The sequence below is a fragment of the Schistocerca piceifrons genome, chromosome 2, assembly GCF_021461385.2.
Source record: "Schistocerca piceifrons isolate TAMUIC-IGC-003096 chromosome 2, iqSchPice1.1, whole genome shotgun sequence".
NCBI lineage: Eukaryota > Metazoa > Arthropoda > Insecta > Orthoptera > Acrididae > Schistocerca > Schistocerca piceifrons.
In genome coordinates, this window is record NC_060139.1 from 403,161,850 (window position 1) to 403,674,177 (window position 512,328).

The following is a 512,328-nucleotide window of genomic DNA, read 5'->3' on the forward strand; positions in this document are numbered from 1 at the left end:
TCGTCACCGTCAAAATTTTCTTCCTTAGAAGCCATGACGTGACGTAACGGTCCGTTGAGTGAGTGAGTGAATGCTGACATTTAAAATGTATTGCGATATGTTCTGAAGTGACGTTACGTGACACGTCGGTCAGTGCGAATTGGACTTCATTAGCTTTCTGCCATTTGTAGCGTCAGTTGAAGCGTTGTGTTTCTATTAACTCTGATTCATGATCGTAGTTTGGTATCTGTGCTTTCGTAATGGTTGATGAGCTTTGCAACGTGCTTTGATAGTTGTGGTGGTGGATGAATGTTTTGGGAAATTTTATAAACACGTGTACAAATGTTGTAATAATTTTTCGTAGTTTTGAATTATAATGTTAGACGATGATGATCCGGTTATGCAGGAGGTTTGTTACTCTTTACGAATGTTGATTTTGTAGTGACACTAAAACTTGTTTACTTTCGGCATGTGTGTGGTAAAAATATGGTTTGTGTGTGATACAACGAATGTCAGGAAAGCAAGTAAATTGTTTTGAAAAGAAAAGAGTGAATATCTCCTTTGTGACCATTTATAACACATCCACATTTGTTTAGGTCGTTTTTTTGAAGAAGCAAGCATCGGAAAATCCTCACGAGAAGTGTTTAAGTGTAGTTTGTACACGCTTTATTTAATGCTCTTGCAAAATGTAGAGAAAACACAATGCCAATGTAGAGCGTCACTTCTATAGTAGCACTCCTGCATGGGAAATGTGTATTCAGAAGTTTTGTAGTCTCTAGAGTGTTAACTTAATTTCAAAGCTCTCAAGCAAGTTGGCACTTGCCAACCTAATCTAGATCTCGGGCTACATTACTGACCAGTCTTACCGCAGCCAATATTACGGTGGTAGACAATGTCGCTTCACACATTAACCAATCTGTAATTGTATCAGTTACCAACTTAATGTTTCTATTGTCAGAGTATCTCTGTGGTATGGTATGGTTGTTGTTGGCCACAGTCTTGAAAGGAATTGAAATTATACTTATTAGTCCCTTAAATGTAGCTATAGCCACCCTATTCATTGATTGCATTACAGAAACAGTTTGATGTGATGGATACATTGATATTTTAAACACGATAATGAAAAGTTTATGGCTAGGAATATTATCAAGGTGGTTGAAAATTCTGAAAACATTTTTCTCTTTCTCACATTTAGACTTCATCTCATTATTCAGTTCTCAGACCGGATAATCATTGACATCCGATGATGTTAGTAGCCACTTAAGTGTAAGGAGGCGATATTAGGGGCTACCGTGATTGTCAAGGAGTCTGTCAAGTGTGATGGCTAGATGACACTATTGTCTTGGCTGCCAGCATATAGTTTGACAGTGTTTGAAAATCTGCCCCCCCCCCCATCAAGTATAGCAGTAAACATACTGGCTAAAAGCATATATTAATCTACACTTATTTTTTTTTTTTTTTTAGCCACCACCAGGCGTTGTTGCTCTAGCAGCTTGCTTCTCATTCACTAATGCCAGGCAATAGAAAGTTAAATAAAAGCTGCAGTCCCCTCATACTCCAATCACATATTGAGTTCTGTAACATTTTTTACAGTACAAAACATCTGTATAAAATTTACTAGTTACAAGCCTCAGAATAAGCCATTGTGATGAGGCCCATGTGCAAGACTGAAATGTTGGTCAAGATATCATGATAAGCCCATTAAAGGTGGCAATGGTTAGAGATGCCTATGTTCTCGATTTTTCCCCAAATGAGATTCATCACCATTCTTATCAAACTACTATAGTCGTATACTGGCATTAGAGCATTGATAAGAGCTAACTTGAAAATTTGAGGCTTTGTGTAGGAGAGATGACCTTTTTCAAGGTCACTAAAGCAGGCTAGTGCATTGAGGATAACTTGGAGATTGCGATTGAACTGTAGACATAGATGGTATTTTAATAACTATTTTCTAGCCACCAAGAGGAAGAGAGGTGAATTCATGTGGTGCTTTGCCTGTCAAATGGGGTTGTTAAAAGCTGTGAACTACATTGTGTGATTTGAGTGGAATAGGCTGTAAGTTGGCACTGAATTTCAGCATCTCTTTTTCTCTCTAGTCCATACTCATAACAAAATTTTCACAAGCACTCTTCAAATGAACTGGATTATACAGCTATGTGCCTTGTAAAAGATTGAAAGAAGATAATGACGAATCACCTCTATTAGGAAAGTGCCCAGGAGTCAATCCATACCAAGTGGTCCAAGAAAAAAATAATTGGTTGCTTGACCATCTCAGAAAAATTTTATACTTGCTGTGTGAATTCTCCAATGTTTAGTAGTCACAAAAACATTATTTATAAAAATTCTTTATAATTTTGAAGTGGTGGCCATATTTATTCCAGGCCGCATGCGTTTTTTTGTATTTGCAACCATCTACATTTTTTACAGTTATTCAGTAGTGGGTTGTCCTAAGCCTCTCAGATAAAATGCATTTAGTTCAACATGCTGTGGGCTAGCAAATTAACATCATCACCACTTAACTGAATGTATTCTTTAATATATTCTTAGTAGTTCAAAGTTATCAGCCACAAATTAAAAAAAAAATACCCTCAATTTTTGAACAGTAGTTTTCCTAAGAAAGATTAATTTCTCAGCTTTAATATTTTTTGTGCTATTACACTGTATAGTATAGTTACTTTTTATGGAATATAGCTTACACTAAAAAAAATACACTATTTTAAAAAATTATTTTTTTTTAAATTTTTTCATTTTGTGGGGCCTGCCATCTTTGTTAGGGAACCAGATAAAAAATCTGAAAATTTCACAGTTAATAGACCTTTATGATATCAATCTTCGGTATAAATTTCAACTTTGAGAGATTCGATTGGAAGTTATGGAAAAAAATTACAAATATGAGTCAAAAATATGTTTTTTAACTTCTGTGATATCTAGGCTTATGGAGTAAAATATATTCGTTACAATATATAATTTAATCATATCTATGATTACTTAATTTTTTATTCAAAATAAGCCTACTAATTACATTATATTGTTCTCTTGTTATTTGAGAAATTTGCTGGGTGTTAGATTACAACTTCGCCCAGTCACAGTTGTAAATTCTATGGGAGACAGCTTCCTTAGTTCATTTTTAAGTGGCATCCAAACTTGATCCTTCTAATTTTTAAAAAAAAAGATGTCCTTGGTCCTGGAGAGTGATAAAATGCAACATGTACATCTTGGTTTTGACAGCCAATATTAACAACTTTGCCAGTCCACCACTGTTCATCGTAAACACAAGCCACTATGTCTTTATTTCGAAGAACCAGTTGTACAAGTTTACCACACTGATGAAGTTCACTATCAGGCGAAGTTGATGTGATCTTACACTCCAGTAAGTTGTGTGAATGGCGTACAAAACAGTGAAAAGATCGAGGGCCTTTAATCTTCTGACAAGTGTTGTACCTTTCCTTCAAGGCGCTCATAGACTTCTTGTATTTCCTCACATTGTACAAAAACATAGGTAATTCCTTTGATATGTTTTTTTACAGAATTCAAACATTTCTTGAGGTGTTATGATATGATGTCATCGATCCGCTGCAGACTTGCTTTTGTGACAGTTCGCTTTGTTTTACCCCCTGACACCATCACAAGCATTCTTCCCATGGCATGAAGCGAAAAAGTGCCATTCTACATCGAACCCAAAATCTTCTTTATGAGAGGAGATGTTAATAATGTATTTATTTATTTATTTATTGTTTTTATATTGACTTGCTGCCCCATCTGAAAAGTAAATCAGTTTTTTTATGCAAGGGTGGTGCTGTTTAATGTAGTTTGTTAATTTTAGTTGAAAAATGTGCACTGCTTTGTGTTCAAGGTAGTCACTTGTGACACAAAAGGTGTGGCTCATTAGTTTATCTTCATCTTTATAATAGAATACAAATGGATGAACTGTGGCCTCTTTGTTTACCCAGTGGTGCCCTTGTGCTTCATCTTGAACAACAAAGGAATAATTTTCCGAAAAGTCAGCAAGAACTCAGCAGTCATCAGCTGCCAAGGTTTGCTTTTTGTCTTTCAAAAATTTACTTTGAGCTTTTGCAATAAAATGGTGCATTTTCTGATTTTGAAGGTTAGCCAGCAACAATTCAAAAAATTCTTCTCGTGATTTTATGACTGCCACCATTTCAGTTCTGCCTTGTATCACCCATTGTTTGTATTTTATATTGTTAGGCATCAAATTGTCGTCTTCGGATTCTTCAGTGTCAAGTAAGGCTTGTTTGCATGGACAATCTTCACATCTTCCCTTGATCATGCAATTGTAACTATTAATATTGCATACCATAACTTCCAAAAGGTCTTTATAGTCAACTCTAAGATTGGCACCATCTATTACATTCTGATGATACAAACAAACACGGGTGCCAGATGCCCCTGCAACAATACACTATCTTGGTCTCAACTCGAAAAACTTTGATCTTGCAATTTTAATGTGAGGATTTTCTTTTTTAAATTCAGTGAACAATTCATTTAATTTACACAATACTAACCTTTTTTATCTTTGAATCTTAGAACCATTTTCTTTCACAGAAACACAGTATCATTTGCCAGACATCAAACAGCTGTTATTTTCATTGTGATAATACTTAATAACTTTATTGATTGTACAATGTTATTTATATTCCATCCTGATTGCACAATGTTTATTCATATGACCCGTTTCGGTCGATCTAGAACCATCTTCAGATCTCTAACGATAACGACACTAATTTACTATTTCACGAATGCAAATCATTTTCATCCTATCTAATCAACATCAAATGTACCAGAGTGTACTTGATATTTCGGTTACAGGAGTAACCCGTCCAAATCCAGCAACTTTTACATGCAGCGTCACATAAAATTGGTTGGCAGAATGCATGTAATTTATGTTAATTATAATAATATTACTGACAGGTGGAGTCTGGTACATTTGTTACATTACATATGCCCATACTGTATTCAGTAGATTTTTGTGATTAATTTTTATCTCCAAAAATACTTAACTAAAATCTCTACCTATCACGATTTTAAAAACACAGTAAAATTATCATTTCTGTACGATCTAAAAACATAGGGCGATTTCTATATCTATGGTGCTGGTGTAGACTTGTTTTCCTCCATGGTCTGCTTCCATTGTTCCCGCCATTTCGGTGTTGTGCCGCAATCCGCTCAGTTGTCTGACATCCATCGCTGTGGGCAAGAGGGCCGCGCAGGAGAGCCTCGTCAATGATGCCAGGTGCTGCACGCTTCTTCCAGCTTCTCCATCACACAATCTCTCATCCTTCGGCGTGGACCTTCACACATGTGTGATTAGCCGATTGTCAAATTAATTTGACTCAGTATCCTTGGACATGCCATATACCTTATGTATTGCATCATATGTCCTCTATCCAAATTAGATCTGTCCTTTCTCATGCTGATAGGCTGGTCGTTATTATCACAATGGACACAGGTAACTTTTGTTGCTTGTTATCTGTAACTTAAGTATATTAGCTCACTTAAGACCCCCCTCCCGCAAAAAAAGACACCTTCTTGGCTTGGTTTATGAAATTTCTGGTCTGACTGAGTGGTTTACTTAATTTTTAATGATAGGAAGCAAGGCATCATGAGCTGTAACAGTGGAAAGAGCAGTGAATGAAATATCCAAACTTATAATTATTTGGTTCTTTGAAGTGGTCTCTCTATAATAATACAGGAAGGGAAGAGGGTGTGATAGTGAGTGTTCAAAACTCCTGGGTGTGTGTATTAATCAGAAATATAATTAGAAACCAAATATTGCAAGTGCATAATACATTCAAGTACATAATGCATTAATTCAGCAACATTCACTCTACTTGTAATTAGGAAATGAACTTATATTACATATTTTCATTCATTGATGTTTATTAAATAATTTACTGGGGCAGTGCCCCCCCCCCCCCCCCCCACACACACACACACACACAAAGTATTCATTGCATATTATTGTGCTGAAATTATAGTATCTGGTATATGTGCGCGCACAAACTGGGTCAATGGAAGCGTCCGATTCCACATGTCGGCTTTGACCCATGACATAAGGCTGTTGTTGTGTGTGACATCACGACGGCGTGGAGTTTAGTTTGTGAAAGTGGCTTGTTTGTAGGTGTCGTTTTGATGTGATCGGTTGTGCTCTCTGGTGGTGCGTGTATGTGTTGTGTGTTAGCTGATGTTTTTGGTTTAGTTTGGGTGTATGGCGTGTTTATAGGTGGCGTATTGTTGCAGTCAGTGGTTCTCTCTGGTGGTGTGTGTATGGGTAGTGTGTTATGTGGCATATGGGGTTCATTTGCATGGTAGCATTGCATGTGTGTGGTATTGGTGGTGACTGTGCTTTCAGCGGAATATTTTGGTTTTGTTATGTTGATGTTATTGTAGTTTTTTTCTGTTCTTCGTATGTGAATTTTGGTAAATTGCTTTGTTTATGTCTGTGGTGGGTATGGATATGACTGACAAAGTCAACAGTTTTCGGTTGTCGGCAATGATGGGGGACAGTGCGTTCTCTCTAAATAGGATTAAGTGTGGTGGTGGTGGTTGTGGTTGTGGTGGTGAAAGATTTGATTGTGTGGTATCAGTTGTTTCGGTTGACTTATATAGGTCAAGGGAAGTGTTAGATTCCAATTTTGATTTTGTAGGTTTTTTTGTGGTAAGAATAAGTGTGTTGGTGATGAAAGTTTTGAGATTTATAGTGTTGTATCGGTTGTTTCTGTTGACCTATACAGGTTAAGGGTAGTGATCGATTCCAGTGGATTTTGTGTGTGGTGGAATTTGGAAAGGTTGTGGGGTCTTGTTATTTTAGTGTTTTTTTGTCGTTTGGTGTACTGGCGTGTGTTTATATTTAGTTTGTCCCCACCCAGAAACCCCCAATTTCCCCCACTTGTCCCGTTAGTTTCATGATATGTTTTGATCCTTTTTCATGTTTGTTGTCATGTTTACATGATGGCGTCATAGGAGTGGTATGGGATTTGTTGTGAATGGTCGTTTCCACCATATTAGTGACGTCATTGGTCAAAGCAGAGGGGTGGAATTGGGCACTTCCATGTTTTAGGCAACTCACTTTAAAGAATTAGATATACTAAAAACAGCTTCTCAGTACATTCAGAGTTCCCTCTTACGAAGATTGTAATGAAGCATCAGGCATGGTTTGAAATTAGTAGTACATAGCATTCATAAATATAAGATTAGGAGCAAAAATAGGCTCCATTGTCCACAACTTAATCTTACTAATGCACAGAAAGGAGCTAAGTATGCAGCCATAAAAATATTTGAACACCACACTCGTACTGGCAGTTATTGGGGGTTTTGAAAACAAATTTAAATCATTTCTACTTGACAACTCATAGGCTTACTCCATAGATGAATAAATAGTATTATGTAAATGCCTTCACAGAGGAAATGTGTGTCATTTCTAAACCTACTAACGTGACCCAAATCAAAATAATGTAGCACCCGCACTAATTATAACAATAATAATAAATCTGTTTAGTTATTCTTCTTGTTCCACTTGTTTTGGTAGTGTCTAATTGCCGAGTGGTATATGTACAATAGATATAAAATTCTAGTTAAATTTATGGTGTCACATGTGGTGATGTGCTGTTCATATTTATTACATGTGGAGGAAAGGTGGGGTGTGATGTCATTAGTATACATTAATACTAACTGAGGTATACTGACATTAGCACACTACTACTTTTCATGATGATATGATTCTTAAGAGCTACAGTGTTCATTTGCAGAATGTGTTATTTATCTATGACTTTATTTCCAGTGGATGGGTGGCATTTTTCAGGCTGCAGGAACATGTTTGTACTGCATGTATGATCTTATCTGTGTATGAATTGGGACATATATTTAATGAAACTGCATTTATTAAATTATTGATTAGTATTTGGGGACCGGCATTTTGGATGTGGCTAGCATTGAATGCACTTGCCATTCTCCTATTATGAAGGTGTGAAATTCTATGTTTCAGTTGATCATGGCTATTACCAGTCCTCGGCTATAGAGTAGATAGACAAGACACAAACTAAAAATAATGTTCAAGGATACAGAAATTGACCTGAAACACTGCAAATATGTTATTTACCAGGTTACACATTTCAAGTTAAACACCTAATGATCAGTGTTGTATCCACGCAAAGAAGAAGGGCGACTGAAAATATCAAATTAAACATTTTAAGCTAATTTCATTGAACAACTTCCAGCAGAAAAAGATTATTTGTGTTATGGTGAACACATTGAAACTGTGTAACTACCTACCAATGATGGTAATAAAAGTATAAAAGAGAGCTTGATTCCAGGAGAGGTGAAGGGGGAAGGGGAGAGAGAGAGGGAGGCGAGTCCAAGCTTGAAAAAACTTTACTTTGTATTTACTCTGACCATACAGAGAATCATATCAGCATACTGAAGGACTGGACATCTCTCACATACAAGAGCTGTATGTATCACTTTAAATTTAGTACTCATACGGTTGGCAGAACTGCATCCTTATGCGGTCAGCGGAGGCGTCTGAGCCCACCCTTCAGCTTTGACCTGTAACGTGAGAGTGTTGTGGTGTGGACATCACGACGGCATGGAGTTTAGTTTATGAGTTGTTTGTGTTTGTAGCTGTCGTCTTGTTGTGTTACTGCATGGATTTTAGTTTGAGTTTGTTGTGTTTGTAGATGTCGTCTTGTTGCGGTGGGTGGTGTCCTCTGGTGATGTGTGTATGGGGTGCGTGTTATGCGGTGTATTGGGTTCATTTGATTGTCATTGTTTGTAGTGTGAATTAATTTGTATTGACTGTGATTGAAGAATGGAACTTGGTTTTAGTGAGTTACCAGTAAATTTTTTGTTTGTTTATGTGACTGTGATGTCACTTGGTGTTATTGGTTTGTTGTTTGTCGTGCAGTAAGACGTTTAATTTATTTTGTGGCTTTAACAGTTCACGGTTACATGCTGAGATGGGGGACGACATGATGTCCCTCATAAAATTTTTGCAGGTGTTTGGACTGCTGACCAAAATAGTCAAGTGCAGTGTCTGTAAAGAGAATATGTGGTTGGCCAGAGTTCCGGCGTCTCAGACCATTGACTGTTACATGTGGTGGTGCCGAAGGGATAACCTTTGGTGCTCCATTAGATGCGGTACCTGGTTCGAGAAGTCTAGGTTGGCCCTGTGAGAGGAGTTTAGATGACTTATTATTTTTGTTATAGATCTTCCATCAGTTTTTGCGCACATGAGACTGGTGTGAGTGAGAGGACGGTTTTAGATGGCTTTCTTTTTGTAGGGTAGTTTGTTCAGAATATGTTAAGTATAGGAGTAAGTTGGGTGGGCCGGTGGTGGTTGTTGAGATAGATGAGTGGCAGTTTGGGAAGAGAAAATATGGGAAGGGTAAGTCTCCGGTCGGTTTATGGGTGTGGAGGGCCATTATTTCGGGAGGGGGGGGGGCTTATGGAGATAGGTTGTGGGTGGGTTGGGGGTTTTTTTGTTTTTGGTTGGTTTTTTTTGGGGGGGGGGTTGTGGTTGTGGCTGTGTTTGTTTGATTGGGGTGGCTGACCTAGTGTGTAGTGCCGTAATTTTTTTTATGTCTATTATTCACGAGTTATGATGTTTTGTGTGTTTTTTCATGTGTTGCTGGTTTGGTGTCATTTATTGCAGGTGTAGGTGTTTGATGTTTTGGTATTGTCACTTGTGGTTGATTTATGTAATGTAAGGGAAGTTTCCCATTCCAATTTTTTAGTTGTAGATGCATTTTTGTTGTCTATATTATTATTGCAGCGCATACAGATATCTTCAGTCTCTCTTGCTAAAGGTCCATGTCCTACAGAGTGCAAACAAAACTTAATTTGACCAATATTCAATGATAACACAAAATCACCAATTAACTATAGTCCAGAAAGCATATTAACCCTCGCATTACCAAGCAGGGTATTCTGACTACCCCAGGTTGATTTTTTTCCCTATAATAATGTTACTCGAAGGGCCACATGCCTGTGGTTTCATGACTTTGTACTAAAATGATTAACGTTGAATTCACACTCATGGCTATCTAATTTTTTTGGCGTTATCATTGTTATTCACGTCATTTATTGGTGGTATTGTGAGACTACCCCACTTGGTATGAAATGTCTTATTTTCTTATTTGTAGAAAAAGAAGATTTTGGGAAATATATCTGTCATTCATCTTCTTTGTTGAGTTTTGCCATAGATCCAATGTTTGTTATTGTTGCTGGTTACTGTTGTTGAGTTGAAGTTGACGTTCACCGTTGAGCTGACATTACACGAGTCAGTATTTCATCTACAAGTAAGGATGTACAAAGGACTTTCTAGTGAAGAGATCATGGAAATTCTATACAATTCTGATGTCAGTGACGATGAAAATGAATGGGACATTGATAATGAACTGAATGAATGTGTGGAACCTCTTGACAAAGACCCTGCATAGCATCAGATGAAGCTGATGATGAAATATCAGAAGGCACTACACATTCAAGTGAACAAGTAGAAGAAGAAGAAGAAGAAGAAGACAACAAAGACACTGGAGATTTGTTTGTTTCTAGAAGTGGACTACAATTTACTAGTGAACCACCAAAAGGTGGGCGGCGTTGACGTCACAACATTTTGAACGTAACACCTGGCCCAGTGAATGATGGAAAAACAATCAAAACAATAACAGAGTCATTTTTATTATTTATCTCACCGGAAATCATGAGCATCATTGCAGAAGAAATGAACAGGAAAGCCAAACGAGTAATTTCTTTGTGGAATGCAGCTCATTCTTTGAACAAAATGACATGGAGAGATATAAATGCAACTGAAGTGTACGCTGTATTAGCATTTCCAATAGGAGCTGGTCGAACTCATGGACATCACACTAGTGCTTCCGATCTGTGGGAAAGTAATGTTGCCTGTCGGCAACCATTCTTTTCTGCTGCCATGTCAAGAAACTGATTTTTAACTATACTGAAATTCTTGTGATTTGACAACAGAGACACAAGCTACAAGCCATCAGGGTAGTGTTCGACAAATTTCAATCTAATTTGTGCAAGATCTTCTATCCTTATGAATATGTGACTATTGATGAAAGATTAGCAGCGTACCGAGGAAACTGCCCTTTTAGGGTTTATATGAAGAGCAAGCCTGGCAAGTATGGCATTAAAATTTGGGTTTGTGCTGATGTGAAGACATCTTACTTATTACGGATCCAAATTTACACAGGAATGGTGGACAATACTCTGAAAGTGAATCAAGGACAGAGAGTTGTTTTGGATCTGATGGAACTATTTCTGAATAACGGTCATGGTGTAACAACTGATAATTTTTCACCAGTTTTCCATTGGGTGTTGAACTACTAAAACGAAACACCACATTGGTTGGTGCCTAGCGTGATTCCGAAGGAATTCTTGACAAACAGAAAGAGAGACGTTCACTGTTCAATATTCGGTTTCGCAAAAGACTTGACCCTAGTTTCCTATGTTCCAAAGAAGGGAGAGGCAGTAATACTACTCTCTACTCATCATAATGAGAGACAAGTGAGTGGTGAAGAAAGTGAACACAAACCCAAAATCATACTGCACTACAACAAAACCAAAGGTGCTGTAGATAATGGGGACAAAATGACAAGAGAATACAGTTGTGTTAGAGAAACGAGGTGATGGTCACTAAGAATCTTATGGAAATGATAGATGCTGCAGCACTGAATGCATTTATTCTATACACTGAAAGATTTCCTGAATGGCAGAAGAATAACTGAAGCCGACGTAAACTCTTCATGACTGAACTGGCATTTGGACCCAGCAAAGGCAACATGGAAGAAAAAGCCAAAAATATCATTGGTCTTCATAAAGATGCACTGAAAGCTTGTGGTATTGCAATTCCTACAGCAGTGATTCAGACCCAGTGTTCCAAGTTACCAATGCCACAACGATGTCAAGATTGCAAGAGAAACAAAGATCGGAAAACAAGATTCTGTTGTGTAATGTGCAAGAAACCTGTTTGTAATATACACAGAGAAGAAACTGTTACTGTGAAGTGCATGCAGTGCAAAAATGTACTTGACTGAAAAATTGAAAAAAGTCTTGTGTTATTTTACTGCAGTGACTGTTGAGGTATATAGATTATTAATTTTCTGTTCGTTGAGTACTGAATTTACTGAAAGGCATAAAAATTTTGTTGTACTTTGTATCTGTCATCTGATTAAATACTTTTAATAATCTGAAAAGCTGTTTTTCAATACTAAATAAACCCATTAAATGGAAATAACGAAATCTGAGAACAAATATTACAATAAAACACAAAACCCTTTTGGGGTAGTCCAAATACCCCGCTTGGTAAAATAGAGGTGTGAAAAAGCTTGATAACGGGAGGGTTAACCCAGTATCTGAAGGCTTATAGCACATTGTTCATGAGCAGCTGATGGAATACTTTAAAACTTTGATAAAGTTCATTCAGACTTCCAGAAACATCATTTGCACAGCAACTTATGACATCAGATATGCTGTAGATGGATGTAAAGTGCCCATCTAGAAAGTGCTGGATTTCTGCACAAGGCTTTTCATAATGTTGATTTTTAATATATTTATTCGGAAATGAAACTGCTAAATTTCTCAAACAGTGCAATACCGTAGTTCAGCGACTACCTTAAAAAAAGCTGCTATCAATGAGTGTGGTTCAGTAAACTCATCATGGAATCATGGTGCCACATCAAATATTAATGATGACATTTGTTCAGTATCAAGATGTACACTAAACCTGTGTATTGTACTAAACCTGAAGAAGATACAGATCATCCTCATATACTATTGACAATTGATTAGTGAATATTTTCGTGAAACAGTTCCTCCTCTGCTCCTTGGCGATATCCAATTAACCAACCAAAAACTAATAAAAGGTTATTGCATAATAGGAAAGTATTTTCATCCAAAATGAAGGTAACGCTAATCCAGACTGTGCTCATGCTGAATGTACATCTACATCTATACTCTGCAATGCACTGTGAGATGCATGGCAGAGGGTACGTTCCATTGTACCAGTTATTAGGGTTTCGTCCCATTCCATTCATGAATGGAACATGGGAAGAATGATTGTTTGAATGCCTCTGTACATGCAGTAATTATTCTACTCTTATCCTCATAGTCCCTATTTGAGCAATAAATAGGATATTGTAGTACATTTCTAGAGTCATCATTTAACCAGTTCTTGAAACTTTATCGTCTTGGTATAATTTACGTCTATCTTCAAGAGTATTTAGTTCATTTCCTTCAGTATCTCTGTGATAATTTTCTGTGGATCAAATAAACCTTGTCGTTTTGTACTGCCCTTCTCTATATACGTTTAGTATCCCTGTTACTCCTATTTGGTACACTTAAGCAATATTCTAGAACCAGTCAAAGGATTGATTTGTAAGAATGTCCATGGTAGATTGATTGCACTTCCACAGCATTCTACCAATAAACCCAAGTCTGCCACCTTCCTTACCCCCATGACTGAGCATATACAGTCATTCCATTTCATATACCTACAAAGTGTTACACCCAGGTATTTGTACGATTTGGCCGATTCCAACAGTTACTCATTGATATTACATTTCTCACTTTGTAAAATGCACAATTTTACATTTCTGGACGTTGAAAGCAAGTTGTCGATCTTTGCACCACTTTGAAATGTTATCAAGATCTGACTGAATATTTATGTAGCTTCTCTCAGATAGTACTTAATTATAGATAACTGCATCATCTGCAAAAGCCTAATTTTACTATTAATATTGTCTGCAAGGTCATTAATGTACAACATGAACAGCAATGATCCCAACCAATTGCCTGGGGCACACATGAAGTTACTTCTACATCTGACATTGACTCTCCAACCAAGATAACATGCTGCATCCTCCTTATCAAAAAGTCCTCAGTCCAGTCACAAATTTATCTCGACACGCCATATAGTTGTACTTTTGACAATAAGCATAGGTGTGGCACTGAGTCAAATACCTAATCAGGAAACCTACCTGACTGTCTTGATCCAAAACTCAATATGTCATCTGAGAAAAGTACAAATTGGGTTTAACTTCAGAATCCAAACTAATTGGGATTGGGGAGGTCATTCTGTTCAAAAGACCTCATTATGTTTCAGCTCAGAATATGTTCCAAGATCCAACAACAAATCATTGTCTAGAATATTAGACAGTAGTTTGGTGGATCACTTCTGCTAGCCTTTTTGTAGTCAAGTGTGACCTGTGCTTTTTTCCAAGGACTGGGCACAGTTTTTTGTTTGAGGGATCTACAATAGATTATAGTCAGAAGAGGGGCAAACTCAGCTGCAAATTTGGTATAGAACCTGACAGGGATTGCACCGGGCCCTGGTGCTTTGTTCAATTTTAACGATTTCACCTAACAGCCTTTGCATATTACCAGAATTTCTTTGGATTTTGCGAGATATCATTTGATAATATTCTGTTACAATATTCATTGAAGTCATAACTCATTAAACCTGAGCCATAGTTTCGCTATGTGCTCTTTGCCTGTGCTGAATGTTTTGTTTCTCATTGAGGCATGACACTGCTGATTTTTTTAATCTAGTTTAAGGAACATATATACCGTTCTGCTTGTTTAATATCCTTTGTTCTTTAGTAATCAGTGTTCCAAACTGCGTCATGATCACTGACAACAGTTTTGATAAGGACATTCTCAGAGAGGTCAGGTGCGCTTGCTGACATTAGATCCAATATATTTCCATCAGGAGTGAGGTTCATAACTATCTGTTGTAGGTAGTTTTCAAAGAAGGCATTTAGTAATGCAGAATATCTTTATCACGCTGACCACTAACAAGACTGTAATTTGTCTTTTCTACTGCGACAAATATACTGCGATCATTTCTCATTTGCCTGTCATTTTGATATACACTCAAATTTTCCCCAAAAATCTCACTGCTGTCAATTTCAAGTTTCAACCAGCTTTCTGTTCCTAGTATTATGTGAGCTTCACTGCTTTTCATGAGCGCTTCAAACTCTGGCACTTTGATGTGAATGCTTCGGTAGTTAACTATTAGGATTTTAATACTCTCACCAATGGGAGGCATTTAATTTGATTTACACTGATATTTCTGGGTTTCCTACAGCTATTGTTACACTATGTGATCGAAAGTTTCTGGATACCCAAAAAACATGTGTTTTTCGTATTAGGTGCATTGTGCTGCCACCTACTGCCAGGTACTCCATGTCAGCGACTTCAGTAGTCAGAGAGCAGTAGTGAGAGAGCAGAATGGGGCACTCCACAGAACTCAAGACTTCAAACGTGGTCAGGTGATTGGTGTCACTTGTGTCATTTGTCTGTACACAAGATTTGCACACTCCTAAACATGCCTAGGTCTACTGTTTCCAATGTGATAGTGAAGTGGAAACGTGAAGGGACACATACAGCACAAAAACGTACAGACTGGTCTCATCTGTTGACTGATAGAGACTGCCAACAGTTGAAGAGGGTCGTAATGTGTAATCATCTATCTAGACCATCACACAGGAATTCCAAACTGTAACAGGATCCACTGCAAGTACTATGACAGTTAGGCGGGAGGTGAGAAAACTTGGATTTCTTGGTCGAGTGGTTGCTCATAAGCCACACATCATGCCAACAAATGCCAAACGACACCTTCCTTGGTGTAGGGAGCATAAACATTGGACGATTGAACAGTGGAAAAACATTGTGTTGATCACAGTACACAGTGTGGCAATCTGATGGCAGGGTGCGGGTATGGTGAACGCCCAGTGAACGTCATCTGTCAGCATGTGTAGTGCCAACAGTAAAATTTGGAGGCGGTGATGAAATGGTGTGGCCGTGTTTTTCATGGAGGGGGTTTACACCCCTTTTTGTTTTGTGTGGCACTATCACAACACAAGTCTACAGTGATGTTTCAAGCACCTTCTTGCTTCCCACTGTTGAAGAGCAATTTGGGGATGGCGATTGCAACACAATCGCCCACCTCTTCATAATGCACATCCTGTCGTGGAGTGGTTACACATCAATAACGTCCCTGTAATGAACTGGCCTGCACATAGTCCTGACTTGTATCCTAAATAACACCTTTGGAATGTATTGGAATGCCAACTTCGTGCCAGGCCTCACTGACTGACATCGATACCTCTCCTTAGTGCAGCACTCCATGAAAAATGGGCTGCCATTCCCCAAGAAACCTTCCAGTACCTGACTGAACGTATGCTTGTGAGAGTGGAAGCTGTCATCAAGGCTAATGGTGGGCCAACACCATATTGGATTCCAGCATTAGCGACGAAGGGCGCCACAAACTTGTAAGTTATTTTCAGCCAGGTGTCCAGATACTTTTGATCACATAGTGTATCTGAATTGACTGGAGAGTCACATAAACTAAAAAAGCTCTTGTGTGCATCCCAAACATTGTCAGCTACCTGGGTAGCAGCCTCTGATGTGTAGTGCACCCCTGACCCATTTAGAGCGACCCTACAGTTTTCAACCGTGTTGCACAAGTCAAAGAAGTCACAGCCTCGCTTGTCGCAGAACCTTCAAAGTCTCTAGTTCAGTCCTTCCACTCGGTTCACATCCAAAGAGCCATATCAGTTCTGGGGACAATGCTGTTTGTGGGAGCATACAGGAATGAGGTGGATAGAGGATAGGGCAGCTAGGCGCTGTAGGACATTCCTCTTTTCAGGGTATGGTGAGAGAATGTGTTTCAGTTTCTCCAGCTCTATGTGGTACTGAGTCACAAGGGGAGTGCTCCTGTGTGGGTGGATGGTGGTACTTTGAGAGGTGGTGGGTGACTAGAGTGATAAGGCATGGGAGATCTGTTTTTGTACAAGGTCGGGAGGGTAAATACAGTCTGCGAAGGCCTCAGTGAGACCTTGGCATATTACGAGAGGGACTACTCTTCACTACAGTTGTGTCGGGCACAGGTAACTGGGCTGTATGGAAGGGATTTCTTGGTATGGAATGGGTGGCAGCTGTCGAAATGGAGATATTGCTGATAGTTGGTTGTTTTGATATGGATGGGGGTACCAATGTAGACATCCTTGAGGTGGAGGTCAACATCGAGGAAGGTGGCTTGTTGGGATGAGCAGGACCGTGTGATGCATATGGAGGAGAAGATATTGAGGTTCTGGAGGAATGTGGATAAGATGTCGTCACCTTTGATCCAGATCACTAAGATATCATGAGTGAAATTGAACCAGGTGAGGGGTTTGGGATTCTCGTTGTTTTGGAAGGATTCTTCTAGGTGGCCCATGAATAGGTTGGCATAGGATGGTGCCACGTGCGTGCCCATAGCCACCCATTCCATACCACGAAGTCCCTTCCATACAGCCTAACCAACCATGGCCACCGCATGTGTAATGACAAGTGGTCCTTCTCAAAATATACGAAGTGTCTCACTGAAGCCTTCACTGACCGTAATTATCCTACCATCCTTGGACAGAAACAAAGCTTTCGTGCCTTATCTTTCCACTCTCCTACCACCTTCCAAAGTCCCACCATCTGGCCCATTCCCCTCATAACTCAGTACCACCCAGGACTGGAGCAACTGAATCACATTCTCCTCCAGGGTTTCGACTACCTCTCGTTGTGCCCTGAAATGAGGAATGCCCTACCCACTATCCTTCCAACCCCTCCCACAGCGGTATACTGCTGCCTGCCGAACCTACACAATACTCTCGTCCATCCGTGCACAACCTCTGTTCCCAACCCCTTGCCTCATATCCCTGTCCCATACATCCTCCCACAATCATATACACCAGTACAGTCACAAGCATCACGTATCCCATCAGAGGCAGGGCTACCTGTGTAACCTGTCATGTGGTCTACAAGCTAAGCTGCAATCACTCTGCTTCGTTCTATGTGGGCATTACAACCATCTAGCCACAGGAAAGCATTCCCCTTGTGACTCAGTGCCATCCAGGACTGGAGCTGTCCACATGTATGGCCACCAACAAACTGGCCAAGAAACAGCTGGCCCACGCAGTTGCTAAGCTTGCCACCAAACACAACATTCTTCATTTCAATAACTGCTTCAAGCCTGTGCCATCTGGATCCTTCCCACCAACACCAGCTTTTCTGAATTGCACAGGGGGGGAGCAATATATCCTACATTCCCATAACTCTCCTGGTCTCAACCTTTGTTAGTCAATGTCCTTAGCCCTTCCCTTTTCCCATTCCAGCACTACACAGCCCTTTATTCCACCAACATACCCACAGGCTTTTTATTCTCTCCTTTTCTGCTACCCCCCCTCCTCTAATTTCCTGAATGCAACTAGCTGCGCTACCTTCTCTCCACCACACCCCTGCATACTCACACAAGCAGCACTTTACTGTCCCCCACTCCTACCCTGTTATCCCTCCCCCTCCCTGCTCCAGCATCCACCATTCACCTACCACCCAGTTGCTTCTCCCATCACATGCTGCTGCTTGCAGTCTGGGGTCAGCAGTCAGAGACTGTGGGCATGTGTGTGAGTTGTGTTTGTGTGAGTGTATGTGTGTGTTGTCTATTTCCGCTGAAGGCCTTGTTAGCCAAAATCTTATATTCTGACAGTCTTTTTGTTGTGCCTATCTGTGACTCAGCATTTTTGCTAGATAGTGAGCAGCAACTATCATTTTCATATGAGGCGTGTTTTTTTAAGTAAGTACCGTTTTGAAATTAAAAAAAGACGTGCTAAGATATCTCAATAATTTTATTTTTGCATGAAAGCCTGTACCTTAATCTACTTTTCTACATAATTTCTGTCAATATTGAGGCACTTGTCATAACATTGTACCAGTTTTTGTATACCCTCCTCATAGAAGTCTGCACATGACTTGTTAACCACTGCATCACCACTGTTTTGACTTTGTTGTCGTCTTGAAGACGCTGACCGCCCAGGTGTTTCTTCAAGTGCAGGAACAGATGGTTGTCACTGGGCGCAAGATCAGGGCTGTATGGAGGATGATCTAGAGTTTTCCATTGAAAAGATATGATGAGATCTTTGGTCTGATTCACCACATGCGGACGGGCATTGTCTTGCAGCAAAATGATGCCTTTGCTCAACTTGCCATGTCTTTTGTTCTGAATTGAATGGTGCAGATTGTGCAATGTCCTACAGTAAGCTTCTGCATTGATTGTCTCATTACAAGGCATCATGTAAAAATAAAATTATTGAGATATCTTAGCACGTCTTTTTTTTTTAATTTCAGAACAGTACTTACTTAAAAAACACACCTCGTATATTGTTATATTCCATCCTGGATTTTCGCCGGCCGCGGTGGTCTAGCGGTTCTAGGCGCTCAGTCCGGAGCCGCGCGACTGCTACGGTCGCAGGTTCGAATCCTGCCTCGAGCATGGATGTGTGTGATGTCCTTAGGTTAGTTAGGTTTAAGTAGTTCTAAGTTCAAGGGGACTGATGACCATAGATGTTAAGTCCCATAGTGCTCAGAGCCATCCTGGATTTTCCATTATTTGAATGAACTATTAATTACACTTACATTTCTAAAATACTGTTTACCCATTATCATGCCTATCACCATTATTATTATTATTATTATTATTATTATTATTGTGTGCTGTTCATGTGTTACTTTTGTTGTAATGTCAACTTGCTAAATAGCTGGTTAGCTATAAGAGAGGGTCTTCAATGCCAAGATGATATATATATATATATATATATATATATATATATATATATATGATGTGACTTACCGAACGAAAGTGCTGGCAGGTCGATAGCCACACAGACAAACACAAACATACACACGAAATTCAAGCTTTCGCAACAAACTGTTGCCTCATCAGGAAAGACGGAAGGAGAGGGAAAGACGAAAGGATGTGGGTTTTAAGGGAGAGGGTAAGGAGTCATTCCAATCCCGGGAGCGGAAAGACTTACCTTAGGGGGAAAAAAGGACAGGTATACACTTGCGCACACACACACACACATCCATCCGCACATACACAGACACAAGCAGACATTTGTAAATATATTTTTCCCGTGTGGAATGTTTCCCTCTATTATATATATATTCCACGTGGGAAAAATATATCTAAAAACAAAGATGTGACTTACCAAACGAAAGTGCTGGCAGGTCGATAGACATACACACAAAATTCAAGCTTTCACAACAAACGGTTGCTTCATCAGGAAAGAGGGAAGGAGAGGGAAAGACGAAAGGATGTGGGTTTTAAGGGAGAGGGTAAGGAGTCATTCCAATCCCGGGAGCGGAAAGACTTACCTTTGGGGGGAAAAAAGGAAAAAAAGGACAGGTATACACTCGCGCGCACACACACACACACACACACACACACACACACACACACATCCATCCGCACATACACAGACACAAGCAGACATTAAAGGTAAGTCTTTCCCACTGGGATATGTGTGTGTGTGCGAGTGTATACCCGTCCTTTTTTCCCCCTAAGGTAAGTCTTTCCGCTCCTGGGATTGGAATGACTCCTTACCCTCTCCCTTAAAACCCACATCCTTTCGTCTTTCCCTCTCTTTCCCTCTTTCCTGATGAGGCAACAGTTTGTTGCGAAAGCTTGAATTTTGTGTGTATGTTTGTGTTTGTTTGTGTGTCTGTCGACCTGCCAGCACTTTCATTTGGTAAGTCACATCATCTTTGTTTTTAGATATATTTTTCCTACGTGGAATGTTTTCCTCTAAAAAATATATATATATATATATATATATATATATATATATATATATATATATATATATATATAAAAAAACACAGATGATGTGACTTACCGAACGAAAGTGTTGGCAGGTCGATAGACACACAAACGAACACAAACATACACACGAAATTCAAGCTTTCGCAACAAACTGTTGCCTCATCAGGAAAGAGGGAAGGAGAGGGATAGACGAAAGGATGTGGGATATGTGTGTGTGTGCGAGTGTATACCCGTCCTTTTTTCCCCCTAAGGTAAGTCTTTCCGCTCCCGGGATTGGAGTGACTCCTTACCCTCTCCCTTAAAACCCACTTCCTTTCGTCTTCCCCTCTCCTTTGCTGTTTTATCCCATTCCTCTGTCTCCATCTCTTCACATGATGCTAATGCTTTGGTCATTTTATTTTGATCATTTTATTAGTTCTGTCAGTCTGCAGCCAGACTTCATTTACAAGTTCTATATCATATATAGGTTTGTGTGTTTGAAGAAAAGGACTGAAGAAACAAATAACAATGACATATTTGGTAATGACATTGGTAAATGTTATTCAGGAAGTGAGGAGCCTGCTGATGGATCATTCAAAGAAAATACCGTTAAATAGTCAGAAGTACTCTTCAGCAGAGAGAGGTCTGGCAGACAAGCAGAATTTAAATGCAGTATAACCACATATTTTCTGCAGTGTATTACTAGAGTCATGGTTGTAACATATGTTTATTTTGTGACTCAAATGTATGAATATTCTCAGGTTTTACTGTTCATGCTCTTAGTTTAACATTTTAGTTGTATATTTTTTACAGTGCTATTTTAACAGTTTATTGTGCTGCTGTTGGAGTAATATTTTTATGTGTGTTTGCAGATTCCAGTATATCTTTCACGGACATTGGCAGAGAAGTTATTTCTTTTTCAGTACCCAATCAAAAAGTCATCAATTGGGTATGATGGCGCAAATGTTATACAGGTAAGAGCCATATATTTCTCATTTAAGTTGTTAATTTTCCATTGAAATATCCCATTAAATTAAAAATGTGATTGAGGAAACACAGTGAGGAAGCACAGGTTTTATGTTTGCAAAAGCAAACCCCAGTTTGTTAAAGAATCGAACTTGCACATATAAAACAGCTTCAGATATCTGATTGCATGACAAATGAGTTAATGTGTTAAATACTTGGCATTAAGCTTGTAAGCAAGAAAAGGTTAGAAATTACATTCAAAGTTTCTTGGAACACTCTAAGTGGCCTCATTATCAGTCACTGAGTGAGTATAGTTCAGTAAATATTTTCTCTGTATTAACCAAGAGCTAGTTTTTTGTATGACGTCATATCCCCTGAATTGTGTGTCATACAGTGATATTATTTTGTAAGTACATTCAGTAGTAAATGTCAATACTGCCTGTAAAATGTGTCGCAAAGAGAGTTGGTAGTAAAGAAGTAATTCATTAAAATGTCATTGCCACATGCTGAAGTTTCACTGCATGAACAGGAAATATGTATTGTGCCATAAACTTTTCTCTTCTTATTATTTTGCAGGGGCTGTCAGTGAGCAAAAAATTCATAAAGCTTTGAATTATTTGTAAAGTTTGTTGGAAGTCACCAGTGATCTTTATTTTCAAATACTGTGTGAATAAGGTCCCTGAAATACCTGTCTTACCGTGTTTAACCTTTTCTATAAGATTAGTAATGAGTATAATGAGGCAGTATTTTAAATTTTTAAATTTGGTCAATAATTATATGAAACATTAAAAATTTAATTTTTAATGCCCCCTGGGAGCCAATAAATAAGCAACCTGCAACTGGTGGTGACCCAGCTCTGCGTTAGCCATGTGGTAATAGAGGGAGTAACAGGATACATGGAGTACTGCTTATAACTGAGTTGTGTGTTGTTGGATATTTAGTGTAATACATCTTACTTGCATTGGTTACAAATGGATGCCATATTTGATGTTATTAAAACCAGCACTAAGATTTCTCTTCAGTTGAAGGATTCAGGGATCATTTCACGTTGAATTTTTCTTGAACCAACCAGATTCTGGAAACAAGAGATTTCATGTTCTTCTTTCTTAAATGTTGATATCTGCATTGTAATGATTGTGAGGAATAAGCACACAAGCTTTGGGAGACAGTATCTCTCTCTCTCTCTGTGTGTGTGTGTGTGTGTGTGTGTGTGTGTGTTTGTGTGTGTGTGTGTGTGTGTGTGTGTCAGCTATAAAGAATTTTGTCCAAAAACACCTTTAATTTGTAAGTGTGGCTGATTTCCTACATAAAGAAAAGAAATCAAAAGAAATAATTATTAAAAAATTAAATTAGATGTAATTAAACTTATTTGGAAAGCAGCACACATGACATGCATAGAGAAAAAATGAAAACACAGTTCCATGCAATGAATTTATCTTTGAACTGAAAAGTGTGTGAAATATTCAAAAGGCTCAGTCATTGTGGTTTGACATAAGTAATGTGATTCCCCAGTGTGGTACATACGACTATGTGTGAGATGGTTAATGCCACTGTGTGATCAACAATGAAAGCTAGGACCTACTCACCATTAACTTAGATGACAGACTTTCTCTGTCTGACAGGTAGCAAACAAAACATTTTGCAGGTATCTTTCATTGCTTTAGTTACAACTGGTTTTTGTTTACCAACAAAACATTTTGCAGTATTGCCAGAACTTTGAAAAATGATTTCAGGGCCTATGTAGCATATAAAACGAAATTCCAAATTTAAAACTTCTGTTAGAAGCAGTAATTTATTTACAGAATCCAGTCTGATAAAGGACAGTTATTAGAACTAGTTATGGTGGTATTGTTACAAATATGTTGATAAATTTCTGAAGGTACGCGGAAAGATGGTGGAGATCAAATGATATTTTGGTCAGTGTTTTGTTTTGTATTTCTTCCAGTCATATCAAGATTAAAATGCAGAAAGATCAAAAGTTTACTATGAATTTCTGCTGCATTAGAATCTACCTGTTTAGAATGCTTCTTATGTACACTAGATTCTTGATAGTCAGGCTATTCCGTGCATATATGAGTGTTGGATTAGCGAAAGTGCTGGATTATTGATAGCATCATACGTTTAGTGGAAATGCATTGGGATCACACTTTATTAAATCCAAAGATACATTCATTTTCATATGAAACTTATTCCAGGAGTGTGTACGTATGCAGTGTTATCACTAAGTGTAAAACATGTCCCAGATTTAGTTGTCACAGTGATGACGCTCACTAACAAACAAAATAGTTTGCTACCAAGGAGGCTATTGAATAGTTTAAAAATGCCAAGTTTGAGCTGTACTTCAGGCACCATTATTTTGAAAGAGGTTTTGTGTTACTTGATTGTTTCTAATAATTTTTCATTATGACTGTTTTATAGGGGAAAATGATGTGTGGCTGCAGAGATCTGTTGTGTAAAGTGTTGCAGGGATTAGTTCTTTTCGTATTGTCTGTACTAGTGTATATTTCTTTATTGCTGATGCTGAGTGTATTTATTTACATTTACATGTAATTAGCAAAGAAGGGAGTTACAATTATTGAAGGATAAAGTATTTTTTGAGAGGGAGTTGTCACTTTTTAAAAAAAATTTTAAAGAATTAAACTATTGGAGATGGTGGTTGTGTGTGTGTGTGTGTGTGTGTGTGTGTGTGTGTGTGTGTGTGTGTTCTTTTTCTGATGAAGGCTGTGGCTGAAAGCTAATGTGTAACTGTCTTTTAATTGTGCCTGGCTGCAACTTACTGTGTCGTCTTTATTGTAAGTATCAATCTATCTTTTCCTTACATTGAATATAATAGAGGGAAACATTCCACGTGGGAAAAATATATCTAAAAAGAAAGATGATGAAACTTACCAAACAAAAGCGCTGGCAGGTCGATAGACACACAAACAAACACAAACATACACACAAAATTCTAGCTTTCGCAACCAATGGTTGCCTCGTCAGGAAAGAGGGAAGGAGAAGGAAAGACAAAAGGATATGGGTTTTAAGGGAGAGGGTAAGGAGTCATTCCAATCCCGGGAGCGGAAAGACTTACCTTAGGTAAGTCTTTCCGCTCCCGGGATTGGAATGACTCCTTACCCTCTCCCTTAAAACCCATATCCTTTTGTCTTTCCTTCTCCTTCCCTCTTTCCTGACGAGGCAACCATTGGTTGCGAAAGCTAGAATTTTGTGTGTATGTTTGTGTTTGTTTGTGTGTCTATCGACCTGCCAGCGCTTTTGTTTGGTAAGTTTCATCATCTTTCTTTTTAGATATATTTTACCTTACATTGTCTGTAGATAGAAGCTGGGAGATAAAGCAGCTCATAAATTCATCTCTTCCCTGCTTCTGTACCCCTCCATTCCATTTTTATTGCCTTCTACCTTACCCCCCCCCCCCCCCTCCATCGCCCTCTACCTTCCATCCCATCTCCTTTCATACCCACACCCTCTTCCTCACTCCATCCCTTCCACACCCCACCATTTAGTCTTTCTTCACCTTTCTTTGTGTTCATTCTGTTGTATACACAGTCAGTAATGTAACGTGTTGAATATTTTCTCTACAGCATTATTTTAGTAACCTCTAAGATCCTAAAATATTCTCTCCTGCCTTTCTTTTCACTCTATTTTTCTTTTTTTTCTCTTCTCTATCATTATATCTTACTGAAGAACTGATCTAAAATTCATGATCTTTTTTGATATAGCTTTGAGAAGCAGTGCAGTTTTTTCCAATAAACAACATTTTATTGAAATGTATATTACTAAAGCACATCTGCAATAGAATACGTTGTAATTCTTTTTTCTTGCATAACTTAACAGAGTTGCATCAAACCAATACATCAGGAGGTTAAACTTGAATTGGAGCTTGACACTTCCAATCCCAATTATGACACCAGCAAGGGAGAACAGATAGCACTGAATGTGGACGGAATGTCCAAGGCACCTTTGAAACATGATAATCGAAAGCAGGAGGATCCTAAATATTTTCAAGGGTGAGTTATTACAATTGCACAGTATTTTATGATTATGATGAACTTCAGTCAGAGATTTAGGGCTTCCAGATTTAAAGTAAGCAAAAGAAAGTCTTTTATTTGGTTGCTGTTTTCCTGTGAATGCTCATAACGTATCACTGAAGTAGGTGGGACCCATATGAAATATGACAAATAGGGGATGTTGGAAATGTGCAAAGAAAGGCAGCAAGAATGATCACAGATTTTCTGGACCTATGGGAGTGTGTCAAGGAGATGCTAAAAAACCAGAACATATGGACATTTGAAGATTGACACCATCTATCATGTGAAATTCTAGTTACAAAATTTCAACAACCAGTTTTAAGTGAGGAATTCATGACTATACTGCAGCCTCTTCCCTCTGCCAACCTTTTTATTGTTTCCATAGGGACCACAAAGACATATTTAGACTAATTGTAGCTAATGCAGAGGCTTGTAAGCAATCATTATTTCCACCCTACATAAGCAAATGGTACGGGAAAAAACTGTAATATGTGGTTCATGGGATGTATCCTCCCCATGCACTTTGCAGTGCTTTGCAGAGCATGCAAGATTTTTGCTTTAGCTTGGAGTAACTAAACATCTCAAAAAATACACATCATATGGAAAAAATTAAACAATGGAAAAATCCAGGATCAGATTTTAAGGTAGTTGGAGTGTGGGGTGTAGTAAAGGTGGGGGCGGGGGGGGGGGGGGGGAGGGGAGGCAAGAGGAGAAGTTCTCGGTTGGGCATAAGGATTTGAGGATAGACTGGGGCTCCTTTTATATTTCTGGAACGGGGTCACTGGGGCAGGATTTGTAGGTGGACGAATCTGAGAGCTGGTGGAGTCCTTCAGGTAGATAATCCCTGTGGATTATGTTACAGGGTCAGGACCAGTTTTTAGGTGGTGGAATACAGTTCTTTTTGTGGGTGTAAGTTTAGCTTCCATGTTCAGGGATTTGAAGAATGATGGTGAGATGAGGTTAGGTTGGATGTTAAGAAATTCTGGAAAGTTAACAGAGTGGTTTGGGGACAGGTGGGGCTGGATCACAGTTGGATGGAAGAGTGAATTGAATCAGGCAAGGCTCAACATTGGCTTTGGTTTGAGTCTGTTTCCACTGTAGGGACCAGGAGAAGGAGAGATGGACTTTTAATGAGTCCAGAATGATTGAATTTGGGCCGAGGGCAAAACGTCTTATGGAAAGGACTGATGCTTCTACTTCTGCGGGACTGAGGCGTAGTAGATTATTTACCAGACTTTGAAATGTTTAAATGCGAAAGTTTTACAGTCAAGTCGAATTTACAAAACTAAATTAACTTTTTAACAATGGTATCAACTTTTTACAAGTTTACTACAGAAAAGTCTATCTTTTTCTCGAAAATGTAAACTACAGTAGAATTCTAACCACAAGATCACACAAACAATAGGGTACACAGTGCGTTATTACATCTAGAAATAACTTGTAAAGGAAGACAGTTGCCTCAGTGTGGCTACATTACTAGCCTAATACTAGTAGTTAAACTTTCAAACATGTAACTGAGGGCTAGGCAGGCTGGTAATATGCGTGGAGGAGAGGCTTCACGCACATCCACGGGTGGCAGCATCTGATGGTTCTAGAGTCTGCCAATTCCTGAGGCCCATCTTACAACTGCACACATTTATCTCAGTTGTGGAATCTATGTGGATCACTACACCCATTCCCCCTTTGGGGACTGAGTGTGTGTGATTCCCTGGGCAAGGGGTGGATGGCGGCGATGTGGAAATGAAGTATATGTTCTAGAGGCCTCAGAGGTAAGATGGGAGAGCAAGTCCCACTTGATGGGGAACTTAGAATACGGGCAAAATTTTCCAATGTGAGGGGTGGCCCAAAACAGGCGCCCCCCCCCCCCCCCTTTCTTCTGCCCCCCCCTTTCTTCTGCCCCCCATAGGAGTATGAGACAACAAGACTGGCGATGGGCAGTTCGAGCCGGGATCCCTGACGATGAGTGTGGAAGATGGCGGTGCCTCTGCAGTGGGCTGAAGCTGTGCAGATGTCAGACCAGTGGAGGTATGTCCTCTGGCTGGAAGGAGACTGGAGTTGGTGCTGCTCTGTTGGAGGCTGCAAAGTCATAGGCTCATAGGACAGAGGTGTTGACACAGGTGGTGGTGGAGGAGGCTGGAACATTGGCAGATGGGCAGCACCCATTGACTGGGTGGTAGTGCACCTGGGACGGGGTGGGGGGTGGGGGGGTGGTTGGATGGTCACCTGGATTCAAAGCCAATTTTGATGGTGCCGAATCACCTGATCTCCAGTCCAGAGGACGTAGACGCAGTGGCTGTTCTGATGCATGATGACTGCTGGAAACCAGTGGGGGTGCTGACCAAAACCACACTCCCAGACTGCCGTCCTCGGGGTAAAGCTTGGTACGGTGTAACATGATGGTGGTGAGATATCAGATGGAGGAGGTGGAGCAGCGTGCTTGGGTGGCACCAATAGAGAAGCTTGGCAGGGCTGCGGGAACCTATAGGAGCTATCTGAAAGGTCATGAGAAAAAAAAGTGTGGAATTCCTGCAGATATTTTTTCTCGTCTGTCATAAATGTGCAAGCCTTGTGCTCAGCTTCCACATTAGATTGGCGGTTAAAGGGAGGGGGACAAACATGGAAAATGCCTGACCAACACAGAAATCGTGAAATGCCTGAGACGGGAACTGAGGTCTGCTGTCAGAAATTAGAGTAACTGGGACACCTCTACTGGAAAAATTGTTGAGAGAGCCTTGAATAGTGACTTGTAGTCACCGATGAGGGCCAGACCACATATAGAAATTGCATATGAATTCAGAAAACATATTCAGGAATGGACCCGCTAAATCCACAAGGATGAGTTTCCAGGAGTAGGTTGCCGGTGGCCACTAGGAGGGCAAAGCTTTGGGAATCGCCTGTTAACTAGCACACCAGGGACTTGGAGCAACCAAATGCTCCAAATGTTGGGCCAGTACACATGTCTGCGAGCGAAGGCTTTGGAGCAGGAAATACACAGTGACCCTTATGTAATAGCTGTAAGATCGGGTGATGATGGTGCAAGATTAAGTAGTTATAAAGCAGATCGGAAGTTTGGCCCAGAGGACAAGAAGACCAACCCTCGTGGACATGGAAGATTGTTTTCTTGAGGACAGAGTCTGATGCTGTTGCCGAGGTGACTTGGGTATTAGTGATCGGAAACCCACCTACTGCTGGGTGGGACGAGATATCCAAAGAATAACACAAGAGCCCTTCTCAGTGAAACTCAGGGTCTGGGCCAACAGGTAGGTGGGATAAGGTGTCTGTGCTGGCGTGGCACCCAATAAGACAAAAATGAATATCTGTTATATTTGGAGAGGAGCAAGGTCCACCGCTGCAACCTGTAGGCAGCTTCATCAGGGACCTGGGCTGACAGACTAAAACACTGAACTAATGGCTTGTGCTTTGAAATTATTTGGAATTTGTTGCCATACAAGAGAATGTGAAATTTTGTGACCACATATGCAATGGGCAGAGCCTCCTCCTTGATCTGATAGTAGTGGACCTCTGCTGCACTGAGAATTTTGTATGCAAACCCCATTGGCAGATTGAGTCGTCTGCATTCTGATGGGCGAGAGCTGCCCCCATGCCGTACTGCGGGGTATCTATATTCAAAACCAAAAGCTGCAGTATTATGAAAAGGATAGATTTCTACTCACCATATAGGGAAGATGTTCAGCTGTACACAGGCACAATAAAGAGACTGCTATACTTTTAGGCTTTTACCCAAAAGGCCTTCTTGTAAAGTAAAAACACACACACATTCGCTCAAGCACATCACATCTCTCTCTCTCTCTCTCTCTCTCTCTCTCTCTCTCTCTCTCTCTCTCTCTCACACACACACACACACACACACACACACACACACACACACACACACAACTACTGTCTCTGTCCACTGAGGCCAGACTGCAAGCAGCTGCACCTGAAGGAAGATGCAGTCCTTTTGTGATTGGATTGAGGAGGCTGGGTCGGGGAGGGAAGAGACAGCAGGGCAGGGACGGGGGAAAGTAAAGTGCTGCTTGTGGGAGCATGCATGGATGTGGTAAGGAGAGGGTAGGACTTTTAGGTGCAGTCGTGGGGGTGAGGGGGGGGGGGGGGAGTGGAAAGGTATGAAGTTGAGGAAGTAAAAATGGCTTGTGGTGTGTGTTTGTGGAATAGAAGGCTGTCTAGTACTAGAGTTAGAGCAGGGAGAGGGGATAGGTGGGTGGGTTTACTAGTCTGTAGATAAATTGCAGGGAGAGTTCCCACCAGTGTAATTCAGGAAAGCTGGTGTTGGTAGGAAGGATCTAGATGATTCAGGCCGTGAAGTGGTCATTGAAGTGAAGCATCTTGTGTTGGAAAGCAAGTTTAGCAACTGCGTAGCCTAGCTGCCTCTCGGCCACAGGTTATCAGTGACCATTCATGTGGACAGAAAGTTCGTTTGTTTTCATTTCCACATGTAAAGCAGCACAGTGGTTGTAGCTTACTTGTGGATCATGTGACTGCTTTCACAGGTAGATCTGCCTTTGGCAGGATAGGTGATGCCTGTGACCAGACTGAGAGGTGGTGGTGGGAGAATGTGTGCAACAGGTCTCCCACCTAGGTCTATTGTGGCTATGTGAACCCTGAGGTACTAGATTGGGAACAAGGGTGGAGTTGGGATGGACAAGGATATTGCGTAGGTTCAGTGGGAGGCAGAATATCACTTTCTGGGGAGGGGGGGGGGGGTGGAGGTGGAGGAAGGATAATGGGTAGGATATTCCTCGTTTTAGGGATGACATAACATAGGTGGACCCCTGACGGAGAATGTGTCAGTTGCTACAATCCTGGATGGTACTGAATCATGAGGAGAGTGGTCCTTTGTGGCTGGTGGGTATGTGGGAGATGGTGGGTGGTTGGAGAGAGAGAGAGAGAGAGAGAGCAGGGAGACCTGTTTCTATACAAGTGTGGGGGGGATAATTTCTGTCTGTGAAGATCTCAATGAGACCCTTCATATACTTGGAGAGGGACTGCTAGTTAATACAGATGTGATGTCCACAGCTGGTTAGGACGGTATTACACTATCAAATTTCTTTGTCAAAGATTTGATCAAAGATGTGATCAAATATTCCATCAAATATATTTGACAAAGATCTTTGACGTAGCGCTAGAAGGGGTATTACACTGTCATCAAATATTTCGTCAAAGTTCAAGATGGCTGACAACAACTTGTTATTAACCGCAGCAGTTGCATGTACCGCAATTGCATTGTGTGCACATGCAGAAAAGAAGTGGGGGAAAGAAGGAACCATACATACAAGGTTGACAGTCTTAAATTCCTGGGATTACAACTTGATGATAAATTCAGTTGGGAGGAGCACACCACAGAACTGCAGAAACGCCTTAACAAATCTGTATTTGCAATTCAAGTGTTAGCAGACATAGGCAACATAAAAGTGAAAAAGCTTGCATACTTTGCCTACTTTCATTCCATAATGTCATATGGTATAATATTTTGGGGCAAATCTTGAAGTCAAACAAAAGTTTTCAGAGTCCAAAAGCGTGTAATACGTATCATTTGTGGAGTAAATTCACGGACGTCCTGCAGAAATCTCTTCAAAGAACTGGGTATACTAACTACTGCCTCTCAGTATATTTACTCCTTAATGAAATTTGTCCTAAATAATATATCTCTCTTTCCCCAGTTCATACATACAATACCAGGAACAAAAATGATCTGCACAAGGACTTAAAAGCACTTACTTTAGTTCAAAAAGGGGTCAACTACTCAGGAACACTCATCTTCAATAATTTGCCAGTAAACATAAAAAATTTAGTTACAAATAAAGATCAGTTTAAAAGAAGCCTGAAAGACTTACTAGTGGCCAACTCCTTCTACTCCATTGACGAAATTTTTAATAGAAACAAATGATGTATTTATTCATACTATTAGTATTGCTATTCAGCTTAAAAAAATTTGACATGTTCCACATCCACGAGGATCTCCTCAGCACGGATCTGGGTGAAGCCGTGGGTTTTACGATGACACGATAAAAGCATTCAACAAAACATAATGTGAGTTTACAGTGGCAGACGTCAAATCGTACATCAATTACTTAAGAATGGATGAGCATACATTTCTGTATGTGCTCAGTGAAGTGTATCCTCATATCACAAAGCACAATATTCACTTAAGAACTGCTACATCTTCAGAAGACAGGCTCACTGTAACACTCCGATTCCTTGCTACAGGAGAGGGTCGGGTCGGGTCGGGTCGGGTCGGGTCGGGTCGGGTCGGGTCGGGTCGGGTCGGGTCGGGTCGGGTCGGGTCGGGTCGGGTCGGGTCGGGTCGGGTCGGGTCGGGTCGGGTCGGGTCGGGTCGGGTCGGGTCGGGTCGGGTCGGGTCGGGTCGGGTCGGGTCGGGTCGGGTCGGGTCGGGTCGGGTCGGGTCGGGTCGGGTCGGGTCGGGTCGGGTCGGGTCGGGTCGGGTCGGGTCGGGTCGGGTCGGGTCGGGTCGGGTCGGGTCGGGTCGGGTCGGGTCGGGTCGGGTCGGGTCGGGTCGGGTCGGGTCGGGTCGGGTCGGGTCGGGTCGGGTCGGGTCGGGTCGGGTCGGGTCGGGTCGGGTCGGGTCGGGTCGGGTCGGGTCGGGTCGGGTCGGGTCGGGTCGGGTCGGGTCGGGTCGGGTCGGGTCGGGTCGGGTCGGGTCGGGTCGGGTCGGGTCGGGTCGGGTCGGGTCGGGTCGGGTCGGGTCGGGTCGGGTCGGGTCGGGTCGGGTCGGGTCGGGTCGGGTCGGGTCGGGTCGGGTCGGGTCGGGTCGGGTCGGGTCGGGTCGGGTCGGGTCGGGTCGGGTCGGGTCGGGTCGGGTCGGGTCGGGTCGGGTCGGGTCGGGTCGGGTCGGGTCGGGTCGGGTCGGGTCGGGTCGGGTCGGGTCGGGTCGGGTCGGGTCGGGTCGGGTCGGGTCGGGTCGGGTCGGGTCGGGTCGGGTCGGGTCGGGTCGGGTCGGGTCGGGTCGGGTCGGGTCGGGTCGGGTCGGGTCGGGTCGGGTCGGGTCGGGTCGGGTCGGGTCGGGTCGGGTCGGGTCGGGTCGGGTCGGGTCGGGTCGGGTCGGGTCGGGTCGGGTCGGGTCGGGTCGGGTCGGGTCGGGTCGGGTCGGGTCGGGTCGGGTCGGGTCGGGTCGGGTCGGGTCGGGTCGGGTCGGGTCGGGTCGGGTCGGGTCGGGTCGGGTCGGGTCGGGTCGGGTCGGGTCGGGTCGGGTCGGGTCGGGTCGGGTCGGGTCGGGTCGGGTCGGGTCGGGTCGGGTCGGGTCGGGTCGGGTCGGGTCGGGTCGGGTCGGGTCGGGTCGGGTCGGGTCGGGTCGGGTCGGGTCGGGTCGGGTCGGGTCGGGTCGGGTCGGGTCGGGTCGGGTCGGGTCGGGTCGGGTCGGGTCGGGTCGGGTCGGGTCGGGTCGGGTCGGGTCGGGTCGGGTCGGGTCGGGTCGGGTCGGGTCGGGTCGGGTCGGGTCGGGTCGGGTCGGGTCGGGTCGGGTCGGGTCGGGTCGGGTCGGGTCGGGTCGGGTCGGGTCGGGTCGGGTCGGGTCGGGTCGGGTCGGGTCGGGTCGGGTCGGGTCGGGTCGGGTCGGGTCGGGTCGGGTCGGGTCGGGTCGGGTCGGGTCGGGTCGGGTCGGGTCGGGTCGGGTCGGGTCGGGTCGGGTCGGGTCGGGTCGGGTCGGGTCGGGTCGGGTCGGGTCGGGTCGGGTCGGGTCGGGTCGGGTCGGGTCGGGTCGGGTCGGGTCGGGTCGGGTCGGGTCGGGTCGGGTCGGGTCGGGTCGGGTCGGGTCGGGTCGGGTCGGGTCGGGTCGGGTCGGGTCGGGTCGGGTCGGGTCGGGTCGGGTCGGGTCGGGTCGGGTCGGGTCGGGTCGGGTCGGGTCGGGTCGGGTCGGGTCGGGTCGGGTCGGGTCGGGTCGGGTCGGGTCGGGTCGGGTCGGGTCGGGTCGGGTCGGGTCGGGTCGGGTCGGGTCGGGTCGGGTCGGGTCGGGTCGGGTCGGGTCGGGTCGGGTCGGGTCGGGTCGGGTCGGGTCGGGTCGGGTCGGGTCGGGTCGGGTCGGGTCGGGTCGGGTCGGGTCGGGTCGGGTCGGGTCGGGTCGGGTCGGGTCGGGTCGGGTCGGGTCGGGTCGGGTCGGGTCGGGTCGGGTCGGGTCGGGTCGGGTCGGGTCGGGTCGGGTCGGGTCGGGTCGGGTCGGGTCGGGTCGGGTCGGGTCGGGTCGGGTCGGGTCGGGTCGGGTCGGGTCGGGTCGGGTCGGGTCGGGTCGGGTCGGGTCGGGTCGGGTCGGGTCGGGTCGGGTCGGGTCGGGTCGGGTCGGGTCGGGTCGGGTCGGGTCGGGTCGGGTCGGGTCGGGTCGGGTCGGGTCGGGTCGGGTCGGGTCGGGTCGGGTCGGGTCGGGTCGGGTCGGGTCGGGTCGGGTCGGGTCGGGTCGGGTCGGGTCGGGTCGGGTCGGGTCGGGTCGGGTCGGGTCGGGTCGGGTCGGGTCGGGTCGGGTCGGGTCGGGTCGGGTCGGGTCGGGTCGGGTCGGGTCGGGTCGGGTCGGGTCGGGTCGGGTCGGGTCGGGTCGGGTCGGGTCGGGTCGGGTCGGGTCGGGTCGGGTCGGGTCGGGTCGGGTCGGGTCGGGTCGGGTCGGGTCGGGTCGGGTCGGGTCGGGTCGGGTCGGGTCGGGTCGGGTCGGGTCGGGTCGGGTCGGGTCGGGTCGGGTCGGGTCGGGTCGGGTCGGGTCGGGTCGGGTCGGGTCGGGTCGGGTCGGGTCGGGTCGGGTCGGGTCGGGTCGGGTCGGGTCGGGTCGGGTCGGGTCGGGTCGGGTCGGGTCGGGTCGGGTCGGGTCGGGTCGGGTCGGGTCGGGTCGGGTCGGGTCGGGTCGGGTCGGGTCGGGTCGGGTCGGGTCGGGTCGGGTCGGGTCGGGTCGGGTCGGGTCGGGTCGGGTCGGGTCGGGTCGGGTCGGGTCGGGTCGCCAATCTTCTTAATCTATTATTGTATTCAGGGTGCCTCACATTGTAAAGCGCCTCATCAGCTTCATACATCTCTATAAATTTTGTAGTTGTCGGCACACACTAATTGTATTTACCGGCAATGTTTATAAAAACACTACAGACGACAGAACGCTGCAGCGATGCTAGTGCTCCATGTGGTAACGTGTCACATTGCAGTGAACAGAAGACAAGCGATTTCTTTGATCAAATCTACAGTGAGGCCCTAGATTTGATCAAATTTGGATGACATTTGACAAAGTCCCTATTACACCATCAAATATCTTTGACAAAGATATTGGACAAAGAAATTTGATAGTGTAATACCGGCCTTAGGCTGTATGGAAGGGACTTCTTAGTATGGAATGGGTGGCAGCTGCCAAAGTGGAGGTAGTTGTCGGTAGGTTTCATGTTGACAGAGGTACTAATGTAGCCATCTTTTAGGTGGAGGTCCACATCAAGGAAAATAGCTTGTTGATTTGAGGAGGAACATATGAAGTGAATGAGGGAGAAAGTGTTGAGGTTCTGAAGGAATGTGGGTAGGTTGTCCTCACCCTGAGTCCAAATCACGAAATGTCATCAATGAATCTGAACCAGGTAAGTGATTTAGGATTCTCGATGGTTAGGATGGATTCCTTTAAATTGCCCATGAATAAGCTGGCAATCAGAGGTGCCATGTGGGTGCCTGTTGCTGTACTACAGATATGTTTTTTTATATGTTTGTATGTGGGTGAGGATATAGTTGGTCGTGGTGACCAGTAACGGCTTTGTAGGTTTAGAGTCAGTTGGGCATTGGGAAAAGTTGGTGTGCAGTAACAGCAAGGCCATGGGCTTTGGGGATGTTAGTGTAGTGGGAGGTGTCATCAGCAGGACTCTGTGTAGTAAAGGAACAGGAACTGTGGAGAGTCGGTGGAGGAAATGGTTGGTTCCTTTTGTATAGGAGGGTAGGTTATGGATAATAGACTGAAGGTGTTTTGTCAGGCTCAAAAGTAGCTAGATATGGTGCCAATCTGAGGCATTTCTTTAGTGTGGTGAAGGCCTGGCCGTGTGACCGAGATCAGACAAAGGAACCTCTCTTGTGGAGAAGGAGGTAGAGAGGTTGTGCAATGGTGGATACCCTGGAGTGAACCGGTGCTAATACGCAGTTTCACCAGAAAAGTCTGTAGTTTTGGCAACAGCAAGGGATGTCCCAGGTCAGTCAGTGACAAGATTCTTCATGGGTTACCACTGCTGTGAGATGGTGTGGCCCAGATACTCAAGACATGATTGGAAAAATTTGGACTTCTGCAGATTGCAGTGTAGACCTACCGCTCAGAATTGATGAAACTGCTGCACTAGTTGCAGGCACAGGTGCAGTTGTTGTGACAGAACTAAAACCTCAGTTACAACCTTGTTAGAATCCTGGTCTGGTACAGGTCCTGACGATGACACTTCCTGGATAGTCATATCAGCGTTCTCTGATGCTGCGTTCTGTGCAGTTGAGTGGAAGACTACGGCAATGTTGCCTTTTTTTGACACTTATGACAGATAGCTAAACACTGGGAATGCTATGATCTATCATGCTGGGAGCAACAAGATGCACAGGATGGCAACACGAAGCTGTAGCTGGGACGCTGTATTCGCACTGTGTGGAAGCCACTGGGTCAGCCATCTTGGACCGCTCTGTCGTCGTCATCCCTGGATGCAGCTGGCCACCCTGTAGTGCCACGACATTGCACCAGGCTTCCAGTTTCTCATATAATTGGGCAATTGATAAAATCTCTTCGAGGGAGGGTTCTCTAATTGGAGGGCCCATTGCTGGACTTCCACAGTGGGGGCATTGAGGCAGGGCAGATGATGATAGTCATGAACCATGACATGTACGTATGGTTCTTTTTACTTGGCAATGATAAAATGGCACTTGCAACTAGTGCCGTGGAGGGTCGCAGCCTAGATATGATGAGACTGATGGGGCTGCTTCTTGCATTTGCAGAATTCAACCCTATCTGCCATGACGCGTGTGCAGTGCTGATAATACAAGGACAGCAACAAACATAAACTGTCAGGCTGCTGGAGGTGAGGAGGAAAGATAGCCAGATATGACGGTTTAGAGAGCAACACAGCAAAGCCTGTTGCATGACCATGATGAGATTGTTCTGTTGTTGCAGGAAGGTCCCTGCAATGCAACCAGCTGCTACAGCATGGACAAAAACAGTGCATGACACACCTCCACCTCCATAACATTGAAGGCATGGAAATGTTGCCGTAGATGGTGTTCATATGCTTCCCAAGCTCCTGCTGCCTCATCAGATGGCTGAAGCTGAGGAGGAAAGAGAGCCGGAGATGTAGGTTTAGACAACAAAACCACAAAGCCTTTTGCATGACCATGATGAGATTGTCCTGTTTTTGCACAAGTGTTTGAAGCTGAGACTTCATGTCACAACAAATGCATAAAGCAACCACGCAATGAAAAACACTGAAAACATGATCCTACTCATCACCAGGGTACTCTGTAACCACCTGAACACACAGTCTAAAGGACACAACAGTTTATTATATCTAGAAAATAACTTGTACAAGAAGACACTTGCCACGGAATGGATACACTAGTAGTCTGATACTCCTAGTCAGAATATCAACATGTAATTGGGGGCAAGGCTGACCAAGCCCGACTCTGTAAGCTGTTGGTCGGCCAGTAGAGTGCACAGAGGAGAGGCTGCACATGCATCATTGTGTGCTGGCCTCTGATGGTTCTAGCATGTGCCGACTTCTGTGGCACACCTTAAAACTGCATGCCCGGATTTCAGATGTGAGTCACTATAGTTCTTAATTCCGAAAAAAATGGAAAAATTTAATTTTGTTGATTACATTGCCATCTACCAAGAATGGAAAATAAAATATTTTTTGTAAACCTTAGGTGTTTTTTTTTTTAGAATCCATATCTGCAGTAAAGATTAGGGGTTCCCATTCGAAAATAAAAAGTTGACCCCCTCTCGCGTGGGAGGAGTGTGGACAGGTTAAGTGGTGGGCAGTTTTAGCACAGATGTCCTCCTTGAAAATATTAACTTTTCATCTGGGACATATATTTTTTATGATAGGCATTTTTTGAAATATTTAGTTGTCCCAAGTTAAGAAAAACCCCTGTAGATGTGAACAAGATGTGGAATTTAGTAGAAGACAAACAGCCGCAGTACAGCGAGAGGCATGATAAAGTGATTTTGCAGCACAACATTCGACCCGACGTTGCAAAAGAGGTCAAAATGTACTTGGAAATGTTAAACTGGAAAGTCCTACCCCACCCACCGTATTCTCCAGACATTGCTTCCTCTGACTATCACCTGTTTAGGTCAGTGGCGCATGGCCTGACTGACCAACACTTCCGATCTCGTGAAGAAGTCACAAATTGGATCGATTTGTGGATTGCTTCAAAAGATGAATTATTTTTTCGATGCGGGATTCGACACTGCCGAAAGGTAGGAGAAAGTAGTGGCCAATGATGGAAAATACTTTGACTGATACATGTGTAACCAATTTGTTTAATAAAAGCCTCAAATGTTGGGGAAAAAATGGCGGAAGCAAAGTTGTACACCTAGTAGAACATTCAATAAAGAGACGTATGCGCTGACTCCTGTGCCCTTAAGGCTGGGCTAAGAGCCCTATAGTATCACTTAATAAGAGGTAAAATTTACATGTGCAGAATAAGCAAACATCAGGTTGTGGATAATATTTTGGTAAAGGAAGGAGAAAATAGTTATTTTATAAATTTTATTCGTAAAACAAAAAAAAAGTACTTAATTTTTGAATTGTAGGCCTTAACTAAAAAGTAGTGTGTTCTTGAAAACTTTGTTATTTAAATAATTAATTTGGAAAAACATGTAGAGCACATCCAACCAACAGCAAAACCAGTCACATGCTGCGTGGCACATAGACCGATTTTGATACATAGCAGGTGCCACTTAGAGCCAGGCACGTTCTTGTGACCAAAGTCCAAACCATTTTCAGATTTAATATCACATAACCCTATTTTTACCTTACTGGCATAGGCTTATGGCAGATATTTTAGCAATAAAATGGAAATAAATCGTTGTGATACTTAACACGGTTTTAATTTTCCTAACACAGTTTTTATTTTCGTTCGACGATTGTGGTACTATCTATAAAATAAGTTATTAGAAGTACTGTTCAATCACAAGAAGTGTTACTTTTTCAAGCATGTATGGAAAATTGATAGAAGTTGAAGAAATAAAATAATTAAAGACATTTATTTTATTTAATCAGTGGGAATATTTTTGTGAGGAAATGTAGCTTACCAACAGGTGAGAGGTCTGTAGAGAAGACTGTATTGTTATAAATTGATCGCACCAATAGGTGAGAGGTCTGTAGAGAAGACTATTGTTATAAATTGGGGCTGTCATTAAGATACTATTCCTGAACTTCATTAGTTTAAGTTCTTGCAAAACTTTCTGAAGAGATTGCATTCCTTAAGCACATTTTATTTTTTTCTTGTTCCAAACAGTACAATGATGGACAAGCAAGTATTGCAATCAACAAGAGCTGTAGTAGGATGCTCTCAGTATGCAATTGCAGTTGTGAATGACAAGGAGTTGCATGCAACTCCACTTCAAGGAATTGTACACCTGAGACCTTCATTTGGCTACCTTGATAAGTCTGATAAACGAGCAAAAGACGAATCGAAGGAAAAAGGAGATGGTATGTAATATACACAATAAAAATTGTATAGCTGCTTGTACAAGAACTCCTCATTACTCTGTTGATTTTTCTATGGTTGTTGTACTAGGAGAAAATGAAGATGAAGAAGAAGAAGCAGAACAAGTTACAGTGAAATTTGCACGTCAGGAGAATGACAGATTGAAACGATTAAGAGAGCGATCATTTGGCTACTTAAGCAAAAAAAGTGCAGAAGAACCATGGTATTACACGCAGTACTTTGGGAGATTCTCAGAAAAAGCAGAGGTATGTAAGTATTTAGAAAATTGACTATTAAATTCTTACTAGATGGTGATTTGAAGGTTGTGGAGGGAAGGGATGAGAACATAGAGTTAACAATGGATGAGTACAGGAACATGATGTAGGTAAAAAGCATCTTTTGCATATTTAGGACAAAGTATGGAAGTAAGGCCGTGAATATGTGTTGAGAGTGCCTGAATAACTCACTTGGGAAGAGCATTGCCACAAAAGGCAAGGTTCTGGTTTCAAGCCCCAGTTCAGCTCACAGTTAATCGACCAGGAATTTTCATAACAGTGCATACTCTACTACAGAGGGAAATGTTAATTCCGGAAACAATCCCCTAGGCTGTGGCTTAGCCATTTCTCCATATTATCCATTCTTCCAGATATGCTAGTCTTGTAAGATATGCAGGAGAACTTCTGAAAATTTTGGAAACTAGAAGAGAGGTACTGGCAGAAATGAGCCTGTAAGGGCAGATCATGAATCACGCCTTGATTGCTCAGTCAGTAGGAGTACTGCCGCAAAAGGTGAGGTTCTGGGTTTAATTCTCTGTCTGGATCACAGCTTTAATCTTGCAGGAAATTTCATAACACCACTTCCTCAGCAGCAGAGTTAAAGATTCATTCCGGAAAGATGATTAAAATAAATTGTGTCTTTAAACAGTTTGGAGTAGAGCAAGTAGAGGTTTGTTTTGTTGTCAGTGTGTGCCTTCATTTCACTGTTTATTTGTTAGTTGGCTAGTAGAAAAAAAGTATTAAATAATTAAGAAATAATCATATCAGACACGGCACTTTCATCAAAAGCTTGTCTATAAATTCTAATGTTCCATTGTGGCCGGTTACTGTGCCCCCACGGAGAGAATCTCTGCTCTTAGACCAACACCTTCAACCTATTACCAGGAACCTATCCTCCTACATAAAAGATGCCAACCATTTCCTCAACCAACTCTCCACAGTTCCTTTCCCTTTACCACACGGTGCCCTGCTCGTCACTATTGATGCCACCTCCCTGTACACTAACATTCCTAATGCCCATAGCCTTACTGCTATCGAACACTACCTTTCCAGATGCCCTATGGATTCCAAGCCAACAACCTCCTTCCTAGTCTCCATGACCAACTATATTCTCACTCACAATTACTTCTCCTTTGAATACATTACCTACAAACAAATCCGCAGTATGGCTATGGGCACCCGCATGGCGCCATCCTATGGTAACCTATTCATGGGCCATCTAGAGGAATCTTTCCTAAAAACCCAGAATCCTAAACCCCTCACCTGGTACATATTCATTGATGACATCTTTGCTATCTGGATTGGAGGTGAGGACACCTTATTCACATTCCTCCAGAACCTCAACTACTTCTTCCCCATTTGCTTCACCTGGTCCTACTCAACCCAACAAGCCACCTTCCTAGATGTTGATCTCCACCTCAGAGATGGATGCATCAGTACCTCCGTCCATATCAAACCTTCTAACCACCAGCAATACCTCCATTTCAACAGCTGCCACCCGTTTCATACCAAGAAGTCCCTTCCTTACAGCCTAGCCACCTATGGTCGTCGCATCTGCAGTGACGAGCAGTCCCTCTCTAAATATACTGAGGTTTCACTGAAGCCTTCACTGACCGTAATTATCCTCCCATCCTTGTACAAAAACAAATCTCCCGTGCCTTATCTTTCCAGTCTCCCACCATCTCCTAAAGTCACACAGTCCGGCCACAGAGGAGCATTCCCCTCGTAACTCAGTACCATCCGGGACTGGAGCAACTGAATTACATTCTCCACGACCTCTCGTCATGCCCTGAAATGAGAAATGTCCTACCCACTATCCCTCCCACCCCTCCTACCGTGGTTTTCCGCCATCCACCGAACCTACGCAATATACTCGTCCATCCTTACACAACCCCTGCTCCCAATCCCTTACCTCATGGCTCATACCCCTGCAATAGACGTAGATGCAAGACCTGTCCCATACATTCTCCTACCACCACCTACTCCAGTCCAGTCACTAACATCAACTATCCCATCAAAGGCTGGGCTACCTGGGAAACCGGTCATGTGATTTACAAGCTAAGCTGCAACCCCTGTGCTGCATTCTATGTAGGCATGACATCCAACAAGCTGTCTGTAAGCATGAATGGCCACTGACAAACTGTGACCAAAAAACAAGAGGACCACCCTGTAGCTGAACACGCTGCCAAGCATGATACCCCTCATCTCAATGACTGCTTCAATGACTGCTTCACAGCCTGTGCCATATGGATGCTTCCCACCAACACCAGTTTTTCTGAATTGCGCAGGTGGGAACTTTACCTGCAATACATCCTACGTTCTCGTAACCCTCCTGGCCTCATCCTTCGTTAGTCACTGTCCTCAGCCATCCAGCCCACTCCCTGTTCCCATTCCAGCACTACACAGCTGTCATTTCACTGCCACACCCAGTCTTTTATTTCTCTCCTTTCCGCTATTTACCCCGTCCCCCCTCCGCATCTTCTCTCCTGCCCTCCGTCTAAACTGCAACACTTGACTGTCCGCCACTCACACCATACTATCCCTCCCTCTGCCTGCTCCAGCCTCCTCCTTACCCCCACCCAGTCGCCACTCCCATCATGCGCTGGTGTTGCTACTCGCAGTGTAGTTTCAGCTCTCTGAGACTGCAGACGTGCGTGCAAGTTGTGCTTGTGCTTGTGCTTGTGCTTGTGCTTCTGCTTGTGCTTGTGCTTGTGTGTGTGTGTGTGTGTGTGTGTGTGTGTGTGTGTGTGTGTGTGTGTACTACTGACAAAGGCCTTAATGGCCGAAAGCTATGATGGTGTTAATCTTTTTATTGTGCCTATCGCCACTCAGCATCTCCGTAATATGGTGAGTAGCAACTTTCCTTCTCTTGCATTGTTGAATTCTAATGCTTTCTTGGATGACAAGAGACAGTGCGGTGTTGGGTTGCACGACTCACACATCTCTTCCAGTTGACTTAAACATTGTGCGTGCAGCTTTTCGACTCTCATTCCAAAGTAACAATTATTCTGTACAATTTCCAGCAAGCCAACTGGTTCCAAGGTAAATGTCAGAATCTACTAAACATTCATACAGTTAAATATGTTCTGCCTCATGCAGAGCCAAGACATAAAGTAAAAGTCTCTATGTAACACAAGCTTCATCTGTCTGTAACAATCCTCATGACACCACACACCATGGAACATTATCCAAATACTCGTTGACTTTTTGATATAACTTGTAGGGCGCTGCTTGTAACCACTTGTTGGGGCCGCTCGTCTGACCCTGCTCCTGGCTCCTCGTGACAGCTGTCTTTCCTGCACACACAGACATGTGGTGCAGTAAAAAGGCTCTCTCACCTTTGTCATTAAAATATCGGGTGCTCGAGATGGTGGAGAGCCAAGTTATTTACCTCGAAATTCTCGAAGCACTACATATCCCTCCCCTTAGCTCGAACATGCAATATTTTACACATATTCATCATGTACATTAATATCTATCACAACACTAATTTATATTTCAATCAATATACAATACATCTCTTTTAGTCCTTATGTACTTAACACGTAGATTTTCCCTTTTTTTATGGTAACTATCTGAGCATTGCACTCAATATTGAAGTTAGGACTTTCATACACTTATATATAAGGATTGTGCGGACAATATTCGTAACCTCCAGTCACAGACTCCAGGTGTCATAGACCCTTAATTATGTCGTTCTTTACTCTTCTTCTCTGTACTGTTTTTTCTTTAGTACGTATTAACTTCATTAATTACCATTTCTCGTAGTTCTTTCCGACACTTATAAATATAAAACTTGACAAAGCTACTGGAATATAGAATTTAAATTTACCAGAATAATCTCTACAAAATGTGTGATTGTTGTCACGATACTGCCCTTTTCCTTCTAGGCACAGTACCTATACCTTACATACAGGTTGATACTATGAAAGCTCTTCCTCCTTCCGTTTTGGTAGGTACGCCCCTTTAAACTTCCTAATCTACTATGGTACAGGTCAATCACCTTCTTGGTGCCTCTGCCCGCACAGTATAGGTCAGCCCCTCTTGGGTCTGCCTATCTGCCCTTTTCATCCAATAAATGCTGGGTGCGCCCTCCTTCTCCTTCCTGAGTAGGCTTCATAGTTCACTGCTCTAGTATACATCTTTATGTATACTGCCACTAAATATTACCTGGCAAAAGTCAATTCCACTTCACACTTCTGTCTTACTTCTTGGTACCTTATTTGATCCCCTAGAGTCCTCCACTACTTTTCAACTTCTACCCTTTCAGTAGACCTCATATTTATATAGAATTCACTATATCATACCTTTCCTTATTCTAGACTTGTCCCACTAACCTACAAATCATCAGAACAAATATTCGACTGGTATTCCTACATTATCACCACCATTAGTTCCTTCCTGACTTATGCTCATTAGCTCTTCATTTCTCACACTTTTTTGTGCAATATAGAACTGTCTCTGTTCTTATACCTATGAATAAGTATATAAGAAGTGACAAAAGGAAAAAAAAGGGGGCGATGCAGGACCATCATATATCAGCCACACAATATGTGCATCTACACAGATGTAAATAGGTCTTTATTCCCCTACATCTCTTGGCGGTTCTGACATCACTTTAGGTTTCTAACCCATAATTTTTATGTTTGTGTCTAAGTGTAATTTTGTGTTCAGCGTACTTATTCGAAATAAGTTGAAGGTTATAGGAAACCACGGAGAACGAGAAGGAATTCAGCGATAGAAGTGTATGCATATGGAAAGAGGGAAACATAGGTCGGTACTCAGATGAGAAGTAAGAAAGGAAAAAAAAAGAAACGGTTGCTAAGATCGAAGAAGTGAAAGAAGATAGCCCCAAAGACAGGAAACGCTTCCCACCCCCCTTCGCCAAGATCCCTACTTCGCTAGTACTTGAGTGAGAAGCCGGAGGAGGTACAATGTTAAATGTCTCCTACAGAACAGACATTCTCACCTTCACCTTTGAAGTCTCTGAAGAAAGATCTTAGCAACTCGTATGGAACGGTAAATGGTGATGAATCATTTACACTTGTTTGCGAGGGTTGTCTGAAGAGTGTGTGTGTGTGTGTGTGTGTGTGTGTGTGTGGTGTTAGTTATGTTTGTACCTACACTGCCCATGCTTTCCAAAAGTGATACAAAACCCTCCTATTTATTTTGCATCTCACAAATTAGTCACTATCTTATAGTCATATTTGGTTACTTAAATATTAACATGATATTATAGTATAAGAGGTTATGAATAGATTACAGAATAGTTGTGAAGATTTGAAGGGAATTTGCTGTAGGAAAACTAGTGTGGAAGTAACACCAAAAACAACCCAGGAACTGATGGTTGTCACTCCGCTCTTTAACACAGAATATTAACATCTCTGGGGAATACATGACCCCGCCTGGATACCATGGATGTGATATTAACTTCACTTGAAAAAGCGGAGACCAGTACTTCTCGTTAAATTTTGTGTGAAAGTCTCCCCACAACAAAACAATCACCACTTCACTATGTAACACAATGTTAGGTAAAGTTATTCTATTACCTAACAGACAAGTTTGAATTCTTCGTCCTTAACCGTGTCAGTATCATTAGATTTGGAAAAAGCAACAGTCACAACGTTTTCGGATATTATACTCTCGATAACTTCTCGATCTATAATTAGTTCAAAAGGTTCCGCCAGGCTACTTATATAATGTCAGAGTTGACTGTTTTTTCCCTGACATTCCGTCCTTCATTATTTACAAGCAGCCTGACAATGTGTCTACTAACAACTTGTGTATTAACCTCTGGCATTTGCGATTGAATAACCGACCGTGTGCGAACACCTGGATTTTCGATTGAATAATCGACATTACTTCCTTAGTTCGATCTGTGCTCTCTTTCAAGATATTAATTTCCTGTCTTACGGCATTATATTTAACATTACATACATTTTCACAAGATTCTAATTTTTCATTAAGATCGGGTTCTTTATCGTTACACTTGTCTTCAATATCAAATTCTAATTTCTGGGTCAACTTCTGAAATTGATCATCCTGCTTTTGACTAGAATCTGTAAAAATTTGATTCATTTGGACAGTTAAAGAATTACTTAATTCATTCTTTAAATCTGATTGTAAATTTTCCACTTTATCATTTAATACATCAAACTTAGAATTTCGAGCTTCACCCTGTGCTTCAGGATGGCTGTATTATCCTTCTAGTAATCCAACTTAGCACTTTGGTCATCTAATCTAGCATATAATTCTTTTCTTAAAGAATCTTAACCTGCTCTCTATCCTTGTCTCCAGTTATCTAATTTAGCGTTTAGTTCTTGTCTTAAAGAAGCTGAATCTGCTTTCTGTTCTTTTCTCTGGTTATGTAATTTAAGGCTTAGTGCTATAATTAAATTTGCTACCTCAGTCCAGTCTGCCATTTCCTTTGTTACCGTCATTGCCACAGGTGGCCCTGAAGTTTCCCCAACTTTCTAAATACACTTCTGGAAATTGAAATAAGAACACCGTGAATTCATTGTCCCAGGAAGGGGAAACTTTATTGACACATTCCTGGGGCCAGATACATCACATGATCACACTGACAGAACCACAGGCACATAGACACAGGCAACAGAGCATGCACAATGTCGGCACTAGTACAGTGTATATCCACCTTTCGCAGCAATGCAGGCTGCTATTCTCCCATGGAGACGATCGTAGAGATGCTGGATGTAGTCCTGTGGAACGGCTTGCCATGCCATTTCCACCTGGCGCCTCAGTTGGACCAGCGTTCGTGCTGGACGTGCAGACCGCGTGAGACGACGCTTCATCCAGTCCCAAACATGCTCAATGGGGGACAGATCCGGAGATCTTGCTGGCCAGGGTAGTTGACTTACACCTTCTAGAGCACGTTGGGTGGCACGGGATACATGCGGACGTGCATTGTCCTGTTGGAACAGCAAGTTCCCTTGCCGGTCTAGGAATGGTAGAACGATGGGTTCGATGACGGTTTGGATGTACCGTGCACTATTCAGTGTCCCCTCGACGATCACCAGTGGTGTACGGCCAGTGTAGGAGATCGCTCCCCACACCATGATGCCGGGTGTTGGCCCTGTGTGCCTCGGTCGTATGCAGTCCTGATTGTGGCGCTCACCTGCACGGCGCCAGACACGCATACGACCATCATTGGCACCAAGGCAGAAGCGACTCTCATCGCTGAAGATGACACGTCTCCATTCGTCCCTCCATTCACGCCTGTCGCGACACCACTGGAGGCGGGCTGCACGATGTTGGGGCGTGAGCGGAAGACGGCCTAACGGTGTGCGGGACCGTAGCCCAGCTTCATGGAGACGGTTGCGAATGGTCCTCGCCGATACCCCAGGAGCAACAGTGTCCCTAATTTGCTGGGAAGTGGCGGTGCGGTCCCCTACGGCACTGCGTAGGATCCTACGGTCTTGGCGTGCATCCGTGCGTCGCTGCGGTCCGGTCCCAGGTCGATGGGCACGTGCACCTTCCGCCGAACACTGGTGACAACATCGATGTACTGTGGAGACCTCACGCCCCACGTGTTGAGCAATTCGGCGGTACGTCCACCCGGCCTCCCGCATGCCCACTATACGCCCTCGCTCAAAGTCCGTCAACTGCACATACGGTTCACGTCCACGCTGTCGCGGCATGCTACCAGTGTTAAAGACTGCGATGGAGCTCCGTATGCCACGGCAAACTGGCTGACACTGACGGCGGCGGTGCACAAATGCTGCGCAGCTAGCGCCATTCGACGGCCAACACCGCGGTTCCTGGTGTGTCCGCTGTGCCGTGCGTGTGATCGTTGCTTGTACAGCCCTCTTGCAGTGTCCAGAGCAAGTATGGTGGGTCTGACACACCGGTGTCAATGTGTTCTTTTTTCCATTTCCAGGAGTGTATTATCCATTTCTATGTTTTTCTTTGACCTAGTAATCATCTAACCTAAAATACAATATTGTGTATAATAACTACACCCACAGTTTATTGTCCTGCAGTTCTTTCAACTTTACCAAACATTTATTGGTTTTCGCTCACCCGTCGCAGAGGTCTAGGCTGCATCGGTGAGCAGGTGTAGAATCAGCACCAGTGAACAGCACGGACGCCGGCAGCGTCAAATGGTGGTTGCGGTGTTGGAGAGCGGGTGTGAAGTCAGCAACGGTGAACGGCAGTTGCAGATGGCGGCTGGTTACCGCGTCGGTGTCGTTGGCAGGATACTGCGTCGACAGGAAGTTGGGGAAGGAACAGAGATGTAAACAAACTGCCTTTCATTTCGCTACCCAAACACTACACGTTGTTAACGATGATACAGTATAATTGTAATGCCTGTTACTGCCACCTGGCTGAACTCGAGCAGTTAATGTCTCTCTTCTCCACTGTATGTTTTCCACTGCAGAAATTGCAGTTATTAGAGCACGTGCCTACAGTCAGAAGTACTCCATTTTTGGTAAGAGTGAAACAAACTTGGTGAGGGCATCAGGAGGCATTTGCACAGTGCTGCAATTGTCCACTTTTAGCAAGCAGATACTACTGAACACCACACTTGAGGCTATAGCTGTTAGAACCCATCAATGTACATTGGTAACAATTTGCAGCTTACACGTCCCACCAGGTAGAGATCTAAATCTACATACGTACACCGCAAGCCACCATACGGTGCATGATTGATAGTACCACTACTAGTCATTCCCTTTTCTGTTTTGCTGGCTGATGAATGAGGGACGACTACTGTCTACATGCCTCCATATGTGCCCTAATTCCTCTTATCTTTGTAGTCCTACCCTTGATGGAGGGAGGGAATGCTATTGTCTATACCCGCATAGTACATTTGTGGTGATGGAATCATTCTGCAGTCAACCTCAAACGCTTTTTAAATTTTCTCAACAGTGTTTCACAAAAAGAATGTCGTCTTCTCTCCAGGGATTCCCATTTGAGTACGTGGAGCATCTCTAGAATACTCATGTGTTGCATGAACCTGTCAGTATTGAATCCAGCAGCATGCCTCTGAATTGCCTCTGTGTCGAGCATGCCTCTGAATTACTTTAATCTGGCCTAGAGCAGTCCCAAAGACAAGTCGTACTCAAGAATGAATAGCACTAGCATGCTATAAATGATCTTCTTTATAGATAAGATATACTTTCCTAAAATTCTCCCAGTAAACCAAAGTCCACCATTCACCTTCCCTATTACTGACCTTACGTGGTCATTCCATTTGCATCATTTTGCACTGTTATGCCTAGATATTTAATATTGTGACTATTCAAGCAGCTCACTACCAATACTGTATTCAAGTATTTGCTGGCCGCGGTGGCTGAGCGGTTCTAGGCACTACAGTCCGGAACCGCGTGACCACTACGGTTGCAGGTTTGAATCCTGCCTCAGACATGGATGTATGTGATGTCCTTAGGTTAGTTAGGCTTAAGTAGTTCTAAGTTCTAGGGAACTGATAACCTCAGATGTTAAGTCCCATAGTGCTCAGAGCCATTTGAACAATTTTTTCAAGTTTTCAGGGTTGTTTCCCCTATTCATATGTATTAACATACATTTTTTATGTAGAGCAAGCTGCCATTCATCACACCAAATAGAAATTCTGTCTAAATCATCCTGTCTCCTATGACAGTCGCACAATGATACATTTCCTTCACATTACAGCATCATCAGCAAACAGTTGCAGATGCTGCTCTCGTTACCATCAGTTCATTTTGTACATAGAGAACAAGAGTGGTCCTATCTTCACACTACCCTGGGGCACTCCTGAAGATACTCTTGCTCCTGATGAACACTTTCCATACATGACAATGTGCTGAGTTCTATTCCTTAAAAAGTCTTTGAACTACTCATATCTCTGAGAACCTATTCTGTACACTCAGGTCATCAATAACAGTCTGCAGTGGAGAGCTGTATGAAAAAGTTTATGGAAATCTAAGAATATGGAATCTTCAACAATTTCCTTCCCTGTGGACCCACAGCACGCATGAGCTTGAAGAATGACATATTTTATTTTAAGTACACTTTTTAGCTGCACTCATATGATTCTGGTTTGGTGTTTTCCTATTATCAAGTGTACGTGTGAAGATGGAATAATAGGTATGCAAGAGGCGACTCTTAGGAGGGTGGAAGTAGAGATGGTTCTCTGTCAGGAGGCACTCCCACAGTTTGCTTCTTTCCAGTTTTCCGTGGAGGGATTGTGGTGATCTGTTGTCAGAGGTAGGTGCAGTAAAAAAAGATTCAGAACTAATTATTTACCTCTGTAAGTTGCAAGCAGTGTCTTGACTCATTGTTGACATCAGCTGTCAATTTCAGTCGAGAAATCAAATCATAAATGGTCTTCAGTCTGCTGAAGGTGGCTGACGCATCATGTCCATTCCTCACCAGCTGCTGCTATGGTGATTGCAGCCTGTGGTGGCTTTGGTGCTCACTGTGTCCTGATGCTGCGGCAGTGAGTGAAGGTGGCACATGTGTTGGACTTAAACACACACCAATTTATGAGGTGCTGTGTCTGCTCCTGCTCACCGCTGTTCTTCACATGTTGAATCGTGTGGACGAGTGCCGTGTAGCCATGTAGTATGACAATCCTGGTCGTGCTGTTCAGGTAGGTCCTGGTACATCCACTGAAATATCAGGAATGCTGGTCCTGAACAGGGATGGTATGGAAGGTCCCTCCTCCTCCCTTGTCCAACTGACTGCAGAAGTGGTAGACTGTGGTGTTCAACTCTATGACTGGTGATTATGGTGAGGAAACCATCTCTTGTCGTAGCTGCTATTGTTTCTCAGCAGCATGCAGGAAATCTACAATAAACTTGTGCCAGATATCACTTACTGTAATTAGGGAATTGAGTGTGAATGTTGTGTACACCATCGATCCGTTTCACTGACTGCATGTCACTTGTGATGACCGCGTGGGTCACGCTATCACAAAGGTGTCAGCAGTTCTCACTGTGTGTACTTGTATAATGAATTCGTTGTAGTACAGAACGGATTTGTAAAAGCTCTTGGCACACTTTGTTGCATTAGCAGTAGCGATTCTTTCATCATGTAACGATGACGATGTGATGCTGTCCAGTTGCTGAGCCTACTGAGTCTGCTGTCTGGATCACAAGAGGCACTGATATTGCATTTTTCCCTGACGCACTCTCGGTGGTGAAATGTTATTCTTTGTCCCCACCTCATGGTGACACTGCTGTAATGTAAGCGAGGTAGCTCCACTCTGGAACTTAGAAAATTTTAACTGTTTGTTGCCTTATACAAGATTGGCATGCGATATACCCCTCTCCTCTAAAAGAATTTGTCACGGGATTTAGGAAAACTGAAGGAAAGTTTAAACCTGTAATATAAAGGTCTTACTCTATTTACAAAGTCCTTTACCAGCTTAACCTTTGCTACAATTTCTGTTTTTCCTTCTGGTACAACCCATTCCAGAGGGATCTTTTGTGTGGGTTTTAACTCTGCTTGTGTTATATTACAACTTAGGAAAAATAAGTTGCATAAATAACTACTAGTACTGTGTTTATACTAATGGCTGTTGCACTAATGATACACTAGTGATACTCCTGAGCGTGTCTTAACATTTTATCAGCAGCAGTTTCCCAATTTTCTGCATCAGTTAGTTCATCTGTACCCTGTAGTACCTGATGTGTAATTTAGAAAGAAAATATTGCCTGTCTACAACATATAGCAATGCAAACATGGAGTGTAAGGCAGTTACAGCAAGAAGACCACCATGTAACTGTGTGTGCAGTATCAGAAGAACTTAATTTGAATCATGATGTGTGTTGTAAGATTTTACGAGAATATTTAGGGAAACAAAAACTTGATGCAAAACTCGTCCCTCACACAAATTAACAGATGAAAGGAAAGAGCAAAGATGATAAATTTTTGCTGGACTACTGGATAGAATCAGATGTGATCCCACATTTCTGTCAAAGATTATTTCTGGGGATAAAAGTTGGTGCTACCAGTATGACCCTCACAAGATGTGTCAAAGTGATGAATGGCAGAGTGCTGGATCACCAGCCCTGAAAAAGTCAAACGACAACCTTCAAGAGCAAAGACAACATTGATCGTATTCTTTGATAGTGAAGGATTAGTTCACCAAGTATATGTACCTCAAGGTCAAACAGTGAACCTGACTATTTACATGGAACTCTTGTTGATACATTTGTGACGTCCTTGCCATGATATGTGGCATTCTCAGGACTGGTTCATACTACATGACAGTACAACACCCCATACTGCTTTATCTGTTACCAGATATCTGGCCAGACATTCTGTTATTGCCATCCAACATCCACCAAATTCACCTGATCTTTCATCTCGTGATTTTTTTTCTTATTTCCACGAGTGAAAAGGCGACTGAAAGGACAGCTTCATCAAGATATCGTAGACATGCAAAGGACTGTGACAAATGAACGTACAAACATCACAGTGGAAAATTTCCTCATTGCTTCCAAGAATGCAAGCAACAATAGCAACTGTGTATAGATAGCCAAGAGGCCTACTTTGATAGGAGCTAGGATCAATACTTTGTAAGTGCAATTTTCTATTTTTTTAAAGAACATGTCCTAGAACTTTTCTGACAAAGGGTGTATGTGGTATTTTATATTTTCAATGTTATCTACTCAGGCGTAATTTTACAGTGATTACTGATCATGCAGCTTTAACTACACTGACACAGTTAGTAGGAAGATTGGGGCATTGCAAATCTCTGGATTTGATCTGAAAGATGTGAAGAGAGTGCAAGCAAGCTACAGAGAGTGTTGGATGTATTGCAAAACAGCAAATGTGTGTCATACAATATGGTATATTGTGTAGCTCAACCAAATGTGGACCATATGTTGTAGTTCTAGCAGATCTGTGGACAGAAGTATTACAGCAAGCACATGATCATATGTTATCAGGTCATGGGAGTAAGAGAACAATGGATAGAAGAGGCTCTGAAAGGTTCTGATGATGAACAAGAGGTGCTGATGTTCAACATTATGTCAAGAACTGTTTTCTGTGTGCACAATGTGCTGATTTGTCCCATCAAAAGAAACAATTTAAAAAATTTTTTTTTACAAAATGCATAACACTGTGCTGTCTGTGATAATGTTATTTATTCTGCTACTGGTTCCAGTCTTAAACCATCATCAACAGCAGCTGTGCACATTGATAAGCCAAGATCGCATGTTTTGCTGTGTTTGTCAGTAAACTGAACATCTTTTTTAGTCAACAACATGTATGAATTTTACAAAATGCGTTGCATTTTGCTGTCTATGATGATGATATTTATTCTGCTACCGCCTAAACAATTCACTGCCAAACACCGCAAAACAGGTGATATTGGCTTATCAACATGCAAAGCTGCCATTGACGATGGTAGCAGAATAAATAACATTACCACAGACAGCACAGTGTTATGCATTTTGTAAAATTCGTATGTGTTGTTGGCCAGCACCTAAACAATATGTAGGATTAAAAACACTACCACCATCTGATTACCCATTTAAAGTGATAGGAGCAAATATTTAGGGACCATTTGACAGGATTCAGTACAGTAACAAGTACATATTAACAATTATCGATAATGTGTCAAGGTCTTTAGTAATGTTAATGTTAACAATACCTGATTAGAAAGCTCATGCTGTGGTGAACCAATGGATACTGGACAGGGTCCTGCAAATGATTATTACGGACCAAGGGACAAATTTCATCTCGGATTTCATTAAGCAGTTGTTTCACTTACTGGTATGAGTCCATACCACTCACAGGCAAATAGTCATACAGAAAGTTCGTAGGACTTTATCGAAGATGCTAAACCATTATGTGAATTCTCAACACCTAGACTGAGATGTAAATTTAGACTGTGTGGTAGTGCTTGCAATTCAAAAACTTATACAGGAACAGGGTTATCATCTTATGAGGATGTACATCGACACAAGATGCCATCTCTGTTTGATGTGATTCAGCCAAATTCGGAAAAAGAAGGTGAACACATTAAGATATTTGCAAGAACTCAAAAGGAAGTATTGGAAAAGGTAAAATGGGCAAACATGAAAGTGCCAGAACAAAAAGAGCGTGTGGGTTAAGTAAGAGGAATTTACCAACAGTATTGGATAGGTCAATGGGTATTACTTGTGACTTCTTACACTCCAAATGGTAAGATAAAAGAGAAAAAAGGTTTTTGATGAAGTTTCAGAGTCCCTACCTGGTGGTCAAGTTGAAGTCACCTGTAAATGTAAAGTTACAGTCACCAGGAATAACTTCAGTAGTTCATGTCAGTAGAATTAAATCTTTTCAAGGGGCCATAGATTCATTTCCTCAAGTGTGAGCGGAATTGCCATGTACTGGAATTAAGAAGCAAGAGAATAAAGAAATATTGCAGAATAGGCCCTATGGGTTGAGGCCAAGGAGTATATAGTCAGAAATGTTGAGATACATGATAATAGTAGGATTTTGTCTTTGCTTTCACTGATTTATGTAGTGTACGTAGGAATATAGGTTTTTTTTTTATTCCCACTTTTCTAAGGATGGAGGGAGTACATGTAAATTATTTCCTCTAGGTGATGGCGAGGATGTCTCTTGGATGGAGGTTAGCATTGGTAATGTTATTGCTCATCTTCGGAGCAGGAGGGATTGTCAATTAGCCTTTGTGGAATGGGGTTTTGTTCACGCAGCAGCCGTATATAATCATGCACAAATAGTTCATATAGATAATCGTTTGTGTGAAGTACAAGTGTTTTTGGGGAATATGAATACATCAAAGTGTAAGAAGGTAGTTATGAAGCCACTAACACATTTTCAGTGAGTCAGAAATTATTATTATTTTTTTTCTGTATACAAGCCGTAAACAGTAATAGCGAGCTGTTACAAACCAAGAATTTTGTTGGGGTTTTCTGTTCTCACTGTATTAGAAAATTCTGAAGAAATCCTTCCTAGGAACTCATCTAGTGTCGTATCCTTAGCTTCTCTCAATAACGCTGCATTAGTGTCCAGGTTGGTAGTCAGCTCATACGTTTGGAGGTTCAACTTGCTTATCCTAGCCGAAAACTTCTACAGTGTCATTGGGTATTTGTTTCAAATTACTTAACTTTCCCCAAAAGAAACTAGCACTATTTTGTTTTCTGTACCATTGCTTTAAACCATCTACCAATTCTAGAAATGTGGTTACCATACTCAAAACCTTATGATACATGATATGCATTTTTAGCCTTACCTGATAAGTGCATCTTGCCCATCAGCAATGATGTTTGTTCAGACCAGTGGCACAAGCTGACAGCAGATAATACATCCTGAATGAAGATAGTAAAGTCCTCCAAAGGGGAGGGTACTGCCAATTCTGATTTAATTTCACTGGGACCTGATTGTGAAGAATCTTCCATTTGACTATGCAACTGCTGAGCCATTTGCTCGTTCTATTCATTTAATAATTTAAGCTACTCCATTAGAGCTGATACCGTGTCTGCTGTAGTAGTTGCTCGCTTTTGTGCCATGGTTATGCAGTTTCTTTTTCTATCACAGTAGGTCTAAGCCTTATACAGCACACACAATATACAGTGCAAAATCCAGGATGGAATGTGACAATATTATGAGAAGGAAAGTTGCTACTCACTATGTAGTAGAGATACCGTGTCACAGATAGGCACAACAAAAAGACTCACAACTATAGCTTTTGGCCATTAAGGCCTTCGTCAACAATAGACACATACACACACACGCGCACACACTCAAGCAAACAAAACACACACACACACACACACACACACACACACACACACAGACACACACACGTGACTGCAGTCTCAGGCAGTTGAAACCACACTGCAAGCAGCAGCACCAGTGTATGATGGGAGCGGTGACTGGGTGAGGGTAAGGAGGAGGCTGGGGCGGGGAGGGGGAGGGATAGTGTGGTTGGGGTGGCGGACAGTGAAGTGCTGCAGGGGGGGGAGAGGTGGTGAGGGAGAGGGAGGGAACTAGAGGAAAAGGAGAGAAATAAAAGGACTGGGTATGGTGGTGGAATGTCGGCTGTGTAGTGCTGGAATGGGAACAGGGAAGGGGCTGGATGGGTGAGGACAGTGACGTATCAAAGGTTGAGGCCAAGAGGGTTACGGGATCATAGAATGTATTGAAGGGAAGTTCCCACTTGTGCAATTCAGAAAAGCTGGTGTTAGTGGGAAGGATCCATATGGCACAGGCTGTGAAGCAGTCATTGAAATGAAGGATATCATGTTTGGCAGCGTGTTCAGCAACAGGGTGGTCCACTTCTTTCTTGGCCACAGTTTGTCAGTGGCCATTCATGCAAACAGACAGCTTGTAGAAAGTGGCGAGCTTGGACTGAGCAAAGGTTGGAAATTTGTACGGGTGCTGATAACCACGCAGTTGAGTGCCCCACAAACCAATCATCATCATCATCATTTTATGTTGTGTAGGAGGTATCTCCTTAGGCTCTCTATTGTCTGATAGTGGTATATTTGTGTCAATAAATTGTATTTTCCCTCTTGACGGATTTGTATATCTTATATTCTCCGCTAATACTATGGAGTTTTTTAAATTGTGTATTATTTGTTATATGTGTACTGTGTGCTTATCAGTTTATTGAGTTTTTTGCTTAAGAGATGTTTTGGGCTATCTATACAGCTAATTATTGGACAAATCGGCATCAGTTCTTTACTTATTTTTGGTCGTCCACATAAAGATGGGTTTCGGGGATTCATGATGGTGCATGATTTCTTGTCTCTTTCTGTAAAGATTGTATTAAAACTTCTTCGTCTCCTTCTTTTTTATTTACTTGTGCACTGAATTTGTTGGTGGTGGTGTGGGGTTGTGCTGTATATGTGTGATGCTGTAATCCCAAAAGAAATATGATACTTTTTCTAAATAATCATTATTTTTTTATAACTATTACACCATCTCCCTTGTCTGCCTTGACTGCTACTGCATTGTTTGTTACTAGTTCATTGTTTATAATGTTGAGGGTGGTTTATTTACGCAAGGTACCTAATTTATACAAAGTACCTAAAGGATATACAATGAACATTTTGGAGAAAATGAGAATTTTCACTCATACAGAAAAATACCCAGAAGACATCCTCAGTGAACAAACAGATTTTAAACAAAAAAGCTTTGAAAAGTTTATTGGCATTATAAAAGAAGAGATTCACAATAAAGGCAAGCTGGGCCAATACCAAATGGTACTTACTATCTGTAAAACCAAATTGGGATTTCATCCAGACCTGACGGCTTATTTATTTTTGACTCTTTCAGTTGCTTCTCAGTGCCAAGGATGTTTGTTTCTATGCCCTCCAAAATGATGTCTCTGTGATGGTCAAATGATGGTACGTCTGTATGATCCTCATTTGTGACTAACTTTTTTCTTAATGCAAAATTTAAAACTTTAACTTTTCTTTAGCTGTTTTCTGTTTGCCCCGCCAGACTGGTTGGTTGAGTGACTAGTTAGCAGACTCACAAATTTCTGTTAACTTTTGCCTGTTGCCGTTTTTGGGTCCTTTTAATGTCAAGAACAATATGCGATTCATCAGCATTTTCTAAATTTTGCTACTACACCACAGTGAGTCTTTTCCATTCTTATGCAGTCACTTGGCTCATACTTCTCCAGAGTAAAGTTTAGAATCAGTTTAAACTTTTCCCATCATATTTAAATTAAATGATTTTCCTTCATTGTCCAAGTCGGAAGTGCAGAGTGCAATTTAGAATCAGTTTAAACTGTGCCCATCATATTTAAACTGAATGATTTTCCTTCATTGTCTAAGTAGGAAGCTAACAACTGCTTATCTCCTCTTTGCACCCTAAAAACTCTCCTAGTCTTCTTGATTAATTTGTGAACTTTAGTAACCATCGTTGCAATGATGACTTCATGATCACTAATCACTGTCTCTATATTGACACTGTCAATAAGGTCAGATCTGTTTGTAGCTACAAGACCTAAAATATTTCCATTACATGTCAATTGTTGAACTAGCTGCTCAAAACAGATTTTGTAAAATGTGTTGAGAACTACTTGACAAGATTTTTTGTTTGTACCACCTGCTGTGACTCCATAGGCATTTTAGTCTATAATCAGTAGGCTGAAGTCACCTACTGTGCCACTGAGTGTAGACTTACTTTGAGTGATCCTGCAGCTGTTACAGGAGGCTGGTTACTCACATCCAGATAACTTTGCTGTCAGACCTGATGTCGACTTCAGTAGAAACAATATTTTTGTCAGTTGCAATGAACACTCAACCTCTTATTGTGTCTAATTTGTCTTTTCAATACATGTTCGATGCTTCAGAAAATTTACAGTTAAATTTTGACATTCAAAGTGTCTTTATGTGATCTGATTTTGCTCTCTGCATATTGACTGGTGAGTGTTCAGACTATGTCTACTTCACAAGTACTCTGTTATCCAAGTAGCTGCTTGCTCCATGTAGGGCACCCTTGACCGTCAAGGGGAGCTGTACAATTCTTCACCCAACAACACAAGTCTAGAAGTCTGTAACCAATCTTGTCACGAAATCCATGGAGCCTCTATTTGAGAACCTCCACTCAGCGCAATACGCAATACAAAAGGGTCCCAATCAGTTCTGGGTACAATACTGCAAATTGTGAGTTCTATTTGCACCCTGCAAGCAAGGCCGGCAGTCTTCACTACTTTCGCCACCCACCATTATGAACTGATGGTGGTCTCTGGAGTGTTATTTGTTTCTCAATCCTGTTGTAGAACTGAGCCAAAATGAAGTGTTTAATTTATTTATTTTGTGTTTACTCTGTCATGTTGTTTAATATATTCTCCTTGGTCATCTATTTCATAAAATTAACTACTATCTTGACTAGTAGTAATACATGGATAACTGTGTTGCTACTGATGCAAGTGGGCTACTACTCCTTTGCAGTGTTTTCAGTGCTGGTTGCTGAAAGGAAGCTGAAATCCTTCTCGATTTTGCATATTGACCACTGATATTCCTTCTTTGACACCAGTCTGTTTAAAGCGTCTTTCTACATTGAGCTAACTGTCATCAGATATGTATATTACAATTGTATCACAAATCTTCAGATACAAATATATTGTACAACAAGAATACATTTTGACAAGCAAAATATCCAAGAATGCAAGAGAGAAATACACTTTTTAAAAACTTATTGTGCTTTTATGTGTATGATGTCACTTTTATTATTCTGAGTGGCATTTTTCATGGCCACAAGACACGTCCAGCCTGTCTCGTCTAAAAACAAGAAGTGGCCCACAGCAGGTGGACATGCTAAACTCTTCATCCTGTCTTGCAGATGTGCTGTGCCCATGTACTCTGCATTACCTGAACATAATAATAAACCTTTTCTGTGTCAATATGTTGTCTGAAACTTAACTGCTGTTAGTTCTACAATTTTGTTTCCACCATTTTTTTCCTAAAGTTCAGGGCTTTATTGTGAAAAACTTAAAACAATTTATGATTCCAAGTTTTGGCCATCGCTAACCACTACTTTCTCCCATCTTTTGGGCAGCATACAAAATCCACGGTGAAAGAATTGGGTATCTTTTGAAGAGATTCATGAATCGATCCAATTTTACACTTGTTCAGATGACCAGCAGTGCTTGTCAACCAGACTGTGTGTTATTGGTTGAAAAAGGTGGTAATCAGAGGAAGCAATGTGTAGAGAATATGGTGGGTAGGATAGGACTTCCCACGTAAATGTTTCCGAGTATGTTTTGAAACATTTTGTGACATGTTTCTCTTTCAGTGCTCATCTGAAACGTGTCAATTGCTTTTGATAATTATCTTCTGTGATGGTTTCAGTCAGTTTCAGTAGCTTCAAAAACCTTCCCTCTTCCACCACCATGCTGGTCTTCAACACCAAAATCACCATTTTTGAAGCCTTGGAACCATTCTCTGTATTTTCTTTCACTAATAGGTTCTGCACCATAGGTCTGATCCAGCATTTTATGAGCCTCAGTTGCAGAATTCTTCATGTTAAAGCAGAAAATTAAAACTTCCTGCAAAAGACTAAAATTTGGCTCTAAAGTTGACACATTCGATTGAGAATAACTTCATGATGCAATCCAGAAAATGAGTAATATTTTGAGGGCGTTATGTTTATAAACGACTAAGCTTGTTGTATCTTCTCAACAAGAAGTGGCAGAACACACACATAAAAGAGTCTTGTGATTGGCAAGCTTTCAGAGCCAATGGCTCCTCCTTCAGGCAATAGGGTTGAAAGGGAAGGAAGAAGGGTGAAGAAAAAGATCTGGAGAGGTCTAGGAAAAGGGGTAGATATTGGGAAAGTTGCCCAGAACCGCAGGTCAGGTTACAGTTATCGTACAGGATGAAAAGGAAAGACTGATTGTTGAGGACAGCATCAGACAAGATTTGAAAACCTGAGAGCTTAAAGGTGGAAGAAAGGGTAATATGCAAGACAGAGATTACTACTAAAACATTGTGCATGAGTTAATAAGAGTGAGTAAGCTAAGTGCATTGTATGTAACGGAAGTGGAAAAGGGGGGGGGGGGGGGGTGAAAAATAGACAGGAAAGGCAATTAAAGATGTAGAAAACTAAAACAGAGTGATGCAAAGAGTAGTCACAATGAAGAAAATCTGAGATGGAAGAAATTGAAGTAAATTAAGGCGGGGTAGGTGGCAGGCATCAAGAACGTGTGTAGTGCTGTTCCCGCCTGAGGAGTTCTGAGAAACTGGTGTCTGGGGGAAGAAGCCAGATGGCACGTGTGGTGAAACAGATGCCAGGGTCATGAACGTCATGTTGTAGAACATGATCTGCAGCAGGATATAGTGAGTTGCCAATATATACCCTCTGCCTATGCCCATTCATCCTAATTGATAACTTGGTTCTAGCCATGCCGATGTAGAAGGCTGAACAGTGTTTGCATAGTAGCTGGTATATGATGTGTCATCTCGCAGGTGGCTCTCCCTTTGATGGTATATGTTGTGCCAGTTACAGGGCAATGGTAGGCGGTGGTAGGAGGGTGCATAGGGCAAGTCTTGCAGCGGCCACGATCACAGAGGTGGGAGGCGTAGGGTAAGGAGGTGGGTGCAGAAGAAGCATAGGGTCTGACAAGAATATTGTGGAGTATTGTAGCAAGTCACCCTCACCATGAGTACATATGGTAAAGATGTCATCAATATATCTAAACCAAACCAGGGGCTGAAGACTTACGGATCCCAGGAAAGCCCCTTCCAAGTAACCCATGAAAAGGTTGGGATAGGAAGGAGCCATCCTGGTTCCCATGGCTGTACGCCGATCTGTTTGTATGTCTAACCCTCAAAGGTAAAGTAGTTGTTGATAAGTATAAAGTTGATTAAGGGGAATAAGAAGGATGTCATAGGTTTGTAATAAGGTGGGCGCTGACTGAGGAAATGTTTAGCAGTAGGCAGACCATGTGTATGGGGTATGTTGGTATAGGGAGGTGGCATCAATGGTGACAAGCAAGGTGTGTGGTGGGAATGGGATGGGCACGGATTTCAGATGATCCAGGAAATGGTTGGTATTTTTGATGTAGGAGGGGAGGTTTTGTACTGTGGTGTTGATCAACTAAGGCAGATATACGTTTGGTGGGTGCTTTGAAACCAGCAACTATAGGATGGCCTGGATGATTGGGTTTGTGGATCTTAGGAAGAAGGAAAAAGTGGGGGTGTATGGTTTTGGGTGGTGTGAGAAGTTCTATGGATTGAGGTATTAGTCCTTGTGAGGGGCCTGAGGTTTTAAAGAGGGACTGCAGGTCAGTTTGAATCACAGGGATGGGATCTTGATGGCAGACGCTGTATGTAGAGGTGTCAGACAGCAGGTGTAGACCTTCACTAACATACTCCTTTCGATCAAGTAGTACAGTGGTAGATCCTTTGTTTGCTGGGAGGATAATGATGGAGTCATCAACTTTTAGGGAATGTAGAGTCTGTAGTTCTGCAGAGGACAGGTAAGGGTCATGCTGTAGGGACCTGAGGAAGGGGTGTGAGGCAATGCTGGATGTGAGGATTTCTTGGAAGGATTGTAAGGGATGATTTTGAGGTAGTGGTGGTGGATCAAGTTGGGATTGCGGTCTGAACTGTTGAAAGCATGTTCAGTGTCAGGTTTGCTGTTGCAAAGGTTTCGGCGTTGGGTTGCAAAGTGATGTTTCCAGTGGATATTACATGTTAAGGAAAGCATGATCAAATGCAGGTTTAGGGCTGAAAGTGAGGCCCTTACATAATATAGATAATTATGGAAGGGAGAGTGCTTTAGATGAGGCCTTAATTTATTTTAATTTCTTCCCGCTCAGATTTTCTTCACTCTAAGTACTCTTTGCTTCATTTTGTTTTAGTTTTCTACATCTTTCATTGTCTTTCCTGTATATTTTTCACCACCCCTCCCACTTCCATTATGTACAATGCATTTAGCTTACTCGCTCTTATTAACTAGTGTACAATGTTTTAGTAGTAATCTCTGTCTTGCATATTACCCTGTCTTCCACCTTTAAACTCCCAAGTTTTCAAATCTCATTCAATGCAATCCCCAACAAACAGTCTTTCCTTCTCGTCCCATACAATAAGTTTCCCCTGACCTGTGGTTTTGGGTGACTTTCCCAAAATTTATCCCTTTTCCTAGACTTCTCCAGTCCTTTTCCTTCACCCTTCTCCTTCCCCTTTAATCCTTCTGCCTGAAGAAGGAGCCAATGGCTCCAAAGGCTTGCCAATCACAACAGTCTTTCATTTGTGTGTTCTGCCGCCGCTCGGTGAATAGATTTTTTATCTATCCAATTAAATAATTTCATCAATAATTGATTGTTTTCGTTGTTATAAGCTTATTGTATGACACGACCGACCGACCATCTGAACCACCACTTGCTGCTACTGCCATACAAAAACTTTCATTAAATGTCATGATTATCTTTCATCATTTAGAAGGACCGAGAGAGTAACCCGTCAGTTTACCTAAAAATGATGTGTTAAACCTCATATTTTTCCATTGAGGTAAAAGATGTCACAAAAGTTACTTTCTTTAAATAACTAATAAAAATTCGTAATTCTGTTCATGCTGTTTAGCATAAAGCAATAAACGTTAGCACTTGTTCTTTTCCTTCTTTTTTTCTAATAAGTCTAACATATTTTCAACAAGAGAGCAGAAACTTAAATTACAGTATAAAAAATTAACAAGAGAATAGATCTCCATTTAGTTAACAACTTGTGCTAATTGCTCTTACCCCCCTCCATTTTTATGACTGGCTCTAGCAAGCGCACATATATGATTAACTTTATTTTAACCTCTATTAATTTCATTGTTTCTTTGGTAAGTTTTACTTATTTTATTTGTATTTGATGCTCACTATTAATTTTATTTGGAAAATTTCCACTTTATAACTTACGCTAAGATGAATTATTCGCCTTTATGCATTTAAACAGCCAGTAGGTACTATGTTGACTTGGTTAATTAATGTTCCATCATTACCATAACAATACACAGGCGTACACAAATGACAGGAAAAATCTCCTTTTTAGTTTTCCATCTCAAATTATCTACGTTGTCTCTTTATATTTAATGAAGTAATAACTGACTTGTTGCTGTGATTTGCCCTAGCTTATACATAGACAATTTATATTTCTTTTAATTGAACCCAGCTCCATTATATCTTGGGGAGGTACGTGCTGCGAAGTAATCACAAGCTCATACCATCAACAGCAAAGCTCTGACACCTGCTTTTTAAGTTCATGCATGTATGGATGTATCTCTTTCACTAGTCCTCACAATCAGGGTAATTATCCATGTACTTCACTTGTTTGGAGAACTCTTCACAAATGAGAAACAAAATTCACTACCATTCCTTACTTCTGTAAGAACTGTTTAGACACCTTATTTTGGAGGATGGTACTTTTCAACCATTTTCTGTCCGTACAGTGTTTATGTTCCTCTTGCTGGTGTTCCTCTCAAAATCTATCTCCATAATGCATTATAGGTCATGCCTTCTATGGGTCCACCTAACCTCATTATTGGTCATCCCTGTCACTAGTTACAGTACATTCCTCCTTGTAAGTATGACTTCACCTTATATATTAAACCTATTTACTGATGACAGTGTCCCCTCTCCTTCCTAGCAGAGGAGCTCCCACCTATTTTCTTCTGTAATTGCTGTGGTTGGATAGTCATACTGTCATACATTACTTGCCTAATTCGCTGTCACACTCTCACTGTACTTCTAGACATAAGCAGCCATATTGTGTGGATGTTAACACATAGTAACTAAATTTAAGAAATGTAAGGAATGGGTACAATTGCCTTCCTTTTGCCCAGACAACATGACAGTTCACAAGCAGCACTCTACATTGATATGATTTCCTACAGTATTTATGCCTTTGATGCCTAAAACTTCAAAATGGTACCTAAACATGCAAAAGTATGTAATTTGGCCTACTAAAATATGTGTGTGTGTGTTTTGGTAATACAGGATGATTATAAAGTCAGTACTTATTTGTAACAATGGATATTTCAAAAAGTATACAACTTATAGTTTTATTTCCATTGAATATATTATTAGTGACTACCATTTGCTTATTAAGTTAAATTTCAACATATTCACCTGCACTTTCTTTTAAGAAGAGAACCAAGCATATCAACTGGGACATTTGCAAACATTTCACAATATTTTGTTCAAGACTGTTAATCTCCTTTTATTTTAACTTACACACTCATTCCTTAGCCCATCTCCAAAGGAAGAAGTCGCTTGGTGTTAGGTCAGGCTTGCATGCAGAACATTGTCAGTTCCTGACAGCCGATCCGTGTACCAGAGAATTTGTCATCAAGCCATTCTATTCTCTCACTGGAATTACATAGTGGAGTGGAGCTTCATCTTGAATGAACAGCAATTCTGTTCTATTTTCTCGATCTTGAATCACAGGCTATATGTACACATAGGCCAATGAATCTGTTTGATGTCATCCCACACCAGGCATATACGCTTTACCTTCGATTGCGTTTGTTCAGCCATTACATATTTATCCAGATTTGACCAGTAATGACAATTGTGATGGTTTGCAAAACTTCCAACATGAAATATGGCAGGATAGTGTCAGGCAGATCGAGTTGATCATTTCCCCAACCAAGCATAATCCCACAATATTCCATTGCAATCCTCATTTTGATCCAGGAATCACTATGAATTAAGACACAAAGAAATTACATACATTGGCTGTGAGTGGGCATTGATTTAAATCTGTTCTTTCGGACATGTCCGAAAGAACATACACCACATGTTTATAATTAAGGCAAGGACAGCCAGTGATCTCTTCGATGTGGATGTACAGCAGGCTCAAACTCTTATGGGTATCAGTGAAATGTCGCAAGTAATGATAATGGGCAAGGGCCACTATATTAGTAGTGTATTGATTAGTTGAGAATTTGTGTCTGAAGGAGGCGTGCCAGGGTAGTCCACACAATTTGGATGACTACTGCCTCTAAATGGCTTAATTGTCAGGGCAGCTGGCCGCGGTGGCCGAGCGGTTCTATGCGCACAGTCCAGAACCGCGCGACTGCTACGGTTGCAGGTTCGAATCCTGCCTTGGGCATGGATGTGTGTGATGTCCTTAGGTTAGTTAGGTTTAAGTAGTTCTAAGTTCAAGGGGACTGATGACCACAGATGTTAAGTCCCATAGTGCTCAGAGCCATTTTTTTTGTCAGGGCATCTGCCATTGTAAACAGGAGACCTAGGTTCAGATTCCAGCCTGGCACAAATTTTCAACTTTCTCCATTGATTTAAGCCAAAGTCTGTAATTCCTTTGAATCTTAATTCATAGTAGCCACTGGATCAAAATGGCATCTGTTCATTTAGATATATCCGAAATGACAGGCACCACATATTTAAAAGATTCTTGGTGTCTGTTGTACACTGGAACAGGAGCGGATGATAAACAACATACAACTCTGAATACCAAACAGACATACTGTACCTGAAAAACACGTACCATCATCATCGGATTTTGAAGGGGAGATCCTGTCCCATGGCTAGTGCAATCACTGGATCTCACACTTCTCGACTTTTTTTTATGGGGTTATGTCAAGACGTTGGTGCTTGAAATCCCGGTAGAAACAGATGAAGACCTGTTTACTCCATTCAAAGCTCCTTGTCTCCTGGTACAACAAATACCAGTGATCTTTGAGAGAGTGCTGCAGAACTTCATGCACCCTTGCCATGCATGCATTTAGACTGGTGGTTATCACTTTGAACAATTACTATGAGTTACGTTATTATGTGGTTTACACTATGTATGTCCATAACACTATATATATATATGTCTTGTGACAGCCAGAGCGAGAGCACCAGCAGCAGCGAGTACTGTTTGTATAAAGCGTTTATTTTGCATTTTGTTTACGACCTTCCACTAAGGAAGGGATTCTATTTGTGTTTATCTGCTCTGCATAGTAACTAACAGTTCTTGATAAAACTTTACGTAGTTTTCGTGTTAGATTTCTTGGTGTTTTCTTGATCGTTTAGAACAGAAAGCGCCCTAAAACCGTCTTTTGTTTGTTTCGCGGCCGTTAGCCACTAGTCACTTGAATCAGCAGTTGTCTTGTGACAGCCAGAGCGAGAGCACCAGCAGCAGCGAGTACTGTTTGTATAAAGCGTTTTTGTACTTATTTGCTGCGCTTAGCTTTTAAATAGTTTTCTGGGAAAACCTAGCGTAGTTTTCGCGTCTCGTATTTCAGTGAGTGTTTCTTGATTATCAGAGTAGCTCATCAGAAGATTATCTTGGGAATTTGTCACCGTATAGAGTAGGGTAAACATAGTCATGTGTAGGGACTGTGGTTGTTGTGAGCGGACGCAAGGAGAATTGGCCACTCTTCGGGGGCAGGTGGAGGCTTTGTCTGTTAGGCTCATCGAGCCCGAGGCGCAGGCGTCGGCTCGTAGTGGCGTTGGGGCAACTGTGGTGAGACCTATGCCTACTTCGGTGGCCTTGGAATCACATGGAACCCCTGATGTCGCTGCGTCTTCCGGCAGTGAGCATCTTACCGGTCAGCCATCACTCCAGGGTGAATGGCGGACAGTGGTGGGCTCGCGCGTGCCTGGCCGAAAGGCGAAGGTGGGATCTGGCCGCGTGGCAGCTGCCTTACCCCTTTCCAACAGGTACGGGGTGCTTCCTAGTGGTGATGACATCGTTTCCGAGCCACCACAGGATGCCTCGCCTGTTGGGCCAGTGGCCGATTCTCCGGCAAGGTCCCGACAGTCACAGAGGGCGGGCCTATTAGTTATAGGGAGCTCCAACGTTAGGCGGGTTATGGAGCCCCTCAGGAAAATAGCGGGTAGGTCGGGGAAGAATGCCAGTGTGCACTCGGTGTGCTTGCCGGGGGGTCTCATCCGTAATGTGGAGGAGGCCCTTCCGGCAGCTATTGAACGCACTGGGTGTGACCGGCTGCAGATAGTAGCACATGTCGGAACGAATGACGCCTGCCGCTTGGGTTCTGAGGCCATCCTTGGTTCCTTCCGGCGGCTGGCTGATTTGGTGAAGACAACCAGCATCGCACGCGGAGTGCAAGCTGAGCTTAATATCTGCAGCATAGTGCCCAGAGTCGATCGCGGTCCTCTGGTTTGGAGCCGTGTGGAGGGTCTAAACCAGAGGCTCAGACGACTCTGCGACTATAATGGTTGCAAATTCATCGACCTCCATTATTGGGTGGAGAACTGTAGGGCCCCCCTAGACAGGTCAGGCGTGCACTACACACCGGAAGCAGCTACTAGGGTAGCAGAGTACGTGTGGCGTGCACACGGGGGTTTTTTAGGTTAGAGGGACCCCCCCTTGGGCGAAACGATAAAATACCTGACGGCTTACCAGAGAGGACATTATCATCGTTGATAGAGAACGTCCGTCCTCAGAGACCAAAAACAGGAAAAGTTAACGTAATATTGGTAAACTGCAGGAGTATCCAGGGCAAGGTTCCTGAATTAGTATTTCTTATTGAAGGAAATAGTGCGCATATAGTATTAGGAACGGAAAGTTGGTTAAAACCGGAAGTGAACAGTAACGAAATCCTAGACACAGAATGGAATATATACCGCAAGGATAGGATAAACGCCAATGGTGGAGGAGTATTTATAGCAGTAAAGAATTCAATAATATCCAGTGAAGTTATTAGCGAATGCGAATGTGAAATAATCTGGGTTAAGCTAAGTATCAAAGGTGGGTCAGATATGATAGTCGGATGCTTCTATAGACCACCTGCATCAGCAACCGTAGTTGTTGAGCGCCTCAGAGAGAACCTGCAGAACGTCGTGAAGAAGTTTCGTGATCATACTATTGTAATAGGGGGAGACTTCAATCTACCAGGTATAGAATGGGATAGTCACACAATCAGAACTGGAGCCAGGGACAGAGACTCTTGTGACATTATCCTGACTGCCTTGTCCGAGAATTACTTCGAGCAGATAGTTAGAGAACCAACTCGTGAAGCTAACGTTTTAGACCTCATAGCAACAAATAGACCGGAACTTTTCGACTCCGTGAATGTAGAAGAGGGTATCAGTGATCATAAGTCAGTGGTTGCATCAATGACTACAAGTGTAATAAGAAATGCCAAGAAAGGAAGGAAAATATATTTGCTTAACAAGAGTGATAGGGCACAAATCGCAGAATATCTGAGTGACCACCATCAAACGTTCATTTCTGAGGAAGAGGATGTGGAACAAAAATGGAAAAAATTCAGAAACATCGTCCAGTACGCCTTAGATAAGTTCGTACCGACTAAGGTCCAAAGCGAGGGGAAAGATCCACCGTGGTATAACAATCATGTACGAAAGGTACTACGGAAACAAAGAAAGCTTCATCATAGGTTTAAGAGTAGTCGAATCATAGCTGATAAGGAAAAGCTGAACGAAGCGAAAAAGAGCGTAAAGAGAGCAATGAGAGAAGCATTCAACGAATTCGAACATAAAACATTGGCAAACAATCTAAACAAGAACCCTAAAAAGTTTTGGTCATATGTAAAATCGGTAAGCGGATCTAAATCCCCTATTCAGTCACTCGTTGACCACGATGGCACCGAAACAGAGGACGACCGAAGAAAGGCAGAAATACTGAATTCAGTGTTCCGAAACTGTTTCACTGCGGAAAATCGTAACACGGTCCCTGACTTCAGCCGTCGCACGGACGCCAAAATGGAAAATATTGAAATAAACGATATCGGAATTGAAAAACAACTGCTATCACTTAGTAGCGGAAAAGCATCCGGACCAGACGAGATACCCTTAAGATTCTACAGTGATTATGCTAAAGAACTTGCCCCCTTTCTATCAGCAATTTATCGTAGATCGCTGGAAGAACGTAAAGTACCTAGCGACTGGAAGAAAGCGCAGGTCGTTCCCATTTTCAAGAAGGGTCATAAATCAGATGCGAATAATTATAGGCCTATTTCGCTTACGTCAATCTGTTGTAGAATAATGGAACATGTTTTGTGTTCTCGTATTATGACGTTCTTAGATAATACAAATCTCCTTCATCATAACCAACATGGATTCCGCAAACAGAGATCATGTGAAACTCAGCTCGCCCTATTTGCCCAAGAAATTCACAGTGCCGTAGACACTGGCGAGCAGATTGATGCCGTATTCCTGGACTTCAGGAAGGCATTTGATACGGTTCCGCACTTACGTTTAGTGAAAAAAATAAGAGCTTACGGAATATCGGACCAGGTTTGTGATTGGATTCAGGATTTCCTAGAAGAAAGAACACAACATGTCATTCTTAATGGTTCAAAATCTGCAAATGTAGAGGTAATTTCGGGAGTACCGCAAGGAAGCGTGATAGGACCTTCATTGTTTACAATATACATAAATGACTTAGTTGACAACATCGGTAGCTCCGTGAGGCTATTTGCAGATGACACGGTTGTCTACAAGAAAGTAGCAACATCAGAAGACTCGTACGTACTCCAGGAAGACCTGCAGAGGATTAATGCATGGTGCGACAGCTGGCAGCTTTCCCTAAACGTAGATAAATGTAATATAATGCGCATACATAGGGGCAGAAATCCATTCCAGTACGATTATGCCATAGGTGGTAAATCATTGGAAGCGGTAACGACCGTAAAATACTTAGGAGTTACTATCCGGAGCGATCTGAAGTGGAATGATCACATAAAACAAATAGTGGGAAAAGCAGGCACCAGGTTGAGATTCATAGGAAGAATTCTAAGAAAATGTGACTCATCGACGAAAGAAGTAGCTTACAAAACGCTTGTTCGTCCAATTCTTGAGTATTGCTCATCAGTATGGGACCCTTACCAGGTTGGATTAATAGAAGAGATAGACATGATCCAGCGAAAAGCAGCGCGATTCGTCATGGGGACATTTAGTCAGCGCGAGAGCGTTACGGAGATGCTGAACAAGCTCCAGTGGCGGACACTTCAAGAAAGGCGTTACGCAATACGGAGAGGTTTATTATCGAAATTACGAGAGAGCACATTTCGGGAAGAGATGGGCAACATATTACTACCGCCCACATATATCTCGCGTAATGATCACAACGAAAAGATCCGAGAAATTAGAGCAAATACGGAGACTTACAAGCAGTCGTTCTTCCCACGCACAATTCGTGAATGGAACAGGGAAGGGGGGATCAGATAGTGGTACAATAAGTACCCTCCGCCACACACCGTAAGGTGGCTTGCGGAGTGTGTGTGTGTGTGTGTGTGTGTGTGTGTGTGTGTGTGTGTGTGTGTGTATATATATATATATATATATATATATATATATATATATATATAGTTATAATAGAGGGAAACATTCCACGTAGGAAAAATATATCTAAAAACAAAGATGATGTGACTTACCAAATGAAAATGCTGGCAGGTCGACAGACACACAAACATACACACAAAATTCAAGCTTTCGCAACAAACTGTTGCCTCATCAGGAAAGAGGGAAGGAGAGGGAAAGACGAAAGGATGTGGGTTTTAAGGGAGAGGGTAAGGAGTCATTCCAATCCCGGGAGCGGAAAGACTTACCTTAGGGGGAAAAAAGGACAGGTATACACTCGCGCACACACACATATCCATCCGCACATACACAGACACAAGCAGACATATATACACTTCCGGCCATTGGTTCCATACCTCAATATAATCGGTTGTAGACCCAATTTTGCCTGTTTTAATTTGACGCAGGAGGTTTGGGACACCCTGTATAATGGTGCTAGAATGTTTTTTCTTTGTTTTAAATAGAAGAATATGATTGCTGTATCTCTTAACTGTAGTTTAGCCATGCAATTGGCGCTAGGCTGGGATGTTTTTTTGGATTTGGAACTAAGAAAGTATGATTGCAGTAAAACATTAATCATCATGTTCCTATTGTGATCTATATTAATCCCTTTGGCACTGCTGAATGAAGCATTATTAGTTCAGTTTTATGTTGTCAAATGGCTGTATTACATATGAAACAAACAAAACAAAAAATATTACGGATACCTACATTACGTTAGAGCCCATGTTCCATGAGTATTTTTCACTGATCAAAATCTTTTTTAAAAGTTTGTTTAGCTGACACAAATTAAATTTCAACATTGGAATGCATTTTACAGAGGCAGCTGTCCCTTGTGCCTGTATTAAGGAGAACAACCTCTGAACACAAGAATTGCAGGCTGGCAATGCAAACAAGAACTGCACAATTTCAATTAATTCACTAAATTATCCTTCACTACTACATGACACAATGTACTTTGATTATTTCTTCTGGCTTGTTTCAGGTTTTCCATCATATGTGGCTATGAATATTTTTAAATTTGCAAATTTATCAAAACATCCATTTCAGTATTTTTATCCAACAAAAATTCTCCTGTGTAAGTCTATGATGATGTAATCAATAACCAAAGTAAAAAGTATATTCAAGGGAAGTTCAATTTTACATTCTTTGTTTTTACATTTTTTGCAATTCTATTCCATAAATTCATAGCCCCTGTGAAAAACCCATAAGATCAATGTTAAAAATACCCTGATTTTACATTTCTTCAGAGTAAGATTTACTCGATTCTACGTTCTTACTTGATGCCTCGCGTGACTTCGTCCAGTTTTCCTCCTATTGACATTTGATGTGACTGAATGATTTATAAGTGGCACAAAAGACAGGCTGTTCACACTCTGGGTGGTGACAGAGTTAAGAGAATATTTCAGGCTGTTGCAGAGAGGGGAGACGTTAGAGAGGAAATGATGATGTAATCCACAATTGGCATTGCCAACACAGCTTTTAACGTTTAGCTTCACCGCCCAGTGATGATAGATTGAGTACATTTCACAATACTTTTTGCAGGAACCTTGACTTGGTGGCACTGTGAAGGCGACCAGGAATGAGACTACTGATTTGTTTTGATCACTATAGTGCCAAGTTGATGTTTATGGATGTGTAAGTGACAGGAGAATCTCAGTTGTACCAAGAATTTTTTAGGGTGATATGTTTGTGGTTGTGCAGAGTGTGAAATATTTGTGACAAGGAAGAATATGAATGTTATTGCTCATCATTTCACTGGCAGCAATTTAAGTTGTCCTCTTAGGTTTCTGCCTAATTGCCCAATCGGAAATAGCTTCATATTTGGAAATAAACAGCAAAGTATTTGTGACAAGGATCAATATAAATTTTATTGCGACTTGTTTCTCTCATAGGAATGTAAGCTGTCCTCCTAGATTTTCTGTCTAACCACACTTGGAAATCATCACACATTCGGAAATAAACAGGCAAATATTTATTTCATCCATCGTACTCTAATAACAGTGAATATTGCAGAACATATTGTATTACAGTCATAACAAAGTTCCAGAATGTGGTAACAATGCTGAGTTGGGAGGGGGGGAAGAGAGAGAGAGAGAGAGAGAGAGAGAGAGAGAGAGAGAGAGTAGCGTGCAGCAAGTTGCAAACCTATAACCTGTAATGCCAATTACATACGGTTTTGCTCATATTTTTGGGGTTTTAATGTTTTCCTTGATTCTGCATTTTCCTCGGGTTTGCATTTTTTAAAGTCTGGACTGCATGAAATCGTAAAATAAGGGTTTCACTGTAACTTGTTGACTATATGAGATGAAAACAAAATTCAAAAGATATTAATACCTAAAACAAAAAAAATGTGGACACCAGCAGAAATCATAAAAATGTTTGAGGACATTACATTAAATGTTAAGAATGTGGTAAAGTCCGTATAAATGTGGGTGTATGGTAACCTAACATGTGAGTCTCTGCTTGTCAGTGATGTGATAATTGATTGCTTTCCTCCTGCCTTATTTCTTGTAGTTCTATGACAACTGTTTGAAAGAATATGTGTACTTTCTTGTACCGGTACAAACTTGATTCCACATGCCAACTATTGACAGGAAGTGTTATTAAATAGTTTTGCCATGCTGTTAACTGTAATAATTTGTTGCATGTGCATGTTTTTGGGACAGGTGATTGTGTGTTTCGAGTTTCTTCCTGTAAACTATATTGTTTCATTAATAAGGCTGCAAGACTACATGCTATTCGTGTACCTGCATGGGGAGGGGGCAAAAAAAACACCCCCCCCCTGCTCCCCCCCTCTCTCCCCCCTTTCTCCCCTCTCTCCCCCCTTTCTCCTCTCTCTCCCCTCTCTCCCCCATTTCTCCCCCCTTTCTCCCCACTCCCCTCCCCCTTCCTCCACTGCACCCCTCTCTTCACCATTTTGCCTCTGGGCACCCCCTTCTCCATTTCATAATCTGCCTAGTCTCCCTTCCTCTTCATTTTCATTCATTGTTTGCTTCCTCATCTCTAAAGTCACTGCCTCACCCCCTTCCTAGATCCCCCCCTCCCTACCTTCCCTCTTCCTACCTCAACCCCCCCCCCCCCAATCTTCTGTCTAGATCATTTACACCCACACAACCCTTCCACCCCACTCACATAATTAAATACACATTAATGAGAATGTAATGCACATATGACAATGCATAGACCGAAACAAACGTTTTAAATGAAGTGAAAGCCTAATGTAGGAGGTGATCTGACAACATTGCTCACAAAAACACGTTTAGTTACAGAAATGTAAGTACACATTTATGTGCACTAGTGGTGGAATATTTAGCCAGTTCTTAGGTCAGGAAATGTGTGATACTGCAAGTGAAAGTGAAGCTAGATCAGTACCGAAGGCATGAATACCTGATAAATGTGCATATAACTGACATATCCAGATGTAAGCAGAAAACTGACAAAACTGTAATAAGTACAAGTCACACCTCAGTAGCTTATGAAAAAATGGGTAAAATAAATGTGTATTTTTGTAGCTGTGTAGATAAAATTAAAATATCATAAGCAGTTATTCATCAACTACCGATGCCGTGATCACACATATGAAGAAATTGTTAAAAATATTCAGTACTATGAGAAGGAAAGTATGGTCGCTACTCACCATATATGGAGATGTTGAGCCGCAGACAGGCACAGCAGAAAGGCTGCTCAACGTGTAAGCTTTTGGCCAAAAGACCTTCTTCTAAAGTAGACTACACACATACACACACACACACACACACACACACACACACACACACACACACACACACACATGCACGTGGTGGTCAGAGACAGTGGTCTCTTTTTGTAGTGCCTGTGTACGTCTCAACATCCCCACTATGGTGAGTAGCAATCTATCATTTTCATAATATTCTCATTATTGCATCCTGCATGTTTGATTGTTTACAAAATAATTTCTATTTTTAAAAATTATGAGATACAGTCTAATCATTGAGATTAATTGTTTTTGTGTCTTGCACATTGGCTGGGTCCTCTGTATAACAGTCAAAACAGTATTAATCATAAAGAGGGTAATGCTGTCATTTACCTGAAGGTTGGTTTCAACATCACAATGTTTTACTACACACAGTTCTATTACAGATACTATGCCGCTGTTTCCTTTGAACTTTGACAGTTATTGGGACACCTACAGTTTAACACAGATTATGAACCGCAATGGAATTCGGCATTTTTCACATTAACGTACATTGCCTGAGGTGAAAGAAGTGAAAACTGTCAGATAAAAATTCTGGGGCTGAGGAGATCAAACTCGAAAGCTTTTTATCGCTAGTCTGATATTTCACCATTCAGTCACCAAGCCACACCATTTTAACTTTCTGAGCGTATTTAATAACTTCGTTTCATATACTGTATTAATTCTTGTAAAATGCTTATAATACTGGATCTTTACTTTTTCTGGCAATTGCAAAAATTTCCCCCTTTTTACAAACTATTTTGATTGCACTAGTTATACAATTTGTGAAAGATTTCAAGGGACTTGTAAATAGTTTGAACACGATGCCCTGCTGCTTGCACAAATCTCAAGAACCTGCATTGTTCCCCCTATATTACCCTAACTGTTACTTTATATAATTTTCATTAAGCAACGTTTGAAAATTCAATTATTGTAACCACATTGAACTTTGTAGACAAACAAGGAAACTACAAAAATTATGATAAATAATTTGCAGCAATTTTATTGATGTTTATTAATTGTTTTCCAGTTGTATGTTTTGCAGGTTTATGTTTATGCCCTACTGCAGAAGATTAGAGACTTGTAGTATGAGTAAATCCCTTGTTTTGTTATCAATACTATAAACAATATTAGTTAGTGACTCAATCAAAGATCATTTATTTCTGCTATAAATATCACAGATTATTTTCTTTAAATGTACAACTTTGAATATATTTTATGCTGATTGGTTTGGTTTAATTGTTAAAATACTAATGTTTTCCTATGAAGTTGAGGTGAAATAAATGTAATTATTCACCAATAATAAAAAAATCATAGTCTTAAATCTCTTTTTTTATCCACAATTTAAACACTACATATACTGACTCTTATCTATATATATCTGAATTAATACAAAGACTGTATGCTATGCCAGACAGTGTTCTCTTTTGACAGTTAGATGAGAACTAACCATTTTGTGACTTGAATTACATAGTACCAGTTACAGTGCTTTTAAATTCCATTTGGTTAATTATTAATATAATGAGACTCTTGACAATAACTTCCTGCTGCTGTTGGCTGAAACATTTAGTGAGTGGCACTGCAAAGCTGAGTGTCAGTTGAGAAACACAGTACCGCACTGTCAGGATGCTGTTAATTCCACATGAAACAGAGAAAGAAACACAATTGTTTGAATATATTGAAATATAGCTAATGTAAATATACTGAAATGCTTAAGTTGGAAAAGGCAGCATTGTTAATGGCAATAGTTGCACACTTCAAACTATTTGACTTTAAAATCTCAACATCAGCTTCATAGGATTTATTTTTCAAATGTACTGTGTGACTAGTATTGATTCTTACTTTCTTGTTCGTGATCCTCTAACTGTGCCTCCATAATTTACAGTTCCATGAGAAAACCTCATTGAGTACTTTGTTAACTTCTGAACAATCACCCTAGGGCAGTGGTCGGCAAACTGTGGCTTGCGAGCCACATGTGGCTCTTTGGCACCATGAGTGTGGCTCATCTACGAAGTAGTACACAGAAGTAGCTTTTCGGCTTGGGCAAGAAGCGGTGTTAGGTGGCGGTGTACATGACTCAGACTGCTTCCATTTGCTACCACCCGCATGACTTTTTCTGCTTGTGACAGTGTCTTCAAAAGTGAGGGATGAATAATGCCTCTAAGTCTGGCATATGAGATAATTTTTAACTTGCTGATTTTCATGCAATGCAAAGCAGCAGAAGAAATGCGTATTCTGATGGAGATTGTGGAACTGTTTCACATGAAGTGCGGAAAAATAGGTGCCATCAGGTGAAAGAAAATAATTATATTAATAATGAATCAGAAATACATCAACAGACAATGACATGGACAAATAAATATAAGCTTGTACAACAATAAATAAAAATACTGGTAGATATGGCTGCTTTCCTTAATTCAGTTTTTAAATGCTCAATAGGTGTTTGTGTTTTTATCTTTAGGTGAGTGCTCTGAAGTGAAGATATGTTGATTTTTAACACCTGGAATATTATTCCTGTCGTAAGTCAAAGGAAAAAAATAGCATTTGCTGTTCTTTCCGTATTCAGGTCTACATATTCATGCAAACTATCATTTTCAACTATGAAGAATAAACTGAGAAATGGTCTTATTGCTGAGAATCTGGAGTCTTACCAAAAATTACCCAACCTTTCCAAGGAGATGCAAGGTCATAGTTCACATTAGTATTTGTCAGTCAGTGTTGGGATTTAAGTTTGTGGATGCCTTACTATATAATTTTATCAATTAATAATATCGTGATTAAGTATGAGAGCAGGTGTTATTCAGTGCACCTAGAGTTTAACTAAGGCTCAAAACTTTAAGTAATGTTTCTTAAGTTAATTTTTGGGAGCATTGTGGAGTGAAAGGACAAATAGTATCAAGTATTGAGAAAAGTATGGTGAGACTGTTTGGATATACAGAGAGGATGAGCAAAAGGAGGTAGACAAAATGAGTATATGAATGTGAAGTGTGGATGGGTATGTTGGAAAGGGTTGATCTCAGTGAATGTACTTCACTCCAGATGGAGGAGATTTTTGTAAAAGCTAGCTTAAGAGGATCCTAATTAAGTTGATAACCATCAGTGTACCTGTATAGCTTATATTCGAAAAATTTGACTCTCAAAAAGTTTCCAGCATTGAACTGTTAATAAATGGCTCTCTTGACTAATGAGTTTGCTGACCACTGCCGTAGGGACTCACACCTCGTATTTTATTCCCAGGCTGACTAACTGAAGGCAATATCCACATTGATCACCCATAATACTAATTTTTCTACCGGGGAAATGGAAAAACACACAAACTGCAGCATTAAAAGAACTGATGAACAGTTAAAGAAGCAGTACTTTCTTTTGCCAAACTGAACAACATAGTAGCAATGTATGTTGGTTGATAAGCTGAAGTAAGTACTACAGATATTCAGTTAAAGCAGGTCTCACCTTGCAAAAAACATGAAATGAAACTGATTACTACAGTATTCTTAGCAACAATATTAGACAAGTCATTGTTAGAAAATTTATGATAACCATTGATAAAAATGACGTTGAGCTTAAGAAAAAGTGACAGTTTTTGATGACATTGTAGGAACCACCAGCAATTTAGTGGAAACGTATAGTGGACATAATAGGTGGTTTTCAATGACAAATGTCTAACCATCATATGTTTATTCTTTGTTTTCTGGACAGAGTGAGTTTCATTTGTTTGCACTTTACTTCACTTGTCTTTGTAATTTGATTTGTAAAATAAAGAGTTAGATCAGCCAAAGTTTTATCTGTAGGTAAGTTGACATAAGAGCTGCATAAAGTGGTGACCCAGAGAACTAATGGTAAAAATATAGTAGTATGCACAGGCAGTAGAGATTATCGAGTCCAGAGGCTTTATAGAAGATTGAGGACATGTATTTAGCAAGCCTCCTGAAACAACTCAAAGAACTTAAATTGATATTAGAGATGCAAACTACTCCAAGGATTAGCACATGGTGAAAAACAAACAACAGATGAAAGTACAGACATCACAGTTCATACCAGAAAAACCAGTACTCTGGTTCGTGATAATTAAACACATATTTGTCCAGAACAAGATCATTGGCAAGCACACGAAGTTTGCAGTGACAGTGAATGCGCTTGATGCTAGGGCAACAGCAAGAGGAGAGGAAGTGATAATCTGGTCTTGAGCAGAATGACCATAAACAATAATAAAAAATGTCTTTATTAGGTGAATGCGTAAACTGTTGAATCAACACATATGGCAAATGTGCAAGGGGGAACAAGTAAGGGATAGGACACTGTCAGAATATTGTAGACATCTTTGAGGGATTGTCAGTGAAGTGGGTTTAATGTATGTGACACTATAACACAATAAGTGAATGGCTCAGTTGTCAGGTTGGTGAAAGCAGTGGTTGTAACCTACAGAAATGACAATTGAAATTAGCACGAGTGGTCACAAATGTTAAAATATAATGCGACGTATTCAAGGATAGACCCCTGCCTTTCATCCCAGTAGAGCTACCGAAGGTTGTTTTTGACAGTATCCACAGGTTGAATCAAGTTTAAAGCTTATGACAAATCGTTTAGACTGACCAGGCATAAAACAATGATTGTCACAGTTGGGTAAAGAAGGAAGACTGAATGACACGTACACAGAGTAATCGGAGACTTTCTGCTGTCTACGAAGAGATTCTCACACATGCACGTAGATATTGTGCGCCCATTACCACCTTCCGAAGTGTACAAATACTTATTGATTGCAGTGGATCATTATACAAGATGAGTGGAAGCATCACCACTGTCAGACATCTCAGCGGAGACTGTAACAAGTATGTTTGCCATCATAAATTGCGTGCTTCAGGTACCTGCTGTACAATATGACTGATCAAAAGCAATAATTTGAATCAATGTTGTTCCTAGAATTGCTCAAACTAGGTGGTTTTTGACACACCATACTACTGTGTATCACCCAGTGAGCAACGGCATGGTTGAGCGGTGGCACAGGATGCTAAAGGCAGCCTTGATGTGTCATAAGGACAGCTGGAATTCAGCATTGCAGTTAGTGCTGCTAGGCCTCAGAATAACATGCATGCGAGAACTAGACACCTCCATTGTTGAATAGTTTATGGAGAGATGCTGAAACTACCAGCAGAATTCTTCGCAGAACTACCAGATGATGAGACAGCGAGTGATATGCTGTAGGTATCTCAACAGGCATATAATCACATGGCGAAACCACTCTTAACACTAGGTTCTTGTTGTGGCACAAATACATTGTTCGTACTTATGAGCTAAGAAACTGTCTGGTTGCAAACAAGTGCTGTACAATCACCCATTCAGCCACCATATATAGACAGTTCAAAATTTTGGCAAGAAATGAGTATACATTGCAAATATACCATGATGGAAAGCAACAAACTATCTCCATTGAGCAGAAACAAACAGAAGAAATGGCACCTGTGTGGCAACAAACTCAAGAAGAGATGACAGCCCCAGGAAGGAGCACACCAAGCTCCACACAGAAGATGATTATGACGGAGAAGACACCATTCTCAGAGAAGTGCTCTTGGCCAGGCAGGATAATAAAATACATATGCCCATATGTGCCTGGAACTCTGCTTTACAGAGGAGAGGGGACAGCCAGTGTAGGAAGCACCAGTGACGTAATGGAAATGTACAGTGGACATTGTTGGTTACTCCGTGACACGTCGAGCTATAATATGTTTTCTTATTTATTTTCTCTGTGGAGAGAGTTCCATTTTACTTCAGTTGTCTTTGTAATGATTCACAGAATAAAGAGTTAAATCAACCAAAGTTTTATCTGTATAGAAGTAAGAGCCGCATAGGCTGACACGTAGTGCAAAAGAGTGCTTGCATTATAAGCTGAACCTTTACCAAAACTTTTCATGCTTGCTTATTGCGACTCAGTGCCACTATCTTCCATCACCTGGCTTGATTACTGTGCTGCACACAAAAATACTGGTGATTTGATACTCCCTATCTAATGGCTCTTGCAGTTGTGTTCCTACATATCTCCCATTACCATTTCCTAACATCATAATTTTTGTATTATTAATTTTCTAGTTATCTCAAATTTTGCAACAACTTTGACAGTCTTCGGGATGATCCATGCCAACATTCTAAATAGAACTGTCAAAGAATATTTTTCTAATGGCCTTTTTACCAACTGGCATTTTCCGTTTATCCAAACTCCCACGACAGAAATTGTTCATATCCCGCCTGCTTCCCTCTAGCTGTCCTTAAAGCACACATTTCTCCTTGCATTCTTCTCTGTAATGAACAGTAGTAAGCAAAATTTTATGCATTTCCTATTATTCATCTGAAACTATGGTCATTATTTTAACAGGATAGGCAGCTGTTATTACAAGCTAAGAGGAGAAACCATGTTACCGGGGATAGCTGGAAAAATTAAAAAGTAAAGAAATGCTTCTTCAGTATCAAGTTGGCTGGCTGGCTGGCTGGCTGGCTGGCTGGTTGGTCGGTTGGTTGGTTGGATTAATAAAGGGATCAAACGACTATGTCATCAGTCCCTCAGTATCAAGTTTGGGATTATATTTCGCCACATAAAATATTAATCAATCAAAAATTTAAGTGTCTCACAAAAAGCATTTGAAAATGAGGTCCAGCAATAACTAAGTTTTAGTTACAAATTTGGTAGGGAGTGGGAGGGGTGGCATTGACTACTACAGATAGTATGTTACTAAAGAAATGGACAGAAACTGTAATATTTGATGGACTTCAGCTACATGGACTGTTGCTAAATTAAACTGTACATGGTGTTTTAAAAAGAATGACCTGATCCCAAAACTTATTTATCAGTAAAAACATACTAAAAACAGGATGAATTACAAAATACTCACAGAGTCTTAAAGTTTTAGCTATGCTGTTACAGACACACTGTGTGGCCAGCAGCAGCAGCATGAACAGCATCTAGATGACAGCTAAATTCATCATAAAGTTTACACAATGTATCTACTTTTACAGAAGTTATGGCAGCTGTTATTCTGTTTTGTGTCACGAGGTAAAAGTGAGATGAACACGCTTTTCTTCACATATCCCCACAAGAAAAATGTGTGTGGTCTTTTCTTTATTGAGAAAATCACAGTGACTGGAATGAGTTATCTTCAAATGCTGCAGAATTGGCTTTTTCCACAACTTCAGGAGGATTCTGATAACTTCATTTTCCAACAGGATGGAGCTCTTATCACAATGGCACAACACGTACGTCAGTTTCTCCATGACACTCTGCCTTAACACTGGATAGGTTGCAGGGGGCCCCAAGATGCTGCCCTTCATTCTTGGCCTCTAAGACGCTACTCTGCAGTCTTGACCTCCAAGATCACCAGACATGACCCCATGCAATTTTTTGTTGTGGAGATATGTGAAGGGAAGTGTGTTCGTCTCCCCTTCACCTTGTGACATAGAAGAAGTGAAGAACTGGATAACAGCTACAATAATTTCTGTAAAAGTTGATGCATTTTAACTATCACTTAGATTTTGTTAGTGATGCTGCTGTGATGGACACACAGAGCATTTGTAATAGCATAGCTAGCTTTAAGATTCTGTGAGCATTTCGCAGTTCATCCAATGTTTGTAGTATGTTTTTATCAATGTTAGGTCACTCTTTTTGAAATACCCTGTATAATTGATATTTTATTGCAGTTTTACATTGTGTTATGGATAGCCAAAATAATGTGATGAAAATAGAGTTTAATTTTTTCCTAAATACAGGTCTATCTAACAACTAAGAGTGTTGAGTGTATCAATAAAGAATTTACACCAAAAATCTGACATCTTTAATTCCTGATACACCTAATGGTTTCAGTCCATGTAGCAATCAGATTTCTGAGTTTAATTAGATCATGAACAGTTACCATTCATTAAATGTTTAACAGTGAAATTTCATAAATGCATTTTTTTTAGCAATGGAAATAGTAACTAAATATATGTTGCTGTTTATAACATGGATGTGGTTGTCGTGCTTTGTGTTATATATAGACTGACACAATTTTTATTACTGTCTGACTGTTATAGTTGGAGAAGGCTCACCTTTACTGTGAACCTGCTCTGACAAGTGCTGGCGATACTGCACAGATGAGCTTGGCAAGAAGTGATTACACTCGCTTACTAGTTCCACCTCCTGTGCAAGAAGAATACCAGAAACAGCGGCAAGTGACTTCAGAGACTTTGTCTCTTGTTCAATTGAAACAGTTGCCAATGGTAGATCAGGTTAGGCAGCTGTTATTACGAGGTAAGTGCTACTAAGTATTTGTAATATCTTCTCTGTCTCACTCATTATTTAGACAGCCTTAAATCTACATTATAATATTAGAATGATTGGGGAAACAGATATGTAGATGTTACAAAATTATGGTTTTTTGGGTTATACTTTGAAGTTGTGTAAAATACGAGTTTCTAGCCTCTCCATGGTATTATTTTAGAGACTTACTGTGTTGGTTTCATTGGTGAAACATTGTGTTATATATATATATTAAAAAAAAAAACAATGTTTAGCATGCCTCATGTGATCCTGTCAGATAATCATAACACAATGTTTCACCAATGAAACCAACACAGTAAGTCTCTAAAATAATACCGTGGAGAGGCTAGAAACTCAAACAGGTCAAAACAGGTTCTGCAGTTTTTGAGCCTCGTTTCATAAATGGGTTCTACATGACAGTGCAGTACAGAGTTTACATTTTTTGCTAATAGTAATTGCATTCTTTAAGACAGAAAAATCAAAGATTATTAGGGTAGAGGCTTGTAGTCAGTCTTATATCTCTGGTGTTTACTCTCTAACTTAAGTCCTATTCACACCAAAAGTTACCTATTATGGCATGAGTATAGCCAGCTGTTATTACAGGAGCAAGGAGCAATTGTTTCAGTTTCCTTACATGTATGATTACTTTTTAATCTAAAAGTAAGTTCTTCTGTTCTTAATTCATTGTTATTCCAGCTATATGTGCACAAATAAAATTAAACCTATGTGGCTAATGATTATAACAGACATTTCTCTAGAAACCATGATGTAAATTTATTATTTTAGGTTATATTCACCATTTATTGAAGTGGGATGAAAATTGTACTTAGATCCATTTGGTGATATTGCACCATGATCATGGCCCATGGTACTTTGTTAGACATTTACAGTATGGCGGTACAGATTAAAGATATAGAAATGCTACATGGGCTTAAAATAATAAAATAATTTATTGCATTTGAATGTTTATTAACATTAATTTTTAGACCTAATTTTTTAACCAGAAAAACTACTTTTGTGTGTGTTATTTGGATATTCAGTTTATTAGCCATGTGTTTATGTTCAATAAAGTATTTTCATAATATGTGACTTGTCTTCTTTCTTTAAGCTGTACATCATGGTACAAGACCACAATGTACCTTGAGCCAAATACAACACTTTGAAAAATTTCCTTTATGATACTGCCTAAATTGATTATGCATTGCGATTCATTTAATGGAAAATCATACAAGTAATAAAATAGTTAAATAAACACATTAAAAACCAATTACTTTGTCTGGTATGGCAGTAAAAAAAAAAAAAAAAAAAAAAAAAAGTGCACAAGATGCAATTCCTTCGCCTACATCAATTTGTCTTGAATGACCAAGATTAAGTTAGTATTAGATCACATATTTTGTAATCTTTTGCTTCTGTATACTAGAGTTCATTACAGTATGTTCCATAATATTGCAGCAAAAATAGTACAGTTCTCACAGCTGCTGTCGCTATTAGGTCAAGAGAGTGATGTGGCTGGTCTGCTGCGTGCCATACAGCAGTGTGCTGTGTTAGTCAGAGGAAATTGGGTGGTACGCAGTGACTTGCTGTATCCAAAGGATAGTTTCAGTGCATCTGGCAAAGTTCCTGCAGAAGTGATGTGTCGGGCTCGTGACTATATTGTAAGTAAAACAGTACAGTGTTAGATAAGGTGCAAAAGTCACTTTCCTGACTACAAATGTAATTCAGAATTTATGTTTAGTTGTAAAAGGTTTCATTCAAAGGAAGAAATTTGTAAGAAAAGTGTAAGTCTACTGCTGGCAATATATTTTCTATTCACATGAGCAGTGGCTTATGTGAGGGCAAATGGGAAGTCCAGGCAAAAGTCATCATCTTTCATTTAAGGTAGAAAGATAAGCTTGTATTAGTTAAACTAAAGCTCTGTATACAGAAGTCCTAAAGTAGTAGTAATAAAAAGAAGTTGCTGGTGAATAACTGCAGAATGAGAAAAAAAATGGCAACTTTATTTTGTCCTCGTAAAATTCAGCAGAAGTCTGGTGAGGTCCAGAGAAACATTATGTCACGACACAGAGCACTGTGGTTTTCAGAACCTTGACTCCTTCTGAGTAAGGAGCAGTAATATTGATACTTTTGGCTCCTTTCTTGCATGCTGTACGTGATCTGTCATTTGCAGCGACATTTTCTTTAATTCAGTTTGTGTGCATGCATGGGGCTTAAGGAAGATAATGAAACGGGAAATTACGGTAAGTGGTAGAGATTGGCGTGAAATTAATGATCGCATGCGGTAGGACAAGGGCAGGATCAAGTGGTTCACTAGACCATGGGGGCAGCCTTTATTTATTTTTTTAAGTGGTTGGGAAGAGAATAGAGGTAGACGGAGGCTCAGGGTAAGTGGCAGTTGAGACCGGTAGGATAATAGGACGAAATGTGGCACATGATCAGTTTTCCATCTGCCCAGTTAGATATGCTTTTAAGTTGGTGGTTGGTATTGGTGGGTTGTGAAGCAACTGTTGAAATAGCATGCCATGCAGCTGATCCTTGAGTCCCCTGTGTGTGCTCCTGCCCCATCTTCCTTCCACACCCCCCCCCCCCCCCCTTTGAGCACTAATGCAGTATCTTATCATGATTTGTGTTTTGACCTCCGCAGGAACCATTTCTTCTCACTTTTCCTTCTTTATGTCTGCTGTTCTTAATATTTTTGTGAATGATTTTTATTCTCCCACATGAGTATTCATACTCCTGTGGGTACATGCATCTACTTTTATGCATGCCTAAGCTAATCTTTAGGATACAGCATACATTTCTTTTGTAAATTTGATCTTTTTCTTTTATAATATGAAACGGTGCTTTATAGTAAATAAAGTAATATTAAAATATTAACTACAAGACTGTGATAAAGCTGGACATAACTCACTTACTCACTCACTCCCTCCAGCCGCCCCCCCCCCCCTTTTCCTGATTATGTGGTCTGATCTGGTCTCAGGGTGAAAAGGCCAAGCTTTAATTTTTTTTTTTTTTTTTTTTTTTTTTTTTTTTTTTTTTTTTTTTTTTTTTTTTTTTTTCTCCAAGCAATGTAACTTCCTGTTACTGCTTACTGTTTCTGTTTTACGACATGTTAACTAACTGTTACTACTAACTGCAACTGAAACAAAGTCGATGGAAATAGCTGAAATCGCTTATAGCTTTTGTCTTACCTAAAAACTTATGTACTAATTATTGTTACAGCTGTAATCAATTTCTAATTATTTGTGGATAAAGTTAAGTTATTTTTACTATGCCAGGCAGAAAGATCTGTGCTTGTTTTTAAAAAGCACCCATTTCATTTAATGAAATGCAATTCTTGTCAATATATTCAACAAAAACTGTCTATCAGAAAACAGTGTATGGCAAAACGCTTCTGTTGATCACAAAAATAATTTATCATCTTTTGATGCGTTAAGAGGGAACCCCAACATCAGTTCTGTGTCATGAAACAGAATATGAAAATTTTGTGAATACAATAACGCAAAATTGGCTTTTACTTGCAAAATAACATGAAATTGGAGATTTTTATGAAATATCATAAAATTTGTCAGTTTGTCATACAGAAAATACTATAAATTTGAGGACAACGGATTACCAATATTTGTAACTGATAGGTATTGAACACTGAAATTGCATTTTGCCTTCTTTTCTCCTCAGGGATGAGGTTTGTGCATAATCTTACAATTGCAGTTTATTTCCCATGTAACAGGCTATGGTATGATGTCAAAACAGCACCAAATTTGGCCAGAAAATAGCTCCAAAATTGGCAAAAAGAAGTAGCTCAAAAACTGGCTAAAAGTAACACACATTGGCAAAACTGAAATCGACAAAAAGCGCAAAAATTGGAACGAAAAAAAATTACAAAAAAGGAAGAAAAGTAATACTAACACTGGCAAAACAAAGCACCAAAATTGGCAAAATATAACACAAAAATTGGCATAAAATAGCACTGAAATTGGCAAAAAATTACACAAAAAAATAGATGAAAATTCTCAAGGAAATAGGCATAAAAACATCAAAATCAGCACAAAATACCTCCAAAACCAGTAAAAGGAACACTGAAATGGACATAAAATGATACAGAAATTGTCAGTTATTAGCTCTAACATTGAATGAAAATAAACAATGAAAACTGAAAAATATAATACTATAATTGGCAAACAAATAATGGAAAAATTGTCAAAAAATGGCGACTTTGGGAAAAAAGTATAGAATTTGGCAACAGATAGCATTGATGATGACAAAAATAACATTGAATTTAACAAACAAAATATAACCGAGTTTGTCAAAAAAATACATAAAAATTAGCAAAAAATAACACCAAAGTAGAGCAAAAACACCGAATTTGAGGAAAAAAATCATCAAATTTGGCAGAAAAAAACAACAAAATGGGCAAAAAACGAATTTTGCCACAACATTGAAATTGGCTCTGAAATTGGCAAAGAATAGCACCAGTAGCACCAAATGTGGCAAAAAATAATACAGAGTTTGATCTTAAAATAAAACAATTTTTTCTTTTTCCTAAATATAAGATATTAAAAGGAATACATTGCACAACACAGTGAAGCTGAGAAATGTTTACCTAATAAAACCAGTATAAAATATCTTGTCACTTCCTACTCCAGTCTCTTAACACAATCAGTTCTCAAACTGACAGGCAGTTTGACATGGTGCAAGCTAAACAGTTTTGCCAGTCGGTGACATTCTTGATATCAGCACCAGTGACATCCACAATAACTAGTATGACACAATGCTTATTAAAAAAGTAATTATGCTATATATCTTACTGACATGTAAATAAATATTGTTGTTAAAAGAAACATATTGTATGGACAAGGCAGTAGCTGCTACATTCCGAAGCTGCTAGAAGTGGTACATGGGAAGTGACATAAGGTGAAATAGTTCAGTACATAACAAAACATTAAAAGCAAAATTACATGATAAAATAAAAAATCTTTTTGTTGTGCCTAACTGTAACTCAGGATCTCTGCTATGTGGTGAGTGGCAACTTTCCTTCTCATAATATTGTTACATTCCATCCTGGATTTTCCATTGTTTGATTAATCACAAATTGCTTAATAAATGTAAACGTGGAAGGGAGGAAGCTGGGATGCTTATTGGAATTACAAGGAACCATTGTGATTTATGGCCTAGTAGCAGTTAGTGCGTTTCACATCAGGATTGATCGTTACAATTATACTACAAAAAATTGTCAGTAATTGCAGTTACAAATTTCTACCAAAAAGATTGTAGCTGCAGCTCTTCACACTTCATTCTGCTAAAATTGAACTTTATAATACAGCACAAATGGCAATATTCAACATGCAAATTTCAACTAACCTATTTAAACCATTGTATGACTTGGTATTAAGCTACACCCATTACATCATGGTCATCAGTCATTGCATTGTACTACAAAAATATCAGTCACTGCAATTTCATTAATCACCTGGATGTTGCACCTCACCCTACATGAAACAAAGTAGAGATGCTCCTCTGACACAAGTACTATGGAAGACAGTGCCAGACAAACTATACCATATAAATATTTAAACAATTTCTACAGAAAATTGCTTTTTTTTGCAGTTTGGGATGAGACAGTCATTCCAGTTTTAAATTTCTGCCAAGAGGATCATAGGTACATCACTTCAAGCTGCTGGAACTGAACATAAGAATATGGTGCATGTGGGATTATTCAATGCAGTATGCAGGTTTTAGTCAGTCAGGTAGTTGAAAAAAAAATAGTACATGATAGTCAAAATAATAATAGACCTTATAGCAAGGGAGTGTGAACATTAACTATAAATGGCAATCAAAAAATTTCTGTTTGAAGGCCATACAGTCCAGAATCAGTATGCCAATGAGGAAAAATCAATGTCAGCGTTGAAGTAATCAGTCCACTGGCACACCAGGTTGAAGATATCTGTTTGGGAAAACATTGTGTGCTGCTGCGTAAAGGAGACTGTAACTCCGTACTGCATTTCCTCGTCCAACAGTAATTGTCGACCCTCAAAGCCTTTTTTAAGGGACCGAAGATGTAATGATCGCATGGGGAGACACTAGGCTGATATGGTGGGTGCTCAGTGTGTCCTACCTGAGTTGGTGTAACTTCTGTGTTGTGACATTTGCAATATGGGGACATGTGTCATCATGAAACAGCAGCACATTGCACAGAAATTGGCACACCATTCCACAGCAGTGGTATTTAGCAGAGATGCTGCCTCATACATATTCCTTAATCTCCGATGGATGTCTGTCAGAGCTCGCCCTTTGGCAACCCAGAAAAGAATAACACCACATTGGCCTGTTTGGACGCATTTGCTAATAATGTTGCCATATTTCACGTTTGCGCATTTATTGCTTGTATGTCAGTGCTTATGTACGTGCATCAGAATCACATTACATTGTGTATATACTGCAGTGATGCCCTTAAATGGAAACTTTTCGATTGCCCCCTAAGCAGTTAGTGGTAGCCACTGATAATTACAGCTTAGTACCAAGTGACACCTGTAACACTGTGGTCCTCAGCCTTAGTGTTATACTGCAAACCAGCCATCACTCACTGCAGTTTCATTAACGATAGTGATATTGTACCTTGCTCCAAACAAAACAAAACATTTGTGAGATCACGACAGTTGCAGGTGACAGTGCATAGGACTAAACGCAAAATAAAATGTTAATGTGTTTAAACATTTTGAAAGGATATTGCAAATATTTTTACAAGTTGAAATGACACAGGTAAAGAATAAAATGTGATATGGATCTATAAAATGAGTAAAATGTTTAAAATATTGGTATTGTTTATGATTTGAAAAAGACATAAAAAGGTAACTAACGTGTCATTGGTGACAAACCGGTACTTCTGGTGGGGCAAAAAAAAGAAAAACATCAGACCCGCAGTTTTTGAGGTGTGATACTATAGAACTTTTGCAATGGTTGAAGCGACATAAAATGGTTGTTGTATTCACATTTATAAAATGCTCAGTAAAGCATTATAATGATGTATTAATAGGTATAAATTTCAAAAATGTTCACGAGCGTCATCGCTAAGGTTTAATATTGCAAGCCTGTGAAGCATAGCATGGAAACAAGAGTAATTTGGTATCAAGGAGTGGCAGAAATCTTGGCTAATGATAACATCAGTGCAGTTTGGTTTGCAGTAAACATGTGCAACTGCTTATTTGTTACCTGCCTTCTGAAGTGTGAACTCAAGTTAATTAGTAATCCATTTTTTCGTTCTCTTAGGGAAACTGTATATGTGGATACAAAACATTCAAGATCTTAGTAAAATTGTAGATTTCTTTTTCATCACTTTTAAATAAAACAATAATAATTGTAAACACGGCAGCAACCTTATGTAAAATTTCAGAATTTAAAGTATACAGCCAGCCGTTTGCATAAGTTTAACATAAAAACCTTCAGCAGATTTCAGTACCACTAATGGTATAAGGAGCTCAAGCCAAACAGTAGAAAATATGAAATAAAATACTCCACGGAAACAGTAAATATTTTTACACAGGTACAGCTTGTTAAAAGAGCAGACATGAGCTCCTTGGCTCATAATTTATGTTTCCAGTTTTAATGTCATGTAATTTATGTGACTTTCCTTCTGAAGAAGATACCCTTTGTGGTAGTGGAACCTGGACAAGGTTTTTATTTTAAATTTATACAACTAGTTGGCTGTGTACTTTATATATTGGAAAAAAACTGATATTGTCCATATATCTGCAGTACAGAATAATTTTTTGAGAAATTTCAAGACAGCAACAGAAGAATTTATTCTCAAGGAAAGTAATAAATGTGTTCACCATTAAGCCAGCAAGGCTGTTATCCATGGCAGGCCATTTGTTTGATGAAATAACTTCTCCTTAAAGGCAAATAATTAACAGAGAAGGAAAGCTAGACCAGTTCCATTAATGATTTATTTTCAATTTCTTGAAATTTAATCAAATTATCACAAATGATATAAAGGGTGTCAGGTATTGGTATACAAATTAACGATGTTAAATGATGCTGAAGAATCTCTATCAGGAAGTTTAATATCACCAGTGATGGAGGTGAGATGGTAACTAGTTTTGGTGGTGTAATCATAGCTGAAACTATAAAACTCATTAAGCAATATGTTGCACATTTAATTCAATTTATAGCTTTGGCTGGGTCTTTTCTTGATGATCAGTCTAATTGACTTATCAGGTCTACTTTATTTGCGTTCAGAGAAAATGCATTTGTGGATACATCACACTAATTATTTTCTTATCCCCGTCATTCTGAAACAGGAAGTAACAAAATGCAATTTTGGACTTCAAATCTTCCTGGATCTTCTGCAACAGATCTTCCTTTATTTCATAAATGTCATTGTCATGAAAGAAACATTGTAAATACAGTCACCATCATGAGTAAGAACAAAAGCATTCTCCTTGTCCTCATGTATCAGCAGGACATTATTTGATTCCAACTTAACATTGAGGTATTTTATAGTACAATCATTGTTGTAGTGTGTCTGCACTTGGTATTTACCCTGGTGAATCACTCTATTAGCTTAAATGACAGTCTTGGTCTGTTTCCATTTAGGAAGTTTAGCATATTCGCAAGCACTTTTAATTTCAGAAATAACATTCTTAATTGACTGCTGTATTGTGAGCCCTTGTTTAACAAGCAGAAGGCACAAGTTACAAGCGTAAATTGCTGCTAAACCATAATTATCAGACACCTTTATTTACAATTAATGTTCCTGCTCTCTTTCTGTATGGGTTATTTTTGATCTTTTGGTATTTTGACTATCAGGTACCATTGCTTTTTCAATAGATTGGATGAAACTTGCATACTGAATATTCCCATATGTGCCATATTCCTACGTTCAATTTGAGCAGCTTGAAACTTTGTAGCTACGGTCTTCATAATAGAAATTTGTAACTGTGCACAACGTAAAAAAAAAAATAAATAAATAAATAAAATAATTTTCTGCAGAAACTATAGAAAAATTTATATCTCAGTTTTTTTGGTGCTTTACACTGTGATCTGTAGTTGCTGTGGTGTCAAGGGTATGACTGCTTTCTTTCATTTTGGCTAAAGTATGGGTCGCATCCCTTGGGTTAACGAAACTGTAATGACTACTGACTGATTTTTTAAATTTTTATTTATTTTTTGCAGTGGCTTTTATTGGCAACGTTATGAGTGTAACATAATGCTAAGTCATAAATGTCAATTATTCCTTTAACCATAAAAAATGCATCTGCCCCCTTCTTTTTCACATTCTTTAAAGTCTTGTTTTTTATCTTTTATTATTTTGACTGTCATATACTATTGTTTTTCAGTATGTTGGCTGAAATTTTGAGTGTCATGTACTATTGTTTTTAAACACTTGTTACAGCCATGTACTATTATTTAAATAGGATAGTTGAAATTTGTGTGTTATATATTCCCATACGTGCGTATTCCAGTGTCCAGTTCCAGCACATTGAAGCACTGCAGCTACAATCTTTTCGATAGAAATTTGTAACTGTAAATAAAAATACCTCCGGTTGATATTTTCTGTAATCTCTCGAAGGCATTTGACTGTGTGAATCACAGTATTCTCCTAGATAAATTGATGTGTTACAGGCCTGATGGTATAGCCACCCAATGGATGATATCATATCCAACCAAAAGAATGCAGAAAGTTGTACTTAGTAATTCAAGCAGTTGAGTCCAGTGAAATAATTCTGATTGAGGAGAAATCACACACGGACTTCCCCAAGGTTCAATCTTATGTCCATTACTGTTCCTCATATATGTAAACAATGTTCTGTCTAAGGAGAATTAGTTCTTTTTTCCGATGCAAACATACGTACCAAAATAGAAGAAATGGTAAATAAAGTTCTTAAAAGTATCATTCAGTGGTTTTCTGTGAATAGCCGCACCCTCTGTTTTGACGTAACATATTCAGTTCTGCTCATCTAGCGGCACTACACCAATGATAAGTGTAACACAAGGCAAGGAAATAATAAATAGGGTGAGGACTTCAAAATTCTTAAGGAATCCTTATTGATGAGAATTTAAATTGGAAAAAATGCATTTTGGAACTCATAAAACAACTTAGTTCAGCAACATTTGCACTTAGAATCATTGCATATCCTGGGCAGGGACAAATCTTTAAGTTGACATATTTTGCATGTTTTCATTCAGTAATGTCACATGGAATAATGTTCTGGGGTAACTCATCTTTAATAGAGTCTCCGTGCACAAAAACATGCTGTGAAAATTATATCTGGTGCTCACCCACAATCATCTTATAGACATCTGTTTAAGGAGTTAGGCATTCTGACATCTGCTTCACAGCATATTTATTCACTCATGAAGTTTGTTGTAAATAATCCATTACAGTTTGAAAGAAACAATGATGTAATTACAATACTGGAAGGAAAAATGACATTTGTTACTCCACATTAAGGTTATCTTTAGCAATAAAAAGGGGTGCACAATCCTGCAACAAAATTTTTAATCACTTATCCAGCGATATAAAATGTTTTGAATATAACAGAGGGAAACATTCCACGTGAGAAAAATATATCTAAAAACAAAGATTCTGTAATTTACCAAACGAAAGCATTGGTACGTTGATAGAGACAATAACGAACACAAACACACACACAAACAAATTTAATATAAAATGTTTGATAGACAGCAAAGTAAAATTTGAAAATAAACTGAGAAAGTTTCTCCTTGATAACTCCTTCTATTCCATAAAAGAAGGTGGTGGGTAGGAATTACTAACTCAGATCTATATATATTTTTCTTTTTGTAATACAAAATAAAAAAGAAAGGGGAAAAAGTAGAAATGTTCAGAATGTAATCGTATGTACAAATTAATTTGCAGTGTGTACTTAAAATGCCTCGTTTCACATCATTATGATCTATCATGCAAAATGATCCCTGAAACATGTAACTAATTGACCAACAATTTCTTGTAGTGCAATTGTAATGACTAATCTCGATGTGACAAGAATTACCTGCTGCTAGGTTATAAATGGCAGTAGTTCGCTGTAATTATAATACTGCCTTCATTCCACATTTTTAAGTTTGATATTTATTAAGCTATTTGAAATTTTTGATTTTGCCACGTAATTTTGCTTTTAATGTTATGGTCGAAATTTACTGAGGTAGTTTGCCTTGTATCACTTCCTGTGTTCAAATTCTAGCAGCTTTGGAATGTAGCAGCTACAGTTTTGATAGTACAATATGATTCCTTTATTAATAATTTTTGTTTGTGTATCACCCACTGGTGAAATTGCTTACATCGTATCATGTCAAACTGCCTTGGTCAGGAAATACATAAAGGAATAGGAATCAAAAAGATACCTCACATTTATTATAATAGATGTGTGTCTATTGTTATGAAGTATTGCTTTTTATATCTTGTCACAGATCTGATGTAGGGGTTCTTCTGAAACATTTCATGACATGATAAATAAAATTGTTTTGGCGATTAAAACAAGTGCCAATGTAGTAGCAGATATCCTTAGAGACTTTTAATGTAATGTGAGATAACATTCTTTCTAAATTTATCATTGTGAACATGAAGAACAAAAGACTTTTCCCTCCATGGTCATGAATCGATAGGTCTGTCTGAGTGTAAGAAAACTGGGTACCAGACACAGCTAAGCTCTTCAACATGGTATTTAAAATTGCAGACAACTGCAGCCAAATTTCCACATTTTGAATGAAATGATTCACACTGGCTATAAACTACTTTCATTCGAAGTCACAATTGGTTTTGTATGAGTTGAAGACACATCCTTGCGTAATCGGGGGGGGGGGGGGGTGGATTTACAGAGAATTTTTAACAGTGGTCTGAAGAAAAACGGGATATTGAAAAATAGTTTCACGAGCAAGGCTTGAAGAGTACTCAGAGTTTTTAAAAACTCATAGCAGAAAGGTAACTGTTGTAGAGCCACTCCCTGTCATTCATAGAAATAAAGACCATGTGGAACAAACAGTGTGGTAATATTTCCAACAGAATTGGCAAATGTGTGATCTCTAAAGATACACTCTGACTTTTTATGTCCCAAAGAATAATGATCAAAAATTTAGACTGCAACACAGGACAGTTGTGTCCTCAGGGATGTATAGTATGACCTGTGATGACTGTAATCCTAAATGTATAGGTCAGACTGGAAGAAATTTTGGAACCTGCTTCAGAGAACACATCAACAATTCCACCTGAAAGTCTTTTCTATACTGTGTTACAAATTTTTAACTAGTTTAGCACATGTACAGATGCCCCCACTTTTCACGCTACCTGTAGTGATTGCTTTGTTTCCATCGCTTCTGATGCCAGATACATCTATATCTACATACATACTCCGCAAGCTACCGCACAGTGATTGATGGATGGTGCCCCGTTCCAACCACAAATAGAATGAGGGAAAAGCAACTGTCCATTGGCTCCATATGAGCCCTAATTTCTTGTATCCTATTTTCATCGTCCTTATGCAAAATGTATGTTAGTGGCAGTAGAATCATTTTGCAGTTGACTTCAAAGGTCAATTCTCTAAATTTTGTCAATAGTGTTCCTCAGAAAGAGCATTGCCTTCCCTTCAGAGATTCCCATTTGAGTTTCCAAACCATGTCTGTGTCACTTGCATGTTGTTTGAACCTACAAGAAACAAATCTCGCAGTCTGCCTCAGAATTGCTTCAATGTCTTCCAATAATCTGGCTCTGTTACAGACCCCAAACACTGGAACAGTACTCAAGAATAGGTCCACTACTGTCCTACACGCAATCTCCTTTACAAATGAACCACACTTTCCCAAAATTCTTACAATAAACCATAGTCAGCCATTTCTCTTCCCTACTATAATCCTCACATACTCATTCCATTTCATATTGCTGTGCAACATTATGACCAGATACTTAAATGACGTGACTGTCCCAACTAAAGCTGTATTCGAGCATATCAGGTTTGTTTTTCCTCATATGCATTAACTTAGATGTTTCTACATTTAGAGCTAGTTGCCATTCATCACACCAACCAGTAGTTTTGTCTAAGTCATCTTGAATCCTCCAACAGTCACTCAACTTCAGCACCTTCCCACACAGCTACAGGGCCATCAGCAAACAACTGCAGGTTGTTGCCCACTCTGTCCACCAGACCATTTATGTAAATAGAAAATAGTAGCGGTCCTGTCACACTTCCCTGGGTAGTCCTGATGATACTCTTGTCTCCGATTAACACTCGCCATCGAGTAAACAGCCTGTAAACATCTTAGTCATTGCAGAGCAGTCAGTACTGCCATGCCCACTGCCACTCAACTACCTTTCTGCTCACGTTGTTGGGGTAGAACATTGAAATTGTTTATCTGCATTATTGGTCTACAGCTTTCTTTATCCCACATGGCATTTATCCAAGTTTTATTTCTATAGGTTCTACTATCCCATCTGAAGGTGTTTCTTCAGTTGATGTGAAATCGGCCTTGACTTATTCAGTATTTTACAGCAAGTGGGGATCACTTCATTCTAAGTTCTTCATTTGTATGATTGTAATGTTGACACTGTATGTTATGTTTAATTATGTTAATATTATTTTTAGGAAGGGACACTGTAATTTATCAGAGATCTAAAAGGAAGTTATCATCCATAATTTAGGTAGGAAAGCAAGCAATACTCCCTCATTCTTAACTGGCATCTCTTTGACAGAGTTGAGCAAGGTTACACAGTCGTAAGAAGCTAGACCTGTATTTGGGAAGAAGGTAGGTCAGATCCTCTTCTGGCCATCTAGATCTAGATTTAAATTTTTCCATGATTCCCTTTGATTGGTTAAGGTGAAAGCCCAGTTGGTTCCTTTGTAAAGGCACATCCAGTTTCCTTCCCCGTCCTTCCCCAGTCCAAGTTCGTACTCAGTCTCTAATGACATTGTCTCATTAATGAGACACTAAACCATAACCATCCTTCCTTTTTTGATATTGTTATAAATTCCGTGTTTGTTGTTGTTGTGGTCTTCAGTCCTGAGACTGATTTGATGCAGCTCTCCATGCTACTTTATCCTGTGAAAGCTTCATCATCTCCAAGTACCTATTGCAACTTACATCCTTCTGAATCTGCTTAGTGTATTCATCTCTTGGTCTCCCTCTACGATTTTTACTCTCCACACTGCCCTCCAGTACTAAATTGGTGATCCCTTGATGCCTCAGAACATGTCCTACCAACCGATCCCTTCTTCTAGTCAAGTTTTGCCACAAACTCCTCTTCTCCCCAATTCTATTCAATACCTCCTCATTAGTTATCTAGTCTACCCATCTAATCTTCAGCATTTTTCTGTAGCACCATATTTCGAAAGCTTCTGTTCTCTTGTTGTCCAAACTATTAATCGTCCATGTTTCACTTCCATACATGGCTACACTCCATACAAATACTTTCAGAAACGACTTCCTGCATACATGGCTACACTCCATACAAATACTTTCAGAAACGACTTCCTGATATTTAAATCTATACTCGATGTTAACAAATTTCTCTTCTTCAAGAATGCTTTCCTTGCCATTGCCAGTCTACATTTGATATCCTCTCTACTTTGACAATAATCAGTTATTTTGCTCCCCAAATAGCAAAACTCCTTTACTACTTTAAGTGTCTCATTTCCTAATCTAATTCCCTCAGCATCACCCGACTTAATTCGACTACATTCCATTATCCTCGTTTTGCTTTTGTTGATGTTCATCTTATATCTTCGTTTCAAGACACTGTCCATTCTGTTCAACTGCTCTTCCAAGTCTTTTGCTGTCTCTGTCAGAATTACAATGTCATTGGCGAACCTAAAGGTTTTTATTTCTTCTCCATGGATTTTAATTCCTACACCAAATTTTTCTTTTGTTTCCTTTACTGCTTGCTCAGTATACAGATTGAATAACATCGGGGAGAGGCTACAACCCTGTCTTACTCCCTTTCCAACCACTGCTTCCCTTTCATGTCCCTTGACTCTTATAACTGCCATCTGGTTTCTGTACAAATTGTAAATAGCCTTTCGCTCCATGTATTCTACCCGTGCCACCTTCAGAATTTGAAAGAGAGTATTCCAATCAACATTGTCAAAAGCTTTCTCTAAGTCTACAAATGCTAGGAATGTAGGTTTGCCTTTCCTTAATCTATCTTCTAAGACAAGTCGTAGGGTCAGTATTGCCTCACGTGTTCCAGTATTTCTACAGAATCCAAACTGATCTTCCTCGAGGTCGGCTTCTACCAGTTTTTCCATTCGTCTGTAAAGAACTCAAATTAGAATTTTGCAGCTGTGACTTATTAAACTGATAGTTCGGTAATTTTCACATCTCTCAGCATTTGCTTTCTTTGGGATTGGAATTAATATATTCTTCTTGAAGTCTGAGGGTATTTCGCCTGTCTCATACATCTTGCTCACCAGGTGGTAGAGTTTTGTTAGGACTGGCTCTCCCAAGGCTTTCAGTAGTTCTAATGGAATGTTGTCTACTCCCGGGACCTTGTTTCGACTCAGGTCTTTCAGGGCTCTGTCAAACTCTTCACGCAGTATCATATCTCCCATTTCATCTTCATCTACATCCTCTTCCATTTCCATAATATTGTCCTCTATTACATCACCCTTGTATAGACTTGTATATACTCCTTCCACCTTTCTGCTTTCCTTTCTTTGAGTAGAACTGGGTTTCCATCTGAGCTCTTGATATTCATGCAAGTGGTTCTCTTTTCTCCAAAGGTCTCTTTAATTTTCCTGTAGGCAGTATCTGTCTTACCCCTAGTGAGATATGCCTCTACATCCGTACATTTGTCCTCTAGCCATCCCTGCTTAAGCATTTTGCACTTCCTGTCGATCACATTTTTGAGACGCTTGTATTCCGTTTTGCCTGCTTCATTTACTGCATTTTTATATTTTCTCCTTTCATCAACTAAATTCAATATTTCTTCTGTTACCCAAGGATTTCTACTAGCCCTCACCTTTTACCTACTTGATCCTCTGCTGCCTTCACGACTTCATCCATCAAAGCCACCCATTTTTCTTCTACTGTATTTCTTTCCCCCATTCCTGTCAATTGTTCCCTTATGCTCTCCCTGAAACGCTGTACAACCTCTGGTTTAGTCAGTTTATCCAGGTCCCATTTCCTTAAATTCCTACCATTTTGCAGTTTCTTCAGTTTTAATCTTCAGTTCTTAACCAATAGATTGTGGTTAGAGTCCACATCTGCCCCTGGAAATGTCTTAGAATATAAAACCTGGTTCCTAAATCTCTGTCTTACCATTATATAATCTATCTGATACCTTCTAGTGTCTCCAGGCTTCTTCCATGTATACGACCCTCTTTCATGATTCTTGAACCAAGTGTTAGCTATAATTAAGTTATGTTCTGTGCAAAATTCTACCAGGCGGCTTCCTCTTTCATTTCTTACCCTCAATCCATATTCACCTACTACGTTTCCTTCTCTTCCTTTTCCTACTGTCGGAATTCCAGTCACCCATGACTGTTAAATTTTCGTCTCCCTTCACTATCTGAATAATTTTTTTATCTCATCATACATTTCATCAATTTCTTCGCCATCTGCAGAGATAGTTGGCATATAAACTTGTACTACTTTAGTTGGCATGGCTTTCGTGTCTGTCTTGGCCACAATAATGTGTTCACTATGCTGTTTGTAGTAGCTTACCTGCACTCCTATTTTTTTTATTCATTACCAAACCTACTCCTGCATTACCCGTATTTGATTTTGTATTTATAACCCTGTATGCAACTGAACAAAAGTCTTGTTCCTCCTGCCACCGAACTTCACTAATTCCCACTATATCTAACTTTAACCTATCCATTTCCCTTTTTAAATTTTTTAACCTACCTGCCCGATTAAGGGATCTGACATTCCACACTCTGACCCGTAGAACGCCTCTTTCTCCTGATAACGACGTCCTCTTGAGTAGTTCTCGCCTGGAGATCTGAATGGGGGACTATTTTACCTCCAGGATATTTTACCCAAGAGGACGCCATCATCATTTAACAGTACAGTAAAGCTGCATGACTTGGAAAAAAATTACGGCTGTAGTTTCCCCTTGCTTTCAGCTGTTCGCAGTACCAGCACAGCAAGGCCGTTTTGGTTAGTGTTACAAGGCCAGATCAGTCAATCATCCAGACTGCTGCCCCTGCGACTACTGAAAAGGCTGCTGCCCCTCTTCAGGAACCACACGTTTGTCTGGCCTCTCAACAGATTACCATCCGTTGTGGTTGCACCTACGGTGTGGCTATGTGTATCGCTTAGGCACGCAAGTCTCCCCACCAACGGCAAGGTCCATGGTTCATGGGGGAGGATGAACAGATATGGAATGGATAAATTCCGTATCTGTTATATATAGTGAAACAGAACTATATTTCTCGAAAGAAGACTTGAAAAGTCTTATCTTGTCTTGAAACAAATAAAGTTGATACTAAAGAATTAATTATTTTCCCAAAAATCTCATGTGAAACCAATCTGCATTGGGAAGAGTGCAATAAGTAATAAGGCATCAATAAAATCTTCTCAGTTTACAGGCCACGTCACTTCAAATAAAACATTCGCGCTTTTGTTAGCTGCCTCAACTGTTGTCATTGGGAATTAAAATCACTGACTCCTGGGACTGGAAAAGTGTCCTGATCATATAGATGTAGTGGCAGCATTTGAAACCTTCCAGAGAAGGACAGAGTAACACATGCGCAGAAGGTGAGTTGGGCAGTTCATAGCAGCTCCGTACCACCATGGGACCAAATGTCACGTGATGGCTTGAGGAGCCAGCACCATGTTTGAGACTGTTGCTCCTGCATCCTTACAAGTGTCAAGCCTACGTCTTTGCTTTCACTGTTTGCTTTCTGCCTAAAGCCTGCCCCCATTACATGTGTTAAAATCATTGTTATTTATTCGAATTTCATCTGCTTCTTTGATAACAGCATTCAAGTATGATAGTATCTTAGCCACAACTCTCATCTTTTTTTAAATTTTATTGTATCCTCTTCTGCTAGACAGTGTTCAGCCATGGCCAACTTCTCAAGTTCCCTTTGTTTGATATGTTGTGAATGTTATGCACAACAGTCAACAACAGTGGAACATGTTACCAAAATTTATTTTCTAATTGTTGCAATTTATTATGTAGTTCATAATTTAATGTGTGTCATATTTTATCTATGGAGCCAGTGGCTCCTTCTTCTGGCAGAAGTGTTGAAGGGGAAGGAAGAGGAATGGAGGAAAAGGACTGGCGAAGTTTAGGAAATGGGGAGAATCACGGAAAAGTCACATAGGACTCCATGTCAGGGGAGACTTACGAAATGGGATGAGAAGGAAAGATTGATGGTTGGGGATTGCACTGGATGAGATTTGAAAACCTGAGAGCTTAAAGGTGGAAGATGGGTAATAAGGAAGAGTTAATGAGAGCGGAAAGTTAAGTACATTATATATGCTAGAGGCAGGGGGTGGGGAAAAATAGACAGGTCAGAAAATAAAACATACAGGAAACTGAAAGTGTGTGAAGAAAGGAATAGTTTTTAAGAAGAAATGCTGGGTCCAAAGAAATTAACATAAATTAAGAGCAGATGGGTGGTGAGAACCAAGGACATGCTGTAAAGCCAGTTCTCACCCGCAGCATTCTGAGAAACTGGTGATGGGGAAGAATCCAGGTGGCATATGTGGTGAAACATGCACAGAGGTCTTCCTCCTGACACCATTTTCTCAGAGCTTTGCAGGTGGAAACTGGTATTACAACATGTCCTTGGTTCTTGCCACCCACCTGGCCTCAATTTACGTTGATTGTACGTACATGGTTGTGTAGCGTGTGTGTGTGTGTGTGTGTGTGTGTGTGTGTGTGTGTGTGTGTGTGTGTGTGTGAGAGAGAGAGAGAGAGAGAGAGAGAGAGAGAGAGAGAGATCATCATCATCATCATCATCATCATCAGTTGTTTATGCACAGTTTGAAGTCCCTCAGAATATGCTTTATTGGATTACTCAAATATCAGAACTTATTGGTCGAGCTATTACAAAGTTGGAAGAAGATGCCACATTAATTTGAGACACTTGACCAGTCTCTGTAAAATTGGGTTAACAGATCAACTAATGTTGGGAACAAGATATCATTCTTGAGTATAAAATTATGGGAGAAAATTGCTGAATTGTTGCACCAAGTATTTGTTTAATTTGCTGTTTACACAGCATTCAGTGGGAGGTTCAAGCTGCTGGATGTTTCAGTAGCTAGATGTTTCAGTAGCTTCTAATGTACAGGCAGTAATTGTTGACATGTTCTGTCTCAATATTAGCTGCGTGAAACATCTTTGGGAGGGGGGGGGGGGGGGGTATTTTAGTCTACACATCAGATACGTAATTAAATAATATACTTTTCTTGCCTACCTGATGTTGCTCAAGTGGAAACTAAGGGTGTTGCTGCTCACCAAAACCTGGAGCACCATATTATGCAATTGGATCAAAACCATTGAAGCATTCTTCTTGTTCTGCTTATTTGACAAATTCAACTTGAAATCATCATTTGCTGGATCTGACCTCCTGGAGAAGTGAATAGTTTCATGTATCAATAACAACATACCAGTCACATTCAATTTGCGACATATATACCAAGTTATAGTGAGTAGTGTGAATAAAGAATGAGTATGCTGTGCATTCTGGAAACAGTACTCATCACATGTGACTTATTATGGCATGCAGTAAAATGGCATTAATACAATAATTGGGTCATTCCATGTCAATTAAACCAATTTGAGAAAATGTTCCAGCTGATAGTGTCAGATTTGGCTGAAATTTAGCACACCAATGCTATCAAGTGTGGAACACTCATGTACAAAATTTTAAGTTCTCCAGCCAGTTAGTTCCAGAATTACAGATTGTGAAAGAAAGTGGCGTGACCTGGAAATTGCAACCCGCATCTGGCAATCTATCTTCAGACCCAACTTCAGGTCTTAATAACTTTGGAACTGTTCTGCACAGTCCAGTGAAATTTTTACAACCCAGTAACATCTATTTAGAGAACACACTCTATGAATCAAAACACCAACAACACATTTCTGAGGGAAAATAAAAAATTCCAAAATGTGATTTAAAAAATGTGATACGTTAAAAGGTACATATTGTAGGTGTCTCTATGCCAAATATAATTCACTCAAAAAGGGTATAAATTTTTTTGTGGTAAGCTTAATGTGGCCTAAACACACACAGAAGTCATCTTGCCCATATCAGTCACACAGACAGAGTTACATGCACACGAAAATACAAAAATTTGAAAAATTAACTGAAAAACATGTATTTTCTAAGTGTGGTAGCACAAAAGGGACAAGTGATATCCAAGCCAAATTTCAAACACTGCATAAGTAGACCATAATATAATATGTGGCAAAATTTCAACTCGTTATTTGCAAGGCCTTTGTATACAATAAAAGTTGACAGAGATGTATTTGGTTACGTTTCTTTTAACACGATTTAGTAATAGCGATGATGCAGACAGCTTGTTTCAGATAAAGCTGCAGCAATTGTTGGGAACCATTAGGCAACAGAAAGTTAAACAATGGTAGTTTTCAGGGACAGAATGAGTCATTGTTAGGCAGGAACAACAAAGGAAACAAGCGATAATTACAGGTTACTCATGTTTTTAAGATTCTAGTTCAGACTGGTCAGTACTGTTGTGGAAAGTCAGTATGGAGGCAGAAGAGTGTACTAGTGGTGCTTTTGTTCAAACACGTTGCAGTATTGGTAGAGCACAAGCATCTGATTGTCATAAAAGAACATATTGAACAAAATGTGGCATTCGCTTTGTACTGTATGATCTGAATGAATCGGGCCAAGATTTGTTGCTATGGAGATCCGGGATACACCCTGTGAGCACAAGAAGTACAGTTCCAGGAAACTTTGGTGTTTGTTATCATCATATGAAAGTGTTTCTGGATAAGCATTCTTTCCTACAAAGAAGTTGTTTTGATCCATTTCGGATTCATAAGAAGACAGTGAAGTGTAGCCTCAGAGAAACTGATATAAAATAAGTATTGAAAGTGAATCAGTGCATGGGACTTAATATGAAACCAGGACAAAAGTTATGTTCCAGGTGGGTTACACTGCTAAAAAATGAAGAATATTCTGATAATTTACATGACAGTGACGAAGAGTATCAGCCACCTACAACCATAGTGGATGAGCAATTAAATACTTCAATGACTACTCTTGGTTTGTCTCCCATGAAGACACACACAGTTGGGAAAAGAGACAGGCCCAGCTATGGTAGAAGAAAACTACAAGAAGTTCAAATGGAATTAAAACACAAAATAGCTGACACACTAATGGTGGAAGAAGAAGAACTATCTGTTCCAAAGGAACAGAAGTCATTCCGGAAATGCTCTGATTTGGACAAAATTGTGCATGATTTGAAAGAAAAATGTGCCATATCCATACACCAGAAAAAAGTAGCTATTCTTACCCTTGCACCTCTCAGCTGGTCTATTGACTACACTGCAAAGGAATTCAATGTTTCTACATATATGGTAAAGCAACCTAGGAAAATAAAAACAACCCAAGGAGTGCTTCCACAACTTCAGCAGGCTCAGGGTAAGCAATTGAGTTCAGAAATAAAGGTACTAGTGTCAGAGTTTTATGAAAATAATAACTACAGCCAAATAATGCCTGGAAAAAAAGACTATGTAACGGTGAAAATGGGAAATGTACATGTACAGATGCAAAAACGACTGTTGCTATGCAACATATCAGAACTATATGTAGAATTCAAGGAAAAGTATCCCAATACCAAAGTATGTTTATCATCTTTTTTCAATCTTCAGCCAAAATGGGTTGTGCCTGTAAGTGCATGGGGCACACACAATGTTTGTGTATGTGAGACCCATCAAAATGCTGAGCTGATGTTTGCTGCTATAAAGGATTCTGGTCTGGATTACAAAGGTACAATGAAGCTGCTAGTGTGTGACATCAGTTCCTACCAATGCATGATACACAGGTGTGAAAAGTGTCCTGGTAAGGCAAATCTTGCAGAACACATGAATAACAAACTTTATGGTGAACTCCTTATGGATGACAATGAACTTGTTTCTTATAAACAATGGACACACATGGATCACACAAGTCTTGAAACAAAGCAAAGTACAGTGGAAGATTTTGTTGAAATATGTTGTCAAAAAATGGACAAACTGACCACACACAGCTTCACAGCAACAGCACAATTGGCTTGTCTCCAGTAAGGATAATTTGAAACAAGATGAAATTATCGTAATACTAGACTTTTCTGAAAATTATACATTTATAGTTCAAGATGCCATCCAAGGATATCATTGGGACAACCGTCAACCAACTCTCCAGCCATTTGCGACTTACTATAGAGGTGAATCAGGTGATGTGTCTGTCATGAACCTGTGCGTTTTTAGTGACTGTTTAATTCCTGATGCCATTGCAGTTCATGCCCACATTTGCACTGTCATGGCATATGTGAAAAACAAGCTGCCTCACATACATTTTGCGAAATACTTCAGTGATGGGGCAGTTAGTCAGTACAAAAACTGTTAAAAGCCCAAAAATTTGTGCATGAATTACCATGATTTTCAGATTCACGCACAGTGGAATTTTTTCGCAACAAGTCATGGTAAAAATGTATGTGATGGTATTGGTGCTACCATTAAGCTCATGGCACCACGAGCTAGTCAGCAACACCCTACAGAAGGTCAAACTAACACCTCTTCAATTATTTACCTGGGTATAGAAAAATAGCTCTGGCATACAATAATTCTATGTTTCGAAAGATGAGGTGAAATCAGTCAAAGAGTTGCTAAAAAGCAGACTAGAACATGTTAAAACTGTTGCAGGCACAAGTAGCCATCATCCCTTCTCTCCAGTGGACTCTGACAATGTTCAGATGAGCAGACTGTCCAGTTATAACTATAGGCTCATGCACAACATGTGTCTTCACAGTGTGTCTGACTAAGGATTCAGAAGCAAAAGCAGCAACATACAACCGGGTTGCTATTTTATTGCTGTTTATGATGACAAATGGTTCTTAGGATGTGTTGCAGAGTGCTGTGAAGCAGAAGGTAATGTATTTGTGAACTTCATGGCACCAGTGGGACCACCAAGATCATTTCATTGGCCACGTTTGGCAGACAGGTGTTGGATTCCTTTTGAACATATTCTTATGACAGTTCCAGTTCCTACCACAGTGTCAGGAAGACAGTACAATTTGCCACTCATTGTACAGAGTACAGTAGCTAAAGTGTGGGAGAACTTCTGTTTGAAGCACAATCGACTGGTTTTTAGCAGTTAAGGTGCAGTAAACATTAATGATAGGTTGTGTTAATCTGTCTATATGTTGTTGCTTAGTGATTAAACAGTTGTGGGAGAGGATAAGAAGAGGCAGAACAGTTTACGATATGTTTTTACAAAATTGTGTTGTGGAACAATGGCCACATTAGTCACCAAATAAATCTGTCAGCTTCCATTGTACACAAATGTCTTGCAATAATATGCTGAAATTTTGATATATATATCATTATGGTCTACTTATGCAGTGTGTGAAATTTGGCTTGGATACCACTTGTCCCTTTTGTGCTACCACACTTAGAAAATACATGTTTTTCAGTTAATTTTTCAAATTTTTGTATTTTCGTGTGCATGTAACTCTGTCTGTGTGACTGATATGGGCAAGATGACTTCTGTGTGTGTTTAGGCCACATTAAGCTTACCACAAAAAAATTTATACCCTTTTTGAGTGAATTACATTTGGCATAGAGGGCACCTACAATATGTACCTTTAACATATTACATTTTTTAAATCACATTTTGGAATTTTTTATTTTCCCTCAGAAATGTGTTGTTGGTGTTTTGATTCATAGAGTGTGTTCACTAAATGGATGTTACTGGGTTGTAAAAATTTCACTGAACTGTGTGGAATAGTTCCAAAGTTATTTAGACTTGAAGTTGGGTCTGAAGATAGATTGCCAGATGCGGGTTGCAATTTACGGGTCACACCACCTTCTTTCACAAGTCATAATTCTGGAACTAATTGGCAGGGGAAACTAATACTTTGTACACGAGTTTTCCACACATGGTAGAATTAGTGTACTGAATTTCAGTCAAATCTGAGACTGTGAGCTGGAGCCCCTGGTTGAACTGACATGGAATGACCCAATTGTGTTCTGTATCCACATACTTCTTCATGAGTATTGAGGTACCTGTGACAGCCAGAGAAATTTTGGTCCAATTGCTCATTCTACCATGTGAATTTCAGCAATATATTAGACTAATAGTATCTAACAGTGCCTGAAGTGCATTGGAATTTGTTAACAGTCATCACCTACCTTGATTTGCAGCTGTTCTCTAGCAGTTACTGTATTTTTGGTGGAAATCATAAATGTTGTTGAGCACGTGGCTAACACTGAATTGCAACAACTCGCTGCCTCATCAGATATGGTACTTAATCACCAAATATTCTTAGCAGCATAGCAGATATAATTTTTGTGTGGGTCATTGTCATTCATATCATTAGTTGAATATGAATTATATGAGGTCAACTAGAGATGGGACACCAATCTTTTCCAGAAACCAATTTGTCAGAGCAGTTTGTGAAGGCTACATTTTAGGGATGCATCCAAGACCTCTTTATTTTTTTGTCTTTTTTATGTAATGGAGTTGAATTAAATGTGATTTCTAATACATGAGAGCTGTAGATGTACACAAATTGAAGTACTGAACTAAAAGTTTTGCTTTTTAGACATGAGAAGTCGTGTGAAGTGGCAGCTAAAGATAGCTGTAACAAGTGTATTCAAAGAAGTAAACTTTGTGCCATATGTCTCTTGTCTCTGGAATTGTTACGATAAAAAAATAAATAAATAAAAAAATTCTTTTAAAAAAAGTGAAAGATTATGGGGTTTGAACACTCCATTGTACCATTAAGATTCACTGTGATTCTGTTTTTTGTCACTTCCATGTTACTGAAAGAAAAAGTTAATCTGGAAAATATTGCATTGCCAAATTGTTGTTACAATTAAAGGAGAATGAGCAGAGTTTCCCATAAACAGTCAGAATGTTATAATCCAACCTCATTGAAGTTGTACAGGTAATCCATTATACTTAATCCTCTGTTGTTATAAAAAAGAGAGGGTATGAGGGAAGGAGATAAGGCCCACTGAGGACAGAGCACCTTTGGGATTATTTTTAAAATGCCCGAAGTGAACTGTTCAAATAGGTTCTCTCTCTCTCTCTCTCTCTCTCTCTCTCTCTCTCTCTCTCTCTCTAAAGGAATGATAGAGTTGATGGTGAACACTAGTCACTGGTGAGAGACCTTTAGTTGTTACATTGATTAGAACTTTATTATGTTGCCTTTCTTTCCAAACAGAAGAATGTACTTTTTGGTGCTTATTTTCTAATATATACTTACGGATTTACAGCTACACAGATTCACACAGGAACGATTTGTCCAGCAGGAAAAGGTACACAAAACTACAAATTTAGGATCAGGAGAGTTGAATGAAATTCTCTCACAGTTTGCGAAACCTAGATCGGGCAGAGGCTGGGAACTGCTGCGACCATATGACAATGATTTTATTACAAGGTTTGTACTACCTTTATTAAGTATTTTAGTGTGGAATTATCATAGAAGTTCTTTGCATTTTACTCTTCATTTAACTTTATATTTACTGCGGTATCGTACAACTTATTGGCCCAATTCTGTCAAATTAATATGTTTAGTAAATGACAACAGAAACAAAGGTTGTGGAAATGAAAAGATGGAACTCTGGCAGCGTCTCTGTTTAAACTTGTCAAGCTTCACACTAAATATTGTGTATTTTCCTTCATCTTAAGGTATCCAGATGTCTTACAAAGACAGCAGATGATGTGGGAAGCCAAACAAAAGCAGCTTCAGGAGAGCTTTTCATTGCCCTCTACTCCAGCAACAGGACGCACTCGCCGGCAGTCGACAAGAGATTCAGACTCTGATGGGAGGCCAGTTCTGTCATCACATTCTCGCCATCGACCATCGGGTGATTCTGATGCAGAAATTACGACTACTCCAAATAACCGACGAAAGTCGCACAAAGATTCTGACAGTGATAGTGGTGCAGAACGACCAAACCACAAAATTGCTCGTTCATTTGCAGGGGTTAAAGTGAAAGTAGAGCCTTTAGAATCGTGACCCATGTTTTGTTTTGACTGCTTTTGAGTTGCAGCTTTATTTACTGTACTAAATATATGATGTAAATGACAGAATAGCTGATGTGACTGTTGTGACAGTGATTATAATTAATTTGCTTAATTGAAGTTGTTCAAAAGGACATGTGATTTTTGTATTTGGAACAACCCATCCAGAGAAGTGAGAGAGAAGTGAGAGAGAAGTGTGTAAGCAGCAAGTGCTGCTGTAGATGTGGTACTTCATCAAATATTGCAGAAAACTATTTGTGTGAGGCAGTTGAAAGTGATATATTTATGTGATTGTTATTGTTGTGTTCAGATTAGTGCTGTCATTTTGTGAAATATGTAATTTTTAATTTATTTTGTGGTACAATAATTTTTAAGTGAATTGATGTGCTGTTGACCATAATGGAAGCTGCTTAACTGTATGAGCTTCATATGTATTATACTTTCAGGTGTGGATGGCGTAACCCATTTTGTTTGTAAAAACTAGTCCCTGCATGAATTTCAGATTTTTTTTTTTTTTTTTTTTTTCCTGCCATATGAGTGAATAATTTTGTGGGAAAATAGACATTGAAATATTTTCCCAGTGTACATAACAGTGTGTGTTGTGGTGTACAGCTGTGAAACAGTGCTTATGTTTCAATTCTATAAATGAAATTGATGTACAGTTACCTGTATTAGTGACAGATATCATAACTTCTATTTCAAAATTACTCAGTGGCAAGATGTGACGTAATTGGCAGCCCTACCCATTATAAATTTGTCAAAACATTTACACAATAAAAATATTGTTTATCTTGGTCTTTGTCTTCTTTTGCAGTAAATGTATGTTAATTGGGTCTCAAATTTTCAAAATACATGTGAAGCACATACAGTAAGAGATTTATTGTGCCCCTCTCATTTCTCTTATTTGTTTACTGAAAAGGTGGTTTGTCTCCTTGCATCTTTTACAAGCCTTTATACTTTGTTTGACATTAATTTTCATTATTTATGTAATTATTTCACACTTGAAATTTTAAATAAGTTGATGTCAATGGTCTGAAATTGATAACATTACACAGCAGAGGTAACATAAATTATAGGAAGTATCTGTGTAGTTGACGTAGACATCTGACAGTGAACAGGATTTAGAAAATATGTGTGTGGTAGTACAGGTCAGACTGTTCCAAGTCAAATGCCCGCCCATGGACACAGGTAGGCAGGGGTGTGCAAACAGCTCATGTACAGGCAGTCAGGCACTTGTGCCATAGTGTAAAGGATCCTACTGCACTAAGTGCATCCAAGCAGGGGTGACCAAGCAGTTCACGCATGTGCAGAATATGTGCAATAGCGACTCCTGGCGAATAGCCCATGCCAGCTGCACCTATTTTTTTCATATTTTTGTAAATATGTAGTTATATACAGAAGACTAGCAGTTACAGCAAGAGAATTTGAAAAGTAGAGACATGTTGGAATGAAGAACATATAATTTCAAATTTGATAAGTAATGTAAACAGTTACAAAAGACTGGAATTGTAAATAGTAGTAGCATTTTTATTGTAAGTTCACTGCTAAATAGAAGCTGTATTTCTGTGAAATGCTGATCTTAGATGTGCTGCAGTCATGTCACATGATGATGTTTTGAAATGTGGCTTGGAAAATCTGTAAAGTAGTTCCAGCTGCTATTAATACAACAAAGTCAAAAGGATCTGTTTCAGGTATTTGCGTTCTACACAAAATCCCTGAGAAAATATATACAACTTCTTCCGTAAATAATATATTACCTCAGTATATTAGAAATTTCCCCTGCTTTGTGTTGCATGTTGTCTATGTCAGTTGAAAAAATTTTAAATCCATTAACTTCTTTTTAAATCCTTATTCCATTTGGCTGCATAGAATGAAACAACTACAACATGTGTAGGGTCAAAGAATATGCCTTAAAAGATGTTCCAAGCAAGCTTCTCAATGATATTGCACAAGTATCCATAAATTATTAAAAAATCTCAAAAACATGCAATAACTCAGTGAAAATGTTAAAACAATTGACAAGAAAGTCTGCTACTGTTACAACAGTTCACTGTACATGGCAGACAACTCCGGCAAGGGCCAGGAAATTGAAATAAGAGAGCTTTGATGGTTGTGAATTAGCAAGAGACTTTTATAGGATGACTACATTAAAGCCGCCCAAAGAAGTGAGCTCTAAACTTTGTGACAACATGTGAGGCCTGTCTCTAATTGACTGAAAGTGATTAACTTGGTGAACACTCACACCCTTAAGAATAAGAAAATCCTTATCCAGTTTTACTTTGTCTGCCCTCAAAAAATTATTAATTATTACATATGAGAATGTTGTGATGAACCTGTTTTTTCATTTGAACATTAGAATATTCCTTTCAAGACTCAATATGTTTTTATCCAAATTTCAGAGAATGTGGAAGTAACTAAGATGGATTACTAGAAAATTTGACAACATAGGTTTTTTTTGAAAATTTGTGTTGCACAAAATTGGCTCATCTTATATTAGCACACATGAGAATCTTTCTTTCGGTACTGATTGTAGTTGATAACATCTATATCTTTTGATTATGGTCTACTCACTAACATCTATATCTTTTGATTATGGTCTACTCACTTTGACACTTAATGAATTTTATTGTGAAGATCATAAGCAGAGGCTGTACAAACATGCAACCATGTATGGGATTTCTGATTTTCTCTCTTCATAAACTAATAATATTGAAACAAATTGAAGCTGATGAAACTATGAACTATGTATCTGAAACAAAGGAAGTGACACAGTTCAGAAGTTATGACTGATATAGCATTGTTAACAATTTTGGAGGAAGAAGCCAGCCACACTGCTAGTGATTTTGATTCTGGAAGTTCAGTAGAGGTAACTAACAACTTTAACACCTCCTGCATAAAAAATATTATTCCGATCTCCCCTCTCCTCCTTTTTACATAAGTTAGAAGCCAAATTGAATCTGTGCCTAGAAACAATGCTATTCATTATTTGAAGAGAAGCATGTACTGGCCAGTCACTACCTTGATGAAATTGTCATTCAGACAGCCATAATATGTAGTTATTATTGCATCCAGATACAGAGGAAAAGTTGTATGTTTCATTACGGGAAGCCACTACTCAGGATAAACTGCTGGTGTTATAACTATTGTGACAATCAGAATATATTCAACTGAACTGAATCCAGAGCTTCTGGAAAAAATAACATTTATTTTATGTAGGTGTACTTGCAAACAACATGGGCTTACATCATTTGCTGTTACTATTACAAAAATTACACTCTGACCAGAGTTGTCTTGGTGGAGAAGTAGATCCAGTGAACATACTATGCACATTTAAGCATATTGTAAATAACTTCAGTTCATAATGTTTTATGTGTTATCCAAATTGTGAATATTCATTTGATAAATCCTGGAAATTGTATCTGTGCCGTGTTATGTGTGTAGAGACGAACATGCACAAACACTAGGCTAAATCGAAAAAAGAAAGAAAAAGGAACTCTAAAGAGAACTGGCACTTGTACTAAGCTGTTATACCTAGTAAAACTTTTTACTGCAAAAATAATTCTCTTGTGTGTGTGATAGTGAACATGTTAATAGCAGTAGAAGTACCTACCAGAGCAAAAGGTGTAACATCTTTTAACTTAGCAATATACTGTGTCTGATTCTTCCTGAAAACTGTGTTTTGTTGCATATTGTTTGTTGCTGTACACTCATCAGTGTTCAGCAATGAAAGTATGTCACAAAAGGGAAGTTCTCAAGTCACTCCCACACATTCAACACATGCCAGTAGTCACCTAGTATAATATGAAAATTCCCCTGTTACTCCAGTCACATACTGGTAACCCACCACCTCAATGAAACTTCCAGTGTGCAGACTGGCACCAGTTTAAGAAAGGAGCTGTTGATGTCATTCAGTGCAGCCCCCAACCAATTATAGTAGATTTGTGGCTGCTGTAAAATCTAATGCCAACTGAATGGATACAAGATGGTGACAAATTGTACTCAACGTATCAGCAAATTCCCAAGTGACATGATAGTTGAATATCAATTGAAGGCTTCTAATAAAAATAGCAGAGAGGAATGGCACAGGACTGCAGCTGGACTGAATTTCATGCATCTCAGTTGTCAAGCCTGGAATCTTGATACTCATCCACATATATCCGCTAAAAAGTACACCACAGTGATGACTTGGATCATTACAATAGAGATATAAAAAATAGTAAATTAGGAAGATATCAGGCAATGTGTGGAACTATTCGAAGAACATTGAGAATAGCATGGACTGATACAGAACAACTTCACTGAGGCCTGAGCATGCTGAAGACTAATAAAACTATCAGTGCTAGTTTTGATGAAGCGTATTCAGAGTTCCTTAAACCTGTAGGCACCTGAAGGAAACAATGCATTCTAGAATTCCTTAATGAAATCTTGCAAACTGGGAAACTACCTAAAACGTTTAAGAAACTCAAGTAACCATACTTTTGGAACCAGGAATGTGGAGGTACATACATAATTTAACTACACATGGAGCAGTACTGCATGGTTGCTTTGCCCCAGCTGTCGCATATTGGAGGCAAGGGCTTCAGCATTTTTGGAACAGTATATCTTTGCTCCACATAGAGTGTATTAGTTCTAGTGGACAACTGTAATTTGATATTGGTGAGAAATGCATGCTCAGTGATCTGGTACTATCCATTGTACTTTGTGAATAAAAAGTCACCTGGACCAGAGGGCATAAATACAGAACTCATAAGAAATGAAGTGTTTTTACTCGAACTCTTACCTCCTTCACCTATGAAACACCTGCTACCTTACAATGGGGATCCCTGATATATGGTTAACAGCCACTTTCTCATCTATATTTCAGAAATGGAAAGAAATAGACCCACAAACTATTGAGGTATAAGAATATTACATTCAAGTTATAAACTATACACTATTGTATTAAATAACACACGAAAGCCAATACTGGAGTCACTCCTGCAAGAAGAAGAGAATGATTTTTGAGTAGGGAGAGCTTTTACTGGTAATGTATTTACTATGAAACAGTTAATAAAGAAAAGAAAGGAATACAATTTACCCCCAAATATGGCATTTGTATATTTAGAGAAGGCCTTTGACAAGGTAGACAGGCACAAGTTACGGAATATAATAGCTAAATGAGGCTACACTCAATGTGTAATAAGCTAATTAAAAAGTTTATATAATGGCACCTGCTACAGACTCAGTTTACCCAATTAGAGTGGTGGAAATATACATATTAATCAGGGAGTAAGTAAGGCAAGGGTGTGTATTATCACCCAAGCTTTTTGACATTTATATGGGTAATATCCTACACAAGTTGCATAGGTGGAAGTAACAGGCACCACCTGGAATTGTTAGGAAGGACCACTTGAAATGTGGTGATGATTTGCTGATTATGCAAAACACTGAAGATAATCTTCAAAGAGCTATCTATTTACTACATAACATTTGTAAAGAATGTAATTTAAAAATTTCTACGTCCAAACTAGTAACCATGTCATTCCAGGGCAAACGTCCAATAGGAGCATAGATTATTTTGTACAACAAAAGGTAGAGGATTATGATCATGACAATGATTTTTGTTTTCCCTTCAATATATATATGCATGGTCAAGAACAGCTACTATGAAATGTAACATTGTATAGCATTGCTTTCTTATTCATTGTAACTTTCTACCATTTTAAGGCTGCAGTGAGACTGTCTTTTTCTGACGGGACATCATCTGCCCACTCACAGTCTGAAATAGGAAGAGTTATTTGTTCCAAAAAGTCTTCAAGTTTTATTCAGCTACCACTTATAGCCGAAATTGATTATTTACAAAGTGACTCAGCACCTTCCTATCACTCAGCACACTTGGCAGCTGAGCGCAGCACACTAGTTTGAGACTGAACTTCCATGAGTTGCCACATATGGGACATTAATTCCAGCACCAAATTGACAATGACAACCTTTGGCATCCCAAACTCGGGTAGCCAATGCATTACAATTGATTATTGTTTCACCTTGGTGGTCTTTGCTAACATGAAGTGCTGAATCTTAAGTGTGCAATGCCATATGGCTGCTTACTACAGAGAGCTAAGCAGACACACCTCTGCATGAAGTCTGGCTGCAAGGAACCTGTGAGCATTAATAATGCCAGTAAAAGATATTAGAATTCAGTTATTTATTCACTATGTCACAATTTGTCGTCCTCTAGCAATCTTGACTGTTGCTACTTCAGCTGCGTGTTGGATTGTAACTGATGTCTGTCAAGTTAGCTCAGTGTTTTTGTGCGCAGGAGGTGATGTCAGTGAGCAGGGCATTGCCTGCCCATTGTGAACTGGTTCTTTTGCCAGTTGCAGAGTGTACTCAGTCCCACTCTGAATTCTACAGTGACCCACCAACAATGTACCTGGTGTCAGTAGTTGTTTGGTCAGTTGATCTCCTCCCTGCACCTGAAGGCACCTGAGTGTTGAACAGGAATGTAGACTCCAACGACCACATTGCTGGCTTTGACATTGAAATTAGGTACTGGCAGCATTCTGTGAGGTATCGAAAGACACCCTCAGTTTCATCTGTAGATGGTAGGTGGCAAGCAGAAATAGATACAGTTTATTGCAACATGCCTTATGAGCTAATGAATATGCTTGTCTCATTTCCTTTTGTTTTCCATCCTCTTTTGTGCTGAATGCTTATTCCTTACGCAACAGACAGTGTCATTGACCTGACCCACTTGTGACGTAGTGGCTTGGTTCCTGATTCCGCTTCTGTCTCTGGCATGACTTGAATTTGCATGAGGCAATGTGAGTGAGTTTCAATTTTTTTTCTAATTTCTACCCCTTACTATTCTGTGTCATAACAATACATTAAATGCTAGTCGAACAACGGAAAGTCCAGGTTGGAATATCAACGCAAACAGAAAGGACATATTGCTACTCACTGTGAAGACGACATGTAGAATTGCAGACAGGCACAATGAAAAGATTGTTACACATTAATCTTTTGTCCAAAATGTTTATAAGAAAAGAAAAACACACACACACACATTGACACAAACAATTGAATACCTGGGTGTAACAAGAGTGTTAGTGGAAAAATGCCGTACTGAGATAAATGGCCTCAAAGTTTTGAAATTGAAGGAATCATTTAATACAACACTAATTCACTGAGAGACAGATTTATTATCAAGAATATGCAAATGTCTAATGTTCTGGCATAACATCCAGTCATATTTAATGAAACAAATTTAAATATTGACATTTGTAGAAACTCAACTAATGCTGTTATTGCATAGAATATATACTGTTCAGCCTCTTTGTTTTACAAATGTTCTAGCTCTAATTTTTTAGGGTTACTGCACAATCTTCAGTCCTCAAATTCTGATTCAACATGTGACATGTTATTTGGGGCATAATTAATCACACATTACGTGTTTAGGACACAAGTAAGCCACTCAGCACTTTGTGGTTTCAGAAATGTATATAATGATAATACATCTATTTTTTTTAGCAAGATTTACTCCTGGTTTAGGCTCATTTCTTAAATTAAGGTCAATGAAACTTAGAAAATAGGAACAATTGAAAATAGTAAATGGTCAATATACAGGAGTATATGTATGTCATCCTAATACCACATCCATTGGAGAATGCTAAATCTGTAACCGTTGCCATGTGGTGTCTTAAAAAAATATTGGAACAAGAGCCTTTGACCAGTCTTTTATCAGAGAAGCAGCATTAATGACATTGAATGGTTTGGCGTACATTCTACATTTTTCAATCATTGTCACAGTTCAGTAGGAACTTCTATATTTTCAACCCTCTTTACCAGCATAACGTATTTTCCAAAATTTTGGTCACATTGGTTGTAGGAGTGACCCCTAACAGGGAAGAAACGTTCAGTTTCAATCTTAATCTGTTTGGCCAGCCATGATGAAAACATAACAACAACAGTGATATTTTTGTTCTGTCCACTACACGAATCGGAAAAAGCACCATTTTCTCACACACCTTGCTAGCTTTATCGTAACACATGACTAATTTTAATTTGAAGGGAAGGTATATAAGCAAATCCACACCACAGCCATTGGCACCAGGCATGGCACCGTCCTATGCCAATCTTTTTAAGGGCCATCTACAGGACACCTTCCTAGGCTCCCAAAACACCAAATCTCTAGCCTGGTTCAAGTTCATTGATGATATCTTCATGATCTGGACTTGGGACCGAGTCTCCCTATCTTTGTTCCATCACAACCTCAACACCTTCTCTCCCATCCACTTCACTTGGTCCTCCTCAACCCAGTGTGCCACCTTCCTAGATGTTGACCTCTCTGGTGGCTCCATCTGCACCTCTGTACAGGTTAAACCCACCAACAGTACCAGCATTTTGACAGCTGTTATCCCTTTCACACCAAAAAAATCCCTCCCATATAGCCTGGCTGCCTGGTGATAGCATATCTGCAGCAACAAAAGCTCCCTTGCTCACAAGGGAACCTCCCCATCGCACCCCCCTCAGATTTAGTTATAAGTTGGCACAGTGGATAAGCCTTGAAAAACTGAACACAGATCAATTGAGAAAACAGGAAGAAGTTGTGTGGAACTGTGAAAAAATAAGCAAAATATACAAACTGAGTAGTTCAAGGGAAGATAGGCAACATTAAGGACGATAAGAACGCAGGAACGCCGTGGTCTCGTGGTAACGTGAGCAGCTGCGGAACGAAAGGTCCTAGGTTCAAATCTTCCGTCGAGTGAAAAAGTTTAATTTTTTATTTTCAGTTTATGTGACAAACTCTTATGTTTTCATCACTTTTTTGGGAGTGATTATCACATCCACAAGAAAACCTAAATCGGGCAAGGTAGAAGAATCTTTTTATCCATTCGCCAAGTGTACAAGTTAGGTGGGTCGACAACATATTCCCGTCATGTGACGCACATGCCGTCACCAGTGTCGTATAGAATATATCAGATGTGTTTTCCTGTGGAGGAATCGGTTGACCTATGACCTTGCGACAAATGTTTTCTGTTCCCATTGGAGAGGCACGTCCTTTCGTCTACTGATAGCACGGTTTTGCGATGCGGTCGCAAAACACAGACACTAAACTTATTACAGTGAACACAGATGTCAATGAACGAACGGACAGATAATAACTATGCAAAAATAAAGTAAGTAAAATTTTCAGTTGAGGGAAGACTTGAACCAAGGACCTCTCGTTCTCCAGCTGCTCACGCTACCACGGGACCACGGCGCTCCTAATCTCACATAGTCCATTATGTTGCTTATGTGGCCCATTGACTACTCAGTTTGTATATTTTGCTTATTTTTTCACAGTTCCACACAACTTCTTCCTGTTTTCTCAATTGATCTGTGTTCAGTTTATCAAGGCCTATCCACTGTGCCAACTTATAACTAAATCTGAGGGGGGTGCGATGGGGAGGTTCCCTTGTCAGTATTCTGATAGTCTCACCAAGGCCATCACAGACAGGCACTACCCCCCAGACTTAGTTGGCAAACAGATTCCTTGTGCCATTTCCACTCACAACCCCAATGCTCCCACCAATCCCAAGAACCAGTCACAAAGGAATGTCACCCATTACTGCCACAGACTGGAACAACTGAACCACATCCTTCGCTAGGGCTTTGATTACCTATCATCATGCTCTGAAATGAGGGACATCCTACCTGAGGTACTTCCCACCCCTCCCAAAGTGGTGTTCTGACATCCACTCAACCTCTAAAACATCCTAGTCCATCCCTATACCACTCCCAATCCAAAGCCCTTGCCAGATGGCTCATACCTGTGTGGAAAACCCAGGTGCAAAATCTGCCTAATCCACCCATCCAGCAGTTCCTATTCCAGTCCTGCCACAGGTTTATCCTGCGCTATCAGGGGAGCTGCCATGTCATTTACCAACTCTGCTGCAATCATTGCACAGCTCTTTATATTGGTATGATTACCAACCAGCTGTCCATCAGGAGGAATGGCCACCACCAAATTATGGCCAAGAGCAAAGGAGACCACCCTGTGGCACAACTTGCAGCTGAACATAACACACTTGATTTAAATGGCTGCTTCACTATCTGAACCATCTGGATCCTTCGCTCCACCACCAGCTTTTCTGAACTGCGCAGATGGGAGTTATTTTTACAACATACTCTCTGCTTCTGTAATGATCCTAGCCTCAACCTACAGCAACATATTGTCCCCACACCCTCCACCCAACAGTTTCCAACTCCTTTGTCCTATCACCTCCTGTCCATTCATCACCCACCTTGTTTATTTGCAACCTTCTGCCAATGCATCCACCCATCTTTCCCTGCTTCTCTCCATTTTTGCTCCTTTTCCCCATCTCCCTGCCCCACAGCCTCCTGACACTACACTTGTTGGTATTCTAGTTTCTGCACACTCTAGCAGACAGTGTTTGTCTCTCTTCCCACCTGTACACTACTATCCCGTACTCTTCCCCACTTCCTCCAGATTGCTGCTTGTGTTCTACTTGATAGTTACTTTTTGGCCTTAGGTGCTGGAGTTGACGGTCGTTTGTGCATGAAGTATGCTTGCTTGTGTGTGTGAATGGTGTATGTGTCTCTTTTACTGATGAAGACTATGGCTGAAAGCTTTATTCATTCTATTTCTGTGACATGATTGGATTGTCTTGATGTTGTTTACAAAGACAATCATAGTTGATTCTGTTAAAAAGTAGTGTAGTGATGGTGTACACAGCTTTTCTCTCAGTAAATATTAATGCGTGTGATACAGTCATTTTATCATAGTCAAACAATGGTTTCAGGGGCAGGAGTGCTAATAAAAAAGAGCAGAAAATTGTGTTAGTCAATTTGCTGGTCTAAAACTCGTATGTGTTACAAAGATGCAGTCCCATACTGAGGTTATCCTATATGTCCGGCAACACTGCCAAGTTGTGTCCCCCCACTCTTCACCTGTAAAATTATTTTTCTCCAATTTTTCTACACTCAGATACAAATGACATGTCCATGTGGGAATGACAGCAGGTCTAGTGAAAATGACTGTTCAGTGAGATTTGGTACAAGAATCATGTGAATTCAATGTAGACTGTTCCACTGCTGCTCCATGGGGCATGGGCATTGTGGAGCACCCATCAACTTACTCATGCACAGGTACAGCTAGTATCGGCTACCCACCAGTTAGCCCTATTGTATGTATTTTGGGAATGCACAAATGTCGTGGCCACTCTTATCTAGAGGCATGAGATCATGGCAGTATGGTCACTCAATGCTACAGTCTGGTTGCCTGGCTGCCAAGTGTTTGTTGTTTCTTCAGCCCCACCCACCCGTGCACATGGGCACCTGGCTGTTGCTGGCTGACACTTGAACTGGAACAGCCTGGTAAAAGTGGAAGATGCAGAGCTAAAAAGTCTTTTGGCTGCTATAATGACCTGCACTGGATGGACTGACTGAGAGACATACTGATCCCCATGAACTCAGATGCATAAATGAATCTTCATAGTGTAACTATACGAGAGAAGGAAAGCTGCTACTCACCATATAGTGGAGATGCTGAGCCGCGATAGGCACAATAAAAAGATTCACACAATCATAGCTTTTGGCCATTAAGGCCTTTGTCAGCAGTAGACACACATACACTCTCACACTTAGTATGGTTTCAGCTCTCTGAGACTGCAGATCATGTGCTAGTTGCTCTTTTGTGTGTGTGTGTGTGTGTGTGTGTGTGTGTGTGTAAAGTACAATCTAACTTCTGCACCATTTCATTGCAGCAATGTGTTCATTGTAAATAAGTATTGTAGTAGTTCTATTATATGTTTATTACCTTATAAATAAAAAAACCTTTTTTTAATTTTAAATTCATTGCATTAATGTGAGCTTAGTAAATGAATGTTGTAAAAGCATCCTTTCATATAGTGTTCATTAAAAATAATCCACTTGGGACTTGTGGAAGATACATTAGCTTATTTGCTTTAGTCTTAAATACTTGTCATGTATTATTGTTTTTCTGACATGTTCTACATCCTGGAGGACCTCCTCACTATGGATCAATTTGAATGAAAGTAAATCTAATCTAATCTAATCTTGATGCTTGAGCAAATCAAGTGATTAATGACAGAGCATGTGTTTGTTTACATGAGAGTTCTACTTGTATTTAAATGAACAGAATACAAATACCTAAAGGTACTACAGCTAACAACTCCCAAATAGTATTAATCAGCCACAAAGTTTTATTCTTGAATTATTTTTTATTTGCATAGCAGATTGTGTCAACCACAATTACATAGCTCTACCTCCATCTTTCCTGCTTCTTTCCTCCACTGTCATGTCTCACTCAAACCTTGATTCAGCAGAAATCGGTAAAAATTAGCAGCCTTCAGTCAGATCATAGGCATCTGCAACCAGCAAGAGGAGACACTTGTCACTGAGCCAACCCCCCCCCCCCCCTCCTCCCCCGCCCCGGAATCTCATGTACAGAATTGTTATTCATATATTTAGTGGTTGATTATCAATTTTCTAAGCTCTAATACGTTTTTTGTGACACTTGTAACATTTAATTCTTAAAGCATGACATGTGTTAAACACAACCATCTAGGTAATATAAAGGATGACAATTTTAGAGCCTTGTCACCTCCTCCCACTCCATCCTCCTGGAAAAATTTCTGCATACGTCCGTGAGTCAAATACCATATTTGATTGAGTACTAGTATTTGAGATCCCATAATACCATGATAAAATAGCAGCAAGAACTTCATTGTTAAACATGATGGAGCTGTTTAGATGGCAGCTGTATGTACCAAGTGGAGCAATAGATGTCAGTTGATTAGTATTCATTCCTTTATTATGACACTTGGATGAAATGACGTTTTAGAAGTGACACTGTTACAACCGCATGCATCAACAGCCACGGTCCAAGGAAAGGCTTCTTCTCATAGGCACAAGACTGGAACAGAATGGGCAGAATAACTCATTTACCTCTCATGATTAATTCACACATCCTCTCACTTTTTTATTTTTCTATTTTTCACTGTCAGTTTTTGTACCCCTCTGTGCTTGTGCCCTTGACATGGCCCATTCTTACCATATCATCAGTATGCCCCTCTGAAGTTGAAACATTTGCCAATGCCAACAGAGTATAGATATTTTTTGATGCATTTGGGAAATGTTAATTGATGTTGGGTTGTGTTTATGAAACTCTCAGAAAAGAAAATGTGTTCTGTTAACAACAGTAAATTCCAGTTCATACTCGTCATGTCAAAATATTCCACACTCACATAGATCATCAATGGACCACCATGTCATGTCATATCACCATCAAGGTTTCTCACGATGGAAATTTTGCAGGTTTCAACATCTGTTAATATCAGAAGTTAACATATTTTTGCCACACTCACTCATGTGATTTTGTGCTTTTGTCTCTTGTTAATCCTTATTTATTTTTTTGCCTTGATTTTGTGGCAGATTGCAGTGTTTAATGATGTTTTAGGTATTTTTTCCATTGAGTATTCTTCCATAGGAAAGATCGGATACATAAAAAAAAAAAAATCATATTGGTTGACGTAAACAGGCTCCATTTGTTCCCTTATAAATACTGTTTGATATGTTGTTGTATATATTTTTACTGGCAAATAAATGTTGATGTTTTGAAGTGTTGTTCTACTTCTCAACAATTTACCACACAAAATGAATCAAGAGTATATGCTATGAAGTTTGCTTTAGTCATTAATAAACTTTATTGTTGTCAGTTCCTTAATTTTGATTCTGTACTCTTGACTTTTTGTATCATGGACAGTAATTCATAACCTCATATCTCGTAACCTCATTTTCACCATTCAGTACTGTGCTTAATCAAACTGACTTGGCATGATGCCCGGTGTGGATACACACTGACATGATGGTGACATGATGTGACAACCTAGTGTGAAGCAGCCTTTAAGATGATATAGTAGTGAAATATGAAGAGATTTTGCCCATAGTATATAATAATGTATTATATATTATTAAGGCAATTGTTCTCCTTTCCCCCTTCCTTTTCAATTTGAGAGTATTTTCCAGATCCGGAGTAAGCATATTTCCCATACATGTGATTGCCTTGTCTGTTCTTTTCTCTAACCTCTGATAGAGAACTGCCCTAAAGTCATGTGGGGATGCATCTACAACCAATATCAATAACAAGTGGGTCTGGTAAGGCACAGAAGTTATTGGAGGGCCAATTTTAACTTCTGAAAAGCCTGATTTCAGTCTTCAGATTATTGAAAAAGCCCTCCTTTTTTATGGGGACTGTTGAGCGAGTGGGCTGTGGAGGCTGCCTGGGAAATAAATTGTGCACGGAAGTTCACTTTTGCTAGAAATAATAGGTGGTCCTTAATAGATTTAGAGATAGTGATATACTGAATAGCCTCTACCCTCTTCACTGAGGATTTAACCTAAATAAGAGAGTGAAGGCTGCAAGAAGGCACAGTTAGAAAAGTTACACGTAAGTCATGTGTGCACAAGGGTCACAAAAACCAGATGGAGACTACACAAAAGTTCATCTGTTGTACAATCAGTGACCAGAATATCAATGAGGTAATCTACACATTACAGAATTCTGGCAACAGTGTTTGCAACAAATCTCTGGAATATGGTGGGGGTTCTACCCATGCCAAAAGGCAATCTGTTGTATTGACATAGTCTAAATGGCTTGTTCAAGACTGATTTCTTCCATGACACATTGTCAAGAGTCAACTGAAAATACATATCTGTAAAATCAATTTCAAAGAATTTTGTAACTTAAGAAAAGAGTTCATCCAAATAAAGCAAGGGACAAGAATCAATATCCACTTGAGCATTAATGATTATCTTAAAATACCCACACAATTGAAGAGAGCACCCAGGTTTCCTAACCACCAGTAATGCCAAACCCCACTGACTGTAGGACATGGGGAACAGTACTTGCTGTTATTCCAATTGGTCTAGTTCACCATTGACCTCCTCCTTAATACCCAACAGGATTGAAATGGCTTTGCAGAATCTCAAATTTGCTGTCAGCTTTTAGATAAAGCAGGCCTGAAAATCAACTGCTTTCCCCACATCAGAATAATACAGTAGTGTAAACTGCATATGTAGTGATCCAGTGTCAGCATGGTGTGCAGGTGAGCTGAAAGAGTGCCCTACATGATATAATGAAATTCTGTAAGTGGGATATGCATGTCATATATATTCTTGAGCAACAGATCTGTGACAGATTACAAGTGACCATTAGTTGCACATGAGCCAGAATTGGCATCTCATGATGACCATTATAACTACCTAATACAGTGTTGGCATATAAAGAACTCAAAGAATGATATAAATTGTTAACTAAGGACACAATTACTTTTGTGCAGTTGTGATGAAAGTTTTGTCTTACAGGCAGTGTATATAATAAACAAATGGTACTTGTCTTGATTTCTGGCAACAATGTGTAGGATCTGCAATCTTGTTGAAAAATTCTCTAATATCAGGTCTAATTTTTGTGGTTGAAACACTATTTTCATTATTCCACTTAAGATTTATTTCAAAGACAAACCACAATAACCACATTATCAAAACAATTTTTACAGACATAGGGAAAAAATGTTCACACAATCTAGTGTACACTTCATAAAACTGTTACATCAAGGTAGCTCTTAATACATCACAACTGCCATTTTCAGACCAGACCATCAATGGGGCATTTACCAATATTGTTACAAAGATGAACATTGAAGTCTTCATAGCAGTATAAATATTTTCTATGATTTTGATTGTTATCAACAGAATTCTTATTTATGTACTTATCTGTTACAGTGAATTATTTTACTTTACAAAATGTATGTTTAGATCTGTATGGTGATGGTGTTGTGGATAACATATCCAACTTGATATGATATGGAAATAATACTTTATTATGTTCAAGCAGTACATAGTGAATGAACATGACTGATCAATTTGAAACCAAAGAGCACACTGTGAATACACAGTCAACGCCAAATATCATTCATTGTGAAGCTGGATTGATTGTCAGGTTACACAACAGGATTACCATTGAGGAACAAACATTGTACCATAGAATGGGACTGAACAGTCAAAATCATCACATAATTATTGGCAGTAATGCTAAATTACAGAATAACCATGGGGACTGTGGAATATCATGACATGGCTGCCTGAATCATCACCAAACCCCTATCATGTTTCTCTCTTAGTATGTAAACTCGGCCAGAAAATATAAACAGTGTGAAACAAGTCTCATCCAACCAAATAATATTCTTTCATCTCCCCATAGTCCAAGTTTTACGGCTTCAGCAGCACATTTTCCTGGTACAGGCATTTGCATCACTGATGTGTGATTCTGGAATTCCAGCCCGCCCTGCAGTTCCCTGCTTTTAGAGCTCCCTTTGTGTTGTGAGTACTCTCTGGGAAGAGTCAGACAGTATACTTCTTCCTCCCACAGACAGTTTGTGAAATGACCATGATGAGGAAAAATGAGAAATTAGAGCTAATACAGAGGTTACCGACAATCATTCTTCCCATGCACCATCTGCGAGTCGGACAGGGAAAGGAAGATCAGTTAGTGGTATCAAAAGTACCCTCCACCACACACCATTAGGTGGCTTGCAGAGTATTGCTGTAGATTTAAATACAGATGTTGTCTTGGTGCTGACAGTGTTTGCTAGTGTGACATTCAGTTTCGCATTGATTTCACACCTGTCATCCTCTTATTTCTCATCATGATCCTCTTCAATGACTATCTGTCATGATCACTCAATATGCAGTTTTGTCTGCATTGTGACTTCTCACATGATGCTTTTCTGCTTTCCCTATATGCTGTATAAAGTTTTGATTCTGGATCTCCTGAAACACCAAACACTTTGTTTACCTTGTTTAAGGAAGCACCTACCATACAAGCACTAAAAATTTGCCGACATTGGAATTCACTTAGCTTTGGTATAATGCTCTTACAACTATGTAGAATACTGTTCTGAGTGTGACTGACACTTGAAAAGTGTAGAGCACATTGCATAGGTGATGTTTGTGGTCAAATACAACTGTGTAACCTGCAGCTTGGCTAGCAACTGCATCTATATTCAACTGTGCATTTCTCATAGTGTTTCCATATTTTTATCCAATTCCTGAATGTATGATATTTTGTGATGCTATGAGACCTACTACTTCCAAAAAATATAGTCATCCAGTATAGTAGAAGAACTTATAAGAAGAGTAGTTTCATCTCATGAAATCTTAAATACAAACTCTTTTGTTGTTGTTGTTAAAGTGGTGTATGGGAAACAGACAATTTAATTGTCTTTGTTATGACAGTACAAACCACAATTTTTTACTGTGAAGCAAAAGGTATGAATTTTGACAAAATGTTTGTAAAATTGACTGTGTTACAGAGTACAAGCAAGATGTAAAACTATCTGTTATCAAGAGTCTTGAACTTTTCACAATATGACATGACTGTTTGGTAAATGGCAAGTATGTTTGAACATACAAAACACCATCAAAAGTTATCTTAAAATGAGGATGCAAAATACTAGTAATGCAAAATGAAACTACATGTAAGTTACAAACAAAAGTTACTATCTTTCTTTAGCAAAGAAAATTTTTCAAACCTAATTTCATACTTTTAATTAACATCAATGAAGACAATTTGAATAAGAAAATAAAATTAAGAAAATTTTTTAAATTGTCCATCAAATATTACTTACGATCACTTGTTTGTCAAACAGAGAAGAAATAAAATGTGAGTTTGCAATGTAGTGTAAAATGACACATATGTGATTAGACAAAGTATGAGATAATTATTATATTTATTTAGTAATTTTAATATGGTGTACAGTCTAGTATCTGCTAACTGAAAGCTTAGAAGACAAGTTCAAACATTGATTACATTAACAGTTAGTTTTGAGAAAATAGTCATAAAAGCATTAAACTATCTGTGCATACATTTTTGTATGATAATTTAGTTAACAGATAATACTGAGAAAGCATAAATGAAAATGCTAAAATGGCTTGTAAATTTACACAAGTTTGTATTCCACAGACTGCTTTCTTATAAAATTCTTCACTGGTTCTACTCACTTTTCTTCATGTAGTGGAGATGCTGAGCATCTCTGCTATAAGGTGAGTAGCAACTTTCCTTCTCATAAAATTGTTACATTCCATCCTGGATTTTCCATTGTTTTATTTTTCTCCATGATCATTTATTGTTGAAGACCTAGTTCTTTTATGAGTCACATCTTTGGTTTAGTGTGGCTCTTGTTCTCATCAAGTTACAATCTGATTTGTGATACAGTTCTCTCATCCGGGTTACACCCTCATATTGTTTCTGTGAGACTAGTTGAACTCTGGTGTACATAAATACACACGAGTTAAAAGGCAGTTATGGATTCCAGATTCATGAAGCTAATACGTAGAAAATGAATATACCTCCCACTGTCATTACATGTGAATGTGATGTAGTAAAACTAACATACTCCAAGATATACATTTGACAACATAAGTATAAAAGTATAAAAAAAGTCCATATCATGCATATGCAATCCTAGGTCTAATTTTTCAGGTAGACAAGTTTTGAATTTTAACATTAATTTAAGTGTATTACATTATTATGTTAATAGTATACACATAAATTAGTGGTCCACACAACTTCAGTGACTTTTGTAATCTGTAGTTAATAGAATGTTACTGTTATTGCCTAGATAAATTTTATAAAAATATTGTAAACAACTAAGAGTGAGAAGCATTTGATCTGCTGAAGGAAATATAGTTCTGTGGTTTTATGCAGCTGTTGTGACAGGTGATTACACTGGGGGGGGGGGGGGGGGGGGGGGCGAAGGGCATTTAGTGGCATGGGAATTGGGGAAGTAAATGGGTCTTTTCCATGGTATCATATAGTATATTCAAGGGATAGGAAAATAGCTGAACAGGAAGGGAAGATTAGAGCCCTTAAGGCTGAACTGGGTAGTACTAAGGAGGAATTGATGAGGTTAAGGGGGAAGAAGGGTGAGGAGAGGTGGGAAATGGTAGCAAGGAATAGGGGCCACAGAAAGAGAACAGTGTCAGACAGTTTCATCATTGGCACAAACAACAGATTTACCTTGCTGCCTCAGCTAATTAAGGAAGAGGCTCCAGTAGAAGTGTTAGTGTAGTCAGCACTCAACAGACTTTCATTAAGAAACCAACTCTTTCAAAAATAGTAGAAAGTAGGAGGAAGGTCCTGTTGCTAGGTAGTAACCATGGAAGAGGTGTGGGCCAGATCTTGCATGGAAAATTTGGTGACAGGTACCAAGGCACAAGTTTTTTCAAGCCCACTGCATATCACAGCCAAGTGATAGAGGATGTAGGATAATTGTGCAAGAGTTTTATGAAGCAGGATCATATTGTGGTAGTGGGTGGAGCAGGAAACAGTATTGATAGGGATCATGGCTACAATATTGAGTGTGACCTGGTAAAAATAGCATCCGCAAAGAACCATGCAAATGTTGGCTTGGTTCCTGCTCTAATGCTTTATGATCAGCTCCAATTGAACAGCTCTGTCAGATTAGCTGCTTTGGGTGGCTACTTTGTCAGTCACATGTTTGGTTCCTGTTGATGGTATTGGTAAGTGGGACTTCACAAGACATGGCCTGCATCTCAATAGGGAAGGGAAGGGTAAATTGGCTGGGATGATAGAAGAATCTTTAAGGGGGGTGTTGAAACTCATGGGAGTACTTCTTTTTTAGGCTAAGATCAGTGTCCAGTGATTCAATATTGAATGAAATTAAGCTTAAACAGAAGCTCAGATAGGCAGGTATTAGAGACGTAAAAATATCACAAGATTCTCATAAAAGTACAGTGAAAAATAATGTTAGTATGTCACAAGATTCTCATAAAAACACAGTGAAAAATAATGTTAGTATATTGCATCAGCATATCAGGGGATTAAAAAAAAGTAGATGAGCTTCTTGTTTGTTTGGAAGATTTATAAACTGAGGATGGAATAGATGTACTATGTCTGTCTGAACATCATATAGTCACAAATATGGAAAATGTAAATGCAAGTGATATAACCTTTCAGCACATATAAGTAGAGACACTAGGGACAGAGCAAGAGTTGTCTTATATGTTAAAACCTGTCATAGTATGAAAAATTTAGACACTAAAAATTTTTGTGTAGAGCAACGTATAGAAGCATGTGCGTGTGGGACTAAACTAAATAATGGTACTTTTATAATCGTAGCCATGTATAGATCCCCACTGAGAGATTTTCAGCTATTTTTGAAAGAACTTGGATTCTTTGTTTTGCTATCTGTCAGACAGAGGGAAGAAAATTATTGTTCATGGGGATTTCAATGTAGATTTTCTAAAAGAGTCCAATAGAAGGCTTGATCTTTAAGTATTACTTATTTCTTTCAAATTGACATCAATTATTGAATTTCCTATAGGAGAGTAGCACACTGATAGATAATGTTTTTATAGACCAAGATAAATTTAATCAAATAAAAACTTTTCCTGTTAAGAATGTTCTGTCTGATGATGATGCACAACTAGTTACAGTAAATGATTAGCTCCATACAGTAAGGCAAAACAGTCCTCCAAAATAGTGCATTCAATTAATGATTTAACAAGTGAAAATTTTAGGGTAATATTGCAACAGTTAGACTGGGATGAGGTGTACAGGGAAACTGATGCCAATTTAAGATTTAATCTATTTCATGGTACCTTTGTGAGTATATTTGAAAATAGTTTCCCTAAGAAAACAGTGAAATATGATTATAAGAAACCATGTAAAAAGCCATGGCTTACTGAAGGGATAAAAACACCTTTTAAACAGAAAAGGGAAATGTATGTTATAGCTAGAGGGAGTAATGATCCAGAAACAGTGAAACATTATAAAAATGCTGCTCTGCATTGAGAAATGTCCAGAAATTATGTCTGAGATTAGCACATCTGATAATAAAATTAAAACAAGTTGGAATATTGTTAAAAGGGGAACAGGGTGTGGCATTGATAGGTCATATCAACCATAGACAACATTAATCTTTGCGACTCAGGTCACTCATCCGAACCGCCATGTTAATTCATTCTGTTGTACTGTGTGCATGGGTTTGATGATTCTCGAAATATATGTACGTGTAGATATTAGTGGGCACAGTTTATTCCGTATATCGCTATTCATATCCTGTTCCCATACTGGTGACCCCAAAGTTTCTACGTCTTCTTCGACTTCCGCACTGGGTGTTGTAAATCAACAGATTATGTGCATGCATGCCACCAAGGCCACCTCACCCTATGCTTTGTTCAAAGATTTGGGAGCCCAACTACGACTGCCAGGCCCCTTCAATCCTTTGCCAACAGCCAGCTCTCCATTACTCCATAGTGATTCGCTACCTGCAACCACATTAACCTCAAACTTTGATGTTCTACAACGGTCGAGTGCTACACCGTTAACTCAAACTTTGCCAGACTGTGCTCGCCAACATGTGAAGTGTGAAGTGGATAATATTGAGAACTGTGTACCTACCGATTGATCATATAATGTTCAAAGTGATCTACATTCACACATGTACTATGACTATCAATGAGCCGCAACAACAGGTACTGTCATGCCATGTGCAACGCCATCATTTGCGCAAAATGCACCCAGCTGCTATCAAACATGACCTGTTCCGGTTTTGCCTCAGTTTCAGACTAACAATGGCCATTCTCATACGCAAAATTCTCCTTGCTCAACCCCCAGACCTGTTGCTCAACTTTTTGACCATGTGGGTTCGAGTACGTCTTTTGGCGTTTTGCCTCCCAGGAGCGTGTTACCACACCACAGTGATCTTTCGCAAGTTCCACCGGTAATTTATAGTCTGACCCCACGGGGCGTGTTTTCAATGTGTGCGGAGAACTCACACGTTTGTCACATGAGTTACCAACCCCCCCCCCCCCCCACCCCCACCCCCACCCCCACTCGCAGTGGGCCCTGGTTCTGGCCGCTCAGCTGCTCGGCTCTCCAGCAGCTCTGCCTGTGTCTGCTGCACCGGCCTTCCACTTTATTTCCGTGGTGGGCAAATTCAAATCAGTACCTGTAACCTATGGTCCAATTTATGGGACCCCTACACGTATCGTGCAACCACTCATACCCATGGTACAGACCGTGCCAGCTGTGTCATGTTTTCATGACACGTCAAGGACAATGCAGTCCACCATTGCTATGGACGTTCTTACCAGTAACACACCCACATCTACTGTGCATGCCTGTTGTACAGCCCCTCCTGCCACAGACCAGGCAGTTTTCCAAGGGACACGGAAGCCACCTTTGTCCTCTCCCCCAGGTCATATGCTAATGCTGCCACGTTTGTGCTTGTTGACCATCTTTTCAAGTTGCATCACGTGTCTGACAACAACTCTAAATTCCTGTGTCTCGTCATGCACCTCCATGATCAGTCAGACTTAATTTGCAATCTACTCCTCTCGCCACCGCCTCCACTGAAGTACAAGTTCACAAAGAAAATGATCATTGAATGACTCGCTTGCTCACCACAAGAATTAATCATCAAGATCATGTACAAGAAACACCTGGGCACTGAACTCCATCACAACTCTAGCGCCGCCTTCAATTACTTGTGAGTGAGCATACCATGCCAGACGTCACTCTGTGGGTGGTGTGGTCTGCCAAATTGCCTACTGACCTACAGATCCACCTGCTAATGCACACCTTTGGGTCAATCAGCACTCATCTCCGCATCACAGACCAACTGAATTCATTGCTACAACAACACCAACCAGCTCACCACTCAACGCTAGTTGGCACAACTGCTCCTGCTTACTGGCCGTCTGCTGGCAGAGGCAGGGCTCGCTCCATCTCTGCATCTCCACACCTTCTTCATCACCTGGCAGTATCTGCTCGCTCTCTCCATTGTCTGAGCACACCAGGATCGCCCATGCACCATACGTGCTGGTATATGTGCCGGAACACATCAACGAGGACATGCCTCACCCACTGCTGCAGTCACCACTACCATGGCATCCTGCTCATCCATACTGCTGGTACCACAATACTTTTGGTGATAATGTCGAGATGTGCCGATTACCTTGCCAGCACCCAAACGCCAACCACAGGACCTAAAAGACGCCAAGTCCTGTGGGGAACCTCAGAGGAGTCCTCATCATTGCACTCCGCCCACTCATCCGCCCGGCCGAGCGGTCGTTTGTACATGACTGGCATTTCGTCATAGCTTGTTTTCCTATTTGACATTGGTGATGAAGTGTCTATCATACCTATTTCATGGCTCCCCCCGTCGTTTCACCAATGAAGTCACTTCTATGAGCTGTCAACGCATCAACATTACAAACCTTAGGCTCTGTCAAAGTTACGGTGCACCTATCTCCTCTGTGTCTTTTGTGGACTTTCTACAATGCCGACATCAATGAACCAATTCTCAGTATGGATTTTTTGTCGCATTACTAACTCTCTCCAAACGTAGTTCAGGGCTCAGTACTACACCATCCCACTAACATTCAGATACTGTGCTCCCACACTTATGTTCCACGTTCTGTTTCTCTCATGACGTGTGAGTTGATATGTGAGTTCTCCACCCTCGCGGGCAACATTGTGACCTGTGTCACTAACCTACTGTCATAATACGACCCAATGGCACAACTCCTCCAGGAAAACGATGAGCTGAAACAACGAATAGCACACACGTACAATGAGCTTGTCATGGCTCGTACCTCACTGCTGAAACTACAGTCCACACTCCCACCACCTAATCGTGTTTCTCGAGTAGATGCCAGCTCGGACACTCATCAGGTTAGTCCAAAAATATTAATTGCATGTGACGATTTATGCTTGGAAGACTCCGCATCCCCAATGCACTCGCCACTTTCACTGCCATATGTGTCAGACAGTGCTTCTAATAACAGTCACGTGCACAGTACCACCATGCCCACTGTTTGAGTAGCCGCCCCACGTGTTGATAAACATTCCCCCTCTCTCTCTCATCAGCCATGTAACTTGGCGGCCATTGCTGTTCCAAGTGCGATGTCGATGCAGCACTCACCTGCACTGGGTACTAAGTGCATGGTTGACAGCAGACAGTTGTTGTGCATTCCAACCTGCTTCGTGCTGCACGCACAGACGCCCTTTTCAAACAAGTGCATGCCGCACTCACGTACTAGACACGTGACTTCCTTGCAGCCTTTTCCCACTTGCACTAATGGCTACTCCTTGTCACGCCCTACCCATAAAAAAACTCTGCATTAGGACACTGATCAGTCTCATGTGCAGTTCTCAGTTTCTTCCATCACTGATGGAACAACACTTAAGAAAGTTACCACTGCTAACCCTCCTATTAGGCACAAGGTTAGATGCCTCAATCCTATTAAGTTGTGTGCAGCCCGGCAGCAAATTAACGAACTTTTGGCGGCAGGTATCCTGCAACCTTCACACAGCAACTGCTCTTCACCAATCCACCTCGTCCTCAAACATGACAGTTCTTTGCGAATGTGCGGTGACTACAGACGTTTAAACACTCATTACTGTCATGGACAATTACCCCGTGCCTAACATAAATGATTTCACTCATATGTTATCGGGCACTACAAACTTCAGTGTTATTGACTGTAAACGTGCCTACCACCAGATTCCCGTAGCACCAGATGACATCCCTAAAACATCTATCATCACACTGTTTGGTTTGTTCCAATCCAACTTCATGCCATTCGGCCTAAAAAATGTGGTGCAAATGCGGCAGCATTTCATTGACTCCATCTTACGATAGTTTGAGTTTTGCTTTGCATATCTGGACGCCATACTCATTTTCAGCAAGTCAGCCAAGGAACATGAAAATCATTTATTCATGGTCCTCCAGACCTTGAACTCCAACGGCGTTGAGGTCAACAAAGAAAAATTCCAGTTGCGTCTGCCTTCAGTCACGTTCTTGGGTTACACCATCTCCACCGATGGAATACAGCCTCCCAAATCTTGCGTGGATGCCATCATTTCACTGCCACCCCTGGCTACTTACAAAGAACTCCTGTGTTTCCTGGGCACAATAAATTACTATCATCTTCACCTGCCCTCTGCTGCCCCCATGCAGTCCCCACTGACAGACTCACTGTCGAGTAAACAGACTTCAGGACTCAAACCTGTTCACTGGACTGCACCTATCCTGGAGGCTTTCAAGGCATTAAAGACTTCTTTAGCGCACCCTGTGACACTTGCCCACCCCGACTCCTCGGCCAAGTTGCTCATCACTATGGACTCCAACCCCCCAGAAGACCCACCCCTCGGTGTTTCCGTCACTTTGATCTAGTCTCCCAATTCGCAACCGACATTTGCTACATCAAAGGCATGAACAACATCGCCACAGATTTTGTATACTATCTCATGCATCATTGACTTATCCAACCTGGCTGCCCTACAAGCCTCTGACGAGGAATCTCAAGCTCTCCTCATGGACCCTCAAACATCCCTTGTGTTGTTTACTAAAGCTAAATTCTCCAGTGTTGTGGATGTGGTGTGGTGCGACTCTTCTACTGGTACCTTACACCCGTTACTCCCGCCTGCCACGCATTGGCAGGCCTTCGACACTCTGCATAACCTCACTCACCCTGGCATCCATGCCACTACATGGCTTGCCTCCGAGCATTTTGTTTGGAAAAATATAAAATGGGACTGTCAGACCTGGGCACACAGCTGCATCCCCAGTCAATACAACAAAATTGGCTGCCACACCATGCCACCACTGGACAAGTTCGACATCCCTCCAGGATGATTTTGTCATGTACCTATCAATCTTATCGGTTCTCTTCCACCATCTGAGGGCCACAGATACATTCTATCCACAACTGACCACACATCCTGCTGGGTAGAGGCAGTCCCCTTACCTAACATCACTGCCGAGACTATGGCCAAGGGTTTTATCTCCTCATGGATTGCTAGGTTCAGTTGTCCGACCACCACCACCACCGAGCAGGGTCGGCAGTTTGAGTCTTCCCTGTTCACCATTTTATGTAAAGTTTGTGGCATAAAGAAAATTCACACCACAGCCTACCACCCACAAAGTAATGAGTTAGTGGAACAGTGGCACCACACTCTAAAAATGGCGCTCGGATACCACGACTTCCTCTGGTCCGAAGCACTTCTGCCCCGACTTACAGGGAACTGTCTCAGAATTCATTTTTGGGGAGAACCCCATCCTACCAGAGGAACTCATGCAGCCTCAAGTACCTGAAGACTTCCTCCCCTTCCCAGATTTCATAAGTCGCAGGTGCACCCACTTCAAACATGCACACCTGCACCCAACTATCAGCCATTCACCATCAGACACTTATGTGCCAACCGCTCTCAACACTGGCCCCCATGTAATGCTGAGAGATGATTCAGTCCGACAACCTTTGCAACCACCTTATTTTGGCCCCTTTAAAGTCCTCCGGTGGGGTGATAAAACTTTCAACATCATCGTCAAGGTCCGCAAACTGTTTCGTTACACCGACTCCAACCAGCATTCATGGACGCTGACGTCTCTCTGCTGGCTCAGTCTGATTCTCCTAACTACTCTCCTGCGTCTTGCTCCCACTGTGGAGTCTGACAATGTTTCTCCTTGGGCCACCATGCCAGTTTGTTCACCCAAAGCCTCCCCATGACCTTTCACGGGTTTCTCAGACACGTCACCCTCCACCCCGGGTGCGGGTTTCGCTGCTACCTCATTGACTGTGGAGACATCCTCTCCCATAGTCACCCTGCTCTGCAACGTACCCCCACACCATGTGGACAACTTTTCATTCATCATTCTTGATGACCGAGTTCTCATCCTACTCACAGAAAACGTGGCCCCACCACCCAATGACCAGTTAAACATCAGTGTTGTGCATAGCCTCACCCTCGCCAGACAGCTCGATTAGCATCCGGGCTTGCCATACTACACCCTGTCATCCGCCATTAAAGCTGTGAGGACGGGGCGTGAGTCGTGCTTGGGTAGCTCAGTGGTAGAGCACTTGCCCGCGAAAGGCAAAGGTCCCGAGTTCGAGTCTCGGTCCGGCACACCGTTTTAATCTGCCAGGAAGTTTCATATCAGCGCACACTCCACTGTAGAGTGAAAATTTCATTCTAGATCCGCCATTCAACTTGCCTGCTCTTGGGCTGGCCACAACATTGTCCATCCTCGCTGGCTCAACGACTTTGAGATGGACCTGCCTCCCGTCGCTCCGCCTCCACACCCTGGTTGGGCTGGAGGTCCCAGTCTGCATGTGTACCAGCTCGTACAACAACCAACGGCGTCGATGCCCACGTGGTCTTCCCTCAAGGCTCACGTGTGGTACTCCATACTGCGGGGGAGGGGGGGGGGGGGGCGGGGGGCGCTTTGTGTCATCGATAGGTCTTATCAACCATAGACAACATTAATCTTTGGGACTTAGGTCACTCATCCGAGCCGCCATGTTAATTCAGTCTGTTCTTGTACATTGTACTGTGTGCACGTGTATGATAATTGTTGAAATATATGTATGTGCAGATATTAGTGGGGGCAGTTTATTCCATATACCGCTATTCATATCCTATTCCCATAAGGACAACCAAGAGCACAGGAAGACTGTATTTCTATCAAGCTCAATGAAAAGTTTGTTAACTAAAAGTCAGAAGTAGAAAACATTTTTAATAATCATTTTTAAGTGTTCTGTAGAAAATAGTATACAGCTAGCCATTAGAAAATGTGAGGCAGTACATTGAAGGGGCAATACCTATGCAATTTAATAAAATTTAAATTCAGCCCACCTCTCCTACTGAAATTTGGAAAGTAATACATTCACTCAAAAGTAAAGCTGAATTGATGGCATTTCCAACAGAGTACTAAGAGCTTTTTTCCAACATATAAGTAGGATTCCCAGCTGCATATGTAGTAGCTCACTGAAACTGGGCATTTTTCCAGACAGACTGAAATACACTAATGTTAAACCATTGCATAAAAAAGGGGATAGGTCTGAAGCTAACAACTACTGCCCAATATCACCTCTAACATCTTGAAAAAGAAATGTATTCAAGCATAGCATCACATATTTGAAAAATGAAGTACTAACAAAATCTCAATTTGGTCTCCAGAAAAGCTTTCCAGCAGAAAATGCTATATATGCTTTCACTGATCAAATATTAAATGTTTTGAATAACCAGATATCACCAGTTGGGATATTTTGTGATATCTCTAAGGCTTTTGACTGTGTGAATCATGAAATTCTTCTATTGTGGTATAAATGGAGCAGTGCACAAATGGTTTAGTTCATATTTAACTGGAAGAATGGAGAAGGTTGAAATTAACAGTACAGATAGTCTGCAAAAATCTCCAGAGTCCTCTAACTGGGGAGGTATCAAGAATGATGTCCCACAGCATTCAATCTCAGGTCCCTTGTTGTTCTTAATATATTGTGAATTGTGAATTGTGGTTTATTAGTCTCATAACATACATAATCTAAATCATTTGATTTAGGTACAGGAGACACGTCAAAATTTTGGTAAAGTTTTACCATATACATACAACACCTGATTTTAACAAATGGTGCCATAACAATAATACTATATAAAAATACACATACAATAAAAAAAACTAACAATTAATTAAAACAACTGATTTTAACAAATGATATCATAATAATAATAATACAATTTTGTTACACATACAATAAAAGACTAACAATTAATTACCACTTGCTCAAATTATCATGTCATCCTCTATGAATTCTTCTACTGAATAGTAGCATTTCTCCCAAAGAATCTGCTGTAGCCTTATTTTTAGACTCTCTGGCTTCATATTAAATATATTTTTGCCCATTAACTTGTTATATAGTGTCATCCCCATATACTGTGGAGTTCGTGCATATAATTTCAAATGGTGTGAGGGTAACATGAAATTATTTTTATTTCTTGTGTTGTATGTGTGGTTAAAATGATTTTCCTCAAATAATTTTTGTCTGCTGTGTACAAAGATTATAATTTCATAAATGTATATGGAGGGAACTGTTAGGATTTGTAGGTTCCGAAATAATGGGCGACAAGATTCTGTTTGTTGTACACTACACATGTATCTTATAATTTTCTTTTGCAGTTTCAGTATTCGAGATACACTACTTGAATTTCCCCAGAAAATGATACCATACCTAATGACAGATTCAAAATAACTGTGATATGCTATTTTTCGTGTACTCATGTCAGTAGAGTTTGCTAGTATTTGCATTGCAAATGCAAAGCTGCTTAGTTTATTTGATAGTAACTCAATATGTGTACTCCAGTTTAAGTTGTTGTCCACATTTAGTCCTAGGAGTTTGACTGTGTTTATTGTGATGATGTATTTTAAGATCCACACATTTCAAATGTTTGGTTTTGAAATGTACCATATTGGTTTTTGCAATGTTCAGTTTCAAGCCATTTAACTGGAACCAGTTTTCTAGAGTACCCATTGTGCTCACAATGGAGCTCTGAATTTTTTTCTGCATCATCTTCAATTAAAACAGAAGTATCGTCCGCAAACAGAACTGATGGGGAATTTATATTTATGGGCAAGTCATTTACATAGAATAGGAACAGGATTGGCCCCAATATGGAGCCTTGAGGCACACCTTGTGATACTGTACTCCATTTAGAATAATAATTCACTGCATTTGATGTGACACTTACCCTTTGCTTTCTGTTGTGCAAGTTTGATGTGAGCCATTTCAGAGCTTTGTCCTTAATCCCATATTTGTTTAATTTGTAGATAAGCAAGTCATGGTTCATTGAGTCAAATGCTTTTGAAAGATCACAGACGATACCTGCGACCTTACTCCTCTGATCCAATGATTTGCATATCTTCTCAATAAAGTTATTTACTGCATCCAGCGTGTTTTTTCCTTGTTGGAATCCAATTTGGTTACTTACAATAACATCATTTTTTATGATAAAATTTTTGATCTGATTTGCAGCTACTTTCTCTAACACTTTTGACAGGATTGGGAGAATAGAAATAGGGCAATAGTTTCCCATATCTTCCCTCGACCCTTTCTTGAACAGAGGTCTCACTTCGGCATATTTTAACACATCAGGAAAGCACCCCTGTTCAAAAGATTGATTGATTATTTTAGCTAGCGGTGGTGCTATTATGTCATATACTGCTTTAATCACTTTACTTGGTATCCCATCCCACCCAGCAGAATTTTTATTTTTAATGACAATATAACATTTTTCACATCCTTTATTGTGACTTTTTGTAGTCATTTTGTTACATTTGGTTTTAAGTGGAAAAATTTCATTAAATATTTCAAGAAAGCTGCCAAGAAATTTGTTAAAGTTAGTACTACTTGAGATACAGCTGTCATAAGGCCATTCAACCTCTCTTAACTTATTGCTAAATATAGTTAGGTTTTTTTCACTGAAGTTCCTTTTCATGTGGCTTTTGTTACATGAAATTTCTTTATAGAGTTTTGGTAGCTCAATGAATAATGCGGAGTGGTCAGAGATTTCTAAATCCAAGCAAAATCTATTAACATCTTCAAACACATAATTCGTTAAAATATTATCAATACAGGTCGCTGACTGTGCATTGCTTCTAGTGGGTTGCATGAAGTTTGCTTTGAAGCCAAAGTTTTTTATGAAGTCATTGAATTTGGACACATCATTGCTGTCAGCTATGATATTAATATTGAAATCAGCAGCTATTATAATATTTTTCCTTTTTTCTTTATTAAGATTTTCAAGAAGGCACTTAAATTTGAGCAGGAAAGCTTCAATTGTAGTTTTGACTGGTACTCTGTAAATAGAAACGACTAAGACATTTAGGTCCCTTAACTTGATAAAACAGCTTTCAAATATACATTCTTCATTCAAATGATTAAAATCATTCCGTATTTCATATTTCATGTCAGAATGAGTAAGTATGCAAGAACCTCCACGTGATTTCTCTCGTCTACAAAAACTGTTAGCTAATTCGAAATTTTCGATTTTATTAAGAATTGTAATATTACCACATGTAAGCCAATGTTCATTGAGACAGATAACTTTAATATTTTTAAATTCTGAAAGAATAATATTAATGACTTGACACTATATTCATGAAGGTTCAAAGCTAGCTCTTTTTGCTGATGGTACAAGTATAGTAACCACACCCTTACCTGAGGAAATGGTAGATAATGTCTCTCACAAAATTATCAAGTGGTTCTCTGCAAATAGAATCTCACTACATTTTGAGAAAACACAATATACACAATTCTGTGTGGTAAATGATATAACACCATTGATAAATATAGACTATGAACAGAAGTCTGTTGTTAAGGCAGGATATTCAAAATTTCTGGGTGTGTGCATTGATGAGAAAGTGAATTGGAATAAAAACATTGATGATCTGCTGAAACAGTTAGTTCAGCTATTTATGCTATTATGGTTATTGCAAAATTTGAGGGTTAAACTTATCAGTACATTAGCCTACTATGCCTATTTTCATTCACTGCTTTCATATGGCATCATATTTTGAGGTTAGTCACCATTAAGAGAAAAAGTATTCATTGCACAAAAGCATGTAACCATTATAATAGCTGGAGCACTCCCCCGCCCCAAGATCATCTTGCAGACATTTATTTAAGGAACTCAGGACTTCACAGTACCTTCACAATACATATATTCACTTGCGAAATCTGTTATTAACCCATCCCAATTCAAAAATAATAGCAAAGGTCATAGCTACAACACTAGAAGAAAGGATAATCTTCATTATTCTGGGTTAAATCTAACTTTCTCACAGAAAGGGGTGAATTATGCTGCCACAAAAATTTTTGGTCATCTGTCAAATAGTATTAAAAGTCCTCACAGATAGCCAACCAACATTTAAAAACAAATTTAAAGAATTTCTGAATGACAGCTCCTTCTAATCAAAAGATGAATTTTTAGATATGAAGAAGTAACTGAAAAAGAAAATTATATTGTGTAAAGAAAACTTATGTTATAGTGACACATACCACATCATTACAAAACATCATATACATTATCTATGGAAGAAGTATTAATGTAATGTAATGACATTTTGTATAAAGCCCAACTGGTATGCTGTGAGCATACTCTTTTTGTCACTGAGACAGAAGAACTTTGTACTCAGAATTATGAAACTGATATTCTCAGTTTTAATAGACACCTTACAGTCTAGAGGGGAAGAAAAATTATATATTCAGCTTCTTAAGTATAGCCTTTAAATAAGTGTATCTTTGAAAAATGCAAGAAATGTAGTCTGTTTGATTTCCTGACCTAACAATACTGTTTTCTATCTACAGAGACATTTCCTTCTGCCAGACGTAAAAATCATACAGCCTAAATTGTTACTGACTAGTAGTCTCTACTAGTCTCTACTAGTGAAGCAAATAAAAGACATTACAATAAGTTTGCTATACACAGTTTCCTATGGAGTCTCACTCAAGAAAACAATAAAATTTTGATCCTCATATTTGATATATATAGTTTCCAAAAGTATTCCTCTTTCAAAATTTAAAAATGACAACAAATTCTAGCTATTATATTCAACCTTTATACTTCTTATCTAACCTAACAGTGGTATTCTACTTCATCAAACTGGGAATCGGATGGTACAGGCTATGAAGCAGTTGGTGAAGTGGAGCATATTGTGTTGGGCAGTGTGTTCAGCAGCTGTTTGGTGCAGTTGTCTCTTGGCCATAGTCTGTCAGTGTCCATTCATGCAGACAAACAGCTTGTTAGTTGTCACCCGCATGTAGAAAGCAGTACAGTGGTTGCAGCTTAGTCTGTCGATCACATGACTGTTTTCATAGGTGGCTCTGCCTTAGATGGAATAGGAGATGCCTGTGACCAGACTATAGTAGGTCATGATGGTGGGAGAATGTATTGAAAAAGTCTTGCACCTAAGTCTATTGCAGGAATATGAGCCATGAAGCAAGGGGTTGGGGACAGGTGTGGTGTGAGGATGGACAAGAATATTGCACTGGTTTGATGGGTGGTAGAATACCACTGTGGGAAGAATAATGGGTAGGATATTGCTCATTTCAAGGCATGATGAGAGATAGTCAAAACTTTGGCAGATAATATTATTCAGTTACTCCAGTCTTTTGTGGTACTGAGTCATGAGGGGAGTGCTCTTTGTAGCTGGACAGTGGGTTACGGGAAGTGGTAGGTGACTGGGGAGACAGTGCACGGGAAATCTGTTTCTGTACAAAGTTGGGTGGACAATTTCAGTCTCTTCAGGTCTCAGTGAGACCCTTGGTATATCTGGAGAGGGACTGCTCATCACAGCAGATGTGATGACCACAGGTGGCTCGACTGTATGGAAGGGACTGTGGATTGGGTGGCAGTGTCAAAGTGGAGGTATTGCTGAAGGTTGGTATGTTTAACATGAATGAATATACTGATGTACCCATCCTAGAGGTTGGGGTCAACATGAAAGAATTTGGATTGTTAGGTTTAGGAGAAACAATTGATGCAAATGGAGGAGAAGATGCTGGGGTTCTGGAGGAATGTGGATACGGTGTCCTCACCCTTGTTCCTGATCACGGACATGTCACCAGTGAATCTGAATCAGGTGAGGGATTTGGGATTCTAGATTCATTGACTTTTTTTAATGTCATAACCATCAAAACAATAATGACCAAATGTTCGTCTTGGTAAACTTATTTCTTTGAACTCTGCAACATCCAGGAAGTACTCCTTTACAAATTTGCCTTCACAAAGAGACTTGAATGATTTGGCAATTTTTGTTTCACTATAAAACTAGCTGTCACACTGTATCTTGGTTCAGCAAATATTTGCTACTGCTTGTCCAAATTACAAATGAATATTTTAATTTTGTGTTTCCACTGTTGCCCTGCAAGCTATTGTTGAGTCACCTGTTTTGTAGAAAAATGGCTCTTCATATTATATTCCTTCACAACAGATAGTTATTCACTACAAAACAAGCAAACAGGTTTATCTGTGTACATAGTAATGAAATAATCCTCCACCCATTTCTCCTGGAATTAATGGCATTCAGTATCTGCTTTTTACTTTTGATAATGCCAGACATAAATAAAATCAGTAAACATGCACAGAAACACTTGAACAAAATTAAAATACAACAAGCACAGAACTTTACGCATAAAGTGACAACAGATAAGCAGTTTGTTCACAAAGTTATGGCTCTTGTTGCCATTGTACAAACTGTCATATTTTGCAAATAATCAGTAGCTTTTATGCCATTGTTGCCTACTACCACTGTTTGCGATCTATCAGTGTGCAGTACAGACATGGGCAGTAAGCAGTAAATAATGTGTCTGTGTTGGCAGCACTCATCTACAGACGAAAATACTTCTCCCCACATCCATAGGGAGCTGTTTCCCCCTTTCCCCACAACACATATGGGTTGGTTGATTCAGGGGGGAGGGGACCAAACAACGAGGTCATCGGTCCCATCAGATTAGGGAAGGAAGTCAGCAATGCTCTTTAACAGGAACCATCCCAACATTTATTTGAAGTGCTTTAGGGATATCACGGAAGACTGAAATCAGAATGGCCGGACACGGGTTTAAGCATTTGTCCTCCCGAATGCGAGTCCAGTGCCCTAACCACTGTGCCACCACACTCAGTGACACATGCACGGGCCATAACTCCATGCACAGACTGGTAATGTTTTATCTTTGTTATTCAAATCCAGCAGCAGCAAAACAGAATTCTGGATGCTCAAAGTACACTAAACTTTCACTGGTATGAGGTATTGGCAAAAATATCTGTAATTGCATCATGAATACAGAGTACAGTGCAAGTACCTCGCTCTCTCCTCTATGAATTTCTTCTACAAGCCAGATTGAAAGCAACTGTGGGCGGACCCAGCCCGTGGGTCACTGTCACACATCCCTGGTCTAAGGAGTCTGTAGGTTTAAAGTAAAAGACAATAAGCCACTTATTTGTAAGTCCCATCCAGTACCAATGAATCTTCAGATTGCAGTGAGGGTGGAGCTACAGCAGACGAATGACAACACTGTAATTGAACACAGTCTTAGTGTCTACATTAATCTGTTTTTAATTGTTAAGAAAGCTGCAGGAAGTGCTTGTGTTGTTTTGAATGCATGAACTCCAGTGTACACATGGAAACTGAACAGTATAGACCCATGAGCAAAGAATATTTATTGTTTAGGTTTGGGAAATCTGAATTCTTTGGTTCAGTGGATTTAACATACAAATGTTCCATTACATGAAATATCAACACCATACAAGGGTTTCTTATTAATGGGTAAAAAGTTACCACTTGGGTTGAACATTTCAGTGGTAGTTTTCATTGGTGCACCAGATAAATCACTAGGAAGGGAATTAGCACAAGGACTAACAATGTGTGTAGACGATTTATTGCCAGTTTCTGAGATTAGGGAAGAATTCAGTGAATTACTAACATGAGCTCTAAGGTATTATAAGAACAAGGAATACCAATAAACTTCGCAAGCCACATTTTTGGCAGCAGGAGTTGAAGTTTGTGGATGACATTGATGAAGAAAGAACACAAGCTATAAAAGTCTGTCTGGAACCAATGAATGTAAAACAATTGTGATTGTTTCTAGGTTTATCTGGCCCCTACAGAAGATTTATAAGGGGCCAGGCAATGAAGGATCTTCGTTTATTGAAAGTATTAAAACAAAGATGCATGTGCCTCAGGGACAATGGTACAGCTGAAGCTTTTAGTAATATTATACAAGCTCTTGTAGAAGCTAAGATTTTGTGTCATCCTCCATTGAATCAAGCATTTAAACTGTCCTCTGATGCAGCAAAATATGGGCTGGGTTGTGAATGGTTCCAAGTAGAACAGATCCTCAAGAAGGAGTATACTGGAATAAAGCCTTTTTTAATTGCAGTGTTAGTATACATAAGTTGAATTACTCATCTTCTGTAAAAGAGTTTTTATTCATTGTTTGGAGTCTATAGATGCTCCAGACTCTAATATGGGGGCTCAAAATTATTAATACATACACAATACTAGCTTTGTCTCCCACAATGGAAAGTAGATTGTCACATAATGGAGCCAGACTGTTCATGGTAGTGGTCATGTATGCATGAGATGTGCTTGCTTGGGTGAAAGTATGTGTGTTTTCTTTGCTGAAGAAGGATTTGGCTGAAGCTATAATGTATAACTGTCTTTTCACTCTGCCTGTCTCCAACTCAACAGGTAATCTTTACAGTCAGTAACAATCTACCTACTCCCACTATTGTTGATATTCCAACCTTGAGTTTCCATTGTATCATTTACACTGTCAAATATGACAAATGTGAAAGTTTCTAGGCAGGGGCAAACAGGTAGATGTTTCTTCACTAGATTGAGAGAGCACACAAACATAAGTGAGTGTTGTAAATCTTCATTTAGTGCACATCTCTAAAACTACAGACATAATACCAACAGCACTGAGGAATTTACAAACATACCACATAGCGCACAGAGTGGCAGAATAATGGACACTTTAGAAGAAACTGAAATTCATAGTGCCTTCAAGGAACAACCACAATACATGTTCAATGAACAAACAGACTTCAGAAATAAAATTTTTCACTTACTTTAATGTACTTTAAGTGCATACTTTTAGATGTCCCAATCTGTTGTGATGCATAAAATCCACTCAGAATTGTGGTATATAAAAGGTATCACTGGCAAGTTGTTCTTTGATGTATAGTTTATGTTGTTATCTCTCACTAATGTCAACCTATATGTCACAAATTTTGTGAGTATGAGAATGTCAACAAACTACAAAACTGATTTTACATACTGTTAATCCCACTTTACATTTTCTCATTACATTGTATTATGTATTGTAGGCACTTGAAAATGCTGAAATTGCAATAAAACATTAACAGTTTAAAACACGATGACATCATTAAAAAAATAATATAATAAAATAAAATAAAAAAAAGATAAAAGTCAAAGAAGCTATGATCCCATATTACAAGAACTAAAATACAAGCTGGTTATGATTACAGTTTCACTACTTGCACTAGTATATATGGAACACTATTTACCATATGGTAACACAACTTTATAGAAATGATGTTCAGACTGTGTATTCCAGGATTTGCATTATTAGCAGTGTTAGCATGAAGATCTGTGTTACGTGCTGGTACTGGTGTGGCAATGTAGGGTTGAAACACAGGCAACAGTATGCATTATAGTTGCAGATAGGTAATGTGGGTCTGGGCAAGGTGAGCAGAGCTTTACTCATAAGGTCATTTCATCAAAATAACAGCAATAGTGTCACTGCTCTTCATGAGTATTGATCCACTAAAGAAATATGGAAAAGTCCACTTTCTATATAGGGGATCAATATGATTCAGTAGTTTGAATTAAAACTAGTGGTTTTGGAATTGTTCCTGGGAGAACTAATGGCCAATGTGCCAAAAATTGTTGAAGAAGCTGCTGTTGTCTTGGCTGAGAATGTTGGATGCAATGTGTGATGTTCAAGCCATACATGAGCTGTGTTACAAAAGTTAAACATTCCATGGTCCACCATTGCTTTAAGCAGCAGTAATCTCTGGTATGTTACCAGGCTGTCATGGTAGCAAATGGGTGTGACATTGAGAAACATTTATAACTTGGATTGTAACACTTGTATGCAGTTAACAAATGTTCAATTAAAGTGTGTTTCTTTCTATGGTTTATTTATTATTTCTGTTCTGCATATCCTTACAAAGAGGAGTTTCAATGCCCTATGATCACTCATTTGCCACAGTGAAAGTTTAATGATAGCCATCCTGTATTAGAGATCTTGCTGGCAGTTGATTTTCATCCTTTGTAACTAAGAGGATATAGTGTGTTGTATTATGAAACTCAGTGAGTGTATACAATAAAACAGCATCTTCAGAATGGTGAGTAATCAGTGTAAGTGTACTACAGATACCAGTATTGTGTCTTCTTGTCATAAATATATCATTCTGAATCACCTACCCAATAAGCAGAAACAGTTCTAAGACTAAGGGATTAACTTCAACACTTGAAAACATATATAATATTTCCTTGAAAATCAATAATTGAATTTCTGCAATTGGATCATCAATAAATTTAGATAAAATACAATACAAGTAAAACAGTACTACACAAGACCTGATAACTTTTAAGAATTTCTGGACACTTACAAAACTATATTTTCAAAAGTTACCAGAATGAGCCCTTTAAATAAATAAGTTCACAGCAAATCAGCTTTTGTGATTCACAGTTACTGCCAAAGAATAGATCACCCCAAAGTTTAGTTGTATTATCAATACACATAAATGTGCATTTTTGAGGATTTTCTGAAGTTACCACTGTCCTGTGTATAATCTAATTTGTAGTAATTCAGTGTTCATAATTTAGCTACTGTAGCAGATATTGTAACTAACACATTGTGTTGCATCTAGTTTTACCTTAAAGAGGAGTATGTAGTATCTACATTTATTGTAAATTAACCTGTTTTCAATTTTGCTAACAACTGTAATTAACCTCAAGAAGTTTTACAAAACTAGTTATTTTTACCCCAGGTTTTCTGTTGCCTTAGTCAAAATCTTATTTTGTGTACTTGCTTCAATTTTTATAGGGAATTAGTAATATTTTTTAGTTCAACAGATTAAAAGATAATCAACAGGCTTCATTTAAAGTTATTTGTTCACTGTCCTGTAATACATAGCACCAGCCAAAATACAGCCCCACTGCTTCCTGGACGGTGCAGGGGTTAATACACCTGCCTTGTACACAGGAGGTCCCAGGTATGAATACCAGTCCAGTACACATTTTTGCTCATCACTGCAGATTCCAAGTAATGTCCTGCTGCAGCTGACAGCAGTGATTCCCTTCAATTTACATATAATGTTTAACAGCTGTGGATTCTGCATGGTGTCTGTTCTTTTGGTCATCTCCAAAAGAACAGACACCATGCATTCATATAATTGGTATGTCTAGGTGAGCAATGGATCCACCTTCTTCAGTGAAGATGCACAAATATGTCTGACCTCCTGTGGGAATCTCAGAGTAGCGAATGTGAGCACAATGGACAGGGACATCGGATAGGTGGTGCTGTATAGGAACATGGATCGGCGATGAGGCATGCTGAGATAGCCCATGCAGTTGTGATAACACTGTATTTTGGATGGCACAGTGGTTAATGCTGGTGCCTAGTAAGTGATCATGGATACGAATCCCAGTCTCGTACACAGTTTCACTCATAGCCGCTGATTCCACATAATGTCCTGCTGCAGCTGACAGCAGTAATACCCCTTCAATTTACATATATCTTAAAGAATATTGATGAAAAAATAGTTTTTACTACATTATAGAGATCATGCAACATAAAATTAATACAAATAAATAAGCAGGATGCCCAATTACAAAGTAGACAAAGAGGATGGTGTATGCCTGTTAACAACACAATACATTGTAGTATGTAATTTACTTCATGCAATACAAAACCAAGGTGTATTGTCTATTTCCAATTAAGGCCTTGTTGGCCAAAAGCTCACTTTCTGACAGTCTTTTTGTTGTGCCTACCTGGGACTTGGCATCTCTGCTATACAGTGAGTGGCAACTATCCTTTTTCTAATATTGTTACATTCCATCCTGGATTTTCCATTGTTTAACTACATTTTCATATATACAATAAACATCTGTTTTGAAATGTCACTAAACTTGTTGATGTTCCATTTACCTGTTGATCTGTTGCTCTAGATTTCAAAGAGTCTTGAAGTCAAATCTCGATGAACTGGAATTACATACTGAAAACTGCCATTAGGTAGGAGAGACTGCAACCAAGTAAACTAGACATGAAGTGAGTTAATCCCCGTATATTTGAACCATATAAAGTTGGTGGCCAGTTCCAATTGCACAATTCACAGTATATATGAGTAAATTAAAGGGAAATATCATTCTTAGTAATCCCATAAGGAAGGAGAATCAACTGACTACTACACAACATCATAGAATTGGTTAAAGTTTATAATGGAAGAATATACAATGACAGAAATTATGATGTAATGGTGCAAACAAAACAATTAGTAAGAGGATCACATAATTAATAACACTCTCCCATAAATGTTGTTAGGAGAATACTAGCACTCTGAATCACATGATTACAGTTTCAGATGAGATGTTGTGGCTTTATCATGTTCCCTGGTGCTGCTGTGCTTCACCATATTTGACACCAAGTGTAATGCTGCTTTCTCTTTAGCTAGTTGAATGCGCAATATGTTAACATTGGATTGACAGTTACCTATAATAACAATTGTGAGCTGGACCTGCTAGTCAGTTCCAACCTGGCTTCTTGCCATACTTGGTAACTTCTTTTCCAAAGTGTGACTGCTTCACTGATAGAGAGGGGCATTTCTGCTATCTTCAGCTACTAAATTATTTTCAATGGCAGATTGCTTTAAACAATGAATTGTCTTCCATAGACTTACACAATTGCAATTTGCAATAATACAACCATACTTTTTAATCTGGACCTTCACCCAAAATCATCTGGTCTCTTTTGTGTCTTTGTTAGCATTGACATTCTTGGAGAAGTCTGCTTGTGTATTCTATGAGAGCCCCTTCAAAGCACCTTTAGCTGGTAGCAACATGGAATAGTGCATTCCATCAGCAAGTGTAGATGCCGTCTCACAGCTGATACTGCTTGCTCAGGTTGAGCCTTCATCTCACTTGACTCTGTACAAAGAGGGACCACTTGTCAGTGTACTATTTTTACAGTGCCCATCTAAAAAATATATAGTGTTTTGCATTTCATTCATGTGGCTGTCCTCTGTGCTTTGAAAACCTAATGGTGTGCCATGGCCTTCCCCATGAAAATTCCATGGGACATCCCATACTCCTTAACTTATAACAGAGGATAACACTTTAATGGCTTTCATACTTCTTTATATCACTCACTAACACATCTAACAATGGAAAATCTAGGATGGAATGTAACAATACCAGAGAAGGAAAGTTGCTACTCACCATATAGCGATAGGCACAATAAAAAGATTCACACACTCATAGCTTTCGGCCATTAAGGCCTTTGTCAGCAGTAGACACACATACACATACACAGACGCACACACACACTCACGCAAACGCAACTTGCACACACGTCTGCATTCTCAGACAGCTGAAACTACGCTGCAAGCAGCAGCATCAGTGCATGATGGGAGTGGCGACTGGGTGGGGGTAAGGAGAAGGCTGGGGCGGGGAGGGGGAGGGATAGTATGGTGGGAATGGTGGACAGTGAAGTGTTGTAGTTTAGACGGAGGGCAAGAGTGAAGGTTTGGAGGGGGGAGGGGGTAAGTAGTGGAAAGGAGAGAAACAAAAATAAAAATAAATAAAAGACTGGGTGTGGCAGTGAAATGACGGCTGTGTAGTGCTGTAATAGGAACAGGGAGGGGGCTGGATGGGTGTGGACAGTGATTAACGAAGGTTGAGGCCAGGAGGGTTACGAGAACGTAGGATGTACTGCAGGGAAAGTTCCCACCTGCGTCTGTTACCATGCGCCACAGAATTTGAATCCGCACCAGACCTCATGGACGTTGAAGACCCATAGAGGTCTCTGCATCATCGCGCCGTAAGCTGTGGTGGCACGCATCTCCTGGCCTGCTTTTAGTGTGAGGGCACCACAGTGGAACACATGGTCCCAGCGGCTAATAGCAGCGCCCACGATAGCTATACCTATGCGCCTGCCTTGTGCTCAGCCAGCAGTCTGACATTGTGTTGCGTCTCAGGACATATCATTTCAGACAGTGTATTAACTTCATGTTTCTATTCCAATGGACATGATTGTCTTGTTTGGTTCGTTACTCTGTTGTCGGTTCTTGTTGTGTCGTAAGGTCCTCCGTTGGTCATGTCTGTCCTCTCCCATTGTGTTGTTGTTCGCGGGCCGCTCCTCGGGTCCCTCTGCATTTCTGTCACTACTATCCCACGACCATCCCGGTCGCTGTTACAACACTGTGCAATTCAGAAAAGCTGGTGCTGGTGGCAAGGATCCATATGGCACAGGCTGTGAAGCAGTCATCGAGATGAGGGGTATCATGTTTGGCAGCGTGTTCAGCTACAGGGTAGTTCACTTGTTTTTTGGCCACAGTTTGTCAGTGGTCATTCATGTGGACAGACAGCTTGTTGGTTGCCATGCCTACATAGAATGCAGCACAGTGGTTGCAGCTTAGCTTGTAAATCACATGACTGGTTTCACAGGTAGCCCGGCCTTTGATGGGATAAGTGATGCTAGTGACCGGACTGGAGTAGGTGGTGGTAGGAGGATGTATGGGACAGGTCTTGCATCTAGGTCTATTACAGGGGTATGAGCCATGAGGTAAGGGATTGGGAGCAGGGGTTGTGTAAGGATGGACGAGTATATTGTGTAGGTTCAGTGGACGGTGGAATACCATGATAGGAGGGGTGGGAAGGATAGTGGGTGGCACATTTCTCATTTCAGGGTACGACAAGAGGTAATCAAAATCCTGGTGGAGAATGTAATTCAGTTACTCTAGTCCTGGATGGTACCGAGTAACAAGAGGAATGCTCCTCTGTGGCTGGACTGTGGGACTTTGGGAGGTGGTAGGAGACTGGAAAGATAAGGCATGGGAGATTTGTTTTTGTACAAGGTGGGAGGATAATTATGGTTAGTGAAGCTTCAATGAGACGCTCGGTATATTTAGAGAAGCACTGCTCGTCACTGCAGATGTGAAGACCATGGGTGGCTAGGCTGTACGGAAGGGACTTCTTGGTATGGAATGGGTGGCAGCTGTCGATGTGGAGGTATAGCTGGTGGTTAGTAGGTTTGATATGGATGGAGGTACTGATGTAGCCATCTCTGAGGTGGAGGTTAACATCTAGGAAGATGGCTTGTTGGGTTGAGAAGGACCAGGTGAAGCAAATGGGGGAGAAGTTGTTGAGGTTCTGGAGGAATGTGAATAAGGTGTCCTCTCCTTCAATCCAGATAGCAAAGATGTCATCAATGAATCTGAACCAGGTGAGGAGTTTAGGATTCTGGGTTTTTAGGAAGGATTCCTCTAGATGGCCCATGAATAGGTTAACACAGCCATACCATGGATTTGTTTGTAGGTAACACCTTCAAAGGAGATGTCATTGTGGGTGAGGATATAGTTGGTCATGGAGACTAGGAAGGAGGTTGTTGGTTTGGAATCCAGAGGGCATCTGGAAAGGTATTGTTCGATAGCATTAAGGCCATGGGCATTAGGAATGTTAGTGTACAGGGAGGTGGCATCAATAGTGACAAGCAGGGTACCATGTGGTAAAGGGAAAGGAACTGTGGAGAGTTGGTTGAGGAAATGGTCGGTATCTATGAGTGTGTGAATCTTTTTATTGTGCCTATCACAACTTAGCATCTCTGCTATATGGCGAGTAGCAACTTTCCTTCTCTGGTATTGTCACTAACATATCTATTAGTCTCATAACAACGAAAACAATCAATTATTGATCAAATTAATTAATTGGATAGATAAAAAATCTACTCACCAAGCAGCAGCAGAACTCACACATAAAAGACTTTTGTGATTGGCAAGCTTTAGGAGCCAAAGGCTCCCTCTTCAGGCAGAAAGGTTGAAGGGTAAGAAAGAACGGCGAAGGAAAAAGACTGGAGAGGTCTATGAAAAGGTGTAGATTTTGGGAAAGTCACCCAGAGCTGCAGGTCAGGGGAGACTTACAGTATAGGATGAGAAGGAAAGACTGATTGTTAGGGGTGCATCGGATGAGATTTGAAAACCTGAGAGCTTAAAGGTGGAAACAGGGTAATATGCAAGACAGATATTACTATTAAAACATCGTGCATGAGTTAATAAGAGTGAGAAGCTAAGTGCATAGTACATAACAGAGGTGGAAGGGAGTGGTGAAAAGTAGATGGTAAAGACAATGAAAGATATAGAAAACTAAAACGGAGTGAAGCAAAGAGTAGTTAAAGTGAAGAAAATCTGAGAAGGAAGAAATTAATGTAAATTAAGGCCAGGTGGAAGGCAAGAACCAAGGACATGTAGTGCTTGTTCCCACCTGCAGAATTGTGAGAAACTGGTATCTGGGGGGAGAATCCAGATGGCACGTGTGGTCAAACAGGCACTGAGGTCATAAATGTCATGTTGTAGAGCATGCTCTGCAACAGGATATTGTGAGTTGTCAGTATATACCTTCTGCCTATTCCCATTCATCCTAATTGATAATTTGGTGGTTGTCATGTCAATGTAGAAGGCAGAACAGCCTTGGGATGAATGGGCATAGGCAGAGGGTATATATTGGCAACTTGCATGCTCTACAACATGACATTCATGACCTCAGTGCCTGTTTCACCACATGTGCCATCTGGATTCTTCCCCAAGACACCAGTTGCCCAGAACTCTGCAGGTGAGAACTAGCACTACAGAATGTCCTCAGTTCTCGCCATCCACTTGGTCTTAATTTACATTAATTCCTTCCAACTCAGCTTTTCTTCACTGTAACTACTCTTTGCTTCACTCCATTTTAGTTTTCTACATCTTTCATTGTCTTTCCCATCTATTTTTCACTGCTCCCTCCCACCTTCATTATGTAAAATGCTCTTAGCTTCTCACTCTTATTAAATCGTGCATGATGTTTTAGTAGTAATCTCTATATTGCATATTACCCTGTCTTCCACCTTTAAGCTCTCAGGTTTTCAAATCTCATCCAATGCAGTCCCCAACAATCAGCCTTTCCTTCTCATCCCATGCGATAAGTCTCCCCTGACCTGCAGCTCTGGGTGACTTTCCCAAAATCTACACCTTTTTATAGACCTCTCCAGTCCTTTTCCTTCACCCTTCTTCCTTTCCCTTCATCCCTTTTGCCTGAAGAAGGAGCCACTGGCTCCAGAAGCTTGCCAATCACAACAGTCTTTCATGTGTGAGTTCTGCCACCACTTGGTGAGTAGATTTTTTATCTATTGAATTAAATAATCCTGCAGATTCACCATTGAATATTTTCTCTAATTCATAATAATACTCTGCATTTGTTTTCTTTAAGTATCTTTTGAACATTTTCATAATTATTTAAGATGGAAATTGATCATATCCACTTTTTTATCTTTCTTTTTAATTAAAATTATTCATTAAATTTCATTCTGTTGGCCAAAGGGGATTCACGGCTCCAAAACCAATAGTATTCCAAAAATTATCTATACTTCTCATATAAGTTCAGGTAACCATCGCATTTTGACTCAGATATGGTGGATTCAGAGATGTGCCAGCACTTCAGTCTTACTTTTTAGCACCAGACCTCAGAAAACGGTGCAGCCAGCATAGTGCATAGTGAAGCACAGAAAAAGGTAAGTCTCATAATTTCCTTATTACTGTCATTTCATACTTTCTGCAGCCTGGAGGAAAACTCATTTCAGATAAAACATTTGCCCTTTACTAAGCTTTCTTCCCTCTACAGCAATTTCAGGGATAATTTCTCTTACCCCCCTTGTACACAAGCTTGATGCAATGCACAGCTCTTATCTTCTTCTCTCATCACCCTAAAAAATGTAGTTGGGCCATCTCTCCTTCGGGTCCACCCTTGCTTGACATAGGTTCGCATCAGTGGGGTAACCTACCCTATAAATTTCCCTTCTTTCTCTCTTCACGAGATGCCCATATAAAATAACTACTACTGAATACTGAAGTATCCCAACCCTTTCATTGCTCTTCAACCTTCTTGCCACATCTCCTGGCGCCTTCTTATCAGACCTGTTGACTTCCTGTTTGTTTCACTGTACACCTTGTTCATGTCTTCCTTTTGGTTCTCAACATCTCCTTAACTTCCCTATGGCACATTCTCTTCCCATTGCCATCTTGTGTGACTGTGTTCTCTCATATTCCAGTGTTAGCATGTCATCTATTTCTTTATCTCCATAGTCACTTACTTTATAAAACATTTGTATCATAATACATGTATCTGGGCGAGTAAACATCATTTATGTCTTCTGACACTAATCAGACAACATGTTACTTAAATACAGCCTAATTTTTGTGTCCACTACTAAAACAATCTTGTTTTATTTATCATGCATCTGTGTTGTCAATTAATCAATTTCTCACTAGATGGCACTGTTATCTGCTACCCCTTACACTCATGTTAGCATGTCCTATTTCAGACTGTTGTGCTGCATGCATGGGGTTTCTCCTGTTATTTTCGTCCACAATGTTTGATGTGCCTAACATGTGGCATACTGATGTCATACACAATAGATGTAATGTGTGTGGCATGAAAATTATGTCCACTTGTCCAAGTCATGTCATCACACAAGTGTTGCTTCCCTTGGCCATCCTGTGACAACAGGTTGTGATAGAAACATGTTGAAAAGAGAAGGTTTCACCAAAAGAAACTTATGAAAATGGAGAGAGGGAAAGACAGAACTGGTTTTCCTGGCAGAGAATGAAGAGAGGAAATTAAAGAATGGATTTGTTAAGGTCAAAGAAAGGAATAAGACAGCCCCAAAAGACACAATCAATCTCTTACCACCCTGCCCCACTCACCCTCCCACCGCCCCCCTCCCTACCAACTCTAAGGAATTCCCACTTCTCTTTAATATATGGATCCTCAGGTATAACCTGCCTTATTTTTGCCACCATGTTCCATACATCATTATTGGTATAACTTAAGGATATAAATTTGTATTGAATGTTACTCCAGGACCCTCGGTTCTCACAATAGCATTCATATCTATAGGTAGGCATGACAACACATCAGGAGCCATGTTCTGTGAACCTTTTGTGTAATCTATCACTATGTGATACCCTGTAGGAAAAGTAGCTGTCTTATGAGTCTCCTTGTAATAGATGACTTTCTGTTAAGAAGGACAGGGCTTGAAGGTTGGCATAAATCATAATTTTAGACTCCCAAATCAGAGCCTGAAACTTCTTTATACTCCGTACTGTGCCTAATAACTCTTTTTCTGTTGTAGTATAATTTAACTCATGTTTGTTCAGTGGATTGGGTTTTATCCAATTTATGCTTACCAGATGTCCAAAAAACTTTAGTTCTTCTTAGAAAACTTAACTATAATACCTTTAACATAAAAATTTTCCAAAGTTCTTGTTAATGGATTACAATGTTCCTCCCAAGTTTTTGATACTAGCAAGACACGGTCTACATAAACAATTAACTCTTTTAGTAGAGCCTTACCTAATGCTGCATCCAAAGCTCTAATGAATACAGAAACACAAATTTTCGAATAAAATAGTAACACTTTAGACTGATAAGACTTATCTTTGTACAAAAAGGCTCTATATTTTCTTGAATTGTCATCAATTTTGACCTGTCAATACCTCAAGGTCAAATCCAAGGAGCTAAGATACTGTGCTCGTTCGAATTTTGACAGAAATTCATCAATACAGACTGGTCTATCTCATTCCATTTTTTTATGTTTATTCACCATACATAGGTTCAGGACAAACCTGACTCCTACAGTAAGCTTGTGTATCACTGTCAGGGGATTATTATATATATTAAGATTACATTCAGTAACATCATTTGCAAGAATCCTGTCTATCTCCTCCATCACCGATGGTTGCATATGCAGTGGTATGGAATGACATTTACAAAAAAATGGTGTATCATCCTTTGTCTGAAAGCTACCTACATAATTTCCAAGTACCCCTGGTTTACCTGAAAACACTTTTCCATACCATAACAATATTTTGTATAAGTCATATTTTGTTGGTCTGTTACCAAATCTGATTCAAATGCTTCTAGCTTCATTTGCGAGTGTAACAATTCTTGCTGATCACTGGGTTCCTTACAACTCAATGTGCTTTGTGTAGCCACTAACCTTATCTCATATTTTACTTTACTTCTTACTCCCCTATTCTTAAATGGTCTCACATAACACTGATTGTTGTAAGTATATGTCAATCTAAAGTTACTTTACACACAATAAACCAATCAATGCCAAGCAATAATTGCAAATTGACACTGGGCCCCACTAAAAGTGTTTGCATAGATATAATATTCCACAGTTTTAAAGGTAACCTTATTTCTTGTTTTATTTGTATTGTTTTAGAACCTGTAATACCACCAACACTGAAAGCATAGGCATACCATCTTGGGTCTTAACAGTAATGATAATGACTCTGAAAATACTGTTGCTTTAAAATTATCCTCAGTGTCTTCTAATTGTCATTTTTCTAAAATCCACTCTTTCACTGGTATAATTTACATTAAAGAAACTAGCTTTTGATGTATGGGCCTTGCTTTGCATTGACACATCCTGGATCATGGCCCCAATTCCAGGACATTGTCTGTTTCCCACCACTACCAGTGGTTATGATGAAATAATTGCATTGTTCTGTAGATTACTATCTGTTACAGAATTTGGAACCAGGGCATGCATGTTTGAGTTTTTCAGTAGTTGCTGTGTTTGTTGCCCCTTTTTTGGGTTATTTATGGCTATCCAACAAAAATTCATTTCTCTTTTCTTTTGAAATCTGTTGTTATTAGTTCTTAGTCTATTTATGTTTCCATTTCGATACCCATTCAAGCTCTTTGACTAAAATCACCATGCTCTTTGTTCATTGCATCTAAACTTTCCACAAACATCAACAGATCATCCACTGTGAACCATCCCTAGTACAAAATCTCCTTTTATACACAATAAGTCAATCTCCTAACCAAAACCTTTGGGAGATGAATCTCCCTACTAGATTATCTAAATACTTTGATCATGTTAGGTGCTGTTTAATACATTTTTGGAAAAGTGCACCAGGAACTGTTATAGTATTTGGGATCTAACAGTCCTAATGTTAACTTCTCCTGAATTGCCTGAGACCATTAGTTTTTCTTAAACTATTCATGAAAATTGAACCAGGAAGCAAACTCCTCAGAATGGGGTGTTACCCATCCCACAGCATCACCTGCCAAATAACTTAGTGCAAAGTCTGTTCTTTTTGCATCTTCCCATTTTTGTGGCAAGGATCTTGAAAATACTCTCAAGAAGTATGTTGGGTATACATCCATATAGGCTTGAAATTAGGGAAATGCTTAGACAAATTCAAGGATTCAAGGCATTCCCTAACTGCAACTCTTCTAACAGATTTAGTTTTTGGATACTATTCTCTTGTTCACCTGATTTTAGTGTCTGCTGGGTTTTTGCAATTTCATCCTATAATTATTTAAATTCCTCCCTTTTTCTAGTAGTATCATTCCCACACGAGTTAATACTACTCAGATTTTCTATCTTTTCTTGAAACTTCTGGTCTACTAAAGCCTGTATCTTTTCCTCCAAACTAGTTGTGGATTTATTTGATGCAACAGTATCACAGAACTCATTATCTTGTTCCAACACTTCAATATGTGTACACACTTCTCAGATAAATTCTTTATTCCACAAATTGTCTGACCTCCTCCACATTTCTATGAATCTCCTTAACATATCCATACTTCCATGTGTGCTAAATTACACTGTGAAAAAATGGTAACCTTCTGATGTAATTCTTCAAACTGCTGACTTTGCTCCTCAATAACTTCAATCACTTCTTCCTTATATAACTTAAAACTTTCATAGATACTTTTATGTAAATTTTGGATTTCTTCACTTACCACAAGTTTCACATTTGTGTTATTTCTTTTCATTTCCTTGATGCTACTTTGGAAGTGTTGTAACAGACTTTAATCCCTCTTCCTAGCCTCTTTCTCTCTCTCTCTAGCCTCTTTCTGAAATATGTGGAACCATTCAGGAATTTGTGATGCCATGTGTTGTTGTTGTGGTCTTCTGTCCAGAGACTGGTTTGACGCAGCTCTCGATGCTACTCTATCCTGTGCAAGCTTCTTCATCTCCCAGTACCTACTGCAACCTACATCCTTCTGAATCTGCTCAGTGTATTCATCTCTTGATCTCCCTCCACGATTTTTATCCTCCACACTGCCTTCCAATACCATACAGTAAAGCTGCATGCCCTCGGGAAAAATTACAACTGATGCCATATTCCTCATAATTATAGGCATACACTAATTGTAACTCACCAGTTGTATAAAATCTCAAATGCTTTTATGACATCTTTCATAAAATACTCTCTTAAACAATACTGTGTTCCACAAATATTCCATTCCAAACAAATGTCAGTCTAAAACTGTTCACTCAGAGTGGTGAGAGGAAACTGTGTCACAGCATCAACAGCCCACATAACATTGTCAGCAATGGTGGCAGACAGTGGCATGACATGTAGCTTCTTGTATCAGCCCACAGCAGTTCACTATGTTTGCACTCAGCTTGATGTGGTGAGTGTCAATGTCGCCACAGTGTCACCAGCCACCAATGAACCACCTAATTGTGCACGCTATCTTTCAACACAGACTACAGCCATCCAATATTTGTAGCCACCACTCTTATTCATAATTTTGTGTGTGATGGAAGGTCCAACACACCCACTGGCTCGCTACTGACTGACTCATATATTAACAACCATGAACTGCATGCTTTGTGGTAGGGCTGTGTAAAGACAGGTGTAAGAACATGATGTGAATTCTGAAATTACATAATGCTTTGAAATTCAGGTAGGATGGATTTAACTATTTTACATGGACTTACAGCCTGTTTATTGTTTGAAACTTCCTGGCAGATTAAAACTGTGTGTCAGACTGAGACTCGAACTCAGGACCTTTGGCTTTTGCGGGCAAGTGCTCTACCATCTGAGCTATCCAAGCATGACTCACGCCCCATCCTCACAGCTTTACTTCCATCAATACCTCGTCTCCTACTTTCCAAGCTTCACAGAAGCTCTCCTGTGAACTTTGCAGAACTAGCACTCCTGGAAGAAAGGATATTGCGGAGACATGGCTTAGCCACAGACTGGGGGATGTTTCCAGAATGAGATTTTCACTCTGCAGCAGAGTGTGCGCTGATATGAAACCTCCTGGCAGATTAAAACTGTGTGCTGGACCGAGTATCGAACTCAGGACCTTTGCCTTTCGCTGATAAGTGCTCTACTGGCTGTAGCTAAGCCATGTCTCCACAATATCCTTTCTTCCAGGAGTGCTAATTCTGCAAGGTTCGCAGGAGAGCTTCTGTGAAGTTTGGAAAGTAGGAGACGAGGTACTGGCAGAAGTAAATCTGTGAGGACAGGCATGAGCCATGCTTGGGTAGCTCAGATGGCAGAGCACTTGCCTGTGAAAGGCAAATGTCCCGAGTTCGAGTCTCGGTACGGCACACAGTTTTAATCTGCCAGGAAGTTTCATATCAGCGCACACTCTGCTGCAGAGTGAAAATCTCATTCTGTTTATTGTTTGGTTTATGTAAAATGTTTCAGGTTAGTAATTCAGAATATTAAATGGAACATTATTGTGTGGTTTTTTGAATTCTGTATTTATAAGTATGGCATCCATCTTGAAATAACTTGTTTATGATTCTAAATTACTCAAAATCTTAATTACTAATTGAATTAGATAGTGAGTAATGTTGTCTGATTCAGAAGAAATACAGCACTAAAATTATACTGTAAGAGTTTGAAATCTAGCAGTCATTAAGGCAAAATAGCCTGTGGTAGCTATTGACCACCTCTGGGTTTTGATGTATAGACTCTTAGCTCTACATTTTTTGCCAGCTTCACATTGTGTAGGTTTTCTCATGTTTGTTCATTGTGTGTTCTACAGCATATCATATGTTGATGATTTCTATCCCTTCACCATACAACTAAGGGACAGAAACTACCACAATGGTGACCCTGGACTCACTTTTGTTTCTTCACATGTTCTTCCAGTGAATGTTTACTGTGGTGATGTGTGCACGTTATGAACTATGAGCTTTTCGCTGCACGACACACTGAACCCCATGTTCTCTCATCATGTTTTGCCTTTGAATTGTGAATCTCAATGCACCACCCATCACATACCACTGTCAAAATGGATCAGGAATGATTCCTTCCTCGTGCAGCATAAGTGAGCTCTTTATCCTATCCAAATTCATGATGGTGTGAACCAAGTGCAATGTCTTCAGTGTTTTCACAAGGTCATTTTGATCTTGGCACACCACAAGTTCCACAACTGATGAGTGCATGTTTTTCTGGACCTGATATTACCACCTAATGTGGGACTGATTTGCTACATACATTTCCATTGATGCTCAGTGGCCACCAAACTGAACTACTACACCCAGCATGCCCCGCAAGGTACTGTATGTTCTCCGATTCTGTATGCTATACATCTTCTGTGGTTGCCTTTCATAGCCATGGCTGTATCAGTTGCTATGGCCAACCATGCTTTTGCACCTTCAGTGTCAGAAAATCTCCCACCCCCCTCCCCCAACCCCTCCATGGGGGCCTCGAGTGACACATCACATCATGTTCTTGCTCTGCACGAAAGCATACTGTTGCTGGATTTGAAGACCATGGCTGTCACTGTCACAATGGAAGATGATCACTCTGTGATTGAAATCGATATGAAATAATAAAAAATTGGTTTCAAATTTTTATAACCAATGCTAGAGTTTTCCTTGTTTGCAATACTTATTGTGTGGTGATGGTGTACAATTTTCCTAATGACATCCAGTCTCAAGATACATCAATAGGTACAGTTTTGCAACAGCACATCAGTATGCACCTGTGCCTCTCTGATTTTCTACAAAAACTTTTGTCTGCACAATGCAAGTGATCGATGTTGAACTGTAAACTCCTCATGGTCGATAAGGCAGTCAGACACTTCCATGATGATATCGAACATTGTGAGTTTACTATTTTTATGGATCACTGGCCCCTTGCAGATGCCATCTGCAATCATAGAAAAGATGTTCAACCCTGAAGCTTGTGGCACTTGGGCCTAATCAGCCAGTATTCTACATATGTATTCTATATACATGGTTCTGATAGTGCTGTTGTTGACTATCTGTCCAGGATAAACATTATCATGTTCTCCACCGACAAGGATGAGTTGGCACAGCTACAATCCAACAGTACCAAGATTACAGACTCGCTAAAGGACACGAAATGTGCACTGACTCTTGAGTCGTATCTACTACCAGGGTCGTCTGCCCCCACCGTGTGCGACACCTCAAGGGGTACTCTCCAACTAGTTGTGCCTCCCTCTCTCTGATGAACAGTGTCTGTATACCTGCATGATCTTGCTCACCCAGGCATCAAGATCACTAGAAACTGGTTACCAAATGATTCATCTGGCCAGGAATTAAGAATGATTGTCGTGATCGAATGCTTGCCTGTATCCCTTGCCAGATAAGTAAAGTCATAAAACATGTGCAGCCCTCCTAGGACAATTTAGCATTCCCAAAGGATGCCTATGTTATGTACTTATTGACATCATTGCCTTGCCATCTCCCTCTGAGGACTTTTGATATGTACTCTCATTCACTGACCACATCATGAGGTGGGTTGCAGCCAACCCTCTATCCAATATTACAGCTGATTTGATTGCCCATGCCTTCATCAACTCCTGGATGTCTTGCTTCAGGTGTCTCTCATCTGTAACCAACAGTCAGGACCATCAGTTATGATCATCTCTATTTGCTCAACCATGCAAGCTATGAGGGTTACTCCAAAAGAAATGCACACTATTTTTGTAAAAATACAGTTTTCATTCTGCATGTGTGATAGTTTTACAGTGTGTAGATACATCCTTCCCGCTTGTTTTCAAACTTAGTTCAACCTGTTCCTGTGAGTGGTGCCATCACAGCATGTCTTCAAGATGGCTGCTACACTTGATATTCGTCAGAAGCAACATGCTGTCATAGCATTCCTGTATTGTGAAAATGAGACAGTGGGAAACATCCACAAGAGCTTGAAAAAGGTGTATGGAGATGCTGCTGTTGATCACAGTACAGTTAGTTGGTGGGCAAGCAGGTAATGTGATGAAAGCAGGCACGGCAATATTGAGGATTGTCCTCGCAGCAGCAGGCCTCATACTGCACACACTCCAGTGCAGAGAGTTAACGAATTAGTGACTGCTGATAGATGCATCACAGTGACCAAATTGTCATGCTACGTTGGGATAGGGGAAGGATGTGTTTGCAGAATACTGAAAGTGTTGGCGTTAGAAAAGGCTTGTGACAGGTGGGTTCCCAGGATATTGACAGTGGCTCACAAAGAAACAAGAAACAAGGTATGCAGCGAAATTTTGGAACAGTACGAGAATGGTGGAGATGAATTTTTGGAAGACTTATGACAGGTGATGAAACATTTTTCAACATAGAAGAAGAGGCAATCAGTGGAGTGGCATCGTGCAAATTCACCCAAGGAAAAAAAAAAAAAAAAATTCAAAACCACACCTTCTGCTGGAAAAGTTATGGCTATGGTGTTTTTCAATTCCGAAGGACTCTTGCTTGTGGACATTATGCCAAGTGGAACCACCATAAATTCTTAAGCATATGTGATGACACTGAAGAAACTTCAAGCTCAACTGAGTCGTGTTCGACCACATTGGCAAAAGCAGGATGTTTTGCTGTTGCATGACAATGCACGGCCACATGCCAGTCAAAAAACCATGGAAGTGATCACAAAACTCGGATGAACAACTCTGAAACACCCACCTTACAGTCCTGACCTGGCTCCATGTGACTATCATCTCTTTGGGAAACTGAAAGACTCTCTTTGTGGAACAAGGTTTGAAGATGATGACTCCCTTGTGAATGCTGCCAAACAATGGCTCCAACAAGTTGGTCCAGAATTTTACTGTGCGGGTATACAGGCGCTGGTTCTAAGATACCGTAAGGCAGTTGACAGGGATGGAAATTATGTGGAGAAATGAAAATATTGTTCCTAAAGGTGTATCTACATACTAAAACTTTAAAACATGTAGAATAAAAGATGGATTTAAAAAAAAATAGTGTGCATTTCTTTTGGAGTGACCCTCGTATGTCGTTTTGACAAGTTACATACTACTGCCTACCACCTGCAGAGCAATGGCCTTGTGGAGTGTTGGCACTGCACTCTTAAGGCAGCACTTATATGTCACAACATTTCCTGGCTGGAGGTGCTACCATGGATCCTCCTGAGAATACATGCCACACACAAAGAGGATCTACTGGGGACAGAACACATTAGACATACTACTAAATAGCAAACACCAAACAGTATCAGTGAATAGGCTAAAGCAAGTCTGGTCATTTGCTAATGACCTATACATGCCTGTTTCTACAGAGTCACCAGCCACAGTCAATGACAGCTCTCTCTCCAGCAAGGCATCTCTATGAGACACAGCTCATGAAGTGTGCTTTGAATTTGTCCCTCTGCGTGATACCCCCCATCTCTACTTCTTCACCCCCACCTGATACACTGTTTACCACCGACATCACAGACATTAACCTTGACAACTTCCCCATTAAGATCTGAGATGGCACTGTCTTCGTTTTCATTGTCTCTCTGCCAATGCAACATGATGCCTCAACAACTCACATACAGCTACCGAACTACTTCAAGCTCTGTCCAAACGCTGAGCAGGACCACAACAGCCTATATCTATTGTTGTCTCTTTCCACCCATAGCTCATGAATCTCACTCCATTTAATGAACTTCCTCACTCTCATGCAGGACCTCAGCTTCATTCACCTACATGGCTTCAAGATTTTGTCACAGATAGCACCTTACATTCAGTTATTCAGTTCCTTCTCCATGCTCCACACTATCTAGGGAAGTGTTCCTTGTAAGTTTTATCTTGCAGACTCTTAGTTCTATGTTCATTGTCAACTTCACATTGTGTGGGTATCTCACATTTGTTCAGAGTGTGTTCTTGCAGTTAGTGAATAAATTGTGCACAATGTATCTTGTGTTGGTGATTTCTATTCCTTCATTATACAACAAAGGACAGAAAGTACCACAAGATGACTGAAATTTGGAAGATCTGAACATTAGATATCTATTATTTCATAAGTTAACAACTTTTACATAATTTCAAATATTTTCTTGGAAATTCAGGGATGTCTGCTTTCAGATTATTGGTAACAATAACTCCCCTGTTGCTTCTTAGCTCACAATTCTTTCACTGCTGCTTGACAGGTCATAACTTAAATTATCTTTTTCTTTTAATTGCCATATCTTTCAGTAACACTAATTACATTATTGCAATCAGGAACATAACTGCAAACAACTGAGCTACAATTTCCAGTAAGATTTTGCATAAATAACAATTTTATATATTACAAATCAAACCATTTAAAATCCAGGACAGAATATTGATAAGACTTCAGTGGCCTAGGACAGTGGTCATGTGTATGCCAGTTGTGTTTGTGTGAATGTGTGTGTTGTCTACTCCAGAAGAAGGTCTTTTGGTGAAAAGCTTACCGGTACTTGTTTAGCAGTTTTTCTGTTTGCAACACAATTTTACATATTTCTGTGCTTATGGTATATTATGGGTGCACCTGCTTAGTGGTTCTCCTAGTTTGTATCTAATTTGTATTTAGTGCGATGTATATGCCATAGAAGACTTCATAGACGTAGGAAACATTGTTATTTGATATGTCAAAGCCATCTTGAAATTTTATATCGAAAATTTGTGTGCAGTATTTCATGTTTTCCATTGTCATGAGAATAAATATACTTTGGTGCTGATTTGTTATACTTTTTGTAATATTTGCTATCATGATTAATCAATACAGAAACAAAAATTTAACTTTGAAAGTCATAGGTTCAAAATCATGCAGCTTAAAATTCTTTGGTAATGAAAATGTATTATTGATCATAACAGGGGACAGTTTTTGACATTTTATTTTCCAAGTACATAAAAAATATGTTTCAACTATGGAAGGTTTAAACAGTTGGGCATACTTTCAACATCACAGTAAATTTACTCCCTTATTAAGTTTGTTGCCAACATTCAGTCGCAGTTTGAAAACAACAGTTACATTCATAAATATAATATGGTACTAAAAGGATGAATAATTTATCCTATCCAACAGTGTGTGAGATCTGATGCCCTCATTTTAGCAGACTTGTTGTTGTGATTGTTTGTAAAGAAGTTCATTTGCATAGGTGTAGTCTTTACCCAAAACAACAGCATGAAGCCTATTGTCACAGAAGAAACATATAGCTACCACAACAGACAGAAGGCAGATGTATTCCAAGGCACAGGTTCACAAAAATTGAGAACTGTCTGAATTCTTGTAAAATCTGCAATAAATTGCCACAGTTTGCTCAGTTCTTGTCATTAAAAGATCTCGAAGTAAGACATATAACTGGTTGACAGGTAACTTATTTTACACTATAAAAGAATTCTGTGAACTAAACAATGCCGATAATTTTTCAAGATAATAACTATAGTTCAAGCTTCCTATGGCTATTAATGGTTACTGGTTGGTAAGACCATGACTATATCCACTATTGTAATAAGTTCCATGTAAATAAATATGTATTAATTTATTAACTGTATTTAAAATTAATTAGTGTGTTTAGTAGCTTTGCATATCAACTGTGTTTCCTAATTGTGTTACTGATTTTCAACGTGCAGCAATGATGGAGCTTTCATCATTTAATACTATCAATGGCTAATTAAGATTGTTGATGTGAAGTGTGTAATGAAAAGAAAAAATGCTGTGATCGTCAGATCATGACAATGGTAATTTTTTTATACATTAATTTTTATTGTTACATAATGATACAGTCTTCTTATTTAATTCCTCTTCAACAACAAAATGACTATAATTGCATTTATCAATGCATAAAACCATGGGAGTCTGTGAATTCCAGTTGTTCCACTTCTGTTCATATTGCAGAAATCCAGATTGCATTTTTCAGCTATGTCAGCATATTTTGCTTTCACAGTATCCCATGAACAAAGGCCTACTTGACAACCTTCAATGTCTGCCACATTTTCGGCTACATAGAACATTACACGATATGTATCTCCTTCAGTACACCTGCAAAAAAGAGCAGTGTCAAGTGATTTACTTTCACATGTTAATCTGTGGAATACCTATACCATAAACATATATAATAAAATAGGACAGTAATAGACAGCTAAAAACATACCCAGAAGGAAAGTTTATGAGAAAGTTATTAGCAAATGCTTTAGCAATTTTATGAAGTTAAACTATGCTACACCCCAGATGAATTTTGTACAACTGTTTTACATTCCTAAATGAAAATTATGGAATGTGGAAACTACAGAACCAAGTAGCTACTCAAAAAGTTCTGTGGTCTGATGCTGAAGGAAATATATGAATAATATTCTTTATGTGAGTGTTATGATTTGTGTGATTATCACTGCATTGCTTCCCTTCCCAATTCCAATAATCTAACAGGTTTACTTTAATGTTTGACTAGTGTATAAATATTAACTCTCTGGACAAGATATAAGCTTTATTTTAACTGTTTTATGGAAAGCTGTGACTTCTTATTATACAGGGTGATTCAAAAAGAATACCACAACTTTAGGAATTTAAAACTCTGCAACGACAAAAGGCAGAGCTAAGCACTATCTGTCGGCGAATTAAGGGAGCTATAAAGTTTCATTTAGTTGTACATTTGTTCGCTTGAGGTGCTGTTGACTAGGCGTCAGCGTCAGTTGATGCTAAGATAGCGACCGCTCAACAGAAAGCTTTTTGTGTTATTGAGTACGGCAGAAGTGAATCGACGACAGTTGTTCAGCGTGCATTTCGAACGAAGTATGGTGTTAAACCTCCTGATAGTTGGTATAAACAGTTTACAGAGAATGGGTGTTTGTGCAAAGGGAAAAGTTCTGGACGGCCGAGAATGAGTGATGAAAATGTAGCACGCATCCAGCAAGCATTTGTTCGCAGCCCAGGAAAATCGACTCGCAGAGCTAGCAGAGAGCTGCAAATTCCACAATCAACTGTATGGAGAGTCCTACGAAAAAGGTTAGTTATGAAACCTTATCGTCTGAAATCGGTTCAAGCACTGTCTGCAGCTGATAAGATTAAAAGCCGCCAGGCAGCCCGTGACAGAGCACTTCATCACTGGCCTCCAAGAAGCCCTGATCTTACCCCCTGCGATTTTTTCTTATGGGGGTATGTTAAGGATATGGTGTTTCGGCCACCTCTCCCAGCCACCATTGATGATTTGAAATGAGAAATAATAGCAGCTATCCAAACTGTTACGCCTGATATGCTACAGAGAGTGTGGAATGAGTTGGAGTATCGGGTTGATATTGCTCGAGTGTCTGGAGGGGGCCATATTGAACATCTCTGAACTTGTTTTTGAGTGAAAGAAAACCTTTTTAAATACTCTTTGTAATGATGTATAACAGAAGGTTATATTATGTTTCTTTCATTACATACACATTTTTAAAGTTGTGGTATTCTTTCTGAATCACCCTGTATAAAGCAAATTCAAACAGTTTTGTGAGTCAATGGCCAGGCATGAATAGATAATGCAGCATCAAAACAACGTCTGGTCAGGGCAATCCTCATAACCTCACCCTACTGCTGACTAGGGCAACCATGTCTGTAACAAACCAAACCCACAGTCTACCTCCTACCATCAGTATGATTTCCATACCTGCCCCTGCTTACAGTGATGTAAGGGGTTTACAGCAACCAGCAATGGAAGTGGAACCTTTGCCACTGCCTAAGCCACTTCTGGCAACCCCCCATCCCACCATCCCCTGTGACACCCATCATGAATTGCACATAACAGCAGCGATCAATCTGTGAAACAGTGAGGTGTCACTTGAGGTTGATCCATTTCCAGTCCCCTACACCTCTGCCCCACAGGAAATCTCAAGCAGCAGAATTGAGTATATGATTGGACAGTGCAAATAACTGCACCACTTGTTCCATAACATGCTGATCATAATGGAGATGCCACAGAATCCTCTAGTGGGGATCACAGCATCCCTCCCTCCCTCCCCCCCCCCCTCTCTCTCTCTCTCTCTCTCTCTCTCTCTCTCTCTCTCTCTCTCTCTCTCTCTCTCTGTCTCCACCTCTCCCTTTCTCAGTGATGCACACAGACCTGGCCACTTGCAGTCCCCTGTGCTTATTAAAGCAGGAAGGGTCATGTAACTGATAATTTTCAGGATTAATTACAAAGCTGCAGTATTGATAAATAGTCTGAGCTACTGCAGTTAGCAAATAGGCCTAGATGTAAATTTTTGAGACTCGCAGATGGAGCAAGACAAGTGTACATCTACATCTACATCTACATCTACATCTACCCAGATACTCTGCAAGCCACTGTACAGTGCATGGTGGGGTGTACACTGTACTACTACTTGTTATTTTCACTCACGTTCCACTCGCAAACAGAGCAAGGGTAAAATGACTGTCTGTATGCCTCCAAATGAGCTGTAATTTCTCATATCTTATCTTCATGGTTCTCACATGCAGTGTATGTTGGCAGCAATAGAATCACTCAGCAGTCACCTTCAAATGCCGGTTCTCTAAATTTTGTCAATAATGTTTCTCGAAAAGAACGTTGCCTTCCCTCCAGCGATTCCTATTTGAATACTGAAGCATCTCCATAACACTTATGTGTTGTTCGACTTGGTATGGATCCCAAACACTCAACCAGTGCTCAAGAATAGGTTGCACCAGCATCCTACATGCAGCTTTCTTTACAGGTGAACCATTCTTTTCTAAAATCCTCCCAATAAACCAAAGTCAATCATTCACCTTCCCGACCACAATTCTGACATGCTTGTTCCACCTCATATAGCTTTGCAATATTAGGTCCAGATATTTAAATGACTTGACTGAGTCAAGCAGGACACTAGTAAAAACATACCCAAACATTACAGGCTTGATCTTCCTACACATTTACATTAACTTACATTTTTCTATATTTAGGGCTAGCCACCATTTATTTATTTATTTATTTATTTATTTATTTATTGTTCCGTGGGACCACATTTAGGAGAAGTCTCCATGGTCATGGAACGAGTCAATACATGAAATTATAACACGATTGTAGAAACAGATAAAATGAAACAAGTCGTTAGTTTAAATAAAGAAAATCAAGAATGTAACACTGGAATTTTCTTAATTTTTTATCTCTTCCAGGAGCTCCTCGACAGAATAGAAGGAGTGAGCCATGAGGAAACTCTTCAGTTTAGACTTAAAAGTGTTTGGGCTACTGCTAAGATTTTTGAGTTCTTGTGGTAGCTTATTGAAAATGGATGCAGCAGAATACTGCACTCCTTTCTGCACAAGAGTCAAGGAAGTGCATTCCACATGCAGATTTGATTTCTGCCTAGTATTAACTGAGTGAAAGCTGCTAACTCTTGGGAATAAGCTAATATTGCTAACAACAAATGACATTAAAGAAAATACATACTGTGAGGGCAATGTCAAAATTCCCAGACTATTGAATAGGGGTCGACAAGAGGTTTTCATCACACCAATGGGACATTTTGCCTAAGTTTTCTTGTATCTTCCTACAGTCACTCAACTTTGACCCCTATCATACACCACAGCATCATCAGTACAGAGGGTGTGTTCTCTGGTGAAGTTATGTGGTAAAATAAACGTGAATGGTCACATATTGCCATTTGCCTGTTATCACTTGAAGCCTGCTGACCATGCCATTTCATGCAGTGTTTGACTGTTGCTTGTTTTACAGTTTTCTCTCTTTTGATATTCACTCTGGACTGATCTTGTATGCTTACAATGAGCTTGGTGTGTTTTGGAGTTAGATCTAGTCAGGTGCTTGCTATGTGAACTGAAGTCATTACCAATTACACAGAACAGCCATTTGCTCCACAGGTTACTACATCAAAGTGTGTTGAGTGATACTGAACTGCTGCTACCTGCAATTGTTTGGATAGTAAACATATGTTAATTCAGATAACTTCTTGAATATTCTGACTCTGCCACTTCACACATACGACTAGGATACCTTGCCCCTCCTAGTTCCAACAGTTTTAGCTGCTGAATGAACTGGCAGTGATAGTTACTGAGCGCTCAAAAAGTTAATTTCAGTTGATGTGGCTTGAAAACATGAAGATTTTACTTAATCATACCACACTGAAAAAACCTGGTAATGCAAAAAAGTTTGAACTAATTCTGTATAATGGGTAGAGCTCCCCCCCCCCCCATGAACCATGGACCTTGCCATTGGTGGGGAGGCTTGCGTGCCTCAGCGAAACAGATGGCCGTACCGTAGGTGCAACCACAATGGAGGGGTATCTGTTGAGAGGCCAGACAAATGTGTGGTTCCTGAAGAGGGGCAGCAGCCTTTTCAGTAGTTGCAGGGGCAACAGTCTGGATGATTGACTGATCTGGCCTTGCAACACTAACCAAAACGGCCTTGCTGTGCTGGTACTGCGAACGGCTGAAAGCAAGGGGAAACTACAGCCGTAGTTTTTCCCGAGGGCATGCAGCTTTACTGTATGGTTAAATGGTCCCCCATTCGGATCTCTGGGTGGGGACTACTCAAGAGGACGTCATTATCAAGAGAAAGAAAACTGGCATTCTACGGCTCAGAGCGTGGAATGTCAGATCCCTTAATTGGGCAGGTAGGTTAGAAAATTTAAAAACAGAAATGGATAGGTTAAAGTTAGATATAGTGTGAATTAGTGAAGTTTGGTCGCAGGAGGAACAAGACTTTTGGTCAGGCGAATACAGGATTATAAATACAAAACCAAATAGGGGTAATGCAGGAGTAGGTTTCATAATGAATAAAAAAATAGGAGTGTGGGTAAGTTACTACAAACAGCATAGTGAACGCATTATTGTGGCCAAGATAGACACAAAGACCATGCCTACTACAGTAGTGCGAGTTTATATGCTAACTAGCTCTGCAGATGATGAAGAAATTGATGAAATGTATGCTGAGATAAAAGAAATTATTCAGGTAGTGAAGGGAGATGAAAATTTAATAGTCATGGGTGACTGGAATTCGAGAGTAGGAAAAGGGAAAGAAGGAAACATAGTAGGTGAATATGGATTGGGGCTAAGAAATGAAAGAGGAAGCCGCCTGGTAGAGTTTTGAACAGAGCATAACTTAATCATAGCTAACACTTGGTTCAAGAATCATGAAAGAAGGTTGTACACGCGGAAGAATTCTGGAGATACTAGAAGGTATCAGATAGATTATATAATGGTAAGATAGAGATTTAGGAACCAGGTTTTAAATTGTAAGACATTTCCAGGGGCAGATGTGGACTCTGATCACAATCTATTGTTTATGAACTGTAGATTAAAACTGAAGAAACTGCAAAAAGGTGGGAATTTAAGGAGATGGGACCTGGATAAACTGACTAAACCAGAGGTTGTACAGAGTTTCAGGGAGAGCATAAGGGAACAATTGACAGGAATGGGGGAAAGTAATACAGTAGAAGAAAAATGGGCAGCTTTGAGGGATGAAGTCGTGAAGGCAGCAGAGGATCAAGTAGGTAAAAGGTGAGGGCTAGTAGAAATCCTTGGGTAACAGAAGAAATATTGAATTTAATTGATGAAAGGTGAAAATATAAAAACGCAGTAAATGAAACAGGCAAAAGGGAATACAAACGTCTCAAAAATGAGATCAACAGGAAGTGCAAAATGGTTAAGCAGGGATGGCTAGAGGACAAATGTAAGGATGTAGAGGCATATCTCACTAGGGGTAAGACAGATACTGCCTACAGGAAAATTAAAGAGACCTTGGAGAAAAGAGAACCACTTGTATGAATATCAAGAGTTCAGATGGAAACCCAGTTCTACGCAAAGAAGGGAAAGCAGAAAGGTGGAAGTAGTATATACAGCTCTATACAAGGGCGATGTAATTGAGGACAGATTAGATTAGATTAGATTAGATTAATACTAGTTCCATGGATCATGAATACGATATTTCGTAATGATGTGGAACGAGTCGAATATTATGGAAATGAAAGAGGATGTAGATGAAGATGAAATGGGAGATATGATACTGCGTGAAGAGTTTGACAGACCTAAGTCGAAACAAGGTCCCGGGAGTAGACAACATTCCATTAGAAACTGATTACCAAAACTGTGAGTAAAGAAATAGCCACCTTAACAGTAATACCGCTGGACCAGGGAAACCTGTAAAACCTGCTGGTCTGTCTGGCAAAATATTAACAGATATGCTCCAGCAGGATCAAAATAACCTTCAAACCATTCACTCTGAGTCCAGGAAACTAGATGCATCCAAACGTTGTCAAAATGGGGCCTGGCTACCAGCAGTAGACTTACAAACAACTCAAGATATCAGCTGTATAGAAGTGCCCTTAAGAAGACAATCTGAACCCTCATCTTTACTGCCCAGGGTTAGCAAAAATAGTCTTCTGCTCTTACATATTAATATACAGTCTTTAGGAAAGAAGTTGGAAGAATTGCAGTACTGGTTAGAAACTTCCAACTGTGGTATACTTAGTGTAAATGAGCACTGGCTATATTCATCAGAAATTGATCTCAATATTCCATTTGGTTACTCCTTAGCTAGTAGTTACTGCAGATCAACAATTGGACATGGGGGTGTTGCAATATATATTAAGAATAGTCTAAATCTACAACACTTTACTATTGATGTCACAGACCTGTGTATAGACACCATCTTTGAGGCTGCAGTTGTACATATACCTAAACATAATATTATTGTTGCATCTGTATATCGCACACCATCTTCTAGTGAATACGAATTTATGAAAAATTTTAAAAAAACTGTTAGTCTTACTAACTAAGCCTAAATATAAATACCAAAGAATCTTAATTTTTAGTGATATTAACATGGATATCAGGGTACAGAGTCATATCATATTGGAATTCTTGGATAGCCTAAGAGCTTTTGATTGCTATTGTCTAAATGATAAGCCTACAAGATATAATGCATGCTTAGACAATATAATAAGTAATATCCATGAAAATAATGTTGAAATTGGAGTAGTGAAGTTAGGTCTAGCTGACCATGATGGCCTATGGATTACAGTTCCAGTCAGCATTCCAGATGAACAACACAAAACTGTTAGACCTATGAATGAATGCAACATAAGAGAGTTTAGAACCAGATTAAGGTCAGTTAACTGGAATGACATCTTATACAAAGATATGTGTGTGAATAACACAAGCAAATTATTTATAGAGGAAATTGCAAGAATATTTGATGAGTGTTGTCCCAGATTAGTAAAAAGACAGAATAATAACCGAGCTCATAAACCACAGAGACTAAATAATTGGTTTATGCCATACCTCAACAGCATCAGGATTATGCTTCTTATGTTTAAGGACAGATCTCATAACAGCAACGAGTACAAAGAGATGTACATTAGAATAAGAAAAATTTATAGATCTGAAATAAGTTTGGCAAAACGTAGGGCGAATGATAACTATATTCTTAAATCCAGAAACAGCTGTAAAGCTGCCTGGGAAATAATTAAAAGTGAAATAAATAGACCAACAACTCAACTAGCTATACCCATAGCCCCAGATATCTTAAACTCACACTTTGTTAGCTTCAGTTTACAACAAGATTTGTCTCCCCTCAACGCCATGCTTGATGCTAAAACTCTTTTAGGTTCAAATAAGTATGTAGTCCATAAATTCTGCTGGGCAACAGTAACTGAAAATGATGTTAGCAAAGCAATAGGCAAACTAAGTAGTTCCAGAGCAGAGGACTTCTATGGTCTGTCAAACTTTGTCATAAAGAAGATATCAAGTGATCTTCTGCCCCCTCTAACCACTCTCATTAATCATATATTACAGCAAGGGATTTTCCCCGACTGTTTGAAAATAGCAGTAACTATTCCCATATTTAAGAAAGGAGATAAATCAAATCCAAGTAACTATCGCCCTATCTCATTAATCCCAATAATATCTAAAATAATCGAAGACTGTGTTCACCAACAAATGAATCACTATTTTGAGAGGAATAATTTGTTAAGTAACTCACAGTATGGATTCAGGTCTAAACTATCCACAGTTAAAGCAGTTGAAAATATTGTTAGTGATATATATGATGGCTTTGAAAATAAATTAATCTCATGTGCTACTCTTCTAGACCTGAGTAAAGCATTTGACACTGTATCTCATAGTACTTTGATCATGAAATTAAGACACTACAGCATGGAAGAGGACACCCTGAAATTATTAGAATCCTACTTAAGCAACAGAGTACAATTTGTTAGTGTAAATGGGCAGCTGTCAAACCCACAAACAATAAAAAGAGGTGTGCCACAGGGCTCCATACTTGGGCCCTTCCTGTTTGTAGTGTATGTTAATGATATGCCACAGTATTTACCCTGTAAAACAGTCCTCTATGCAGACGATACAACTTTTATCAATTCAGGACAGACTCTTGAATCTGTACGAGAAAAAAATAATATAATATTTGAAAAATCAGTTCATTGGTTTAGTGCAAACTCCCTATTCATAAATGAAACAAAAACTGAGGAAATATTCTTTAATTTGAAGGTATCAAACAAAGAAAATAAGTCCGTTAAACTGCTAGGAATGATGATTGACCAGAAACTTAGCTGGGATAAACATATCACATATGCCTGTTCTAAACTTGCATGTGCTATGTTCCTACTTTATAAGCTTAGGAGTAATGTCAGCCAAAACTTACTGCTGCATTCATATTTTGCTTATATCCACCCCCATCTTTCTTATGGTATTCTGCTTTGGGGAAATTCTCCCAGTTCAATATCAATTTTCAGATGGCAAAAAAAAGCTCTTCGATGTGTAGTGGGTTTATCTCCCAGGGATACATGCAGGGAACATTTCAAAAAACTTAACATCATGACAGTTCCTTGTTTGTACATCTATTATTGCTTACTACACGTAAAAGAAAACATAGCTCAATATCCCCTTAGGTCATCTGTCCACACCCACAATACAAGACGAAACCACACAATTGATCTGCCATACTCTAGACTGTCTAAGGTACATAATAGTTATAAATATGTAGGCCTCGAACTGTTTAATATGCTCCCTAAAATTGTACAAACAGTATCTAAAAGTAAATTTAAGACAACATTGGGTCAATGGCTCAAAGGTAAAGCATTTTACTCAGTTGATGAATTTAAAGATTGTAATATGGAAGATTTGCTGTTTTAACATAGAGAAAGGTACCTCTGCCTGTAGTAGGACCTAAATTTGTATCAATAGCTTAGGATAATGACATAGTGTTATCAACATGTATATGATAATGACATAGTGTCATCAACATGAATACTCCCTGCTTAATATAAATCTGTATAATGCTTTCCTTTTTATTGTAAAATTAATAATATATAAAATTCCAAATGTGGGCTATTGTACTACACTAAATTTCACATGATTTATATATACATTGTTATGAGAATATAACCATCTCTATACTGTAATTGAACTTATTGACGAAGCCCATTGTATAAGAAAATACTGAACAGCTAATAAAGATTCTTATTCTTATTCTTATTCCTTGGGAGAGCCAGTCCTGACAAAACTCTACCATCTGGTGAGCAAGATGTATGAGACAGGCGAAATACCCTCAGACTTCAAGAAGAATATAATAATTCCAATCCGAAAGAAAGCAGGTGTTGACAGATGTGAAAATTACCGAACAATCAATTTAATAAGCCACAGCTGCAAAATACTAATGTGAATTCTTTACAGACGAATGGAAAAACTAGTAGATGCCAACCTTGGGGAAGATCAGTTTGGATTCTGTAGAAATATTGGAACACGTGAGGCAATACTGATGCTAAGACTCATCTTAGAAGCTAGATTAAGAAAAGACAAACCTACGTTTCTAGCATTTGTAGACTTAGAGAAAGTGTTTGACAATGTTGACTGGAATACTCTCTTTCAAATTCTGAAAGTGGCAGGGGTAAAATACAGGGAGCGAAAGGCTATTTACAATTTGTGCAGAAACCAGATGGCAGTTATAAGAGTCGAGGGACATGAAAGGGAAGCAGTGGTTGGGAAGGGAGTGAGACAGGGTTGTAGCCTTTCCCCGATGTTATTCAATCTTTATATTGAGCAAGCAGTGAAGGAAACAAAAGAAAAATTCAGAGTAGGTATTAAAATCCATGGAGAAGTAATAAAAACTGTGAGGTTTGCCGATGACATTGTAATTCTGTCAGAGACAGCAAAGGATTTGGAAGAGCAGTTGAACAGAATGGATAGTGTCTTTAACAGTTGCATACCAATGCTGTATGTTGCACTGGCCAGTGCCAATGGGAGGGATCAGCGACTGACCCCACAACCATCACACATTCTCTGTCTCGGATAAATCACATTACTTATGTATTTCCATAATTTTGGCAGATTAGAAGATTGAAATGTTGATAATTATTACAGGGGGAAGGGTTTCTGGGACATTTTTAGTGTTGTGGGTTGGCAGGAGAGCCAACACCGGTATGAGAGGAAGCCGAAAGGCACGCACTTCAGCTCACGCAGGCTGTCGTGAGGTCTGGAACAGGACAAGGAAATTAGACTGTAGAAAAAACTGACGTAGCTGGTGGAATACTTAACTTTAATCCGTAAATGGTGAATGTCACTCTTGACAGTACATGTTTTACAGCATCAATAGTAACTGGTAATGGCGCCTTGCTAGGTCATAGCAAATAACATCGCTGAAGGCTGTGCTAACTATCGTCTCGGCAAATGAGAGCGAATCGTTTTTTACATTTATTTGTACTAATTTCACAATTACAAGGATTACTCAGATTCACATCCAGAACACTTTACAATACAAACTACTTCTTTCTTGGTGTGTGCAGGGGATATATACTTCCTGCAAGAAGTGCAAGCCTTCATGTACTTACGGTCTTTGCTTCTGGCAGATTATGCATAGCTGCACGTGTTACTTTCTGTCACGGCTCCGTAACGTTGTTTCCTCTGCTCACAGCACCTTGATTTTGATTGCACACATACCTAAAAGTTGATAACGCTGTAGTGTATTTTGAGTGTAGGCCTACAGCATTTTCAGCGCATCTTTTCATGTTGATGTCACAAAGTTCACGAGCAAGATCTTTCAGGTACTTCTTTCTTTGAGAACTCTTTGAGCTTTCGGATAGTTCACTACTAAATTCATTGTCTGAACTCTCAAGCAAATTTCTAATTTCATCATCTGCTAATTTCATCTTCTTGTACATTTTGTCAAATGCCACAAAGATATTACCTTCCACTCACCACACTGTTTACCGGTTTACTGCGAGTGGTGAGTCTTGACCTGCTACACCTTCAGTTATAACAACCACTATAACTCAACAATGAGTGTAGGCCAAAAGCCGTTCTAATTGTCGATTGTAGCAATTACAATCACGATAAATATCATGTATTTATTAAATAAACTACTGAACACGACAGGAGTTTTAGCCTAAAAACTTCGTTGGGTCAGTTACTGACCCCACCCATTGGTATGCAACTGTTAAAGGAGGATATAAGATGAACATCAACAAAAGCAAAATGAGGATAGTAGACTGTAGTCGAATTAAGTCGGGTGATGCTGAGGGAATTAGATTAGGAAATGAGACACTTAAAGTAGTAAAGGAGTTTTGCTATTTGGGGAGCAAAATAACTGATGATGGTCGAAGTAGAGAGGATATAAAATGTAGACTGGCAATGGCAAGGAAAGCATTTTTGAAGAAGAGAAATTTGTTAACACTGAATATAGATTTAAGTGTCAGGAAGTCATTTCTGAAAGTATTTGTATGGAGTGTAGTTATGTATGGAAGTGAAACATGGACGATAAATAGTTTGGACAAGAAGAGAATAGAAGCTTTCGAAATGTGGTGCTACACAAGAATGCTGAAGATTAGATGGGTAGATCACATAACTAATGAGGAGGTATTGAATAGGTTTGGGGAGAAGAGAAGTTTGTGGCACAACTTGACTAGAAGAAGGGATCGGTTGGTAGTACATGTTCTGAGGCATCAAGGGGCCACCAATTTAGTGTTGGAGGGCAGCTTGGAGGGTAAAAATCGTAGAGGGAGACCAAGAGATGAATACACTAAGCAGATTCAAAAGGATGCAGGTTGCAGTAGGTACTGGGAGATGAAGAAGCTTGCACAGGATAGAGTAGCATGGAGAGCTGCAACAAACCAGTCTCAGGACTGAAGACCACAACAACAACAACAACGGGCAGAGCTATGTAAAATTTGCATATGCTATCAATACTAAATGCTTTGAAAGTGTAAAGAATGTTTATTCCAGTGCTTACTGGGTATAGTGTGTCATGTTTTTGGTCGATTTCAATGTGCAATAAAATGCGAAATAAGTATATTTCAGCAAAATTTTTTAATAATTAATACATATCAGCAAACTTTATTACATAAGCACCAAAATATCTGAATATACAGGTGTTCTAAATATATTCATGATTGTATGTGAGATAACCACATAAAGATGACAAAAAGAGCAAAAATTATGACTGTAAACAAAAACTTGTTGTGTGACTATAGATGTGCTAGACACAACATTCTGATAACCTCTCCAACACACATATTTATGGCCTATTGTGTTACCATGGAATAGATAAAACATGTCTCTGCCATATTTTACCTCACTGAGAAATGAACACTAAACCAAGGTTGTTTTGTTTACACCTGGATTTAATAATGAAAAAAAATGAAAGTGAGGCAAGAAAAAAGCATCAAATTTGAGATACATAGTAGAATATTTATTTATTTTCTGTCCATATAACAAAAAGTTTTTGGACATCATCAGGAAAATTTAGATTACATTACATTACTTGATTCTCATAAAACTTTGAACAGTATGTTTCTTGCTTTGTTGCATATGAAAGTATGATACTGTAGAATTTCAGTTTGATACTTGTAATTTTTTGCTTCGATTTTATTTACTTCATTCCCTGTCCAGATATAAATATAGCATTCTTGCACTAACACAGAAATGTTCATCAGGAAAGTGGCAAACATATGTCGGTCGATTGAATTTTTGGAATAGCTGTTCCTTTATTTTATAGTTATTGAACAAGATTTTCTAAAATATGAGTAAAGCTACATTTTTTGTAAAAATTTTCACCAGATAGATATGGTATTATTGGAAAATAACACATTGGAAAAAAATCTAAATTCTATTTTTAAATGCTAAATTTTCAAAGTTTATTTGCTGATTTCATGTAACTCCAATGAGGATAGGCATTCATACAGCGAGTAAAATGAGTAATTACTGTGACTGTTTTATAGGCGACAGAGTGCATATAAAATGCTGAAAGAATTTTAGTACTTACTTCAGAAAAACTGCAGCAATGTTAGTTGCAAATGATCCAATCTTAGAAGTTCTCCATTTCCGTTTTTGTGTTGTGTTATAGCCATCGTGTGTTAGAGGTTCACTGTCTTTGGCTATACCCATACGTGATTGCATCATGTGCAACATATTTGAATGTGAGAAGTAAAACACCCCTTTAGCACTAGTTTTATTAGACTCAAGATTTCTGAAACAAAATTCCTGGTTAGTAGTTTATACATTGGCAAAAATACTTACACTATTTAACATTCGGAATGGTTTAAAACAAAAAATTCTTACAGCATTCATACTTTTCTGTTTCTTATACTACCTTCAACAATCAGTAACAAAAATACCTAACAATAATGTAGTAAATATTGATATAAAAAGCTATTCCTAAAACTCCACAATGAATATTTTTTCTGTACATAACATTCAGGAGATGAGTAGTTAATAACATCAGCAGAACGAACAGTGATTCTTTTTATTTGAGAAGGAGGGGGAAGCAGTAATAGAGATAGGCAGATGACAACGAAAAAAAAAACAAAGGAATATATTAAAGGGAACAGAGTAAAATGTAAAGAAAAAAATAACAGTGGAGAGACTATTTATTTTATCATTTCATTGGTGAGCATAGTCCTTCACATTATTGTTTTTATTTCCAGAATGGATCTCCACTGTCATAAAAACTTTTGAAACATGGCAAACAGAGGGCATGTTCAGCTCATATATGTAGCTAATGGGACAGAAAACATAGCTGTAATTTAATTTCAATATTGCACATCAATAACCTGTATTACATTCAAAGAACTTAAGAGTAGAATACTGTTACATCAAAATATGCATGTTCCATTGTATAATGGAAATTATAATCCACAACTATTGTGGAAACTACATATGATGCTCTAGTCTGTACTGTGTTTCAAATGAAGAATGTTGATTGCATACCAGAAGACTAAAGTACTGCCATTGTTACTGTTGTATCATAAAGCTTTGACTAAATTCAAAATAAACACAAACAACTTACTGAAAATGATCCATGAGATCTTTAAGAGTAGTGCAACCCAGTTCAACATTTATATCATGGCCATATCCACTTTTGTAGTAGTACTTGAGGTCTTCCTTGTATTCCATAACCTTAATAAAAATTTGACCATTAGTGGACAATTCATATTTTCATGATGTACTTAACTTGGGATGTATTTACACTTAAATACACTGCAAATAATATCATGGTATCACATAATAATTTTTGAACTGTCAGCAAAATTACCCAAAAATTACTGAATATAATGGCACTAATGAGACAAGCTGGTAATTCTTTACTCTTGTTTCATTTCCTTTTTGTGAAGTGGCTTACCACCAGCATGTTTAAGTCCCTCTTGAAAAGTGCCACTGTAAAAGAACCAATTACTTTTAGAGAAAGCCTTAGCAGTATGGCATCTTGGATAATCTGCCAGAATCCCATCTCATGAACAAAAGCAGAAAATAATTTTGGAAGCTGAGGATTGTATGTTGGGAGTAGCTGCTACATCATCTAGGTGTTATTCATCATAGACTCCCACAGAATTCTGTACTGGACCTTAAATGTTTTTTACTTGTGCAGCCAGGAATCATAATAAGTGCTATTTCACTATGTTTGCAGATGACACCTGCAAAATCTGTCAACCATAGCCATGAAAAATATTTTATCAAACACTTTTAACTGTTTTATGTTTAAATTCCTTTCTGCCTACCCAAGCAAGATAAGTTGCATGAAATTTTGATCAAGTTACAAAAAACTCAGAGGATTATTCTGACGTTTGATGATCAAGAGTTACAGAGAGCTGAGAGCACGAAGTTCCTGATCCTTCATGTAAACAGCAAACTTAACTGGAAAAATCACATACTTTTAATTGTGAAAATGTTGAGCTTAGATGCTTTTGCACAGCTTATTTTGCTAATGTGCACTCATCATGTCATACAGAATTAATGACTAATGTGGATGCAGCACAATGTATAAAATCATATGATGGCAACACAATGCATTATGTGACTACAGGGTCTGGATGTTGACCTGAAACCGAGGCCATTAAGAGAGGTGTACCTCAAGGATCTGTATTTGGTCCACTTTTGTTCACTCTTTTTGTAAGCAATATTGAAGTCAGTGGGAAGGAACAAAACAGTACTATTGGCTGATGACATAAGTAAATGTATAAAGAATTAAGGAAATGGAAAGGAACTTGTTTATGTCAACAAACAATGTAGAGCACTGAGTCAAACAGAATGACTTAATTATAAATCTTTATTTTTTTTTTAAAAAAACGGCAATGTTTATATGTCCATGAATAGAAAAAAGATAGATCACATACATAGCTGAAACAAGACTGGAAAAGGTATCACTATAAATATTTTGGGAACTATATTAGACAATACGCTCCAATAGGGATATCATACAGACAATGTACACTGATCAGCCACAACATTATGACCACCGACCTATTATAAACATAAACCCATTCAAGTGATAGCAGCATCGTTGGGTTGGGCAACCACCCCTCATCACAGATGTTCGACATTTTAGGCAGGGCAGACTGGTAAAACAGGACAGGCAGTGAACTGTGGTGGAATTAACATCAGACTTTAATGCTGGGCAGAGTACAAGTGTGTCTGAACACACAGTACACCGAATACTCCTAATCTGCAGCTCATGACCCACATCTCTACCAATGTTAAGACTACAGTTTTGGCAATTATGACTGCAATAGGCACATGACCATTGGCACTGGATGTTGGTACAGTGAGAGAGCATTGCATGCTTTGATGAACCCTGGTACCTTCTTCACCATACTGATGGGAGGGCACAAATCAATCATCCTCCAGGGGAACAGCTCCTTGATACCTGTACTGTGGGATGGATATAAGCTGGTGACAGCTCCATTATACTTTTGGGAACATTCATATGGGCAACCAAGATTCCAGTGGAGTTCGTGTAAGGCACCATGATGTCCAAGGAGTGTAGCAAACTGGTTGCAGTCAATGTATACCTCTTCATGTGACAATCATGTTTACCTGTGGCAGTGGCATTTTTCAACAAGATAATGCGCCATATTACAAGGCCTAGAATGTGATGGAGTGGTTTGAGGAATGCAGTGGTGAGTTCTAATTGATGTGATGACCCCCCACCCTACTGCCCCCCCCCCCCCCCCCCCCCACGCAACTCGAACATGGCTTCAGAGTTTATCGCTCCCCCCCCCCCCCCCCCCTCCCCCAGAATATATGGGAATTAAGCGACTTCTGTGTGCAGATGTGGTGCCAACTCCCTCAAGCGACCTACCAAGGCCTCATTGCTTCCATGCCATGATGCATTGCCACTGTTATCTACACAAAATCATAATGTTCTAGCTGATCAGTGTGTGTATTCCTTTACAAAGGAAATCCCAAATCCTTGTACCACTGAAAATATGGATGTAATAAGTGTCAGTGGTGTTGAGAAACAGCTGAAATAGTTAAAAATGAACAAAGCTCCAGGACCTGATGAAAATCCTGACAGTTTCTATAATGAATTTGGGGCTGAGTTAGATACATTGGACCAAAAACTGTGCTCAATAATTTGGAAGAAAGCACAGGACACACCAGTCTGTAACAAGGGTAGTAAAAGTGATCCACAAAACTGCCACACAGTATCTATCCTTGACTCTGATTATTTGTAGAATCTTAGAACATATTCTGAGTTCAAACATAATGAGATATCTCAAACAAAATGATCTGCTCTATGCCAACCAGTGTAGATTCTGAAAATATGAATCATTTAAAACCAAATGCACATTCTTATTACAGACATTCAATTCAATTTACTGCTCGTAACATGTAATTTTACATGCATGTGCTTTTTCAACTAAGTGTAAAGTTTTTATAATTATAGTTTTTTTAGTTTACATGATTTACTATCACATTTTAATTCATTATAAATTCTGGTTATAAGGGAATTTTTGAATAAGCCACTGCTTGACTCGCTTTTTAAAAATATCCCCTGTCAATATCTCAACTTCACTTCATAATAAGTTATTAAAAACAGCTCCTTTGACATAGAGGCTTTTCACTGTTGAAGTTAATCTTCTGTTAAGCATATGAAAATCTCTTCTATTCCTTGTTTCATAGTTGTGAATATCGATATTTCTTTTTGTGATCTTAGGGTTTTCTTTCACTAGCATTATAGTTTCTAGTATATACATGGCATTAACTGTGAGAATATTGTGTCTAATGAATATGGGTTTGCAAGAAGTTCCTGATTTACTTTTGCTAGGATCCTCAAGGCTCGCTTCTGCAGCATGAAAACTCTTTTCACATTAGTTTGGCATGCCCCACCCCACAGTCCTATGCCATAAGACACGAAACGCATAATATACAGTCCTTAGGGTTTCAGAATTAAGATATGGTGATAATCTTCTGGACTGGGTGTTATATTTTTACAGACATAATCAGCTTACTGCTTCCATAAAAGTCAATCATCTATGCACAATCCCAAGAATTTACATTCTGTACAGGTTTTTGGTAGAATTTCATCAGTCACAGTATTTTGTCTTTTATTTATTATTTATTTATTTATTTTCGAGTTCTGTGGGTCCTTGACGCGAATGTATCACTAGGATGTAGAACGTGTCAGGTTATTACAGAAATAGCCACGTGTAGATGATCATGGAGCAACCAACTTAACATATACAGGGTGTTACAAAAAGGTACGACCAAACTTTCAGGAAACATTTCTCACACACAAAGAAAGAAAATATGTTATGTGGACATGTGTCCGGAAACGCTTACTTTCCATGTTAGAGCTCATTTTATTACTTCTCTTCAAATCACATTAATCATGGAATGGAAACACAGCAACAGAATTTACCAGCGTGACTTCAAACACTTTGTTACAGGAAATGTTCAAAATGTCCTCCCTTAGCGAGGATACATGCATCCAACCTCTGTCGCATGGAATCCCTGATGCGCTGATGCAGCCCTGGAGAATGGCGTATTGTATCACATCCGTCCACAATACGAGCACAAAGAGTCTCTACATTTGGTACAGGGGTTGCGTAGACAAGAGCTTTCAAATGCCCCCATAAATGAAAGTCAAGAGGGTTGAGGTCAGGAGAGCGTGGAGGCCATGGAATTGGTCCACCTCTACCAATCCATCGGTCACCGAATCTGTTGTTGAGAAGCGTACGAACACTTCGACTGAAATGTGCAGGACCTCCATCGTGCATGAACCACACGTTGTGTCGTACTTGTAAAGGCACATTTTCTAGCAGCACAGGTAGTGTATCCCGTATGAAATCATGATAACGTGCTCCATTGAGCGTAGGTGGAAGAACATACTGACGAAACTAAAATGAGCTCTAACATGGAAATTAAGCATTTCCGGACACATGTCCACATAACATCTTTTCTTTATTTGTGTGTGAGGAATGTTTCCTGAAAGTTTGGCCATACCTTTTTGTAACACCCTATATAAGCAGATGCATGAAAAAGGACATCCACATGTCAAATAATTACACACAAAAATTCAGAATACAGCACAGATAATAGTACAGTAATGACATAGTTGATTACATAAATAATAGTGCAGTAATGACATAGATGATTACATAAACAAATTTAAAGTAATTCATCTAAAAATATTCTGCCAACAAGTGATATGCTAATGTACATAATCAGTTCTATTAGAAATGGATAAAATTAAACACAAATTCAAGAAGTATTACACATTATCAAAGAATTCCTGTAAAGAATAGAAAGAATTATCCAAAAGATAAAGTTTCAGTTCTGTTTTGAATTTAGTAAGATCCACAATGACTGATTTGATATGGCAGGGAAGTTTATTGAACACTTTTATACCTGAATAATGATCTCCTTTCTGTACCATGCTGATATTTTTAAAATCTTTGTGAAGATCATGTTTTCGTCTTGTATTGTGAGCATGGTACGCACTATTCATTTTGTAAATTGCATAATTTTTGTTCACAAAGCACAATAGTGACAAGATGTATTGACAAGGGATGGTGAGGATCCACAGCTGTTTGAATAAATTTTTGCAAGAAGATCTAGGATGCATTCTACTCATAATCCTGATAACTCTCTTCTGTGCAACAAAGACTTTATTTGCTTGTGGTTGATTTCCCCAGAAGATGATGCCATATGTCATAAGTGAATGGAAATAACCAACATATGCAGTTTTGATTGTTTCCATGTCACAAACAGATGCAATTGAGCGAATGGCAAATGATGTTGAATTCAGTCTTTTACATAGGTCAATCATGTGGACAGACCAGTTTAGTTTGTTATCAATATGTAAACCCGGAAATTTAGAAATTTCATTATTTCCTTGTCTCCACATTTTATTTCAGCATTTTCCAATTTTTTGTTTACTGTTCGAAACTGAATGAAATGAGTGTTATTAACACTGAGGGCCAGACCATTTGCGTGAACAAGTCTAGAACTTCTTGGAATATAGTGGTCACAGTATTCTCTAGATTGCAGTTGGGTACCTTGCCAATCATAATGGTTGTGCCATCTGCAAATAGGGTGAAGTGTGCTTCTTGGATCACACACCATGGGAAGTCATTTACAAAGATTAAGAAAAGTAAGGGACCAAGCACCGAGCCCTGTGGCACTCAACATTTTAATGTACCCCAATCAGAGCTGGCAGGTGCCTTGACACAATTGTTTAATACTACCTTCTGATTTCTCTCATCTACATATGACTCAAGCCACTTCCCTACTTTATCTTTTAAGCCATAATGCTCAGCCTTTCTTAGTAGAATCTTGTGGTCTACACAGGCAAATGCTTTTGACAGATCATGAGATTTCAACTGGTGACATTTTCTTGTTTATTGATTCAAGGAGTTGAATGACAAATGAGAAGATGGCTTGTTCAGTTGAAACACCCTCTTGGAATCCAAACTGATTTTTACTAAGGATGTTACATTTATTAAGGTGAGCCATGACTCTATTGTAAATAAGTTTCTCAAGGATTTTTGAAAGACTTGTTAACAATGAAATTGGGCGGTAGTTGGAAACCTCTGCTTTATCACTCTTTTTGAAGAGTGGTTTAACAACTGCAAATTTTAGTCTATTAGGGACAGTACCTTGATTTAGAGATTCCTTAAATATGTGACACAGAACTTTAAGAATATATTTGCGGCAATGTTTCAGTACTTTGATAGATATATTGCCCACACCAGTGGAATTTTTGTTTTTCATTTGGCATATCATCTTCTCAATCTCATCTGCTGTGATGTAGGGTATATACATCAGACTAATTTTTCTCTGCACTGCTTTTCGTAGAAGGTACATGGCTTCATCCAGTTTGATCTGCTGCTGTCAGAAAATGATTGTTGAAGATATTGGCAACTATTTCCCCTTCATCTACCATGCTTCCATTGTGACACACTTGGATACTGTCTGTATCCTATGAAACTTTTCCTGTCTCCCTTTTTACCACCTTCCAGATTGTTCTTATTTTATTATTTGATCTGTCAGTTTCAGATTTGATAAACATACTCTTGGATTTTTTTAATAACGTTCTTTAGGATGTTACAGTACAATCTGTAGTGTTTCCTATACTGAGGTTTATCAGAATTTCTGAGTGAAACATAAAGTATTCTTGCTTTCTGCATGAAGTTTTTATTCCCTTAGTGAGCCACTGTCTCCTACAATAATTCCGGTTTGTACTTCTTGAAATTTTCTTAGGAATTACAGCTTCAAAAAGGGCAGCAAATTCATTTAGGAAAAGGTTGAATTTATCATTTATATTTTTAGCCTGATATACTGCCTCACAATCTAACTGCTCCAAATGCCTACTGAAGGTTTCCAGATTCTCACTGTTGATTAACCTGTATGGCCTACTGATAGAACTGCTCTTGTTAGCAGGGCTTACATCATGTATTTCCAACAGCTGCCCATCATGGTCTGAGAGACAATTTAAGATTTTTGTTACAAATATATTTTCGATTCTATTATTATCTACAAAAATATTGTCAATCAGTCTTGTACAATTCTTTGTTACCCTAGTGGGAAAGACAACAACTGTCCTCAGATTGAAAGAATTCATTACATTCTCGAACTCTGTTCTATCATTGTTACAGGTAAGAAAATGTACATTAAAATCACCAAGCATTATTATTTCTTTGGTTTTTGAATACAAGTAAGTAAAAAGTGATTCTACTTGCTTGAAGAATACACTGACCTTTCCTGAGTGAGCTCTTTAGGAAGCAATAACATAAATAGGCAGTGTATTAACAAGGACTTCAATGCAACAAGCCTCAAAATGCTGGTCAACACAATATTTTTTTACATCTATAGATTTGTACACTATATTATTTCTAACATACATTATCATTCCTCCTTTGTCCATTTTACTTCTAACATACGAAAAGTTGCTAAGTTGTACCTGTATAGTTGCAGCATTTCAATCCTTTCCTTCATATGACGTTCAGTAAAACATAAAATATGGGCATTGTCTATTGCATCACTGTCATAAGTGCAAACAGACAACTGGTCCAGTTTGTTCCTTAGACCCATAATATTTTGATGAAATAAGCAAAGTTTGTCATTTCCTAAACTCTTTGATTCAATGGCACTTCTTTGTTGTGAACTGGAATTAGAGATTATTGCACGTCTACCTGAAGGTATCTTCCTTATGTTAGTCTTGGAACTGAGGCCAGGTACCAAAAATCCTGTAGAGTTGTATGTTTCCTGGTTCTTGTGCTTCTTCTGTTACTGCTGATGATGGTGAAGCTGCTGCAAAGTCTTTCACTGTTGAAGACTGAGGAGGGGCCAATACTGATGAAAGGTCCTGAGCCACTGATGGTTTCATTTAGGAAAAGTGAAAAATGGCACAAAAACTGAAAATGTAACCAAATTCCTTGAGAAAATCTTTCCAGGATATAGCAACTTTCATGTAGAAAAACTGGAAACAAAGGGTGTGAACAGCAGCTTCAAGATTGGTGTGGTCTTCCATCTAAAGGACGAGGTGATGGACACAACACTGTTGTTGTTGTGGTCTTCAGTCCTGAGACTGGTTTGATGCAGCTCTCCATGCTACTCTATCCTGTGCAAGCTTTTTCATCTCCCAGTACCTACTGCAACCTACATCCTTCTGAATCTGCTTAGTGTATTCATCTCTTGGTCTCCCTCTACGATTTTTACCCTCCACGCTGCCCTCCAATACTAAATTGGTGATCCCTTGATGCCTCAGAACATGTCCTACCAACCGATCCCTTCTTCTGGTCAAGTTGTGCCACAAACTTCTCTTCTCCCCAATCCTATTCAATACTTCCTCATTAGTTATGTGATCTACCCATCTAATCTTCAGCATTCTTCTGTAGCACCACATTTCGAAAGCTTCTATTCTCTTCTTGTCCAAACTATTTATCGTCTATGTTTCACTTCCATACATGGCTACACTCCATACGAATACTTTCAGAAATGACTTCCTGACACTTAAATCAATACTGGATGTTAACAAATTTCTCTTCTTCAGAAACGTTTTCCTTGCCATTGCCAGCTTACATTTTATATCCTCTCTACTTCGACCATCATCAGTTATTTTGCTCCCCAAATAGCAAAACTCCTTTACTACTTTAAGTGCCTCATTTCCTAATCTAATTCCCTCAGCATCACCCGACTTAATTTGACTACATTCCATTATCCTTGTTTTGCTTTTGTTGATGTTCATCTTATATCCTCCTTTCAAGACACTGTCCATTCCATTCAACTGCTCTTCCAAGTCCTTTGCTGTCTCTGACAGAATTACAATGTCATTGGCGAACCTCAAAGTTTTTATTTCTTCTCCATGAATTTTAATACCTACTCCGAATTTTTCTTTTGTTTCCTTTACTGCTTGCTCAATATACAGATTGAACAACATCGGGGAGAGGCTACAACCCTGTCTTACTCCCTTCCCAACCACTGCTTCCCTTTCGTGTCCCTCGACTCTTATAACTGCCATCTGGTTTCTGTACAAATTGTAAATAGCTTTTCGCTCCCTGTATTTTACCCCTGCCACCTTTAGAATTTGAAAGAGAGTATTCCAGTCAACATTGTCAAAAGCTTTCTCTAAGTCTACAAATGCTAGAAACGTAGGTTTGCCTTTCCTTAATCTTTCTTCTAAGATAAGTCGTAAGGTCAGTATTGCCTCGCGTGTTCCAGTGTTTCTACGGAATCCAAACTGATCTTCCCCGAGGTTGGCTTCTACTAGTTTTTCCATTCGTCTGTAAAGAATTCGTGTTAGTATTTTGCAGCTGTGACTTATTAAGCTGATAGTTCGGTAATTTTCACATCTGTCAACACCTGCTTTCTTTGGAATTGGAATTATTATATTCTTCTTGAAGTCTGAGGGTATTTCGCCTGTTTCATACATCTTGCTCACCAGATGGTAGAGTTTTGTCAGGACTGGCTCTCCCACGGCCGTCAGTAGTTCCAATGGAATATTGTCTACTCCGGGGGCCTTGTTTCGACTCAGGTCTTTCAGTGCTCTGTCAAACTCTTCACGCAGTATCATATCTCCCATTTCATCTTCATCTACATCCTCTTCCATTTCCATAATATTGTCCTCAAGTACATCGCCCTTGTATAGACCCTCTATATACTCCTTCCACCTTTCTGCTTTCCCTTCTTTGCTTAGAACTGGGTTTCCATCTGAGCTCTTGATATTCATACAAGTCGTTCTCTTATCTCCAAAGGTCTCTTTAATTTTCCTGTAGGCGTTATCTATCTTACCCCTAGTGAGATAGGCCTCTACATCCTTACATTTGTCCTCTAGCCATCCCTGCTTAGCCATTTTGCACTTCCTGACGATCTCATTTTTGAGACGTTTGTATTCCTTTTTGCCTGTTTCACTTACTGCATTTTTATATTTTCTCCTTTCATCAATTAAATTCAATATTTCTTCTGTTACCCAAGGATTTCTACTAGCCCTCGTCTTTTTACCTACTTGATCCTCTGCTGCCTTCACTACTTCATCCCTCAAAGCTACCCATTCTTCTTCTACTGTATTTATTTCCCCCATTCCTGTCAATTGCTCCCTTATGCTCTCCCTGAATCTCTGTACAACCTCTGGTTCTTTTAGTTTATCCAGGTCCCATCTCCTTAAATTCCCACCTTTTTGCAGTTTCTTCAGTTTTAATCTACAGGTCATAACCAATAGATTGTGGTCAGAGTCCACATCTGCCCCTGGAAATGTCTTACAATTTAAAACCTGGTTCCTAAATCTCTGTCTTCCCATTATATAATCTATCTGATACCTTTTAGTATCTCCAGGGTTCTTCCATGTATACAACCTTCTTTCATGATTCTTAAACCAAGTATTAGTTATGATTATGTTGTGCTCTGTGCAAAATTCGACCAGGCGGGTTCCTCTTTCATTTCTGTCCCCCAATCCATATTCACCTACTATGTTTCCTTCTCTCCCTTTTCCTACACTCGAATTCCAGTCACCCATGACTATTAAATTTTCGTCTCCCTTCACAATCTGAATAATTTCTTTTATTTCATCATACATTTCTTCAATTTCTTCGTCATCTGCAGAGCTAGTTGGCATATAAACTTGTACTACTGTAGCAGGCGTGGGCTTCGTATCTATCTTGGCCACAATAATGCGTTCACCATGCTGTTTGTAGTAGCTTATCCGCATTCCTATTTTCCTATTCATTATTAAACCTACTCCTGCATAACCCCTATTTGATTTTGTGTTTATAACCCTGTAGTCACCTGACCAGAAGTCTTGTTCCTCCTGCCACCGAACTTCACTAATTCCCACTATATCTAACTTCAACCTATCCATTTCCCTTTTTAAATTTTCTAACCTACCTGCCCGATTAAGGGATCTGACATTCCACGCTCCGATCCGTAGAACGCCAGTTTTCTTTCTCCTGATAACGACATCCTCTTGAGTAGTCCCCGCCCGGAGATCCGAATGGGGGACTATTTTACCTCCGGAATATTTTACCCAAGAGGACGCCATCATCATGTAATCATACAGTAAAGCTGCATGCCCTCGGGAAAAATTACGGCTGTAGTTTCCCCTTGCTTTCAGCCGTTCGCAGTACCAGCACAGCAAGGCCGTTTTGGTTATTGTTACAAGGCCAGATCAGTCAATCATCCAGACTGTTGCCCTTGCAACTACTGAAAAGGCTGCTGCCCCTCTTCAGGAACCACACGTTTGTCTGGCCTCTCAACAGATACCCCTCCGTTGTGGTTGCACCTACGGTACGGCTATCTGTATCGCTGAGGCACGCAAGCCTCCCCACCAACGGCAAGGTCCAAGAATATTGTAGTCAGGAGTTTTTTATTCTGGAGATCGACCAGTGCCCCAGTAAAATAGTGCCTGAAGTAAAAACCCAAGGCCCCATAATATCTCACAGAAGCAACAGTAGAGATGATAGTTATATGCCCATAGTTATAGCAGTTGTTAATATACAGTGTTTAAGAACCAAGGTGGACCTTCTATCATTCTTTGTAGAAGAAGTCAAACCAGATGTTTTATGTTTCTGTGAACACTGGTTAGATGAAGCAGAAGGTGACTATTACAGAGCCATTGAATATTTGGACATGGTAAATTCTTGGTATTGAACTACTACAATTCATGATGGTGTATCTGTATATGCAAGCAAGACTCTTAGTGTAAAGGAAATAGACTTAAAAAACTTTTCCACAGACCTAGATCTAGAATTAGCTTCACTAGTGTTAACAGATATTGACCTTATTATTGTCTCTGTGTACCACTCACCAGATGGTAATTTTGAAAACTTTATTGCACAAATGGAAACCTGTTTGTCCTACCTAACACATCTTAAATCTAAAATTGCACTGTGTAGAGATTTCAACATACATATAAGTGATGGAAGCACTGAAGAGAGAGTCTTCATGACTTTAATAAATAGCTATGGGCTGTTTGTTGCAAACTGACAGCCAACAAAAGGTGATGCCTGCCTAGACACAGTTATCACTAACCTCAATATCTGGGACTATAATATCAGTGTAGTTGAACCAATGATTGCTGACCATAGTGCATTAGTAATGGAAATAAGTATTAAATGCTTGAGTCAACTGCAACCAAGCTCATGGCACTCCAGTTACACATTTAGTAAAAGGATCATAAAATTAGAAAGACTAAATGACCTTAAAATAGCCCTGTCAAGTGTAAACTGGCAGCAAGAAATTGCAGGAATGGGGGCCAGTGCCTCATTCGAATGTCTGTTCCAATGATTAAAAGCTAAATTTGATGATTTATTTCCAGAAATCCACGAGAAGTGTCCTACTGGCAAAGTTAAAGGAATGGACAAACCTACTACAGGGAAGATGTGGTATACCCCTGAGCTAAACAAATTAAAATGCATTGTGTTGATTTTCAGGGACGTTATGAAAGCAGCTAGAGATCTCCCATCTAGAGACCTGCTTCATTGTAACTATGTAAGAGCGAAATGAATTTACAGAAAGCAAGTGGGGGAGGCAAAAAAGAGATACAATGACAGGTTCATTAAAGAGGCTCACAATCCATGCAAAGCAGCTTGGAATCTGGTAAACGAGTGCAGAAAAAAGCCCACCTCAGCCTTAAATTCTGGTAGCCCCGATGCCTTCAATCAGTACTTTGATAGGATAGTGAAAGATACTATTAATGAAATACCTGACTTAGGCTTAGTCCCACAAGTCACATGAGAATCATAACCAGTAGCACTTTTGAAAACTGGAAGGAAGTGCACCCTAAGGATATCATAAAAATAGTTAAGTCATACAAAAACTCAGAGAGCGAAGACACCTATGGTATGTCTTGCACAATGCTGAAGAAAATTATTGTAGAGCTTGCTCAATCATTATCTATAGCAATTAACAAATGCTTATCCTCTAGTGTCTTCCCAAAATTTCTTAAACTAGCATGGACAGTACCAATCTACAAAAAAGGTGACTGGTGTGAAGTGTCCAGCTACAGACCAATTTCTATCATTCCTATTCTAGCTAAAGTTATGGAGTCTGTTATGAAACTCCAGTTACTGAATTATTTTGAAGTAAATAAGCTCTTCCAGGACACACAGCATGGTTTTCACAAGGGAAAGTCAACATTTATGGCAGCACTGGACTTAACCAGAAAAATAAGGCAAGGATTTGAAGACAGAGAAAGTGTAGTACTGACTCTCTGTGATCTTAGCAAGGCATTTGACTGCATTTCCCACAAGATACTGCACAATAAATTGAAGTGTTACAGTGTCGGAGGTGTTGTTCTGGCAACTTTTCAGTCTTATCTAGAAAATCGGAGACAAGTGGTAACAATTCATGGAGCAACATCACAAGAACAAAAGCTGGAATATGGAGTACCTCAAGGGTCCGTCATAGGGCCTCTCCTGTTCCTTATTTATGTCAATGATATGGGTTATAACAATAATATGTTACAGTTCGCTGATGACACCTCCATTTTTGCCAAAGGAAGAACTGCTGCAGAATCACTCCAAGAAACAGATGTACTCTTCCAAAACATTAAAGAATGGTTCATCAAAAATAAAATGAAAATGAATGAAGGAAAAACACAACATCTGATATGCACCCTTAACAACATCAGATACCACGATAATATGGAGGCTGTCAAACTGTTGGGCTTCATGATAGACAGGAAACTAACAATGAACGAACACACAGTGTACGTGTGCTCCAAGCTCTCCTGTGTAATATACCTTCTGAGGAGGTTAAAAGGTGTATTGAGTGACCAATATCTCATTATAGTATATTATGCCCTATTCCATATCCACATCAATTATGGCCTACTGTTATGGGGACATTCTGTAGGTTGTAAGGACGTGCTAATTCTACAGAAAAAAGCTCTCAGAATAATCATATTATCAAGCAAAAGACAGGAGCACTGCAGGTTTATATTCAAGCAGTTAGGAATTATGACAGTCTTCAGCCAGTATGTGTTTTTATGTCTCATCAGCGTGAAAGAAAACCAAGGAGTCTTCAGCATGAGGCAAGATATACACAATCACAGTACCCGTAACAAGAGGAGCATCGAAATACCCAGGTGTCGACTGACGGGAACACAACACAGCTTTCCAGTGATTGCCCTAAAGATGTTCAACTCACTGCCTCAAGAAGTGCAATCCTGCCGCTAGGAACATTCAGGAGGAGAGTAGCACAGGACCTGAAAGAACGCCCATTCTACTCCACTGGTGAATTCTTTAATAGTGACCAAAGTGAATGGACAAACAAATATTGTTTCTATTAAGTATAAATGTCTTAATTTTGTGACTATTTTTTTAAATGTATATATGTAATTAATCTTGATGCAGTCCGTCCAGTCATGACTGGTAAACGACACAGATCTAGTGATAAAGTAATATTAACAAATAATAAATATCAATAGCAGATGGAACTTTTGAATCTGCTGTTGACGAACACAGGGGGACAGTTGCTGTTTCTGCTGCTAGTGAGGTTGATCCCATACAAGGAACTGTTTGGCTCATGTCCTCTCTGCTTTCAACAATTTCGCTTACCATTTTACATATAAAGTTCTTTCCTTCATAATACAGATGCATCCTGTGCCTGGTATGCTGGCATGTGTCCAATTTTCCTATATCAAGGACGCTGCATTTTGCAATACACACCACAAAGTCATTTTTTCTTAGCAATTTTTCATGCAGATTGACACCAATAAAATTGTTTGTTGTTGCTCCAGGCTTAGCAATACTTGTTGCATAGCATTTCCTGTGTCCTTTGAAAAGTTTTGTCACGTTTTTGCCGTGGCTGTCGGTTAAAAATAATACACTACTTTCATAAACACGCTGTTTTACATTTTTGTTGATAGTGTTGTTCTCACTCGTTTAATCTTTGCATGCAATGGATGGCCTACACACTTTTTCGCTGTCATTTTTTTCCCTAATTCTGGGTTTTTGTTTTAACTTTCTGTCGACATTCTTGGTTAAAAAGTCCATTTTTACTTTCCGTTATTAATTCAGTTCCTTCAATAATGGAAAGAACATGAAATTTGTTGTCAACTGCCAATTGATCGGTGTTTTCACTCGCTTGTGATTTTTTTTAATGATCGGATTTCTGTTTTTATATGATATTTTTGTCCACTTGTTTGAGTTTTTAGGCAGAAACGAACTACAATTTTGTTTGGCTAATGGCACACACATTTCCTTTCTAAGTTGCGACATCTCACTACTCAGTGAGCTGATCCATTTGGACCACTTGGTTTAAAATGAATAATATTAGTTTATTCTATGTTTACTTTTAGGCTCTCTCTTTCAAAGTGAGCCCTTCCCTTTTCAATAAAGTTATCTATCTCTTCAACTAGGCTGGGCTCATTGTCTGTATAGGAAACACCAGATGTATCATCTGCATGCATAGTGATCAATTGCTTATTGTGAAGAGAACTTGGGAAATTATTTACACAGCATATGAATAGGAGAAGACATAAAATAGAGCCCCGAGGAACACCAAAACGTATATTTCTTATACTTGACCTTCTCCTCTCCAATATTTCTCCATTAGGGTACATAATCTCCGTGTACTGTTGTCTACCCTTTAAACATGTTTCTAGCAGTTGCACAAGTTTTCCAGTGATACCACTCTTCACTATTTTTGATAAGAGCACGTCATTATGTACTCTGTCAAAAGCCTTTCAGAGGTCCAGGGATACTCCTGATGCTTGGGATTTTTCATTTATTTTTTTCAAGTACACTATGAACAAATTGTACTGCTGCTGACGTGGTACTTCGACCTATTCTGAAACCATGCTGGAAATCACTTAATATGTCAGCATTGTTGTAATGTTTCAAGATTTTTTTTTTAATATTATTTTCTCTATCAGTTTGCTGGAAGTTTAGGTTATGGCAATGGGTCTGTAGTTCTGTACATGCTTCATTGCCTTCTTTTTGTGTATTGGTTTCACTACATATAGTTTCAACTTGTCAGGGAACACACCATCCTTGAGAACACAGTTTATTAGAAGAACTACTGGTTTCATTAGAAGCTTTGTATCAAGACATTCAGGTAGATAAAGTATTTCATAACTACCTAAAAGTATTTGACATCTATGCTTATTATCCAAAGTATGATCATATGGGTACGAAGAGAAATTTCTGAGTGGATTCAGACTTTTTTGCTATAGAGGACACAGCATGTTACCCTGAATGGAGAGTCATTGCCAGATGGCGATGGAGATGTAATTTTGAGTGTGCTGCAGTAAAGTATTTGTGTTTTAATGCCCTTGTGGACTTTTCACAAATGATGCAGTCATCAATAATGAAGTACTGTACGAAAAAAGCTGCATAAATATTCAGTCAGGGCTGGATAAGATTTCAAAGTGGTGCAAAGATTGGCAACTTGCTTTATATGTTCATAAATGTGAAATTTTTCGCTTCACAAAACAAAAACATGTAAAATCCTATGACTATAATATAAATAAGTCACAGTTGGAATCGGCCAACTAAAAATAAATACCACAATGTAACATTTTGTAGGGATATGAAATGGAAAGATCACATAGGCTCAATAGTGAGTAAAGCGGGTGGTAGGTTTATTGGTAGAATACTGGGGGAATGCAATTGGGCTACAAAGGAGTTTGCTTACAAACAACTCATGCGACCCACCCTAGAATATTGCTCAAGTTTGTGGGATGTGCACCAAATAGGACTAATAGAGGATACTGAACATACACAGAGAAGGGCAACATGAATTGTCACAGGTTTGTTTGATTCATAGGACAATGATACAGAAATGCTGAAGAAACTGAACTGGCAGACTCTCAAAGAAAGACATAAACTATGCTAGTCTAATTACAGTGTTTCAAGAACTGGCTTTAAATGATAACTCTTATCACTCCCTTACAGGATCATGAGGACAACATTAGATTAACTACAGTATGTGCAGATTCATTAGACAGTCATTCTTTCCACACTCTATACATGAATAAATTGGGAAAATACACTAATAACAGATACAAATGCACTGGAACATTTACAGTGCTTAATTTACATCTGCATTTATTATGAAACAGCTTGTACATTATGCCAAAAAGGGAATACTCTCTTTCAAATTCTGAAGGTGGCAGGGGTAAAATACAGGGAGCGAAAGTCTATTTACAATTTGTACAGAAACCAAATGGCAGTTATAAGAGTTGAGGGGCATGAAAGGGAAGCAGTGGTTGGGAAGGGAGTGAGACAGGGTTGTAGCCTCTCCCTGATGTTATTCAATCTGTATATTGAGCAAGCAGTGAAGGAAACAAAAGAAAAATTCAGAGTAGGTATTAAAATCCATGGAGAAGAAATAAAAACTTTGAGGTTCACCAATGAAATTGTAATTCTGTCAGAGACAGCAAAGGACTTGGAAGAACAGTTGAACGGAATGGATAGTGTCTTGAAGGGAGGATACAAGATGAACATCAACAAAAGCAAAATGAGGATAATAGAATGTAGTCGAATTAAGTCAGGTGATGCTGAGGGTATTAGATTAGGAAATGAGACACTTAAAGTAGTAAAAGAGTTTTGCTATTTGGGGAGCAAAATAACTGATGGTGGTTGAAGTAAAGAGGATATAAAATGTAGACTGGCAATGGGAAGGAAAGCGTTTCTGAAGAAGAGAAATTTGTTAACATTGAGTATAGAATTAAATGTCAGGAAGTCGTTTCTGAAAGTATTTGTATGGAGTGTAGCCACGTATGGAAGTGAAACATAGACGATAAATAGTTTGGACAAGAAGAGAATAGAAGCTTTCGAAATGTGGTGCTACACAAGAATGCTGAAGATTAGATGGGTAGATCACATAACTAATGAGGAGGTGTTGAATAGGATTGGCGAGAAGAGAAGTTTGTGGCACAACTTGACTAGAAGAAGGGATCGGTTGGTAGGACATGTTCTGAGGCATCAAGGGATCACTAATTTAGTATTGGAGGGAAGCGTGGAGGGTGAAAATTGTAGAGGGAGACCAAGAGATGAATACACCAAGCAGATTCAGAAGGATGTAGGTTGCAGTAGGTACTGGGAGATGAAGAAGCTTGCGCGGGATAGAGTACCATGGAGAGCTGCATCAAACCAGTCTCAGGACTGAAGACCACAACAACAACATGTAGATTGTTCAATGCTCTTTTTGAACCATCTTTACATTATGGAATAACTGTTTGGCAGCAATAATACAAAAACATTTCGAACTGTTCTGAATAAAAATAAACTGAATCATCCAGAACTGCCTTCCATAATCAAAAAATATTGACATTTCCATCCATGTACACATACAAAACAATAATTTCATTAATCAAAGGTATTAAATTACAAGGAAAATGCAGATGTTCAGTCACATGATACAAGAAATGAAGATCAACTGAGAAGTCAACCACACGAACAGTGCTGTTGAAAAAAGTCCTCAAGTGTACAAATCATAAAATGTCTCCCTAAAATTCTACAGGATAGTATGAGTGAAATGTCATCATAGAAACTTCTTAATGATAATTTGACGGAAAAAGAATTTTATAGTGCAGAGAAGTACTCACATAAACAAGGAGGAATGTTTTTGTTACCTGTTTGTATGTATTGTAATCACCTGAACATACTGCATGCATCATATGGTTTTGTATGTCTGTCTTGTAATTAAATGACTTAAGACCTAAATAAAACTTAAGAGAAAAATGTGTGCAATATTAGTACCATATTTGCCAATTTGATTTGTTATACCGTAGTATGTAGGCTGAATATTTTAAGAACAATTAAGTCAACCTGTCCTATATACAAGTATATGCTCTGGACATAACTGAATCAAATGAGATGTATAAAAAAATCAATCAATCTTCTGGTGCTACATTTCTCCTGCAACAAATATCTTAATTGCTCAGAAAAGACTGATTAGAAACATATACAGGGTGGTCCATTGATCGTGACTGGGCTATATATCTCATGAATTAAGTGTCAAATGTAAAAACTAGAAAGAACAAAATTTATCTAGCTTGAAGGGGGAAACCAAATGGCGCTATGGTTGGCCCACTAGATGGTGCTGCCATAGGTCAAACAGATATCAACTGAATTTTTTTAAATAGGAACCCCCATTTTTATTACATATTCGTGTAGTACATAAAGAAATATGAATGTTTTAGTTGGACCACTTTTGTTGCTTTGTGATAAATGGCACTGTAATAGTCACAAACATATGGCTCACAATTTTAGACTAACAGTAGGTTTTTTAAATTAAAATACAGAATGTAGGTATGTTTGAACATTTTATTTCGATTGTTCTGATACATGTACCTTTGTGAACTTATCATTTCTGAGAACGCATGCTGTTACAGCATTCAATAAATGCTCAAAACGATGTCAGTCAACCTCAATACATTTGGCAATACGTGTAACGACATTTCTCTCAACAGCGAGTAGTTCGGCTTCCGTAATGTTCGCACACGCATTGACAATGCACTGACGCATGTTGTCAGGCATTGTCAGTGGCTCACAATAGCAAATATCCTTCAACTTCCCCCACAGAAAGAAATCTGGGGACATCAGATCTGGTGAATGTGCAGGCCATGGTATGGTGCTTCGATGACCAATCCACCTGTCATGAAATATGCTATTCAATACCGCTTCAACCTCACATGACCTATGTGCCGGACATCCATCATGTTGGAAATACATTGTCATTCTATCATGCAGTGAAACATCTTGTAATAACATCGGTAGAACATTATGTAGGAAATCAGAATACATTGCACTATTTAGATTGCCATCGATAAAATGGGGGCCAATTATCCTTCCTCCCATAATGCTGCACCATATATTAACCCGCCAAGGTCACTGATGTTCCACTTGTAGCAGCCATCATGGAATTTCCGTTGCTCAATACTGCATACTATGCCGGTTTACATTACCGCTGTTGGTGAATGACGCTTCGTTGCTAAATAGAACGCATACAAAAAATCTGTCATCGTCTCGTAATTTCTCTTGTGCCCAGCGGCAGGACTGTACATGATGTTCAAAGTCATCACCATACAATTCCTGGTGCATAGAAATATGGTATGGGCACAATCAATGTTGATGTAGCATTCTCAACACTGATGTTTTTGAGATTCCCAATTCTCACGCAATTTGTCTGCTGCTGATGTGCGGATTAGCTGTGACGGCAGCTAAAACACCTACTTGGGCATCATCATTTGTTGCAGGTCATGGTTAATGTTTCACATGTGGCTGAACACTTCCTGTTTCCTTAAATAACATAACTATCTGGCGAACAGTCTGGACACTTAGATGATGTCGTCCGGGATACCGAGCAGCATACATAGCACACGCCCATTGTGCATTTTGATCACAATAGCCATACATCAACCTGATATCGACCTTTTCCACAATTGGTAAACGGTCCATTTTGACACAGATAATGTATATTGAAGCAAATACCGTCTGCACTAGTGGAATGTTACATGATACCACGTACTTATATGTTTGTGACTATTACAGCGCCATCTATCACAAAGCGAAAAAAGTGGTCCAGCTAAAACATTCATATTTCTTTACGTACTACATGAATATGTAATAAAAAATGGGGGTTCCTATTTAAAAAAATGCAGTTGATGTCCATTTGACCTATGGCAGCGCCATCTAGCGGGGCAACCGTAGCACCATCTGGTTTCCCCCTTCAAGCTAGATGAGTTTCATTCTTAGTAGTTTTTTCGTTTGATGCTTATTTTATGAGATATTTGGCCTGATCACTATCAATGGACCACCCTGTATAATGTAAGTCCAAGATCATACCTGTCACAAATTGTCTAGTCAGACAAAAATTCATATAATTGTTTCTCAATACATTGTTTCTCTGGCACACTTCATTATAAAGAACACTACTCTTTTTGAAAGCAACTCAACAGTCTACATGTGTGACACCAAACATAATAATGACATATATTACCAACATAAAATTCTGTTCTTGGTGCAGAGAGATGCTTCGCATGCCAGAACAAATATGTTAAGCTTTCTTTCTACTGAGCTTAAAAAGTTAAGAAATAGAAAATTTACATTCACAACTAAACTATGCCAATTGTTCTTGAATATATCTTCCTATTCTACTGAGGATTTTGTAAATGAAAGCTTACAAAGATCACGGTCACAGACTGTGGTCACGAGTGTGTGAGTTGTGCTTGTGTGTATGTTATCCATTTTAGAAGAAGGCCTTTTTGCTGAAAGTTCACATCTCACATGTTTAGCAGTCTTTCTGTATTGCCTGTCTGTGGCTCAACGTCTCCTCTATATGGTGACTTACAAAAGAAAAGATATGGTTAAATAGATTTATGATTATCAAATGTCAATAGAGGTACCATATTTTATGTAGATGAGCTTATTTTCTTTCAGTTACTGTGCCGTGCAAATATAGAGAATGTTTCACTGTTGCCGTGACAGGCCTCTAAGGGTTGTGGAGTGAACTTAGTATTATTAAGTTTTGATAAGGAACCCATGTACAGAAATGCACCATTTGGATGTAAAATATGTTTGTAGACTAAATCAATTAAAAATATCCTGCTTCATGATATTCAGAAAGTGGGAACAATAATCTCTGACCTGTGTGCTCTACAGCAGCCCATGGCATGAAAAAAGCTTTAAGTATTCATCATTGGGTTCTCTTCAACATGATGTAGGACATCTTCTTCAAAGCTGCGAGTGCGACTCATTGATGGAGTACCACAATCAACCCTCCTCATTGCAAACATGCCAGTTTCTCACAGCTGTTGCTGTGGTCAGACAAAAGTGGTATGTGATGTCGTAATGCCAAAAGAGACTGATGATGGTACCCTCTTTTCAGTTTTTGTGTGACCTGTGAAGTGGTGGATCTGAAAGTGATCCAAACTTCAAACTTATTTTCCATCCCAGTGGTACATTTCTGGACACCGGTTCCTGATCAAAACTTTATCTATTATGTCCTGCATACAGCCCTAGTAGCCTGTAATAGGAATTGTGAAACATACTGTATATTTTTATTATGTATGTATTGCTGAACTGATTGCCCAGCTGTGTGATAACAATAGTTTTGTCAAACTATTCTGATGATGCCATCATTGCAGTGTGAAGATAAAACTCATTTTTTTATTTGTAATAGTGAAGCATCTGTTTATAGTTCTGTTGAGTAGTAAATTGTAATTGAATATGCATATAAATATATGTAAACATAATCTGGACATGTTTGACATCCACAGCATGCTCATAACTTTATGGAACATGCATAAATAAATAAAAATCTGGATAAGTACAAGTAGAATTCTTGCACCAAGGGTTCCATACAAACTTTATTATGTTTGTAGATAGAATGAGAATTTTACAATTTTGCCTGTTATCAATATCAATGCTGATAAGATATCAAAATATGTGACACAGACGACCAAACATTTTGATAGCACTGATGTAGAAGCTTACATTTTTTACTCCACCAAGGGGCTGTAGACTTTGTGCAATATAAATTCCAACTTGGTACAACAACCTTTCCTGAGAAAAAGGGGTCTTAACAGATGGGCAGACAGACAGACAAACAAAACCTACCCACCTCATTTTTCTAATTTTGGTGCTATCCTTGATCATTCCATTGTCTGTCTTTAAAGAAATGTCATCTTCATGATTCATTTTTCTTGTCTCACTCTTTGCTATTTTCCAAATTGTCCTCATCTTGTTACCAGAGGAATTTACTCTTTCTTGAAAGTACACTTTGATGAACAGATGACTTTGCTTAGAATTTCACAATAAACTTTGTAACATGGTTTAACCATGTCAAGTCTTTTCTGAAGGTATTCATCTGAAGTGTAGCCATGTATCCAAGTGAAACACTGACAGTAAACAGGTACTGAATAGAACTGGGGAGACAAGGATTTTGTGGCATAACTTGAATAAAAGAAGGGATCAGTTGATAGGACATATTCTGAGACATCAAGGGAGCACCAATCTGTTACTGGAGGGAAGTGTCAGGTAAAAATTGTAGAGAGAGACCAAGAGATAAGCAGATTCAAAAGGATGTAGGTTGCAGTAGCTATTCAGAGATGGAGAGGCTTCCATAGGCTGGAGTAGCATGGAGAGCTGCATCAAACCATTCTTTGGACTGAAGAACACAACAACAACAGTAAGTATTTGTGCAACCTCACAGACTTCATAGAATACAGTGAATTACTCACTGAAGTGCCAACAAGACTGGTATAGGAATGCGTATTCAAATACAGAGATATGTAAATAGGCAGAATACAGCACTACCAACATCCTAGCCACGGTGGTAATACCGGTTCCCGTCAGATCACCAAAGGTAAGCGCTGTTGGGCTGGGCTAGCACTTGGATGGGTGACCATCTGGTCTGCCAAGCATTGTTGGCGAGCACCTTGCACACAGCCCTTGTGAGGCAAAATTGAGGAGGTACTTGATTGAGAAGTAGCAGCTCTGGTCTCAGAAACTGAAATACGGCCAAGAGAGCAGCGTGCTGACCACATGTCCCTCCACATCCACATCCAGTGATGTCTAGGGGCTGAGGATGACATGGCAGCCAGTTGGTACTGTTGGACCTTCATGGCCTGTTTGGGAGGAGTAGAATTCAGTGCTGTGGTCAGCAAAGTCTATATAAGACAACAAGTGTCTGGCACAGTTCTTAGATCAGTTACTGCTGCTACAATGGCAGGATATCAAGATTTAAGTGAGTTTATGAGTGTTACAGTTGGCACAAGAGTGATGGACCACAGCATCTCTGAGGTAGTGATGAAGTGGGGATTTTCCCATATGACCATTTCACGAGTGTACCATGGATATCAGGAGTCCAGTAAAACATCAAATCTGCGACATTGTTGCAGCTAAAGATCCTGCAAGAATAGGACCAATGACGACTGAATGGAATTATTCAACATGACAGAAGTGCAACCCTTCTGCAAATTGCTGCAAATTTCAATTCTAGACCATAAAAAAATGGTAGCATGTGAACTATTCAACAAAACATCATCGATATAGGCTTTTGGAGCCTACGGCTCGCTCATGTACCCTTGGTGACTGCATGACACAAAGCTTTACTCCTCGCCTTGACCCCTCAACACCTCATTGTACAATCTCCCACAAATTTAACATATTCACAAGTACCTTTACCTTTGATCCAAATAAATACAGTTTCATTAACAGATATCTTACGTCTACTACGTGTATACAAAGAAAAGGGTGAGGGTGACATATATGATGATTTGCCAAAGTCTTTATTTGCATTTTCAACAACATGGTATGTGCGCTAAGCTATGACGTCACGATCGATGAAACTTTCCAGTCCTGATACATTGGGTACACCCGTACCACCTCGTACAATTGCGACTGTTAACCAGCCATTACCATGCGAAAATGTATCATTCAGATCAATACTAAAGTTCAATCTACATCCACAGAAGACAGCGGGTCCATCCAGTAGAGAGTGTGCAGCGCCAGATTTGATAGTATTCTTTTTCTTGTCGGCAGCAGATGTGGTCATTTCAACGTCTTCAATTGTTTTAACATCGTCGTGCAAGACAGACAATATATAAAACAATTGAAGACGTTGAAATGACCACATCTGCTGCCGACAAGAAAAAGAATACTATCAAATCTGTCGCTGCACACTCTCTACTGGATGGACCCGCTGTCTTCTGTGGATGTAGATTGAACTTTAGTATTGATCTGAATGATACATTTTCGCATGGTAATGGCTGGTTAACAGTCGCAATTGTACGAGGTGGTACAGGCATACCTAATGTATCAGGACTGGAAAGTTTCATCGATCGTGACGTCATAGCTTACCGCACATACCATGTGGATCAAAGGTAAAGGTACTTGTGAATATGTTAAATTTGTGGGAGATTGTACAATGTATTTTCACAAATAAAGTGATCTGTAGCGTAGCTTAAAAACGGACAAGGGTACATCTAGAATCTGTCGACATAGAGTATGCAACAGCATGTTACGTTATCTCTCTGAGCGCTTGACCCTTGACCCCGCCGATAAGGCGGCGCTACGTCATCTTGACAGCGCGCCAGCCGCTGACTTAGTGTACAGCTGCCAAGATGCCTTACAGAAGATACCGTCGTCGTGCAAGACAGACAATATATAAAACAATTGAAGACGTTGAAATGACCACATCTGCTGCCGACAAGAAAAATAATACTATCAAATCTGTCGCTGCAACTCTCTACTGGATGGACCCGCTGTCTTCTGTGGATGTAGATTGAACTTTAGTATTGATCTGAATGATACATTTTCGCATGGTAATGGCTGGTTAACAGTCGCAATTGTACGAGGTGGTACAGGCGTACCCAATGTATCAGGACTGGAAAGTTTCATCGATCGTGACGTCACAGCTTACCGCACATACCATGTGGATCAAAGGTAAAGGTACTTGTGAATATGTTAAATTTGTGGGAGATTGTACAATGTATTTTCACAAATAAAGTGATCTGTAGCGTAGCTTAAAAACGGACAAGGGTACATCTAGAATCTGTCGACATAGAGTATGCAACAGCATGTTACGTCATCTCTCTGAGCGCTTGACCCTTGACCCCGCCGATAAGGCGGCGCTACGTCACATACCATGTTGTTGAAAATGCAAATAAAGACTTTGGCAAATCATCATATATGTCACCCTCACCCTTTTCCTTGTATACACATAGTAGACGTAAGATATCTGTTAATGAAACTGTATTTATTTGGATCAAACGTAAAGGTACTTGTGAATATGTTAAATTTGTGGGAGATTGTACAATGTATTTTCACAAATAAAGCGATCTGTAGCGTAGCTTAAAAACGGACAAGGGTACATCTAGAATCTGTCGACATAGAGTATGCAACAGCATGTTACGTCATCTCTCTGAGCGCTTGACCCTTGACCCCGCCGATAAGGCGGCGCTACGTCATCTTGGCAGCGCGCCAGCCGCTGACTTAGTGTACAGCTGCCAAGATGCCTTACAGAAGATACCATCGTCGTGCAAGACAGACAATATATAAAACAATTGAAGACGTTGAAATGACCACATCTGCTGCCGACAAGAAAAATAATACTATAAAATCTGTCGCTGCAACTCTCTACTGGATGGACCCGCTGTCTTCTGTGGATGTAGATTGAACTTTAGTATTGATCTGAATGATACATTTTCGCATGGTAATGGCTGGTTAACAGTCGCAATTGTACGAGGTGGTACAGGCGTACCCAATGTATCAGGACTGGAAAGTTTCATCGATCGTGACGTCATAGCTTACCGCACATACCATGTTGTTGAAAATGCAAATAAAGACTTTGGCAAATCATCATATATGTCACCCTCACCCTTTTCTTTGTATACACGTAGTAGACGTAAGATATCTGTTAATGATGCCTTACAGAAGATACCGTCGTCGTGCAAGACAGACAATATATAAAACAATTGAAGATGTTGAAATGACTACATCTGCTGCCGACAAGAAAAATAATACTATCAAATCTGTCGCTGCACACTCTCTACTGGATGGACCCACTGTCTTCTGTGGATGTAGATTGAACTTTAGTATTGATCTGAATGATACATTTTCGCATGGTAATGGCTGGTTAACAGTTGAAATTGTACGAGGTGGTACAGGTGTACCCAATGTATCAGGACTGGAAAGTTTCATCGATCGTGACGTCATAGCTTACCGCACATACCATGTTGTTGAAAATCCAAATAAAGACTTTGGCAAATCATCATATATGTCACCCTCACCCTTTTCTTTGTATACACATAGTAGACGTAAGATATCTGTTAATGAAACTGTATTTATTTGGATCAAAGGTAAAGGTACTTGTGAATATGTTAAATTTGTGGGAGATTGTACAATGTATTTTCACAAATAAAGCGATCTGTAGCGTAGCTTAAAAACGGACAAGGGTACATCTAGAATCTGTCGACATAGAGTATGCAACAGCATGTTACGTCATCTCTCTGAGCGCTTGACCCTTGACCCCGCCGATAAGGTGGCGCTACGTCATCTTGGCAGCGCGCCAGCCGCTGACTTAGCGTACAGCTGCCAAGATGCCTTACAGAAGATACCGTCATCGTGCAAGACAGACAATATATAAAACAATTGAAGACGTTGAAATGACCACATCTGCTGCCGACAAGAAAAAGAATACTATCAAATCTGTCGCTGCACACTCTCTACTGGATGGACCCGCTGTCTTCTGTGGATGTAGATTGAACTTTAGTATTGATCTGAATGATACATTTTCGCATGGTAATGGCTGGTTAACAGCCGCAATTGTACGTGGTGGTACAGGCGTACCCAATGTATCAGGACTGGAAAGTTTCATCGATCGTGACATCATAGCTTACCGCACATACCATGTTGTTGAAAATGCAAATAAAGCCTTTGGCAAATCATCATATATGTCACCCTCACCCTTTTCTTTGTATACATGTAGTAGACGTAAGATATCTGTTAATGAAACTGTATTTATTTGGATCAAAGGTAAAGGTACTTGTGAATATGTTAAATTTGTGGGAGATTGTACAATGTATTTTCACAAATAAAGTGATCTCTAGCGTAGCTTAAAAACGGACAAGGGTACATCTAGAATCTGTCGACATAGAGTATGCAACAGCATGTTACGTCATCTCTCTGAGCGCTTGACCCTTGACCCCGCCGATAAGGTGGCGCTACATCATCTTGGCAGCGCGCCAGCCGCTGACTTAGCTCGCTCATGTACCCTTGGTGACTGCATGACACAAAGCTTTACTCCTCTCCTTGACCCCTCAACACCAAAATTGGACTGCTGATGACTGGAAACATGTTGAATGGTGGGATGAGTCTCTTTTCAAATTGTATCAAACAGGTGGATGTGTACAAGTATGGAGACAACCTCATGAATCCATGGACCCTGCATGTCAGCAGGGGACTGTTCAAGCTGGTGGAGGCTATGTAATGGTGTAGGGCATGTGCAGTTGGAGTGATATAGGACCCCTGATGTGTCTAGATATGGCTCTGACAGGTGACACGTATGCAAGCATCCTGTATGATCACTGCATCTATTCATGCCCTTTGTGCATTCTGAGTTTAAACTCTTCTGCTGGCTACCAAAATTCCCATACACATGAACATTATTGAGCATATCTGGGATGCCTTGCAACTTGCTGTTCAGAAGAGATCTCCACCCCCTCATACTCTTACAGATTTATGGGCAGCCCTGAAGGATTCATAGTGTTAATTCCCTCCAGCACTACTTCAGAGTTTAGTCAAAGTCCATGTCATGTTGTGTTGTGGCCGTTCTCCTTGCTCAGAGGGCCCTACATGTTAGATAGTATATGTGTGTGTGTGTGTGTGTATGTATTCAGAATAGTGCTTTGTACTCTCAAGCAATATTTCATTAAGTTGTCAGCGGACATTAGACAGGAAATTGTAATATCCCATTTTGCTTCAGAGTACTAAGCACTATTCTGAACATATCTATAGACACACACTGAAGAGCCAAAGAAACAGGTGCACCAGCTTAATATCGTGTAGGGCCCAATGAGCATGAAGAAGTGCCGCAACATGATGTGGCATGTACTCGACTAGTGTCTGAAGTAGTGCTGGAGGTAACTGATACCATGACTCCTGCAGGGCTGTCCATAAATCTGTAAGAGTATGAGGGGGAGGAGATCTCTTCTGAACAGCACGTTGCAAGGCATCCCAGATATGCTCACTAATGTTCATTTCTGGGGAGTTTGCCGACCAACGAAAATGTTTAAACCCAGAAGAGGGTTCCTGTAGCCACTCCGTAGCAGTTCTGGACATGTGGGATGTCACACTGTCCTGCTGGAATTGCCCGAGTCCACTGGAATGTACAAAGGGCATGAATAGATGCATTGATCAGACAGGATGCTTACATACATGTCACGTCTCAGAGTTTTACCTAGACATATCAGGGGTCCTATATCACTCCAACTGCATATGCCCAACACCATTACAGAGCCTCCACCAGCTTGAACAGTCCCCTGCTGACATGCAGGGTCCATGGATTCATGAGGTTGTCTCCATACCCATACACGTCCATCCACTTGATACAATTTGAAATGAGACTCACCCAACCAGGCAACACTCCTATCTTTTTCTGCTCCCTGTTCATCCTTCCCCCTTTCCCCATCTCACTGCCCCACAGCCCACAGCCTCCTGACACTGCGTCTGTTGGCAGTCTAGTCCTGCACACTCTGCCACACATTCCTCTCCCCCACCCCCCCACCCCCACCCACCCACCCCACCCCCCCTGTGTGTGTGTGTGTGTGTGTGTGTGTGTGTGTGTGTGTGTGTGTGTGTGTGTGTGTGTGTGTGTGTGTGTGTGTGTGTGTGTCTATATATATATGGTTATAATAGAGGGAAACATTCCACGTAGGAAAAATATATCTAAAAACAAAGATGATGTGACTTACCAAATGAAAGTGCTGGCAGGTCGACAGACACACAAACAAACACAAACATACACACAAAATTCAAGCTTTCGCAACAAACTGTTGCCTCATCAGGAAAGAGGGAAGGAGAGGGAAAGACGAAAGGATGTGGGTTTTAAGGGAGAGGGTAAGGAGTCATTCCAATCCCGGGAGCGGAAAGACTTACCTTATGGGGAAAAAAGGACGGATATACACTCGCACACACACACATATCCATCCACACATATACAGACACAAGCAGATATATTTAAATATGTCTGCTATATTACATATGTCTGCTTGTGTCTGTATATGTGTGGATGGATATGTGTGTGTGTGCGAGTGTATACCCGTCCTTTTTTCCCCCTAAGGTAAGTCTTTCCGCTCCCGGGATTGGAATGACTCCTTACCCTCTCCCTTAAAACCCACATCCTTTCGTCTTTCCCTCTCCTTCACTCTTTCCTGATGAGGCAACAGTTTGTTGCGAAAGCTTGAATTTTGTGTGTATGTTTGTGTGTCTGTCGACCTGCCAGCACTTTCATTTGGTAAGTCACATCATCTTTGTTTTTAGATCTATTTTTCCTACGTGGAATGTTTCCCTCTAGATGATGTGACTTACCAAACGAAAGTGCTGGCAGGTCGACAGACACACAAACACAAACATACACACAAAATTCAAGCTTCCGCAACAAACGGTTGCTTCATCAGGAAAGAGGGAAGGAGAGGGAAAGACGAAGGGATGTGGGTTTTTGAACAGGGGCTCCAGATCCATACGAAAATTATTTTTACTTTTAGTAATTTGTTTGTCAGTTTCCTATAGAAACTTATTATTAACCTGAACTACATTTAGGATGTAAATGTTTTGGTGCCTGAGTGTGAGAATCCCTAGTTTCTCGAAGAGGCTTCTGCAAGATGTTTGGTTATTAACTTTACATAAAGTTTCTCTGTTTGGAGTTTCCACACTGAAACACATATTGTTTAATAAAAATAATACGAGAGTGAACCCTGGAGAATAACTGACAATTGAAATAAGTTGAGTGACGGTTGTAAAGCATTTGTATTGTTTGAGGCAGAAAGTGAATGTGGGGACTGGCCATCTAGCCTTGCCCATTCATACTGTGTGTGGACAGGAGGCCACTCTTTCAGCTGGGTATGAGCAGGCACATGGAGAAAGGGGTGTACTAGGTACTGGGCACTCTAATGTTATATGGCATGTTAGAGAGCCCCTTAGGAAAATAGCACACAGGGCTGGAAAGAAATGCAATGTCTGCTCAGTGTGTCTGCCAGGGGGGCTCATCTGAGAATTGGAGGAGACCCAGCCTGCAGCTATCAAGCATACAATGCTCAGTCATCTTCAAGATGTCGTAGTGACCCCTATTGCTTGGGTTCTGAGGCCATTCTCAATTTCTACAGACGGCTGTAAGAAGTAGTGAAGACTGCAGCCTAGTTCATGGGGTGCAAGTGGAACTCACAATTTGCAGTATCATTCCAGGAACTGATTGGGTTCCATTGGTCAGGAGGTGACTGGTGGGTCTCAAACAGAGGATTTGTAGATTCTGTGATGGCCTAGGCTGCAGTTATCTGGACCTTCGTTATGGGGAGAAGATTTGTAGAACTCCCCTTGATAAGTCAGGGATGCACTACCAGGAAGCAGTTACTTGGATAGAAGGTTACTTGTGGAGTCCATGTGGTTTTTCTTTAGGCTAGGTGATAGTTTGTGGTCCAGCAATCACATCCTATTCCAGTCCTGTCACTGGCTTATCCTGCCCTATCAGATGCTGGGCAACCTGTGAAAGTGGCTACGTTGTATGCCATCTCTGCTGCAATCATTGTGCTGATTTTTATGTTGATATGACTATCAACCAACTGTTCAGCAGGATGAATTGTGACTGCAAAAGTGAAGCCAAGAGCAAAGTAGACCACCCTGTGCACAACATGCAGCTGAACACAACATGCTTGATTTCAATACCTAAGCCATCTGGATCTTCCCCTCCAGCACCATCTTTTCTGAACTGTGCAGATGGGAGTTACCTTTACAATACATTCTCTGCTCCTAAAATTATCCTGGTCACAACCTACAGTAACATGGTGTCACCACACCTTCCATCCAACAGTTTTCACCCACTCTGACCTATCACCTTCTCTCTACTCTCATCTGCCATCCTTTTTGTGTGCAAACGCACCCACACATGTTTTTCCTTCCCCACTCCTCTCTTTTTTGTTCCTTGTTCACCCCTCCCCCTTTCTCCATCTCCCTGCCACACAGGGAACTCCCAATGCTGCATCTGTTGGCAGTCTAGTCCCATACACTCTGCCAGACAGTGATCTTCTCTCTCCCCCCCCCCCCCCCCCCAACCCATACCCTCCTATACCTTTCCCTTCCCTATCCCCTCCAGTCTGCTGCTTCCATTCTATGTGACAGTTGCACTCTGGTACAAACTGCCAGAGATGGCAGCAATGTGTTAGTGAGGTGCACTTACTTGGTGTGAATGAATGTGTGTGTGTGTGTGTGTGTGTGTGTGTGTGTATGTGTGTGTGTATGTGTTTCCTTTTCCAATTAAGGCTTTGGCCAAAAGCTAAAATGTAAGTGTCTTTTCATTGTGCCTATCCGCCACTTAATGTATTATGTTTACCGTATGGTAAGTGAAAATCCATCCTTCCCTTGTATTGTTGAATGGATCCATCTCCTTTTTAACATCTGACTATCTATGTCCCCTGCAAACAACTGACCACAAAATGTCACATGTCTGTTCCACCTGTCTGCCAGGTCTTGTTTCACATTGCCAATAGAGTTCAATACCAAATTCATTGCACCAGTACACTGTGTTTCTTTTTTTATCTGGTTTAGTAGTTACAAATCCAATGGTCCTGTTACAGTGGTGACACCAGTTTCCATCAGGTCATCAAAGTTACATGTTGTCAGGCTTGGCTGGCACTTGGAAGAGTGACCAACAAGGCCTGCCAAGCAGAGTCCACTCAGCCTTGTGAGGTCATCTGAGGAGCTACTTGACTGAGAAGTAGTGGCTCTGGCCATGAAAATTGGCAGTGGCCGGCAGAGCAGAGTAATGTCCATATGCTTCTCATTATCCACCTCCTGTGACTCCTATGGGCTGAGGGTGACACAATGGTCAGTTGTTACTGTTGGGCTTCCAAGGACTTCATTTTAACTGTTTCCAGTGATATAACAGTCCAGTTTTACTAAGGTAATCCTGTTACAGCTCCAAGTTCAAGTGTCTTCTCCTCAGGAACTGTGCCTAATGTTATTGCAGGCCATGTACATTACAATACCTCAGTCACTGCTATGGACTTGGCTGTCTCAGTGTCCAAGACTGCCAAATATTTTATTAAAAGACCTGCTACATGTTTGTGTATTGTTTCTGTGAGTGATCCTATCCTCCAAATAAACAACATGTTGTATGTCATCAGCAGTGACATCAAGAGTTTATGAATTATGCTGGTAGAGTATGCAGTCTGAACTTATGCAACTCATACAGTATCTGGGAAGTCAGCAATATCAGCAGCTGGCACAGTCAGTGAAATATGTAAGAATGACAACAGCAAAATCGGATGTTGTTCTTGTTAGTAAAAAGCTCAGTGACCAAACATTCTTCTCAGCTAGCACTCACTCCTTTCAATGAATGTTCAGGAATGGAAGTTCTACCTCTGACATTTATAACACTGTGGTCAAGCTTTTTATGTAACTTAACCAAGTCTTACTATAATGTACTATGCTTGTTACAAAGACTAAAATCATTACCTGAACCTAATTCTTTGCATTTGTGTGAAGTTTGTGGCTTACTGGCAGCACATTTCATCCATAGAACACATGTCATAATTACACTCGTTCTACATTCTGGTCCTGATGGTCCATCTGGTGCCGACTGGCCACCATGTCATCTTATCCCTTATGACATCCTCTTGATGCAGTATGGTCAAGGGGTCAATACACTATTTTTCCAGCCGTTGTTGACTTCCCAGATCTCAAACCTGAGATCTCAGAAAGCTGAGTGCACCATGTGACTGTCCTCCCACCAGTGCAAAATTCCTGTCAGTACCAGGAATTGAACCTGGGTCCTCTCCATGGTAGTCAGACATACTGACCTCTCAGCTATATCGGTTAAAGGTTGTAATAAATAGTTCAGAATTTCTACAGTGTCATAAGTTATCATTACAGACTTATAAACCTTGGTTTGATAACTTGAAAGGGCTTGCTGTCCTTGTCATTTTGTCAGAGTACATGAAGTTCCCATAATTGCAGAGCAATATTCACAGGATGGATGGCAGATTGCAGCATTGAGTATGACACAATAACATTCTGGTTCGTTCTCAGCAGCTCTGTCAACATTGATGCAAGGTGGATTTGGTCCTCTGTGTGACAGAAGGACAATTCTTAAACCACACAAAACTTCCCAATCACAATCATTATCATCTGATTCTACTTAAGAATCACCTACTTTTTCAAGGCTGCTATTGTATCTAATATGTTTTGAGACTTGTGCTTGGCATAGCTGCCATCATAACTGTACTGAATGCATTTACTGTCACAGAATTGGGCATATCCACAATGTCTGCCAAGTGGTAAAATGAAAATGCTCTGTATCTAATATGCATCTGATTTCATCTCCTTGGAATCCGGCATCAGGGACAGCACATAATTTATTTATTACATTGCATATTAAGAAATGATGATAAGCATAGAACCAAATGAAAGCAGAATGTAGAGATTATGTGGTAAATAGTGTTGTGTTGTCCATATCACATATGACAGATCCATACCCTTCCAAGTTTTGAAAAGATCTTTGTCAAGAATTGTCAGATTTATTTGCCCCCAGATTGGTTTGTGCTTCATCACTACACATCTCTTTCCTTCCCTTAGCAGCCCCATGATTTTTTCAGGCCTGTTTATAGATACAGTCGAAGTTAAAATGCAATTATTAGTGGATATTTGTGTCAGAAGTAAATTGCATCTGAGTCATAATTTCAAAGCTGTAATAAATTCTTAGAGATGGAAGAAGGAAGGAAGGAAGATTAGATTCAACATCCCATCAACAGCAAGGTCATTAGAGATGGAGCACAAGTTTTGATTGTTTTAAGGAAGGAGAAGGAAATCAGTCATGCCTTTTCAAAGGAATGGCTGGACTTGGATCTGAACCATCATCTTCCTGAATGCAAGTCCAGTGTGCTAATCACTGTGCCACTTCACTCAATTAGAGATGGAATCATACCCTCTCTTTGCTTAGAAGATATTTTATTGTGGTGAAACAGTGTGTGTGCTTTTTGCAGAGAGATTTGTCAGACATATATTAACAACTGCCATTTGGTGTTGATCACAGAATTTGGTGATGGTAAATATGATTTTTTAGTTATATAGGTATAAGTGTTTATTTCTGGATGCAGCCAGTGCACCAGCAATTTTACAGACTTATTCAAACTTTAAGTTGCACCATTCTGCATAAATTACTTGGATATCATTGTTAAGGGCCAAGAAGATATGCAATGGGACTACTGATTAGAAAGTTGATTTTTTTTGTTTTTTTTTGTTCAGTCAGTATTTTCAGTTGAATGAAACAACTAACTGAAACTGATCTCTGCAGCCACATTACCTCTATGACTGTTTCTTATTCAGTCTCCAGGTTTGAATGGTTTTGCTTAATGTCAGATAATTGACTGACAAGTCACTGATGTTTACATCACTCAGTCTCCAGTTAGGAGTGCCCTTGTATGTATACTTTTTCAGCCTTTTCAATGATATATGAGAGCTGAATAGTATTGTCTACTCATTTAAAGGCAAATAATTTATATTGTTTCAAGAAGAGGAATAAAAAAGTATATTTCCATGAATGAAGTACTTTTAAAATTTTGCATTTATTTATTTAAATACAAAATATCCATACTCCTTTCATTAAATATCAATTTTTGGTAGTTTTAAAAGTTTAATAATTGGTGCTACATTGTACATTTATACCTACATAAGTGAACAATTACTATTGTAATTTAAATTTATTGGGGCTCTGTCTCTCTCTTTCCACTGGTTTGGACCCATCACCAAAATCATCTTTTGGTAAATGGTGAGATGACATGAACAGAAACTATAGAACATACTTCTTTTTCAGATTGTTTGGTGACTTAATCACCTGCTTTTTAACCATGTAATTTGACCAAGTCAAAAGTATGCTTCATTTTGTGTTAAGGTCTTACTCTAATATATTACGCTTGTTACAAACACTGAAATCATTAACTGACCCCAGTACTTTGCATTTGTGTGAGATCTGTGGCCTACTGACAGCACATTTAATCCATAAAACACATGTGATAATTACCATTGCTCCACATTCTGACCCTGCTGGACCATCTGGTGCTGACTGGCCACCATGTCATCTTATCCTTATGATGAAAAGGTCAATACACTACTTTTCCAGCCATTGTTGACTTCCCATATCTCAATGCATCAATGCATGAGGTGCACTTACTTGTGTGTGTGTGTGTGTGTGTGTGTAGGTGTCCTTTCCTGAAGAAGGCTTCAGCTGTGCCTGTCTGCAGCTCAACAGTGCTTAGCAATATATACTTTTCATAATATTGTTAATATTCCAAACTGGAGTTTCCACTGGTTTACTTTCATGAAATGACACTGTAGTGAAGCTAGAATATTACATTTCACCTGCATACTTTTCACATACTTAGTGTAATGTCTGCATTTCCATGTAATTTATCAGCACTGCCACAGACCTATGAAAAGAGCAGATTATCTTCCTTGGTTAGTCTTATAAAACAAAATCTTGAACTAAATGTGTAGAATCTCAAAATATAATGAAAAGGATTGTTGCTACTCCCCATATAATGGAGATGCTGAGTCGCACAAAGGCATAACAAAAAGACTGTCAAAAAGTTAATTTTTGACCAACAAGGCCTCTCTCAAAAATAGACAAAACACTCTCTCTCTCTCTCTCTCTCTCTCTCTCTCTCTCTCTCTCTCTCTCTCACACACACACACACACACACACACACACACACACACACACCTCCAGCCCCAGCTGCCATCAGACATTGTGGCCATGTGTGTGTGTGTGTGTGTGTGTGTGTGTTTGTGATTTTGGCCTATTTTTGAGGAAGACCTTGTTGGCCAAAAGCTAACTTTCCTACGATCTTTTTGTTGTGCCTCTCTACAACTCAGCATCTCCGCTATATAGTGAGCAATAACTATACGTTTCATTATATTGTTATATTCCATCCCGGATTTGTGTAGAATCTAAAGTTCCATAATTTGTAATGTACTGCTAATAAATTTAGTCACTGTAACTAGTTTTTAAACAGAATACTAGACTAATAGCTTGGAGTGAAAAAATATTAAAATGGAATATCTTGTTAATTGGGTCTACTTCTTGTACTTTGATTATAATTATTTCCCTTTTCCTTATATGTATCTCTGTATATTGTCATCACAGAATTTTTATGACCTTGTGGCATTTCTGAAATCTGTAGAAAGATAGTATAGCATTTCCTGTTATGAGTATATCACTTCATGCACAAGTATGCATCAACTGTTGTTCCATAATTGATATACTCATTGTATTGTATTGTATTGTATTGTATTGTCATTAGTGTACTTACTTTTAACTCACTGTCAGAAAATGCTGCACACCAAGGAGAAACTGCAACCAGATTCCATGCTTTGTCATACCGGCACATGTCATATATTGTAGATATATCATCTGTAACAAAATGTTGTGATTTATGTAATCTGAATTTGTATGTTGCTATTAAAAAAAATTGAAATGAATTAATGATATTTTACCATATTTCAGTTGATAACGAAAACCCAGTCTCTTGCTAATGTTAGCTATCACTTCCTCCATCCATGGCCCCTCTTCAAACAGTGTTTGTTCAATTTTTGCATCAGGGTTATCATCTACCATTGTTTTCCATGCATTGCAGGTGTCATATGGCTAGAAGAAAATTATGTCTGTCATTTGTGGAGTAGGTAATACAGAACAGCAAAAAACTTAATATTTAGGTCATAGCATCTGTGTTTCACTAGTGAATAAAATGTTGCCAATTTTAAAGGTATACAGCAATCTTTTATAATAAATGAAACTCTTACATCCTTGTTTGTTGCTCGACATATGTCTATGGTGGTTAAATGGTGAATTAAAGCAATTTACTTTTGATAAAAGTGGTCTGTCTGAAACTATATTTCAGATGATTTATACATAATTAATGTAGTTTGCTGCAGATGCCCTGTCTATTGGTGGTGAGCAAGCTCTTGTTCAGTACACAGAAGGTGTTACTAAGCATAGCCAGGCATTGCCCCTTTCCCCCTCCCCCCCCCCCCCCCCCCCCCTCGAAACTTGTCCCTATTCACATTTCCTTTGCCATATCCACATATGCCGCTAATCTTCTGAACACCCCCAGCAACCATGAAAGCCATGGCTTTGACTACTTCTCATTTTCCTCAGAAATTGTATTATGTGATGCTAAAAGAAAAAGGACTAACATTATTCAATCAAAAGTACATAACACTGGAATACTCTCCAACTGAGCTGTATCAGAGTGCCAGGATTACAAACCTGTTTTCCATGACAGTTTCAGTCACTAAAGGATGTCTTGTCTACAACCAATATGTTGCATAGAATTACAATATTTTTTTTTTATATTTTGAAAATAAAGTCAGTATCAGAAAGAAGAAAGTTATAGCTATGGAATAATTTGATTAAAAAAACTGAGCTTTGGCGCATAGTCAAGTTTGTCATCCACACTCCACTTGCATGTTTTCTAATGTCACCTATCCACCATCCATTACGTCTCCATCATGGTTCAGATTCAGATTCAGATTCTTTATTGGTCATTCAGCATTATTACATGCAATAGACTTCATCAGTTCACTTAACCTATTAATTTTACAAAATAAATTTTTACATATTTAAGTTGATATTGGGCATTTCTAAAAATTCTTCTAATGAATAGAATGGATTAGTTAACAAGAAGTTATGAACATTGTTTTTAAATAATTTGTCAGGCTTGATTGACCCATTTTTAGACAATTTGTTATATATTTTAATTGCCATATACTTATGACTATCGTTAGTTTTAGCTAATCTATTTTGTGGCAACAACAGAGAAGTACATGTTCTTGTATAGTAGTCATGCCTTTCATTTGTTACACTTAAATTAGGTAGTTCAGCAAGTATGTAGTTAACACTGTCAAGAATATATAAATTAATAACTGTTAAAATTCTATATTTAATGAACAATGATTTACAATGTGTTCTATTATCTACCTTAGCCATTACTCTGATTGCTTTCTTCTGGATCACCATAATTTCATTTATTTTTCTGCTGTTTCCCCAGAGTATTAACCCATACCTTAAAACAGATTGAAAAAAGGCAAAGTACGCTGTCCTTTCGTACTCAAATGTCACACAACACATCAGTCTCTTCAACAAATATATAACTCTTAACAACCTAACCACTATGTGATCAACATGAGAGTTCCATGTTACTCTGTTGTCAAGTACAATACCTAAAAACTTTGCCTTTTGTTTTTCTATTTTTGTAGTCTTTGATAGACTGAACCACATATTCTGGGTCTTTTCCTCATTTAATAGCAGACCATTGGCATTAAACCATGATGTTGCATTTTCTTTTGCCAATTTCATATCACTTACAAGGTTATCAAGTACATGGTTTACAGATAGAAAAGTTGTGTCATCTGCATACATATATGTCTTTACATCTATATTTTCTGGTAAGTCATTTATGTGTACAAGGAAAAGACGTGGTCCCAATTTAGATCCCTGCGGCACTCCGTGTTGAACCTCGAGTATGTTTGACAGATGACTTCCTGAAATCACCACCTGTGTCCTTTTATTGAGGTATGATTTGATGAGTTTTAAACTTTTATCGCACATTCCATAGTACTCAAGTTTACAGAGCAGAAGTGCATGGTCAACACAGTCAAAAGCTTTGCTCAGATCACATAAGGTTACCTGTGTGTGCGCATGGTCCTCAAATGCTGCTAGAATGTCTCTGACTAAGAGCTCTATGGCATGTATAGCTGACCTTCCTTTTCTGTAACCAAACTGTGATGCACTTAACATACCATTTAGTTCTAGGTACTCATACATCTGCTTATATATTATGCCTTCAAAGACTTTTCCTAGTGCTGGAATTACTGAAATTGGTCTGTAGTTTGCAGTATCTGATTTGACACCCTTCTTAAAGACTGGAGTTACCTTGGATAGTTTGAGAGGATCAGGAAAAAACCCTTCTATGAGACACAGGTTTATAGAATATGTTAATGGTGCTGCAATGTAATGTATGATTTCTTTCAATAGATTGTTTGACATATTAAAAATATCTGTACTGTATGAATTTTTCATTTCTTTGACTATTTTAAGAACTTCATGTTGGCGTACCTCTTTGAAGTGTTTCAATGATGATCTGGCCCTATTATGATTTAGGTTTGCTCTCTCAAGATAATCTATACATGTTACATTGGGTTTACTGATCAGCTTTTTGATATCGCCAGCACAGCTTACAAAATATTTATTGAATGTATCTGCTGGTATTGGGACTGTCTTGTCGAAGTTTCTGACTTCACCTTTAACAGTATTAATTACTGACCAGGTTGTTTTGCATTGGTTTTTACTATTTTTTATGAAATTTGTGTTGTATCTTTGTTTCACCAATTGCAGCTCTTTCTTATACAGTTTCTTAATGTTTTTTTTAGATCCTTAATTTCATTAAAATTGTTTACTTTGGCAAGGTGCTTCAACAGCAGTAGCTTATTTTTTAGATTCTCCAATTCTTTGGTGTACCAAAATTTACCCTTTCTTGTTTTATGGTATTTCTTTTGAGCAAGATGGGCTTTTAAAATACCTGTCAAGTAATTGTGGAATGTTCCATAAACTGTTGGGGCACTGGAAACACAGTTTTGAAATAATTTGTCCCAGTTTGTTATGCTCAGCTGGTGTGTTAGTTTTATGAGATTGTGTTTTGTTAATATTAAGGTATTAGATTTTGTTAACTTTTGTGCAGCCTTGCTCTCATCCCCTTTCATAAAATGTCTTAACTCTACTGTTAACATGGAGTGGTCTGAGAAAACAAATTCCTTTACCTTGGTGGAGTGCATATCACGAGCACAGTTGACAAAAGCATTATCCAAGCACGCTTGTAGTCTTGTTGGTTCTGAATTTACATGATGGAAGTTGTGCTGCCTTAGCACATTCAGTAACTTACTTGCACTGGTTTTGTTACATGTTACATCAAAGCTTGAATTAAAGTCTCCCCCAATTACAGTTACATACTGTTTCCATTTCGTTATGTAGCAGAGTACACGGTCTAAATTATCTAAAAAAGTTTTATCATCTGAGTCAGGGGAATGGTAGATACTTACTATGATAAGTTTCATTATATCACATATTATCCCAGTAATTTCAAAGTGTTTCTCTACACATGCCCAACTAAGATCTAGTTCTCTACACTCTATTTCATTTGAAACAAGGCAACAGTACCACCATTACGGTACTGAGATCTGCAAAAACTGTTTCCATGTTTATAACCTTCTGGTACATCGTACTGTATTTGTTCTGGTTTAAGCCAATGTTCTGATAGACATAAGAAAGAATACATATTCTGTGGCAATGACTCCTCCAGAATTTCAACTTTATTTTCAAGACCCTGAATGTTTAAAAATAGTATGTTGTTGTGACTTATCTGTGTGTTAGCAGGCTGGTTTTTCTCATTTTTATTTTCTTCTTGGCTTGAAACCGTAAAAAATTATCACTGAATGACACAGATGTATTTTTCCTTTGTCTCCTCCTTAAGCATTGCTGTGTTGCTGCTCCAGTCGTTGTTGGTTCTGCTGCTGTTGCTGCTTCTGCTGATAATGATGGTGCTGCTGCTGTTTCACTTATTTCTGGCGTTTGTTGTTCCACAACTGCTGTGCCTTTCTGTGAATTATTAACATTTGGAGTGTTCACTTGCATTAATAAAATTTCACATTTGTCTTGGGGAGGTGTAGCTTCACTGACATCAGATTTCACATTGGAGTTTACAGGTAACACACACTTCCTGTCCATGAGAGGTATGACTTTTCTATCATCACACTGCACATTTGAGATTTTATTTACAAGTTCTAAAATGTTTGTTACTATTACGTTTTTTCCAAGTACATTCAGATGAGAACCATGTGTTGTGTGAAATCTTTTCCCTAAATTGCTGATGTTCACAAATGTTACATTTTCAAACCACTTGCAAATATTTTGCATCTCTTTATTTGCAGTTTCAATTTCTTTATTTACACAGGACCATTCTATCAAGTCGTAATGGTGTAGCACTGAAAAGACAATAACATTTGTTCCTCTCAGCTCATACAGTTTTCTTTTTAGCGAGATTAAGAGATCATTTTTTTCGTTCCTAGCTATATCATTTGATCCCGCCAGGGAGATGGAAAAGTCCTTTTTGCTCAATGAGGAAATTTTTTCTTTACTCATTGACGTAGCAGCACTGAATTTTGCTCCAGGTTTTATTGTACAGTTAAAATTAAAATTCTGACTACTTGTACGCCCAAATTCAGTGGCTATATTTCGTCCTTGGCTGTCGGCATACAGTTCAGTTTTACCGGTACTTGCTGTTCCAAGATTACCTCTTTTCTGCCTACCTTTGCAGTAAGCGAAGTCTTGTTTGGCACTATTTATTATGTCTTTTTTGCTAACACATGTCGATATTGTCTCAGTAGAGCAGCTTAGCGGTGAAAGATTTTTCGTGAGCACTTTCGCATATGATCTTTTACTTAACTGCTGCTGAAATATTCCATGTTTTGCCTTATTCACAAAGTCGTTTGGTTTTCCACTTGGTACACTCGCACTGTTAACTTCACTGTCACAATCTGTAGTCTAAAGAGCTTGAAAGTAATTTTCGTTCACTACATTTATGTTTCTTTCATCGTTTCCTGTATCTTGTATTATCTGTTTGCATCTTTTGTACTTCACTTCCGTCCAATTCTCCAACATATTCGTACTTTCATGGCGCGAGTTTTTTTATGTTCCGTTCCCTTTTTTCTTCTTTAAGTTTCTTGATATCCATCTTCAAGGAACTGATAATAAATTGTAAACTAGACGCCCATACACTGAGCTTTGTAATTTCATCCTTACAACTGTCACAATTTTTCTTTTTCACGGCAAAATTCACACTTTTTCTCGGAGAAGCACAATGAATTTTTACACTAGCCACCATCTTTCCTTATCTCCTGGAATCCAGCAAATACCTTCCTTGATCTAAGATCTGTTCACCTATCTGCATTTCATGCCCATTTACATTTCATTTTCTTTATGGTCGTAATTAGATCTGGCTCTCTATACTGACTCCTGTTCCACTTGTTTGTTTTTCTGTCTCTCCTGACAACTTCCAACATGCAACTCTCTACATCTACAGCTACATCCTACATCCACTTACTGCAAACCACCATGAAATGCAAGTCAGAGACTACTTCCCACTGACCATGTATTAAGGTTTCTTCTTGTTCCATTTTAATGCTGAGTGCAGGGAGAATAACTGATTAAATGCTTCTGTGTTTGCTAAAATTAGTGTAATCTTGTCTCTGTGGCTCTTATGGGAGTGATACATAGAGGGTTGTAGTCTGTTTCTTGACTCCCCACTTAAACCTCTGTAAGTAGACTTTCACATGATAGACAGCATCTACCAGTTCTGGTTTTTCAGAACTTCCATAACATTCTCCCTTGGGTCTAACAAACATGTTCATGCTGCTCTTCTTTGTATACATTAAATGTTCCCCATTAGTCTTATTTGGCATGTGTCTCCACACACTTGAGGAATATTCAAGGATGGGTTGTGTGTCTCCTGTTGTAAGTGATCTGCTTTGCACATTAACTGCATTCTCCTAGTATCCTGTCAACAAACTGAAGTCTGCTACCTGGTTTACCTATGGTTCAGCCTATGTGGTCATTCCACTATGTATCCCCACAAATTTTTACACTGAAGGATATATAAGAACTGATTGATTCCAGTTGTGACATTCTCACTGAGTGACCTTCAGTTTTAGATTTGTTTCACATTATCAGTTCACAAAACTTTTATCCATTATGGATGAGGAGTGGGCTCCAAAAGATGTGGGGATCTTGTAAAATATGACTTCTTTATCCTGATGTCCAGTAGCACAGCACTTCCTGAGCACATTAAGGCAGGTTTCCTTCACCTAAGCATGTGGCTTTATGTTCCCAACAGAAAGTGCTGCTTGAAATGACAGTGCTTTTGGCATACTACTCTTGGGTGTAAGGGAGAAGCCACTTGTGACAAATGTGGCAAGGCCATCTGTGAAGAACTCACATGTTCTTCACCTCTGAAGTGTGTAAATTGCTCTGGGGCTCACCCTGTCTGGAGTCAGGATTTCAGCATATACCTTGAATAATGGAAGTACAAGAGCTTAAGATTATGAAGCATATCCCATATGGTGATGCCAAAAAGAAGTAAAAAGTCATGCTGTCCCCATTGGTCACTACCTTCTTTGCTTCAGTTACGAAACAGGCAGTGCAGAAGATCAATGCCGTTACACAAAGAGAGGTTGCTAGTGTCAGCACTGACACCTGCATTTGTCGATGCACTTGTGTTGCAGCAATTATTTCACCAGCTGTACCTCCCTCAGAACATCAGAAAAGGTGGTGGTTGCTGATGTTGCAGAGCTCCATGCCTCTCTAAAGATTCTGTCTGCTCTGCTGTCCAGTGCTGCCATTACCACAGCCATAGTTGTGGCTTGGAAGCCTACCCAGAGCAAAAAATCAAAGATCAAGCATCCACCGCTGACAGAGTGGATAAGTAAACAGTCCTATGATATCAGTGTCATCCTCTCTGACATTTCCAATGAGTCTTCTCTTTTAGAGCTAATTGATCTCAATTTTGGACCGGGGCAATCACCTCACCCAAAGTCTGAGCATCCTCCCATTATGGACTCCCCTCCACAGCAGAAAGACAGTATAAAATTACTACTCCCATGATAGATGGCTCCCATCCTACATTGGAATGTTAATGGGTTCAGGACACATGTTGAGCAACTGAAACCCCTAGCATAGGAAAACCACTTGTGCTTGTGTTTGCAAGAAATGCGTTTTAAAGCATCTGATGCCCCTGTACTATGCAGCTATATGCACTAACAGAAAGATGACCTGACTCAGGAAAAGGCATAGGGAGGGGTAGCTGTGTTTGTCAATAATATGCACTACTCCTTTGCTCTTTCCCTAGTTATTGGTGTGCAAGCAGCTGCAGTTGAAATTCATGCATGTCAGAGGATCACTGTTTGTTCATTGTATTTAACTCCACAAGATGCAATAGGCTCTTGTAGATCTTATGGAACAACTCCCCTGACCATTTATCCTAATGGGAGACTTCAAGACCGATCATGTCTTGTGGGGCTTGACCTCTACTTGCCCTTGGGATTGGGCTTTGGAGAACCTCATAATGTCTCACGAGCTGTGCATCCTCAACACAGGTACGTACTCCCAGTCATTTCTGTGCTGCTTCTGGGTCATTCTCAGGCATTGACCTCTCTTTCTGCTCAGCAGCCCTCATGGACTCTGTTCAGTGGAAAGTCACTGATGACCTTCATTCCAGTGACCATTTCCCACTCCATATGCACTTACGATGGGTGTTATCTGAACAGAAGCCACCAAAATGGATGGCCAGCAGGGCTAACTGGATACTGCTCCACCAGCTTGCTATGTTTGAACATTGCATTGGTGTAAAGGAACACTGCAGTGGTGTCCAGGAATGGGTGTACCACATCACATGGGTGATCCGTCATGCTGCTGAATTATCCATTCAAAGTTGTCAGGTCATCTTAGGAGGCAACCTGTCCCTTAGTGGACTGATGAGTGCCATTCAGCTATCAGGGCAGGTGTGCAGCTCTTTGGCACTTTAAATGTAGCCCAAAAGCAAACAATCTCATAACCTTTAGAGTCGTGAGAGCCGAGGCTCAATGTGTAATTAAGGAGAGAAACTATGGGAATCCATCCAGAGGATTTCCAGTAAACATGGTAGGTTACTAATAGGTGCAGTGCTGAAACAGGGGTGTCTCCAAACAACGCCTGAGACATTGTTCTGACACTGGCAAAGCATTTTGCAGCAACTATTGCTGATGCTAGCCAGGATCTGGCGTTTTGACACTACCATGTGACTGCAGAGAGGGGCAAGCTGGACTTCAGATCACACATTTCTAAGTCATACAACTGCCCTTTTGCAGTTTGAGAACTGGAATCTAAACTGTCTGAGACTCCTGATACTGCGTCCAGTCAAGACCAAATCCAATACAGCATGCTTCAACATTTGCCAGCAGAATCAAAGGAACTCCTCCTTGAATGTTTTAATCATATATGACAGACATGCAACTTTCCCATCTTGTGGAGAGAGGATATTCTGATACCTCTCCTGAACCCAGGAAAGGGTCATACATGTCCCAGTAGTTACCGTAATATCGCATTAATGAGTTGCGTAAGAAAGATCCTGGAGTGAATGGTTAACCAACATTTTATCTGGTTGTTAGAGACCAGACAACTGCTTAGCTGCTTTCAGTGCAGATCCTGGAGATTTTGGTCCACTGTCGACAACCTGACCCTACTAGTGGCAGCCATTCAGCAGGCTTTCCTGTGTAAACATCAGTGTCTTGCTGTATTCTTTGATATCAGTAAGGTGTATGACACTACTTGGAAACACAGTGTTCTCATGCAACTCCAATGATGGGGCTTTCATGGCTACCTCTCCATCTTCATACAGTCCTTCCTGTCTAAGCACTTTTTTAGGTCCCAAGTTGGTGACGTTCTGTCAGATCATTTTGAGTAGAAGAATAATGTAGCTCAGGGCAGTGTTTCAAGTTTTACCCTGTTTGCCATGGCCACAAACAGTATCTCAGCTACTGTAAGGAGTACTTTACAGCACTCCTTATTTGTGGACAATTTTGCAGTTTTCTGTTTCACCTGCAGTTTTGGAACAGTGATCTGTCAATCGCAACTTATAGTGTGGGAGTTGGAGGAGTGGGCTGCGAAGACAGGTTTTCAGTTTTCTGCAGATAAGCATGTGTGCTTGTTTGTTTTAATCATCCTCATCACATTTTTGATTCGCCTGATTTGCATATGAGAGACACCATTCTACATTTTAAAGACTCAGTGAGGTTTCTGGGCTTCATTTTCAACTTCAAACTGTCATGGTTACCACACCTGAGAGACCTGAAAGCCAGAACAAGGCACTGAATATCATACAAAGCCTTGGCCACAGGTCTTTGGGAGGATACAGGGTGTGTCTGCTCCAGTTTTGTAGGGCTTTTGTGCATTCACACCCAGACTATGGAGGCACAGTGGGGTCAGCAAGGCCATCTTACCTGAAGATTGCTGATGCTATCCATCGGGGGGGAGGGGGGGGGGGGGATTAGGCTGACCACGGTTGCTTATAGGACCAGCCCCATACCCAGTCTCTTTGCTGAGACTGTGGAATCACCACTCAGCATCCAGTGGTAGCTACCCATGGTACCTCAGGCATGTAAGTTCCTCACAGCTCCAAATTCACCTGCATAACATACTGTTGCTTGTCTGCCTCTGGAAAGCCTTGTTCCCATTGTCCATGAGCAACAATGGTGTCTGGGATTCACTTTCAGCGTGTGCTGAAGTCACTTAGTGTGGAGCACGTGCAACCTCAAATCCAGGTTTTTGATTGCCTGGCACCATTGTTACTGCAGAGGGGCATGGTAATTTTAGGTTTAGTGCACTCCTGCATATGTTTTAATACTTTATTTTATGACATTTTAACTGGGCACCACAACTTTACAGTGGTCTTTACAGATGGGTCAAAACAGGGGGACTCCATTGGTTGTTCTGTTGTTTTCTGTAATCTTGTTCTCGAGGTCTGACTATTTTGAGACTTTATTGTCTTCAATGCAGAATTGTATGTGATCTTGCAGGCACTGAAGCAGATGAGAAGTTCATCAAGTGCTAAATTCCTTACATGTTCCAATTCTCTGAATGCCCTTTACTCTCTACAATACTTGTACCCAGCAGATAAAATAGTTCATAGCATCTAGGACATTCTTATCCAACTACAATGGCTGGGGGAGGAGGTTTGTTTCTGTTGGGTACCAGGGCACATGGGTATGGTGGGGAACAAATGGGCAGGTGTAGCAGCCAAGGAAATGTGTCATGATGCTCAAATGTTTCAGTGTGCCATTCCCCTACATGCTATCTCCTTGCTGCTGAGGTACAGAGTCATGCATCAACAGGAAGATAAGTAGCTGGAAGTGACAGACAATAAACTGCATCTAGTAAAAGCCACCACGTGACCATGGCATACCTCCTTTCAACCGTGAAGATGAGATGAGGTCCTTCTTACTTGTATACACATAGCTTCTTGCTCCGGCACAATGACACTCCAATGTGCGGTGCTTGTTGCATGCAGATCACTGTGGCCACACATTACTAGACTGTGTTTTATTTTTGAACCAGGGGGCTGCAGCAGCCCTCTATTTTAAGTGGCATTGAAACAAATGTGGCAAAACTTTTAAGGATTTGTGATTTGTCCAACTTGTTTCCAAAAATTTTAGGGAAATGTTCTCATTGTGTTAACAGGGGTGACTGGCCACTCTTGTTTTTTGTAAGTGGTCTGCTGGTCACATATCCTTGGGTTGTTGTTTTACCTCTTCTGTCAGTTTACTTCTGCTTTAATCCCTGGTGCAGTATCTTTCACTCTTTTTCCCTTTGTCTTAAAGCTTGTGAGACGGAGTGATTGTGTGAGTGAATATGAGTGCGGTGGGAGTGAGTGTGTGGAGTTATATTGTAGGTTTCATTCTTACTGCGTGCAACAATTTTCAATGTTAGCACTTTAATTCACATTTGTGTCATGGTGCCGAAAACCTTGCCACTGAGTGCCCATAAAGTCAAAACACGCACACGCACACGCACACGCACGCACACACACACACACACACACACACACACACACACACACACACACACACACACACACATTTATGAGACTGGTGGTATTCTTTTCTGCAATTTTAAGATCTGATCTTAAGTTTTTCACCATTTCTTACTATCACAACTTATTTTCTATTTACCTAAATAGCTACACGGATCACTTACCTTCAACAGAGTGTCATTTTCCAGAGGGGTAGGAAAATATACTCCTTGACTTGAACCAAATAATCCTTCAGCAAATTTTTCTGCACTTGCTTGGGTTCTCTGGGTATTGGTGTAGCGAAACTAGTGGCAAACAAATTATAGTAAGTAACTGTTATTCAGTGAGATTACCGCTAGTCAAAAAGTATGCATATTTTTATTTTACCAGAAGACATAATAATATTAAAACAGTGCACTTTTATCGACCTTGCTATGCAAACATTTTATATTGTTACATAGTAAGGTGACATAGTTTCTGAGATTCACAGCATTTGGTGTATTTGCACAAACTACTAAATACAGCACCAAGTAGTTTAACAATAACAGAAAATGGACCATACTTATTAATTTGATCACAGTTGAGTATCACTCTTAAGAATAAGTATCTCCAAAACTAAGGCATTTCTGAAGAAGAGAAATTTGCTAACATCAAATAGGTATCTGAGTGTTTGGAAGTCTTTTCTGAAAGTTTTTGTATGGGGTCTGTGGAAGTGACACACGACCAAAAACATTTTTGACTACAGGTTTTTGAAATGTGGTGCTTTGGAAGAATGCTGAAGATTAGCTGGGTAGATCACATACCTGATGAAAAAGTATGTGGCATAGAGCACCATAAATATCGATATTTGTTCAGTGCGTAAGTGTGCTATCTTTGAGGAGAGGGCTTTGGGCAGGATGTTGGACGCTAACGGCAGATAGCCTCCGGACTTGTATCTGTGTAGAAGCTAAGTGTGAATAAATCTGTATCTGAGAGAATTCTAGTTGCTTACCTACAACTATTCCATATTCCCTCACTGGTGACCCCATTTTTTGTGTAATATGCGTCCGAGTTACCGCCCGAAGGTTATTTATCCGTCTACCGCGTCAGGTTTCTCCGCGATCACGAGGGCCTTTGTTCAGCTCCAGACAATGGCCTTTCAGCACTCACCGCCACCCGGATTTCAGCAACATCTCTCCAGTACTCATACCATCGTAGTGGACATGCTGCAAGAATCTTCGGAATTCTTCAGCCAGAACATGCAGTGGAATTCATCGAGTGCCGCCAGTTTCTTCCAATCGCCAACGGTCGTGGACTCTGGCTTTGTTAGCCTAGACCTTCCCCCGTGTTCTCCACAGAGTGTTGGTCGGAACATTCCTACTCATGTGTCGAACGCACAATTCAATACAGTTCGTGGCGTCGAGCGAGGTTTTGCTACTTTGGAAAATCCAGTAGTAAATTCAAACTCGAATCAGTTCCCGCCATGTGTTTATTCTCCCGTGCCGGCTAGTCAACAGGTGTTCAATGCTCGCCAAACAGCAAATATCACACCGAGTGCGCATCCTAGTGGATGTGTGTGGGATCCTTGTGTTGCTTCCAATCAAGTCAACAATTCTGTGCTGGACAGTAATTACTCTGACACCTACAACCAGCCCCACCACTCATGGTCGAGTGAATACTGTGTGCACAACGGACATTCACCGGCATACTTAAGTACTTGTGGCTTCTCTCCGAGCTACCGCATCAATGAGAATGCACATTTTGACTACGGTCCTCACACTGTTCGAGCATCCGTCGCTTCTCAGTCGCCCCCGACGTCAAGTGAATTTCGCGATTCCCGCATTACGGGACATCAATAATTCGGACCCGCTATCTTCTGCATGCTCTACTTCCGTCCGAAGTAATAGGCACACCTCCGCAGTGACTGCAGTGCCAAATCTGCCGAAACTACCAGACTTCAAACCCGCTCACCCGGAGTTCTGGTTTAATCTGGTTGAGCAAACATTCAATGTCTGTGCTTTGGACGATGACGCACGCTTTGCCTGCCTCATGAACCATCTTCACGGCCGCGTCGATTTAATTTACGATGTGGTCAAAGCACCCATCCTCCCCCCCCCCCCCCCCCTCTAGCAGGGAAGTATGCTGTGGCGAAACAGACAATACTGGAGTGCATCTCTAAAACCAGGAGAGAAAATGTGCAACAGCTCATCTATGAAGAGCGTCTCGGCGACAGGTCTCCATCCCAGCTGTGGCGGTGCATCCGTCTTCTCATCGATGAGCAAGTTATGCCTGATGACACGCTCGCAGAAATCTGTACTGAAAAGCTGCCTTTGCCTGTCCAGACTGCAATCTCTGCATATGAAGATAGGCCAGTAAATGAACGTTTACGTGCCGCCGACAGAGCATACTCCGCCAGGCAACGTGAGCTCCGTGCACTGCATTCTGGACATGACCGCACTAAGATGCTTTCTGATGCCACACCCTTGTCTGGTGCTGCTAATAACAAGTTTGTTAAACTAGCCACCCTGCCTGCACCTTCAACTCCCCGCAAAGACAGTGCATCGACCTCTGTGGAAGACTCTGGGGCACATACTCCGTCACCTAGCAACTACCCACAGGAGCACAGGCCCGCCCAACCTTACTGTTTCTTCCACGCGAGATCCGGGGAGCAAGCTCGCAAATGCCAGTCACCGTGTTCTTACCCAAACTCCAACCGCAGGTAGGCTATGGTGCCACCTCCTGCGATGTAAACAACGGGCACCATCCCACGTTGCACTCCGTTCCAGACAACAACAGTAAATGTGGTTGAGTCTATGTTCGCGATTTACGATCAGGTGTATGTTTTCTGGTAGACACTGGCACAGACGTCTCTTTGCTGCCGGTGCAACCACACGAAACTGTACTTCGTGCAGTGAACTTGTCTACCCTACAGTGTTTGGGTTCCACTTTGTATACAGTGAAACTTTTGCCCAAGTGCAAGCTGGAGTGGACGTTTCTAGTGTCAACAATTGAAGAACCTATTCTCGGAATTGATTTCCTCAAGCACTATCAGTTGTCACTAGATTTTGTGCAAAATACTGTGTTTTACCCCCCTCCCCTTAACAAACATATTCCTTTCGCTCCGCCGAGTGACAGTTCGGCTAACATCAAACATGTGTGCTGTGCTAAGAAGTGTGTAAACCTATCCTTGGAGCTGCAATCTTGGACAAACAAGTGGCTAGTGGAGTGCGCCAAGTCTTCGAAGTTGCGGATGGAACGTACGGAAATGCTGCATCTCCGCAACATACACCACGAGTTGGCCTCCACACAACAACGCCTCGCGGCGCTACAAGGAGACAACTCGTCAGCTACAGACAAGGTCAGTCCATGCCAATCTGGTGTTCCCGTGCCCGCGCATGTTAACGACAATGTTGTGAACTCTGTAAACTGTGTCAGCACCCCCTTTTGTAATGACAGTGTATGCCCGGGTGCTCATGCTCCTTGCGTTCCGAATGGACAATTAACTTCCCAAGCTCGTGGCAATGAACTACGGCCATCTGCTGTTCGGCCACACCCACTTGTGCCTACAGCGCTCGTAGCGGCACGGCCCGCTACCAAGAACCAGTGTACCAACCCACGTTAACACGCGAGCGGTTGGCACACCTGTACTTCCGCGCCGTCAGCGCCACAGCTTTGCCCGTCCGCCACTGCCTGCTCCGCTTCATGGACATCTGACTGTCGTGCCGCGCCACGTATTGCAGTAGTCACTAATGGCACAGTTCATCGGTTACGTCTAACTGATGGGCCGCCCATATTGCAACGCCCACGCCCCCTCAAGCCCTAATTTATGAAAATTGCAAAAGAACAATTGGATGATCTATTACAAAAGGGAATAATTGAACCTTATTCCGGTTGCTGGGCTAGTCCTATCCTGTTTGACCAACAGAAAGACGGTACTTGGCATATGGTCGCAGACTATAGGCGTTTAAATGCCCGCACCATCATTGATAAATATCCAGTCACGCACATTGCAGACTTCAATCATGCGCTCGGAGGTGCAAAGTACTTCTCTGTTTTGGACTGTAAGCACGCATTTCATCAGATTCCTATAGCTCCGGAGGATATTGAAAAGACTGCCATAACCACTCCCTACAGGCTGTTCTAATACAAATTTATGTCGTTTGGGTGGAAAAACGCCCCCCCAAATGTGGCAGCGTTTCATCAATCAAACTTTATCCCATCTAGACTTTCGTTTCGTATACATGGACGACATATTGGTTTTTGCTTCTACTTTGGAACAGAGTGAGGAGTGTGTTCAAGTCGTGACAGATATTTTAGCAGCCGCTGGTATTGAACTGAACAATAAAAAGACTCAATTGCACCAGTCATCCGTCACATTCCTAAGTTATCTTGTGTCATCGGACGGTCTGACACCACCACAGGACAAGATCAAGCCTGTTCTCGAGATGCTACGCCCTCAGACCTATAGGGAATTATGCAGGTTCATCAGAACAGTTAATTATTACCAAAAACATTTGCCAGCTGCTTCTGCGGTGCAGGCTCCTCTCACAGATGCTCTCGCTGGCCCACAAACTTCTGGCACCTGCCAGGTACCATGGACACCAGACATGGCCAAGGCATTTAACGAACTCAAACAGCTGTTGGCCTCCACTGTCACTATTGCTCACCCACGTGCGGACGCCACAATGTTTATCACTACTGACGCTAGTGACAATGCTATCGGCGCAGTACTGAGTCAGACATACAACGATGTTACAACCCCCCTGCAGTTTTTCTCAAAAAAGCTAAACAATGCGCAGAAGAAATACTCAGCATTCGACAGAGAATTACTTGCAGTTTACAAGGCCATAAGACACTTCAGAACTGATGTTGAGGGACGAGATTTCTATGTGCTCACTGATCACAAGCCGTTGGTTCCTGCCATAAAAAATCCTGCGGCTGATCTGCCCCCACGACGCTTTCGTCACATTGATTACATCTTGCAATTTACAAATGACATTCGCTACATCCGAGGAGTGGACAATGTGGTTACTGATTTTCTCTTGCGTGTTGGTGCTGTCACAACCTTAATTGACTTAACGGACCTACCTCGGTTGCAATCGGCAGACCCCGATACCATGCAGTTAATTTCGGACCACAGCTCCTCTCTCCAACCGGTACGCCCTACTTTCCCTGGCATATCTGACTTAGTGTGGTGTGATGAATTGACTGGTATGTTGCGGCCATTCATTCCTAAGCCCCTTCAACGCCAGGTCTTTGACAAACTACACACATTAGCACACCTCGGTGTCAAAGCTTCCACCTGTCTGGTGAACGGTTTGTCTGGAGAGACATGCGCTGTGACTGTCAGTCTTGGGCAAGGGCATGCATGTTGTGTCAACAGAACAAAGTTTCCAGGCACACTTCCCCACCCCTTGGCTGTTTTGCCCAACCGCCAGGCCGGTTTCACCATGTTCATGTCGACCTCGTAGACCCTTTGCCCCCCTTTGAGGGTTTCCGTTACTTGTTTAGAGCTATTGACAGGATGACTCGGTGGGCTGAGGCTGTGCTTATTCTGAACATTACCTCTGAGACAGTAAGTCAAGCATTCTTAGATTCATGGATCTCTAGATTTGGCTCACTTGTTTACCTCACCACTGACCAGGGGCGACAATTCGAGTCTTCAGTTTTCTCTGACTTATGTAAAATGTGCATACCACCCCCAAAGCAATGGGCTTGTTGAGCGATGGCATCACACCTTAAAGTCTGCCCTGGGTTGCCATGACTCACTATGGACAGAGGCACTGCCCTTCGTGCTTCTTGGCCTTCGTGCGACTTTCAAGGAAGACCTCAAGGGTTCCGTAGCCGAGTTTGTGTATGGCCAATCCCTGGTTTTGCCTGCAGAATTAGTCACTCCCACCCCACTTCCACGGCCCTCTGAACTCCCTTCACTTCTCGAGCGGGTGCGCTTGCACTGCAGCAAAATTCAGCCGCCACCTCCGGCTGCTCATACACCTCCGCGCGTGTACATACTGCGCACTCTAGACTCTTGTGAGTACGTGTTTCTCAGAGATGACTCAGTCAAAGCCCGGCTTCAGTCGCCCTACACAGGTCCTTACAAGGTCGTCAAATGCTCTGAGAATAACATGGATCTCCTCATAAAAGACTCTGTAACCATGGTCTCACTCAACCGAGTGAAACCAGCTTTCATTGAGCCTCAGGTGAACCTCCCTGTTTCTGCCCCTATTTTTCCCACTCCTACTTCGAGCGGCCATCCATCTTCCCATACCATGCATTCGGGTATTGATTCTCCACAGCGTGCTTCTCTGCCGAGCACTGCTCCTTCTCTGCATTCATCTAATTCGAGTGGCCAATCTTTTCGGGGCTTCACTCCTCACAGCCCTCGCGGTTGAACTGCCAACCACTCGGATTCTACCATTGTGTTACCATCTTTGTGTGACAGCTCTTTGTCACGCCATTCAATCCACGCTGGCTCCTCGTTGCCTTCGGCCACGCTCCCTCGTCTGTCAGCTGATCGCCCGAGGTTGTCTCCTGCGCAGTCCACTGCACCTGCCACCCCCTCTTAGCAGATGCTTTCCCCTGCCATGGCTTTCCCACACCTCCCTGCCTCCCTACCATTGCTCGTACAGATGCCACCCAAGAATTCACAACACATGTACACCCTGATGACATACATAAATTATCTGTTGTCGTAGATGGCGATACGGTGTATGTGGTACTCGTGTGTGACAATGTTGAGGGAGGAAGTGCAGAATCTCGTGTGGTGCGCCGCTTTAAATTGAGCAGAAGTGCTGTGTGTGGCAATTTGCGTGCCTTTGTTAGGCCTTCTGGCAAGGTGATTCTCCGCCTGCCGGCTGACGAAGTGCTACACCTCCACTCCAGGACGGGACATCGTCTTCAGCCGCCGGTGTCACTTCCTGACTTCGCCGTTGATGTACCGGGTTTCACCCCCCTGGCCTCCTACCAGTCGACTGCTTCTGCCTGACGCAGAAGAGCTGTGTTACCTTCCTAACTTCTGACCCCCCCCCCCCCCCATTCACACGGACGTACTCCATACTGTGCGGGGGGGGGGGGGGGGGGGCTATGTGGCGTAGAGCACCATAAATATCGATATTTGTTCAGTGCGTAAGTGTGCTATCTTTGAGGAGTGGGCTTTGGACGCGAACGGCAATTAGCCTCCGGACTTGTATCTGTGTAGAAGCTAAGTGTGAATAAATCTGTATCTGAGAGAATTCTAGTTGTTTACCTACAACTATTCCATATTCCCTCAAGTACTGAATAGAATTGGAGAGAACGGAAGTTTGTGGCACAATCTGACTGCAAGAATGGACTGGGTGATAGGACATGTTCTGAGACATCAAGTACTGGAGGGAAGTGTGGGGATGAAAATTGTAGAAGCAGACCAAGAAATGAGTACAGTAAGTAGATTAAGAAAGATGTATGTTGCAGTAGTTATTCAGAAACAAAGAGGCTTGCACAGGAGAGGCTTGCACAGGATAGAGTAGCATGGAGAGCTGCATCAAATCAGAATTCAGGCTGAAAACCACAACAACAACCAACAGCAGACAAAGGGGAAAATTAGTGCTGGTGTTTGGAAGCAGAGCTACCTGCATTTCACAAAATGGAGAAAAGAGTTGAGGAAATGAATCTGCTCTGAGATTAAGAAGCTAGTTAGTTAGTTAGTTACTTTCATGTTTGATGTATCATTTTGCATGATAAATTGTCATGATGTGGAACAAGTCATTTTACATTCAGTATCCAAGTTAATTTGTACATCTATTTGTGCTCTAAACACCACCATATTATTATTATCATTATTTTCCCTGATATGGAAACAAGATATATAGATTGAGTTAGCAATTCCTACCCATCACCTTTTACACATTACAAACATAGAAATTCTTCTATGGAATAGAAGGAGTTGTCAAGGACGAACTTTTTCAATTTATTTTCAAATTTTACCTTGCTGTCTGTTAGACATTTTATATCATTGGGTAACCGGTCAAAAATTTTTGTTGAAGCATTGTGCACTGCTTTCTGTCCTAAAGACAACCTTAATGTTGATTAGTTAGTTAGTTACTTTCATGTTCCATGGATCATTTTGCACTATAAATTGTCATGACGTGGAATGAGTCATTTTATACTCGTATTGCAAAATAATTTGCACATCTATTTGTACTCTAAACATCACCATATTATTTTTTTTTCCCCTGAAATCGAAACAAGATATACAGATTGAGTTAGCAATTCCAATCACGACCTTTTACACATTACAAACATAGAAATTCTTCTACAGAATAGAAGGAGTTGTCCAGGAGAAACTTTTTCTATTTATTTTCAAATTTTACCTTGCTGTCTGTTAGACATTTTATATCACTGGGTAAGTGGTCAAAAATTTTTATTGCAGCACTGTGCATCCCTTTCCGTACTAAAGACAACCCCAATGTTGAGTAATGAATGTCATTTTTTTCCTCTAGTATTGTAATTATGTACCTCATTGTTCCCTTTGAACTGTAGTGGATTATTTACAACAAACTTCATGATGGAATAAATATACTGAGAAGCAGTAGTCATAATGCCTAACTCCTTAAACAGATGTTTACAAGATGATTATGAGTGAGCACCACATATTATTATTACAGCACGTTTGGGCAATGGAGACCTTCTTTTTTAAACATTATTCCACATGACGTTACTGAATGCAAATAAGTAAAATAGTCAACTTACTGATTATTCTCTCCCCAAAATTCGCTATGATTCTAAGTGCAAATGTGGCTGAACTAAGTTGTTTTAGGAGATCCAAAATGTGTTTTTTTTCTATTTTAAATTCTCATCAATATGGACACCTAAGAGTTTTGAAGTTTCCACCCTGTGTATTATTTCATCACCTTGTTAAAACTAATCACTGGCACAGTACCACTAGAGGTGCAGAACTTAATATGATGTGCCTTCGTGAATTCACAGAAAACAAGTCAATGATACTTTTGAGAACTTTTTTCACCATTTCTTTTATTTCTGTATGTATACTGGTAGTGATTACAATACTGGTGTCATCTGAAAAAAGAACCAATTCTGCTTGTTGTACATTAGATGGTAGATCATTTACATATATGAGAAACAGTAGTGGACTTAAGATTGAGCCTTGGGGAACCCCATATGTGATTTCTCCCCAGTCAGAATAATCTCCCTGGATTCTGTTGGTTGAATTACTACTAAGTACAACTTTCTGCATTCTTTTGGTTAGATATGACATGATCCATTGGTTGGCTATACCATCAATCCCATAAAACTTCAATTTATCTAGGAGTATACTATGATTCACACATTCAAATGCCTTGGATAGGTCACAGAAAATACCTGTTGGTGCTAATTTGTCACTTAATGCTTGTAATATCTGGTGTGTAAACATGTAAATGGCGTTCTCAGTAGAACAACCCTTCTGAAACCCAAACACTTATTTGCTGAGGATATTGTTGCCAAGGTGAGATACTATTCTAGAATACATCACCTTCCAAAAATTTTTGGAAAATGATGTCAGCAGTGAAATAGGTCAATAGGTACTGACGTCTCTCTTATCACCTTTCTTAAAGAAGCCAGCATAGGCACTGAAAAAAAGGACAGGATGTGAGGTAACACTCACCCTGTTCTGTTCTACCTCTTCGGCTGCCTTCTCGGAACAGCTGAACAGTAAATCATAGACAACGGACTACATACATTATTGCATTCAATGGATAAAACACACACACACACACACACACACACACACACACACACACACACACACACACACACAGAGAGAGAGAGAGAGAGAGAGAGAGAGAGGTATAAAGCTTTCACATAATGTTTTTAAAATTTGGAGCGCATTGGAATGGCTTATCCCAGCAGAATCATTTTTGCAAGTACTGAGGCAGTGAATGCTGTATGTGTTCTATGTGTAGAATACCTACTGTGATATGACATTTTGTTCATCAAACAATTCTATATTTTTCCTACAAAAGCTTTATGGAATACCATCAATATCATACAGACTGCAATCACCTGGGAAAATTTATGGTTATTGGGGATAGCCACAGATATGGAAATGTTTCTTGTTTAAATGAAGCACTGGCTGTGAGAGCAAGAGCTTTTGTGAAGCTTTGCATTTCCCTATCAGAAATATATTAGCCTGCTCATATGGTGGAAACAAGTAAGTTGTCATCATGTTAGCATTACACTGTTTGATGATTCCCTTTATGAATACATGAATGAAGCATGAGTGGCCTGCCAAGAAAGTTTGTTCTGGTTATAAATATCACTTAACCAGGGCAACAGAACTGCAAAAAAGTAAAGATGCCCATAGCCATGACATGGAAATAAATTTGATATGATTTCATGATTAGAATGAACTTTACAAATAATGTCATCTAAATGAGTCATAATTCACAATTCCCAAAAAGTGTTGTTGCAGAGAAGTGTTTCAAGCATAACAGTTCAATTATTTAAAGCTTAACTTGTCATGTGAAACAACAGGGAAATAAAAATTCCTTCAAAAATAAATATAAATAATTTCTTATTGAACATCTCTTTTACTCTATAAAAAAATTTATTGAATTTTGAATCATAGCACTTGTAAATTATGCTTATAAATGGAGACTCAAACTACTTTAAGTTCACACTGCTTAAACAATGTTATTAACCAGACTGAGATTTTCACTCTGCAGCGGAGTGTGCGCTGATATGAAACTTCCTGGCAGATTAAAACTGTGTGCCCGACCGAGACTCGAACTCGGGACCTTTGCCTTTCGCGGGAAAGTGCTCTACCAACTGAGCTACCGAAGCACGACTCACGCCCGGTACTCACAGCTTTATTTCTGCCAGTATCTCGTCTCCTACCTTCCAAACTTTACAGAAGCTCTCCTGCGAAACTTGCAGAACTAGCACTCCTGAAAGAAAGGATATAGCGGAGACATCCTTTCTTTCAGGAGTGCTAGTTCTGCAAGTTTTGCAGGAGAGCTTCTGTAAAGTTTGGAAGGTAGGAGACGAGATACTGGCAGAAGTAAAGCTGTGAGTACCGGGCGTGAGTCGTGCTTCGGTAGCTCAGTTGGTACAGCACTTGCCCACGAAAGGCAAAGGTCCTGAGTTCGAGTCTCGGTCGGGCACACAGTTTTAATCTGCCAGGAAGTTTCAGTGTTATTAACCATTACTAATTTATGATTGTAATTTACAAATTGAAATTAAAACTGTTGGAAATTTGATATTTGCATTGAATTGGTAATGAAACATTATTTGGGTTATAAAGAAGGATTTTGAGTAATATATCTCTCATCACAGGGGACAACAGCTAGCTGAAGCTATAGCAAAGAATGTGGTTCATGTTTTTAAGGTCTGGGTGATATTCAGTGCAGAGAGGAGAACCAATTAGTGGTTGGTTCACAGTGGTTATGTGTTTGTTAGTGTCACACAAAATTCTGGCACAGGAAATATGTTTCTTAGTCTAGATGCTGACTCAGTTTTTCAGACAAACCAAAGGAGAGGCACAAAGAAATGCATGGGATGTAGCTGCAAGTTTACAGGCCTAGAGTCAGTTTCATAAAAAGAAAGAAAGGAGGGAGGGCAGGGGCATGACAGTGTGTTCATCATTCAAGAACCACCAGCAGGTGTCCATAGTGTGTGCTGTGTCAAACTATGCTTTATATTACAGATTATCTGGTGCAAACTGTGAATGATCATAAGAACATTGTAGTATAGGGGCCAACCGAATGACGCAGTGGAGTTGTTTAGACATCGATCTCATTTTCAAGAGAATGGAGCTTTCTCTGTCTGGCTATCCTGATTTAGATTTCCATGGTTTTCCCAAATCATTTCAGCCAACTGCTGGAATGGTTCCCTCTGCTAGGCCACCACTGAACACTTATTCTGTTTTTGTAAAACATACTGATATATTTTATATGTATGTATATTTTGAGCTCTTTATTTTCATTGTATTATGATGTTGTTGTGGTCTTCCATTGAAAGAATGGTTTGATGCATCTCACCATGATACCCTGTCTTGTGCAGACCTCTCCATCTCCATATAAGTACTGGAAACTACATTCATTTGAAACTGTTTACTGTATTTCTCTCTTGGTCTCCTCTACAATTTTTAAACACCCTCCCCCCCTCCCCTCCAATAGCAAATTAATGATTCCTTGAGGTCATAGAATTTGTCATATAGCCCAATCTCTTCTTTTAGTCAAGTTGTGCCATAAATTTGTTTTCTCCGTAATTCTGTTCAGCATCTCCTCATTAATAACATGATCTAGCCATACAATTTTCAGCAGTCTCCTGTAGCAACAATTTTAAAGGCTTTTATTCTCTCCTTATATGCAGTGCTTATTGTCCACATTTCACTTTCATATAAGGCTGCACTCCAGACAAATTTAATACTTAAATTTATATTCAGTGTTGATGCATTCCTCCTCTGCAGCAATGCTTTTCTTGTCGCTGACAGACTACATTTTATATCTTCTCTAGTTAGGTCATCATCAGTTATTTTAATGTCCACATAACAAAAGATATTTACTACTTTTAGTGTCTCATTTCCTAATCTAATTTCCTCAGCATCACCTGATTTAATTTAAACTACATTCCACCACCCTTGTTTTGTTTTTGTTGATGTTCTTCTTATATTCTCCTTTCAAGTAACTGTCCACAGCTTTCAACTGTTCTTCCAAATCCTTTGCTCCTCTGACAGGATTACAATGGCATTGGCAAACCTCTATTTCTTTTTCTTTCTACTCTCTGCACTCTAATACTTTCTCCAAATTTTTATTTTGTTTCCTTTACTGCTTACTCAATGCTCAGACTGAACAGCATCAGAGACAGACTACAGCCCTGTCTCACTTCCTTTCCAGCCTCTGTTTCCCTTTCATGCCCTCTGAATCTTGTAACTGCTGTCTGGTTTCTGTATAAGTTGTAAATAACCTTTAGCTCCTTTCTACATCTACATCCATACTCTGCAAGCCACCTGACGGTGTGTGGCGGAGGGTACCTTGAGTACCTCTATCGGTTCTCCCTTCTATTCCAGTCTCATATTGTTTGTGGAAAGAAGGATTGTCGGTATGCCTCTGTGTGGGCTCTAATCTCTCTGATTTTATTCTCATGGTCTCTTTGCGAGATATATCGTAGGAGGGAGAAATATACTGCTTGACTCCTCGGTGAAGGTATGTTCTCGAAACTTCAACAAAAGCCCATACCGAGCTACTGAGCATCTCTCCTGCAGAGTCTTCCACTGGAGTTTATCTATCATCTCTGTAATGCTTTCACGATTACTAAATGATCCTGTAACAAAGCGCGCTGCTCTCTGTTGGATCTTCTCTATCTCTTCTATCAACCATATCTGGTATGGATCCCACACTGCTGGGCAGTATTGAAGCAGTGGGTGAACAAGCGTACTGTAACCTACTTCCTTTGTTTTTGGATTGCATTTCCTTAGAATTCTTCCAATGAATCTCAGTCTGGCATCTGCTTTACCGATGATCAACTTGATATGATCATTCCATTTTAAATCACTCCTAATGCGTACTCCCAGATAATTTATGGAATTAACTGCTTCCAGTTGCTGACCTGCTATATTGTAGCTAAATGATAAGGGATCTTTCTTTCTATGTATTTGCAGCACATTACACTTGTCTACATTGAGATTCAATAACCATTCCGTGCACCATGCGTCAATTCGCTGCAGATCCTCCTGCATTTCAGTACAATTTTCCATTGTTACAACCTCTTGATATACCACAGCATCATCCGTAAAAAGCCTCAGTGAACTTCTGATGTCACCCACAACGTCATTTATGTATATTGTGAATAGCAATGGTCCTACGACACTCCCCTGCGGCACACCTGAAATCACTCTTACTGTGGAAGACTTCTCTCCATTGAGAATGACATGCTGCATTCTGTTATCTAGGAACTCTTCAATCCAATCACATGATTGGTTGATAGTCCATATGCTCTTACTTTATCCATTAAATGACTGAGGGGAACTGTATCGAACACCTTGCGGAAGTCAAGAAACATGGCATCTACCCTTGAACCCGTGTCTGTGGCCCTCTGAGTCTCGTGGACGAATAGCGCGAGCTGGGTTTCACATGACCGTCTTTTTCGAAACCCATGCTGATTCCTACAGAGTAGATTTCTAGTCTCGAGAAAAGTCATTATACTCAAACATAATACGTGTTCCAAAATTCTGGAACTGATCGGCATTAGAGATATAGGTCTATAGTTCTGCACATCTGTTCGTCGTCCCTTCTTGAAAATGGTATGACCTGTGCCCTTTTCCAATCCTTTGGAATGCTACGCTCTTCTTGAGACCTACGGTACACCGCTGCAAGAAGGGGGGCAAGTTCCTTCGCATACTCTGTGTAAAATTGAACTGGTATCCCATCAGGTCCAGTGGACTTTCCTCTTTTGAGCAATTTTAATTGCTTTTGGCAGGCAACAATTTGTGCATAACCAGCAAACTGTCTGTACTTGGGGCCAGTTTTTTGTGTGCCACCCTGTATTATTTAAATGAGCTATATAGATGAAAAACATTGCACGCAACAAATTAAGAGATGAAAAACATTGCACGCAACAAATTAAGTGTATCATTCTAGCAAATATATTACAAATTGTACAAACTTTCTAAAAATCTCAAAGTAAAACAAAATCTATCTCTTACTATTAGTGGCAGCTGCTGCACATTGATTTTATCATGGTGTATAGCAAAGAAAGCTTTTTATTTGCTCCTATTAAATTATTAACAGTTTATGAATCATTAGTAGAAACAAAAATAAAAATGGTTTTAATTAAGTGCTGAGAACACATTCCTTTACAAGAGGTGTGTTCTTATTATGATTTTACTTTCCTTTTCCTTGGTATGAGTGTAGCAAGTCCATTGATAATGTCACGGAAGTCAAATTTAGCAGCTGCGTCATATTCTATCAACAAAATAGCTAAACTGGATTGTTTGCTTCACCTATATTTGACCTTAGTTTTTTATCACTTAATTTTCTGAAACTGCATTGAAATTGTCGTAAATAATAATAAGATACAGAGGTCTCATTTAACACTTTTCCTGACAGGAACTGAAAGTGAGGAACAGGAACTGAAAGAAAGTTATATGTGAGATCTGTTTCTCATTTCACTTATTATTCTATCAAATATTTTGAAGCAGTCTGGCTTAGACAATTTCTCTCCAGTCATCAGTTGGGAGAAACCAGAGAAAATAAGAAGCCTTCAGTTTAACAGCATAATATTTACTTCAAGACACGATGAGCGACCTTGAGTTCCTACAATATTGTAGCGAAACTGCAGCAAAAACTCCATTGTTGAACATGAGCTAGTTGGGTAGGCAGCAGCTATAAGAACAAAATACACTGTTGACATATAGCCCAAGTAATGCAAGTTTGTTAGCAGTCATTCTTTTACATGCTGCTTGGATGAAATGACGCTGTGACAATGGCATGCGTTTTCAGTCTCATGTCGAGGCAGATTTCTTGCACAGGCAGAAGATTGGCACATGGGGTAACAGAGCTCATGTGTCTCTCCCAGTTAACTCTTAAATTGTCTTTCTCTCTTTTCTTTAACTTGTCAGTCTTTGCACCCCCTTTATGCCTGTGCCCTTGGTGAAGGTCTAACTTGCTAGGGCCTTGGCACAGCCCCGATGGTAGCCCATATTTTTATTTGCATCACTTTATGCATCTACTTGTAGTCACTGTCACTTGACTTACTGCATTTCTTCTCCCCCCCCCTCCCCCTCCCCATGACGCCGCCCCCCGCCCCACCACACACACATATATACTGCCACTCGTTAATGGGAAATGTCTGAAATAGCTAGCAGACCATCTCTCAGTAGTGTTCCATAGTCTGGAGCTCTGTTGAAGCTCATATATTCTTACAGTGATTTTAAAATGAATAAAGTAGACTGTTTGCTAAGTCATCATCATCATCTTGGACAGTTTCCAGCCACTGGCTGGGTCTGTCGGGAACACAAGCCTCTCCATCGTGTTCTGTCTTTCCACCATTCCCTCTCTTCCACCTTCGTCCAGTTCTCTCCTCTTCTCATCACACATTCCTTTACTCCCTTCACCCATCTATCTCTTGGTCTTCCTCTGGGCCTCTTCCCCTCCAGTTGCAGATCAAACATCCTCTTTGGAATCTTCCCTCATCCATTCTCTTCATGTGTCCATACCACTGCAGTCTTGATTTTTCTATCCTGTCCTGTACTGGTTCCTCCTTTAGTCTTTCCCTCACATACAAATTTCGCAATCTGTCTCGTCTTGTTACACCCAACCTGCTCCTCTGGAACTTCATTTCACTAGCCTGTATTCTACTTTTGTCGCTTTTATGCATTACCCATGTCTCACTTCCGTATGTCAATATGGGGACAAAGTAGGTTCGGTATATAATTCCCTCGGATTTCTGTGGCACCTCCTTGCTCCAAATAAGCCCCCTAATGCATTTGTAGAACTGCCCTGCTTTTCTGCACCTTTCATTTATTTCCATTGCGTTTCCCCCCTTTCTTTCAATCACGCTTCCCAGGTACTTGAAGTTCTCTACCACTTGTAGTTTTTCCCCTCCACAAGTTATATCCACATTTGGCCTATTCTTCTTCCTTGTTGTGACGATTATTTCACTTTTCTTTGCAGAGAAATGCATTCCATATTGTGCTGCCGTTGCCTCCCATGCATCTAACTGCTCTTGCACCTCCTTCACGCAATTTCCCCATAACATCAGGTCATCGGCAAAGAGCACTGCTTTCATTTTATGATCTCCAATTGCATCTGATACTTGCTGTATGATTTCATCCATAACAATAATAAACAATAAAGGCGAAAGTGCACTTCCCTGTCGCAGCCCATTTTCCAGCTTGAACCATGCAGTACGTTCTCTCCCCACTTTCACACAACTCTCACTTCCCTCATACATTTTTCTGACTTTTCGTGTTATCTCTTCATCTATCCCTTTTGCGTTCAGCACATCCCAGAGCTTGTCCCTACAGATACTGTCATACGCCTTCTCAATATCCAAAAAGGCCATGATTAAGTCCTTCCCGTACTCATAGTGCCTTTCCTGCAGTTGCCTTACCGCAAATATGAGGTCCGTTGTTGATCTTCCCGGTCTGAAACCGTACTGCTCCTCTTGCAGTCTACTTTCAATACTGCTTCTTATTCTCTTCTCCAGCATCTTTTCATAGATTTTTCCACAGTGGCATAGCAGGGTGATTCCTCTGTAGTTCTCACATCTCCTTTTATCCCCTTTCTTGAAGATCGGGACTATAATTCCTTTCTTCCAATCCTCAGGAATTCTGTTCTCCTTCCACACCACCCTCAGCACTCTGTATAGCCACTGGGTTCCTACTTCTCCTGCTGCTCGTATCATATCCACTGTTACTTCGTCCCAACCTGGTGCCTTGCCCCCTTTCATCCTCTTTATGGCTTCTTCCACTTCATTCCAAGTTAGATCATCAATTTCCCCACTATTATAATCATCTGCTGCCTTAGGCTCTCCATCGCTGTTAGTTACCCGCTTGGCGGCATTCAACAGATCTTCAAAGTACTCCTTCCAAATCTTTTTGAGCTCATGCATTTCCTCCACAACTCTTCCATTATTATCCATGATCCTCAGGCACTCGCTTCTGTCGTTCCTCTTATTTCTTACCATGGTGTAAAGTACTTTTTTGTTCCCTTCACTGTCCTCTTCTAACATTCTTGTCCATTTTTCCATCCACTTCTTCTTCTCCGCCCTTACTATGGTCTGTGCCGCTTTCTTGCTTTCCTTATATTTTACCCTAGCTTCCTCTGTTCGGGTCTGGAACCATTCTCTGAAGGCTTTGTTCTTTCGAAGTACTGCCTCTTTACATATGTTGTTCCACCATGGGGTTTCCCTACTTCTCCTCTTTGTGCTAGTTCTTCCGCACACAGTCTCAGCTGCCTCAACTAGAGCCCTCTTAAAATCGCCCCCCATTCTTCTTCCACTGTTCTCTGATCTTCCTTTGGCAGCTTCTTCCTGATCAGTGTCTGGTACTGGGTCCTCCGTTCATCCTCTTTCAGCATCCATGTCTTCAACCTTTTCTCCTGTATATCTGTTGCCCTCCTATCTTTTTTCTCTCTCAGGGTGGCTACCAACAGCCGATGGTCACTGTCTAAGGCCTCAGATGGTATGACCTTAACATCTGTGAGGCTGCTCATCATCTGCCTATCCACTAGTACATAGTCTACTACTGAAGTTTGGGACCAGTCCCCACTGTACCAAGTTATTTTGTGACTACTCCTCTTCTTGTACCAGGAATTTGCGATCGCCAGCCCATTCCTCTTGCAGAATTCCAGCAACAATTTTCCTTCTCTATTTCGGTTCCCCCAGCCCTCTGGTCCCATTATCTCCTCGAATCCTTTCCTGTCTGTGCCAACATGTGCATTGAGGTCCCCTATTATAATCTGATTTCCTCCATTTAGCTGCTTTTGCATGTCATCTTCAAATTCCTCCTTCTCCTTTTTTGTACACCCCACCTGTGGGGCATATGCTTGGATGATTTCAATGCTTTTTCCTTTCACCCGTACTCTGGCTTTTATCATTCGATCATTGATACCTTCCACCTCCTCCTGCAGACCCTCTCTGACCACTATTGCCACTCCATTTCTTCCCCTCTCATTCCCTATCCAGTACAGTTTACACCCTTTACTTAGTGGTTTTTCACCAACTCCTCTCCACCTAGTCTCAGCAAGTCCCAAGATGTCCAATTTCCTCCTTTCCATCATTTCTACAATTTCTTCTAACTTCCCAGTTAGAGTCCTTACGTTTATTAATTATGGAAGAGAAATTATAAATCAAGCTGTTAGGCACAGGGAAACCAAATGCAATATTCATAAATCCATCATAAAAATATGGATTGAGGAACAGTGGCCAGCTGAATTGCGTTTCTTTTTTCAAGCAGTATAACATAAATTAAGGTTATACGAGTAACACTTCAGAACATTTCTGTTATAAAGTTCGACTTTTTATCTGGGCCCACCAATGAAAATGAGCCCCAGCCAACATTGCTATCCATAGAAGCATACCCCCATTCTTAGTTTCTTATTCATTATTAGACTTCCTCCTACTTGATTTGGTATTTGTAGCTCCTTACTAACCTGACCTGAAGTCCTTTTCCTCTTGCCACTCAATTTCACTAGCTCCCACTATATCTAACTTTAAATTTTCTAACCTACCTATCTAATTAAGGAACCTAATATTCTGCATTCTGATCTGTGGAATGAGTTGAAAAAATTTGGTTAAAAACTTGTGTGTAGTTTTCCAAGACTGATCCAATGTCTCTTCTGGATTGTGTGGTTCTGGATTTATAGTACTAAGTAAATAAATGAATACTGAGTAATATTTCATAATTATCAAACTACATATGAAGATACTAATGCAATGGGAAAACCATTACACAAACAAATTTGGTTTCAGTTAAACAGCCTCCCACCCCATTGATTCTGTTTTATAACATTACACACAGACATGAAGTCTATTGAAGTTTACAGAAAGGAATACTTAGAAACACAATGCATTTATGTTAAATGTCTCTTCTTTTAGCAATGGCAAGCAGTATTGATATTTATTATTTTATTTTAGTTAATTACAGTAAAATAAAATAATACATGCTACTTGCATTTTTTTTAACACAATCATTTCTATGGCCTGTCTCTGGAGAAAATATTAAGACTTCTGATTTTCTGCTTTTTCACTTTCATTTATTTTGCTCATTACTATTATGAAAAAAAGTGTCTTGTTGAAACACTGGAATACTATTGTCCCAATTACTTACCTCATATAAATCTTGCCTGTAGCCTTCACTAAAAAGGGATGGATAACGGTTTTTGAAACGTTGTGCCATCAGTCTCATATCATCCTCTCCTTGCTTTGTAAGAACATCTCCCATGTCAGCAGTGAATTTAAGTGTCCAGTTTCGGAGATTATCTAGATCCTTGTCACAGAGGTCACCTTCTGCAAGATAAAGGGTTAAAATTCATGCATTCCAATCACTAGCTTCTTTACATTTATCTAGTTTTCTATAAAATGAGTAGTGCTAAGTGATAAATTTCCTTTTTGTATAAAAAATAGAACTGTTAACATTGTATGCACTTACAGCTAATCTTATTTATATTACAGGCTCCTACCAAAATCTATATACAATAATATGTGATTCCAAACCTCCCCCCCCCCCCTCCACACACACACACACACACACACACACACACACACACACACACACACACACACACAACGAAGAGGAAAGAAAGAGAGAGACTCTCTCATTACTGTGGCCTCACTGGCACAGTTGTTATCTTACAAAAGTTAAAATATGGAAAAGCCAAGGGGAAGTGGTAGTAAAGTGCTAGCAAGATGGAAGGACAATGGGGAAAGAAGAATAAATATGGGACCAGCAAACATTAGCCCAGGTATACAGACGCAGTTAATGGACTGCTTCCACAGGTCCAGTGATGTTATTATTTCCATCTTATACACAATATTTTGATTATCAACCTAGTCTTCAGATGCTGTAAGTGCACAACTGGTTGGAGACCAGGCAGCGAGTACATATACAAGCATAACTTGCAGCACCTGAAGAAGATGACTGGTCAATTGTGTAAGTGCTTTGCATAAAATGGGAATAATAACTTGGTTGAACAACTGGAAGCACACCCATCATGCTGAAGAAACCTGAGAGATTGCTGACATATGTACATGAGGCCAGGGCTGGTGCTGTGGATGGTCAGAGGGAAGGTGGGGGAAGTGGGGTAAAAGTACTCTGGCCCACTACCACAAACCACTTTGCAGCTAAGAAATATACATGCATCTTATTTTGAGTCTGAGCCATTTCCCTCTCTGCACCTTCTCAATGCTATTCATAAGTGCAATTTTAATGAACCATGCTATTTCCAAATATAATGATAGCCTTACAGATATTGTGCACTTCGCCTGTTACTGTTGCCCAAGCAGAGTGGTTATTCACATTTCTGACAAGAGTTAATAACAAATTGTTTGAGAACTACAGAGGGGCAAGAATGACTTGTTGGGTTAGCTCTGATCATAACAGAGTCAGAGCTAGCTCACTTATTAGATTATTCTGGGATTACAGAAGAATTCACATCTAAGAAAGTTAGAAAGAAAGTATAATTTTGTAAAGCATAAAATTTATGTAAATAGTGAACATTAAAAAAGTTTGTTAAAACATGTTTTGTTTGATTTTTTTTTACAATATATTTTTTCTGGCTTAATCCAAAAAAAACCAAAGTTTAAAATAAACAGTTTTGGGGAGGGACCTAAGAATGCTTATTCGAGGCTTGATTATCCTATCATGCACGATGGTACTCAGGAGAATTGTTGGGGAGTGGAGCTGCAGGACAGGGGAAGACCGCTAAGAAAATAGTGTGGATGAGGGTCTATGGATCTATATCCAGTGTGTGCTTTGAGATGTGATAGTACTCATGATATTGAATAAAAAACTTCATATGGACTTATGCCCTATTTCGAATGGTTTCCAAGATTGAACACATTTAATATTCATTGTTATTTATTTTCTGAGCTATCAAAGATTGCTACTGCTTACAATGTCCACAGTAGTGTGGAGCAAGTTGAGACGAACAGTTTGATACGGGACACTTGCCGTCTATTAAGTTGGGAAACTACCTCAAATTGGCTTACAAAAACTACATAATACGCAGCGCATGCATGCCGTGTGAGCTTTTCAATATTCTCACGTTCTCTTTGCATAAACTGTTAGTTCTAGAGCAAAAATGACTAGGACTTTTTTCATAGAAAATTTAATGTAGTTTGATTTTGCACTGCGGCACATTTTTGCTGGAGGGTGTGGTTTTCGAGTTATTCAGGAAAAATGTACAAAAGTGATATTAAATGTGTTCTATCTCGGAAACCATTTGAAATAGGGCTTATGTCCATATGAAGTTTTTTGTTCAGTATCACAAGTACTATCACCCCTTAAAGCCTGCACCTTTTGTCCTGACTCACTCTGTATGTGTCTGCTGTGAGAACTATGGGGAGTTATGAATCTGTTGAGATAGAAAGGTGGGGAACGAAAGGGGGTTAGGATGGGAATAACATTTGATCAAGAGCAATGATTAGCACAGATAGTGTCAGGAGGTCTGACTGTAATGGTTATGAAGCTACACCACAACTTGAGTAACATCATTTCTGCTACATATCATATGTTACACGAATCCCTGCCAGTTTCAATAGCCACTTCTATAACTGTTGCAATGATGGAATCCTCATAGGCTTAGCTTCCACTGAGACAGAAATTTTCACAGTAAGCATGCGGTTCTCATTGAAAGAAGAGGTGAAGGATATAATGGACAGGTGTTCTTCCACTAAACACATAGTAACTGCTAAATTGTTACATAGACCCCACTACTTGATTCCCTAATTAATTGCCTTTTAAGGTTAGAAGGATTCTGTCTAATCCCCAACTTTCCTTCTTTGTGAATAAAAAAATTTCTCCTAGGAGATATGAACCACATTAAAAAATATACTAAATAATTAATTAATCAATTCAGGGGTAGATTTCTTATGATGGTTAAAGAGATTTGTTCTTATTACAATTCTTAACTGAGAAGTTTCATCAAGCAAGAAAAGGAAAAATGAAAACTTTCACAATTTGCCTTCTTGTATCCATGCTCTAAAGCAGTAGGCATAAAATTTTCAAATAGTTTTCAATAGTTAATGGCTATTTTTATTTTGAGATACTGTGTCCATAAGTACAACAGATATGTGATAGGATCATTGACTTGCTGATCTATAATGGCACTAACTGTGTGGCCTACCAGTGACGCTGTAGCATTGTGCTTCACTTTTGGGAATGATTTGAAATCCAGCACAGTGACAGTTTGACAAGTCATGTTTGCAGGAGTGGACCTATTGATGAATGCAACCATTTTTCTATAGAGTTCTCATGCTACTGGGACATTGTTACACTGGAAATGATGTTCCTGAGTGTCAGGGGAATTACATTTTTCACACTTGACTGAAATGAGCAGGTTAACGCCAACAAGATGCTGGGTAATTGGGAACATGTTATTCACTAATTTATACTACAGTGCAGAAGCATCTGTTGTCATTTTTCCAATTCACTGTGGATAGTTGGGATAGCAACTAGTGTACTGGAGGTCATCATAGCAGGTTAGCATAGAGCCTTGAGCCATGGTGTGTCAATCCATAGCTGTTTGTAGAACGTAGCTTCTGTTGAGGAAGTACTCTTTAACAAACAACAGCTGATATGGAATGTCAGCTACTGTTACAGGGGCTTGCTTGGAGTGTGGCCAGTATGTGCTCAATAGTGTTGCTGTCAATCCATTTGGGCTGCTGGGCTGTATGGAGGCTGTGTGGTGCACTATCAGAGCTGTGCACTTACATTTAAGAACTACAAGTCCATGACCGCTGAGTGACTTCTCCAATATGCAGGTGGCTGTTCCTACTTTGTGCCTCCACAGCAACCAATAAATTATTTGTGAGACTGATCTACTCGTATGTTTTGGCACACTTAGCAATTGTGCAATATACCAGGCCTTGGAGAGAATGAAGGTGTTTATTAAGGTCACTTTTTGGTTGAGATTAAGCTGCCAAGAGGGCTGACTTCTGCAGAGACCTTATGGTAACAAGGTATTTCATCAAATTTCCTGTCTTCATTTGTTGCAGGCATCCGAGTCCTAGGATCTTACATTCTCGCAGAACACAGTATCATTGTCAGTAGCATAGGCTACACACTTGATTGTAGCATTGTGTATCCATATAGCATTAGCAGTGTGGACTATAACCCTCAGCATGGGTCTACCGTAATGACATACAAAACACAGACCTATCAAACAGACTGAATTATAGGAATGGTTTTGTTTCCCAACCACCGATCATCACCACTGACCTGGCTCCTGTAAGAAAGTCTTGAATAATGTCAGGGGACTGAGGGCTGAATGCCATGTTATCTATCACACATCATAAATAGGTGTGGTTTATGTGGTCAAAAACATGTGCAAAGTTAGCTGACAATATTCCTGCCAAAAGTCTGTTAATAAGCAGAGGCTGTGTGAAAAAAATTTCTTTGACTCACTACAAATGCCTGGTCATACTGATTACTTTGTCCATAACTAGATTCATCTTCCATGCAAAACACCTCGCAGTGATTTTATAATCTGAATTCAACAGGGTTATGGGTCTGAAGACTTGGATATGGCATGTTACCTGCATCTTAGGGATGAGCACGATTCTCCCATCAAGAAATTTGAATGGAACTGCAATACCATCAATTTCTATGAATTTGTCCCCAATGACTTTCCATAAAACCTGATAGAACTATTGGGGGTCTATCAGGTCCTGGAGACTTCCTTTTGAACATGTCTTCAACACAGATTCCGTGCCCCGTGTCGACAGAATCATATATGGTTCATCAAGCAAGGTGTGTGGCAGTTTTGGTGCCTTAAATATTGCAGAATAAGGTGTTACAGTCATCTGTGTTGTACATGACATTCTGTGTCCTCTCAGAGAGCAACATGCTTCCTTTGCGCCAGTCGGTTTTTGCCCACCTGGTGGTAAGCTGTATGTTCCTTGCCATCCAAGTCATACAGAGGATGGCTCCAAACCAAAATACCTTCTGCCTTTTCATTGTGTAAATGAAGGACATTGTTCTTAATTTTATTTAGATGCTGGCAAAGGTTTCCATTGTTCCTTTCAGGAGTATTGAGTGCATCTTTTAGTCGTTGCTGATAAAAATCTAGCGTGCATTGTTTTCAAAGGATTCCTTGTGATTGTAGTATTTCTCAGTTGTGGCTTTGTGAGATCTGTCCACCATTTAAGACTTGAGCTTCCACGTGGATTGCCAGCAAGATGTTGCGTACTGAGCTACCAATAATAGGAAGCAGTCACCTGACTAACACCCTGCAGGTGGATGGTGCATTCCAAGCCACAGCAATCACTTTGAGTACTTTGACACCTTGTAGACTGTCAGTAAGCTGTTTAGAGACATAAATTCGATCTATTCTGCTGGCACCACTATTATGTATATGAGTGAACTGCATAGAGATTGGATAAAAATGACTCCACGTGTCTCATAATTCTTTGGTAGCTATGAGGTCCATGATTTCTGGACATTTCATAGGCATAGTGTATTGATCCACTGCAACTGTGACACAATTAAAATTGCCACCAATATCTGTGTGGTGGATCCTGGCAAAGAAGGGGCAGAGTTCGTGGTTGAAAAAAGCAGACCTTGCTCAACTTTTGTCATTACCAGAGAGTGAATAAATGTTAATAAACTGCACCCCCTCCCCCCTCCCCCCTTTCCCTCCCATATAACACTCAGTAATCCTGAATTTTTTTGGGCATGAAAGTGTCTTTAAATAAAATGGCTATGCTACAGTTAGTGTTGGAATCAATATTGTAAATTACCTTATAGTCAGTTATGTTATTAAAAATTATGGAAATCACTTCCTAAGGAAGACTGACATCAAAATTTCCATACTTTACAAAATCAGTTAAAAACAGAATCTTATGGAATGCTGATATGCAGGGTGGGGCAAATAAAAGTGGCCTAGATGAACGGATACAATTGGATGTGAATGTATGCGTAAAACTATACCCCGAGACATGCACACCACATGTACACCTGCCAAGAGATCCACTCCAGTTCAGAGCATAGTGAGTGGAGCAGTGCAAAGGGGACAATAGTATTCACAGTGGAGGCAGGTGTTCATTGTGAAAAGATATGCGACAATGAATCTGCGAAGACAGTGTGAAAAAACATTTCGAAACATTCTCGCACACAAGAAAATGTGGCTGCAGTTCACCAGAAAATGCTTCAGAGTCCCACCAAATCAACCTGACACCTGTTGCAAGAGCCCGTCATATCGTGTTGATCATTCGGATGAATAATCCACCTGAAACTCTGTTCTCCAGACACTTTCATTTCCTCACCCACACATAGTGTTTATGTTTAATGTTAAGACAGGAAACACTCCTATCTGCCTATTTTTGTTAGAAATTTAGGAGCCTATGGAACAAAATAAGGTGATATTGCAGATGATGGTGGTTATTCTTTGCCATTGCTTCAATGACATAAAACCGAATGAGGTGGCGCAGTGGTTAGCACACTGGACTCGCATTCAGGAGGATGACAGTTCAAACCCATGTCTGGCTATCCTGATTTAGGTTTTCCATGGTTATCCCAAAATCACTTAAAGCAAATGCCAGAATGGTTCCTTTGAAAGAGCACAGCTGATTTCCTTCCCCATCCTTCCCTAATCTGGACCAATGACCTCTCTGTTTGGTCTCCTCCCCCAAATCAACCAACCAACCAATGACATAAAGCTTAAGTTGTTAGGTGCTGCATATACTAAATGGACACTAGTTGAAGCACGCCTCAAAGTTTGACAAATAAATATGATCAGCTTATTTCCGACCATTTTTGTGAACAGAATATGAAATTAAATACTTTTGCATTGTCAGTATTTTAAAGAAATGTGAACTGTTCCACAATCACTAGACAAGGGAGATGACATTTTGCAAAGTATTGCTCTTTTCTTTGTATTAATGATGTTGAGACAAAGGAGAGGACAGTTTTTTAAACTGGAATTTAATTATTCATAACACAATCAAAACAGACAAATTTACATGTGACCATACATTACTAAGAATTTTTTTTCTTTTTTTCTGGGCATACAGAAGGACAGGTTGTTTACTGAGGTCCTGCTCCATGTTCTCCCACCAGAAAGGATCTTTGTCAGACTGTGTGTGAACGGGAGCTTCGATTATCTCCTCGCCAACGTGATTATGGTGCATCATGGCACCACCACTGGTAGACACACTGTCTGATATTACAGAGCAAGAGTCAACATGCACGTTGTGATGTTTCTGAATCATTATCATCAATTTTGCGTTTAGTTGGGCCTCAGTTTCGTCCTTGTTTGTTTTGAGCGCAAGTTTGAGTTGCTTGACCCTTTGTTTGTTGTACTGCTGCTTCTCAACTGCAGAACTAGACAGCAGGGTATGAGAGGCACATGCCAGCTGCATGTTGCACTCATTTTGGCTTCCCTGCATTTTTGAGACAAACTAGGAGTTTTGCTTTTTCCCTTTGTCTCCCTTTCCCTTTTCCTCTGGGTCTTGTCATCTGTTGCATTAGTTGCAGGTGACAGTGGTGGGTTTGGAACTGTCTCACTCGACTGAGGACTATGAGAAACAGTTGCACTGTCCATCAATTTGTTTCAGATTTGCATTACTTCTTGTGCGGCGGCTGTTGCAACTGCACGGAAACGTCCTGGCGTTTTCTGGTTTTTAGTTAAATTTTTGTAAGCAGTGTTAGACTGTCTGTTAGCACCAACAATTTCTCCAGTAGCCATCGCCATGCGCTTTGGCTGTGTCAGAGTCGTACCTAATGTAATGGATGCATACATAATTTCATTTTGTAATTTCATTTTGCCATACCCTATCTGACTATTTGCAGGTAGTTGCAATGGCAGCCATCAGTTTGGGACAGTTTTGTCTAAGATGCCTGTAGCCACCAATGATAAGGAGGAAGTTAGTGTTTAACATCCTGTCGACAACAAGGCCATTGGAGGTGGAGAACAAGACTGGATTAGGGAAGGATGGAGAAGGAGAGAAGCTGTGCCATTTTGAAGGAACCATCCCGCCATTTGCTTTAAACGATTTACGGAAATCACAGAAAACCTAAATCAACATGGCCAGAAGCAGATTTCATCTGTTGTCACGCCAAATGTGAGCTGAGTGTGCTAACCACTGCACTACCCCCCTTGGTGATGATGAGGAAAGACAGAAAGTGCTGAGTGACTTACGGACACTCCAAACACTTGTAAAATTTCAGTTTGAAACCAGTGCCCCATTTTTCATAAATGATTGAGAGTACATTTCTGCAAGGCATCACACTGTGCACAATCATCTGGTTATGTATCGTAAATGGCAAACACGCGAACCCGGCTAATTCCGTAACCTGCATGAGACAAAACCGCAATACACACGCTCCCGTCATGATATTTCAGTTTATGTTTACCCCATTTTTGCTCTCTATTCTGTCGCAAGTATCCAGATTCATAAATTTCATGAATAACGTGCTGGTTATGAAGTCCTATTGTATACTGCAAGTATCATCTACTGTTAGACTGAGACCCATGTTTCTCTTGATGGTACGTCCACAACAGTTATTAATAGTCAATGTTAAAATCTGCTGCAGTTGTAAAAATTATTTATTTCTAAAAAGGAAAGCACAAAGATATTTCAGTACATGTATCCCATCTTCAGAGGCATTTGCAGAATTCTATCCACATCTTTAAGATAATCAAAGCTAAAAAGGACCAACAGAAATTCTTAGAAATTCTCTATGTACATTAAATGTGAGTCCATAAAAGATATATATCTGAGGCTAAAATAAGTGAAAATGTTAAATGTTTTAACATTTTTTATCTCAGTTATGCATCCTTTGTGGATTCACATTTTAGTGTATGTAGAGGACTTTTTCCTTAAGAATTTCTGTTGCTTCTGTGTAGCTTTGATTATCTTAACTATCTGGATAGGTGTTATTATTTCCTTTACAATTTTGCAGATGCACGTGAAGTGGGATACATCTCCTGAAACTGGGTAGTGCTTTCCTTTTAAGAAATAAATAATTTTTACATCTGTAGCCGATTTTATCATTGATGATAGACCGAGATCATCAGTGGTCCATTTGTGAGCTTAGTAAAACGTTGGACGTTCTGTATCTTTATCAAAAATGTTCCACCATTACTGCTGCTGAGGCTGGGCGTCTATAAAAGCATCCGATGACCATGTTTGACTGGCCTTTAACACTTCTCTTCACCCAAATAATTGTGCGTTCTGAATCTGCACCAATATCACTGGATATTATCATATTTTTATTCCTATAAACATGCATCAACCACCAGCATTCAACTGATCTTTGAGATATACATTCCAGTTGGAGTTTAGAATTTCATTGCTGTTAATGAACCTGTTTTTAAGGCGTAAGGGAACAGCCGTGTAGCCGATAACAACTGTTGCTTTCTGCCAAGAGATTTGCGATACCTCCGCTGTTCGCCAGTCATGTCCAGTAATGTCAACCAATTGGGACATGCGAATCGGTGCAGCAGTATCAGAGATCCTAGGTGACACTATTGATTCCAGAGGTACTAAAGCATTTGTCTCAGATGCCCCATCGCTACTGCAGTGCAGGGTAGCAGCCTAAGTCTGTTGACCATGACCAACACAGCTCCCAGCTGTTTACAGATAGGGGCCAATTCCTCCCACATCCGTGCACAACAGGCACAGTCCCTATCAATCTCTAATCAGTTTTTGTCTGTCTCACAAGTAATGTATCCCTAATCAAATAAGTTCTGCTGCTAGTTGATACTAAAAGTCGGCTCACACAAAGATAATGCACTAAAATTTACACATTATCCTTATAGTATGTTAGTAAACACTAGTCTTCACAGTAAAATAAACAGTAAAACTCGCAAAAGTACATGAAAACAAACTAAACTTAATTACTCCATGTAAAACAGAAACTGTTGCAGTTTTTTATGGATTTATTATTTTATTTTATTTTATTGCGACTTCTGTTTATACTGATAGCACTGGAGTTCCAAATATATGGATCGAGTCAGTATTTTTACAATGTTAACAATACGACAGCACACAGACACGACTGCTCGGCTCAGCGACAGCCACTACACTCCTGTTCCCTGCTGCCATTTCCCTAATGCATACTATTATTCGCGGCAGTTCAGTGGAAGATATCACCTCAGACTTGTTGGTTAGGGGAAAAAGTATAACACACTGAGTTTTCCTTGGTTCCTGTCTCCCAAGCACAGAGCCCCTAGACCTATTACTGAGACACCACTCACAATAAATTGGATAATCAGGGAACAGTGTCTATGGGAGAGGGTAGTACTTGAGGTGCTATTGACTCTCTGGTACTGTGGCAGCTCAGAGCTAAAGTTAGTGGGGGTGCTGCTCCAGAAAATTTTTAGCCTTTGTTTTAAAACTATATAAAGGAAAAAAAACACGTTTAAAAAGAAATTTTATCCAGAAACTTGATAAAATTCTAAAAGAATGCAATGAAGCATTTTCCACCCACATTAACCTAAACTGTTACAATTCAGGCTTGATCTAATCACTTAAAAATGAGATTCATTCTTCTTCTTTTAATCTTTGAAAAGATCAATAATTTTTTTCTTGGTCTCTGGATGACAACTGAGGAAATTTTTCTACATTGAAAGCGCTGTGTGTGCATTTAGTCTTCCCAAATTCATATTGTTCTGAGGAAAGTTTTTACTCTTTTCAGTGCTGAAAAGCAGTGTTCAGCCTCTGATGTAGTTGGGATTTCTTTAAGAGCATTTTTTTCCAATTTCATAATTTCGTTAAGAACATTACTCAGATTATTTTCCAAGATAAATTTCACCATCTCAGTTAATTAGCAATGTGAATATGAGACTTACAATAGAATAATTTTTGTTCAGTTTCAAGCTTTTCTTTGTCAGTCATGAGATATGTTAGTGGCCGCATGATTTGCATAGTGTCGTCGCGTTCTGTTGTCGAGTTTGTTTCTGTTGTGTTTGCAAAGCTTTACACAGCACATATAAAAATGGAAGATGTAAATAGGTGAAATGTGCTGAACACTTGGAGAATATTTCGCATGTAGTAGTTTTAGGTGGAGATTTCAGCTACCAGCTTTAGACTGGGAGACTCAAGTGGTTACAGTGGGTAGTAGGTGCATTGAATCATGTGAAATTGTTCCACATGCCTTATTCGAAAATTTTTTTGAGCAGTTAATGAGAGAACTGACTTGTGAAAGTAATGCTTAGACCTGCTGGTGACAAACAGACTCGAACTTTATGACCCAGCGGAGCAATTTGTAGGTCTGTGGGCTGTGTGGCGTGAGCCGAAGCATGTAAGAGCGTGTGTTTTGTATCAGTGTGATAAATATATTACCTCAAATCCATCCCTAAATAAATTGTTCCAAAATAAATAAAGTGCGCTCCTTCCTCTCTCCAGCAGCCCAGCGCAGGCTGTCATTTCCCCCTCCAGACAGTCATCTTGTGTTATGTCATGGAACGGACAACAGCGACCTCTGGTGACAGTACTGTGTACTAGGTCCAGACCTCGTGGTGACCACACTGTTTCCTGCCATTTTACCACCATCTTGGGTTATGTCACAGAACGGATGACAGTGCTCTCTGGTGGCAGCACTGTGTACTAGGTCCAGACCTCATGGCGAACACACTGTTTCCCACCATCCCGGATAACGGTACTTGCATCATCAGCTGACGTCATGGCCGCCATCTCAGATTAAGTCACGGAATGGATGACAGTGCCCTCTGGTGGTAGTACTGTGTACTAGGGCAGTTGGATTTTGGACCTCGTGGTGAACACACTGGATGGTGGTAGTGCCTCAGATTGTTTAAATAAAAACTGGTGAATGATTTCGACAGTTGACAATTAGTAAGCATGTTTGCAGAATCTTTTAGATGGATTATTATTTTGACGATTTACAAGTTGTTTGGCTCTCTGGACATAAATGTATTGCATTATTTACGAGTGGTTTGCAGGTCTGTAGGCTGTGTGATGTGACCCCAAGCATGTCAGAGCATGTGTTTTGTATCAGTGTAATAAATATACTACCTCTCAAAATCCGCCCCTAAATATATTGTCACAAAATAAATAAAGTACATTCCTTCCTCTCTCCAGCAGCCCAGTGCAGGCTGGGTCCTTTTCCCCCAATCCATAGGAAGAGGTGGTGGTCATATGACTTAGGTTAGTGGAGATAGTCCTAATGCCCTTTTGTTCCCGCCATTTTTCTTACATTAGTAGAGGCTGCATTGTCCTGATGGAATTTGAACTTCACGCCATTTTCTGGGGGTGGGGAGGGGGTTAAGTTAGTGGAGGTAGCCCAGTTGACCTATCTTCCCACCAAAATTCAAACTTTCCACCAAAAGCCGCCATCTTGAATGTGTCATCGTCGCCATCTTGGATGACGTCATGCAATGTTGCCAAGTCTACACGTCGCCATCTTGGATGGCGTAATCGCCGCCAGCTTGGATGCATCTGGCAACAATGAAGAGTGGGGCCGTGCTCTCTTTGCTGCAATATTGGCATAGAGAAACAGCTGAAGGATTTGAAAACAAATAAGTCACCAGGTCCAGATGGAATCTCAATTCGATGTTTCAAAAAGTACTCTACGGCATTGGCCCCTTACTTAGCTTGCATTTATCGTGAATCTCTAGTCCAGTGGAAAATCCCAAGTGACTGAAAAGAAGCGCAGGTGACTCTTGTGTATAAGAAAGGCAAAAGATTGGACCGACTTAATTGCAGATCAATATCTATAATATCGGTTTGCTGCCGAATTCTTGAACATATTCTTAGTACAAATACAAAAAATGTTCTTGAGATCGAGAAGCTTATGTCCACGAATCAGCATGATTTTAGAAAGCATCGTTCGTGCGAAACTCAGCTTGCCCTGTTCTCACATGATTTACTGTGAACTATGGGTGAAGGGCAACAGGCAGATTTCATATTTCTAGATTTCCAGAAAGCGTTTGTCACAGTGCTCCACTGCAGGCTGTTAAAGAAGGCACAAGCATATGGAATCGGTTCACACATTTCTGAGTGGCTTGAGGACTTCTTAAGTTATAGGACCTAGTATGTTGCCCATAACAGTGAGTGTTCATAAGAGACAAAGGTATCGTCAGGAGTGCCCCAGGGAAGTATGACAGAATTCATGTATATTTATGTATGTAGATTCTCTACATACATAAATGAGGGAGGGTAGCAATCTGTGATTGTTTGCTGATGATGCTGGGGTGTAAGGTAAGGTGTTGAAGTTGAGTGATAGAACACAAGATGACTTAGACAAAATTTCTAGTTGGTGTGATGAATGGCAGCTAGCTCTACATGTGGAAAGAATGTAAGTTAGTGCGGACTGAGTAGGGGGGAAAAACCGTAATATTCGGGTACAGCATTATTAGTGGCCTGCTTGACATAGTCACGTCGTTTAAAGACCTGAGTGTAATGTTGCAGAGCGATATGAAATGGAACGAGCATACGAAGATTGTGGCAGGAAAGTCGAATGGTCGACTTCGGTTTATTGGGAGAATTCTAGGAAAGTGTGGCTCATCTGTAAAGGAGAGCGCTCATAAGGACGCTAGTGCGAACTATTCTTGAGTACTGTTCAAGTGTTTGGGATCCGTAACAGGTCGGATTAAAGGAACACATCGAAACAATTCAGAAGCCGACTGCTAGATTTGTTACTGGTAGGTTCGAACAACGCGCAAGTGCTACTGAGATGCTTCGGGAACTCAAAATGGGAATCCCGGGAGGGCAGTCGAAGTTCTTTTCGAGGAATACCACTGAGAAAATTTAGAGGATAGGTATTTGAAGCTGACAGTAAACGATTCTGTTGCCTCCAACACACATTGCGTCTAAGGATCACGAAGATAAGGCACGAGAAATCAGGGCTCAAACGGTGGCATATAGATAGTTCTTTTTCCCTCGTTCTATTTGCGAGTGGAACAGGAAAGGAAATGACTATAAGTGGTACGTGGTATCCTCCACCACGCGCCGTAAGGTGGATTGCGGAGTATCGATGTAGATAAGAGCACAGTAATTCCAGTTTTCGAGAAAGGTCACGCAACAGTCGCATAAAACTATAGGCCTATATCTCTGACGCCTGTCCGTTATAAAATTCTGAAACATGTTTTATGCTTTCATATTACGACACCTCTGGAGAACGAAAACATCCTCTTTAGGAATCAACATGGGTTCCGACAACGACTGTGGCAAGCCAAGTTCACTACGTTTGTCCACGAGGTCCAGAAAGTAGGTAGATGTCATGTCCCTTGACTTCTGGAAGGCATTCGATACGGTTCCGCACTGCTGCTTAATAGACAAAATACAAGCATACAGTATATCAGACAAAGTGTGTGACTGGATTGACGTGCTTCTAGCAAAACATAAAACAGTATGTCATATTCAACAGAGAAAAGTAGCTTTGAGCGTACCTCATGGAAGTGTTATAGGCCCATTACTTTTCACGATGTATACAAATGACCTGATGCATAACATCGTAATGATGCTGATGTATACAGAGAAGTCGCAACGCTAGAAAATCATAGCGAAATGCAGGAAGACGTGCAGAGGATCGACGCTTGGTGCTGGGGTTGACAATTGACCCTCAATATAAACAAATGTCATCTATCACGTGTACATAGACAGAAGGATGCATTATTGTATGATTAAATAATTCCAGAACAGCCACTGGAAGCAGTTACTGCCACAAAATATCTAGGAGTATGCTTATGGAGCTCCATACATCGTAAGGTGGCTTGTGGACTATAATTGCAGATGTGGATGTGGATGTAGATGTAGGAAGGTCACCTAACGTACGGTACTCTTTGTGTATGCCTAGTCGGCTCATTCAGCATTCCGAAGACCTTGTTCTGGCAGCCACGGACGGCATAAAATGTAATCAACTGCCAAGTGTGGCACACGTTGTAATGAACAATGCCCGTCATCTGGGCTCTGCGGTCACACTTGGTTCATTCCACCCACTGGCAGAGAGTTTCAATAAACACAGCCTTGTACACAGAGTTTCAGTAAGTACACGATTTGTAGCATTGTCCCCAGAGCTAATCGGTGCCCTGTGAGAAAAATACAAGGCTTGAATCAGAGACTTTGAGAGTTCTTTAAGAAGCTAGGCTGTGACTTGCTAGACTTGCGTCCTAGAGTTGAGAACTGCAGGGGCACCCTAAATAAGTCAAAAATGCATTACACATCAGACTTTCCTACTTATGTGGTTGATTTTGTGTGGAGTGGAGATTTTTTAGCCTAGGTAAGTCTCCATCCAAGCTGGATAATGAGAGCTGTAGGAGACCTGAAGTATTAGTGTAAGATCCAGATAAATGATGCCCCTCTCCCCATCCACAGGTTAAACGATTACAAACCTAGTGATCAACTTCCAAGGCACAAAATGCTTACTAAAACCCAACATTGACAGCAGTGAAACTTTTAGGTTTAACCTAAGTCTATATCAAAAGAATGGGAAATGACAGTGGCGTATCTATTGCAGCAGACAAGGAACTCGAATCCACCAAGATAGAAATTGAAGCTGGATATGAGATTGTTTGGCCAACGGCCTTGCCCCAATGTTTACACTGATTCCCATCAGATCACAGAAGTTAAGCGCTGTTGGTAAGAGGTGTGCATCCAGCCCTCGTGGGGCAAACTGAGGAACTACGTGATTGAGAAGTAGCGGCTCCAGTCTCGTAAACTGGCATACGGCCGGGAGAGCAGTGTGCTGACTATGTGCCTCTCCATATCAGCATCCAGTGACGCCTGTGGGCTGAGGATGACAAGGTTGGTCAGTACCGTTGGGCCTTCATGGTCTGTTTAGGCGGAGTTTAGTTTAGTTTATGAGATGGTTTGGTGAAGCCCTAGTATCAAGCGTGGGAATTAACCTACAATTGAGTTCTTGTATCGAGCACCAGACTCACTCCTAGATGCATCCGAAAACTTGAGAGAAAATGTATGCTAACTAGTACACAAGGTGAACCACCTAAAACCTGCGCCACAAATATTGCGGAAATGAAATCTGCTATTGATGTGCGTTTTTAACAGAATGCATTGGTAGTCAGGGACTTGTACTGTTAGCCTGTCAACAGATTATAATAATACTTAGAAAACGTATTTTTGTACAAACATACGGGTTTAATAGTACTTAGAAAGCGTATTTTTGTGCAAACATACACTTTTTTAAATGGAAAAATGCCTATTGACACTAACAGATTATAAGTAGGGTAAATTAGAATGTCAGTGGAGCCTGTTGCAGCATTCTAATGCGAGTCGTTTACGAGATATATCTTGAAAAGTTTCCAAACCAATGCTTGATTGTATTGTTCTGCCTGTGTAGTTGATAGGTACGATCTTGTTATGTTTGCTCGCTGTGTTCTTCTGTGTTCCTTGAGTGCACTGCGACTAGCTAGTCAGTCAGGGTGTGAAATTCCAAGTAGAAGGTGGTAAGTGGAAGATGGGATTTACCATCGAAGAAGAAGCTGACATGTTCGTAGTGTATGGGGAGAATAGGAAGAATGCATTTCGTTCTTATACGGCGTAAGCGACAAGTTATCCCAATAGACGTCAACCATCTCTGCAATTATTTATTAGCCTCTTCAACCAGGTACGTGATGGAAGTGGTAGTGTAACACCTAGACAACCTAACAGAAGGAAACAAGTGACGACAGAAGAGAGGGAAATTAATGTTCTTGCTGGTGTTGCAGTTCTCGTGGTCGTGTGGTAGCGTTCTCGCTTCCCGCGCCCGCGTTCCCGGGTTCGATTCCCGGCGGGGTCAAGGATTTTCTCTGCCTCGTGATGACTGGGTGTTGTGTGATGTACTTAGGTTAGTGAGGTTTAAGTAGTTCTAAGTTCTAGGGGACTGGTGACCATAGATGTTAAGTCCCATAGTGCTCAGAGCCATTTGAACCATTTGCTGTTGCAGTTGATTCACATTTTTGCTCCTGCACAATCACACGAGGAAGTGGTATGAGTCAGGTAAGTGTCCTACACATTCTCCATCGACATAGGTCCCATCCCTACCACATCTCTCTCCATCACGGGCCGCACGGAAACGATTATGAGAATCGTGTTAGCTTCAGTGCATGGGCATTGAGACAAGATACTCCAGATGTATCATTAATCTTATTTAGGGAGAAGGCACTATTACCAATCGTGGGCAGGTAAACCGCCGAAATATGCACTATAGGTCTATTGACTATCCCCGTTGCCTTCGCCAGTGGAACGTCAGCATCCAAGTAGCGTAAACGTGTGGTGTAGGATAGTGAACCATCAGCTCATAGGCCCGTTGTCCTTAGACAGAACACTGAATGCGCACAAGTATTGCAGCCTTCTAACAGACCGTCTTCCACGGCTGCCAGAAGACGTTCCTTTGAGACTAGGAGGAACCTATGGTACCAACATGATGGCTGTCTAGACCACTGTGCACGCAAGTACTACAGCATGCCTCCTCGAATTGTTTCCAAATCTCTGGGCTGGACGCAGACGACCTGTATCTGGTCCGACCCGTTCCCCGAATTTTACGCATGTAAACGTTTTTCTTTGGGGAAAGCTGAAGCACGCTGTCTACAAGGACATACCAACTACTCTCAATGTTATGCATCGACGTATTATCTCAGCCTACTTGGACATCTCCGCTGAAATGCTACCATGTGCGCAGCAGTCGTTCCATACCAGACAGGAAGCGTTATTGCCACTTCCGGTGGTCATTTTGAATACGGCCTGTGATGGTCAATCATCTCGTTACTGGTCGGAATCCGCATAACTAGTGTGTGCACTTGTTTCGTTCTTAGGTGTGAGCTGCCACAGGTACTGAACAAGTGTAGTGTGGGTACTTTCCAAAATGATATCTCGTAAACGACTCGCACTAAAATCTGCAACAAACACTGCTGACATTATAATTTACCCTATTTTAGTTAGCTAATGTCAATAAGCATTGTTCCATTTAAAAAAGCGTATGTTTGCACAAAAAATACACGCTCTAAGTTGAAGGGCTAACAATACGAGCCCCAAGCTATCAATCTATGCCGTTAAAACCGCACATCGGGAGCACTTTCCACTTCCACAATATTTGCGGTGCAAGTTTTAGGTGATTTACCCCGTGTACGTTCCCCACCCATAGTGTCATGATTGGATAAGACTTTTAATCACCTAACAGTCAATGGGAAAAATTACACTTTTGTGGGCATGTGGAGACATTCTGCGTAATAATATTATAATAATTCTTTGAGCACTACTTGGAACAAACAATTGAGAAGTCTGCACTTGATGAATCGAATGGGAACAAACACGCTTGACCTCTTTGAAGATGTGTTTACGAAACTGGTGTCAGTGACAATGAGGCAGTGGGTAATGCTTAGTACAACAGTTCGTGAAGGTAGCGATCCTCCATGATATACAGCCTCTGTGAAGAAACTTCTTCGGAAACAGCGACTACCGCATAATGTGTGTAAAACTAAACATAGTGATACAGATAGGGACATACTAAATAAAACGCATTTGGATGTCAAAAGTCTTCAATGACCTCTGTAGTAGAATTTTATCGAATGACCTCTCACGAAACCAAAAGAAATTCGGTCATATATAAAGGCTGTTAGTGGTTCCATAGTTAATGTCCTGACGCTCGTGGATGTCTAAGGAAACGAAACTGATAGTAGCAAAACAAAAGCAGACATTCTGAACTCCGCTTTTAAACAAACCATTACGTAGAAGACACAGAAGTACTGCCACATTTTAATTTGTGGATTACTGCAGAAATGAGGAACAGCTGAAATCGGTAAAATTTAGCAAAGCTGCCAAGCCTATTGGAATCTATGTAGCATTTGCAGTAGAGTTAGCTTCGTGACATCAGTGGTGCGACAGCAAACTTGCTCGTTTCTCACAAAGGTCCGTAAAGCAATGGATCAAGTCAGTCAAGCGATTGCTGTATTTCTTTGCTTCTGAAAGTCATTTGACTCAGTACTACACCCATATTTATAAACAGAAGTACGATCATATGGGGTATCAAACTCAACTGGTGACTGAGTTGATTATTTCTTTGTGAGGAGGATACAAATGTTATTTTGGATGGAGAGAGATCAACAAAAGCAGAAGTAACTTCAGGCATGCCCAAGGGAAGTGTACTGCGGCCCTTGGCGTTAATTTTGTACGTTAATGACTTGGCAGACCATATTAATAGTGCCCTAAAAATTTTTTACAATTAAGACAGCCACCTACAGTGCAGTAATGTCTGAAATAGAAACGTACAGATATTAAGTCAGATATTGATAAGGTTCAAAAGAGATGCAAACATTGAGAAAAAAACTAACTGTGACTTCACAATATCACTGAACCGCAACTGGAATCCATAAACTCTTACAAATACCTGAATGAAACCATTTTAAGGGTATGAAATATAATGATAAAATAAGATGAATCGTAAGTAATAGTAGGCAGCAGACTTCATTTCATTTGGAGGATACTGGCAAAATACAGTCAGTTAGTGCGTCTCTGCTATTTGCCCAACTAGGCCAATCAAATTATATGAATGCATGGTGTCTGTTCTTTCGGACATATCCGAGAGAACAGGCACCACTCTTTCATATAATTTGATTGGTCTTGCTGGGCAACTGATCCACCTTCTTCAGTGCAGATGGTGTGTCTGTTCTTTTGGATATGTCGAAAGAACAGACACCACACATTCATATACGAGGATTGGAACTTTAATAGTGGCAACTATTTATTTACAGCTCGTGCAAAATAGATACGTGTTTCAAAGTTTTACTGACCTTCAAAGTAGTCACCTGCACTGTGTATAACCCGTTGCGAGCGATGTGGAAGTCGTAGGATATTCTTAGCAGAGCCAGTTGTGGTGCGCAGTCTATTGCCCGACGAATTTGTAGCAGTTCTGAAGCGAATTCCGTGAAGTGTTTCCTTCAGTTTAGAAATCGAGTTGAACTTACGAGTGCTTAAATCAGGGGAGTGCAGTAGGTGGTATAGCACTTCGCAGCCCTATCAGTCAAACAAATCAGTAACAGCTTGCACTGTACTTACTTGAGCATTGTCCTGCAAACTGATGGTCAGGTCCCGCAGAAAGTGTCATCACTTCTGTCTCCAAGCTGGTCGTAGGTTGTGTGCCAAAAATGAACAGCATAGAGACAGAAGTGATGACACTTTCTGAACTGAAGGAAACACTTTACAGCATTCGCTTCAGAACTGCTACAAATTCGTCGGGCAATAGGCCGCGCCACTCGAACTGTCAACACAACTGGCACTGCTAAGGGTACCCTACGACTTCAACATCGCTGGCAACGGGTTATACACAATGCTGGCGACTGCTTTCAATGTCAGTAAAATTTTGAAACTCGTACCTATTTTGTACGAGCTGTAAATAAATAGTTTTAATCTGCCAGGAAGTTTCATATCAGTGCACACTCCGCTGTAGAGTGAAAATCCCATTCTGGACAAATTGAATATACTCTTGTCAACGAGTGGTGGGCGGATTTGCCGTCCTGAACTGGACCGTGCATCGCAATCACAAGCTCGATCAGGCACTGTACTTCGTGCTGCACGGTGTTGGGTTGTATTCCCCGAGTAGTGTAGCTGAGATAGCGAAGCGACAAAAATCCTTCAACGCGGTTCGAGGTGTTTGTGCATGAGAAAGACTTGGAGAGAGCGTAGTGGAAAGTTCGCAGTATGTGTAGACGAGACGGCGTGCAGAGAGAGAGAGAGAGAGAGAGAGAGAGAGAGAGAGAGAGAGAGAGAGAGCGAGAGCGCGCGCGCGCGAGAGAGAGAGAGAGAGAGAGAGAGAGAGAGAGAGAGAGAGGGGGGGGCGGGGGGGGGGGGGAGAGAAAGCACGGCTCCTGCGTGCACGTTTAGTGACGAGTATCGGGACGCCACATACCTTCTGGTACAAGCTAAATACTTCTGTTTGTTGTTTCTGATCGTAGCATGACTGTAGATTTATTATGTTGCTTGTCACCTCATTTTTGGCTCTATGCACTGAGAGAGAAAAATAACTTTTATCAAACCAACTTCGATATATTTTGTAACCTCCCCACAAAAATTTTATAAACAGAAATGACAATATTATTTAGAAATGGTAATGGACATTGCGCTAAGCGTAACCTGCCCACAATGAAATGTACTGACAATGGCAACAAAAATGTGAAATTCGCAATCTGACTCAAATATAAATTCTTCACCAAAAAATTAAAGTCTATTCAGTGATAAGAAAATTCAATTAAACCGAAATATCGGTCTTTGGCCCTGTGTAAAACAATCAGAATTAGATTCTTACCTCAGTATAACTGGATGTCAAATTTCTGCTCTTATCTCTGCGCACGGCTTGGAGGAACTGTATTGCAAATAATAATATTCCTTTTTTCTGTGATTTTACTGAAATTTTTCTTTAACGAAAGTGGAATGAAAGGGGAAGTGCAATTAAATAAATTTTGTTTTGTAAAAACTGCTTTGGAATAAAAATTATTATTGGGGACTTGTTGGACATTAATTACAATAAATAAATTTTACATTATCTAATGATTATATTAATTAACAGTATACCTCATTCAGCATCTTGACCAGTGTTGCCGACCGCCTACATCACACAACCGCACTGGGCTGCTACTACTGACCGACTGCTCTGCATGACGACTAGCTACAGACTTCCACGACTACAGACAGAGTACTGCTCTGCATAGCGACAACTAGCGAACTCGTCGCAACACTCGCGCGGTCAAGCGCAGACCCTCTGGTCAGAGATGCTGCAATGCCTCGCCATCGCTGCTGCGTTACATACGTGTTTCATAACCCTCCACTGGGGGGGCAAAAATTTGGCAGCGATGGTGAGTCATTTGGACTTGCCAATCGCGGCAAAATTTTTTCCTAATTAATAAACTTCTACAATTTACAGAATATTTAGATGTAGTACATGAATTAGATGTTGTGCACACGCACTAAGTACAAAACAAGATATGAGTACAAAACATACTATCAAATCAGAAAAATGTATATACAAATTATTTGACAGAAAACAAAGTGCAGAGGCACTGAAAAAATTCATTGGCATATTCAGAACAAACAAACAGACTGGCAAAAAATATTATGTTGACAAGTAACATGAGTGTACTCGCACTGGAGTTGAGAACATATCAGTAAATGATGAAATGTATATACAATTAGTAACAAATGACATAAGTGCATACGCATTGAAGTATTGAATATACAGAATAGTACAAATCATATTGAAAAATGAGAAAAGTGCACAGGCACTGAAGTTCAGTAGAAAACATATTAACACCTAACATAAGTGCACATGCACTGTAATTCAGAACATATTATTAAAATAAAAAATGTATATACAATATAAAAGACAAGAGTGCACATACTGTACTTGAGAACAAATCGAAAAAAATGTCTTTAGCATTTTGACAATAAATAAACATAATGGCAAAAAAAAAATCATATCGATAAGTGACATAAGTGTACTCGCACTGGAGTTGAGCAAATCTAAAAAAAATGTATATCCATGAACATAAATAATGTTACAAAAAAAAATTATTTTCCTTATGTGACAAGAATCAGGATAGGAAAGGGAAGGATTGCATCATGGTTGTAGCACTTTAGATTGCACACAGCTGTTCTGAAAGTCCATATCTTTCCACAGAAGTACAACACCAAGTGACACAACTTGAAGTTCTTTTCCCATCAGAATTTATCAGTGTAGCCAAGACACTGAATTGTCGTAGTAATATTCCATGTTTTCATTTTGGCAGTACATTAGGTACACCAAACAGTGGGACCATAATAATGTCTTCATCGCTCACGGTGGTGGACAGCATGTCGTGTCAACACCACGCTCTTACAAGGCACACCAACGTAGAATTAGTGCAAAACCAAATATAGTGCTCCATGATCACTAGGATAAACAGGACAAAATGGACATTGCAGTAATTCAGGGCAGTTAGCTCATGAGGTGAAGGACATCAAGTCACATAATATTGACAATTACAGACTTAATTAGCAGTTTGTGGCATTCATAGCCCAGTTATTGAACATTTCTGTACCAAGTATGTAGTATTACAGAAAAATGTTCATTAATTGTTTTACATGGAATCAGTAGCCTTCTTTTCCTAGTTACAAAATGTAGCATGGTTAATTAATCATTTGTCATTCCAATATGGTAAGAATCATTAGCCTTCTCCTGATTACAAAGCATTATGAAACAATCACATTCTTTTCCAGTTACAGAGTATAATTATAATCATTAACCTTCTCCTAATTACAGTTAATTAATCATTTGGCATTCCAATAATAATCATTAGCCTTTTCCTAATTACAGTTAATTAATCATTTGTCATTCCAATAATAATCATTAGCCTTTTCCTAATTACAGTTAATTAATCATTTGTCCTCAATTAATCATTTGTCATTCCAATAGTAAGAATCATTAGCTGGCATCACGGGTAATCGTATTACAATAAACAGTGGCAGTCCTTGGCCAGTTACAAAGTATATTTAGTATGACAGAATAATGTTCATCAGAAGTCTCAGTTGAAAAGGAGAGTCAATTATTGGCCTAGCATTAACATAATACATTGAGTGATACAAATTATTGGCACTCATTGGCCATTAACCAAAACATGAAAACTCAACATGGAAAACAAGAGCTAATTAATGGCATAATTAATAACATAATTCGTTGATTGACATTAATTATTGGCACTCAGTGGCCAGCAAGTATTGAATAGAATGAAACATAGTTCATCATAAAGTATTATTCAGATCATTACGAAGTCATTATTAAAAATCAGTTAATTACAGTCATAGCATTAATAATCATGGGCATTATAAGTAGTCTCATTACAATAAACAGTGTTCCTCATTCAGTAGTATTCAGATCATTACAAAGTCATTATTAAAATCAGTTAATTACAGTCATAGCATTAATAATCATACGCATTATAAATAGTCTCATTACAATAAACAGTGGCAGTTATTAGCCAGTGACAAAGCATTATTTTAAATATATACTTTTTTTTTGTCTCATTAAGAAGTCATTACTGAAGTGACATACTATTCAGAGCTAATCAGCATTACTCAGAACTTTCTCAAACTGGTATCACTACTTGGGACTGGTAATACATTTTTTTTTTTTTTTTGTTAGCAATGCATTGCGTTGGGATCGATAATTAATTGCTGAGGCATAACACTATTTGCTTTTGACCTATTGCTGCAAATGAGGATAGTTAACGTCATTCGTCATGAGTCAGCTGTAGCAGGGTTATGTAACAAGGCAGTATGTGTGATCACATTCATAAATGATAAACACAAATGGGTAAAAAAATAAAATGCAAGTACTAGAACAGGTATAATAAGTAACAGGTTTAGTAAGTATCATGAAAAGCTTCTCCTGAAAAAATATACAAAATGGATTATTGACCTGAAAGAAGAAACGCACACTATGCTGAAAAGTAGTGAACTTCGAATTAACAGGTAGTGAAATGTGTATAAAATGTGTTCCATAGCTGTCCTTTCCAAAACTTTCTGTCATCCTACTATGCAATGTAACACCTGCTGTCAAAACAAACTGCAACAAATACTTAAATAACTACATAGCATAAATACATAGCTTCAACATCATCCTCATCTGTAAAAAAAAAAAAAAAAAACCTTCATTATTCATTATCGTAACTTCATTATCATCATCACCTGTAAAGAAAAACTTCATTATTCATAACATCATATCCTTCATCATTATTCATCAGCATTCATTATCATCTGCAAAAAAATCACTTCATTAATCATTATACAACTATTCCTTATCTCTAGCATATTTCATCACTAAAACTAAGATGTGTAGTTCTGTCTGACAGCCTGCATCAATCACCTTGTATTCTGAAAGAAAAAATTAGTTAAGACTGCTATTCTGTGATGAGTATAGTATATTCTTGTTAATGCTTGTTAATCCTGATCCATTTACTCTTCCTCATAAAGTTATTGCATCTTCTTTTGTTTATTCCGTAGGTGAAATTCCCATTTATGCTAAATTTATTTCTTAGAATCATCATTCCTTTCTGAAATTGATGAACAAAGATTAATGTCCTGCATTTAAATCATATACCCACTAAATAATGACTGGTTTATGGTGACACAATTAACCATACAGCATAACATGACAGAAAACGTAGTATGTCAAAGACATTGACAGTGTTCAAAGCCAAAATGTACAGAGAATATCACAATGCAGCAGCAAAAAATGTAAAACAGTCACGATCTTGAGATGTCATAGGGCAAAAAGAATGTCAAAGTCAACAGGTGTGTTATATCTTAACTATTTCACAGTGCATACAAACAAAACTGGAATACAATCGTACATAAAAAGACAAATGTGACGTTCGTTGTGTTCAGCTTGTAGTGTAATTAATCAAGGCGAGAATTAAAGACTTTAATAAAAAAAATGTAATGAAATTAACATGTCATTAGCCAATATTGCATAATTAGTCATAAAATACGTAAGTTCATCTGGAAAAATATGCACGGTCTGATGTGTAACGACAAGAAAAGCGACCTGCTAACCTTACCTTGCCGGGCACTTCCCAAGAAAAAATACGATAATCATCAGTAATTAGTCAGGTGAAGTAATTGCATTAGTAAATGGCATCATAGTGTGTTGAATCATACAGTGTCTTCATTCAATAAACGGTTTAATGTTTGAGATATGGTGATTGCCTTTCGATTTTCTAGTTCTCAAAGTTTCGACGTGTACAACATTGGGGTGAGGGATGCTGCGAATCCGATATGGACCTGCGTATAGAAGTTCAAATTTACTGCACTTACCTTTTAATTTGCTGGATAAATAGTGTGTACGTATTAATATCTTCTGTCCAACGTGAAAGTCGCGGCGTGTACAAACCTGTTTTTGCTGTCTTCTCCGGCGCTCTGCGGCACGTTTGATGTTGTTCAGTGCAATGTCAATTATTTCGTGGTGTCTTAGTCGCCTACATTTGGGTAATTTTACTAATTCTTTAATTTTGTTCGGTGGTTCAACGTTTTTCAGTATAACAGTCGGAGATAGCATAGTGGATTCATTTGGAATGGAATTAATTACATCTTGGAATGAGAGTATGTATGTATCCCAATCAATATGTCTTTTGTGGCAGTATATTCGGCACAGCTTACCAATTTCTTTCATTAATCTTTCACAAGGGTTCGAAGAAGCATGGTACTTGGATATATAGATCGGAGAAATGTTTCTGGCTCGTAACATGCGTGTCCATACGCTACTACGAAATTGAGATCCATTATCAGAAATTACTTTCATCACATGCCCTACATGAGATAGAAAATGTTTTACAAATGCTTTCGAAACAGTTTTAGCAGTAGCTTTGCGTAACGGAGTGAAAGTAACAAATTTTGAAGTGAGCTCAACAGCGACAAAGATGTAGCAAAAACCTCTGTTAGTTCTGGGAATCGGACCAAAAATATCTACAGCAGCCATGTGTCTTAATTTAACAGATATAATGGGATATAATGGAGGAATATGTGAAGTGGTGTCTGATTTAGCTTTCTGGCAAATTTTACAAGACGCTAAAACTCGTCGTATACGTTTCTCCATGTTGGTAAAATAACAGTTCTGTCTCAGTATAAGAAAACATTTTCGTGCTCCGTAATGTGCGTAACTTAAATGAGTGTACCAAATTAATTTGTTAACCGGTTCGTCAGGTATGCATAATAACCAATTGTTGCTGTCAGGATGAGAGCGGCGAAACGGAATGTCATTGCGCACAGTGTAATGGTTTCTAATCGTAACATTTTTCCTATCTTGCCAAAGGTGTTTAATTTCTTTCCACACATTGTCTTTATTTTGCTCCTTTGCTATGTCCTGTAATGACGATGAAATAAAGTTTTCAAATGCAACTTGCTGAATGTACATGACACTGAAATTTGTTTTGCAGAAGTTGGTTGCTACGTCTTGCTGATTGTTGCCGAGAGAACGCGATAGTGCGTCTGCTATAACATTTTGCGTGCCGGGAATGTGAACTATTGTAAAATTAAATTCTTGTAAATAAAGTTTCCATCTGCTTAATCTGTCGTGAGTGAATTTAGCCGAAAGTAAAAATTGTATAGCTCTATGGTCTGTGTAAACGGTAGTATGTCTGCCATAAAGAAAGTGCCGAAATCTCGTAAAAGCCCGTACAACACATAATGTTTCCAATTCTGTAACAGAATAATTTCGTTCAGCGGGTGACAAAATGCGACTTGCAAATGCGATGTTTTTAATTACTGTAGAGCCATCTTCTTCAATTTCCTGAAAAATGTGTACGCCTAAAGCGGTATTGGAACTGTCGGTGGCAATGGAAAAATTTCTAGTAAGATCTGGGTGCGATAAAAGTGGTGCATTCAACAGAGCATGTTTCAAATAACATTCTCGTGAGCAAAATTCTGCGTGTCAAAAGTAATGTTTGCGTTACTGTAATATGCGATCTGTGCTGTATCTGGTCAAAATCTATCGTACGTGCTGTTATTTACGGGAGAATATTGTGGCATATCCACTATATGAACTGTTCTGTTATTTCTTGCTGACGTGTTACGCTATAGATGACACCTATTGTCTGTTTCATTCGTGATAATATGTTGTTGCTAATGTTCTTGCTGCTCATAATATCGACTGTTATTAAATGTACGCTGAAAATTGTGCTCGTTATTTTTACGTCTGTCAAGATAGTAATTTCTATACGGCGTATTGCGATAGGAATTGAAATGGTGTGTTGTCTGTACGTGGTTATTTCTTTGTTGCCATGCGTTACTATTTGTTGGGGCTGGGACTATACGTGCACGCGGCGAAACATTAAAGTTTGGTTGACCTTGCAGACCGCATTGTTGGTTACGTATGCTAAGCGGCTGACTTTCATGCTGTTGTGGTGAAAAACATATATTGTTACCAAAAATGTGGTTCCGATTGCTCAAAATTTTATACATACTGATGATTACGATTTTATCTGTTATTAAAATTACGGCGGTAGTTGTCATTACGGGAGTGCCTACTGAAAATTGTCACATTCGGTAAAATATTTGTCATATCCGGTTTTCTTTAGTCATTTTTCTTAATTCTAGGTAGAGCAATAGTTAAAGAGCTGTTTTGATAGATATATAGGATAGTAGAAGAGAAGGCAGCAGTGCAGAAAACTAAAGATGAAACAGCACTACTACAGCTCGGGGCCCTATGCTCGCTACGGCACATATTCATTAAAGCGTAATGAATCCCCTGAGGTCTTTTACGCACTGCAAATAAATTTTAGCTTTTGCGTTACAGGCAATAGCGGTATAAATTCAAAAGCAAATAGTTGTATCCATGTTAATTCTAGTTTCTGCATTATAGGCAATGCTGTTGTAAATACAAAAATAAATTGTCGCATCTGGTTCAAAGCTAGTTTCTGCATTACAGGCAATAGCGGTGAAAGCACAAAAATAAATTGTCGTATACAGCTCAAAGTGTGTACCTGTGTTCTGTCATTATTAAATTCTTTACATTTTCTGGCGGATAAAAATTGCTCGTAATCTACGTTCTCGTCATTGGATTTGAAAACACGTTCAGGTTTGTGTGTGAATCTGTTCGTCTGTGTCATTTCGTACTTCAAGTTACGTAGTTTTTCAGATTTTAAGTCGCGTGGCTTTTCGGATTTTAAGTCGCGTAGTTGCTGTAAATTGCTCACATTATACACGTTGCGTGAGTCAGACAAATGCTCGCAAAGTGGCTTCTGCTGTGTGTTATTATCTGAAATACTTTTCATCTTTGTTACTTCTTGTTGTAAACTCGATAACTTTCTACGTAACGTATTGTGAGATGAATCGATCTCATTAATTGTCTGCAGTAAATTTTGAAATTCAGGTGTTTGGTTAAATGAAACCGGTGAAGTATCGTCTGATTTATTGTCATTAGCACTTTCGATAGCATCAATACGACTGGCCAATTCATCATATTTTTCAGTCAGTATTTTTGCCTGATCATCGGTTTTAGAATCAGACGCATTAATCTGTTTTTGCAACTTACGCGTAGTTTCGCTCAGTTTTTTAACATCAGCTTTGATCACATCGCAATCCTGTGTTAATTCTAATTGTTCGAATCTGTCTGTCACTGTTTGAATATTTACTGTGTGTGTATCTGTTTTTGATTTAAGATCAGAAATTTCATCCCGTAATTCCGCGTTCAACTGTTCTATGGCATTAATTTTGCCGGACACTGTAGTAATATTATTGTCTACATACGTCTTCGCTTTCGCGAACATTTTACGTTTGTCCTCTTGTCTTTGTGCAGTGATTGTTTCCATAACCTGACGTTTGACTTTATTTTGATCCTGAATAAATTTGCGGAAACGCGTATCACTGTTCTGTATGTGCTGATTAAAGCGCTCGTTAATCTGAGTGTTCTGCTGTTCGAATTTCGCGTCTATCTTTGCGTCCATTGTGCGCGAAAGTTCTACCGTTATTGCTTTAAACTCGTCCCGTAATTGTGTAGCTTTTTCAGAGCATTGTTTAGCGACTCCGCTAATTTCGTCTCTGAGTGTTTCTGTTGCGGCTGTTTGCATTTCCCTTAATTCTTGCGCAACAGACTTTATTTCTTCGCTATTTTTTCGTGAACAAGCCTCAATTTCCACTCGCAACTGTTCCTTAGTGTCATGACACTGCGCGGCAACGGCTCTTATTTGTTCACTAAGCTGTCTGGAATTGTCGTCTAATTTTTCATTTAAGTGTTGTTTGAGTTTTTCATTATCTTGTTTGACCTGTTCACTAAGTTTGTCTTGTTTTTCGTTCTGTTGTTTGACCTGTTCACTGAGTTGTTTAAAATCTTCACTTTGTTTGTCTAATTTTTTATTCTGTTCACTAAATTGTTGTTTGAGATTTTCGTCATTTTTATTAAATTTTTCATTAAACTGTTTGAAATTTTGCTGCAAAAATGCCATAATTAGATCCGATTCAAGATTAGCATTTCTATTCTCTGTGCTGTTCAATAGTGGATCTGGAACTTTCTCGCTTACTGTAACCATTTGGTTATTCTGAGATTTAGAAAAAAGTTTGTCAGTCGGATGTACACTGTCAGACATTATTTCGGAATTAAATAAATCCGTCCTACTTTCAGTACACTGTTCATTTTCACTAGACAAATTTGTCTGTACGTTACTTGAATTTTCCAAATCGGGTGTGTTAAGCTCGGCAGCGCTCATTACAATAGAGCGTTCTGCGTCATCAATTGTCGTCCAATTAACAGACGAGACAATTGAGTTCGTTTGTTCATTATCAGGGTAAAAGTCATCACTAGTGGTTGGAATGCACTGATTGTTAGTGAACGCAGGATTGTCATCATTACACCGCGTGTCACATGTCCTATCGGTAAAGTTGTTTGAGTCGCTAATTTCATTCATGATACCTCGCGATACACTATTCACAGTCTTTCGCGGCATTTTAACAGTAGTCACAATTATTCACAAAACAAATAAGCACAATGCAAAAACAACACACAAATACAACAGAGCAAACGAATTGTCGTTGATCTGTGGAAAGAAAGTCACAAGTTAATAAAAGCGTAGCGCCAAATCCTAATTATATCTAAGCAAATAAGAGCAGATATCTGACTGTTCCTCAAAAGATTCTCAACGAAATACGATCCTGGACTGGGTGTCGCCAAGTGTAACCTCCCCACAAAAATTTTATAAACAGAAATGACAATATTATTTAGAAATGGTAATGGACATTGCGCTAAGCGTAACCTGCCCACAATGAAATGTACTGACAATGGCAACAAAAATGTGAAATTCGCAATCTGACTCAAATATAAATTCTTCACCAAAAAATTAAAGTCTATTCAGTGATAAGAAAATTCAATTAAACCGAAATATCGGTCTTTGGCCCTGTATAAAACAATCAGAATTAGATTCTTACCTCAGTATAACTGGATGTCAAATTTCTGCTCTTATCTCTGCGCACGGCTTGGAGGAACTGTATTGCAAATAATAATATTCCTTTTTTCTGTGATTTTACTGAAATTTTTCTTTAACGAAAGTGGAATGAAAGGGGAAGTGCAATTAAATAAATTTTGTTTTGTAAAAACTGCTTTGGAATAAAAATTATTATTGGGGACTTGTTGGACATTAATTACAATAAATAAATTTTACATTATCTAATGATTATATTAATTAACAGTATACCTCATTCAGCATCTTGACCAGTGTTGCCGACCGCCTACATCACACAACCGCACTGGGCTGCTACTACTGACCGACTGCTCTGCATGACGACTAGCTACAGACTTCCACGACTACAGACAGAGTACTGCTCTGCATAGCGACAACTAGCGAACTCGTCGCAACACTCGCGCGGTCAAGCGCAGACCCTCTGGTCAGAGATGCTGCAATGCCTCGCCATCGCTGCTGCGTTACATACATGTTTCAATTTGTAAGAGCTGTTTTTCTCAGTGTATGACAAGACATGATGTATTGTGTTCTTTAGGTTGACATTATTTTGGCTGAGACCTTGCAGAGCCTCAGCGCTGGCCTAGTGAATGTTCCCGGGTTGAATCCCTCACCCTGCAGCAGGGCGTGTGCTGTTTTGAAACTTTCTGTTACATTAAAACTGTGTGCCTAGATAGCCAATCGGTAAGAACATTGCCGTGAAGGGCTAAGTTGCGGATTCAAGTCCCCGTGTGGTACATCATTTCATCGTGTTAGGGAGCTTGGAAACAGCGCACAATTCGCTGCAGAGCGGAAGATACGTTCTTTTAAACCGGATAGTAGAAGTAATTCCTTGGGAATAAACCACAAAAAGAAGAATGAAAAGAAGTCTTGTTCTCGAAACTTTTGTGAAGAAAATGGTCAGTGGGCCCTTGCTGATTTCAGGTGGTAAAACGATTATGGCAGTAACGATAGGATAATGTTTTTGGCGTACTTACCATGATTTACTTCGTGGTTGCGAATGACCTGGTCACGAAAGCTCGCCAGGCTGTTCAGCTTGTCGTAATCGTCCGAACCGGGATAGCGGGTGCCGTGCCGTGACAGGATCCATATTTGCTGTGGCTCGCAGTCTGAAAACATTTGTTCAAACGTGCATGTTATTGTTCACACTGCCTTTCAATAAAAGAGAGGTTGTCAGGTGTTTGACACGATGGAATTACGCGAACAAGGAGAGAGGTTTGGATTCAGTGTTTCACTGGCAGAATGGTCCAGAAGACGGAGCGCTATCACTTCAATTGTGCATGATATGAAACGAAACAGACTGTGACCTATCTAATCAATCCTACTGGGATTTGCATCGCATAAAGTATTTGGTGATAACAAGAAAAACTTGAATCAGCGTGAATGGACAAGGATTTCTACGTAGATCCTTTCACGCGGGGTGTCCCCCAAGGAAGCGTAAATGGACCACTAAGCTGGAGCACGTCAGATCGTTTAAATATTTGTGGAAAATCGTTAGAAACGATATGAAACGGAATGGACACGTTAAGACCGTAATAGGAAAGGTAGTTGGGCGATTGAGGTTTGTTGGACGGGTTCTGAGAGAGTGAGGTGTAGTTGTAAAGCAAATTACATACAAGGCCCAAGTGAGACCAGTTCTAGAGTACTGTTCCAGCGTTTAAACTCAAGATCAAGAAGCCTCAGCAGTATATACCAGCGAATTAAGAACACGGATCATAACAAGTGTGTATTCAATAGTACAGTATGACAGATCTGCCCGAGAAACTTAATTGGGAATGCTTGCAAGACAAGCGACGTTGTTCTGTTGATAGCGTGGTAGATTAACTTAGTGAACAGGTGTTGAGGAAGACTGTGCGGCAGTTTTGTTGCATTTGTAAAATATAAGCTTTCTCAGCCGGAAATATCACACTTATTCCGGGCTGTTATACCATTTCATTTATGTTCAGAATTTTTCCCAATAAAAAGAGAATTGTGGGAGAAAGTTCTCATCCAGTGGTATGCTCGTATCAGGGGAAGCCATAACACCTAGAAAGCGACGTCGTCCAACATATCTGAATGATGACAAGTAATGCAACAAATATTAATAGTTATGAGTTGATCATCAATTGTTATTTTGGAAAAGAAACTGACTGACGCTATCTCAGGATTCATAATTTTCAAACAGTAAAATAATGTAGATGCGATTATGAAGGGGGTCCAGTTTGGTTTCTCCTTTCGGCGGACAGGGTGACCTCCCGATGCCGAGCCGTATGCAAGCGGTGAAAAAGACAGGCAGGTAGGCAGACGGTATGGACGCGAGGGAAAAACTCTGCCCTCACATAGTAATGTTGATAATTTCAAAATACGTGATGCAGTCTTGAAAAATTCAGCAATTCAAGTTAATTGCATTTAGATTGTTATTTACCTTAACAAGTTACCTGTTTCCTCTGCTCAAGTAAATTTAAGTGATAAGTTTGAGAGTATAAATGTTTTTCACAAATTCATGATAACGACAAAAACTTGTCGTTATAAACATCAGAAGACTACGATATTGAACACTCCTTACAGCTCAATAATCGTTAATAAAATCTATGATCGCGTTTCTTATTTAAATTTGCTGAGATCATGTTTCAGTTAGAGTAAATTTCCTTGATTGAATTTTCTAAAGTAGTTATTAGCATGATAAGTTTTTAATCACATTGCACAATAATGCTTTGCATTGGCAGCAATTGTGCTGCAATTAAATTAAAGTCATCTTATCCACATTGTGTGAGTTTGCAGAAAGGTTTACCGTAGAATACGTAAATATTACAGTTTAAAAGTGAGGTCAGGTTTTTTAAACAAAGATTTCAGATAAATTCTGGTTTAGAAATTTAACTGCAGTCACATTTCCTTCGGAAACATTAACTGAAATTTTCTTCCTGGCGATCAATCTTCACAGTTTTAATTCGATTTTTCAGGGAAAGTTTTACGGTAATTGACCACAGATCTTGTCGAGTCTCACTGAAGCTAACTGCTGTTGCGGAAAGTGATTAGAACCACAGAAGAACAGAAATTGTTCGTAACATAGACAGTGATTTGTTTTGTTTGATGATTAGGGCATCGTTCTATTGTGGGTCGAACCGTCCAATCATTTCTGCACGTTAGTGATTAAGTTCGTTACCTGATTGGAAAAATTCATTCAGAACACGGTCAAAGGTTCAGTAAATATATTGTAACATAAAAGGCGGGAAAGATTTAATTTTGTCGACTGTAGAAACACGTACAGGCCCAACTAGGCAAATGCATGACGATCTCCACAACAAAAACTGCCAGACGTACTGGCAAAGTTTACAGCGTGCGGCCGCAGATTCTATTAAATTCCCAAGGCAAAGAAAGATTTATCATTTGTACAATCCTATCAATGAACGTGGCAATAAGCGCACAGGCACGTAAGCTGCTGTTTATCGTAGTTAAACTCAAATTACAATACTACGAAAAGAAATATGCGAACTTAAACTTCAAACCCATCAGGTACAAGTTCGCGTGGGATTTTAGTGAAAGTTGCTACGAGCGATTCTATCACAGACCCAAACATTTCGTTCCCGTCCGTTGATGAGATCTTCAAGTCGGGGTGTAACGTTTTTCCAAAAGGTCCCTAAATGAAGTAAAATTCCGATTTCGCGTCTTCGGCGCAGAGCCACGAACGTCACAATGTCTTGGAAACTCGAGCGCACTTGGCCGTAATCAGCAGCTGATGTCCACTAGTGCTTTTGACCCATCGTGGAAGACTGGTACACATCCTCTTCAGTACCGACATCCGGATAACGGTCGATTGCACTCGAGTTTTCAAAACATGCGACATCACGGTTCTAGACGGGAGCATGTGGGAACAGAATTTTACTTCAGTCAGCAGCGAGCAAGGGTATACATCCAACCTTCGAAAAAGGTATGCCCTCTGCAGACGGAGAAGAAATCTCGGTTTCATTAAAAAATTTATCCGATAATGGCAGAACAGCCTATAATATTTTACAATTTTTAATATGTAATCGTATATCCCACGTAGGGATTATGAGAATGACATAAGAGAGATTGTGGCGCATATAGAGACACATGTATGCAGTCACTTTTCCCTCTCCGAATGAAACAGGGCAGAAAATTTCTGAGAATAGTGTGAAACACCCTCTGCCGCGCACATTTCAGTGGTTTTTATATTCCCGTTATACCGTCGGTGGAATGGTGACCAATACAATATTGAAAAAGTATTGTTTTTAGTCTACAATCGCAATTTAATTATCTTTGCCTACTGGCTACCGGTTTCGGTGCACAGTACCATCCACAGGCGATCCTCGATCTAAAAAGTCCATTTCGTAGTTAGAACAATAATGCATGACAAACGTGAGGTATACAAGGTGATTCATCTGCCACAACCTATGGATTTAATGCAACCCGCAACGCATTCAAAATCTACGTAAGGAGTTTTTCGTATTCTCTCATTTGCTACCCACACACTACAGTCCTACAGAAAAAAAATGAAAAGGACATTTTTGTAGGAAATCTAATGTATTTAAATTCTGTACTAAGATACGTTTACGCTGGAGGCTACGGTTTCGAGTTTTTCAAGGAAAATGCGTTTGACAGTGGCTTTTGTAAATTTTTCTTGAATAATTCGGTAACTATAGGCTTTAGCGAAACATATATGAGCATAAAATTTAAATAACTTAAATTTCCTACAAAAACGTCCTGTTCATTTTGTCTGTAGGACTAATAGTTAGTATGTAGCGTGCGAAAGACTGTGAAAATTCGCGCGTTCTTGCATAAGAGCTGCTAAAGACTGTATAACTGTGACAGAATGCCAGTATCGTTAATTTCATCTCATTATAGAACAGTATGTCCGAGATCCGAACGAAGTTAAATAGTTATTTTTAAATGGCACCCTGGACATTTCTGTAAATCATCCATTCTACCTGTCGCAGAGAATTATAACTCTAATCAGTTACGTGTGTACGTGGACGAAGCTACACTGACATCCGACCGTGTCTCTGGATACTTCACTTTTTTTGTCAGGCAGTGTAATTATTAGTTCGCCACGCCTAGCATTCATGGCAAGTCTTGCCCGAAAGGATCTGTTTGAAAGTGACCATCCGATAGAAAGAGAAACGAAGCTACATTTGGACAGAATACCACACAGAGGCACAGGTACTGATTCGGATAAAAGTTCTATGTTGTGGGACAGTAAACAAGCTCAAGAGTAAGAACCAGGAATCTGGTAGATTAGAGAAAGATGTCATGAATTTGAGTCCTCTACGTACGGCAACTTTCTGAGGCAACCATAATTTCTGATGGAAAATCGACAAAGGATAATAGGGGTAGCTGCTTTTAAAGACTCACGTGGTGAACTAGTCCGCGTAAGTGGGCACCGCACGTAATGCACACCACACATTTAATTTACATTTGATCACTAAGTTGTACTTCTCATTCTTTCCACTCCATTCTGTTTCTGGCTATGCTGGTCCACTGTCGTCCTGCTTGTTTTCTGAATAAGTCCGACAACTTGCGTCTTGGTTTTCCTGGGAGTCTCTTGCCGATGTAGGAGCCCCATGTGGTTGCTCGTGCCGCCCATCTGTCGTATTGCAGCCTCGCTACGTGGCCACCCCATTTCCATTTGGTCTTCGTAGCCTGTTGTGCTATGTCTGTTGTTGCTGGCATTTGTGTATCGAGGTGTTCGATATTCTGTCTTTCAGAGAGATGCCAAGGATCTTCCTCTGCATTTTCCATTGGCATACCTGTAGAGTATTTCCCTCTTTGCATTTGAGAGCCCATGTCTGACATCCATATAATAACACTCGAAAAACGCTTTGGAGTGCCTCCATTTTGAGCCTCCTATGAACTTTAAAGCCCAGAAAGCTTTCCAAGCTACGGAAACTCTTCGTTTTATTTCTTTTTTCATTTTGTTGTTAAAGGAAATTATTTGGCCTAGGTATATGTATTGTGATGCATACATTAGTTCCGATCCTTCAAGATATATTGGGGTTTCTGATCCATTTGCCATTACATGCGTTTTAGATTTTTTCATTGTGAGTCTTGCCATCTTGCTTTGTGTGTTAAGCTCCTGGAGCATTGATTGCAGTTCCTTTGCAGTTTTGGCGAAGAGGACTATGTCGTCAGCGAACCTCAAATTTGTTAGTATCTTGACGTTGAGGCATATTCCATCTTTCTTATTCTCTTTTTAGTTTCCTGAACATGTCCTCCAGCATGCGGGTAAATAGTTTTGGGGAGATAGGGTCCCCTTGTCTAACTCCTCCTTCCACAAGAAAAGGTTGGCCTGTCTTTTCGGTTTTAACTCTAGCGAAACTGTGGTTTTGAATGTTTGTTAGTAATTTGATGTATTTTGCTTTAACTCCTTGATTTCTTAGAACTTGAAGTATGTTTGGGAGTTCGATGTTATCGAATGCTTTGCTGTAATCAACATAAGCAAGGTAGATATATTTTGAGGTGGCGATCTTCCGATTTTTCTATTATCTGATTAATGGTTTGAATAAGGTCCACTGTGCTAAATCCTTTGCGAAATCCTGTTTGTATTGATATTGTAATAATCGAATAAAATAACAGAAGAATAAAACGTTAGAAACAGCCGAGAAATAAATTGCCAGGTTATAGAAGCTAACAAACTGAACCCTTAGGTCGCCTAGAGCCCTTGACGATAAGAGTAGCTAGCGATGGAATTTAACAAAACCAAACAGACATTTTCACAGGAACAACCCGATGTTTTACTGACCCAGTTCAGACATATCGTTAATCAAATATCGTACTGGATTATTTTGGGAGTGAATGGACACATAACATTCCTCTGTACAAAATATTTTGCTTGTAACGAGAAACAAAGTGACAGTCCGTTCATTTGGTTCAAAATGACTCTGAGCACTATGGGACTTAACATCTGAGGTCATCAGTCCCCTAGAACTTAGAACTACTTAAACCTAACTAACCTAAGGACATCACACACATCCATGCCCGAGGCAGGATTCGAAACTGCGACCGTAGCGGTCGCGCGGTTCCAGACTGAAGCGCCTAGAACCGCTCGGTCACCACGGCCGGCTCTGTTCATTTGGTACTGTCCGTTACGATGTGAGGTAATGGCTCTTATGTTACCACAATGGTAACTGGTAGCAATCAGTGATGGTTTTTGTCCTGCACACGAGTGAACAACGCGTTTCGAGAGGCGCAGCTCATCAGGTTCCAGCACTTAGTTCACGAGGATAAAACACTAACAAGTCTATCAATACAACTGCGACTTTCACAAAATGAAACGGAATACCAACACAATGGGCTATGGGTCGCCGTCTCACATAAAACTCGACGACTTCTGTTAGTGGCCATCCCACCTCACACCGCACACCACGTCCTTTAGATATGCTGTGGGCTGTGTAATATCGCGAACATGTCTGTTCACAACAATCCCCGGAGCACTGGATAAGCGTCAGCTTGACACTCTTGGAGCCCACGGCAGATCAGCAGGGTGCGGTGTGAGATGGAACGGCGACTGAAGAAGTCGTCGATTTTAATGTGAGGCGACGACCCACAGTCCAATGTGTTTGCATTCCATTTAATTTTGTGAAAGTCGCGATTGTTTTGGTGAACTTTTCAGCGTTTTAACCCCATGAACTAAGTTACGCAAACTGATGAGGATGACGATATCACTGTCTCTCGAAACTTGTTGTTGAGTTGTGTGTAGGATAAAAGTTTCTGTTGAACCCTACCAGTTATCTGTTGACCTTGGGATTATCATGAGCAATAATTTTATTGGGGCTGACTCCACCTACGCAAAAACAAAATTGCGTATATATGTTGATACACTGGAGGAAAACTGCAAAATGAGCTCGCGTGCGCATGTTCATGTAAAAAGGGATGGAGGGGGAGGGGTAATTGCGACGTAGGTTTGGAGCGCTTGGAGTAATTTCGACCAAAGTTGGTACACGTATAACTTAGAACCAGGAAACAATTATCGTGGAGGAAAGACGCGCTAGCATTCCTTTTTGAGGTAGTGGGAGTGGGAAAGTGGTGGTTTTGTATCACCCGGAGCAATTTCAACAAGACTTGACACTAGTAAGGCTTACTACTTGGGAACAAAAAGAAGTACTGTGATTACAGGACATCCCTACCAGTCCTATATATGGGGGTGGGAGGCGGGAGACGGAAGGAGAGTAAAGACACTTGAAAAGATATTCTCAGTCCAATCTAATAAACCTTGTAGAGAATCCCCCACACAAATCATAAGTAGATATCTTTTTGTGATGATAAATACTTGCTAATTTCGTAATGATAACTGATTAGGTACCTCCTTAAACTAAGGTCGCTATTGCGGATGTAACGCAACTTTAAAAATAAACCAAAAGGGTACATGGTTTTTGTCTCCTGTTCCTCTGCACTTGTTATTGGCTGTCGTTTTCGCTCTGTCGAAACAACTGCACTATCTTTGCGTGTGCAGTGAGACTAACGCCATTGCCGGCCGGAGTGCATATTTATGAGGTTGGTGCAGAAGTTCGTAGAGCCGGCCGGTGTGGCCGTGCGGTTCTAGGCGCTTCAGTCTTGAACCGTGTGACCCCTACGGTCGCAGTTTCGAATCCTGCCTCGGGCATGGATGTGTGTGATGTCCTTAGGTTAGTTAGGTTTAAGTAGTTCTAAGTTCTAGGGGACTGATGACTTCAGAAGTTAAGTCCCATAGTGCTCAGAGCCATTTGAACTAACGTCATTGCAACGCATTTCCAGGCGTTGCAGAGGCGCCGAATTAAAACATTCTTTAGTATCGTAGCCTACCGATACTGCCGGAGAAGGCGCCCCGAAGATACCTTCTTTGAACATTGCCACCAATGAAGACCGCCATGACGGTGTTATAAGCGGCGGGCACATGGGCACCAGTCTGCTAGTTCCAAATTATTTCGAGTTGCTAGTTGGCGCCGAACGTTACACCGAGTTGTTGATTGCTCTCCCGGCAATTATTCAGTGTATATAGACGCACGGTCGTGTCGGGCCTCTGCTTGTAACTAACCATGGCTGCCACAAGTTGTCAATAGTGTAGCATTTCTTCATTCACAAGTCGAGTACAATAATTTATTTAAAGTGCACTTGCGTCAACTACTCTTTTGCTTACCTGTCCAGATTCCTACGACGAATGATCCCTTTGGTCGCCTTGCACCCATTTATCATTGGCAGCAAGGACCTAACATCTGGCTCCCCGGAACATAACGATTACCGACTCGCATGCGTAACACATTCAAGCGGCCTATGTTTCGTTTAGCTGCCACATACGGCAGTTTCATGGCAGTCACTAAGAGATTATACTCATATTTAGCTAATGAAAGTGACTGCGGAAGAAAAGATGACAGATTGGAGTTTGCCGGTCAAGTACACTTCTGGTCGATGACACTTCATTACGTTTTAGCGGGCTTTGCAAGCTGAAACCACTCTTTCTGCGACACTTTTCTGGACAGAGTCGGCATCGGTGAGGGAAGATAACATCGCAGACATTGCAGAGTTACCATTAGGAGGAGCCTAGCTTTCCAGACTGTTTTGTTGTTAAGAGGTCTGACACCTGACAGGGTCACACCCTACTCCGTTGGGCGTCCCACGTTTAGATTTGACGGCTTCATTGTCATATCACGAGCGGCTAGAGAACGTGAAGTCTGCTCAACAGAGCTCCGAATATCTGAATGAGTAGGGCGTGGCAGTACCACCGGATGCTGCTTGCTTGTTAGTGTTTACACATCGTTGATGCATGTCTTTGGTATGATGCATTACCTACCGAGATTCTCACGGATTTCTTACAGAAATTTATTCCATCCTTGGGCTTCATGAAGTAGTATAAAAATTTCTCACGTTCTGTGATCTACAAGGTTCCACAATCGCGCCGAAATGTGGATGCGGCTAACATATTTCTGTTGAACTTATTCTTTGTACATCAGCTTATAGTCTTTATAGTTCCCACATCCCCGGCCGTTGTTAGTTTTCGTAACCGATGCCGCTACTTCTCAGTCAAGTAGCTCCTCAATTGGCCTCACAAGGGCTGAGAGCACTCCGCTTGCCAACAACACCCGGTAGACACGGACGTTGGCCCATCCAAGCGCTTAACTTCTGTGATCTGACGGGAACTGGTGTCACCACTGCGGCAGGCCCGTTGGCTTTTAATAATAGTAATGCAGTACATATTCTGTTCTCGTAAAGCGCAAAGTACTTCCACGAATATTAGTTTCGCAGGCTACCATCAAAATGCAATATGATTTTTTATGAAATTGGAATTTCGTGTGTCTTGCGAAGTCTTCTTGCGATAATTTCCACTAGGTGGTTCATTTTTCTGAACGTTCTTTGTTCGTGAGTATGGGGTATGTTGGTGTTAGGTTCAGTACGCCATCTTGGGCTCAAACAGAATAATTGGGACGTTCAGGCAGTGTATGTTCAAGTGTTAGTCTCTGTCGCGTCACACGCCATACGCACATGTCCTCTTTCTCCGTGTTTCACACAAATACGAAGGTTGTGGTTCATAGCTTGTGAGAAAATGTGTGAAGCTGTGAATTGGTGGAAATTGTTGGAATTTTGTCTTGTACTTATCGTCAGCAGGAGGTTGCAGTGAAGGCACTGTTTCTGAAGTATGCCTCTTGTGACAGACACGTATTCGATATCTTGTTTTTGATTTACTCATGGCCGGTACCATAACGATTACTTGCAACTTTTCGTAATGACCTGTGACTATCTGTTGTTTTATCACGAAATCTAAGGAGTGCACTTCATTTATTAGTGCTCAGTTTGACGCGAATGGATTCAGATCGTTCTAGTACCTGATAGTGGAGTATTTCGTCTTGACCGTGGGAGGGTTGACCAATGTGAGTCTGCGGGTTTAGGCAGTAGAGCTATACCTCGCTCTAGACGCAAGCAAGTTGCTGTGGTGCTAATCTGTAAGTTGGACAAGGGATGAATCCACGTTTGCTTTGTTACAAATCCAGTCTTGGATCAAAATGTTTATTTGTAATCAGGTAATTAATTTCGATCGGTAATGGCTATCTTCAGACCTGAGTAGAAAGGTGTTGCGCTACATATATCATGTCATTACATGTGATGATGAAGTGAAAATCATTAGCCATTTTGGCTTTGTCCAACAAATGAAACTGTGGTATGTAAAGGGCACAATGAAAGCGTACTTACTGCAGATGAAGAGAAACACATTATGTTTTATCTTTTCGCTACTCTTGGGCTTTCTCGTTCGAGCTGAGCAGCGAAGCTCCACTATTGACCAAGATTGGTGCATATTATCTATTTCTGCCTTTATTATGGTGCTTCCATTGCCTCTATAATCAGGCGATGAATTAGTTTGATTTTTAAGGACATTTAATTTGTATTCTATGGTTCTTTATACAAATTTAATTCTCACACACCAATTCTTACACATGTTTTGTGGGTGGCTCATTGGCACACGAATTCTCTCGTGCGATTACTGATACTGCCAAAGATGGCCTAGACGGGATGCAGTAACCCGCATGAAGGCTACCGACAAGCTACTATCAAGAGAAATAGTGGCTCCACTTCCAATCTTGACAGTGACGGTTTGGAGAGCATTGTGTTAGTCACATACCCCTTCGAACTGTCATCCAACGACGCTGATGGTAGAGGTGATACTGACGCACACAATTGCATATCTCTGACGTCAGTATGTTGTATAATTGTGGAATACCTCTTATGCTCGCATATTGAGACACTCCCACAGACAGAAAAATCTCTGTAAGAATCGACATGGATTCCGCAAACAACGATCGAGTGATACCCAGCTCGCTTTATTCGCTTACGAGACTCAGAAGCTAGTACGTACCAGCGACCAGGTTGGTATCCCTTGACTTCTTGAAGGCGTTCGACACAATTCCTCAGCGTCACCCAATGAGCACAATATGTGCGTACGGAATACCAAATTAGCTTTGCAATTGGGATGAAAAGTTGCTTGTAAATAGGACACAGTATGGTATTCTTAACAGAGTGAAATACTCGGATGTAAAAGTAGCTTCGGGTGCACACCGAGGAAGTGACATAAGACTATCGCGGTTCAAAATATACAGGGTGTATCAAAAAGAATCATCCGATTTGGCAGTCTAGATTTCTGAAACTAATAAACATGTAAAATGAATTTTGTTTTTTGATGGATGGGGAACCAAAATTTTTTTTCATACCTTTTCATAGGTGCTCAATACTCCCCCTTTGAGATGCACTGAACATGTCAGTTTGATATTCAATTTGTTCCCACACTGCAGCGAGCATGTCTTGAGTCCCTCTCATGTTATACAACTTCGTATGGTTGTTTCGTATCCCGTATTCTCACATCATGACGGTTCACCTTTCCATTTAAATGGAACGTTGCCTGGTCACTAAACACTAAGCGTGGAAGAAAACTATCATCCTCCATCTTGCCAAGAACGAAACTGCAACTCCACACGTTGTTGTTTGTCAGCTTCACGAAGAGCTTGCAGCAGCTGAATTTTGTATGGTGTCATGTGTAAACGTCGACGCACCACACACCAGACGGACATCGGGGGCATGTTGAACTGCCGAGATACACAGCGAACGAATTACTGCGGACTCCTTGTGAAACTATGGCGGATGCGTTCGACGTCTGTGTCAGACACTCAGGGACGCCCTGGCGATTTGCCTTTACACTTGTTTCTCAGAATTGTTCAAGTCATCGTCTAGTGCTCTGTGCTGCAGAATGATCCATATCGTACCTAGTAACCTACGAAAATCACGCTGAACAGTTATTACTGACCCGCTCTGCGCAAAACGTACAACACAAAACGCTGTCTGTTGTCCCGTCACCATTTTTACTAGGACTGAAGTGGGCACACGCTGCTGTTACCTAACAGGAATCATGCAAAACTAGAGAGTTTTCGCTTTCCAACAGTACGTTGTTCACGCACATATTTCAAATAATATAATAGTTATGATTTTTTTTTTCCAAATCAGGTGATTCTTTGCGATACACCTTGTATTTAAATGACTTAGTAGATAACATCGGAAGCTCAACAAAGCTGTTCTTGAATGATGCTGTTGTGTACGACAGAAAGATCCGTTATCGTTTGATTGCTGAACTAGCACTGTAAGCGGTCACGTTGTCTGGGAGTACGCCTACGGAGCAATTTGAAATGAAATGACCACATAACACTTATCGGAGAATGGCAGATGTCATGCTAAAATTGATGAGAAGAATCCGGATGAAGAGTAGTCCACCCACAAAGAAGACAGATTACATGATCTTCGTTCGACTGATAGTTGAGTGTTTTTCGCCAGCCTGGGAACCGTACCTGACAGGAGTGATAGATGAAATAGAGGAGATACAGAGGAGAGCAGCGCGTTTCATCACAGGTTCGTTTAGTAAGCACTAAATCGCCACTGGAAGACTAAGCAAGAGAGGAGTTATATATCACGACGTGGTTTACTGTTAAAATTCGGAAAGCGTATGTTCTTAAATTTGTCAGTCCATATACTGATTGTTCCTATTAGGTTGCTGAGTTCGTAGCGTTTTAGTTTTTCCTGTTGGTATTCCAGTTGCTATGGATTTATTTATCGATTGTCATTTTTTATTTGTACTTCACTGTTGTTGTCTGAACCTATATACCGTCATTTGGTCATTTGAAGGTAATGAACGGAGCTGTGGACGCCAGAAAATGGAGAGCCAAGAGCAGAAATCGGAACATTTCCGACATATTCGTCTAAATGAGTGGAATAGTGGGGTGATAACAGTGAGGCAGCCAGAAATACTTGCGCCGTTTGTGGACATAATGCCTTCGGACAGAGCACGGCAAAAAAATGTTTTTCTCGTTTTAAAGGAGATCATTTTGACATTAGCGACTCTCCACATTCAGGAATACTTTCAGGTTTTGATGAAGACCTTTTAAACTCATTAGCCCGCAATGATCCAGGTTAGTGTACTCGAGAACTCACAAATGTGACAAACTGCGGTCATTCCACCACCATGCGATATTTGCATGCAATGGCGAAGGCTCAGAAATCGGGTGTATGGGTGTTGCATATTCTAAGCGCTGGTCGGTGTGGCCGAGCGGTTCTAGGCGCTTCAGTCTGGAACCGCGCGACCGCTACGGTCGCAAGTTCGAATCCTGCGTCGGGCATGGATGTGTGTGATGTCCTTAGGTTAGTTAGGTTTAACTAGTTCTAAGTTCTAGGGGACTGATGACCTCAGATGTTACGTCCCATAGTGCTCACAGCCATTTGAACCATATTCTAAGCCAAATTCACAAAAATCAGTGGGTGGCGATATGTGCATCTCTTATTGCTCGTCAATTGGCTGGTGAACACACCTACGATTCCTGTGCTGTATCGTTACTGGGGAAGAGAAATGGTGTCTTTATGCTGACATAAGGAGAAGAGAAGAATGGTTGAACCCGAACAAAGCAGCAACTCCTCGTACAAAAACCTGAGCGCATCTACAAAAGATAATGTTATGCATCAAGCGGAACAGCGACGGTGTGGTGTACAACGAATTACAGATATTTACTGTCAACAACTGAGACCTATTGCAGACACAGTTCAAAAACAATGACCAGAAAGACTGCGTGAAGTGATGCTACTCCACGATAACTCTGCTAGACAGACAAAAGTCACTACACGGCAGTTGAGTTGGCAAGCCATTCCGCACCTACCTTATTCACCCGATCTTGCGCCCTCACATTTCCACCTGTTCTGCTCTCTGTCGAACAGCCTTCCGAATGAAGATGCCTCGACGAGTTCGCCTCAAAACCACGTGATTTCTACAGTAGCGGATCGAAAAGTTACCCCAGCGTTCGCGGACTGTTGTAAATAGTTAAGGAGAATATATTGTTGATGACTAATCTCTGTTATGCATATCCGTTGTGCTTATTAAACTTACGGGAAAACGCTACGAACTTCAAAATGTCTCTGAGCGCTATGGGACTTAACATCTGTGGTCATCAGTCCCCTAGAACTTAGAACTACTTAAACCTAACTAACCTAAGGACAGCACACACATCCATGCCCGAGGCAGGATTCGAAACTGCGACCGTAGGGGTCACACGGTTCAAGACTGAAGCGCCTAGAACCGCACGGCCACACCGGCCGGCTCTACGAACTTCTGCACCAACCTCATAAATATGCTTCGCGAACAGGCCATAAAGGTACAAGTAGAGAAGTTCGATCTCAAAGCGAAGGCTTGTCAAAGATCGTTGTTAGCGAGCACCGTTCAACAACTGGAACAGGAAAGGCAGGAAGTGTGGTACACAAAGTACCCTTCGCCACTGGAGATGGGCAAAGTCGTTCATTCTTGGGAACTAGTTCACTGGTGATCGCTCTTTTTTGGGAACATTTCATTTTTTCTCGTTCACCGTTCATTGTTCTTGGTTCTTATGAAAAATTGAAAATTAGTAACATAGGTGACTTAAGATGGAAGGCGCCAAGAGGGGGGCACTTGCCTCCCCCCCCCCCCCCTCCCCTGGAGTACAGAGTTTTTATTCATAACAGAACTCTCACACACTTGGTATTTTCGTGATACTGCAAAACATCTCGTTTAGGCAACTGCAGCGTTATGTGGCTGATCGCAGTGAAATAATATAAGGTGGCGCACGAAAAACCGGCCCCGAGTACAGACTGCTCGCCAATTACGCACGATTTGTTGACCGCTACGAACAGAATAGATAAACATGTAATAATTAGGCAGTGAAAAAATAACAGATAAGCTAATGCAAACAACTTGGACGATTGGTAAGCGGCAATGAGCAGCCTAGTACTCGCGGCCGATTTTTCGTTATCGTACTCTCTTTACAAAATGCGACATCATACAGTTGATTACGAAGCGCGGGCTTCATTCGGTTGTAAGTCGGTCTGCCTTCCAACACAATGAACATGCTCCGTTACCTTGGATAAAAAAAAAAGACGGAAAATGGCCACACGTGTGTGCCGTGCCGACGTCCTTTGCAGGTGAAATTACAAAAATCTTGACTTTTTACAAATATTTCTTCTGCTGTTTATCGAAATAGTGAAATAAGCCGATACACTGATTTGTTACCTGAAAAGATGTATGTATTACATACCTCGTAATTTTTATGTAATTTACGTAATAAAAAAATACATTTTAATTACCGGTCGTCGACGCTGAATAGAATACGAAAAGAATCAGAAGTTCAGAGTTCAAAAAAGGTTTGAAACAGATCTAGAATGGTCGTGCGAAGCGAACGAAACGAACAACAACTCGATTACTTAACTATGAGCAGTCGGCAGTGGAACTGCGACGAGTGGCTACGCGAAGGACGAGTCCGACCGAGCGAGACCGAGACTGACAATGAGACAGAGGGGAACGGGACCGAGGCTGGAACGAGGCCGGCCGACGTGCCGTTCGAGAACGAGACCGACCGTTCCCGGGAACTATAAGAAGAAAGCCGCGACCGAAGTGAACTATGGAAGACCGTTCCTTAGAATTCGTTCCTCGCTCGTTCCGTTCATCTTGGTGAACCGTTCCCTTGAACCCGTTAGTTCGCGAACGACCCATCTCTATTCGCCACGCGCTCAAAGTGGCTGCTGCAGTACAGGTTAGATTTCAGTAGCAGACGGTCTGCTGGAGCTCTGCGGAGCTATAACAACCCTTAAATCTCTCCGGGACCACTATGGACATACTTTTCATGTCATACGAGGCCGTGCTAAAAAGTAATGCCTCCAAATTTTTTTATTCTGTTCTTAATATCGATTGAGGTATCACATATCGCGCATACTACCCATTCGATTCTCCGGCTTCGCTGATGCAAGTTTGTAGCAGCTGTGGTAGTAGTAGCAGGGTTAGTAGTAGTGGTAGTTTTATTTATCCCTAGATCTCTTTTACAAGGACACTAGTCATGTCTGGGTATACAATTTAAGAACAACAAAAGTAAAGTAATTCAGATACACAGACATTTACAGCCTCACAGATATAGAATGACAAGGATGAGATAATAGTCGTTGGTGACCTTATAGTAGGAACCATCCCAGCATTTGCCTGAAATAATTTAGGGCAACCACAAAAGTTGCGGGCCTCTACCACTAGAGGGCTCCAAATGGAAGGTTGTTACATGGTGGTGCGTAACGTAACTGTGTCGCTGCGCCACACAAAGCTCAGAAAACTGAAAGCAAGAATTACGAAGAGTTCGTCCACACATGGAGCACTCTCTCCTTCAGGATGACAATGCCAGAGCGTTGCATCTGTAACAATCCGACGTTTTAGGGTTACTGTCACCGACCTTCCTCCATACAGTCCAACCTTGGCACCACCCGATTTTCATTTGTTTTCAAAACTTAAAAAAAAAATCTTCCAAGACTTCATATTGATAGCGATGAAGCGGTGTAAGCAGAGATGAGGTTGCGGCTCCGAAAACAGAGTTACACATTCTACAGGGACCGATTCAAGAAATTGGTTTCTTGTTGGTAGAAATGGGTTCGTCGCCAGGGTGACTATGTTTGGAAATAAATATGAAAGACATGAAAAATACAGATGCAAAAGTTAATAAAGTTAGTTTTATTAAAAAAACGGTTTAAGAGTTTTCATTTAAAAAATTCGGAAGCATTACTTTTCAACACGCTCTCGTATATTACGTCCCTTTATACGAAGAGGAGAAAGTAATTTGCATTACCTGTCATTCGCAAAACTGGGAGTTAAAGTTAAAGAGTGCTGGGAGCCAGTCGCTTTCGAGTAAGTGCCATAATATTGTTCAAATGTGTGTGAAATCTTATGGGACTTAACTGCTAAGGTCATCAGTCCCTAAGCTTACACCTTACTTAACCTAAATTATCCCAAGGACAAACACACACTCCCATGCCTGAGGGAGGATTCGAACCTCCGCCGGGACCAGCCGCACAGTCCATGACTGCAGCGCCATAATATTAATAATGGTAACTGTCGGCAGTATGAAACTGGGAAACCTCTTTATGTAAATTCGTGCGTCGGAGTGTAATTCAATGATATACAGCATAACAAAGTGCGTGACGAAAGATCGAGACACGGAAACAAGAGCGTGTGGTGACAATCGGGTCGATAGCCTTGTTGCTGCCGGACATAGCGTGAGTTAAAAGGGTGGGTTGTACTGAAATTCACAGACTGTGAACAGTGCAGCTATAGCTGTGAACTTCGTGCAGTATTTCCCAAAAGATAATAGTTATTACGAGAGCAACCAACAAACTCCAGTAGTTAAGTCATTACACTGGTGAACGGAAGTTGCGAATGTCGTGGAACAGCACAGTACAAAACCCTGGCAAAACGTACGTGAAAGAATTGTAGGGCAACCTTCCAAATAAACGATCTTTCGCGTACTTGTGCGGTAGGAATATACATAAATCAACGGACCAATTCACTTAATTAAAGGTGTCACAGCAAATAGCGGCTGTGAAAGTGTTTGCAGTTAATTTAAAACTGTAGTGGATTTGTTTGGATAGAGTGTGTGGAGCAACAAATGCCCTACTAATCTACTGAAACTGAAGTTAAAAATAGAAGCTATGATGTTGGTAAGGGAAAAATGTTGATCACCAATATATATTCAGCTTGCACGAGGAGGAGACGCGACGTTCCTATCACCCGAGTCGGCGACAATATCCTGGGATAAATCGCAACTAATCCACCGAGTCCCATGATGTGAGGCCTCGACATACCGTTGACACTGATCCGTCCATATGAAGAGAACAGTATTCGGCAGACTCCTTGCTGCTATTGGAGGCGAAAAGGCTAAGACTCCTAGTCTTGCATGTTTTGCAGCCAGCAAGTGAGCACATAGTCTCTTGTCCTATGCGAAACAGCATAACTGTCAGGCCATGTCAGAGGGGTGTGCTTCGAAGGTTAACGGTGGCTTTGCGTGCCACGCTAGTGGAATCGATGTACGTGATATCAGATCGAATTATCCAATAAACAGCTACATTTGTTTTAAGATGCGATATACAGCTACAACATATCTGTTGTAAGAGGTAATATAAACAAAAGATTGAATCGTAAATAAACAAGTTCCAGGTCAAAAACAGGCTAGTGGATACCTGGCGAAGGGAGTGGAGTTATGAGATTAACTTTAGAGAGATATTAAGAATGGACCACGTCAAACTAAGTCAAGGCATGGTATACTCCTTAACTGGACGTGAACCCTATCGCACATATTTACAACGTATGAAACTCAGATGGAGATGAATGTTCATGGGCACATTACGTGTTCTAACCTTTCGAAATATGAGGGTACATCCAGTATCGTCGAATATGATCGTTTTCTTGATTGTGGTTCTATTGTGCAGGGAGGCCTAATGTTGTATGGGCATCCTCAGGTCCAATTCTTTGAACACGGTATAGTCACTGGTCAACGTTATTGGGCGCTCTATTCTTTCCCTATGTGCGTCTTTTTAGGGGTGCATTCGGCCATGGCTTCATTTTTATCGATGATAATGCGCGACCGCACCGAACTGCGGAGGTGAAACGAGAGGATAGCCGGTGAATGGATTGGCCTGCTAGTTCGCCGGACTTAAATACCATCGAGCACCTGTGGTATGCGGTGGCGGGATGTATTGCAGCACTTCTACATGCACCAACGGCCATCCACCAGCTGCCAACCGCTCTGGTGCAGGAATGGAACACATTATCAGAGAACTCCTTACCAACCTTGTGGCCATCATGGGAGCGGGTTGCAGAGCATGCACTACCGTCGGTAGTCATCACACACTCCGTTTAGATCCATGTCCCGCCATTTGTAATGTCCGGGGCATCTCAGAAATCGCGGCGGATTCATTGTAATTTCTGTTCTTCTCATTACGTATTTCTTAGTTACCTTCAGTACTATGCTGTACTAGTTCTTCCTATGGATGGTCCAAGTTACATCGTGTTATGTTAGTTGGCAGTGGTACATCATGAGAAAACTATTTTGGTTCTCAAGTTTTGCACACCAGTGTACTTTGTAAAGCTGGTGCCCCGCAGTATCTAAAAATAATGTCGTAGTTCACCACCAACAGCTGATAGGAAATAATTCTTTATTGCGATCAGTTACACTCCTCAAACCACCATCAGGTATTTTTAAGACACTAAACCAGCTTACATGGCGAAATAAAACCTATACCGTTCCAAATAACATGTTGGCGATCCTAAAGTGAAGCGGGGTATAAATACACTGAAGAGCCAAAGAAACTGGTACACCTGCCTAATATCGGGTTGGGCCCACGCGAGCACGCAGAAGTGTCACAACACGACGTGGCATGGACTCCACTAATGTCTGAAGTAGAGCTGGAGGGAATTGACCCCAGGACTCCTGCAGGGCTGTCCATAAATCCGTAAAGATATGCTCAGTAATGTTCATATCTGTGGAACCTGGTGGTCAGAGGAAGTTCCTGGAGCCACTCTGTAGCAATTCTGGACATGTGGGGTGTCGCATTGTCCTGCTGGAATTGCCCATATCCGTCGGAATGCACAATGGAAATGAATGGATGCAGGTGATCAGACACGATGCTTACGAACGTATCACCTGTCAGAGTCGGATCTAGACGTATCAGGGGTACCATATCACTGCAATTGCACACACCCCACACCATTACAGAGCCTCCACCGGGTTGAACAGTCGCCTGCTGACATACAGGGTCCATGGATTCATGAGGTTGTCTCTATACTCGTACACGTCCATCCGCTCGATTTGAAACGAGATTACTCCGACCAGACAACATGTTTCCAGTCATCAACAGTTCAAAGTCGGTTTTGACGGGCCCAGGCGAGGCGTAAAGCTTTGTATCGTGCAGTGATCAAGGGTAGACGAGTGGGCCTTCGACTCCGAAAGCCCGTATTGATGTCGTTTCGTTGAATGGTTCGCTCGCTGACACTTGGTGGTAGCAATTTGCGGAAAGGCTGCACTTGTGTCACGTTGAACGATTCTCTTCTGTCGTCGTTGAGCCCGTTCTTGCAGGATCTTTTTTCGGCCGCAGTGATGACGGAGATTTGATTGCTGATATTCATGGTGCACTCTTGAAATGGTCGTACGGGAAAATCCCCACTTCATTGCTACCTCGGAGGTGCTGTGTCCGACTGCTCGTGCGCCGATTATAACACCTCGTTCAAACTCACTTAAATCTTGATAACATGCCATTGTAGCAGCAGTAACCGATCATCTACAAGCGTTGCCGATTGCTGTGCCGTATTCTGCCTGTTTACATCTCTCTTTATTTCAATACGCATGCCTTTACCATTTTCTTTGGCGGTACAGTGTAAAATAAATATGCATAGGCCTACAGAACTAAGTCGAAGACTTGCTCGACACGTAATGTGTGCAATTCATGGATAATTTTCTGAGAAGTGAACAATATACTTGTTTCAAAGATAATATATTGGCATCTCAGAGCGCATTAGCAACAAATGTTACAATGTTACAATGTGGCCTTACGACGCATGAGTGACACGAAAACTGATTCGGTTTGACTGCGCAGTATACAAAGAAATTAAGACTGACCGTTAACAAAATCTCTGGAGTGAGATAGACTGTAATACGGATACCGAGGGAAGTTGCAGCACGATACACTCGTATTCTGGAGTACGGTGGTTTAAATCCCTGACCAGTCAGTTTTGGCCGGCCGTAGTGGCCGAGCGGTTCTAGGCGCTTCAGTCCGGAACCGCGCTGCAGGTCGCAGGTTCGAATCCTGCCTAGGGCATGGGTGTGTGTGATATCCTTAGGTTAGTTAGGTTTAAGTAGTTCTAAGTCTAGGGTACTAATGACCTCAGATGTTAAGCCCCATAGTGCTTAGAGCAATTTGAACCATTTTTGAGCGAGTCAGTTTTAGATTTGTTGCATTTTCCGTAAGTCGCTTCAATAAAGCGCGGCAAAGCCGGTTTTCTCCCCATTCCCAGCTATTGCCCGATCTCTAATGACCACGTCACCGACATAACGTTAACCCCTATAATATGAATGCACCGAAACTCGCGCTAGCTGTTCGCACACAGCGGATTTCTGTTATGCAAGACCAATGCTGTTAGACATCGGCCAACAATAAAATGAAAAATGTTGAAGGAACCACAGTTGGGAAAAAAGAAGGGTTCGTTCAATGGTTTACTATAAAGTGAATGATAATGGTGAACTGTAGAAGGTAACCAGAAGTCCTGTAGACAAAAATAACACTGTTAGAAGTTAGCGTTACTTTGGTTTTACTATTCATAGTACATTTCGGAAAATGTTATTGAGACAGTGGCAATCTACAATCGCATTGAATGGAGATTATGTCGAAAAATATGGATTTGTAGCCAAAAGAGTGGGGACTAATGTGGTGTATTTGAATCCTGAATAAAACTAACCTGCTTTCAGAGAAAAATTTACTGCCAGTACTTATTCAACGCCCCTCGTAATAGGAGTTCAAGTGATAGCGAAGGTGATAACGAGTCATAATGGTCCTCTCTTTATTCATGAAGAGTTTCTGAAACAAGTGCTGGCGAGTTTACTAAAATATAACAAGTGATGCGAATAGCAGCATTTATCGAAAGCGCTTACGCTTGACGTCTTCAGAGAAGAACGACTCGAGAGGGAGTGTGAGTACTGTAATTAGTATAAAAGGATTAAAAAATGTAAATTTCAGGTGGATGTGGCGAGAAGCTAACGTCAGCTGCATCGGGACATTACGCGCTATCGGTGGCGATGAGTGAAAATGTAAACCAGACCAGGATTCGAATCCGGTATCTCCTGCTTACTAGACAGGGGCGCTAACCACTACGCCATCCGGGACACAGTATCATCGCCCCTGCGCAGACTTATCTCAGCACGGCTCGCGGCCGATGCACACTCCCGCCGAGCGCCACCTATCGCAATTCCTGTCCCCTTCCTCCATGCTCGCTACTCCGAGATTCTCACGGGAGGACGGAAGTACTTGTGCATCCGCAATGAAGAAGGTCTAGGTGACAGACATCACGCATTCATATAGTATAAGAGGAGACTCGTACGCAAAAACTGTTACATTAAGAATTTACGAGAGATTAACATGTTACCGTAATACTTTCAAGAAGTATACTCGTATACTTGATTGCATAAGATAAGACTGGACTTGAGGAGCAGACAATGACCTCATCGTAACTACGAGATAAGGAGAAGATGAAGCATTGTGAACGCTTAAGCAATCGATGTTCCCGGATACAAGCTGATCTTAAGTCTCGATAATGAAAGCCCTTTAATTTTTCATGGCTAACTGTTCCCGCGCAAAATGCGAAGAGTTTAAAACGCTCAACTATTATTGGTGAATCGTGGGGTGCAAATCGCAGTTCTGAATTGGGTTTCGCCATGATTTGTATATGCATCACCGAGGCAAATGTCTGGATTGTTCCATTAACAAGACCCAGTCTTTGATCAGGCATACTAGTGTGCACCCCTAGTGACGCTGTTGATGACTCATCACCCTATAAAGGCGCTTAAGATTACATAAAGAAAATTTCAAGTTTCTAATGATGAATATTTACGAAACGTAATGAATTTTCACTAGAACCATTCACTCATTTTGTCTGAACGCCGTTTCTTCGTATTTTCGCTCCTCCCCTCTTCAGCATCGGGTCACTTTACGACACGTGCTACGGTGGAACACATTCTTTATCACATAGAACATATAGATATCTACATCTACATCTACATCCGTACTCCGCAAGGCACCTGACGAAGTATTTTGAATACCCCTATCGGTACTCCCTTCTATTCCAGTCTCGTATTGTTCGTGGAAAGAAAGATTGTCGGTATGCCTCTGTGTGGGCTCTAATCACTCTGATTTTATCCTCATGGTCTCTTCGCGAGATATACGTAGGAGGGAGCAATATACTGCTTGACTCCTCGGTGAAGGTATGTTCTCGCAACTTCAACAAAAGCCCGTACCGAGCTACTGAGTGTCTCTCCTCCAGAGTCTTCCACTGGAGTTAATCTATCATCTCCGTAAAGCTTTCGCGATTACTAAATGGTCCTGTAATAACGAAGCTGCTCTCCGTTGGATCTTCCCTATCTCTTCCATCAACCCTAACTGGTACGGATCCCACACCGGTGAGCAGTATTCAAGCAGTGGGCGAACAAGTGTACTGTAACCTACTTCCTTTGTTTTCGGATTGCATTTCCTTAGGATTCTTCCGATGAATCTCAGTCTGGCATCTGCTATACCGACGATTAATTTTATATGGTCATTCCATTTTAAATCACTCCTAATGCCTACTCCCAAATAATTTATGGAATTAACTGCTTGCAGTTGCTGACCTGCTATATTGTAGCTAAATGATAAAGGATCTTTCTTTCTATGTATTCGCAGCACATTACACTTGTCTACATTGAAATTCCGTTGCCATTCCCTGCACCATACGTCAATTTGTTGCTGATCCTCCAGCTTCTCAGTACAATTTTCCATTGTTGCAACCTCTAGATATACTACAGCATCATCCGCAAAAAGCCTCAGTGAACTTCCGATGTCACCCACAAGGTCATTTATGTATATTGTGAGTAGCAATGGTCCTACGACACTCCCCTGCGGCACACCTGAAATTACTCTTCCTTCGGAAGACTTCTCTCCATTGAGAATGACATGCTGTGTTCTGTTGTCTAGGAACTCTTCAATCCAATCACACAATTGGTCTGATAGTCCATATACTCTTACTTAGTTCATTAAACGATTGTGGGGAACTGTATCGAACGCCTTGCGGAAGTCAAGAAACAAGGCATCTACCTGGGAACCCGTGTCTATGGCCCTCTGAGCCTCGTAGACGAATAGCGCGAGCTGGGTTTTACACGATCGTCTTTTTCGAAACCCATGCTGATTCCTACAGAGTAGATTTCCAATCTCCATAAAAGTCATTATACTCTAACATAATACGTGTTCCAAAATTCTACAACTGATCGACGTTAGAGATATAGGCCTATAGTTCTGTACATCTGTTCGACGTCCCTTCTTGAAAACGGGGATGACCTGTGCCCTTTTCCAATCTTCTGGAACTCTACGCTCTTCTAGAGACCTACAGTACATCGCTGCAAGAAGGAGGGCAAGTTCCTTCGCGTACTCTGCGTAAAATCGAACTGGTATCCCATCAGGTCCAGCGGCCTTTCCTCTTTTGAGCGATTTTAATTGTTTTTCTATCCCTCTGTCACCTATTTCGATATCTACCATTTTGTCATCTGTGCGACAATCTAGAGAAGGAACTACAGTGCGGTCTTCCTCTGTGAAACAGTTTTGGAAAAAGACATTTCGTATTTCGGCCTTTAGTCTGTCATCCTCTGTTTCAGTACCATTTTCGTCACAGAGTGTCTCGACATTTTGTTTTGATCCACCTACCGCTTTGACATAAGACCAAAGTTTCTTAGGATTTTCTGCCAACAGTACATAGAACATTACTTTCGAATTCATTGAACGCCTCTCGCATAGCCCTCCTCACACTACATTTCGCTTCGTGTAATTTTGGTTTGTCTGCAAGACTTTGGCTATGTTTATGTTTTCGGTGAAATTACCTTTGCTTTCGTAGCAGTTTTCTAACTCGGTTGTTGTACCATGGTGGCTCTTTTCCATCTCTTACGATCTTGCTTGGCACATACTCATCTACTGCATATTGTACGATGGTTTTGAACTTTGTCCACTGATCCTCAAGACTACCTGTACTTGAGACAAAACTTCTGTGTTGAGCCGTCAAGTAATCTGAAATCTGCTTTTTGTCACTTTTGCGAAACAGAAAAATCTTCCTACCTTTTTTAATATATCTATTTAATATTTCTATTTACTGCTGAAATCATCGATGCAGTAATCACTTTACGATCGCTGATTCCCTGTTCTGCGTTAACTGTTTCAAATAGTTCGGGTCTGTTTGTCACCAGAAGGTCTAATATGTTATCGCCACGAGTCGGTTCTCTGTTTAACTGCTCAATGTAGTTTTCAGATGATGCACTTAAAAAAATTTCACTGGATTCTTTGTCCCTGCCACCCGCTATAAACGTTTGAGTCTCCCAGTCTGTATCTGGTAAATTAAAATCTCCACCCAGAACTATAACATGGTCGACAAATCTACTCGAAATATTTTCCAAATTTTCCTTCAGATGCTCTGCCACAACAGCTGCTGAGCCAGGGGGCCTATAGAGACATCCAATTACCATGTTTGAGCCTGCTTTATCCGTGACCTTCACTCAAATTATTTCACATTTGGGATCTCCGTCAATTCCCTTCGATATCATTGCACTTTTTATCGCTATAAACATGCCTCCCCCTTCACTGTCCAGCCTGTCTCTGCGGTATACATTCCAATCTGAGTTTAGAATTTCATTACTGTTTACATCTGGTTTCAGCCAACTTTCGGTCCCTGGTACTATGTGGGCATTGTGTCCGTTTATTAATGAGAGCAGTTCTGGGACCTTTCTATAGACGCTCCTTCAGTTTACTATTATCACATTAATATTGTTATACCCTGTTGCGTTTTGCCTACTACTACCTTGTCGCGTCTCAGGAGACGTCTTGTCGGGCCTAGGAAGGGAATTCTCTAACCTAGAAAACCCACATGTGCACTCCCCATGTACTCCGCTACCCTTGTAGCCGCTTCCTGCGTGTAATGACTTGAAAGTTCACTTTTCCAGTCCGCACCATGTCGTCATAAATTATAAAACACACAAAGAGAATAATCCTGATAGTCCAGGTTCAAACCAATCCGTCAATAGTCTGTAGAAAGCAATCCAAAGTGTAATTCAGTTGAAATTATGTAAACAGCCAAGTTACAAAACTACAGTGTCAGCGATGTAGAGTACAGTACAATTCGAAGTGCCTTGTAACGACCCAGTAGTCGCGTTTTATCTCCATCTTGATGTCAGCAGCCTGGCGCCTCTCAACGGCCTCAGGAGAAGTCGTTGGGAGAGACATCGCAGTGCGTCGATCTCGCTGTAGGGTGCCAGAGATATAGCACTCTTCTTATTTAATTACTTCGATTTTTATTTTCTTTCTTTTTTATGGAATTATTAAAACATAAAATGTGAACGAAGAGCGACAGTTTTCATATACCGATAGTTGTAAGATTTCTCTGTGTACATATCGATTCCCTCGTACATTCTGGTTTTCATCTACATCTACGTGATTACTCTGCTATTCATAACAAAGTGCCTGGCAGAGGGTTCAATGAACCACCTTCAAGCTGTCTCTCTACCGTACAACTCTCGAACGGTGCGCGGACAAAATGAGCACTTAAATTTTTCTGTGCGAGCCCTGATTTCTCTTATATTATCGTCATAATCATTTCTCCCTATGAAGGCGGGTGCTAATAGAATGTTTTCGCAATTGGAGGAGAAAACTGGTGATTGAAATTTCATGAGAAGATCCCGTCGCAACGAAAAAGTCTTTGTTTTAATATTTGCCACTCCAATCCACGTATCATGTCTGTGGCACTATCTTCCCTACTTCGCGATAATACAAAACGAGCTGACCTTCTTCGAACTTTTTCGATGTCATCCGTCAGTCCCACATGATGCGGATCCCATACCGCGCAGTAATATACTCCAGGATAGGACGGACAAGCGTGGTGTAAGCAGTCTCTTTACTAGACCTGTTGGACCTTCTAAGCATTCTGCCAATGAATCGCAGTCTTTGCTTTGCTCTACCCACAATATTATCTATGTGATCGTTCCAATTTGGGTTATTTGTAATTGTAATCCCTAAGTATTTAGTTGAATTTACAGCCTTCAGATTTGTGTAACTTATCGCGTAATCGAAATTTCGGGGTCAATTGCCACTCTTCACACCATACAGATATCTTATCTAAATCATTTTGCAATTCGTTTTGGTCATCTGATGACTTTGCAAGACGGAAAACGACAGCATCATCTGCATAAATCTAAGAGGGCTCCTCAGATTGTCTCCTACGTCGTTAATAAAGAGGGCCTATAACACTTCCTTGGGAAACGCCGGATATTACTTCTGTTTTACTCGATGACTTTCCGTCTGTTGCTACGAACTGTGACCTTTCTGACAGGAAATCACGAATCCAATCGCACAACTGAGGTGATATTCCATAGGCACGCAGTTTGGTTAAAAGACGGCTGTGACAAACGGGGTTGAAAGCCTTCTGGAAATCTAAAAATATGGAATCAATTTCACATCCCCTGTCGATAGCACTCATTAGTTAATGAGTATAAAGAGCTAGTTGTGCTTCACAAGTGCTATATATTCGGAATCCGTGCTGACTGTGTGTCAATAAACCGCCTTCTCTGAGGTACTTCATAATGTGTTCGAAAACCTAACTGCAAATCGATGCTAGTGATATGGGCCTGTAATTCAGTGAATTACTCCTATTTCCCTTTTTGGGTAATGGTGTGACTTGAGCAATTTTCCAGTCTTTAGGTAAGGATCTTTCTGTGAGCGAGCGGTTGTATATAATTGCTAAATATGGAGCTATTGTAGCAGCATACTCTGAAGGGAACCTGGCTGGCATATAATCTTGACCAGACGACTTGCCTTTATTGAGTGATTTGAGCTGCTTTGCTACACCGAGGATATCTACTTCTATGTTTATCATCTTGGCAGTTGTTCTTGACTGGAATTCAGGAACATTTACTTCTTCTTCTTTGGTGAAGGAATTTTGGAAAATTGTGTTTAATAACTTTGTTTTAGTGGCACTATCATCAGTGACTTCACGGTTGATATCGCACAGTGAAGGTATTGATTGCATCTTGCCACTGGTGTGTTTTATTTATGACCAGAATCTCTTTGGGTTTTCTGCCAGATTCCGAGACAGAGTTTCATTGTGGAAATTATTAAAGGCATCTCGCATTGAAGCACGCGCTATATTTCGAACTTCTGCAAAACTTTGCCTATCTTTTAGTTATCTTCCTCCATAATCATATTTCCATTATTCAGTACGTTTTGAATTATTCTTTAAGCAAGCCTAATCTAATCTTTACATCCATAATGTGACGGTCTAATTGTGTCTCTTGACATCATCTGTCTTTTTATATACTCCTAGATCTATTCCTAAATTTAATGGTTATTTTGTCAATTGATTTTCTTCTACCCCATAAAGTCCGTAGAGCATCTTCTGCTATCTGTAATGATAAAGCTTAGGTCGCTCAAATTGTGAACTTGCGTTATTTCGTCCTTTCTAATTATAGTATTTGCTGTTACTTCTATGTTTTCGCAAGATGTATTGTTTTTACTTACACTTCTGTGTAGCGTATTCTTCCATAATAATTTCTCATTTATTCATCTGCATATTACTTCCTCCAACAGAAACCGCTGCGCAGCTAATCTGATATAATGTATTGTGGTTCAATGTATCAATGTACTCGTGGTATTTATGGTTCTATGAAAGTTTACTCCTGGTGTTACGACTTAAGAGTTTTTATCTGATTTTTGATGAAGGAAAAAAGTAAATACAGGAACAAGAACCATTCTTTTCTATATATTCTGCTTTTCATCCTTCGATGCCCAAACTGTGAAAAACTTTACCAAAGAATTTGAAATTCGGGGAGTGTATTACCAAAGTAACTAAAACCACAGTAGTCCTTTGTAATGCATATATTTTGTTTAATTTAGTGCAAAACACACGTGAGACCTCTCAGTTCCGTCAGATGTTATCACCCCATCTGTCCGGGTTAGTTACTTAGTAGTACTTGGCTAAACAAATACCAAAAACTTAAAGAGAACATGGTTATTATGTTGAAATGTCTTGTCACACACACAGAAACACGATTCTTTCCTCATTCAGGAACAAGAAATCCCTACACACTTTATATTTTACGTGAGGTCGTGATTCAATAGTGTTAGTTGCACACACTTAAAAACGTCCTCTGTTGTGCACAATCACTGACCAGCGCATTCTTCTGTTGTTTAGTGTAACATCCTTAGGCAGAGTAGAATCCTACACTTTTCTTCTCTTTGTTTGGCTCATTATGCTAGCACTGTTTCTTGGAGATGTGATTGCATGTTTTTCTTTCTCTTCTCCCACTTTCAGTGTCTTTCGTGGCCATCAAACCCTGTGCAATCGTTTCCTGAATTGTAACATAGGCATAGTTTAGTACAAATTACAATAGACTGCATATGTATCGATAAATGCTATATCAATAATGGCTCACAGTATTCTGGTCCACCATGCTGGTGACTTACGATCAGCATTGTACAAAGACCTGAGTTGATCTTCATAATCTACCCCTTCCATTTGTTTATTGTAATCTCTATCTAAGATGGGACATAGAATGTTTACATTTGTACCATTCTTTTGCTTTTTCCACTAACAGTGAATGTTTCATTCCCACGGTAACTGGAGGCAAGTGTCGCACTTCTACCTCCTCCCGCTTGATCATAGAGATTCCGAAATCAGCAATTCTATGGTCAAACTCACCTCTTTTTAATTGTTTGGCGTCTGTCAACAGAAGCATACCTTTCTTCTCTTCTGATTGTCCAACAAGCAAGTATGTTGTATATTTTTAGAATCTTAAGCAAATGAAGGGCCGCAAAGCAATTATCGAAATATACAAGACAGCTTTTTCTCCTCAGATGTTTTGTCAGCTTCAGAACTACTTTTTCTGTTCGTGTTCTGAGAAAAACCATATGGCTGCGATAAATGAATATGGTAATTTAATATAGCTGATAAATAAATATTTCACGCAAAGTCATAATATTGTAATTACGTCATGTTTTGCGAAAAAACAAAGCCATGTAAATTAAGAACGCAAATGTACAAAACCGCCTTTGATGGCCTGATGGGACTTGAAAGTCCTACACTCATTTTATAACCTACTCATATTGAAATAACATTATTACATTAATGTTTTATAACTCTAGAAAGTGGGCGGGATTTTTAAGTCCACATAACGGACGGGAAATGGTTAAGGAAAGATGTCCAGTATTTCCCGTGAACGAAATTATTGTATTAAAACCTTAACTTCCGTCTGTTGGCGTTCTCAGGGCTAATATGGTCTCTCATCTTCCTACTGCGATTTTATGAGTATCCATGTAAATGCTTTCGCAGCATGTGTAATCTAGCTGAGTGTTCTTTAATGCCGGCCGGGCTGGCCGAGCGGTTCTAGGCTCCATAGTCTGGAACCGCGCGACCACTATGGTCGCAGGTTCGAATCCTTCCTCGGGCATGGATGTGTGTGATGTCCTTAGGTTAGTTAGGTTTAAGTAGTTCTAAGTTCTGGGGGACTGATGACCTCAGTAGTTAAGTCCCATAGTCCTCAGAGCCATTTGAACCTTTTTTTTTTCTTTAATACCTTTCAAATTTAGATTTGCTGCCAAAAAGTGTTAATAATTCCAGAAACTATTTCTTTCGGTTTTGTTTCATAAGTTTTCCCTAGTATACTATATTGGGCGATAGTAAATCTCTGAGAGCTGGCAGCGCTGTAGTTAACAACTGCTCAGTGAAAAGGCTACTGCAATATTGATTCAAAACTGTAGTTACCTAGAACTGTGACGAAACAGAGGCATTGCTACGAAAAGGTTACAAAAATATATCGTTAATCAGCTGCGCTGAGCTCACTTTAACCGCCACGAATCATAGAAGGAGCAAGGAAAGCTGGAAGGTGAAACACTGAGATGTTGCAAATAATCAGCAAAAATGTTGACAGAAGAGTGTTTCTGGTTATAAATAGAATTTTCGAGTGAGCTGTCACCACTCGCAACCATTTTAATGCCTTGGGAAGAAAACTATGCCCAGTGACTGGAAGAGAGAACAGCACACACTCGTCTACAGAAATTGCAACAAAACTGAGCCACGAAACTAACGCCTCACCTTTGGTTGTAGCAGAACTTTAGAACATACACTGAGTTCAAATATTATAGTTTTCGAGGAGCAAAGTACACTCTCATCACTGATTTTAGAAACGCTCAACATGTAAAACCCCTGCGATGATTCACGTGGCCTTAGAGATGATCAGATAGATTCTGAATTCCCAAGTTTTCGCAAGACTTTCAACATTTCCCTGACGACTGCTTTATCGGAAACTTTTATTTGGAGAATCTAGCCAGGACTGAATCTAGATTGAGAATTTCATTCCAAGACGAAGGGCGGTATTTACTGATACAGAGATGTTTGCACCACAGGGGAGCGTTAACTACTGTTCATATTAAGTTTTCATGCCTGTTTCGATCGTGATAGTTGCAGTTTAAGGCTTTTAGAAGAAGATGTGGTAACCTATGAAGACGTGTTACTTGATAAAAATTGCAACAAAATGTAGCTACATCCGGACAAAATATTAACTTGGTATCAAGACTGGCACCTAATTATTCATATAACGCTGTACACTTTACGAAGATAAAAATGTGGTAGTCTTTGATGACACCCAAAAGGAATCTCATCTGAAAACAATAAATAAGATCTTACCTTTATGACACCAATATGTAGCTATACTTTTTTATAAGAACAAGTGGATGTCATAAAGTCATTGATAGGATGTTGCGTTGTAAGAGGGCGTTTAAAAGTTTTAGCTTCCCATACAGGATTACTGCTCAAGTGTGCGGGATCTTAAAAAGTTTAGACTGATAGGGTGAACTGACCGAGAGCGTATTGTGAGGACATATGCTTGTTTGACTGACGGAATAAATTTGGAGAACTGCTTCGAATTCGAAGTTGCCAGGTATTTGAACCAAGACGCTCAAAATATCGCGACAGATTCCTGAAATAAATAAAGAACTCGTTTGTATGGTGGACTCTCTGAATGTTCATCAGTCCCTTACAGATAGGTCCCACAATAACTTACAGGAATCAGTTATGTGTTGCTGAGTCATCTGCACGGTATACCGCAATTACGTGGAAAGAATGAATTTACAGGTGTTAATTTAATTTGTTGAGCATCTGTGGACGAGTTCACATAACAGAAATAATATGTTTAGAGTAACAGCAGAAATAAGTTCTTAATATTTTTACTCTTCGTATGGAACATGGCATTTCATCAATCTTGTATGGGAGATAAGGAGTTGACAAGAAGGAACTTTCCTAGCGTTGATTCAAAATTGCTATCTTTCAGTAATTTTATTTCGTTATGAAAGTGATCGAAGATTTTGGTAATAACATTACTGATCCCGACCCGAGCTAAACATAGTCTTAATGAAGAGTTTTGAATGCCATTTTTCACTGGTATGGGCATTAGGGACGTCGTTACTCCTTCTGACTTGGACTAGGGTATGAACAACAAATAACGTAATACGAGTGCATCTATTTCCTTCAACAGTTGTCTACAAGATGATTTTGGATGAGCACAGTTCGGATAACGAAGAAAAATTAATGATGACAGCAAGTACGGAGGCAATCAAATTTATCATTCTCTAATCGTGGATGGAAAAATAGGATATGTAATGCATGAAGTTTTAATGAATGTTGTGCGGAAACATGTACGTTACTCGCTAATCTAGTATCGATGTCTGCAATGTGTCCAAATCGTTTTAACTGCTAGAGTAAGCGTCCACTAATGCTACCTGCGCGCAGTTTTTCCACATGTCGCCACTTTCATCTGGAATCATTCTAAATTAATGTTGCTCGAAGAGTCCACGGGTGTACTGCCGGTCCAAAGTGTCCAACGGGCACTTTTTAATATTTCGGCGATCAGACATGTCGCCATCGCCAGGTGCGCTGACGAACTGAGCTCCTGAGGGCAGGCGGCCGTCCTAAATCCCCTTCCCCCGCGAGGCGTTCTCTCCGCGGTCCGCGCCCGCGGCCGCGCGTCGGCGGTCGCTGAGAGGCTGGCGTCGGCATCTGTGGTGGCGTCGGTGTCACTGCCTCGTCCGCCCTGGTCGCTCGTTCGATTTCTTTGCTGAGCCTCTTTTTAATTAGACTCAGTGCTGGTTCCCATACCTTGCTGAGGTTATAGCCGCAATCTCTGTTGATGAGTCTGTCCCTGCTATGAATTTCGGTAGCCTCTCTAACGACGCTGTCCCAGTATTTAGATGTCTGTGCCAAGACCCTGGTACATTGGTAGTCCCTCGGGCGTGGGTGTCTGTGTTCGTCCTTAGGATAATTTAGGTTAAATAGTATGTAAGCTTAGGGACTGATGACCTTAACAGTTAAGTCCCATAAGATTTCACACACATTTGAACATTTTTTTGAAACCGAGATCGTCTTTGACACTTCCCAATAATGCTCGTGTTTTATTGGGCAGGCAAAAGACAGATCCTACTCGGTGTTTCCTCAATATTCGTCCTATTTTCCCCGATAGTGCGCCATCTCCACACGCTGTACTGTAGAGGTGAGGCGGAGAGCGCGTCTGATCTTCCATTCCGAGTACCCGTTTTCCCGAAATACAGTTTTGAGGTGTTATTTACATAATAACCTCACTATCACTATGTTGAAACATATGAAAGAAGATGACACTTTCAGGGTGAATTGTTACTCTACAGTGGAGTGTACACTGACCTGAAACTTCCTAGCAAACTATGACTGTGTGTCGCCCCGGTATTCGAACCCGAGACCTTCACCTTTCACGGGTAGTTGCTCCACTGAGAGAGGTATCCAAGCAAGAATCGAGACCCGCCCTTGCAACTTTCCTTCCGCCAGTACCTTCTAGACTTCACAGAAGCCCTTCTGCATCCCTTGCGGAACTAGCACTCCTGTAAGAAATTATACTGCGGTAAAATGGCTTAATCAAGCCGCAGCCTAGGTTATTGTTTCAATAATGAATGCGCTGATATGAAACTTCCTGGAAGATTAAAACTGTATGCCGCACCGGGACTTGAAACTGGGACTTTTTCCTTAAAGCAGTGAGGGTTGCTCGAAAGTCGTGCTTGAATAGCTCAGCCGGTAGAGCAACTGCCTGCGAAAGGTAAAGGTCCAAGGTTCGATTACCGAGGCTACGCACAGTTCTAATCTGCCAGGAAGTATCAAGATAACACTTGTCAAATCTCAAAAATCGTTAAGTAAAACGTTTTGTGATTATTGTATCTTTTTGCGGCGAAAAAAGGAAATAGAAAATCCAAATGTGGCAGAAACCTCTAAATTTTTTCCATACAACATATTTTCAGTAGGTGGATTTTTCTTATTTAAAATATCATATGAGTAATTTAGGGAAAAACAAAGGTTATACCAAATCTAGTAGAATCTGGGTAGATTATCTAGTTATAGCTTTTAAACTGGAAGATGTTTTAGAGTCTAATGTGGTGTGGCTCTTGGTTATTGTAACTTAGATATTTCAGCAACGATGTACGTTTAAATAATCGTTCCAGAGCACATAGGAGTTCCCGTGTCGTGTCTTTAAAACTATTTATTTATTTTATTTTGAAAGACAGGACGTTGATGTGATTCACTCAAGAAAAGATTCCTTAAAAAGTAGAAAATTATTAGGTCACTCCAAAGTCTCAGATGTAAAGCCAATGATTAATTTTGATCAGCAGAATGGGTGTGGTAGCTAGAGGCAACTGTAGACATCATCTAGTGAGTCCGTAGATATACAGTAGTGGGTTGACAAGTAATCGACGAAAAGAGACAGAGAGCAAGAAGCCAGAGAATTGAACAAAAAAATGTTTCTCATTTTCCTTTTCTCAGAAAAAGCCAGCGTGCTTTTCGTATGCACCCCATCAGTGTCATTTATTTACAGAATAAAAATCCGCTTCAGCTGGCAGTAATTTTCTTAATTTATTCCACGATCGCTTTCGAAGCCTCAAGCTTCATCTACAGGTGCCCTCAAATAATTATGGGAACACAAATTTATGGCGGTCTCGTCCTTCAGTCATGGCGGGAGGGGGCTGGGGGGGGGGGGGAGGGAGTATCACACCCACGTCAAACAAACTTCCGTGTCGCGCTGTTCAGGAGGGCGCTGTGGTACCTTGTTCTACACTCCCATCCCTTTGTTTGACGTAACTGACAGACCCGACCGCCACACATTTCTGTTCCCGTAATTATTTGGTGCCATCTGTAGCTGGAGCTTTAAGCTTCTGAGCTGGTCTTGAAATAAAGAAAGAATATAACTGGCAACTGAAGCGGATTTTTATTTTATAAATGAGTTCCTCAGTTGCAGATGTTCACCTGATCAAATACTTTGTATCATTTTTCGTTAGTCTGGCGATGATAGCTGTCATTAATCCCATCATTGTATACAATAAATTTCGCCAAGAGTGACGGGGTGGTTAAAAAAAATGATTCAAATGGCTCTGAGCACTATGGGACTTAACTGCTAAGGTCATCAGTCCCCTAGAACTAAGAACTAATTAAACCTAACTAACCTAAGGACATCACACACATCCATGCCCGAGGCAGGATTCGAACCTGCGACCGGAGCGATCGCGCGGTTCCAGACTGTAGCGCCTAGAACCGCTCGGCCACCCTGGCCGGCTGGGGTGGTTAAAAGATCTACCTCCCTGTCTTCAAGATGATACCATAAGTTTCGCAAACCAAAAACGACTGACCAAATCTGCCACAGAGGCACATTGGCAATCAGTTTTCCACTTCAGGAATTGAATTAAAGGTAATGTGACGTATGACGTAACGAAGTCGTAATGGTACTCGGTTTTGTCTATTTCTTCTGAATTGAAATAGATTATGTAGAAATAATTTCTTAACAGCGATGCTCTAACTGAAATGAAATGTCGTGTGGCTAGGGCCTTCGGTTGGGTAGACCGGTCGCCTGGTGCAAGTCTTTTTAGTTGACGCCACTTTGGCGACTTGGGCGTCGATGGGGAGGAGTTAATGATAACAACACACCACGCACTCCCTAAGCGGAGAAAATCCCCGGCCCAGACGGGAATCGAACCCGGGGCCTCTGAGCATAGCATTCCGTCGCACTGACCACTTAGCTATCGATGCGAACGAGGCTCTGACTCACTGATCTACACCTATTCAGTAATCTACAAGATGATCGTGGGTGAGCACCGTAGAAATCTGGAAGATAAAAGCCGGCACAAAGGCATACAGGGAAACAAAATTCTCACAATCCAGTCGTGAATGAAAAGATATGGAGATTTAGTACATGATACAATAAAATTTACACTATATCTGCAACAACCACAGAAGGCGAATGGAAACAAGTGAAGTGCCAGAACATTAAAGTAACAATAGGGTCATTGCATTTCTACATCTACATCTACTTCTACATGGCTACTCTGCAAATCACACATAAGTGCCTGACAGAGGCTTCATCGAACCACCTTCACAATAATTCTCTATTATTCCACTCTCGAACAGAGCGCGAAAAAAAGAGAATACCTGTATCTTTCCGTGCGAGCCCTGATTTCTCTTATTTTATTTTGATGATCGTTTCTCCCTATGTAGGTCAACAAAATATTTTCGCATTCGGAGGAGGAAGTTCGTGATTGAAATTTTGTGAGAAGATACCGAAGCAACGAAGAACGCCTTTATTTTGTTGACGTCCACCCCAAATCCTGTTCACGTCAGTGACTCTCTCTCTCCCCTATTTCTCGATTATACAAAACGTATTGCCTTTCTTTGAACTTTCTCGATGTACTTCATTAATCCGATATGGTATGGATCCCACAACGCGCAACGGTACTAAAAAAAGAACAAAAAAACGGGCAGGTGTAGTTTAAGCAGTCTCTCTAGTAGATCTGCAGCATCTTCTAAGTTTTCTGCCAATAAAATGCAATCTTTGGTTCGCCTTTCCCAAAACATTTTCTACGTGTTCTTTCCAATTTAAGTTGTTCGTAATTATCATTCGTAGGTATTCAGTTGAATTTACGACTGTTAGATTTGATTGATTTATCAGGTAGCCGACGTTTAACGGATTTCTTTTAGCACTCAAGTGGATGACCTAATACTTTTCATTATTTAGGGTGAACTGTCAATTTTCGCACCATACAGATATCTTATCTAAATCGTTTTGGAATTTGTTTTGATCTTCTGATGTCTTTACTAGATGATAAACGACAGCGTCATCTGTAAACAACGTAAGACGGCTACTCAGATTGTCTTCTAAATCGTTTATATAGCAGAGGGCCTTTAATACTACCTTGGGGAACGCCAGAAATCATTTCTGTTTTGCTCGATGACTTCCCGTCAGTTACTACGACCTAGGACCTCCCTGACAGAAAACCACGAATCTAGTCGCATAACTGAGACGATATTCCAAAAGCACGCAATTTGATTACAAGCTGCTTGTGAGGTACGGTGTTTTAAAAGCCTTCTGGAAATCTAGAAATACGGAATCAATTGGAAGTCCTTTATCGATAGAACTTAACACTTCGTGCGAGTAAAGAGGTGGTTGTGTTTCACAAGAACGATGTTTTCTAAATCCGGGTTGACAGTGTGTCACGCCGCTGGGTACCCGTGTGGTCTGAGGCGTCTTGCCACGGTTCGTGCGGCTCCCCCCGTCGGAGGTTCGAGTCCTCCCTCAGGCATGGGTGTGTGTGTTGTTCTTAGCATAAGTTAGTCTAATTTAGTTTAAGTACTGTGTAAGACTAGGGACCGATGACCTTAGCTGTTTGATCCCGTAGGAATTCACACATAGTGTGTCAATAGACCGGCCACGCGCGGTAGCCGCGCGCTCTCAGGCGTCTTCTCACGGTCCGCTCGGCTCCCCCCGTCGGAGGTTCGAGTCCTCCCACGGGCATGGGTGTGTGTGTGTTGTCCTTAAGTTAGTTTAAGTTAGATTATGTAGTGCGTATGCTTGGGGGGCGATGACCTCAGCAGTTTGGTCCCATAAGACCTTACCACAAAGTTCCAAATTTTTTGTCAATAGACCGTTTTCTTCGAGGTGATTCATAATGTTCAAACACAATATACGAGTATGTTCCAGAATCCTGCTGCATATTGATGTTAATGATATGGGCCTGAAAATTAGTGGATTGCTCCAGTTGCCTATCGTGAATAATGATGTGACCTGCGCAACTTTAAGTATGGAGCTATTGCATCAGCATACTCTGAAAGGACCCTAACTGGTATACGATCTGGACTGGAAGACTTGCTTTTATTAAGCGGTTTAAGATGTTTCACTTCTACGAGGATATTTACTTCTAAGTTACTCGTGTTGGCAGCTGTTCTTGATTCGAATTCTGGGGTGTCTACTTCGTTTTCTTTGGTGAAGGAATTTCGGAAGGCTGTATTTCGTAACTCTGTTTTAGCAGCAATGTCATCGATATTGTTTCTATTCCTATCGCGTACTTAGCCAGGCCTCCCTGCCCGACCATCACGGATTTCGAAGAAAGGTTATGTGAATATTCGCACATTCCCCACTGAACGTTGGTAAAGTTTAACGTTAGTCGAAGTAATGCCGGCAGACATACATACGATTGTTTGACTCCCTGCACGACCTTGAGCAGAGCTAGGGTGAATTTTTGGCGACTTCGAGCTGTTATATCTCGGGCAATGTTTTGTTGAAAGGAATGAAATTTGGCCATCTTGTACAAATATATGCGTTCTCCTAAGAATAAAGATGAAAAGAATTTTACGAGTCATATTCAGCCAGAAAAAATTTAGACAAAGTCGCCCTAAAAAATGGCCGCCCGAAAAAATTCAAAGTTTAGCTTATTATAATGCAGGGATTATAGGTATCACGAACGTGAAGCTTGGCATGTAGTAACTTAACAACACAAAGGTCTCAAATACAAAGTTTAATTTATGTAACCATTTTCCAATATGGAATAAACTAACTGCAGAGTTGAAGATGTTGTAAAAATGTAAAAAATACGGTATTTTCGACCAGATTTTGCAAAAAAAAAAACTGTGTTCTATAAAACTTTTCAAACTGGGTTCGTTAGAAAGAGCACGATCTTAACCGCCTGGAAAGTGTATTTGACTATCCAAAGCGCTTTAACAATGCTAGATAATTTGAATGAAATTTCAGCAATAATAATTTAAGCTTCGGATTCTCGAATCTCGGAGAGAAAACGCACGCTGGACATGAACTTAACACATAATAGCTCGGTAGCACAAGATTGTGGAATACAAAGTTTCGTTCACCTACTATTTTCCAAAGATTTCCATATTCGTCGAAAAGATGACGATTTATGTGAAAAGGTAAAAACTTGGACACTTCTTTCACAAATACGGTTTTCTATTGAAACGTCAAAACCAGTCTCATCTAAAATAACGTGTTTTAAGCTGCCCTACGACATAGGGTCACATTTTCAAAATGGGCTAACAATGTTGCATAAATTGCTTCGACGAACGTCAAACTTTAGCAGTATTTATCGGGGATATGTGCGAATATTCACATAAAATCACCCCGAAATCTGTGATGAAATTACAGTGAAATCCAGACCGTAAACTGCTTACAGGCGTTGATAAATATCAACGGGGGAAAATGTGTGCCCTGACTGGGCTCGAACCCGGGATCACCTGCTTAGATGGCAGAAGCTCTATCCGCCTTTTTTTTTAGGTTGATCTCATTCTATTCGTTAATGTTCGTTGTATATGTTCAGGGCGGACGTCACATGACGTTTGTTCAAGTGCGTCATTGGTCCATTAACTTAGGTTTTTTTTATTTTTTTATTACAGTGGGCAGCTTACCCTCTGACCGAACATGTTGAGCTACCATGGCGGCTTTTTGCGTGTCATCCTTGCGCAAGGTCCATGCTAATCTTCTACGTATCGTTCCAATTTTAGTATATGTACTGCCGAAGCGAGTACTAAGCCATCGAGGAGACAGAAGATAGGGCGACTGCAGGGTCTTATCTCTGGCACGCTCCCCGTGAGACCCACATTTCCAACTTGCTGTCCACACACTACATTTGCAGTGCCCCTGCCCACTATACTCATTACTAGCGGCAGTCAATCTACTGATTCCCGTAAGAGTTTGAGGAATGTAAGTAAATCCGCACTGAAGAAGATCATTGGTCGATAAGCTTTATCTATATGAAAATTGTATCTGTTCTTTCGGACACGTCTCGAAGATGAAATCCAGACCATTAGGTGATTGGTAGATTGACTGCCGCGAGTACTGGGTATAGTGGGCAGGGCCACTACAAATGTGGTGTGTAGACAGTAAGTTGTAAATGTGGGTCGCACGTCTTCCATGTAAGCAGGAGATCCCGGGTTCGAGTACTGGCGGGAGCATGTCCGAAAGAACAGATCCATCTTCATATAGAAATCTGTGATGGTCGAGGAAGAAAATGTCTCGACATCAGGCGATTTGAAAGAGAATGATCCAGTAACCACAGTACTTTGGTGGAGATGCACCACTTTCTATAGTAACTGAGTCGTTACGCCACTACGCATAAAGTAAAATACAGTCTTTCAAAGTGGCTTGATGAAAGTGTTGGCCTAAACTTGAAAGGCCACGTAGCACAAACTGTTGCAGAGTATCGATGTGGATCGTGACTTACAGGGTATGGTGGTCTGCTGCGGCGTGGGCCTTCCGTAGACGAACTCGTAGGCGGTCTTGGTGCCCAGCAGCAGGTAGGGCGTCGTGTTGTCGGCGTAGCAGGAGGAGCGCGCCGCCGCGGCGCCGCGGGCCAGCAGCCACAGACACAGCGCGACCACTGCCGGCGCCGCCGACGTCCTCGTCATCGCAGCCATCTCGTTCGCCTCGCCGCGCTCGCTGCCTCTCTGCTTAATAGCCGGCCGCCCAGCCGCTATCTGCCGATAATGGTGGGCTCTCTGTGCCCGTTACCTGCAACCAGCGGGGACACTCTCAGACAAGTCCACCGTCCGTGCCGGTCGATATGACAAAACTACTTCACAAGGAGTAGTAAATATTTTAGGAGGTGGTAGTACAGGTTAATTCGAAAAAAAAACCACAAATAATATTCCAAGAAACATGTGTCCAATATTTATTACTTACAGAGATCCGGATGTTATGTAGTGTGAATCACCTACAACCTGCACTGCAAATATTGTGGAAATGCAAAGTGCTATTAATGTGCGGTTTTCACAAAATCGATTGGTAGTCAGAGGCCGCGCGGGATTAGCCGAGCGGTCTACGGCGCTGCAGTCATGGACTGTGCGGCTAGAGGTTCGAGTCCTCCCTCTGGTATGGGTGTGTGTGCTTGTCCTTAGGATAATTTAGGTTAAGTAGAGTGTAAGCTTAGGGACTGATGACCTTAGCAGTTAAGTCCCATAAGATTTCACACACATTTGAACATTTTTGATAGTCAGGGGTTCGTATTGTTAGCCCTTCAACATTTTAATAATACTTAGAAAGTGCATTTTGTCCAAATATAGACTTCTTAAACGGAAAAATGCCTGTTGACAATAACAAACTAAAAGTAGGGTAAATTAGAACGCCAGTGGTGTTTCTTGCAGAACTCTAGTGCGAGTCGTTTACGAACTATCGTACTTTGAAAAGTGCCCACACTGACGCTTGTACAGGGTGTCCGAAAAGTCTTTCCCTGATTACATAAATTGATAACTCAGGCTAGAAGTAAGATACCAATATGAAACTGGTGTCTAATTGTTTACAAACTATCAAAGTTTTTTCACACATCAGTAAACTTCCACATGAGCACCCTTGGTAGCACGTAGCACATCTAGGCGGTATTCAATTTCCGCCCACACAGCCACCATCACTGGAGGGATCGATTCAACGACTGTGGTTATCCGTTGCCGCAGGGTTTCAAGATCTGGTACATGTGTTCGGTAGACCTCGTCCTTGACATAAGCCCATAAAAAGAAATCTAATGGGGTTATGTCAGGAGGCCAAACCGTTGGCCCATCACGACCAATCCATCGCCCAGGAAAGGTCATATCGAGATAGGCATGGACGTCCAAACCTCAATGAGGCGGTGCACCGTCTTGCTGAAACAAGACATCGGGGTGATACTAAAGCAGCTGAGGAACAGCATACAGTTGCAACATGTCCAGATACACTGCAGATGTTATGGTAGCCTTAGCGAAGAAGAATGGCCCGATAATTCGATCGTGCAATAGCGCGCACCAAACATGCACCTTAGGACTGCCTCTGCTGCAATCCATGACCTCGCCAGGGGGTTGTGAACCCCAAATGCGCACATTATGGCGATTCACTACTCCACTGACAAAAAAGGTCGCTTCGTCGGAAAAGGCAATTCGTCTGAGATAACCATCATCGTCCTCAATACGTGCTAGCATTTCGATCGCAAAGTCATATCGACGTGTACTGTCATTGGGCAACAATGCAAGTGGACGTTTACTGATGTGTGAAAAAAACTTTGATAGTTTGTAAGCAATTAGACACCAGTTTCATGTTTGTATCTTACTTGTAGCCTGTGTTATCAATTTGTGTAATCAGGGAAAGACTTTTCGGACACCCTGTACAATAACACACAGTAAAAAAACAACACAAGTGCACACACTAGTTATGTGGATTCTGATCAGTAACGAAACAACTAACCATCACAGGTTGTATTCAAAATGACCACCGACAGCGGCAGTACACGCTTCCTGTCTGGTATGGGAAGACTGCTGCACACGTGCTACCATTCCAGCCGAGATAGCCGAGCGCGCTGCAGTAATTCGTCGTTGCATATCATGCCCTCGCAGACAGCGACCTTCAACTTTCCCAACAGATAAAAGGCTACAGGTGTCGCATCTGGGGAGCGGGCCGGCCAAGGTACAGGTCCTCTTCGTCCAGTTCAACTACCTGGAAACAATTCGTGAAGACATTCCGTAGTACCGAGCGAGGTGGCGCAGTGGTTAGACACTGGACTCGCATTCGGGAGGACGACGGTTCAATCCCGCGTCCGGCCATCCTGATTTAGGTTTTCCGTGATTTCCCTAAATCGTTTCAGGCAAATGGTGGGATGGTTCCTTTCAAAGGGCACGGCCGACTTCCTTCCCTAATCCGATGAGACCGATGACCTCGCTGTCTGGTCTCCTTCCCCAAAACAACCCAACCCATGCCGTAGTACTTAGTGCACTATAGGCTAGACAGCCATCATGTTGGTACCATAGGTTCCTCCTAGCCTGCAGAGGAACGGCTGCGATACTTGTGCGCATTCAGTGTTCCGGCTATGAAAAACGGGCCTATGAACTGATGGGTCACTACCCCACACTCCTTGGACTCTGACGTTCCACCTGACGAAGCCAAGGGGGATTGTCAACTGACCTAAAGTGCTTATTTCGGCGGTTTACCTAGCCGTGCTTGGTAAATGTGGTTTGAAGACTAAACAAGTTTCATGATACATCTGGAGTATCTTGTCTCAATGCCCATGTACAGAAGTTAACACGATTCTCATGATCGTTTCCATACAACCCGTGACGGAGCGACATGTGATAGGGATGGAACCTACGTCCATGGAAACTTCCTCATTCGACTGCACGGGACCTAATAGATCAACTGCAACAGCAGCAAGAACATTAAATTCTGCCTCTTCTGTCCTCACTTGTTTCCTTCTGTTACGCTGTCCAGGTGTTACACTACGATTTTAACCACCTAGATGGTTGAAAAGGCTGATAAATAATTGCCGAGGTGAAACTTCCTGGCAGATTAAAACTGTGTGCCGGACCGAGACTTGAACTCGGTACCTTTGGCTTTCGCGGGCAAATGCTCTACCATCTGAGCTACCCAAGCGCGACTCACGCCCCGTCCATTACTTCCACCAGAACCTCGTCTCCTACCTCCAATCTTGGTAGAGCACTTCCCCGCGAAAGGCAAAGGTCGCGAGCTCGAGTCTCGGTCCGCACACAGTTATAATCTGCCAGGAAGTTTCATATCAGCGCACACTCCGCTGTAGAGTGAAAATCTCATTCTAATTGCCGAGATGGTTGACGCCTGTTGGTGTATCCTGCCGCATACACCGTATAAGAACGAAATGCATTCTTTCTACTCTCTCCATCACCATCAACATGTCAGCTTTTCCTGCGATGGTAAGTCCCATCGTCCACTTATTTAGCAACTTCTACTTGGAATTTCACACACTGACTGACTAGCTAGTCGCAGTACATTCAAGGAACACATAAGCACACTGCAAGCAAACGTAACAATATCGTAGCTAGCAGCTACGCAGGCTGACTGGAGAAAACAATTGTCGGGATGGAAACTTTTTAAAATGTCACAGCCGCGCGGAGTGGCCTCGCCGTTTGAGGCGCCATATCACGGATTGCGCGGCCCCTCCCGCCGGAGGTTGGAGTCCTCCCTTGGGCATGGGTATATGTGTCGTTCTTAGCATAAGTTAGTTTAAGTAGCGTGTAAGTCTAGGGACCTATGACCTCAGCAGTTTGGTCCCTTAGGAATTCACACACACACACACACACACACACACACACACACACACACACACACAAAATGCGATAGCTCGTGAACGACTCGCACTAGAAACCTGCAACAAGCACCACTGACACTCTAATTTAGCCTAAATTTGGTTTGTTAATGTCAATAGGCATTGTTCCATTTAAAAGGTGTATGCTTGCACAAAAAATGCACTATCTAAGTATCATTACAATCTATTTATTGGCTAAAAATACGAGGCCCTGACTAGCAACCCATTCTGTGAAAACCGCACATCAAAAAAATGGTTCAAATGGCTCTGAGCACTATGGGACTTAACATCTGAGGTCATCAGTCCCCTAGAACTTAGAACTACTTAAACCTAACTAACCTAAGGACATCACACACATCCATGCCCGAGGCAGGATTCGAACCTGCGACCGTAGCGGCTGCGCGGTTCCAGACTGAAGCGCTTAGAACCGCTCGGCCACAGCGGCCGGCCGCAGACGCAGCAAGAGAGGCGTTCTGCATCACGGTGTGGGGTACTGTTAAAATTCCGAGAGCTTACATTCCTAGAAGAGCCAACCAGTGTATTATTTCCTTCTACGTATATCTCGCGAAAAGACCATGAAGGTTAAAATGAAACAGATTCGGGCTCATACGGAGACTTAACAGCAATCGCTCTTCCCGCGAACCATTCGCGACAGGAACAGGAAAGACGGTAGTGACAGCAATACACAAGGTACCCTCCGACAAACGCCGTAAGATGACCTGCGGAATACAGTTTTAGAACAGGTGTAGATGTAGACTAGAATTTGCAGTAGTCTCGTCTGGCCGGAAGAACTTATCCATTCTTGTAGCCAAACCTTTATCATTATTGTTGGAAACTCGTTTTCGATAAGGTATAGATAACGGGGCCTTAAGAGACGATACGATACGGTAACAGGGCCAGTCAGCTAACTGTCTATTATACTACACAACACATTCACAGAAAAGCGTTACTGAAAATATGTCTTCACACAAACATCTGCATCGGAACACCGTTGTGAGTTGCCAGTGATGCTGATTTTGTTACGGGGGAAAGTTGACCCGTCATTAAACAGTATTAATGGGTTTACTCAGCTGTTTGAAATCAGCCACTGACAAAATTCCTATTGTCTATGTTCATCCCTTACTCGAAGGTATCGGGTCCGCTATAAATGATGAGAATAGGCCGTATTTATGTTATATCCGCCATATTCTTGTATGTGAAGCACCAATACGTGTACAAATTCTGCATATTTTCGTTGAAAGACTACGTTCTGTCAAATGAGTAATATCTTCTACTTGATCCACTGTCTGTTCATTTGCACGATCTCATTAAATGTGACTACTGTGCACTGCACCAGTCTCATGCCGATTAACTGAAAAGTTCTTGAATTTGGCGCTCTGCAGTTAGAAACCCTGCCGCAAGCGGCAGCAGGGTTTCCACAGCAAAACCCGTGTACAACTAATATACCGGCATATTCAGGACTCGTACGTATGTACGGCATGCTTAAATGGATCAACAGAATTCTGCAACAAATCCCTGTCTCAGTCACAGTCGAAAAATTCGACCATGTAAACTCAAGCACAAATTCATAACTTGAACATCAAAACAAAAATGACCATGGTTTAACAAATCCACAGTAAGGGAGTTTCGGAATGAAAAGAAACCTTATCTCTGTAACCAGCTGTCTCTTTAAAACCAATAAAATTTTGACATATGTTATATGGAATGTTTTATTCGAATTAATCCATACTGCAATCTACTAAAATATTTACTATTCCTCTTTAAAATCTTGTGTTTACATGATATTTAAAAAGCGCCACATATTCCTACAGGACGTGTTATTGGTAAACCAGAAGAAAAAATCCTGTAATGACATGTCCGAAAACCAATATCTGTTGAGATATAGGCCAATCTGTCCCCTCATTCCCTTCTGTCTGTCACAGAGACGTAGATACCAGAGGCAGGACTGCGTGTTGTGGTTACCGCGCGTCCTGACACATATTTCAGAGCTTCTTCGCAGTGATTCACGCATTCTTTCAAACATACCTGGCTAAGTTCGGATTGCGTCACATGCATTGGTCACACGCTCCTGTAACGCCTGCACATTGTCGATGGGTGAGCACACACCACTGTACAAGAGGTAGTCAAATGAAAACGAAGCATACTGTAATCATTATGTGCACGGCTCGGATGTTGGTAACGCAGGTTGGAATGTGTACAGAAGTGCCCTCTATGGGGAATCAGGAAGAAACAGCACGACCGTTCACCACTGTGCCATAATTAAAGAGACAAATTGTTCTGGGAAGAAAACTGTTAGTAGAGCAAGTTTGGTACTTATGGCTTCAAGTTGGCATCACTGGGATGAGCTCTGATCAGCTGATGTGTCAACATTGTTTTGTTTATAATCTCAAAAATGCATTTCAAGATGGCGAGTCCGCTTGAAACGTCCACATTAATTGAACAACGTTCTGTTATTCGTTTTTCACTTGCCGAAGGCGAGAAACCAGTGAATATACACTGTAGAATGTCTAAAGTTTATGGTGAAGGTTGTATGAATCGCGAAAATTTTTAAAAGTAGGTAGATCAGTCCAAAAATGGTCGCGACTCAGTGACTGAATAAAATACCGTTCTGGCCGACCAGTTGCAGTTTCAACTCCCTCACTTGAAAGTCGAATTGATGACATTATTCGTGCCGACCGCCGTGTGACTGTGGAAATGATAATTGATAAGGTTCACGTTAGTACTGGTACAGTTCATAAAATTATCTGTAACAAGCTGAAGTACCGCAAAACATGTGCAAGGTAAGTCCCAAAGGAGTTGACGCAGCTACACAAGGAAACAAGATTGCGAGTGTGCACCGAGCTAAAGGAATGCTATGAAAGAGAATATGAGCACTTCCTCAACAAAATTTTAACTTGAAATGAAACTTGTGTTCACTATCATGAGCCAGAATCAAAAAGACAAAGCATGGAATGGAAGCACACCAACTCACCTGTCAAGAAAAAATTCAAAACCCAAGCATCAGCAGGAAAAGTCTTGTTGAAGGTGTTTTGGAATGCTGAAGGTTCAATTTTTTGTGACTGTCTCGAAGAGCAGCGTACAATGAACAGCCAGTACTATTGGATTTGGTTTTAAACAAGGTGAAGCCAGCCATGAGAGAGATACGTCGTGGATCTCAAAGAAGAGGTCTGTTTCTCCAGCGAGACAACGTACGTCCTCATATTGCTCAACGAATCCGTGGAACCATCGACAAAATGGACTGGGAAGTACTGCCTCATCCCCCTTACAATCCTGATTTAGCACCTAGTGATTTCCATTTGTTTGGTGCACTGAATGAGGCATTACGTGGGAAGAGGTTCCAGAACAACGAAGACGTGAAAAAGTTTGTGGGAAATTGGTTCAAACATCAAGATAAAGAGTTCTTTGCAGCCGGAATAAAAAAGCTTGTATCCCGTTGAACAAGTGCATAAATTTCAAGGGGATTATGTCGAAAAGTAGAAAAAGTATTGTTTTGTAAAAATAGATGCTTTTTTCTCCTGACCAATTTTTCTCTTTAATTACTGAATGGCCCTCGTATCTTTTCGAGGTATTCGACGCGAGGTCAGCGAGCCATGCGTGCGTCCGACTTCAGTATGGCGGCCAGGAAAGAGGAATAGCGGGGCGTACTGCGGTTTTTTACTGTGGGAGTGAAATTCATGCCCGAATATCTGCTTTGTATGTTGAACCCAGTATGTCACGGGCGCGTGTTATAGGTACGAGTGGTGTCTGTTCTCACGGACGTGTCTGACACAACAGACACCACTCACATCTATAATTCTATGGGTACGACGGCAGTTTGATTAAAATCTTTCAGTGCGGATGTACGGCCAACGTCCGGACGTGGATATGTTTGTATGGGCCCACGAGAGTAAGGTCTTTAGCGCCCGCGCGAAAACAGATTGAGACGAGTGTCAGTAAAATACTCAAAACAGGAAGATAAAACAGTACGTAAAACACAGGTAGCAAAAGTTGGAAAACCATGTGTGTACCCACACAGAACGACGGACCGAATTATTGCGTCAGTTGTAAAACATTAATGAAGCAGGAAGAAAGTGGTATAAGAAGCTAAAACAATGTAGCATATGGACATGGCTGGCTGACCACAGGAATAAAAAAAAAAGAGTAGTCAGCCACTCTGCAACACACTAAAACCTCCAATCTAAAACTTTAGACCAGGGACCATACACCTTAGTCGCACTCGTCTCATCATCATATAAAATAGAGGGCAGATTCCCACCAATATTTGCTTCTGCCCTTGCATCACGATATAAAGTGCACTCCGTTAAAATATGGCGGACAGAGATGTGCACGCCACAAGCATCACAAAACGGGGGATCCTCTCGCCGTAGTACAAAGCTATGTGTAAGAGGACAGTGTCCAATTCTAAGACGCGTGAGGGTCACCTCCTCATCCTGCAACGCCATGGCCGGGTTGTTCACTTGACCAACCGCAGTTCATTGGCCGTTACCGCCACCCATTCCTCATCCCACAACTGCATGCACTTCCTGTGTACTGCAGAAACGACAGCCTGCAAGGAAATACGACACTGTGCCATATCCTGTCCTCTGCAGGCCTCCTTCGCAGCCCGATTGGCCCGTTCATTTCCCCATATTCCTACATGACCTGGCGCTCTGCACAATGACAATAGGTTACCCTGCCGTTGGAGCAAGTACAGTTTGTCATACATCAGCCGGACCAACTCCTCAGCTTCGTACATGCTCTGTAACGACTATAAGGCACTAAAGGAATCGGAGAAAATGAGAAACTATTTGCCTCGAATAAGGCCTATCTGCTCCAGTGCCTTCAGGATCCTGGTGACATGATTGGGGAATAGGATAGAGCAGCCAAGGGAATTCCCTTGCTTGGAAGTATCAGTGTACACTATTGTGAAACCGTGATGCATATTTAAAATGTTGAAAAACAGAGACTGCAATGTAATATCTGACGTACGATATATCTTAAAATTCAAATCTACGATAAGTCTGGGCCTCCGGACAAGCCAAGCTGGAAATCTGCTACCACCGCGATGTAAAACACGAAGACCGGGCACACCCATCTCTAGAAGGCAATCCTCTGCACGAATCCTACAGCGCCTCGTTGCCTGTTGCCGGTTACGAGAAAGCCTTCCCAGTGGAGGCTGAGCAGCGGTATGGTAGGTCGGTGTGTGTAGTGTGGACAGTGTTTTATTCGCCTGGCTTACCGTAAGTAGCCGTCGTCTGACGTGAAGTGGCGGTTCACCAGCCTCTGCGTAGAGGCTTGGTATGGGACTTGTTCTGAAGCCAACGTCTGAACTCCTACTGGAATCAGAAATCTGCGCGCAGGGCATAAATGGGCGGGGGTCGTTGCAATGCGGCGAGTAGGAAGTTGAGAATTTGGGTCTGGCGGAAAGCGTATTGGGATGTCCGAGGCGATTAAGGCAGCCGTTCCAGAGAAGCGGGTTCGAGTCCCTGTTATATTCTCAGACAACTGCAGCTACGAATGTAGCACACTCCTCCAGAGAAAAAAGATCGTGGAAGGAAAGGCAGCTGGAACACCTGCCAGACGCAACGTTACGCGACGAAGTAGCAGCCTCGTGGCAAGCATGCTTGGTACAGCGGGTCCAGTACAGCACTGCATATGAGTGGTGGGTCACGCTAGTGAAAGAGATGATGCCAAGTCTGCTAATTCATTACAGTGCAGAGAAAGCTTTTTGAAGGAGAATCACAGCAGAATTCTACCAACTCTCAAAGATGCGCTAAATGAACAGCCAGTCCACCATCAACTCCTGCATCGAGGGCGAGAAATTAAAGCTGAACTTCTGTAGATGAAGCCCCAGCAAATGAAAGTTGCGATCTCCAGGATCAGAACATACGGCGAAGTGGAAGAGGAGCCCGTCACGTTGCACCATCTCAATAGAGATCCGTACCCAAAGACTGGAAAGTTGCACAGGTCACACCAATATTCAAGAAAGGTAGTAGGAGTAATCCACTAAATTACAGGCCCATATCGTTAACATCGATATGCAGTAGGGTTTTAGAACGTATGTTGTGCTCGAACATTGTGAATTTCCTCGAAGAAAACGATCTATTGACAGACAGTCAACATGGGTCTAGAAAATATCGTTCCTGTGAAACACAATTTAAAAAAATGGCTCTGAGCACTATGGGACTTAAAATCTGAGGTCATCAGTCCCATATAACTTAGAACTACTTAAACCTAACTAACCTAAGGACATCACACACATCCATGCCCGAGGCAGGATTCGAACCTGCGACTGTAGCAGTCGCGCGGTTCCGGACTACAGCGCCTAGAACCGCATGGCCACCGCGGCCGGCGAAACACAATTAGCTCTTTATTCACATGAAGTGATGAGTGCTATTGACAAGGGATCTCAGATCGATTCCGTATTTCTGGATTTCCGGAAAGCTTTTGACACTGTACCACACAAGTGGCTCGTAGTGAAATTGCGAGCTTATGGAATATCGTCTCAGTTATGTGACTGGATTTGTGATTTCCTGTCAGAGAGGTCACAGTTCGTAGTAATTGACGGAAAGTCATCGAGTAAAACAGAATTGATTTCTGGCGTTCCCCAAAGTAGTATTATAGGCCCTTTGCTGTTCCTTATCTATATTGACGATTTTGGAGACAATCTGAGCAGCCGCCTTCGGTTGTTTGCAGATGACGCTGTCGTTTATCGACAAATAAAGCCATCAGAAGATCAAAACAAACTGCACAACGATTTAGAAAAGATATCTGAATGGTGCGAAAAGTGGCAGTTGACCCTAAATAACGAAAAGTGTGAAGTCATCCACATGAGTGCTAAAAGGAACTCGTTAAATTTCGGTTACACGATAAAATCAGTCTAATCTAAAAGCCGTAAATTCAACTAAGTACCTAGGTATTACAATTACGAATAACTTATATTGGAAGGAACACATAGAAAATGTTGTGGGGAAGGCTAAGCAAAGACTGCCTTTTACTGGCAGGACACTTAGAAAATGTAACAGATCTACTAAGGAGACTGCTTACACTACGCTTGTCCGTCCTCTTTTAGAATACTGCTGCTCGGTGTGGGATCCTTACCAGATAGGACTGACGGAGAACATCGAAAAAGTTCAAAGAAGGGCAGCACGTTTTGTATTTTCGCGAAATATGGGAGAGAGTGTCACAGAAATGATACAGGATTTAGGCTGGACATCATTAAGAGAAAGACGTCACCAACCTTCTCCTCCAAATGCGAAAATATTTTGTTGACACTGCCCTACATAGGGAGGAACGATCACCTAGATAAAATAAGGGAAATCAGTGCTCGTACGGAAAGATATAGGAGTTCATTCTTTCCGCGCGCCATACGGGATTGGAATAATAGAGAATTGTGAAGGTGGTTCGATGAACCCTCTGCCAGGCACTTAAATGTGATTTTCAGAGTATCCATGTCGATGTAGATGTAGAGAGGGAAAGGGCCAACAGCAAACTTATAAATGAGCTCCGAGACAGGGACGGGAAAACTCACCAAAAAAAAGCAGAAATAAAAGGGCACATAGATAAATACTTTTGTCTTCCAAAGCGAAGAAACAAAAAATGCGTCAGTTGCAAACATACTGCAGCAAAGAAGAGGGTTGCTAACAGTTGCAGACAGGGCGTTACTGACGGAGAACGTTGATGAAGAAGAAATAAAAGACGTAATCTAGAGCAGAGCCAGAGGGAGAGCGTCAGGTGCTGATGGCATCCCGCTCGAGTTCTACCTCGCCTGCTGCGTTATCGTAGGAGGACAAATCATGGAAATGGTCAACGAGACTTTGAGTGTGGGAGATATTCCATCTCCACTACTGGAAGGTACAATAACATTCGTCCCAAAGAACAAAGGTGCCCGCCACATTGAAGTATTCGCGCCAGATCACGTTCCTCAACGCTGACTACAAACTGATATCAAAATGTGTCGCAAATAATGTCAAAACCGCGATGAAGAAAGCGATAAGCACGTGGCAGGCGAGCGCAGTGTCCGGCACAAGCATTTTTGACGCCACCTGCACATACAGAGATGCCAGAGTACAAGGAGCCACAGCCAGAATTCCAGCTGCCATAATATCAGTTGACTTTCACAAGGCTTTCGACAGGATCGATCCCAGTTACCTGATGACACGCTCACGACGCTCGGTTTCGGGGGAAAAAAATAGCGGAATCATCGACAAGATATAAAGGAATGTAAGGTCAAAAATAGCTGTAAATGGATGGATCACCCAACCCGTAAAGCTAAACAGATCAATGAGATTGTCGATGGCGCTCTCTGAAGTAGTCCTGAAACCACTGCTGCGAAAAATCGAGAACAGTAGCCTACGTGGCCTACGCAGACGACATGGTATTTTCATTTAAGAACAAGAAGACACAGCCAAAATACGAAATCGTACGGTATTTTGAAGACGCGTCAGGCACAAAAATCAATAAAACGAAAATAGTACTACTACCGATTGGCAACGAACAACTAAATGCAGCTGATCAATGGTACGTGGTAGTAGAGAGACATAAAGTACTCGGTACAGCCATACAGCCCTGTCCCTTCAAAATAGCCACTTACAACTGGAAATACGTCCTACACACTATATGGGTTCTCGTCAGAATACACTGAAACACAACGATCCTGTCGAAAGCCTAGTACCTCACGCAAATCCTCTGTATCTCAGGGGAAATATCATAGCGCTAAGGGCCCCGTCCACTATCTCTTAAGGCGAAAGGGTAACATTTTAAGCGGTGCAAACAACGTGCTCGCTGCCGGCACCGAAGGGGTATTCGGCCTGGTGGACGTATGAACCAAATGTGCCGCGCTGCTACTGAAACGGACACCCGCCATGCAGTACAAAAACTCATGAAGCGCCAAAGCAACGTTCTGGAGAGATTTAGGCCTGCATCAGGGGAAGCGCCGCTAGACACCAGCCACATCCTGTATAAACACGACACGTCAAGCAGCTCTGCCTCAGCAAGAACTGCGCTATTACCATCGTACCCTGCCCCAGCCACACAACTACAAAGAAAATATACACAGCCCTGAATAGGAAGCCAACGAGGAACAAAATTGAAATTAATTTTCCCGAATATAATTGGTCAGAAATACGGGAAAACATCTCCGAAAGCGTGATATCAAAACACGCCAAAGAGACAATAATGATAAACCAATGGCTGGTGCAAACAAACCAGATACCAACAGAAATGCGAAGCTTGTAACAGTGTGGGCACCCTGGAGCATCGTTCCACATGCCAAAGCAGTGTCAAAATATGAGACACGTGTCAGAAAATGGTGACAGAAATAAACATGACAGGCCCGAGGACCGTCAAAACCACAGCACTCACTGCTCCAGGCACAAAACCCTTTCCTTGTCCAAAACGAATGGCAACGCTATGGATCCTTGCAATGACAGGTCAACGCAATAATTGCCAAGAAACACACGGACCTCCTAGACTTCCTGATGACACTCTGGGAAGGGCACAAGCGAGAATCAGCACAGGAAGTATCAAGAAATCTTCCAGAATTTCCTCCGGATACCGCTGGAGACATTCATCAACAACTCCATTCCTAGAGACATGTGACCAGCAGTATCACCCTCCCTTCCCCCAACACAGCCACTCAACAAAACCAAGATGAAAAACTGCAGTAAAGTGTCAGTGCAAATGTTCCGAGTCTCTCTTTCTTACTTCATATATCGCAATATACACAGTATAAATCGTGATCCATCAGTGTTCAGCGCTACAGTTCAAAGGGTACTGCCGTGAACTCAAGTGTGTGCCAACCAGGAGCAGTGTACATGCGTATATTACCAAATCCAATGCACTCCGTCTTCAGGCCACGAGTGGCCTACCGGGACCATCCAACCGCCGAGACATCCTCAGTGGAGGATGCGGATAGGAGGGGCGTGGGGTCAGCACACAGCTCTCCCGGTCGTTATGATGGTATTCTTGACCGAAGCCGCTACTATTCGACCGAGTAGCTCCTCAATTGGCATCACGAGGCTGAGTGCACCCAGAAAAATGGCAACAGCGCACGGTGGCCTGCATGGTCACCCATCCAAGTCGCGACCACGCTCGACAGCGCTTAACTTCGGTGATCTCACGGGAACCGGTGTATCCGCTACTGCAAGGACGTTGCCCACCAAATCCAATATTGTGTAAAATTTGTGTCTCCACCATTTTTCCTTTGCTTACTGTTATGTATTATTTATACTGTCTATGCCCCCCCACCCCCCACTCCCCAATGAACCAAGGATCTTGCCATTCGTGGGGAGACTTGCGTAAGTCAGCGAAACAGATAGCCGTACCGTAGAATGCAACCACAACGGAGGGTTATCTGTTGAGAGGCCAGACAAATATGTGGTTCCTGAAGAGGAGCGTCAGCAGCAGGAGCCTTTTCAGTAGTTCCAGAGGCAACAGTCTGGATGATTGACTCATCTCGCCTTGTAACACAACCAAAACGGCCTTGCTGCGCTGGTACTGCGAACGGCTGAAAGCAAGGAAAAACTACAGCCGTAATTTTTCCTGAGGGCGTGCAGCTCCACTGTATGGTTATATCGTGAAGGCATCATCTTGGGTAAAATATTTCAAAGTTAAAAAGGTCCCCATTTCGAATCTTTGGACGGGAATTACTCAGGAGGATGTACTTATCAGGAGAAACAAAACTGGCGTCCTACGGATCAGAGCGTGGAATGTAAGCTCCCTTAATCGGGTAGGTCGATTAGAAAATTTAAAAGGGGAAATGGATAACTGAAGTTAGATATAGAGGGAAGGAATTAGTGAAGTTCGGTGGCAGGAGGAACAAGATTTCTGGTCAGGTGAATACAGGGTTATAGTAAATGCAAAATCGAATAGGGGTAATACATATGTGGGTTTAATGATGAATGAAATATAGGAACACGGATAATTGCTACGAACAGCATAGTGAACGCATTCGCATTATTGTAGCCAAGATAGACACGAGGCCCACACCCACGACAACAGTACAAGTGGACATCTTGTGCCTGAGGCTCAGCATAAAATGAACATGTTTTACGACACAAGATTTTAAGACCTGAGGATGTTGAAACCGGTTGTCTTAAATAAAGAAATATTTTATGCGATCTTGGCTGTTGAGGATTATTTACAATTAAAACACATCACCTTCGTCATAAGAAAATTCAATGAAAGGCAGCAATCGATCCGGACAAGTTCATCGTGTCATTACCTCTTCTGTCGTTGATGCAGTGGATGAACCATCAGAAATCATCGACGGCGGACGACATTCGGCTGGTGTTGGACGAGTCACAGTAATGTCACGCCGCCAGGGTCGGTTCAAATGGTTCAAATGGCTCTGAGCACTATAGGACTTCACTTCTGAGGTCATCAGTCCCCTAGAACTTAGAACTACTTAAACCTAACTAACCTAAGGACATCACACACATCCATGCCCGAGGCGGGATTCGAACCTGCGACCGTAGCGGTCTCGCGGTTCCAGACTGTAGCGCCTAGAACCGCTCGGCCACCTCGGCCGGCGTCAGGGTCGGTATAAGGTATACATGACACAAGCAGCCGCTTGCGGCGCCAAGCTGAGAGGGTAGCTAAGGTGTCACAACTATAAGATTTCTGTGATAAGGCAATTAGCAGTTGCCGCTTAGAACGCCAGGCAAGCTCAAATGCAAGATATGTATACAACACATTTCACAATTAGTAGCGAAAACCGACACAGGTGAAATTGTACGAGGACGACTGAAAAGAGCGTGGGAGGGGGGGGGGGGGATTGCGGAGAGGCTCCTAATAAAAGTCGCTTGTGTGAATATTGTTATCGAACCAGTCCTGGACGCCATCATGACAGAGCACCTGAAGTTCCGTAAGATCTGTGTGCAGTGGGCTCCCCATAGCATGATGGAGAGGCGGAAGTTGAACAGAAATTTGACAAATTGTAACAACTTGAATGGTATCGCTATCAAGAATCTCGTTCCCTGTTCCACACTGTCACGGAAGATGAAACATGGTGTCAGCTTCTTGATCAGGTGAGCAAGCGTCAAAGCGAACAATGCAAGCACATGGATTCACCCCCAGTGAAAAAATCCAACGCCGTACACACCGGCTCCGGGAAAGTCATGATGCCGTTTTTCTTTGACTGCAAGGACCCGCTACTTATTGGCTTTTTGGGACAAGGCGCCAATTAACGCACAGAGGCATGTGGACACTTTGCAAAAATTGAAGCATGCCGTCAAGCCCAGGCACCTAGGAATATTGAGGGGTAGTATAATTCTGACGCAGGATAATGGCCGCCGGCGTGTTGCCAAGGCTGTTCCGACTACAACGCACAAGTTTCGCTGGAAAGCTCTTACATGTCCTCCACGCAGTCCCGAACTCTCCCCATGCGATTTCCGTACTTGGGAACCCTGAAAAAAGACATTCGTGACCGCCGACTCGCTTGGGACGAAAAGGTGCACGCCTGGGTACTATCATGGTTCCACAGGCAATCGCAAACATTTCTCCATGATGGCAATGACCATCTTGGCTCACAGTAGGATAAATGTAATAACTGTCTCGCTTTCATTTGACTGCCCCTTACATTTAAATGTTCCCTTTGCGTGAAATCCAATGGATGCAGGCCCTGTGAACGGATAGGCCATGCTATCGGACCTCCTCGAAGAATTCATCGCCCGGTGAGGTAGAGTCGCACGATCTGTAAGAAATAGTCTGATACCCTGTCATGCGTAAACCACAGTCGTCTTCTTTCTTCTAGGGTAACGTTCTCCAATAGCACTGGCAATTCATCGCCCAGAAATGGGTGGTACACAGCACCTATTAATTTGTTCGCGAAAGTGAAGTGATTGATGTTTTAGAGCGCTAAACGATGAGGTCATCAGTGCCGCGTTTGGTGTGTGGCACTATAAGTCTGTCACCGATAATCTGTGCGCATATATTGATACTGAAGAGATCTTGATGCCTCACCTCCAACTCTTGTGAATCCTGCACCGAATATCTGCATATTACTCACCACAAGTAAAACGGCCCGTATCTCATCGGGTATGGTTCCCGGACATACTTATAATTATAGGAACTTTTCGTCTATTTTTGACCAATATTACCTGTCGTTAGGTACCTCTTATTCACAAGCAGACCGATGACTGGTTTGACGCCCGCTACTCTATCTTGAGCAAGCCTCTTCATGTTCGAATAAGTAGTGTGTGCAAACTACAGCAATTTGAACCTGCTTACTCTACAATTCCCTCTATTACCAAATCGACTATTCCACTATGCCTTAAAATGCGTCATATCAACTGATCCCTTCTTTTAGTCCAGTTGTGCCATAAATTTATTTTTTCCAAATTCGATTAAATTGTTTTTGATTTCGTTGATGTTCATGTTATATCCTCCTTTCAAGACACTGTCCTTTACGTTCCACTGCTCCTCCAAGTCTTTTGCTGTCTCTGAAAGAATTACAACGTCATCGGCAAATCTCAAAGATTTTATTTCTTCCCTATGAGGTTTAATTTTCTCTAGAAATTTGATTGAATCTTCTCATTTTGAAAGAACTGATGGGTGATCTGTTTAATTATTAAAAATAGTTCAACAGCCAAGATTCCATAAAATATTTTTTTTTATTTAAGACAAACGGTCTCAACAATGCTGTCTTCTCCAGGTCTTAAAATCTTTTGTTGTAAAACCTGCACATTTTACACTAACTTCACGCATGTTTTGATTTGCAATAAAAGATTTTAAGACCTGAAAAAGACAGGAATAGTCTGTTGAAACCGGATGTCTTAAATTTAAAAAAAAAATATTTTATGCTGTCTTGGCTGTTGAATGGTTTTTAACTCTACAAATTCCTCCTTGGTACTGATTGAATAACGTTGGGGGTAGTCTACAACCCTGTCTCGCTCCCTTCTCAACCACAGCTTCACTTTCTGCCCTTCAACTCTTAATTTGTGATTCACTCTGTAAAAAATAGCAGTTGTGTGGTGAATCTTTCTGCCATACCTGCAATCCAACTTCCTCTGGCTGCACAGTGATATTCCAACCAGAATTTTTCAGTAACTCCAATGATAAAGTCTGCTATAGTCTATCCCGTGGAAGGTTTCGGACTGACATAAGTGTCAATGCTATTTTCAAATAAAAATTGTCTGTATCAATATTCTATAGCAGTACAAGAAATTTTTTGGAAATTTTTGGTAAGGTCTTACGGGACCAAACTGCTGAGGTCAGCGGTCCCTAAGCCTACACACTACTTAATCTAACTTAAACTAACTTACGCTAAGGATAACACAAACACCCATGCCCGAGGAAGGATTCGAACCTCCGACGGGGGAGAGCCGCGCTAGCCGTGATTAGGCGCCCACAGACCGCTAGGATATCCCGCGCGGTGCAGTACAGGACACATGTAGATATAATAATGTGCTAAGTGAGCAAGGCAGTGATAGTTCAAGTTCCAAACAAACAAACAGGTGTTCATAATTCCGGCAGTATTCTAACACTACATGCTGGAATTGCGTGTGTCACAAGCTGACAGTGGGTATAAGTTACTGAAAGAGCAAAAGTATTTCCATTAGGTAAAAAATTGATGTTAACTATATTTTTACTAGTTCCAATACTCTTCAAATTCATAAATTGTCAACACACTGCATTGCACTCCACGTCAGCTACTAGAAAAGTAATTATTACTCAGTAGCTGACACATCTTTTTTAATCTCAATGTTTTTATGTAGACTCGTAAATCCGTTAAAAAGCATTATTAAGTATAATCGAATGTGTACTGAATTCAGATATTAAAAACTGTGTTCAGTACGCTATTTCATCGAAGTGTCATGTCGTTTCCACTGTGTGACAGCAAAATTACTGTCATCAGCAGAAGTCGACAAACGTTTCGTACTACAAGATAAATTGAATACCCTAGCACGGAGTCACTATAACGTTGGGATGACCTCGAAAAGTAGTTGAAAGTGGAAAGATGAAAGATTAGCAACCCTTGTTTACTACCTATATGAACTTAAATTGGATTCTCTGGAGGGAAGAAAAAACTCTACGCAAAACGCTGTTGAGAAAATTCAGTGAACCGGCAATTACGATAGACAGCTGGATCACCAACGCATATCTCGTGTAAGGATCACGACGTCCTCAGCAGACGTGTATAGACAGAGGTGTTACGCATCTCATATACGGACGAAACGAGGGTTGCTATGTTTTCAACTATCCTACATTCAACTACTTTTCAAAATCATGCGAACATTATAGTGACTCCACACAAGAGTAATAGCTTTATCTTGCAGTACAAAACATTGACATCCTCTGCTGATAACTCAGCGGAAACTACAGGACACTTCGATTAAATAACATACTGAAGAGTAGTTTTAACATCTGAATTCAACACACATTCGATCAGACGTACTAAATCTGTTGACTGAGCCGACCGGGGTGGCCGAGCGGTTCTAGGCACTACAGTCTGGAACCGCGCGACCACTACGGTCGCAGGTGCGAATCCAGCCTCGGGCATGGATGTGTGTGATGTCCTTAGGTTAGTTAGGTTTAAGTAGTTCTAAGTTCTAGGAGACTGATGACTTCAGAATTTAATTCCCATAGTGCTCAGAGCCTTTGTTGACTGAATTGATAAATTTACATAAAAAAATGTTGACGTTAGAAAGGAGCTGTCAGCTACTGGGTAGTAATTTACGCTTGATATGGTGCGTCAGGCAAAACGGACTACGTTGGTCATCAATAATTCACGAATTTGAAGAATATTTGAGCTAGTACAAACACACTTAATACAATTATTTAGCCTGATGGAAACAATTGTGCACTCACACACACATACACACACATAGTCAGCTTGCGGTGTCAGAATACTATCTCCGTTCTGAATGCACGTTTGTTTGGAACTGTCGCTGCCTTGCCTGATTCGCATATTATTTTATGCCACACGTGTTTAATACTGCTACAGAAAAAATACAGATAATTTAAACATGGAAATAGCATTGCGACATTTAATTTGAGAGCCCACTGTTGTGTTCTAGGCACTTGCCCCTGCATGTAGGCAAGTGGGACGTGTGGTGTCACAAGTACATATGTCGTCGGCCAGAAGCTCCATAGAAATACTAATTACACCAACATGGCAGTCCGAAGTAACAAGAAAAGAAAGAATTTATTTCTACTCATTCAAGAACAGTCTCAAAGATATACGAATTGTCTTGGTAATACAACAACAATTAGTAGCCGGAAACATAGATATAAACAAAATATATAATTATACTCTGTGAAAGCAAGGGGAAACAACAGCCATAATTTGTCCGTGGGGCATGCAGGTCTATTCCGGGTGTGAAATAGTTTTCCATTCGGATTTCCGGGCGGGAACTACATAGGAGGAGGACGTCACCAGAAGGAACAAAACTGATGCTCTGCGGGGAGGAGCGTGGGCAAGTAGGTTAGAAAATTTAAAAGCGAAATAGATAGGTTTAAGTTAGATGCAGAGGGAATTAGTGAAGTTCAGTGGCAGGAAGGACAGGACTTCTGGCCAGATGAATAAATTGCTATAAATACAAAATAAAATAGGTGTAATCCAGGAGTAAGTTTAATATGAATAAGAAAATATGAATGCCGGTTGCTACTACGAACAGCATAGTTACGCATTACTGTAGCCAAGACAGACACTAAGTCTACACCGACCACAGCAGCGCAAGTTTATTTGCCAGTTAGCTCCGCAGGTGATGAAGAGATCGAAGAAATGTATGAAGAGATAAAAGAAATTATTCAGACAGTGAAGGGAGGCGAACGTTTAATTGTGATGGAGTCTGGAATTTGACAGTGAGAGAAGGAAGAGAAGGAACAATAGTAGGTGAAAATGGTCTGGGGGAATTTTGCACAGAGCATAATTTAATCATCGCTACCACTTGGTTTAAGAATCATGAAAGAAGGTTGTATCCGTGGAAGAGACCGAAAGGTTTCCGACTGGTTATGGAATAGCAATACAGAGATTTCGAAACCAGATTTTAAATTTTAATGTATTTCCAGGGGCAGATGTGGACTCTGGCCACTATTTATTAGTTATGAGCTGTAGATTAAAACGGAAGAAACTGCAAAAAGATAGGAAATTAAGGAGATGGAAACAGGATAATTTGAAAGAACGAGAGGTTGTCGAGAGTTTCAGAGGAAATATTAGGCACCGATTGACTAGAACTGGGGAAGGAACACAGAAGAAGAAGAATAGGTAGGTTTGAGAGATGAAACAGTGAAGGCAGCAGAGCATCACGTATGTAAAAAGACGGGGGCTATTAGAAATCCTTGGATATCACAGAACATATTGAATGTAACTGATGAAAGGAGAAAATATAAGAAGGGAAGGGGAATGCAAATATCTAAAAAAAATGACTGACAGAAAGTGCCAAATGGCTAAGAAGGAATAGCTAGAAGACAAATGTAGGAATTTAGGAGCGTATTTCACTAGGGGAAGGATACATGCCGCCTACAGAAAAATTAAAGCGGCCTCTGGAGAAATGCGACTGTATTAATATCAAGAACTCACATGGAAAACCGGTACTAAGCAAAGAAGACAAAACAAAAAACTGGATGGAGTATAGAAGGTCTGTACATCGTAGCTGAACTTGAAAGCAATATTATAGAAAGGGAAGAGGACGTAGACGAATATGAGATGGGGGATATGCTACTGCGAGAAGAATTCAACGGAGCGCTGGAAGTCCTAAGTCGAAAAAGCCCCCTGGAGTAGACGATATTCCGTCAGAACTACTGATAGCCTTGGCAGAGCCAGCCATGACAAAACTGACCCCATCTGGTGCGCAAGATTTATAAGATAGGCGAAGTACCCTCAGACTTCACGAAGAAAAATGATTCAAATGGCTCTGAGCACTATGGGACTTAGCAGCTGTGGTCATCAGTCCCCTAGAACTTAGAATTACTTAAACCTAACTAACCTAAGGACATCACACACATCCATGCCCGAGGCAGGATTCGAACCTGCGACCGTAGCAGTCGCGCGGTTCCGGACTGCGCGCCTAGATTCACGAAGAATGTAATAGTTCCAATTCCAACGTAAGGGGATGCTGACAGATGTCAGTATTACCGAACTATTTGGTAAGTCATGGTTGCAAAATACTAACAAGAATTCCTTACAGAAAAATGGAAAAACTGGTAGAAGTCGACCTCGGTGAAAATCAGTTTGGATTCTGGAGAAATGCAGAAACACGCGAGACACTACTGACCCTACGACTTCTATTAGAAGATCAGTTAAGGAAAGAAAAACATACGTTTATTCGTGGCATTTGTAGAATCAGAGAAAACTTTTCGCAGTGTTCGCTGAAATTATCTCTTTGAAAATCTGAAAGTAGCATGGGTCAAATACAGGGAGCGAAAGGCTCTTCCAAACGTCTGCAGAAATCAGACGCCAGTTATAAGAATCGAGGGGCATGAAAAGGAAGAAGGGGCTGAGAAGGGAGTGAGACAGGGTTGTAGCCTATCCCATATATTATTCTTCTGTACTCCGAACAAGCAGTAATAGAAACCAAGAAAAATTTGGAGCAGGAATTAAAGTTCAGGGAGAAGAAATTTTAAAAAATGAGGTTTCCAGATGACATCGTAATTCTGTCAGAGACAGCAATGGTCTTGGATGAACGGAATGGACAGAATTTTGAAAGGAAAATATAATTTGAACATCAACGAAGGAAAACAAGGATAATGGAATGCAATCGATCAAAAGCAGCTAATGCTGCGGGAAACAAGACACTAAAAGTAGTAAATGAGTTTTGCTATTTAGGCACGAAAATAACTGATGACGGCCGAAGAAGAGAGGATATAAAACACAGACAAGCGTTTATGAAGAAGAGAAATTTTTAATATCGAATTAGATTTAGGTGTTAGGAAGTCTTTTCTGAAAGTATTTGTCTGGAGTGTAACCATGTACAACACTGTGAAACATGGACGATAGAGAGTTTAGACAAGAAAAAAATAGAGGCTTTTGAAATATGGTACTAAAGAAGAAAATTGCGGAAATAATGAGGAGGCACTGAAAAGAATTGGGGAGAAAAGAAATTTCTGACACCACTTGACTAAAAGGGTTGGGGGGGGGGGGGGGAGAGAAGGGGGCAAAAATCGTAGACCGAGACCAAGAGATGAGTACAGTAAGAAGATTCAGAAGCAGCAGTTATTTGGAGATGAAGAGGCTTGCACAGGATAGAGTAGCATCGAACCGAATGTTTTAATTGAGTGTTATTCTATATGTGATCTGATACAGCGTAGATTTGTCGAAACTGGTCATAGTAATAAAAATAATTGCTAGCAATCCTGGCAAACTTGATTCTTCAAGAATAATATAGGTTTAGTGCCACTTGTATGTTTACTAACGGGATAACCGTTACAGGATAACCGACCTGAGAGGAACAGACGCGGGTACAGACGTCTGCAGCATCGTCCCCTCTTTCACTCTTTCGCCTTCCCGTTGGGCGCTGACAGAGCTAGGCTGGTCTCCCGCTGTGGCGAGAAGTGCTCACTGCTTACTGCACGGCAGGAATGGCGGGGACGGACGCAGCATCTCCAGCTGTAATTACGTCCCACGCAACCCACCCCGCCTGCCCGTTCCCCTTCCCCCACTTTCTTGTCCAATTTCTCGCCACGGATGCTTCCACATCAGCAGTGCCTCGTCTGGAGACAGTGACGCCAAATTTTTCGTCACCTGTCAGAGCGTATTAGCGGTGAAGGTAGTTATGTCTCACTGCCGGTCACCAAACACACAGTGCTAAGGCTTTTGCTAGTAAAAATATTCTAGGTCAAAGACATGAAATATTCTTTCGTATCCTGTCGTATTTATTCGTTCCTTTTATCAAAGCTTACCGCAGTTACCTACTTTTCAGACCTTTTCGAGTTCTGAGCATTCTCCTTTAAGGACAGACATGGAGCGGATTTAGAGATGCGCTATTAGGATCGTAACAGGTCGCTACAGCCCATACACAAAGTGTAACAGAAACGTTTGGGGAATGTAAATGGGAACCCTTGGAAAAAAGGCGATGTCGCTCTAGAGAAATCCTGTGGGGTAAATTTAGATAGCCCGTATTCGAAGAAGACAGACAATACTGCTGCCCCCATAAAACATATCGCTGAGGGAGAATAAGACTGAAGCGCGTTTTTGGTCATCAGTCTTCTGACAGGTTTGATGCGGCCCGCCACGAATTCCTCTCCTGTGGCAAACTCTTCATCTCAGAGTAGCAACCTACGTCCTCAATTACACTACTGGCCATTAAAATTGCTACACCACGAAGATGACGTTCTACAAGCGCGAAATTTAACCGACAGGTAGAAGATGCTGTGATATGCAAATGATTAGCTTTTCAGAGCATTCACACAAGGTTGGCGCCGGTGGCGACACATAAAACGTGCTGACATGAGGAAAGTTTCAAACCATCTGCACGAACAGTTCGACGAGGTTTGCAGCATTTTGGACTATCCGCTGGGAGACCATGGGTGCGGTTACCCTTGACGCTGCATCACAGACAGGAGCGCCTGCGATGCTGTACTCAACGACGAACCTGGGTGCACGAATGGCAAAACGTCATTTTTTCGGATGAATCCAGGTTCTGTTTACAGCATCATGACGGTCGCATCCGTGTTTCGCGACATCGAGGTGAACGCATATTGGAAGCGCGTATTCGTCATCGCCATACTGGCTTATCACTCGGCGTGATGGTATGGGATGCCATTGATTACATGTCTCAGTCACCTCTTGTTCGCATTGACGGCACTCTGAACAGTGGACGTTACATTTCAGACGTGTTACGACCCGTGGCTCTACCCTTCATTCGATCCCTCCGAAACCCTACATTTCAGCAGGATAATGCACGACCGCATGTTGCATGTCCTGTACAGGCCTTTCTGGATACAGAAAATGTTCGACTGTTGCCCTGGCCAGCACATTCTGCAGATCTCTCACCAACTGAAAACGTCTTGTCAATGGTGGTCGAGCAACTGGCTCATCACAATACGCCAGTCACTACTCTTGATGAACTGTGGTATCGTGTTGAAGCTGCATGGGCAGCTGTACCTGTACACGCCATCCAAGCTCTGTTCGACTCAATGCCCAGGCGTATCAAGGTCTTTATTACGGCCAGAGGTGGTTGTTCTGGGTACTGATTTCTCAGGATCTATGCACCCAAATTGCGTGAAAACGTAATCACATGTCAGTTCTAGCATAATATATTTGTCCAATGAATACCCGTTTATCATCTGCATTTCTTCTTGGTGTAGCAATTTTAATGGCCAGTAGTGTATCTGTTGGATGTATTTGGCTCTGAGCACTATGGGACTTAACAGCTGTGGTCATCAGTCCCCTAGAACTTAGAACTACTTAAACCTAACGAACCTAAGGACATCACACACATCCATGCCCGAGGCAGGATTCGAACCTGCGACCGTAGCAGTCTCGCGGTTCCGGACTGAGCGCCTAGAACCGCGAGACCACCGCGGCCGGCTTGGATGTATTTCTGAAGCATACATAGAAAGTCATTTTCGTTCCGGCATTCACTGTACTCTGGCTTGCAGTGTACGCTCTAAGGCAAAAAGGCCTAAAAATACAAAAGGCGAAATGCCGGTGGATGAATTTCTGACGCTGCAGCGCAATTTCGCAGCACAGTTCAAATGGTTCAAATGGCTCTGAGCACTATGCGACTTAACTTCTGAGGTCATCAGTCGCCTAGAACTTAGAACTAATTAAACCTAACTAACCTAAGGACATCACACACATCCATGCCCGAGGCAGGATTCGAACCTGCGACCGTAGCAGTCCCGCGGTTCCGGACTGAGCGCCTAGAACCGCTAGACCACCGCGGCCGGCGCAGCGCAGTTGGCAAGGATATTAAACAGGGCTCATGTCGATACAAGGGCATAAAGGCCTTGCGAATTTCATTCCGTGTTCTTAGTTGGACAGTAACTATGCCTCGGAGACAGGCGTGTGAATCACGTACGCAGATCTCAGCTGTTGAGCAAGGGTATGTAGGTGGGTCGAAAGAAGCCGTTTGGAGCAATAGGTGAATACTCGAGAGCGATGCCACTATTCGACAATGTTGGCGATCACAGCGTCAAGAAGTGTGCGACCAACCTAGAGACACGACAGAACGAGAAGACCGAGGCGCTCACAACCCCGGATTCGTCATCATCATCGATCCGATGCGCAACTGGCGCTTCACAAGGGCCATTAATAGGCGGCTCACAGAAAGGGAGCTAAGCTCACGGCACTCCTTGCCGAGCTACCATTGACCTCTGTACACCAACGACAATGGTGTCGGGCACATTCGGCCTGGAATCCCGCTGACTGGAGTAGGTCTGTCTTCAGGGATGAGCCCCCTTCGAACTGAGCCTCGATGAATAGCGAAGACGTGCCTGGGGGCGCCCCGGACAGCGGTGGGATACCAGCCTGACTGTCACCCTCGAGGCAGCCTGACAACTAGGAGTGATCGTCTGGAGCGCCACTTCATTTCATAGCAGGACCCGTTTGGTTGTCATCCGTGGCACCCTTACAGCACTGCGATTCGTTGAGGATATTATACGCCTCGTTTTGTTGCTCTTCATGGCAAACTATCCAAGCTATGCAAGATAACTCCAGCCCGCACACGGCGAGAGTTTGTACTGCTTGTCTTTGTCCTTGCCATAAGGGCCAGAGGTGGACCAACTTACTTGCACAATTTGTGTAGCTCTTGTGTTGGAATAAATCATCCATTTTTTTGAAGGTGCAGTCATTTTTTTGACTGTAGATTTACGTCACATCTACCGATTTCCGTCCCATTCGGATAATTCCTTCGTGGTGAGTCTTTGCCTTTTGGTCTTGGAATGTATATATGCAAATGTAGGTGTAGAACTCTCTTGATATACGAGGGTAGCCCCAAAAGTAAGGTCTCCTATTTTTATATAAGTACAGAACTCTGTTTGTGTAACAGTTGGTCACACTGTTATGAAGAGTGCTTCACGCGCTGTGTAAATATGCGTACGCCGCGCTGAGGCGCTTAGTCTTGGCTTGACAGCCGTTGAGAATGGAGCTCCCGTTGGATGTTACCGACAAGTACGAATTGCGCGCAGTTATTCGGTTTTTGAACGCAAAGGGCACTGCGCCGCTTGAAATCCATTGCCAATTGACGGAAGTGTATGGTTAGTCGTGCATGGATGTCAAAAATGTTCGTAAGTGGTGTAGAGAGATTGCAGCTGGTCGGACCGAAATTCACGACGAACAAAGGAGCGGGAGACCGTCAGTTTCTGAGGAGACAGTGTTGAAGGCTGAGCAAAGCATGCGTGAAGATCGGCGGATCACCCTGGATGATCTCTGCACGTTGGTTCCTGAGATTTCCCGAAGCACCACTCGCAGAATTTTAACGGAAGCATTGAAGTACCGGAAGGTGTGCGCAAGATGGGTGTCACGAGTGCTGACTGAGGACCACATGCGGCAACGAGTTGATGCTTCCCGCGCATTTCTTCAGCGCCTTGCAGCCGAACAGGGCAACTTCCTGGACTCAAATGTCACGGGTGACGAAACCTGGGCATACACCACTTGACACCTGAGACCAAGCAACAATCACGCCAGTGGCGGCATCCTTCTTCGCTAAAGCCGCGGAAATTCAAACAAACACAGTCTGGCGGTAAAGTCGTGACAACCGTTTTTTGGGATCATAAAGGGGTATTGTTGGTCGACTTTATGCCTACCGGGACCACAATTAACGCTGACAGGTACTGTGGGACTCTGAAAAAACTCAAACGGGCAATTCAGAACCGGAGAAGAGGAATGTTGAGCAAGGGCGCACACATTCTCCACGACAACGCTCGCCCACACATCGCTCGGCAAACCGTTGCTCTCCTGCAACAGTTTCAGTGGAACACAATCACGCACCAACCCTATAGCCCTGACTTGGCGCCCAGTGACTATCGCCTGTTCCCTAGATTAAAAGAACATTTGGCCGGAAAGCAGTTCAGCTCCAACGACGAGGTGAAAGATTAGGTTCACAACTTTCTGAACACCATGGCGGCGAGCTGGTATGACATGGGCATACAACAACCGCCACAGAGACTACAAAAATGCATCGACAGAAATGGTGATTATGTCGAAAAGTAGCTAAATGTTCAAGCTGTAAACTGATGTAAACCATTGTAGAAATAAACAGGTCTATGTACTTATAAAAAAATATGAGAGCTTACTTTTGGGATTACCCTCGTAGAAGCGCGTGGAGAAGCAGTACACAATACGAAAAAGCTTTATTGGTGCACATTCATTTAAAGTGCAAAGTTTTTAGAAAAGCAGGAAGGCACTGGAAAAACTGACAGAGTTTCAGCTGTGATGTTCCACAGAGTTCCCCTGAGGAGACAAAAACTTGGTTCGACTACCAAATGATAACTGACTGATCAGGACCTACTGTGGCTACTGCAATACCTAATATTCCAGGTCGCTTATCTGGATCTAAGCGAACTTCTCTACTGATGCACTGCTTCACTGATCTAACGTACACTTGGATTTTCTGTTATAAAATTGTCTTTTGTTTTACGTATAAACGTAAGACAAGAGATTATGACGCCAGGCGATCAAGAGACTGAAATGCCGCCTGGTGGCGTTGCCGGCAGGAAACGCCGAAAGCGTATACACGGAACACAGGTGAATGGCGAATCATTCTAGCGATGATATAGACCGCAAGTAGGTAATTCCAATGACAAAAGAGGCGACTTTGACGAAGGGCACGTTGTTATTACCTGGAGCCTGGGAACAAGCATCTCGAAAGCGCTAAGATGATCAACTGTTTGCGTGCTACTGCCCTGAGCATCTGTGGACAGCGGTTGAAGGACGGTGAAACCACAAATGGGCGACAGGGTGTTGGACTTCAACGCCTCATCGCAGAACGTGCACGTTCGAGGCTTGCTCACTCTGAAAACCGGGACATGTGGCAATCCGTTCCAGATCTTGCGACAGATGCTGGTGTAAGTATAAGTGTTTCGGAGCTCTCAGCCCAGCGCTAACTGTTGAACATGAGTCTCTGCAGCAGACGATATCTACGTGTTCCCCCGTTGATTCAATGACATTATCAATTTCTACTGCAGTGAGTACAAAATCATCATGATACGACCGTGGATCAGCGGAACCTGTCATCTGGTCGGATGAATCATATTTCATATTACATGGTTGTGTCTGGATACATTGTCATTCGAGCATACAGCCTCTTGAAACACGCACAGCGCCACAGACACAGGCCGGTGGGGGCGGTGTTGTGGTATGAGGGATATTCTCCTGGGCTTACAGGGGACCTGCAATAGTAATCTAAGGCATCAGGACAGCTCGTGGTCTAGTGACGCCGGCACGGTAGCTCAGCGTGTTCGGTCAGAGGGTAACAAAAAACTGAGTGAACGGATCAACGAAGAACCTAAATGCTTGTGCTCCGTCTCTAATGATCTCGTTGTCGATGGGACGTTTAACGCTGATCTCCTCCTCCTCCTCGAGCCAGTCAGCACCGTCTGACAATCAAGAACTTCCATTTTCAAGGTTCGTGGCAGGAAGTGGATTGCGTCACCAATCATTCGGTCACACTACCACAGCACGTTTAGTTCTATGCACAGATGTTTCTCAGAGCACATCTCTTGCTCGCACGCAACGATCGGAAATGATAACAGAAACGTGGTATTATAAAAGCGACGTTGTAACATTATAAACTTCTTAGCATGTTCTAGCAAAATAGAATTTGTGTTACTAGTCTTATAAATTCTGACAGATTTTAATAGAGTAGCATCCATGGAAACACAAATAACTATTATTCGTACGCGAAAAATCGTTGCATAGTGTACAAAATTGCGATCGAATGCTAAGCCAGTTCTCATAAATTAAGTAAAAATTTCAAAGCCAGTTTGTAGGACATGAAACAGTTAGCAAGAGAGACACGCGACCCGTAGTAAATTTATTTTTCATGTTCGGAATATAAGGAAACAGTTAGCTAACCTATTTCGTTTACAGAGCAACCGCCTTCAGATCTAAAAAAAAAGGGAAGAAACGGATAGGAGCAAGGAAATCACGTTGAATAAAGGGATATTCTTTTTTTTTAAAAAAAAGTTTACAAACAAGGTAGGAAGACATACCACAGCTCCTAATGTAATTAGTATCATAAAGCGTATCATCAGATGTAACCAATATGGGCGGATTGCAAACAGCAAATTGTCAAGACGTTCAAAATGTGCCTAGTTCACTACCAGCTTGATAAATTACGAGCTCTCTGAGTTCTTTATATTGCAATCAAAACAAATATATTTATGGTAAAACAACAATTACTTGGAAAAACCATAAAATCATAAACCGCATGAAATTAGCCCATATTGTCACCTTAGTGGCACGTGCAAACCAGCAGCGTGGAAGCCCTTTTGCATCATCTGCAGACAGCAGGCAGCTGCATGTTTGACGGGAAAACAAACGGCAGCTGTTCGCGCTGTGAAACCGACAGAGACCCAGACACGAATAGCACAAGAATTGGGAAAGGAATCAGGATTTAGGCTAAAAAAAAAAAATAATCCTAAGTGTAGCGTGGTGTGGTGTGTGTGTGTGTGTGTGTGTGTGTGTGTGTGTGTGTCTATGCGTGCGTGTGTATGTGTGTGTCTTTGTGCTTGTGTGTGTGTGTGTGTGTGTGTGTGTGTGTGTGTGTGAAAGTATATTATTTTACAAGGCGAAATTAAATAGAGCTACACAGTAGACTGGGAGAAGGAAGGAAGGAAGATTAGGGTTTAGCGCCCCGTCGACAACGGAATCATAGAGACGGGACACACGCTTACATTGTTGCAAGAATGGGGAGGAAATAAGTCTTGCCCTTTCAAAGGAACCCGCCCGACATTAGCCTGGAGTGATTTGGGGAAATAATGGAAAACCTAAACCAGGATAGTCGGACGTGGATTAGAGCCGTCGTCCTTGCGAAGGAGAGTTCAGCGGATTGGGAGTAAGCCAGAGAGATGGTGTGGTTGGTTAATGTTCGTTCGTTTTTCGTTCATAAACGGTAGCAACAAGTGTTAATAACAGATCTCATTTACAGAAAATTCACCCCAGGATACTCAAGGGCATTGATTTACGGCAGCAATGGCTTGCGTCCGAGACCAGTACATATTTACTGTTAACCGCTGGGGGAAATGTCTGTCCCAAATCTGCTCCGCTTTTGCTGCGGCGATCTGAAGAGCTGCATAATTGAGTACCGTTAGGAAGAGCCTTCACTAAGTTGGCACGTGTGCGAGGCAATCAGCCACTCGTATATTCATTATCAGTGATATAATAATGTACGGTGCTGAGTTCTGCCTTCTCCAGTCAGCTTTCTGCAGCGGTGGTGGCAAACATGACACGTGGGGATGGCCGCTACTGCAATATCAGAGGGGGAGGGGGGGGGGATGTTACTTTATGGCCACTTTTTGAAAATATTGCTATCTACTCAGGTACTTCACATTTTAAAATTTCTAAAAGAAAGTTTGTTGTTTTTAATGAATTCTTCTACCAGATTCCGTGTATGTTTAATATTTTTCAGTTAAACTCAACCGAAAAATTTAAGTCTCAGTAGTAGATATCATTTTCCCCAATGAATGTTATGTTCAATACTTCTAGGTTCAGGGCCGTACTTACACATCAATATCTCTTTAAGAAGAGTGTTGAGAGTAAAAGCTAACAAAAATGAACGAAATTTGTAAAATTTTTTTGTTTGTCATAAGGGCACGTCATTGAAAGTGCGTTGAGATTGCTAAGAGTGTGCTAAAAGTTATTTTCAGGTTCTGGACTCTGAAGTTATTTTCAAGTTCTGGACCCCACTTACACATCAGTCCCTCTTTAAGAGGTATATTGTTAATATAATTCAACAACAATTAACAAAATTTGTTTATTTTTTTATTTTTTTGAGTGTGAGCACAAAGTATCCTTCCTTGGTAACGAACGTTACGAAAATTGCCTTGTTATTGCTAGGGATAATATCCCCTCCGCCGGGCGAATCGGCAGTTCGTATCGTGCCATTGATGTTTTCATTACGCTGGATTTCGAATATAACTGTTACCTAGTTTTTCTGGAGGTGGACTTTAATTCGGAACTCTACGATTGTTTGTTGTGTGGTAGGTTATTTTCTAGTTCGGTCCGTAGGTACTGATTTGGGTTACGTTTCTTGTACTTTTAATGTTCGCTACTCATGGAATTTTCAGCCATAGTCTTAACTTTACTTTTGGTTTCCACACTCCACTTGGATTTGCCTAGTTTTTGTCAGTCTACATCACGCAACAGAACAACGAAGGTCGGTGCTCTTCACTGACAAGCGAAGTGACGTTCGGTAAGCGAGAAGAGCAGCTGTAACCTATTTATATCAGTTCATAAAAGGAATATCAGTCGACGAGACATAGTCTGCCTGTGATAAAAAAATGCACACTCATGTTAACAATAATTACATTTCATACACATTCAACTTTTGAGCGAAAATTTCATTCCTAGAACTATAACTTTACATTTTATCTACGAAATGCCATTTGTTCTTTGGCTAATTTTCGTCACGGTCGACATATAACATTTTCGGAAACGGCCACTTCTCTGGAAATTAAGTAGATATGAAAAAATGATATGAAATTAGTCAATAAAATGTGTTAATTGTCGTAAATGTTAAGCCACTAACAACAGCACAGTGTGCATGCGTTTACAATCATGCCATGATTGTTCTCCTTGGTATCGACCAAGTTCAGTATTATTGTTCATTGCGTAACACTAACATTACAAATAACGGAACAATAACATCTACAGGTACACCTACAGCTACATGGCTACAACCACACTTAAGTGTCTGGCAGAGTGTTCATCGAACCATCTTCACAACAGTTGTCTGTTATTCCACTCTCGAACAGAGCACGGGAAAAAAGAACACCTATATGTTTCCGTGCGAGCTCTGATTACTCTTATTTTATTTTGATGATCGTTTCTCCCTACAGTATATAAGGTCGGAGTCAACAACATATTTTCGTATTCGGAGGAGAAAGTGGGTGACCGAAATTTTGTGAGAAGATACCGCCGCAGCGAGAAACGCCTTTGTTTCAGTGGTGTCAACCCCAAAATCCTGTATCATGTCCGTGACCCTCTCTTCCCTATTTTTCGATAATACAAAACGTGGTGCCCTTCTCTGAACTTTCTCGACGTACTCCATTAATCCTATCTGATAAGGGTCTCACACCGAGCAGCAGTACACTCCAAGAGAAGATGGACAGGCGTAGTGTAGGCAGTGTCTTCAGTAGATCTGTAGCATCTTCTAAGTTTTCTGCCAACAAAACGCAGTCTTTGGTTCGCCTTTCCAACAACATTTTCTATGCGTTGTTTCCAATTTAATTTGTTCGTAATTGTAATTCCGAGGTATTTAGTTGAATTTACTGCCTTTAGGTTTGATTGCTTTATAGTGAAACCGAAATTTAACGGACTCCTTTCAGCACTCGTGATGATTACCTCACACTTTTCATTATTTAGGGACAACTGCCAATTTTCGCACAATTTTAACATATCCGTTTTGCAATTGGTTTTGGTCTTCTGCTCACTTTACTACATGATAAACGACAGCGTCATCTGTAAGCAACCTAAGACGGCTGTTCACATTGTCTTATAAATCGTTTATAAGGAACAGCAGAGGGCCTATAACACTACCTTGGGGGAACGCCATAAGTCACTTCTGTTTTACTGGATGACTTTTCATCGATTACTATGAATGTGACCTCTCAGCAAATCACGAATCCAGTCGTATAACTGAGACGATGTTCCACAAGCACACAATTTGATTATGAGCCGCTCATGATGTACGGTGTCAAAAGCCTTGTGCAAAACTAGATATACGGAATCAATTTGAAATCCCCTGTCGATATGGTGATGGATGACAGAAGAGTTAAGATGCGTGAGATTGCTAGTGCTGTGAGCATCTCGAATGAACGAGTACATAATATTTTGCATAAACATTTGGAGATGAGAACGCTATCCGCAAGATGGGTTCCGCGATTGCTCACGCTTTATCAAAAACGGAATCGTGTGAAGTGTTACGAAGATGGTTTGCAGGACTTTAAACGTCGTTTCGTCACTGTGGGTGAAACATGTATACATTACTATACTCCTGAGACCAAACAACAGTCTAAACAATGGGTTACCAAGGAAGAACCTACACCAAAAAAGGCGAAGACCATTCATTCGACCGGAGAGGTTATGGCGACTCTCTTTTGGGATTCGCAAGGGATAATCCTCATCGGCTATCTGGAAAAGGGTAAAACTATTACAGGTGAATATTATTCATTGTTACTGGACCGTTTGAAAACCGAGCTGCAAGAAAAACGCTGGCGATTGGACGGTAAAAAGGTCCTTTTCCATCACGACAATGCACCAGCACACACCTCAGCAGTTGCGGTCGCAAAATTAGTGGAAATTGGATTCCAACTCGTTTCACATCCTCCCTAGTCTCCAGACTTGGCTCCCTCGGACTACTGTTTGTTCCCCAATTTGAAGATGTGGCTGGAGGGACAAAGATTTTATTCAAACGAGGAGGTGGTTGCAGTAACTAATAGCTGTTTTGCAGACTTGGACTATTCCTATTATTCTGAAGGGATCAACAAATCAGAGCAGCGTTGGACGAAGTGTGTAAGTCTAAAAGGAGACTATGCCGAAAAATAAAAAAGGTTTACCCCAAACACGTAAGTAGTTTTTATTTTTGCACGCACTTTTCAAACGCCCCTCGTAGTATAGAGCCAGGGACAGCTGGGACAATGCGTAGTATTAGATTGCATTGGCCCATAAGTCTTACTTCGTGAATAAATTTTTTACTCTGCGGTGGTATATGTTTGATAAGAAACTTCCTGCCACAATAAAACTGTGCCAAATAGGGTTTCAAACCCGGGTTCGAGTCCCGGTCCGGTACACAGTTTTAATTTGCCAGGAAGTTACAGTCTTCTTTCTGTTTGTGACGTTCAGATCGACGCCAACCTGTCCGTAGCCGACCTGCTGAATGGTTACAGGAAGCAGCGACTGTATAGACGCATATCACCCAAGTCCTGGAATCGTGGTGTGCGGAGCCAGCGCTTATAACAACAGAACCTTTTTGGTAACGATTGTAGGAAGGCTGAATGCTAACTGAGCATATGATAAGAATGGTAAATCCTGTTGTCATACTCTGCATGACCAGGTTACAAAATGGCAAATACCAACATGAGAACGCAAGATCCCGCACCCTGCAGTTCACATCATAAACGCCTTGAGTAATGTAAAATCTCTGATTGACCTGCCAGGTCGCCTGATTCCTCACCCACAGGGCAGGTTTGCGAAGTGAGGTAAGACGTATACTTTCATACCAGCATCCAGCCAGCCTGTGTTTCACGTATGGCAAGAAATTTCTCAAGGCGATATTCGAAGGTTCTTTGCCACAGGGAGTACAGTAGTGTACTTGGTTTGGTTAGGTGCCACACCTACTACGGATGTTAGTGACTGACAGCAGTTTCGAACGGAAAGAACAGGGTAATCATCTAATACCCTTTTGATAAATATGGGACGGGTGCTTCGTGGTGTAGCACTTCCCGTATCCATCAGAGTTTGTAGCTGTCGAGGAGAGGCGCTGTCAAAGGTCTTTCCACATCCGCCAATGAGAAGTCTTGGTTCGTATTTGTGTTTTGTTTTGGACCTTGAAGTACGCCAGCACCTGTTCGTCCGCCACGTCATCCCGTAAGTCACTCACTTCCTACTCCTGAGCGCGGATTGGTTTTCAGCACCCACACCGTCCATGCAGCAGCAGCGCAGCGCGACGGAAACGAGAAACCGCAAGTATTACGAAACATGAGCTGCTCTCTCAAGGTTACGTACTAGCATGACGTTTAGTAAAATGTGGACGTATTTCAGAGTTGTGGCTTTACTAAAGATGCATCCGATATGCTCTAAACCAACATTATTCCCGTCAAGTCAGTACAGCAAGGGAATGCCCTTTTATGTTTACATATTACATTAATTCCTTAATAAATTCTTTATGATTTCTAACAGACCATTTAGAGTTTTATTGATTCTAAATATAAGCGTCAACGAGATGTTACAATTCCAATCTTGCTACCTTTATTTATTTGTCCAAGTCTTCTTTCTACCCCAACGGATATTATATTTTACCCGTAGTATTCGCTCAGCAAATATGTTATCATAATACGGTAATTAGCTTCCTCCTTTTCTCTCGGAATTTCTTCTATGTAGTGGCCGTGAGATGTATTGACTGAACGTTGTGGAGCGTAATTAAAGACTAAGTAGATATTACTGCGCACGGACACCTCTCCTCTTTTAAAACTACGAGAGCGTGCTGAGAAGTATTGCCTCCGTATTTTTTATGTGGAAACTCTTAAAGCCGTTTAAATAAAACAACCGTTATTAAGATTCTACATCTTTATTTTTCATGTCTTCATATTTACAGCCCTCTGCCGCTAGAGAGCTCCGAACTACAGAGTGTGACATGGCGACGGATAACGCAACTATGTCGGCGCGTGGGAAACATCGTGCTGTAATCGAGTTTCGAATTCGAAGAGTTCGTCCTCACGTGGAGCACCATCTCCTTCACCATGACAATGCCAGACCACACATGAGCGCTGCGACTTCTGCAAAAATCCGTCGCCTTGGTTTCACTGTCATCAATCATCCTCCATACAGTCTTAACTTGGCCCCATCCTATTTTCATATGCCTCTAGAATTTAAAGATTACATTCGAGAACTTCGTTTTGATAGTGATGAAGTGGTGTAAGCAGAGGTGAGGTTGTGGCTGCGTCAAAACAGTCAAACATTCTACAGTGACGGTATTAACAAACAGGTCTCTCGTTTGGAGAAATGTATTCGTCCTCAGGTTGACAATGTTGAGAAATAAATATGTAGATATGAACAATAAAACTGTAGAATGTTAATAACATTCGTTTTATTTAAAATGGTTTTAAGCACTATGGGACTTAACATCTGAGGTCATCAGTCCCCTAGACTTAGAACTACTAAAACCTAGTTAACCTAAGGACATCACACACATCCATGCCCGAAGCAGGAATCGAACCTGCAACCGTAGCAGCAGCGCATCTCCGGACTGAAGCGTCTAGAACCGCTTGGCCACAGCGGCCAGCTTTATTTAAAAAGCTGTAAGGGTTTTCACATATGAAATTCGGAGCCATTACTTTTCACCCACCCTCGTATAATAGTGCATAAATCCGTAGCGCTTTTGTTTTGCATGTTGGTATTTCGGTTGCTACGGGTTTATTTATCGATTGCCGTTTTTTGTTTATAGTTCACTGTTACTATTTGAGTTCACATATCGTCATTTTATGAAATGGTTCAAATGGCATTGAGCACTACGGGACTTAACTTCTGAGGTCATCAGTCCCCTAGAACTTAGAACTACTTAAACCTAACTAACCTAAGGACATCACACACATCCATGCCCGAGGGAGGATTCGAACCTACGACCGTAGCAGTTACGCGGTTCCAGACTGTAGCGCCTAGAACCGCTCGGCCACTACGACTGGCTTGTCATTTTATCATTTCGAGATAGTGAGTGTAGCTGTGAACTCTAGAAAATTCCGGTTGCTACGGGTGTATTTATCGATTGCCGTTTTTATTTATATCATCATCATCATCATCATCATTTAAGATTACGCCTTTCAGCGTTCAGTCTGGAGCATAGTCCCCCTTATAAAATTCCTCCATGATCCCCTATTCAGTGCTAACATTGGTGCCTCTTCTGATGTTAAGCCTATTATTCTTAACCGAATCCTGGATTTCGGTTTTATTTATAGTTCACTGTTATTATTTGAATTAACATATTGTCGTTTTATCATTTCGAGATAGTGAGTGTAGCTGTGGACGCGAGTAAATGGGTCGCCAAGTGGAGACATCGGAACATTCTCGACATATCCTTCTGTACGAGTTGAGTATTGGGATGACAGCAGCGGAGATATCTAGAAACGTTTTCGTCGTATGGGGATAATGCCATTGGACAGAGCACGGTTAGAAAATAATTCTCTCGTTTTAAGGAGGATCGTTTTGACATTGACTCTCCACATCCAGGAAGGCCATCGAGGTCTGATGAAGATAGTCTAAACGCATTAATCTACAATAATCCGCATCAGTATACTCAAGAACTGGTAAATGTGATAAACTTTTAGTATTCCAGCATCGTGCGACATTTGCATGCAGCGGGGAAGGTGAAAAAATCGGGTGCATGGGTTTTGCATGCTCTAAGCCTTAAAAAAAAATAAAAAAAAAAAAAAAAAAAAAAAAAAAAATTGCATGTCATCAATTGGTTCGTGAGCAACACCGATCATTCCTACCCTGTATCGTTATTGGTGGCGAGAAATGGGGTCTTTATGCTAACACAAGGTAAAGGAACGGCTGAGCCCAAATAAAGCAACGACTCCCCCTAAAAAGACCTGCGCGCAGCCACAAAAGTTAATGTGAGGCATCTCGTGGAACAACGACGGTCTGGTGGACTACGAATTGCTTCACTGAGGTGTAACCATCACTGCTGATATTTATTGACAATAACTGAGACCTCTTGCAGACTCAGTCGAAGAACAATGAGGAAGAAGACTGCGTGAAGTGACGCTACTCCACGATAACGCCCGCCCGCATTCTGCTTGAGTAGAAAAAACGCCACACAAGAGATGGGTTTGCGAGTCATTCTGCATCCACATTATTTACCTAATCTTGCGCCCACATATTTTCTTCTTTTCTGTTGTCTATCGGACAACCTTCAAGGAATATCCTTTCAGGATGAAAATACGCTTCGAAGGTGGCTCGACGATCTCGTCGTCTCAAAACCACTTGGTTTCTACAGTCGTGGAATCGAAATGTTACCCCAGCGTTGCCAGACTGTTGTAAATACTGAAGGATAATATACTACTGATGACTAAAGTCTCTGTTCCGTGCATCTTGTATTTATGAAACTGCCGGCCGGAGTGGCCGAGCGATTCTAGGCGCTACAGTCTGGAACCGCGCGACCGCTACGGTCGAAGGTTCGAATCCTGTCTCGTGCATGGATGTGTCTGATGTCCTTAGGTTAGTTAAGTTTAAGTAGTTCTAAGTTCTAGGGGACTGATGACCTCAGCAGTTAAGTCCCTTAGTGCTCAGAGCCATTTGAACCACTTATGAAACTTATGGAAAAGCACTACGAAATTATGCACCAATACAGTATTACAGTAATACAGAAATCGGTGTATGAAGAATCGTCTTCACACTTCGTGTACGTCTTTTTAGAAATAGCAACCTCTATCTATTGCTGAGATGTAGGTCGAAGTAACTGAACTTTTCCGTGCTCAAGGTTCAGTGTGTATTCTCAGCTATCCAAATTATTTGTTTCTTTAACAGAGGTACATTTTGTATCCACTTCAATTTAGCTTTTGATTATTAATCTCAAGGCATTGACTACTTATCCGAAAACATCACCGTTACGATATTCATCAACAGCCGATGTTTGTTATTCACGAACAGGGTTCCAGCAATTGACGCCCAAGTATTATCAATGGCGATCACAACAACATTTCAGATGCTTGCCTTCGATAACCCTGTGATAAGGATTTATCAGTGTTTCAGTTGCAAAATAACCTCTTATCCCTGTGCGAAGCTGTGCACGGTAGCCGGGCGGTCTTGGGCGTCTTGTCACAGTTCTCGCACCTCCCCCCGTCGGAGGTTCGAGGCCTCCCGGATAATGACTTTTGTGAGATCACGAACAGTACTGTTCTCTGTTCAAGACACGCCACAGAAAATACACTACTGGCCATTAAAACTGCTACACCACGAAGATGACGTGGTACAGACGCGAAATTTAACCGACAGGAAGAAGATGCTGTGATATGGAAATGATTAACTTTTCAGAGCATTCCCACAAGGTTGGCGCCGGTTGCGACACCTACAACGTGCTGACATGAGGAAAGTTTCCAACCAATTTCTCATTCACATACAGCAGTTGACCGGCGTTGCCTGGTGAAACGTTATTGTGATGCCTCATGTAAGGAGGAGAAATGCGTACCATCACGTTTCCGAATTTGATAAAGATCGGATTGTAGCCTATCGCGATTGCGGTTTATCGTATCGCGACATTGCTGCTCGCGTTGGTCGAGATCCAATGACTGTTAGCAGAATATCGAATCAATGGATTCAGGAGGGTAATACGGAACAACGTGCTGGATTCCAACGGCCTCGTATCACTAGCTGTCGAGATGACAGGCATCTTATCCGCATGGCTGTAACGGATCGTGCAGCCACGTCTCGATCCCTGAGTCAACAGATGGCGACGTTTGCAAGACAACAACCATCTGCACGAACAGTCCGACGACGTTTGCAGCAGCATGGACTATCAGCTCGGAGACCATGGCTGCAGTTACCCTTGACGCTGCATCACAGACAGGAGCGCCTGCGATGGTGTACTCAACGACGAACCTGGGTGCACGAATGGCAAAACGTCATTTTTTCGGATGAATCCAGGTTCTGTTTACAGCATCATGATGGTCGCATGCGTGTTTCGCGACATCGCGGTGATCGCACATTGGAAGCGTCTATTCGTCATCGCCATACTGGCGTATCACCCGGCGTGATGGTATGGGGTGCCACTGGTTACACGTCTCGGTCACCTCTTGTTCGCATTGACGGCACTTTGAACAGTGGACGTTACATTTCAGATGTGTTACGACCCGTGGCTCCACCCTTCATTCGATCCCTGCGAAACCCTACATTTCAGCAGGATAATGCACGACCCCATGTTGCAGGTTCTGTACGGGTCTTTCTGGATACAGAAAATGTTCGACTGTTGCCCTGGCCAGCACATTCTCCAGATCTCTCACCAACTGAAAACGTCTGGTCAATGGTGGCCGAGCAACTGGTTCGTCACAAAACGCCGGTCACTACTCTTGATGAACTGTGGTAACATGTTGAAGCTGCATGGGCAGCTGTACCTGTACACGCAATCCAAGCTCTGTTTGACTGAATGCCCAGGCGCATCAAGCCCGTTATTACGGCCAGATTTCTCAGGATCTATGCACCCAAATTTCATGAAAATGTAATCACATGTCAGTTCTAGTATAATATATTTGATCAATGAATACCCGTTTATCATCTGCATTTCTTCCTGGTGTAGCAATTTTAATGGCCAGTAATGTGTTTTGAAACATTCGCAGCTGATCAATATTCCGCGTGAAACTAAACGACTTCTACCATTCCACACTGAACCTCTCAGATGAAATAGCGTGGCACGAGTAATTATAAACCAAAACAGATTAGCACTTTAATTGAACATTGCCTTCTCAATCCGACAGCGCGGCTCACGAGACACAGCTGTGCTCGCCGACTACAGAATGCTAGCTGAAGTCCAGCACTGGTGCTCGGCAACAACAACCATATGTTATTCCAAAAATTGTGAGTGGGCAGCTATGATTTGATAATTCTACCTAGGTGAAACCAGATATAGGTCCGACATGGTAACTGCGATTAAGCAGTTCCATAAAATCCCTTTCAGCTGTTATAAATGATAGCAAATAACTCGACATATGAGGATATAGGATGTTCAGACGATAAGACAAGAAAAAGTACGTACCACAAAGGAGTTACCTGAATGGGGCAGAAATCGGTAGATGTGATGTACATGTATAGACAAATGAATCATCATAATTTCAGAAAATTGGATGTTTTATTTAAGAGAAACTACTTCACAGATTGAGTAAGGGTTACAAAACGGGGCGTAGAATATCGTCGAGGTACCGCTGTGCTGTAAGGATGCTACGGATGACAACCAAAGGGGTCCCGCTATGAAAAGAAATTGCGGCCCAGACCATCACTCCTGGTCGCCGGGCCATGTGGCGGTATGGTACCCCATCACTGTCTGTGGTGTCTCCAGATACGCCTTCTCTGTTCATTAGGACTCATTTCGTAGCGGGACAGATCACTGAAGATTCCAGGCCGAAGACATGTCTGGAGACGCCACGGACAGTAACGGGATACCAACCTGATGGTTGCTCGCCATACGGCCCAATAACCCTATGAATGACAGTCTGGGATGCCATACCTTTTAATAGCATGACGCCTAAGGTTGTCATCCGCGGCACCTTTGCAGCACAGTGGTACGTTGACGACGTTCTATGTCCCGTTTTGGTGTCCTTCATGGCAAGCTGCCCAGGGCTTAAATTTCACCAAGATAATGGCCAAATCCTATCTTGGCCAGCAAGGTCGCCGGATATCACACAGCTGTGAATGTTTGGAGCATTATGGGCAGGGTGCTCGAACCAGTTCAGAATTTTGACGATCTAATGCGCTAATTGGACGGAATTTGGCATGGTATCTATCAGGAGGACATCCAGCAAATCTGTCAATCAAAGACAAGCCGAATAACTGACTGCATAAGGGCTAGAGGTGAACCAACGCGTTATTGACTTGCTCAATTTGCGAAGCTCTTTCTCTTGAAAAAAAAATCCAATTTTTCTGAACTTGTAATCCATTTTCATCCCACTTGGATAATTCCTTCATGATGCATCTTTTGTCTTAGAGTGTATTTGCCTCTTTTAGACACAATTTAACTGAAATTAAACTTCTGTCTTTCAAGTTTGTATTGATAATGGAAATGGAACACGTCACCCAATCCAAGGAAGAAAAAAAAAAAAAAAAAAAAGCAAAGGTCGAATTTGACGTCACGGAGACGCCAGGATCATATGAGATAAAGGAAAATATCGGACTGGATAAGAATGGGTGCGGGGGAGGGGACGGGGGCGAGGGAATAAATTGTCCGTAGTCTCATCAAAGAAATCGTCCCAGTTCGCACTTGAAATAATTTAGATAAATCACGGAAAACCCAAACGAGTTCGGGCTGGGATATCTACTCTGAATTCGAGTTCGGGCATGGGCGTGTGTGTTGTCCTTAGTGTAAGTTAGATTAAGTAGTGTGTTAGCCTAGGGACCGATGACCTCAGCGGTTTGGTCCCATAGGAACTTACCACAAATTTCCAAAACATACGAGTTCAGTCGCGCAACCACTGAGGCAACTCAGTTGTTGCGATGATAAAGGGAGTTTCGGTTGTAGTTCCCCATTTATTTGGGCCGGCCGAAGTGGCCGTGCGGTTAAAGGCGCTGCAGTCTGGAACCGCAAGACCGCTGTTAAGTTAGGTTTAACCAGTTCTAAGTCCTAGGGGACTAATGACCTCAGCAGTTGAGTCCCATAGTGCTCAGAGCCATTTGAACCAACCCATTTATTTGAAACCATTGCACAGTTCATGGTTGGTGCAATGTAATAAGTGGTACCACTTCTATTTATAAGAGATTGGCCTCTACGCTGTTGGAGGTAACAAGTGAACTTGGTTAGTACAACAAATTCAATAAAGGCATACATAAATAAAAACTTAGAAGCAAGACATTTAGTAACAGTTTCAGGCATGCAAAGACGCAGAGAAAACTATAGCAGAAACGCAAAATATAAGAAATAGCATTACGTACAGGAAAACAAACACAGCATTTGAAACAACGTAATTGCCGCACTGCAACACTACCTATCGTTTTACGTAAAATGTAACTTAGTTATGAAAAAGGAATTGTCTCACTCTGCATTTAAACGAAATTTTATTATACCACGATCGATTTCGAGGCTTGTTGCTTCATTATCAAATGTTACTGATACATATACTTAAAAAAACTCCTTAGGTCACCGCCCAGAGCTGTTAACAAATACCACTTTATTACAACCGGTTTCAGTCTTCAGACCATCATCAAGTATCTTAAGAAATTTAAAACAGTTTACATGGCGACATAAAAACTATACGTCAAATAGTATAAAATCCATCAAAATCATTGTTATCGCGTAGTGAAATAAACGACGTTGTAGGTAATGAAATGTGCCAAACGCTATTAATCTTTGTTTTATATAAAAAAAAGTTCAAATGTGTGTGAATTCCTAAGGGACCAAACTGCTGCGGTCATCGGTCCCTAGACTTACACAGTACTTAAAGTAAGTTAAACTAACTTATCCTAAGAACAACACACACACCCGTGCCCGAGGAAGGACTCGAACATCCGGCGAGAGGGATCGCGCAATCCGTGACATAGTGCCTATATATATAGTTTGCTTCCAATATGTAGTTTGGGAAGCAATAGATATTACTTCGCCTTGTAAGCTGTTTTAAATGTCTAAAAATACGTTATGATGGTTTGAGGGCTGAAACCGGTTGCAATAAAGAATTATTTGTTAGTAGTTCTGGCTGGTGAACTAGGACATATACTGAATATTGTGGGTCACCACCTTCACAAAATACACTGGTGAGCAAAACTTAAGAACGAAAGTAACCTTTGCGTGATGTGTCACTGCCAGGTAAAGAGACAAACAGAAATGACACTTTTATTCAAAGACAATAAGTACACTGAAGTCGCCGCAATTTATGATGGTCCCCTGGACATTACAAACGGTAGGACATACTTCTTAATACAGTGTGTGATTATTACGAGCAGCAATGCATGCTCTGCTACGTGCTCCCATGATGGCCACAAGGTTGGTAAGGAGTTCTGGTAGGGCGTTCCATTCTTCCACCACTGCGTTTGACAACTGCTAGATGGTAGTCGGTGCGTGTGGAAGTGTGCAGTACTCGTATTTCCCCCCACACGTCCCACACGTGCTCGACGGGATTTAAGTCGTGGGAACTGGCGGGCCAATACATTCACCGAATACCCTCTCATCCAGGAGCTCCTCCACCTGCACTGTTCGATGCAGTCGCGCATTGTCATCCATAAAAATGAAGTCACGGCCGAATGCACCCCTGAAACGATGCACATGGGGAAGGAGTAAAGTGTCACAATAACGTTGACCAGTGAGTGTACCGTGTTCAATGATTTGGAGGTCAACACGCCCGTGCATTATTATTACTCCCCACGTTACAACGCTTGGACCACCAAAACAATCATGTTCGACAATGTTCCTGAATGCATTACGTGTTCCCACCTCTCGCCATATGACTGTACGTCCAGAATCATTAGCCAGACTGAATCTGGTCTCGTGCGACTCCATTGCTCGTTGATCAAGTCTCTAGCGCTTGTCGCCATCGCAAACGGTGCCGCCGATTTGTGGGTCTCAACGGAACACAACGTATTGGTCGTCAGGCAAAGAGATCATCCTCATGCAGTCATCCTGCCACTGTGGACCTTGCAGGTCTGTTCAGTGTGGCTGCAATTGAACCCACTGTTTGTCGTGGGTCATTTATTCCCTGTTGCGCCATGTAGCGGTCACCTGTTAGCCGGCCGAAGTGGCCGTGCGGTTAAAGGCGCTGCAGTCTGGAACCGCAAGATCGCTACGGTCGCAGGTTCGAATCCTGCCTTGGGCATGGATGTTTGTGATGTCCTTAGGATAGTTAGGTTTAACTAGTTCTAAGTTCTAGGGGACTAATGACCTCAGCAGTTGAGTCCCATAGTGCTCAGAGCCATTTTTTTGGTCACCTGTTATGTACGAGGGTCACTCCAAAAGAAATGCGCACTATTTTTGTAAAAATACAGTTTTCATTCTGCATGTGTAAAAGTTTTACAGTGTGTAGATGCATCCTTCCAGCTTGTTTTCAAACTGTTCCCGTGAGTGGCGCCGTCACAGCATGTCTTCAAGATGACTGCTACCCTTGACGTTCGTCAGAAGTAACGTGCTGTCATAGAATTCCTGTGCTGTGAAAACAATACAGTGGGAAACATCCACAAGAGGTTGAAAAAGGTGTATGGAGATGCTGCTGTCGATCGCAGTACAGTTAATCGGTGGGCAAGCGGGTTACGTGATGAAAGCGGGCACTGCAGTATTGAGGGTTGTCCTCGCAGCGGCAGGCCTCGTACTGCACACACTCCAGACAATGTGCAGAGAGTTAACGAATTGGTGACTGCTGACAGACGCATCACAGTGAACGAATTGTCACGCTGCGTTGGGATAGGGGAAGGAAGTGTTTGCAGAATACTGAAAGTGTTGGCATTAAAAAAGGTTTGTGCCAGGTGGGTTCCCAGGATGTTGACAGTGGCTCACAAAGAAACAATAAAAACGGTATGCAGCGAACTTTTGGAACAGTACGGGAATGGTGGAGATGAATTTCTTGTAAGAATTGTGACAGGTGATGAAACTTTGGGAAACTGGAAGACTCTCTTCGTGGAACAAGGTTTGAAGATGATGACTCCCTTGTGCACGCTGTCAAACAGTGGCTCCAACAGGTCGGTCCAGAATTTTATCGTGCGGGTATACAGGCGCTGGTTCCAAGATGGCGTAAGGCAGTTGAGAGGGATGGAAATTATGTGGAGAAATGAAAATATTGTTCCTAAAGGATGTATCTACACACTATAAAACTTTCAAACATGTAAAATAAAAGATGGATTTAAAAAAAAATAGTGTGCATTTCTTTTGGTGTGACCCTCGTACCTGATCATGGCCGACCACCTACTCTCCATCGGGCAGCAGTGCCTGTGGTTCAGAACGCTCCTCATGCACTTAAAATAGTGCTGTGAGTAATGTCAAACTCCTGGGCTACACTCGTCCTTCTTCCAGTTTTACCGATGATTCTTCCTTATGTGAAAGTCATCCAAACGTCTCTAGGCCACGTTTTGAGGAAAAACACTGCCACAGTGAACTGTAACTGCTAGCAGACTAAACACACGTACACACACACACACACACACACACACACACACACACAGAGAGAGAGAGAGAGAGAGAGAGAGAGAGAGAGACCAACACACACACGCGCGCCCACACACACTGTTCCTACTCTTTCAACTGCTTCGTGTTGGGTAGGGGGGAGTGGGATATCGGAGCCCTGTTCGGCGCTATAGTCACGCTGACCTCATGCCATGTAACATAGAACTTTTTGTGTACGACTGGGAGATTATTGGCAGCACGCTCTTGCATTTTGATTCATTTCCACCGAGAAGTTCATAAGGTGTGTTATTTCATACAGCTCGTCCTTAAGTTTTGCAGATTACAATTTCTTATTGGCATAAACGGCCCTTCATTAAGATACAGTATCAGACTAGAGACCTACAGCAACAGGACTCAAATATAAATTTCCTGTTTATCGCGAACGATCATTGGACCATCGGAGAACGCCCCCAGGCGTTACTGAAACCTTCAGTGTAACCAATGTTTCCATCTATGATGTCCAAACACTACGATCAGGATCTCCCACGTGGCACATGGAAAATAACCTGGTGGCTTGCTCAAGGAGCGACTCTGGTCAAAATGACTGATCGTGGTGAGTACGCATACCAGACAGCGTGTTCATCAGCCACCAATCATCAGTTGACTGCGCTGACTGTGAAATATTAAAATCCTGAGTAAGCTAAAGACTGAGCATACGCCGAAACGTGGCACCATGGCAATCAAAGCTATTTATGTTTTATAATATCTGAACAAAGAAAAAGCTTTCACTGTGAATAAAAAGAGGACGTAGAGGGCGAAAAAAGGATTTTAATGAAGATTTATGCACCACTGTAGATAGGCAACTTTAAGGTGAAGGAGAAAAAATTGTTTTAGAGGTTATCTGGCGCTCAGAAAGAACACAAGACCAAAAGAATAAAATCAAAAGGAACTATGTGGTGCCTTCTAAATATTATTTGATGTATTTGTAAGCAGATATTTGTCGGGCAAATAAATGTTCATGTTTTGAAATGTTTGGACGACACTTTTCTATTCTTTTACTTCTCAGCAGTGTGAAGAATTCACCTTACGACCTTTTTTTTAAGAAGATCTACCATAATTTTTGTTTTGATTATCGGTAAATTTTATTATAATTGCCAGTTCTTTTATTCTGTTATTGTACTGAGATAAACTCTCTCATTTACCGTTCAGGTGTCTAAATGCGCAGCACACGAGACTCACAACATACATAATTTTGTCGCCGACGACTACAGCGACCACTGGTGACAGACGAGTTTCAGCACAAGACTAATACGACAGGAGTGCTGCAGCGGACTCTTGCCATGAGTAGCGATTGAGACAAGGAAGTCACTTGTGAAAGGGACTTCATGATTAAGGTGTCTACTTATGACAATCAGGAATTCTGAGTTAAAGTCCTTTCATCTACATCTACATGGATACTCTGCAAATCGCATTTTAAGTGCCTGGCAGAGGGTTCATCGAACCACCTTCACAATTCTCTATTATTCCAATCTCGTATAGCGCGCGGAAAGAACGAACGCCTACATCTTTCCGTGCGAGCTTTGATTTCCCTTACTTTATAGTGTTGATCGTTTCTCCCTATGTACGTCGTGTCAACAAAATATTTTCGCATTCAGAGGAGAGAGTTGGTGATTGGAATTTCGTGAGAAGATTCCGTCGCAACGAAAAACGCCTTTCTTTTAATGATGTCCAGCCCAAATCCTGTATCATTTCTGTGACACTCTCTCCCATATTTCGCGATAATACAAAACGTGCTGCCCTTCTTTGAACTTTTTCGATGTACTCCGTCAGTCTTATCTGGTAAGGATACCACACCACGCAGCAGTATTCTAAAAGAGGACGGACAAGCGTAGTGTGGGTAGTCTCCTTAGTAGTTTCAGTTGTCACGATGTATTCATTACCTTGTAGGTTCCGCATATTTGAACGGTAATTCATTCTTTTGAGACAAGGAGGGATGGCCATTTTTCTGGGAAATTTTCCCTTCTCAAGGACTGTATCTGTGTCCACAAAGCCATGCAATTGATCCTGGAGGACCGACAACAACATGTTGACCTCCAATATCCCACACGTGTTAAATTGATTTCGTTTGAGTATATGGCACTGAAAGTTTAGATTATCAGAACATCATACAGTATTCTCTCATTGTGCACCCACTGGAGCAGGGATGCTAGTTGGACCACTAAGAAGTCTTCCACGTTCCTCGTCACGCTTCACCGAACGCTGTTCTGATAGAGTATCGGGTTTGCAGTGGTCATAGGAAGGAACAGTACCTCGGGCTGTATAACCTCCGTGGTGGAGCTGTTGCTGTTCAGATTTCACGCAGTATGTAAGAGTCGCGATCAAATGTTACTTCAACACTGCGCAACACAAAGAACCACTTTTACCGAAATCCCCGTAATTGTCTCCCATTGCGGATTATAAGTTTGAAATATGTCTCAGAGATGTCTACAACATTCCTCTTGCACTGTGTCGGAAATTCCGCCTACGAGTGTTCACGTATACAGTCGTGATAAAACGTTCAGGCGTCACCCCAACCCAGTACAAGAGGAAATCGACAAAAAAATAAATATAGATGCAATAAATTGCTGCCGGCTGCGGTGGTCTAGCGGTTCTAGGCGCGCAGTCCGGAACCGCGCGATTGCTACGGTCGCAGGTTCGAATCCTGCTTCGGGCATGGATGTGTGTGATGTCCTTAGGTTAGTTACGTTTAAGTAGTTCTAAGTTCTAGGGGACTGATGACCACAGATGTTAAGTCCCATAGTGCTCAGAGCCATTTGAACCATTTGAGCCAATAAATTGCTAATAATTAGTGGAGACGCGCAACAGATCTTAGTCTAAGCTCTCAGAAGATAACAGGCTCTCTGAAACACTGCATGAGCAATTCTGAAAACAATCCGCACTCGTGTACCTGATCGAGATGATAAATAAGCTTTCAAACACTATAATATTATAACGATCACACAGATCTTTTTGAGTTAAGCTCATAAATAATTATAGAGATCATTAGCTCACCACAAACGAGTGTATCGCACAACTTACTACTAATGGAAATTATACTTGCCAGTCGTACGCTTCCACGTTATGTTGACAACTCTTAACTCTACGATAATGATCGTAGATAATAAAAAGAAACTTAAATGTCTCAGGGAAACATTTAATTATAAAAAAAACTCTTAACTCGTTACTCAGATAATAACAACGTTGCACTTGGCATTAAATTATTTCAGTTAATTAATCCCAGTTCTCAATTACAGCACTTACGCATTCCAAAATGTATAAAACGTTCTGCATTTAATTAATTTTATAAAGCAGTTGACGTCTCAGGCCAAAGAAGTATTTGTTACTATGGAAATAACAACAGTTATTTACGTCCTCTGATTAGCGAAGCCCTGCTGATAAAGTTTAAATATAGTTTTTTGTAATAAATCAGAATTCTTTCGTATGTAAATCTTTGCGTATTGACATAGAATTGTCAATCATAAAATTGTCAATTAGAATATTTTTAACTGTAATTCCAATGTTACCTCTCAAGAAATTACGTAAATGGTAATCTTTGTGTCGTTAAACTTTGATAAATTACTTCTCTGCTTTCTATTTGAAGACTGGTCATTCGTTTATTTATATTACATCGCTGACTTGAGCGTGCTTGTTCTCCTTGTCATAAGTCAGATCACTAAACTTTCAACATTTGTTTTTTTTAACTTCCCTTTTCAGTGTTAAAAACTTGATTATTATCTTTAACTTTATTTACAATAGTGAATAAAATGATAAATACGGGGAATTGGTTTTAATTTTAACGAATCACAGTTTATTGTAGCTCTTTAAATCAATCAGATCTCTACATAGGCTAACGTTGATGTGAGCGAGTGACCACTAATCTAATCCACACACTGAACGACATAAAAAAGGCTACGAGCCGTCACCACTTTCAAGCTCAACTTAAAATCACGTTTTAAAAACTGAACCACTTCACATGTTGGGCTCTCGCGTACCCAGTACAAATCTAATTGAATGCCGCTCGTCACGTGCTACAAGACTGACAGTAGCAATTGGATTTTCCATCTTCAAATGGTTCAGCTAGACAATGGAATCTCTGTAATTGCATCACTAACAATGTGTACTGGCTAAAGAGACTGGTAATCACAATTCACTTTCCGTTTGTTCCTGTACTTGATCCTACGATCAAGAAAAACTCGAGAACGACTCTCTGTTGTTAAATACCTCGCAGTATACTCAGGTTACTGCGTCGTAGTAATACTATCCTCTACAAATATATACAAATAGCTAACACTCAACTGCCTTAGAAGGTGCTTGTCCCGTAATCTCCAAACTATACGCTATACGCAAATCCTCTGGTGTGTGCAACAAACTATCACAGACTACAAAACCGGACCTCGTCAGACACAATTGCTGGCATTAAAACTTTCATATACGGTCGTACCTACGACACACAAATTCCAATCTTCAAACTAACACAGCTTATCAACAACACTATACTAAGCCCATCACTCAAAGATCGCTTGACCACATGTCAAGTACAAAACAAAATTACGAGGAGCTACTTTCAAATAATATTCATCGAACAGTTCCACTGCTTGTGCTCTAGTATCGTTACAACACTATCTAATCTTGCATTTAAAACTCTAAATCCACTCATTACAAGCTTCCGAAACTTTTCCAAAAAAATTCACGGAAAACCTCTAACACTCTTGATAACTGATACCGAATTTTCCTAACAAAATATCAGTAGCGACACAAGGAAACGTCTCTCGACCCATATGCAGTAACACAACAATCGTATTACTGAGCACACATTTTGTGGTCGAAAACGACAGTTCTTAGTGTGACGAGCAATAGGGCGACGTTCTTGACAACCTTTGACACTGCTGACACCTGTCGCACGATTCAACCCTTCTCTAAGGACATCGTGGTCCAGCAACATCACTGAACTTGATCGATCTCTTTAGAGTACAGTGCGACCACAATGTTTGCCTTGGTGCTCAGGATGGAATCACTAGGGACCGTTCAAATCCATTCGCTGTCATCTGAAAGCAATCCAAAGCAACAAACACCTTTGTTTGGCATTTTATAAATGTATCTGTACAGAGACAACCTGTGAGAAAGTGCTCGACGCTTCCAGACAGGCAACCTCCTCGACAGCCCTCCAATTCCTTACGCCTAGCAGCAAGTGCAAGAGCAGCAGCGTAGCCTGGCTGCTGGCACCTAGTACACTACTGGCCATTAAAATTGCTACACCAAGAAGAAATGCAGATGATAAACGGGTATTCATTGGACAAATGTATTAGACTAGAACTGACATGTGATTACATTTACACGAAATTTGGGTGCATAGATCCTGAAAAATCAGTACCCAGAACAACCACATCTGGCCATAATAAGGGCCTTGATATGCCTGGGCATTGAGTCAAACAGAGCTTGGATGGCGTGTACAGGTACAGCTGCCCATGCAGCTTCAACACGATACCACAGTTCATCAAGAGTAGCGACTGGCGTATTGTGACGAACCAGTTGCTCGGCCACCATTGACCAGACGTTCTCAATTGGTTAGAGATCTGGAGAATGTGCTGGCCAGGGCAACAGTCGAACATTTTCTGTATCCAGAAAGGCCCGTACAGGACCTGCAACATGCGGTCGTGCATTATCCTGCTGAAATGTAGGGTATCGCAAGGTTCGAATGAAGGGTAGTGCCACGGGTTGTAACACATCTTAAATGTAACGTCCACTGTTCAAAATGCCGTCAATGCGAACAAGAGGTGACCGAGACGTGTAACCAATGGCACCCCATACCATCGCGGTGGGTGATACATCATTATGGCGATGACGAATACACGCTTCCAATGTGCGTTCACCGCGATGTCGCCAAACACGGATGCGACCATCATGATGCTGTAAACAGAACCTGGATTCATCCGAAAAAATGACGTTTTGCCATTCGTGCACCCAGGTTCGTCGTTGAGTACACCATCGTAGGCGCTCCTGTCTGAGATGCAGCATCAAGGGTAACCGCAGCCGTGGTCTCCGAGCTGATAGTCCATGCTGCTGCAAACGTCGTCGAACTGTTCGTGCAGATGGTTGTTGTCTTGCAAACGTCCCCATCTGTTGACTCAGGGATCGAGACGTGGCTGCACGATCCGTTACAGCCATGCGGATAAGATGCCTGTCATCTCGACTGCTAGTGATACGAGTCCGTTGGGATCCAGGACGGCGTACCGTATTACCCTCCTGAACCCACCGATTCCATATTGTGCTAACAGTCATTGGATCTCGACCAACGCGAGCAGCAATGTTGCGATACGATAAACCGCAATCACGATAGGCTACAATCCGACCTTTATCAAATTCGGAAACGTGATGGTACGCATTTCTCCTCCTTACATGAGGCATCACATCAACGTTTCACCAGGCAACGTCGGTCAACTGTTGTTTGTGTATGAGAAATCGGTTGGAAACTTTACGCATGTCAGCACGTTGTAGGTGTCGCCACTGGCGCCAATCTTGGGTGAATGCTCTGAAAAGTTAATCATGTGCATATCACAGCATCTTCTTCCTGTCGGTTAAATTTCGCTACTGTAGCAAGTCGCCTTCGTGGTGTAGCAATTTTAATGGCCAGTAGTGTACTTTCGCCACGTTTGTCTCTGTACAGCTACATTTTTAAGGTGCTCAACAAAGACGAGAGGGAGGCACCGACGATATTGCCAAATTGTTGGTCTTGGGGAACCCTCTGCCCTGTGCCATTTTATTCACGCTTGTGCCCCCCCCCCCCCCTCCCGCGGTCATGTCACTGGAGCGCGTGTAACAGGAGTGCAGAAAACGCATAAGCACCTTTTGCTACTTCGAATCGTGTTCACATTTCGTCGAATAGTTTAAACATTCCTTAGTGGTTCCAACCTGTACACCAAAGCAAAAATTCGGTCGCACTGCACTCCCAAAGGGTTGCGATCACGTTCAGTCGCGTTGCTGGGCCACGATGTGCTTAGGGAAGGGTTAAATAGTCCTAGAGGTGTTAACGCGTGTCAAGGACGTCGTCCTGTTGCTCATCATACTACGAAATGTCGCTTCCGATCGCGAAATGTGCAGCAATCAACGCCCCTAAGAAAGGGGTGGTTTCACTGACACCCTTTACGCCACACCCTGAGGTCTTTTTGTGTCTACTCTGAGTGGCGGTGTGTCTAAAATGTATTCCTCTTCCACGCATAAGAAATCCGTGTGATTTCAACGCTAGGCGTCGCGGTTCTGACCTATTTCGCAGAAGTGTCAAACGAATGGGTGAAATGTGGGTAAGAAGGGGTGGGACGACCATTCTATTGTGCGACACGTTCACGGTTACATCGGGGCAGAATTATGGTGAAATTTGGTGTCAATGTGACATCATTAACCCACCGGATGCCTCACATGAACATCTGAGCTCTCTCCTCTTTCTCGCATGTGTCGACACTTTTACTGTTTAAAGCGGTGCTGAGCCCGAGGATGACGTCGCAGGGTGCCACGCATTTTCCCAATTGCAGAGGAAGAATGTAGAAACCTTTGAGTCAAATTTCAAACTTATGCGACGCAGGGGGAGACAATTACGGGATTTCGAAAAAGTGATCCTTTAATTGTGTTGCGAGTGTAATAGCACAACAACCATTACTCTTGTCGTTTGTCAGCTAAGTCGCTCGACAACGCAAGCTACTTGATGGTAATCACTTCGAAAATATTTCACACCTGAAATGTTCCTGCTCTCCGGAAAACGGAAGTCCATCAAATCATATTTATGCAATCATTCAAGATACAGACAGGTACACACAATAACTGCAGCGTTCCAAAGCTGAGCTAAGAATGTGTACGAAACTGTGACCACACGTACAAAATGGCTATCGTCCTGTACTGTGTTCACAATTTGTGAATCAATACTATGTTCTTCGTCGCTGAGAACTGTTCACTGCTACACGCATCATTTACCACTTTCTCGGGCAACGCAAATTGCGGAAGACGAAAACTGAATTTGGTAAATCCATTGGTTCAAATGGCTCTGAGCACTATGGGACTTAACTTCTAAGGTCATCAGTCCCCTAGAACTTAGAACTACTTAAACCTAACTAACCTAAGGACATCACAAACATCCATGCCCGAGGCAGGATTCGAACCTGCGACCGTAGCGGCCACGCGGTTCCAGACTGTAGCGCCTTTAACCGCTTGGCCACACCGGCCGATAAATCCATTCTTGGTGTCTTGTTTGCTTTTAAAGGCAGAGCTGATTTTTGCTAGCCCAGTAATATATGGGCTTATATAATCACAATATGTGGGTTTCCTGAGCATCAAATGTTTTACTCGAATGGTGCGTGAAATCAGCTGTTTCGATTTTGTCAGAGCGTTCTGGATAAATTGTGAAGCGATAACTAACCGAATATTATTACAAACAGTGTTTTGAGCATTTGGAATGGTGAGACAACTTCCTAATGAATAAAGAGACTTCCTTAATCATGTGAATAGAATTGGCGAGTCAATATAGCACGTTAGCCTTCTATACAGGATGTAGGGTTGTTTCCAGGTAATAAATATGTGAGAATTAATTTATCTCTTTCCATAGCATGAAGCAAAAATGTATTTCACATCATTTAAATTAAGAAAATTAATAACTTGCTTTTCAGTCCCCTGCTTCCACTTCTCTTTCTCTCCACACAAAATCACTTCATCCACATTAACCAAAATCTTAAAAAAAGTAAGTAGCAACCTAACAACCCAGTCACGACTCAAATGTGGTAGAGTATTTATATGGGACCGAAAATCGATTGTGCAAACTGAAATGCGGTAGCCAGAATCAGATGTTCAAAATCGACACTGGAATAGCTGTATGACCAATCAAAAGTGAAAATCGATTTATGTTCACCTAATCTGTGAGCCCAACTAAACATCGTGACTGTCATAGCACATCCGTCTCTAATGACCTATCTGTGGAGGGAACGTTAAATCCTGATCTTCCTTCTTCCTTTTTCGTAGCACTGTGCTCTGTCCGAGCTGTCATTTTACGATATGACTGTTCTCTTCTGTTGGTTCTCACTCACGAGCTGACACTACGCACTTTCATCTCGACGATGAGCTAGATTTACATTGTTGTCTCTTCACCAGATAAGCTTGACAGATCTTTCAAGACGTGCAAGAGAGGTCATTGCCAGAACCTACGTGTCCACTATTCCTCTTCAAACTCCGTCTCAGCTGGTATACTTTTCTACACATCCATCAGTAAGGATTTATTCAGGCCAGTCACAGAGGTTGGCGTACTGTGCGCCCATACCTTCAACACGTTTGGTTACCACAGTGTCACTATTTCAGGAAATGCTTTCTTTGCTTTTCTACACTCTTACAAAAATATAGCGTCGCTCATGAAAACCACCAGTAATATTCAATGCCAAATCTCAGTCTTTTTGGAAATGAAAGATTATGGTGACGAGGAAAGGCATAGTTTGTGAATGGGCGAGAATGATGAGATGAAGGGCGAATCGTGAGTTCGTGCGTGAAATATGATTAATAACTGGCGAAAGATCGTGTTTTGATAGAGCTAACGGTACACAATGACGATACCCGTGCTTCGTGCTTCCATGACGATGACGATGACGTCGTGAAAGAAATAGATACCAAATTATGTGATCACCAGCTGCAAACTTCATGACGCAGGTATACGAAATCAAGTTCCTTTGTGCAACTGGTAGAAATACCATTACAAAAGTTCTTCCTTTTACAACATTCAGGTTGTTCATTGGTGTATTTTAATAGTTATTTATTGCACCCCATGACTTGGCGATTTAATTTTATTCAAATGACCATGGAAACCGACGATCATTGAAAACTAAATTCAGACTCTGAGTACAAGCGCAAGGCTAAGTTTCACAATTTTTGCATTCTGTTCTTTTCTGTTAGCTGAGCTTTAATCTCATTTTTTACTTTCAAATTTTGCTGTCGCAGCAGCACAATTTGCAGTATTAGTGCAAGTAAAAAAGTTATTATTTAAGAGTTCATATTATTTTAAAGTTATGTTTTCGACCGGCCTTTACAATGACGTTTCTGCAAGTAGCTACACAACTCACGGGGCTAGCATATTCGCCATAATGCTATATCGGAGACTGCTGCGACGTTCCGAAAAATTTTTGTTTGTGTCTTTTGTCTAAATTTTGCAGCCTATGCGGTGCATGGTTCCCTCGTTGCGAGCCTTAGATCTTAGAACATGTACGTAGTCTGTGATATTTGTGACAGGGCATCATCTGAAAGAGTGATTTCATTTACCAGTAATTAATCACGGGTATCCCGTCTAAGTGCCTTAACGTTAGAAGCAATTATGTAGAAAAGAAATAAGTGAAAGGCACACACCCCTCACTTTTTCTTGCTCCTTCGCTGTCTTTGTCGAAGTTGATGACTTCGGGCAAGGAGAATATCAGCATGAACAGGCGACAACATTTTCAGTCAAACAAGAACAACAATAATGGCGTTTTTTTTTTCAACCATCATATTTCGAACTTTGGTTTTTGTGAGAAGTTACTACATTGTGTGCTTAAAGAGGGGTGCTCATTATTCATGGATATGACAAAAACATTCATTCGAAGCAAAAAACTCTATACAAGACAACAAGTATCTGGCGCACTTGTTAGATCGGTTACTGCTGCTACGTGGAGGGTTATCAAGATTAAAGTGCGTTTGAATGTGGTGTTATAGTCGGCCCACAGGCGTTGGGACACGGCATCTCCGAGGTAGCGATGAAGTGGTGATTTTCCCATATGACCATTTCACATGTGTACCGTGAATATCAGGAACCCAGTAAAACATCAAATCTCCTCGCTGCGGCCGGAAAAAGATCCTACAAGAATGGGAACAAACGAAAACTGAAGAGAATCGTTCAACGAGACAGAAATGCAATCCTTCCGCAAACTGCTGCAGATTTCAATGCTGGGCCATCAATAAGTCTCAGCGTGCGAACCATTCATGAAACATCGTCGCTATGGGCTTTTGGAGCCGAAGGCCCACTCGTGTACCCTTCAACACCGACGTAGGACTGTTGATGACTGGAAACATGTTGCCTGGTCGTACGAGTCCCGTTTCAGAATGAATCGATGAATCCATGGACCCTGCGCGTCAGCAGGGCACTATTCAAGCTGGTGGAGGCTCTGTAATGGTGTGGGGCGTGTGCAGTTGGGTTTATATGGGACCCCTGATACATCTAGATACGACTCTAATAGGCGACACGTATGTAAGCATCCTGTCTGATCACCTGCATCCATTCATGTGAATTGTGCATTCCGACGGACTTGGACCATCCCAGCAGGATAATGCGACACCCCACACGTCCAGAATTGATACAGAGTGGCTCCAGGAACACTCTTCTGAGTTTAAACACTTCCGTTGGCCACCAAACGGCCCAGAATTGAACGTTATTGATCATATCTGGGATGCCTTGCAACGAGCTATTCAGAAGAGATCTCCACCCCCTCGTACTCTTGCAGATTTAGGGACAACACTGCAGGATTCATGTTGTCTGTTTCCTCCAGTACTAATTCAGACATTAGTCGAGTCCATGCCACATCGTGTTGCAGCACTTCTGCGTGCTCTCGGGGACGCTGCACGATATTAAGCAGGTGTGCCACTTTATCTGGCTCTTTAATGTATGAACACTTGTTCATCAACGCTGCTGTGAAACACCCAAAATGATAGCCCCTTGGCTGCCGATCCAATACGGCATGATGCGATTTTCACTGAGACGGCAAGATCTGCGATACTACACGCGATGCGGTACACGATACGGATGCAGAAGCTACCCGCACTGGTGGAGCGCATATAAACGTAGCTGAAGGGTTCACACTGGGACGGTAGCGATACAACATCGATACGATCTCTGTCGTATCGCCCGGAGCAACACGGGGTGCTGGGTTTGCTCCATGCAGCTGTATTGTGCAATACACAGGAAGGGAAATTTCAAGTCACCTGCCGTGCCTCAAAAGAATTGTTTCAAGTATATGAAGCAGTGCTACATTCGTCTCTGTAGTTAGTTCCTCAATAAAACTCTGAAATTTCACAAAAAAATTAAAATTTCCTGTTTTTGGATTCACACATTTTCTCCGACATGCATTCTTTCTCATTCGATTTTGAGGAAACTATTCAGTAAAAAAAAAAAATGTATCTTACAGCCTGCTGCCAGAGCTTGATAATGAACTAGTTTTCTTTTTGCACTTATCCATAGTTGTTGTGATAAAATTAGAAATTACGAGTAACTAAAACACGATCCATATTTTGAAAAGTTTGCAGTAATAAATGCAATCGCTGTCCAGTTTCCATTTGGTTCGTTTTAGGTCATACAACGCTGCATAATAAATGTAGCTAACACACCAAAATTGTTTTTAACGCTTGAAGGAGGCCCATATCTCTTTCCAGTCTCAAGTAAATATCTGAGATATTTGGAAGTTGTTTGGAACGAAGCTGGCAGCTACATGCCGCACACGAGGCTATTGGCAGCTGTTGTGTCTTGTTGCTAGTTGTGTCCCTTCTTTGAGAACACGAGTGAGGCATGGATAACAGTGTCATCGTATATCGTATCGCCTTACTGATAAATACGCACTGGTGGTACAATTTTCAATATTGATGCAACTGAAATTGTACAGATGATCATTACTGTCACTATGCAGATTATGGCAGGATAGCTTCGTCGAGTATGTAAGATGTGTAAAAAGCAAAAATATTCCGTCACAAATACACTGATGAACACGAACTTTCATTTATTATCCTGTACAAGATTTTGGGCTGTCATGCTTTATGCGAGTTAACAAAAGTGGAGCTTAACTCATTAATTCTGTTATTAAGTACACAGTAACAGATACAGTTTGTGACCTTTCCAGGGATGCCAAGTGGCGAGGCGTGTACGTGGGTAACTGCACAAGGCTGTAAAGAAAGAAAAGACCGATTCCGAATTAATAAGCAATCAGTGAGATGACAGACTCGTGTCCCTTTGGTAATTATCAGCCCACCGGTGTATCGATAATTGCCCTATCATTTTTATTTCGAGTTCGTTGGAAGCTGACTCGAGGTTTAAACCATTAACTAAATTTCCGAGAGAAAGGAAACTCCACGATAAAGAAATGAAACTATACGGTTCCAGAGACCTTTTCAAGTCTGAAACATCTCTGATGTATATATGCAGACTGAAGCGACGAATGAAAATTTGTACCAAGGCCAGGATTCAAAACTGGGTTTCCTGCTCGCTCGGCAGATGCGTTAACCATTGCGCCACCCTGGCACAATGGCTTTGCACAAATGTACGGACTACCCTAGCGCGCCTCCCTCCCTAACATACAGAGGAACCAAAATCTGAAAACAGTTTTGAGCCACCGTCATTTTGTGATAAGTTGATAATTTACTCAAAATGTCGGCAACAGCAAATAACTACTCAAGTTACTCTTCCTCGTGGAGGCGTAGGAACACAGCCAGAATAACCTTTCCGACAGTTGGAACTGAGCTGGAATTGGAAACCCCTGTTGGCAAAAAGGTGTGGTCAGCTCCCATGCCTCAGCAGGGGCAGGCTTTGGCCCCTGCCTTCCCATGTAGTTGGCAATGCCGCTGTTTTTTTTTGTTTTTTTTTTTTTAAGTCGGAAAGATACAGAGTACGGTGCTGGCAAATCCATAAAAAGTATGGCAGCCGCCACATTCTGCCCATTCGGTTTGAGCTTCGAGATGGACCAACAGCTGCAGCTTCGTCACTTCCTACTGGCGTCTACCACCTTGCCGTTAGTAGCAGTTTAGCTGTTCATCGCCTTGAACAGAACACAGCACTGTCGCTCACGTACGCACACCGTTTCGTTCGTTCGGCGAGAGCAAGTATCTCGCTCTACGACCACAAAGTAACGGCGCCAGCCATGTAAGATTCACCAGACCCTCCCCTTTCGTCATTCTGATCTGGTCTTCGGTCCAGTAATCTCTCCCCACGTTGACCGTGTTCTGTGTACCTAGCTACGGTTGAGTACATGTGCTCTGTTTCGTTTTTCCGTGTGTAACGTCAGTGAATGCTGCCCTAGGCTAAAACTGCGTTTTTCCCTAATTCTAATTTCGGATTATATGATTTTTTGTTACTCTCTATTTTTTTTCTTATTAGAGTTGTGATATCCTCGCACCTTTCCCAGCATATCTAACAAATCAGTGACCCCCTGCATGTAGAAACGTCGCCAGTGCCTTACATGGTCGAACGCTGGACAGGTAATCAATCTAAAATCCCAACCTGTTGACATTAACACAAAGTGGGTTAAGCTCCTTTCGTTTTCACCGCCTGGGATTTCGAGAGATGTGGAATACAGCGGTGTGAGATAGTCACAAATTGACGTTTACTTTCATGTCACAGTAACAGGAACCAAACACTGAGGAATCAGTAAAGGAAACCAAGAAGAAATATAGAAAGCGAATTAACGTTTAAGGAGAAGAAATCAAAATTTTCAGATTTGCCAGTGCTATTTAATTTTTGTCGGAGTCTGCAAACAATTGGAAGATCAACTGAACGTAATTGGTAGTGTTTTGAAAAGAGGTTGTTTGGTGAAAATCAACAAAAATGAAACTAAGGTATTGGAATGTAAATGAATAAAATCCTGTGATGCTGAAGGGATTAGTTTAGAAATGGAGACCTTAAATGCAGTACACGAGTTTTAGTATTTTGGCAGCAACAGTATTGATGATGGCTCAAATGGCTCTGAGCACTATGGGACTTAACATCTGAGGTCATCAGTCCCCTAGACTTAGAATTACTTAAACCTAACTAACCTAAGGACATCACACTCATCCATGCCTGAGGCAGGATTCGAACCTGCGACCGTAGCAGCAGCGCGGTTCCGGACTGAAGCGCCTAGAACCGCTCGCCCACAACGGCCGGCCTATTGATGATGGCCGTAGTATTGACTGGCAACGTCGAATATAAACTTAAGTCTTTGGGAGTGTTTCTGAAGATATTTATTTGAAGTATGGCCTTGATTGGAAGTGAAACGTGAACAACAAACAGTACGCCCAAGAGGAGAATTTGATAAGAGTTCGGTTGATAGGACACTTCCTGAAGCATCGAAGAATAGTTAGTTTGGTGATGGAAGTAAGTTCTGGGAAAAGGGGTTAGTTTTAAAGTTGTAGACAGAGAACAAGGCCTAACGATAATAAACAGGTTCGAATGGATATAGGTTGCAACAGTTACGCAGAGATGAGGAGCTTAGCGCAGGAGAGACTAGCGTGGAGGGTTGCATCAAATCAATCTTTGTACTGAAGACCACAACAACAGCAACAAGTCAGATTGAAACTATTCTACTGTTAGCTTTCAGAAAGTTCTCGAGTGAGTTCAGTTTTTGATTTATGATTATATTATACTGTCACTACGCAAATCTGAAACCGCTGCCAGTAATGAATGATAGTTCTCACCAATGTAAAGCTCCAATCTTCTTCAATTTTTAAATGAACTCTGCTGCAAAAGCCTTTGTTAATTAATCAGTTACATGTGTTAATCTACAACGCAAATTGCATCCTAATAATTGTTATTCGTGGATCAGATGATATGTGTATAATTTCTTTTATTTTGGGCTCGAAAGAGGACTGAAATAACTATTTGTGACCAACAAGTTGTAGATAAGGTTTAGAAAGAGAATCACATGCTCCTGGTCATGGGCACTATTATCATTCTACTTTTATGGTTGCTGGGGTTATAGCATTCAACATGAAACACACTGTAGTTCACTAGTTATGAGCACAGTAGTAACAATTTAATTTTAACATAATTCGCACACATTACCTTACCTGTTTTATAATTTATAATACATTTAACAAAAAGTGTAGCAATACGAAGTAGATTTCCTCAAATTAAGTTTCATGTCACTCACAAAAATCATACTTTAACTTGCTGTGACACACTATAAAAACTGAAACGGACTGATGGTTCAAAAAATGGTTCAAATGGCTCTGAGCACTATGGGACTTAACAGCTATGGTCATCAGTCCCCTATAACTTAGAAGTACTTAAACCTAACTAACCTAAGGACATCACACAACACCCTGTCATCACGAGGCAGAGAAAATCCCTGACCCCGCCGGGAAGCGAACCCGGGAACCCGGGCGCGGGAAGCGAGAACACTACCGCACGACCACGAGCTTCGTACAAGGGGAGTGATGGTATATTGTGATGAAGCCACCAAGTGGCAGTCGACGGATGTCAATCGGTGATGGGGGAAGGCCACTGGCAGCACAACACTAAAATAACTAACTTTTTTCTGGCTCTGCGAAAAGAATCTGCGTGTTCCCGCATGTAACGCTGGTGGCGCTAATGGAGTAGCGCGATTTTACTTCCCTGTGGAAGCTAGACTTCTCTCCTGACGCTACGGTGCACAGTTTGCGGGTCAGAGTTTCATTTTACTCTACAAATCTCGCTCTAAAATGTATTAAGGTAAAGTACTCCTAATGTAGGTGTGAAATAAATTAAATTGTTTTCGTTGTCAGTACGCGTTTTTATGCGGGAGTGCATACGAATTTAAGTTTCTGAATGGCCTAATCGTCTTCGTTGTAGTATGGTTGCTATTTTAGTACACTCGTCTTTCCGCACGAGATAATGACAGCCTCTCTGTTGACAGAGAGAACTGGAAAAAGAAGTGATGTCATTTTCACAACTCGTATTCTTCTGTTTTTGGATGCTTATTTTTCGTTTAAGGGTATTTGGTTTTTAAATAGGCTTCAATTTACTGTCTTAAAGTTCTGTGTTGTAGACAACTTCGCACAAATTCTAATGCAACTGTATTTATTTTGCACGATGAGCGCGCAATAACACAGTACTGGGAATAGAACAAATGCAGTCACTGCAGAGTTCGTGTCAAGTTCCCTATAACACTAAGTTTTATTAAATTAAAATGAAATACAAATAAAAACCTGATACAGCTAACGGAAAAGTGGCCTTTTAAAAGTAGTGAAAGTAATATTAATTTTTTTTACCCAAACCCCGCTGACAGAAGGAAAAACCAGTAGTCATCATAACAAGTGTAAAAAAACCGTCATGACATGTATAAAAAATCACATTCATAAACAGAACAATGAAACGAAACACATCTGCTGAAAAATTTTATTAACCGGCTGTAAGCTCAGGACGGGGGAAAAAGAGCTTATACTTCGTGTTCTTTTTGTAGGTTGATCTAAGAGCACGAATAACTCCCTTGTAAGCCACGGAACAGTAATGTGTTGCCTCCAGAACTGGCCACACACATCGCATGTCAAAAAGACGTCTACATTAAAAGATGTAAACAAATGTTACGAATTTTTTTCGTAAAACAAGCCCGTGACTCGGCATGTCAACAAGAAAATTTTGACGAAATTTTCTTAGAAGCTGAAACAGATGGTAGACCTGGATGAAAGTCGTAAAGACCTGAATCAACATGCGATGAAAAAGATTCTCTGGAGAAGCGATGCGCGTGACGTTCTCAGAAGAGACGGCGCAGTTCGCAGGAGGCTAAGGACACCACGTTCCGCAGCAGAGAAGCTGAGGAGAATGTCTTCGTACTGCCGCAGCCCTTCACAGCGGTGCTTTTTTATTTTTTATTTTTGGGTCCTCAGTCCTCTGATTTGTGGCAGCTCACAACGATTTCCTCTCCTGTGGCGATCTCTCCATCTCAGAGTAGCACTTACGTATATCAGACATCCTCAGTTATTTGTTGATTACTTTCCAGTCTCTGTCTTCCCCTATAATTTTTACCATCTTCTTGAGATTACCAATGAAAAACTCTTTAGTAATTGAGTTAACGTTACCGAGTAGAGAGCGAAGGAGAGAAACAGGCCGAAAAGTAGGAAAAAGAAGGAGAATATACAGGGTGTCCGGAAATTCCCATTATAAACGTCTGGGACTTGTGGGGAGGGTGAGTACATAATATTTTCAATAGGAACCTACGTCCGGAAAAGTACCGTTTACGTTCTACCACGGTTGCAAAAAAATGGTTCAAATGGCTCTGAGTACTATGGGACTTAACATCTGAGGTCATCAGTTCCCTAGAACTTAGAACTACTTAAACCTATCTAACCTAAGGACATCACACACATCGATGCCCGAGGCAGGATTCGAACCTGCGATCGTAGCGGTCGCGCGGTTCCAGACTGAAGCGCCTAGAAGCGCTCGGCCACTCCGGCCGGCTACCACGGTTGCAGTTCAGATGTTTAACTCATCCACTTTTGTCGAGGAACTGAATTAGGCGTGACGCAATACAATTATTAGGTAACAATTCGAAAGGAAACATAATGAAACATCCATTTAGCACTTAACCACATTCGTTTGCATTAGCGCTTCAACATTACGTTCTGTACGTACAGTATTGTTCTGGAATAATGTAATGTTTAATGACGAAGTATCGAGAAGCCAAACATTCTACGCAAAGAGAGGTCATTCTATTGCTGTCGAGGGATAGCTGGAGACAAACAAATTCACCAGAATGATATTTTATTTTTACAATCACTCATCTGGAGACCTCTAGAATTTTATACAGTAGTTCTCTCGACCTTCTGGCGGTTGGTAACTGTTATCGTACAAGCTTCTACATTTATCTGTATGTCAACAGGTTTGGCGAGGAAACCCAGAGGCTTCCATAATTCAAGGACAAGTTTGACACTACTATGCAAACAGCCTCTCGCAAAGGCAGTGCGACCTACATGAAGGTGAGAATTGCTTGCAAGTGTGAACAGGTGACAAGAAAGCCGCTAAGCGCACAGGCACGGTTTGACAGCTCCACATGCTCACGTACATTCTCTCTGGGCACGTCCCTCCTCTTCTGTGTGTTGGAGAACGTGCGAAACTTACACGCGCAAATATATACAGGGTGTCCCAGGAGACACACTCAATATCCAAAGATATGACAGGAACGACCATTCGAAGCAAAAACTTGTAGTAAATACAGGCCTTAAAATGAACACCTTAAGAGCTATGACAACTTCATCTTCGATACTGTGAAACAGATCTCTTCTACTGCAAGGTCTTTGCTTTCCATATTTTGTGACTTGGTAGTATGGACAAAACCAGGAAGAAAATGTCCAGTAAGCATGTACTCTAAGTTGTATACTTTGAAAGCCACCAGCACTTGTTCATCTTCGCTACCTGTGGAAAACATCTATTCTACTGAACAAGTGTTCATAGCTCTCAGGGTACGTATTTTAGAGCCGATGTTTACTATACGTTTTGCTTCGAATCATCGTTCCTGTCATATCCATGAATATTGGCCATTCCCACAAGGACACCCTGTACACAAAGATACGGTATACGAGCGAGCGCTGAAAAATAATACCTCTGAATTTTTAGATCATAAATTTGAAAGATTTTTAAATAAAAGAAACGTTATTAACATTCTACATACTTATTCTGCATGTCTACATATTTATATCACAATATAGCCACCCTGACGACGAACACATGTCTCCCAGCGAGAGACCGGTCTGTTGATGCCGTCACTGTGGAACGTTTGACTTCGTCCGCGGAGCCTCGAAGGTGTTCTTTAAGTTTTGGAAACAGATGAAAATCGGATGGGGCCCAATCGGGACTCTAAGGACGATGATCGATGACAGTAAGCCCAAAGTGTCGGATTGTTACAGACGTCGCAGCGGTCGTGTATTGTCATGCTGAAGGAGAGGGTTATTCGTGTGTGGACGTACTCTTCTATTTCTAAATTTGATTACTGCATGCTCTTTCTCATATACCGACATTGTTATTTTACGCATCGCTGTGTCACACATTGCAATTCGGAGCCCTTATGCGGCAGAGAGTTGCAAATATGTAGATAAGAAGAATAAAGATGTAGGATGTTAAAAACGTTTTTATTTAAAAATATTTAATAGTTTTCATATAAAAAATTGGGAGGCATTATGTTTTAGGAAGCCTTCGCATATATTTTTATGTTACGGTGACAGCGGAGTTTGGAGGAGATCATTAAGTAACTAAGCATTCATTAGTCAGAAATATGTAATGAGGATAGAAAACTTGGTATACTGATTACAGCCACACATTGCATATATTTCCTCACGAAATTTGATGACAACCTTTCAGTCACATTTCAAAATCAACTCTTAAGTTTCTCAGGTATAGTACTAAAAGAGAAAAGACGTGTACTATCCGTTACTCAGTCTTGGTATGGAAGAGGGAAGAGTGAATTAAACTCGTTTGATCGTAGTTGTAGTTTAAATAAAACCAGTGCTTGATTTGTAAAAAAAGAGGTTCTGGTACTGTGACCTTCTGGGTGGAGGGGGGGGGAGGGGGAGGTGCAAGCGGCGTGTTCTTTTAAATATAGATGCTTTTTCTCGCCAGAAGTACCGGTACAGCGTACCGGCGCGTACCCTCAGAAATCAAGCACCGGCTACAGTTATTCAAATCGTTACGAAATAGCCAAACAATTGAATTGAGTGTCCGTTGTAATATACCGTACTGGAGCCTTCCACGTCATAACAAATACAACAAACAAACACACACACACACACACACACACACACACACACACACACACAGAGAGAGAGAGAGAGATAGAGAGAGAGAGAGAGAGAGAGAGAGAGAGAAATTCGTCAGAGTAAATAAAAATTCACGTGTTTTCGTAGCTCTTCATCAACTACCCATCTGAACTGAAATGCGAATGACGTCATTATATTCCAAAACTGATAATACACAAAACATTTCACATTTGCAATGGTTTATAAACGTACCAGTAACACTTACTGTGATTTTAACGTGCCTGCTGACTTCCCTATTCCATTTCTTGTTACAATAGTAATGAGTTATTTTGTACTTTATGTCTGAACTAGAAACAAACAAAAACAATGTAGCATCATGCAGTAGAGCAAACTGCGGTATAAAGTGTTGATAACATTGTGTCAACTAAGATGGATCATATTTGTGACGCCTGAAATTATTTCAAAGTATTTTGGACGACGGAAATGCGATGTGTATGCACCTCACGTTCAGAGACTGATTCGCTGTTCGTAGCAACAATCAATCGACTAAGAAACTCGTTAAAAATAACAACGTAAGAAGTGTCTCAGAGCGCTGAAAATATCTCTTTCACTGAAGTATTTTCGCCGAATCAGCTACTTACCCCAATTCGCCCACACCAATATACATTTTCATTTGTGTAACGTCAGGTAAATGTGGCACGATCCTTTAATTCGTAATATTACTGATAACTGAGCGTTTAATTTGCCTCATGGAAATGAAGTAGCGATTATGAAAAACATATATGACATCAAAATGAAAACTAATTGTGAATTTTATCATTAAAAATTAGAATCTAATTTCTTACTCGAGTCAGCGATTGTTAAATTGAATCTAAATCTCATTTTCCGTCATTTTGAACTAAGTGCATGTTTTACCCTCTCGTGTCTATTCATCTACATTTAAGATTAAAAAGGAAATTATCTGAAGCATTATTAGTATGTCTTCCCTCCATCTAATTATAATTAAGTGAGCCAAATGAAAATGTCTGGGCCCGCATCTCGTGGTCGTGCGGTAGCATTCTCGCTTCCCACGTCCGGGTTCCCGGGTTCGATTCCTGGCGGGGTCAGGGATTTTCTCTGCCTCGTGATGGCTGGGTGTTGTGTGATGTCCTTAGGTTAGTTAGGTTTAAGTAGTTCTAAGTTCCAGGGGACTGATGACCATAGATGTTAAGTCCCATAGTGCTCAGAGCCATTTTTGAAAATGTCTGGCCTCAACTTCTGGCAGAGGTTTTATTTCACGTGTTTAACTACTCTGTGGCTATACTGGTACTGATCCCCTCTTGTGAGGCCCACTCATTCTGGGCCCAGTCGGCTTACACAGCCGCCTGTTTATGCAATCCTGTGCACAGGTCTTGAGCAGCGAAAGCTGGCGGTGCCCGTCTTCTCCAGCGTTATTTCTTGCAAGCGCAACCGTGATATTTAATGCTGTTGTTGAAAGTTAAGTTGAAATTTTAGAGAAATTCTGAGTCATTCTACTTGTTAATTAAAAGAGCTTCTCTTTTTACAACCTTATTCCTTCCTTAAGTTACGTAAACATTTTACTAGTGGTTGACATCTCAACGGTCATTCTTACTTAGCGTAAATTTTAATTATTTGAATATTATTGTGGAACCGTGTAAGCTTTGCTACTATGTCTGTGTTATGATATTTTAAATCTTTGTTCGCCTTCTTTGGTCACTTTGAATTTTCATATAAGAATTTTTTGGCTGTAGCCTATTACTAAATTATTTTTTATTTGCTCGTCAAGTTTTGGTAATTTTTATGGCTGTTTAAATTCTGATTGAAGCCTGTATCATTAGTCTTATTTTATGGTTTGGCAAACAGTGATTGCATGCGAGCTATAATTGACATCTACTGCCATCACTGACTATTGTTCAGTGTTGGAATTAATCGTTGTATAATTAAATTCTTAATTTGATTTAATGTAATACACTCTGTGCAAAACAAATTTTACAGTATTGTACCAGTGAATGAACTGTGCTAAATCCCCATTGATCTATCCCTTCATCGTCTCCCTTCTTGGCCAAATTAAGAGGTCGTATCTTCACTTTTCTGCTCGTCTTGCCAACTGCAGGGTACGCTCGCCGTTGGCTTGGGCTAGGAAAGAGTCGGGGCGAATCGTCTCAGGTCACCCCTACTTGAGTTGGTATCCAGAGCTAGAGGGTGTGGGGCCTTGCTCAACAGAAAAATTGGAGCGGTACGGCTATAAAGCTGTTAAAATTCCACTTAACAAAGAAGAAACGACGAAAGGGACATCTAGCTGATGCTATGGTCACCGCATTAGGTCGTAATGACATGCAACTTACTTTTGACTACGTTTAGACCAACTTCTGCAATACATGTTAAACAGAATAAGACAACGACAAGGACTCATGTGACAGGAGCAGGGAAGATCCCAAGGTTGCAGTAGCAAAACAGCCCTCCATACTTACAAAACTTTTATCAGGCCTGTACTAGAATATGAAGCATCGGCCCTAGGAGGAGCAAACAAAACGATGACACTGAAAAAACTGTACGCAACGGAAGGGCACTTACTAGGAAGTCTTGCAAAATTTCCACACACAGTGAGAAAGTGTACAAAACAATGCCTCTCCAAACAAAACTAGTCCACATGAGGGCACGATATGAACCACATCTGCTGCAAAACCTACCGGACTTGGAGTCGATAATAACAGCCAAGCCAACAATATCTAGGAAGCCGAAACAAAAATACATAAACCCAGCCAGAGTAAAACCAAAATATTCCCGAACCTGGCTCTCACAATGACACCCACAACAGAGCACTAACTTCATGTAGACGAACGAGCAGCACTTGAACCCCATCCGCACCCTGAACAACTAACACCATAAAACGACTGCATAGCAGTAGGAACAATTAGACACTAAGAAATGATTATATACCCAAACTTCATGCACCACACGGCATGGGGAAAACGTGAAATGGTAAAAGTAAGTAGCATTATGATAAATTCAAACACGAAACATGTTAAAACAACACACACGCAACTACAATATGTTAAAAACAAACACCTTAAAAATTATGATATACAAATACAAGATATTTAAGTTTAAGACTGCTTCACAAGCTTAACAAAATAAAAAAAAAATGTAGCGACAAGACACACGTTACGACGATGCATGTGGAAACAATGTATCAACTGAGATATGTAAATTTAGGTGTATAAATACAAGTTTTGTTCCTCCATGTAAACTAAAATTGGGAAATAACGTAACAAAAAACTCATAAAATTACTAACAAACAAAAAGGAAAAAATACGACGGTGGTTTAAAAAGTTCTTGAAACGGAATATAGAAAAAGTACTTACATCTCTGAAACTTTTTTATTTTTCAATGTAGTCTCCTAGCAGATTAATGCACTTGGTCCAACGATGTTTCAGTGCCTTGATCCCATCTCGAAAATGAGTTTCCTCCAGGCCTGCAAAATAGTTGTCAACTTCGGCTATCAATTCTTTGTTTGAAGTTAATCTTCGTCCATCAAGAAAAATTTTCAGTTTTGGGAAGAGATGGAAGTCTGACGGAGCCATATCAGGTGAATAAGGCAGGTGTGGCAACAATTCATAACTTAATGTAATTTTCCCATGGCGACGGCAAATGTGTGCGGGTGCGCATTGCCTTGATGGAAGATGACTTTCTTCCTTGCCAAACCTGGCCTTTTTCACGTATCTTTTGTTCCAATTTGTCCAGGATGTTAGCATAGTATTCTCCAGTAATTGTTTGCCCATTGGGGAGATAATCTACAAACAGAATCCCCTTCGCATCCCACTGATGCCATGACCTTTCCCGCAGATGAAATTGTCTTTGCTGTCTTTGGTGGCGGAGAATCAGCATGTTTCCACTGCTTTGACTGCTGTTTTGTCTCTGGGGTATAGTAGTGCACCCAAGTTTCATCTGTGGTGAGAACCCGACGCAAAAAGTCTTGTTCGTTTCTCCTAAAACGGACCAAACATTTTTCCGATATGTCCATTCTCATGCGTTTTTGATTCAACATCAAGAGTCGCGGCACCCGTCTTGCAGATAATTTTTTCATTTCTAAATCTTCAGTTAAAATGTGATACACCCTTTCAGATGACATCTGGCAAGTGTGAGCAATTTCATGCACTTTCAATCGGCGATCCTCCATGACCATTTTGTGCACTTCTGCAATGATTTCTAGAGTAGTGACACATCTTGGCCGACCACTGGGCGGATAATCACCTAAGCTCTTCAGACCAAATTTAAATTCTTTTGTCCACTTGGCAACAGTTGAATATGAAGGAGCAGAGTCCTCCAGTTTATTCTGGAAATCAGCATGAATGTGCTTTGCTTTCATACCTTACTTTACGAAGTGCTTAATTACTGCTCGAGTCTCGATTTTTTTCCATCTTCGCAAGTCACTACGTGGGAACAACAACAGAGCCACGTCACCGCCACAGTTCTCTTCCAAAGGCACTGACGTGGCACGTGTTTACAAGCAACAGTCCAATGAATATCATGTAAACAACTCGTTACGCTACAAATTTCCTGGCAGATTAAAACTGTGTGCCGGACGGAGACTCGAACTCGGGGCCTTTGCCTTTCGCGGGCAAGTACTCTACTATCTGAGCTACCCAAGCACGATTCACGCCCCGTCCTCAGATTTAATTCTGCCAATATCTCCTGGAGAGCTTCTGTAAAGTTTGGAAGGTAGGAGACGAGATACTGGCAGAAGTAAAGCTTTGAGGACGGGGCGTGAGTCCTGCTTGGGTAGCTCAGATAGTAGAGCACTTGCCCGCGAAAGGCAAAGGTCCCGAGTTCGAGTCTCGGTCCGGCAAACAGTTTTAATCTGCCAGGAGGTTTCATACCAGCGCACACTCCGCTGCAGAGTGAAAATCTCATTCTCGTTACACTAGGGCTGGCCTCTCGTGGCGATCGAGAACTTTTCAAACCACCCTCGTATATACCCCAAAAGACTAAAAAGAGCAGCAAAGACGCTCCCGAACATCTGGGCCACCTAGCCTGTCCTCCTCCCTCAGTGGCAGGGAATGAAAAGTAATAAAAAATAAATAAGCAAATACAAAGTTGTTAAGCTCCCATTCGAGCAGTATTCAGTGCTCTCTGTCTCTGGGTAGTTATGCGAGTAGTCGTTCACGGTCTGACTGCATCTCTGCCGCCGTGCCGACATGTGCGCAGCCTCCATGAGGTTAGTCTATCCCGTCATTACTCCTCCTCACGACACACCATCATTCCCGCCCGGGTCACTTCATAACGCACATGCTCGTTTGCGAGCGCGCGTTTGTGTGTGTGTGTGTGTGTGTGTGTGTGTGTGTGTGTGAGTAAGTGAGTGAGTGTATGTATATGTTTTGGCACAGTTAGGTGCCAACTCAAGCAAAATGAACTCGCATTTGGTAGGCTAACGCTTTACTCACTGCTAAACTCGGTAATGATGCGAAGTGACAGAAGTCGTGGGATAGCGATATGCATCTGCACAGATAGCGGTAGTATTACGTACAGGAGTTTTGAAAGGGCAGTGCATAGGCGGAACTGTCATTTGCTCAGATGACTCATGTGTAAAGGTTTCCGACGTGGCTATGGCCGCACGACGGGAATTAACAGACTTTGAACGCGAAATGGTAGTGTGAGTTAGACGCATGGAATATCCACTTTCGGAAATCATTAGGGGCACTGTATTCCGAGATACACAGTGTCAACAGTGTGGCGAGAAAACAGCATTTTAGGCATTGCCTCTCACGACGGACAACGCAGTGGCCGACAGCCTTCATTTGACGACCAGCAACAGTGGCGTTTTCTTAGTGTAGTAAGTGTTAACAGACAAGCTACACTGCTTGAAATAACCGCAGAAATCAATGTGGAACGTGCGGCGAACATATCTGTTAGGATGTTGCTGCGAAATATGGGGTTAATGACATGTGTCAACAGACGTTCGACGCGAGTGGCTTTGTTAACAGCGCCTATCCTGGGCTCGTGACCCTATCGCATGTACCCTAGACGACTGGAAGACCGTGGCCGTGTCAGATGAGTTCCGATTTCAGTTGGTAAGAGCTGGTGGTACGGTTCGAGTATGGCGCAGATCCCACGAAGCAGTGGTTCCAAGTCGTCAACAAGTCCCTATACAAACTGGTGGTGACTCAACAATGGTGTGGGCTGTGTTTACATGGCATAGAATGGGTCCTCTGGTCCAACTGAACCGATCATTGACTGGAAATGATTATGTTCGGCTACTTGAAAAACATCTGCAGCGATTCATGGTCTTCGTGTCCCCAAACGACGACGTAATTTTTATGGATAACAATGCGCCATGTCACCAGTCCACAACTGTTCGCGACTGGTTTGAAGAACATTCTGGACAATTCGAGCGAATGATTTGGCTGCCCATCGAACATTTGTGGGGCACATTCCAGAGGTCAGTTCGTGCACAAGATCCTTCACTGACAACATTTTCGCAATTATGGACGCCTATATGGCTCAACATTTCTGCAGCAGATCTCCAACTACTTGTTGAGTCCATGCCACGTCGAGTTGCTGCTCTACTCCGGGCAGAAACAGGTCCGTCACGATATTATGAGTACCCTTTCATTTTTGTCACCTCAGTGTAAACTTCATGTATTTGTTTTTAACTCATAAACGTATCTTTATTGAGTGTGCTGGGAAATAATTGTTAAGAAAAAATTGGATACGTTGGGCTGTTTACGAGTAAATTGTCTCTATGCTGTTCATATTTGGAACACAACATACGACCAGCTTAGAGACAGAAGTGATGACACTTTCTGCAGGATCTGACCATCATTTTGCAGGACAATGCTCAAGAACGTACAGTACAAGCCTTTACTGATTTGTTTGACAGATGGAGCTGCTAAGTGCTATACCACCTACTGCACTCCCCTGACTTAAGCCCTCGTAAGTTCAACTCGATTTCTAAACTGAAGGAAACACTTCACGACATTCGCTTCAGAACTACTACAAATTCGTCGGGCAACAGACCGCGCCGCTCGAACTGTCAACACAACTGGCACTGCTAAGAGTATCCTACGACTTCCACATCCCTGCCAACGGGTTATACACAATGCAGGTGACTACTTTGAAGGTCAGTAAAACTTTGAAACACGTATCTATTTTGTACGAGCTGTAAATAAATAGTTGCCACTATTAAAGTTCCATCCCTCGTATATTCCTGATAATTCTATATGATGTATTATTTGATGAAGCAAAGTGGTGTTAGTAGTATAGATAGTTAGTGATTCAGCTTGCTTAGTACAAAGTGTCTTGCTCGTCCCGATGTGTAAAAGATCTCCCTTCACGAATGTTATGAACAAGGTGCGTAGTGTCCGGCACCTATCGCGTGGAGGTGATTGGGGAACTTTCTGTGACAGAAGTGCGTCAGTATGCAGCACATTACGTATAGACGCCGTCTCTCTCTTGTCTAGTTTGTAAACCAAGATCTTCTGGAGGGAGGAGTTTGCAAATTATACAACGGGCTTCAATAAGTGAAAAAAAAGTTCAAATGTATGTGAAATCTTATGGGACTTAACTGCTAAGGTCATCAGTCCTTATGCTTACACACTACTTAACCTAAATTATCCTAAGGACAAACACACACACATGCCCGAGGGAGGACTCGAACCTCCACCGGGACCAGTCGCACAGTCCATGACTGCAGCGCCTAAGACCGCTCGGCTAATCCCGCGCGGCTCAATAAGTGATGCAATGCATTGTTTTTCTTGGCAAATTTCGGCTGGAAATATGCGGAATTTGTTGTGGTACATCTAGGATTATTCACGCTTCAGCCCTAATAGTTTCATGAAGTTCCGATAGTGGTGGAGCTGTACGTCGCCTTCAAAGTGGGGTCTGTAACAGAGGTGCGTGCCATACAGAGAGCTGTCATTGAGTTTCTTTTGGCGGGAAACCAGAGCATCGCAGATATTCATAGGCCCTTGCAGAATGTGAAAAAAAGCACGGTGAGTCGTTGGGCGAGGCGTCTGTCACTATCACAACAACTTCACACAAACCTGCCTGATCTCAGCGTGTTGGCCAGCCGCACACAGCTTTGACTCCCAAAATGTTGGATCATGCGGATATTATGACTCGAGGTGATGGGCGGATCACAATCAAACACCATGCTGCTGAACTAAATATCACTGTTGGTAGTGCTGACATACTCATCCACCAGTTGGGGTACTCAAAGGTGTTTTCCCGCTGGGTTTCTCACCGTATAAGTGAAGAGCGCAAAGAGCAACAAAGGACAATTTGTGCGGAATTGCTTGCGCGTTACGAGGGTTGATCGTGACAATATTTGTCGAACAGCGTCGAAGACGATGAAACGTCGGTTCATTTTTTCGAACCGTAAAGGAAACGGCAATCCATGGAGTGGCCCAAAACGACCTCTCCTCCGAAGAAAAAGTTCAAAACCGCACACTCGCCGGTAAAGTCATGGCGACGGTCTTCTGAGACTTCGAAGGGATTATTCTGTTTGATGCACTCCATCCTGGTGTAACGATCAACTCTGAAGTGTACTGTGCGTATTGCCACTATTAAAGTTCCATCCCTCGTATATTCCTGATAATTCTATATGATGTATTATTTGATGAAGCAAAGTGGTGTTAATAGTATAGATAGTTAGTGATTCAGCTTGCTTCGTACAAAGTGTCTTGCTCGTCCCGATGTGTAAATGCGGATATTATGATTCGAGGTGAAAACTGAAGAATAGACATCAGCGTATCCGTCACCACAAAAGTGCAAACGAACTTCTCCTTCATGACAACGCAAGGCCTCACACAAATCTGGGTACCCGAGAGAAGCCCATAAAACTTCATTGGGCTACTTTTCCTCATCCTTCCTCATCCACCCTAAAACCCGGACCTCGCACCTCTCGATTTCCGTGTGTTTAGACCAATGAATGATGCAGTCAGTGGGAACCAATACGTGGGTAATGTGAAGGTTATTGAAGCAGCAGGCGACGTTGGCTCAGACTTCGACCAGTAGAGTGGTGCCATGCTGGCCTACAGGCCCTTCTAGTAAGGTGGCGTAAGGCCATCGCATTGAACGGAAATTATGTGGAAAAATAGGGTAGTAGCGAAAAGATTGGGGCATAAAATGATGTATCGGAAACCCGAATAAAATCAACTTGCTTTCATAAAAAAAAGTGTTACAATACTTATCTCGTAGTACTGGTGAAATCTGTGCCTATCGTAGGCTACGTCCATAGGTACGTCCATTCTGATGCATGCCTTATGCGCTGTTGTCTAGAGAAGGCTCACTCTAGTTCCAGAGAGTAGCAGCACAACCACGTTCTGCATTATGCTCGTAAGATGAACTCTGCTGTCCTTCCGCACTGATGGGTTGTTGTGACCCGATCGTACACTTAACCAGAAAAAATTGATCAAAATCTTGTTCAGACCACGCAACCTGACGGAGTGCCGCATACTGGTCACTGCCTCTGCTGTATACACCGGCGTATTGTGGTGGACGGAGAAAAGCGTTCAGCTTGGAGCTCTGGAGAAAACGAGGCGCTGTCATTGCGGCACTGACGGTGTCTATGTCGACCTCACGCGGCGCGCGCAACACACGTAAGTGCCATCGCGGATCTCGCCATGTACAGGTATTCCTACGAGTGGGGCTACGGACGTCACCAGAGCACGCCGCCTTTCGTTCCACTCGCTGCGGGCAACTCTATCCGTTCGCGCGTCCTCGTAGGACGTTGCTTACCGAGTTCCGCTCTCAGATCTAGGAAGACTCGCAGTGAAATTACAACCAATAGTCAGACTGATTTATATTACTGGAACTGACCCAGGAGTTCCAAATTACATATATTTCACGTTTTGTACATATTGTAAATGAAAGTGGAGATGTCGTTTGGAGTGTCCATAGCTAGCCAGGCCACCCCGTACCAACTAGGGACACAACAGTCGTTATATGATCAATCGGAGGAGAAATGTCACATGCTTCAAGATATGATAACTTCTTATTCGGCTGAAGATGTTACGTTTGCAGTACCTGGGCAATTACTGTTTATAGTGATCTTTCTCGACTGTGATTCTATTGATTCTGTATGGTATGATACTGATGAATTGCCTGAGTCAGTCTGATATCACGGTAGTGTCAGTTACATTATCCATTAACCTTACCAGTACTAGCGCATTTCCCATAACGCGTAATACCAAAGGGGGGAGGGAAGTATACTTTGTGCCCACCACCAAAAGACCAAAATAAAACAAATTTCGTTTAATGTTTTTAACTTGCATTAACAACGTACTTCACAAATATATAGTGCTGCATGAGTAGGGTACAGAAACTAAAAATATCTTTTAGCACAATTTTAGAATACCAACGCATTTTCTGTAATGTGTACACCAAGTGGATGGGTACTTTATGATCACAACAAAAAATTTTTAAAAAAAATACAGATTTCGTCAACTGCAGTTGATTTTAGCTGTATAAGAATGGTCCTGAAACTGAAAATATGAATATGACTATTGTTGTGAAAAGTCACATTCACAACTAAGACTCAAAATTTTGGGTTCAGTTTTATTAAAAAATTTAAAATTGTTTCAGAATCTGATAAAAGAATTCATTAAAAGAAATAATTCTTTTTCAGAATTTTGAAATACAAAGTACCAGACTAGATTACAATATTTTCGAAAGATGGGCCCAAAGTAACTCCCCTCCACCCGCGCCCCTGGTAGTGTCTGGGTTAAAGCAGCCATCGCCAAGCAATCATCACATATGGTTTTAATATGATCTCCTACCTTTCTGTTCACCTAATAAAAATAAGCCACATAAAAATAAAAAAGTCTGACATATTTAGCTTACTTTTGTTCCATAATGTCACACGGAATCGTTTTCTGGCATAAGTCATCGAGCCAAGCTAAAGTTTTTCGAGTCGGTCATTTGTGGTGGGAACACAAGAACGCTCTGTAGAGAACTGTTCAAAGAACTGGGTATACTAGTTATTGCGTTCCAATATATTTATTCCATGATGAAATTCGTGATAAATAACATATGACTCTCTGAAAACAACAGCTTAAATTCATAGAATAAATAACAGAAATAAGAACAATCTACATAAGGCGTTAGCAATTTAATTTCTAGAAAGGTGCCAAATAACCAGAAAAGACACGTTTTCAGTAAATTACTAGCTCCCATAAAAAGTAAGATTTAAGAGGAGTGGCTTCATTGACGAATTTCTTTTGTATAATCAATCAGTGTTTACATTATCCGTAATATCTAATGACGTGAGTGTTGCCCGTACGTAAAATCTGAATTTCGCACATCTTCAGTGCAGTAATGCGAACAGCGTAGAAAGTGTTGTAAACTGATTTCCGTTTAATGATGCATAGATATAATAGTCAAAGGATTATATCACGGACTTCAGCGTACATAAATTTACGTGTATGTGACAAGTTTCGTGTTCTGTCTTAAACGAAAATCTTTTGTTTTATATTTTTTAGTTGTTCTATGTTCATGACCATTTCACTCAGAATACGTGAAAGGAGCATTTGCATTTTTCTAAGTTTCTGTTATGCATTCTTGTTTTATGACGTATTGTGCATTGTTGGGGATCTCCTCATTACCAATCTACGGAACGAGAAGTGTAGCTAACGTAACAAGAGCAAGTTCATCAGAAGATACTTTTTATTTTTCAATTTCTTTCATATTCTCCGTCGACATTTCTCTTCTCTTCTACTACTATTCAATAATCCTAATAGAAAGCCAAGGCACCTGTCCATGAAGGCGTTTTCCATTACCGAATTCTGTACTTGACCTATGAAATAAAGAAGATCACAACTTCGAGCGTGAACGCTGATTTACCTCATCTCACGTTGAAGTTTATTTCCTGCTATTATTGGATCTATACTTTACTTTGTTGGGTAACGCCTTCACAGCCGAAATTGTGAAGACGGTAGAGAATCCTAAAGCATGTACTTTAATGCGATACCAATGACCGATACGGCACAATTTTCTTTAATGTATCCATGGTGGAGTGTAGCACTGTTTACATTTATGACTGATTGTCGAAGATAGAGCATTACTCGTTACAAAAAACTTGCTATATGCCGCGTATGGTACAGTAGGATTTAGTATACGTGGTGTGGCTATGAAATAACGGGACTGACGCAAAGTAAGTACACTTGCACTAAGTACAATGACCTTACTATCAATCACCGTTGCCTTCGTTTGTGTAAGAGCTTTTATTTTGTTTCGCTGGAAAAATGACAAGTGTAATAATAAAGAAACGAACTGACGCATATTTGACATGAAACTTCAAAAAAATTGCTACTGAAACCTATCTTTTAAGAAAAAAAGTGTATGACGAAGACTGTTTGTCACGTGAGCCCGTTTTTGAATGGTTCAAACGTTTCTAAGATGGTCGAGAAGACGGTGAAGATGACTCACGTCCGGGACACTCTTCAGCATCAAAAACGGATGTTAATACTCTACATCCCAAAATAAAATTTACAATGGAACCAGAAAGAAAAAAAAATCCATAAATTTCCTCGACTGGACCATCAAGATCCTAGATAAACCATAATGCAACCAAATACAAAATTTAACTCAAATAACAACACCACAGATATCCGTTCAATATGACCCAATAATATCGCTGATAGAATTCTCAGCAAGTGGTTGTAGCCATACAGTATCGCTGATCATCTGACATAATTGCTGTCAGGAAATTTCAACTGGAAATTAATTTTATTACTGACCATTATTAATGAAAAGTCAGAATACAGCACACAACTGATTACTACTAGAATAACAACAAAAGAATATAATCAATAAACAAATAGACAGCAACAGAAATCATCTGCTACAACTGCTGTCACTAAATGTCAACTATAGATTAAGCTTTATTTCTGGCTTCTACTAAAAGAAAAGGCAGAACATACTACAGAACTGATTGTTATTGCTACGTTAATGTAAAATCTAATCAGTAGCAAATAGACAGCAACAGAAATACATTACTGCACAGAAGTAATATAATAAATGTACCAACATTTCAAAGATGTTCTATTGCAGATAACCTGATGATGTCTGTACAGCTGAAATAGGCCTATAGTTGAAATAAAATAATAATCCTAGCAGCGTAATTGGTTATACAAATTTATTATGTCCTTGGAAGACATTTATTACGCAGCAGACCCAGAGGATTACAATTTGTTGACACGTATTTGCAGTTACCCTTTAAATACATTTATTCGGGTGCTCCTGGACGGAACTGTCTTTGGGAAATTTGATTACCGATGCTTATAAATATGACGTATTTTCTGAGGCCCATTAACGTCTTGTGACTGTATATATAGCAGTATTTCATCTTTATCAAGTACTAAATCTATGGATGATTTCTGATATCCTAAAGCACGCTCAGGCCAATTCCTCCGTCTCCCTCCGACTCTCATTGTGTTCTAACGCCCTGATAAACACTACGCCCAGTTAAGTTGGCTAGTATTGTGAGAGAAGTCGAATGATTAAAATCGAGATAGTACATTCCCCAGTCATATGGTGTGTGTGCGTAGCTTTTCAGATTCCTCACTTGCCCGTTAAGAAGTCAATCTTTATCATCCGAGTTATTAGTTGTAAGTAATAAATATTAGAATTACCTTCATTTAAGGACCGATTTTTGTACTGCCCGCTGATACGCATGGTGGTGGATTGACTTGATGGATATAACAACGTATGTGGTGTTCGAAGAGTCAGTAAGTCTGGATATTATCTCCTGATAATCGCACACGGAGTAGTTATTAATCGAAGTATATGTGACTTATATTATTCCGCACCTAAAACAGCCACGTTATAGTGTCAGCAGTATACCTGCCCCGAAAGCTGAACGAATGTACAAAGGCAAGTTTCACAATAGGCGTCACGCTGACTAGGACTTTAACGCTGTGGATAAGACCTCCCGAGAGACTAGGTCGTTCACGTCTCAGAGAACTGGCCGAGGTTCTCGACAAACAAATGTTTAAACAGAAGACTTTGAGAAAATTGCAGTGAGAAGATCCGTCAATAACACCCGTAAATGCATTTCGAAAATACAGTGTGCAGAGTACCTGCGGAGCAACGGATACATGCCCACAATAAACATCTTATGCAAGTAGTGGGGTCAAATGCTTTTGAAACCAGCGCACTATTCAGTCAATGGGACATACAGTAATGCACGCATTGTGACTAGCGGTCATTACTTTGAACATCTGCAGTGAGTTTAAGTTCTTGTTTTCAGGCGTTAGTCGTTTATGCCAATAAGATAGTTGTATATGCCAATAAGATAGCTACAAATTAATCTCCGAACTTCAGTTTCTTGTCTCAGTGAACTGAATCTAGAAAATCACAGTCAACGCTAATATTTTGTAAATGAAATAAAGATGAAATTTCGAAAGTGTGAAACAAAATAAATAATTTGGAGTTATAACAGATGTTACGTCACGAGAACGCCGGTGTCAATAAAGTACCATACACATTCAAGTGTATTGTTGTTGTTGTGGTCTTCAGTCCTGCGACTGGTTTGATACAGCTCTCCATGCTACTCTATTCTGTGCAAGCTTCTTCATCTACCTATTGCAGCCTACATCTTTCTGAATCTGCTTAGTGTATTCATCTCTTGGTCTCCCTCTACGATTTTTACCTTTCACGCTGCTCTCCAGTACTAAATTGGTGATCCCTTGATGCCTCAGAACATGTCCTACCAACCGATCCCTTCTTCTGGTCAAGTTATGCCACAAACTCCTCTTCTCCCCAATTCTATTCAATACCTCCTCATTAACTACGTGATCTACCCATCTAATCTTCAGCGTTCTTCTGTAGCACCACATTTCGAAAGCTTCTATTCTCTTCTTGTCCAAACTATTTATCGTCCATGTTTCACTTCCATACGTGGCTACACTCCATACAAATACTTTCAGAAACGACTTCCTGACACTTAAATCTATACTCGATGTTAACAAATTTCTCTTTTTCAGAAACGCTTTCTTTGCCATTGCCAGTCTACATTTTATATCCTCTAGACTTCGACCATCATCAGTTATTTTGCTCCCCAAATATCAAAACTCCTTTACTACTTTAAGTGTCTCATTTCCTAATCTAATTCCCTCAGCATCACCCGACTTAATTCCACTACATTCCATTATCGTCGTTTTGCTTTTGTTGATGTTCATCTTACACCCTCCTTTCAAGACACTGTCCATTCCGTTCAACTGCTCTTCCAAGTCCTTTGCTGTCTCTGGCAGAATTACAATGTCGTCGGCGAACACCTCAAAGTTTTTATTTCTTCTCCATGGATTTTGTTTCCTTTACTGCTTGCTCAATATACGGATTGAATAGCATCGGGGGGAGGCTACAACCCTGTCTCACTCCCTTCCCAACCACTGCTTCCCTTTTATGTCCATCGACTCTTATAACTGCCATCTGGTTTCCGTACAAACCGTAAATAGCCTTTCGCTCCCTGTATTTTACCCCTGCCACCTTCAGAATTTGAAAGAGAGTATTCCAGTCAACATTGTCAAAAGCTTTCTCTAAGTCTACAAATGCTAGAAACGTAGGTTTGCCTTTCCTTAATCTTTCTTCTAAGAGAAGTCGTAGGGTCAGTATTGCCTCACCTGTTCCAACATTTCTACGGAATCCAAACTGATCTTTCCCAAGGTCGGCTTCTACCAGCTTTTCCATTCGTCTGTAAGGAATTCGCGTTAGTATTTTTGCAGCTGTGACTTATTAAACTGATAGTTCGGTAATTTTCACATCTGTCAACACCTGCTTTCTTTGGGATTGGAATTATTATATTCTTCTTGAAGTCTGAGGGTATTTCGCCTGTCTCATACATCTTGCTCACCAGATGGTAGAGTTTTGTCAGGACTGGCTCTCCCAAGGCTGTCAGTAGTTCTAATGGAATGTTGTCTACTCCCGGGCCCTTGTTTCGACTTACGTCTATCAGTGCTCTGTCAAACTCTTCATGCAGTATCATATCTCCCATTTCATCTTCATCTACCTCCTCTTCCATTTCCATAATATTGTCCTCAAGAACATCACCACTGTATGGACCCTCTATATACTCCTTCCACCTTTCTGCTTTCCCTTCTTTGCTTAGAACTGGGTTTCCATCTGAGCTCTTGATATTCATGCAAGTGGTTCTCTTTTCTCCAAAGGTCTCTTTAATTTTCCTGTAGGCAGTATCTATCTTACCCCTGGTGAGATAAGCCTCTACATCCTTACATTTGTCCTCTAGCCATCCCTGCTTAGCCATTTTGCACTTCCTGTCGATCTCATTTTTGAGAGGATTGTATTCTTTTTTGCCTGCTTTACTTACTGCATTTTTGTATTTTCTCCTTTGATCAATTAAATTCAGTATCTCTTCTGTTGACCTTACGACTTATCTTAGAAGAAAGATTAAGGAAAGGCAAACCTACGTTTCTAGCATTTGTAGACTTAGAGAAAGCTTTTGACAATGTTGACTGGAATACTCTCTTTCAAATTCTAAAGGTGGCAGGGGTAAAATACAGGGAGCGAAAGGCTATTTACAACTTGTACAGAAACCAGATGGCAGTTATAAGAGTTGAGGGACATGAAAGGGAAGCAGTGGTTGGGAAGGGAGTAAGACAGGGTTGTAGCCTCTCCCCGATGTTATTCAATCTCTATATTGAGCAAGCAGTAAAGGAAACAAAAGAAAAATTTGGAGTAGGTATTAAAATCCATGGAGAAGAAATAAAAACATTGAGGTTTGCCGATGACATTGTAATTCTGTCAGAGACAGCAAAGGACTTGGAAGAGCAGTTGAATGGAATGGATGGTGTCTTGAAGGGAGGATATAAGATGAACATCAACAAAAGCAAAACGAGGATAATGGAATGTAGTCGAGTTAAGTCGGGTGATGCTGAGGATATTAGGTTAGGAAATGAGACACTTAAAGTAGTAAAGGAGTTTTGCTATTTGGGGAGCAAAATAACTGATGATGGACGAAGTAGAGAGGATATAAAATGTAGACTGGCAATGGCAAGGAAAGTGTTTCTGAAGAAGAGAAATTTGTTAACATCGAGTACAGATTTAAGTGTCAGGAAGTTATTTCTGAAAGTATTTGTATGGAGTGTAGCCATGTATGGAAGTGAAACATGGACGGTAAATAGTTTGGACAAGAAGAGTATAGAAGCTTTTGAAATGTGGTGCTACAGAAGAATGCTGAAGATTAGATGGGTAGATCACATAACTAATGATGAAGTATTGAATAGGATTGGGGAGAAGAGAAGTTAGTGGCACAACTTGACCAGAAGAAGGGATCGGTTGGTAGGACATGTTCTGAGGCATCAAGGGATCACCAATTTAGTATTGGAGGGCAGCGTGGAGGGTAAAAATCATAGGGGGAGACCAAGAGAAGAATACACTAAGCAGATTCAGAAGGATGTAGGTTGCAGTAGGTACTGGGAGATGAAGAAGCTTGCACAGGATAGAGTAGCATGGAGAGCTGCATCAAACCAGTCTCAGGACTGAAGACCACAACAACAACAACAATCTCTTCTGTTACCCAAGGATTTCCACTAGCCCTCGTCTTTTTACCTACTTGATGCTCTGCTGCCTTCACTATTTCATTCCTCAAACCTACCCATTCTTCGCTGTGCAAATGGGTTACAGAGCTGAACAGCATATCGTTTTATTATTTATGACTGATACGATACTGAAATATAGCAATCTCTCAATTACGCTGGTTAATATGAATCAAAGATTGCATGGATAACCGAAAAACATGGATAATCCAAAATACACAAGTTCTTACCGGAAAATGATATTTACAAAGCAGACTATAGGAGGTATTTGAAAGCCCACTACATTACTCACGCGTTACTCGCCAGAAATTGGCTACTTATTTACAAAGTTACATTCAGAACACACCATATCTGCTTTCAGTTCACTTTCCAGGAAATAATTGTGTATTATTTTCTGTTTCTGTTCTTCATTCTCTGTTTTTCGGACAACGGCTCTCATTTTCTGGGAAGTGAAAACGTCGGTATAGTCGAGCGAATTTTCTCCTGCATGCTCCGACAAATGAAAAAATGCTCCTATCGAACCACAAAAAATGCTAATATTTTCCTGTTTATTGAAAGGCTCTTACTGAGAAATGGATTACCAGTGCTTCATTCTACCTTCCTCAGCACCTCTAAGAATTTGCACTTTGTCTTGGGCCCGCAGCATGGTAAATGTCTCGTAATGACATAATAAAATAAAAGACGGTAATGTACCAGAATGTTGCTATAATTGTTAATTGCTAGACGTTTTACATTAGCAATAGGCCTATTTCGGTATTACCGCCATATTCGGGCTATCTGCAGCCAAATATTCTTTGTTAAAAGCTGTAACATTATAACCAATAACAATTTTACTGTGTGCCAGTAGTTACTTCCATATTGCATCGTGGCGCTGCCGCTGTTTTAATCTTACTGTCGGATAGGTCGTTTCCATCTGTAGCCAAGTTTTTAAATATTTATCTTAATCTCTATTAATTGTTGTTGTTCGCAGATATAAGCTAGGTCTTTTGTCGCTTCTACGTACTGATGTGCTGTTGAGAGCTACGATTGCCAGCTAATCTGGCAATGCTGTATGGTTACAATTTGTTCATTCGTTTGTAATTATCTATGACGTGGTATTTTAATCTTTGTTACGTTTTTGTAGTGTGTATATATCTGTATTTTTATTTTATTACGACTAACTAGGATCAAGCTGTACGATTTCAATAAAGTTATCTAGAAATTTTTTATGTTTTAGGTCCGGTTGTTCTTTAATATTCTATCAGGGATTGTTCCTGAGAGTATATACACTCCTGGAAATTGAAATAAGAACACCGTGAATTCATTGTCCCAGGAAGGGGAAACTTTATTGACACATTCCTGGGGTCAGATACATCACATGATCACACTGACAGAACCACAGACACATAGACACAGGCAACAGAGCACGCACAATGTCGGCACTAGTACAGTGTATATCCACCTTTCGCAGCAATGCAGGCTGCTATTCTCCCATGGAGACGATCGTAGAGATGCTGGATGTAGTCCTGTGGAACGGCTTGCCATGCCATTTCCACCTGGCGCCTCAGTTGGACCAGCGTTCGTGCTGGACGTGCAGACCGCGTGAGACGACGCTTAATCCAGTCCCAAACATGCTCAATGGGGGACAGATCCGGAGATCTTGCTGGTCAGGGTAGTTGACTTACACCTTCTAGAGCACGTTGGGTGGCACGGGATACACGCGGACGTGCATTGTCCTGTTGGAACAGCAAGTTCCCTTGCCGGTCTAGGAATGGTAGAACGATGGGTTCGATGACGGTTTGGATGTACCGTGCACTATTCAGTGTCCCCTCGACGATCACCAGTGGTGTACGGCCAGTGTAGGAGATCGCTCCCCACACCATGATGCCGGGTGTTGGCCCTGTGTGCCTCGGTCGTATGCAGTCCTGATTGTGGCGCTCACCTGCACGGCGCCAAACACGCATACGACCATCATTGGCACCAAGGCAGAAGCGACTCTCATCGCTCAAGACGACACGTCTCCATTCGTCCCTCCATTCACGCCTGTCGCGACACCACTGGAGGCGGGCTGCACGATGTTGGGGCGTGAGCGGAAGACGGCCTAACGGTGTGCGGGACCGTAGCCCAGTTTCATGGAGACGGTTGCGAATGGTCCTCGCCGATATCCCAGGAGCAACAGTGTCCCTAATTTGCTGGGAAGTGGCGGTGCGGTCCCCTACGGCACTGCGTAGGATCCTACGGTCTTGGCGTGCATCCGTGCGTCGCTGCGGTCCGGTCCCAGGTCGACGGGCACGTGCACCTTCCGCCGACCACTGGCGACAACATCGATGTACTGTGGAGACCTCACGCCCCACGTGTTGAGCAATTCGGCGGTACGTCCACCCGGCCTCCCGCATGCCCACTATACGCCCTCGCTCAAAGTCCGTCAACTGCACATACGGTTCACGTCCACGCTGTCGCGGCATGCTACCAGTGTTAAAGACTGCGATGGAGCTCCGTATGCCACGACAAACTGGCTGACACTGACGGCGGCGGTGCACAAATGCTGCGCAGCTAGCGCCATTCGACGGCCAACACCGCGGTTACTGGTGTGTCCGCTGTGCCGTGCGTGTGATCATTGCTTGTACAGCCCTCTCACAGTGTCTGGAGCAAGTATGGTGGGTCTGACACACCGGTGTCAATGTGTTCTTTTTTCCATTTCCAGGAGTGTAGATTTAGAATCTTCCAAAATTTTCATTTTAAATCAATTTGATGTTATATGCAAGATTTTCATTGAGTTTCTTATGTGATCAGCTTCACGATTTTCTGTTTTTAGATGGTTGAAGATCGTGGATTGGTTTGTGTCGCTAATTCTTGTGTGTTCTCTGTACTTAATTTCGAAGTTTCTGCCTATATAGAATTTATCACAGTTTTTACAATTTATTTTATATATGCCTGGTTGTGTATGTAGTGGTGGTTTTGCTTTATCGAAATTTATTAGTGTTTTGAGGTTGCGTCTGGTTCTGTACGCGAATTTAACTGCTGTCTTCTTTAGTAATGGTTTAGTTCGTTGGATATTTGTCCTATTTGTCTCCGGCGTGTGTCTGAACTTTTGTTTTGTGGGTATTTCTGTCGTTAATTTTATGTCGCTATGGATTTTAGTGGATTTTGGTTTAAGGGGCTTATCATATAGTTTTCTCACTATGCTTGGATCGAAGTTATTTTATTGAGGTTTGTAGGTAAGGACTGCAAACTCTTTTTCTACAGCAGTATGTTCTAAAGGCAGATTTATTATTCTGTTAATTATTGTGTTAATGTATGTGTAGTTGTGTGGTTTTGGGTGGCAACAGTTGTGCTCCTTGTTACTATTTACGATTGTCAAGTCCAAAAAGTATATAGTTTTATTGGTTTCAGGTTCCATTGTGAATTTGATTTTTGTGTGTAGTTCATTCAGCATTTTCATGCGAACATATTTAAGAATGAGAGCGCTTAACGACTTCTAACGAACTTTACGCATGATTTCAAACGTGTGCTAAACTTTTTCTCGCTAGTCCCCCGTTTATCGCTTACTAGATTTTCGCATACGTTTGAGCTGTTTTATTTATGGGAGTTCGAGTCTTTAAAGACTCGGTGGGTTACTGGTTTGTTGTTGAATAATATAATGCCGTAGGCATCATTTCCCATTCTTTTTTAAATTTGCTGAACTGTGCGCTGATACTCTTCAGTTTCGTTCATCATAATCGATGTTTTTGGACAGCTGACAACTGTGTCATTCACGATTTAGATAATGAAAAAGTGCAGCAGTTACTTTTTTTTCATGATTAGCACAATGCGTTTCGAGAAACTATTCTCATTTTTAAATGCATGTCTACATACAGATTTTTTGTGACTTCTCAGTGACAAACTAAATAGCGAATTAGTTAATTATTTTCAAATGTTACTTCCTCCATAAGGTAACTGTAGTATTTTCCATAAATATGTTCATTACTACATAGGTTCTACTCAACATCTGCAACAAAATAGAAATGTAATCGATAGTTCAACAGTCAATAACAGTAAAATACATTTTGTAACTGACCAACTTTATGTATATAATGTAATGCTCAGGAAATGTAACACCTCTGACTTTATACAAACTCTTTGCGAAACCATACTGTCGTACTATATAGCATGTTTTGATTACAAAAACAAGCAGTGCAAGTGATGATTTGCTTGTGGGTGAGATTCTGTGTAACGGAGAAGCCCCAATACTTGGAAGTGTAAAAACAAAAATGCTAACTCTAACATTAGCGTATAAAGAACATTCCAAGATTAGCTTGTCCAATTTTCCGATTACTGTGTAACCTAAAAAAGACAACTACAGTGCAAGAGATGCAGAAAGTCACACACATGAACGTCACAAAAATATTATGTGAACAAATGCACTTGAAAATGAGGATAAATTCTCGAAACGCGTTGTGCTAAGCGTGAAAAAATAGATAACTGGTGCAATTTTTCATTATTTAAATTATGATAATCGTCAAGCCGATAATCCACAACCCGGATAATTTGGAACTTGCTGTACGGGGCGAACACTTGGATGATAGAAAGAAACCCGTGCGATTTTTATACGTCTTACTGATGTAATCGTTTCGTTGTTTCGCCTGGATGTGGTGGATGAGTGCCGAAGCCGTGTCCGCCAATACTAAACAGGAAGATGCACAGTAAGGAAGAAACCGCGCTGCGTCTGTGAGTGTGAGACGTGCTGGTGCAGTCCGACAGGCGGGTTCACGTAGCGTGTCGTGACGTCACGGCAGGCTGTGGAGTGTGAAGCCGCGACGTGCCGAGCGCGCGCCACGCCCACCCGCGCCCTGACGCAGCTGCGGCACGAGAATTCCACCACTGCTTGGCGCGCGGATGTCGCCGCCGCCCATGCAGCGAAGGCAGGCGAGTGACGCGAGAGTTACAAGAGCGTCTACCATGCACAGAAAATACGATTCAAGCGTTTCATAAACTTACACGTCGTATGGGATGTATGAGACAGGTGCACTCAGATTTCAAGAAGAATGCAGTAATCACAACCCCAAAGAAGGTAGCTGCCGACTGGTCTGAATATTACAGAACTATCAATTTAATAAGGCACGATTGCTAAACGCTAACAAGAATTATTTACAGAAGAACGTAACCAACGAGGATGTGAATTGGGGAGAAATAGGGAGAAAAGAAATTTGTGACACAACCTGACTAGAAGAAGGGATCGGTTGATAGGATACATTCCGAGACATCAAGAGATCACTGAATACGTACTGGATGGAAATATGAGGGGTGAAAATCGTAGAGGAAGACCAGGAGACGAATGCAGTAAGCAGGACTCAGAAGGATGCAAGTTGCAGCAGTTATTCAGAGATGAAGAGGTTTGCACAGCATAGAGAAGCATGGAGAGATGAATCAAACCAGTCTTCAGACTGAAGATCTCAACAACAAAATCTTAGAAGGTAGACCGAAGAAAATGAGTTTACGATAATAGTAATTATTGTTCACTTAGAGAATGCTCTTCACAGTAGTACCTAGACTACATTCTTCGAAATTTTGAACGTATCAGTAATAAAATACAGATATCAAAAAGTTATTTACATCTTGTACAGAAACAAGATTGTAGTTATAAGAGTCGAAGGACATCAAGGGGAAGCAGTGGTTGCGAAAGGAGTGAGACAGGTTTGTAGGCAGTCAGTATCGTGCAGGAAGCAGTAAACCAAGGAGACATTTGGAAATGAAATTACAATTCAGACAAAAGGAAAAGAAAAGCGCTAAGTTTTGCCGATGACAATGTAATGCTATCAGAGACGGTATACTTCAGTTGAGTGGAACCGATAGTGTTGTGAAAAGAGGTTTTAAGATGAATAGTAGCAAAAGGTAATGGAGCGTAATCGGATTAAACCAGGCGATGCTACATTGGGATATGAAACACTAAAAGTAATTGACAGGTATTGCTATTTGGACAACAAAATAACTGTCAATGGCTACGGTAAAGAGAGAATAAAAAATGCACACTCGCAGTTGTAACAAAAGCCCTCCTGAAAAAGGGAAGTTTATTAACATCGAATAGAAATTTAAATGCTAGGATGTTATTTCTGAAAGTATTTCTACGGAGCGTAGCCTTGTAAGGAAGTGAAATGTGGACGATGTACAGTTCAGACAACAACAGAAGCCTTTGAAATATTGTGCAACAGGAGAAAACTGAACGTTAAACGGATGGATCAGGTAGTGAAATGGATGGATCAGATAACTGCTGAAAAGCTAATGAATCGAATTAGGCGAGAAAATAAATTTATTGTATAGGTTGACCAAAGAAAAAAGAAGGATCGGTTAATAGGGCTAATCCTGAGGATCGAGGAATCATCAGTTTGCTAAAAACAAAAGACATTTGTTACCATTTTTAAGCTTTTATTGTAAACTTATGTCTGGAAGCAACAAAAGTTTCTTTACATTCGGTTCCACCTTATAAAACATTTTAGCGTCCACTATCTTGAGATATGCGATAACAAGTCACAGTGCAAATGAGTATAAAGGGTTTACAACAAAAGACTCTCTAATTTTAAAATTGAATAACTTGAAAATAAAAATCGACAAAGAAAGAAACAAACAGTATGTTTACTGAAAGGCGCAGGTATTTTATACCGAAGTTTCGAAATACTAACTACAAAAGGCGCTTTTCAAAAGAGCCACCTCTTGCACCAGAGAACCAGCGCAAACGGGCAACGAAATTTGCCATCACTTGTTGTGTCTCAACGGAAACAGATTCAGTTGCAGCAAAGGTCGACGATTCAAGTTTTCCACAGTGGTGATATAGTTTCGACTTCCGGTAGACTGTCTTTCAATGTACACTAAGTTATTAAAAATATCCGGACACCCCCAAAAACATACGTTTTTCATATTAGGTCCATTGTGCTGCCATCTACTGCCAGGTACTCCATATCGGCGACCTCAGTAGTCATTCGACATCGTGAGAGATCAGTATGGGGCGCTCCGCGGAACTCACGGACTTCGAACATAGTCATGTGAATTGGTGTCACTTTTGTCATTCGTCTGTACGCGATGTTTCCAAACTCCTAAATATCCCTAGGTCCACTGTGTGAAGTGGAAGCGTGAAGGGACACATACGGCACAGAAGCGTACAGGCCGACCTCGTCTGTTGACTGACAGAGATCGCCGACTGTTGAAGAGAGTCGTAATATGTAATAGGCAGACATCTATACAGACCATCACACGGGAATTCCATACTGCATCAGGATCCCCTGCAAGTACTATGACAGTTAGGCGGGAGGTGAGAAAACTTGAATTTCGTGGTCGAGCGGCTGCTCATAAGACACACATGACGGCGGTAAATGCCAAACGACGCCTCGCTTGGTGTAAGGAGCGCAAACTTTGGACGATTGAACAGTGGAAAAACGTTGCGTGGAGTGACGAATCACCGTACACAGTGTGGTGATCCGATGGCAGGGTGTGGGTATGGTGAATGCCCGGTGAAAGTCATCTGCCAGCGTGTGTAGTGCCAACAGGAAAATTCGGAGGTGATGGTGTCATGGTGTTCAAATGGTTCAAATGGTTCTGAGCTCTATGGGACTTAACATCTACGGTCATCAGTCCCCTAGAACTTAGAACTACTTAAACCTAACTAACCTAAGGACATCACACACATCCATGCCCGAGGCAGGATTCGAACGTGCGACCGTAGCAGTCGCGCGGTTCCGGACTGCGCGCCTAGAACCGCTAGACCACCGCGGCCGGCGGTGTCATGATGTGGTCGTGTTTTTTATTGAGGGGCTTGCACCCCTTGTTGTTTTGCGTGGCTCTATCACAGCACAGGCCTACATTTATGTTTTAAGCATCTTCTTGCTTCTCACTGTTGAAGAGCAATTCGGGGATCACGATTGCATCTTTCAACACGATCGAGCATATGTTCATAACCCACGACCTGTGGCGGAGTGGTTACACGACAATAACATCCCTATAATGGACTGGCCTGCACAGAGTCCTGACCTGAATCCTACAGAACACCTTCGGAATATTTAAGAACGCCGACTTCGTGCCAGGCCTCACCGACCAACATCTATACCTCTCCTCAGTGCAGCATTCCGTGAAGAATGGGCTGCCATTCCCCAAGAAACCTTCCAGCACCTGATTGAACGTATGCCTGCGAGAGTGGAAGCTGTCATCAAGGCTAAGGATGGGCCAACACCATACTGAATTCCAGCATTACCGGTGGAGGGCGCCACGAACTTGTAAGTCGTTTTCAGCCAGGTGCCCGGATACTATTGATAACATAGTGTACCTCACAAACAGTAGTCACAAGTAGCCCCCTCGGGTTAAAATGATGTCCAATACAAGCATGCTTCAGAAACGATTGTTCCCGAAGAACTTATCAAGAAAGCGAAACACATGTTCGATGTGTTGTGGTCGCGCGTGAACCACTCGATGCCTGGTCGATCCTCTAACGCTTCCTGTGTGGCAAATTGTTCCAAAATTGCACGTGTCGTAGACTGGTTAGTGATTCTCGCATGAAAAAAGGGAGCTAATGCCTCTGCTGCATATCACGTCCCAAAGAGTAACTTTGACAGAATTCAGTAGTTTCTCTTCACATAAATGGATATTTTCAGAATCCTAAAATCGCCATTTTTGTTTATTCACAGATCTATTCAGTGGAAGAGCGCTCCACCTGTGAACCAGATGCAGCCACACATCAAAGTATTCATTATCAATCTCTGTCAGAATCTGCTTAGCAAAGTCAGCCCTTTGCAGCACAGCGGGTACTGATAAGACTTCGCAATTTTGGATGAAAATCTGTGAACAATGTTTCTCGGTATTGTTCAGTATGTTCATAAGTTGGGCGAACGGCTACCAACATCTGAATAGGTAGAAGCGGGAGGCTTTGAACAGTAGTTATTTGTTTTTGGTTGCAAGAAACATTACATGGCTGACAGTACAGTCTGAGGTAGCCACTGTTGTCTGCTGTGTTACTGTTTTGACTTCAGTATTTCGTACTGTTTCCTTAGTTTGTGATGAGTGTATGTAATTGTTGCAGTTAGGATCTTTACTAGACATGTGGATACAGAAGACGACTTCATAGCCGGGTGCGGTGGCCGTGCGGTTCTAGGCGCTGCAGTCCGGAACCGCGGGACTGCTACGGTCGCAGGTTCGAATCCTGCCTCGGGCATGGATGTGTGTGATGTCCTTAGGTTAGTTAGGTTTAAGTAGTTCTAAGTTCTAGGGGACTGATGACCTAAGTCCCATAGTGCTCAGAGCCATTTGAACGACTTCATAACCGATTCCGAACAACTTTTAAGTGACTGTTACCTCTGTGCGTGACGCATGACCTCTGCTTCCGCAGAAGCATGAAGCACACATTAAGTGCTTGTACTGCGACACGCAGGCGGAGTTTGTTCCCTCCTCCCTCCTGCCCGATCTCATCGCCCTCCACCGCACGCCAATCAATCTTTTCGCAGAGCTTTTCACGCCGCGGCGATCTGTGTGGTGGCTGGAATTGCATCTTCCTCTCCCCGCAACCACGTCTGGAAATCAGCCAACTTACAATTAACACACTGTATGCAAGCTGGGACGTGTCTGTGCAGCAGTTCTTTGGACAGATTTCCTCGGATATTGCTCTGGTGACATTTTCAGGAGCAACTACATTCGGCCTTGGGCCAGTGTTCCCCGCTAGAGAATCAGCCACGCTGCTAGTCCGTTCGAATTTGACGAAGAGCTTGCTAACGCTTCTCCTATCAGGTCCTTTAGAGCATTAAATCGTGTTTCAAAACTGCTCCTTGATGCCGTATTACTGTGTTCTAATTTGTAGTATTCCACAACCAGAAACAGCGGAACACCGGATTTCACTCTCTACCTTCAGTACACTGACCACCTTTCATGTTTCAACGGTGGAAAAGATCGCTCTGGGTGTCAGTAACTATTTTACGGACTATAAGACGCACTTTTTTCTTCGAAAAATTGCCTCCAAACTTCAGGTGCGTCTTATACTCGAAATAAGTATAAAAATGTCCAGTGTTTGATTTAAAATTCCCGCCAAGTTTAAAAATGGCCATATATTCGATACCGCTGGAAACCTGTCTCTATCTGGTAACAATGGATTCAACTGGTAGCAGCAGAGCACCGATGCGACGAACATGAGTTGCGGGAGGAATTCACAAGCTTGCTAACACTGTCTTCCTCCGGCCCCGCCATTACAGCCTATGATGCGTCATTGCAGTCCAGTTGCCAGTGGACTTCAATTGGAAGTAATCTGTGTTATCGGTAACAGTACAGTGCTCTTGTTAGTAGCTAGTTTCGTAATGGAACAAGATAAAAGGTATTCATTTGACGCGCGCTATAAATTGAAAGTAATACATATGTAGAAGAACTTGAAAACAGAGCAGCTGAGCGGCATTTCGGCCCTCCGCCAACGGAAAAAAACCCTTAGCGGACTAGAAAAGAAGAACTGAAAAAAATGAGGAAGACTAAATGCGCAAATAGAGGACTTAATGCAAAGTGACCAAAACTAGATGTTGATTTTCAGGAATTTTAAAAGTCAGTTTGGTTTTGTAAACTAAGAATTTTTTTAGTCTGGCTTTTCAATATAATAATAAAAATCGTAAAAACATAATCTTTTTAAAAAAAATTGCTAAAAATGAAGTTGCATTTTATAGCCCGTTGCGTCTTATAGTCCGTAAAATACGGTATTTATGGGCACTATGTATTGCGCAATCTGTTAGAGTTTTTGTAACTAACGCTTCGGAACTTCTGAATACCGTTCTTGCCTCTTTCACAATTAACATACACTACTGTTTCTTGCATGCCTCTGTCGATCTGTGTTTTCATGTTATTTCGTTTTAAAATCAGGGAGTCCTTTGTTGGACATCCTGCAGCTATTTTATAACTAGCAGCCCAACATGAAATACACCAAAACATTTATGTATCACAGATACGGCTGACACTCATCATCACCAAATGCGTACTCTTACGTCTACTTGTCTGAAGGGCGTTCAATAACTAGTGCAACACATATTTTCTCGGCCAATTTCATTTGTTATGGACCATCGTGGAATATTCCCGCTTCAGCCCCTATGTTTTCACAAAGTTCCGATAGATGATGGCGTTATACGTAGCATTCACAATGGTGTCTGTAACGGAGGTGCGTTTCAAGCAGAGAGTTGTCATTGTGTTTCGTTTGGCGGGAAGCCAGAGCATCGCAGATCGAGCGAGGTGGCGCAGTGGCTAGCACACTGGACTCAAATTCGGGAGGACGACGGTTCAGTCCCGCGTCCGGCCATCCTGATTTAGGTTTTCCTTGATTTCCCTAAATCGCTCGAGGCAAATGCCGGGATGGTTCCTTTCAAAGGGTACGGCCGACTTCCTTCCCCGTCTTTCCCTAATCCGATGAGACCGATGACCTCGCTGTCTGGTCTCCTCCCCCCAAACAACCCAACCCCACCCTCCTCCCCCCCCCCCCAACCCCCAGAGCATCGCAGATATTCATAGTAGCTTGTAGAATGTCTACGGGCCCATGGCTGTGAAAAAAAGGACAGTCATTTGTTGGACGAGACGTCTGTCATCATAGCAACAAGGTCGCGCACACCTGTCCGACCTCCAGCGTGCCGGCCGACTGCACACAGCTGTGACTACTGCAGTGTTGGAACGTGTGGACACTCATTCGAGGTGATGTACGGATCACAAACAAACACCTCAGTGCTCAGCTGGATGTTTCTTGGTAGCGCTGACACAGCCATCCACCAGCTGGGGTACTCAAAAGCATGTGCCCGTTGGGTACCTCGCCGTCACCACCAAACGGGAGACCATAAAGGGCAACGAAGGACCATTTGTGCGGAATTGCTTGCGCGTTACGAGGCTGATCGTGATAACTTTTTGTCGAACATCGTCGCAGGCCATGAAACATGGGTTCAATTTTTTCGAACTGTAAGTAAAAGGGCAATCCACGGAATGGGCCCACAGCACCTCTCCTCCGAAGAAAAGTTCAAAGCTGCTCACTCAGTCGACAAACTCATGGCGACGGTGTTCTAGGACACTGAAGTGGTTATTCTGATGTCCTCCCTCTTGGCGCAATGATCAGCTCTGAAGTGTACTGTGGTGCTCTCAAGAAATTGAAGAAACGGCTTCAGCGTGTACGTCGCCAGAAAAATGCAAAGGAACTTCTCCTTCTCTGTGTCAACGCAAGTCCTCACAGAAGTCCGGAGGAACTCTTTGGACTGCTCTTTCTCAGCCACCCTACGGCCCGGATCCCGCACCTTCCGACTTCCATATTTTTGGTCCAGTGAAGGATGCACTCCGCGGGAAGGAACACGTAAATTATGTGGACATTATTGAAGCAGTTCGACGACGTTGGCTGCGGCGTCGACCAGTAAAGTGGTACCTGGCAGGCATACAGGCCCTCTCTAAGGCAGCGTAAAGCCGTCGCATTGAACGGAGATTTTGTTGAAAAACATGGTTTCGCAGCCAAAAAAGCGAGGAATAATATGGAGTACTGGGCTTCTGAATAAAACCAGCCTGTTCTCGGAAAAAGATGGGTTGTATTACTTATTACGTGCCCTTCGTACTTGGTACCCAAGTGCTGTCTGAAGTAATGTAGACTTGGGTAACAGAAACGAGGAGAACATATACCTCCAGATAATGTTGGCGCACTAAACAATAGACAAAGTGACATATCAAGAGACAAAGAAAGGAGCTCACATTTTAGCTTAGAATAGGTAGAAATTATTGCTACATTTGTGAACACATTGTGTCTGCATGTAAACCTGAAAAACAGTTTTGCACAGCATCATGCCTTGAATAGTTGGTATTGTTTAAATCCGAAACCAGGTTTCTCAGTAGTGTTTTGAGCACAGGAAATCGCTAAGTCTTCCTTCAAGACGCAGAAATCAGTGATATGGTCGGCAGTATCTGCTTGCAGGGGTCCACTGAGAACACTTGGGACCAGCTGAGATCAACATTGCGTCGCCGCAGGAACGAATCATGCTCACGCGCTGTATGACGTCGGGAGCGCCGCCATAGAAGAGTGGGACGTGGTGAGCAGCCACGCCTCTACGCTTTTGTGGACACCTTGCCACGTAGGATCCAGCCACGTCACGACGAGTATGGTGGAGCAGCACTGTATTCAAGGTTTCTCAGCAGCTGATTTTGATGGCGCAGTTATGCCAATATGTGCACGTTGGAAAAGACTGTCGATATTTTAGTTATAGCTTTGTTTTTATTTTCCAGTAAAGTTATTTTAAATTCCAAACAACGTTTACTGTTTCATTCTATTCACGCCTTGAAACAAAACGCACGGATAGATGCGTGGTGAAAAACGTTTTTGAGCGGTTTATATTATTCTTGGCCCAACAATACCACATTTTTGACCGTTCCTTTTTACTGTCAATTTTAATCAATTTTTGGTAGATTGCCTTTAGGGTAAGGGGTCGTTTATACAATAGCAGCAGGGAACGAACCCTTCTGTACAAAGGAGATTTGCGCAGAAGTACTGCACACATATCTATTCTGCTAAACACGTTTTTACTCAGAAGCGTAATTCGTGCTTAGAATATAAATCGCCCATCCTAAAAAAACAGAGGTACAAATGAGCTATTCGCATGCAAAACATCGTGTCTCACCACGAGAGCCGTTTGAATGATCAGCTTCTCAAGATCTAAGAGAGGAACTTCGGTAACTCGAAGACACAGAATATCGATATAATAGGATCAAAAGTCATGACTTAATTCTAAATTTCCCTCTGTTTAAAATAATTATGCTCTCTGAACAAATAACTTTATGCTACACAGCTATTCAGTCTTCAAAAGTCATGTATGGGATTTTAGGAAAGTGAACAAAGCAAAGAGGAACACAAAATATGTTGTTGTTGTTGTTGTGGTCTTCAGTCCTGAGACTGGTTTGATGCAGCTCTCCATGCTACTCTATCCTGTGCAAGCTTCTTCATCTCCCAGTACCTACTGCAACCTACATCCTTCTGAATCTGCTTAGTGTATTCATCTCTTGGTCTCCCCCTACGATTTTTACCCTCCACGCTGCCCTCCAATACTAAACTGGTGATCCCTTGATGCCTCAGAACATGTCCTACCAACCGATCCCTTCTTCTGGTCGAGTTGTGCCACAAACTCCTCTTCTCCCCAATCCTATTCAGTACCTCCTCATTAGTTATGTGATCTACCCATCTAATCTTCAGCATTCTTCTGTAGCACCACATTTCGAAAGCTTCTATTCTCTTCTTGTCCAAACTATTTACCGTCCATGTTTCACTTCCATGCATGGCTACACTCCATACAAATACTTTCAGAAATGACTTCCTGACACTCAAATCTATACTCGATGTTAACAAATTTCTCTTCTTCAGAAACGCTTTCCTTGCCATTGCCAGTCTACATTTTATATCCTCTCTACTTCGACCATCATCAGTTATTTTGCTCCCCAAATAGCAAAACTCCTTTACTGCTTTAAGTGTCTCATTTCCTAATCTAATTCCCTCAACATCACCCGACTTAATTCGACTACATTCCATTATCCTCGTTTTGCTTTTGTTGATGTTCATCTTATATCCTCCCTTCAAGACACCATCCATTCCGTTCAACTGCTCTTCCAAGTCCTTTGCTGTGTCTGACAGAATTACAATGTCATCGGCGAACCTCAAAGTTTTTATTTCTTCTCTATGGATTTTAATACCTACTCCGAATTTTTCTTTTGTTTCCTTTACAGCTTGCTCAATATACAGATTGAATAACATCGGGGAGAGGCTACAACCCTGTCTTACTCCCTTCCCAACCACTGCTTCCCTTTCATGTCCCTCGACACTTATAACTGCCATCTGGTTTCTGTACAAATTGTAAATAGCCTTTCGCTCCCTGTATTTTACCCCTGCCACCTTTAGAATTTGAAAGAGAGTATTCCAGTCAACATTGTCAAAAGCTTACTCTAAGTCTACAAATGCTAGAAACGTAGGTTTGCCCTTCCTTTATCTTTCTTCTAAGATGAGTCGTAAGGTCAGTATCGCCTCACGTGTTCAGTATTTCTACGGAATCCAAACTGATCTTCCCCGAGGTCGGCTTCTACTAGTTTTTCCATTCGTCTGTAAGGAATTCGTGTTAGTATTTTGCAGCTGTGGCTTATTAAACTGATTGTTCGGTAATTCTCACATCTGTCAACACCTGCTTTCTTTGGGATAGGAATTATTATATTCTTCTTGAAATCTGAGGGTATTTCGCCTGTTTCATACATCTTGCTCACCAGATGGTAGAGTTTCGTCAGAATTGGCTCTCCCAAGGCCGTCAGTAGTTCCAAAATATGTACATCTGACTAAAGACATTTTTCACATTCAACATCACTTCCGCATTCAAGCCATTCAGCATCAGGCGCCACCCTAATTACATTATCAAATGATGATATTAGTATGTCAGTGTTCGCCCCCGGTAGCTGAGTGGTCAGCGCAACGGAATGTCAATCCTAAGGGCCCGGGTTCGATTCACAGCTGGGTCGGAGAATTTCTCTGCTCAGGGTGCCCAGGGACTGGATGTTGTGTTGTCCTAATCATTATCATTTCATCCCCACCGACGCGCAAGTCACCGAAGTGGCGTCAAATCGAAAGACTTGCACCCGGCGAACGGTCTACCCGACGGGAGGCCTTAGTCACACGACATTTACTTTACTTAGTATGTCAGTGTTACAACCTGCCTGTTATCATGCACATTGTATGCAACGCGTCTGCGCTTCGCTGCAGAAAGTCGACTGTATAGCAGTTTGCTTTGACCATTTCACCAAAAACCCACACCTGCAACTTTAATGTGTATTCTACACTATCAAGTCAGCAGAAAAAGTTTGTTGTCCAAATTTAGTCATTATTTTAAGCAGATGGAAATGTAACAAATAGTCGCTATATTGAAATTTGTGTCTTTTTGGTCCTATTATATAGACGTTTACCAAAGTCCCTCTCTTAGGCCTTGAACAGGCGATCATTCAAATGATTCTCGTGGTAAGACAGGCAGTTTTGCATGAGGATGGCTCATACCACTGTTCTGGGGGTGATCAGTTAATATTCTAAACCCATTTTCGTACGGTTTTGGGTGTTCGAGGTGACACATTTACGTCACAGTTGCTTTCATGATTTGGTTTAGTTCGTAGCTGCTTGTTTCGTTCACTACAGACAAACGGTGCCGCTTCTGTTTGTCGATCTTCTTTCGTTTGAGAATTTTTACCTTCATGTCGCTCTAGATTGTAGACTGTTATGCGTTATGAACATATACTGAGTCTGCACATAATAGATTTCCTTCACACGGAAAAGCTGCTATCCAGAAATCAGCACGGATTTAGAAAGCATCGCTATTACGAAACTCAGGTTGCCCTTTTTTGACATAATATCCTGTGAACCACGGATGAAGGGCAACACCCACATTTTTTCATTTCCAGAAAGTATTTGGCACAGTGCCCGACTACAGTTTGTTAACGAAGGTCTAAACATACGTATTAGGTTCGCAGACACGTGAGCGCTTGAAGATTTCTTACGTAATAGAACCTAGTACGTAGTCCTCGACGGCGAGTGTTCAGAGACAAATGTATCGTCAGGAGTGCCCCAGGGAAGTGTGATAGGACCACTCTTATTGTTCAACGACCTGACAGACCGGATGAGCAGCAATCTGCGGCTGTTTGCTGATGATGCTTTGGTGTACGGGACGGTGTCGTATTTGAGTGACTGTAGGAAGAAGCAAGGAGGACATAAAAATAGACTATCACACGTAAAGAGGGCATTTCTAGCCAAAATAAGCCTACTTGTACCAAGCAAAGACGTTAAATTGAGGAAGAAACTTCTGAGAATGTACGTTTCGAGCACAGCATTGTATGGTTGTGAATCATGGACTACGGGAAAGCCGGAGCAGAAGAGAATCGAAACATTTGAGATGTGGTGCTACAGAAGAATGTTGAAAATTAGTTGGACTGATAAGGTAAGATCCATGGCTGAATCGGCGAAGAAAGAAACATACGGAAAACATTGACAAGAAAAAGGGACAGAGTAATAGGACATGTGTTTAGACACCAGTGAAGAACTCGCAGGGTACTAGAGAAAGATGTAGAAGAAGACAAATTGGAATACATCCAGTAAACAGTTGAGGACGTTAGTTGTAAGTGCTGTTCTGGCGTGAAAAGATTGGCACAGGAGAGGAATTAGTGGCGGATGCATCAAACCAGTGAGAAGACTGACGACTCAAAAAAAAAGGATACAAGATGATTTAGACAATATTTCTAGGCGGTGTGACCAGTGGCAGTGCTCCAAATGTAGACAAATGTAAGTTCATGCAGGTGAGCAGGAAAAAGAATCCCGTAATGTTCGAATACAGCATTGCTAGTGTGCTGCTTGCTGCAGTCACATCGCGTTAATAAATGGTTCAAATGGCTCTGAGCACTATGGGACTTTACATCTGAGGTCATCAGACTAACCTAAGGACACCACACACATCCATGCCCGAGGCAGGATTCGAACCTGCGCCGTAGCGGTCGCGCGGTTCCAGACTGAAGCGCTTAGAACCGCTCGGTCACAACGGCCGGCACATCGCGTTAATATTGAGGTTGTTGTTGTTGTTGTGGTCTTCAGTCCTGAGACTGGTTTGATGCAGCTCTCCATGCTACTCTATCCTGTGCAAGCTTTTTCATCTCCCAGTACCTACTGCAACCTACATCCTTCTGAATCTGCTTAGTGTATTCATCTCTTGGTCTCCCTCTACGATTTTTACCCTCCACGCTGCCCTCCAATACTAAATTGGTGATCCCTTGATGCCTCAGAACATGTCCTACCAACCGATCCCTTCTTCTGGTCAAGTTGTGCCACAAACTTCTCTTCTCCCCAATCCTATTCAATACTTCCTCATTAGTTATGTGATCTACCCATCTAATCTTCAGCATTCTTCTGTAGCACCACATTTCGAAAGCTTCTATTCTCTTCTTGTCCAAACTATTTATCGTCCATGTTTCACTTCCATACATGGCTACACTCCATACGAATACTTTCAGAAATGACTTCCTGACACTTAAATCAATACTGGATGTTAACAAATTTCTCTTCTTCAGAAACGCTTTCCTTGCCATTGCCAGCCTACATTTTATATCCTCTCTACTTCGACCATCATCAGTTATTTTGCTCCCCAAATAGCAAAACTCCTTTACTACTTTAAGTGCCTCATTTCCTAATCTAATTCCCTCAGCATCACCCGACTTAATTAGACTACATTCCATTATCCTTGTTTTGCTTTTGTTGATGTTCATCTTATATCCTCCTTTCAAGACACTGTCCATTCCATTCAGGTGTAATGTTGAAAAGCTGTCTGAAACGGAACGAGTACGTAAGGTCGGAAGTAGGAGAGGCGAATGGTCGACCTCGGCTTATTGAGAGAATTTGAGAGAGAACGTGTACGCAACACTAGTGTGACCCATTGTTGAGCACTGCTCGAGTGTTTTGAATCCCCACCAGATCGGATTAAAGGAAGATGTCGAAGCACTGTGGAAACGAACCGCTAGATTTGTTACCGATAGGTTCGATCAACACAGATTTTTACGGAAACGTTTCGTGAGCTCAAATGGAAATCCCTGGAGTGAAGATGACGTTCTTTTCGAGGAACACGATTGAGAAAATTTAGAGGACCTGAAGCTGACTGCAGAGTTATTCTGCTACCGCCAATGTTCACTTCGCGTAAAGACCACGAAGGTGACAGAAATAAGGGTTCGTCTGGAGGCATATAGTTAGTCATTTTTCCTTCGCTCTGTTTGCGAATGGCACAAGAAAGAAAATTAGTGGTAGTGGTACAAGGTACCTTCTGCCATGCACCATACAGTGGCTTGCGGAATATGTATGTAGATGTAAGTTGGAACAAAAAAGAAGAAGAATTACCGATACAAATATAATATTTCATTAAGTGATGTTTGTTTATTTGTCACATGAATTTGGTTTGTAATTATCATCACGATATCCATCACAGATTAGGCGCAGTTGCCTGTTACGATACATAGTTCACATTATTGTTGGTTGCATCAGCTTCTTCGCTCTAGTTGACATACAAGAGCTTTCTGAAAGATCCATTTCAAAAAATATTTTAAATTTTACTATTCGTGGAAAAGACACTAATTCTACAAAAATACATTTCAGCCAGCAGGATTCTACACAGTGTGCCCGAAACACTCCAGGCACTTCTTGCTGTTGGGTTCAAAGGCGATGCTTCAAAGGCGACTATCGAGTGAGATTGCACAGCGGTTAATAGAGGTGGATTTGCGTCCTTGAACATGGATCACATCACTACGACCCGCAGGCAGGATCTGGCCCGTGACATCATTTCATCCTGCCCACCTCCCCCCCCCCCCCACTACCAATCCCCCTCCCTGAAGGCACTTGAATTTGCTTGATCGAACGTATCGTATGGAACACGAGACTTATTTGACCTGCCGATGGAGTTACTAGGATTACATACATCCTTTAAACCGGACCTTTCAGTTTCTGCAGTAGAGTTAAAGTATTGTAAACCACTCAGACTCCCTTCAGAATTTTTCGAGCAACCTAACGGCCATTCACCAACAGAACCTCCGTTTCTACGGCAGCAATTCAAGAGTTCCATCTCTAAATTTCGTCCGTCGCCAGCATCTCGACGTACAGACCTGAATATGTTTGTACATAAGGACCTACAGAAGTGTTCTCATGTCATGCTGCGTACAGACTGTCAAATCAGCGTTACAAACACCGTACACGAGCACCTACCTAATACTGACACGGAATGAATACACAGAATTGAGAGTGACATTCTTCTGTTCCCGCATCCGTTTTATTGTTACTTTTATAATGTGCCAGTTAAAATACAGTTGCAGCTCATTGATCTGCAAGCAAAGACTTCTTGAGAGACAAGTACAGAGAAGGAAAACTTGTTGAATTTTATCGCTATTTACCCTTTGTTGAGTTTCCGAAACGGAAGAAATTTGCCGATGGTATGGCAGCAGTGTTTGGAACAACTTCTGTCTGAGGGCAAACATTTTCAAAAATGAAGTATGTGAAGACAGAGCATCGAACGAGATTGGCTGAGGAACATATGGCAGCCTCTCTTGATTGGATGCAGCAATACCAAATCAAACATTGATGATATCTCGTAAGCCAAACGTCGGTTTCGCAAATCTCACTAAAGTCTTTCGTGCTGAGTCTTAGAGATTCGGTTTAGTGTACACTAGGTTTGATGGATCGTTTTGCTAACTTCACTTTCTTTAGCAAATAAACGTGTTGGGTCCTTGTTTTCTATGCATTGCGTGCCTCTCACCCATGATTAACACGGAATGTTGAACTTAGTTTTTCGTCTTTTTTCCCCAGAGCATTCGTCCTGGCTTGCAAATATTGTACAGAACTATGATGCAGCTCGCGCTCCACGTTTTGTGGAAAACGTTTGGTGACCTCTATTCCAGAGGAACATGCTTCAAACCCTCTTGCACCGACCATAAGGTTCCAGTAGGGAATCTGAGTAACCTTGTCCATCCAATTCCAAATCGTTGCCACAGTGCGGTAAGTATGCTTTTGTCTACAATATTTTCTAAAACTCCTATGTCCAGTTTTCAATCTATCAAAACTAATGCGCCAAACGAGCAAAAACTGCTCTAGACGATACCATCAGTTTGTTAGAATTTCGCTGTCACCCCCTCCCAGCTAAACACGACTGTCCAGGCATCTGGCAGGCCCACACGTACCCATAAGAGTTCGTCAACATATATCGTGATTCGTCGCTCCACATAACATTTTTCTACTGCCAAAGCCAATGGCGACGCAGTTTTCTGCGCTCGAAACGATGCTGCATATTCGTTGTTGTAATAAGTGGCTTCTGCGAAGCAGCATAACCAGTTAAAGATCGTTCTTTCCTGAGCTGCACTCAAAGTAGTCCTCAGCAGCTGATAATGATGTCAGTGCAGCACAGCAGAGTGCAGAACAAGTCGACGGCCCCTATCGGTCAACTGTTAGCTCTGGCAGAGCGACGATTGGATTAAGTGCTTCTATGAAGTTTCCACTTCACATTTGGTCTTCAACAGTGAAGCTGGATTCTTGTAATCGCTACGAAATATTTATGGTCCGCTGCAACCACGCCCCTTTCGAGATCACTCAACTCTTCTCATTAACTCGTTCTCACGGAAAACACTCCCGCGCCTTGAAGCATTGTACCCACAGATACGTATTCTCTGTAGCTCAAGTTTACGTTACACAAACCAAGTACAGTTGCATGCCAGGAGCCTTCTGAACTCGCAATGTAGATTTCGTATGCGGTCGCCATACATTCGTGAAGTGCCTTCACACCACAGTTGTCTACAATTTTCCTTTTCAGCATTGACGACAAGTTATTCGAAGTTTGAATCACTAATGAAGCAGTCTGCATCTACATCTTCAGGACTGCTCTGCAGTTCACACTTAACTGCCTGGTAGAGGGATCTTCGAACTGTTATTTCTCTACCGTTCCACTCTCTTAGCGTGAGGTAAAATTGAATACTTAAATCTTTCTCTACAAGCTCTGACTTCCTTTGTTTTATTTTGACGATAATTTCTCCCTGCGTAGGTTAGCGACAGTAAAATACACTCCTGGAAATTGAAATAAGAACACCGTGAATTCATTGTCCCAGGAAGGGGAAACTTTATTGACACATTCCTGGGGTCAGATACATCACATGATCACACTGACAGAACCACAGGCACATAGACACAGGCAACAGAGCATGCACAATGTCGGCACTAGTACAGTGTATATCCACCTTTCGCAGCAATGCAGGCTGCTATTCTCCCATGGAGACGATCGTAGAGATGCTGGATGTAGTCCTGTGGAACGGCTTGCCATGCCATTTCCACCTGGCGCCTCAGTTGGACCAGCGTTCGTGCTGGACGTGCAGACAGCGTGAGACGACGCTTCATCCAGTCCCAAACATGCTCAATGGGGGACAGATCCGGAGATCTTGCTGGCCAGGGTAGTTGACTTACACCTTCTAGAGCACGTTGGGTGGCACGGGATACATGCGGACGTGCATTGTCCTGTTGGAACAGCAAGTTCCCTTGCCGGTCTAGGAATGGTAGAACGATGGGTTCGATGACGGTTTGGATGTACCGTGCACTATTCAGTGTCCCCTCGACGATCACCAGTGGTATATGGCCAGTGTAGGAGATCGCTCCCCACACCGTGATGCCGGGTGTTGGCCCTGTGTGCCTCGGTCGTATGCAGTCCTGATTGTGGCGCTCACCTGCACGGCATACGACCATCATTGGCACCAAGGCAGAAGCGACTCTCATCGCTGAAGACGACACGTCTCCATTCGTTCCTCCATTCACGCCTGTCGCGACACCACTGGAGGCGGGCTGCACGATGTTGGGGCGTGAGCGGAAGACGGCCTAACGGTGTGCGGGACCGTAGCCCAGCTTCATGGAGATGGTTGCGAATGGTCCTCGCCGATACCCCAGGAGCAACAGTGTCCCTAATTTGCTGGGAAGTGGCGGTGCGGTCCCCTACGGCACTGCGTAGGATCCTACGGTCTTGGCGTGCATCCGTGCGTCGCTGCGGTCCGGTCCCAGGTCGACGGGCACGTGCACCTTCCGCCGACCACTGGCGACAGCATCGATGTACTGTGGAGACCTCACGCCCCACGTGTTGAGCAATTCGGCGGTACGTCCACCCGGCCTCCTGCATGCCCACTATACGCCCTCGCTCAAAGTCCGTCAACTGCACATACGGTTCACGTCCACGCTGTCGCGGCATGCTACCAGTGTTAAAGACTGCGATGGAGCTCCGTATGCCACGGCAAACTGGCTGACACTGACGGCGGCGGTGCACAAATGCTGCGCAGCTAGCGCCATTCGACGGCCAACACCGCGGTTCCTGGTGTGTCCGCTGTGCCGTGCGTGTGATCATTGCTTGTACAGCCCTCTCGCAGTGTCCGGAGCAAGTATGGTGGGTCTGACACACCGGTGTCAATGTGTTCTTTTTTCCATTTCCGGGAGTGTAGTTTCACATTCAGAAGAGAAAATTGATGATGGAAATTTCGTGAAAAGATCTCGCCGCAACGACTATCATCCCAACTCGCTTATCATATCTATGACACTCTCTGACCTATTTCGCGATAATACAAAACGAGCTGCCTTTCTTTCAACTTTTTCGATGTTCTATGTCAATCCAGTACTTTAGCATAGGACGAACAAGCATAGTGTAGGCCGTATCTTTACCAGATCTGTCTCGTGGATACCTTAACTCCTCAAAGAAGCTTCATTACAGTTGGCTGGATTCTTACTTTGCTCTTCGCTTTTCTTATTCAAGTTGGGATACAGACGTAGAAACGGAATGTATGGAATATCGTACAAGACAGCCCTGCAGTCGGTAAATAAAGCTGAAAGACGATTCGAGCAGCCGCGCAGTTCACGAAATACCAGTGTCGAAGGCCAGCAGACATCTGCGACGTCAACGTAGCAGTACAGCGTCCTTGTACAGAATACTAGCAGAATGAGACTATCGCTCACTAGTCTTTGTTCGCAGTGCAGCGTGGTTGCCAATGAAATAATCGCATTGTCCCATAAACGTGAACAGTTTCTATGTCTTTTGGTTCTCTTTCGAGACGCCTTAAGAGAACAGTGCCGACTGAAACATGTATTGCCAACTTCGTTCGTATTCGATGAGGAAATTTCGTAAAATAAAGTGAAGTGACATAATCGTCGTAAATATTCAAGTTTTCCTCCTTTCCTTCCGAAGTTAATCTCGAAGTGTGCACGAGACAGAAGATGAGCTCATCCCGTAAAACATTTCTCACTTTTATTACAACAGCGTGCAGTACCTCCACGACCCCTGATAACAGCTGTCACTCGCTGTGGTACGGACGCGAGCTTCCTAGACGCTGGAGATATAAACGTAGAAAAATGCTCACCGCTAAAAGTCGTTCAAAACGACCAGATTCCGTGAGTGTTCGGAGCGGTGTTGGACGCAGGTGCGGAGATTATCAGTTGCGTTAAAATCCGGACTGTGAGCAGGCCATCCCAGTTCACTGACTATTCCTTAATGCGTTAGTTGGTTTACAGCGGAGGACGCGAAAATAGTTGACTCGAGACTTTGAATAACACGGATTTCGTTGAGTGGCGAACTGCGAAACAAGTAGCCGAGCAGTTCGATGTAGCCTTATTGTCTGCCCAGTCAAAGCACCCATTTTCGCGCAGTTAAAACTCCGCCACAGCTTCAAAGAGCCTCCTCCTCCTCCTTGCAGAAGTCGTCAGACGTATTTCTCTCGCAAGACTCTTGGCGTCCTCAATATGCGCTATGAAAAAGGAAGAAAAGAAAATTAACGTTTAACGTCTCGTCGACAATGATGTTTTTAGAGACTGAGCACAGACTCGGGTTACTTTTTTTTTCTTCTTTTAGGATGTGGAAGGAAATCGGCAGTGCCCCTTCAAAGGAAACATCACGGCATTTGTCTGGAGCGATTTAGGAAAATCACGAAAAACCTAGATCTGGACAGTCGGACGCGGGTTTGAGCCGTCGCCTTCCGGAATGTGAGTCGTGTGTGCTAACCACTGCTTTACCTCGCTCGTTACTGAGGACAACGAGGTGAAATATTCATTTACGTCACAAATGCGATTATTTTATCACGGTTCCAGACCACCTCGATTCATTGGCACTCTAAACGTGCAGTAGTAGATAAATATACCTTGCTGCTGCAAGCGTTCAAAAGAAGCAATTCCCTCCAGATCGTCCATTTGGAAACACGTTTGGAAGAACCACTGTTGGCTTCTTACGGCTTTTCTCGCATCTTAGCGAATCAATTTCAACCACAACTGACGTGCTTTCGGTCTCAGAGCCTCACGATCGTTTCTCGACCTGTGTTCCTTGTAGACCGGAATCCTGTCACCTCTGGTAAACCGGTACTAACAGTACGCGTTGACTGACGTGCACAATCCGCTGCTTCCATCAGAGGCAGTCATTTAGTACACACAAAGGTAATCACCTCTTTGTCACTGTTTCACATTAGACTCGTGACTGTTGTTTCATACGGACAGGAAATGTTCTGTACCACTATAGTTTACACTCAGAACGTTAGTGCAAGCGGTTCCTCGAATTTTCACTTCTTTCAGAGCTTTTAGCAGATGTTTGAAACTGTGGCTTCGTCACTACATTACGTTTAGTGAACTTTTATCCCAAATGTTAGAAATAAGTGTAGTTACGTCTGACCAGATTCAGTATAATATCACCTCCTGTAACGAGTGCTGCCATTTTGGAGTTCTGAAATAATCGTGTCTAGTAGTATCAGACATACCTTATAATACATGTTATATAAACTTGACTTTAGTGTCTACACGAATTTTCATATAGACGAAAATAAAAACTGCCATATATCAACAGTACAGGTTTAAAGCTATTTGGCAGTAGAACTAACGTTTATCTGGTGATACCATCACGAACGTTATCTAATAAACCCAAATGTACCGGCATACGCAGAGCCGAGCGGACGCGCCAGCAGCGGTAGCAGGGCAGCATTTGTGTGATACACAGTAATTTAGCTTAGTTTCTATTTCTTTTTTTTTTACGTGCTTCTGTGCTAATGTGTAGAGTATTGGTTAGCAAATTACTTTAAGTTTTTATTTTTGCGTAAATCTTGGTGCATATCCTTGAGTACGGCGGCTTCCTAGTGTGATTTTCCCGCCGCCGGACGTTCAAGCCAAGCTACTAAATTAAATTTCGTGCTGGTAGGCAGCGTATACACACATCAAAAAAAGGTTGAATCATCCCGGTTCCCAGGACTCCTGAAGATAGACATTGACTGTGGATATTGTATCATTACACAGTCCCTTTAACTGTTCAGAGATGTCACTACACCCGCCCAAAGATGTAAACAACCATGCATGAGCAGCGCCTATTAGACGGAGGGGGTCCGACAGTCGATCAGTTCCAGTCATTCCACGAGGAAGGAGGTACGCGACTCGTGTTGTCTGTAGTTCAACCGTGCCTAGACGGTAAATACTGCGGTTCGATCGCGTCCACATTGTTGCTTTGTGCCAGGAAAGGGGTTTCAACATGTGGAGTGTCCAGGCGTCTCAGAGTGAACCAAAGCGATGTTGTTCGGACATGGGGGAGATACAGAGAGACGGGAACTGTCTATGACATGCCTCGCTCAGGCCGCCCAAGGGCTACTACTGCAGCGGATGACCGCTACCTACGGATTATGGCTCGGAGGAACCCTGACAGCAATGCCACCATGTCAAATAATGCTTTTCGTGCAGCCACCGGACGTCACATTACGACTCAAACTTCGCGCATTAGGGTGCATCATGCGCAACTTCACTCCCGACGTCCATGTCTAGGTCCATCTATGCAACCACGACACCAAGCAGCGCGGTACAGATGGGCCGAACACCATGCCGAATGGACCGCTCAGGATTGGCATCATGTTCTCTTCACCGATGAGTGTCGCATGTGCGTTCAACCAGACAATCGTCGGAGACGTGTTTGGAGGCATCCTGGTCAGGCTGAGTGCCTTAGACACACCGTCTAGCGAGTACAGCAAGGTGAAGGTTCCCTGCTGTTTTGGGGTGGCACTATATGAGGCCGACGTATGCCGCTCGTGGTCATGGAAGGCGCCGTACGGCTGTACGATACGTGAATGCCATCCTCCGACCGATAGTGCAACCATATCGGCAGCACATTGACGAGGCATTCGTCTTCATGGGCGACAATTCACGCGCCCATCGTGCACATTTTGTGAATGACTTCATTCAGGGTAACAACATCGCTCATCTAGAGTGGCCAGCATGTTCTCCAGACATGAACCCTATCAAACATGCGTGGGATAGACTGAAAAGGGCTGCTTATGGACGACGTGACTCACCAAACACTCTGAGTGATCTACACCGAATAGCCGTTGAGGAGTGGGACAATCTGGACCAACAGTGCCACGAATACAGGCATGCATCAATGCAAGAGGACGTGCTACAAGCTATTAGAGGTACCGATGTGTACAGCAATCTGGATCACCACCTCTGAAGGTCTCACTGTATGGTGGTACAACATGCAATGTGTGGTTTTCATGAGCAATAAAAAGCGCAGAAATGATGTTTATGTTGATCTCTATTCCAATTTTCTGTACAGGTTCTGCAACTCCCGGAACCGAGGTGATACAAAACTTTTTTTGATGTGTGTAGTTTAGACCAGTGCATTCTATTCTGCATACTTATCTCGAGCAGCAGCTTGCAGGTAAGCAGAGTTTCTAGTAACAGGTAACTGTAGTACACCACTTCAGCAGAGAAATTTATTTCTGTTTAAGAGTTTGCAATTTCAAGGCATATTGAGAAATCTGCAAGCAGTTTTTAGTGTTTCTCTATTCTTCTCGTTATATTTTGCGTATATTCCAAACTCAGTAACGCCATTTGAGATCGTAAATCTATTTTTACACACTACAGTATGGATAAGGACTATGCTTGTTGTGAGTGGACACAAGGAGAGTTGGCTACCGTCAGCAGACACAAGGAGAGTTGGTTACCGTCGACATGCATCTGGCTAATGCTCAAAGTTTGTGGCGGCATCGGGGGACCGGGAACGAGACCTGCGACACTTTTGGTGCCGTTGGAATCTCCTGGTGATCCATTTGTCGCTGCACTTCTGGTGCGCAACATCTGGGCGGTCCGTCCTCATTCGAGTGGGGGGGGGGGGGGAGGGGGGAGGGAGGGGGGCGGACAGCGATGGGTTCGCCTGTAACTGGGTGGAAGGCGAGGAGGGCAGGTCGCGCGGCTGTGATGATAACTCTGATCCTGCACAGGTTGCCTCTCCTGTTGGGCCAGCGGCCGATTTTCCTACCAGTGCAAAGGGTGGGTATGCTTGCCATTGGGCGCTCCAACGTTAGGAGGGTGATGGAGCTCCTCAGGGAAACAGCAGGCAAAGCGGGAAAGAATGCCAGTGTGTATTCAGTATGTTTGCTGGAAGTCTCGTACGTGATGTGGAAGAGGCCCTGCCAGCAGCTATCGAGCGCGCTGGTTGCAACCAACTGGATATAGTGGCACATGTCGGCACGAATGACGTCTGCCGCTTGGATTCTGAGGGCATCCTCGGATGCTTTCGGCGGATGGCTGATTTGGTGAGGGCAACTAGCATTGCATTCGGAGTGCAGGCTAAGCTGTCTCTCTGTAGCATGGTACCCAGGCTTGATCGCGGTCCTCTGGTTTGGAGCAGCGTGGAGAAGGTCTAAGGCAGAGGCTCAGACGACTCTGTGACGGCATCGGATGCGAATTTCTCGACCTCCGCTGTCGGGTACAGAGTTGTAAGGTTCCCCTTAACAGGTTAGGCGTGCACTAGACGCAGGAAGCGGCTACTGGGGTAGCGGAGTATGTGTAACGTGCACATAGGGCTTTTTTTAGGTTAGAAAAACCCTCCCTTGGGATTTGCCTGATAAATTACCCACAATGTCGTCAGAGAATGTTCGTCCTCACAGCTCAGAGAAAAAAGGTTACTATGATTTTAATAAACTGCAGGAGCATCTAACCAAAGGTCTCAGAATTTGTATCGCTTACTGAAGGCTATAATGCACAGGTAGTGTTAGGAACAGAAAGTTGCCTGAAACCAGACGTTAATGACAAGGAAACCCTAAGTTCAGACTGTAATATTTATAGTAACGATAGGTTAGTCGCCAGTGGTGGCGGCATGTTCATGACAATAAAGAATTCGATAAAATTTAGCAAGGCTACCACGGATTCCTATTTTGAATTAATCTGGGTGAAGTTGAAAGGTGGCTACACTGTGCCACTGCGCCAGAGAGTGCGCCAAAGAGTACTATTAAGCCGCCTCCACAGTGCGTGTTTAGAGTTCGTAGCAGTCAGTGGTTGTTGAGAGTTCATGGCAGTCAGTGCTACCAGAGAGCTCGTAGAGGTCAGTGTGTGTTAAGAGTTCGTACTGAGATGTACTAGTGGGCACTGCTTGTCGTGAAGTAGGAGTAAGATGTTGTAGTAAAGAGTGTTGTTCCTTGTCTTATGCAGTGATTTGATGGGAGAGATAGCAGATGTTATTGTAATGAGTGCATTTCGTCAATATATGAAGGTAAAATTTATTATGTTCCTTTATTAGTTGTGTATCTGAAATAATGTGTCACTACAGGTTCAGTCAACAAAGCATCTGGCTCGTGTTCTTGTATTAGAGTGAATTTTGGTTTTCTTGCGTAATTATAGTTTTTCTAAATTTCTTTTGTCACGTCAGTATAATTGGTATCAAAATTCTTGTCTTGTTGGAAAAGAACCGTGCCAGATGTGGGCGTTGAGTCACACTCCCACATACAGAACAGTTACATTTGTGCTTGGATTTTGTAGGTTTTATAGTTGCTGGGGACTTAATTAATTAACTGTGTTTACGAAAATTTTCTTACATTGTTCTTTGCAGTCAGATAGCGTGATAATACTAGCCAGGGCCAGCCGATTACGAGACACTGCGTAATCGGACATACAGCTACAGCTACTAAAAATATTTTCAATCATAAATTTAATTAAGCCCCCATGCAAAGTTAAGTATCAAAGATCAGTAAAACATGGTAATAAGTTGCTTTTATAGACCGCCTGAGTCAGGAACCCAAGTGGTAGAGCGCTTCAGACAGAGCTTGCAGAACATCATTACTATTTTTCCTGATCATGCTGTTACAATAGGGGGTGACTTCAACTTGCCATTTATACATTGGGAGAGTTATGCTGTCAAAACTCGTGCCAGAGACTGGCATTCGTGTGACACTGTTCTGGATGTCTTGCCCGAAAATTACTTTGAGCAGATAGTTAGAGAGCCAAATAATGAGGGGTAATGTCTTAGACCTCCTGGCAACAAACAGACCTAAACTTCTCGAATGAGTTAACTTAGATAACGGTGTCAGTGATCATCTGTGATCGCATCTATGACAACGGGTCTGACAAAGAATGTTAAGAAAGGTAGGAAGATATTTTGGCTTAGCAACAGTGACACAATACAAATTTCAGAGTATCTGAGCGGTCAGCGTCAATAATATGAGGACGAATATGTGGAAAACGGTTGGAAAAAAATCCAAGGTATCGTGCAATATGATCTAGAGAAGTATGTTCCAAGTAAGGCCTTAAGGGATGGGAAGGGCCCACCACGATTTAATAGCCGTGTACAAAAATTGCTACGTAATCAAAGAGAACTTCATCCCGGATTCAAGAGAAGTATAAGCCTAGTTGACAAACAAAAGCTGAACGAAGCAAAAATGATCGTAAGGAGAGCAATGAGAGAAGCGTTCAATGATTTTGAAAGTGAAACTTTGTAAACCGATCTGTGTAAGAACCCTAAGAGGGTTTGGTCGTATGTAAAATCAGTAAGTGCGTCAAAATCCTCTATTCATTCACTCGGTGACCGTAGTGGCACCGAAACAGAAGATAACAGACAGAAGGCCGAAATACTGAAAATACTGAGTTCGGTCTTCCGAAATTGTTTCATCGTCGAAGATCCTAACACGATCCCCTCTTTCAATAGTAGAACGAACGTCGAAATGGCTGATATTTAGATAACCGACCGCGGAACAGAAAAACAACTACAGTCGATTAGTAGTAGAAAGGCGTCACGACCAGATGAGATACCTACAAGATTTTACAAAAATTATACGAAATAACTTGCCCCTCTTCTAGTAGTAATTTATCGAAGACCATTGAGCAACTTGAAGAAAGCGCAGGTCATTCCTGTTTTTAGGAAAATTTTGGAAATTTGTGGGAAGATCCTATGGGACCAAACAGCTGAGGTCATCGGTCCCTAACCTTACTCACTACTTAATCTAACTTAAATAACTTACCCTGAGCTCAACACACACACCCATGCCAGAGGGAGGATTCGAACCTCCAACGGGGGAAGCCGCGCGAACCCTGACAAGCCGCCCTTGACCGCGCGGCTCGTGTTTTTAGGAAGGACCGTAGGACAGATGCACACAACTATAGTTCTATATCGTTGACGTCAATCTGTTGTAAAATTAAGGAACATGTTTTATGCTCAAGAAATATGACGTTCTTGGAGAAGGAAAATTTCCTCTATAAAAATCAACATGGATTCCGCAAAAGGGAGACCCTGCGAAACTCAGCTCGCTCTGTTCCTCCATGAGATCCACAGCGCAGTGGACAACGGAATTCAGGTTGAAGCCGTGTTCCTTGACTTTAGTGAAAAAAATACGATCAGGAAGCAGACTGCAGTTAAATGGTATGATACTGGTAAAATGCAACACGTCAGTAAAGAAGATTGTCTACAAAACAGTCATGCAATTCATCATAGAATATTGCTCATGTGGCATCACGTATTGATACCATCCCAGGGGCGTCAAAGTTGGTAACGCAATTATAAGTTTTCATCAGACGCCGATAGCAGTCGTGCGGAATCCAGCGGAGCCAATGGAGCACACCCTCTGAGCCACGCCTTCAACGTCTCGGTACTACGAGAGCCCTCTGGACGGCCAGCAACAGCCAGACGGTCACTCACACTCGAAGCCTCTTCGCTGCGTGACGCTATGCAGATGCCTCCTAATTGCAGCTCATCTTCTTGTTGTGATATGCGTCAGCACTCCAACCATCAACGGTTGGAGTGGTGACACATTATCTGCGAATCCAGTAATTCTGGCAATTGATGAGTTATGCATGGGGATCGTATCAACTGGTACCGCATCAAAACAGCCTGCAAATGACGCAATCAAGCGTTGAAACTGGTAGTGACAAAATAAAATAAAATCATAAGGACGGCTGTAGGTGTTTTTATTTTTTGTCCCGATAGTAACGGCCGTCGTCCCAGAGACCTCCTGCTAAAAGGATGGACATACAAAAACCCCAAGAATTTGGTTTGGTGCAGTGATGTAGTCTAACACCTCTCCTTTTTCCACTGAAGCGCCAAAGAAACTTGTATAGGCATGCGTATTCAAATACAGAGATACGTAAACAGGCAGAATACAACGCTGCGCGGCCATCCTGATTTAGGTTTTCCATGATTTCCCTAAATCGCTCTAGGCAAATGTTGGGATGGTTCCTTTCAAAGGGCACGGCCGACTTCCTTTCCTAATCCGATGAGACCGATGACCTCGCTGTCTGGTCTCTCCTCCCAAAACAACAACCCAACAACAACAACGCTGCGGTCGGCAACGCCTATATATGACAAAAAGCGTCTGGCGCAGATGTTAGATCGGCTACTGCCGCTACAATGGCAGGTTATCAAGATTTAAGTGAGTTTGAACTTGGTGTTATAGTCGGCGCACGAGCGATGGGATACAGCATCTCCGAGGTAGCGATGAAGTGGGTATTTTCCCGTACGATCATTTCACGAGTGTCCCGTGAATATCAGGAATCCGTAAAACATCAAATCTCCGACATTTCTACGACCGGAAAAGATGCTGCAGGAACGGGACCAACGACGACTGAAGAGAATCGTTCAAAGTGACAGAATTGCAGCCCTTCCGCAATTTGCAGCAGATTTCAATGCTGGGATATCAACAAGTGTCAGCGTGCGAACCATTCAACGAAACTTCATCGATATGGGCTTTCGGAGCCGAAGACCCACTCGTGTACCCTTTATGACTGCACGACACGAAGCTTTACGCCTCTCCTGGGCCCATCAACACCGACGTTGGACTGTTGATGATTGGAAACATGTTGTCTGATCGGACGAGTCTCGTTTCAAATCGTATCGAGCGGATGGACGTGTACAGGTATGGAGACAACCTCATGAATCCATGGACCCTGCATGTCAGCTGGGGAGTGTTCAAGCTGGTGGAGGCTCTGTAATGGTGTTCGGCGTGTGCAGTTGGAGTGATATGGGACCCCTGATACGACTCTGACAGGTGACACATACATAAGAATTCTGTCTGATCACATGCATCCATTGTGCATTCCGACGGACTTGGTCAGTTCCAGCAGGACAGTGCGACACCCGACACGTCCAGAATTGCTACAGAGGGGCTCCAGGAACACTGTTCTGAGTTTAAACACTTCCGCTGGCCACCAAACTCCCCAGACATGAACATTATTGAGCATATCTGGGATACCTTGCAAAGTGCTATTCAGATGAGATCTCCACCCCCTCGTACTCTTATGAATTTATGGACAGCCCTGCAGGATTAATGGTGTCAATTCCCTCCAGCGCTACTTCAGACATTAGTGAGTCCACGCCACGTCGTGCTGCGGCACTTCTGTGTGCTCGCGGGTGCCCTACACGATATTAGGCAGGTGTACGAGTTCCTTTGGCTTTTCAGTGTATTTACAACTTTCTTGAGGCTTCTCTGTTACGAAGGTGGAATGCGCATAGTTGCTTTTTTCTAGATTAGATCGCAGGTTATAGTATTCATAGAGTTCCTCAAAGTACACAGAGCCTCTGTCAGTTTTGTTTTAACCTCTTCAAAAGTTCTTCCTTGAGCAGTATTGTAGTGACGTCTGGACACATGAATCTTTTTACTTCCGGCTGGTGGTTTGTGCAAATGTTATAAACACTAGGATAAAGAAAACTCTCTTGTGGCAATCCATTCTTTTGGTTTCTCCATCTACTTTTCTTCTCTTGGACAGTTGTGTACAATAATCGATTCTGCAATATACCTCTGAACATGTAAGTCAGTCTAATGTCCTTTGTTATTTCATAGACTTTCGTGAGGAGTCGCTGGTGGTTTATTCTATCATTCGCAGGACAGCAGCAGTTATCAATTTCCTTTCAAAACCGTCTTCAATTTGTTGAGTCAGATTTAGTATTTCATTGCAGTAAGCTTTCCCTCTTCTGAATCCAGCTTGTTCGGGGATAAGTGTTGTATAGATTTTGATAGCTATTCTTGATAAATCATTCTTCCAAATCACTCGTATAGGTGGCAGGTTAAGGAAACAGGATGGAGCCTCCGCGAATGATTGCTGTAGAGAGAACACAATCTGGCATAACCTGGAAACGTCGAACTAGTATCAATGGCTAATCCTTCTAGCAACGGGAAACGGAGGAAAATGGTTGAAACTTCACTATCCAAGTGCAGCCAAAGTGCTGAAACTGCCAGATACTCATGCGGAACACTGGAAATGAGTATACTCTTTAAGGTTAGGCCTTTTGTTTCATTCGGCTTTTCAAGTGAAGCTTTTCTCTCATCTGTGGCTCTTTTATGACCACTGTAAAGAAGGGTCGTTAAAGCGTATAAAAGAACAAAGTCCAGTCACTCCCAGGCGACAGCAGTAGTTATTTAACGCCGTGTGCAGCAGCAGCGGTATCTCAAGAAGCTGAGAAAGAAACATATCGTGTTTCCTGTTCATTCATTGAGCGCGTTACGCTGTTACTGCCGTCCGGGATGGCGCGAGTGACGTATAATTATTAGTACATGCTGTCTTTTAGTTAGAGTTTCTCAACTCTCTAACACATCGCAAAAAGCATTGTCAATGTGAAGAGAAGAATCTGATGTTCTCACAGCCCAGAAGCCACTACAACATTTATTCCGTAAGTTTTTAAGTAAAAACTGAAGTTATTCAGGAATAGTCGGAGGCCATGTTGAAGGCGGATCTACAGATCTGTTTGTCAAAGAACGCTGATTCCTACAAGTCGCGGCAACTGAAAGATACTGACGAGTATGTAGATTTCTGTGTCAAATGTGAAGAAATTCAGCCAGAGTGCACGAAGGTAAGTTCCGCATAATTTTTGTTAGAGTTTTGAAAATATGCTGGGTACAAAAGAAGTAACGTCAGTACAGAATGTGATTATCTAAGACAGCAACACAGCACGCCCAGCGATATGTGGAGCTGTCGATGACGGCGTCTAAATGGCACCAACAGGAATAGCTACCCAACTTCTTCTAAAGCCGCACTCGGTCACATCCTTTGGAGTCTTATAGCACCATTACTATACAGTATCGAGAAATGACGCTGTGAATTACGTGGAAAGGTCCATGCGTCTGTTCGCGACTGTCCTGTAGTGCACAGACAAGTCGTAAAATTGGAAAACTGTAGAGAAATGGAGGAACACCTGCAGAGAACCGACGCTCGTTGCAGAGATTGGCAGTTGTCCCTCAACGTAAATGTTACATGTTGTTGTTGTGGTCTTCAGTCCTGAGACTGGTTTGATGCAGCTCTCCATGCCACTCTATCCTGTGCAAGCTTTTTCATCTCCCAGTACCTACTGCAACCTACATCCTTCTGAATCTGCTTAATGTATTCATCTCTTGGTCTCCCTCTACGATTTTTACCCTCCACGCTGCCCTCCAATACTAAATTGGTGATCCCTTGATGCCTCAGAACATGTCCTACCAACCGATCCCTTCTTCTGGTCAAGTTGTGCCACAAACTTCTCTTCTCCCCAATCCTATTCAATACTTCCTCATTAGTTATGTGATCTACCCATCTAATCTTCAGCATTCTTCTGTAGCACCACATTTCGAAAGCTTCTATTCTCTTCTTGTCCAAACTATTTATCGTCCATGTTTCACTTCCATACATGGCTACACTCCATACGAATACTTTCAGAAATGACTTCCTGACACTTAAATCAATACTGGATGTTAACAAATTTCTCTTCTTCAGAAACGCTTTCCTTGCCATTGCCAGCCTACATTTTATATCCTCTCTACTTCGACCATCATCCGTTATTTTGCTCCCCAAATAGCAAAACTCCTTTACTACTTTAAGTGCCTCATTTCCTAATCTAATTCCCTCAGCATCACCCGACTTAATTAGACTACATTCCATTATCCTTGTTTTGCTTTTGTTGATGTTCATCTTATATCCTCCTTTCAAGACACTGTCCATTCCATTCAACTGCTCTTCCAAGTCCTTTGCGTACAGCGCATAAACAGAAGGAAAGACCCTTTATTGTCTGATTGCACTGATGCCCAACAACCACTGGAACCAATGAAGGGGAGAAGAAAGATTAAGAGTTTAGCGACTCGTCGACAACGAGACCGTTATAGACTTGAGTTTCGGAAGGATGCGGGAAGAAAATCAGCCGTGCTCTATTTAAAGGAACCATACTGGAATTGCCTAAAGAGATTCAGGGAAATTGCAAGATACCTGAGATTGGATAAGTGAAACGACTACATAACACTCTTTTATTCAGAAATGTAGCAAAAGCGAGCATGGCCTGCTGGGGACACAGTGACAATTGTAATAAACATTCAGATAAAACAGATACACGTCTTACAAAATTTGATTTTATAACCGGTTTCATTCGTCAGACGAGAGATTCATCAGATAATCATTGCCCTGTTGGCAGCACATCAGGGAGTTATAAGTACCGTTCGGCTACTCAGTCAAACACAAAGTGCTGTGAATTGGGTCTTGTCACAAGATACAGGATATCTAGTTCTAATGTTTTGATTGGAAAACGATTAACTATAATGAATATATCAAAGGCGATCACGACATCTCTTCTCTTTCTACATAAATTAAAGTCGCTTTTTCGCGCCCGTCTATATGTGAGGGCTAATCTCAGGAACTGCTGCAGAGATTTTGGTACGATTTTCACTAACAAATACACAACTGACGAGGTACGTTTTTGCATATAATTTACAAATATTTCGTACAAATTGTCTGAATTATGATGAATTACAGTAGTGCTGTGAAAATGATGCCATTGTCACCTAGCAAAAAGCTGCCATCTCGAAAGACCAGCAGTGGTTTGAGAGTGTAGCAAGCATGACCAAATTCTCATTTGACTTGGTGATCTAGCAGTAGAGCATGTGACTGGAAACCGAGTGGTTGTGGCATCGAATCTCAGCTGCATGATATTTTTCACTCTGCCTCTTAGTCTAGTGTTCACGTGTCAGTGATGTGGAGACTCGCAAGAAACAAAATGTGGCTCGGAATCACTTTACACTGTAGCTTCCCTTTCCGAAGCTGGGTAACTGATTAGGGACATACACATCGCCTGAGAGACACCCAATTGGTTGCAGTCATTTCAGGACAACAGCATAGCGAAAAAAACATGGGAATCCAGAACATTTGGTTTTCAATTCTTTGCACGTGAAGTAAAATGTTTTCCGAAAATCTACTTCAGCATGAGATGGAGCTTTGTTTCGTTTATACAGGTGTCTGAAAAAGAACTCCCTAGTTTTAAGAAAAAATTTAATGGGGAAATTAATGAAAAATTTTATCAATGAGTACATATCATGAAAGAGAATTCCTTACAGTTTTGTTTAATGTTAGTAGACGTCAGCGTGGGATCCATTTCTTGCCCTGCACACGTCGAGACGGTATTCCACTTCTCGCCACGTATTCACCAACATTTCAGGTGTAACTGTCCCAACCGCCACGACGATTCTTTGCCGTAAATGACTGACGTCTCTGATCTTTTCACTGTACATAACATTTTTAAGTGGCCCCAAAGAAAAAAGTCCAGTGGGGTTAAGTGTGGGCTTCGTGGTGGCGGAGGTATTGGGCCAGCCCTGCCTATCCACCTCCTTGGAGAGCGAGTGTCAAGAGCCGCACGCCTCAATATCGTCAATTTGGGGAAAAATGCACTCTGTCAACGTCTCACAGTAAACGTCCCCATTTATTGTTTTTTCTACAAAAATAAAAGAACCAATCACACGATCTTCCATCAAACAGCACCAGACGTTAATTTTGGGAGAGTCACGCTGAAGCTGAATAACTTCCTGTGGATGCTGTGCCCCCTTCCCCCCCCCCCCTCCCCCCCCACACACAAATTCTGCAGTTATGACGATCAACGGCATGAAATGTAGCCTCATCAGAAAAGAGAATCTTTTTTAAAAATCATAATTCTGTGTAGAAAGTCAACAGCAAACTCATACCTTTCGATTTTATCAGTAGGTTTTATTTGATGTAACAGTTGAAATCTGTAGGCGCGCAACTGAAGTCTTTTATGCACAACATCATACACTGTACTTTTAGGCACTCCTAATTGTAGACTTCGTCTGGCCAATGACTTCTTCGGGTTCCGAACACACGAAACAGGGATCTGTTCTACATCTCCAGAAGTTCTCGGTCTATCTGGTGATTTTCTTTTTAAAACACTACTGGTTTCCTTGAAAGACTTAGCCAGTAACGGATAGTTTTTGCTGTAGGTGGTTCATACTGAAGTCTAAAATTATGTTGAACTGTTATAACTGACTCAGTTTTCACAAGCCAAATAACGCACTGCGCTTTCTGTTGCGGAGTACACATTGTTGCTGGGTTGCTCTGCACCGTGCTGGACGCACGCCTGGACTGAACTGAGGGAACAGAGGAAGAAAGCAGCACTGGTGCTGTCTCAGATTCAAGCAGACTTTCCAACTACAGGGGAGCCAAACTTGGAGAGTAGATGAATCAAACACCACAAACTAGAATAGTATATGTCACTTTGTACAGATTGTAGGACACATTAAAACTAGGGAGTTCTTTTTCAAACACCCTGAACGAAAGTTTTGCAACAGCGCAGCAGATGACTCAGCTTTTAGCTTTCTGCTTTTGTTGAGTCAAACATAGATGCGAACACGATTCTTAGCGTTGTAGGATGGAAGATATTGTTTGTTTGGACACATTAAAATTATACAAAAGACTGTAGTTGGAGTCACGAACGATGGCGGTTGGGTTTAGGCTTCTTCTGTGCACTTACGTCACGTATTCTCCGACAGCCAATGAGCATTCGGTAGTGTTCTGAGCGCTCTGCTGTAAGTGCCGTAGCCAACGCCAGCATTAAACGTGTTTAGTGAATTTCGATTCCATTTGTTGCGAGTTATTGTCGTTGATTATGGTGGTAAGTGATAAATTCTGCATAAGCAAGCGAGAGACATAGTTTGCAGGATATACGCTTTTTTCTAGTAGAAAGCACGCGCATGTGCATACCGCAGTTGTCGCTTGGAATCGTTAACAATGCAATCCCCGTCTGCGCCTCGACATGTGCGAACCGCGATCGTTCGTGGATCGGACTACAGTGAACGAATCTCACTGGTTAGAACGAGATTTACGCCTTTTAAAGATCATAAAGACGTGAGTTCGATAAAGACACGAGTTCGATCTTCTTGAATGGCGTCCAGATGAATTAGCAAAATATCGAATTACTTCAACAGATGGTTGAAGAACGTAATTCGAAATATTACGACGATTTCAGACTGCCAGTTTCTGCTTCCCTTTGGATCAGCTCTCACAATTCACACTCTTAATTCATTGCAAATTCTTCGAACAGCTGGCAGTGAGTTATTCAACTTTGAAGTATCATAATAAATATGACCGTCAACATCGGGCTATGATATGAGACTTACAATCTGAAATAATCGAAGTTTTGAACCATTAGTTTCCCTGCAGTCGTTTGAGAACAACTGCCTAGCGAAAAAACATGCGAATGCAAAATGTGCGGTGTTTTGTATTTTGCGCTTCAAGTAAAGCTTTTTCCGAAAAAGCACTTCAGCAACTTGACTTCGTTTACATTCAGTACGTTCTCTCAGCAGCGCAGCAGATGACTAATCTTCCAATTTCCTGATTTCCCTGAATCAAACCCATTTCTTTCTATAGATAACACGATTCTTAGCGTGGCATTGCGGAGAAGTCTGCCATAAAGAGCCCACGACAGAGAACCGTAGCAATGAGTCTCGACACTGCATCACATGGCTTATTAAGCTTTACGAGAAAAGTGCTGTAGCACGAGCTAAACATGTACATGATGCAAGTTTTTCCTTTATTTTGTTCTTTTAATTTGTGCCGTCTCAGCCAGCCTCCGATACGTGTTGAATCGCTCTCACCCACATATACGTCCTTGATTTGCATACAAAATTGACGTTGATGATAAGCTTATTCCTTACATCACGATATGCCCCCGTCATTGCCATGAGATGTCACTCTAAACGCCAATTCATTATGGAACACGTAACATTCAGGCCTCCAGACAACTTTCCGGACATGCGCTGCTTACATCGGGCAAGTTATATGAATTTACTTAGCGTTGTTCTCGGAATTTTATTTATAAGGCTACGCACTGGCCCATAAACGCGTGGTTGTACGTAATGCTACCCGTGCGAAAGCGGGCTGGAACGCTAGTTTATGAATAAAACAGTGCACTGCTAATAGATTTCATCCTTCAGTTTATAGTGTCGAATTGCATTGAAAAGCACGTAAAACTAGTCGTGAGAAAATCAAATGCCAGTCTGAGATTCATATGAAGAACCCTCAGGGAATTTAGTCCACCCATGAATGAGATAGTTTACAAGACCTACGTTCGACTGATACCTGAGTATTGGCCCTCAGTCTGGGACTGTAACCAGGTAAAATTGACAAAGGAAGCAGAGGCCACCCAGAGAAGGGCAGTGCTTTTCGTCAAATGTTCGTTCACAAAGCCCACGCTCACTAAACTCCAGTGTCACTCACTACAAGAGATACGCTGTGCACCACTGTGCGGTTTACCGTTAAAAACCCGAGACCGTACCTTCCTAGAAAAATCAACCAACATATCCTCTTCCGTCCAAGGGTACTCACACGTGGAGGTGGAGAATTCAAGTCGTAAAATTAACAAACTGTTTTTACCAACTCAAGACCTTTAAGACACGTTTATGTAGGTTGCATAGTTTCGATTTTTATCGCTTGATCGCACCGCTCTCCGCTTGCAGTGCCACTTCGAAGTTACGATTCAGCAGAATGGGGAAGAATGCCTCTAAATGTAGCTATGAAGGGTGCGCTTCATGCAAAAGAACAGTATACAAGAAGTGAAACATATTTACATGTACTTAAAAACTACTGCTTTTAAGACCTCCATGAACAAAAATATTAACATGTGCTACAAAATATTTTTTCTTCTACTGGTTGAAACCTGAAGCACCTGAAATATTTTAGAAAAAAATAAAAATTAAAACAATGTAATTTAGAATACAACTACCTGTAACAACAATAAAACAAATGATGAAAACTTTTTTTCCTTATTTTGTTACAAGGGCTGAAGACGATATAGCAATCTCCTACACATATCTCACCAAGAAACAGTGCAGGTAAAATAAAGAGATTCAAGCTCTTACGTACGCTTCCCACAATTGTTCTTCCCATGTGCCATTCACGACTGCTATAGGAAAGATGGAATGGGGGTGGGAAGGGGAGGGGGGTCGGGGGAGAACGGATAGTGATATCAGTATACAAAGTACCCTCCGCTTTACACCGCGAAATGACTTGGGTGTTAGAAATCTACAGGACAGCAAACTGATATCATCGTCTCGCATCGGGGTCCTTGGCTTTCCAAAGCTGAACCTTTCAAATTCCGAACTTGTGGTCAGCAAATGTTGAATCAATCTTTGAAAAACAGAAGACGATCTTTGAAAAACAGAAAACGGTCTAATTAACAACCTGGAAAGCTGTATCTGAAATAACCCTGCCCCAGTATGTCAAATTCCTTTCATTGTTCTTTGTCTGACAAATCATACTTCGACGCGATTCAACCCAGTTGTCTATGCTGATTTCCTGTTTCACTGGCAGAGTATCAGCTGCCGTCTTACTCTGATTGTGAAACATACCGGATTATCTACACGGTCTAATCATATTAATGTGACCACCACCTAAGTTAGACGTCAACGTGTAGTAACCACTCACAGACGATAGGTGGCAGCACTAACTGTGGAGAGTATGTAAAGCGCGGCGGTGGGCGCGGAGAACAGTGCAGTCGAGTTACCTGAGGTACGAAAGGGCACGATCATTGGCTTTCGTGCCAAGGGTGGAAATATTTCCGAAGCGGCTGAGTTTGTAAACTGTTCGCATGTTGCCGCGGAAGTATACCGTACACGGCAAAATGGCGCCATCCAAAACCGCCGCCGAGACGACTATGGTGCACCACCGGCCATAGATGACAGTGGTAAGCGATGGCTAAGTAGATGTGTACGGACAAACAGACGCAGAACTGTTGAGCAACTGACCACCCAGATACCCCAATTGGCTACCAGCAGTGTCTCCCCAACGACCTTTCAGCGAACGTTGCTGCGAATGGGCTTCCGCAGCAGGTGCCTGCTTCATCCACCCATGCTAACCGCTGTTAATCGGCGATGAAGGCTGTACGTCCAGTTCCGCAACTGGACGTCCACCGAATGGGGATAGGTGGGCTTTTCAGATGTACAGTAGAGCGTTGATTATCCGAACTTCGGTCAACCGAACGACCACTTAACCGAACTGTGTACTCGCTCGCACCTGTTGCTCTCCCACCCTACCGTCCATCATCCCCCTCACTCCCAAAGCAAGATTCCCACAGTAGTCGCCGCACTGGGCCACCGCTGGCGGAAAATTGCTTCTAATGGGGCCTTCACAAGGCGCTGCTGACCGGCCAAGCCGCCAGTCGCTGTGTTTCAACAATCAGCACACTTCTGTCGGCTCGGCACTGGCAGTAGAAGTAGCGGCAGTATCAAAGCTGTTCACAGCAACAGCTGCGCCAGCTTAGAGATGAGGCGTGCCGTTCCGCGCAGTTTGAAGGATTGCGCGCCCCAAGAAGAGCTTCTCACGGTGCAAACAGTCACCTGTTCTCTGTTACGACCACTTATATGCTGCTGCGTGAAGACGTGAACTTGATACAAAATGCTTAAACGTTAACGTGTCGTCCTTTCTATGAGGGGCAAGTACGAGATTATTAAAAGGTTAGAAGAAGGTGAATAAATTTACTGTACAGTACTTGTTTTGGGCAAATAAACATGTACAGTTCGATTATCCGAACAAACCAGTTTTCCGAATACCCACGTCCCCCAATTACTTCGGATAATCGACTCTCTACTGTATCATGTTTTATGACCCGTCGGACAGATGGCTGTTGGATCGTCGGAAGCGTCTAGGACGGAGGAGGGAGCATTACGGCCTTTGGAATGTTTTCTTCGCATTCCGTGAGTGAGCTCGTCATTCTGGAAGGCACAATGGATCAACGAAAGTATGCATCTATCCTTAGGGGCCATTCCCACCCCTACATGCAGTTTATTAAATTACCTTTAGTTCACGTCTATGGTCACAAATTTTTTGCCATCAGATTACCGGTTTCGGTCTATAATGATAATCTTCAGATATGTTTTATAAAAACATGCCCTAATATACTGAGCCATAATGGCATCGTCAAATGCTAAACACAAAATCAGCACCAGCATCGTCAAATATATATAAATAGTATGAACATCTTGTCAGATGCTCTACATCTACATCTACAAATATACTCCGCTAGACACCAAGCGGTGTGTGGCGGAGGGCACAATTCGCGCCAAAGTCATATTTCCCCCCCTCTGTTCCACACGCGGATCGCGCGAGGGAAAAACGTATGTCTGAACGCCTGAGTACGAGCTCTTATTTCCCTTATCTTTCAATGGTGATCGTTGCGCGATTTGAAAGTTGGTGGTAATAATATATGCTCTACATTCTCGGTGAAAATCGGATTTTGGAATTTAGTGAGCAGCCCCTTCCGTTTAGCACGCCGTCTATCTGCAAGTGTGTCCCACTTCAAACTTTCTATGAGATTTGTAACGCTCTCGCGATAGCTAAATGTACTAGTCACGAATCTTGCCGCTCTTCTTTGGACCTTCTCAATCTCTTGAATCAGACCCAACTGGTAAGGGTCCCATACAGACGAACAATACTCCACGACTGGACGAACTAACGTATTGTAAGCTTTTTCCTTTGTTGAAGGACTGCATCGCTTCAGGGTTCTGCCAATAAACCGCAATCTAGAGTTCGCCTTACCCGCTACTTGTGTAATCTGATCATTCCGTTTGAGATCATTTCGAATAGTCACACCCAGATACTGTTCAAAATAAACTACCGCGTAGTAGCCACAAAATGTTCGTCTTACAGTTTCGCCAGATGTCAGTAGCGAACATTTTGTGGCTACTGTACTGCAGTTTATTTTGAACAGTAGTGCTGATGACAAGGTGACTCTTGTATATACTATTATTTATATATATTTGACGATGCTGGCATTGATTTTGTGCACAGCATTTGACGATGCCACCATGGCTCCAGTATATTAGGACATGTTTTTATAAAACAGTTCGGAAGATGATCATTATAGACCGAAACCGATAGTCTGGTGACAACAAATTTATGACCATAGACGTGAACTAAAGGAAATTTTGTTGTGTCGGTAGCTGGGCCGACACCGTGAAGTTGAGATGGCTGAAAAGGCAATCTAGACTAACACGGTAGCCGATAGGGCACGCACGGCTAAAGCAGACGGGCGTGAAGTCTGGAACATGAGAACTTATAAATGAATAAGAAGAAAAGTATGTAGATGCTTATTACTTATCTTTTTATTAGTCCTTGGAATACATCTCTCTTGAATACTCGTAAGCTATAGGCACTGATACCAATGGCGCCTTGCTAGTTCATAGCCATTAACTTAGCTGATGGCTATTCTGTCTCTCGGCTAATGAGAGAGAAAGGCTTCGTACATCTGGTCGGTATCTAGGATCTCGTACAACTGGGCGGTAGCTAGGATCTCGTACAACTGGGCGGTAGCTAGGTTCTCGTACAACTGGGGCGAGTCCACTCTCGTATCACGAGACCTGCCTAGGTGGTGGCGCTAGGTCTGCGATCACAGTGGCGACACGCGGGTCCGACATGTACTACATGGACCGCGGCCGATTTAAGCTACCACCTAGCAAGTGTGGTGTCTGGCGGTGACACCACAAATTTATTCTACATTCGGGTCACTGTTCAATTCGCGACCATGCCGCAGCTTGTGATACAGTTTGTTTCCCCTCAGCACGATGACATCTACCAGCAGGACAAGGCAACGTGTCACACAGCTCGCAGTGTACGTGCGTGATGCGAAGAGCACCAGGATGAGTGTACCGTACTCACCTGGCCATCAGACTCTCCGGGTTTAAACCCAGTCGAGAATGTGTACAACCAGTTCGATCGAGCTCTTCGAGACTTGGATCCTCAAACGAGAAAACCTAACGCAGCTGGCCACGGTACTGGATTCAGCATGGCTTTGCATCCCTGTCGGTACCTTCCAGAGCCACACTGACCCTCTTTCTGTACTTCTCGCAGCAATCCATGCTGCAAAAGATTATTCAGGCGTTTGACAGGTGATCACGTTAATGTGACTGGACAGTGTTACCGACTGTGACATCTGCATTGAATTTAGTCTTCAAGAGTTAAACTTGTTCACTCATTGTTTTCGTGTTTCGTCTCTGCTCATTTAACAACAGTTCTGATTCTACGCTGCATTAACTGTTTTCCCTGTACTCGGAGTTTTGTTCTTGATTTCTGTTTCTTAGAGGTTTTGGTTATATAACATTAAAGATTATCTTATTGCTAGTCAGCGACTGTACAATCTACGTGTCAACACATTTCTTTTTTAATCGTTGAAACAGGAACGGTAACAATTACTCAGTTTTTTCTCGGATTGAACGACATTAATGAATGGTTATTTTAATTGATGCCGTAGTCAGAGAAAATGATAAAAATATTTCCCGAAATTTAGTTTTCTAATGCAGGGAAGAATGAGACACACAGGATTATTTGTAAGTATCTTTGGGGTGTCAGGAGGCGAGTGAGCAAAACCTAAAGGTCGCAAGCTCTGATTTCTCTTACTTCATCACGATGGTCATTTTTTCCCTCTGCAGGTGGGAGTCAACAGAATATTTGGCATTCGAAGGAAAAAAATTGGTGCTTCATATTTGGTGAAAATGTCTCGCCGCAACGAAGAGATGCCTTTGTTTTAGTTATTGCCGTAAGTGAGTCTTTAGCAGATTTTTTGCATTTCCAAAGTGTCCTGCCAATTAAACAGTCTTTCATTCGTCTTCCCCAGAACATTCTGTGTGTGATAGTTCCAATTTAAGTTGTTCGCAACTCTAATCCTTAGGTATTTAGATGAATGGGCAACCTTTTAATTTGTGTGATTTGTCGTTTAACCGAAACTTGTCGGAATTTTTTAGTACTCATGCGAAGGGCCTCATACATTTCATTACCCGGGGCCAACTGCCAATTTTCGAACCGTTCAGATACCTTGTCTAAATCCTTTTTAATTGGTTTTGACGTTCTGATGACTTTACTTGATTGTAAAAGAAAGCATCATCTGCAAATAACCTAAGAGTACTGCTCAGATTGTCTCCTAAATGGTTAGTACAGATTTAGAACAACAGAGAACATACAATGCTTCCTTGGGCAACCCTAGATATAACTTCAGTTTTATTTGTTACTTTCTGTTAATTTTCATCAATTTATAATCCAAGTCTGGGTGCAAAAATTGTCCGTCTGACCACATACGATAATTATGTCTCATGTCACATGCTATTTGTCAATTTTTCTGATTCAGCATGTAACTCAGGTCGTAACTGCATGGCTCAACTTATGAATCAGAAATAAAATTGTAGTCGTCGTGCGACTAGGGCCTCCCGTCTGGTAGACCGCTCGCAAGGTGCAAGTCTTTCGAATTGACGCCACTTCGGCGACTTGCGCGTCGATGGGGATGAAATGATGTTGATTAGGACAACACAACACCCAGTGCCTGAGCAGAGAAAATCTCCGACCCAGCCGGGAATCGAAACCGGACCCTTAAGATTGACAGTCTGTCGCGCTGACCACGCCCCTAGCGGGAGCGAACATAAAATTGTAGTGCTAACTTAGTTTCGAACCGGCATGTTAGATTTTTGCCACTTTACAACGAATCAGTCAAGCCACCAATTCGGTTTGCGTGTTCTTCTTTGAGATGAACGGTATGTACATGTATAATCAGTAGCAGCTGTGTAGGCTTCCGCACGAAGTTATCAAACAACCTGTCAGAAGACGCCCACGAATGTCAAGGACACATCCAAACGGAACAAATCAGACTACCGGCAGCATCTACGGACTGGCAGCACAGACACTTTTTACACATTTTGGAAATTTTTTCTGTAAATCATTGATCGATCACTCGGGATCACTTTTCTGCTGGTTCTACAGACGTTTTGAAAAACGTTGGTAGTAGAGTCAAATGTTTCCCTCAAAAGTTTCGGAATGAAATGCTTCACTTTTTATGAAAGGAAATGCCAAACAATCCTGATAGTATTCATATTATTGTCCACTTCGCATTTTCAGTATAAAAGAAAGTACATTGCATTCCTCGAGCAACGACATTTCTTTGCTTTCACTGATCTAATTAAACTATCAGAAAGTAAACATCACTACGTAATCTCTGGTACACATGACCATTGTTACATTTGATCTCTATTGTTCTTTTGTTTTACTTTTCTTACTAGGATTTTAGGTTGCTTGCTTGCAGTGTGATTAGAAAACAAGCTTCGACTTTCGAATCGTGTTTATCGGCTCCTCTGTTATGTGGTTGTTTGAGACATACATTCATGGACTTTCAGATGCTACTCTCACGAAGACATTTAAACACACAACCGTAAAGATAAGATACAATAGGGCGCCTATGGAGGCAAACTGACGGCGATAGTTGTCCTTCATTCTGTCTGTGAATGTAAAAGAAGGAAGGAGTGACAGACAATGCTGAGAAGAATCGCAAGTTGTGAATAACCAACGGCTTGCCACCTCCACTGTATGATCTCTTAATCGAAGGAGCTCGTATTATTACTTATCCCAAACGCACGACCGTTGTCTTTTGTGATCCTAGCCGAGCGGTTAAAGGCGCTACAGTCTGGAACCGCACGACCGCTACGGTCGCAGGTTCGAATCCTGTCTCGGGCATGGATGTGTGTGATGTCCTTAGGTTAGTTAGGTTTAAGTAGTTCTAAGTTCTAGGGGACTTATGACCACAGCAGTTGAGTCCCATAGTGCTCAGAGCCATTTTTTTTGTGATCCCCTTGTACTGTGACATCGTCGTGTGCTGTGATTTCCCAGCAGGTCAATGTTTGTTATGGTGTTGGTATTACTCCCACGCAAGGCTGCCAACAACAGCAAGCTGCAGGTGTGCAATGACAAGTCCAATTTCACTATGGGTAGTGCTACGGGCTATAGACGACGATGACGACGAACAATCACAGTACAGATGCAATGTAATAAACTTTTATTGACGAAAGGAGCGTACATTTCAGAAGCACCCGAAATCATCAGTCATATGGCGGGCTAACAGTCGGGAAGTTCTGTGCGAGATCCCGCTCGACCGCCAACAATGATGTTCGTCGACGCAGGTACACTATGTGATAAAAAGTATCCGACACCTGGCTTAAAATGACTTACAAGTTCGTGGCGCCCTCTATCGGTAATGCTAGAATTCAATATGATGTTGGCCCACCCTTGATGACAGCTTCCACTCTCGCAGGCATACGTTCAATCAGGTGCTGGAAGGTTTCTTGGGGAATAGCAGCCCGTTCTTCACGGAGTAAGCACTGATGATAGGTGTCGATGTCGGCCTGTGAGGCCTGGCACGAAGACGGCGTTCCAAAACATCCCAAAGGTGTTCTATAGGATTCAGGTCAGGACTTTGTGCAGGACAGTCCATTACAGTGATGTTATTGTCGTGTAACCACTCCGCCACAGACAGTGCATTATGAACAGTTGCTCGATAGTGTTGAAAATGCTATCGCCTTCCCCTAATTGCTCTTCAACAGTGAGAAGCAAGCAGATGCTTAAGACATAAATGTAGGCCTATGCTGTGACAGTGCCACGGGAAAAAACAAAGGGTGCAACCCTATTCATGAAAAACACGACCTCACCACAACACCACCACCTCCGGGTTTTATTGTTGGCACTATACACTCTGACAGATGACGTTCACCGGACATTCGCCATACCCACACCCTGCTATCGGATCGCCACATTGTGCACGGTGATTCGTCACTCCACATAACGTTTTTTCGCTGTTCAATCGTCCAATGTTTACGATCCTTACACCAAGCGAGGCGTCGTTTGGCATTTACCGGCGTCATGTGTGGCTTATGAAAAGACGCTCGACCATGAAATTCAAGTTTTCTCACGACCCTCCTAGCTGTCATAGTACTTACAGTGGATCCTGATGCAGTTTGGAATTCCTGTGTGATGGTCTGGATAGATGTCTGCCTATTACACATTACGACCCTCTTTAACTGTTGGCGGTCTCTGTCAGCCAACACATAACGACTGCCTGTACGCTTTTATGCTACACGTGTCCCTTCACGTTTCCACTTCACTATCACATCGGAAACAATGGACCTAGGGATGTTCAGGAGCGTGGAAATCTCGCCTACAGACGTATGACCCAAGTCACACCCAATCACCTGAGCACGTTCGAAGTCCGTGAGTTCCGAGGAGCTCCCCATTCTGCTCTCTACGATGTCTAAAGACTACTGAGGTCGCTGATACGGAGTACCTGGCAGTAGGTGGCAGCACAATGCACCTAATATGACAATCGTATGTTTTCTGGGGTATCCGGATATTGATCACATGGTGTATTTAGAGCTGCTGCAACTAGTGTCGTGGCGAAACGTCGACGCTGCACCAAATAGCAGGAGAGAAGCTAATAGAAAAGTGAGGGCCCTGAAGACTGATTATAGTCGCTTCAGCCCAGAACCGCGCGATTGCTACGGTCGCAGGTTCGAATCCTGCCTCGGGCATGGTTGTGTATGATGTCCTTAGGTTAGTTAGGTTTTAGTAGTTCTAAGTTCTAGCGGACTGATGACCTCCGATATTAAATCCCATAGTGCTCAGAGCCATTTGAACCATTTTCGAACAGTTCGCGTTTGCATTGTTTAGAGTGACTGACTTACTTGACTTATTTCCTGTTGCTCTTACGCACAGCGCAGGGCTTCGGCGAAGCTGCGTCGGCGCACTTGATTTAGGGCGAGGATCTTCAACTGTGCAAATGTTTTTCCCCTCTTCCTTGGTCTGTTCCTGTACGGTCCTCCATCATTTCCTTTCCTTAAAGTCTGTGGGTTTCAGCAGAAAGCTCGTCTCTCTAGAGCATTGTGGTTTTCTGAAGGGTATGTCCGATCCACCTCCACTTCCGTCTTTTGATTCGGATGGCAATAGCTTCTTCTCTAGGTCTGTTCCAAAGGTCTTCATTGGAGGTCACATTTGACCAGAAGATTTTAAGAGTCTTCCTAAGAGATATGTTGCAAGACTTGCAAGCTCCTGGCTATTGTAAAGGTAACCTTCCAAGTTTCACATCCGTATAGCAACACTACTTTCACGTTTGTTCTAAAAATTTGCAGTTTAGTTGTTATGCAAATCGCTCTTACCCTTCATAATGGACACTGTTGGATGAAAGCCCCATCCTCCTTTAGGATTCTTGGTCTGACGTCAGCAGCTGCTCCTCCGTCTTCGGTAACTACACACCCAAGAAATGTACACTCGCTTACCTTCTCAGCACACATCATTGTTCAATCTCAGCTTTCTCGTATCTCTTGTATGAATTTTTATTATCTACGTCTTGGCAGCATTCACTTTCAGCCAAATAGTCTTGGCTTCCGAGCGCATACGTACTTTAAATAGAAACATAAATACTAGAACGTGTTTTTCCAACTCGGGAGCACGGTGGAGTTTATGTCACTGTTTGAGAGGTCACATCGTTGTTGATCCTATGGTAACAATGAAAGAAAAGGTAACTGGTAAGGTCCAAGAAATCATTTTAGATGGTTACGTTTATTCAGTAGCGCAAGTATTGTTCTCGGTAGAACATCACACGTTACAAGAAGATAATTCCTACTTTCAGACGGTTGGAAAGATCCAAAATTTTTTGATGGATATGAAGAGTAAATGATACCATTTCTCTCGCCTCCAGGACGTTAGGCCCTGTATAGTTTTCACTGGAATCTTATACCATTCTTCCTGCATAATAGTGGCAAGTTCAGGTAACGCATCTTTCTCTCCAAAACAGACCACAAAGGCTCAATAACATTGAGCTCTCGTGACCGTGGTGGCCAGGTGAGAAGTGACAGTCCATTGTCGTCCTCTAAAACCAGCCCTGGACGATGCGAGCCTTGAGAACAGGGACCTTTTCGTCTTGAAACATAGAATCACCATTGGGGAACAAACAGTGTACCACGGCACGGACCTGATCAACCAAAACGATCCGATAATCCATAACAGTAATACGATACGACCTTGCAGAGTAGCCATAAGAATCATGGAATACCACGATATGGCTGTCCAAATCATGACTGAACCCTCTCCGTGTTTCACTCCTGGGGCGTAAACTCGGGCAAGAGTTGGAAATAGTGTTCAACAAGACTCATCCGACCAAATGATGTTGTTCGACTGGTCTATAGTCCAGATTTTGTTGCTTCGGCACCATGTTTTCCTGCTATGGGCACTTGCATCACTGAGCGATTTTGAAATTCTTGCGCGCCCAACAATTCCCTACTTATGAAGCTCCCTTCTTTTTGTTTTGGCGTTGAAAGGATTCGCGAATGCGACACACAGTTCTGCAGCGACTTTTGCAGCTGCTTTATTTATTGTCACAATCCTCTTCAATGACAGTCTGTCACGATCACTCAACATACATTCTCGTTCACATTACGACTTTATGGATTGAGTCTTTCCGGTTTCCCTGCATGCGGTATAAATCTTCTAAACGGTGCCTCTTGAAACAACAAACACTTCGCCCCCCTTGGTTACGGAAGCATCCACTATACCAGCTTCAAACAATCTGCTCACGATTGAATTAACTCCGACAGAATCCATTCACAACTATACCTAACATTGTTCTGACGACGACAGACACCTGCAACGCATTGAGGACACTGTACAGGCGCCTTTCGTGATCAAATACAACAGTGCAACATGCACACTTGGCTAGCATCTGCATTTATGTCAAAGCATGCATTTCTCGTTGTGTTTCCATATTTTTGTCCAACCACTGTATACATTGCTGGGCATTAAAATTCTTAAACCATAAAGGCAACATTCAACAAACATCAAATTGGAATGAAATTTACTAGATACTTCGATATGCAAATGATTAATATTTCAGTTTAACTGCAAACGGCTGGTAGTACTACCAGCATCTACATTCTGCATATAATGAAAGATTAGGCAGCGGGTTTTTCATTTTGAAATCGCATTTGAATGTTGGTGTTTCTCAGAAATTTGAGTTATGCCGTGTGCGAGAAGGAGCAATGTCTACCAGCACATGTCAGAATTCCCACGATAATGCAGCTCGCATTAGTAAATATTCCATTCCGTCGCGCGAATTTGGATTAGATGGGGTTAGGAGGCCCACGAGAGATCTCAGTCGCCCCAGGCTACGTAGTGACATCAAAGTCACACATGTCTCCTAACACTATGACCACTGCGCAACAAGAGTGGTGCTTTTCAGAAGGGGCTACATGTACTTGGTTTCCTGCAGATACAGTTCTGCTGCGGTACGGATAACAGGTGTATCATAGTGTGCGATCGAAATGGAGTCGCAACTGGAAACACTCTCGAAGTACACTAGGCAGTACGATTCTTGTGGACAAAACGCCTAAATTGCGTACAGATTCACCGTTTGCTGGCGGTATGTCGGACTAACGCAAGGTCAAGTCCATCCGTAGTGAAACAGCGCGAACAATTTGACCATTTCTGCACAGACATGAATGCTACTGATCGGCAGTAAAGAAAGCTTTTGCACCACGCGACTTCCGTCTTTCCGGCAAGCTGAAAGAACGTCTGATTTTCCAACGATCCAACGATGAGGACGTTCACACAGTGATTCTCGAATTGTTCTATGTCCAAGGAGAGGAGTTCTGTCGTAGAGGTACTGAACGATTGGTTGAACATTGTGATCGTCGTTTACGGAGATTTGGTGACTATGTTGGGAAAGAGTGTAAAGTATCTGTGTGACTTTGAAGTGTTGTGAAGCATTCAATAAAAGTTACTGGGGTTGTCATAATAATCCGTAACTTACTTTTTGAGGTTCCCTCGTACTGTCTATTGCTGGGCCATGCAGGATCGTACACGTTCATGTACCTTGACACAGAAAATGAGCTTCTTTGTTGCAAGACAACTATGCACTCAAAGTGCAGAACCACGACGGTTCGTCTGCTCAGTGACCATTCTTGAGGTTTCCGTTGACGCGGCAGCAGAGAGAGGCGCGCCGACAATAGTGTGTCCGTCGACAACACTGAATTCAGGGAATTCCTCACCTCAGCCTTTCAGACGAGTGTGGAGGCTACGAGGAGATCCAACGTTGCCAGATCGCTTTCACCATTATCATAAATGCCCAACATGCTGTGTGATTGTATAGGTTGGCATTGGGTACAGAACGCGATCGCCTATGTTTCGCATGCTGGTGATTTGGGTAGCATGTGTTACATTCCTGACAAGCTAAGGCTGATGGCTATATCTTATTTCCGAGGTCTCAGTCACATTATCTTTCAACAGGATACCACAAGACTGCATGTTGCCCGTGCTATGTCGACCTGTCTCGATGCAGAGGATGTTCGAGTGTTGGGCTGGGGAGCACGTTCTCCAGATCTCTCATGCAATAAAGACGTCTGGTGACGGACAGGCGAGGGAGTGGCCTACTACCGCTCGCCAACCACTACAATAGATAAACTTTCGCACAGTGCTGAAGCAGCACGGAATGTCGTACTCCTGCTTGTCATTCTTGCCCGACTTCACCACTCTCTGTACAAAATTCCGTACCCTGTACACTCGCAAATAACCTGTAGTTTAGTCGAGTAGACTGATCTGCAAAACCTAAGGACGAGATAGTTAAAGTAACATAATACATTAACTACTCGGTGGGAATGAACGAAAGTGAAGGAACATGTTTTCAAAGATCTCTCAAACGTCCACAGAAAGTTGGACGTGACATGGCGTGACGTCATCGTGACTACAGTGCCACACTGGGTGGCCCTGCGGCACGAGGCAGTTGAAGGACCTGGAAACGACGGTATGTGTCAATCAGCAAGCAGTTTCGTACACTGTGGTGGTCCTCTTCATTACAAAAGTGTCCTGACACAAAGAATCATCGGAACAAAGTGCGACGGGTGTAGCCCAGGAGTTTGGAGCTGCTCGCAGCACTGTTTCACGTGCATGCGGAGCGTTCTGAACCACAAGCACTGCTGCCCAAAAGAGGGGAGGTGGTCGACCACAGTCAGCTGTAGTACAGCTGTTCTCTTCGTCCGACGATTGGTTTATTGTGTTCTGTTGACACCCGCTCATCAGTGGCACCGTTTGCAATGGTGCCAAGAGCACAGCGATGGGCCCAACGAGGAATGAGGGTTCGTGCTCTTCTCGGATGAGAGCAGATTCACTCTCAGAAGTGATTTTGGACATACTCTCATATGGCGAGATGTGGGAACAGGTAATGTACCGAGGAACATTGTGGAACACGATCGTTTTGGTCGTCCAGGTCTTATGGCGTGGGAAGCATAATGTTGCATGGGGGTATTGATTTCCAAATCTTTGAAAAAGATACTCTCACCACTCAACGTTATTAAGAGGCTGTACTTCTTCCCCTTGTTCCTCTTTGAAGGGGTGCGTTCGTCCCCAAATTCATTTTTATGGATGACAATGTGCGACCGGGCCGAGCTGCACAGGTGGAGAAGATCTTGGAACCAGAGGATGTTCGGCGAATGGCCTGACCTTCCCGTTCCCCCGACTTAAATCTCACAGAGCGCGCGGTAGGGAGATGTATTGCTGCACGTCGACGTGCACCATCGACCACCCAACTGCTGTCAACGCCGCTGGCGATGGAACGGAACGCACTAACACAGGAACTCTTTAGCAAACTTGTGGCCAGAGTAGGAGCAGGTAAGAGATCATCCACTGCTGTCTTGGCGAACCATGGTCCGCCTTTTGTAATGTCCAGGGGATCATCAGTGAAATTGTTGTCTTTGAATAAAAATGTTGTTTCAGTTCGCCTCATTGCGTGTTTCTTTCAATTGCCTTCTGTACTACATTGTTGCAGTTCTTTCTATGTATGGGCCAAGTTTCATTGAGCTACGATGCTTGTTAGTGACACATCATGAGAGTCACGTCCCTCCTCAAGTTTTGCAGACCAGTGTATACGAACAATAAATATAAAATTTTGGATTTCTGCTATCCTTCTTTGTGTAATTTTGCTGCCCAGTAGCATAGCACAGTGTACCAACAATAAGTGACAAAGATTTAAGAGAGATGCTGTACATGTAAGGCCAAGAGCGTCCAGACTTTTGTGACCAGAAAGGCTAGAGCTACGCCGAGCTGGAACAGTGAAAAGCCGAATTGGAAACGTGGAAGTAAGTACGAGTATACTAGGTCGATGGTGCGGCGCACAATATCAGCATGTTTGTAAACTATAAGAGGGCAGAACGATCGATGCTAATCACGCAGGTTTATCGTAGTGTGACATTTCACTTCGTGCAGTGCATACTGCTGCGGCAGTGGAACTAGAGCGGAACCAGTGGATTAAAGAGGATCGGTGACAGCGACGAGCAAGTAGAGGATCACACAGTGCGACTACAGTTCGAGACGCAGCCATCCTGTCCGTGAGGCGTCGGCGGGCCGTACAGTACGGCCTCAGTGTTGGCTCGACGCTGCGTCACCGTCCCTGTACACCTCGGTTGTGCAATGCCGTCTACTGATGGTTGGGCAGTGAGTATGCATGCCTTCGTCTCGGCCTCCAGTTGCCAGAAACCACTACCCCTCAGGGCGTAAAGAGCCTGCTAACACCGTCACAAGTAGGCTGAGTTTCAAAACTTAGGGTTTCCGAGCCAAACCACATTGAACCAGTTCTGCAGCGATGATCGCATAAAAATTAGACGCTATCGTGGTGACCTTAATTTGGTATCCATGCCATTGGATACAATATCAAATCCTGACTCCTACTAACGAGGACAATCTGAGCAGAACTTCTACATCGGCAAGTTAATCAGAGATGCCAGTGATCGGGTGGCACAATGGCACAAAGCCAAACTACAAATCCAAATGCCTGCAGTTCAATCGCCAGTCAGTCATAGGATTTTTATCTGTCACTTATCATGTCCTTCACTTTCGATATGCGTAACGGTTCGGAGCTAACGCTAAACTGTAGAACCCGCCATAATTTGCTGGGTAAATTAGTTGAAAGGTCGGAGGAAGGCAACGGCATACCACCTCCAACAGGACGGTGTCTAGTACGGCACCGTGGTGTTCAAACCAACCTTCCAGTAGATGACAGCCTTACTATTTTTTTTACTGACCTCATAAAGTGAATCGGAAGCGAGAGCCGGAATTGAACTCACATTCAGTAGTGATATCAAAGAATATCATTATCGCCTTGTCCCTGTCTCCTTAATACATCTGTCCCCAAGATCCACACACTCGCGCAGCATGGGTGGAGAAGGATTACTCAAGTCTCCCGCTCAAAACTATGTGTTCAGCACAACATTTTCCGAGAAAAACTTCCTCGTGAGAACGTTAAATATGCGACGGTGGAGAATTTTGCCTACAGAATTCAAACCCTGCGTGCTACTGAAGTTCAAGGGGACAATCTGTTCGTCAGTGTACACTATGAGAATGAAAAGGAAACAACAACGGGAACAGAACTGCGGCAGTCGTGAATTTTGACCAGGTTTGTGCGGAAATTAACACCTTGTAATGAAGGAGAGCAATATTCCAGCTAATCAGAAAGAATATAGCTAAAAGTTACCATATACAGGCAGCACCGAAGAAAAAGTTACTTTGATTTGGATATGTAGAACAAATATTCTGGCACGAGACGCCCAAAACGAAGGAACTGCTCGGTTGGGAGTTGACGGTGTGCAGACTCCCGACTTCTGTCAACAATGAATGCAGTGCGCAGCCCAGCAGACAGTGCTATGGTAGATATATGGATGCTGGACGAACAGCGATTCCATAAGCTGTGTGCAAGCGAGAAGATCTGCGATCCCTATAACCGTAAATAGCTCCTAAGCACATTCCTGTTCACATTTTTTAAACTATACTCGAGTCTAATAGCCAGTAGTTCGACCTTTGAGAGGGAATCTCACGTTTGGTTTTGTAATTGTTCAAATACCATTTATCATTCATAATGACAATAAAATCTTGATAATTTCCCTGATAGACTGGGTTAAATCGGTCCCAATATCCAATTTTTTTGCATGTATATGTTAGGAGATGTTTAATCTTCTGATCCCACACCACGGCACATAACGCACAGGAATCAGTTTAAATTACTCCAATTCTGCTCAAATTATAACACAAGTTGACCAGTCATTTAGGAGACACTTCAAGCTGGAGATATAGCCTCTCCATTGTCGCACTTTGACGTGGCAGTGCCCTTCTTCTAAGAACGAAGAACACTACTGCTTTCTTTGCCGGCGGTCAACTGATGCCTCGCCCATGGAACAGATCTAAAATGTGGTTTACGGGCAACTGGCTTGTAAGTGTCCAACAGCAGTCACTGTCGACGCTTAAAAAAATATACGGACCATATATAGGATATTCCCGAGGTATTTATCCAGATCATTGCCATTTACATATCACAATCTATTTAGGTTTGTCGCACAACGTGGGATTTCCACACCATAGTAAATTCTCAAAATCAGAGGCTAAGCACGGTTCTGTAATGCTCATCACTTGTACGAAAGGACTTCAAAAATAAGAGACTCATGTCGTCCCGTGCTAAGACCTACGCTCAACAAGCGTGGTGCGTTCTCAGGAGACAGTCTGTGTTTCGGTTTCCCTGCAGACATACCTCTGTCGGGGTACCTATAACATTTGCATCACAGTGTGCGAGGGAAATGGCACGACAACTGGAAATGCACTCCAAAGTTGAAGTACGCGGGACAGTACAATTATTGTGCGCAAAACGTCTAAATCGTCCACACATTTACTATGAAACTCTGACGCAAGATGGACCAAATGCAATGTCACGCCCAACAGTAGTGAAATGGTGCCAACAGTATGACCAAGGCCGCACAGACGTGGGCGATGCTGATCGGGAAGGAAGGCCATCGACGTCGACCACAGACGACAATGTCCAGGAAAACGAGGAACTGATTCGCAGCAATCGCAAAATTTCCAACGGTAAGGACGTTCACATGGTGATTCTAGAATGACCAAGTAGCGCATTTCTGTTCTCGAGGTATTGAATGATTGGTAGAACGTTCCTACAGTTGTTTACACAGACTTGGTAACTGTGTTGAAAAGTAGTGTCATGTACCGGTGCCGTTTTGAAGTCTACTGTAGGATTCAATAAAAGTTACATGACCCCTCATAATAATGTGTAACTAAGTCCCCTTGTATATTATCACACAGCTGATTTCCATTTTAAAGATCCTTTTGGTCACACTTATCCTTTTCTGAACTGAAATTTTCACGAACATTTGTGTGTTTGTACATTGGAACATTGTCTTTGCAGTGTTCCAAACTCTATTCCACTTATTTCCGCCAAACATGTTTGAAGATGCTTCTTTTCAGTTCATTATTTCAGTTCTCTGTCTCCCAATAAACACAGCTGAAACTACTGTTAGAAGCTGTTCAAATTCGTATAAAACAACGCTCAACAACTGCTATATTTAGAGTAGAAGAGCACGAGTGCAGGACGTTGCAGTCAGGACGGAGACTAAACGAGACAAGTGAGCGCAAAGCATATAGCTATCCAGAAGAGATTTTCACTCTGCAGCGGAATGTCCGATTATACGAAACTTCCTGGCAGATTAAAACTGTGTACCGGACGGAGACTCGAACTCGGGACCTTTGCCTTTTGCGGGCAGGTGCTCTATCCCTGAGCTATCCAAGCACAACTCACGACCCCTCCGCACAGCTTTAATTCTGCCCGTACCTTGTCTCCCACCTTCCAAATTTCACAGAAGCTCTTCTGCGAAACTTGCAGAAGTAGCACTCCTGGAAGAAAGGATATTGCGGAGACATGGCTTAGCCACAGCCTGGGGGATGTTTCCAGAATGAGATTTTCACTCTGCAGCAGAAGAGCTTCTGTGAAGTTTGGAAGGTGGGAGACAAGGTACTGGCGGAATTAAAGCTGTGGGAACGGGTCGCGAATCGTGCTTGATTAGCTTAAGGGTGAAATTCCAGGAATCGAGCTAGTAATGAACACGTGCTCAACTTCGCGTCATCAGTTTTGGTGGGGGACACGGAAAGAGCCTCCAAGGAGTGTGTGCGCTTAGCGCTTTACATACACTCAAAGCGTCCCCTGGGCAACGGTTGAAACTACCCTCAACCGGCTAATCTGTCCGCTAAAGTAGTGTTGCGATGTGCGCTAGAAAAAGCGCAGGAGGTTTCTCAAGACCAAAACTGACAATAATGACCATAAACATTGAAGGCTTATCAACCAGCAAAGAAGGACTTCTACAAACTAGGTGTCAGGACATAAATCGTGGTGTTTTGTGCATGCAAAAAACGCACAGTGATATTACCTGACGAAGACCAAAAATAGCAGGCATGCATTGAAAGACCCCATAGGTAGTACAGTAGTGCCACTTTTGTGAGTCACGGTGTAGCAGTGCTCTCATTTTCTCTAACAAAGGAGAACGATATTGAAATCTTAACAGTTGAGCTAAGCAGTTGTACAGTAACATCCGTCTACAAGCCTCCTGATGAAAATGTAACTTCAGTCCCCCAGTGAATTTTCAAAATCAGGACACTCATTTTGTCGTGGGTGACTTAACAGCCATAGTAGCGTATGGGGCTAAGAGGATGATGATGTAAACGGAGAGGACTTACTTAAGTGGGCTAACTGCAGAAGATTAACTCTCTTACATGACTGCAAACTACCAGCTTCATTTAGTAGCAGCCGCTGGAAAAGGGGATATAATCCCGACCAGCGACACTGTTTCCCGCCACTGTGTGAAGACTTGCATCATTACCTGTATCTGGCACCCAATGTAGGCCAATCTGCTATCAGGTGTTTGCAGCTATCAAACCACAGGTGATCCCGTTCTGTAGGCGGTTCAACTCTAAGAAGTCCAACTGGAAGAGTTTTGCGGAAATTCTGGATGAGACAACACTAAAGATTGAACCTGTGACACACTCCTGCAACCGTTTTGTAGAAGCTGTGAAGAAGTGCTTTCGCGCTTCGATCTCCCGACGCTGCCGGACAACATACATTCCGTGTATGAATGAAGAATTAACGTCAAAACTGCAGAATACCTTAGACTGTTTGCTGGAGACCCGTTCAACACGGATACAGTAAAACTGGGACAGACACTGTTCCAGGAATTGGCGAAAGCCAAACAAAACTGATGGATTGAAACAGTAGAGAGCATTGGCATGTCCAAGAGCAGCAGAAATGCTTGTTAACTACTCAAACGACTCAGTATTGACCCCTGTGTCGCCAGAGACCCAACGTTACCCCAAATGAAGTCGCCCACCAGGTGCAGCTGAATGGGAAAACTGAAGGAAGAAAGAAAAAACTAGGGATAACCTGGCAACATCCACAAACGAAAGTGCTGTCTGCTAAGTTTACTTCGGAAGAACTGAAAGCTGCTATTAAAAAGTGTAAACACGGCAAGACGCCAGAAGTTGACAATTTATTGGTGGAGCAGATACAACATTTTGGGCCTACGACTATGGGATGGCTACTGCAGTTCTATAATAACTGCTTAACAAGACAGCAGATTCCTAAAATCTAGAAAAGGACAAAGATCATCGCCATACTTGAACCCGGCAAGCTCCGAGTATCTCTTTTGTGTCACCTTTACAAAACCCTCGAAAGAATGTTGCTCACTCGTCTCAGCCCTGTCACCGAGCCGCAGCTGATTCCACAAAAAGCTAGTTTTAGACCAAACAAAAATTGTACAGCACAAATACTCAGTCTGACACAAAATATCGAGGATGGTTTAGAACATGGTCTCGTCACTGGAGCAGTATTCGTGGATCTCTCCGCAGCTTATGCTACTGTGCGGCAAAAAATCATTTTGCACAACTAACGGGAGATTATAAATTTACCAGCTTCAGAACCATAGATTCTGCGTAGAACTAGGCGGCAAGAAAAGTAGACGGAGAATGCAAAATAGCAGTATGCCTCAAGGCAGCGTCCTAGCACCAGCCTTGTGTTTCATTTATACTAACGATCAGCCATAACCTCTTAACACAAGAAGTTTCGTCTATACTGACGATCTGGCACTAATATCTCAAGCCAAAGACTTCGAAGCAGCAGAGAGACATCTAACAAATGGGATTCACACTCTCGCGGCATACTATCAAAATAATTACCTGAAAACGAATCCGGCTGAAACTCGAGTATGCGCTTTTCATCTAAGAAACAAAGACGCCAACAGAAAATTTAGTTGTATGGGATGGCATGAAGCTGGAGCATTGTCACAATCCAATATACCTGGGGGCCACGCTGGACCGTGTACTGACATTTAGGAAGCACTGCCTAAATACAAAACAAAAAGTATACGCCCGCAATAACATCATCAGAAAGCTCACAAGTAGCGGATGGGGTGCCCAACCGACAGTACTCAGAACATTGGCACTTGCAATATGTTACTCTGCCGCTGAATAAGCCTGCCCTGTTTGGTACAGTTGTGTTCATGTCTCAACGAGACATGTAGAATAACATCAGGATGCCTGAGAGCATCGCCTACCTACAAACTCTACAGCCTCGCGGGGACAGCTCCACCAGATATAAGGTGGGAAGTTTCCACGAACACAGAGAGAAGCAAAGCGGAACTAAACGCAGCTCACTCGCTGCATGGACACCAACCTCCCCAAGCAGGCTGAAACCTAGAAAGAGCTTTCTAAAAATTTCCATCAAAGGCACTACATCACAGTCAATGGCACGACAAAACCTGTGGGCAACCAGAAACGCAAATATCGCACCATGGATCCCATCTTCGGAAGCCCTCCCCCCAGGTAGAAACCTGCAGTGGAAAACGCGGAAGTCCCTCAACAGACTAAGAAGTGGTGTGGGTAGACCACAGGATAATATGGCCAACCTGAACTACCGTGGGTACCCATCAACTGCATGCAATTCTGGAGCCGAACAAACCACTAAGAACATGTACGGCTGTCCTCAGTGCCCAGTTTCCTGCAGGGTGGAGGACCTGTTGTGGGCCAGGGACAATTGCGTCGAGGTCGCTGATTTCTGGTCTGGTCGTATTTGGTGTTTGTGGTCTGTTTATATATAAATATCATTTATGGCTCTGTTTGCCTCACACTGTATCTATATTTCCTTTGTATGTATTAATTTTGTGTAATTAGTCTGTTTTTCTCCTTTTGTCTAGTTTTATACAATGCTTTTGACACGAGTAGACAAATAAAATCAGCTGTGGTGGATACTATTACATTTGTACACAGCTTACATATTTTACAGTTTCATGAAAGAGTGTTGTCCGAAAAGCAAAGTCTCTTCCCATTCTCTCTAGAGGCGATTGTATGGTATGTAGCTGCAAATGATTGACTGTAGTAAAAGAATAAATACCTGCTTCTGATTAGGTACCTTGTCGGTTGATATGATGTGTTAATAGGGGAATAAATAATTTAGACTGCAGAGATATTGCCAAGTAAAAGAGATTATAGGAACAGTGTTTTTCACATCCCACTGTTCATCACAAATGAAGTTTTTGGTTCAGGTATTATTTTCTGAACAATTACATTGATGTATAAGTACGAGCCCAGGACGCGTAAACGCTTCCACACTGTTTCCACTGTCGTGGATGATTCTGAACTACGCAGATACATTTTTGCCACATACGAGGGTGAGTCAAATGAAAACCTTAAATATTTTTAAAAAATATTATTTATTGTGCAGAAGTGGTACAAAGCTGCATCACTTTTCAACATAATCTCCCCCACGCTCAATGCAAGTCCTCCAGCGCTTACAGAGTGCATGAATTCCTTTAGAAAATATTTGTTTTGGTGGTCCGCGCAACCACTCATGCACCGCGTGCCGTACCTCTTCATCGGAACGCAACTTCTTTCCTCCCATTGCGTCTTTGAGTGGTCCAAACAAATGGAAGGTGGATGAGGAAGACACTCAAAATGCAGGTCTGTGATTTTTGCAACTGTTGTACGGGCAGTGTGGGGCCTAGCATTGTCATGTTGCAAAAGGACACCTGCTGACAGAAATCCATGTCGCTTTGATTTGATTACAGGCTGCAGGTGATTTTTTAGGAGATCTGTGTATGACGCACTGGTGACAGTGGTCATGTAATGCTCCAAAATGACGCCCTTTCCGTCCCAAAAGAGAGTCAGCATAACCTTCCCTGCTGATGGTTCTGTTCAAAACTACTATGGTTTTGGTGATGAGGAATGGCGTCATCCCTGGCTCGCTCTCTTCGTTTCCGGTTGGTGGAAGTGAACCCAGGTTTCGTCCCCAGTAACGATTCTTGCAAGGAAGCCATCACCTTCTCGTCCAAAGCGCCAAAGAAGTTCCTCACAAGCATCAACACGTCGTTCTCTCATTTTAAGAGTCAGCTGCCATGGCAGCAGACATTTTGTGAAACTGGAGCACATCATGCAGAATGTGGTGTGCTGATCCATGACTAATCTGTAAACATGCTGCAGTGTCATTCAGTGTCAGTTGGCGGTTTTCCTTCACTATGGCTTCAACTGCTGCAATGTTCTGTGGAGTCACAACTCATTGTGGTTGACTAGGACGAAGAGCATCTTCCGCTGAAGTCACACCATTTGCGAACTTCCTACTCCATTCGTAGACGCCGGCCGAAGTGGCCGTGCGGTTAAAGGCGCTGCAGTCTGGAACCGCAAGACCGCTACGGTCGCAGGTTCGAATCCTGCCTCGGGCATGGATGTTTGTGATGTCCTTAGGTTAGTTAGGTTTAACTAGTTCTAAGTTCTAGGGGACTAATGACCTCAGCAGTTGAGTCCCATAGTGCTCAGAGCCATGTGAACCATTTTGAACCATTCGTAGACTTGCTGCTGTGACAAGCATGCATCACCGTACTGAACCTTCGTTCGTCGATGAATTTCAATAGGTTTCAGACCTTCACTATGCAAAAACCTAATAACAGAACGCTTTTCTTCCCTGGTGCAAGTCACAAGTGGGGCGGCGATCTTTATACTGATACTGCGGCGGTATGTGTGAATCTATATGCACTATGCTGCCACCTACAGGCCATTCATTCTGCATGCTGTTTGTAGCACGCTTACCAACTTACAGGATAACGGCGGAATTTCGATTTGTTATTACGGATTTAAGGTTTTCATTTGACTCACCCTCATACTAACAAAATACGTCTGAAAACTCAGACTATTTGAAAAATTAACCACAGATGTCAAATGAAATTTTTTAGGTAAAGATTATTTTGTAATTGAATATGAATGATCGGAGGGAAATAATTTAGGCGGTGTGAAATCTGGAAAGAGCAATGTGTTTGAGGTACATGTTTGTATACTGGTTATGTTTCTACATCGACGCTGCCAGCGGCAGTTAACGGAAAGAAGTCCTCTATATCTGTCATATGTGCACAGTGAATTCCGTAACGAGTTGCACGAAGTCAATGGTGTGTGAAATTCTAATAGAAAGAGAAGGGGAGCTGTGTGCTAGCGTCCTACATGAGGGTCGCATTGTACAACGGAAAAATGTATGAGAATATTTGAATGAGCCTGTCAAAAATGTACGCCCTGTCGTAATGCATACATTGTGACTGACTGACGTCATCACTTTGCTCAATAAGAAACAAAATCCCGGGTGGTTACAATTAAAGTGCAGCTACTCAGAGAGGTCCAGTGCGTGCTGTAATTATCGTAAGGCAGCGTAACTTGGTTGATAGTCTGGTGCGTTACTGAGGAACCGATTTACGTTGAAAAAAAAAAAAAAATTAGTTCCAATTTCGGCCACAGGGTGCAAATCTGGCGCTGTGAATGCAAGAAAGACGTATAGAAGTGTTTCCATATGTAATGGATTAGAGGCGACACGTGGGCAGAAAAGGTCAGACAAGTGAGAAAGGCATAATGTTGATTTTATCATTAATCGCCACTTACACACTTCGTTCTATGTGAGTACCGGAGACGTCGATGAGATGCTATACAACGTCTGATTTGCATCTCGTGGGCAAAATTGGAACCAAGTTCCGCTGCCTTATGATAATGCAGCCCACACTGGACCTCCATGAATAGCTGCACTTGAATTATAATCCCACGGTACTAATTTCTAACCATCCGTTCCTAATATCAAGAAACTAACTTTAGGGCCTTCAAGAATCTGTATAATTTTGCTTCTGAATATTCTTGATACACTGTACTGCAGAAGAGAGCTGTAAAACATTTGGTTCGCAGCAGTGGAACGATACCGAACTTCAAAACAACATACTTCATGCTTAAAGCATGGAAACGTGTCCTCATTCTTGGCCACACTGATGCCTTCTCGAGATCGAAGGGGACTGGAGTCCGATCAAAAATCCTGTTTCATGGCAGACGTATAGTGCTTTCACCACTCTGCTTCTCCTCTGTAACATAGGATGGTGTCGCTCTGCGTCACTTACATCCGCAAGAGAAGGTTTCAATTATTCTTTGCGTAACTCGCGAGAGGCCCTGCACTTTTTCCGGCTGTCACACGTTGCAGGACGACTCTGCCAGTACTTCTCTCCTACTTCCAAACTTGACAGAATCACTCTTGCTTATGTTGCTAGACTATCTCTCTTGGAGGGAAGGATATGACAGATTGGGGGCTTATTCACAGAATGAATCATTCACTCTGCAGAGCAGTATGTTTTAACCCACCAGGAAGTTTCAAAACAGCACACACTCCGCTGCAGACGAACGACTCATTCTGAACTTATCTCGGACTTTTATATCTGCCGACAGACATAATCCTTACCTCCAGAACACCACGCCATAAAATTTAAGAACCAAGTCCAGAGTTAACACATAGTTGCAAAAGCTGCTCCGAGTCGATAGTTCCGTTTGTTTTCGTACATTGTAGTGCCTGTAGTTTAATTAAAAGAACGCCGCACGCAAACAAACAATAGCTGTCTATTAGCCTGTCGAATCCCTGTTCTGTTTTACACAGAACACACCAAATTGACTTTCGCTTCCAACTAAGTCACCCCAGAAAAAACGAAGCAACAACTGAATCATTTATAGCACAGAATACTTCTCACAACTTAAAATTCGTATCGATATTATCAGTACATCCTGCAGTCTGAAATTGGTTCTTCAACTGTACACCGATTAAGAGTGTCCTCCAACATTCCCGATCCTCACAGATATTTCGACTTAAATCTTCCATATCTTTTCTTCAGGCTTTTAACTGTAAGTTTCAAACGTTTGATTTCCATTCGATTGCAAAAGGTGACTCTGTATCAATGAGTCTTTCAACAATGTTATTTGGTCACGACTTCAGAAACGAATTTGTTGGATATCAGACACGTAGACATGAAGTAAAGGTGCTACCATCAAATCTAATGATGAAAGTGAACGGAGAATAAATGTTGTGGAGCAATTGGGAGTAAAAATTAACTGGAAAATAAAAACACTGCTTGAAGATTGAGACAATAAACGACTGGGAAAAGTAAAAGTACAGTAATACTTGCTCAAAACGGAAATCGCCTGGGACTAAAATAATTTTCCAAATTGGACAAGTTTCCGGGTTATACAAAACTCACTGGGCTACATAAAATTTGTGAGGGTTCATGTACAAAAGTACAGTAAAAATTTTTAATTATGCGTATACTGTATTTACGTACCTTCACTGCAGCACAGTAGATGTTCATTTACTGAATATTGGACAATAGAACACTGGACTATTACACTAATTGATAAATAACGCAGTATTTCTATATTTTTACTCGAACTTTAAATTCGTTTATTATTGTATGTACATATATATTATTCCCATGTTTATTTGTTTTACCACTTTTATCGCGACATATCAAGGTGGGAAACTTGTTTTAATTTCCTGTTCAAAATTATTTTTCTAGGCAATGTGACCCAGGAGGCAAAATCCGTGAATAGCAGATTAAATTTAAAAAGAACAGAAGATAATGACTACAATGGTTCATGCAGATTCCTAGTAAGAAACCACAACTTATAAATGAACTCTTTGCACCATTACAGTAGTTCCAACACGTTGGGAGAATTTTTGTGCGTTGCAAATTGCATAACATCGTTTTGCATATAATGGATTCTTCAGACGTATTAATTTTTATAGAGACATCATTTTGCTCCTCTTCTTCTTCCTTTGCTTCTTCTTCATCATTCTCTGTGTTACGGATTTCTATTAAATCTGTTGCTCAAGTGGAAGTGGAGTGAGTTGACAGAAAGTCATCACTTCGAATGTAATCATCTGAACTACATGAAACGTTTAGCATTTTCATTAATCATGCATAAAAAATGGGTCATTATTTCTAGTAGTAGGTTAGCAAAAATAATAAGCTAGGTTGTACGTTGCGTAGAAGTTTCAAACCTCTAACATTTCCTGAAATAACGGATGAAAAATACCACTTTTTTGTTTTGTTTTCAACACTGTCTGCATAAGTCATTTCCACACTCCGTAAGATTAACAACTGATTACGCTATTCCTCTGTAGGTAACGCCACCAGTCTGGAGAAGCAACGGCATTTTGTTGACATGTGACGCACTGTTTATACGGAAATGCGAATAATAACACTCTCTGGAAGCACAACTCTTGAGTATCAGTGTACAGTAACCTGCCCAATCTGACCGTCCAGAAGCATCTTTTGCAAGGAGAGAAGACACTAGGAAAGCTGGCTAAGCTGCGCGTCTGTTTACCTGCTGTGAGGGAGGCAGCAGGTGGCCACGTACGCTTGCTGACTCGCGACCGCGGCGACTGAGCCCCGCCAGCGAGCAACTGCTGCTTCCGACAGCAGCAACGCTGTGGCTGTTCGGGTGATGACGTCAGCGCCGCCGACGCGCGCCGCCGTGCGGTGGTGCAGGTAACAACATCTGGGACATCGGCGGCCGTTGCCCCTTGATGGACCTGGTCCCAGCTGTGTGTGTGCGCGCGCGCCCAGATTATCGCTTTCTCCAGCAATTCGTGTGCACAAGTGGCGGGACTCCCACGGTGAAAGCCTCTCCTGTTCCACAGTGCCGAAAAGGATGTAGAAGTGAACAAAAATTTGCAATCACCAAAAACGCAACACATTACCATGCGTAATACGGTGCGGACAAGCGTTGGCTATCAAAACAGTTTCCAGTCGTCTCGGGTTGGATAATCGCAAGTCCTGGATAGTTTTCAAAAGAATCTTGTACCACTCTTCATGCAAAATAGTGGCACGTTCTGGTAGCAATGACGGAGGTGGATACCGATCGTGCACCCTTGTCTTCAAAGTTCACCACAAAGGCTCAATAACATTGAGATCTGGCGACTGTGGTGACCGGGGGAGATACGACAATTCATCCCCGTGCTCACAAAACCAACCTTCGAAGATGCGAACTGTGTCAACAGGGGCCCTATCGTCTTGGCGAAAAACATTGTACCATGGGACGGACCTGATCAGCCGAAATGGTCACATAATCCTTGACAGAAATGCCCGTGGAATGCCACAATATGGCTGTCCAAAACTCAGCGAACCTCCGCCATGTTTCACTCTCGGGACGGCAACTCGGCCAGAAGTTGGAAACGCTGTGGACCTAAGACCCATCCGAACAAATGACATTCTTCCAGTGCTCCATAGTCATGGCTTCAACAGCACGTTTTTCTGTTGCGGGCATTTGCATCACTGACGAGTGCTTTTCGAAATCCAGCTCGTCTGCAATTCCCTGCTTCTGAGACTACATTCGTGCTGTTTTGATGCTGACAGGGTTCGTGAGTGGGACCTTCGGTTCTGTAGTGATTTTCGCTGCTATCATCCTCTTACTTTTCGTCATAGTCCTCTTTAGTGACCGTCTGTCACGATCACTCAACCCAAGCTTTTTTGTCCGCATTGTGACTTGGAGGATGATATTTTTCCGCTTTCCCTGTATGTGGTACAAATCTTCGATACGGTGCCTTCTGAAACATCAAACACTTCGACTACCTTGGTTACGGACGCACCTATGATACAAGCAGCAACAATTTGCGCACGTTCGAATCCACTTAGCTCCGACATAATTCTCTTACAGCTACTCAGAGTCTATCCTGACCACGACTGACACTTGCAATTACTGAGGACACGGCACTGGTGCCGTTCGTGGTCAAAGAGACCGGCGCAACCTGCAGGTGCAAATGGTTCAAATGGCTCTGAGCACTATGGGACTTAACATCTAAGGTCATCAGTCCCCTAGAACAAAGAACTACTTAAACCTGACTAACCTAAGGACATCACACACATCCATGCCCGAGGCAGGATTCGACTGTAGCGGTCGCACGGTTCCTGACTGAAGCGTCTAGAACCGCTCGGCCATCACGGCCGGCCAACCTGCAGGCTTGGCTAGCACCTGCATTTATGTTCAGACATGCATTCTTGTCGTTTTTCCATATTTTTTCCAATCTCTGTGTGTTGAGACCCCTTGCTGTTCATTTTGTGTATTAATGACTTTGCAGACCACATTAATTATAGCCTCATATATTTCGGAGATGATGCAGAATCTAAAATAAAGTACTGTCTGAAAAAAGCTGCACAAATATTGAATAAAATGTGGATAAGATTTCAAATGGTGCAAAGATTGCAACTAGTTTTAAAAGTCCAGAAATGTTACAATGTGGCCTTCACAACGCGAATCAACGTATCCAGCGAACATGGTACCAAACAGTTGCAACTGGAATCGGTCAACTTATACAAGTACGTAGGTGTAACAGCCTGTAGTGGTATAAAGTGGAACGATCACTTACACTCAGCCGTAGACGAGGCAGGTGGCAGGTTTCGGTTTCGTTGGCGGGATACTAGGGAACTGTAATCAGTCTGCAAAGAAGAATGCTCATAAAACAGTCGTGGGCTCCATCGTAGAATACTGCTCTAGTCAAATAAGACTAGCAGGGGATATTCAACGTATACCAAGAGATTTTTTCCAGTTCATAATGCCACGTGGGGTAGCCGCGCGATCTAAGGCTTCTTGCCACGGTTCGCGCGGCTTCCCACGTCGGAGGTTCAAGTCCTCCCTCGGGCATGGGTGTGTGTGTGTGTGTGTTGTCCTTAGCGTAAGCTAGTTTAAGTTAAATTAAGTAGTGTATAAGCCTAGGGACAGGAGACCTCAGCAGTTTGGTTCCATAGGAACTTACGACAAATTTCCAAAATTTCCAGTTCATAATGGGGTTGGTACACCAGTAGGCCTATGTGTGATATTAAGAAACAATCAGTCTTTGTTGCAGAGTTAATTTTTTTATTTTATTTCACCTTTATTTAGGCATCTTCGGATTGGCCTACCGAAGAAATCAAAATTTCGTAATAGCAGCGTGGCCACATTTAGTGAGATTGGATTACCAAGAAATATTTAAAAATTTACTGATATTTGATAGCGATGGGGACTTGGGATACCGCGCATAGAATATCCCAGCGGGGGTAAATTCCCCTTGTCAAAGCTTTTTAAGGACATTGATTCATGGCACGATCTCGTGAATCGGGGGGCGGGGGGGGGGGGGGGGGGGGCGTAGATTTTAATTTTTGGGAGATCGTGAGATCCAGGTAAGCACAATGTTGTTGGCCATAAAACTACTTGGGACGCTCAAAATTGCTATCGGGAGCTCCCCTATATACTCTTATGCTTTCGCATCACAGCAATGTATTTGTTATATACTTTAGTTTTTAATTTTTATTCAAGCTGATTATTCTGGCTATTAATGTAAGCTTCTTATCAGCAATTTTGGGAACACCAGTCATCTATACTAACTGTCATGATTTGACTTTATGACGAGATTTAGCAATTAAACACTATCGTAGCTCACAGCCTGCAGGCGCCGTCTGCCGAGAGCTGCGTTCATTAGTCTTACGGGTCTTGTATGTTTTCATTTCTAGTGTGATGTGTGCAACCAGAATATACACTACTCTCCGCCATGTTTATGAAGTAAAAGCTTTACTGTAGGTCTCATCCCGTTTGGTTTGCATTCGACTGCGCCACATGCCGACGTTGCTGCTACCTTCTAATTTCCAGTGTGCGTTGGCGTTTTAGGTACGAAACTGCTTAGATATTTAAAAAAAAATACCTTTAGGACATCCTCTGTCTTATTGTATTTTATAGGACATCTCAAAGTGTTTTTCAGGCTTTGACAAGGGTCATTTACTTGCTCTAATGTTCCGCGCGCGGTATCCCTGTTCCCATCGCTACCAAATATCAGTAAATTGTTTACTACTTTCTTGGTAATCCAGTCTCACTAAATGGGATCATAACGAAATTTTATGTTTCTTCCGTAGGCTAATCCGAAGATGCCTAAATAAAGGTGAAACGTGCCATTGGGAAATAACAAAGAAACTTTAAGATTGCAACCAATATTGCTTGTTTCTTCGTACTACACCAAGACAAGCAACACGAAATAGTCACAGGTTTTGTCTGACTATGGGAGAGCTTCACGGAAATGCTGAAAAAAACTGATTTGGCAGACACATGAAGGCAGAAACAGATTACGCCATCCAAGCCTACTCAAAAACTTTGAAGAAGCAGCTTTGATTGTGGAATCTTGAAGTATATTACAGCGCCGTACCTAGGTGGACGAAGACGAGATTACTGTGATTACGGTGCGCGTAGAGGCTTTCAAGCTGGAACTGAAAGATGGCCTAATAACTGGTGTAGTGGAACAGCTGTTACGGCAGAAAGAATGTATCCACGGAGGTGTGTATTAACAGATCGAAAGTACTGGTGCACGTTGCACGTCACCAGCTGTATAAGTTCGTAATAAAAATCACCCTTCTCACCGAATTTAGAAAGTGATTTGGCTAAGGAACGTGATATTAAGCCGATATTTGACTCCCTCATGCCGCTGCTACAAATTTCACACGCTAACAAACAGTATTTGTAACGCATTCCATTTAGATGCCAGGTACACAGTGTAACAGAGGTTCTGCGATACATCCACCGGGTTATATGCAAGGCAGGATGATGGTTAACTGAGAATAATCACATACAGTATCTGTTGTGCTATGTGAGGAATCACTTGAAAAATGCAATGCTAGATTGAAGTCATAAGAATGGTACAAAATCCTATGACCAAAACACCAGCTTTTCAGATCTATATTGTTGCACTTTCTGGTAGAAATTCTGTCAGCGATTTGGAATCAACTCTCTCCATTCAACCACATACTTGCGTTGGATCCTATGGAGAAGTCTCTCAACGATTACAGCCACTGGTGAGTCACATTCGTGGTACTCTCATATCTCTAAACGAGTCACCTTTTCGAACCTGTCTGCTAAGGACCCCATACAGCAAAACTCCAGCGTCGCATCTTGTTCCTCAGTCACTGCCGCGCCGTCCCTGCAGCTTTATCCACGTAGTAGTTCCAGTTTGAGTCGGAACTGAGCAGAAGTCGGAGAGCGCTACATCTAGCACCTTCCGCATCCCGTGAAGAAACAGAGTGAGCTGAGTTAATGCGACAGAACCGTGTTTTGACCACTCGGTGGAAATGGGAACATGTTGTAGCTCTGCCAACCGTGTAAGGCCAGTACCAAACGAAGCTTTCACCTGTAACACGAAGTAATAGAAAATACGGTACGAGCAGTTATGGTGGTGTTTCTTATAGGGAAAATCCACACTCGACCATTAACCTGGATCTACTCTGGGACATAGGAGACAACCATGCATTATATCTGGAGTAACGTTCGGAGGTCGATCCTTGATACGATACATCTGGGGTAGGGTTCAAAGGTGACTCCACCATGCATTATGTCCAGTGTAGTGTTCGAAGGTGGATCCACCACTCTTTTCATCCGGAGACGTGTTCTGTGTCTGAAGGTGGATACATCAGTGCGAGGACTGGGTCAGGTTTATGGGAGCCATCTGCGGCACGCACGCGCGCGCACACACACACACACACACACACACACACACACACACACACACACACACACACACGGTTGGAAGTGACTTGTTGCAATCGAGTAGAGTGCTATAGTATACCATCTGACTGATGTGCTGTTCTACCTCACACATAAGAATGTAACTCACTCCATCCAATGGACATCTAGCACACAAAATCGCGTGACTGGGGTGGTCATGTGCTGTCATTGTAAATCTTTAGAGCATAAAAGGTATTGAGCATAAAAGGTATTGTTGCCAAGTATAATGCTTCAGAGAAGTCTGGGGAAAGTTCCACTAACCTGGCTAGGAAACCTCATTTGAGGCAGTCATTGAAAAGGCTCAGGCGCTGATTTCAGAGGATTGGAGGCAATCGCTGAGGAAATTGGCGTCAGTAGCAAATGTCAGTGACCAAAAAAGGCGCCAGATGGCTGAGGAGAACTTCATACAAGCCATTTAGTCCAAAACTGGCTCTCGGGTAATGTTGACATGTTTTGGCCAAAGGAGCTCTGGCTCTCGAACAGCCAGATTTGAATCCCCTCGATTACTACGTTTGGAAGGCAGTCGAAAGAGTTACCAGTAAGTCGAGGCACACTAATGTCGCATCTCTAAGCACCGCTATCGAAGCAGCATTCGCAAATATGGACAGTGCTGTTTTAAAGATTGCATGCGATCGCTTCAGGACAAGATTGGGGGCGGTCATTGTGGCTGAAGGGGGTTACATTGAGCAATGTTACTCTTCAAAGATACCACTGCTTATATGCAAAAGGATTTTCATCTGTATTTTGTTTTAATAAATTTAACAAAAGAATTTTAAATAAATTTAATAAAAGAAAATCTGAGCATCAGCGGAAATCAGCTCTGTGCAGACGACAACTCCCTGTTGCAGATCCCTACACGATGGAATGGAAATCAAATAAAAATGTAGAACGTTTCTAAACGTTTATTTTCCATCAAGTGCAGCACTACATGAGTCTGCAGACAGGCTGACTTCGAGCTTCGAATACATTTATCATCTGCAGCACTCTTTGAACCTCGTATAAGACGAAGCGATTGTTGCTTTATTTTTCATGATCGTCCTATCCAAAATACATGCATGTGGATCATCAGGAAGAGGGGAAGTCTTAGGATTTTTTTAATAGGTTGGTGTGTAAGATGCGTAAATATTCTTGTACAAAATCAAACAACGCGTGGGTACTTCAACACTATGACCATATACATACGGAAAACTGTCGAAAAAATATGAAGAATGATATAAAATCGGTGTAATTCGAGGGAGACCAGGTGTAATCACGAAAAATTGATGTGAAATACATAAAATTGAGGAAAATACGATTGAGAACGTAAAATCGTGAAAACCTAGCAAAATTATGGAAACTGACTGAGAAGACATAATATTAGAGAAAAAAATGCCATGAAATGACTGCTGACCGAAATTGATAAAATTGCGTGTTCTGGACTGCTGCTACATATACGCACCTCAATAGTGGAAAGAGGAGACATTCTCGAGACGTGATATCAGAGGAAACAGCCATATTATCCCACACATGAGCAATACAACCGAACATCAGACCATGGTTTCTGCGTACAAGAGGAAGGTTAGTAGGGGCAGTGGTGAACTGTGATGAGACTGTTACATCTCCTCTAACTACTGATCATGGTATTTATTTCCTCGTAATATGTTCTCTATTCATATGAATTTGTGAACATATAGTTTTCGAACCGTAATCAGACTCGAACTACATAAACAGCAGGCTTCATACACCTTCGGAAACATATGTAGTGTTCGTGTTAAAGAGTATCGTTGCTTTCTTTGGCGTGCAAGGTCGTTGCTTCGTCACCTTACAGTTTGTCACCAGACTTGCGGCGAGAATGTATGTCACGTGTAACAAAAGTATTTCTTTTTTCACACGACTAATAGGTCTGAAACTGAACAGCTCTAACTTTATAGCGTGTTTAAGTGCAGAACCGTGTAGCCCTTGGTATGGACACCAGACGTTGGAACAGTACTTCAGAAATGTTAGCGCAAGTGATTTACACGAAATGCTTCAAACTCTGTCCATCTGGATCTCCATCATGCATAAACCACATGTCTCTTTTTAACCATCTATTACATCACCACAACACTCTCATATCTACTATATACCAATAAGGAGTGATAATTTATATGTCTGCGTAAGCAGAAGAAACTAACGATCAAAGTCCGAAAACAATTTATTGGACTATTCAATTAACCAAAACAAATTCTCCAAGTATAACACCAACACAAAATAGTGATCCGTCTTCGAATCACAACTACATACAAGAATAATATAGAAAACAACTGAAATAATTTCCTACTAGTCTCCATCAGAGACTTCTCCGATATACCAAGCCTAATCCAGAGATCAGCGAGAAGATCCAAGTCGGGCTGCCGGGGCGGCAGCTATCCACGTCTGCTGGCGGTCGAACTGCCGGTGTGCGGCCGAGCGCCGGCCTTTATAGCGCTTCGGCGGATGAGTACCTCGGAACTATTTTCCATCACGTGGTTTGACGTGTGAAAATAGTCCAGGGATCTGCAGCGACCTCTTCCTTATGTTTATGTGAGCCGGTAGTGGCTCTGGTGTCCGCTGGTGCTGTGGTGTTGTTCTTGTTGTAGCCGTTCATCAATATTGCCTGTCTGTTGTGTAGTGCTTCGGTTGCCTGCCGAAGCGGGCAACCCGCGGCTGCAGGCTGTCAGTTTGGTTGCTCTAGGCTCTAGGTGCCGTAATGTCTGGTGGAGAAGGCCACAGCAGACCTCCCCCCTCCCCCCCCCCCAACCCTCACAGGCCTGAGTGGGCGGCCAGCCCATGTCGACGTCCGGCCCCGGGTCGGCGGGAGAGAAGAACCCCGGCCTGGGCGAGGCATCCACGTCCATGGGTGTACTGACCGCCTCAGGAGCGACTGCCCGCAGTGATCCAGGAGGTGATGGAGACGGCGACAGTTGCGGAGTCGGAGTCGGCGGTGGCTGCGGCTGGGGTCCTGCGGAGGAGGAGGGACAATCCCCCCCGCGATTCGGCTGCAACTGCGGAGGCGGCGGAGCGGGCTGCGTCCCACAGCGATGGCGGAGCTGATTGATGTGCTTCCTGCAGACAGACCCATCGTCGAGGACGACAGCCGACATCGCCCGACCGATGAGAGCCGATATCAGGGCGGGCACCCACCGCGAACGGGTGCGGGTGAAGACCAGTGCCAAGACTGGATCCTGCGGACAAAAACGTGGCCGCAGCGAGCGCGGGGGCGCCGGGCGAGTTGAAGGGGGATATAGGAGGGACAAGGCGGAGCGATGAGGGCGGCCGTGAAGCTCTTCGGCCAGGTAAGACCCCTCTCGGATGGTGGAGTGGTAGGAAGACGGAAAGATATTAAGGGCATCGTCCAGGGAGTGGAGAGGACGCAGCTTGGACATCTGGATCTTGAAGGTGCGAACGAACCATTCGGCCAATCCGTTGGACACCGGGTGGAAAGGAGTGGCGTGAATTAAGCGGATGCCCAAGGTGGTGCAAAAAGCCTTGAAGGTGGCCGAGGTAAACTGAGGGCTGTTGTTAGCCACCAGCATCTCTGGAAGACCCTCAATTGCAAAAATGTGGGAAAGCACTTGGATGGTCTGGGTGGATGTCGTGGAGGTCATGCAGGAGACATAAGGAACCTGCTACCAGCGTCGACCAGTATAAGCCAGGAAAATCCAAGGAAAGGACCCGCGAATTGAGGTGAAACCAGGACCATGACGAAGGAGCATCCGGCCACGGGATGAGGTGGCGCGGTGGTGCCGCTTGCTGCTGCTGCTGCTGGCATGGACAGGAAGCCACCATGCGCACGATGTCGGCGTCCATCCCCCACCAGTAGATATGTTGGCGCGCCAGCTGCTTGGTCAAGACGACACCCCAGTGTCCCACAGTGAGAGGAAATGCGAGATCATACAGAACCAGGAAAGCCGCCTTCAGACGGCGAAACGCCTTATCACAAACTGGAGACCAGTCCCAGACAACATTCGTCCAAAGGAGATGGTGGAGAGATTCCGCCAAGGCCGCGGCGTGCGGGTAAAACGGCGGTAGTAGTTAATCCGGCCCAAGACGGACTTGATCTGGGAGCTGCTGGATGGCTTCGATGTATTGTGGTGTGGGGCGAGTGCTGGAGGCGCTGAGGACATGGCTGAGGTAGGATACCTGAGGCGCGCACACAAGTCCGCAACAGAGGTGCCTGTGACTAAGATGTCATCCAGGTAGTTCGCCGTACTCTGAACGTACTTTGTCACGGACTCCAGATACCGCTGAAAAATGCCGGGTGCGTTACCGACCCCAAAAGGAAGGTGGTTATAGCGGAAAAGCCCAAAAGGAGTGGAGATGACCCAAATAGCTTTGGACAGCTCATCCAAAGGTAACTGGAGGTATGCATCCCTCAGGTCAATTTTAGCAAACACCTTGCCACCAGCCAATTTCGACAAAATGTCCTCAACCTTCGGGATGGGGTAAGCATCGATAAGAGACTGAGCATTGACAGTGGCCTTAAAATCCCCACAAACGCGCAAGAACGACAATGGGCGTAGCCCAACGGCTATGGGAAACGGGGCTGAGGATGCCCTCATCCTCCAGGCATTGAAGCTCCTGCCGTAACTTGTCACGGAGGGCAAAAGGAACTGAGCCAGCCTTATTGAATTTCAGGACAGCCGAGGGAAGGAGTCTGATGTGGGCCACAAACCCGGAAACCCCCGAAGATGGGGTGGAGAAAACATCAGGGAATTCCTGCATCAGTTGTTGGAGGTGGTCACTCGCTGAAAGAGACTGGACGACTGGCTCTGAATCATGGATCTCCAAGCCCAATAAAGGGAAAAGATCCATGCCCAATAGGTTCATGGCTGTGGGCACGGAGAGGACCAATACCCGAGCCTGAACATCATGCGAGCGGTACTAGACCTGAGCAGAGAACCACCCTCGGAGGTTAATGACATCACCACTGTGGCTCTGCAGGGCAGCACGAGAAGGACGGAGAGGCGGGGAACCCAAACGACGGGAGTCAGCATCGATGATGGTGGTTGAAGACCCTGTATCCACCTGAAACAGGAGGGGGACGGCATCAACCTGTACCGTCAGAGTGATTGCCGCCGCTGAAGGCGGAAAGACGGACTGCACAAAGGAAATCTGCGGCGGAGGGACAGAGTCGTCCTCCAGTGAGTCTGGAGTGTCGACAGAGATGTGGTCCACGAGCATCGGAGAGGACGACTGGCACACCTCCGCCTTGTGGCCCTGTTTTCCGCAGGCCGAACAGGCCACACGTCGAAACCGGCAATCAGCTCGCCGGTGCGAAATGAAACATTGCCGACAGGACGGTAATCCTTGCCGCTGTTGTGACTGGGGAAGCTGACGCCGCCGTCGCGGCGACTGGTCCGGTGGTGGAGCGGCCGCGCCCCCCTGGATCCAGGAATGGGCCCTCCGGACGGGGGGAGGGGGGGGGGGGGGGGACCTGCGAGACCCCTGTGAGGCGTACCAGCGCCGCGACGGGTGCGCGACAAAGACCTGCGCAGGGGGAAACAACTCGGTCGACGAGCGAGTAGACTGCTCATGAGCGCGGACAAAATTTAAGCAAGTATCCAACGATGGATCCTTGAACTTAAGAAGGTCGGCCCGCAAGGAGCCATCCAGAGCATGTACGATAAGCATGTCCCGAATGAGTGCTGAACCATAAGACTGTTTACACGAGGGGTTACCACAAAAAAAAACACACACAGTCCCGGGAGAGGCCCTGAAGCGTGGCAATCCACTCCCTGTAAGATTGGAAGGGGAGCTTCTGACAACAACAAAAAACTTGTGACGGGCAGCCGCCACGTGGACCTGAGAATCAAAATACTCCAACAAACTCGAAGTCAACTGTTCGTACGAGAGAGCGTGCGGCTCCGTGTCAGGGTGCAACTGCTGCAACAGATGATATATTTCCGGAACGACAGAGGTAAGAAAAAACGCACGCCTCTGCACGTCGCCAACGACGTCATGCGCCAAAAAAATGTTCCAACCGTGCTACATAATTGCCCCAAGGCTCCAAAGACTTGTCAAACTTAGGAAAAGCGGGAGGCGTGGCCCGCAGCCCCTTGAGCGAGGAAGTGGACGGAGCACTCTGTGCCTGAGACCCGCTGGAGACAGCGGAAAGAGCCTGCAATTGCTGAATAATAAGTTCATTCGTCTGCTGCATACTCGCTAAAAGCGCGAGGACGCGTGCCGAGGGTTGATCGATTCCCGGAATAGCCTCTACCATGGAGGAGAACAAGCAACAAACGTGTGAAACCTACGAACCAACTCGTCGCGCTGATGTCTGCGTAAGCAGAAGAAACTAACGATCAAAGTCCGAAAACAATTTATTGGACTATTCAATTAACCAAAACAAATTCTCCAAGTATAACACCAACACAAAATAGTGATCCGTCTTCGAATCACAACTACATACAAGAATAATATAGAAAACAACTGAAATAATTTCCTACTAGTCTCCACCAGATACTTCTCCGATATACCAAGCCTAATCCAGAGATCAGCGAGGAGATCCAAGTCGGGGTGCCAGCCATCCACGTCTCCTGGCGGTCGATGAACTGCCGGTGTGCGGCCGAGCGCCGGCCTTTATAGCGCTTCGGCGGATGAGTACCTCGGAACTATTTTCCATCATGTGGTTTGACGTGTGAGAATAGTTCAGGGATCTGCAGTGACCTCTTCCTTATGTTTATGTGGGCCGGTAGTGGCCCTGGTGGCCGCTGGTGCTGTGGTGGTGTTGTTGTTGTAGCCGTTCATCAATATTGCCTGTCTGTTGTGTAGTGTTTCGGTGTGCCTGCCGATGCGGGCAACCCGCGGCTGCAGGTTGTCAGTTTGGTAACCGATACTCTAGGCGCAGTGATGTCTGGTGGAGAAGGCCACAGCACTAACCTCCTCACGATGCACGCATCCGGGGAGATCTTGTGCTCTTGGATGGGTGCCGTGAGTAAGATTGGTGTGGAACAGTCTTTGCTGAACAGCAGTTATGGGCTCAGTTCGCTCTCTTCCTTCACGAGATGTGGAATGTAGCGGGAATAGTACCCTTCTACTGGTGGTCAGTTGCATGTTAAATCGGGTGAAGTGTCACAGGGCAGGTTGGTCAGAGGCAATGCGGGGGGATCTTTCAATCTCCAACTTTATCCTACAAATACAAGAATACTGTGACTTCCATTCACACAGGAAATTATGGCCAACCACGGGCATAAATTTTGCACTATAATCGAAGTGCTAGAAATATGTAGATAACCTAACTGAAACAGTATTGGACGCTGTCTGGTATAATTTGGTGCATATTTCCGAGAGTTAACCATAAGTGGACGTAATGCACAGTCATATATCCAGATTCGGAATCTAGTCTATGGCACTCGCAAAGTAAAAGAGCAGTGGTTTAGTGATGATACAGATGTTCAAATGTGTGTGAATTTCTAAGAGACCAAACTGCTGAGGTCATCTGTCCCTAGACTTACACACTACTTAAACTAACTTAACACTAAGGACAACACACACACTCATGCCCAGGGAGGACTCGAACCTCCGGCGGGAGGTGCCGCGCGATTCGTGACATGGCGCCTCTAACCGCTCGGCCACTCCTCGCGGCGATGACACAGAAACTGGAAAGCAAGTTGCTGTGCCGTTGCTTAACGTTGAAATTACGGAAAAACTGGTAAAACTGCAAAAATTCATCGCACTATAAACCTTGGTGCCAATTATAGTACATCGTCTCATATCGACTGTGTGTTTTCCATCCCTTCTGTCCACTGGTATTCTGTTAATTACCACAAAATGATTTACTGACACCACTTGTTTGAGATTGAGAGAATCTTGGAGGGAACAACACCTTCCAGGGATGGCCAGTGCCGAAATAATGATTAGGCACATGGCTGCAATATAGAGAATCAATTATCATAGTCTCGTCGCGAACGGAACACCCAGGCATCTGCTATCACGTCACTGTGGAGCATGAGTTTAAACGCAGAGGTCATCAATCACCTTCAGACAGCTGTTTCGAAGCGCTCCACAATGCCACAAACGTTTCCAGTTTTCATATGTTGCGATTTCCTCCACATTTTTATCAATAAGAAACACCGCCTCTGTCTTTTATTTCAACCATCCTATGCGTTGTGGGACAGCATAGTTCACACCATGAGATGTCCTGCTATCTATGAGAGCCAATAGAACAAGACGTGTTAATATCAGTTTAGCAACTCAAACAGACCTCAAAGTCGTTGAAAGGGTCCTTTAGTTACCTTTCATTATCATTTTATTTACTTCGCAGTGATACAAAACTCTCTGGCAGGCGTGAGTGAATGAATGTGGGTGTGTTTCATGTTGCTATATGGTGGTTTAGTCTGCTGCAGAGAATCAGCGGTAGTCGTACAGAATGGACAACCCCTGTAGTTTTCAGGTAGGCAAAGAGGTTTGCTCTCCTTAGCTTCATGTCTTGGTTTTCCCGGTCACGGAATCTCGTGGGAGAGTGTGTGAGACGGTCAGTCTGCTTCCAGCGCACCGAGGGCCTGCAGCCGAGCTCTCTTCGAAGGACGGTGAGTTGGTTTAACCGCGTGGCGCGTTGTCTCGTGGCGAGAGGGGAGCTTTTAGCCTTTGGTCTCGCGTCTCGTCTTATAAGGACTGTTTAACCTTGTCGCAGTAAGGAATGCAAGGCTTCTGCAGACTTTCAGTTTGATTCCTAATGCAGACTTTGATCCGTAAGAAGAACGTAACACAAAGGTGTTGCATAAGTAAGAAGTGCGCCCTCGGTTCAGCGCGAATGTTTGTTTGCCTGCAACTGCGTCTCTATACGTTCTAATCTTTCCTGAACCTTAATAATTTTGCCTCTTCATAAATTTTCTTTGTCTCATTTAGCTTATGTCCGTTGGAAGCCACCACGTGGTTTAATATTAGAGTTTGGCCATTCAAATGTGCCTTCTGAAAAATTTAATTGTTCGCGACTGCATGGTTTAATGTGATTAAAACTTGGCCGCGCTATGTAGAAATTGTGTCTCCGCAAACCATGTGGGCAGTCGAGTGTGTTGTGAATCGTGTACTGTTTCACAAGCAATTGCAGTTGTGTAGATGTATTACATCATTGTTTTAAGGAATAAATAATTTTGCCACCAATCTTATCCTGTGTACCGATGTTACGTCTCTATTACCTACGCCATTTACCTTGTAGTTTCCTTGATAGCCCATCCATAGCGTTTCCATGTGCACAGGTCCAATAATTAGTGTTCCATTTTTATTTAACATAAATTCTTTAGATTAGATGTTGTTTTCAGGACTGCTACTGCAAGCTGCTCTTATGAACAGTGTTCACGCGTTATCGACTTTATTTTAATATTTTATTCACGTGAACAATGCCTGGACCAAACTAGTAATTACATCCCATTCTTTACGAGTGATGAATGTTCTCTTATGAGTCTTTTTCTTATGATTAAATTAATTAACTTTCCGATTCAGCCGAACCCTTTATTTGCCATGTGGCTAGAGTTGGTGGCGACCCAATCTTTTACGTTGATTTCAATGTCAGATAGCATTTTCTTCTTCAAAGTGAGCTTCACGCGACTTACGCATAACGCCAATTTTTTCCGCAACTTCTACGTAGTGACCAGGACGCAAGCTAACTTACATCGTGAGAAGTAGGGTGAAGAGGCACCACCCTACTCTGCATTGATGCCAAATTTATTCGAGATGGCGGATCGAAGATGGCGGCTACAGGTGTGGCAACATCCCACTAGCTTCATGGGAGGAAATTCAAATTTGGGAGGGAAAATAGTTCAGTTGGGCTAAATCCACTAACGTAACTCCCCCCTCCACCACCCTGCCTCCCCTCTCCTCCCCTCGTTTCCCCTCCCCTATCTGGAAACTGGTGGGAAAAGGACTCAGCCTGTGCTGGGCTGCTGGGTAGGAAGTCTTTATTTTGTATGCACTGTGTTATATTGGAACTTCCTGGCAGATTAAAACTGTGTGCCGGACTGAGACTCGAACTCGGGAACTTTGCCTTTCGCAGGAAAGTGCTCTACCAACTGAGCTACCCAAGCACGACTCACGACCCGTCCTCACAGCTGTAATTCCGCCAGTACCTCGTCTCCTACCTTCCAAACTTCACAGAAGCTCTCCTTGTGTTATATTGTTTATTTAAACGATCTGAGTTGTCATTGGTTGAGTACTAGACAGTGACTCCATCCACTGTGTGCACCCTGAGGCCCAGAGTCCAACTGAGCTAGTTCACAACACCACGACCAGAAGATGCTGTTGACCCTCCCCACCTTTCTCTGCTTTAATGTAATCCAAGATAGCGGCCCAGGGAAAAAAATGGAGCTGCAAACCAAATCGTCATAAGCCATGGCAGACTGGAAGCTTTCACGGGCTCTGCGAACTGGTGTACAAAGTAAGGGCAGCCCAGCCCAGAACAAAGGTGTTCATTCTTCTAAAAAATATTTATCTCCAGACTTGAGTATTTCAGCAATGTACCGGCTCTATCAAGAATTTTGCCAAACCAAAGGTATGAATCCAAGAAGTGAAGCGTGTTATCGAAGAGTTTTTGAGACTTGTTTCAATCTTAGCTTCCACAAACCGAAGACTGACACTTGTGCAAAATGTGACAAATACGTCATGTTACTCAAGAATTGTACTGATGATGCTGAACGTTGTAAGGTTGAAGCGGAACTACAGCAACATTTGGATTTAGCACAGGTTGCTTACAATCAGAAAGACAGTGATAAAAAGAAATCTGAGCAGCATTCCAATGTAGTAACCCTGGCCTTTGATTTGCAGAAATGTCTACCCACTTCTTTTCTACGCTGTGGTGTGACATTTTACAAAAGACAACTTTGGACCTTGAACTTGACCATCTATGTAAAGAGACATAAAGAATGTTCTCCAGTATGTTACATTTGGAATGAAACAGTGGCAGGAAGAGGTGGCCAAGAAATAGCTTCTGGTCGTTATGATTATTTGATGAAACTGGCCGACGAAATTGTTGAGGTACACCTGTACAGCATTTCACTTACTGGACAAAACAGAAATATTTTTGTTGCCATCATGTACTGAGAGTAGTGGAAGAATTCATGATTCAGGGAAGACGTTTTGAAATCGACCACAAGTTTCTTGAAGTTGGACATACTCACTTGGAAGCTGACTCAAGTCACGGAGCCATTGAGAAGACAAAGAAATCAACAACTGTTGAAGTAGAACTGCCAAGAGACTAGGCCAAATTAGTATGCATGGTTCCCCGACAGCCACCCATAGTTGCAATAGAGCTGGAAAAAAAGGTCTTCTACAACTTTAAAAACTTAGTGAGAAGTCATTAACTGCACAAGAATATTAACATAGAAGGGAATCCTATTGTTTGGAACAAGATAAAATGGGTTAAGTATCGCTCAGGTATGCCAGGAATTGTCTCCTACAAACACAGTTACTTCTCAAAAGAACCATTCAAGATGGTAGATCTGAACAGAAAGAAAACTCGACACTTGTCTATGCCAAAACTTGCACTTTTATCTGATGCCATCATACCCATTTCAGAAAAGAAATAAAAGGACTTAAGGGGTCTCCTTACATACATCAGTGTAAGCAGTCGTCAATCTACATGCAGTTCATCAATCACCTGAGAGCCAATACACAGTCAGATCAAAGAGATAGACAGATATCTTACGAAGGGGAGGATGAGGATGGCGATGATGACCGAAACGAGTGATATATATTTTCTATCCTCTTTTACGGTATCAACCATAGTGTATGCAAATTATTTGTCTGATATTAAGAAATGTGAATAAACAATTTCCCCCCTTATAACGAGACTAACCAGTGTTTTCATTATGTAGGGGGATAAAATGTGATTTTTTGAACATGTAGCAGTTGCTATCAGTTATTAAATTCTTGAGGAATGAATAAAGTGATTTAATTAATGCGTACAAGGAAATATTTATCTTAAAATTACTGTTTCTGGTTATTCAGTGTACCTGATCCTGATGTCCAACGGGCCAATGTCAAATAATTTAAGAGAGATCATGATGTTAAAAAGGGCCAATGTCCACTCAAGTCCTTTAATTTTTAAGGTGAAAACCCTAGAAATTTACTATTTAAAATAAGTTTTAGTTAAGTTGATTTACTATAATGACAGTAACAAAGAGCACCAAATACGTTGTTAATAGTTGTCAAAAAATTACATAAAATATTCAGAATCTTATAACTTAAAACCAAGATACTTGGCATTAGCCCTTTTACAACTAAGCCACAAATTTATCAGTGTAAGTACAATTAAATATTACGTTTGCTACTGCAAGCTGACACCGAGTGATGTAATGGAAATGTCTCCTCTTGACAGCAGTGGTTGTGGAACGAATCTCACATTGAAATTTCAATTTCTATAGTGCACATAATTTTCCATGTAAAATCTCTCGCATATCCATACATCCATCGATGTACTGAATCTATACCTCATTCACGACCCATGTAAGGCATTTTCTTTGTACATACTGCAATATAAACACAGTTACTTTAAACTGCACCATACACACTTTTCAGACAAAAAGTGCAGTTATCATTTATATGTGTATAGCAATGGTAAAAAATATAGTATGTCTACACTCACACCAGCTAGGTGTCTCGATTCTCCTCAGTTCCAAGAAAATAATTGACGTTTAAGTCTTCCAGTCACTGCTTCCGGAAGTTGCTGCATCCTGACATGAATCTGTCAAACAAGTGCTGGTAAAGCACAGGCGTCTGGCACTATATGATCATCAACAGCGGTTCCACGGACGAAAGGGCTGGAAAGACATCATCCATTTAGGTTGGTGTACTGTATTCAACATCGCAGTCCATACTAAGGATCTGCTTAGGGGAGCCGAAGAGGGGCATTCTGTGTACCCATTTTGTTACAGCCGTATTGGCCGTACTGTTTGTAAACTATAGCAGATACAGTTGAACCCTCAGTGCTCTATTGTATAGCTGTTTACGAAATGAATCTGTTACCCCTTGCATTCGGATGTACTCCTCAAAGAGTGGACATCTCTATTCTCCATGTCAAACTACCCTTCCCTTTTGACTAGACATCATCATCATCATCAGTTATCTGCTATATAAGCAGGTCCTTTGCCTCTCCATTTTCTGCGATCCATTGCTTCCTTCTTAAGGCTGCTGTATGTTGTACCGTCCACCATGTCATCCAGTATCTGGAATCTCTTCCTTCCTCGCTTCCTTTTCCCTTCTACATAACCTTCTAAAACTAGAAAGTTTCTAAAACTAGACATACATAATTCTTTTTACGTAAATAATAGTCTGATTACTTCCCACAAACGCCTGGTATTGTGTCGGAACACAAGACACAGTACCTTTATGTTCAAGCAGCACAACGTTTCTATCATTTATGGTTGTATAAAAAAAATTATGATATGTCCACATTTGCACCAGCAGGGTATCGTTTTCGCACAGCCCAGCAGCAAAAAGGCATCGTACCATCACATATTTGTCAATGAATAAAAGAGGTAATTACAATTTAAAAAGCCCTAGAATTTTTTTGTTTTATCGATTTCACCACTTCCACTTGATACTTGTAAATTCATCCAACACACAGTGGCCTCATATACACCTAGGCCGCCAAGTCGGGGTTTGTGTCAGTACATTCCAAGCATTGCTACCGTAGACCTACTTACCACTCACATCATACAAATTTACCCTGGCTAAGAAATCATTATCAGTTCAACATATACTAGAGTACGTCCATTAGGATTTAATTTTCAAGGGACAAGCAAATGGATGTAGAAACCACAAAACTGTACTGTATCGAGTCTAAGCACATTTTAAGTTCTCGTTGTTAAGCACCATACCTGTAACACTTTCGAGGAGGATCACTGCGAGACGGATCTGTTATTGCAGCTGGCAAAATCATGTTCGTTACGAAAAAACAGATGAATCTGTTAGAGCATCATAAAAAGATTTTGTTTGTTACATGTGCGAGAAACGTCGACTTAATGATTCATATATGTTTAGATACTATAAAGTGTGTGCAGGAGCTGAATTTTCAACAAGGAATACCATGTTGTGTAGAAACCTTCTATAGGCTTGTATGCAAAGAATGCTTAATTCCAAGCGTACAGTAGACTTCTGCTTGTCCCTTTCAGCGCAACAGTTGTATGTAACTGAATGATCACCATGAATCCATCAGCATTCTGTTATTCAACTTCAAGTGTGTGCAGGATGTCTTTGAATAAGGTAACTCCGTCATTCGAATAGTGAATTTGAGGAGTGGTAGTGAGTGTATTGTGCAAAGTATAGTTATGCTTTAGTTATCGCTATTAAAGGGGGATAGTGACTACACAACTCTGCTTATTCAACAACACAGCTGCACCCACACATTGGAAAAAATATTCTAGAGCTCTTACCTCCTCAGTACGTAACGATAATTAGCTTTGAGGACTACGGTTTCGCTGGGAAAATAGAATGTTGCTGCTGACAACGTGTTTGAGCGGGTGAAGTCAAGGAATGTGTGTAATACGCTCTCGTATATTTATTTATTTTTATTTATTTATTAATTGTTCCGTGGGACCAAATTAAGGAGAAGTCTCCATGGTCATGGAACGAGTCAATACATGAAATTATAACACGATATTAGAAACAGATAAAATGAAATATAAAAAAACATATTCAGGTGACAAGTCGTAAGTTTAAATAAAGAAAATCAACAATGTAACACTGGAATTTGCTTAATTTTTTAGCTCTTCCAGGAGCTCCTCGACAGAATAGAAGGAGTGAGCCATGAGGAAACTCTTCAGTTTAGACTTAAAAGAGTATGGGCTACTGCTAAGATTTTTGAGTTCTTGTGGTAGCTTATTGAAAATGGATGCAGCAGAATACTGCACTCCTCTCTGCACAAGAGTCAAGGAAGTGCATTCCACATGCAGATTTGATTTCTGCCTAGTATTAACTGAGTGAAAGCTGCTTACTCTTGGGAATAGGCTAATATTGCTAATAACAAACGACATTAAAGAAAATATATACTGTGAGGGCAATGTCAGAATTCCCAGACTATTGAATAGGGGTCGACAAGAGGTTCTCGAACTTACACCCCATATAGCTCGAACAGCCCGTTTTTGAGCCAACAATACCCTTTTTGAATCAGAAGAATTACCCCAAAAAATAATACCATATGACATAAGCGTATGAAAATATGCGAAGTAGACTACTTTTCGTGTTGAAGTGTCACTTATTTCAGATACTGTTCTAATGGTAAATAAAGCAGCATTTAGTTTCTGAACAAGATCCTGGACATGGGCTTTCCACAACAGCTTACTATCTATCCGAACGCCTAGGAACTTGAACTGTTCCGTCTCGCTTATAATATGCCCATTCTGTCTGATCAAAATATCGTTTCTTGTTGAATTGTGAGTTAGAAACTGTAAAAACTGAGTCTTACTGTGATTTAGCATCAAATTATTTTCCACAAGCCACGAACTTATTTCATGAACTACATTATTTGTTCTACAAGATATTCTTATCCCTCTAGTCAGCCACCCAGGCTGCCTGTTTGTGCTAGTACCCTGTTTTGAACGTTCTAACGGAAAGCAACTTTCAAAGAGCATGAGAAAAGTCTTGAGAAAATCATTATATTTATCGTCTACTGTATCAGCGCTATAAACATCTTGCCACTCTTGTTCCTTGATAAGGTTTACAAAGGTCTCTACAGCAACTGGATCAGCTTTCCTAAACAGCTGATGACTATATTTAACACGTGTTGCAGCACAAAAATCTTTTAGAGTTAAAATTTGTGCATCATGATCTGAAAGGCCATTCACCTTTTTGCTAACAGAATGCCGTTCTAGTAATGAGGAATGAACAAAAATGTTGTCTATGGTTGTTCTACTGTTCCTTGCGCTCTCGGTGGAAAGAATACGGTTTGCATAAGATTATATGAATTAAAGAGGTCTACCAGCATCCTCTTCCTTGCACAATCACTTATACAATTAATATTGAAGTCACCACATATAACTAACTGTTTGTATTTCCTATAAAGTGAACCAAGAACCTCCTCTAGCTTTAGCAAAAATGTTGTGAAATCGGAGTCTGGGGACCTATAAATAACAACAGTTAGAAGTTTAGCTCTGTTAAATTTAACCACACTTGCACAACATTCAAACACCTTTTCAGTGCAGTACTTTGAAACATCAATTGACTCAAATGGGATGCCGTTTTTCACATACATGGCTACTCCCCCACACCGCAAAGAGCTCCTCGAAAAGCTGCCAGCCAACCTGTATCCTGGTAAAGGAAGCCTCTGAATTATCTCCTTATTTAAGAAGTGTTCAGATATACCAATAATTTAAGAGTCAACCTCTATAAGCAGTTCACTAACTTTATCTCTAATACCTTGTATATTTTGATGAAATATACTAATTCCGTCATTACTCAGATACCTAAGCTTTGTCAAAAGTGGTTCCTTTATTAGAGAGACTTCCCTTAAGCAGGAATACCTATCAGCTGACTTCAATCTAAAAAAGGTGCAGCTCTAACACCCACTACTGCAGGAATTTTCCCATGAGTGATCCCACCAACCCCACCTATGCTGTCACCTATAAGCTTTGCCAACCTCCCCTTCCCATACCTGTTGAGGTGCAGGCCATGTTTAGTGAAACCCGTCCTGCTGATAGACTCCACCAACACCACTGAAATGTGACCCATGCTTTCTGTCATCAGCGTACCCCCAAGTCTCATGTTATTACGCCTGACGGCTGTATTAAGATGAGGCCGATAATGACGCTGAAACAGTTCCACGAAATGCACATTCGTGTTGCCAGTCTGAGTGGCTGTCTTTTCCAGGTCACCATGTATGTTTTACTCCCCATTCCTATCAATACTATTACCAGCTCCACCCACAATCACTACCTGATCCTCTTTAGTAAAATCCCTACATAACCCCCTTATGTTAACATTCACCTGAGCCAATCCTGCATTAGGCTTCACAATGCTGGTGACCTGGTACTCACTCCCCAGCACTTCCTGCAACTGCTGGCCTACACCTCTGCCATGAGAACTACCTAACAGCAGAACCTTCTTCTTCCTCTTCGACTTTGCAACTGTTCTAGCTACAGTAACTACTGAGGTCTGCTGCATACTTCCTACATCTACAGCTACTAGAGATTCCTCTCCACTAGACTCTGACAGTTGGTCATATCTATTGTAAACACCAATGGTAAAACTATCCGAAAATCTTCTTCTCCTAGCAGATCTCTTGCCAACAGCCAGCTCCCATTCCCCAACCCCCTTCTCCCTCCTCATCCTATCTAGCTCCTCCTGTGCGTTTTTCAACTGCACCTGAAGGGCACAGATCTTACGCTCCTGCTCCTCTGTCAACTTACTCTTGCTACATAACCTGCAGTTCCAGGAGAGGATCTCACCAGAATGCCCACTGGCTTCCCCACTGCATTCCCCACAGTGAAAATACGTCGAACAAGTCTCACACCGCAATCTACTACTCACGAACCTACGGCAAAGTCCACACTTCTCACTCATGGTAAAATTTTACTTTTTCTAAGTTCCACTACTACAATAAGAAGATGTTAAAAACCTGACTACAATAATCACAAACTTACTCTACAAGGGAAGTAACTACTATTATTAACAGTATTAATAAACAACAAATGTGAATATAACAAAAGACTAATACAGAAAGAGAATTAAACGTCTAATGACATAGTAACAAAGCTGAAAACAGTTCCCAAAAGGTTCTTCTGAAATTATTTCACCAGAAAACACCAAGAACACCGGTTGAAGACTACTAAAGTTCCTAAATAAACCACTGTACACAAACAATTAATTAGTACTTAGCTTACAAAACACAAATATCAGGTCACAACACAAGAAAGGCAGAGGTGAATGAAGAAACCAGTAATACGTCACTTATATAGTAAATATTATCACAAAAACCGTTAAAATATGTATCTGAAACCTAAAAATATGTAAAAACTTGGAGAGCGATCTCACACGCAGTCACTCGCTTATGACGTCACACCAAAGTTTTCATTTGCTATCGAATCGACGTAATGCCAGATCGTCACGTTGATCGCTGTTCTCTCTGAAACGGTTACATTTATCGTCTGCAAGCTTATGTCACGCGCTGCGGTGTTATATGAGACTGATTAATCGTCGTCACCATGTGAACACTTTTGATTACTACGTGTTCCCTACACAATTTGCCCATTACTGTGTGATATATATCGCACAGATTTTATTTGTTACCTGACTTGTTTAAAAGGGATGAACTCATTTCAAAGTATGAGACCTGCTTTAAGCACAATGACTCGAATGCGCGATGTCAGATTGGTGGACCACCATCAATGTCCGTTATCCCACTTTAGTTAAAGCTTTGAAGCAACATGATACTCTGTTTCTGTGACTCGTATGGCGCTTAATTTGTTATTAAAGTGTTTGATTGTTTCAAGTGAACTCAAAATGCCGACGAGGAATTGTTCGTTCCAAGAAAAATATTCAAATGAATGGTTCTTCACAACACGAGGGGTCGTGACTATGAAGCAGGATGTGTAAGGGACAAAGATCTGCTACTGTAGAGGAAAGACGGTGCGAAATTGTGATTTAGTGTGTTTCAGTGCGCGATGCGCCAGCCTCACGGCAAATGGCGGACGAAGGCTGGCCGGCGCGTTATGCAGGTGAGACAAGTTTTGCAACGAGCGTCGGTATGTGTGTACTGGCGCGGCAGCCATCAGAACGCAGCATTAGCAGAATTAGGCAGGCGCGGGCCGCGTGTGGCACGGTTGCCTTAGCCAACTCATCGAGAATCTTCTAGTAAACACGCCCCGCCGCGTAATCGACGGATTCAGCAGCGGTCTGCACTATTTAAGGGCATCAGAGGTGGGCGTCGGCATTCGGTTCGACCGACTGGGCATTCAGTCGCTGTCACGGCGTTGTCATCAGTGACGCTGTCTCCGAGGACCGGTCGGTGGGGGGCGTTGCCCGCTGCTGCATCAGCGGCTCCCTGCGTCGTCACGAGCCGCTGCATCTGCGAGCTGGGCCGTGCCTCGTGCCGCCAACCTCCTACCACCTGCGCAGACGCTGACCGAGTGTGGCGTCGCGTTCCCCGGGGCTGCGTGCATCAGCACGTATCCACCACGACACGAGCGGTGGGGCTGAGCTATCAGAAAATGTATTGGGAGAACCAACAATAAAAAGGAAGATTGCCAAAAACAGCCACCTTCTTCCACCCAGACACGCCCTACACCCCCAACCACCTCACCCACTCTGGTTATCCTATTACAATATTTAGGATCGTTTAGCTAATGTATAGTATAAATAAAACCTGCTCTCTGGAAGCACTCAAGGAAATGGAGAGTTACTTTGTTTCAAATTCATTCAAACACGGTCAATTAATAACAGCAGCGAAATCATCAGTGTGCTGTCATACCGTTATGATCATCATGTCTTTGAAATCAGTGAACTATACTTTCATGCTAAGCTCAAACCTTTTTAATGTTTATGAAGCCGCAAAAAAAAGTAACGTTGGGCACAACAAAACCAACAGCAATTGTGAATTAAATGTTAGCGCCTGACACTGTCAAACAAATACACAATGATTTTTCAGAGTTCCGTATTTTTGGTGTAGCTGCATCTGTTCGCAACTAAAAGCGGATTTTGCTCCAATCTTTCTCTTTTTTAAGCTTAAGAAAAGTGACCCACTTTGTCCCCACTTTTTTAAGCTTAAGAAATGTAACCGTCTTTGCCCCCATTTCTCCTTCCCAAATTATGTTCATTTTCAGTCATATTGAGAGAAATGCCCCAGTTTGTCAGACAGAAATTATGGCAAACCTGAATACATAAAAAGCTGAGTGTATAGCTATCGCTAAATGGGGAGGCAATTACCTACATTTAATCTTTCATTCGGTTTTGTCAAATAGCAAAAAAACCCAGAACCAGCAGGACACAGACACCGATTTGTCCAGCATTCTCAGCTTGGCACTGACCTGTCCAGCACGTTCAGACCAGCATTCATCTACACACCTCTCTCCCTGCTCTCTGGTATGGACAACCTCCCCTGAGGTAGTCTACAATATCGGAGTGTTTGTCTGTTGACATTTACTCCACAAATATAAGATAAAATTGACTGAGATTAAAAGGATTGGATAAAACTTGTCTGAGTTCGACAGGATAAAATACTATGGGTGCTAGGAAACTAACGGTGCGAGGAAGAGGAATGTTTGTTCTTCTTCTTCTGCTTACTCTTGGAATAGCAGCGATTATGCGTTGCTAGTCATACTCGGTAAAAATAGGGAAGCGGTTTATGAGGTCCAAGTCCCTCTTAGGAACCACCGCATTCAGTCATAAGGCTTGTGTGGTACAGGAGGTTTAGGAACACTGGAATCGGTAAAAGGGTAGGGGGTATTGTGATGTGCGTAAGTCTTGTCATGCAGTGATTCTGCGACCATCTTCAGTAGTCCTGGCGCAGTCATCTCTGTCTCTGATGGAGGCGTATTGACTACCTCTTCTGTGTCCTGGTCTTGGAAGGGCGCAGCAGTTCTGTCTTCATCTCCCAGCAGCAGCTGTTCCGCCTTGTCCTCGGGAGGGCGGGCGGGCGGTTCCATGTCTTTGGCCACGTCATCTGTGTTGCTGGTGGAGCTGGCTCGGAATCTTGTTTCCGCAGGCCCTCTCCTTTCGAGAAGGGGGCAGACATCTCTATCGCCACCTCCGTGGGCACACCCACAGAGCCCTGCGTTGCCGCAGGAGCCGGGAGAGCGTCCGTCTGCGTGGCGATGGTGGCAGTTGTAATGTCTCGCCCCTTGCGAGATTTGCAGGCCAGCGACTCACGGAGATGCGCGAGCTGAAGGCGTACCTCGTCCACCTCAGCCCAAAGTGCAGCCCTCTCCTCTGCCATGGCAGATTTGAGACCAGCAACTGCGTTGGCGACAGCATCATAGACCTAGAGAATGCTGTCAGGGGTGCAGCAGCCCTTCACTCACGCCAACACCGGCAGAGGTGCCGATGGTGTGATGCGCGGGCAGGGCATTTACCGCATCTTGGTCCATTTCCCCCTCCTCTTGCGTGGTGATTGGCCGTCGAAGTGTGTGCCGCCCCTTCCCGCGGCCACAGCTCTCGAGATAACTGCAGCCACGGTAGTTGGCGGCGTGTGCGCCGTGCACAATTCAAACACGCGAGTACGCCGGTGCAGTCCGCGGGGAAGTGCCCCAGCTTCTGACAGCGGTAGCACTGTACAGTCTTGCTGTCCAGCCCGAGCTCTTATCCCAGGAGGCTGACGATCGCGGCGACTAGTTCTCCTCGTCTTCCCTTCGGGCGTCCAGGCATGTTGATGCAGCGAGCAAGAGCAGCAGCGATGTGACCCGCAGTGAGTCAGCAGTGTCATCTACACGTGGATGCTGCGTTCCTATTGTCTCACCATGGGAAGTGGTGGGTGGAGGGGACGGAGAATTATAAAGGCCACCCCACCCCCAGTAGCCCTTATTCTGTCGTCAACCCCCGTAGTGTCAGGGCGATTGTCTTGTTATTGCTCGTGTGCGTTAATCGTTATTTTGGTTTATTTAACATGAAGCATTCAGTGGCATCAAGCGCCATCGATTGTGCCAGTGGTGGCAAATGGCAGAGGTCGTTGGAGCAGGATGGACAATTAGCCGTGAGTACAGACACAGATCGATAACTGTAACTTTTCTCTTACACTAAGAATTTCCTAGTATTGAATGCATTTCTTCTGAATTAATGCTGTAGTGCAACAGCAGAGACAGTGGCAGCAGCTGCTATTTTTCACTAAGAATTTCGTATTGAATATTGTTTCAGCATGTATCCAGCGGCTAATACAGGCGGCTGAGAGGCGACAGCAGCAGCAACAGCGGCAGCAGTGGCAGCAACACCAATGGCAGCAGCTACACCTGCAGGAGCAGCAACAACAGTGGCTGCAGCTGCACCAGCAGCAGCATCAATGGCAGTGACAGCAGCAGCATCTGCAGCAGCAGCAGCATCAATGGCAATGGCAGCAGTAGCAGCAGCTGCTGCAGCAGCACCAGCATCAGCGGCAGTGGCAGCAGCAGCAGCTGCAGTAGCAGCAGCATCAACGGCAGTGGGAGCAGCAGCAGCTGCTGCTGCTGCTGCAGTGCAGAAACTGCAGCAGCAGTGGCAGACACTGCAGCAGTAGTAATATCATTGTAAGTAGTATATATACTTTTCATCAAATACGTCATACATTGAGGTTGTTGTAAATGATTTCGAGGGACCAAAATCGATAGATATTATTTTTTTCACTAAGAATTTCGTATTTTTCAGTATTTGTTGTGCACACATAGTTCCTTTCTAAAAATTTCGTCGTTTACGTGACACATCGTTGCTGTCGTAAATGATTTCGAGTAACAAACTCGACAAAACGTTACTTCTTTTCTATTCACGAAGAATTTCGTATTATATATATATATAATACGAAGTTCTTCGTATATATATTCTTATATATATATATATATATATATATATATATATATAATACAAAATTCTTTGTATATATATTCTTATATATATACATACATATATATATATATATATTCACCCCCATAGTACTGTGCATATGTAGTATGTTGCTGTTTGACAAATATTTCGTTGTATACGTAATAAGGAGCAGACTCTTTGTTGTAGATGATTTCCTGGTAGACATGGAGGGGTATGTGCTGAAGAAGTGCAGGTGCCATCATAGATCTCATGTAAGTGTATATTAAAAAAAAAATATTTTTCTTTCTGTAGTCCTTGTGTGTACATGTTTTTATCATTAGATCGTTATGTTGTAAGCGATATAGGGGAGCTGGATCGAAGAATCCTCAGTGGTTCAGGCAAGGACGAAATGCCACAGTGGGTGGAGGAGATGGAGAGAGACCTTCGTCGGTGTGGGGAGGAGAGGGAGATGACAAGGAGCCAGAGCGAAATAGGTAATACGTACTCACTCTGCTTACAAATAATCAGTGTTCTTTCTTTCCTTGCAGACAGCAGCAGCGGGCCATGTCTGGAATGTTGTACTTAATTGTGTTCATTATTCTTTCTGTCTTCTAGAACGGAGGCATCTGTGGAACATTTTCCAAAATTCACCATGGCTCGAGAAATGGGGGTGGCGAAATCTGTAACATCGAGACAGGCTCCTGTGTGGCACGCTCCGCAAGCAAGGGCGCCGCTAATCACCGCATGGAAAGCCACTGACGCCCCCGCTTCACTGGCGACCTTGGGCGAGGCTCCCTCTGGCAAGGAGATCAGGGCTGCAGCAGCTGGAATGCTCACACTGGCTCGATTCTGTAGCGTCTCCTCCTCCTCCTACAATTCCTCTTCCACCATCCCGCCCTCGCTGATCTCGTGAGGTATGGCACATACCCCATAACGCATCACCGCCAGCAGCTTCATTTTAGTGAAAGACACCAGGTCAGTGACACCATACCACAGTTAGGATACGATTGCAGGCGCCTTTGAGGAGCCAATCTCGTTCACAAGGATCGAGAATCCAGCAGAAGGGTATCACGAACCTGTCGAGTTTCTGAGAGTGTGCCTTCATGTCATGGAAATGCATTTCTTCAAAGTAGTTAATTATCTGTGCTATCCCACCATTAAATGCAGTGCATTGCTCTGCATGGAACTGTCGCACCCCCTCAAAGATAGTTCCGGCATTGAAGAGCCAGCCTTAATTCTCTTTTTGGGGGGGGAAATAGGATGATAACGTGGAGCACATAAATCACCGAGCGGTTTCGTGAATCCACCCTAAGCGCTATATTGCACCAGTTTTCCAAGATCGAAGTTAGAGCGTCAGCTAAAACACTAGGCTGAGTACTACACCTGGACATCTATGCAAATGTCTAAGTTCCAATAAATGGAAGGTCTAGCCACATAGAACTACCTAAAGATATAGCTAATAAGAGGGCATGCATTAATGTCGAAAACAGAAAGGATCGGTCTTGTTTTGCATGGTCAATCATGGCTTGTGAGAGAAATTACACAAAAGATCGACTGTGTACAGGTAAATACCATGTACCTAAAGATACTACCCCTGGAGGGTAAAACTTTGACGGTATCGAGTTTCTCATCAGGAACCAGGACATACCTAAATTTGAGCTGCAGAATACTGGAATATCGGTTCTTCTTTGTGGCCTGGAGAAGAAAAGCGAGCCAGATAAGCATGACAGGCATATAGTCATCGGCCCCCTCCATTTCTCAAAATTTGCCCGCGAGTGTAAGAGCCATGTAAACATGCTCTTATTCTCTGATGAGGAAAATAAGGAGAAAGGCAATTATCATTATGTCTGGATGAAAGAAGACATGTCCTGACCCCCATTCTCTCAACTGAATAAGAGTAAAAAGCATATTTGCTTAAAGTGCCTGAATTATTTTACCTCAGACACGTTATTAGCAGTAGATTGTGCTTCCAAGGACCTGGCGCATGTTATTATGCTTATTGAGGAAAACATATTCATAAAGTTTAAAAATTCTCACCATCAGGAGCAATGCCATTTTGTAGTGTACACCGATGTTCAATGCCTCCTCCCTCCCCTGACCTGCTGTGAATGTGACTCAGTAGGGTGATTTTGTATGTTCTGGGACACTAGGACAATTTTGTGAAAAATAAAAAGTTGCTCGTTAACACTCGCAATTTTTCATTTTTCATAAAATTATCCTAATCTCCCAGAACATACAAAATCATCCTACTTTCCCTTTACCTAATAATAATATAATAAAATAATATAATAATAGCTATAATAAAAAATCATTTATTTTACATACATTTCACATTGAGGAACATAATAAAATAATTAAAATGAATCAGTTAACAATGTACATTATTTTAAAAAATCGTCTTGTGAATGTAAGTAAATAATTAAAATGTATTAGTTAACAAAATAAATAATTAAAATGTATTAGTTAACAAAAGTAAATAATTAAAATGAACTAATTAATAAAAGTAAATAATATTTAAAATTTTCATTCTTATTTTTTCTATCTTTCTTAAAATGTTTCAGAAATTTGTATAAGTATGAAGTTAACACTTTTATTAGTTTTTTAAGCTTTTCATTCATCTATACAGAAGCAAATATTTATAATTAAAAATTTTCGGTAAGTAATCTATGTCGTGCATCATATGTAACATTCTCTTTACCATACATAATTACACAAGCAAGTGTATCATTTGGAATTTTATCATTAAAAGTTGCACAAAGTTTCATAGTTGCTTTTTTGTAGTTACAACATTCTTTCTATGTGTCATATTAATTACATAAATTGGATAATTATTTATAAAACTAAATGGACTAACATCAATATCTGATTTTAGTAAAGTAATTCGTTTAAAACCTTAAAATGCATCATATGCTTTTAGAGTTATTTGGCAGATTAATATTCCACTTTTCTTGAGGAAATACTTCATTTCTACCATTTTTTTTAAAATAAACATTCTATAGTTTAACATGATCAAGTAATGGGGAATCAACTAGGTGATGGTTTTTACGATTTGTCTGAAATAAAACAAAAACAAAATATGGCATATCAAATTCTGTGGAGTTATAGTAATTTGTAATATCTAGTTCAAAACTGTTTTTATTAGATATACCAGCAACTTCTTCTGTTTGAAGTTCATAAAAAGAAGTAGATATTTTCGGATTTTTAAGAATATTTTCACATTGTTCAAGTTCGTAAACTGGTTCATATTTAACAATGGGTAAACAAATATCAATAGATTCTATAACAACTTTACCTTCTTTAGAAAGAGTAACTTTTATTTCAATTCCAGCATCATTTTCATTGGACCAACAAAGAATTACGTCTCCAGAAGATGAACAACTTGTAAAAATTACAGTTAAATTTCCTTCCCACATAATTTCTTTATAATCTTTAAAAAATCCACCAAGTAATGATAATGGATAAAGTATTTCATTTCTTTTATTATTATATTTCTTCTGTATTAATTATATGTCCCTCTAAACTTATTTTGTCAGTAACAGATGAAGTTAAATGTAATAAAACTGTTGGTGAAATAAAAAGATGTTCAATTCTAAATAAAATATTATTTCCTTACTTTATTGTTACAAAGTCAAACAATTTAGCTACATAATTATCAATTAATTTTTTATTTGATTTTCCATCGTAAGTTGGATAATCTGTTTCATCATTTCCAATAATACTAAAATTCATATAAAATTGTGGATGATTTGGATGAAGCCATCCATCTCCAATATTTATTTGAATTTCTGTATCTTTGTTAGGAACATTTAAATTAATTTTAGTTTTCTCATTCACAGGGAATGAGTAAAACTGATAACTTTAAATTTTATTCATGATTGTTTTAGCAATTACTTATTTATTAAGGAAAAAATTTATTACAATATTAAGATATTTCTAAAATAACTGTTATAGTAGCACCATTAAAGACAGTTAAATTATCATTTTCATCAGTTATAGTAACTACTAAATCTTGAATTGTATCAAAAATAGGAACATTTACAGGATATTTTGGTTCATAAATTATTAGTCCACCAAACTCTGCATTATGTTTAAATGAAGCAATAATATTAGTTTCTTTGTGAAAATGGTCATTATGTTTTACATACATTCCATCACCAAGATTAAAATTGGTATTTATTAATTGAAAAGGCATTATTTTAGGAACATATTTACCTACAGATTTTTCATTAGGTAAAATAACTTGATTATTAAAACCAAGTAAACTTCCAATGCTATCTTCTATATCCATATCCAATTTTACATCACATTCAGTAGTTATTCTGTTTAATAGTTCATCTGGTTTAATATGTACATTAGGATTTTTCGAATGAAAATTTTTTTTTACATTTTTAAAACTATATTGACTCGAGGAATTTCTATCGTTTCTCCATCACAATAAAGATTATTATTTTTGTTGTAATATTTGGAGTTAAAAAATTTGAATAAAAACCAACTAATGAAACAATAGAATAACTATCATGTATTGGAACAGTTAATCTTTTTCTGGGTATTGAAGATTTATCACTAAGTTGAAATAATCTGCTCATTTACTACTGCAAAAAAATTGTTAAATATATGAACAAGACAGATTGGGAACCAAACATCGTAACTTTTTACCAAATCCTATTAGATGTGCAATAAATGGACCAAGTGGTTGTGGAAAAACAACATTAATGATTGATAATTATATTTTAGCTCCAGGATGGTTAAATTGAAATAAAATTAAACATTTATATATTTATTCAAAAAGTTTAGAACACACAAAGTATCAAGAATTTAAAAAACAATGTAAAAAAATTGAAGATAAAATTAATGAAAACATTGTTAATTTATTGAAAATAATGGAGAAATTATTCCATTTGATGAATGTGAAGAATATTTCATTGTTGTATTTGATGACTTCATTCTAGAAATTCAAGAAATAGTAAGAGAATATTTTACTAGAGGCAGACACAAAGGTATGGATTGCTTTTATTAGCTAACACTTATTCAAAAATACCAAAACAGTTAGTCAGAGATAACCTAATTTTTTAAAATGTCCTCAGACAAGATGATACAGATATAAATCATATGTATCATGAATTTGTTGGTGGAGATTTAAAGTTCGATAATTTTAAAGACATGTAGGAAATGTTGGAATAATGGGTTTCGATTTTTCACAATAGATATGTCTAGAATATCAACTGATGGTAAGTTTATAAATAAAACACATTTCTTAAACTCATAAACATTAAACATAAACTTAAACGTAAATGTAAAGGTTAAACATAAACGTTAAAAGTAAATATAAACATAAACATTAAACATAAAGATAACTAATGTTTTTTCTTCCTTAATAAATGTTTTCAAAGTTTGATGAGGAAGTTGTTAAAAAAGCTAAACAAAATCAAAAGAAAGTTGAAGAATTAAAAGAATAATTTAAGCTTTGGAAAAAGCAACCAAGAACAGAATATGAGAAATATAAAAAGGACGATAACCTGTTACTGATGCTATTGAAAAAGTAAAACAAGGTATTGAAGGTTTAGGTTTTGAAAGCAATTGAACAAAATAGAGAAGTTGAAAAACAAATGATTCCATATCATCATCATATAGAAGATTGTGGAGATTTATCACTAATTAAACCGTTAACACATATTCCTGGAAAATATGATTATACATTAAGTGAATCAGAAATTCAAGGCATACTTAATAAATATCAACAAAAAAAAGAATCAAATATCAAGAAGAAAAAGAATCAAGTAGTTGTCAAAACAAAACTAAAAAGATAAATGAAACTAAAAAGATAAATGTTAGTGAAAGAATGTTAAAGTATATAAATCATAGTGAGGATTAAGTATTTGGTTTAAAACCTGTTCGTATGTTTAAATATATCGGTAAATTACGTGTTGAATTTAATGGTGATAAACTAACAATTGGTGAAAAAATGTATGAAGATACAGTTGGGTTAACGAGACTTTTAACTTAATAACAAATTACTATAGATGATTTAAATGAAAAGTTTAATAGTTTAGATATATCAAATTATGAAGAAATATTATTAAATACAGGAGCATTATATTATGATAATTATCCATATAAAATAAAATCAGTTAAAGGTAAGAAATATTTATATTTAATTAAACCAATTATTGAAGATTGTTTTCCAAACTTAAGAAGAAAATCAACTATAGATTCTTCAGATTTTAGTTCCTATGAAAAACAAAAATAGGCGAACGTTTAGTTAAAAAATGTACAGATAAATCAATTGAAAGTGTTTCGATGAATGATGTTAGACAATTAATTGATAAATTGGCAGTAATTCCTGGTGAAGAATTAGCAGGAAGTAAAAATTATCACAATGAAAAAGTTAGTATTGCACAAATGTTAACAAATAAATTTAGCGATTTTATAACTGATAATCCAAAAGGAATTGTTTATTTATTAAGATTTTTTAATAATCTTCCACATAGATTTTGGAAAAGTAATAAACATGGTAAAGGATTAGTCGATTGGGTTTTAAATAATGTTCCGTTGCCTGAGATGCAGCTACCAGGATATAATTACTGTGGACCGTTTACTAAACTTGAAGAAAGATTACCTAAACCTGATAAAACCTAAAATCCATTAGATGAAGCTTGTAAAAAACATGATATTGCATCTAGAGATAATAAAGATGTACAAACTAGACATGAAGCAGATAAACGACTTCAGTTAGCCACAAAAGAAAGAATGCATGCAAGTGATGACAGTTTGAAAGAGAAAATTTAACAACAGCAGTTAGAGGTATTATGTATGGTATATGGAAACTAAGTATGGGAATTGATGTTGATGCAAATGGTTGAGGATTAAAAAAATCTTTAAAGTATATAAAAAATCTTTATTAAATTTTTAACTATATAAATTAATTACTTTACAGTTGATTATACTTTGCTACCCTGTGGCAAAACAAAACCAAACTCAATTAAATTAAAGTTTGATAATGAACAATTAAATGCAATCAAACCATTTTTAACAGATGTTCAAACAAGAGAGAAAGAAAAGAAAGTTGGTGGAAATTTACTTGTTACATTAGCTATTCCTGTTGTTAAAAAATTTATTCACTATTTAACAAAAAAGAAAGATGGTAAAGGATTAACACAATGTTGAATGCGGATTTTTACCATATTTATTAGCTGCATTACCTTATTTAGTAACAATTGATTCATTAGCTGTTGGATCTCCAGAAAATGTAAATGCAGTTACAAATAAGAAGAAAGCTGATAAAGAATTAGGGGAACAAAAAAGACATAGCTTAGAAATGAAAAATGAAAAAGAAAGGAGGAAATGGAATAAAGAAAACAAAAAAATTCGAAAAAATATTTGATAAATATCTTAATGCATTAAGTAATTTTGATATAGAAGAACTTACTAAACAATTAAAAATGAAACACTTTCGTGGTGTAATAATGATTGATGAATTAGCAAATAAACCAATGATACACATTGAATTTTGTTATTATAAAAATGAAAATAAAAAGTTGTTTTTGTTTCATTTGGTGGTAATATACCAAAAAAATTAGTTAATTATTTAGGAAAAGATGAATTATATTACAATACAGGAAGTTTTGATGCAGAAATATGGTGTCATTAATGTTTACACATTATAAAATTACTATGTGATAATTATAATTTTTAATGACATTGTAGATTTAATAAATGGACATTTTTGTAAGTAAGATACATTTATTTAAACAAAATGAACAATTAGTTAATATATTATATTAAATTTAGAAAAAATTAAAAAATTGAAAATAATATTATACAACTACAATCATTAATAGATCGAAAGGGAACTAATGCAATTAAACAATTTCAAAATGAATTTAATGTTATTTTTGAAATAACTAAAGGATATATTGGTTTTGACAATAGAAGACTTCCTAATGTAAATGATCCAATTGATGAAAAAGATGTAGTTAACAAATAATACTTAGAAAAGGAATATGTTAAAAAACCTGAATACACAAGAATTTTGACACAGTTCAAAAATTATTGTACCAAAAAAGCTTTTTCAGATCATTTTTCAAAAGTAGATTTAACTCCATACTTAGACCAGTTAAGTAATCTTAAAGAAAAAGTATATGATAAACAAATAATTGAATTTACTATTCCAAAAGCTGAGGAACTAAAAATGTTCAATTTTGAATATATTTTCATACTTAAAAGGATTATTGTTCATGGTAAACATACAAACAGATATTTAAACTTTACTGATTTTGATGTGTCAGTAAATGCAGAGAGTGGGACATGTCAAATAAATGATACTAGTCAATCAATACCAGTACACACATCAAGCATTTTATTTGTAGAATTAAAAAATTCTGTTAAATATTCTGTTAAAACTTGTCAAGTTGATGTAAAGTTAATTATATTTGGTGACATAATTTAAAATTATCTATATAAATGGAAAATCATTGTTCACATTACTATCACATTTATTGTTTAAAGTGTAAACAGGTTACTGATACACATAATCCACATAGAGTATTAACTAAAAATGGAAGAAAAAGAATTGAAGGTCTTTGGACAATGCGTAAAAGTAAAGAGAGTAAATTTATTTAAAAAATTGTAAATGGTGAAGGTCTAAATAATAATATTATTTGTGAAAATATAATTAATGAACTACATAAACCAATTAGAAAGAATTTTAAAAGAAGCAATGGTTTATGACAAGCTGATCTAGTAGAGATGGATTCAGGTAATTTGAAAGGAATTTCTAAAATAAACAAAGGATATAAATATTTATTAACTTTTATCGATTTTTCTCAAAATTTACTTGGGCAATTCTAGTTAAAGATAAAACAGGTTAGCGTTAGTTGGTGCTTTTCAAAAAAAATTATAATTAGAAAAACAAATAATTTACAAACACATAATGGTAAAGAATTCTATAACAAAGAATTTAAAGAATTAATGAAGAAATATAACATTAATCATTATTCACCTTTTTCAGAATTAAAAGCATCTGTTGTTGAACTATTTAACAGAACACTTAAAGAAAAGGCATGGAAGAAATTTGCTCTACAAGGAAATTATAAATTGTTAAATTTAGTTAAAGATCTAATTGATGAATACAGTGATACAAAACATTCTACAATAAAAATGAAACCAATAGATGTAAATGAAAAAAATATAAATGTAAGTAACATTGTATCTAATGAAACAACTAAATTTTAAAAAAAAGTGATGAAGTGAGAATTAGTAAACTTAAAGGTCTATTTGAAAAAGGATATGCAGCTAATTGGTCAACTGAAATATTTGAAATTGAAAATGTTACTTATTCTAATCCAGTTACATTTAAATTAAAAGATATAAAAGGTAATTTTTATGAACAAGAACTACAGAAAACACAATTTCAAGACGTATACTTAGTTGAAAAAGTTTTAAAAAAGAAAGATAATAAAGATTATGTTAAATGGTTAGATTTTGATAATTCACACAATAGTTGGGTAAATAAAGATAAAGTAATTTTATAGTAGTTCAGTTTGATGAAGACTAATTATATCATTAATACATTGTTCTTGTGTATAGTTATCCAAAATACTGAAATAGTTCAGATGACAGACAATCCATAAATTTTCTTTCATTCGTCGATACAGATTTATTGAATTAGGATTATAATTCAATCTGAACATTTCTTCACAATTTGGATGTCTATCTTTGATTTTAGATAGTTGTTTCTGTAAATGTATCGTTGAGTTCTACTGACATAAAAGTTATAATCATATTCATCATCAAATAATTTTAAAAGAATGAATGTTGGTCTTAAACTGTCATCAATTGTTTTATGAACTACATGTGGTAATAAACTATTTGTTTCTTCATTTTTTTTGCCTATTATTTCTGAAGCAGTATTAACTGTTCCTCTCAAATTTTGAATATGATCATCCTTCATTTTAATTCTATTATCTTTCATTTTAATTCTGTCATCTTTTAATTGAATTATTTTTTGTTTAATTTATTCAATCCTTGTAGTTGTTGTATACAATAATCTCTGTGCTTTATTTTATCTTTGTAAAAAGTTTTATTTTTATATTCTCCATCTCTTATAGTTATTCATAAAACTTCATGAGTAACCCGATATTCAAATTGTTTAGCTTCTTCTTTTTTGATTTTAAAATTACAGAATACAATCCAGATTCAATGATGAAAATAGTTTGTTTATCATTTCTTGATGTGGGCTCAATACTTAAAATATGAGTAAAATTTGCTTTATCTTCTGAATCAACATGTTTAATTATTGCATCATTTGTGTTTTTGTATTCTAAAATCTCAGCAACATCTTTCGCTTTAAACCATGGATTATTCTTTTTATCAAGAATCATGAACACTTGCTTGTTGTTGTATGTAAGCTTGTTGTTGAGCAGATCTACAATCGATTCCATATATGAGAAATATTTTTATTAGTTTTGCAAAAAATAAATAGTAGCTGAAATTTGTAGTTTGTACTTATGATTCAATTAAATTGTAAATGAAAAAACTTTGTGTATTATATTATTTCAATTCTATTTAAATGTATATAGTTTTGTTATTACTGTTTTTGCATATAATAATAGCTGCACCAGGCTTAGAACTGCGAAAGAAAAAGGTAGTTAAAAATTTATTTGATTTTGGTTACTTAGATATTTCACAAAAATCTGAAATAACACAAGTTAGGGATGAATTGTTAAGAGAACCATTAATGTTATTTCAACTAACACCAAATCTTGAGGTTACTGGTGAATTAAATGAAGAAACTTTGTGTTTTTATGAACAAACCTAGATGTGGGGTATAAGGTTCATTTGATACAAGTGATTGTCCAACAGATAATATATATGGTATTCCACAAGTAAAGGAAGGTAGAAGGTAGGAGACGAAGTACTGGCAGAAATAAAGCTGTGAGACAGGGTGTGAGTTGTGCTTGGGTAGCTCTGTTGGTAGAGCACTTGCCCGTGAAAGGCAAAGGTCCTGAGTTCGAGTCTCGGTCCGGCACACAGTTTTAATGTGCCATGAAGTTTCAATACTTCACATATTGTCTAATTTGTTTAAACAATATTCCATACACTGTAATCGATTTCCACCAATCAGTGTTTTCAGAAGGGAGGCTCAAAGTAAACTGAAGGATATCGATTTAATTGATTAGTCGACCACATTGATAGAATGGTAGGGGGAGGGCTATTTCAATAACCTGAAACAGTTCGTGAATACCGAAAGTGGCACAACTGAGCTATTTCTCGCTAATGTTTTCAGTTAATCTAATTAATAAGTCAATTTTGTATCAGATGTGGTACTGTGTTTCTGAAAGGGGAGAGATTGAGAGAAAGGGGGGAGGAGTCGCAGTGACATGGAAAACCACTTAACCAAACAATAGGTTAGGGATGGATTACCCCCAGGGCGGCATAACCCTCATAGCAGACCAATGGGTTAAGAACCTATCAATCAAAAGAGAACAATACGTTAGTTAGCTACTGCCAAGGAAATGCTAGACAGGAAGAAAGTCTGTCGGAGCCAGAAACCATCAATTGTATTATGACACCACAATCGATTAAGTTAAATTGTAATATTGTGTTCTTATTGCAAATGCATTTTTTTATCTTCAATAAAAATAATAGAGAAATAATTAAACAGTGTTATGCTTTACCTTCATGAACTCTGCAAGTCTCATGCAGATGGCATTACAAACAATTGAAACAAATTTGGTAGTTATGGATTTTGGAACATGATACTGGTACTATAGAGAAGAATGTAAATCCCAATTACCAGGCAATGCAATGCTATTTGTAAATTGAGTTCTGGAGACACTGCTTCATGCATTATGGGACCGTTGCCTTTCGCGGGCAAGTGCTCTACCCAATGAGCTACCCGAGCAAAGGTCCTGAGTTCGAGTCTCAGTTCGGCACACAGTTTTAATCTGCCAGGAAGTTTCATATCAGCGCACACTCCGCTGTAGAGTGAAAATTTCATTCTAGAAACATCCGCCAGGCTGTGGCTAAGCCATGTCTCCGCAATATCCTTTCTTTCAGGAGTGCTAGTTCTGCAAGATTCACAGGAGAGCTTCTGTAAAGTTTGGAAGGTAGGAGACGAGGTACTGGCAAAAGTAAAGCTGTGAGGACGGGGCGTGAGTCGTGCTTGGGTAGCTCAGTTGGTAGAGCAGTTGCCCGCTAAAGGCAAAGGTCCCGAGTTCGAGTCTCGGTCCGACACACAGTTTTAATCTGCCAGGAAGTTTCATATCAGTGCACACTCCGCTGCAGAGTGAAAATTACATTCGAGAAATGCTATTGGTTGTAACTTGTGAAGTTGCTGTCCCTTTGTGATCTTTGCATACAATAGGATATAGATATCTAAAAATCTGTGACAAAGATGAATATGAATGTTATTCCTTTTCGTTCCACTTGCATAATTTTAAGCTCCCTGCTTAGGTTCCCACCTAATCACACAATCGGAAGTAGTCTCATATTCCGAAATAAACAGAGAAATATTTGCGACAAGGAAGAACTTGA

The 512,328-nt window shown here is 41.3% G+C and overlaps 2 protein-coding genes and 1 non-coding gene across 4 annotated transcripts; 1 reads left to right on the plus strand and 2 right to left on the minus strand.

Annotated features, from left to right (window-relative positions):
• Window positions 1-247: 247 nt before the first annotated feature.
• LOC124777280 (DNA-directed RNA polymerase III subunit RPC5) lies at window positions 248-108,583 on the plus strand. Its single transcript, XM_047252623.1, has 9 exons — window positions 248-388; window positions 21,499-21,600; window positions 25,427-25,599; window positions 39,085-39,278; window positions 39,367-39,542; window positions 82,022-82,238; window positions 83,700-83,902; window positions 107,653-107,816; window positions 108,068-108,583. Exons 1-9 carry the CDS (start codon window positions 356-358, stop codon window positions 108,396-108,398), a joined length of 1,593 nt encoding a protein of 530 aa, XP_047108579.1. The 5' UTR covers window positions 248-355; the 3' UTR covers window positions 108,399-108,583.
• Window positions 108,584-165,826: 57,243 nt separating this feature from the next.
• LOC124776696 (multiple inositol polyphosphate phosphatase 1) lies at window positions 165,827-472,271 on the minus strand. 2 transcript variants are annotated; one of them, XM_047251799.1, is made up of 10 exons: window positions 472,192-472,271; window positions 320,351-320,637; window positions 280,174-280,305; window positions 248,440-248,618; window positions 228,839-228,958; window positions 217,498-217,648; window positions 217,314-217,414; window positions 180,357-180,466; window positions 179,334-179,537; window positions 165,827-166,123 (listed from the first exon to the last, which is right to left on the minus strand). In XM_047251799.1, the coding sequence occupies exons 2-10, from the start codon at window positions 320,541-320,543 to the stop codon at window positions 165,877-165,879; spliced, it is 1,437 nt and encodes a 478-aa protein (XP_047107755.1). In that variant the 5' UTR covers window positions 320,544-320,637; window positions 472,192-472,271; the 3' UTR covers window positions 165,827-165,876. The 2 variants fall into 2 exon arrangements, with proteins under 2 accessions (XP_047107755.1, XP_047107756.1); XM_047251800.1 differs by lacking the exon at window positions 472,192-472,271 and adding an exon at window positions 343,564-343,690.
• On the minus strand, window positions 319,545-319,655 carry LOC124778160. The gene has a single exon (XR_007015871.1). It is a non-coding gene; the product is annotated as a U6 spliceosomal RNA (small nuclear RNA).
• Window positions 472,272-512,328: the final 40,057 nt, after the last annotated feature.

What these genes read in the sequence shown, in the direction of transcription:
- LOC124776696 (XM_047251799.1), bottom strand. Translation starts at nt 320,543, where the DNA reads ATGGCTGCGATGACGAGGACGTCGGCGGCGCCGGCAGTGGTCGCGCTG. An exon ending in ACAGGCAAGATTTATATGAG is followed by an intron (nt 228,959 to 248,439) that starts GTAAGTAATTGG and finishes GTTTGCCACTAG; the next exon opens with TTTCGCTACACCAATACCCA. An exon ending in TCGTTATCAACTGAAATATG is followed by an intron (nt 217,415 to 217,497) that starts GTAAAATATCAT and finishes ATTTTGTTACAG; the next exon opens with ATGATATATCTACAATATAT.
- LOC124777280 (XM_047252623.1), top strand. Translation starts at nt 356, where the DNA reads ATGTTAGACGATGATGATCCGGTTATGCAGGAG. An exon ending in ATGATCCGGTTATGCAGGAG is followed by an intron (nt 389 to 21,498) that starts GTTTGTTACTCT and finishes GTGTGTTTGCAG; the next exon opens with ATTCCAGTATATCTTTCACG. An exon ending in ATCGAAGGAAAAAGGAGATG is followed by an intron (nt 39,279 to 39,366) that starts GTATGTAATATA and finishes TTGTTGTACTAG; the next exon opens with GAGAAAATGAAGATGAAGAA.